Source organism: Apus apus, chromosome 23, assembly GCF_020740795.1.
Source record: "Apus apus isolate bApuApu2 chromosome 23, bApuApu2.pri.cur, whole genome shotgun sequence".
Lineage (NCBI taxonomy): Eukaryota > Metazoa > Chordata > Aves > Apodiformes > Apodidae > Apus > Apus apus.
The window spans coordinates 6,295,967-6,858,783 of record NC_067304.1 but is presented as its reverse complement, the minus strand read 5'-3'; the positions used below and the strand labels follow the sequence as shown (position 1 = coordinate 6,858,783).

The window sequence follows — 562,817 nt, the reverse complement described above, 5'->3', positions numbered from 1 at the left end:
ATTTGCATTTTTTCCCATAGGATAAGTACATAAATATTGAAACAAATATACTGAAAGAATTCAGGCTTGCTTGCTGAGAGAAAGAATTTTACAGAATGGGAAGCTGCTTCATCTTTCTGAAAATAAAGGAAGAAAATGCAACTTTGTTTCAGACACCTATACTGGAGATAACCAATAAAGCACCAATATAATGGGACATTTGTATTTAATTGTATAGGTATGGGAAAGTAACATGCTTAGTTATAATTAAAAGTGATGGGATTAAAAGGTCTCAAAATATTATCCATTCTATAGAATAATCTTTTGAACAGCTACAACTGGCCCTTCAAGAGATAGTCTGCGTAGATCTGTGTGCACATGCCATTTTTCCATGAAATTGGTATATCCTGGCCCAGCATTACATCCTATGGCTAAACTAATGCCACCCAATTTTCCCTTGATGTTTCAGCAGCATGCTTGCGATGAATTACACATCACATACTCCTGTGTTCTGTCACAGTTGCGGGGTGATGACGCAGAAATCTCCAGGCTCCCATATGGAGGAAAAACCAACAGCTCAGGACAACGCTTTATGCCAAGGGCATTTGAGTTCAGTGCTCGCACAATCCCTTCTAGATTTTCATACATAACTCAAAGCAGCTAGCAAGATGGAATCAGTTCCACCTGAAAGTACAGCAGTAGCATAGACTACAAATGGTTCTTTCATTTACACCTCAAATATACTTTGCTCATGAAACTGTAATTGGCATTTTGTCCATATTGCTCAGAGCTCACAACAGGACAGACTCATCTACAGCATTTGAAGAGCAGGTATCATTTGCATATGAGTGCTCAGGACATTGCTGCATTACAGTAAGATGCAAATTTCCGTTTTGCTATATTCTACTGTGTAAGTATACTCTGTCCCTTCCCATGGACTGAGAAAAATTTTATTCACACACAACCAGTACAAAAATACTGTGACCTCTTCAACAATCTTCAAGCCAATACTTTCTGCTGAATTGGAAAAATAAGCTGATGTGGCTACAGAAATGATGTTTGTGTTTTATCAGTGTTGTTCCCGCCAAAGGCTGGATTATCTGTTTCACATCCTTTTAAACACAGGAAGGTTATAACAGGGCAGACAGCAATCTGGACTTTATTGGCTGGGAAAACTGACCTCATAAATCTGATTTGTTACATCTGTCCTTTTGGCTGTCTGCATATATGCCCATGCATCCAGTTGGCTATGTGCCTGCTCAGCGGTAGATCAGCTTCTGTGGCTACCGCACAGAGGATTTTCTACTTCCCCCCTCTGCTACAAAAATAAATATACTGAAATAAGTGCAGAAATGAAGATGTTTATGGTTGTTCATAGGAGCTTAAGAGAGACAACGTACTGTTATGATGAACAGTCAGGAAGCCATTCAAACTACCTAGAGCAATGTTGATTATGTCTATTGATCTATTTCTGTAAGCAGACACTGGCATTTTTCTCTTTGGCATACCTTCTGAATACACAGGAGAATCTATGAATGGAGTACATCACTACATGATGTTGCAGACCATTTCATATCCCAAAAACCTTACAGCTCCCATTTCAACATCTAAAGACTGGTATCTACCACTTGAACCCAGTTAAAAATACCAAACTTTCCAGGAGACCAAGTTTCAAGTTGGGAGAGATCAGAACTAGCACTGTGTAACTACAAAATCAGCATTATGATGTAACAATTATTCCAGGTACATTAATTTGCTGAATTGCATTTGCTAGAGTGAAATGTTTTGGTTTATTTATCACCAAAGACACATGAAGTCTGATGCTCTGTGGCACAGTGCAGATATATATTAGCCAGTTTTCTGAAGGAAGTCACCAGCAATTCATTTTCCTCCAGTCAATGATTAGGAGCATCCATACAGGTTTACAACATTTGTTTTACATCAGTAAACCAATTTAATATAAGTAGCTGATACAAAAGAAAGGGGGGGGGGGGGAAGGGGGGGAAACGTATTCCACTCACTCCCATTTCAAAATGAAGACTATCAGTCTGTTTAAATAGAAGTCCCTATACCAACAGTTGGTTTATAAAACAGCTCATACTAGCTCAGTAACATATTCTCTTATTTCTGTTAACTTCCACTCATCTACAGGAGCCTTTATGTGAAGCTTCAGAAGTGCTGCTATTACACTCTACCTGGAAAAGTGACACTATATGATAGAATTAAGGACAAGTTAAAAATTAGATATTGTCATTCTAAAACATTTCCTTCCTGCCTTAGATTTCTTTTTCACTAGATACATGGGCAGTTTTATGATTGATAAGCATGTCTGTTCCAAATTTCTGACTTAGTTGCTAGATGCATACAACAGCAGCAAAATTTATACCTAAGACGCCTGGCATCTGTACTGATTTATGCTTGTTTCAGGCAGTTGCTTAACTTCATAGTGGGAGAGTAGAGGATTAAAATCAGATTAGCCTCTATAGTATGGATGGATTAGGCAGTCCAGCTGCTTAGAAGGAAAGCAAATAAGAATAGGCTCACAGTATTGATCCAATTGTCTGCTTTGTGCTGAGAGGATGCAGCAGTTTGATCTGATTTTACAATGACACCACTTCCCAGCAGCAGTTCTAGTAGTGCAGTTAAAGTATAAGACAAGATCACGGGAACAGCAGCTGATAGAATAATCCACCCATTGATTTCTTCTCCCTGCTTACTTGCCCTGTTTTAATTGAATGTTGTGGTTCAGCATTGGTTTCAGCCTGTGCTTTCCGAGTCAAGTAAAGTACAAAGTAAAGCAATGGGAAAAATCAAATTCTTGAATTTTGTCCAAATGAAATTGGACAAAAATAGACTCCAGGGTTCTCATTGCAAATTTGACTCAGGAATGAAGGTTGTGTTGTGTGTTGTTGTTTTTGTTCTGGTTTGGGTTTTTCTCATTTTCTCTTAGCTCTTCTTTGCAGTAAGGGAAATGTGAAAAGGAGAATGCTGGGAAAGACAAATCTTCTTGTTCCCAGCAAGCAGGTTAAAAAGTTAAGGGAGCTGGAGGTTTTGAAGAACTCACCTTTGACACAGAAGTCACAGAAGAAACTTAGCAGAGTGGGACAAGTTGCCATCAGTCACCTCTTACATAAATACTCTCTTTGCCAGTCATGCTAGAACTTGGTCTGCAGTCTCTCATCAACGCATTATGTAAATGTTAATAATTTAAATTCTGGACATCTAAAGGCATTACAGCATTAAATATAATTCTAAAAGAAAGGGAGACACTGAAAAACAGATGAACAGTACACTTCCACTCCAGCACTGGGCAGATCTTTAAAAACTTAAGCATGGAGAAGGCAGGGCTAAGCTTCAGTTAAGTAACAGTGTTTTCCACTACCTTGAGAACATGATCCAGCATCACTCTTTCTGCTTTACCTGGAGAATGTCTTTAAGATCTAGGAGATTTACAAACATTTATGATTATTTGTTTGACAATTTACTAACAAGTGAGAAAATGGATTATAAGCTCCAACTCAGTAACTCCATCTTCTCCAGCATCCCATGAAAAAAATTTCAAGGAACTGGTAGGCCATATGTAAACAGAAAATACATTATGAAATTAAAAAAAAAAAAAAAGCATGCACACAACTTTTCACTCTGACCACAAGGTTGTACAATTACTTAAGGCCCACTAAAGAGCTCCATGCAAAAATCAAGATTAGAGCTGAAGAATAAGGGAGGCAACTCTCTGAACATCCTGCAAGTAACTCTGGAACTCCAGAACACCTGAGTAGCTGTTCTTTGTAAGAACACTTTAGGCATGTGTATTACATGAGATTTGTATGTTGAGTTGTGCTCTTAATACAGTAAAACATTTAATTCCTAGGTTAATTTCCAAGCAGAATTACTTTACTCATCTGACAGCCTGCATTTGGAATGATACAATTTTTTAAAGGCTTATGGAATGACAAATGCAAAGTAAAATTGTATTTGCATGTACTGAGAATAGTAAAAAGAGGAAAATCCAAAATATCAACTCTCCCTTCTTGCATAAAGAGGAGTAGTTTTAAGACACAATGGGGTTCAGCATTTCAAAAGAATCACAGCATAGCAAGGGGGATGGTGCCAAGACACATAGTAAAATGGCAGGAGCTCATGTAGTGCCAAGCCTTTAACAGTACAGATCTTGGATATTCATAAAGAAGCCAGGCACGTGGCTACCCATAAGGCAGCTACAGGTCCATGTTTAGTCACCAACCACAGTGCATGCTCTTTCAGGTTACAAGAATGAAGACAAAATAAGTCCAGAGCCTTCAGCAATACTGATTATCTGCGCATTTTTCTAAGCAACAATAATAGGATGGACAATTAAAACTCCTTTTCATGGCAATGGCTGCTCTAGAGGAAGGAGGATATGACAAGTGCACTACATTAAGGAAAGGAGGAATAAGATCGATAACCAGGTTAGAACAAAATCTTTTTTGAGGATCATCTGGTCTAACTGAGATTCTTCCTGCAGTCCACAGAGAGCCCCCACAAGTTTCATAACCCAGGCTCAAGGTGAGCTAGGCAAAACACTGCCTTCTCCCACTGCTCCCAAAGCAACATTCTCACTGAAACACTGTATTTCACCAGACCCAAGGCAGTGCTGGAAAGGTAATTAACCCATTGATTCCAGATATAAAATGCTGTGCAAATCTTGTAGTGGTAATATATCCACTTCATCCGTAGTCTCCATTTCTTCAATAGCACATAGAGTAAGTTTTTGTTTGCTGAGCACTACATGACCACATTATATAAAGCTTCTGCTAGCAATATCAAAACATATTAAAAGTTTAACTAAGACAATGTGTTTCAGAAGAATTTGCTTTCTTTGGAGCTGGAATGTCCCCATAAAAAGGCATGATCTGTACTAGACTGAGCTGTCCAATGATCTGCAAATACTGCACATTGTGTCCTGGAGTAAACCCTGCTTTCTTCAAACCCAAATTGGTTTGGATTCCTCCTGTGCATGCAGAGAGCATTTTCAACTAATGCTACAGCTGCATGTCTTAAACCCACAATTTTATTTGTATGGCTGACTTTCACAGATGTACTTTCACTTTATGGTATTGCAAGACTGCTGACAATGCCACAAAGCCTCTTCATTGTACCCCTGGGAGGGGGTCTGTGTAAAAGTGTCCCTGAAGAGCATGGCTGTTCCTATTTTCAAGGTTTGATCTGCTACCCTAATTTGACCCAAAAAAGTGGGGGATCTTCCCCAAGCTTCTCCCTCTTCCTGCTAATATGCTGAAAATACTATTATTTATGTAGATCTGTGCAGCACACAAAAATTTAATTCAGCATATGCACATTTTTAATTTCTCCCTGTGCCAACACAGATTCACAGCTACCAGCAGTCACTTGCTTTTCCTGAACACCTTTCTGTCTCACCTGGCCTGTCACTATGTCACCTCTTTCTCAGCAGCATCCCACATCTCTACTACAGCTGTTTCACTATGTCTCATCAAAGCTCTGTATTCCCTCAACTCCCCCACCTCCCTCTTACTACTTGTGGTCTCACATTAGCACACATGACAAGAAAGTCCAGAACACATAAAAGTGAATAATTTGAGAGCGAGCTTCACTTGACTGCTGATACAGTGTGAGGGATTTTAATGTGGCAGACTGAGCAGATTTACCCAGCAAAACAGAGGTGATAATCATAGTGAAGATGAAACAATGTCTGTATTACTGAAAGAAAAACCCGGTGCCGAAGTGTTGCAGTCCTACTAGGTGTTGAATCCATGCCTGGTTTTCCTCATATCAAAATTGAAAAGCTGTGCCTTCATTCAGTTCTCAACTTAGAATGCCTCTCCCACACATAACGATGCCTTTTACTGCAGAGTTACTTAACATAAGCACTCCCACACTGGCTCAATCCAAAGGTACTCTGGCCCAGAGTTCTGTCTCCAACAGCGTCCAGAAGATGTGTAGAAAACAAGCACAAGAAACAGGGCAAGTGCAGAGCAATTCACTCTGATATACCATTCCCAGTTTACTGCCTTTTTTAGTAGTTAAGGCAAGTTGTAACATTGGCAGGGAGTCCCAGCTTTTCTACATTTTCACCAGCTCCACTGTTGTTACGCAATACAGATGTCAGGCCCTGGAAGACAAGTATGACACAAAATACTTTTAGAGTATTGCTTTAAATGCTATCTAATCTGCACTTCTTTTCAGCCTTTCACCAAAGCCTCTTCAAGATTTATCACTACTGACAAGAGGATACTGGACAGGGAGACGGTGTATAGCAAGACTATCATTTGAGTATTCTGGTGTCAGGGCACGATTCCTCCAACAAAGCACATTCTTTCCCACCCACAATAGCCAAATGCATCTCACTCCAAGTTTGATGTTAAGCCTATGCATCATGAAATGTTTTGGGGCACACTGAAAAAAGAAGACATTTCTGTGGGAGAATCTTTGACACAGTGCTCATTGTACCTGTGATATTCCAAAGCTGCTTGCTATTCAGGGCCACTGAAGCCTGCCTTAAAAATAAGTACAACGTGCTGCCTTGTGAGGATCACCTGTAGGTCAGGCTCTGGTACATACCATATTCAATGTACCTACGCCTCTAGTGAAACCTGCTGCTGTATATGAAGATTCGGTACTACAAGCCTGAAAGAAGGGAAACCTCTGATATGATCATATGTCATTGTCCACTAATATGACAAAAAGGATCAGCTTATAACACTCATCCTCTGTGGGTATAAAATCTCTTAAGCGGCTGCCAACTCCCAAAGGTCATGAGCAAAGTATGGCTGTACTGGCAAACTATTCTCATTATCTCAGCACGCATTATGCACATGTGATGAAGCCAGACTTTGACAAGGAGACATAGTTTCTATTAGAGCATGGCAGAAGAGTATTAGAGAGCAAGAAGAGAAAACATGAGGCTCATTTCATATCTCTGAGCAGAAAGGAGTCATTCTACGCCAGAGTCAGTATTCCGCTCTGGTCCCAAATCCTCTGCAACAAGCAGAGGAGCCATGCTGGAAGCCATGGTTTCTCCAGGAACCTGCAAATGATAACCTTGCTATCCAGCAACAAATGGCATGTCCAGACCTCCTGAAGAATGGTCTCATTTCATGCTAACATTGGGTGAGTCTTTAAACAGCTATGAGCTTCACTGACAGTGCTAATACCCCCCAACAAAGATAATGCTGTCAGACTCTCCGAATCTTAGAAAGATCAATGATATCACAGTGTTAGTAGCAAATAACCAGTGGAAAAAAAAAAAAAACAAAACAAAAACCTCAAAACAGGGGAAGCATGTATTTTGCTGCCTCTTGAAATGCTCTTGTCATGGCAATTAATATGAAGGGTACACCAGACTCCTTACAAAACTTCATCAAAGAAGTTTTTATCCACAGAGAGAGAACTCCTGCAAAAGTCTGCCATTAGTGAACTCTTTATGGCTTTCAAAAATTCAGACTTCAAGCCTGGTCTGGTTCAGCCAAGTACAAAAAGGTATATTGTGGGAAAACCCTTTGCAGCAACTAAGCAGAGTATCTTAAAGCTTTTTATCCCCTCAGAGAAGTGCACAGAATAAACATTTGAGTGTCGATTTTCAAAATTCATGGTTCTCTTAATATTTTAAATACCAGATACGCTCTCATCTAACCCTCACTGCCGACCAATAGCTGAGCATTAATAAAAAAGGAATTTCAAAAGAACTGCAGGTCTTGTGTATTCCATGAATATTTATAGTTACTATATCTTTCCAAACAACTATCAGGCAAAATCTCTGCTGAATATGAAGAGTAATGTAAAGTTTTTCTCATCACTCTACTCTCTGTCTGTATCATTGCCATTAGAATTATATTCTGTCTGTAACACTATTTGAACAATAAACAGACATTTTGCTTTTAATAAGCTTAGGCTTTTGAGATGTTTTTATTTATAGTAAAATGGTTCCTTTCTACTGTGCACTACAGAACTCACCAAAAGAGAAAAAAAAATAGTAGTGCAAATCACTTCCATAAGCCATCATAAATGAACATTTTACATCACTGCTTGGTTTGAATTGAAGTGTATTGGAAATGCATCATGCACAGATCAATTTTCTAACGCACTCAAGCTACATTCTGTATATGTTATCGACTCAACTGTGGAGTCATGTGGCAGAAACAGTTAAGAAAATATTTACAGGAGACTGAGTCCTACAGTAAATCAGTAATGAACTTGTTTGTCTGACCTATTTATTCATGACCCATAAGTGAGCCTCTACTTTTTTCTAGTAGCTTCTACCATGTACATAGTACTATAAAGCAAACTAACAAAGACAAAATAGATCACTTAATGCCTGCAACAACTTTTTCATTTTTTGTAACTTACAAAAGAGAACTTGCATTGTGATGATTCTGCCCAACCTCTTGATTAACTTCTACTTAGCAGAACATGGGTAAGCTTTCTCCAGCTGAGTATTAGGGGAAAGGTTTCGTATCTCTAGGTTCAATTTACCTTTAGCAACAGAGCTCTCCGGCAAGTTTACATAAGATACCTATGTTCTATTTTCTGGAAACTTTTAAAGCTCAAATTTATAAATATTCTTCTAGGTAAAACAGATGCTGTCTTACACTATGAATGCCTTATTTGAGATGCTTAAGACATTTCTTGCATTCACATCAAAGCAACTCCTGGAGAAGCTAGGGGAAGTGGGTATTTTTGATACATCTTTTTCCATGTAGAGACTTAGTATTGCAAGGAACTATTGAATGTAACTGTTCACACATACACACCTAAATAAGTGTCTCTCAAGTAAGCAAAACTTGTTAACCTCAATCCATCCCCCTTGTACTTTCACAGGATCTCTGGAAACTGTTTTATGCTCTGTGGGTCCCTTCCTCAGTGACCCAGCACCTCCCTAAAGTGCTAAGATTTTAGGCACACCAGCTGTACTCACCTCTGTTACTTCCAAACCCACAAAGATTTCAGAAATAAATGACTTTCATCATTTTGGGCAGCTTTTTTTCCTCAAAGAGTATTGTTTCTGAAGAGAAAAGCCCAGCCACTTCTCCAACACCTTCCCTAAGACTTTCAAGCAGCACAAAAAACACTGACTCCAAGAGTAATCCACCTGCAGTCCTCAAAAGCACTTTTTTCACACATTGTGCCTCCTCCAGCCCTCCAGCTTTCAGGTGCTGATGTGGAAGGAAGAGGTAGTGATGATTCACAATTGCTGTTGTGGGGCTTAGAGCTACACAGAACTCAGCCTAACAGTCAGAAGAGGCAGCTCTACAGTCAGAATGCAAAACATTCTACCTGCAGTCATCACTCTCAACAGTGCTGCTCTTCATTCTGGTCTGATCACTCCTGTTTTCCTGAGGTGAGATGTCTTAGTGTACTACATGTCAACACTCAGGCACACAATCGACTGATTTACTTTCAGGGGGAACTGGAGATACTGTTAAACGAAGCTCACACAAGAGATCATGGAAGACTTGAAATTATTGTACAAGACACAGATAAATAACTGGATGCAAATCCAGATTTAGGGAATCAGGATTCATTAGTTCTGTGCTCACGGATACAGCTGCTTCGCTGATTCCAGAGCAAATATTTTCTTACCGAGGCTAACGTTACCAGTCCCTTACCTTGTATGCAGTGACCTGCCAAAGCAAGAAAACCTTCAGCTCATGAAGGATAAAAGTTAAGTAACCATGCACATAGTAAGACTTTTGTCTTTAAATCTGTGGTTCCAGATCACTGCTAAATGAGAAAAATACATGACCCAGGCTGTGCAGTGCTTTCAGTTAGTCAGGTCGGACTAAGTCTACCTGGCATTAGGCATTCTTCTGTGCATTGATAGTGTGCCTGTAGGGCCACAGCTACCCCAAAAGCTAGAAATGGTGTTTGGGTGGCTTACCTGGGAACATAAGAAAAGAGAATACAAGCCAGTGCTTTTTCCCAGGGATTGTTGCAGCTGTCTTGCTTGCTTCTTTCAGCCTGCTGATGTAAACTGAAGTGGCAAAAGAATAAGAACAAGAGAAGTATTTCTTCAAGACTGAAAAAAATGCTGTAATACAGACTAAGTACAAACACAGTATATTACTGATGAATGTGTTCAAGCAAGCTTTTGTGACCACAGTTTTAAGAAAAAACAGACGCCTCTTGCCAATAAATCAATTGTAGAGATGCTAAATGCAAGTGTGCACTAACTTTTAAGTAGAGAAAAAAAAGTATATTTTTATATCTGTTTCGATGATATTTGCTATAGTCATAATGGGCTATAAAGCTCTTCCAAATTTTACAGCACCAAATCCTAATCTGAGAATATTCTAATGAAGCAAGACAAAGCTCAACACACAAATAGCCTGGCATTTCTGCAATGAAATATGAAGCTAAGGCCAAATCCCAAGGTCAATTTCTAATTGCAAAACCTTTAGAAACTCTGATGGCTGGCTATGCAAATGAAGACATCACACTTTGGCCTGTGACTGCTATCATGTGTGGAAAGAATTTTTCTCTTAGAAAAACAAAGCAATCTGCATAATCCTGGCAAATTGGGAAGGTAATTTTAGCACTTACAGCAAGAATTTTGTGCTGCAATTTCCTTAAGGATATTTCAGGCAATTTTAATCGCACACCACATCCAAGAAACAAGTCAAGCTCTCAAGCCAGTTTTCTTTGGCACTGCAGGGAAGAAATTTAAGGTTTGTCTACTAGTTTTATTAAAAATTAAGACATCCTTGCTTCAGGTTCCGAAAGCAGCATATTGAAGTGGCAAATAAGAAACATTATTATCTCAAAGCTACTTTTCCTTCTCGCCCTATCTTTTACGTAGTACCATACACATATCTTTTCCTTCCCCAGAGGATTTTAAGCACAAGCTTCCAGATGACTGCCCTCTTCTGGATGGAATCAAATAATGTTTGATTATTTCCACACATAAATGCAGTGGTCTGCTTTTCAACGGAGGACTATTTAGATTTTTTCCTTGTGTCTGTGTAATCACAAATGTTACACTATGCCAGAATGAGACCTATGAAATTCTAGAGGCTGCTTCATAATTCCTACATAGTTAGGCAACATTTTTAAGAGTAGAGTTTTTTGCCAATTTGCCTTTTTTTTTTCTTATGGATTTTTTCACTTTTGCATTTCTTTCCTGAATTTTTCATGTTTAAAACACACTGTTGTTTCCTTGTAAAGTACTTACTCTTCCTCCACAAACATAATGGAAAATATTTCCATATCTCTTTGTGACTTAAGGCAAGCATGTTAAACACAGAATATTATGGCTGGAAGGGTTCTTACATAATCTCTTCCCCTGCCCCAAGATAGAGTCTGTCAAATATTTCCTTGCTACTTTAGATCAGCGTTTGGCTGACCCCTGTTAAAGACAGCTGATAACGGGGACTGCACAATTTTGCAGGGAACTCAGTCCGCTGCTTCACCAATTAACTATTAGTGTTCCTATAGGTTTGTTTATAGACTCATGACATCAGTAAAGGGCTCTAGAGATTACTTTCAAAAGGATCCATTCATCAGGGAGCTCCGAGTTTCTTTCTGTGAGCTCTCATCTGTAAATTGAGTGCAAGGATTAAGATGCAAAGTAGAAAGGCTAAAGACAAAATATTCCTTAAAGAGTGTTTTAGTTCTTGACAGCGGAATCAGGAAGCTGGAAGTTTTTCTCGGCATTATGTATGCATAGTCATACAACCAGTGCACACTTTGAAACTTTCACTGCACATCTGTGCATCACTGCATGGACTAGGCACCAAGCCAAAGGCTGAATTCCTACGAGTCCGTGCAGCTCCCACACGTTTACAGCACTAGGACCCAGAGGGAGCTTAATTTCTGTGAGTCAGTGCAGCTAGCTGAGCGCTGAGAGCAGTGAATGAGGCTGGAAAGGCAGGGGGAATGTGAATGGCTCTTCTGGCTTGGGAAAGTGTCCACGGACTGGGGTGCTACAGACTACAAAACGGCTTGGGCAACCCTCCGGATTCCCCATACCCCTGGCATCCAGTGACATTGCTCTGAGGTGAGTGACCACAACAGTCAGTTTTCACAAAGCAAGTAATGCGGCTGTTGCACCAGTTGTGGAAGTTTGGTATCTTCAAAATTAGCCAGTGTATTCTTGCTGTGCAGTGATTTTTGCTCTCTTGAGAAGGAACAGATCAGATATTTTTGAACCATGGAGTGCTCATTGCTTAAAAATAGCATTTGCAAGAAAAGTGTGGTACAGTGAAACGGAACACTGCATCTACTAATGCAGGTTAAACTGCATGCACATCTGGAAGGTGTTGTTAAAGCATTTGTTTAAGCTTAAAGCTTGAAAAATATCTTCATTAAGAACAGCTTAATCTTAGAGAAATGTAAGTATTCTCATTCTGTTCATCCAGGTATATAAAAACTTTTTTTATTTACATCATACAGGAGTTACACCTATATGAAAAGTCTTTACTGTCTTTGTTCTGAATATTAATGCTTACTTAACACTTTCTTTTCTTCCTGCGATAATTCTACTATACTGCGATAATTCTACACCTTTCTTTCTTTACTTATATAAATAAATAGGATATAAACAAACCAAAGCATGACTGGTCCAAGACAGAAACCTCTTAACTATAGGCAGAGCAGTAGTTCACTAGACCCTGTGTATCCTCTAGGATGTCCACTTGGAAAAGCTTACAAACTCCCTGCTGCCTGCCTGTTAGTGACAGGATGAAAGTGACAATGTTTATTGATTTATACTGGGTGGTAACACTGTTTTTTACCTGATCCCCTAGACAGAGACAAAAATGGGGACCCCAGTCAGAGAGAGAGAAGGAAGTTGTGTGTGGAGAACAAAAAGTGCTTGTGCTTCAGTTGCTTTCTTCACTTTATATTCTCCTTATATGCTCAAGAAGTTTCAGAAAAACAGCAAAAGCGAGCATGCCTGTCAGGCTGGTTTTTCCAAGTTGTCACAACTTCCAAGTTGCATTGTAACTGCTAGACAGATAATTTATGGCTGTTTTCATGCATTAGAGTATCACAATAAAGCCTTTCTGGCAGTTTTTTGGTTAGGCAAAATAAAATGTGAAAATTGCCTGCAAAAAGACAGAGAGAAAGATAACTTGCCCCGTACGCTCATAATTTGCACTTCTGAGCCATTTCAAATATTATAGAAAACAGGCTTTTTAAAACAACCCTGAAAACTACCATTTCTGGCATTTGTCTGAAACTCAGGTTACAGTATTTTCTACACTTTCACAAAGAGGTTACAGTTATGGAATGCAGAACCAAGTAAACCGGAGTGTTCACTTAAGTATGAAATATTTGGGCCTAAATATATTTGTAACTATGCATTTGAATCATTTGCTACCAAATCACAGCTAGGTCTCGAGAGAAGCCCTCCTGATGAATATGTACAGTAGAGTAAAAGTGTTTTCACATCTTAATCTCACCTTAAAGGGATCAGTCAGTCTCACTGTACGGTAGAAAAGAAAGTAACTGTGGCTTTCTTTTTCTCACCATCTTAGCTAAGCTGTGTCCATTTTCTCAATCACAAGTTTAAATTACCTTTTCAGATGTCTTCATTTAAGCTCAGTGGAGAACTACAGTGAGCACAAAGAATCATTCTAATCCATACAGAATAACTAGGCAGTCTGTGCAATCACCGTAAATTGTTAAATTAAAAACTCAGATTAGAAAAATACCTGAATTTCAGATTAGTGTTTTCAAGGGTAAAATGTCATTCTTTAAAAGGATACCTAAAACAAGGGTCAGATAAAACACATTTGAAAACTAGATTATCTCAATCAATAAGTCACATAAGTTCCCCTACTGCTCTATGGCTTTGGCCATATAAAAATGTTCTTTAAAACACAAATTCTATTAATTGGTTTCCTGTTTCTTTATTAAATGCTTTTACGACTAACAGAATATTGAATACAAATCAATTAGAATTAATTAACTCAAAGGAAAAGGAAAAAATCTTGGCAATTTAAAAAAGTTTAAATAATTCTGCCTTTTTTTGTTTATATTTTAAGAACAAACTCTGGTGATCAAATATAAAGGGTTAATAATACTTTAATTAAAAAAGATTCAATATTCTAACACTAGAAGTCAGTGCTGGATTGCTGAGTATAGAAATATTTGCCTATACTTCCAATCTCAGTTCAATAAAAACTGGTGAAACTCAACTCCTCTCAAACCGGCTACAGCAAAGGTGACCTCTGCTGGCAACTGCTCACTCATTAAAAGAAATTTTAAGGGCTTATTCAGAATGTGACAGTGAACTAAAACATTTTATTAAATCAGCTGATACACTTAAGAGAAACGTAAGAGAACACCTCTTCCCACAAAACTTGCTTCATGGTACTGAAAGCAAAAGGCACATGCAACAACACTACAACTGCATTTCTTACACACTAAAAAAGAAATACTCCCTGTGCTGAATTTGACTGGAGCCCAGTCACAGAGGCCAACGTGCCAAAAGAGCATTTCTACAACAGAAGCTTATCCCGCTGAGGGACAGATGTCCTACTGGATGTGTGTGGCTCGTCCTCCTGACACAATGCCCTTTGTGCAGCTATGCTGAATTCATTAAATATTTGTGTGTGTGTGTTCACAGAAAAAAGTATATAGCCAAACAAAGCAATACCATTTTTGCTGGCAAGATTGTAGTATCTATTAATGTAAATTATGTGCACTCTTATCTGCCCAGTCCCACTAATACTAAAGCTACGTGACTTGGTGGAAAGTTTCAGACCCTTGATATAAAACTATGCTGTCCCCACACCCTGAATATTGCTTGTAGTTCTGGTCATCATCTCAGAAAAAAAGAATAAAGTAAAACAAGAAAAGGTGCAGGATGACAAAAGGCCTGTAACATTTTCCGTATTTAGAGAACTACATAGATTATAACTTCTAAGTCTGGAAAAGAGATAACTGAGGATGGCTAATGAAGATATTTATAATCATAATTGATGTTTATAAAGAAATGGCTGTTGTCTTGTGTCCCAGTAGAAAAGGCAAACAAAAGAAGGTAGCTTCTCTCTCCGTGCATACTCGAATTATGGAATTTCTTTCCACAGGACATCATAGTTCACGGGTGTTCAGAAATCAATCAGGCATACTAAAAGCAAAGACACTACCTGTGGTTCAGGAAATCTAATTCCAAAATGACTGCTGAGTGGGAGAGTATACCAAGGAGATCATCACCATATCGTTGCCCATTCTGTATACCAGTACCTACACATTACTAGCTACTGCAGGGGACAGAACACTGATCTGGATGAACTTCTGGATGAACTTCTGCTCTACAACAGACAACTCAAGGTTCTCTTCTGTGTTTTAGCCTGTCAAATACTTGACCTATCCTAGCCAGAAGGAAAGTGATTATGTAGTATTTATTATGGGTTTCTAGTTCACAGATTTGTTCAAGAATCAGATGTAGGAATGTGTTTATGTATGCTTCCACTAAAGAAAGACATTAATTCTGAGACTTAGAGTAATTCAGGCAAATCAATGTCTGAATAATTATGACAGATACTGACAAAAGGCCTAGAAAGCACGTAACTGGTTAATCTTATGAAATTCACTGAAATATAGTGCAAACTGGAGAAAATACTTCTACGTCATACCTTGTAGCCTATTTATCTGTAGAGCTGAGATCTTGTATGAACCTCATTATTTAACTCAATTCTTTCACTAAAAATATTATACATACATCTACATAAAAAGTAGCATGGAAATACTACATAATTAATTACACTGACAATATACCTTTCACTCTGAGAACTGCATTACCTTGTAAAATGCAACAGTCCAGAGAATGGCAATGCAAACAGGGAAACCTGAATGTCAAGAACCACCAGCATATTCCAAGGTTGGATGGTGGAGACATGTCAACTGGATTTAGCGACTTGCTGTTGATGTATGAGATGTGTGTTTTCAGCCCATAAGCATGCATGAAGAAACATTACAACAATACAGAACTTCCTGTTCATAGAAGTGGAATTTGTGCCCACAAATTTTGCTTCTCTGAGATTATTGAATACTTGCAAAAGAGTTAAGATGTACTTGAACATTATGACCTGGTACTTGTAAACAATTATGGAGACACAGGAGGAGGGAAGAAATTAAATTTAATGATACACAAATGATGATGTAAGATGCTGATTGCACTGGCAAAAAGTTGAGAAGTCACTAAGGATATAGAGTTGGCTACAGCAGTCCACTAGTCAGCACATCTGATTATTAGCCCCAAATAAAGCATACGCAAGTACTCCACATTGCATGGTTGCTTTCATGGGTTTAGAAGAATGAGAGGCAGGAAGATACAGTACTTTCCTACCTTCAGGCTTAATGTCTGTGTGACTATATTCATGTGAAAAATATTTAGATTATACCATTACTATAGAACAGGAGAAAATATTGAAAGTGCTACTCAATATTTTCAGCATGCATACAGCTATTAAGATGAAAACTGCTGTATGCATGTAGAAATCAGGCCCCAATACATACATACATGAATGAAACTTCTCTGGCATATAATCTAAATCCAAAATTAAAATGACTGCATGTGGTAGTTTGAAATAACATGCTTGACTGCTCTCCTGCCAGGCTTCTGTAGCATCATTTGAATTTCCTGTGACATTGTTCAATGAATGAAACACCTTTGACTTTTCCCTAGCCTCTTGCATTTGCAATCATGCTTTGAAATTTTAGAGCACAGTAGATGACACCATCAGACAACCCAAATCAAGATCTATCTGACCCACATACTCTGTTGCTGGGATCAGTTTCATCACATTAATATTCCACATTTCATAGTGTTATTCTCTGAATGGAACAGAGATCATGGTAACACATAGCAGAAGTCCTGAGGACTGGACTCTACAATCCAAATTCTAACACATGTCTCCTCAGTCTGACAGTCACTGCAAGTATTTTCTGTGCATAACTCTGATCACTCACTGCCAGAAACCATACCTGCAGTAACCAAATCACTTCATGTAGTTCAAGACTTCTTTTTTTCAGGGATTTTCTAAAACTGACACACAGACAATAGAACAGATTCTAAAAAATGTTTACCTCCTTTATGTTCTTGTCTCCAAAACAAAATTTCCTGTTCCCAGAGGGTCCGTAACAATGTGCTAATAAAAGATCAGATTCTGCTCCTATTGACTTGTTATCTTTCAAAACTTCCATTGATTTAAGAGGAAGAAGATTCAAGCACAAAGACAGAAAAAAATAAAACTGAATGTAAAGAAAATTTATTTGACTTTATTTGGAGCCTTGGTTTATATATTATTGACAAAAATCTTAATGACCATTTATGTTATGCAAATATAAAGCTCCTTCCAGGAATAAAATTAATTCATAATCCATAAAATCAATCTGCTTCTTACACACAGGGTGGGTCGATTATTTTGAATTGCCCTATCTGTGAGATAGGTTAAAGAGTATGCAACAAAAATTTATTTAGTTCAGTTAGTTAAATACTCAAAATCTACTAAAAGATTAGACTGTTTCTGACAGTTCTGACCTCTGATGAGTAAATTAGCACAGTACAAATACCACTAGGAAGCAGATTATTTCTTTGACAACTTTGTATTTTTTAAGTATGGCTTTGTTAGTCTAAAAAATACCTTTTTTTTTTAAAAAAAAAAAAAAGCCTTTACATGCTGGGTGACTCAGATATGAAAAAAAAGACCTGTGCTTGTTCACAAAGATTTGCCCTGTGGTGAATGACACAGCCTACATTTTCCAAAATGCATCATTTCCTGCCCATTATTTCATGATCCTTTTGGGACGCTCTGTGCACCAGCCCCAGACGAGCAAGGTGTTTAAAGTGCATGCATCACCACAGCCACACAAATCATCCATTTGAACTATTCATTGCTTAACACATTTCAAGAACAATTCAAAGTTCTGATGAATGTAACTCTAAATTAGGAACTGTACTTTCACTAATCATTAAAACAATTACACTGTGGCCTTTAGGGAGGCTCAGCAGGAAGTGTCAGCTGTAGTGGGTCAGTCAGCAGGCAAGAACTAACAATTAAGCTGTGCAAGCATAGATGCCTTTTGTCACTGCATATGTCAATATCCTTAATTTTCTGGAGCTTTCATATTTCAGACTGAAAATGAATACTATACAACAGCCTTTCAACAGTGGTATTTTCACTTATTAATAATGGGCATTGGGAATACAACAGCCATCTCAAAAGAAGTCTAAATTTTTCATCTTATTTAGATGCACCAAGGAAACTTTCTAACCACAGCTGATGGACTGCTACACTGCACAGTCTGCAGGCAGCTGTTCCTTAGATATTTGTGACTCCTAGGACAGTTTGCTTCAGAGCACGATGATCTACCAAAAAAGGGGGCATGTTTGTTTTTTTTTCAAAAGCAGTTACTAATTTGCAGTTGCCCTGTATTTGTGTGTCACATTTAGGACCCACTTAGCAAGTTCTGAAACATTTGAAAACCAAATATGGAACTTTGGAAATTTGATCTCAGGAATGAAAATTGGACATTTAAAACCTGAGATACCTGCAAATAATGTGTTCTGTAGGGCACTTTCTAAGAGAAGTATGCTAATTTACACAGCATTCCATATCAGCTGCTTGCATTTCTGGAAGTCCCTAGGAAACCAACTGTACATGCTGCTGCTGTGTTTAAATTTGTGTCCATTTGTTCCTAAGGTTTTAGAAAGTTAGAAACAAACATAAGAAATGCTTTCTAATCATTCACATGAAGTAGATTTTCATGCTCCATTTAAATTCTACTACTATTTATCTCTACAGATCGCAAGGAAAATTGCTTCTTTATCCCGTTTTAACTCTTCTTACTGTAGGTGCAACATGGAGCCACTTATTTTTCAATCAGTTATCTAACATTCATTCAAGGTTGTTTCATACTCATTTCTTCCCATCATAAAGACTCCAGTCCTGTAAATATGGCTGGTTTTCTTTGTTCATCCATGGATGACATTCCTCTATATTCCTACCACATGCTGGCTGTTCCATAACACGTGTTGTTTGCTTATGCTCAGTTTACCAAGCAATCCATAACGCTCTATGAAAAGTTCTTTCCTCTTCTTTTTTTTTGTCATACTTTTCTTACTTACATTAATTGCAAATATTATTTGTTCTGCAGGTCACAGACACATGTTAAATAGCTCAGGGTCTAACCTTCTCTGTTCCTCTGGTTTCATGTTTTTACTTCAGTCCCTTCACTGTATTAAAACAAGTAGTACAATAAGCAGCAGAAATAATCACAGAATCACATGAAATCTTATTCTCTGTGGTGGTCAGAGTTCCTGGTGTCTACTAAATTTACATGCATCTGGGAGGTTTGAATCACTTGTAAGACATACAGGTACACATGCCTGCACTAACATAAGTTGTCTAACCAAATGAACCTCTAATACCATAGCTTTTATTTTGGTCAGGACCTCTAGGTATCACACATTTTCACCAAACTTACAGAAACATAGTACCTTTAACATCCTATCTTTATGTAGAAACCTATTAGCTATAAAAACCTCTAACCTTTTGTCAGATGTGACTGACACTCAACATTTTCATGGGTCAAGGGTTCACAAGACAGTATAGCTTCATGTGTTTATTTCTGTATTAAAACAGACTGAAATCAGGTGACACTCTTTACTGAACTCAGTTTGAAGTCTACAGAGCAACCAAGAACTGTCCTCAGTTATGCACTGCACTTCTGTAGTAGCTAATGTCAAGCCATTGGAATTAGACACACTTTTATTTTCCATGTCAATAATATTTTCCATTCCTCTTCCCCAGTTTCTTATTGATATTATAAATATTCACCATCTATGTTTTTGTTCTGCCTAGATCCAAATCCTCCCTGCCCCGGTCATTCTCACCAAACCTTCCTCTCATCCTTTTCCCAGGCACATGCTGTAAACAGAAGAGTGCAAAGGTTCACTGCTCAGCCTCACATTCCAGGACACTTTATGTATGCCAGAAGTGTGAGTTTCTGGCTTTGCCAAAGCATGCAGAGTCACATGCATTAGAGGGACTTTGATCCATGAGTTCTCCCCGTAGATGCACATTCCTGCACTGGAAACTGCCTTTGGGAAACAGACCTACTGTGGTGCAGGATTGTGCTAAAGACCACTTTTCTCTTTGTGTGTTTTGAGAGACAAAAGCACGTGACTTCTTTCCTTCCCATTTCTCCCATTCGTTCTTTTGTATTCGAAAGCAAAAGTACTAGAAAACTATTCAATGAACTGCAGAATTTCTTAAACTTTGGTTCAACATGACTTGAATTTTTTTTTAATTTTGAAATTTGAATTCAGTCTTCAGCACTTGACTCATGACCGTGCCATCGCTTGAAAATGAAAGGAAGCACTTTGTAAGAAAACAATACTTGCAAATAATTCTTGCAAAAAATTGGACCTACCTTGTCTTCCGCTCCTATTTGAAACAATTTTTGCTAGATGCAAAAAACAAAATCCATAGAAATATCCTTCTGGGATTAATTTTCTAAAAATAACTGAAAAACCTACCAACTTAACTTTAAAACACACCATTTCCCTTCCAGGTGTGACTTTTTGCTGCTAGCTGTAATATCTGCAAGAGGCTGGGTGGGTTGGTATTATTTATCTTTCTAAAAACTTGTTTTAATTCCTTGAGGCTCTGTTAATTATCTGTCCCAGAAAAAAAGCAGCATTGCAGCGTCATCCAGAAAGAACATGAGAGAGGGCAGGTGTCATGCTTCACTTTATTATTCTGTTATATTAGAGATTAAACTAATGTAAACCTATAAAACAGAAATTAAGTTCTTCTACTTGGAAGGAGCCTTAGTGAAAATTTTCAAATTATTACACAGAACAAAACAAGTTTTCAGGAAGCAATTAACTACTTGACTATATCTCTTTTTTATTTTATTTAAAACTTATGGGTGATACTTTGAAACATTTCATTGAACTCACTCAGTGTTGATCATGGTTTGGCATTTCCCTCTGTGTAGACCAATCCACAGGCAATGTGCTATTCATCTGAACACTGAAGTAGAGCAGGATGACTCAGCTGATTAATCAGCTTTCTTTTTTTTTATGACAATGCAAGTATTTGGCTTCTCCAACTGCTAAAGTGATCATTGTCAAGTTGATGTTGTAATTCAGTTTTGGGCACCCCTGACTCACATTCTAAGAGAAGAAAAGTAACCTGTAACTTATGATGTGTTTTACACAACTATGACTGACAAAACACAAATAGCAATACCCTGTTTTTTCTGTTAACCATAAAGTCCTTGTGATTTTGGAGGAAAAATGTTTCTGTTCCTGTTGGCTTTATGATCAAAATTTGCCCCTAATTTGAAATCAACCGTAAGTCCAGGGTTTATGGGTTCTGACAGCAATACCAACTGTTATCTAGACAAGTAGCTGCTGAAATCACAGCACCTGTATTTTGCTAAATAAATCTAGCCACTTAGCTAGAACATGCACAGAATCAGCAGATGAGCAGTCTCTAACTTCCAATCCAAAAATCTGCTGAATTTATTAAACAAATTAACCGGGGGGGGGGGGGAAAGGCTACTTATAAAAATCTTAGGTTAACAGAGCTCTTTTTTTCTTTCATTAATAGATAAATCTCAACAGAGATGCAGTGTACAAACAAAGTATGTGATCTCATAATGAAATACCTACAATGTAAATGCACTTAATGACAAAGTTAAACACATCTCAACTAAATACACCATGATTCTAGACAGACAAAACCCATCGACTCTCCCAGCTTCCCACTAAGTATGTCTCCAAGCATGGAAAGGTTGCCAGCTATGGGGAACAGTTTAGAAAGTTAAAGACAGTAAAAACGGGATTCACTGGAGAATGTAATCCTAACTCCAAGTAAGCATTGCCAGAGGGCTGACATGAAGAAACAAGTACTATTTCAAGCACTCTGCAAAGCCAAAGGAAAGATTAACATCTATCAGAATCAGCTACAGATGAGATTCTTGGTGATACCTGAATGTCACAAGAATTTAGAAGAACTGGAAAAAAAAAAAAAAAATTCATATCTGAAGATTTGGTTTGAAAATTTAAAATACCTTTCCCTACATTTCAGCTATGTATTTTCAAATAGCTGCATGTGATGTAGCTCCCTGTTACAAGGCAAAAGAGGTATTTCTTACAACTTATTCACTGTCAAGCTTGGTCTTGTATGAAAATTAGAGACAGGGAGCAGTTCTGTTGCAGTCGCTAGCATTGCTGTAACTAGCCTACGAGCCATTTATTTTCATGTTATGTTGCTGTAGATTTTGTTTCTGCCTTATCTGTGTCTATCCCTATTAACCAGATTAAGACTTTGTTCACATTCTTCTAATTAAAAAGCTGTAACTCTGGTGGGGACTCCAAGTCTTCTTTTAGCAGGGTAACCACTATATCTGCCAGTTCAGATTACCACTTTTAACATCAAATATTGCACAAAGATAGCACTTTCCCATGCTGGCTATAACTCCTTATCCATACTGGTTTGACTAACACACTTTATTTTGTAGCATTGGTATCAACAGCATTTGCATACCACAGCTAGCTGCAGTGCTGCCCCAAGCTGATGAATTTACAGGGTTTGGAATTGCCATCCTCCTCAGTAGTTTAAGTGTGAGAAATGCCAAAATAGCCGACAGAAAAGGCTCAGACAAGATTTCTCAGTGAAACCCATTTTACTTACGTTCTTGTGATGGCAGGTGACCTGCAAAGTAAGCACACTGGGTGGGAACTTAACCCACCTTTTTATTCCCTAATCCTGACCGAATTATCCCTCCCTCGTTTCCCCATAGGCAAGGTACTCCAAAGTTTATAGCCTATCCGATACGTCTAAGATTACCACCTGATGTCCCGCACCTGTTTACCTGGTATCATACCCCACCTAAAAGGCTGCCTCAACCTTGTTTGTTTCTCTCCTTTTATGGTGAGATTGTACAACCTTCTTTCCTTGAATTGGGTACTTGACCAACTTTCTAACCACTGTTCTGGTATGAACCGGTTTTCTTTTGCCAAAGCGCTTGAACATTGGCTACACAAGCCTTTGATTATATCTCATTTCTAAGAAATAATTTCCTCTACAGTTATACCAAACAGAGGACAGCTGTAGCCTCTGCAAAAAGAGTATTAACTCTTCTCACAGTAACCAAAGCTCTACTGACCTTGTCGTGCTAGGAACATGTGTGCATTTGTCTACATTTTCCCCTTACTAAACCAAGAGAAGCATGATCTGAACTTCAAGCTGCATTCCAGTTACCAGCTTTAGCCTTCAAATTTTATTTGCAAGTTATTATTTCTGTAACTTCTCATTCCCATAGTAAGTTAACATTCCACAACTAAAGATGTGCAACCATTCCAATGCGTTACATGGTTCCAATTCCACATGATAAACATGTGCAGCAACATCAGCAATTAGCATTGCTGTGCAACTTAGGCCTTTCAGAGTTAGAACAAGGCCAAAGAGCACTCTAGAACAAGTGGTAGAAATATGCAAGTGCGCAATTAAAAGGAGTTGCATCTTCCCCATTATACTTCCTGACTGTAGCAAAAAAATGCATTCAGCAACATCATGCTAGAAAGAAGAAAACAAACATGTAAGAACCCTAAAAATGTTGCCAATGCAAGTGTGTTGCCAAATGCACACTTGTAAGAATTGTTAAGACTGACAGGTTAGTCCAACTCCCTGTTTCCTATTCTTAAGCAGAGGTTGCTGAAGCCTGAACTTCATTTCAACTTTCTGCACTTTGTTCTCTGCTTAAAGAGTTCCCATGTATAAGGGAGTGAACGGCACAAGAAAGGATCAGATCTTTACTTAGGGATATGGTTTGGATAAGGACTTGTCAGTGTTAGGTTGACAGTTGGACTCTCTGATCTTTTAAGTTCTCTTCCAACCAAGGTAATTCTGTGATTTTGTGTGACAGCTGCTGACTCCCAGCAAGAAAGGACACCTTGCACTCTATAACATCATTCACTTCTCTGCATGACACTGTAATTCAAGCTTTGTGTGAGGCAAGGATATCACACAGTGGTCAGGCTTCAGAGGCTGATGGTTAAAGATTCAGACAAACCCCTGCCCACATTTAAATTGCAGCTTAAATTTCATTTCACCTTAAATGTCTGGGTGGGGAAGAAAAACCTTCTATCTTAAAACACTCACAGCAGCTGCCTCCCCTCAAACACTGACATAATAAAAGACAGAAAACTCCTACTCGTCCACTGCTCACTGGGTCCACACCCAGAAGCCCACACCATGCAGCTACAAGATGGACCCAGCTCAAAATATCACTGCTCTCTGGGAGCATTAGTCAGATTTTTTTGTGCAGCAGCTGCCTGATACGCTGAGGATGCTGGGAGCTTTGCACAATGCCTCATAGGTTTAGTGTCAGGGTATCAACTAAAGCAGAGCTGAAATTCTAAGAGCATAGGAATGAAGTAGCTTCCTAAATCAAATCACTTGTACTTATTTATTACAAGGAAATCCAGTTTCAATTTGCTTTTCTGAATATATATTTGATTGCTAATGTACAGAATCCACCACATTGTTACTACCTCTCTTTATAGTTGCCAGCAGTTGTCTAGCATTGTAACTGTGCAAGTCACTGCACAATGGGTTAATACAGTAATGAGTAAATACCTTTCACAGAAGATGAAAGCCAAGACGCTTAAGAAAATGAGAGGTCCAGAGTGCACTACAGTGAATGTTGGGTAGGGCAGCAACTCTGTGGCAGCTGGGCTCAATGTGTGAATGGAGAACGCAGGCAATTACAGACAACCTTGAAAACCGAAGACAGTTCAGAACAGAAAAAAATCGGGGGGAAATGCAGGTACAGTGTATTTTGCATAATGTAAACATATTTACATATAAACCATACTTTAATACCAAGTAAGTACAAAGTACAAATGTAAGAAGTATTAGAGTACATGGGTAAAAATTCCAGCAGCACCATGGTTTACTAAAGAGCTCTGTGTCTTTATAGAAAATCAGGTAGCATTGCTGCTTCTGAAGTGCTACAACTCAAAGATTAAATCCTATCTGATTGTTTCCTTTTTCTGATCATGTCCAGATGAGCCAAAATATTAACTTAAAGGTCTAAACAATAGTAAGAACCTTGTGTTTTTCTTGGTAAACTACCCTAGGCGTCAGGAGTCTTTATTTCTCCTGGAAGAACTACCTGTGCTTCCAGACAACATTAAAAGAGTTACACAGACGATACTGTAATCTGGTAACTCTTCCAGTGTTTCTGTTTTATTTTTTTATTTGGCAGGGTTTTCAGATTTTTTTTGTGGACAACTCTAATACAGACCCTGCTTCTTAGGAGATTTCACCTTCTCATGTCAAAACTGCACCAGATTTATAAACATCTTACTGCACAGAAAAAAACCCACCTTTTTTTCACCTATTCAGTAACTTTCAATTTTTAAGCAACCAGAAACTACTAAAAAGTCTTCAAAGCTGAAAGTTTTTCTCGCACCCAACTATTTGCTTAGTTTAGATGGTAAAAAGCATGGTATTTCATAGCTCTGTAGTAACATACTTACAAGTTCTGAGGAAATTGTTTTGAATGCAAATTAAATGGGAAAGGAATACAACAATTTGAGCATCATTACATCTTCAGAACAAGTTCAGATTTTGCAGTGAGAAGATACACCAGTAACTGCCCAAACCTTTGCATGTCAACTCATGAATAGCGGGACACAGCTCTCTCCTCTCCATTGCTTATGTCCAGTAGTCATCTAGAAATTATATACTTCTCAAATGTACAGGATATGTCAAAGAATACAGAAGTCAAAGTGATAATAAGAATCAGCCATATTACTTAAGGTTTTTATGCATTCAATTTAACTTGGGGCATTCTGATTGGAAAAAAGAAATTAACATTTTAAGTTAATCAGAAGTATTATTCTTGTAACTTCACAAAATTAATTAAATGTATTTATCATAAGCTAGGCACAGAATGAATGTGACTGCCAGGGGGCCAATATCTACTTTCAACTGCAATGAAAATAAGCTAATTTCTAAAGCTCTCATTTGAGTTTTCTTGTGATGATTTCCATATTGTCATGTAAAGTGATTAGTTAGAGAGTAAACTCAATCACTTAAAAGGTAATTGAATGCCATGGGTCTCATGAAGGTAAAATAGATTTAGAAACAGGAAAGAATATTCTAGAAGTTAAAATTTTAAACAGTGTGGGGAGGAGGCAGATAAAAAAATATAACTATTGCCTAGCAAGAATCCTATGTTATTCTTAGGTTCCTTTCTTGCCACAGAAGTAACTTCCACTGACAGACCAAAAGCCAGGGGTGAGACCTATTTGATTAAGAGCTTATATTTTGACTTGCCAAGTACAAGAGACTTCTACATCCCTTTCGTATTTTCAGAATTCCTGTCCCATTAAAATATCATTGAGTCTTTTAAAGTAGTTATAAAAGCACTGGAAGATTTGTAGAAGATAACATTCCTTTTTGATGTAAAGAATGAATAGAACAGGAAAGCCTAAAACACATAAGCACCAAGTATTAAGAGTCATGAGAATCTTGGTTGTAACTTCCAGGCACCCTTTGTACTCACATCTTGTTCTTTTCCAAATTCAAGATCTAGAAAAATACTATAGGAATCTATCTTTGGGAATCTAATCATGGCATACCATTTCATTTTTTATTTTCTGCATCATTTTTGGAGTCACCACATTTTATGCATTAGACTACAAGACATCAAATCGCTAAAATTCTCATTTGTTTCAAATTTCTTTTTACAGTGGTATAAAAGTGAAAAAGGATAACAAAAAAATCATAAGCTTGAATAAAAATTAAATGCTAGCATTGCTGTTAGGATTCAGCTGGTTCCTATTAATCAGGGTTTGGACAAGAACCGGATTTATATTCCCTTCTGAATAGCTGGAATAAGATCACTAGTTGGAAAAGTTTACTGGCCCTTAAAGACACTATTTTTCTGCCTTAACTACTTTTGGCTGTAAGATGGGATAGTAACATTGTAGTCTGACTGCCCTCGTACTTTCTTTTCCCATGTGAATTCTGGTTTTATTTTGATAGTTTCATAAAGACTGAAACTGCAGTTCTTTAATTTCTGGTCATTTTCTATCGGAAGCCTCAGGAACAAATATAGCAAGCTAGACACCTGTTAGAACCAGTTCAAGATTCACCTCGGGGAGGTATAGAGGGAGAGAAGGACAGGCTACGCATACACTCTCATGCTATTCTTTTGGACTTGCTGTTTAAGCGAGGGAACTGGGGAACAACTCCTCTTGTGTTTGGACAGTAACTGTAGGTGAGCAGCAACTTTTCACACTCGCTGGTAGTTGGGTAGGATAGAGGCATCTGTTTCCATGGACCTCAAAGGCATCCAACTTTGTAATGGTGATATAGATTTATCCCATTTATGCTGCAGTGGTTTTCCCTGTCAGTTAGTGCCTGAGATCTTCGGTCACTCTTTCGTGCCAACAAATGAGCATTTATGAAAACCTGGAGTACTCTAAAATATATATATAGTTTAAAGCCTATATTGAAAGTTCCAAAGTAATAATTATGTCAATCACTAATTTAAGGATTTTCTTTATAGATGGTATTACAGGGATGATATACAACTGTAGTATGCTCAGATAACCTATTTCTAGCCAGCATTTTTATTTCTAGCTCACTTAATGTTACCAGCTGAATACCATTGAGGCCACCAACTTCAGGAGAATCAGATTCACATTCTCCTTCTAAGGCTGTTTTCAGTCATTTATTTTCAGAAAGCTTTCTCACTAGCTTTAGTAAGTGACCATTACTTCATTTTTTCTTAACTGTTTTAAAATATATTTTTATCCTGACACAGACAATTCCTGTATATTTTTATTTAATGTCTGTCAGTTTGCCTTTGTTATCTTAAATAGGATACAATTTTTTTTTGTGTCAGGGTGTCTATGTGCTGTACTAACAGCCAATCTGTCACAGTAAGAGCTACATTCCAGTGCAAGTTTTTACTGGTATGGCTAGTATGACGTGAAGATCAGGTACTGTTCTTCAAAGTATTTATGTATTGCTTCAGGAGGATAGAAGTGATAGAATTAGGCTCCTGCAAAATAAGCCATTCCTTTTACTTAAGCCCCTGTAAACATAAAATAAATCCTAAGTAGAAGTGTTTTCCAAAGCCTCACTGGTTTCCGATTTGGTGGATCCTCACCCTGCAGATAAAGACTCACAGTACTGTTTTCCCATAAGTACCAAAAATGGACAGATGCATCCTGGACTATCAAGCGTTCTTGTTATTACCCTAGACTATATATATGCCTAGACTAAACTTTAGTCAGAAATCTAGAGGTAAGTATTTGTTGCACGTCCTGTGATGACGATGGTAATGGTGATGTGATGCACGCTCCTTGCTGCAAGGCAGCATTTTTCTCAGTCTACTGCTCTCCCTAGAAACACTCAAAGAAACGTTTCAGTACTAAAGAAAGGCATTTGCAGCAAAAGGAAGTGCATGAGACACAGGTAGCTTCCAACTGACTCTTCCACATACATAAAGCTCTTATTTATAGGATGAGTCACTGTAGATATAATAAAGGCATAACATCATCTTGAGTCCATTAGAAATTCCCATTTCTTGCTCATCTGCTAAGATCAAGGAAAAGCTGAAATGCAGCGCCTCTGACACTATTCTTAGTCATAATGGCTTAAGGATGCCCCTAAAGGCATCTCAGGTGTCAGAAATTTTCCCCCAGAACTGCTACTGCTATATTTTAATTAGTTTATGTCTTCAAATTATTCTAGTGAGGAGTATGTGCCAGTTGACACCTTCTCTTTAACAGCAACTTCAGCAGCAACTGCCTCCCTTATTTATCTCTTACTACTGGAATTAGCAAAATAAAACTAATACACTGCTTGTTGCTTACTTTGGTGACATCCATTATCCCATTTGCTGCATAGAGAGCCAAGCACATCATCCCTCATTGCAAATAATACCAGAAAATAAGCACAAGTTCACTGGCTGCAAACCATCCACTCCCAGTTTGCAACTTTTCCACTTACAGATGCCCGCAACCTTTTTTAAGACACAGAACCAATTGCTTTTTGATGTGATCCATTTCTCCTCTCTTATATTAAAATTACTTCAGTAGGGTATTTTATTAATCCCTGGCAATTGTAGGTAGAAAGGAACAGTATATAGGTGCTGTCTCCAGTATCATTTGAGTAACACTGCATCATTTACTGGATTCTGCCACAAGTAAGAATCCGGGAAGAAGACAGTAAAATAACTTTTAAACAAAATAAAAAAAAACAAGCAGCCCTGCTGAAAATAAGCTCTTTTGTGGTTAAAAACCAGCCAGATGGAACTGAAGTAGTGTTTTCTTAGGGTGGCAGAACAGTTGGAAAAGTTGTTGGATTATTTTTGGCAGTGGCCAACATATTAGAGCTGTATCATTACTGTTACTTAACTGTCAAGAGTCCAATAAAAGGGTTATTACTTTACTAGTACATTCTTGCAAAACTATAGTATACTCAGTCTGGTAGCATGAAGCTTTGGATTTTAGAACTTTGTTCAACCTTTCTGACACATTCATACCACTGTAACTAGCTTAAATCCTAAATACTTCAACCACACGGGTACAGTAGAACATGAGCCATCATCTACAGACAGCAGCAAATCCAAAGAGTGGCCAAATCATTGCAGAAGCATTGCACAACATGGTACAACGAGCACAGATTGCCTCCTGTGCTCTGCACTGCTTAAAAATGTACATGGAAGATTTCAGCTGGATTTTTTCAAATTAAGTAGCTTGTATTTGGATCTTCGTAAGAGGCAAACCCAATGGCTACAGGTACTGCTAGCCAGCTCTCCTGTGGACAGAAACTGTGCAGGTATAAAATTAATCCAGTTCATGCTTTGGCATTAGTAAAACATTCTCCTTAGCAAATGCACTTGAATCTCTACACTGATTCCAGAGGGATCTTTTGCAGTACAGGTGTACCCTATTCTACTTTTATTTTCCTTATTAAATGGAAGAGATAACCTATACAAATATTTATTATTAATAACATACTGTTTCTATCGCTTCCAATGGCTCTCATGAATTTTCAAACTGAACTGTACTCTGCTAAGAAGGTGTCAGCATGCTGGATTTAGCTAGTGAAGAAAATAATAGTTTTCCTTTGATTTGGGGCCTATATGACCAGAGTGTGGCAATTAACACTGGAGTTATTTCTGCCTTTACAGTCACCAAAGCACAAGATTCAAGTACGTGCCTTCAGGTGTCTGCATGTTTTGTATCTCCAGTTCTTCTCAAATATCAGACACGATTAAATAATTCTCTGCCAACAGCAATCTGTGATTATCCTTCTGATTATCTACTGAACTGACCAAAAGATTTCCCTGCTGTCATAGTTGTTGCTTTCACCCCATTGCTTTCCTCTTCCTCACTAGGTTTCAGCAGCCAGCCTTCTGGCCAATTTCTCCCAAACACAGTTTATTTTGCCTCAAAGAAAAAAGCATCCCAGCCAAATAGCTTGTTTGCAGCCACTTTACATCACGTACCAAAAACCCTTAAAGTTTAAGGCCTGTGCACTATGAAAGGTGTCCAGGTTGTCTCCTAAGGCAGGAAGACTCAAGTATGTCGCTGCCCTCACCCAATTCATGACTGAATAGTAGTGAAAAAAGGAAGCCTGCTTAGAACACAAAGAGCTACTTGTCTTTTAACCTCATCAGTGCTAGTTTGCCAAAGGTCTTGATTAAGAGATTCCATCAGGTAAGGACCTGATGACCCCCCTAAAAGTACAGTATACTGATTTTCTTTTTTCCCCTTTTTTTCTCTTTCCATGTGTGAATGAAAGATGTCAGGCATCTTTCCTTCACTGAAACGGACTCAACAGCCTCTCATGAAATTGCTCAAGTGGAACTCATGTTCCAAACAATCAACAGAGTCAAGTCACTATCACTGGAGAATCTGTGAGATGCTTTATCACTCCAGTATGCTGAGCTGCTCACTCTTTTTTTCCTCCACTCACTTTCACTAAATGTGATACTACTTCAAAACAGCCCAGCCAACTTGGCAACTGCACTTCTTCACACTTAGCTCAAATACTGATGGGGAGGCTATAAGTATCCAGCAGGTAGCTGGTATTTCATGTGAAATACTACAATCTGACAATATTTACATATGTGCTGCCAAAAACAAGGAGAAACAAAAGTTACTTTCCATTGGCTGTTCAGAACATACAGTACCATGCATCTTGGCAACCCACCTTCAAGGTCTCTAAAGGACTTTCAGTATTTGGGGCACCATAAGAACAGAAAGCATGGGGCATGAACTGTGTGTCTAAGATGTGTGCATAGCAGATTTGTGGATAAGGCATAGATAGGTTCATGTCCTGCACGTACTACAAATGTCTCTGGTTTTGAGTGTTTGAGTACTGACAATAGGCATACACTGTTCTAAAGTACTGTGAAAGAAAAAGGGACATGGGACTGGTGAGAGTACTGCTTAGATCAATCTGGACAACCAAGCAGAGTAGCTGCTCAGTTTTACAATGACTGCATTTGCTGGCAGACAATTTGCAGTGCCTTTACTTGTAACCAGATTTGTGTCCCAGACAAAGATGACAAGGGGTCTGAGCCCTTATTTGTCTGTTGATGCCATGCACACTGAGCTCAGATGGAGACATCAGCAGGTATTGCTCCACTATGCTGCATCACTCCTGTTTTTGGCAAGCCTGGAAGATGCTCAAGATTGTTAACCATGGTCTGGTAAAAGTGATGACTAAAGGTAGCTGTCCTACCAATGTGATGTTCTTGAAAGTTTGAGTATTGCACTTGAGACAACCTGTACAGTGTAACAGTGAAAAAGACACAGCTCAGCGAGCCAAACAAGTGGACCTGCCCATATACTCTTGCTATCAAGTGGGGAATGGTACTGATTGCATACTTATTTCCCAAGTAATTTTTGAAACAAATACTTCTACTTCTAGTGGAATCCAGAGGAAGCAACTCCCAGACTCAGCTACGCAGTCAAACTGGCCTGATGGCATGCTGCAGCCAACCTCAGCTCAGTGTCTGGATGAAATAAAGACCTTGCAAGGGGAGCAGGTTTTTTGTGCAGTATACTCAGAGGTAAGCACAGCACACCATCTCTTCTCAGAGCAGACTGAAATAGTCTATTACAAGTGTCACACAGTTGCCTGAATAGCTATACCAGAAAAAGTGTTTAAATGACACTTGACAAACATACAGGTAGGGAAGAGAGTTGTTATCCTGAACTTAAAAAATCATTAGTCTGTCTTACAAAGAATGCAGAGTAGTTTGCATTTAAAGCTCTTATTTTTTTAAAAGCTTAGTTCTTTGCCTTATTAAACAAGTTGCTTCACTGATACCCACTAGCTAGCTCCTATCTGGCTAAAATGGAAGTTGCCATTTAGTCTGTCTTCTTTTATTCTGTCTCCAGACACTGCATCTTTTGTGGGGTGTGTTAAACTGAGAGATGGTCCACTTAGAAGTCACAGTTCTAATTAAACGTTCTCTGTTTTAGTATAGTTTTTGTACTTTGGGCATTGAAATGCTTGTGATAAGCTTCGTGGCCAATATTACAAACAGATATCCATGCGCTACCAGCACTAGAATTGGCAGCTGGGCATCTCCCTGGAAATGCAGGTGGCTGCATGTGGCATGCACTGACACACTTCTAGAAAGCACCATGAAAGGGTCTAGTAACTAAGAATGTGATGAGGTTTAGAAATAACCACTGAAAATAGCCTGTAAAATATCTGTACTTGTCAGTAAGAAAGTCCACAATCTTCACAGTCTAAGGCAAACCTCATCTTAACAGATACTACATAAGAAACTCTAAAAGGGAGATAAATGTAGCTGCATTTTAGAGCAGTGAATCTTGTATACCACAAAACCAGAAACAGCTCTTTGCTGACATTGCAATGTCTCTTTCCTATAGAAGGGAATAATAAAAACAGGGTATATGTATAAACACAATAGATTGAGGCTGCTATTGGCATGTCTAAATTGTGCCTGGATTTTGTTCTGCAAACCTTTTCCATTAACATTTCTGTCAGGAAAGCCAATTCATTAGAGATGTAATGAACCATCTGATTTTAATTTGGTTATAGAACAAGGGGTTACTCTGAATAGTGCATAGCTGAGTGACTCAGCCACGGAGCTCTATTTCCTTATACAGATGATGACGACTGCTCGAGCATTAGCAGCATGTGGCAAAGCAGCAAACCTCAGCCTTGTTTTAAGCAAATTAAAGTAGCTTTCAATCAGTAAGGATTTCCTCTGAAAGATTTTACTCTCATCGTCATTTTATCTGCAATTCTGCTAGCCCACCTGTTGAACAGACAACTGTTAACGTGCCTTTTGGCCTTTCTCTTCTTTTCTGCCCTTGATGCCAGGATTATAGCACCTTCAGCCTCCCCAGTCCCCACCTTCACTTGGGATGTCCTGCTGACTTCCTAAATGCTTGCCCAGCCCTGCACAAACACTGCTGTTTATCTCCTTTCAGCTCTTGTCTGAGCTAAGACTATCCACACAAGATCCTATGGGACATCTTAAGGTTCTGTATTTGCTACAAGATTGTGCTCAAGCAAAGCTAAAGCCTTGAGTGAAGGCTTTAGTGCTGCTCCAGATTCTGAGAAAGCTGAACAGACAGAAAGAGGGGGAACGAACTTCAAAGGTTATTGACCCACACCCAGAAAAAACATTAAAACATGCCGGGAAATCACAATGGAACTATGCAGAGCCCGATTCCTCTTTTCCAAAACCCTGTTTGTCCAGTGGATGCATGGCTGCCTGACTACTGGCTGGACACAGTGTAATTCAGGGCCAGCTGAGACATGTCAGGCAAAACAAGGCAAAGAGACAGGGTGGAGCCTCACTTGGTAGTTGCTTTTTTCTGTTTCTACCCTGTCTCTGCTTATTAAGTCTTCACAGAGGAAATACACTGTCTGCCCTTAACTGCACTTTCAGATTGTATTTGAATGTCTCTTATTCCCAGGATGCCTCCTGGTTTTTTGTTAACCCAACACTTGGCTGAATTAATCAATACATGGTAGTTACCTAACAAGGCATTACTGCTGCTGGTCTTCCAACATCAAACTGTTCTTAGTGACGTTGTGGACATTTTTCTTACACTTTTCCATACCCAAACAGATGCGCGTATTCTCCAGACTAAATGAAGACTAGCACTGGCACTGAACTGCTATGCAGTGACACTTGTGGAGCTTCTTGCTCACAGTACTCTGAAAAAAGGAAGGTGGTTCCATGTACATAATTCCCAGGATGACGGCCATAACAGTTCTAGCGAGCTTACACCCAAGATGCCAAACCAGAAGTAGCCTGGCCTAATAGGTAATTTTAACATGGAAAAATGCCATCTACCCTCGTGACATATGATGCCTGACCTCTTCTGAGAAGGAGCCTGGGCTTTATCTGCCCAAAATCAGCAATGTGGTACATCCCAAAAACACAGATGGCATAGGTGGAGGCTGCTGAGCCACCCAGAGTGGTGGGGCCTGTCCACATGGCAGGTAAGCATGGCTGTTGAGTGTGTAATAACGGCACGATTCACTGGAGCTCCTCTACTTCCACAAGTACTGGCTTGGTAGTCCCCACCCTAGCCCCAAGGATATCTCAGCAGAAAAATTAACTGAACGGACAGTTATTTTAGCCAAAGGACTGCCTCTGCTCTCACTGTTCTGCAAGGCATCTGCAGCCAAGAGATCAGCTGTGGCCAAAAAGGTTGCTGCAAAAATCACTAGAGATTTTACTCCTGGGAACATGTTGTTGCCATATGGTCTCCACATTAATAACACCAAACAAGTGCTTCATAAACAGTGTTCTAATAACAAATACCAGAGGAATTAATAATAATCTAGCTAGTATTTTCTAATGTTCTTGCTTTATTAAGAACATTTATGCTGTCTGAATGAGCTCTTCTGGAAGAACAACATCTGGCACCCACATGAATACCTGATGAAATCTGTACGATCCTGGGTATCCTATACGTTTATTGTCAGCAACTGCATCAATTTGTGCCAGCATGGCTTACAGTAACATTACATTTTTCTTTCGTTCTAGGTGCGTTGCGTAATGTCCATGCTGTACTACACTCTGATTATAGCTTTTTTGATCGGCACACAGGCAGCTCCAAAGTCAGAGGACAATGCTCCACTGGAGTATCCCACAGAACACTCCCTGCTCAATGCCCACCGGAGTAACAAGGCAGCTTCAAAGATATCCCACAGCCACTCTACTTGGACAACAGGTGGAAGAGAAGCTATAAATATCACCATGGACCCAAAAATTTTTAAGAAGAGGCGTTTCCGGTCTCCTCGGGTGCTGTTCAGCACACAGCCCCCCCCAGTGTCAGGGCAAGGACAAAACATAGAATTTCTCAGCAGTGCAGATTCTCTCAACAGGACTGCCAGAACCAAGAGGGGTGCACATCCCGTATTACACCGGGGAGAGTTCTCTGTGTGTGACAGTGTCAGCATGTGGGTTGGGGACAAAATCACAGCCACTGACATTAAAGGCAAAGAGGTGACAGTGTTGGGAGAGGTCAACATTAACAACAACATTTTTAAGCAGTACTTTTTTGAGACCAAGTGCAGGGACCCTAAGCCAGTCTCCAGTGGATGCCGAGGGATCGATGCAAAGCACTGGAACTCTTACTGCACCACAACACACACGTTTGTCAAGGCGCTGACGATGGAGGGCAAGCAAGCAGCCTGGCGATTTATTCGAATTGACACAGCCTGCGTGTGTGTGCTCAGCCGTAAGTCAGGGAGACCCTGAGATGGATCTAAACCCCATGACAACATCCTCCTACCCCCCTACCTCAGTCTGTAAATTATTTTAAGTTATAAAGGACTGCATGGTATATTTATAGTTTATACAGTACAGAAAGAACCTCATTATTTATTAAACTCTTTTGGAAACCTTTTGTGTTTTGCAGTTTATTTACTGGCAGAACCCTTCAGAAGATGTTCACTTCAGTCTCATGAAGCCCTACATCTCCAAAATGTTCACAGGGCCACTGAACAATCTTTGCTTGCCATTTGACAAAAATAAAACATTTTTCATGCTCTTTTCACGTATATTCCTACCTTTCACAACAAAAGAACTTTTCTCACAAAACCTAGCAGTTTACTGTGAAAATCTTGTAAGATTATTTTGAGTTGAAAATTTTTGTCCAACTACCAAGAGACTGCAAAAAAAAAAAAAAATCTTTCCAGACTTGCTTCCACTTTTACTAACTAGCCATGAAGATATTATTCTTATATAATTAATCATCTTAGCAAACTTCTGATAGAAACTCATCTAGCAATATGGAGAACTGGTATTTCTAAGTTAAGACCTTTTGTGCATTTTTTTAAATTTGCCAATTTATTTTAACTGCAAAAAAAATCTATTCTGAATTATTCTGGAACATTTGTCTGCACAACTGTAGAATCTATATGTATGTATTTTTACATTAAAATGGTATTTTGCAGCTCATTACTTATGAGCTATATTAGACTGATAGGGTTGCAAATGTCAAAGATACATATATAAGTGAGAAAACTCACGTGGCTTATAAATAAACTCTGAAAACTCTCCCAAGTTAGTATTTTGACACAGGAGCAAGTCTTTTTATATGTAATAGAAGAAAAATTTAAAAAAAAAAAATTCACTGAGGCTGTGTTTTAGCAAGGAGCCTCAAAATAACTCTGTGCTCATAATTTCTGTGCTTTTGGGAACACTGGTGTCAAAAAGTACACAGTGGAACTTGAGGCCTATGATGGGTGCTTCAGTCATGGCATACTGAATAAAGCTGCAGTTTCTTTCATTGTTTCCTTTGGAAGAGCAGCTGTTAGCCATTGCAGAAACTGCTTTAAAAAATTACCATTAATGTTTTTCAGCTTGGTTTCTTCCAGAACCTAGAGGGCACATTTTCACCCTTGCCTTCCCACATGATCTCTTTAATGAAAAAAGCAGACCTGACATTTGGTGCCTCCACATAAACAGCAAAGAAGGGCAGTAGAGCTCTAGAGAAAATGTGGTAAAACAGTGGAAAAAAACAAACCCGGGCAAGATGTGCTTTCTGGTACGATAGAGCCAGTCTGTGTGACATGGAACGCACTGAGACAGAGACCATTTCTGATAATTACTGGTATGCCACTTTTCAGCCCTCTCTAGTAGTTGTTTATGGTGTGGGACAGCAATATTGCAGTGAGAATGTTTTGCACTCTCCAGAAAAACATTTTTGCAATATTTGCATGAATAGTTAGTTATATGAAAGGTCAAGGAGAGGGCAGGCTCCTGACTGCCCTCTGTCCTCCAAATAATGGCAACTTGTTCTGGAGCAGGGGTGGGCAGTGAATACTAAGGAGTAGTTATTGAGCAATCACATAGGCATCAGACCCTCTGACAGCAGCAGCAGTAGCCATCTGCCAGTCACCAGAGGAGAGATGGATGGAGATCAATGAAACACAGTATTCTGAAGCAAAGAAAAATGCTGAATTGGAGCAGAGTCCCGCCTGGGCCTTGTAGTGGCCTTAAAGTGAAGGACAAAAATAGCAAATCTGCTTTAGAAGTGCTCTTTACCATACATGACACAAAGCAACTAGGGAAAAACGAAGCTGCTACTCATCCAAAACTGTTATTATTACAAAATGGAGACTGCAATTATTTTACCACTGACATAACAAAACTGCAATTGCAAGTGTCTCATGAATGCATTTGGTAATTCCAAACATGTAAAACTATGGCATTTCTTCTAAGAGCCCTGAAACCGGCAGCTTTCTTAAAGGAATTCTAGATGTTGAAATTCCTTTCACATCCAGCCCCCTTAGGAGTTCCTCTGATTACACCTTAAAGCACATTCTTGCCAAGAACAAGCTACTGCTACCTGTAGTAGCTAACCTGAGGAACAAAGAGCTGTCATTAAAAGCTCTATGAACTACTGTTATAAATATGGACTTTAATATTTCTATTAATAAACATTTAGCCATTTATTATGGGGGAGGCTTTTTTTAGTCTTGCAGAGATCGCTGCGATCTATTCCACATTTATCCCTTCAGCTGATTTTTATTTTGTGCTCCTAAGACTGAAACTAGACTACTGGTTCATCTTTCACAACAGTGACCTATTGTATTACTGACATTTCTTGATATTTCTTGCCTGTTCATAAAAAAGGTCTCAAAAGAGAGGGTGAAAGAGTGAAAAGAACAGATGGATGCATTCACACTTGATCTTCATCCCACTGTTAAGTGCAGAATCTGGATTTCCAGACCTAGAGCTACAAATCCAAGACTGTAACTTAAATTTTAAGGGCATACATAATTTCTCTCCCTGCACGTTATTGTAAGGCCTTCGTGACACACTGACGCGACCGATGATCTACTGAGAAGTGGTGAAGTATTTCAATAAATTAATGAGAATGAGTGGGGTTTTATTATACTAAAGTAAGAAAAACCTGGAGTTAGAAAGAGAATTCTTGCCACATTTTAATTTTTATATTAACTGTGTGTTCAGATAGCAAGATAAGGCTTCATCTCTGATCATACCTACACAAAGCCAACCTGTGAGATTCCCCCTGCAGCACTCAAATTTAATTTCACTTACAGATATTTGCATCATGTTTAAAGACTAGGATTTATAACAGCTAGAGTCCTACTTGTTCTTGCAGTAACTGGCACTGCAATTCCCTGTTACCTTCCAGCAGCAGAGAAACACTCTTGATAAAGCCCAAGCACAGAGTTTCAAGCAACCTAAAGCATCATACAATAAGGATACCATGAAGTCAGAAATGTAGCACAGGACGGAATACCTGGAGGTACATGCAATTGTCATCTCTAGGCATTGCAAAGAACATACAAAACAAATACCTACCAGAAATGCCTCGAGCGAGATGCAAGGACTACATGACATTTGCCACAACTTGTGTGCTTACAGGCAAGAGTTAAATTATAACTTTTTTTGTTCAAGTTATGTGCATAGTAGTCACTCATCTACCAAAAGGCTGAGAATGAACTTGAAAATATTTTCAGTTATGTATATGGACCCTGATAAACATGGCCCCATACTTTTGGAATTTCAATATGAATGAAGGAGTAGGAAGATCATTGCTGTGTAGAAACTCACAAATGCTACTGGTCTACAGTACAGCAGGCTGGATTAATCATATCAGAAAAAGAACATAGCCTGGTAGAGCATTTTTTAATACTATTGTCGATATTCCAAAGGCTTAGCCTTCCAAAGCATAGTGAAGCTGATGACAAGACATCTTTCATAAAGACCTTCTGATTATCTCAGAAAAAGGTACCTCTTAACATCCCAAATCAGAGGCAGGTGAACTGTCATGGAAAAGTTACTGACTAGACAGCAGTATGTTACAAATTCATTTGCCAGAGAAATCAAGACAGATGGCTACTACAGCAAATTACAGTAAGAGTTTATATAATAGAGCATGTTTTCTAACATGATTTTAAGGAAAGAGGAAAACAATTGCAGGATTACTGCTCAGCAGGAACTTCCTGGATACTGAATGAGACCTCAGGTGAACTTATAGCACAACTGCTAGAGGAGGGATGAGGGGACTGAAAGAGGCAGGTGTCATCACAGCTCAAGTTACACTGCTGAAACACTGTTAAAGGCTTCCAAAATGGCTTATGTTGCTGTTGTTTTCATTGTATCCAAGAGACTGTAAGAGCATCCATATTTAGATAAATTACTTTCATTTGTAATAGGTGCAGTTTGAACATATGATATATGCTGATTCAAGACTAGAGTTCAGCATGGAGAGTTCAGCAATTGAATGGACTCAACAACTCTGTTCACTTATTTGTATAAAGTGACAGTAATTGAAAAACCTTTAAGGAAGGATCTCTACAAATCAACTTTATTCAATGTAACTACTACCTTGCAGCACACTTTATTTCTCAAGAGCACCTTTTGTACCTGCAGCATCTCCACTTCTTTTGAAACACGTGCTACACACTATTTGTTGGGTTCTCTTATGACTAAGAAGTTTTCCACATTTTAATTTTTTATACAAGCTTGACAACCAACTGCTTCCATAAAGATGAAGTAACTTTTTTTCTTCTTAAAGCCTTACTTATAAGGACTGAAAACAACTATGGTTAAGAAAATATCATAAGATATTTTAATATATGGTTAAGAAAATATCTCCATCTCTGGAGATAATCAAAACCTGCCTGGATGCAGTCCTGTGTAAAGTGCTCTAGGTTATCCTACTTCAGTGGGAGAGTTGGACTAGATGATCTCTAGAGGTCCCTTCCAACTCTTAGCAATTCTGTGAAAAAGGAAAGCTAATTCATATAAAATAAGAACAACTAGAGGGACTGCTATGAAACAAGTTTATTGGAAGAACTGCATCGCCACTGTTACAAGAATCCGAAATTCATCTACTTAGATTCTGAGGAAATAATACAAGATCCTTATATTTAAAAGAGAAAAACAGACAAGACTTGGTTTCACCTTTAGTCTCTCCTCACTGCTGCTACTGCAGTTGTGGCTTGGTGATGTTTTTTTGTCAGGACAGGGGGACAGACATGGAGCAGGGAGGTGACAATACATGTCTGGAATCCCACTATTTACACAATCATTCCTACTGCTCAGTTTGTGTCAAAAGCCTGGAATGCCCAAAAGCCCCTCCCAATGCCTGAAAGCCCACTCTAACGCTGAGACCTGCAACCAGGTTATAGGGCTCTGCCTTGATTATTTTCACTCCCACTGCAATACAAAAACAGAATCTGACATTGACAGAGAAAGAGCCAGTCACAGTCATACTTTCTCTATAAGCTTCCTCTCATTCCTTACATGACACTGCTGCTTCATTATCTAATCCCTTATTTAAACATGCTATTGAATAGAAACACTGTAGAAGCCACACCCTTGCCAAGTTTTCTTTAGTAAGCAACATCTTTCATTAGAACAACTATAACTATTGTCAAGGGATTTACCTGCAGGGTTTAAAATCACTGTGTAATTTTTTTTTCCACTTTTTTTCTAGAGGAATTACTTGCTCTAGAAAAGTCAGCTTCTATAGGCCTACAAACAACCTATTATGATATGGTATCTATAGCATTATATAAGTCATTGAACTTGATATGCATGCTTTATAAAGTGAAAAGAAACTAGCAAAAACTAAGGAGCACTGAATATCACAGCCTAAAATGGAACAAAATACAGAACAACCACTATCCAGCAGTTTAATAGTTAAAGAAAAGAATCCAGCAGAACACGTGAGCACCAGGGTGAAATTAAGAAAATACAAGACAGAACTATCCAACTTCCAACTGGGCCAGGAAACAGAATTAATTGGTTTAAGATAGCATAAAGGAATCACAACAGGACCAACATACTACTAGAAAAAAATGTGTGCCTTTGGTTTTGTTGGTGTTAAAGAGCAAAACAGTTCCATAATGTTTTCAAGAAACGGTGACATTGGCTGCACAACCTTAGTTCAAATATGTGCTTTCTTCAGCCCAATCAGCTGATAGCTTTCTGGTATTTCCTCAATTTAAATAAGAAAAAGTAAGGTTAACATGCAGAACAGAAGACAACACCCCAAACATGACAACAACAGACAAAAAAGGGCTTTGAAAGTAGAGACCTTTGCTTGAGAATTCTTAATTTCTCTGATCAGAGGATCAACTCTTTCCTGTGTGCACAATTCTAGAGCAGATCATGCTTCACACTTGCTTCACTTAAACCTCAATTTCAGTTACTGTGTGATGGCTCCTTCTGCCTAGAAAAGGCAAGCCTGTATGGAATGCACTGACTCATAGATTGCCTCTTTTGTATCGCTTTTATCTACATAATCCAGCATACATAGTGGCCCCTCCTCAGGCATTTAGCAAGATCTTGCCCTTAAGTTTGTCATCCAAATTGCGATCATTGGAGAAATTAATCATACAGTTGTAAAGCTATGCAGTAACATTCAACCTAGGTAATACCTTTAGCCTCCAATGAACACAGCACAGATGCTCTCAGCATCTCTACGAAAGCACATCTGCTGTTGCTACTGATCACGTGCATCCATTGGGGATTTTGTTCTGTTTTCATTTTTCTTCTTGAATCATTTGATTTGGTTTGATTCCAATTCTACTGCACAGAATCTAACTCTGAGAACAAGTTAAACTGAGGCAGGAAGGAAGGAACATGCACAATACAAATTCCTTTGTGATACATCTATTAACCAATAAATAACAAGACTTTTATTACAGGTTCTAATTAAAACAGAACTTGTTTGACTTGGGAGTTAAACTGTGTACCGATTCCAAAATCCAGTGATATGCTGCAGTAACATTTCAGATTTATTCTTTTTCATTTTGTGTTGACTTGAAGAACACAAAAAAAAGGAAGAGGAAAAAAGTGTTCATGTCACCAACTGCAAATTATTGCTTGGTTCTAGGTTCTTCAGACTGGAATTCACATTTTTAAAAACATACGCACTGTGAGCCTTTAGACACCATGGAATGACATTTTAACTGAGGTGGAGTGTGCTGAACATCAGAAAGAGCTGTTAAACAGGTAAATAACAAAAGTGTGTATAATTGCCTAGACAATGTCCACTATGTCAAGCCTGTAAGAGCCAAGTGTTTGTGTGGGTTTTTTTCCCCACACAAAGTTAAGGATATTCTTCAGAAAGTCATGAAAACTCATTTCCTTTTAAGGTAGCAAAAAACTGAGCAGGCAGATTTTGTATAAATTTTTCAACAGCCTTTACATCAACTGACATTGATTTTAAGAAATTTTTACCATAAATATTGTTTAGCAAACAGTAAAACTAGAGCCTTAAAAATACTCTGAATCAGAACAGCTATGTCTAACTAGCTAAGATGAAGAACTGAAGGTGACCAAAAAGCAAAAGGTGTATTCAGAGTCCCTTGTTCTCCATTAGCTTCCTTAGACTGTAAAATCAGTATAGACAAGGAAAAAATATTTTAGTATTGTAGAAATAAAAGTAGGTGATTAGTAACATCAGGAAGTCAGCATCTAATGGGAAAGTGCTGTTCTAAACTGGGACTGCTTACTAACAATGGAAGCCCAGTTCTCTCATTCTAGGAAGACAAGAGTTTTTCAAGTTCTTTCAAAGTACACTCCCAAAGCGGATCACTGAAGCCAAACACAACAAAGTTTGCAAGGGCTATTGTTAGCCTGAAGCAAACAACTTTTCAGATGTCTGACTGAAGTTACTAGACAAGCTGAATTCAGAACAGTTAGGCACTAACACCATTTTCAACAGACATCTAATATGTATGTGTTGCAGAGTTATTTGCCAAGTAGAGTATTAGAATTACTAATTTAAAAAAAAAGGCTAAAACGAGACAACGTGCAGCAACTTTTTGCCACAAGACTACTAGCTACTAGCTGATGTAGAAAAGCCATTTATGAAAACAGCACTTCCTTCACCTCTTGCCACTTAAGTGACCTATACCTAATGCAGCTTACTATGTATTGAAGATTCTGTTAGAATTAATGACTAAATGCTGACATATGAACAAAAAAAGTTTGGTTTACTTGCACTTCACAAAACTCTGTTGAAGTTTTCATGCTTGCTCCTTGTTGCCACTGTATGAGACTCCCCAGAGCCAGGAGGACTGCAGCGACAAAGTTCCTGAAAAAACCTAAAGGCTTTCTGCTGTGCCCTGATTACAACTTCCCCAGCCAGCACAAAAAGGAGAGTGGCACTACGAAAATTACGACCATACATGCCAGGAGTAGCAGACTTCTGCATAAGCTAAGCACTACAGTCAAATGCACCACTCTTTCTGAAATTGGAAGAAGATGGTGTCCACAGCAATTTAAGTTATAATCAATCTTAAAATTTCCTTCAAATTTGCTCCTGAAATACTGTATTGCCCTCTATTTCACCAATGTTTTAAAGACATTACAGAACCTAATCTTCTGATTTGTTTGAAAATAACCAGACCCATTTCTTTCGAGAATTTAACATACAGACTTGTCTTATCTACCATGGATTTGGGACAAAATGAAACAAACAATAAACTCATCTTCAGTTTTATCATACTGCTTAGACATTCTCCAATGCAGATGAACAGATGACTCATTCAGTGATTAATAGCTTCCAATACAGCTGTCATCTGCAGCAAGGCTTAAACAGACTTCCGAACAACAAAGCTATGCAAGGGCAAACAGGCATAATCAAATTAATAAATGAGATTTTGCAAACTGCTCCTAGCTTTTTCAGCACTAGGCTGAAAAATTATGTTTATTCTAAGAGTTTACTCCTTATAACAACCATTCTCCAGATAAAGTATATATTCACAGCAGTCTTGCCATTGATCTTACACTGCAAGACGCATCAACAAATTCTGGTTTTCTGTTAAGTAGTTCTAACAGGATTTTACATTTCAGCATAAAACGTGGTTTGACAAACATTTAATATTGTCACTCTCTCAGCATCACCCTGTGTTTACTTACAAACTGCTGCTTTTTTAAATATTCAGGCCCTGGCTGTACTACTACACACCCAGCTGAAGCTAACAACTTAAAATCAAACACACTGCCTTGCAGTTTGCATGTTTCCATTTTGTTTTAGCACATTTTCTCCACCCCAATTTTACTTCCCTTCTATTTTCATGCAGTGTTTTTGAGCTCAAGATCTAGTTTATTAATATTACTTTTTAAATGTTCCTCAACAGCATCAGCTTTCATTCTACTTCTGCCCATTTTGACAATACTTACATACTTTGCACCTAATCCTATATCTTCGTTTTCGGTTTTGCTGTCTGTTCGTTTCTCAAACTGTCACCCAGATTAATCAAGGCACAGAAGATGCCATAATTTGCTCACCACGCAGATGACCATGCACAGCAGGGCCCGGTCAGTCAATCTAGGCCTTTAAAGCAGGTGTCATTCCTTACATGAAGAATCTTCCCTGTCAATACTCTAAATGGAAACGGCAGTTGGAAGCAGGAGCAACCAGGCCACAGTTTTAGCTCCTGATGATGAAGTAGCAGATGAAGGAATGAACATACATTTTATACTCCAAAGCTCATGCAGAATGGGCTTCAACAATGACAGTGCTCCTGCTAACATGCTTCAATCTACCTGACAGAGCCTCTGTCATCCAAGAACCTTAAATGTATCCCCCAGGTAAGTATTAAATGCTGTATTTTATGGCTTGAGTATCAGTCACAGTTGGAGACAAAACCATTGAGAGTGTTCAGAGCATCCCATGGAAATAGTAGACTTGCTAGGTCATTTGCTCTGTTTCTGTGACTGCTCTGCAATTCATTCCACTGGAAAGCTGCTCAACACACCTCTTTGGAAAGCTTATCATTTGCAGATAACTTATAGATGTAAGAAAGCTACTACATAGGAAATTAACAATGATTTATGCTAATCTGAGGCTGGACTGCAAATGAGCAACAATGTGTATAGTAACGATATCCATTTTATGGTTGATGGGTTTCCTACTCGCAGTCTGCATGTAGGTACCACATCTCAAGCACTCATTGTCAAGCCCTAAAATACTCTTTAAAAGAAAATGTACATTTTTGAAAATGCTTTTTGGTGGGGTTTTTTGAGGGTTTTTTGTTGCTACAAGGATAAAGAAATGTTTCTGGGCCAACTCCAGTTGATTTCCTGGCTTTTTTCCAATGTTGTTCAAATCAAGGGTTTTTCAAAGTAGCAAACAGTAGTTCTGCGGTTTACTCCTACAAAAAATTTTGAGCTCTGGTATTTTTTTAGCACGTATTACTAAGAGGGTTCAAGACTACCCCCTCCTCTGTCATGTGGTTCTGGCTGTGCATAAACATTGCTTTGACCAATAGGGGCAAATTTAGATACTTCCCAGAATTTCTTGCATTCTCACGACAGTTGCGATCCCAGACTGGATTAGATCCAGTGGGAAAATGTTTAGAGAAAGTACTGCACTAAACAACGCTCCTGCGAGATGTGCCTGTGGTTTGCCTATAACAGAAAGCAAGGTTATAGAAAAACATTTTTAAATGCCATGCTATGTTTGTCTATTTCAGAGTGAATGACCTATTCACAAGAAATAACACTTCAAATAGATTTCAGGCAAAAAAATGAGCATCCAGCAAATGTGCAGTCATGCTCATGACCTGTAACACCAACCATTTGGTTCAAGTTTGAATAACTCAAATATTCTAACAGCCGAGAAATGGAAAATAGAACAAGAAAGAAGGTACATGGGGAGACTAGAAAAGGTAGCTATTGTAATGATTACTTTTAATCATGACCCATTACCCATCAATACCACATATCCACTGAGATTAATCCGGTAGATGAGCCACCTTTATTTAACTCAGAAAGGAATACTTAAAATATTCTATGTTAGATAAATAGCCCTCTCTCCCAAACGCTCTCCCACATGATCTACTAGATTTACATTTCAAGAATCCTTAGGAAATATTTAGCTAAAAAGACTGTGCTCCACATTCAGTGATCAAACCTTGAGTGCATGTTGGAAAGCACAAATGCAGCCTGAAAGCGGAAGAAGGAAATGGCCTCAGTGCCTCTCTGGTACTGCATTAGACAGAGCATAATCAGCAGGTTGAGAAAAGCAACTATTGCCCTATATGCAATAGCTTTCACAGCAAAGAAAAGAAGATGAAGACCAAGACCATTGTGATCAAAACCAACACAGGAAAGTACTAAGACTACATGGTCACTATTACTAGGTAAAAATAGAACTCGGTGAGTGGCTGGCTTTGGGTGCCAGGCATAGCCAAACTGCCATCTACAGAGTTATGCCTCCTTAAACATTTCTACATGCACTCACATTTTACATTTTTGCAACAGATTGGTTTCTCATTCACTGGAGAGGTATGCTGCAACAGCTTAAGTCCAACCATGGCTCCTCTTGTGCAGTCAGGAGCAAAATGGCACATAATGGATGGCGGCAGAGAGTTCATGTCCATCACAACTTATAATTCTGTAGGGATACTAACGGTTCCTTTAGTGGAACAAGTATTTTAGACTAAGCTGTGTCACCATCTTAGGCTGCAAGTTATTCTACTGTGAACAGGCAGAAACCAAAATGATAAAATGCTTATACCAAAATACTTCTGGCAACAGGAATCAATGAGACAGCAAATGCAGAAGCTCCACTTCCTTAACAGCCTTTGCCTTCTCAATTTCCAACACGTAAACCTACCCTATGCCTCTACCAATTTCTTCTCACCAACTAGTTTGGAACAATACTTCCAAACAGTTTTTCTCCTTCCTTTTTGTTTCCCCTTTCTTCTTGTATTAGACTTGTTTGGACTTGTTCTACTTGCATAGATTTCACTCAAGGCAATGAAGTTATTTCTGTAACACTTCTCATTCAGAATATTTCTACTCTCAAAGCAATTTTTGTCTTTGCCTTCAATTTGCCTGAAGACTACTATGCAACCTGCATAGCTTTGTATTTTTAGTCCCTTGAACAGAGTTGTATCAACTTTTGCTCCTCTTACTGCTACAGCAGATTTCTCTGAATAGCACTACACTATATGCACACATTCATACAACACAGAAATTATTATCTCTAAGCTTGACACAGACATTGTTAAGAAGTTCAAACTAGAATTTCTATAGTCATCTTGTGATAGTATGCTTTTAATAGATTTTCTGACTCAGGTGACACCATTATTCAGATTGCCTTATACTACTTGTTTGCTGGAATGTTACTTACATCTGTTTAGAACCTAGAAGACATGAGAAATTAAAATTATCTGGAGCCAGTTTCTTGTCTGCCACTTATCACAGCTGACATGGCAAAAACTAATTCACTATTATTGTTGAATTACTGGTAGATGTAGTGCTAGTTACTTTCATTCACATCTTTGCTGTGAATGCACAAAAGATCCTTTGTAAACCAGAGACTAATCAACAGCAAAAGGCAAACAGACAGAATATGTAGGAATTGCTTACTCATTCTTAAGCTGTACATCCTTCATTTTATGTTTATTCTCAGTGTTTAAATTCACTTCATTTCTAAGCCAGAGGTCAAAGTGAAATTTCTTGTATTTATTTTCTCAGTGTGATGGAATAAGCAGAATGTCATGGTGTTACTTTATGACAAATCATGTTACCTTACACTACAAACAAAGGCTTAGATTTTATCTGAAGTGTACTTTGAAGCAGCAAACAGCATAAAGCTGAGACCACTTTTCTGAACCTGAGAAGCTGGTAATTGTGGTGCCTTTGTGGACAGTCTAGTCCAGAAAGGAGGGGCTAAACTTCAAGGTCCATGGGCAGAATGATTTATTTCATCAGGTTAGGAAAAGGAATTAGAAAAATAAGAGACCAGAAATAGAGGACCTCTGAGCCAACAGCAGTGAAAACAAAAACCTTCTTCAGCTTGTCAAAAAACGATTCTACACCTTTAAGGACGTAAACAGAATTTTGGTATTACTGCAGAAGTATCTAAGCCTCTATATTTAGCCTCTTCCTTTTGCATAAGTGTGAGACACTGAGGGAGCTGGGAATGAACAAGGAATCAAATAAACATTTCAGCCTCCCATGTTGGACCACACTATCCGAACTGCCAGCCCTACAATGAGCTATACCGGGAAGGCGGCCGGAATCCAAGCATCTTAAGATACCATGCCAGCTCTAAAAACACAGCATTTTTATGAAGTGGACAATATTCTTACATGCAAAGACATAAGAAGTGAAAGCAAGAGGACTCTTGCAAAGAGGTCTTGATTTGTTTGACCCAGTAACATGTCTACGGGCCATTTTTATATCTCTAGATAAAAACTAACATAAAAATAGTTAAAACTCAATGGTTACTTAAAAGAACTTAGTGAGGCAGTTGGTTTCACTATGGCTCATCCAATGCGTCTCATTTCTTCTACATCAGATTAAAGGAACATGAATAGAGGTCTATTTCCAGAGCAACAAATAATTTCTTTTTCAGATAAAGGTATATTTTAAGTATGCGTTACTCTAAAAGACTGTTTCTTACCGCTTTGGAAGCTAACATCTACTCAAGATATTACCAAGAGTTGTTTTTAATTCACCCACACAAACATATTCCAGGGATGCACAACTGCAGCCTCATTTTATGTAAACAGATCATCACAAGACACAAATGCAGCACCTCTTCAACTAAATTACAAGATCTTTGAGATAATTAAAATTGCTTGAAGCTAAATAATATACATAGCAGAAAGAATACAAACAGAAGAAAATCTGATTTAATTGAAAGAAGAGTCCTGCCTGGAAATTCCATGCTGCCTGTATCTCCAATGCACATTTAAAAAATACGTTTAGACCATTAAAAAAAAATCTCATGTATTCAAGTCAAACCATCAGCACCCTATTACCAACAATGACCAAAACTGGATGCTTACAGGAGAAGAAAGGCCAGTATGAATAATCACTTAATAGCTGGCAAAGATCTGGACACAATTTAGGCCACAAACAAAATATGCTAAAGCCCCTGTGGTTCTGCCACCTGTGACATGCGAAGAACCTAATTAATAGCATGTATTTTGCCACTTCATAAAGAAATACTCATTTTTCAGAAAAGAGGAAAAACAGCAGAAAATTTTATCATCAAATGTCAGAATATACTAATCTAGCTAGCAGGTACATTAATTAATAAATGATCCTTGTTAAGAGAGCTTCACCCAGAGACAACTGCAATTTTGTATTCATTAAGTTAGAGGCTAAAATTTAGAGTAACGGATGTTATTAGCCTCCTGACCTCATACATCACGAATGTCTAGGCAAATCTTTGTCTTGAACAGGCTTAGAGTGAAAGAAATCTATATACAGAATTATTCATTGCACTATGACCAAAAATGCTATGGCTTCATAACTGAACTGAGGCTTAGTACACTAATGTACTACCACGAGTCTGGGAAACGTGTATCTGAGAAAGAAAAATACACTCCAACAGTAGAAAGACAGTTCAGATCCTTCTGATTTACACTGAAGGACACAGAAATGTACATTCAGTTGCATGACACAAACCTACAGTGGCAGGAGGCAAAATCCTACAGAAAGTGATTGACTAAGAGACAAGTACACACCACTCCTCACCATCTTTCTTGCCATGGTTGGTATATATAGATTATATCATTATAATCATCCATTATCATGGACTGCATATATCGTATACCATTATCAGCATATATCATGGGCCTTACATTCTGCTATACCTTTGCTACTCTGATACTGGCCACCTTGAGCTGTATCACTTGATAGGTTACCACTGTCAACATGTTATCAACACATTATGGCATTTGTTCAAGTGACAGGCAACCTTTTCCTATTTCAATCAACAGCAAGCCCCATTCACATGGCTGGCAGCATAAGCGACAATGCTGTGTGCTGTTATGATACAAATAGTGGCAGAACACCAGACTATACTAAACTCAGAATGCTGAGTATGGAGGCAGCAAAGAAACTTGCTACTGCCCACTACTGTGGCATGCAGTTCAAAGGAAGATCAAATATTACCATTATATTACTCTTACATTTGAAATTTGGTTCCACTTTTGCTGTCTGTAATTTTCATCCCTCCTTCCCTTAACATTTCACCATCTTCTAATTTATAAATAACATTGTAGTTTGCATTTCAAAAGCCTACATGCTCTTGGCCTCTGAAAAATCACCTTTATGTTCCCCTATGTAGACCCAAAGCATCTAAAGTGTATTTGCTTGTTATATTAATAGAGTTCATAAAATTGCTCTGCAAAATTCCTAAAAGACATTCTGCCAAAGTTAAGCTTGGCATCTGCACAAGTCTCACTTATTTTTTTGAATACTTCGACAACCCTCTGATGTTATTGTCTCCCAGTTGATTTTTCTGTTCATGTATTCCCCAAAGAAGGGAAGAATAGTATTCCTGATCTCTGAATAAGGACACATCTTGCTTGAGTGATTTGATTATTTATTTTCCCTTCTCTTTCTTGAATTGTTGGATCATGAGGCTTCAAATCCTTCTAACACTTGCTTTTCTACATGAAGGCACCAAAGTCATCCTGCTGCCTCCAAGTAAATGAGAACAAAATTTTAACAGTAGGAGATACCTGCTTTCATTTTTTGTCTTCTCAAGTGGATACTGCAAAGAGAACCTTCAAGGATCACAGAGAGCCTATCAGTTTTCTAAATGCAATTTAGCAACACAGAACATCTGAACTATTCAATGCTGGCACAAGTAGTGTTGCAATGAACACCCTCAGCTCCACAAGGCTTTACTTTGTTTCACCTGTGTGCACCTGGAAACAAAGGTGAAGTATGAACAGGGTTGCTCTCCTATAAAGCTGCTTCTGAAGGAACACTGCAGTCAATAGAGAATATTTTAATTTTCCTTCTTCTATTTGATCTTCTATGCAACATATTTTTCGTATTACTCCTCACATTTTATTTCCATCTGGTTTCAGCTTTTGATTAGAAACTTGAAAGTTCAACAGCTCAGTGTAGAGACCCAGGCTGCTTCCAGCCATTTTCCTCCTTGGAGTATCTTAATTCAGCCGTGTGGTTCTTTTTACTGTACCTCTGCCCACACTGGAAGCTTATATCCTTAGTAAATAGTTTGCAACTCTTGCAAAGAGCAAAAAGCCCTAACCTTTGCAAACACAGGAAGGTTTTGTTATCCTGAAAGAATCAAAATCTACAAAATATATGATAACTGCTTTAGAAACACTTGCTATACAAAGTGTCATATAGGGAAGCTGCAAATTGTCAGGTTTATCAGACAGGATACAGTATATCTTTAAATGTCAGTCAACAGTTTCACCAATAATATAGGACCAAGAGTATCTCAGATACCTAAACTCCATCCAGAATGCACTCCAGAGTCACCAAAAACCAATTACTGCTCAGAAAAAAAATATATATATAAAAAATGTTCAGTAATAAGCATTGTCTTCACAGGATATTCAAGTCCCTCCCCAGGAAGGAACACAAAAAACAAGCAGTCATGAGTTGTGTAGTCAAGTCAGAAAAGGCTGGTGGATGGCCTCATGTTCTCCATTAATTAAAAAAATCATATTTGCCTTAAAAGCATGAAAAAAGCATATTGAGTTAGAACAAAGACCCACCTATAGCTATCTACTCAACTGTTTAAAACAGAGCATGCCTGCAATGTATACAATAGGCAAGCACATCAACACCCAGCATAAATGTGGTGTAAAGACTAGTTGGTAATTTGGGAACAGTGACTCTCCTGTAACATCTCAATTCCAGCAGAATAGCCAGAAGTGCTTAATTCCCAAGGACCTGTGAAAATCACAGAAGAAAACCGGATATTATACAACATCAGAAGCAAGAGAAATCTTGTCATGTCAAATATCTTTTGAACAACAACATAGACTGTAATTTTCAATTCTGAATCACCACCATCCACAAGCATCCAGGAAGCTACCTACCTAGCCTAGAAATGAGAAACAGACCTGTAAAAATGGCATTCAATTGCTAACTCTAAGAATCAAGGAAATAATTCAATTTCCTCCATTTCTGAGACAGCAAGCAGTATTTTGACTGCAATACTATGAAGATGCAATCTTCCGTATTCATTCTGCTTTTGTCACCTGTATATAATTTGTCTGCGTTCTGCGCCTGATACTACCTTATCTGGGCTGTGCTTTAATATCATTCTTTGCAGTATTTGTTTGCAGAGTTCACTGTGTAAAGATTTGAGATTTATGTAGGGCATATGCAGCAGATATCGTGGAATTATCTCACTTTTATAACTCAAAGAAGTATAAGAGAGCTAAAAGTGGGTCTGGATTTTTCCCTAGAGGTCCCCAACTTCCTTGGGGAGCAGAACTCAAAACAGGCTTTGCGAGTGCTGATTGTCACGTTCATCTCACTAACTGTGATCTGTCCATAATACGCAGTATGTTTATCTGTCAATCCTTTATAATTCTAGCCCTGGCCACCTCCATGCTGGCAGCTTTTTGTGGCTTGTTGTCATTCATTAATTGCTTGTGGAGCTTCCATTATCCAGGTTATGTTAAACAAAATACTGGCCAACACAAGAGTCATTGCTAGTTACCCCAATACCTTCACACTAGATACATCTTTGTATGCACTATGAAGTATATATAGCCAATTTCCTCCATGCTCAACCTCAGCAACTGGAGGGACTCCTACGCATTTATGCTCAGAAAAGTGCTGTTTGTGTCTCTTACCTTCCAAATAAGTTTTTGCTCTAGTTCCTTCCTTTAGGTCTAAATCACCTCCCAGTTCTAAAATTCAGAAATAAATTGGGTGTGATACAACTCTGCTGCGAGTTGATCACAGCCTTCTAGAACAAGAAGTACAGGGATTCTTATGCCAGAGACCGAACTACAGCAGTGTGGGTCTACACATGGCCTTACCACAGTAACTCCTAGCACCCAAAATGTTAAGCACGTAGACAGACAGGCTCTCCTGTACACAGCACCATAACCACTCATGAGGTTACCACAGTTTGGCACCTTTTATTACCCATGTGCTCTAAAATCTGCTTACAACTAAACTGTAAAAAAACTCCGCAAGATACTTCAAAGAGGAGCTCTACAAAAGCTACTAAAAATTGAAGGATTCAGGTGCTCAGGGTTTCTACTGGCGTGCTTTTATAAGCAACAGAGCAGATCAACACACCTGCAGTAAAAAGCACATGTCCCCATCCACTCTATTCCTCTCAGGTTTTTCCACTAATCTTATTAAGTTTCCAACCATAATCCAATATACTCTAAAGAGCAACACCAGCATCTGCCACAAGACACTCTCGCTCTGTCCTCATCCATGACAAAACAGATGAAGGTACTCCAGTTTCACTCTGTGCAGAGCTTACTACTGGAGTCAGATCAAAAGAGCACACCTTGCATTTGAATGGAATGCAGAGATCTGAGCTGGTTCATAGATCCTGTGAGGGCTTGTTCAACAGCCTTCAGCCAGCTATTAGCAAAGCTGGCTCCTCTGCACAGTTTTTCCTTGCTACAAGAACCGCCATGCATACATGCCTGTCAGACTGTCAAATAACATGTCCTACCTCAAGCTACTATAAACAGGAAAAACAACTACTATGACTTGATATTCATGAGGAAACAAGCAGAGAAAGCCAAAAGTGATATATCAGCAATACAACTTTTTTTAAAAGAAGTTTTTCCCAACTTCAAATTATTTAACTTAGTAAGGGCAAAATGGGAGCCAGCTAACTAAAGGCAGCCAGACAACACAATTCATCTGACTGCCAGTACGGCTCTCGCACCCCTCCCTGCTCAGAATGCTGCATTTTCTTATGTTTGTATGATGATGGGCTTAACTGAAAGCCCACGTGGCTAGAAACTGAAAAAATGAAATTACATTTTGGTTAGCTCCAAGTTCCTCTCCCTAAGGAAGACACCCTTCAGCCAACAGAACTAAGCTGAGCACGTGTTGAGTGGATACAGAAAACTTTAGGGAAACAGATGCAAGAAAGCAAGCAGAGCAAACGCAACTGGAGATAGAAATAAGGGACCACGAGCAAAAGTTTAAATGAGAGGGGGGAGGAAAAGATTTAACTAAAGGCAAAAACAATCAGGATTAAAATATGCCACACAAGAAAGACCTGTGGTGCACAATGTGAAGGAGCAGACCATAACAATTAGAACCTGGAATGTTCTAGAACCACAGGCCTAGCAACACGAGACAGCACCAGCAAGGTTACACCGAGCCGGTGGCGAGCCCAGAACGCTCTGGGATAGGCTAGCGGTCCCTGCTGCCCCCTCTCTGTAGGGCCCTCCCGGGACAGCCCCCCGCTCAAAGACCGCCTCTATCGCCCAGCCCCACGGCCGCTTACCTGCCGCTTACCTGCTCGCCTCGGCGGCCGCAGCTCCCGCCCGCCGCCCCGGCCTCCCGACCGGCTGCCGCACGCGCTGCGCAGCGCGGCCCCGCCCCCCGCTATCGACCGAGCCCGACCACGTGAGCGCCGCGCGCAGCCCCAGCGGCCCCGCGAAGCGGCGGGGCTGGAAGGGAGGGGCCTGACGGAGGCGGGAACCCGAGGGGCGGGGTCTGGCGGGGGGGCGGGGTCTGGCGGGGGGCGGGTGCCCCGCAGCGAACGGACAAGGAGCTGGAGGGCACCCCCGCCGAAAGACCCAAACCCCCTGAGCTGTCCGAGGGCCAGGCTCGACTTGTGACGATGCTGTCGATCTGCTACAGGGCTTCTCTTCTGAGGAACCCCCCCGTACGGGTTGGAGCGCTTGCAAAATCTGCAAGGAGCTGAGCTGTGTGAGATGCTTGTGACAGCTGGAGACTTACTTGCCTGAGGAGGACAAAGTAATTCCAGCTCTAAAGAACAAATGAAATTACCTAGTGAGAAGGTACACAAAGACTGATACAGAGAATGCCAAAGTTGTGGTGGTAAAGGAAGAACAAGCTGGATATTAGGATGGGAAAGAGGACAGGATGATGGGGCATAAAAGGATGAAGACAGGAAATTGCTTAAGAGGCAGCAAAGATGGAAAGATCACTGGATTGGTCAGTAGTTCCCCTATGACTGGGTGAGCACATTAGCAAAAAGTAGATGTTCCACAGCAGATACAAGGAGTCCACATCCTTTGTAGGAAATCTGACTCACCAGAAGGCCTGTAAATTGCCCAGAAATGTAACTGCAACTTGTAGCTTCATTTCACTGACAGCTGTGACTAAAGATGCTGTGAATAGGACTCGTGTCTGCTATCAGAGCATAGAAAGAATTGTTTGAAACTCAACCAGTCAAATACAGCCTGCTTTGGAGACAGCTGCCAATTCTCCAGCAAAGTTTGTTTTACATATACATTGTGATCATCTGCTGGAAATTAATATTAAGTTGTGCTGTGCAGCAACATCTGGAGTCAGCTGCCTGGTAACAATGGATTCTACAAAAAAACAGAGAAAATGCCCAGGGAGTCACCCTGCTCTGGGCTTAAGCTCCAGGACTACAGCCTCAAAATGGCAGGGCCCAAATGCTAATGCTAGGGAGGCCTTGATTTCAGAGAGATGTGAATTCACTCTCTATAGTTGCTAAGTAAATAAAACTGCAGTGAACAGGTTAATTTGGTGTGCTCTGGTCAAGTTAGAATACATTGCCCACAGAACCACTCAATGGTACAGTGAACCCACACATAGGGGATCCCATGGTATGCTTTTTATTGAAGCCCAGTTAGTGTAATGTTATGATAGAATCTTTCTTGTTTTGGTGAACAAGGGGAACATCAGGTTACAGAGAAAACCTAGAAAATTTGATCTTCATAAACACTAAATATTCAAAAATATTTTTAACAGGGCCATGTGTATTATCTGACTCATTAGTTCAGAACACTTAGGCCTGGCTTTGTTGTCTTTCTATTAGATGGACAGTAATTAAGCTCAAAGAGTCTTTGTTGCATTTTTCTGAAGAACAATGTCTGCTCGGGTCATAATACAAAGAAAAGCTCAAATCCTTAGTCAACCAAACCTCTGAAATTTTGAAGTGTGTTACTAAGTATTGGGGTTTACTGACATGCATGTATTACCTTTCTAGTCTTCAGGTTTTATTACAAATACTTTATAGAAGGGCTGTCAAATGCTGCTTGTTCTGTTTCCATAAAAACAATCTTTTTTAGGGCATCACACTACACCTGGGGGGGAAACAGAACTCAAGGAAGAGCAATATAGTGGGAGCAGGCTCCAAAGAGCAGCTCAGCTCTTTGGACTCTCCTGGAGACTAAATTTCCTTTTAAACTCCCAATATATCCCACATTTCTGTGGTTGATCCACATACAAAGACAAACACTATTGCAATCAAACAACAATCTTCAGGAATTTCTCCTAATTGCTTACATTACCCATAAGCAAGTTTATACCTGGAAATTTACACCTGTTTCCCCACAGTAGGCTGTTGGGGAAATCACTAATCGTTCTACCAGCCTGATTCCAGTAAATCCTACTAATTCCCATGTTCAAGTCTGTCCACTGCTGCTCCTCAGTAAGCATCCTATTCTGACCTTTACCTTCTCTGGAAGAAACAGCTCAAGTGCCCTCTAGTGTGGCTTCAGAATATCTAGTCCAGGCTTTTCCCACTTTTGTGGGACTTAACGAGAGGGTTAGTATTTGGTTTGAAACATTTTTATGGGTCCATAGAATTTTATCACACAAGCCACTGTGAAAAATACTTTGAATGAAAAATTGATGGTGATTTTTTAATTCTTTTTTATTTTGTAAAATTGCTGAATGATAGTTATGGCTAGCTTCACTGGCAAATTACCTGCTTTATCCCCAAAATGCAAAAAAGCAAAATTTACTAAACATGTCTGAATTTTTCATGACCATTTTATCTGCTTATGAAGGCATGCTGCTGCTGGGTTCTTTTTCTTGACATAGAGGCAATAAGAGTTTCACAATTAAGGAAAAAAAATCACGGTCCTTCTATTCAGGTTTTCAGTTTCTTGTATTTCTATCTTTTTGTAGCTTTTTGCCCACAATACAGTTTTTCTGAAATGCTCAAGTGATTCTTACTTTTCTATTTTAATTACTTTCCTAGCTGATTAAACCCAAAAAAATTTGGCCCTTTTAAAGCTATTCACAAGATAATAAACATGCTTAGATCATCTCAGAGCATATGTTTCTGGAAGTTTCCCTGGCTGTGGTGCACAGTCTTTCAAATAAGCTTCCTGTTAAAGCTAATACACTTATTTCACTTCAGAAGTGTGCACACCATGAAAGCTAATTGACTCAGGCACCAAACATTTTTTTTCCTAAACCAAAGGTAAAAATTGGAAGAGGATACAGGCTGTGGACTAACATTATTTCAGAGATCTTGCAGAGATGCTAAATTGTCGGAACCGACTTGAAAGAAGTGCCAGATACACAAACACATGTTCCAATCATACCAATGGTCCATCTACTTTTATCTGTAGCTGCCAGTAAATGCTTACGGAAACAGCTTGAGAATGTAAGAATAGAGGGAGTGCTTTTCTAGTATGAGCCTTCTGGAATTCAGTAATGTTTGTTTTAAGAAGATGAACAGGAAAAGAAAATTTAGAGTAAGAACAGTGGAAATAAAGGACAGCCTGAACTATCCAGCTGTGGAATGATTTCAAAGGAAGATTCCTGTCATTTGGCTCATCTTTACACAAATTTAAACAATAGAACTGGGTTCTCTCGAACTCTCCTCCACAGTTCACTAACGGTAACGAACCTCCAATACCTATTCCCCCATCTTTCCTAGCCACTTCATCCTATTCCATTCTTAATGACCTGTTCTGTTACTTCTAAGACCTGGGAAAATGTAGGAGCCTATTTAAAACACTAGCAACTCTCCAATCAGCAGTGGCAGCTATGGCTAGAATCAGAAGCTCTCAGCAACTGAAGTTTCCTCCTGTTGCACATATGCAGTATCACAGTATGATTGCATCAATATATTTCCTCAAAATTCTCTGTTCCATGTCTTTTTATCTTTAGCCTTATATACCATTTTTCCCCTGAGCTCCTGCATACATTCAGTTTTCATGTTGTCTATGTGTCTCTGTGCCAGTATGGCCTTTGCAGTAATACTTTGCCCTCCTATCATGTGCATCTCTTTATGCACGTATTTTTGCCTGCCCTCTAGTCTCTTTGAGTTCAGAAACATAGGAATCCCCACACCATGGCAATTTTAACCATCTTTAAAAGTTAGCTAGTAACTAATTCTGAAGAAAACAATTTAGACATTAATCTTCTTTGTGAAGTGTGTATTCTGATAACTGTGAGTCTTTTGAGGAACAGCCCAGCTATCCCATAGTCTTAAGTGGGATACTGACATTACTGCTGAATAATTTTAAAACTTTCATTACAACAAGCTGGATTATTTTTTTTACCCTTGCTTGTTTGGGTCTTCATTTGCTTCAACAAAATGCCCTTTTTTACAAATTCTGAACAAGTCAGGTGTGAGACTGAAGTTCCCCTTTTGTTTTCTAACTTCATGCCTGTGTGTATGAGTTCCCATAACATGTGTCATTCTTGTAATTTTTGTAACATTTCTTGTCTTCAGTGGCAAGTCCTTGCATTGATTCGTTTATGCACAGTAGCCTTCTCCTGCATTCTTCTGACATGCCTGAAATTGCTCTGAATTGTGAAATTTTCAAGCCAGAAGTAGAAAAGTAGTGCTCAGAGGCATGTGAATGGAAAAGCAAATTGGATTCTATCACAATTGGAATAAGGAACCACATTAAATAGGACCAACTTAGTAAACTATGTCCTAGTACTGCTCTGATTTTCCTTTTCCATGCTGCAAATGCCTTAACAGGCCCTGATGAGTTCTTCCTACATGGGTTAGTAGGAACTGGGGAAGGGGAGGAGGGTTAAAAAACTCAGTGAATTTTGTATACTGAAGCATACAATAAACAGTGATACTAGACATGGGCAAATTCGACTTAGCCTGAAAAAGGAAATGTTGATCTTAGTGGCAGGTGCTTGAGAAAAAAAATCAGTCACTATTAGCACCTGACTTCAGTCTTAAAATCCAAGTACTTTTCTACCCCCATACATGAACAGTTGAACACCTTTACAAGCTGCCAAATATATCTGAGTGTGTTTGAGTATGTTTGCTCTGGAAGGACATTTTGTACCTCACTAACATGCTAGCAGTTGTTACAGATGCAACAACTTTGTATAAATAGGACAAGAATAGCTTTGGAGACAATTTTTTAGAGCTCTTCCTTGTCTCAGCTTGAGAAGCAAGTATTTGTATAATAAAATTAAGCTCATATTGGACCTTTCCCTTCTATTTTGTCCTTGCAAAAGAGTAACTCAGAGTAAAATTGAGAAAACCTATTTAGACTCCTCAGTCAGTGACTGAGATTCTGTTTCTCAGCCACAGGTCATCCTGCAGGGTTACTTAACATTTTATTGGTGCTTAGACTCTGGACCACAAAGTTCCCACAACATTCATAGTGCATGTAAAGCTGCCCAGTCAGAGGACTGGCATCTTATCTCTGCCTATACCCACAGAAGACTGACCAAGTAGGCATGCTCTGAAGACATCTTATATGTGCAAGAACTACCAAAGTCAACACGCAGCCCAGTAGAGAAATTTACTTTGGAGTGAGGAGGAAGAAAAACACACTCCTGTTAAAAGTCTTACACATGACTAACTTGAGTCATGCTATTGGAAATTGAGCCATTATCATTATGTAGCCTGCAGAAAAAATTAAACAGCAGATAAATATTTCAAAAAATTAATAAAATCATTTACTGTAAACTTCTTGGATTGAGGACTCCTTGCAACAGAAACCAAAACTTCTCTTAGTTCAGAAAACTGAACTCCATGTCCAAATATTCTTTTAATACCACACAAGCAGAGTCTTCCAGTACCAAGAGAAAAGTCACATTTGTAGTAAGGGTGTAAGCAGGCAGCTTGGTGGTCCCCCAGATAACACTAAAAAAGTTACTAATTGTGTAGCTTTTTAAATCCAAAATATGGTCTGTTTGTTTTAAGTTATCTTTCTTGATTGAAAGCCATCAAGCACTCACAGAGAAATAGGGGAAAAAATGGGCTTACTAGACTTTTTTCAGTTCCATTGTTTTCTTGTATTTATCCAACAAAAAGAACAAATTTACATTATCTAAGACAATAAACAATATCCATCTTGGGTTTTAGTGAGCATTTCTCTGTGACACTGAGCACTTGCTGAAGTTCATACTTTATCTTCTGCTGCTGTCATTAGATAGTGAACTCAAATTAATGGCTAAACCTCCATCAATTCCAAGCTCAATGTAGTTCTGTGGAAGAAGACACTTCTCTTTAAGGACTTCTGATGTCTGCTGTGCTACTCCATCCACCATTATAGTGAGATGCAAGCCCTGCACGTGCTATTCCATGCTGCTTATGGTCTTCATCTTCCTTTGCTGGAATGATTATGACAGATAGAGGCAGATCTGAAACGAAGCCAGAATCTGTAGGTGGGAGCATGCCAGGCAATACATTACTCATTCATTCCTCAGGAGCTGACCCAACTTACAGAACTCACAGGTGAAACTGCTATTTCTCATCATGTTACAAATCACCACTGTCCTTTATGTCAGTAAAGTGAAACGCAGAAAATATGAGGCATGTTTCAACACTCAATTCTCTTATTTCACATTCCAGTCTTGACAAATTTTGAAGGACCACAAAAATGTGTAGTTTAAAACCTGTCTAGTAAACTTCCTTGATCCTGAAGCATACACTTTGAATTTAAGTAACTTTTTTTTTTTTTCTGTTGTCCTTTGGAAGAGTTTCCTTTTCCTACTTGGCTCAAACAATTTTCAAATCAAGACAGCAGCACAACACGTTCCATCCCGTGATGCAGATTCTGAATCTCATCCTCTGATGCAGATTCTGAGTCTCATCCTGTGATGCAGATTCTGAGTCAGCCTTCAGGACCTCCATGCTGATTGGATGAAATTACATGTGTCCCCAGGCAATTGTCCCAGGAGTAGTCATGGAATGCTGGTAATGTTTGCAGTACAGTAAGGTACACTGAATTTCTGGTGTTGAGACACAGTACAGGAACTCTGACACTTTCCAGGCAAAGAGCAGAACTGCACACCCTCCCCTAGATCATGACACACAGCACAGAGATTAGCAGAGCTTTTAAAAAGCTTTATCTAATAAACAGTCCCAGACCACTAAGAAGTAGGTCACTCTTAGGCCCTTTTTTATGTATTAGATTTTAATTCCCTTAAGAGAAGAACAGATTTACATGAGAATAAACTGCAAGGATGAGCTAAGACAAGTATTCAAGAACTTACAGTTCACTCCAATAGACCATTCTCTGCAGAAAATACCCACTTTCATACTGGGCCTCACAATTATTGTGATACATGCCTCACAGGCCTGTGAAAGCATCCTTAGCCCAGGATAAATGAACACACAAAAGCCAGAAAAGCCCTGGGAAAACAGCCTTATCTGGTGTCACTGGGCATTAGGACCAGGGATCATGGGCAGGACCTCAAGGCATTCAGTCTGTGAGAATGAGGATGATAACATCAGTCCTTCACACTGAGAAGTCTGTAAATACAGGACCAAAGTACACCTGCAAGTATGCATCCATTTCTTGGTATACACAGTCCCAGAAGAATCTGCCAAGTCTGTAAAGGACAGTGCTGAATCCCATGCTGTCCTTCCCTACTATACTGTTTTATTTGTACTTACTGCCACATTCTCCACCATGGCTCATTTAACATATTTTATGAATAAAATTAAGTTTTAAGGCTTGATGCCTGGGCCATATTCTTTGCACTGCCTGAATATTGCCTGACTTTAACACTATCAGAATGCATTTTAGGATATATAGTTCTGTAGTATTAAGATCTTAAATTATAATGAGATGTACAGGTAAGAATCTATCTTTACGCATTTTCCAGCAGTGCATGCACCAGGGTTACTAGTTTCTACCTTGTCATATTTTTATTTTCAAAGTAAAAAGCATCACACTGTTTGATTTTGGAAGGATAGGGTTCAGGTTGAACAGGGCATAAGCAAACACACCACTAAACAAAGTAAAATATGCATTTGGATCTCTCCTTTTAAGTCAAGGAAACATTTACTACTTCAGACCAGAATGTTCTCCATTGCAAAGCAACATGAAAATAGCTTCTCTTGAAATCATTATCATGAAGAAATCTCCCTCAGCTCCAAAACAGTTCCAGTCGTGATGTGAAAGAGCACACAGTAACTCTCAAAAGAGAACACATATGAAAGGAGTAAGAGAAGGTAGGCAGTGCCAGAATATCTTGTACTCCAGGACAGCATCTCACCTCTTCAAATCAAGGCCCATTAAAGACTCATTCTACAGATGTCCTTTACAAAGCATTTTTTAGTTTGTGTTTAAAGCTTGCAGTGTAATATAAAGTATATCCTGGAAAGAGGCAGTTTATAAGGAGAGAAAGGTCATATGGAGAAACAGTATCTCACACACTATTACTGATGGCATGTTTTTTTAAGCTATAAGGGTTTTGTGTTTTGAAACATGGTAGAAAAGAAGTGTACATGCAGTAACATGAAATCGGGCTGTGCACAGGCAAATGCCATTCACTTACATGGTCTAAACATTAATATTCAGTAGCTGTTCACACTAATCCACAGCAGAAACTCTTAGGACTAGGCCAAATAAGTTTATCCTTGTGCAGCTACTTCTGACACCCTGTGACTCATCATAGAACTAGTTCTGGACTTCATCTTCCATGCTGACCCAACCAGCTAGATTAGTTCAAAATTATTTTAGCCAACATACACAGCAGAAGAATTCTTTCTAATTAAACCTTGAGCAACAGTTTTGATAACCTGTTTTTCCTTAGTATTTTTCAGTTTGACAGGTCACATTATTACCCTCTAGCCCAGGTTTCCTGGGAAACAAAGCATCTCCTTATTCTTTTAATCCTTCCAGGGAATTTAAGCCAAATTAAAACATTTCATGGACATTCATTACATTTTAACATGGATAGTTCATGGACCTGTCAACATCAACTGCTTCAAATCAGCAGAAACAACCTAACTTGTTTTCTGTAACAGTGACTTCTTGACCAGAGACAACTTTAATATTAACATAGCTTCCTTTCTAGGCAGTCAAGGAAACACCCCACCTCTGAGAACTGGATGTCGCCAAGGCAAAAATGTGTGAAAGGGGCCCTTCACAAACATGCAAGCCAACTCTAGCTTCTGTTATGTATTTTTGTCTCTGATTTTCTTGAGGGGATCACATTCTTTTAAGTTAAAGATGACAGACAGCACATAGTTCAGCTATGATATGGAACAAATGCAATCACACCTAGGAGGCTGTGCATGTGTGAAGGGGGTGTCATAGTATCACAGAATCATAGAACTATTCATGTTGGAAAAGACCCTTGGGATCACCGAGTCCAACCATCTTCCCTACTCTACAAAGTTCTCTCCTAAACCATATCCACCAACACCACACCCAAACGACTCTTAAACACAACCCAGGATGGTAACTCAACCACCTCCCTGGGCAGCCTATTCCAGTGTCTGACCACTCTTGCTGTGAAAATTTTTTTCCTAGTGTCCAGTCTAAACCTGACCTGCTGCAGCTTGAAGCCATTTCCCTCTTGTTCTGTCGCTAATTAGCTATGAAAAGAAACCAGCACCAACCTCTCTACAATGACCTTTCAGGTGGTTGTAGAGACTGATGAGGTCTCCCCTCAGCCTCCTTTTCCTCAGAATAAACATTCCCAGCTCCTTCAAGCGTTCTTCATCAGATTTATTCTCTAGGCCCTTCACCAGCTTTGTTGCCCTCCTCTGTACTCGCTCCAGCACCTCGAGATCTCTCTTGAATTGAGGTGCCCAAAACTGGACACAATACTCCAGGTGTGGCCTCACCAGTGCTGAGTACAGGGGGACAATCACCTCTCTACTTCTGCTGGTCACACTCATTCTAGGACAAGTCAGGATGCCATTTGCCTTCTTGGCCACCTGGGCACACTGCTGGCTCATATTTAGCCACTTGCCAATTAGAACCCCCAGGTCCTTTTCTGCCAGACACTTTCCAGCCACACTTCCCCAAGCCTGTAGCGTTCCCTGGGGTTGTTGTGGCCCAAGTGGAGGACCTGGTACTTGACCTTGTTGAAGCCCAGACCATTAACATTAGCCCAACGATCTAATCTATCCAAGTCTCTCTGTAGAGCCTTCCTATCCTCATGCAGATCAACACTCCCGCCTAGCTTGGTGTCATCTGCAAACTCACTGATGTCCGTAAGGATGTTAAACAGAAACGGTCCCAACACTGAGCCCTGAGGAGCAGCACTTGCGACCGGCCCCAGCTGGATTGGACTCCAGTGACCACCACTCTCTGGGCCCAACCATCCAGCCAATGCTTGGTCCAACAGATCGTTTGCTCATCCAGGCCACGATCAGCCCATTTTTTTATGAGAGTTATATGGGGAACCGAGTCCAATGCTTTTTGGAGGTCCAAATAGACAATAACCACAGCCTTTCCGTCATCCAATAGTCGGGTCGTCACATTATAAAAGGAGATCAGGCTCATCAGGCAGGACCTGCCTTTCATAAACCTATGCTGACTGGGCCTGATCCCCTGGTTATCCTCTTTATGTCTTCTAATAACACTCAAGATGATCTGCTTCATGACCTTCCCTGGTACCAAGGTCCGACTGACAGATCTATAGTTTCCTGGATCCTCCTTTCTGCCTTTCTCATAGATGGGTGCTACATTTGCTACTGTCCAGTCCATTGGAACCTCCCCAGTTAGCCAGGACTTCAGGTAAATATGGTATTGAATCACCATTTCAACCTCGTTTGCATTCCAAAAGGACTGCCTGCCTATGGAAGGCCTAACCACAATTTTTCTCAGGTTCTGCAGATTGAACATATATGTATTGTGTCCTTTGTGATCAAATTAATAAGCCTTTATGATCATGCAGCCAGAGACGATAACTGAAGTATCAGAATTCCTTATATAGTTTTAATTAAACCTGTTATTCAAATACAGACCTTGAGTGTCTTCACCTTAATCCCATCACGGGGTATTGGATGGTCAACCATTTCCTCAGAGGGTTACACTGACTGTAACATTTTAGATCCCACTCCCTGGGAGGGCCAGGTCTGAGACTTAGGTTGGATCCAGAAGCACCAAGGCTCCTCTCCTAGGAGTTTAGAAAGCAAGGAGGTCTCCCTGGGTTGATCTACCCAGGTGACAGCATGCTGTCACTGTTTACATAAGCCTATGTCATCATCAGTCTTTCTGCAGAGATGGCCTGTTCCCTGAGCTCGCACACAGTACCGTCTTCTCTGTAAATACTAAGGACCACTCATTTGCACCTTGCAGAGGAATGTACCTTAGTAGGAACTGCTGCTGAATTAAAGTGGAAGTGTGCAACACACATAATTTGAAATCTACCCATGACAGAAATTGGGCCCAAAGAGCAGAAGGAATCTGCAAAGAGAGAGTATACTAACTGATAATTTGATTAATGCCTCCCATTTGTTTAGCAGAGAGCTGGGAGGCAACTCAAAAAGCCAAACTAGGATGAAGAGCTGCTTATTAGCGGAGAATAGAAAAGAAAACAAGGTATTCCTCTATCTTCATTCCCATTTTGGCCATTAAGGGGAGATGCTAGAAATAATATCTGGATCACGTGCCTGCTGTATAAATTAAGTAGCTTACAGGATTCTGTGATTTTACAGATGTGCAATGCTTTTTCTGAAAAGCAGAGATAGGCCAGGATTTGAAGCACAGCAAATTCTGGACACTTCTAAAAAGAGAAAACCAGGCCACTGCAGTTGCCAGGGGATCCAATCACAGTCCTCAGCAGCCTTGTATAAGCCTTGCAGACTGATCTGTCGTGCAAGTTCTGATGCAAAGCAAGTAATCATATTTTGTTTTAATTACAAAATGTGAAAGGAAACAAAAGAACAGACTATTTGCTCAGGCAGCTGGAGAAGCACAGTTGTTTCTGACCTCCTTTGTAGTTCAGGGAGCAATTCCTGAGCTACATTCTGAGATTGAGGCAGTGTTGCCAGGCCTAGCATTGTGGCAAATACTCAGTGGAAATGGAAACAGCAATACAGATGACAAGGGTATGATGCAAATTTCATTGTCCCTGCTAAGATTGGAGTCCATTATAGTTTCTGGGCTTTCTGCTTGGAATTTAAAGTCAGTTGTAGTACCATAAAAACTACATTTCTAAGCCAGGAAATAAGATTAATTTTTAAGGGAGCTCCTCCTCATTCCCTGGCCTACCCTTCTCTGAAGGGCTTTTTTGGACCCCAAACAGGGAACTGGATCTTAGCATGCATAGAAAGAGCTGAGAAACAGGAAACCTGAACAATTCTCTGCAGAGCTAAGAAAGATACATTTTTTATATTTTTTTTTTTGCTGTTCATAAAGCATAAAACTGGAATAACTGTAGATGCATGCTTGTAAAACACTTCCAAAATGACTGAACACCAGCAAGAAATAACAATATTGTGCCCTTATAATCTCTCAAAGGTCAGTGGGTTAGCAGAGCACAATTTGGAAGAGAACTTAAAACAGAGGAATAGTAGGTCAGACTGGAAGGAGAACAGTAAAATTCAGGACCGCAGGGATACATTTTAAATGCTTTAATTGTGAAGTCAGTTTTGAGACAATCTTTATGGGATCACCTCAGGCTTTCTTCTATTAGATGAAATTAAACAACACTTGTTCAATAAAGGATAGTTTCTTATCCATTTGTCATTACAAATAAAAGTAATACCATATGTTTAGCAGTATCTAAATATCTAGTGCCACAGTTGGGAAAACACTTCTTTCAAAACTTTCCCAGCATGCTCTGCAGTGAGAAAATAACCAAAACCACATGGTCATTGCCCCAGGATCTGTATAATTGCAAATCTAACTGCAAAGAAATTTCCAGATTAGAATGCTGTTACAAATGTGTTTGCTTCATCTATGATTTCCTATGCAAGAACTTATGGTAGAAAGGGCACTGTGCTAATAGAAGACTATTTAATATATAAAGCAATACAATCTGTGGATTTTAAAGCTGGACATGTTTGAGACGGAAATAAAATGTCAGTCTTCACAACAAATATGACTAACTAGTGCAGGTCATGAAGTAATATTGTGAATCACCTATCAACTGAATATTTACTTCACAATTTTACAGTCCTATTGACAAAAAGATTACAAGTCCCTTCTTTCCTAAACTATATTGATTCCTTCCATAATAGCCTATAAAATTAAAATATTAGTCACCTTTGTAGTTTTTTCTCAAAAATCTCTTAGTGGATAGAAAACCTGGAAATCACAGACATTATTTCAATACATGTCTGGGTTGCATAGCCACTGATGACCAGAGAGAAGAAGAGAGCATAAAGTGGAATAGGAGAGGCCGGTACTTCTGGAGCAATAAGAACACGGGCTCCGAGGTGGCGAGGCGCTGCCCCCGCCCCTTGCTACACGAACTCGGGGGTGGCGTGTTGGGGGCTGGACCCCCCGGGGATGGAGCCCCCGGGCCCTGACACGGCCGGGCCGGCAGGGGGCGCTGCCGCCCGCCCAACGCCAGCAGCGGCGCGCGGCTGGGGGAGCGGGGCACACGGTGCTGCAGAACTCGGCAGCGATCGGTGCTCAAAGCAGCAGTCCTGCAGGGAGAGCTACAGAGGCTCTGGGTTTCCGTCCTAGATTTTGTCCTGGCCACCTAGCGACTGGGGACCCGTCACTGCCGGGTCCGACGCGCAGGTCCTGGGGGGACTGAGGGCTCTGCGACTGAGCTGGCAGCAACACAGAGAGCAGAAGAAATCTAGTCCCATAACCTGAAAATTAATAGCTCTTTCAGAAATCTTTTGAGGCCCTATAACATCACTGGCTGTCAGCACATCTCTTAGTTATTGCCTATTCATGGGAGCACTGCAGGAGGAAGCTGTGAAGGTGCTCCCTAGAGAAGCCAAGAACTGTGTCGTGAAAAGCAGTACGACAGAGTTCAGGTGGATACTGACTTTGTATCCAGTCCATAGGTTTAACAAGGAAGGCTGGGGAAAAGGGCCAAGATTTAGACCCCACACCCACCCTGCCACTACCTCTCTGAATAATTTGTCTTGTCTTCATTTGTACCTTCTCTAGAGTGACTGTGCAATCACTTGATTAAATCTATTCTCTTGCCTAAATCGGTTTTCTGTGGTGATTCAGGTTACTCCCATTGAATCTAGTCAAGAAACAGCTCTCCCCTCCAAAGTAAAGGGGTCCTGTCCCTGCAGTTCCTTCCCACATATTCACTGAAATGTGACTTTGACTTGGCCCTCCCAAATCCATTTTACTATCATCAGTTCACAGAGCTACAGCTTAAAAAAAAAAAAAAAAAAAAAGTAATTTTTCTGAAAGAACACAATTTTAATCCTGTTTAGCTCTACCCAAAAGGCTGCAAGAACCAAGATACTCCTGCCATGAAGAGCACATACACTGAGTAAATGAGACAAACCAGGGCTCACAGGTTAAGTCAGCTGCCCTGGATGATGAAGGGAGATACATGTCAGAGTTCAGGAGAGACAGTGTGACCCTCCCACAACCCAGTTCTTTGTCCACCCAGCAAAGCTGCAGATAATAATTCAGGCAGAGATGCCTTTTGCCTTCTGCTGTTGCTTACTCATCTGTCTCCTAGATTTAAAGTTTTTATTGACAGCTAATTAAAACCCAAATGTAAATTTAATTTGTTGTCCTTGGAACCTGGGCTGCAATTTTCAATTACAGAAATTCCCAAATAGTGTTTATTCAAATCCAGATTTTTGTCTTTAAATTTAAAAAACAGTGGGAGTGGACTTCTCTTTATGGCTTCCTGCTACTGAAAACTGCCTGTAAATCCTACGAACAGACTTTGATAGACCCAAATACTGAGGGTTCTAAAAATCCTACCCAGAACTCTCTAAGCTCTAGAGGACAGTTCTTGAAAGATGATCTTTATATTTGCTTTGAGAAAGAAGAGACATTCTGAGCTATGGAACCGCTAAAAGAGCTTGGGCTTAAAAGGCTTGGTGAGGGGAGGGGGACTAAGGCTGAAGTTCATAGGCTAACATTTTGTGCATAGACTGTTTGCAAGCCCCCTTACCATATTCCTAGGAACACATTTTAGAGAAGGAACAATGCAGCAGCAGGTAAATTGCCACTTATTAAATGCTTTTGAGAAAAAATAATCATGAAATATTTGAATCAAGTCCACATCAAGTGATCTCACACTTCCTTAGTAAAGTCAAAAGAGCCAGACAACAAAAGAATATGCTCTTGTCACATGTATGACTTTCTTCCAGAAGCAATGGAATATTACCATAAATGTTTCTACAACAATAAATGACCAGAAAAGCCCAGCCACATAGAGCAGAATATCAAACTGATGTCACTATTCACTACAGCAGTTGAAACTGCTAGCTGGAAAGAACAAAACTTTTCTGATAAACTGAGCATCAGTTCAACCAGATTTCATTCACTGCAAGAATTACGTAGCAAGAAGACCTACTGCTTATGAAGGCTGAATGCACCATTCCTAACTTTTAGAGAAAATGAGCGTGAAAATTTCTTGAGAAGTAGACAAACCTGAGAAAAGACTTTTCAAAAAGCAATCTAATTTGCTGTCCGTAAGCCAATGCAAAACTGCTCCCTCTTTTAGACGTTTTATTGCTTCAAATGTATCACGGGATAATGAAGTATCTTCCTACTGTTTGATACATCTCATTGTCATAAAGTTATTTTGTCTATTCAAATGGATTAATGTTTTCACTATCTTAGAAGGACTACATTGGACTTGGTAGGTCAGTACCATTTAGCTAAGCATCACTCTGAAGCATAAAAGGGAAATTGCAGGGTTTTGCTTTGTATCATAATGTAGGCTGAGTGTTTCTTAAAAAAAAAAACAACAACAAACAAACAACAAAAAAAAACCACTAATAAAGTGTATTACATTGCAAATGGAACAAGACATTCTTCATCAAACTCTGTCACTACTATTCAAATAAGCTATTTGGGACGATTTTGCCAAAATGCTGCCAGGCTTTAAAGCAGCTGAAAATAAAGACCAAAGTGAGTGAAAATAGAAACCACCCCCAACATCCTTCAGTATTACTGGATTATTAGATGAGTGCAATTGCATTTGAAACAACAAGATCCTATGCCTTTTCCCCCGGTTTCCATACACACCTTGGGAAAAATATTATTCTAAATATGATAACAATTTAGATAGGTAAAACCGAACAGTTAGTGTAACACAGGACAAAACAGGAAATTACTGCTTTATTTGTTAAACATTCAGAGGAAGTGCTTAACTCAGAAAACCCACTTCGAAAGAGACTAGACCTTACCTTGTGCTCCTTTCTCAAAGCCCTGCAGGCAGCCTCTGACTCAGACTTTCTGAAGAATATGAAAGAAAAGCGTAGCTGAAAAAAACTGTAAGAAGAAAAAGATATCAGATATCGACAAGACAGTCAGCATTTTTTGTCAAATCTTAACAACAAAAATGGAAGTATTAGTGATTGTAAAGTCAACTTTAGGGGCTCTTAGTTTATGACTGTGAGCAAAAACAGTTCTTAAGGCAACTGGTCTTTTTCTTCCTGTCCTCGGATTTCACACTTCAAATTCTCGATCTTGCTAATAATTCTGTGGGCATGCAGTCCATTATCTGCAAAATTTAAGTGTCTGATTTAAAGCCTTGGCCTAAGACACATCCCATGGCCAGAAAGCCGAGAGGGATTTCCCTAGTCCGCGCAGAAAAAAACGGGGAACAGGGCGTGCTGCGTGCCCCGGCGGTGCCCCGCGCCTCCCGCCGCCGCCCGTGCCCCGCCCGCCTAGAGCGGCCGCACCCCGCCGGAGGGCAGCTGCCGCCCAGCCGCCGGGACACCCCGCAGTGCGGGCAGCGGGCCCGAGCAACGGGCGCGGCCCCTCAGAGCAGGGCCGTCCTCGCGTCCCGGGCACCGCTCCGGGCACAAAGCCCGTCCCGAGCCACTGCCTTCCCCGGCGCCGTGCCCACCGCCTCCTGGGGCGGGCCCAAGTCGGCGGGGCTTCCCGGGCAGAGCCGACCCGGCCCCGGCCCGCCCCTCGCCGCGCCCAGCCCTGCACCTGCCTCCTGGCACCGCTCCGCCCTGCGCGGAGCCGCCGGCGACTCAGACCGAGCCGCCTCGGGAGCTGCTGCCGGAGCTGGTGCCCGCCATGGGCACGGTGCACGGAAGGATGCGCTGCATCAAGATCCTGCTGTTCATCTTCAACCTGACCTTCTGGGTGAGCTGGGCCGGGCGGATCGGGGCCGGGCTGGCGGGGCCGGGCAGAGCCGCGCTGCTGCCGCACCTGCCGCGGGAGCTCCCGGGCCCGGCCGCGGCCGGTCCCGCGCGGAGGCGGCCGGCGGGGCTCTGGGCTGAGCGTGGGCAGCGGGGCGAGCTTCGGACGGAGCACGGCTCCCGCGGAGAAGCACTGCAGGACGGCCTGCCTTGCAAGAGTGAGTGCCCTGCCAGCGCTCCTGACTTTCGCTCGCTTCTATAAAGATACAGCTCTTCCCGGGAAAACACGCACTTGGTACACAGTGAGACTGTTGAGAAAATACATCGTCTTAACTGATTATTTAAAGTAGTGACCATTTCCTCAACAAGCTTAAAATTTCAAAGAACAGGAAAGGTTCTCCCAGCATCCCATGCAGTATATTGCAGCAGAACACTTCTTCACAGCATTACAATGCTTTTTAATAACGTAATTTCAAATAGTGAGACAACAGCTGCTACTCTTACAAGTGAATCCTAAGAGAAAGTCCTGGCATCACATTGCACTTACTTTCCTGAAAGCTACCCTAACGTGGCAATGAACAGTGTCTACTGAAGAACCCTTAAGAGAGTTAGAGAATGCTATAACCATTCTCCCCTGGTTGTGCCTTTTTAATAGTCTCACAGTTCCACAGCACAACTGAATTAAAGCTTTCTTTTTTCTTTCACTTTACTTCATGCTGTTTTCTCCCTCCCAGTAGCTTTCCAGTTTTTCACACTGAAAAACAATGAGCGATGTTACCTCCTTAAACATCCATTCTTTCTGATTTGCTATTTATTAAAAAGAAGTCACAAAATAGTCCTGTTCAGCCTCTCTAGAGCAAGCAGTTTTGGGCTTTTGTCTCCTTTATGCTTGAAACACAGTTAAACCAAATGCTTTTCACTCTTGGTGACAGTACTGCAAGCTCCGGGGTACACAGTGCTGCTGTGCTCAAGCTGTAGGAGCAGTGATGTTGCCCAGCTGCAGCTGCAAATCAGTAGGACAAAGCTTTGTGTTATGTTGTTCCACAAAAGTGACAATTACTGTGTTTTGTTATCTGCCTTTTCACTGAGATGGAAGAAACCATCTCCTCAGCTGGACTGGGACATTCGTTTCAAACACATCCAAACTACTAGAGACACACAGAAGCTTGGACTGACAGGATGGAGCTCCTAGTGTGCTCTGGCAGACAAAGGCTAAACCCATGTCTACAAGCAGAGAGGTTCAAATGCCATGACCTGAGTGGCAGAGGACCCTCATTCCCCATTGCAATGCAGGCCAAGTTTTGATGAGCTTACTTACAAGGTTTACTAGTTCAGAAACACCACTGCACTGAAGAGCTGAAAGGAATACATTGCACTAAATAGGAATTAATTGCTACCAAACACTGGCTAGTGCTTCCTGCCTTTTCTGACAGTGCAATCCTGAGCTGTGGGATTTCAAGAAAACATAAGGTGCAGGTGACACCTCTTTGATGCTCTGATGCTCTCCAGCGAATTGTTACTAAACTACTGAGTAATCTGTTTTTCTTCCAGCTGGCAGGATTGGCTGTCATTGCCTTTGGTCTATGGCTGCGATTTGGTGGGGTTATGGCAAACTTTGCTTCAGACAAAAAGTCTCCAGAGTATTTCTTCATGGGTAAGTTAAAGTCCCTGTGATGACAGTAGCCTTGAGCCTTCATTTCATCCTGGGGCATATGACACACCTTATGCACTGAATTATACAAAGGCCAACAATTCCTGGGCTGAACTACACAAAAATGGACATTCTGGTGCTGTGTGACTGAACTCTTCTCCCAGATTTTATCAATTCTCACATATCCTAAAGAAATTGTACTCATACTGTCAGAATAGAAACTGAGATGGATCAGAGACTCCTGGAAAATGGGACTCACCAATATATCCTCCCAGAGTTTTCTGTGCAGCTGCAAGCCAACAAAACAACAGTGTTGCTTCTGAATGTTTCTAATACCAGTGGAGCAGTAAAATTCTTGGTTACCATTTCTCTCTGTGTCTGCACACAGAGACCCTCACTGTGACTCTTAAGTATCAGAGCAAATCCTTCCACAGCTGAAAACTAAAAATACACAGCGTTGAGTCATCTCAATAATTGTTTATCCAATTTAGGCAGGAATCAACTAGTTCCTCAAGCCTGCAGAATTCATATTGGTCATATGTAATTTTAGGCATTTAAGATATTTTTTTTCCTCCCTAGAATTTCCAGTTGGATTTTATGGAAATGCCACCTGTGTTACATATCTATACACATCCCTAAATAGCAACTGTCCAGGACTGCCAGCAACTGCAGTTCTCTATCCATTGGCCATTGTAACACACCGTGTTACGCTACAAGGATCACTTTTTTTCTGTTTTAATATATCACCCATGGAGATGGACTCAATAAAATCCAATTGGTGCAAACATTTTTGCCATGTACAAATGCCAACCATGAATGAATACCCAGGCCTGACAGGATGGCCAGGAACGGAAGTTGACCCAAGATGTGCTGTAGCAAGTCAGTTACCCATCGCAGGAATATTGCCTGGGCTATGCAGTTACTTTAAATACCGCAGTTCTCTTAGTTGAGACCTTGATTCTGATACACCACAGTCTTAAACCCAAGCTTCTTTAATATATGCAACCAGGGTAGAGGCACAGAGAAGACTGTATTATACTATGGGAATAGACAAGTACCATGTCGTGTCCATCAAAGTTTCTGTGGGCTGAATAAAACCATTCAGATGAAAATTTGATTGGAACCTGAGGGTTGCTGTAAAATACCCTGTAGCACCTCTACTGACACAGAGAGCCAGAAGTATGATTTACTATTTCTCTTACATCTGACTATGTCAGCAGCATATTAGATCACCAACTTCATTTCCAGATCCAGTTTATACCAGCTGAATTTCCTATGCTGTATCTTGGAACTCTTCCCTGCTTCATCCACTTATGTTTGACCCATGAGATTCAACAACACAGAAGAATATTCTGGCCTTCAAAATCAAGCCCTGTTGGTTTGTTAGAAGCCAGAAAGTAATACTTCCTGTGACAGGAATAAGCACCACAGTAATTTCACAGATTTGCAGTGCAGACTGTAACACTGTGTAAACAAGATACTATTTTGTGCATGTGTATAAAAAATTTCTGAAAGATTTAATCTGCTTCAATAGTGAATAGGAATTACAAAAGCTGTTCAGAGTTGTTAATTTTGGGAAGTCCTGGAGAATGTTCTTGTAAAAGTTTCATCATATACCATGACATTCAATTGTTGGGTTGTCACGTGTATTTATAGAGCTGTATGCTGTAATGCATCACTGCTCGCAGAGGAAGTGCTAAGGAATAGGACATAAATATGTTGAGAACAAGAATTCTTTTAAACTTGCATTTTGGACTGAATTCTAAAGCAACGATCTGGCCCTTTTTTGTAATAGGCATTGTGGTCTGAGCTGAGCTTCCCTGTTAAAGAAAAAAAGAAATTCTGCTGCCTTCTCTCATTGTAAATCATGTTAAATGCTGTCCTGAGCATCTGATGGGGCAGTCACTCAGAGGTCTGAGGCTGTTAACAATCTGTGAATAAGGCAGTGGTAAAAGACCAGTGATAAGTTCAGTAATGATGTTTTTTTGCAGCAGACTGGGCCACACTTGATGGTGGTGTTTGAGAGCTTTACCTCACTAGGATACTTCATCTCTGAGACCCCTTGACAGTTGTTCATTGGGCCCTTCTCTCAGAGACTCCGGGGGTGTTATTTGGCTTTGTGTGTTTGCTCTGTAACATGCATTCTGGGTGGCAGCCAGAATTTTGCATAGGAATTCTTAATATGAAGCACTGTGCAGAATACAAGGAGCAGCTTCCCAGAGGGCTGAAGGATAAAGCAGATCATCAGTATGACTTGAAGACACAAACATATGGCCTTATATTTAAAAATAATGTATTTAGCTCTGTTCCACTGACCACTTTTGTGGCTGTCTTGTAATCACTCAAGCCCTGTGATCAGATCAGCTTTGTGTCAGTGCTTGGAACAGTGCAGCTGCATTCAGAGTTTGTTTTGTAGGTTGAAGCACTATCCAGATCTTATGGAAAACATCTCATGTTCTTGCTTCTAAAGAGCAGCACTTTCTGCTTTTTTTGTACCTCTATTAAGCTGCCAGCTGAATCTAACCAGCTTCTCTCTTTAGATTTCTTGTGATTTTTTTTTTCCTGGATCTGAAATGTTGTTGTATTTTAAAATAATTAATAATTGTATCTTTGCATTTTCCATTAGGCCAGAATGAGTGTCTTTAAATAGGCTTGTTCTTTACCAGCAATGCAGCTGTCTTTTCTGCCCCCTGGAATAGTTCAGGCCATGACTTGGCAACCAGGCCTTTTCATCTTTTCCAGCCACTGAAATGTTTTTGTTGGTTTAAGAACAAAATACAGGCAGCAATGCTGAGGTCAAGAACATACATGTTCTTAGTTTTCTGTTGCTTGTGGTTTTATGTTCAGTGATCCATATTCCCCACTGCAGCTTGAAGTTTTTTAACCTAAAGCATTAAAGATTGGAGTTGGAACTCTTTGACCCACGCAGTCTCTGTCCACTTTACCAGATGCATCTTACAGTGGAGGTCCTCCTAAAATTGGACATTGTGTCTCTGCAGCTCCCCAGCTTTTGGAATTCCCACTGCAGTGGCAGGCATGACAGTATTTTTATGTTACTCCCTCTCATAGTACATTTTTGTGCCTGTGCTTAAAGTGGTGAGACAGAACTGTAACTTTTCTGTTCTATTGCAGTGCAGCTCTGGTAGATTTCATATATTCCTCTTATCCATACTCGAGAGAAAAAAAAGAAATAAAAATAATAATTTCAGCAAAAGTCAATAGCTGGATAGTTGCCTCTTTTATGTGAGTTGTCTGTGATACAGTACTGACTAAATGGAGAAAAAAATACATAGAATAAAAGGAATTCCCATGGGACTTCTGTACCAAGACACTGGCAATTTTTTTACTGGGCAGGAAAGTCTACAACATCAGAAGGAAAAGACAGATGCCTGTGTGAACCCAAGGTGTCAGCATTGCTATCTTTCAATTAATTGGTTTTTAATTAATTCTTTGTAGTAGTTCTGTTCCATAATTTAAAAATACCTAAAGCACAGAAGTAAAGACAAAGTGTCTGCTGAGTGCAAGTTGAACATTTGTAAAGTAAAAACTAACACGGGAACTTTTTAAGGGTCAGTTCAAAACACGTGTTCTCCCCTCTGCTTTTGGTCTATGAAGAGGGAAGGCTGATTCATGGGCAACATGAGGGACAAACTCTCTTTCTCCCTAATAAATGAAGTGCAGAGGGTCGCATCACTGTCAGTAGCAATAACAATGAAGTGTATGTACTCAAAAAGCCCCATCAGGAATGGTAACAACACCTGATGAATGTGAATGAATCAGTCTGAATGACGCTTTCTCATTACTGGCAGCACTGAAGCATTGCTTCCCCTGCACAGCTAGAGCTCACAAACTTTCTGCTAGGTTACATTCCCTTTGCTCCAGTTCCATGATCCAATCTGTGGCCCAGGCATTCATCTAGGCCAAACCAGTTGTGGATAAATGTTTCAGGGTGGCTGTGGCTTTTTCTTGGGGTCTCTGAGAGCATAAGTGACCATTCTGGCTTAAAAAGGTACAGTTAGATGGTGCATGCCTTAGGATATTAAGTCATGTCTGGAGTTGAAGGATATTAGTAGTTTTTCTCCATAGTAGTGAGTGCCCATACAAACAGGAGTTAGCCAGCAGTTAAATCCATGTAAACTGCAATTCTCTGCTCCTGTGCCTCATTGTCACATTTCTATTCATGTATTTTGGAGTCAAACACCCTTACTCAACAGTATTTTCTCTCCATAGCCTCTCAAACTCTATCAGCCTTTAAAATGAGAGCTGTTGGCAAAATAGCCTCTGTGTAGAGATGCAGTACCACACCAGGAGCATCAAATGGTCCTGTCATCATGTGTATTGGAAAGGCTTTTAGTCTATGATTAAGCAATGAACTTGTCTTTCTAGCATCTTGTGTGCAGGTCTCTTCTGCAGTTGAGGAAGAGTGGTTTAGAAAAGGCTGATAGTGGCCCTGAGTGGAAAATGAAAGCTGTAGTGAAAAACTGCTTTAAAAATATGACACCACCACTCCCCCCTCAAAAATAAAAAAACCTTGCTTTAAATGAAGTTGTTTGAAAGTTCTCAGTCTCTGTGCTGGATCATAAAACCTTACAATGTGTTCCCGCTCTACTCTCGTGCATAGCTATCTAAAAGCTTACCAGTTCCACAGCAGCAACAGCTGAACCACAGTTACGCCATTTCCTTCTCTGATGCACCCTCTTCACCTTCCTCTAGGCAGCTGCAAGTCACCCTGGTGCTTCATCTGCACTTGAGTGGGTAAAGACAATTATCTGCAGAGTCCTAATCTTTGCTCTGGTGGGGGCTGCAGATTTCTGTGAATATATTACGGCCATACTCTGTTTTCTGGTTTGGGTGGCTTGGAGCCTGTGCATTTAAGCATTAGAAGTGTGTGACTGCTGATATCTGCTTGGAAATGTATGCATGCACAGAGGATTATTCAGGGTGTCCTAAGTGTCAATAAAGCAAAGTGATGCAGTGGTAACAAAATCTAAGTAGTATAAGACTTTAAATTAGCTATAACTACACAGGAACATGATCTTACACTCTGTCAGTTGCTCTGGGCAAAAGTGCACTGCTCACCTGCAGTCAAGAAGGCATATAAATGTTAGGAAATATTAAGAAAGGAAATTATAATCCAACTGAAAAATGTTAATATCATTATGTAAATTTCCAGTGCACTCAAGTGTCTTGAATGCTGTATGTGGTTCTGGTCAAAAAGGATGCAAGAAAACTAGAAAAAGTACTAAGAAGTTTGCCAAGATTATTATCATACTACGGACTATGAAAAATTTCCACATTAGCAAGTTTTTCGCACTATTCATGTCATTAAATTGTAGAGTCCATTACCACAGGATTCTATGAAGTTCAACCTCAACAGTACAGATCCACCTAATACAGGTATGTTGATTACATCTGACTTCAGGGAAGTCTTGGGAGACTACTGAGAAGGAAGTTTTGTAAATGTATCTCATAAATAAATATACTAAAAATCTATTAACACAAAAATGGTAATCTCTAGTAACAAGCCTGTTTTGGAAACAGACTTAGCTACCACATGCAACATACACAATGTCCGTGTGTGGCCTGTTATTTCCAACTCCTACGTGTTTCTCATCTATTCCAACGGTGAATTTGCACTTCCGGTTTCTTGCTGCACTACTGAGGGCTTCAGAGCCTCAGTCCTTATGTGGAGGAGCTCATCTGCCTCCCACACTGTAACGCGCATACAACCTCAGGAAAATCCCTTCCAGTTAGTCTGGGTTCCAGGGCTCCTGTCATCACTGCCTCTGGATCCTGCAAGAGCTGCTTGTTTTTTCAGTGGACTATGAACAGTTGGTGGTTTGTTCAGCATTAGTTACTCGGCCCAAAAAAGAAGTAGAATTATTTAAAATGGAAAGTGACCATAGCAGCCAGGTAAACAAGAAATCCATGTGAAATAAAGCCAGACAGAGAGACAGTGTATGTTTGCCTGCTCCTGCTCTTTGCAGTAGGCTCTAGACAGGAATTTGTATCCCAAAGCCGTTTGTAAGATTTTTTGGGGGAAAAAAAAAAAAAAGGTCTCTCTCCATCAAGAGTTTGAAGTGATCGTGCCTACACTGCTGCATGTAGTTCACTAGGAAAACACTAGTTCCTTGTCTTACATGCTTACACCATCTAGGATGTTTCTGAATCTACTGCTTTCCTTCCTGGAAATCATATTCCCATTGAGTATACCTGGATCTGGGTGCTAGGAAACCTCACAGTGTAATCTGAGAAGGACCCTGGTCCCTCTGATTTTTTTTTCAAGCTACTCTTCATTCAACTGTCTCATTCCTGCGTGAAAGATTGCATGTATGTATATATAGTAGAGAAGTAAAAACATTTGTAGTTCTGTGGAATTTTTTTTGAAGTGTTGTCGTTATTTTCCGTCTAGAAATAGCTCTCTGAGTATCAGCAAGTACTAGTCCCAGGCGGAGAAAGGACAGTCTGGAATGAACTCTCCTTAAGCTCCTGGCTGGCTCAGCTGTGGGGCCAGACACAGCGAGCTCAGCTTTGTTTAGTGAGTGGTGTGAGCTCTTCCTGTAACACGCCTTAAAAGGGAAGTTCTGATTGAGGTAGTGGTTTAGCAGTGACTCATGCAAGTGAAATGTTAAGCCTGTTTCTCAGACAAAAGCAAATCCAAATTCCTGAAAGGGGTCTCACCCCTGAGCCTCGCAGAGCTTTGTCTTTGCTAGCTGGAAGCAACAAAAAGAAATGGGAAGACTTCTTTCCAGACTTAGCAAGGAGTCTCTCTGCTAAGTTGCCTGCTAAGTACTGGAGTATGGAGGGACATGCAGAAAAGGGTCCAGGAAACATCTTTGTAATTACACTGTTTGTTACCATGGAGATCTCAGAAAATGGCAGTTCTGGTGTTTGGCAGTTGAACAGCAGGTTCTGCACCTGAGAGGAATTTTCTTCCAAGTGGGGCTGACCATTTTCTCCTCTGCCATGTGTATCTTTGTAAATCCCTCCTCAGTAAAAACCAGTGTTGTAAATACAAGTATTAGCTTAAAAAATGTTCAGTCCTGGTAAGTCACAATATGCTTATTATTAGAAATCTAGAAAGTCAGCAGCAAAAGCCACATATCTGGCAACATAGACCTGACAAAGCCATATTCTAATTGTTTCATTGCTATTTAGCAGAGTATGTTCCTCAGCAGCAATCCCTGGCACAAGAAAGGTACCAGGGCAAGAAGGATGGTGGGGAGGAGAAGGATCACAATAGCTGGGATTGATATCTGGCCGATACACAGCAACTGAACAATGCTGAGCCAATCTATGGGCAGCAGGGAGTTTGCCTTCTCCAAGCAGGCTGCATCTGTGTGGCAGAGTATCTAAATGCTCTGCACTCGTGTATTGATTGTTTGCTTTTTTCATTTTCCTAGCAATTATTGCCAACTGTAATTTGTAGAGCTTTCTACGTTACACAGAGCCTGCTAACAGTGAATGCCAACAGCTCTTTTAACTCTAAAGATTTGGGACAGATTTTAAAATCATGTTTAAACTGGTAATTGAGAATACTAAATGTTATTGAAAGTCTGCACAGTCAAAGCTGGGAGAAAGGCTCACTGTGCCCTCTAGTGTGCACAGTCTGTAGCTCCACTGTCCTCTCGTAACAGCATGAGGGAAATGAAGCTGTTTTTTCCAGCAGTGGACTGGCATGACAGATTTCTGCGTGTCCTCCACATTGCCCACACAAGACAAAGATTAGAATTAGTGCACAGAGCCAGGTAGCTTTTCAAGTTCTATCCCTGCATAGCAGTGTGAGAAACGTTTGTCGGGCCAATGAACAGGCCCAAACAGATCCATCAGCAAAGCACAGTTTATTTAAACTCTTGCAAGAATGGATGACCTAAACAAGTAGGCACACCCATAGTAAGGTGAATAACGGTTTATATTCCCTATTCCCGATGCAAAGTTCCCTCCCTTGTTTCCCCACTGGCTGGGTAGTCCAGGGTTTACAGCCTATCCAACGCTTCTAATTATAAGTTTCCCCGCCCTGTTTACACATTCCATTCTAGCAGTTTACTTTTTACCTTTTAAGGTATAATTCTGACCTTTCTTGCCCCCTTGGCTGTCTTCCCAATTACCAAAATGATCTATACCTATTGGTGTCATCCTGTCCCAAGGAGCAAGATAGAAGTGGCTTTGTTTGGTCTTATCTTGGCCATAAATCCTGCTCCATGTTTGGATCCCCCAGATGGAGCCCAATTAAGTCCCTCAGTTTTTCAGACCGTAAACAACCCCAGGTGTCATTGGAATGCGCAGATCTCACTTTTCTCTTAAACAAACTATTATATTCCTAACACTAGGGTATATATAAAAAAAAACAACAAACAAACAAAAACAAAACCAACAATATGCTTCTAACACTAGGATGCAAAAACAACACTACATTTCATTTTTAACAGCAGTACAGCACATTTCCAGCCCTAAGTTTCACAGAAATAAGCCCTCTTGCAATTTTAGAATTTTTTTCACCTTATGTTCCTCACTGAAGAGTTTTAAGGTGGTTCTAGATGGTACAGTGAATGTTCTTCCTGCACTGAGCTGCCCTTGGTACAGGCAACTTCAGTGATTTCTGAAGAAATCATTTGGTCTCCTTTTGTGGTGAGAGCAACTTTCCTGTGTAACAGGTGTTTTTGTGAGAGCCAGAGACTATTGTTGCTTATAAATGTGTGGTTTTGACAAAATGGGTAGCAGACTTTGGGAAGAGAAACCTTCTTAAATTCTTGCCTGATTCTGATTTTTTATAGGTCTCTACGTATTGGTGGGAGCAGGGGCTCTCATGACCACAGTTGGATTTTTTGGGTGCTGTGGAGCAGCGCGGGAGTCTCAGTGCTTACTTGGAGCAGTAAGTAAAAGGTTTCAAGGGCCTGGGCTGTGCAAGAAAATTATTCAAAAGCACATTCTTTGTGTCATTAGTGGAAAGATCTTAGTGTCCGGGACCTGAAATGCCTTATGTCCTTTTACTGACTGATCTAGTATTTCTAGCCATCATGCTATTGCAGAGCTTCCACATAAAAAGAAGTTACATTGCTTGTCTTACATGATGTATTTCCTGGAATTACTTTCTGTCTTTTCTGAAGCTACAATCTGAAGCCATCATCTGAAGCCTATCTTTGCCATTTCCACCTTTGCTTCCATATTACAAGAATTTTGACTTGACACCTTGTTACAGACCCTGCTTACCAGCTTTCCTCCAGTTACTGTGGGGGCTGTTGAGGCCTGGGCAAGGATGAGGAACTGACTGGCAGTCTGTATAAAGCAAAACTGTGCAAGATATATTAATATAAGATTATTTCCTTCCTCTGCAGTTCTTTGCTTGCTTGTTGGTGATATTTGCGGCTGAGATCACTGCTGGAGTATTTGCCTTTATAGGCAAGAAAGTGGTAAGCAGCAAGCAACTTCTAATGTAATAATGGGGCAGTTATGGATTCCAGTGCTACCTGACCTACAGTCTGCTCTTGCATAGGAAAACCTTCCAGGAGACTTTTCCCAGGAAGACTTTGACATTCTGCTCTGGAGTCAATGAAAGCTTGTTTTATCACAAGTCCAGGATGGGATGCAGTTTTTGCTCCCCCTCCTCTGTTAAAGAAAATCTGTAGGTGTGATGCCAACTTATATCCACAAGGAACGAGAATTAGAGTTATGATTGTGGTAAGTGGGTATTGCTTGGAAAAAAGGCAAACAAATTCAAGCACTGAACTTCTCCCACTAACAGTGTTTAACCAAAACACAGCATATGTACATTCTGACCCATGGAGAGTCCCTCTGAATGCCATCAGGTCACAAAATCTCCTGTCTCTTCAATCATGGTATCCCAGTTTACCAGGTATAATTTTCTGCTCTGGAGGTTGATGACAAGCTGGAATCTGCATTGGTTTCGGGCAAGGCTTATTTGCCACTCACTTGGAAGGTCTGATTTCTGCAGGCAATACAGGAAGCCCAGAAAATCTATGAAGATGTTTATGATGACTATATGAAAAACCCTGGGGGAAAGGTCAACAGGACTATCTATCACTACCACTTGGCTGTGAGTAGTCCTCTTCTAACATCTTGCACTACTACTACATTATCAACTACAACTCAGAACACCTCCCACTGAGGTATGAAAGAACAGAACAGAGCATTACTTAAATAGAGCCAGAGGCTCACAACCTGGTTTCCTGATGGCTCTGCCAGAATTCCAGTTTTCAAACCCCAGGTGATCCCTACCTTTAAAAGTGGCCAGGCTTTTAAATTTCAGCAGATGGTTCTAGTCTTTGTTGTGCAGAAGATATTACTATTATGGCCCTTTTTAATATTCAAATCAAAGAATAAATACTCACAGATGCAGAGAAGCAGAAAACTCTGAATCTCTTTGCATTTGTCAGAGAAAAAACCATGACCCATGTCCCAGGACATAAAATATGACAGATCCTGTCACTGGTAGGTGACACAAGTAGGCAGAGAACCAAAAGCACATGTATGACTCAATTCAGGCCACCCAAAAAGTTAAGTGTCTGAATCAGAATTGGAACCTGTGACCTCCTGAATCCTGTTTGTGTCCATCCTGTATCTACACTGCCGCCCACAAAGATCAAGCTCAAGCATTCCTTCTCCCATAGCTGATATTTCTGACCCAAAGAGGAATTCCAAGCATTTTGTGGGAGACAGGCAAACAGGAAAAACAAACCCTCTGAAACACTGATTTATTACTGTCTCCAAACCCAGCACTATGTTTTGTCAGAAATAAAGATTCTAGCATTCTCTATTGTAGCCATTGTGCATTGCCCCTAATTCTGTATGTGCTATTTCTATTTTCTACTTTCTTACTTTAATAACTCTGTTTCCTTGTAAGCCAAGGTTCTGCTTCTCCAAAATCCACTTGTTTGCTTTATTATGAGATACTGTGATAAAAATCCCTTCTGGAACTGGTCTGTTTGCTATGGCTTCACACAACTGAAACTGATTTTTTAGAATTTTGGCCCATGCATTTGAACTCTATCAGAGGTAGCAGCTGATATAGGGAAATAATTTATGACTTTATCTGTAGGGTTTCTTGTTTTTTACATATCATGTCACTTTCAGCATTAAACAAGTCTATGGTTTTCCCTTCTTTGACTCTTCATCTCTCTCTTTCTCTCTCTCTCTCATTTAGCTCCAGTGCTGTGGTAAAGATAACGTGGAACAAATGGGATTACCCTGTCCAGAGAATATTCAGATGCCAAAAGCAAGTATCTTCTGTTCTGGTTGCTCTAGTCATTTTTTCATGTAAATTGTTTCATAAAATCAGATAAATTCTGTAAGTAAAAGAAAGGAAAAACTTCCTTTTTATCTTGCAAATTCCAGCATGAAATTTCATATGAAATGGAGCAGAGTGGAGACAGAAATAAACTGGAGGTCATATTGAACATGCCCAGCCCTCATTTCTGAAGCCTGCATGTAACATCCCATGGTAGCTGAGACAATGTTACATCATCTAAATGAAAATTGGGAAGGTCGTTGCAGAACAGGAGTCCTAAATGAAAATCCCATGAAGGCTGAATTTTGGCAAGTGCCTGCCTTGCATCATGTATGGAGACTCCTGACTAGAAACTTTGTTGGTATTAAGTGGGATAATTATTTCTGTCTTTCATGGAGTCCCCTTGTAAGTACAATGTCAATGTAAAGGGCCAAACTTCCTGCCTTGGCATGGCCTGTCATATAAAGGTTTTTAAACTTGGGGAAAATAACTGTAAGAAAATTACTTGTATGTGTCAGCCTGTACAGGCAAGACATACAGATGTCTCACTAGAAAAGGGAATATGCTGTGAAAATTGTTTAACAAAACACAAGGCATAGATGCAAGAATTAAGACAGTGACTGCAATATTATTTCTCATGCCTATCTGTTGTTTCATGAGAAAAGCTGACAGAGTTGATTGGAGTATATTTTTCTAGCAGTAAAAATCTTTCAATTTTGTTTTTAATAGAACTGCCTGGTTGAAATCCAGAATGTAATTGATGCTAATCTGCATTTAGTTGGAATTGTTGGAATTGCAATTGCTGGCATCACAGTGAGTAAATCCATGTTTTCACTCTCAAATCTATATTTGAGGATCTCCTGTCCCTTACTTAAAGTTTGTGGAAGATGTTTTGGAGCAACTGATGAGGTTCCTCAAAGGTGCAGCAATTCTTACTGCTGTCAGCATGTCCCCTCTCTGGGAATTGCCCACATTGGTGCAAGAAGACTTGCATACGTGGACTTGCATATGTCCAAAGTATCTAATGGTAATCTTACTTTGTTTGAAAAGCAAAAGGCAGTAGCAGCATTTAATCTTTAAAAAAAAAAAAAAAAAGAGGCAAAAAAACAAAACACCCAAACAAACAAAATCCCCAAACAAACAAAAAAACAAACAAACAAAACTTAAAATACATAGGCTGATGCTTTAGCCCCCATTCTTTAAGATTTCATAAGGAATAGAGAGAACATACCATTTGTATAGAAATGGCTTTCCAGGAAAATGCTGGCTATAGGATTGGCTCAGTATAGAGGACAGTTTATAAACAGATTTTCTAGGTCATAGATCCAGTGATCAGCATGTATTTTGTTAAAGAAACAGGATTTGAATTACATAGTTTTCAGAACAGCATTTCTTTCCTCAACACGTAGCACCTAGTTACAGATAGCTGTTTCATCTTTGTGTCATTTCAGCGTTTATAGCTTTTCTCACAGTCCGCCTTCTCCCACAAGCATGTATTGCTGTATTCCCAAGGTCTGCTCCTTCATGACAGAGCTGTGACCAACAGATGTCACCCTGCTGCAAGGATGTGGCAGCAGTGGGCTGTCTGTAGCCAACAAAGGCCTGCCTTACCAGAAAGCAATTCTAGCATGCATGTGCCATGACTTCCTTCAGACTCAGAAAGCAGCAGCACTCTGAAGCAGCATGAGGAGCCAGAATATTAGTCAAGAAATACACCTTCAACTGCTCTGAAAAGCAGGAGGTTCATGGATGTATGTGGACATTTAAAAGTAGATGAAGGGTTTATGTATGTAACAAAAACCATAGCATGGGTAAAGGGGATTAAACAATCTTGTGATTTGTAAAAAAAGTGAAGATGTACTCAAAAATACAGCAAAGCAACATGGGCAGGATAGAGTTCCAACAGCCCTGTTGCTCAGCAAGGATACACTAGAAATATGAACATCTCTTCTGTGGTTTCCCACTTCAGATACAGCAGAATTTATGAAATTATAACCTCTTTAGCAGCATAAACATGTCTGTACATTTTTCTGTGCTTGTTTCCAACACTTCCTGGGGTATGACTGGTCAGCTGTCTCCTTCCTTAGGAAGGGGATATGAACTCAGTGGCATAGCTACCTGATAGTATTGGTCACCTCACATCATTGGTAATGAAGCATCAGGAGGTAGCTGCTAACTGCTTTGGAGAATCATCATGTAGCAAAAATATAAATTTCTGGAGACTCTGGCAACATCCACTGTTCTCTGATTTTAACATTCTCTCTTGTTGACTACTTCCACAGCCTGAACAGAGTTTTATACTTAATGTATAGTCTTGGTCTTCAGTAGTAACTGTTAAGAGCTTAGCTTTCTCAGTAAAACCACAGTGCTCAGCACCAGTTCTAGAGTCCTGGCTCCTCTGGAATAATTCTCTGCTCATATTCAAATGTGCATACAATATCCCATGTACAAGCATTCTGAAACTCAGAACATTTTGGTACAATAGTAGGCATAATACCAATAGTCACAGTTATGTCAGTGTAATTAATGTTAATAACATGAATGCTTAGGGCTGTTAGACTGGCCTTAACATTTAGAACAAAGAACAGTGAAACTTGTGTGAGCAGATAACATCTTGGCTTTGATTATCAATGAAATCTCGCTTACGGTAATTGTCTGATGTCTTGGGGTTTGTAAGTGGAGGCAGTCACTTCCAACTCTGCCTTGAGAACCTTCAGATTGTTCTGATATGCAGACTATTTCATAACTGGTTTGTGTTTCCCTAAATTGCATCCCTTCTCTTCTAGATCTTTGGCATGATATTCAGCATGGTTCTGTGCTGTGTGATCCGTAACACAAGAGACATGATCTAAAACTTTCACTGCACAACTATGTCCCAGGAGTTCCAGACTAAGCTTTACAAGAAGTGCTCTTCTATCCAATTTAATAATTGTAATGCATTTTAATTAGTGTTTTAACATACTGAGAGGAAAATATCCCATTAGCTGAGCAGGTGAATTGTATTAGTTGAGTAAAACTGAACAAAAAAGGGTTTTAAAATGTCCTTTTTAATGAAAAAAGCAAATGTGCATCTAAGACTAATTTGATTTTTAATGTTTGTATATGTGCAATTAAGAGTTTACACATCTAAAAACATTGTGTAAACACATGCATATCACTCATTACAAATATATATGCACATGAGCAGGTACCTGTATATTCAGTACTGTGCAGTATCTTGTTAGGTAAGTATGTACAAATGGAGTATGTTTTTGTGTGCATGTTCACATGCATATTCTTCCAGAGTTTCACTATGCAAGAGTGTACACATACCCAGAGGTATACAGGGCTTGAAACCCTTTCATACTGAGCCCCTGTTTGCCAAGAATTAGCAGAGGAACCAATACCAGTTTAAAAAGTAAGACCTATGATCCATTTTGTAACTGTTCTTTCCAGCACCCAAACAGAGTAGAATTAATAAAATTGGATTTATTTTTTTTTTTAATGTAATGCCTAAGGGCCTGCTCCAGTGAACTTAATGCATGTGAGTAGACCCACTGACTTCACTGTCATGCAGAGACTGGGTTTGTTGGGGGTTTTTTTAGGACTGGACCCTTCATACAAATGCAGAAAGCTCTGGGGGAGGCAACATGTCCAAGGAGATCCAGGGTAAAGGAAAAGGGGGAGAGGTGGGAAGCTCGCAAGATAATGCAGACATTTGGCAGCAATTGCAGTGTAAAGTGTGCTTAAGCTTCCCAAGCTAGCCTGAGACACACAAATATCTATGAGTTAAAGGGGCCACTAAAAATCTTTGTTCAGAAGTTCCTTTATCCTGCAAGACTCTATTTGGTATATATGCTGGTGCAGGAGTGGAGCCTATATACAGAAAAGGTGCGGCTTTATCAGATACTCTGTAGAATCTAACTGGCCTGTGGAAGCCAACTGTTGAGTGAAAATGGTCAGGAAAAGACACACAGCACTTTAATATCCTTTGTTTCTGCTTCTGTGACTATCACAGCTTCCACATGGCTCTTACCTCAACCTCTCACCCATTCTTGTGGGTGTAAGGGCAGGAAGGAAAGATGGGACATTTTTACAGAGCCATAAAGTAAATATTTTTACCAGCACCTTTAGATTGCATGTCAGGCATAAAAATTACACTGTGTGCTTGAAATACCTCAGAGCTTGCGTTTACATGGTTTGTTTCTATATTTTTATTTTTCTATTTGTCATATTTATTCATAAGAGAATGTTCCTTTTAAAGCAGCCTAGAAGGGAGAAAGATTGCCCCCAGAAGGGGAACGAAATTACATCACAGGGTCAGATCTTAATTTTTGGCTTACTTGAGATAATTCTCCATTTCAGGGAACAGCTTTTGCCTAACAATATCCACATAGCAGCTGTGTCTCTCTGATGATCACTGGTTCAGATTTCTTATGCTATTGTTCCCGGCACAATGGGGGAAAGTTCAGCTAAACTACCTGTCTCGTTGAACTGATCCATGATGTCTAACAGAACTTAGAATTTACAAGTTATGGGGTCTCTGTTTCACTGAAATACAGTGGAAAAAAATAGGATTTCAGAAAGTATGTGCATTCTAGCATGCGTGTTTGTGTGGCATATACATCCTTCATTATATTTATCTCTCGTTCCCCAAAGAAATTCAAACTCCCATTACTTTTCTGTTCCCACAGGTTTGGAAATAGTGTTGCTGTTCCATGTACCAAATCTAATTGATGCACCTTGCTGTCTTTTACATAGATCTCCCTTTTCTTATTGTTCAGCCACAAACTGTGGCACTGAGACAGCTGGGAAGGCAGCAGGTGCTGCCAGCTGAGCAGTGTACAGGCCCAGCCTCAGCAGCTCTGCTGACAGGGAGGTGGTGTGTCCTGTGCCAAAGAAGAGTTAGGCTTGCATCACTCTGCTCACAGCTGATTAGCTATGGATGCCATGAAAAAGTAGGGCCTGGGACCTTATTCTGCAAGCATCAGACCAGGAAATATGGCCCCAGTCTACTGTCTGCTCCTAAGAAAGGCTCAAGTGGGAGAATGACACTGGCAGTAAATTCTTGAGGGTCTGAAGCTGAAACTAAGTAAGTTTCTTGCAGCAGACAACTGACTTAGCCAAAGCAATTTCCTGGATCCTAGGTATACTTGACACTGTCCCTACAACTGGTTCTGTTCTAAATAGACAAGGGGACAGTATAAAACCAGGGTGTCTTCTTCCAAGGTAATACTGGCAGAAAGAAGAAACCTGTGTGAAATGTCATTTTTATCATTTAGAGCAAGACAGCTTTCCAGGAAAATCATTACAAATAGCATGATAGGGAAGCTAATGTTTCAGGTCCCAAGGTTATTGCCCTAGAGGGAGAGAAATTTATTGCAAATAAAGCTGTCTCCTGTTACACTCCCCCTCATAATAACAGTATTTTATTTATCTTAAACACATCTACATATAATTGGTTTTAATTCCTCAAATTTGCAGCACCAGAATGTAATGATAGGACCAGAGTTTACTTCTTTGTTTACTGTTTCTTGAGTAAGTTGGAAGATGCCCACTTCTGCTCTTGAGAAGCACTACATAAAAAGGCAGCTTGCAGAAACTTCTGTTGCTCCCACTGCCCTCCACTCCCCCAGAAGTAAAAAAACATCTAAATGCCTTATGAAAACAGGGAAGAGTGGTGCAAAGAAACCTTCTGTAGATTCAGACTTGAATAATTTAACTTTCCACTTTAGTGTTTTGGGTTTGTGGAAGGTTTTTTGTCTTCCTCTGGCCAGTGCATTTGTTTTTTCAGAGCCTAATTCCTGCTTATTCTTTAGGGTTTACTGCTATTTAGGTGTACAGGATACTCACATTGCATATCAGGAACCGAATAATACCAGTTACTGGTACTGCCTTTAACAGAATTCGGAGATACAGACTTTTGTTGTTTCCTGCTGTTGTGAAGTGCATAATATATTTGCAGTTTTTGCATCTTAGTAACTGAAAGTCTTTTAACTTCTTAAGGGACAGAAAGTATAGCTGTTCTTTCTCTTACAGTCAAAGCTGTAAGAATTCTTTCCTAATTGCTTTCAGATCATAGCTAGTTAACAACTCCAATTTCTATTTACTAGCTTTTTAAATGTTGAGATGTCACAGGTTATGGTTATCAAAACTGGATATATAGTGCCCGCAGTTCATTGTGCTGCTGCTCTTTCAATTTCAGCTCTTGCAAGTGCAAAATCTTTGGTCTTTGTCAGCGGTACAAAATAATTTCCAAGCAACTACACCATATGTCTTCAATAAGAAAGCTTTTTAAAGATAACTAAATCCAAACCAGCATCTAAGCCTCCTCAAATACAGTTCTTGCTCCAGAATTGCATGCCAGGATTTAATTAACAATCTCCAATACTCGTAATGCACCAGATACACAGTAACTGCTGCATATGTTAGCAGAGCTACTCATTTAGTGCTGTCCCTTGTACCTCTTTCAGAGGAAACTGACAAAAGATAAAATCCCTCCAGGTAATTATTCTGAAAGCATATCACACAGATTTTCTCCTCCTGTCAAGCAGTTTGTTTTAAAGCATAAAGATGTAAACTGTTGATAACATTATATTTTTAAACATTATTATTCACATTTCCCTTGTCTAATTTTTCTAGAGTAACTGACTTCAGGGGGTGCTTAATTTGTTACAGGAAAACCTCAGCCAGTCTTGATACCTTGCAGAGATTGCACAAGAGCTGATGAAGCACAGCTCTGTCACATCCCTACAATGAAGATTCACATTTCACTCTTCTTCATACTGAAAGTGATAGTGGTAGCAAAATATATTTCATATGTGTTGAAAAAGAAATTCAGTTCTCATAAGCCTTCAAATACTGTATTTTACAGCCTTCGGAAGCTACAGATTAACAGCAACAGATGCCGTTTGTACATAAATAAAGCTTTTCAATCTTCTTCCTCTCTTTTGGTGCTCCAGCCACTAGGTTCTCCAAAACACAAACCAGCTCCAATATAACGCACTTGTTTCTCTGGCACAAATTCTGATTTCGGACAGAGCTAGCATATCAGTTTATGCTGCAAAACCTCTAGCAGAATTACCTCTACGGCAGCTTTCTTTGAGAGAAAATAAAAACTTATTCTGTTGCTGAAATCAGCTTTCAATTCCCTTTACTCTAATGTGCTCTGAAGTGGCATTTTATCAGCTCTTCTGTCTTGAATTTGAAACTTTCTAATAAAAGCAACCTGAAATAAACGACTACCAGAGAACTCGTCTCGGCCCTCCAGCGTGCGCCGCCAGGACCCGCCCCCACGAGCTTCCCGATCTCACGCCGGGCAGGTTCCCGAGCCCCCCGCGAGCGCGACACGCGCGGCCGAGCCCCTCCCCCTCCCCCCCGCGCTTGGGCGGCCTCCGCCTCACCTCTGCATCCTCGCGCTCGGGACACGCCGGCGCGGCGGGCGGCGGCGCTGACGGTCTGGGGAGAGGGGGCTCCGGGTCTGCCCGGAGCTTGGCCGTCACCCTCGACGCCCCGGCGCGGGGGCGGGCGGAGGGGCGAGCTGCGGCAAGGGGCACCAGCCCCGGCCGGCGCTGCGAGGGCGGCCCAGAGCCGAGACCGAGGGCAGAAGCCCCGCAGGGCTCGCCTGAGGGACCCGCGCGCCGAGCGGACCCGCCCACCGAGGCGGGGCAATGGGCGGTGCTCGCTCCGCATTGGCTGCCGCGCTGCGGCCGGTGCGCGCTGCGCGAGGGCGGCGCCGTGTCCTCGCGGCGAGTGAGGGAAGGCGGGAGAGTGGGGGCCGGGGGACGCTGGTGGAGGTCACGCGCCGCTCGGCCGCGGGTCGGTAAGAGGATGTTCCGCGCGCGGGGGAAGGTCGGTAAGAGGCGGTTCCGCGCGCGAAGGGTTGCGGGAGTCCGCCCCGCCCATTCAGGCCACTTCTGGCCCTCGCTGGGCCCTGCGCGCGGACTGCGCGGCAGCGCCCCCTGGCGCTTGGGCGGCCCCGGTCGGTGCCGGCGCCGCTGCTGCGGGGCGGTGGTTCCGCTGTGGACGGGCCGAGGGGAGGCTGCAGGCTGTGCGGTCGCAGTCGCATTCCTCGGTTTCATGCATGTTAATTCGTTTGGGGTTGTTCTTCTCAAAACGGACCCTGGACCACCGCCGAGCACCTGCCCTGGGGCCACGGGCGCTGGACCTGAGCTGACCGCGACACGGGTCGGCGGGGAGCGGCTGCCCAGGCGCTCAGCTGTGAACTGGTTAGCAGCAGAGAAGCTGCAGTGAGACGACGACCCAGATTTCAAGCCTCTCCCAGGTAAGAGAGGCCTAACTAATGTGACAGTAGCATCAGTACTGCAGAGCAGGCTGGTGACAGAGGACAAATTTGCCCCAGTGTGGCACACCAGTTTGCAAACGTGTTGTGAAATACACTTTTATTTTTGTTTAGTTGTGAGCAGAGAGGTACATTTCAACCACATCTTTTTGGAAGCTTACATATTACAGAGCTTCTGTGGTTTAGTGCAATAGTTTGTCCTAAGCTTCCCGTGAACACAGTCACTATAATCAGTGTTACATTTACCACACTTGCAGCTCACAGCCACAGGGTAGGAATAATAAGGGATGGTGTGATGAGGACAGCCTGGAATCAGTGCTGTTTGGTACAGCATCTCTTTATACGTGCACACATTCTGGGACAGAGCACTTTTGAGTAGTAGCTTTTTGCCGTTGCTGTCCTACAAAGAGAAGAGAAATGCATTGTTTCACTGAAGCATACATGAGTAAGAAGACTTCCTTTGACATTTTCTCAGACGTTCAGAAAGCAAACTTCTTTCCTCTTAGCCTGGCTGTGATATTCACAGTGTACTTCTGTTGAGATCTGTAATTTTGAATCAGCATGTGACTGGGGCTCTCTACCCCCATAAAAATGTTCATCTTGCTGTTATGGTTTTAATTAATCTGCTTGGCTCAGAGTGCTAACAGTGCTTTATAATCTCTACTGGCTACCTACTGCCCTAAGGTGTAACATAAAATGCCATGTTGAACAGTGAAGCTCAAGCATTGTGTTTGGCATGCCTACATGCAAGATATTCTCCACAACTAGCTATCATAACAGTGGGGGGAGGGGGTAGAAGCCATTGACATTAAGAAAGACTGACTAAAAATAATCTGCTTCTCGCCTGTTCCATCCTGACCCCACACTGACTCCAGAGACTCTGCAGTGACAGCAACAGTCAGTTCTCTGCTATGCCACTGGTGTTATAAACTGAGTAGTTCCAGTGGCATTTCTCAACCATACATTCTCAAAAAGCTAACTTGAAAATGTTATAAGTGATTTTTCTGTGAAAAACAGTTTTAGAATTGGGTCATTTAAACACAGTTTTCCAGTGAGATCAGGGACTGGGTTTGCAGGGATGGATATTATAGAAACAACTGCCTATAACAGAGTAACGCCTTGTACCCGAGTCATGCAAAATCCAGCACAGATGGTGGTGTTGATGGCCAGGCAGTAGGCACATTCCCTTTTCTCCACATGGATTGTATACTCAGAAGGAGCACAACGTGATGCCGTTTGACCAAAAGTCAGGCCAAGGAGGAGAGTCATGGCAAAGAAGGGACTCATGCTAGATGAGAGGAAAAACAAACAAACAAACAAAGCAAACCCTAAGTGAAATTAGAGGTACCTTCCAGCCCTTTTCTCAGAATTTGACAAGAATAGTCAACAGACTAGAAGTAGTACTACCTTTTTTTAGCTACAACCTGACAAATTCTTTCAACTCTCAGACCTCCAACTGAAATAGTACTAACCAGTAAATGGAAAATAAGTGTAAAGAGGCCATTAACAACATATAAAACATTCAGTTTTTCCCCACTAGAGCATATTACATGTAACTTTTCTCTAATTATAAAATGCTGACACAGAGAAATAACAGGAGCAAAAGGATTTGAAAATATGACATATGTGAGAGAACATGAGCTCTAGAAGTAACCAGAGATGCTAAAGTAATCTCAGCGGTTTAAAAATAATTTTCTAAAGCAAGCATTTTATAAAGTGTTCAAGAGAGAAGAAGAAGCAGTTGTGCATATCAGGCATACCACTGTATTTTTTACTTTGCAGTTGGCTTAGATGCATGATGAGACGGGAACACTGCCAAGAATTAAATAATAGATTCAACCAAATTGCATTAAAGAACATAAGCAAAGAGTTCAAATCAATGAATCCCCGCTTTATCAGTCTGTTGTCCTGACCTTATTTCTCAGACCTGCTGGGGGATCCTGAGAACAAAGCTTTGATTAGCTCTGAGCCAATGCCATAGTCTACTCTATAGCCTCTAAACAACAAACTTTAAATTATAGTGTCTGCAAACATATAGACATCACCCTCTAGTCTCTTCCAGCTGCCCATTTTCCATAGCAAAAGCCATTCATTACACAGTCTGGTTTACCCTGAAGCTGTGACAATGCAAGTCTGGAGAGACCAACCTCTTGTCAGCTGAATTCTTCCCTATTACAGGAACCTGATTCTGTCTTGAGCTGGGAGAGGCGGTGACCCAGCACAAGCTCTGTGCCTGTGTTTTATACTCTCCAGGTTAATTCCAGGCTGATCTTCTGTTTATATAATTGCATCTGAATTGCTGCTTTCTTATCGCAAAGTCATCTATTAAAAATTCATACTGAACCACAAAGCAAATGTGATATGAACAAATGTGTCCATAATATCCTAACCTGGAAACTGGAGCTGGAAATCTAATTATTTTAACGGTCATTCTCTTCTCAGGCTTTTGAACTAACCACTGCTTTAGTAAGTTATTATTGATTAATTTAATCACTACATAGGACAGCAACATCATGACAGGAAGGCTAGCATGGAAATGGAGTCATCCTGAATCAGTTATGACTAGTATAAACTAATGTTTTGCAGGAGTTTAATGGAGTCTGGTTCACTCCATTTGCTTGTTACCAGGCAGGCGCAACTGAGAGACGGAGTGTTAAATACACCAAGCGACAAATCTCAAATGAAAGCAATTGCTCTACAGTGTGGTTAGGTACAGCCTGACTTACCCATGCAAACAAACACACTGAGGAATGTGGCTTTGAACCAACTGAGTGAGTATTGAAAGTAACAAGCAAATCACTCTGAAATACTAATTGATAGGGGAAAAACTTTTAAGCCACTCCTCCTATCACAATGAAAAGCAAAATACTGTATCAACACCAGTGAAACTGAGGGGTCTACATAAGAGGGAAAAACACGTTCACAACTTTGTGGAACATCTGGGATGAGCAGAAGTAAGATAGGGTCGAGTCAGCATGCATGTCTTGCACTGATTCAGCACAAAGCCACTGTCCTCTACTGCTTCATTAGCATCTGGCCAGCCTTCTCACTATGCTTATTCACTGCAGGTCTTTTAACACCCACCCTTTCAGTTCATCACCTGCAGTTTGGACTTTGACCTGATGCATGTCTTATGCAGGTCAACCACATTCTTGTTTTACGTAGCCATAAGAAATATGATAAAGGTGAGTTTGAGCTGGTAAATATGGTCACTTTGGGCTGTTGGAGGAGTGAACCACTCAGTCTTGACTGGTGTTTAGCTAATTTCTGACTAACATTGTCTCCTTTTCCTGGGGTTTTAGACTACTGCACACAGCTTGTTATGCTAGATTAATTCACCACAGGTTTGGTTTTTTTAGAACATGACAGAGTTCTTGTTCTATTAAGACTAGCCAAATGCTTTCTGTTTTCATGGAGTCCTTAATTATGCATTAACTTCTACTGTAAAACTTCTCAGGGTTTAAATACAACTCTTTCTGGCTTAAGGACATGAGAAGAGCATGAATTGTACTCTCAATAACATCTGTCCATCTACACTTAGCAACAGAAGTATAACACTTTGCTACTGCTTCAATACATTAACTTTGTATTATTCTGATATATTTTAAATGCAGTTAAACATACAGGCTATATGAATATACACATACATACACAACTACATACATAGTGTGTGTGTATGTATACACATACACACATATATACACATGTACACTACATATATACATAAGAGTTTGGGTGTTTAAAAGTTTAATCACAGAAAATAATGTTTATTCTTGAAAATTGTTAAAGAGACAACAATCCTGAAAGGGGACAAAAACCCTAAATCCTGGAGAGGAAAAGAAGTGCCCAAAATTATTTAAAAAATAGCATTCCTAAAGCATGGATATCACATGACCCTCACATGCAAGCTCAGGTAGGTGCAGCTGTTTCTTTTCTGTGAAGATGTCACAGTGCTCTACAAGCACAGCTTTAGGCAGTTGGAATTATATTTGTATACACTGGTTCTGACAGGATGCCTCCCTCATCCAGGTTTAAAGTATCCTCAACATAGACTATATAGGCAGAAGACAGATCACTGATCTGAGTATGAAGGCATATATCCTTTGCTGCTTCAAAGTGTTAATTTCTCTAATTTGAGAAAAATGGGTGTAACTGTGTGTCCACATGGAATTCAGATTAGGCTAAAAAAAGATTAAGAACTTGTGTTAAGACTATTTAAGGAAATACCTGCAAACATCAATAGTAAAGAAAAAATATAAAAATGCTTAAAAGTATCATAGTGAAATTTAAAAAGAATGCAACAATAAAAACTAGCAGTGGAAAAAAAGGAAAACAACGATCACTGTTAGAAGTGAGAAAATGTAGAAAACTCACAATGGGAAGCTGGAGACTAGGAACTAAATTTCTGTCAGGACAGAGGCCAACAGTAATACCAAGGGACATTACTAGATGATGACAAGCTGTTGATACAGAGTAAGTATAAAGTCCTCAATAAGTACATGTGCATCTGAAAATGTAGTGTATGAACAATGTACATATTTGCAACAAAAAATATTAAATAAGTTGTATAAGAAATAAATATTTTAAAATCAACATCATTAGCTAGCTAATGCTACTTTCAACAAGTCTTGGAATACTGAGGAAATTTTGAAACATTAAGAAAAGCCTTAATATTATGCCAGTATTTAAGTACTGGAGAATGTTGACCCAACTAACTCTCAACCAACTAGCCTGACATGTGTCTCTGATAAATCAGGTAAAATAACAGAAAGTTGATACAGGATTTCAGCAATGAAGAATTAACGGATGAGAACATAATTAATGCCCGTCAATATGGTATTACATAAAATAGGTCATGCCGCACAAACCCGATTTCACTCTTTGAGGTGATTACAAATTTGGTTGTTAAGGTAACTACATAGATGCAATGTCCTTGGTTCCATCTCTCCAGAGCCCCACTGCCGTGAAGATTTTGAGCTGTTAGGCAGAGTCCAATGTGGTGTGTGTCGAATGTCTGGGATTATTAATCACTGGAGCAGGTAATATAATTTCAGCAGTGCATTTGTTCACTGCAGCCTTCTTACCCAGTCTCTGAATGCACTGCAGTGCATTACAGAAATATCTAACCAAGTATTAAGGATGAAAATTCATTTATTTGGAAGCACAATAAATTAGTCTGAATGGAACTTGAGACTAATGTGGCTACTGCTGCTCATACTCAGGTTAGCTCCACCCTAACGTGGACACAGAACCTCTCTGCTGGGATCACATCAGCCTGCCTGTCTGCCAGAGGTGCAAGAAGCATGACCAGAGTGAGACACACGTTCATAGCTCGTCAGTAATTTACACAAACTATTAAGCTGGTAGTAAAACTTTTCCATAATTGTCCTTCTGGACACAACCATTGCGTTCATTCACTACAGACCTCTCTGCACACTGGATGGGAGCAAGATCCCTCTCCTACTGGGAGAAGCAAGACAACTGTGTCAGGACACCAAAGTCCACTGTGGCAATGTGAGTGCCTGAAGCATCTTTCGTAATTTCCTAAAATCCGTATTTAAGAGTCTTATGCTTATGGATATACTTCTTCAGTTGCCCCCCTGCTGACCTGTTGACTATTTAGTGATAGAAATTTTTAATGTGCTTTTACAGCCATCAGCTTTGTAACCCTGTTCTGGAACAGCCAGTTATGCTGTTAATTATTTATCTTTAACCTTTCTATAACTAAACCAATCCATACACTGACATCAGTTATTTTACACTTTCATTAAGTGAAAGACAGTATGCTAATGTTCTACAAGAAGTGTTTTAAGTCACCTCAGTAAACAGAATTTAGTAATCATAAAATTCTTGGGTTCATTAACCAGGCGTCTCCGTAATGGGCTAGAGAAAGTCAGTGCGTACCAGAAGTTTACAAGTAGAAGGTATTAATACAATTCTCTGTCACTGACAGATGCCTAAGATAAAAGTAGGAACAATGAGGAGGAGTTAGCACACAATTCCTACTCACTTTAGTGAGTTTACTTTTAGTGGTAAACACAATGAAAACTTTGTGATCTTATAAGCAGGGTAGCTTACAGAGCAAACTTTTGTTTCCATTGCATATGTGCTAGAAACATGCCCATGCTTGCAAACAATTGAAGCTATGCTGATGAAAAATAGACAAAGCCAATCAGATTTCTGAAATATTGTTATTCTGGTAGAGGAGTTATTTCCAACTCCATCCTGTTGCAGACCTCCACCGATAAAAAAAATAAGATCCTACTATGCTGCCATAGAAACCAGTTTTTGCATTTAAACAAACTGGCAGCTGATTTTTCAAAGCTTATCTGGCTATATCAAGTGTCTCTGTAACAGCTTGAAACATAGGTCTCATATCTTATAGGTTTACAGACAACTGCTCTTTCTTTCCTAGGATTAGCTGCAGCATTTCCTGTCATCCTTGGATTAAAACCAGTTCTCTTTGCTGTATATCATACACTGACAATCCCCATCTATGCTCTGAAAATACTTTATAATCCTATTTGCTGTTTAGCTCATATGATCAATGACTTTTTATTTGGTTTCATTTCTTTGGAAAGTGCTAGATATTTCTGTTATTCTCAGATACACAATCACTGCACTGAGGACAAACTTTTAACAAACCCAAACATCAAAAGTAACCAAAAAGATAAGTGAGGAGCCTTTTACAGTGTTACCAAGGGTGAATGACCACACCCACAGAGATAAAAGTCGCACTTTGCAGTTTCTAAGGGTTGTGTTGTTCTGCTGACTTGACTGGCAGCCTGATAAGCAGTCAGTAGGTAATCAGACAAGGTCTTTGCTGATGAAGATCTGGTATGGAGACTTTACACTATGCATGTATAACTCACTTTGGGATCAGAACTTAATCGTAGTTATATAAGCTCAGTACAAACACCGGGGTGTGTTTGTTTCTTGTTTTGGGCTTTGGATATGCAGTCCTAGTAGATGTTGTTCTTACCCAACATGCATTCCTCTTAGGCAATCTCGCAGGCCCACCTGAAAAAGAAGTGCCTGCCACAGCTCTGACAGGCTGTGAAGCCCACCAAAGTTAATTTCTCCCAGAAAGGAAGCCACTCTTAACATTTCAACTAAAATTTTAAGTGTCTGTAAGGATGGGAACGGGGCAACTGTTTTTCCTCATGAACAATTCCCCCTAAGACACTCCTGCTGAAGCAAGGCAAACTAAATACATGAATGCCTAGGGACAGAAAAGGTTGTGAGAGTAACACTATTATTTGTACTGTTTCTTTTCCTATTAGAGACATTGAACTCCTGTCATATTTTTTCTAAATTCTTTTAGTTAAAAAAAAATTAAAGGACTATTATTTTTACTGTTTTAGAAATAGTTGTCCTTTACAATAACTATCACACAGACCTGAGGATTTTTCTTACTACATCTTTTTAATCAGTATTTTATTATCTTCCTTACAAATGCTTGGAAAAAAACAGTTTAAAGCAATTCTCCCAGTAGAGTCTCCCATTTTGAAAACAACACTTTTTGAAGCCACTGTGAAGATCAGCAACTGTTGACATGTAAACCTGCTCCTTCCTCTCATGCTTCCTGTCAATCAGGTGATGTCAGCACTCATGTGGGTATACCCCAATGCAGCTTCACTGATTTCCATGGAGATTTCCCTGTGTCACCCAGCCCTTCAGGGCAGGTATTGGAGAGTCTGAATGAACCTGCTAGCAAGACTTTGGGTCTGTTACTTAACACTGTCTGCAAGTCCACATACTCCTGCATTTGTCAGCTTGGGTGAGTCCCAAAAGTGTGATTTTCTTAAGGTCTGTTCTGATTTTCTACCTTCTATTTTGCACTTTCTGCTCCTGCAGCCTTTAAACAATATATTAATACTTTTAGGAAATTACTGTCAGTAGCATCAAGTGACAATTACAATGTACCTGGAGAATTGGTTGCAGATGCTAACCTGGTAGTGTAGTTTTAAATTCTGGCAGTGGTTACATTCTGTTTTTAAAAAGATGGGAAAATGTGGGTTTAATGCAGAAATATATTCTAAGCTATTCTTACACTTACATGGCAGAAGCCATTAGTACTTCAGAAGGCTGCCTGCTGATCTACATCTGTGTTGTAATACATAAAGCAACAACAGTTCCACACTTCATGTTTCAGATAAACTATTTAATGACATACTAACATTTGCTTTAACAATATGTAAATGTGTGCACATTTTATTCCTTATAAAGGTGAAATATTTTTTAAACCAAAGTAATTTTCTTGAAAATTCAATTTAAAATGCAGTTTTAACTGTTTTAACATACTGAAAGAGTAGCTACTGAAAATACTCTCAAAAGACAATTCTGACAACATTTTAAATTAGCAAAAAACCAAGATGACTTCAGGTAAAAGTGCATTCATTTTAACAGCCTCAGTATTTCTTTCACTAAATATCCTTTTGTGAATTATGTATTAAGAAAAATAAAGGAAATTTAAAGGAACAAAACTGAATTTATATAAAACCAGTATTTCTATCGCCAGACTTTCTTCTTTTTGAAACAGATTTCTATGCAGTTATACTTATTTCTAATTTTAAAAATTAGGCTAATTTGTCTCCTGTCTTTTTATAGCATAGGGAATGAAACAGAAAATACTCTGTAGGTTGATGTAGTTATGCATCTATAAAGTTTGTATATAAAGGAAATTAACATAGTATTGAAACTGAGTATGACAGAAAAATGCAACAACATACTAACTGGGAAAGAACACCACCACTGTGGTTGCATTAACCAAATCACACTAAGGCATTAGTAGTTTTTTAAATTTTAAGTAAAGAGCTTTTCAGCTTCTTTAATTTTTCTTTTCCTGTCCATTTTAGAAACTTCAGTCCATCCAGCCTCTCGCATTTTTCTCATGGTTCTAAGTTTCAGTGCAGAGCCTGGACTTTTTGCATTTGATGTAGTTGGTTTCTAAAAAGAAAAATAAAGCTATCCATTAGTTCTATAACCAATTTGATTTAACTGTTCATTTTGATCTGGAGAAAAGCTAAAGTACCTTTTTTGGTGTCACAGCATATAGTTGTGAAACTTGAGGATAATCTTTGTACAATGCTTTAAACATTTCTTCCTCTGAGACTATGCTCTTAAATAAAAAATAAAAGAGTTAATTACACTACATTAAAAATACATTTTCTTTCCCCCAGGAGCATTTGAGTATGAAATAAAAATTTGAGACGTGACTAAGAAGCCTCAGCTGGTCAATAAAAACAATGTAAAAATCATTACGACAGTATGTACTTTTGTATAGTCGTACTCTGTCATGTAATTACTCATTATGTACATATAAATACAACTCCAGGGAAAAAATTAAATTAAAAATATACACATTGTCTTGGAATCAGAACCCCACATTCTTTATATACATTCTTAGATATAGCAGTCCTTTTTGCATGCTGCTAAGTTCACTATTTGTTCTCTGATTTTTACCAGGAGGTCACTGTGTTCAGAGCTATCTGAATGAGCATCCAGCTGTAGAAGAACTTTTGGCTTTTTCCTCATGCCCTGTTCTGAAGGCAGATTTGTGCCTTCACTCTGCAGTTTATGTATTGGAGGGGTCTTGATAATATATGTCTGGGAGAAAAAAAGATGGCGTTTAGAATTACATGTTCAGTGGCAATTAAAGAATCTAAAACCAAATTCATAACCCTGTTTACAGACTGAGTCTCCAGGAAGACAGCAGAGAGATGCTGTGGAAGCACTGAGTTCCATGCCACACTGTATCTACCTTCTTCATGCTTACCTGCAGAAATTCAGGTTATTCTGAACTGTAGTCACTACATGCAAACTATAACCAACATTTAAGAAAACAAAACTGCAGAAAAAAGCTTTCTGAAAAGACACTGATAGTTGTATTAAGAGCAATATTGTTTCTACTTAAATAGTTATTTCACCAGAAGTTAAACTTCTCAGAAACATTGCAATCCTGTTTTAGAAAGGATAACAAAAGTGGTAGACGTTTCTGTTACTAACACAGAAATGTCACATGAGCTTCTGACAGAGTAGAAGCATAGGTTTTAGTTATGATGAAGCAGACAGGAATACTTTGATAATTTTCACAGCCACACAAGCAATTTCTCTACAAACAGGTAACATTTTTCTTTTAAAACTAAGTAAAAGAACTGGAGCCATTATTAAATTCACATTCCCTCTAGGACAGGAATTGTTGCTGATCAATGATACCAGACAAATTAAGTAACCAAGCAAGAAAAATGACACACGGAGGGAGCCCTTACACAAACTGCTTTCTAATATTGCTATGGAATACTTTCCTTTTTTGCAGCTATCTGCCTTTTAAATCCATGCTTATCACAACACTAAACAGATGAGCTTATCAACAGAGAAGTAAGAAATAGTCATAAAAATAAAACAAGACCAATTCACTGTTATGAGTTACAAACCTTTAATGATGGACTACACAACGGGCTTTTTGCAGATACTGAAGGTGGCATTTTTTTCTTTTCCATCATGTTAACTTTTACAGGAATATCATTGGGAGACTTTTTATTTTTTACATTAATAGATGTACAGTCCAAATCTAAATCAGGCTTAGTAGTCTCCAAAAAATTTGTCTGTATTTTCTAAAATTAAAAAAGGTTTACATTAAAAGCATTTCCATGTCTTTTGTCAAGTGTACGTAATTTATAATGGAAATTCAGTTAGATTACTTATGTATAAACATTAATTTTATAAATTGGTAATAATAAGATTAAAGCTACCTTGTGCTTCTTTTCATATTCAGGAACTATATTTGGGGGGTGTTCTTCTGCAGGATTCTCCTAAGAAGATTTATATAATAGAAAGTAAATATTTTATGTTTATTCAGTTGTTGAAAATCATCTTGGTGCAATTACACAACACCATCCACAGTCATACTCCATTACAAAGTTCACACAAATACATGACACAGATTTAGTAAAACTGCAGCATTCAGAAAACAACTTCACAACTTCTCCTGTCTCTGCTAAGAAACCTACATACCATCCCTTTTTAATGAGAAAAGATTCCCTGACCTGATCCTCCTCCACCAAAGCTAAGTTCCTTTCTCCAGACTTTCCAGATCCCATTAAGTACCACAGCCTTTTCTTTGTCCTGTCATCAGAACTCCTGCACATTGAGCAGCAGGTCCCATAGAAGCCTTATTGCCCTTCCTTGTCAGTTTTACCTTCAGATTGGCTTTCCTGACATCATCCTTGCAAGCTTGCATAGTTCTTCACAGGGTTTCAGTTTGTCCCTGCTTCTCATACTTGGCAATTAAGTAGTAATGCAAATGTTCACTACCACCAGAAATGAAATAACGACCTCAGAGAGCATCAAGCTCTTGAAGTCTGAGAGTAAGTGAGAGCAAGAGAACAAGACCTAGAACCAAAAGCTTCACAGCTGTCACCATTATAGTGCATAAGACCAGGCAAAGCACATCACACACACTGCAACATTTAATTAAAAAAATACCTTCTCTTCAATTTCTGCTTTAAGTTGTTCCTTCAAGGATGTCAGTTCGCTTTTCAAACATGACAGTTCACTTTCCTAAAAACAATTAAAGGATAGGGTTAAGTATGCTTAACCTGGAAAAAAGAAAATACTTCAAATGAGACAGTAATAAGGATACTCGTTATGAAAGAAAATTCCATTTGTTCAATAGAGCTAGCTTATCCATAAAGTTAGCAGGCCAAGAGGTATCTAAAATTAATTTTCAAAAAGCTTCTATCACTAGAATAACAAAGAATCAAAGAAGCAGTTACCAAATAATTTTTTTTAAGAATAACAAAAACATGTAGATTTGCCTCACACATCATTCTACCAAAAAATCTAACTGAAAAAAAGGTCTGCATTGTAAGTAGATGCCTTAGAATATTACACTTTCATAAAAGTTCTGAGGGGATGTTGGCTCTCAGAACATTTCTTAAAGCTAAGTTGCCCCAGAAAGAAAAAAAAGCGCAACTCTAGACCTGAAGTTTTGTTTTAGTTTGTTTTAAAAATTGAAGTACTAAGAAACACATACTTGACTAGAACTGTTGAAAGTAAGAACTTAAAACACATGTAAGAACAGGGGGTAGAATCCAACCATTTAATACAAAACTCTCCTATTCAGACAGCAGGGTTAGAATGTGATGCACTATCAAGAAAAGTCAGAAAACACAGCTACTCAAGTTTTATTTTTAGAAGCATCTGGCATTTTTAAAATACACATAATAAAGTAACATTAAACAGAAATTAGTGGGTTGATCTTTACTGTTCAGTCCCACAAAAACAGACACTTAACCCCCCAACAAGGGTTAAATAGGAAGAAATCTAATATACAACAAAATTACACGTGAAGGACAATAGCCCCTCCATTTTTTGTTTTTTTTGTGCTGAAGAGTACACCTTACCATTGATCTTTTTGATGATAACTGCTCCTGTTCTTTTATTTTGTAAAGTTTTAACTCTGTGTCTTTTTCTTCAACCATTTTATCATATTCATGCTGTGTTAAAAAAACAAACTCAAAACGTGACAATGTTAGAATTGTAGATCTACCTAGTCTTAAAATAGCACTCATTCTCTTCAAATAAAATCTTCAGAAGATTCACAAAGCACAATGAACAAACATTGATGCTTCAGCAGAAACTGTAAAACAGGGAAGGCAGAGTATTATTTTGTGGGCTGACAGAGAATGCTTCATCTCTAGGCAGCAGTACATGTTCCAGCACAGAAAAGCTAGCTATATAATTTTTATTAATAGTACCTACTAAATATATTGCAAAACAGAGTAATAAGGAATGTATATTAAAATGTTAAGTTAAACTGCTGAAGGTCACTACAGAATCTCATCCCAAAAAGAGGCCCAAACTGATACCGAAGAACACTGCATTACAATGGTATCAAAGGAAGCCAGAATATTAAAAAAAAAAAACACCAACAAAACCAAACTTAGTAATTCAGATAGATGGAATCAATCTGCCAGCAGGCATGTTTTAAAAATCTGAAGATTATTTTACATGATGAAAAGTCATGTGTCCACCTCCATTTTCCTAGACGTAGGTCTTATATGAAGTTTTGCTTTGTAATTTGTAATATTCTGCTTTTGAAAGGATTTTACTTAACATAGTATCACACATTACAAACCCCAGAAATCAGTAAAACCTCTTACCTTGTGTTTTTCCATAAGTGCCACCATTTCAGTTATCTTGTGCTGACACCGGATATCAGTTTCTCTCTGTGTTATCGCTGCTTCATCAGCAAGCAACCTCATCTTTCCTACCTGTTAGTACCAAGTTTAATTCGTGAACAATACCTGACCAGGAGAACAGTATAGACAAGGCACTCTACAGACAGACAGGAGAAGCTTCACATTCACAAACCATGGTACTCATAGGGGACTTCAGCCACCCTGATACCTGTTGGAGGGACAAGTCCGCAAAAAACAAGCAATCCAGAAAGTTCCTAAAATGTGTTGATGACAACTTCCTTTTCCAAGTAATTGAGGAACCAACAAGGAGAGATGCTATGCTGCACCTTGTTCTCACCAACAAGGAAGGGCTGGAGAAGGATGCTAAGCTCAAGGGCAGCCTTGGTTGTAATGACCATGAAATGTGGAGCTCAAGATCCTTAGGGCAGCAAGGAGGTCCCACAGTAAGCTTACTACCCTTATACTTCAGGAGGGCAGATTTCAGCCTCTTCAGGGATCTACTTGAGTGAGTGTCATAGGATAACATCCTGGAGGGAAGAGGGGCCCAGGAAAAGCTGGCTGATATTTAAGGATCTCCTTCTCCAGGCCTAAGAGCAATGCATTCCAGCTAAAAGAAAGTCAGGTAGACTCCACGAGGCTGGCGTGGATCAGCAAGCAACTTCTAGAAAATCTCAGACTTAAGAAGGAAGCATACAGAGGGTGGAAGCAAGGGTCGGTACCCTAGGAGGATGACAGACATTGTCCAAGCAGCTAGGGATCAGATCAGGAGAACCAAATTCCAGATGGAAGTAAAAGTATGTCCATTCCTCCATGGCAAACGAGTGTCATTTTGAACCACAGGGCCATTTCAAGTACTCTGCCCTAACATTTTTTGATACTACCATTAAAAAAGTATGAGTAAGAAAATACTACTATGGGAAAAGGGATAATCTAATTTGCTTCTGCTGTACTTACTACTTACACCAAGAATAGCATGTATGTGAACAGCATCTTCACAAAAATAATGTTAACTGGGTTCTTATTTTTAAAGACATGCTTTAATACTTCAACTTAAGGTTCTACTGTACTAAAGCTTTACTCACATACATATACAAGATGTTCCATTATGTTGATAAGACCACTGTTAAAGAGTAAGGACTCTGACGATAGTTTCAGAAAATCATCATACATTAAAAAATAATTAAAATTTAAAATAAAAATTAACAGCTCTCACCTCTTCAATAAGTTTATTTTCATTTACATTTTTTGTTTCAATCTCTTTTTTATAGATGTCAACTGCTTCCTTATGTTGCTTGTTCATATTTTCCATCTCTAACTGTAATTTATTCACCTTTTGAGAATGCAGAATTATTGGTGTTATTTGTTTAGAAATAAATATGCCAATTTTTTTTTTTTTAACCTTTTATTTTCAATCAGAACCACTCTTATTTTCAGGTATATGACTGAACTGTTTCTTATTTAATGTTCAGCTTTTTTCATAAAGAGTTTAACTTTGGCCTAAAGTGAGTTAGGAAATACTCAGCAACAGTGGCAACACCACAACAGGAAAGACTGCCCATGGCAGTTTTGAGGACCCCAGTCAATAACAGTCCTAAAGCTAGAGGCTGGTCAATCACAATTATTCCAATATAAGGGAATCATCCATTAGCAATCTGACACTATTCTGCCTTCCGTACAAAAGAAATATTTTTAGTATTGCTGGCATGGAATGCAAGGTAAAAAAATGAACCATAACCTATAGGTCTCCTAAGACTTAGCAGTACAACTTCATTTACTATTAAAACTTTTTTTTTTTCAATTAGGAGTTAAGGAAACAGTTTGTCTAGAAAGTTTCTTTTCAAATTTTTATTTAGTTATCAAAATATTATTTCCTTTTAGCTGACAACATTAAAGAGAATTTGGTATGAAACAAATAGGAAGATTCTATTCCTAAGCAGTCACCCCAAATGCTGTGAATTATTAGAAAAAAGATACACATAAGAGATTTTATTCCCTCTCTAGCCAAGCAATTTAAGATTTTAATTGGTTTATGGTATGTTTTCCTCCAAGTGTGCATGGTGGTTTTAACTTTTCCTTTCAAGTTTCTCATAATACCATCAAAACAGTCTACATCTTTCTTGAAGCGTGATACCCACAGTTGGACACAATATTCTAATTAGGGATTTTCCACTGCACAGTAAGAGTGAATGGTATATTTATTTCTTTTAATTACTCTGCTATTTCAATAGGGTGGCATTACTGAATAATGTTCAGTACACTAGCAATCATCAAAAAAGGGACTGATTTAGGAACGTAATTCTTTGAGGTGTGATGGCCTCCTCTTACAAATGTCTGATAGCCCAGTCAGTGTCCAGTGATTAAAAATGAAAGCATCTTCCAAAAAATGATGGGATCATTCCTGTAAAATCTGTATTGCAGATCCATAAAACAATTAAGAACGTGCTTAACATTCTCTTCAGTTACACTGGGATTTAAAACATTGAGTCTGCTTTCCCCTCATATCTTGTACATCTAGTTATTTAAACATACCTTCCCTTCATAAATACTGGTTTTCTTGCTTTCTGCAGTAATTTTCTTTTTCAGTACCCTATTCTGTTAAAAGAAAGTAAAAGAAACACTATACTTTAATAAGTTAATAGAATTATGTAATGAAATAACATCAGAACCTTCAGAATTCCAGCTTTCAGCAAGCCAGTAACTATTTTTGTTGTGCAGTTCAGCTTCCAGATCAATTATCCAAACAAAAAGAGTGCTCAACTTACTTTAATAATACTGTTACTTCATGACCTTATGAAAGATTTCTCATGGGCAACAACAGAGAATAATGAGGGTGCAGAATGGGAAGAAAAACTCAGATGCTGCTGACAAAAAATGTGCATATGTCATGACAAAAAATACAAGTTATGTATCTTTGCAGTACAGTTATTAACTATTTGTCCTAAGGCACAAATCTTTTCTACTCTTGGTACCTGAGATAGGTCATTACTTCATGTATATCAATACCATATACTAAATGTAAATAGCAAAAATTTCTTAAATATATTTAATTGCATTTTCAAAAGTAAGGATAATTTCACAAATCAAGTAGTTCTAAAGTTGACTCCTTAATCTTCTCAGACTTAGGATAAGAAAGGAGTATTATAAATGACACAGGTATATCTAAAGGTATCAGCAAGCAAAACTGTTGAAATGGTACTTTGTGGTAACAGTTACTTCTTTTATCAATACGTGATGTTTAAGAACTGTACATACCTCCTGTTGCAACTCTTCAATGCATTTGGTTTTATTTTCCACCTGTTTCTTTAAATTATTGAACTAAGAAGAGATGTTTCAAGCATTAGTCAATTAACTCCTAAAAAATGACTGTGTTAAGAGATTACTGTCAACATTCTTAAGCATGCATTTGCACAAGTCTGGTTAATTCAATAGGACTGAAACATATGCTAACATGTTAGAATAAGTGGTGTTTTAACCATAAAGAACTACAAAAACTTTGCTGGCCAAATTATCATCAACAATAGCAGTGAAGAAGTTCCTCAGTGGTTCCAGAGTTTAGGAAGAATAAAAAGTACCTTCACAATTTAAAAAATAATCTTGAATGAAGTTTCTACAATACATGAAAAAAATTGTATACCTTATTTTCTAGAATCTTCAACTGTTTATCCTTTCTTGACATTTCATTTTCAATACTCTTAGCCTGGAATTATAATTTTATATTTGACTTCTATCATAAAATTTTGAAATCTACTATGATGTTAAAAAAGGCATACTTTGAAAATACACTAAGTAAAATACTTGAACAGATTAAGCCTCATATCACATATTGAAAGCTAATCCATACCCCATCCATCACTAAGTGGATATATGGCAATATAAAACAGGTTCTCTTTGCCTCAAATTTAACAAATGTTAAGCCTCCATGTAAAGAGTAAACGATACACTGAAGGTCCTTGTCTTTTAAAATTAAAAGGCACACCATGTATACATATGTTGATTCAATTGGTAGTAGCACTGAGACAAGAAAGCCTCTTTAACAGACTACATCTCTAAGTAGATTTCAGCAAAAAACCCAAAAGTTTTACATTTAGATTTTGTCCTATGTTATATAATTTCATGATAAAGCACATGATATGGCATACATTTTCTTCTCTTTCATCCAGTTTACTTTTAATCTCTTCACCTTTCTTTGCCATCTTCTGCTTCAAAGACTCGAGTTCATTTCTAAATATGAAATTAACATGCATTTGTAAATATTTCCTTAGTAACTGACTTCCTTTCACTACTGCTAAATAAACCCATCCTTCATTTTCTAAAAAATCTGTTAATGTAGATGAGAATTTCATAAGCTGTTCAATGAATACATTCCTAAAATAATGCAAAGTGACTAGTAAGTTAATGTCTGACCTGTACATACTTTTTGTAAGTATGGAAAGATGGTCCCCTTACCTGAGTAAAATATATTCTAATCTATAGTACCATAATGCATCCATGAAACATTGAAGGTTGCCTGTCTGTTTGATTTGTGGTACAGAGATTACTTCAGAGTAACATGTAACCAGTTTCACCTTTTCATATTTAATCCATAACCTTTAACTTCTACTTTCATTTTCTTTGCACCTAAGTTGTTAATGCGGAACAGCATAGCTATATGTAATACAAAGCTATGGCAAAAATTCTTACTGTAGCAATAGGTAACACTAATTTATAGAAACTAATTAGTATTGTATATTAATATTTGTTTTCACTTGCCTTAGCTGGCCATTTGTTTCTTCCAGGTTTTTAACTAACTGCTTTATATTTTCTTCCTGTTTTCTACTATCCTAAATAAAGAGCCGTAAAACTAAAATAAATATAAAAGTGATATCTTAAAAAATGTATACATCTTAAGCACTCAAAGGTAACTGTACTTCCTTTATATTTTAAGCACAAAAAATACTTCAGATACTTTACTGAACCTTGTTATGTTGCAGTCTACCAAATATGATTTGTATTTGAAATTTCATGTTTTCCCTTAAAAACAGCTTGAAGTTTACAACTTGCCTCATTACTTTCTTGCAGTTTCTTGAGTTCTGTAGCCATACCACTTTTCTCTTGCAGCATTTGCTCTTTTTCTAACAAAAGCTTATCAATATGCACTGTTAGTTGTCCATTCTTTAGCCTAATTTAAAACAATTAATTCAGAAACTTTCTCCTCATGGTAATCCAACTAAGTCAGAGACATGCAAGAATTACATACAAATATTGAAAATGCAATTTACGAATACCTAACAGATGTCATACTGTGTGCAGAGGTTCAAAATTTTCATTAGAAAAATTAATTTCATTGTATATTAAAAGTAACTTCTGTGTAACAAAAAGTTAAATACTATATTTTCAAAAATTATCATACATTTCTCGTTCAAGATCTGTATTCAGTGTCATAAGCTGTTTTAAATAATTTTGTTCCTTTTCATCTGTACTAGTCAGCTGTACTTTCAAATCATGGATTTCTTTCTGCAGAAGAAAAATAAAGTGGTTTGAGTATACATATGTAAACTGCAAGTCCTGAAAGCTATCAGAAATGAACTGACAACAAAGTTTTAAGATGAAACAAAAATACATACATGCTATAAATTAGCCAGACTGTATCTTTACATGTCTGGTGTGATGTGACAGTAGTTGAGATATTGAACTCTAATACAAACACTAAATGTGTCCCCTATTTTAAGCCTAGCTAGTCTGCAAAATTAGTGACAAAATTAGCTGTCCTTGGAGACTATTTTCAATACATTTGCTTCAGATATGATAAGCTTCTGCATTCACCTAAATTAAATATATTTTTCAGAAAAATCACAATTCTAATACTATGTGATAGAATAAGCACATATTTTCGATGCTTTCCAAAACAAAAGCAAAACTCCTTCAAATTTGCTGCCATTACAAGATAAGGCAAGCCTTGTGATGTAATGTAGTTTATAATATATATATACACACACACTTTCAATTACATTTTCTCCGAAGTAATTGGTGATACACTTATACCACTGGCACTGGCAGGCAGTTGATGGGAAAAAAGGAAGGCAGGAGAGAGAGTCATCATAATAGATTTCACAATTTTATTATAAAAATCAGATTTTAAATTCTAATTCAGTTTTTAAGCACAGGACATAATGAACTTTTGGAATTTCTTATCACAAAAGGCTTTGGAGGCAGATAATGTAAGGAGGTTCAAAAAATTACACGAGTGAGCATGAACAAATGACAAGGATGTGTCCTCAAATATCCTTAATACAGCTACTGCAGGAAAGGGCAACGGGCCATAGATAAGTCTTCTGCTGTCATTGTCATGAGCAGAGCAGTGCACTGGGTGGAGCACTAGTCTAACTATGTGATACTTCTCATGGTCTTATATGCAAGTGATAACATGTAACTTATCTATTTATAAAATATATTACTGTCATGCTTTATTCAGACCTCTCTAACTTGAAGAACATTCTTCATTTCTTTTTCTCTCTCCTGAAAATTTTCTATAGTAGCCTCAAGATCTTTCTTCTCCACTAAAAGTCCTTCAATCTTTCCCTGCTTAAGAACATCAGTGAAACTCAGTTTAGAAAATTCAGTGTACGTAAGGAACAAAATACATATATGGCAAAGTACAAACCTAGTTTCAGTTTTACTTTAGCTGATGCAGTTTCTTGTTAGACTTGTAAATACAAGAGCAAAACTAAAATAAGCCTATATTTAAAGTCTACTTCATATAGCTTAAGACTTCTGTAACAGAAAATAGGCCTGTGTCACAGCCAGTAGGGTTCACTGAGACCAGAGGTCTACCTCAGGAAACTTCCCTGTAAGAAAAGAACCACCCGTACAACAGGAGTACATGGAATGGGGTGTCACAACCCTGTTGTAACAGGGTTACAGGCTCTTAAATGTTTTCTCTGAAAAGGGCCATGCATGAACACAGCACACAATACCTTATAAATGCTGCAGTATGGAGGACACCTCACCATAACTAAAACCCTACAAACAGCAAAATATTAACAGATTTGTGAAGCAGTAAACCCATGGAATTCCTTATTATTTTCCTCATTTTCTCACACAACCTTTTCACAAGCTCCACTGACTATTCTGGGTGGTGTCACAGTTTTGGTTATCATTTAAACAACAAAATTAGGTAAGCCTTTATAATGCTTCATTTTTAGAAGATTATTACGAAGAAAGGGAGCCACTTGAGGAATTACCTTTACTGTATAAAATTAGACTATCCCTTAGCCTTAAATATGATATATGTAGTGCTCACAAGATTTGAGCTAATGTTTATCACAAGAATTATTTTTTAGAAAGTACTTTTCAGAATGAGGATAGAGTACTAGGCATAACTAAAAATGGGAAATCTTTACATGCTTAGGGAGTTGCATTTGAATAGCTGTGAATGAAGAAGGAAATAACCAGAAATATTGACAAGGAAAACCAAAACAAAGCAGAAGACGACAGTGGAAAGAATCAAGTCCTTCACAAAAAGAAAAAAAACACAAAAAAAACAACAACACTGAAGTTGTCTAAACAATAGGAAAGAAAATTTCTTACAATATTGAGGCAGATTAGACAGTGCTTCTACATAGCATTTAAGATACTTAAAGAGCAAGAAGTACTTCATATGAAAAGTAAATGCCGTAAGACTAATAAACATTTACCAGTGTTTCTGACAGCTCTTCAAGTTGCATTTCTTTGTCACGTTTTAGTTTAGTCATCTCTTCTACAGCACATGTAAAATTAATTAAACAGAAATAATTTAATGTATTTAACAGGCAGTATAACACATCCCTTTGCAGTATCAGATTTTCATAATTGCTGGATTAAGTTCAGAAAGTGTGAAGCTATAAACTCCAAATTATGACAATATAAATGTAGAGTTGAAAAAGTGATTCAGAAAGACACAGCAAGTATATTTCTGAAGATAAACTAATAATTTGTATTAAATAAAATTCATAGCCTATAATGCTTTTTCACAATCAGGGATTCAAATGAACCATGGACCGCAAGAATGTTTACAAAGGAACAGTCTCCAAGTACTGACTCACCTGCATTTTTCCAGAAAAAAATTCCATTCTATTTCTATATATCTTACCCAGTTCAGCAGACTTTTTTTTGAGCTCCAAGGTAAGTAGCTTTGATTCATCTTCATATTCCTCCAATCTAAGAAAATTGTAATTAAAAAAATAAACTGTACAGTCCAAAGCATTGCACTTGAAGCTTAAAGGACAATAAGACAAAGTCTTACTACCACAAGCATTTTAAGAACATTTGCCTTTCAACAGGCAGGTAATATATCTGCCTGTAACATGTATCAAGTTTCACTTTGATAACTTAATCACAGCAGACATATATACATATGTAAACCTGTACTTTTTGCTAGAACTATAAATGTCAGGGGAGTGAGGGAGAAAAAAAAATGCTTTATTATAGACAAATATCACACCGCACAAATGAAAAAATTAAATTATCTGCATTTAGACTAGTGTCCAAAAAAATTTCAGTTTCATATCCCTTTGCTCTTGGATTTGTCATTAACTGCAGCTACTTAGAAAACACCTTAATGCCTTAACTAAATACCTTAATTAAAAACTCAGCTGTGATATGTATATAAAATATACCTCTAGTGCTCTGTTATTTTTAGAAAGCTTGATTTTAGTTGCTATCAGTTTCTTTGGCAATTTCTTACTTTATGAAACTACAGAAAACCTGAAATACAGTAATAATAGGCATTGGCAATAAACAGTACTATCATCACATACGGAAGAATTATCTTCCTCCCTAGATGTTGCATTAATAATGAACTATCAAGTACTAGATGAGATTGCTGCGCTCTTAGGTAAGAGCTGCATCCACACAAAAAGCATAACTATCTTCAAGTGCTAATAATTCACATGGCCAGAGAGGTGAAGGCCTTTTTAAAAGTTATTAGCGATTACAAAAAAAGATAACACAAAGTTTAAGATTTATACCCAGCAGCTCAGTAATCTAGTATTTTACTTGTAAGACCATTCTTTGAATTTAGTGTTTAATTTACCTATTTTGCTCTTTTTGTAGCAAGCTTTTTAAATTGGAAATAGAAGTCTCAAACTCCTCTCTCAGGGATGCATGCAATGCCTTAATTTTTTTACATTCTTCCACCTGTGCTTCTTTTTCTCCAGTGACCTGAATTAATGCTTTCACTGTAGTCTGCAATTCTGTTTCTAAGCTCTTTTGAGTAACCTACAAAAATTATATAATTTCTAAACTTTTTTTGCAACAAATAGATACAATTGCTTCATATCTAAAACATCAGTAACAATTTATGCAATTACTTGTCTAATCTACTTATACTAGAATATTGTAAGCAAGCTGTACCTCTGTTTTTTGCAATGAAACTTTGGCATCTTCCAGTTCTGCCCTCAAATGTTCTTGATTGATCTGAGATGCCTTTAATATTTCTCCTTCATTTCCTAAGCAAAAAGATATTTGCTTACATTTTTTAAAAATAGGATATTTACTAGAAAATGCTTGCATTTCTATTTTGCAGATATACACATTCCTACAACTTAATCGAGTTACATGATGTATTCATGTCATTGTTAAGGAAAAAGCCTCCAAGATGATTATCCACTTAGTAACAGCATAACAAAATGTAGTACTAGATATATTTATAAAATTTAACACAATGTAGTCGCATGTATCTGGCACAAAAACAATACTAAAACCTACCTCACCACTCCTCACGGGAGGCTGAAAATTGCCTCAGTCATAAAGAACAAAAGTACTTATATACGATAGTTATTTTGTAATATAAATGGCTTATAAATACTGAAAATCAAGGTCTGAAATGTTTCTTCAGTGGCACCTTACTGTAAATTTGCAAAATTCAAGCAATGTATTTTCCCCTTGCAATCTTCAAAAGCTCTCACTGATTGAGCCTTAAAAAAGAGCTCTTTCAAAACAGTTATATTTCCAATCCCAGTCAATCCTTTGGCTATTTGCAAATGATATTTAAAAGCTTAACATCTGGGGAGAGTTATTTGGCAAAGATGTGAAAATATGTCAGAACAAGACTACTATTTATAGAGTATTGAATAAATACTATACTTTGAAGACCCTTCACTAGCTTGGTTTGAAACCAATCAATCCAATAACTAGGAAAAACAATTATTATCATGCCATGTTTCCCATACAAGTCCAACTGAAATGGGAAAAATATCCAGAACAGGGGCAGGGTTATCCAGTGTCCTGGTAAAATTAAGTTCTGTTACAAAAAGGAACAACAGGGTATATGGTACCTTTACATGTTCACAAGAGAGTTTATTGAAGAGTAAAAGAAAAATCCCTCACAATGAAGCTGTCACATCAACACAAAAAGAGGGTAAAGCTTAAGCCTGAAGAAAATCTTTGTTTTGAAGTAAGGGCCTAACTTTAATACATATGCAGATTACACTACCAGCCCTGATGCCACATCAGCATCTTCTGTTCAAATGAAAATATGGCCTGCAAGGCCCTGAAATTCTGCTGCCCGCTAGTAACAGGCTAAAATGATCATGATCCTGTTTCCTACACTTCCATAACCAATAATATATTTTAACATAGCAAAGAGACCTCTTACTTTTTGCTTCTTCTAAGTCAGCAATCTTATTTTTTGATTCATGCAGCTGAGTCTTGATGTCTCTTATTATATCATCTTTTTCATCATTCTGTATGGTAAGAACTGAAATCTAACAAAACTATCATAATTAAGTCTAGAAAAAAAGGACATTTTCATTTGTGCATTGTGTATCATTAACATACATATGGCTGTCATTCAAGTTAAAAAAGGTATTAGCCAAATATTGATCAACTTATATTTCTCTATGAAAAAGCTGTTCAGTTCAAAATCAAAACATCAATTCCAACAGACTGGAACATCACTAAAGTTAGCAGAATCTGACTTAAACATGGCTTCAGCTATTATTTTTGTCCTTTCTACTGATGCCCAGATACACTCCTTGCAACATCACATCCATCCTCAGAAAAAGCAACTCCTGACCTCCCCCAATACAGAGAGATGCTCTGCTTCTCAAGACTCCTGCTTACAAACTTCAGCTTAGTTGGTCTTCCATCATGGCTACCTCATCCCCACTACAAAAAACATGCAAATCTCAGATTCCCAAACTCTCTTACCAGCCTAGAGTCTAATATGTATTATAATCCTTTTTCCCACCTTATTTCTTACCAGATATGAACTATAGCATTCCTAGCTATGAGAAGTGATGGCTGCTTTTGCTAATTTTATGCTTCTGCACAAACCACTCTTCCAAAGGCAGCATATGTGTAGAGAACAGGAAGAGTATTCAGCATTTACATGATGCTTTTAAATCCTGTCACTAAGATGTCCCTTTTTACAATACAGCAGCCTATTTCACATTTTAGTAAATACACATAAGGAACATACCATCAAAAGGTTATTTACAATATTATCTTCCATCCCTCCAAAATACAAATATTTTACAACCAATTACTTTTAAAGTAATTATTTTCATTTGATATAAAGCAAAATGGAGTTCAAATATTTGCAAGGCGTGTTTCAAGAACAGAGCTGTACATATTAAGATTGTAAAACTAAGCTAACCTGCTTTTCCTTCATACTGACTTCCAGTTTGCATTCTTTTTCAAACTTGTCCATTTTTTCTGCTTCTTCTTTTACTTTTGAGATACAGCAATATCCACAGTTAATATACTAGCTAAACTATACTTCAGGTTAAACACAATTTTCAGTTTAAGATCATTATAACTGTACACCTGTACCATTTGTCTCCTAAAGAGCAATTGTTGAGGTCATGTTTAAAATTATTTTCTAACCAGACTAGTTTTTGTACCAGCTTTCCAGAGAATTAGTCCATTATTCTAATTATTGTTTGTTACAAGGAAGTAACAGAAATGCACATGTAAAGAATAAACACACACAGTAGCATAAATAAAGCAAATATGTAATTAAAATTTCCGTAGCTATGCACCAGTTAATTATTTTCATAAACCAACTACATAAAATTAGTAGTGATCACTAGACTGTACTTCAGATTTCAAGTAACTATTTCCAAAATAATCATCCAAATATGATCCTGTGGAAAAAAAAAGTCCAGGCATTTAATAACAGGCAGCATGAATAAAAGAGGGTCCAGCCTGTCAGTGTTAACAGTTCCCCATTCTAACACTTCATATCTTTTGGCCTGAAACTACATGCAATGAAGGTATAAACTTGTAAAGCCCACAGCATAAACACAATTAACAGAATTCTCACACTTGAAGGACATTTCCAATCTGGCATTCTCTGCTTGCACACGAAGCTCTTCAAATGCCATTATCATTCTCTAAAAATAACATTAAATATAGAAGTTCATGCAAAACTAAGTATTTTGAGTAATAAAGACTTACATTTACAGTCTGCTAACAAACAGCATTGCAAGCTCATTCATATCTCAACTGATATCACGTGAGCCTTTTAACAAGTTGTCACTTACTTCAACATTGTTATTAAGTTCCAGGTATAGTTGTCTTGTTTCGTCTCTTTCATGCTCATCTGTCAAAGTAAGAATGTACCATCAAGTTTTCCTTTTGAAAAAATGTGCTGTCAAAGCCATTATGCTTAAACATCGAAGTAAATTTAAAAAGGAATTAAGTTATTTACTTATTCTAAAAAAATTATGAGACAACTAAATATTTCCCAAGTTTTTAACCTTTCAGCAAACAATCATACTGACTTCAGAAAATGTCTGGATTTAGCATTACAGAGCATTAGATCTACAGCTTTACTTCTAATTTCATTCTGATTCAGAGTCATACACAATTTATAATAGCCAGAGAATGTATCTGGAATAACATGATAGCTTTATTCCTTAGAGAATTTAAAGAAAGCTAGAAGTATGTTTACTTTCATAAATCAAAATTTAAGTAGCATTTACATTTGGTGGACTTCTCTGTAAAGTGAGTACAGGTCTCCTTCAGTAGATTACACAGATGCCTTGAAACGTTGTTTCTAAAAGAGGGAAAAAACATCCAATATATTTTAACAGAGGTGCATAGTATTTTACCTACCAAATTAGTAACAATGTAAATGTCCTGATGACCTTTAGAATTTAACAGCTATATATAACTTCCTATACTAATACAGTTCTCAGCACAAAACCTAATTATTTTCACAAAAATATTTGTCTGTTACTTACTCTTTTAAGAGATCTTTATTTTCACATATCTCATCTTCCAGTTTTAAACTTAGTTTTTCATTTTCAAACTAATCCCATAGGAAACAAACAAAAACACATTGTTATTGAAAAGTATATTAAAAAATACTTTCACTTTTCAAATCTTGCATGCAAGTGACTTTCTGCATCAGAAGACAGAAATCTTTTTTATCTGATATTACACGCTGAGACATTTTTTTACTGTTTGTATGAAAGACATAATAATAAAACAGTAACTTACCAACAACTGAAATATTTTCAGGTACATTATTCATACATACATTCACACTGCACATGTGCACTCCTTCTCAGAACTATTTTCTCAACACAGAAGTCAATCAAAGATGACTTAGGTTAGTAAAGCCAATGAAAACTAACAATCATCATCAAGAAAAGAGGACTAATAAATTATCTAAAATATGTATTTCAGTCAAAGCTGTCCACTACCAGCAAGATAAAAAACTGGGATAAAGCAGACTGCACTACTTCCTGTATGTTTTGAGAACAGAAATATGCATGAGCATACTTTACACATACCAGGAGGATGAAAGGTTATTCACTCTTGAATAGATTTCTGAGTAACCACAGTATGTAAACCATACAAAAATGGAATGCACACTGTTAAAGAGGTAAACTATTACTAAAAAATGGCTTTTCCTTTAGTAACAGTAGAGCCATAGGTGACTAGTATGTAGCCAAAGGTCTTATCTGCAGTCATGACGTTAACAGTTTAAAATTTCTTCAACCTCTGCTGCATTCTTTAATACTTAATTGTACAAATAATATTTATGCTAAATCAGGAAGGACTTCCTTTTTACTTTACATATTCAATGTATATTGTACAATACTGGCCTGCAATTCTTGAATGGCTTTACGCTGGGCTTCAATAATCCTTCTATTTTCTTGCAGTTTCCTTTCTTTCTGCTTTAATTCTGATTCTACAGTTAATTTCCACTGTTTGATCTTCTCAGCCTCTTTGTACAGTTTTGAATACAATTCATTCATTGTTTCTATAGTCTATTAAAACAGGTGATACAATTTAATCTCAAATGTATTTATGTTTCAAATACATATTTATCTCACAAATACCGTAAAAATATTTTTTTCCACAGATAGTAACAAGCTAATATACAATCAGAAACCAAACTATAAATCTTTGTGCATCCACTGTGTGTATTGACAGACAATATGTAACAATTAAGAGACTGAAACACAAGCAAAAAATACCTCACTGCCTTGAGATACATTGACATCACTAAATAGCCTTAAAGACATGGATAACTGCACTCCACCAAAAGACAATAAAAGCTTTTCTGCAATTATCAGTAGAGCCAAGATTCCTTCTATTTCTTCACACATTCCCTCCCCTCTCAATCTGACAGATTCTGCTGAATTAAGTAAAAACAGCTTCAGATATCTGGTGCAAGACTACCTGCAACATGTTTTTGCAGTCAACTCATTCATAAAACAGGAAGAAAAACCAACCAAACTTGTGCTCTTAGAACATCTCTAAAACACTGTACAGGCAGTACCTGAACAGTAGTTCAGATAGGGAAGAGTAGTAGAGCAGACAGAGTATTTCTGCAGTTTGTTTTAGGTATGGCATCACCTAACACTATCCTTGTTTTGGCTGCATCATGCTATGACTCCAGTCCTGACTGCTTTTAATCGCTGCTAGGGCTAAAAGAAGTTTCTTCTTCAGTTATATGAAAATCATTAGAAGGACTGCAAGAAACATGTTCCATTTTGTTGCAGCAAACAGCATTTCGTATCTGGGAAGCACAGGAAGCTACCACAAAAACAATTAACTTCACTGAGCTACAGAAAAACATTAGTAAAGACAAAAAAATTAAATGCTTAAGGAAACCACTCCACTAAATTGTTTTCTAAATAAAATAAAAGCCAGACAAGGCAATTGGGATAATCTGCTTTGATTTTCCAAAAAACTGTCTGACTTCAATCCTTCTGCTTTCAACAGAATCAGTTTCTGAAAGATATTTAAGTGCTTAACCCTTATTCTGATTTAAACTCCCCAGGCACTTAAAAGAAAAACAACCCACAACTTTGAAATCACCTTCATCTCCAGTCATATTCACGAAATGACAAATACCTCCACTAAGAGACTCAGCTTTAAACAGGAGACAAAACTATTATTCCCCTTCGACTACTTCCTTTAGCCCTGAACCAATTGAATAGTGCTCTAGGCACTGTTTTAGGAACAAATTAAGAGGGTCTGAGAAATTAGATAAGCCGAGTTTATACTTAGCTGACCTCTTCATCTACCTCAGAGCAAAGTTTTACTTGCTGTGAAATCGTATCTGAAATAGGAAGAGATTTTCGTCAACATTTTTTCTAAAAAAAAGTGGAATTGCATTTAGCAATGTTACAGCTATGAAGATTATTTAACTACTCTTAAAAAAAATGACAATATTAAAAAAAAAATCAAAAGAATGTGCAATGTGAGAGCTTATTTTAATCTTACCTGAATCAGTGATTTCAACATGGTTCGGTGTACTCATTACAAATGGCAAACTAAAATCATCATCTGGGAATTTGTTAAAGCCCTGCACAAATTTAAAAATTAGTTTCTAATGGGTAGATTTGTAAAGGATCATAAAACCCAGAAAAAATACAGCTAATGTAAAAATAGATTTTTTCATAAATAAATCAACAACCTACAATTTTCAAGGCTCAAGGTATTGATAATTACTCTGGAATTCTCCTGCATAGTTCTTACTTCACAGTAGCTTTTCAAATTGTTGGTCTTTTGTAGTTTGCTTCATAGACTAGACTGTAGTCAAAATGGAAGCTTTTGATGACAAGAACTTAGTAACTACTGCAAGCCTGTACACAGTTGCACAGTAAAGAATTAACCAACGTAATTTTTTTCAAGTCTAGTATCCGATACTTATTTTTTTGGCTTTATTCCCAAGAGTACGTCTAAAGCACATATGATTATGACTTAGCATGAAAATTGCATTTTACAGGGCCATTTAAGTCACATAAATTTGTCCTGTTAAGAGTGTAACTCATCTCCTGTCAGAATATCACATTTGAATCTAAACATTACATAAGGAGCCTCAACATGAAAAAATCTTGAATTCACATAACTCAGAGCATAGCAACAGAACATTTTCACTACACACTTGATCTGGTGGGACCAATAAATCAAAGCCAGTAAGGGTATCTGAGTGGTGTACATTCCACTTACTGTTCTCAGTTACCCACAAACGTGTCTTTCATCAGTGCTATACAGTTAAAATACATTGCAAATGCTTGAGAAGATTAATCTCTTCCGTTTTGACAGAAAAAAAAAATAATTATACAATTATTTGAAATTAAAACTTAATATTTCCTCCCCAGGCACCGATCTTAACAGTTTGAAGAAAAATGAGTTCAGCGCAGCCGCTGTAACGCATAGGTATTCTTTCCAGGACGGAGGTTCAGGACTTCGCTGGGCCGCGGCCCCCCCCGTCCCCGCGGAAGGGCCCGCCTGCCGCCGCCTCCAGAGCACGGCAGCCGACAGCACCGTTTACCTGACACAGCCCCGCTGACCGAGTGCTCGTCTGGGGTTTGACTGCAGACACCTGACCGCCGCTCAGACGCGGCGGCACGAACAATTTAAACGGTTTTTCTTTTTCCATTGCCTCGGAGAAATGGGTGGGCCTCAGAGCCAACACCTCATGACGGGCACACTAACGCTCCCCGCGCCGGCTGCTGAGGGAGGACAAAAGGGCGGGAAACGACGGCGCGCGAGCGAGGCGGGAGGGGCGGCGGCGCGCGGCGCAGCAGCGGTGCTGAGGGAGCGCGGCATCGCCTACAGCAGATCCCAGATCCCGTACAGCACGGAGGTCAGCCGGGGGTCCTTTGTTCTCCATGTCACCAGCACCTCCGCGTGGGTATGGTTGAGGGTGCGCAGTTCCGTGAGGCGGCCGATAAGGCGGGCGAAATGCTGGGGGTCCTCGGGGTGATGGATCTTCGAGTACTTGTAGAGGATGCCCAGGAGCGGCTCCTGCAGCTCTTCTACGTGGCGCTTGTTCTTCAGGAGCGGGCGGTCTGGAGGAGCGCGGCGAGAGCGCGCGGTTAGCGGGCGATCCGCACCTGCGGGCGCTGCGGGAGCCCCGAGGGGCAGCGGGTGGGGGCGCGGAGGGGGCGGGGAGCGCCTGCCGCAAGCCGGGGCTCGCGGCGACGCGCTGAGAGCTACTCGGCTCCCGGTTTACCTGAAAAAAATACGGTTGTTGCTACAAGCAGGGCATACTCGGTCTCTGTCACTTTCAGTTCCCCCATGCTTCTGTAGAAGTAAAACAGTGCGGTAATGAACTCCTCAGTTATACCTTAAAATTAAATAAAATAATCAGAATGTTATTTCAGTGTAGAAACAGGCACTGCCATTATGAATCATCTTTGCTCTAATCTTCTGTTCCATTGCATTAAACAGTTACTAAACTTCTGATATAGTTATATATAGGATATAAGCAAACACGAAAACCAGCTTTCCTTCCCTGAGCGTGTGCTGCCTGCACAGGCAACAAAGCAGCTCGAAGGAGGGAAGAGGATGAGCAGTGGTCACAGTGTTGCTCAGTGTGAATAAAAGCAGGGCCAGCAAAGCATGATTCCTAAGTATTTTGGTTCTGAGACTGCCATTACCTGTAGTAGTAGTCGAAGTTGGACTCTCTTCATTGTGAGGTATTTCCATGGAATAAATATTGGTTTTATCAAGGTTTTGAACATGACAGCATGTCCCATGATCAGAAAGTCTTACATGACCTGGAACAAGAGAGACAGCAGTTCCCAGCCAAGCTTAATGGGACTTAAAATATTTGCCTACCTCTGCTTTGCAGATAAATACCTGAAAGTGTGTGAACTTTTGCCAGATGCAAGCAGGTGGAAAGAAAAATTGGTTTTTGACATCCAGCACCACGTTAATTTGTTGCATTGTTAGTCTAAGTTTCTTGTGTTACACTTGACACAATATAAAATGTCATTAATATAGCTAACCTTACCCATCCACCCCACAATTTGCACGAACACTCAAAAAATGTTGTTCTTTGTAACCAATGGAAGGAAAACAAAGATCCAGCTTATTATTTTTAATTTTTTATGCTCTTTGAAAAAAGCCTATAGAAGGTACGTGGGCACTATGCTAAGTACCACTCTGCTTGAATGGGAAATTATTTGAGATTTAAGTGAATGGAATTTGTTTCAAAAGGGCAGAACCTCCTACTGGTGCTGAGAGAAAGCTTGTTAGTCAAACTTACTTTCACTTGTTGATGGTTGGCATTCATTAATTCTTTGGTTATATATTTGGGCTGAATGCAAAAACATTGCTTCCACTGTTGACCCTTTTAGCAGTGCAATCTGATCTTCACTAGCTAAACTTTCAAATCCTGCAGAGAAAGATACATGTTAAGAATCAAGGAATGCAGTGGCTGCCTTTAAGCTCCTAACATGAATCCATAAAATTATTTTTTAATAAGTGCCTTTACTGGAAAGGAGGAGCCATCGTTTAAAAGATGCATGTACCAAAAACTATTGTGATCTTCCTTGCTAGTTTGCAAATCAGACAAAAGTGTACTTGGCAGTGTTCAGCATTAGAAGATTCACAGGATACCAGTAAAAATTTTGGGACCAAGCAAGACTATCAAAAATTTCTTCTTAATATCCGATTTATATCACATGGCCTAATACCTTATAAATTGGCTACATTTCTTTGTGACTGTGCATATTCTCCTCATTCATTGATATCTGATCTTTTTATAAACTGTGTTTGTCTTATGACCAACTCATTATCTGCATTTATAATTCAAGAGCAAAGGAACTTTATTTTTTTCTTAATCCTGAGCAAAGCAGCATATGCAACAACAAAAAAAAAAACCAACACTCATCCATTATTTTAGATCTGTTTCACAATAGTGCTAAATTAGGTCAAATACCTGCTTTAGATATGTTGATTGACCTTTGTCAACAAATTTTACTGCCTCAAGAGTAATGAAAACATCGCCCCTGACAAATATTTATTTGTCAGCTTTACATTGAATTGTAGTGAAGCTAATTGCGTGTTCCCTTGTTCTTTATTAAAAGAAATATTAATAGGAAGACAAGTCTAGTCTCTTCTGTGTTACCTTTTCCTTTAAAGGAACTTCTGTTTTTTTCTTTGATGACCATAAAAGATTGCAAGCTGAGCTGGATTTCAGAGAAAGTATTAACATAGTAATTAACTCAATATGGTATTAAATACTTTCAGAATTAAATGCATACTTTCATAAAATGTCTCCATTCCATGTCAGAAATGGAAAAAAAAATCTAATTGTAATAAGCTTTTGAAATGAATGCTTCTAACATATCCTCATGACAAGTAAATGTTAACCCTGATCATTAGAACTGAAAGATGAAATAGTGAGTTGAAGGAGAAGTTTCTTAAAGCAGCTATTTTTTCTATTTTTCTCAGATTCATGCCATCAGTATACTTTCTGCCTCTGAAAAAAAAAAAAATCACCTGGAAGTCTTTTTGTGAAATCCACTAACACTTGTACATGGATGACTGCTGTCTCAGACAGACGGAGAAAACTTTCTTCAGGACTTGCAGTTTCTTGTAGCTGCACGAAAGAGCATTTAGACATCTGATATAACCAAGGTACAGCACTTACAATAAAAACTTTGCAATGCAGGATGACTGTTCTGTATACATACAAACTTCTTTGCTTCCTCAAGGGGAATTGTGTATTTTTGGTGTGCTGCTACAATGTGATCAAGAAGCTGATGTTCCCCTGGAGTAAGTTCCAGCTTCTCTGGGATCTGTTAAAAAAGTAAATCAATCAAGTGACAACAACTTGGGGCAAAAAAAAATTATAATTACTTAAATAGAAAAAAAATCCCACTTTTCCAGATCTTGTCGTAGATGATACTTGCTTACTATTCAGTCCTTCATCTTCCAGTTTTATGTTGCAAAGAAAACTGCTCTTCTGTTTGAAATTCTTCCTGAGTCGCTTTGACTTGCACTGTACCTCAGTCAACAAACCTGCAAGGCATAGAAGCATGTATCAATATGTATATTTTAAAATAATTATAATTTATAATAATTACTTTTGTTATAGATAACAAAAGTCTTGCATCACAGGAACCATCACCTATCTGGAGCTCCCTAGAGAATATAGCAATGTGTTACTATCTGCATTCAGCCCATATATGGGACTAAACTACAGCAGTTATTCTATCACCTAGTGGAAAGGGAATTGGAAAAAGGAGAAGAAACCCAAGGGTTGAAAACAAAACAGATTTAACAAAACAGCAAAAGTAATGTTAATGCTAATATAAAGTATACAAAGTTTTACTCAGCCCAGTAAACATACAGCAATCATAATAAACAGGAAAGCTGTCTGTAGGAGCCGGACAACAAGCAGCCCCTCCAGAAATGACAACCCTTAGGAAGAGCAGGAGGGAGGAACCCCCTCCTTACTCAACTTCCCCTTATAATGAGCGTGAGTTTATGGTATGGGATACACCTGTTAGGCAACTTGAGCCAGCTGCCCTGGCTTTTCCTCCTCCTAGCTCAAGCTGCCAGCTGACTCTAAACTGCTCATGGCCTACATAACATGACTGACCTATGATTCTATCCCAGCAAAACCAGGAAAGTTTCTCTTTAGCTGAATTATTGTTCAGTATCTACCAAAGACCTGAGTGTTTGCAGTCTTCTTACGTTATCTTGTTTGTGGCTCTTGTTATACACAAGTGTGAGAATTTTTCATGAGAAGCTATTGTACAATTTTATTTATTATTTTTTTTTCTGAACACAAAAGCACGTCTGATATGCTTACATTTGTCCTGTCAAGGTTCAGGACAGTTAGCTGTTTGTTATTAGTACTTAATTATTTCTTTTTCTTGTATTGTCTTTGAACTGCAGTCCTCTTAACTTCAGGAGATACATCCCAAGCATTGGTAAGTTTCTGCAGATGAAGATGCTTCAGGTGCTACAGACTCAAAAGTTAAATTTTCCTATACCTAAGTGTCTAGACCAATACCATTTGGTTCTAATGAGGAGAAGGGATTGACTTTGGTTTTATCTGTGTTGATTAGTAAAGTAGCCAGCATGGAAGGAGCACTTACATTCTGCTAGCATTCCCACAGCTTTACACTTCTTCAAGCGACATTCCTGACACTTCCTTCGCATGTACATGTCCATTTCACAATGACCACCATTCTTGCATCGATACACTGCATTTTTGGTTATGCTACGTCGAAAGAAGCCTACAGACAAGGATCAGGTTATGACTGAAGGAATCTAAGGAGCTTTCTTTCACAATGATATAAAGAATTAAAGTGGCCTTGGAGTTTTTTGATTGTTGTTTGGGTTTTTTACATTGTTTTAGATTTGCTTTCTAACAACATAGTTATATCTTGTTCTTTCTAAGATTAATAATTTTTTTCCTTACTTGGTTAAGACAACTCCCATCTAACAAGGTAAAAAATAAGTAGTGAGTAATTATTACTTGTTTTTATTTAATTAATAACATTAATAACACTGAAGTAAATCTATAATAAATGATCATGAGAAAATAAACACCTGCTTAAACAGACACTATTTTAGCAAAAATCAGTTGCCTGAAATGCTTAAATTAAACACACCCTTGTGAAAGCATTTCTTCAAAAAGTGTTACAAAAATGTGAATCTGGAGTTGGTCTGTTAGATTAAGGGCTCCTTAGCTAAATTACAGTCCTCTGTAGAAACAGCAACTTAAAAATAATGAAATCTGTTTGTTTAAACCACAGACACGGAACATTATGCTGAGCACTGTGGGGCCACAGTGCTGGGTCAGGTACAGGTCAGTCCGTTCTACTCTCACCTTTACAGCCCTCGCAGGTCAGCGCGTTGTAGTGATAGCCAGAGGCCTTGTCCCCACACACCACGCACAGCTCCTCCTGCCCCTTCAGCCTCAAGGAAGAGTGGCTTAATCTTGGCCGTTTTAGACCTGGGTATTCCCCGTCATCAGCGTGGGGAGCCACGAAAGGGGGTTTGCTCAGGTCACAGCTGCTGACAATACAGGGCCCATCGCTGTATGGGGGGTCCAGGCTGAATGTGCTGTACTGGGGCTGAGGGGGCTGGGGCTGCAGAACTGGAGGAGGAACTGGAACTGTGGAGTACTGGCAGTACGGTGCAGTCTGAAAATCTGTGTCCTGCAGCTGGTAGTTGATGTGCTCTGGCAAAACATCTGGATACAGAAGAAATAAAAAATTAAATAAAAACCTGGAGAATATCTTGACATCAGCTACCTGCAAGTTTTACATATACGAAATACCTAATAATAAATATTAGAGGAACACATTTTCAGAAGGGCAGTCGGACACATTCTTTTTAAATGTGCTGTCAGTGATGTTTAAAATCTTAGATGTAGTGAAGGTGGCTTGGTAACAGTTTGGGCAATGTTATGTGGGTCGCACTGGATTCTTGTTAGTATGTAACTTGAATATCACTTGCCAACTGATAACAGAGCTAGCTTTTGATTTTACTCATCCAGAATCAAATTATTCTTTGCAATTATAGTTCTATAAGATACAGGTTAAATATCTAATTCAATGTATCTGGAATACTGTAATAAAACCTGTATCTTCAGGCAAGTCAAAGGGAGACAGCACCATCACAATACAAGAATTTTGCTTTACTCACCATAATACTGTATGGGCTCAGGAAGACAGTACCCATCAGGCACAGTGACAAATGTGTTTGCCATATTCTGCTCCCAGCTACACTGTTTCATTCACTCTCCTATGTGTCAGACTTTTAAGGAGGCAACCTGGAGAAAGGGAAAAGTAAGTGAAATATCATATGAGAACAAATTGCTGGATGGGTGTAGCTACAGGGCTAAAAACAGAAAACTCCAGAATATGAAACAGTTTGAAGATCATAAGAAAATCAGAGGTATGTGCAAAGTCACATAATACTTCCAATGAGGTCGCAAAACATTTGATTGTCCTAATAGTATGGATTCAGGATAGAGTCCATTCCTAAATTTCCAAATTATAAACTGTTTTGCTCCTGATTTTACACAAAACCATGTGAGGGAATCAGACTAATAATTGGTAAATTATCTAGTTCAGGAAGGGACTAAAAGGAGTTTCACTGAGTAAAAGAAACTTGCTTTCAGAAAGAGCTGGGGCATTTGCACTAAGGTGGGTGTGGTGGATGTTCTCTTCCTGCACAAAGATGGGCTTTTAGTGTATTTGCTTCATTCACTTTTCACGCAAATTTGAAGCAAGTAAATACAGAAAAATAGCCTGGAAAGGCCAGCATAGAAAACCTCTTCTTCCTCATAAGTACTCTTCTTGTGCAGTAGAAGTCAGCTTTGCCCCACCTAATTTACATTGGGTTCCAAGTCTAAGAGCCAGAATCCCTTTAAGGGTACAAAGCACCTTGCGAAAACCAAAATAATCAACCTCATACAGGATGCATTGCCCTCTAGAGAGCTTTCCTCTGTCCCTTGATTATTGAAGGATTCTGGGCTCCTGGATGCTTTGACATTCACTGTAACTAAGTATACTTCAAGCTTACAGTGACACAGTTGGTGTAGAATAGCTATTGTGCTTTGAGCTCAAAACTTCGCTTATTTTCCAGTAATTTCCCTTTGTAGAGAAGTTCTGAACAAGTGTGTTCTAAAAATTCTTAGAGGAGTTTTAGGAAAAAAAAAAAATAATAATTTGTATATGGACACTAGCATCCCCAGGGGCATTGCATTTATGTACATGTATAACCAACTTCTGGTATTTCTTAGCAGCTGAGTGGTAATGGAGCAGCCATTAGAGGGGTAAGTAGGAGATATTTTCTTTGCCCCTTGTCCCTTTGCACATGTGGAATATATGAGGGCATCACTGGTTAAAAGTATGTTGCATCTGATGCCCGTTGAGCTTGGACTTAAGACAATTTGCTGTCAGCTACTCATAGGCTTTCCCTGAGGAGACGGGAAAGACCAAAAAGTTGAAAAAGGCAAGTAAGTATTTGGAAAGTACAGGAAATCAAACTCCTTTGTGTGCATCAGGATTCTCTGTATGTGCCTCTCGAAGAATTTACAGCAAATTGAGTTTAAAGATCTTCCTTGAAAGACTCACATGTTGGGTTTTGTTCAATACCCACACCTCGCTACAGCTGAGAAAATTAATATATCATTTCAGGGAATCTGAATTGAAATCATGTCTTGAAAGACATGCATTTCTTCCCTCAAAACTGGATATATCTTTGGAACTGAACACTTTTTCTTTGTGTTGTCAGCTGAAGGTGAAAAGATGCAGTGAGACCAGAATGCTGATTTTTTTTGTTATCTCTGGTAGTAAATATTTGTTTGAAAGAGAAATGACTCACTGAATCATGAGATCCTTATCAGTTAGATCAGTTTGGCCTGGTCAAAGTCTACATTTTTTCCTCAAAAATGTGTATTTGCTGAAAAATGTGTTTCTGTATTACATTTGTTCCATTACATAAAAATAAGAGTATAGAAGCTAAAATAAAATTACACTGATCCACTCTGATAAAAAAATTATGTCAGGAGTATTACTAAATGCAAGGTGGTCAGTTGACTGTAAATCTTGGAAGCAGACTTTCATTAGGCAAAATTTCCTCAGTTTAGGTATTGTATGAGAATGGATTTCAGGATTTAGCCCTTCTTACTGATCTTTATGGCTAATAGAAGTAATCAGTTGCAGTCACAGAATTTCCAGCTTAGAATGAGACTTTGTAAATTGAAACTGTTAAATTAAGACAATGTTACAACAGCATTAATAGTAAATGCAGTGGTTATTTGAGGAATGCTGTACTGTCTTCAAATGAGACTTAATGGTCATGCCTGTGCATTAATGTTAACCATTTCATTTTCTGACACTTGAGAATTTGGCTTTAACAAGGTTGTTCTTCTGATATAAAATAGCACTGAGCTTTTTAAAACAAAAAAATATAAAGAACAGAAGAAGGTAAGAAGGAACATAATTTTATATGACAGGAAAGTTATGATTATTTGTAAGATTGACTGTCATAGTCTTGTGTTACAATCTTTGCCTAACATTTTATAGATGAGTTGGGCAGCAGTAGAGAAGCCTCCTCCAAACTCCAGAATTTACTGAACTTTTGTGATGGATTATATATGCTGGTCTCACAGAAGTTCAGTAGCTGTCCCTAATCTCCCACACCTCACTGGGAGTGAACCATAACCTAAAGGATGCTTCTTAACCTAAACATACATTCATGAACCCATTGCCGTGCAGGCAAGTAAATTCTGCATGCACAGAAATTTTAGCTGTGTACTGTGAAGCAGTGGAATCCTTGGCAGAATGCAGCATACATGCAAAACTGTAATTTTCAAAACCTAATAACTTGGGCAAAGTTGAAATAAGATTGGAATAAGAGCTTTGGGTGTTTGGGGCCATTATATCATTCCCAAAACAAAGGGTTTTGTGCCAGTTTTTCTTGTGTACTCAAAATACAGCCATGTTTTGTGTATGTAAGTTTTAAAAAGGAAGTAAAAAAAAAAAAAAAAAAAAGTTCCCAAAGATTATACATAAAGTTTTGCCTAAAAAGTTGAAATAACTGAAAACAAAATAAGACTTTTCTGATAACTTGCTTCACAGAATCACAAGCAGTAACACAGTTAGGATTAAAATCTTAGGCCTTAGTCAGACATCCTGATCTGAAAGAAAATGTTTCCATAAAGGCACTTGCTGTTCCCTGCTTTTCCTTCTCAGTTACTTCTGAGGTGCTATTTCTGCTGGCTGTTTAAATGTGTGAAGTTCTGATCATTTGAGGGGAGGGGGTTGATTGTTGGGTTTTTGTTTGTTTTTAAATTTGAACGCCTCTACAAGTGGGATAATTTAATTTAATTGAATTTTTCAAAATATATAACCTAGACTCTAGGTTGCTCTAGGTTTGAAAATGTTGCACTTCTACAGGCTTTGTTTGGACAGTAATGACAATCAAAGGTCCCTTTCAACCTTAACCATCCTATGATTCTATGATTCTAAGTATGTTGATTCAAGGTGTTGGTTATCCATCTAATACAGAAGAGCAACATTCAGTTATTAGTCCTAACTGAAAGACTTCAATTTATCAAAAAAAAAAAAAAGGAAAAAAGCAATTAATTTATAAAAATAGAATTACAAACCATTCACTTAACAGAATATACACATTCAGACTAGAATACGTACTGTATATCTATTGTTAATTATGGTGAAAGATGATATTTTTATCATTTTTATTGCTGTAAATTACCATATCACACAGTAACATATCATCAGCTTACATTACTAAATTTATTAAGTTGCAAAACATACTTCTTTTAGAAGAGGCTCCAGGGAGCTCTTTAAGAGGTGTGTATTGACAGTACTTTAACTGCTATCATAAATATTTTGACAATTGAGTCACAGGGAAATTTCTTGTTTACAGGGAATTTTAGGAACTCAAGCTGAAGGTCTTCAACATTTATTTAACACACCTTGTGACACATTAATGATCAAGTAGTGGAACTAGATAACACATTTTAATCACAGTGTTTATCACTACACATTTTTGCTTCTGGAAAGCTTAGCTTGTATTTTCAATTTGTGAATTTTAAACCAAAAACTGAAAAAAAAAAAAAAACAAACAACAAAAACTGAGCACTATCAGTGTCAACTATGTGCGATGCCAGGTAATGTGTATTCAGTTTCACCCAAGCAATTCAGTAATCACTGGTTACTGTAATTTAAGAATTATTTTGTAGGATCACTTGTTTGACCTATATGCAGCTTCTATTAGGCATTATTAAGGCTTTATCTGTTTCTTCCAGTTTTAATGTGCCAAGAAGCTCCCAAAGCTGCTGTTTGAAGAAATCCCACTTTTCATTCAATGTGTTCTTTCTTATCTTATAATAAACATTATAGGAATTAGCTTATGTCACTAATGGACTGTGTTGCAATTATCTTGAAGTCTTCCTTTGGAATTGTTACCCCATTAATAATTATTTCCAAGGTATCATTTTTATACATCGCAAAATAAGAGGTTAGAGGTTGCTTGAAACTTAGTTTTCCAGGTACTTCAGGGAAGGGAAACAAATAATTGAATCTGAAAGTAGTTTTACTTCAGATAATGTAAAACTAAGAACTGTTGAAACAAATTCTTGGCAGTTGGATACCAAATTTCAAAGTGCATATTTTCTATTTTCATATGGTTAGACATTAGAAAAAAATAATAAAATTAAAATACATATATTAAAGCCCAATGCATGAAATATTTTCACATGGCAGACTGATTTATGGTTAGAGCAACAATTTATAATCCTAGAGTTTTCAGAGAAGTAAATTAAATACTTACAGTAGCTCCGGAGAGTTTCTTCCTTCCAGAGTTGAATCCACCAGGCTGATCCGAGCTGAGTCCAGCTGGAGCAAACTGGGCCTTTTCCCTATTTATCAGTTTCTGTGCATACACTAGGCTCCAGACACTCTGCAGAGCAATGCTACGGCTCTGAGACACAAACTTCCCACACAGCCTTTTCTGGGGTCGAAGCAAGGGCAACTGCAAGTCCACATAAATCAAATAATAACTGGGTCATCAGGGACAGAGGCCATGGGGACCCTCACGTCACTGTTTCCCAGAGTTCTCCCTGACCAATTACCAAATATTCTGCTTTGTTGCTAGAATTTTAAATTTGATTGCTTAACATTGACATGTCAGAGTGTTAATGGATAATATTCATTTCCTGGGCAGAGAAAATACTGCAATAGTATTACCTGGAGATAACTACTTTATATGCTATTGGGATTTGGAAACATTTGATTGGGCCAGTATCTCCAAACAAAACACTTACCTTGTGCCAATTCTAATTCTGACATACGTGTGCTGATGCAGCACAGACAGGGCTCATGTGTGCCCAATGTCAGAAAACGCTTGTGAGCAACTCTTGTGGCCACTTATTTTACAAAACTTACTTCTTAAAACCCCAAGTATTTCCATTATTAATACCTTCTAATAAATTGTTCATTACAATTCCTAGATACAATATGGGATGTTCTGGATAGACCATTTTCTTGTTAGGTATCATGTCATTACACTTGCTCATGATGCACGGGCAGGTTGCAAGCATATTAACTCCAGAGGAAGGGTTTGGTTTTTTTCTGTATAAAAGCAGTTCTCAGTTTACTTCAGGAAAAAAAATTGTTCTGTTGTATATTTCATGGAATTAGATGACAAATGGAAAAACTGATTTCCTGTTGGTTTTCTTACTGCAAAGTCACTTAAAATAGTCTTTAGGGTTAAGTACTGTTCCAGTACTTCAAGGGTGGCTACCAAAAAGATGGCAACTCCCTGTTTACAAGGAGTCACACAGAAAAGACAAGGGGTGATGGGCACAAGTTGCTCCTGGGGAGATTCCAATAGGATGCAAGAGGTAAATTTTTCACCACGAGGATGGTCAAACATTGGAATAGTTTCCCAAGGGAAGTGGTAGATTCCCCCCACATTGGACAGTTTTAAGTCCTAGCTTGACAGGGTGCTGAGCCTCCTCATATAAACTATAGTAGTATCTAGAAAGGCTGGACCAGATGATCCTTGAGGTCCTTTCCAACCTGCCATTCTGTGATTCTATGAAAACTATTTTGCTTCGTGATGCAATGATACAGATCAGGTGACCAGTCCATGTTAAATACATGAGTTTACATTATTTTAACAGATGACTGCTGCTATTCAAAGCTTACCATGACAATAAAAACGGGGGACCTGAGAACCCACCTGAGTTACATAAAGAACTGCTGCAAAGAAGAGGAAAATAAATTGTTTTTCATGCTTGGAAAGAATCAAGAAATAAAAAGCTTATTAAGGAGTAACAAAGATTTAAATTAGATACCAGAGAAAGCAAATACAGTGGTAAAAACTGAACAGGAATAAGTTGCCTAGACAATCTTCATCACTGAATGTTTTGAAGATCAGTTTGAGCTACCTGATAAAACTTACAAATTGTTCTGAGTTATTTTGATCTGCAAAGGAGACGAAAGGATGCTTTATTTCTCTTCCAGTTCTATTTTTGGTTGTTTCCCCTGACATATGTCAGTTTTGTAAAATACTGATAAAGTCTTTGATCAGTACATGCCTAGTGCCATTTTAATGGACAAAGGAAATGATCATACACTTTCGACCACACTTTACTAGGGGAGCATAAACAAAATGTTACTCATACATATGGCCTGAAAAGATTAGCTGAACAAATTTGTGTCATGAGCCAAAATCTAGAAGCGCCACTGAAGTGGAGAATAAGGGACATGCCTGTTTTCTATAGAAAATAAACAGATCTGATGGCATCAGTCTAACCTAAACACCTTGTGTTGCGCCGCCTTGGCCGGCCCATTCCCACCTTGAGTGTAAACTGTGAGCTTCTGTGCAGTCTAATCTACACAGAATGTCTGCACTTATGCATTTAAGTATAAGAATTGTATGAGTCTTGAAACTGCAGATCAAGAAAGAGCTTCTCTAGATCGAGACCTGTTGAGAGAACTAATTTTCAAGCTAAGCAGAATTCTTTGTTCATCTGAACCAGATTCTAGATCTCTGTAACTTGTTTGGTATCTGAATAGTTAAAGGAAATAGTATCTGCTCCAGCTGGATCTTCTCTACATAACTGACCCCTTCGGCTTGATCTGGTATTGGATTGTTTACGTAACTTCAGTAATTAACCACTATCATCCTCATTAATGAAACATAAACCACCTCTTCTGCTCGTTTATAAAGCATTTGTCAAACAAAACTTAAACAAAGGGCAGAATCTCAGCAAAGTAACAGTCCTTCAAAAGGTACTGAGACTGACTACAAGTCATTAAGGCCACTTTGTTGTTGTTTTTCAGTAGAAATGAAACAGAAGTGATTGCATTGTCTATTGCTTTTGGCTAACTTTTCACAAAAACATCTGAGGTCTGTCATAGGAGGGCAATGATGCCTGGACAACTATTTTGGCCATTTCAGTATAAAATACCATTTGTCCAACTCATTACTGTAAGTCATTAAATGATGAAAGCAAAAGTCACATATTAAACAATTGGGAGCCTTTGGAAAACTAATTGCTAATTACAGTAATCATTGAGTTAAAGGTTACATTGAAATACAGATAATTTCATTATAGGATTCAATCTCTCCTGTTAGTCAACTGTTCCAAACAATATTAAAGGAAGTTGAGGGTTAACAATACAATTTATGTATTTAAATGATCTAACTTAATCTTTGCCTATTTTTGTTTTAGAGAAATAAAATGTTTTAGAGGCATTAAATACACTGGGGGGCAAATACATGCCAAAAAATTTGTTTTCTGAAATCTACTTGCATTTACAATTTGATAAGAAACTCCTTAATAATCTGCAAGCTTTCTGCTCACCCTCTTCTGGAGTATTTGTAAATCTTCAAAAGGTGCAGTGGTTCTGCCATGGTTTGGATGACCCTCAGCCCTGGATGAGAAATGGCACAAAGCCCCATCACAAACTTTTTTGCAGGTTGGTGCAAACCTCTCTCTCAGCAGAGAGAAAGATTTAATTTGAGGAGGATATGTATCTGTTGTAGGAGGTGTTTTTGATTATTGTTTGTTGGTTACTTTGACTATGCATTTGCTTATAGGTTTTTCACAAATCTTGAAGAGCTAAACACTTAACTAATGTTAGATTTTAATGAAAGAACCAAACTGCTTTAAACTGACCTAAAAATCTCAAGGCAGCCTACAAAATATTCCTGTTCCTTCTGTGCATTCTCTTAAGTTTGGTATGTGGGGCAGTCCCTCACAAGAGCCTCAAGACACAAGAGGTACTAATAAGCTCATCCATTCAACACTAACAAAATGTATGGATATCCTTACATTTCCTCTTCTCAATACCCTGTGCCAAACGTATGTTTCACCTTGGCAGGAAGACCAAGATTTTACAATTAAATGCTCCAGTGCATTGGTGTTCAGCAAGACACAATGTGGAAGAAAATAAAGGTATCAGCTAAGGTTTTATTACAGTCTCCTGCAATGATCTCAGAATTGATAGTTCATGGGCAGTACTTGTAACTTTAATCACTGGGGTTCCTAAATGACTGTACTTCTTTGTAGGTACAGCAAAGAGAGGCCAAGTCCTGGACCCAGTCTCCATAAAGCAGAATATCTTGACACTCTGTGTTAAGCATTACAAAACAATTATTGTGGAATCCCTTGGTCAGCATTTTATCATCAGCAGAGTCTTGCTGCTGAGAACTGGAACAGCTGGATATATCCATTTATCAATGATAATGTTTTTCCTATTTTCTAGCCTGGATTCCATCTTAAGGACATTTTTTTCAATAGTAAAAAGAATATTAGACTCATAAATGTAAATGCTGTGTTGCAATGGGTGACTCTTCATGATTTATCAAAGCAGGATAATTAAGATGAACAATAAAACTGAGATTCTTGGTAATAACTTTTGACACAGAACAACTCTGTTTTATGCAACAGTAATCCACCTTGACATATAGGCTAGGAAGTGCAAAAAGAGGATACACTTGGCCTCCTGGTCTGTGAGTCTCTGTGCTACAGATTTTGTTGAAGGCAATACTACTGAAACTGTGACAGTAGCTAATTATTGTGTTAACACCATTACTTAATTTTAAAAGCAAGCAGTCAGAAAGTGGTGTGGTGTGAGAGATAAGTCTGTTTTCCTTTTAACACAAGCTGTAGCTGCTGAAATATTTGGCTGTTAGGCACTCAGGGAAGGACTTGTAATGGAAATGAGAAATACTGCATTCAGCTTTTGAGAAGTTAATATCTGCTGCATTACTATGTGAGAATTGTGCTTTCAGATGCTCAGCCAAAATTTTTTAAACAGTGCTGACCACACTTGCGGTTAACATGATTTAATTGAAGTCCAAGAAATTTTCATCCTAGGAATTTACCCTTTATTCTTTTATCTACTTCCAGCATTTGGATGCCACAATCTGTCACAGATGTTGCCATTTTCTGCTGGTTGGTTCCTCTGTGCCTGATTATCCATAATTTACTTCACTCCAATTTCTGGGTAAGTTACAGGCATTACCTGGTGTACATTGTTAATACCCTTGGCACTGATGCCTGAACTTGTCCCAGGTTTATAGATACTATGTTGTGGTCAGGATTCTGTGCTCTGTTACCAGTCTCTTTAATTACTTTTTCTGGGCTTTTGGTCTGTCTAGATTTCTCTCCTTTTTTATTTTCCTACTGTGAGCAAGAGTCTCCTCAGCTGTACTCAGAAATGCTGTGTATTTATTCCATCACAGAAATACTCTTTATGATTTTTCAAAGACGGCCTAGAAATGGTTTGGTTTTGTAGCAGCTTTGCTGTTTTGGAGAGTCTCAGTTTGCTTCTATCTAGCATATAATTTTCCTGCTTGAAGAAATCCATGTTGTGTTTGACAAAATACAGCCATGTGGTTAAGAGTTATTAAAAGCATGAAAGCATTAACCTTTTGTAACCTCATTTTTCACTTTGTACACATACATAAGTGTTTAATCGAATTGAAGTTAAACACTAAAAAGTTTGAAAGGCCAAATTTATACATTCTCTTCAGTTTATACAGAATTCATGTGATAAGCCAAAGGAATTATTGGACACCACTACTCAGAAAATGCTCATCCGTTGATTTGTTTAAGCTCTGTTGCTACATACTAGAAGTTTTGGTGACAAGCATTCCCAGCAATTTAAATCAAGGAGCTTTGTCCTACTGGGATCCAATCTTTGTCCTGGCGCCACTCTAGCTTGCTCTACTGTCCTTTGGAAGTTGAACAAATTATTCTGTGTCAAAAGATCTGTTGAAGAGGAGGTGAGCCACATCCTTGAGTGAGAACACAAGACTAAGCACTGTGTGGTGGCAGTGTCATGGACTCCCATCTTCTCATTCTGCAATTTTAGTTCAAGCAGCCAGAACAGCATGGAGGGGCAGCACCAATCCTGACATGATACAGCAGTGCTGGCCCTTATCTCCCTTCCTTGTCTCTGCTTGGCAAGAGAAAGGAAGAAAGGAAGGAAGGAAGGAAGGAAGGAAGGAAGGAAGGAAGGAAGGAAGGAAGGAAGGAAGGAAGGAAGGAAGGAAGGAAGGAAGGAAGGAAGGAAGGAAGGAAGGAAGGAAGGAAGGAAGGAAGGAAGGAAGGAAGGAAGGAAGGAAGGAAGGAAGGAAGGAAGGAAGGAAGGAAGGAAGGAAGGAAGGAAGGAAGGAAGGAAGGAAGGAAGGAAGGAAAAAAGAAAGGAAGAAAGGAAAAAAGAAAGGAAGAAAGGAAGGAAGGAAGAAAGAAAGAAAGAAAGAAAGAAAGAAAGAAAGAAAGAAAGAAAGAAAGAAAGAAAGAAAGAAAGAAAGAAAGAAAGAAAGAAAGAAAGAAAGAAAGAAAGAAAGAAAGAAAGAAAGAAAGAAAGAAAGAAAGAAAGAAAGAAAGAAAGAAAGAAAGAAAGAAAGAAAGAAAGAAAGAAAGAAAGAAAGAAAGAAAGTCTGTAAAGCTGAATTAAATGGAATCCTAGAGATTGCATGTTTGATTTCATGGAACTTCCTTGTGTTAGATAAGGTGCAGACTGGGAAGACACTGAACTGGTACACGTGTATCATTCTATGCAGGTGTATCAGGCCTACTCCTGTGTGGCTGCTTAAAGGGCTCTGCAAAAACTGATGTACTGGCAGAGGCTTCAAAGGCAGCCGTGGAGCTGGAGGTATGGGCAGAGTGCAGCAATGGAAGGTGCTGAGCTGCACAGGGAGGATCATTGGGGATTTAGTAGCAGGGAATAGGGAAAACAAACATTGGCTACAGCTTAGGGATGTCATGTCTGTCTTACCACAGGGCAATCTTTTGCCAACATAACCAGAATGGCAAGCACAGTAATATATGTCAATGTTCCAAATGTTCATTAGTCACCCATTATGAAGAAGGAATTCTGTTAAGTTGTCTTAACTTTTTACTTTAAGAAAAATGAGGCAGAACCAGAAGGTAAAACATGCTGTAAAGCATGGTCTAGACCTTTAGCTCCACATGAATTACTATAAAGCAGCATTACATTTCCCAAATTTGCAAAATGTATCTCGACTAATTAATCAGACTCTGTTGAAATACTCCAAATGCAGCTGCTTACTCTATTATCTTCTGGACTGTATGAGTCTTTTGAAATTGTTGCTTATATAAAATCATCTTATTTAGTACTTACACACTGGGCTTAATTATCCCTGGGATCATAAATAAACTTTTATCTGATAAAGCATCCTACATTTTTTCTCTTCTGTGTTTGTCTGAATGAGAATTTAAAGTTGAATATGACTCAAGTCAAAGGGAGTCCTGTTAAAACATTGCTGTTGAAAACATTATTAATGAAGTTGGAAAAATTAAATAAAAAAGCCTTGTGGCACAAAGTTAAGCAAAGCATCAAGGACATCACAGATCTCTAACGGTAGCTTTAGTTAGCAAGTAAATATGAAAGAAGCAAGTCAGCATTACAAAGCTTGTTATTTTAACTGGAGTAGAGGATGTTTACTGTTAAAAGGGACAAACAAGAGTATTAGATAAGATGACAGCTCAACAGATCTCAGACCAGAATTTATCACACACTGTTTAAGGGAGCATTAGAAAAGATAACGAGACCCCCCGGGTCAGGGACGTGTGCCCTTCTGCAAACAGGCAGCCCTGCAGAGCAGCGCTTCTCTGGGCCAGGGGCTTCCTCAGCGCCTGGGTAAGAACTGCGGCACGAGGCTGCGGGAACACGAGCACGTCCGACGGGAGCAGACGTGAACCTGGGCAGATTGATTTGTAAAGCTGTTTCCCAGGGAGGCCGGTGTCTCTTTCCCGAAAGCCACCAACACCAGGGAAGGCTCACAGGGCCTGGACTGTCTTCCCACAGCGCCTCGGGCCGCGGAACCCCGCACACCCGGGACCGCAACCCCCGCACCCGAGCCCCGCGGCCGCCACCACGGAGAGGGGCGTGGCCAGAGAGAAGGGGGAGCGGCCGTGCCGGGGCGCCCGGGGCGGGGGCGTGGCCGGGGCGGTGCGCTCGGGGCGCTGGGGGCGTGGCCGGAGCGGGGGCGTGGCCGGGGCGGTGCGCCCGGGGCGCTGACGAGGCCGTCGCTGGGGCGCGGGAGCGGCGGGGCTCCCCCTGGCGGCCGCAGCTTACCGAGGGCCCAGGACTTTCGCTTACCGAGTGAGCGGGGAGCGCGCTTCCGCCCGCGCATGCGCATCTGCTGCTCGAGCGCGGCGGCCGGAAGTGGCGGCGGCGTCCTGCGCTCGCGGCGTCCCTGTCGCGCGGGGCTCCGGCCGCGCCCGGTGTCGCGGCGCGCGCGGCGGGGATGGAGCTGCCGCGGAGCTGAGGCGGCTGCTTCGCCTCGACGCCCGCCATGTCCTGCACCATCGAGAAGATCCTCACGGACGCGAAGACACTGCTGGAGCGGCTGAAGGAGCACGATACCGCGGCCGAGTCGCTCATCGACCAGTCCGCTGTCCTGCACCAGCGCGTGGCCGCCATGCGGGAGGCGGGCGCGGCCTGGGCCGAGAAGGTGGGAGCGGGCGCGGGTCGCGGGCGAGAATGCGGGCGGGCCGTGGGGCGCGGACCGACCCCTGTGTTTCCGCAGGGCCAGGCCGCCGCGGCGGAGCGGGCCGACCCGTCCCGGTTGCGGCCGCACGTTCTCCTGTCCCAGGAGAACACGCAGATCCGCAACCTGCAGCAGGAAAACCGGGGTGAGCCTGCCCGGGGGGGGCGGAGGGACGGGGTGGAGCGGAGGGGTGGTGCTGGGGGATCTGGGAGAATGGGGTTTGGCGGCGGGTGTTGAGGGGACCTCGGGACCTTGCTGGGTGGTGCTCTGGGCGAAGCTCGGGGCAGGAATCGGTGAGGGGTGCTGCGGAGTGACGTGCAGAGGAGTCCCCGGGTTGCTGGGACAATGGGCCGGGGCGGAGCTGCAGTGGCCTGGGTGGGAGGGCTCTCGTCGCGGCTGTCAGCGTCGCTGGGTGCCTTGGTGTGGAAGGGACTGTCTGGGGCCAGGGTGGCTGCTTGGCCAGCTGGGGGGTCCGGACAGCCAGCTGCCCTGTCCTGTGTCTGCTCTTGAGGGGAATGGTTGGGCAGCATGAACCAAGCTGGTACCGAGTACCTCTGGGCATCTGCTGTCAGCTGTGAAAAGTTGCCTGTCGTTTGTGGCAATGACATGCTGTGTTTTGCAGAGCTGTGGATCTCTCTGGAGGAGCACCAAGATGCATTAGAGCTTATCATGAGCAAATACAGAAAGCAGATGTTACAGCTTCTGCAAGAGAGAAAAGGTGAAGATGCAGAACCAGTCTTGAAAGTTCATCAGGCTAATTCCTTGGTAAGGAGGGATGGGGACAGAAGAGGGCTCAAGACCCCTCTTCCCTGTCTCTTGTTTGCTTTCATACAACCTTTGCTTCCAGTCATGGAATGTTTCTGCTCCAAAATACTGTTTTCTGAAACTTTTGTCTCTCCTGGCTGGTATTTTTGTCTCTGTTCCTTTTACAGCACACAGGTTGTAGCTGTTATCACAGAGGATACTGAAAGGCTTATCCCTCTCATGACCCAGGTGAAGGCTTGTTCTCTGTGCACTTGGTGGTAAATTCCCTGGGTTAAGCTTAATGCACATGATTCTGTACAGTAAAGTCAAGGTCATCAGAGTTAAGTAATTACAACAAAGGGAGAAGTATCTTCTAAATCTCTGTAAGCTGCAGTATGTTTAATTTTTAAGAAATTGTCACTCCCAAAGGATTTTAAATATGGATACTCTGTGTAATGGCCTAAAAGTGTCCTTTCCTCCGTGTTGGGTGCAGTGACTTCAGAACTCTGAGGTGGAACTACAGATAACTGCTGCCTCTTTCATGTTCATATGTCTAATAACAATACAGTAACATTACCTCTCTACTGTAGGCTTATGAAGTAAATTAGGCATTCATTAAAAAGCATTTTTATGTGATCAGAGAACAGCAAGCTGGTTTGATCTAGTGACATCTCATATCTTGTGTTTGGTTTTTTTTTCAATTGGAATTGGATCCAGGCTAACTCCCTGCACTTACATCTTTGCATGGTTATGTGCAAATAATTAATTTTCCCTTTTGTGTTGCTTGGATCCTCTGGAGTTAAGAAGTATAGCATTTCTTTGCTTCAAGTGCTTGCTTAAGTATGTGACTTGCACTGTTTATCAAGACTTAACATTTGAACAAAACTTTTGACATTCTCTTTTGCTCCATTTTAATGGCATGGAAATGCAAAGCTGAAGAGATTGTGGAGGAACCTTTGATGGGATATGCCTAGACTATCTCAATATATTGGAAAAGTCTTCTGTACTCCAAATTAAGTCAATTAATTTTTTTCTACCCACTACTTAGAGAGTAGTAACAACCTTTAAATATCTTCTAAAGACCTATACTCTTATTATATCCATCCTTCTGTTTAGAAAAAAACATTCTTTCTTCCCAGGTTAAGTTCTCTAAGTCTTGTTCCTCCAGCTCCCTTCTAGATGCTCTCATCTATTTACATATTTTCTGAATAATGGAATTCAAAACGGAATTCCCTGCTCTCGTGATACATTTATCTTCCAGAGGCAGTGGAATAACTACTGACAGAGCAGAGACCAGTAACATCTGATCTTCCCCAAAGTGCTTATATTTTTGTTACGTTAAAATGCTTCAAAAGCTTCCAAATTCTTGTCTTGCTACTTCTGCCAATTACTGATGGTTTTGTTTGCACATTTGAGTTCCCCCCTAAACGCCATCTTTTGAAATGGGATGCTCTTCAAACAACTGTTGCTACATTACACATTGGAATTTTTCAGTGTTCATTATACCTGGATTTCTGAGATTCAACAAAATGCATCTCCCAAAGGATTAGAGCTGTATCTAAACAGATTTCAGTAAAAATTCCTTCAGGAGGCTCTGGTCATACTTACTGTAGTTTCCTTGCTTGGCTTCTTTCTGAGATGAGGCTGTTCATGTCACACCATTACTCAGTCTTTAAATCTCATGTGCTTTTATATTTGACTTTCTTAGAAATTCAGAGTCAGGCTTGTGTAATAAAGCAATATAAAATTTGCTGCAATCTAATCACATTCACATGAACCTGAATGTGTTGTCTCAGTCCTTGTCACACTTGAAATCGTTTCCATTTTAGTAAAAGTGCCTTCTCTTGCTGACAGATGTCATTCTATTAATTGTTTTCATTGATGACTCATAATAATGGACAATAAGGTACCTGTTTTCATCTTTAAATATTAAACAAGTTAGAAAAGATTGCAAGTGCTTGGGAGGAAAGGGTTAAAATTCAAACTAGGAAAATAAACTAAAATAAAGAGAATTCAAGTAATTTACTTAGAAGGAATAAATTATTGCTGCTTCTTTTGCCTGAACATACTATTACTTTTATGTCTTTCAGGAAATTGAGAGTCAAATAGACAGAATATGTGACATGGGAGAGGTGATGAGAAAAGCTATTCAAGTCGATGACAATCAATTCTTTGAAGTTCAGGAGAAACTAGCTCAGCTGGAGGTAAGAACAGATGCAATTGCTAAGACTAGATCAAGCTTTGGGGGTCTCTAGACTTACTCTGGACTTTCTGGTTATTTCTCAAGGATTTATAACAATAAAAAATGTGGGGGTGGGGTCAAGAAATGCAGAACATGATCTGTTTATTTTCAGGTTCCTGATGTTTGTATTACATATATGAATCCAGAAGCAAAATATAAGCTTTAAAAGATGTGGTTCCTCTCTTGCTAGTACTGTATTAATGCTTACATTGCAAAAGAAGTGTTTTATTTAGCTGTGAAGGAGTGGGGCTATTTAAAGATTGTTGTCCTTTAATTGTGAATTAATTTCTTTTATAGCCCTTTAATTGTGAATGAGTTCCTTTTTATTATAGTCCTTTAACTGTGAGTTAGCTCGTTTCTATTTCAGCAAAAATGTTGATTTTGCAGCTTGAAAACAAAGAGCTGCGTGAACTATTGTCAATCAGCAAAGAATCTTTTGATGTGGGGAGAGAAGATCTGCCTGACTGTGAAGCTTGGGTCACAAAATAACTGTATCTCCAAATTTTTACTTCAGAGATAATTGTGAAACTACCCAACAAGGATGGGGTTTGATTTGTTCTTTCAGGTGTTTCCTTGTATGTTTGTCTTTCAAAATGTGTGGGCTGTTTTCTCTGCATTTTTCTGAAATTACACACTTTTGATGGCAAAGGCTTAACCTTGCTGCTCTGTCTTAGTAATTGCAGCACACAGATGCTTAACAGTGAAGTATTTATGATGTGTACTCTCTTGTGATAGTTTATTTCCTCTCCCAATTGTTATTTTTATGATCTCTAGTTATTCCAACTGTGCATCTGGCACTTAAATCCACCTTGTCAGTAGCTTGAGAACAAAATACAGCCTGTGATTATTTTATTTGATAGAAGGAATAAGAGATTATTCAAAAACTACATTGTAAGTGGTAGGTGCACATTTTGCTCTGCCTGCACAAAGCAGGCACACAGAGCTTTTGTTTTGCTCTGAGGAGCTGACACTCCGTATTTGGCTGGGTTAAAGCTGCTGTTCTGACACCTGCTTAGAAGGAAAGCACGAGAACAGCAGAAAGCAAATAGAACACTTGATGTAGTAACTTGATGTTGAAGGATGTTGTGTATCTGACCAATTTTTTTTATGGGTAGACCCATTCTGTCTTTATCAGTGCTCCAAAGTATGTGGAGCTCCAAAGTACGAGATCAGAGCTCTGTGGCCTCCCACCACTCTGGAGTTCAGGAAGAGTGAGCTGAGACCTGCCTCAAAACTAAACAAAAAACAATCATGCAGACATGTTTTTAATGTTGCATCACAGGTAAGTCTAGTGAAAGATGTCAGTAGTTACTGCAGAAGCCTATATTGAGGAAAATTAGAATTGCAGTGTTGTAGAACTTTATCAATACTGTTATAATTTTAATGGCATTTTAAAATAAATATTGGTCTTTCTTACCTGTGATCAAAGAATAATTCCCTATGAACAGTAAACATCTTAGTTCCATTATTAGTTTAGAATTTTATGCCACTTTTTTCCCAAGAGAGAATTTTGATAAATGTAGAAGGTGATTTATGTTCCTGTGCTTATTCAAGAGACATTTTCTTGCAGCCACTTGGAATATCCAGCTAGATTGTTTGGGAGATATAAGGGATTTCTGTACAGAAGTGTTCTTGTATACAATTATTTTCTATTTGAAATTGTTTAAGCGGGAATAAAAAAAAACCAGCAGTATTTTCTCAAGTGTATTCTCTTTTGTGAATCGTGGGGATGATTCCATTTGTTCTGAGTGTACCTAAGCATTTCACACTCCCTCTCATTTCTACCTTGCCTGAATGAGATACTACAATGACAAAAAATGTTGCATTTTCTCTCTTAAACTAACATTGTCTGAAAGGCCTACAATGATGCATTTTTACCTTCATTATCCTAGTGTAGGATAGAATTCCTCCAACTGGCTAGTTGCTGTACAGCCTGAAGAAAATGGAAATCAAACAGCAGTTGCTTTGACTAATGAGATTATTAACTTAGTGGGCCATAATAAGCAGGGAAAATTTAAACGTGTTCCATTTGCTACTGTCCTATTCTGGATCTGTGAGTACGGAAACTTAACTGTAAATGTGCGATTGCACACGGTTCTTACGGGTTACTCTGCCCTGTTGGAAAAACTTGCTCATCTTACGTTGAAAAGTGGGCTCAAGCTCCAGGACTGGAATTTCTGCTCTGCCTGTCCTCGAGATCCAAACACGAAGCGATTGCCTTCAGCTCGGCGCGGCCTTAATCCAAAGCCGTGCTTGTCTCCAATCCCGGAGGCTCTGCCCGCCGTGTGCCGGGGCACCGGCTGCCGACAGCAGGGTTCCCGAGCGCAAGGGACCTGGCAGCGGGGCGGTCGGGCCAGCGCGGCGCCGGTGGCGACTCTGCGGGCGCCGGGCCGGGCCGGGCCGGCGGGGCCGCCTCAGGGCGGCGGAGGCGCCGCCGAACGACGAGCCCGGGCGCGCGGCTCGGGCCGGGCGCGCACGCGCCGTGCGCAGGAGCCGCCCCGCAGTGCGCAGGCGCGGCCCCGCCCGACTCTCGCGAGAGGCCGGATTTGTTCCTACGTGAGGGGCCGTGCTGCTCATGGCGGCGCTGGAGCGGGGGCGCTGAGCTGTTGGGGTGAGTGCGGCGGGCTCGGGCAGCGCCCGCCCCAGCGGGGGGGGCACAGGGGGCTCCGGGAGCGGGTGACTGAGGCGGGGGGCGACTCTGAGTGCACCTCCTGTTTGTCTCTTGCCGTAGAGGCCTCGGTGGGCGAAGGGGCCTGGAACCGCCCCTGAGCTGCGCGGAGGGCGGCGGCGGGGCGCTGGGGAGAGGGGGCGGCTGCGGCCGCCTGCCTTGCAGGCCACCGCTCCTGGGGATGGGGTCTCGGTGGCCGCGGGTCGCTGGGCCGTGGCGGCGTGCGCACTCCGTTTCCCGGCGTCCTGCGGGCAGAGGCCCTGCCGCCGGGGCTCCTGGGCGCTGGAGTTCCCCCCCCCGACGGCGGAGGTGGGGCCGTCCCGGCATTGGGACTCGCTTTCCCGGTGCGCTACGCGGCCCGGCGAGACGCGGAGCTTGTCGGGGTCTGTAGGCCAGCAGACGCCGGGCCGGCCGGGGCTAGTGGTGGGGGGACTACGGGCCCCGGCAGGCCCCGGGCGGGGCCGCGGCCCTCGAGCTCCCGGGAACGAGCCCGCGCGGCCGCCGGGGAAAGGCGGAGGGTCCCGCGGCTCCCGGCGTGCTGCGCGCGTGGCCCCACCCGGCGCGGAGACAGAGCCCCGGTCCTTTTGTGTGCGGGGGAGCGGCCGCCATCGCCCCCCTTTGTCCTCGGGGAGGGCGCGGGGCGGCCCCTCCCCCGCCCTGCCCCCGGACCGGGAGCGACGGCTCCCGGCGCGGCCCCTTTCCGGCTTCTGCTCTGTCACGACCTAGGCCGCGGCCGCCTCTCTCGGCACGGCGGCCCCGCGCGGTCGGCTGGGCCTCGGCACCGCCCCTGGCGCGGGCCGCACTCGCTCCGCGGCCTCCATCTTGCTGCAGCGCAGGGAGGAGGGCCGGGCCGGGCCGGGCCGGGCGCTCGGGGCTCGCCGCGCCTCAGGGCCCTGCTGGAGGCCTCTGGAGTTTGTCGGTCTGGGTCCTATTTCTGTTGTCTGGGTTAATACCAATTGCAGGGCTCTTCCCCAAACTGCAGACACATTCAAAAAGACCGGATTTGTTTGTGATTTTTTAATTTATTTTTTTTTAATAAGGCTCTGGTATGTATTTACGTATGGCCTTGGAAGTTCTTTTAACTCTTTTTTTTTTTTTTCCCCATGCATTTATTTTTTTGGCGTAAAAGTGACTTCACTAGTGTAGTGAATGTCAGTAGCTGATCTTGTAGCTGTTGTATGTTGGTTAGGGAGGTTCAGTACTGCTTTCTGATAGCCATCCAAAAGATACCGAAAAGTTTCATCTCCAGGTATCACCTTGTAGCTCTGTTGTGCATGCATAATGAAAATATAAAGTTTTCTCTTTATTTAATGTGATCTTGGGCATGTAAAAGGTGGCTATTTCTGAAAGCATGTGTTCTCATTCAGTAAAAGACATGTTCTTGCAGTTATCTCTTTTTGTGAAGAAAATTATAAACCAAATGGTAATCCAGCAGGTTCTACTGTTAGGCTTTGTGGATGGTTTCTAGGTGTGAACAGCTTTGTGACTTACTGTCATTTAGCAAAATCTGAACCTGAGAGACTTCAAGAACTGTACTTGTACAGCTCTTCCCTGTCTTTGCATTAATGCTTTCAGTTGTAAGTACGCAAATGTAGAAGCCACTGTGACTAGGGAGATGAGCAGCTGCTTAGGGTGTTTACCATTTAAAGTATTTATAGTAACTGAATAAAGTAAAGAATTTGAGGCAGACACACACAGCAAGATTATTTTTTTTTAACTTGCTTGCCTGACAATCTTATTTCTTTTTGTTTTTTAATAATTTAAGTGTAGTGAACCAATCTTGATATCCAGTCAGACTGGCTTTTAAGGTAAAAGCTTATGCCTTATTCCAGTACTTGACTAAATTAGTTCTAGTCATCTTTGGGCAAAAGATGTTTTTTGATTATTCAATGAAAATCTAATATATTTTATGCCCAGAAAAGTTAGACATACATTATGATACAAGTTACAGCTCTAACAGAGCTCTAATAATATCAGTCTAATTGGATGAGAGAGAAATACGTGAATAAGACTGTAAGTGTTTCTGTGCAGTTCCTGTGTTAGTGTATGCCTGCTTCATTTCTCCTGAACTTGGTTGTGGGGGATTCTCACTTGAGATCTGAAATGCTGCCCAAAAAAATACTACTATCCTCAAAGAAACTGTGGTAACAGTTGCCTGAATCAAATACTGAGGTGTGTGCAAAGTCTAGTGATCCTATTTTGCTACAGCTTTATAAAAAAATTCAACTTGGAAGACATAAGCAAATCTTTCATACCAGATACTACTGGTTTGCGCTGCCCTCATCCAGTTTTTTCTTTAGTCTCATTCGTGTATATGTAGCGGTCTGACAAGAAAACTTGATTCAGCTGGAAGTTTTTCAGAGTGGTGACTGAAGGCAGAAACTTAATTGAAGGACGAAGTTCTGTGAAAACTGCATGATGAGTTTGCATACAGCCATTGTGTGCTTTTGGGGTTTAAAGTTCTTATTTGTAATAGCTGACTGCAGTCAGCATTTTCAGTGTGATTAGAGTTAAATGTCTGCATTCTTTTCAAAAAAAGCTTCTGTTTCCATAAGGTCTCATTTTTCTGTGGTAGGTGGCAGTATGACCAATCCACTTTCTCATGAAAACACAAAGTGGTACTGGGAAACCTTAGGAGAGAATTATTATCTAGCTACTATTATCTAGTTGCGGGGAGGCTTCTCTCATGTTATCTACACAAATATTACATACATGTTACCAACATTTTGCAAACATTGGTTTAAGCATTCCAGAGAATAGCCCTGCAGTTAATTTACATGTGGTGCCAGGGTGCATGTGGCCTGTGCAGAACGGGCATGCAGCATCTGTACCTATAATTGTGGGATTTGTTTATTTCTGTGTAAAGTTAAAGGTGCTTCAGATATTGCTAGTCTTTGGCTTACCTTTTGGAACAAAAATTCAGAAATTTCTGATTACCCCACACACATACCCTACTGTTACTCTGAACATGTGTGCAAACACTTACTAATTAAATAATGAGGCAGCTCCTATATAAAATTATTATTAGGAGGACTAAGACTTGCATTAAATGAAAATGGCAATGCCAAATACATCTGCAAAACAATCCTTTCTACTGTGAATCAAACCTACTGATTAAGGTAGAGAAAATGCTCCAGTTTGTAGGAGCACTTAGGGCCAATGTGTAATTTCTTTTAAGTTGATACTTAGTGTATTTTTCCTCTTTGCAGTATGAAGTGGAACAGAACAGAATTTACCACCTGAAACTGCTGCTTCAAGTTCAGATCAGGAAAATAATATACCACATTGTAACAACAACTCAAGACCAAAGAAGAGGAAACTTACACTGAAGATACAAGGCTTGATCTGAAACAAGAAGTTTGTGCCTACTCAACAGCTTCAAAAGAGCACGTCCCGACGCTGCTATAGTAGTCTTTGTTTTCTCCAGTGCTGTATTGAAACTGCCCAGGGCAGCAGCACTTGTGTTCTCTATTAGCTTGATAGATCACGCTCTCTTGCTGTCTTTTTTCTTTCTCTTATCTCTCTTGCTCTCTCTTGCTCTTCTTTTTTTTTTATTTTTTTTATTAATAATAGCAGTCTTCATCCTTAGAAACTTGTGCTGAAACAGAAGAATCGGCTAATACTACTGAAAGTGCAATATTCAAATATCACTGCGAGGTTGGTGCATGTATTATATAAATAGTTGTATTTCTAAACTGAATAGGAAACAAATTATCAACAGAAGGGTGTGGGTTTTATTAGAGGATTTTTTTAGCAGTTCTTTGCTGTTATATTTGTTTAGTAGTAGTATGACAAATTAATAGTATCTGCAATATGCTTCTATGTAACAATACTTACAACCCTTGAGAGCTGTTTATTAATGTTTCTTCTGGTAGTGGTTGTGTTGTGGTTCCAATTCCTGTTTTTCAAATAACCTCTACTTAGTCATCTTTAATACCAGTGAGTTAGTAAATGGACCTTCCAAGATGGAGTCTTTGCCTTGAAAAGAAAATACATCCTCCATGCAAAAAAAGAAGAGGTTTTCATGGTTATCAATCTAACATTCATTACAGCTATAACTTTTTTTAGTTCATTGCTGTTTACAGGTTTCCTCAGTCTCTATAGCACTTATCTCCTGTGCTACAGAAATGTTAGTTTAATTGAGTATTTTGCAATTGTGCAAAAATGTTTAAAAACCTAAAAACATTTTTTTAAGTATGAAAGACTGAGAAGACCAACTAGGAACAAACCACAGGGGTGTGCATCTAATTGTTTGTTCATAACTAATTAGCTGTTCAATTTAGAAGAGCCGATACTTGAGAGAGTTTTCAAGCTGTCCTGTGAAATAGTGAATGTAGGAGTATTTTGAGGTGTAATGCTTAGTCAGAAGTTTGTTTTGATCTAAACAAGCTTTATTTTGCTGTTGAATTTCTGGCCTGTTTTGTAAATTTGTTGCCTGTCTAAATTTAAAGAATTATTGTTGTTGCAAGCCAGTACAAAAACCTGACTATTTTGATGTCCTTACTCTTATTTAAAAAATGGTTAGAATTAGCTGGTTACAATAACTTCCACAAGCTGTTTCTATTTGTTACTGTGTTCTGTGGGCATGAAGAAAGGAAACAAAATAAGTAGAGTGTGTTTTGTGGGTTTTTACCCCCTGTGCTTTCTTTTAAACAGATGAGCTTTGATCCAAACCTGCTCCACAACAATGGGCACAACGGGTACCCCAATGGTACTTCGGCAGCGCTGCGTGAGACTGGGGTTATAGAGAAACTGCTGACCTCCTATGGATTCATTCAGTGCTCGGAACGGCAAGCCAGGCTGTTCTTCCACTGTTCACAGTATAATGGCAACTTACAGGAGCTTAAAGTAGGAGGTAATGAGGCAACTTTCAGAGCTTCTTGAGTGAGTGAAGACCAGTCGTTCACATGTCAAAGAAAATCCTTTTATCTTGTGGCATGAACATATGCATGCTGTTGCCTCTGGTGGGCTAAAGAGACAAATTAATGATCTGCCACTCCCAGTGAGAGACCTTGACAGCACTTAAGCTTTGTGCAGCTTGTGTTAATGCAGTTGTGGCTGTTCTGAAAAAGGTGCAGTGTTAGGTCAAATTTGTATAACAGAGATGGAAGCAAGTGTTTAGACTGTGACAGAATACTCAGGTTTGGTTTTTTTTAATTAGTTTGAAGATGGGTCATTATTTTTTGGAATGGGGAGACTGCTACCTCATGCTACTAATTAATGTGGCAGTGAAGTTTCTGAACTTTAATGGCATGTTATGTTGTCTGGACTTCAGTGTGAAGTCATCTGTATATATAGTGAGTGGGACAGGGGGAGGGAATTATTGAGGGGCAAGCCATTTCAATAGAGTAGTTCATTAGCAAAAGAAGGCAGTAAGCAAAATAGTAGGAGAAATATTTTAAATAGTTTCCACCCTTGGTAATAAAAGCACCTGAGTTTTACTTTGTGTTTGGCTATGGGCAGCGAATTACTGCATATAACCATCTAGTGATTTTTATTTTAAAAAAAAAAGCCACACCAAAACTGTGGCACCATTACAATTTTTGATTGTCTTGCAGATGATGTTGAGTTTGAAGTGTCTTCTGATCGCCGAACTGGAAAACCCATTGCTATTAAATTGGTGAAAATAAAACCAGAAATATTACCTGAAGAAAGAATAAATGGACAGGTTAGTGCTGGTTTTCTGTATGTGTGTAATGTCCATCCTTCAGTACAGAAGAGTAGCTTGATTTAGCATGCATGTTAACTACATAGAGTATTAAATTACACTGAAACATATTTTTGTTTTTTCTGGCAAAAATTCAGGCGTTCAGTTTGAGCTTGCTCTTAGCTTCAGATAGTTCTTAGGGTCTCCAGGTGTTCTATAAGACTGAAACTTGGCAGCCTGGCATTCCCTGTTGAGTTACACTAGAAGTGCATCCCAAAGTGTATAGTAAAGGATACTGAGATTCATCTTGTATTCAGCAATGCTGCTCCTGAAATAACTAGCAATGGATTTTTTTATTATTATTTTTTTTTTTGACTGATAGGTTGTGTGCGCTGTTCCTCACAATTTAGAGAGTAAATCTCCAGCTGCCCCGGGTCAGAGTCCAACAGGGAGTGTATGCTACGAACGTAATGGGGTAAAGCTTATGTGTTTTACTTGAACCTTCACTGATCCATCACTGTGGTCTATGAGCAAAAGTAATGACAGAATTTAACGTAGGCAATCAACTGCTAAGAGCTCTAGTTCTTGGCCAAACAAAAAAGCTTGCTTTGGTAATTACTGCAAACAGAAATGTTAAATTGCCAGCTTGCTTGCTTCTATCTGTGAAGAACGTGATATAGAGCCAAATAGTTGCTCTTCTCTTTTAAAACTTAATGAAGCTGGGTTATGTAATGTTCATGTATCCTCATCTTGAACTTATGAAGTTTAAAAATTGACATTTAGAGGTAGTCATGTACGACTTTTTTACTTAAATTGCTTGTTACGGATTCATCAGAACAGCAGGATGGAAAAAACGTTTTGTAAGCCATGTTTGACCATTTTCAGTTTTCTTGCTAAACTAATTTCTTTAATAGCAGATACTGTAATTAAAAAAAAAAACACACACAAAACAAACCTGTAATATTGTTGCTTTGAAACAGCTATTCTGCAAATATACTAATATTAGTCAATGTTAATCTATAGGAAGTATTTTACCTGACTTACACCCCAGAGGATGTTGAAGGAAATGTACAGCTGGAAACAGGAGATAAAATAAACTTTATAATTGATACAAATAAACAGTAAGTTGCTATTTCTTTTCTGGCTTCATACTTTGTTTTTGTAGTCAGGCAGCAACTAGTGCCTGTTCCAAGAACTGAAATGACATTATGAAATGTAATCTTAGGAGTGAGTTGTTTCAGGTTCGCTGTTTTTTTTTATTTCTAGTACTGGTGCTGTAAGTGCTCGTAACATAATGCTATTAAAAAAGAAACAAGCCCGCTGTCAAGGAGTAGTCTGTGCCATGAAAGTAAGTGATGCTTTATCTTTAAAGTTTTATTTGAAAATAAAATGCTGTTCTGAAAAGCGGTGTTTTAAGTAATATATTTACAGCAATAAGATCTTTTAACAGTTTGGAGCTGTGGGTATACACTGGGTGAAAAGACTTACAGAGCTTATCTTTGATGCTAATACTGTTCTTAACAAAGGAAGTCCCATTTATTTCCACTGATCTATTTCTTGTTGTAGTCTGTTAGCTGTGTGTGCTCGTAAGTCTGCTCTACTTGTCTGTGATAGTGTTTCATTGTGTTTGATAAAACCTGTAAAATTTTGTCTTGATATTTTAAGAGAATGGGCAATGTATTAAAAGAACTTTGTTCTGTTCTTAGGAAGCCTTTGGATTTATTGAGAGGGGTGATGTCGTGAAGGAGATATTCTTTCACTATAGTGAATTTAAAGGTGACCTAGAAGCCTTACAGCCTGGTGATGATGTGGAGTTTACAATCAAAGACAGAAATGTAAGACGAAATCCAGTAAAACTGAAGACAAGATCCTAGGGCGTAACTGGACAGCTGTCTGTTTTCTCAAATTCACTTTTAAAAAGAAGGGGAGGGGGAGAGTCACTGGAAAATGTCTGTTACCTTGCTTCCTCTCTATTTGACTGATTTTGTGCTTTTAGGGTAAAGAAGTTGCAACAGATGTTAGACTGCTGCCTCAAGGAACTGTCATTTTTGAAGATATCAGCATTGAACATTTTGAAGGAACTGTAACCAAAGTAATTCCGAAAGTACCCAGCAAAAACCAGGTGAATTTCAGTATTTTCTTAAATTTATGTGAAATGCTGCACTGATTGAGTTGAATTCCAGTCAAGCAGTAGAAGTGTTCCCTTTGCCTGTAGCCATGCTGCATAGCATTCCATCAGAGTAAAGGAGCAGGCCTGAGCTGTAGCCACCACTGATAGCCTTTTTCTGAAGGCTGTAAAGAGCAAGAATTAGGGCAGTAGTACATTGGGGAGTATATGTTTTCTTTGATGTTTCAAATACTCCCCATTGAATTTTGTGGTTTTAGGATGTATTTCTAAGACAAAAGTATAGAGAAAAGGGGAATAAATATTTGCTGGAATAAGCCTGATCTATGGATTCCTGTCAGCGTTAACAGTTAATGATGATTTTGGCAGACAAATTGACCTTTAATGTGTGGCTTTGAGGAAGGGGAGTATACGAGTGCTTCCCTTAAGGTTTTAGCTGAGTCTGCATTGCTTTGGGAAGGTTTGACGTGGGGTTTTTTGCGTGTGGTAACACTTAATAAGAAAGACACTGTCTTTTATAAGTTTTGTAAATACAGTTATTAATTTAATTCTTGAAATAGAGTCTTAATTTCTTTGGCAATATCTGCTTCCTGCTTAAACAAAAAAATGCAAACTTAAAACCAACTAAAAAAGTTCACAAACAAAAACTACCTTGCATTTGGCTATAGATGGTAAATTACAAAATAGTGGTAGAAACGAAGCGCAGTGGCCTGAGTCGAGGAGGCAAATGGAATCCACACTTCTGTTAGCATTAGTCTTTCTGCCAACTATTCTGTCTGCAGTTATGTTGAGCCTTGTAAGTGAACTAACTTTTTATGTTGGGTTTTCTGTCTGCTAGAGTGATCCATTACCTGGCCGCATCAAAGTTGACTTTGTGATTCCTAAGGAACTTCCATTTGGAGACAAAGATACAAAATCCAAGGTGACTTTGTTGGAAAGTGACCACGTTCGATTCAATATTTCAACAGACAGACGTGACAAACTGGAACGAGCCACCAATATTGAGGTCCTTCCCAATACTTTCCAGTTTACTAATGAAACTAGGGAAATGGCAAGTATCTATCTTTAAAAGTTTTAACTCTTGAGGGGAAATGAAAGTACAAATGGGGATTTTGTCTTAAAAAGTAACTTAATATAGAATTCACTGTCTTCCGTTGCCTTTTCTGAAATCCACTCCTCAGCTGTACACATCAAACAAAGTGCTTAAATGGTACAAAATTCAGAATTAATGCTGTGCATGTTTCCTTCAAAACAATAAAAGTCAACTAGTGAGTAAATGAAATCATATTAGGAAATTAGCCATTAATTAGCCCTCTGAGATTGAATTGCTAGGTGACAGAAGTAATGCAGTCTTGAACTACTAGTTTAAAAATTCACGTGCTTGTGTCTAAATAGGTAACTTCTCATGTTCCTTAGGAAAACTGGAAGAAACTTGGGCTACGACTTGGAGTGTAAAGCTTTAAAATTTGGAGGAGGTGCTGTGTGCAGTTTTTGGGTTTTGTGTTTTTTAACCAATCTCTCTGTGTCTGAGGGTCCAGCAGAAAGATAGTAAACAGTTGCATTCTATGACATACAAAAAGCTCTTTGTGGATTACAGGGACTAAGATGGAAGTGCTAATCAGTATTAAAGAATATCTTTCATTCCTGTAATTTGGAATGTTGGTTCTGTTCCAACTAGACTGTTAAGTTTGAAAACTCCTTTTCAATTGGAGTCCAGTTACAGTGCTACCACATCCGTATGCTGTGAGTTAGGGTACCTTTGCTTTAAGAAAGCCACTAAACTTCTACTTCAGCCTCCAGGTTTTGGAATTCTGTTGTATAAACTTACTGGTTTTCTACTCTGGTTGGATATATTTGCTTGCCTGAATTGAGCTGTTACAGAGGTCACAAGTGTTGGCCACTTCTAGAAAGCTTAGCTGATTTGCCTGAGCTTCTGCAAGCTATATAAGAATGTTTCTAAAGGTGGAAAGTGTCTTCGTATTGTCATTCAAATCGTGTGAGCCTTCCCTGAGACTTGCTAGAGGCTCTGTAGTAACTGGGTTGAACTGAATATTTTTGTGAATTCTGTCATGCTCAGTACCTCTGGCAGGATCTAGTCCTAGTTCTTCCTAGCTTGAGTAATGAACTCCAAGCAACTTCCTGGAGCTCTTTTTTTTGGCTCTGTTTTTTTTTTGTTGGTTTGGTGTTGTTTTTTTTTACGAATGGCTACAGTGAGAAACTGATTTTTTTGGCAGTTGATATAGAGCACAGCATATTTTGTTTATCATTCAGCATTCCCATAACATACACCCATGGATGTGATGATGTGTCTTAAGCTTATTTTTAAGAAAGCTTTTAAATTTCTTTATTTTTATCTGGAAATCTGAGTTTCCTCTTAAACTTCTCTGACCACCAGTTTTATTTCCTGATTATGTATGTTCTTGTGTACACAAGTGTTAAATGCTTGTCTAGGTGATGCATATGTTTGTTAGTTACCCCATTCAAGACTGTATTTTCTATGTAATAGTTACATTCTTTAACTGTAGTTCTTCTTGTTAATGGCTTAAATGATCTTTTCCACTTCATAAGAAATTAAGTTGAGAAACTAGTTAAGTATAACTTGTTTGAATTTGAAGTTGACTGTAGCTGTTAGCTGTATTGCATAAACCAAGAAGGGTTCAGGACTTGTATTCGGGTTATGCCACACTCCACAGACAGATGTTGCATACTAGTAATAAAGCTGTACTTGTCCTTTTGGCTGTTCTCAGGGTGTGATTGCAGCAATGAGAGATGGCTTTGGCTTCATTAAATGTGTGGACCGGGATGCTCGTATGTTCTTCCACTTCAGTGAAATTATGGATGGAAATCAACTCCATATTTCTGATGAAGTAGAGTTTACTGTCGTTCCTGTAAGTGAGGTTAATACTTGTAAGAAATCTTCATTTTTAAAGGGATTATTATGTGCAGTCTGTCTAAAATCTGGTCGATCTTGTTTTTCAGGATATGTTGTCTGCCCAAAGAAATCATGCTATAAGAATTAAAAAACTTCCAAAGGGCACGGTTTCTTTCCACACCCAGTCAGATCACCGTTTTGTGGGCACTATAGAGAAAGAAGCCACTCCAGCCAAAGCCACCAGCCCCAATAAAGGCAAAGAGAAGGTGATGCTACTCTTGTGAAGTACCTGTTTTGTGTTTTTGGCGTTGGAGACTGAGGCTGCTTCATTAAAGTCTGTAATTCAGCTTTTTTAGGCACTTTTTATCCTGTATATATGCGAACTACATTGAATAGCTGATGACAGCAGTCAGCAAAAACTAACTTGTGTGAAAGAAGATAATAAAAGCATCACTAATGATCTTGCTGTTGATAATTTCCAAGAACTTGATGGGAATTTTCTGTTTTCTAGTGAATTCCAATAAATTCTTAGCTGGAAATGGTGATAATACCTTTAAAAATATTGTTTAATATAATTTAAAGCTTCTTACTCAGCGTTTACTGCTTTATTGTGGTTTTCAGCAGTTACTGTAAAAGAACTGTGGCTCAGATCAGCAGTGCTTGAATTGTATGTAAATGTGTTTGCTTATCAATGAGACACCAGTTGCTGAACTCTGTCTTGTTTTTAGGAAGCTGAGGATGGAGTAATTGTTTATGATGACTGTGGAGTAAAACTGACCATTGCTTACCAGGCCAAGGATGTGGAAGGATCTGCTAATCCTCAGATAGGAGATAAGGTAATAAACCCAAGTGTACCATTGAGAAATACTTTTCTGTGCATTGTGAGATGCAAACTTCCCTGTGCCATGTTATTGGGTTTGATCTCCCTCTTGGAACAAATGAAGGATGAGGCATCTGCGTAATATGACCCTTTTTTTTTTTTTTTCATTTTATTTCTTGCTTCTGTCCTAGGTCTGAGTGGCTTAGTCTTTGTAAAACTAAGAAAAATATTCTAAAACCTGGTGACACATACATGAAAAAAGTGTCTTAGCATGTAAATTATGCTTTTTTTAAACAAGGAATTCGTATTGAGTCAGTGGCCTCTGCTTGTGAATGATCAAGAGGAAATTATAAAGACTTTGACATGATTGCTGAAGAGGAAGAAACTTCCCCTTACAAGCAAATTAGCCTGAGAGACAATGGAAAGGGAGGTGTCAAGTGTTCAGGAGCCATGCTAGGAAGGCACTGGTTACTTGTAAAAATCTGAAGCAAGTGGGTGAGGCTATGCACATGCTCACTGTAGGCCACTGCTAATACATGTAGTGAAAGGAGACAAATCACATTAAGATTCTCATCTTTAATGGGTAAAAGAAGCTGAGTGCTTGAGGCTAGCTTGCCTTGCAGATGTCACTGGTGTGACTGCTACTCTTTGGAATGTAGTAAATGTTAATATCTTACATGTTTCTGGTAGAGTAGTGGATAGAAGATTACTTTCCTGGAGAGGCCAGATATTGATTAGAGCTACATGCCTTTGAAGTGAGGAGTTCCAGGGTTCTTTCCTTGGGTTTTTTGTTGTTTTTTTTTCGTTGGTGATTATGGTGTTGGTGGTTGTGGTTTTGTTTTGGTTTTTTTTCAGTCTAATATTGGTACACTCCTCTTTAACAGGTTGAGTTCAGTGTTTGTGAAGTGAAGAGAACTGGTCTGCAAACAGCTGTTTCTGTCAGAATGCTGGGACGCAATTACAGCTCTAAGAGACTTCTGGGCTACGTGGCAGCCCTGAAAGATAACTTTGGATTTATTGAAACAGCAAATCATGATAAGGAGATCTTTTTCCACTACAGGTGAATGGCAGTTCTATTATTGTTTTTTGAGGGGCAGGGGAGTTTGGTAGGGTTAACTGTTAAACCCATTTGAACTTCACACACATATATGCTTGGGTGTCTCTATTTCCATTTATTATCACTGCTGGGCTGGTTCAGGCTTTTCTCTTGGTCAGGTCAGCAGTCTTTGTGTTCTATGCCTCTGAATTGCAGGCCAAGATATATAGATGTATATTTGAAACGCTTCACTGTATTGAATGAGGGTTTCATGAAAATGTGCAGTGCTGAGCTAGTTAAATGGTTTATGATCAACTTACATAAATGTTGGATGAGCATCACTGTTGTCATGTAACTGAAGGAAAATTATACTTGATTCTGTTACTGTAGTGAATACTGTGGTGATATTGATAGCCTGGAACTTGGAGACACTGTTGAATACAGCTTGTCGAAAGGCAAAGGAAACAAAGTCAGTGCAGAAAAGGTGAACAAAACGCATGCAGGTAAGACTGTACCTGATATTTTCTGCTTACCAAGGCTCTTGGATAAGCTGTCATTACTTACTGCTACGTTAAAGCTGTTGAGTTTTACTGGGTGATAGAGGGCATTCATTGCCTTAGGTGTCTTGCAGTTCAAACTACTGGCTCCTGGTCAACCTTAATCACTTAATAATTGTTTTTAAAATAAAATATGACTAGAACATCCTGTTCTTGCACTGTCTTTTCAGTGAATGGTATCACTGAAGAAGCTGATCCAACTGTTTACTCCGGTAAAGTAATTCGTCCTTTAAGGAGTGTAGATCCCACACAAACTGAATACCAGGGCATGATTGAAGTCATGGAGGATGGTAAGAGTTGTTGTTTTTAAACTACAAGTGTTCCTTTCACAGATGCACAAGAGGCTTAGAAGTTTAATAAGCTGTAAATAGAGGTGTGGAGCATTATATTCATACTACAAACAATATTTCTGCTACTAAACTGGCAGTACAAGTATGATTTCTAATATTGGAAATAAGTTCTAAATGCCCTGAGGTAGGAAAGGATGCCACTTAATTCTGTTTGGTACTTTTTCCTCCTCTAGGCGAGATGAAAGGAGAGTACTATCCATTTGGAATCGTTGGAATGGCAAACAAAGGTGACTGTCTGCAAAAGGGAGAGACAGTAAAGTTTCAGCTCTGTGTTCTTGGTCAAAATGGGCAGACGATGGCTGTGAACATCACGCCCTTCCGCAGAGCCACGGTGGAATGTGTGAAGGACCAGGTGAGTGAGGGCTGCTGCTGCTGTGAAGACAAGGTGCATGTTAGTAGGTAACAGCTGCTTGACTTGGCATGGAGCAGATGAAAACCCAGTCCAGCACTTGGATCCATGAAGCTTCTGCACAAATGGATTGCTTTGTACTCTGCTCCCAAGGAAGTAGGTTTGTGTAACCCAAGTAGTGGTTTATAAAAGTCTGTGTGGTGTGATTTGAATGAAGGTGAACTCAGTCCTGGGTTTGGTGCCAGTACATCTGCAGTCCCTGCTGGGGTTGATTCTGAGAACCTGTTTTTGAGAAGTCCTATAAATTGATCTATATAGTTTCTGCTGAGCAGGGCTTTGAAAAAAGTCTTTCAAAACAAAACAAAACAAAACTGAACATAATCGGCTTCTAGAAGAAGCTTCTTCACAGTATTAAGCAGCCAGTTATTATAGTCCATCTGAAATGTGAAGGCTGATGGTTCCCTAGTTAGTATCTAATCAGCATGATTAGAAAACTTAAGTGCTATGAATGCTTTCTATTTTTATAGTTATTCTGCAGCACTAAGCCCTAGTCATTTATGGAGATGCTAGATGAGTTCTGCTGACATACACATGAGTGGAATGGTAAATGGAAGTAACTGACTTGTTATGCCAGTGACAGGCCAAAAAATGGAGTGGTTTCTACTGTGAAACCTTTTAAGTGGAGTCAGGAAAAACGGTGTAGCATGGCTCTTCTCTGTTTAACACAACTACCAGGACTTTGGCAGATTTCAGAACTTGTTCTGCAGACTTTGGGGTTTTAATATGACTTTACAAACCAAAGAAGAGTGCCTAGACTTCCTGAAGTTATTGTTTCCAGACAGGTTTTTTTCTAGAAGTAGTTAAACTACTCAAATGGCAGAAATTAGTAAGTCATTGCATCTGTTTGGATCGAGAGGGAAGAAATAACCTTACAATGTGTTGGTTTTCAGTTTGGCTTCATTAACTATGAAGTGGGTGACAGCAAAAAGCTCTTCTTCCATGTCAAAGAAGTTCAGGACGGTGTGGAGCTACAGGCCGGGGATGAAGTGGAGTTCTCAGTAATCCTGAACCAGCGCACAGGAAAATGCAGTGCCTGTAACGTGTGGCGTGTCTGGTGAGGGTTTAAAGTTATTTCATCTGACACACATTACATCACAGCCATGGGATGCATGCTGCTTCTGAACTGGAGCTTGCTGTTGTAGAGCAAGAGCTCTGAACTTCAGCTGCCTTTAGTGAGAGTCTCTTGCCCGTGTTTTGTGTTACGGTTTTGAGGCAGACACACGCAGGGTCATCCAGAAGGCCCCTTTCACATGAGACAGATGATGATAATGCCTTAATGGGGGAAGGGGCTCAGTGTGGTACCTCACCCCATCTCTGGGAAGTCATGAGTGCTCTGTGGTGGGCTCTGTTACAGCGAAGGCGCCAAGGCTGTTGCTGCTCCTCGCCCCGATAGACTCGTTAATCGTTTGAAGAGCATTAATCTGGATGATGCCAGCGCCCCTCGTCTAACAGTTCTTCGTCAGCCTCGGGGACCGGATAACTCAAAGGTACAACTTGCTCCAAGACTAGCTTGCACAGTAACTGCAATTCGTATTTCAACTTGGGCAACATGATCTTGTGTCCTGTGTTGGGAGCCTGAGCTGTTTGCATCGTAGTGTCTGTGTTCATTCTGCAGTGAACATCTCACCTGCTGTGAGAGCAGGTTGTGTTTGTGTGAAGTCAGGGGTGCTGGACCCTGTGTCAGGATTGTGTGCTGTGGTCAGAGTAGCAGCTTATTGTGCTCTAGCCCATAATGGTCATCTTGGTATGTTTTTTCTTTTATAAACCTGCTCCCCTCAGAGACAGCAAGTGAAATAATTTCATCTAAACCTGGCTTTCACATAAGGGTCTGTGAGCATTTGGTAAGCAGAGGGAGCAAGAAGTGTCTGGGACCTGTGATGTGTCCAGGAGTATAAAGAGCAACTTGCAGAACCTGTTTTGTTTCTGTTTCTGAAGACTACAAGTGTACTCACTCTACTTGGTTGGGACAGAACAGGTTTACAGTTTGATGCTGGAGCTAAAAGTTTTTGTTTTCTTGCAGGGATTTGGTGCAGAGAGAAAGATCCGTCAAGCTGGTGTTATAGACTGACCCCCCACCCCTCACCTGTGTGCCGCGCAGTGGGGCGGGTGAAGGGCACTGAATTCTCCCTGTTCATCCCTTCCTCCAAATTCTAAGAAGCTATTACACCGGTTTTAACACCTTCTCATGTTATGTTTAAAATAAATTTATGAAACCATTTTAAAATTATGCACAGTTGCATTCTGGAGAACTTAAGGTGGCGCCTTATAGTATCACATTTTAGAAGCTTGTTTTGAATGGTGCATTTAACGCAACTGGTAACTGCAACTCTACATTGCCTCTGTGAGTAACGTTAGAGCTCTGCTCGGGTCGACCTTATGGAGTTCTGCACTACAGTGATCTCTGCTTTGTCCTTCTTGTTTTGGCCAAGGTGTTACTATGCCTTAGTGCTCAATTGCATTAAGCCTTTCCTTCCCGGGGGAAGTGGGGGCTCACTTCAGCTCACTCTGCTCAAATTCTGAGGACCATGTGAGGGTGGAATAAATGCAACTTTATACAAAATCTGTATGAACATTCTTAAGTTGATGGCCAAATGTTACAATGTTTTTGTATTTCATTTAACTTGAGTCCTTTAGCCAGCAAAGCTCAAGGGAAATTTCTGGGGTAGACTTGTTTTTGTAGCGTTCTGAAACACATGCAGTGCAGAATTTCATAAGGCTGAGGTGTGCCATCAGTGTGGTAATTTAAATATATTTAAAACAATGCACAAATCTGCTGCTGCTTAGAACACTGCAGCTTCTCAACCCAGTTTCTTTTACTGATTTAAATTTAAAAAGAAAGAAGTTGTGCCTGAAGTGAATACATTTTTTTCTTCTTTGCAGCTGGCACCCAGTGTACTGTAAGAGAATAAATTTAGGCTTTCCATAGCTGTTCTGAGACTCATCAAGGTGAAATAGTTGATGTCTGTGTGCTTTTCCCCCCCCCTCTCCCTCCCTCCCTCCATTCCCCCTGTCACACTTTATGAAGCAAGAAAACGGAATGATTGGTCTGAGTATTCCTTTAACCAAAACGATCGCGAGTTTTGTTCTTGGAATAGAGGCAGGACTGTGGTTTTTTGTTTTGTTTTTTTTTTTCATGTTACCTCTATTCTCAATTTAGGGTTTTCTTCTCTGGGAGATGCATTATCTTTGTAAAACAAACATTGCTTTCTCCAATTTTTTCTGTTAATGGCAAAGAATGGAAATAGAATAAAGTTTTACTGATTTTGAAAAAAGTCTCAGGCCTGGCCTGTCTTTCTTCCCTCCGTTGGCGTCACGTGCCCGGAAGCGGCGTAGCCCAGAGGCTCTTCCGGCGACGGGTGATGACGCCAGCCGGGGCCGGAAGCCGGAACGCGCTGGGCAGGGTGTTCCGCGTTCGCGGGAGCGGCGGGCGCGGGCTGAGGCGGCCGCGCCCCGCCCGAGCCCCGGGGCCATGACCGAGTACAAGCTGGTGGTGGTGGGCGCCGGCGGCGTCGGCAAGAGCGCGCTGACCATCCAGCTCATCCAGAACCACTTCGTGGACGAGTACGACCCCACCATCGAGGTGAGGGCCCGGCGGAGAGGGGGTGCGGGGACGTCCCCGCGCGGGAGCTCCGTGAATGCCGGTGGGAGGCTGCTGCCGGGCTTTTTTTGCTTAAAAGGCCAGATGTGAGATCAGAGCACACAAGAAATCTGAGAAAATGCTTTCTCACACTCCCTTGCCTCTTGCTTCCTCAAGCAGTGCGGGCACCCAGCAGCGGCCGCAGAACAACTCATGACCAGTCTGCCTAGAACAGTCATGATATTGTGATGGTATTTTTAATACTTTTTTTTCTGTCTGGCAATTGAGAAATTTCTTATTAATATTTGTTTTTTATCTAAGAAAGGTTGAAAGAACTTAAAGTAACATTTTAAATGCTGCTGGTTCTAGATATGGGGTTTTTTTCTTTGAAGGGGCTAGAAAAACTCCTGAGTGATTTGTGGTTTTTTTAATTAATGTGTTTATTTTTCCCTAGTGTCTGGGGCAGGAAGAAGTAATACAATGTTTTTCTCTAAAATTCATTTGTGTATTTACAGGATTCATATAGAAAACAGGTTGTTATTGATGGAGAGACGTGCTTGTTGGACATCCTGGACACTGCAGGGCAGGAGGAGTACAGTGCCATGCGTGACCAGTACATGAGGACGGGGGAAGGATTCCTCTGTGTCTTTGCTATTAACAACAGTAAATCATTTGCTGATATTAATCTTTACAGGTATGATCTGGGCCTTTGCTGCAGGGAGGCAAGACTGGAAGAGGCATTAGATCTGTTTGTTATTAGAGCCAGTGTAAATAATAGACAAACATTAAATCTCCCACTTCTTTCAGAAAGTTTATCAAGCTTATTTGCATTTTATGTCTATTTGTTACTTAGCAGTTGAGAATGGGACAGTTGCCTAGGTTCTTGTGTTAATCAAATAACTTTTTCTTGAGAAAATGGGTAAGAAGGCAAACACACACCAGTGTGGGGTTATACACAGGCTAGAAGCTGGAGTGTACAAAGTTATTGGACATGCTGCTGTCAGTAAGAATCCCTGAGGGGCTGTCCAGTGTTAATGGGTATTTTTGTAGAACCAGAACTAAAACAGCTTTTATATTTAAAACATAGTTCCTAACTTTTTTTTTTAATTTGACTTTTTAAAGAGAACAGATAAAGAGAGTGAAAGATTCAGATGATGTGCCAATGGTGCTAGTTGGGAATAAGTGTGATTTGCCAACCAGAACAGTAGACACGAAACAGGCTCAAGAATTAGCAAAGAGCTATGGAATCCCCTTCATAGAGACATCTGCTAAAACACGACAGGTAAGGTGCTTCCCTTGGTCAGATTTCTTCCTGTGTGCCAAGTGTAGAACGGTCTGAACACTTTCCCATGTATTTTTTTTCTTATCTACAGGAGTACAAATTTTTAAATCTGTTAGCCATTTTTAGGTTTTGATTTCACTCTTAGCTTGAAATAGTTCTGTTTTTATCAGTGGGCTAGGCCAGTGCAGAGATCACTTCAAGGCTTGTCATGTTCATAAGAAGAGAGCTGCATCTGCTCCTGTTGAGAAGTGGTCAGGCTGTGGTTAGTCATCCCAGACCTGCTGGATTTTCTGGGCTCCTTGATGAAGGCCAGCTGTAGGATACTATTTACAGAGACAATTCCCCAGAATGGACTAAGAGACTTCTTCTGAGTTGCGTTGAATATGTGGCTCTGTCCAGCCAGCCTGTCTTCTTCCTACAACACTATGGAATGAAGCAGAAAAGGGGCAGTTATTAAGCAGGGGGCTGCTCCAAGTGCTGGTTTCTTCCTCCTACAAACTATGGGATAAGTTGGCTACTGCTTTTCTTGTAGAAGTACATCTTTCAAACGTGTTAAGGGGTCCTGTGATGGAAAGAACAGCGATCTCAAAAGCTTCAGGAAATAAAATACTTTACCTGGATTTTTTACATTCAGGGTGTGGAAGATGCTTTTTACACACTGGTGCGAGAGATCCGGCAGTACAGGATGAAGAAGCTCAACAGCAACGAAGATGGGAACCAAGGCTGCATGGGATTGTCTTGTGTTGTGATGTGATAAGGTGAGCTTGTAGTCTTTCATTGGCTTCTTGGCTGTATGTCTTTCAGTTGTTGATAAGCGTGACTTGGAAATACTAGCTGCTGTAGGTGGGGTTTTTTCCTCCGTTACACAACCTATTGATACCCAGAGATTTAGGTCCTACATTTAATTACTTCTCCAAAATGTTTTTTTTCCCTCTAAGTAAAGAGCAAAGATTAAGAAAAGGAAATTCTATTCACCAGAATGTTTTGGCTGTAGCCTGTGGATTTCCACTGAACTGAAAACTGTGTGATTTTCTGTATCATTCTTGTCAATGTGTCCTTCCTATGAAAATATTTTTGACTCTTTGGAAAATGTGTAAATTCTGTCTTGTACACAAGAAAAACCTGAACTAGAAAGAAGAGTGTGCACAACTCTACAGTCACCAGTTGCTGATGATGGATTGACTTTTGTGCAGCTTATCTTGAGCTGTGTTCCTCTAGGATATGCACTGTTTGAAAAGTAACCAAATAAAATAATGCAAGTTATGAAACTTAAGAGTTCCCCAACAGAATGAAATTATTTTCAACAGTTACCTAAAAGATGTTGCTCATCACTGTAACAACAGGCAGAGAGTTCAGGACTGGTACTGCACATGTTGCAGTGCATATCCATCACTACACTGGACAGAGCTGATCAGAGCTGCCTTTTTCTGTTCCAGATGCCAAGGACATGTGGGTCAGATGCAGCTGCTGGACGAGTCTCGATGCTACTGTCCTGCATCTCATGCTGATGCCCTGCAGTATTTTGGTGCCAGTGACCAGAACCTTGGTACCAGTTAATTAGCACAAGGTCCTTTCTGTGCTCCATCTGAAAAGAACATCTCTGGCATCTACCTCCTTGCTCAGCCAATGGAGCAGTCACATCTCTTGATGTACTGGGATTCTTTTCTCACTGTGTTATGTGGGTTTGTTCAAGAAGAAAACCAGTCACAGGAAAAGTGAACGATAGAGACTAAATGCTGTGAAAAAGATGACACTTTACCTCTAGAGTAAAAGCTAGAAGTGATATTTGTCCCCTTTTTGTTGGATTCTGATTTGCAGTGCTGTCAGAGGAGTGGCACTAATCATTGCTTGGCAGGTAATGTCAGAAATGGTTTTGTCACCACAAATGCTCTGTCCCAGGTTGGTATCTGCTCTCTCTGCACCTGTACAGCCTATTTGCAACATCTCTTTTGTGCCAGGAGTACCACTTAACGGATCCTTCACTTTCTGTAATAAAAAGGACATATCTTTCCTAACTTAAGTGCCTGTTTGCTAAGAAGATTTGAAGTTGTCCACTGTTCCCTTGGGTTGAGGAAAACCCCAAGGACTGGAATTTCCTGGGAGCTCATTTTCTTAAGCAGGCAAGTCTTGTGTGGGTGATCTCTTGGCCTGACAGGATACTAAAAGAGGAATTTGTAGGCTGGAAGATCTGGCAGGCACTTGTAAGACTCTTTAACTAGGGAGGGGGACAAGACTGCATCTGTGTTCTACTTTCTTTATAGGTGGAACTGTTTATATTCTGTATTGTCTTTCTGCAGCATTCAGATCTCTTCCCTTTCCAAGATGGACCAAATCAGTCAGCTGTTAATTTTTAACATTAGCTGCCAACATTTATGGGCAGCTTCTCAACGGTTAATCTAGTAACTGGAGGTTAGTTAGTTAGGACAGCTGTTACTCAGCTCTGTCTGTAGCTTGCAAATTATTTTATTCTAAATTATTTTCTTACCACTAGACTGTTACCATTGTCTCTTCAAAATGTCTCTCTGTAACATGTAGTTGGAGAGTCTTCTTGTCAGGGGAGCAGCATGGGGATTCAGGCTGACTCTGGTGCAGGAGTTGTCACAGAGTTGGTACGTCCCCACTGAGGGGAAAAGGCAAGGAGCTGCAACAGAAAACTGAGCAGCTTCTGATTACAGCATCCTTGCAGAATGAGGAAGGAAGTGAGCTCAGTGATGATTCTGCAGAGGGTGTACAATAAACTGATGGGAATTCTGGGCTTGTTCAAACAGCCTCCGAGTGTGAGAGAATTGCTGTGCAAGCTGGATGTGTTCTTCCTAGAACAAAGCATTGTCCCCTCGTGTAACTGGGACAACCAAGTGTGGTCACTGTTGCAAAACCTACCGGTGTTCTTGGAATACTGTGTTCTTCTCTAGTTCTTGAGCTGCTGATAGTGGATTCTGCTCTGTGTGGTCAGTGTATCCCACAGCGAAGCTGAATTTCCAGTTCCTGATGGAAGAGTAATAAGCATTCAGCCAACAGAGGGAGCGTTCAGTCAGTCTGCCAAACCAGTGTGAGCAGAGAGATTTCAAGAGGCTTAATTTCAGTTTGTTGGTGTTGGATTCATACAACTTAATTTGGAGTTCTCAGTTTCAAATGGAAATCAGAAATTGGTAAATACTGAGAGAAGAAATTGTTCCTTTTAATACTCCTTCTTTTGCTACTTACATTCTTAATTCTCTTCTTGGAATTAAGAGGATCAATCTGCATCAAATTTTCTTTACCTGTGATAATCCTTTTAAGTACTTCTTGCAATTTATTTTACCCTTGACTGATGTGACACTGGTAAGAATTAAAAATACAATATTTTTACATAAAACATTATTTTCCAGCAACATACACAGTGGTAGGCAGCATTATGGATAGCACTGGCTGTGACTCAAATTTGTTTGAGGATGATCTCATGCCTGCAAGTTAAAAGTGACAGAATTGCCACCACTGCACATAGACTCAGCATTTGGAAAGACAGCAAAGCAGAGGTCACGGTGTGTTGGAATGGTGACGTCCTGTCACCTGGTTTCATGTGTGGCTTTTGTTTATTTGGGAAACGTAGGAGTTTCTTTCCTGGCAAGCAGGATTGCAGAGTTCAGAGCATGGCCACGTGCTGCCCATGGCCATGGGAAGCCTTTGCAGCTGGCATTTGATGTTTGAGGGTTGCATGGTCAAGTATGGAAAATTACTTCTTTTGGATGGAGGTTCCTCGTAGTAATTCTCTACATTGTGTGTCATGTTCTAGTCATTAAAATGTACTGGCTGTAACTCCAAAAGTTGTAGATTCTCAGAATTGTATGAGAACTGGCCAATGTATCCACTTGCTTTTTGGTGTTCTCTTTCTCTTGGGCTATATAAAATCTTAAAAGGGAAGAAGAGCTGGTAAGATGAGTCCGTATGTATTTCATGTTTGGAACCTCAGAGGGGGGTGCATGAGCTTTTAGGATGCTGCAGAGCTGACCTACACAGGCAGTGCTCCCATCTGCATTATTTTGGGTTCAAATCTAGTGAATGATAGAAAATCAGGGTGCTGTACTAGTTGTATGAAGTAAAAAGTTGTACTTTGTTTCCAGCTATCTATGTAAGAGAACCTTGACTTTGGTGGCAACTGAGAGAGAACTGTGGAAGGACAAACCTCCCAGAACTTTTGGGAAAATTATTTAGAAGATAAGCACAGAAGTGTTTGCACAAGAACAGGTCCCTGGAAAAGGTAGTTTTGTAGATTTAGTCCAAATGTTGTTATTTAGAACTAGCAGCTTAACACCTTGTTGATGCGAAGCTTACTTTACTATCTTAACTGGGAAGAACAGACATAAACAGCTGTGAGGTAAAATACTAAAGAAGAGTAAAGCTCTTGTTCAAAAATTACAAGTGTCAACAACTGAAATAAATGTTTCTGTTATCGTGGATTGAGAACAGCTGTTTGATGAGATCATGTAACTCTGTGGCTTGTTACTGTTGGTGTTCCCACTCCATGGTCTTGTTCAAACAACACTGCTCAAGTTTTGTTCTTACTCGTATCAGTAGGACTTTGGATAGTAACCATGATGCTTAAGTCATGATAATTGTTAACACAGTTTGATGAAAGCAATTTCGGGCCTATGGGGGGAAGGAGAGCAGTGGAAGTTTGAATTACATTCTGATCTATATGTGGTCCTCCTTTACTCCTCAAGCCTTAAGTGACTGTATAACCTCCAGGATGGTAGGGAATTGTTGGGATCTGGACTTATTATTCAAGGGCTAATTTGTTGTTACTTTGTATAATTATTTGCTTTCAATAATGCATCTCTTTTGGTTTGAATTGAAGTAAATTATTTTGCTTCTTAAATAACTTTTTTAAAGAATAAACTTGGAATTCTTTGGTTGTTTCTTTTGTGGTAGTGATCTGGGCACGGGATCCACAATTGGCTTACAGAAAGCTTGTAACGCTGCTCTCTGCTTTCTCTGTGGGCTCTTGTTTTATTCAAATATTCCTTCTGTAATGGTGCATGAGCAGCTGTATTGTGTATGTATTGGTATAGCACAAATAAGCAGTGTGAGTGGCTTTGAGGAGTACCACAGGCTTGTTCCAGAGCCCAATTTTAATGATTTCACCAATCTGCCATGTTATACACCTTGTATTAGTGCTGAGTCTCTACTTGCAGCAGGGTCCCTCATTATACTTTTGCTGACATTGCCCTTGGAAAGTATATTGCTAAGTCTAAAATCAGGGGAGGGAAAATTTCTTTACTTGATATTCCAAGAGTGAAGTCAGCTATAAAGTTACTGCTGTGTCCAAACCATGCTCTCTGTTAGGCCTTTAAGTTACTTAAATCAGTCTTCTAAAATGACTTCCCTGTTGGCTTTCCACCTGCAATGAGGGAAATTGTGTTGGACCACACAGTAAGTGTGATTTAAGTGTGTTTCTCCTAAGATATTATGTCAGAGTCCAATCTGTTTTTTGTGCAAAGAACTTTAAAATAGACTCCTAGTAACAGGGTTATAAAACTCTTTGCACTGGGTAGGTTCAGTAGGGGCTACCTGTTCTGAAAGGAGGGATTCAGAATGTGAGTACAGATGGCTGCATAAATGGAAGGGTTTCCTTGGCTTTTTAGGAAAGCTTTCCTCCAACATGATTGTTATCGTAATAACCTGTTCCTAGAAATTAGTGCACACCTTAAGGATTTACTGACTTCCATTGTATACTGGAACAGGATGATTTAAACATCCCTGGAGGAATCTGTGTAGGGAATGACTAAGAGCAAAGTGGGGAGAGAAGAACTTGCTGAGGCTTATGCTAGTACAAGGTGGTGTTGGTCAAAGACGTGGCACATCAAGGAGTGCCCTTGTGAATTTCCACATTGCCATCTCTCTGTTAATACTTTTCTTCAGGAATTGGAACAATTTTCTAGCAAAACTTCTACTTGGACAGGTGCCCCTGTGACATGGCTGCCCTGCTAGGCAAACTAGAGGAAGATCCTGCTAAATGCCCTAAGTTGCCAAATTCTGGGCATGTTTGACCATTTTCCTTTTATTAGACCTAGCTGAAATGAAAACAGCTCAGAGAGAAAAGCATGGGGTCTTAGAGGCACTCTGAAGCCTTTGGGTGTGAATCACTCTCTTTACAGCCAAAAAACAGTGGGAAGATGGCTTGCTTGTATCGAGCACTTCAGTTTAAAGAGGCTGTAGATCTAACTTTAGCACAGCATACCCAAGCCTTACTCATATTTCTACCCTGAACCTGTGACCTAAGGTCTAAGTTGACTCTGTAATTTAAACAGCTTGGGGATGAAGAGTTCTTTTGAGGAAGATGACCTCTGCACCCTTAAGGTGATTCTTGGTTTCAGGTCTATCTTGGTACATCCAGAAAGGTTAGGGGCAGATATAGTTCCTGTGGGAGAGCAAACAAGCAGAAGCCAGTTTTTATTGATCTTAAATTAAATAGTTAAACACTAATGTGGTGTGGAAACTCACAAACTGGAGAATGAGTAAGAAAAAGAATAATTCAGAAACTGAAGAGTGCTCTCAGCATGAGAGAGGTGATGAGGTATTAGAGATCAAGAGGGTAACAGCATCCCAGGCGCAGCCCTGTTGACCGCAGCCTTGCATATTTTTGGGGAAATCAGTTTATGTTCTTGGGGAATATCTGGAAGTGAGGCTGAAACTCCCTGAGTTCTGGAGAATTTGTTAATTGTAACCCAGCATGTTTTGAAGTTGTACACATCAAATGGGGATCTTCCAGAGAGAGTTTCTGGATGCTCTGGAAATTATATCAGCTGAAGGTGCTTCAACAGGTCTCAGCTCCTCTGACTTCACTGACTAGTTGTGCCACAAGCTTCCAGTGCACCTGTGGACAAAATCTATGACTTGTTTTTAGCTCTGTCTCTTACACAAGTAACTCACTTATTCCAGTCATCTTCTGGGACGAGGCCTTTTCCTAGCTGTTCTTACAAAATAATAGTTTGGGAAGCTCTTACATGTGTGTGTAATTCCAAACAATGTTGTCTTTTCCACAGGTGCTATTTTTTCTGTTCCCTTCAATGTTTATGACCAAAGTAATCTCTCAAATCAGCGGCAAGGCTATAGCCTGAATGCTTTGCTTGACTTGCCCTGATTTCAGTGCAGCGTTTTGAGTCCATCAAGAAGTGGAATATAAACAAACAGGAAAAGACACTGTTTAAAATAAAAGCTATTGTATCCTTCTGACCTGTTTAGGTTTAACACTTCCCACCAGGAAGTTGAGTCAGAAGCTCAGAATTACCCTGGCCACATGCAGGGCACTACACATTCTGCCCACTTTCTTCAGACAGACGCTGTTTTCCAGCTTCCTGTGAGAGATCTGAAGTGGGTTTGAAGGGACTCTAAAGGACTGGGTACAGCCCTCAATGCCCGTAAGGTAGAAAGAATCTACGTAAAACAAGCCGAGAGGTACTTTCAAACTGATCCCCTGCTCTGCCAGATCTAAGGCACTGTGTGTACCTTAACGGGGACATTTCTTGCCACACCTTGGATTGTACTAAGCTCTGGTCCCTGTAAATATGCTTTGGTTATGGCTCACCACATACAGAAGTGAGTATCACCTTACTATTATGATACAAAATTTTATAAAGGCAGGAACAAAATACAGCTTCCTGCACTTTTGTGTTTTTTTTTTTCTTTGATCGGTTCAGTTGGGAAGATGTGAGGGCAACTGTGCAACTGCTGTTGTGAAAATCCAGACTTCCCAGTAGATCTCTCTCTCAGTAAAAACAGCTGAATAGTACACTAGCTGGAGAGAGCACATCATCTGTATCTACCCACAGCTCCTGTTTGGATTAAAACATCAGCCCTGTGCTTTAGTGATTTCCTTTAAACTGTTCAGCTCGGAAGACATTGTTTGTATTCTCAAAAGACTGAGCTTCACAGTTGTCCTGTTTTGAGCCAGGATAGAACCCATTTTCTTTGTAGTGATTTTACTTTTTGGTTAAGTCTGTTCGAAGTAGCTGCACTTGCTGAAATTAATGGCAAATCATGAAACTGTGACACCAGTCCAATTTAGAAAGGTGCAACTGTCCAGGGAAGCAGCAATCTGGCCAAAAAAGTGAAACTACTAAATGTAAAATGAAAGCCTAACTAAAATATATATATATATATATTAAATGAGCCCTGGTTTCACCTATTTCAGTGCAAGTACTTGTGGTTGCACTTTATAGTCTTAATTGTACTTTAAATAGTCTTAATTTCCATTCTCCTTTTAGAGAAGGAGAGTCTAATTACAGGGGAGGGGAGCCAGTAAAATTAGTGTTGGGCTGTTGTGCAGTCACTCAGCCACTTGTGCTCTGTGACAGTAGAGTGTTACCTGAGGCTCCACAGACTTGCAGCCAAGATGTCACGGATGATAATTCCAGGTAGGTCTGAAAGCAAGTAATGAGACAAGGAGCCACAGGGTAGGCTTGTTAGCCTGCAGCCTCTGAGATTTTGATGGTGTCATGTCTTTGCAGTCCAGGGGACCTTGCTGGAGCTTTAAGCAGTTTTCTTCCTGCTTGGAGACATTTTTTGGGTAGTGTAGCAAAGAAATAGCGTTATTGTTTAAATCTTGCTCTGCTTGTACTGAAGAAAAGCACTCTCCCTCCTGAAGTGTCATGGATCCTGTAACTATATTCTGTAATGATACCATTAAATCTCTGTGGAAGGGGCCAGAGGGATTTCAGGAGTCTCTGGTCAACCTGAAAGCTTAGAAAAGCTTAGAAAATGTGGGGTGCTGCAGTCCTGAGGGGTGGGAAACACAACCTGGGCAACAGGCTTTGCAGAGGTGTACAGAGGGAGACGTGACTGCCACAACAGAGCCCTGAAGAATATCAGCACCAAACAGCTCTGATAAGAGCACATTTCGAATTGCAGCACTGTGTGGTGTGACAGACACTGTCCCAGCACATGGAGCCAGTATGAAAGCCTGGCCCTGCAACATCAGTGGGAGTTAGTTGACTTTCATGGGTGTAGCTTTCATCCACTAAAGAGATGAAAGGTCAAACTGGGCATTTCTTGGATGCTTAGTTTGCAAAAGAATATGTGCAGCTCAAATGCCAGGAGAGTATGTTCTGCAGGCTGGACTTTGGGAAGTCAGCAGCTGGTGACTTGTGATGCCAGAGCTCCCATCTGAATTTCTTGGGTCAGCTGGAGAGGGCATGAGTTGTACCCCAACATGTTGATGACACACTCTGTGACCAGGAGCGAAGGTCTTTGGAACTGCAGTATCTCAGCTGTCTGATCTCGTTAGTGAACAAGTGGAGATGTGACCATAGGCAGCAGGAGGATTAAACTTGGCATGTTTGAAGTAACCATCCATCCTGATCTTCACGAAAGATGACCAGTCATGGGCAAAAACCAGTAAAGCAGCTGCGGTGCTCCAAGGCACTAAAATATTTGCTTTCTTGTTCAGGCAGGAGAATGTTTTTCTGCCTGCTTAAGTTGTTCCTACGCTCTTCTGCATCCCTGCAGCTGGACACAGCTTCCAAGACAGCTCAGTCTTACTAGATGAGTCGGTATCTGTTGGCTGCTTGTAGTGTTGACTGAGGAGGTCTAGGTTCCAGGAAATGCTCTTCCCCTTGGATGGCTGCAGGGAAACTCAGAGTCTGCTGTAAGGCAGAAGCTCTGCCAAAGAGCCTCCAGTTGGTTGGCATCAGCAAAGTGATTAATTTATGTGCACACCACAGACTCTATCGTGGAACAGTCAACACTGTACTTACATCTTCATATTGCACAAAATGACAAGTACTGTTCTTTTGTAAGTGAAAGGCTTTGACTAAACTTGTACTTTACTAATACCTTTTAAATCACTGATGATTAGGCAAAAAAAGCTTAGATTTTAAGGGTTGATTACATTTGTTTTCATTTTGTTTCCATTTTACCTCAAACAGCAGAATACAAAGGTGAGTACTGCTAAGCTTTTTACAGAGTCTACTGACTAGACATGATTGTGGGAAACAAAGACCAGTTACACAATCATGGCGATCTTTCAGCAGATCAAGAAGATGCTTTTCCTCAGCAGTCCCAGCTGTGCCTCTCACTGTTTTGTAGAATAGTTCAAGCTTTTTGATCCCCTGATATATGAAGCACACTTCTCCCATGCATGTCAGTCCTTTCTGCTTTGCTCCTCATCTGCTGACCATTTCCCTTCTGACATGTCAGTGGTGTGGTCCATCTTTCAGCATTGATCCTCACTGCGCTTCATTCTGAGCTGCCAATTGCTGGTAGAACCTGCTTGATTAACGTCCATATGCTGCTATGCAAATGTGTGCTTCTGGGAGATGTTGCCAGAGGACGCTTTGGGTCCTTGTTTTGTGGTATTTTGTTGGAAAGGCCTTTAACCTTCTTTTGCCTACTTCATAAAGCTCCAGCCAACCTTGTGTCAATGGCTACTTTGGTGGGGCCATATTAGCTGGCACCTTCGCAGCATGTGGCATGTGATGGGCTGGGAGGGGTCTGCTCCAGACAGTGCTTCCCCAGCTAGGAGCTCTTCAGCTGCACTGGAATGGCAGGAACTAAGTGCTTGAGCTGCCAGCTCTGTCCATCTCTGTCTATACCTCGGTCTTCATCCTGACTGGATGCCTTGAAGAGCAAGCGGGGCTTAGGCTTCCTAGAGCCGTAAGGACTCTGCCAATCTTCCTTCCCATCCCTGGTGCATGCTGACATGACAACTGAGTGTTAGACTGACTGCAAGGGGCACCTGCTGGTTGAGGTGGTGGGAACCAGGTGCCTGTGTGACCGTGCACTCTGCTCCTTCTCCTTGCAGAGGTGGATGAGGCTCTGCGCTCCTTTGCAGAGAAAGTCTTTGCTTCTGAGGTAAAAGATGAGGAGACCAGGCAAGAGATCTCTCCTTTTGATGTGGAAGAGATCTGCCCCATTTCACGTGAGGAAATGAGAGCACACATGATGCTTCGGGAGAGCTCTGCCACAACAGAAAAGCGGTGAGCAACTCCCAGGGCAGCTGGGGAAAGGGGAGAAGCACCGTCTGCACATCCCCAGCCTGAGCTGGAGGAAAGTAGGGGGAACACAAACCTAGGCCTGTGAAAAGATCTCACTTCACCCATGGGATAAGTCTTTGGTAATCCCTCAGCATCTGTCAGGTACTTGAGAGTTTCCTCTCCAACTGTTCCCACTGTTGGACAGAAATACAACACTGGGCTCTTCCCTGGGTGTCAGGAAGGCAGTGGCCTCAGAACTGTTGGAGAGGGAGGCTTGGAGACCTTTCTCTGGAGAGGTGCAACTTCCAAAGCCTGTGCTTGAAAGTCTGTGGCTACTTCAAGTGCTGTGGCCTCTACTCTTGGCAGCGTCTAAGGTGTTCAGAAAGCACCAGTGAGATGAATCATGTTGTGTTCATTTGGAATGTGGCTGTGGTGGGTGCCCCTGACCCTGCAGCTGCACGTGGCCATGGAGCTGTGCCTGAAGCTTTCCCCCCTGGCAGGAGGAAGCGCCTACTCCGCCTGAAGACAATTGCATTGGCAGTCCCTGTGGCTCAGAAATCTTCAACCAGACTATCCACTATTGAAGAGGCCATCTCCGCCTCCCCGCTGTACCAGACTGTGCCTGACTTCCAGCGGGTGCAGATCACAGGGGATTATGCCTCTGGGGTAGGTACTTGCACACCTTCCCTGTGCTGACTGCCACCTCACCTGGTCCCTGCCTGTCCCTAAGTTGTGCCCAGTGTCTCAGGAGTCTGTACCAGGTGCAGTGGGGATAGTCTGTGTCTTCCAGCTCAGTCTGTGTCTCATGAACATCTCGTGGTGCCCTTCTGCATCCCTAGAGGATCTGGAGCTGAATTCCTTAGCAGGAGCTTGTGGGGTGCTGCATGCTTCCCATGGGATTCACCATACAGGGCAGAGGGGAGGGCAGAGCAGGGTAGGTTATGCTTATCCTGTCACAGCCTGCTCCTGTGTGGACACAGCTATTTCTGTCTGAGAATCCCAGAATGGTTGAGGTTGGCAGGAACATCTGGAGGTCATCTGGTCCAACCCACCTGTTCAAGCAGGGTCACCTAGGGCCAGTTGACCAGGACTGCTAATGCATCCTGTGCTAATTCCTCCTCCACAGTCTCCCATTACATTTGTGCTGCTTCTGAGATACTGCTGGCAGATTGTTCCCTCCTGGGCCGGAGCAGGTTGCTTAGCCTGGAAGATGAATCATAGAATCCTAGAATGCCAGATTGGAAAGGACCTCAAGGATCATCCGGTCCAGCCTTTCTAGATACTGCTATAGTTTATATGAGAAAGCTCAGCACCCTGTCAAGCTAGGACTTAAAACTGTCCAATGGGGGGGAGGGCAATCTACCACTTCCCTTGGGAAACTATTCCAATGTTTGACCATTCTCGTGGTGAGAAATTTACCTCTTGCATCTGATTGGAATCTCCCCAGGAGCAACTTGTGCCCATCAGCCCTTGTCTTTTCTATGTAACTCCTTGTAAAAAGGGAGTCTCCATCTTCTTGGTAGCCACCCTTTAAGTACTGGAACATGGGAATAAGGTCTCCCCTGAGCCTTTTCTCAAGGCTGAACAAACCCAGTTTTCTCAGCCTCTCCTCATATGGCAGGTCCTCCAGTCCTCTGGTAAATGTCTCTCCATGCCCTGAAATATTCCTTCAGCTGTGACTGTAGCTAGCTGCAAGTGCTGCATGGTATTATCTCATGCTGATCCAGTCTTACCTCTCTTGACTGCCAAAAAAACACTTGTGTGCCAGTAAATAAAAAATTCTTGACACACTGGGTCAGTGTTAGTTCTGCTTCAGTTTTAGCCTGGGCTCCAAAAATAGCTTCAGTGTTTTGCTCAGACTTGGCTTCTATTTCAGTGTCAACTATAGTTGCAGTGAGGAATCTAAGAGGGGCTGACAGCTGGAATTCATTGGTTCTGAAGTGAGGAACTTCCTTTTGCCATGGCTAGGACATCGCCAGGCAGAGCACTGGGAGGGAGTGGGTGATAAGGTGAACAAAACTGTCCTCTTTACATCTTGGTGCACCAGGGTATCCCCTCAGGCAGCAAGGTTCCAGTTATGTTCAGCAACAGCCTTCTTGCAGGTGACAATTGAAGATTTTGAAGTTGTCTGCAAAGGCCTCTACCGTGCCCTGTGCATCCGAGAGAAGCACATGCAGGAGTCTGTGCAGCGCTTCCCCAGGACCCCGGCTCAGTACCTGCGCGCTATTGAGGGCGAGGTCTGGAGGCCGAGTGACACTGGCCCAGGTACATTTGGGCACCTGAAGGGTTCTTCTCTCTGGCTTCGCTGTGGGGTGGGCAGGGGGCAGAAAAAGGTTGTGGAAGTGCTCCAGAGGGGAGGTGCCTGCCCAGGCCTCCTCTGCAGTGTTGCAGCAGCCTGACTGTCCTTGCTCCTTTGCCTGGAGTGGAGAAGCCTTGTAGGGGTTTGGCTGCCTGTGCCTCACAGTGTTCTCCTTTTGGTTCAGTGTTCACCCCACCAGTGAAGGATGGGCAGGACCCTTTTGAAACTGGGAATCTCGCCGAGGACCTGGGATACCACATCCAGATGAAGGATGGGATAGTTTATGTCTATGGAGACAAGGCAGCGGTTGACAGAAATGAGCCAAAGGACCTGCCCTATCCCAACCTCAAGCACTTCGTTGATGACATGAACTTTCTTTTGGCCCTTATTGCACAGGGGCCTGTGTAAGTGCACAGCCCAGCACTGCTGGTGCCACTGGATGGGTCCTACCTGAGCAGGCAGTGGAGGGTCAGGGCAAAGCTGGGCTTGCCTCATCCTCTTCCTGGGAGAAGGGAGGAACCCACTGATGACATACCTGCAGCCTTCTGGCTACCAAAGTGTCCTTGACCCTAGTCAGCTATTTTGAATGGGGTCTTCAGGGATTGGGAACACAGCCTGCAGATATGCTCATACCTGGCCAGGCCTTCTTTCAAAGCTTTATCATAAAGCAAGTAGAAGCACTTTAGGGAAGCAGGCCACAACAGCATGAGCTCTTCCACCTCAGATGAAAGCTGCATCCCCATGTTTGATGAGACATGGCCCTGTGTTGAGGGGTAGAGAGCCCAGTTACTTTTCTGTCCTTTGTTTTAACTAGTAAGACCTATGCTCATCGGCGCCTGAAGTTCCTCTCATCGAAGTTCCAAGTGCATGAAATGTTAAATGAGATGGAGGAGATGAAAGAGCTGAAGAATAACCCCCACCGGGACTTCTACAACTGCCGGAAGGTAAATGGTAAGGCTTACAGGCCTGGTGACTCTGAAGATGAGCTGTCTTGGTGTCTTGCCCTCCTTGAGAACTGGATATTAGAGTCAAGGTCTGTGGCCCATACATTTTCCCTACTAGTGGGACAGTGCTGACTTAGTTGCTCTTGGCCTAAGCCTATTGTGTTCAGCTGGGCTGAGCTGTGCTCCCCACACAGCTTGGGCTCATCTAAGAGCTTTGTTAGCCTCCCTGTGATGGTACTTGAGCATTCCAACTTGAAGCTAGATAGCTGTGCCTCTCGTTTCTCAGGTGGACACACACATCCATGCTGCAGCCTGCATGAACCAGAAGCATCTTCTGCGTTTTATCAAGAAATCATACCATGTGGATGCTGACCGTGTGGTTTATGATGCCAAGGGCAAACAGCTCACCCTGAAACAACTTTTCCAGCAACTCAATATGCACCCCTATGACCTAACAGTGGATTCCCTGGATGTCCATGCTGTAAGTAGTAGGGCATTTCCTATAGGACCACACTTGGGTGACTCTCATCCACCCCTGTAGGCATGGCTTTTCCCCTTCCTGTGTATCCATGTCATGTTGTGCATCCATCCTTTCACTGAAAGGGTTGTCAGACATTGGAACAGGCTGCCCAGAGAGGTGCTTGAGTCACCATCACTGGGTGTGTTTAAAAGTCATCTAGATGTGGTGCTTGGGAATATGGCTTGCTGCTGGACTTGGCCATGTTTGGACTAGAAAATTTTAGATAATTTAGATAATTTTAAAGGTATTTTCCAACCTAAGTGATTCTATGATCTTTAGTGTTTGTCGCAGGATGTTGCAGCCCCTGGCTTTTCCATTTGGGATTGTTTGGATCAGCCCCCACTCAGCTGATGTTCTTGTACCCATTGTGTGCAGTATTACCCTTGACCCTCCCTCCTCCAGGGCCGGCAGACGTTCCAGCGCTTTGACAAGTTCAATGACAAGTACAACCCTGTGGGTGCCAGCGAGCTGCGGGACCTCTATCTGAAGACAGAGAACGCTATTAATGGCGAGTACTTTGCTACTATCATCAAGGTGAGAATACTGGGGAGGAGAGAGCTGATAAGCTGTGGTGCTGTTGTGCCCAGAGGCTGGAGGTCCACATGATGCAACAGTCCATGCTGGTTTGCAGGAGGTTGGCTCTGACCTGGAGGACGCCAAGTACCAATATGCGGAACCTCGTCTCTCAATCTACGGGCGATCAGCTGAGGAGTGGCCCAAGCTGGCCAGCTGGTTCAACAAACATCGGGTCTATTCCCCCAACATGAAGTGGATGATCCAAGTACCCAGGATATAGTATGTGCTCTGGGGCTGCAAACACTGTGCTTTATAGTGCACTATACCTCATTTTTTATTCTGAAGGGGTGATGGAGACAGTGGACCATGTTGTTTCTCTGCTAACAGCTAATCCCTATCTCTGTCCACAGTGATGTGTTCAGGTCTAAGAATTTCCTCCCACACTTCGGGAAGATGCTGGAAAATATATTTGTTCCTTTGTTTGAGGCAACTGTCAATCCTCAAGCCCACAAAGAGCTGAGTGTCTTTCTACGCCACGTAAGTATCACCTGGTGATGTTGTCAGGGTATGGTGAGTGGTCATGTTCCGGTTTGTACACAAGAAATGCAGTACTGGCCCTGACATGGAAAATGTCATCAGTGGGCTAGTGGCCCTACTGCCACATTCTGGGAAAGAGTGCCTGTGTCCAGAAATGCTGGGAGAGGTCAAGACTCCCTGAGCTGGCTGCTGTGGGGCTGTGAGAAATGTTGCCCTCTCACCTCCTGCAGAAGTGTTTTGGTGTGTACCCTTTCTAGCCCTTGATGGAGCTTGGGGGTTTGTGAGGAGCAAGGTCTGCAGCCTCACCCCAGACTCTGCTCTCAAGTGGGGAAGGGGTACAGGCTACAGCTGGGCTATGGCAAGCTGCAGTGGGCATGATGAGATGGGGAGCTTTGAGATGCAGCTTTGTTGTTACCTTGCCAAGCAGATCACTGGCTTTGACAGCGTGGATGATGAATCCAAGCACAGTGGACACATGTTCTGCACTAAAAGCCCAAAGCCAGAGCAATGGACTTCTGAGAAGAATCCATCCTACACCTACTACTTATACTATATGTATGCCAACATCCTGGTGCTTAACAACCTACGCAGGTGAGGCCCAGGATCTACTAAGGGACCTGCAATGGGATGGCAGAAGAGGGGCTGCCTCATGAGTTGTCTCAGGTCCTTGACTGTTGGTGTGGAAGAAGTGGGGCCTTCCTTTCTCTGCCACCACTGTAGTTTGGAGCTTCATGTCCCAGAGCAATCCAAACACTCCTCAGTAGGAAGTGTGATGGACTGGGTGAAAACTTTGGGATTGCAGAGGTTCATCTATTGTGTGCACAGAGAAAAGAGAACAATTAGTGTGCTCCTAGGTCAAGCTGGATTATTGGGGACTACTGGCAGGGGTAGAGCTGGACCTGGAGTCAGGGATTCTTGCATTGCATGCCACCTAACCTTGCTGCTTGCCTGCTCTGAGGCCTTCTTCCCGTGCTTAGGCAGCGTGGAATGAACACGTTCCTCTTTCGTCCACACTGCGGGGAAGCCGGGGCCATCACACACCTGCTTACAGCCTTTATGACAGCAGATAACATCTCCCATGGCCTCAACCTCAAGAAGGTAAGTGGAGCAGTCTGCCACAGAGCAGCCCAGGCATGGCAGAGAACATGTTCACAGCTGGCCTCCACTGTGCCTCTGCTGTAGACTAACACAGCCTGGCTTCAGGCAGATGTTAGATGAGTCTCTGGGTTTATCCAGGAATGTCTGGGAATGTAGCCGAGAAAAGAGTTCAGCCTCACAGATCTATCCTAGATAGCTGGCTCCAGTGATAACAGACCTGAGTTCTGAAATCAGACAGGTTTGAACTCATGTGTCCTCTTGTTCTCCATGTAGGCCCAGGAGGATTGCTAGCTTGCCTATTTTCTTGCACACATGAGCTCTGCACACCAGATTTCCTAGCTGAGACACTGGGTTGGCTCTGAGGAGTAATCCCAGGGAAGTGGAGATTGCAGCAACTTTATCCTTAACCTGGCAACTTTGCTTGTCTTTGCAGAGCCCGGTGTTGCAGTATCTGTACTTCCTTGCCCGAATTCCCATTGCCATGTCCCCACTCAGCAACAACAGCCTCTTCCTGGAGTATGCAAAGAATCCATTGCTTGACTTCCACCAGAAGGGCCTCATGGTGTCCCTTTCTACAGATGACCCCATGCAGTTTCACTACACCAAGGTACAGTGTGAACGGTGATCCTGCTGTCTGATCACTGGGGTGGGACTGTGTGTGCCTCGTTTTCCAGGGAAGCCAGCAGCAGCTGCAGAGGGCCCAGCACGCTGGGACAGCCTTGGGACAGCCCTTGCAGCACGGGCTGTGCTGCAGAAGCTGCTGCCCTCTAACACAGCCTGTGGCTCTAGGAGGCCCTGATGGAGGAGTATGCCATTGCTGCCCAGGTCTTCAAGCTCAGCACCTGTGACATGTGTGAAATTGCCAGAAACAGTGTCCTGCAGTGTGGCATGTCCCACGAGGTGGGTGCCCCTCTGGGGAGGGTGTGCTCGGCAGGGCTGGGCTTCGAGGGAGCCTGGTGCAGCCAGCGCTGCCCTGGGCTGCTGCCAGGGGCACCTCAGTGGCCTTCACCGTTGTCCCTGTCTCTGGCAGGAGAAAGCCAAGTTCCTGGGTGAAAACTACTACGAAGAGGGGCCTCAAGGCAACGACATCAGAAAGACAAACGTGCCGCAGATCCGCATGGCCTACCGCTACGAGACCTGGTGCTACGAGCTCAACCTCATCGCCGAGGGCCTCAAAACCGACTAGGAGTGCGGGCGGGCAGCGGGGCCGGGGCCGCTCGGAGCGGGGGCTGGGGGAGCTCGGGGCCGCGGCGGCCGCGCAGTAAAATCGTCTGTGAGCAGCAACGTGCGCGCTGTGTCACCCGCCGCTGGCCTGGCGGGCGCGGCAGCCCACGGGCCCAGCGTCCGGAGAGCGCGGCCGGGCCGGGTGGGGCGGGGCGGGGGGAGGGAGCGGGGCGGGCTGGGGGCGGCACCGGTTGGAGCGGGGCGGGCCGGGCGGGGGGCGCCTGGGGCCTCCCGCGGGGTCACGGGCGGGCGTGGGGCCGCTGGGCGGACGCGCTGGCGGCGGAGCCGGGCCCGGGTGCTGCTGGAGAGCCCAGGATCGAGCTGCTCCCGGGATCCGGTAAGGAGGCGCTGCGGAGGCGTTTCCCGGCCCTGGGCGCGGGGGTGAGCGGTGCCGTGTCCCGCGGAGCTCTCTGGGGCCTGTGGGGGGGCCGGCAGCCCTGCCCGCAGGGCGCCCGCCACCTGCTTCCCGGCAGGCGGGAGAGCGGCCGCGGGGCCGTTTGCCCCGTGGGGCGGAGGGAATGAGCGAACAGGAGCTGAGCCCACGGGGAACAGGCGTCTGGTCAAGCCACCGGCTGCTGGGGCTGGGTCACCGCCCGGTGTCCGGCCCCTGGACCAGGCAGGGGGCTGATCGCAGGGGGACCCAGCCAGGCTCTTCCCAGTGGTGCCCAGTGACGGGACCAGAGGCCATGGGCACATGGGAGGTTCCCTCCGAACATCAGGAAACACTTTCTCACTCTGAGGGTGACAGAGCATCGCCACAGGTTGCCCAGGGAGGTTGTGGAGTCTCCCTCCTTGGAGATCCTCAGACGCTGTCTGGATATGGCCCTGAGTGGCCTGCTGTAGCTGGCCCTGCTTGAGCAGGAGATTAGGAAAGGGGACCTCCAGAGGTCCTCTCCTACCTCAGCCACCCTGTGATTCTGTATAGGGTTTATTTAGGGCCAGTTATTTGTCCAGGGGCTGTGGTGGTTTAGGTAGTGCCGGTTACTCATGCTTTGTTGCGCTGAGATGTGCAGGCCTGGGTAGTTTCAGAGGTCCTTTCTGGCACTGCTGTCCTGGGGTATGGGCTGTAGGCCTGATGTGAGCCCATATGCTGGACCAGTCTCCCCTTGCCTTTCCCAGTTCACAGTATAGACCCTTCTGTTCCAGTTGCCATGTTTGAAGGCAGCCTGTCTGAGCGGGCAGCTGACTACCATGACTGTAATTGAGCTTTAGCAGTGTTGGGAGCTCTTTTGACATCTGGGACCTGCTTCAGATCTCATGACAGAAGAAAAGTAGAAGAGACGTTGTGGGGAAAAAAAGCCCCTAGAAATGTGTATTTGGGCCATGATGCTTGTAGTTTCTGCTGTCTCCATCTGTCAGTTACAGTTTTCCAATATGGGTGTATTTTGTTCCCTGTAGCTCTGGAAACATGTTATCTGGATGTGTGTCTGATAAGTTTTCTGGGGTGACCTTCTTCTGCACCCTCTGAACCTCTTGGGGAAGCTGCTGAGGCCAGTTGGTGTGGCCGCACACTGCCTGTCTGCAGTGGCCCTTGTAATATAAAGGTGGTCGTGGCTTTATGGTGATGTCAGCCCTGGGGAGAGCCTGGAACCTCACCTCTGACAGTTTCAGTAAGAAACAGCTCCCAGATAACTCTTGAGTTTGGCTTTTCATCTGTACCCACTGGCTGTGAAGCTGCAGCATTCCTGGGGCATGCAGACAGCCTGTGGTGTGTCCCAAGTCAACTGCTGTTTTCAGTACAGCTAGCCTGAGCATTCAGATTCTGTGAGTCAGGTTAAAAAACCACAGCTTTAAAAATACTGCATTGTGGGTTCTGTTTGTGTGTCCTCTGGTGTAAAAGCCTTGTTTAAAGTGGTTTGGGGTTTTTTTAGCATGAGTAAAAACTTACTTTCAAGAAGCTGAATTTCGTCACTTCAGAAAAAGATTGAAAGTTGAAAGATCCAGATATATCTTCCTTGTAAGTTCAGACCCGTGGCAGAGGTCAGACTTAAAACTCCTTTTGCCATGTAACTAAGATTTACTGTTTCCAGGGCCTGTGCTCTATATGGCCAGGTATCTGATGAGGTGGAACTCCATTCCTCAGCATGATGTGCCGAAGCTTTGAACGAGTTAGTAACTGGAGGTGCTTTGCATTGAGATGGGAATGACTAAGCATACTGCATTCCTGAAGTGTTACTTGTTTTGTTATAAAAACTGGTTTTTGGTACTGCCTCCTCCTTCGGGCATCAGCATGGCAGAGTTTTGTTCAAAAAAGCTTCAGGTGTGTTCTGGAGCAGAACAGAATGGGAGCAGCTGAGAAGTCTGGAAGGGGTCCTTGCTGCTGTGCTGGCTCTTCCCATATATCTCTTCAGGGCTGAGCTGACAGCTTCCCTAGACTTCAGAAAACCAGAAACTGGCTTTTATTTGGCTACCAACACAGGAAGCTTGGTAGCAAGGCAGTCTCTTGGGTGGTTTAGAACTGCACAGCTCTTGTAAAAGGAGTGAAAGATTGCTTCAGAACTGCAGGGATTGCCAAGTCAGTGATTTGTGTGTTCCCATGCGTGTTGCGCAGCAGGACAAGGTGAGGTGGTGTCTTAGTGCCTCTGTTTAGCTCATCAGCTGCTAGTGTGAGTGTGGTAATGGGAGTTGTGGAATATCAGCAGCACCTGCAGTGCTTGACCTCAGTATCAAAGAGTATTTTATTCTTGAGCAGCACTGCAGCATTCTCTCCTTGAGCATGTGGTTTCAGGAAACAGAATTGTCTTGAGACTTTGCATGGAAAATATTTAGTGTGCTCTCTGGCTTTCAGAACTGGAAAAAGAGTCAGGGCTACCTATCACATGGTATGAAAGTGCCTCATTCTGCTTTGAATAAAGATACAAAAGCTGTCTTCAAACAGCATGGATCAGAGGGGCAGTCTTTTGGGAGAAAAGTGTGATACTTTGCCTAGGAATGACTTAATTTCTCTTTGCTTTCAATGAAATTATTCCATACTCTTGACTATGCTGAATTGCTTTAAGTAGTAATGCAGTAGGGATGATAAATTTGGCATCTGCAGCAATACTGGAGCCACAGAAGGAGTTTGGAAGGGGAGATCAGGAGGGAAGCAGTCATGTTAACTGTAGTTAGTTTGTGAAAGCGGTGGTTCTGTGGTCCCTGAGGTTCAAGTGCAGGCTGCCTGACTCTGGTGATCTCTACCAGTTCTATGACCCTAAGCTGTGTTTTGGCCTATCACAGTCTGCATCTGAAGGTTACTTAGATCAGACGACCCCAGCCTGCTCTTTCTTCACCAAAAATCAGTCTTTACCCTTTAGCTGGCTCACGTGATGAACTTTGATTAAATACTTAGTCCTTAATAGCAGCCATCTGCCTTGCAAGCCTGAACAGGAGAAGAACTGCATTCTTTTCCTTCACTGGTCATTTTGGAAGATGCTGTGGCTAGCGAAGCGGCACTGAGCAGGAGAGGACATCAGGTGCTTTTGTCTCGTGCTCTCCTGTCTGTTGAAGATGAGCCAGAAGCCATGTGTTTCTATTTGTATCTGGGGGTTCAAACATCAATGTCATGCCTTGGAAAGACCTTTGCTGTTGCACTCAAAACAACCCAGTTCCTTAAGTGAGTGGAGCTTATTGTTTCCCCTAACACTGCTTATTGCTTCTCCGACCAGTGGTGGAGTTTCACTGGCTGAAGCAGTAATATTACTTGGTAGGTTTATGCTAATGGAGAGGAAATAATCTCAGTGTGAATCGTGTTTCTGCGTGTGGGTCTAATGTAGCTCTGGATGCTAGAGTCAGGTAATTGCTTGAGCACAGGATGAACTCCTTGAACCCTGGGCTGTCATCAGTGAGCAGAACCAGAGGCAGCACTGCAAGCGTACCTGAGCTGCTCTGCTGTGTTTCTCAGCTGCTGATTGTGCCTCATGGAAGCACTGATGTGGACACTAGGAGGGGTCAGGAGCGTTAGGCTGACTTTGGCCGCAGCTCTGTATCAGGAAGCAGAGGCTGGCTGGCTGAGGAAGCTGCAGCCAATGCACTTTTTGTTGCACCCTTATCAGTGTGAGTTGTAGGATGTGGGGCTGTGGCAGCTAGCAGACCTGACCTGCCTGAGCACAGTCAACCTGCACACTCTGAAGATGGACTCAACTAGAAAGCTGAGCAGAGCTACTCAGTCTGCTCTGTGCAGTGGTTTGCTCCACGAATACACAAGCTGGCCTTGAAGTGCTTAGTCCTGTGAATAAGCCCATTGCTTCACACTGCAAGGTCCTTTGGGGGCCTGTCTGTGTGCAAGTTCTGCATCCAGTGATCCCAAGTTTGAAGACCTGGCAGGGAGTAAAGGTGCCTGGCCTGAAGCTGTAGAGTCTGATGGGAGGGTGTTTCTCCCCTTTCCTGGCCTGGCTTCCCCACCAGAGCCTTTGCTGCTTTGCTAACTTGTGCATCAGGAGTGGCCCGGAGTGTGGCTGCTGCGAAGTCGTTGCAATGGCATGGGAAAGGGGAAAGTTGCTTTCCTGTCTGCTAATCAGGGCTGTGCAGACAGGGGTTGAGGAAGGATGGCTTTGCTCTGGCTCAGGATGTTTTGGAAACAACACCTATTAACAGGAGCAGGCAGAGGCCCTTGCTGCCCAGAGCCCTCTGAGTGTGCAGAGGCCTGGCCCACGAAGCTGTGGGTCACTGCTTTGTCTGTTCTGCATCATCCTCAGCCTCGTCCTGCTCATTCTCTGCCCCTCTGCGTGGGGCTCAGCTGCCCTCTTCTGCATGCTCTGCCTTACCTGCCCTTTGCTCTGGCCTGAGGGGGGCTGCTGTTTCCCCCACAGCCTCAAGGGCACCCTGGCAGCTTCCCCCACTGCCCTGCCTGGGCACAAGCAGCAGAGGGGCTGGCTGAGAGCTCTGCTGCAGACAGACTGGGATGCTGTGTTCCTGTACCATTAGATAATTTCCTTGAGTTTGGACCCTTGGGATCCCTGGCTTTGTTTTGTTCCTGTTGTGCTGTTTTCTTTGTTCTTTAAGCCAGTGAGACCTCTGCTTCCTTTGTTAGCCTGCCCAGATGTGTGCTACAGAAATGGGCTTTGTGGCAAGCACGCCCTGGACACCAGTCTTGAACAGGTCATGCGGGGAGGAATGTTCTCCTGCAATCGCCAGAGAGTAGCTGGGAGTTTCCAGAGGTGTGTGGCTGGAGTGCAGCTGATGGGTCTTGTCTTCTTTTTATCTGCAGGTCGTGCTGGCAGGCAGTCCTTGCAGAGCTGACACCCGAGGGCTTTTGGACACCACTGGGTACTGTGGAATCTCATGCCAGCTTGCTGTGTGTGGGACACGGGTGGACGTGGACACAGCTGGAGATGGGGTGTTTGTAAGCACGTTGGCACTTGCCATGCACCCAGCAGGGTCAGCAGACAGCAGCTTCTCCCGCTCTGCTGTGCAGACCCTCTCCCGGAGCCACTGCCGCAACATCAAACAGAAGATCTCTCAGTGGGAAGGGAGGACACAAGGGTGCTCCAGCAAAGAGAAACAGCAGCTGAAGGACTTTGGAGTAAAGTATGATCCCAGCTGTGATGCTCTACCCAAAGTGAAGCCAGAGCATACAGAAAAGGGCAGAAAGACTGGCTGCAAAGATCCAAAGAGTTTGGGTTTGGACTTCAGGGAAGATGCACAGAGCTGTTTGCACACTGATGACCATGGTGACCCCAAGCTCTGTGCATGCAGCCCAGCTTCCCAAGCCAAGGAGAAAGGAGAGTGGCTGGCAGGCTCCCAGGACCCAGGGGTAGCACTGCCCCCAGGGAACTTCTATACCTCACAAGCTCCACGGAGAAGAGTAGATCCCCTTCTGCCTGGCAAAGCCCCAGCAATTCCCTTGAACCTTCAGAGGAAGCAAGGGAACTCTAGTTCCACAGAAAGAGAACTTAAAATCAAAGGAGTGCACTCTCTCTGCAGGACAGAGAGGAACTTGGAAAACATTTACTCTGAGGCTGAGGGGCAAGAGGAAGATCCAGCTGCTGTCCCACCACCCAAGCCCCGTAGGACCTTCCGCTATCTTGCAGAAAAGGGTGCTAGTAGCTGTAGTGATGCCAGTGCTACCAGGGAAGCTCCCCTGCAAAAACAGCATGGAGGAGACACGGTGTCATCCTCCAACAATCCTGAGAAGAGAATGGCCGGCAGGAGGATCCGAGGGAGAACTCAGAGGTACATCGATTCATCTCTCATGTCTGAAACCTGTTTCCTTAAATCAGTTTCTAGGTGGGTTTAAACAGCCTGCTTGCCATGACATCCTTGTGGAGCTGCTAATACTGGTGGTGCCTCTGTTGATGGGAAGAGGATATTTCTGGATGAAAGTATCCCCTTTCTAGCATTGCATATGTGCTGCTTTTGCTGCTGATAATCTTGCACAGAAAGCTAAAAGCTGCAAAAAATGTCAGTCCCACATGTTAAAACAGAGTTGAGTGACAATAAGCTAGCTCCAGGTAGAGTGCTGCCTGCATCTTGCCCTGAGCTTGTCCTCAGATGCAATTTGTGTATGACAGAATAGCTTTCTCTTGGAGCTGAATGGCTGCTAAGTGTTCCAGCTTTCCTATGACTGAAAGATTGTCTTGTAGTTGGCAGCTGTCAGCTAGGGATGCCTCTGTTGCAGTAGGTTTGGCTGTTCTTCCCCCTTTCCTATACATAGCTCCCTGTTACAGAGTAAGAAACCTCTGAGTAAGCTTAGTGCTAGTTCTTCTTGCAGTTGAGTTGCTTTGGGCAGCTGTGCTAGAGGACGTGTGGATTTTATAGGTGGAGATGTGGCTAGGACTCCTGAAAACTCCTTTCACTGTGGCAGCGTGCAGCAACAAGTGTTATGATGATGGACAAAATCACTGCCAGCTCCTTTATGACCTCTGTGCTGTAATTTTAAGATGGAGGCCAACTGCATGAAAAATGCAAACTCACAAATGTGGTAACACCTTTAGCATGGGCAGTAGGAGAGGTCCAGTAGAAATGAGTGCCCTAATTCTGAGCACTGTTGCAAGAGCTTAGTCTGTAAAATGTGTTTTGGGTTCTTGCCTCTGTGACAGGATGGGACTCACCATACCTGCTTGGAGTGTGCTTGGCCACGGAGCCTCCAACTTAATTTTTAATTTAAAAATCTCCCAGAGTGAGCAGGACTTGCTTGGTGTGCTGGTTTTTAGCTAGGACGGAGTTAATTTTCTTCATAGTGGCTTGTATGGTGCTGTTTTGTGTTTGTGATGAAAATGGTATTGATAATACAGTAATGTTTTTGTTGCTGCTGAGCAGGGCTGACACAGTGTCAAGGCCTTTTCTGCTTCTCACACTACCCACCAGCAAGCAGGCTGAGGGGCAGAAGGAGCTGGGAGGGGCCACAGCTGAACCCAGCTGAATAAAGGGATATCCCAGGCTATATGATGTTGTGTTTGGCAATAACAATTGGGGAAAGAAGGAGGAAGGGGGGACATTTGGAGTGTTTGTCTTCCCAAGTCACTGTTAGCCATGACAGAGCCCAGCATTCCTGGAGATGGCCGAGCACCTGCCTGCTGATGGGCAGTAGTGAAGAAATCCCTGATTTGGTTTTGCTTGTGTGTGCAGCTTTTGCTTTGCCTGTTTAACTGTCTTTACCTCAACCCCTGCATTTTCTCACTTTTACCCTGCTGATTCTCTTCCCCATCCCACTGGGGGAGTGAGTAGCTGTGTGGGGCTGAGCTGCTGGCTGGGATTCAACCTCAGCACTTGGAAATCAGGGAGTACAGAGTGGAGCATCCATGCACTTCATGAACCCAGGGAAGACCATGCTCTGTGTGGACTGGAGACAGCAACTCACTGGTACTTGCAGCTGCCTTTAGAAGAAGTTACACTGGTTTTCCTCTAGGAAATCTTTTGAGTTTGAGGACATCCAGGGCTTCCGCAACCAGATGGCAACCAGCAACTCCCACAGGCTGCGAGAAGAGACAAATGGCACTACAGGATCCAGGCTCGTCTACACACAGTCAGAAGACAACATCTACGAGGACATTATCTGTATGTGCCTGTGTTTCTGGGGGGTATACTCAGTTTATATTAGGGTAGTAAATTTGCTGGGGAGGGAGGAATGAAGATGAGAATGCTTTGAGGCCCTTTCCAGCTCTCTGACTTTTAAGGTCTCTGCCATCTGAGGTTTTCTGTTGATGTTAGTAACTGTCTGCATGTGAACAGCCTGGTTTCAGATGTCATGGAAGGTCCCTAGAGTTGGCCTGTGCTAAACTGATTTCTTTATTAGCTTTTCAGATGCTTTGTTCAAGTGTTGCACAGAGATCAGTGTGAACACTGACAAAATTACCTGCTTTGCAATAGAGCTCCTTTCTGTGTAGTGGTAGAAGTGCTTTGTTTTGCTGAGTCTGTGTACAGTTTGCCAAGTTGACGATACTGGGTTAGAAGGATATTTGAGTGGTGGGAACCTAATCCATCTTAAAGCAGGTCTCTCTCAGACCCTGTTAAAGCTTGGCAGACAATTGCACACAATCCCTGCTTACATCCATTGCAAGATTGCAGGACTTGGTCCTTTCATAAATCCCCCATCCAATGCTTTTTTTAGGTCCTGCAAAAGAGAACCCCTATGAAGATATTAGAGCATTGCCCTTGCCCCTGTGGAAGGTCCCATCTGTCTGGAAGCTACCACCCTCCCGGAACACCAGTAGGGCTCCCAAGGTAGGGTGAGGGGATTGAAGTGTCACAGGTTTACAGAGAGTCACAAGGGCCCTGTCTTGTGCTCCACCCGGACCCCACATTCCCCACTGTCACATCATTGGTCTTCCTTATTTTTTATTGATTGTTATTAATGTAAATGATAATGAACAGCAATGGCAGTGGCACTTGATTAGGCTGCTAATGAGCAGAAGAGTAGGAACAAGGGAGTGTTGATGAGATACGTCAGCATGTTAAGTGGGGGTGGGATGGAGAGCTTGGTAGAACAGGAGGCTGCAGGAATTTTGTTATTTGTAATGCAACTCCACTGACTCTGAGCTTGGACCAAAGCTTAATCCCATGCTTAACCATTTCTTCTGGTTCTGTTTTCTAGCCTCCCCCAAAACCTCCCTTCCTTAGTCGCAAGACTCTTGAGCTAAAGCCTTCCCAGACAAGTTTCCAAGGGAAAGTGGTGAAGGACACTACCTTGCCTGTCACACTGACAGAGTGGAAGCTGTTCCGAGCAGTAGAGGCTGCTAGCAGGAGAAAGAACTTGCCCTGGGTGAGGTTTAAGCATTAAACGTTACTTCTTGCATGGCATTTCAAATGCTTGCTGCTTTGTCCAGCACCTTCTAAGTGCTTTGTAAGTGGTCAAGGAGTGCTGTGTCTGGCAGGTGAATGCTAGTTAGCACTGCTGTGCCTGTGGACAAGTGACCTTTTTAAACAAACTGTAGGCCTGGAAAATTGGGAAGGAGACGGCAAGATTATAAAAATGCTGTGATGGAGAGTGTCTTTCATTTGGAGAGGAAAACCAAAACATGCTCCAAAAGCAAATGTATTCCAAAAATCTGGTAACAATTTACATGCAGGAAGCAGACTTTACTCTTTTTGCTCACAAGGATTTGAGCCAAGAGTGCCGGAGAGATTGAGAAAAGAATTGGAATCTAAAAAGAAAAAACTCATTATTGCTTAAGAATCACATATCTGTCTTAAACACACCCAGTATCTTTCATTGATGACTCAACTGCACAAAAATCAGGTCAGAAATGGAAGTCCTCAAGGTAGGGCTGGATGGTAGAGGGGAAAGAGGACAGATTTTGCAGAAGCAGCCCTGTTTTCTGCTGCAGGCTCTTTTCTCCCTTGCAGCCTCATCTTGCTCGGAGGACTGGCTAACCCAGAAAATGGGGAGAAATAGACCTGAGAAGGAAAAGAGCCTAAGTCTACTTTGCTGAGCTGGGGATAAAGGCTTGAGCTGAAAAACAGGTTCTCTTGCTCAATGTCTTCCTTTTTATGTAGTATTTATGGTGACAAAGGGCTGGGCCCCACCCTCCTACATTCAGTGGGAGCATTTAATGAATTCTTAAGTGGAGACAAGAATGAACTTGACCTGCTTACTGCATTGAGCATAAATCCCTCTTCAGGATGAAGTGATAACTGTCTTTGACATATGGAATCAAGGGGCCACCTGCAGAATTGTACCTGGCAGCTGGGAGGGGGCGACAGGCATAACAGAGAGCATTAGGACTTGAGTTTTGACGCCTTTCCTAAGTGTTGATGCTGGATGAGGCTGCAGCCCTGCTGGCACCTGGACCCTTTTCTGGACCCCCACACTAACACCTGCTTCTGCTTTGGGTTCCAGCTGGTATTAAAAATACAGGAGATCTTTGATTCTAAGCGAGGAAAAAAGAGGGTGAAGTTGCTCAGCCCTGCTGTGAGAGAAGCATCTCCACGGAAAGGTATGGAGGTCTCCAGCACCCTTCTTGCTGCACCCCTGAGTGGCACAGCCCTGTGCATCCTGGGGCACTGGGAGCAGGATAGGCACCTCCACCTCCTGCAGCTCCTTCTGGGCTGACTCGACAGTGCTCAAGCCCCTGTCAGGGAGCTGGAACTGTTGAGCTTTCAGTACTCCTAGGACTGGGAACTTACCTAACTCAAGTTTAGCACTGTCAAAAATGGGAGATTCTGCTGTGATCTGACCCTGAAGAGCTGCGCTACTGGTTAAAGGTGCTTTTTCAAAAATCAGAACAAACCCCGACATTCTGTACTGAACTGCTTGGCATAACTACCTCTGACTACTCCACTCATGACTTTTGTGCCTCTGAAGTTACATTCTTGTGATATTCTGATTTTATAGCCATGGTATTGTCTTTATTTATAGTACTTTCTGTTCAGCAACTCAGTTAACTTTTGTTGCAGCATCAAATAACCACCAGATTTCTGTTCTTTGTCTGTGTTCAGCTGACCTACAGGTGGTGTATTAGAAACAGGGACTTGATATCAACTGCACTTTTTGAAATTTACTCTTGTAGCATGTTTGCTGGTGCTGGCTGTTCTTTACTGATGCTTTGAGCAGGATGACTGTGCAGCCCTCACTGATGCTGGTCTGATGAGTCTAAAGTTTTCTCTCCCAACTTTGGGTGTTGTCCATCTTCTGCATGGCTAATTAGTGAAAACTATGTGTGTTTCAGGTGAAACCTGTGGGAATGAAAGTGATACGGAAAATAAGCCAAAAAGTGAGTGAATCACAGAGCCGGTCCCATCCCCGCCGCACCGCGCTTGGCCGAGGCTCTGATGGGATGAGCACACTGACTAGTTACGGCTTCTGCGAGGCAGAGAAAGGGACATCTAAGAGGCACCATGACCAAGGCTGGAAGCTCTTGCTGTGACAAATCCACTTCTATTTCTGCCACTTCTGAGCCCTTGAGGTCTAATGCCATGAGTCTGCCAGTTGCTAGAAGTAGATTAATTTTTATGTTGGTAGAGTCACATTTAACCAAAATATGTCTTGCAGGAAATTGTCCCTGGATCATCTTTGCTGCTAACACTTGGGGTTATTTCCCCACTACTTCCTTCCCTTAGTTCTATTTTATATGAATAATGTTGTGAAACACCCTTTCCTCTGGGGAGAAATCACTTGGTTTCTTGTCTGGTTTCACAGTCCTGAGTCTGATCTTAGGTTCAAACTACAATCTTGAAATCCCAACTTGGTTTTATCTGGTGTGGGAAGGACCAAAAGGGGTCTTGGTTTCCATGCTGGTATAGTTTGAATGTGAAATCCTAATGGTTGGTCAGCAGCCCTTGTCAGTGACTCTGTCCTGTCTCAAATCAAACATCTAGCAAAAAGGACCAACAGAATTTTTTTGGATGTTTCAGTTATTTGGAGGGAAACACCCAGAAGGCCTTAACTTTAAAAAATAGTGAAGTTCCACTTTTCTGTGTTAAGGAGTGTAATGGAGAGTGAAGAGTCTCTGCAGAGATACAGTGATTGAGTCACTGCCTGATTGAAGAGTTGTTTCCAAAGTGTCCAGAGTGTGTCACGGTTCCTGGCCCACAGGAATTTCTTACATCAGAGTGCTGTGCCTGTGCTTGTGAGTCTGTACTGCCTGCCAGGACAGCCCAGCCTGGAGGTTTCTTGGCCAGGAAACTGGCTCTGCCTCTCCCAAGCACCCACGCTGCTTTACAGAGCAGCTGCCTGAGCCCTGGCAGCTTCTGAACTAGTGGAGCTGGGCTTCCCTCCTCTGTGCCATGGTGTGCCACTCCCAGATGTGTGAAAGAAATCTCTGGAAAGCAGGAGATGCTAGGATTTGAGGCATTTGTGGAACTGCAGCAAGGCTGGTGCTCCCCTACCTGGAGCAGCTCCGTGCTTGAGGGGCTAGCCCAGGGGTCCAGGCCCCGCCAGGTGCAGCAGTGTAGATAGACAAAGGCACCCATCACTTTTCCCCCTTCTCAGGGTGGTGATGAGTCCTCTTCTGTGACCTCTAGGTGTGTGGCAGCAATAGCCACAGGCTGGGTTTGGGTTTGTTCCTTTCTTCAGGTCGACATAAGTGCCTGCTGCAGATGCAGTCAGCCTCCAAGAGGAACCCTCACTACCAGACTTTGGAGAGGGATTTGATCGAGCTCCAGGAGCAGCGGCTGTTTGAGCTGTTTGTGGTGGTGTCGCTGCACAGGAACGTGCCGGAGGTGACGTTCACACCACGGATCATACAGCAGTTCCCCAGCAAGGTAGGAGCTGCATGGAAACCTGCCCTCAAAACCTGCTCAGCAGCTGTTTGTTTCCTCTTGCAGCGTGTATCCCTTCCTAAACTCTGTCTTAGTGCAGCTGGCTAGGATAGCTAGTGGTTAAGAGACAGGCTTGGAATATGAAGCATCTTGCTCTGTTACAGCCATAATGTAGAGCATTAGTCAGTTGCTGAATATCTTTCTTCATAATGATGAATTTCCTGTCTGTTTTTGGAACTAGGTAGGCTCCTGCTCTAATTCTGATTGCCTTGAAATGTCATCCAGCCATATTGTATTGTGATATACTGCTTAGGCAGCCTGCAGGAGAGGAGAGGGAGTGCAGTGCTCTGTGCCCAACATCATCCTGCAGCCCATGATTTAGAAGTGAAGCAATTTTACTGGTGGTGCACTAGAACCCCAGAGCTTTTACAATTATTTATGCTGTGCTGGGGAAAAAATATAATTAAAAAATAAAATGGCAAAGCCACATGTACTAACCCCCAAAAAGCAGAGAAAACTGTGGAAGTGAAAGTATCTTAAAGTACTTTATACGGGACAATATGTCATGGTGGCATTTTACAGCAAACATTGTTCAGTAATCATGGAGGTGTTCTGATTACAGATTTGTCTCCCTTCTAAAAATACCCTTGCTTCCAAGTAATCTGCTTGTCACCCTCTTTTTTTGGTTGCATGCTTAAGGATATCGAGGCAAGAGGGAACTGGGAATCTGTTAGTCAGAATGTGTTCTCTTGTACATGAGCATTAGCTATCTGATGGTTCAGCATTTGGAAGTCTCAGGAAGATGCTGTCTCCCTTTGTTCTAAATGCTGCAGCTGTGCACACACTTTTAGTGATTTTGAATGCATGTGTTACCTCTCTAGCCTGAACATCCCTTCAGACAGTCAAAGGATACTGAGGAGAGGCTAAAGGTCATTCCTAAATTCTGCTTTCCAGATCCCAAAGACTGGTTTCCCACATCAGACCTTAAAAGGTAAAACTTGTATTTGAATACTCATGCCTGAAACAAGCAGTGCTGAAACCTTAGATATGTGCCTGTTTCCTGGACCAGAGAAACTGCAGCCTGGGCAAGGAAAAATGGGAAAGGCTCAATTACTTAGCCCTTGTGATATGGGAATGTGGGAAACAGTTCTGCTTCTTCCCCACTTAAATCTAAACTTGGAGGTGGACTCAGAACTGCTGCTTGTGCTTGAGCACAGTCTTTTCTATAAGAAGGAAGTTGGTAAGGTTTGTTCAAGGCCAACTCTTGGGGCTGGCAAGTGCTTCTGTTGCTCCTTGGCAGAAGGGAGTAGCAGCTGAGAAGGGAGAGAGCTGTAGTAGCTCAGTGAGAGTCCATGCGATGCAGGTTTTATAGCTGAATAGAGCCCAAAATAGCTTGCTAACCACAGCAGGGGGTCTTCAGCATGACTAGAAAGAGAATAGCTTGTAGTTTGTCAGTCTCTTCTCTGAACTGCATGGTGAATTTAACTCTACTGTTCTTTGGTTTCCCAGTGAAACATTTTCTTTTGTGTTGACTGGTGAGGATGGCAGCCGCTGGTTTGGGTACTGTAAGAAGCTCCTGGTAAGTATCTGTGTACTGGGGGGGGGGTGTGTGTACAGAATGTGTAGATAAGTGCTCAGTTGAGTCAGGAGGTGCATCAACAGTCATGTTCCGTGTGGATTATTGCCTGTGCTGCTGCTGAGGTTACCCCCTCTGAATGCAAGAGGGAAGGAGGAGCATGATGATGGCAGCAATACAGTGAAGTCGGTTGTGGGCATGGAGGACAGCTCCTGGAACTGGTCATTCCCAGGAGTCTGTGAAGTCAGAAGTGTAGAGGGAGCTACAGCAGAAGTAATTCTGCTAATCAGCTACAGTGCAGGTGCTAGGTTCTTCATAGGATCCCTGTTCCCAGCGTAACTGTTCCTGTTGCCTTTCAGCCAGAAGGGAAAGGGAAGCGTCTTCCTGAGGTATATTGCATCGTCAGCCGCCTGGGCTGCTTCAACCTCTTCTCCAAGGTGAAGTGGGGAGAGCCTGCTCCTTCCTGTTGGGCTTGGGTCTCTGACAGCCTGCAAGCTCCAGAAAGTAACTGGATGCTTCTGTCCAGGTTTCTGGGGGAGGAGGATGGGGTCTTGCTGCTCTTACTCCTCTTAACTGATTGAGAGAATTTCTTTACCACATACAAAACATTTCCTGCAGTAACAGGAGACTGGATTGGAGAATGGGAAGTTGTCCTCACAGGTATATATTCCTATGTGACTGTCCAGACAGTTGAGAGGAGCTTTTGCAGGGATTGCAAGTAAGGAGGGAGAGGGCTCAGAGCGCCTTGGAGCCTTCCTGTGTAGCTGTGGCATGGGATGCTCTAACAGAGGCTCATATCTCCTCTGGCTCACCAGCAGGCATTGAGACAATGTCTGATCCATTTTCTTGCAGATCTTAGATGAAGTGGAGAAGCGGCGAGAGATGTCCCCAGCCCTGGTGCACCCGTTCATGCGCAGTGTGATGGAGGCTCCTTTCCCTGCTCCTGGGTGCACCATCACTGTCAGGAGCTTCCTGCCAGGCACGGGACACGAGGTAACGGACACCAGGACTGGCTTTCAGGGAAGGGCTGCGGGGCTCCAGGTGTGCCTGGCCAGGCTGCCCCTGGCCCGGCCACGCTGAGACTCCTCCAGCCTCTCCTCTTGCCTCTCAGGTGATGGAGCTTCGCCGCCCCTTGGATTCTCGACTTGAACACGTTGACTTTGAATGCCTGTTTAAGTGTCTAAGTGTCTCTCACATGATTCGGGTCTTTGCTTCTCTCCTGCTGGAAAGGAGGGTGATCTTTGTTGCTGACAACTTAAGGTAAAAAATGATCTTTCTGATCTTTCAGGTCCCTTCCAACCCAAACCATTCTATGATTCATTCTCTGAATCTGAGTGACTAGTTCTTTAAGGGATACTATTTTTCCTTCTGCAACTGGACCTGTTTCATGTGCAAGCTTGTCTAACCTCATATAAATAGTTACATTTAAAAGCTTTTTTTGCAGATTTTCCACAACATGTGCATGCTTAGAATTTGTGGTATGCTTTTTACCCAAGAGGAGGTAGGGGAACGTTTCCTTTACCACTTCAGTCTGGGTTGATGCTACTCCTAGCTCCCTGTAACTGACTTCAGAAATGGATGCATGGGGCTTCTGCTGATGCAGAAACAATGCCTGTGAATTACACATTCCCTGAGCATCTCTAACTTGTGTCTGTAGCTCAGTACTGAATGAGACAGTGATGGTCCACTCTGCTTCTCTTACCTTTCTAGCACTTTGTCTAAATGTGGCCACGCCGCAGTTGCAACACTTTATCCCTTCACTTGGCAACACACCTACATACCAGTCCTGCCAACTTCTATGATCGATATTGTGTGCTCCCCAACCCCGTTCTTAATTGGCATTCTCTCCTGCTCGTTACCACAGCTCCAGGACCTGCCCATAGAAGAGGTGAGAGTTGGGTGAAGCTCACTGGAGGGATGATGTCAGTGGTAGAAGGCTGTCCTCTCTGGAATAATCTCTGTGGATTCTGTCTTAATGTAAACTCTTGAACTTTTCTGAGATGGTTGGTGAACTTGCCAGATACATGTCAGGGTGTTCCATTGTTATCAAAAATAAATAATATTCATTGTTCTCGTAGACAGGCTGCAGTTAAGCAAAACTTGCGTTTTGTGTGTGACATCCCCTGATACTGGGGACTTGTTTAAAAAAAAAAGTGTTTTTTTTCTGTACAGCAATGTCCCTGATTGTAAGAGTCAGTGTGTTTTGTACATCTTTTCTCCAGGTTCTGATTGTTGATCTTTGTGCTGACAAGTTCTTGCAAGAGGTGAGTGAAATAACAGTATCAGTCGCTCATGGTTTTGTGCCAGGAAAAAGCATTGATGAGAGCATGAAATCAGCGATAGCTAATAATCATACCTAGACTCCAGTGGCTGAGGAAATATCTGCATTGGTATTTGATCAATAGAAAACAAGATCTTTGCTGCAAGATGGAGGTTGCTTGAGAGCTCTGCAAAGGCAAAGGTGCTGTTTATCTGCACTGGATTCAAAACCAGATATTTAGTCAGTTCATTATGTGAAGTGAACCACTGGGACTCTGCTGCTTTCTGTCTGTCTTTCTGTGTGTATGTTCTCACGGGGCTTTCTCCTCTTTCATCTAGCTGGAGTGTTTGTTGGTTTTGTTGGTTCTTTTTTTTCCCGGAGTGGTAGTCTAGGAGACAAATTCTCACAGTTCACTTGTGGTTCTCTGCTGAACTTTACCTAATGTGCTTCTACATCACCAGACAAGTAGCTGTAAACATGCTGGAGTATTGCTAGTTCAGGGGGATATTTGCATCATCTCCCTTTCCTTTCCTTACTGTTTGTTCTATTTTGCCTTGTAGCCTGCAACTGGAAAGAGGCAATAAAGGATCAGGTTTTTTTAATCATAATGTTGAGACTTGTCATATTTTCTCAGTAGACTTTCGTTCTTGTGTTTTTTCACTGGTATAATAAGCCTGAGTCTCTGTGCTGGGTATAGCACCCATTGTTCTGTGTCGGCCACTTGTGTGTGACTAATAGTCTGTAGTTGGAGGGTACTGAGCAAATGTTTTTCATGTCTGTGGCTACAAGACTGATATGTTGTATCCACCAAGATATTCCACATCAGAGTAACTTCCCTCTAACTGTTTTAGGCATGGTACAAGTATTTCTCATATGTTCAACAGTGAGAAGGTTGTATTAATGATAGATAGATACAACACAAAAATGCTTTTGTGGCCATTTTTCTCTTTAGGTATCAGATGAGGATGAGATCCTGCCTCATAAACTCCAGGCTGCGCTTGTACAAATATTGGAAGAACGAAGTGAAATCTTGTCACATGAGCAGAGTGACACACAAGGTACTTCTATGGAAGTGTTTTCACAGTAGCAAATCTCTACAGCTTCCATGTGGTTGATGTAAAATTGAGCAAATGGAAATAGACATTAGAAAGTGACATGCTTTAACTACTGGAAAAGCTTTAGAATGGAACCTCTCTCAGCTGCTGCAGAAAGTTGATACAGGAGAGAAATCTTAATATTTAAGCTGTGGCTTCTTTGATATCAAACATCTGAAATGTCATAGTCAGAGACAGGCAGCCTAAAAAGTGATGGCTGCTCCCCTCTTACAAGTGTCCAGAGTGGTGTATGTGGAGGGAAATGTCTCTGTTCTCCTTCACAGGTGACATGCCTCTGAACTCCCTCGTCTCTGAAGCTTTTGTGCAGTTCTTTGTGGAGATCATTGGACACTACTCCCTGCACATGAGTGTCACAGAGAAGGGGGAGAGGGTGTTTCAACGGGAGCTGTTCTGTAAATCCCACGTGTCACGCAGCGTGCGTCACTTCTTGCACTTCTTCATGGAAACGCAGATGTTTGCAGGGTTCATTCAGGATCGGGAGCTAAGTAAGAATGTGGTCAAAGGTGAGGATCAATGTTACTTTATTCTTATACAAACTCTCCTTCAAAGTATAATGTCATGTGATTTTCACTTGTAAGAAGCCTTTTGTCATGGTGGGTTTTGGCAGATGTCATAGCTCCACACCCTTTTATTTACTCAACAAAATTAATCCTACAAAGCAAAGAATTTTTGCATCTCTCTCCTTTCTGGGCTTGATCCTGCAGCTTACATTACTTGCATTATTTCATTTTCATGACCTTGTTGATGATGCAAGATTGCACGTGTAAAAGGTGGAATAGCTCATCTAGCTAAGTGGGTTTTTTTGTTGTTGTTTTTGTTTTGTTTTTTGTTAATTAGGCCTTTTTGAGGTCCGTGCCTTGGAGTATTTGAAGAGTATTCCAGAGATAGAACCAACTGGAATGAACAAAATCCTTCGCAATCTTGGTAAAGGGACACCCTTTCTTTCTGTTGAGGTTTTTTAAAATAGATTTAGCTATTGAACAGATAATTGCTTTTGTTTGCACTTGCTCCTTCAGGGGCCACCAAACACTTTGTAAGATTTTTCTTTTATTTTTAAGCTTTTGCATCTTTAGATAAGGTTTGTGCAAGTTGCCCAATCCTGGAGCTGCGTAAACTTGTTTCTCAGCTTTGATCTCGGCTGCAGGGCTGGGGGATGTCCGCCAGCGGTGGTCGGTGCCTGACAGGGTCTGTCCTTGTTTCTTCTCCCTAGGAAGCAAAATGAAGTTTCTTCAGAAGCGCTGAACGCCGCTGCGGGCCGGGGGCGCCGGACTGTTCCACCTGCGGGGGGCCCGGGGCTGCGCAGGGCCTGTGCGCGGCAACCGCTTATAGCCACCCACCGAACCGCTGCTAATAGCCACCCCACCCACCGAACCGCCGCTAATAACCACCGAACCGCCGCTAATAACCACCGAACCGCCGCTAATAACCACCGAACCGCCGCTAATAACCACCGAACCGCCGCTGCCCACACCCTGCGCCTCCGTGTCGTTTCCTCCGCGGGGCGGGGCCGGGCCGGGGGCGGGGCGGGGCGGGGCGGGGCGGGCGGAGCGCGCGGGGGCGGAGCCAGAGGGGCCGGGAGGGCGGGCCGGGGGCGGAGCCTGTGGCGGGAGGGGTGGGGCTGCGTCTCCCGCGGGCCGTGGCGCAGGCGCAGTGCGCGGGCCGCGGCAGCATGGCGGGCCCGGGCCTGGTGGCCGGCGACGTGGTGGTGGACGCGCTGCCCTACTTCGACCAGGGCTACGAGGCGCCGGGCGTCCGGGAGGCGGTGAGTGCGGGCTGGGCTGGGCTGGGCTGGGCTGGGGCGGGGAGGCGACGGGTGGCCTTCCTCCCTGACGCCCTGTGTGTGCTAGGCCGCGGCGCTGGTGGAGGAGGAGACGCGGCGCTACCGGCCGACCAAGAACTATCTCAGCTACCTGCCGGCGCACGACTACAGCGCCTTCGAGGTGAGGTGGCCTGGCTCCCGCCGGACCCCCCGGGTGCCCCGGCCGGCTCCGCCGCTGCCTCACCGCTGCTGTCCCCGCAGACCGAGATCATGCGGAACGAGTTCGAGCGCCTGGCGGCCCGGCAGCCCCTCGAGCTGCTCAGCATGAAGAGGTGAGCCGAGGCGGCCCGGGCTGCCCCCGGCCCCGCCGCTGGCCGCGGTGTCCGCCGCGCCGGGGGCGGCCCCGGGCCGCTCCTGAGGCGGTGGGCGGCGTGTTGCAGGTACGAGCTGCCGGCCCCGTCCTCCGGGCAGAAGAACGACATCACGGCGTGGCAGGAGTGTGTGAACAACTCCATGGCGCAGCTGGAGCACCAGGCCGTCCGCATCGAGAACCTGGAGCTAATGTCGCAGCACGGCTGTAACGCCTGGAAGGTGTACAACGAGTAAGGCCTTGGTCTGCTCTGCTGAACCGAGCTGGGGGCCGAGTTCAGCTTCTCTGTGTTTCTCGTGTTGCTTAGTTTAGGAGAAGGGAAGCACCTACAGGCTCTGTTAGCTTGCACGTGTGTCAGGAAGAGAAAACTGTTCGGACAATGTCAAATGAGGGAAATGATAATAAAAATAGTTATTATATATATTTATTATATAAATAGTTATAGGTGATATTAGAATTAAAATTAGAAGATGGATGATAGGGTAGGGATGTGTTGAACAGCATTCTAGTCAGAATAGCACAAGGGCAGGGTAACAAGCTTAAAGATACAACTTGATCAGCTAGTGGATATGATTGATGATGCTGATGTGATTGATGTCTGAGGGGCAAGGGCTGACTGCAATGATTATTGGATGCTTATGTCTTAAAACTGGCTGTGTTGCAGTGGGAGTGTTCTGCTATTGGGTCATTCCCATCAATAGTGAGGAACATGGGCTGCCCTGAGACCAAGTTGTCACATAGTTTGTGTTTAAGGGGCTTGTTGTGTCCTCAGCTCTGGAGAGTTAAATGGGTCTGAACTGGCAATTCTGTGGTTTCCTAACATTGTACTTGCGTCTGCTATTAGACATCTGGTTCATATGATTGAGCAAGCCCAGAAGGAGCTTCAGAAGTTGAGGTGAGTTGTTCTTTTTCATATTTTCCTACTCAAGTTGGAAGGGCAGTGACACCTTTTGCCCCATACAAAGCTTGTATAAATGCTGCTGCCATGGGGAAAAAGACCCAGTAATAATAATAAAGAGATGTGACCCTCCTCATGTGGTTTTAGTAAAAATGCCTTTTCCACTCAAACTCCTTGTTTGCTTTGTTTAGAGATCAGAGTATTTTAAGTGTTCTATACTTCCCAGGTTCTTCACCCAATTGCCAAGTATTGTGAATGATTAGCTGTTCATCTGACTTTTTTTCAGAGACAACAAAATACTTTCTTTGTTCTGCACTTGTACATCAGCAGTGGGCTTGAATGTTTGAAGATTTGCTTGTAGTATAGTGGAAGGTTTTTTGTGGTTGGTTTTTTTTCTTTTAAAAATACATTCTAAAATTTATCTCAGGGTTCTGTGTGCCACCCTCTACTGGGACTTGTCCATTCATATTTTGTAGTTGTCATCCCGGCTATACAAGCATTTTTGGTAGTACTTCTAGGGGTTGGCTATGTTTTGAAATTAGCAGCAGATACTACAAGTTTTAAATACGGGAGACAAAAATAGGGATGTTTTTGTCCCCAGGAAAAGCATTCAAGATCTGAACTGGCAGCGGAAGAACATGCAGCTCACAGCTGGGGCTAAGCTACGAGAAATGGAATCAACGTGAGTAGCTGCAGTTTTCCTGTTAAATCTGCTACAGTCACATCTTTACCTGGAAGAGGTTCAAGTGAGGGTGACCCTGCAGTGCTGTTGTGGGATGTTGTGGTGCGAGTGCCGTCACTGAGCACAAAGTGCTTTGAAAGGGTTTGTTACTTGGTTCTGACTGATAGTTACTGTTGTTAAGTGAATCAGTGAGCAACAAGTGTGAGGAGGAGGGCAATTTAGCTGCTTGGAATTGCCTGTCCCAAATTGTTTCTTAAAATCTTTAAATATTGGAAGTTAGTGGATTTGAGTCTAGTAAATTAAATGTTGTATATTAAGGTTTAACAGGGTTAAAAAGTATTTTGTATCACTTTGGTTGTTCACGTTACCATTATTATCAACTGAGGTTTATCATGTATTGAGAATAATACTGCTTTGTTTGGTGTCTTTGGGCTTTGGAGCAATAGTTGTCTTTGATTTTAAAACTGTGGAGTGTTAAATAACACTTAAAGGCTTTTTTCTCTTTCTTCCCTTCTAGATGGGTCTCTCTTGTCAGTAAAAATTACGAGATTGAACGAACAATTGTGCAGCTAGAAAATGAAATTTCACAAATCAAACAGCAGCACGGGGAAGCAAACAAGGAGAACATCCAGCAGGATTTCCAGTGACCCGACCCGCTGCCTCCCTGCGGCAGCGCGGGAGAGCAAAGCACAGCGCTGGAGCGTGCGCAGCCGCCTGTAGCTGCCGCTGTGCGAGGTGATAAAAGGATGTTTTCATTGTTTCTCCTCCTGTTCTTAGGGTGGGAGGGCTCGGTGCGCTTGGATGTGCGGGGATGGTCGCAGCTCCCGGCAGCAGGACCCCCCCCCCCCAATAAACGCTGTTCTGGGCTCTGCGGTTTCTGCGCCTCCTTCGCGGCTCCGCCCCCTTCGCGCGCCGCTCTAGTGCCGCGGGCTCCGCCCCGTGGAGCCGCTGCGCCTGGTGATTGGTTGGGACGCCACCGACGCCGGCCAATGGGAAGTCACTGAGCGGCGCGGGTACCTGCCCTCGCCCCGCCCTGCGTGGCACGTGACGGCCCGTCTCTCCGGGCCCCGCCCCCGCCGATGACCGAGCACGCGCTCCTGCGCACGGCCCGCTCGAGCTTCGGCCCCGCCTCCCGTTGGGGCGCGTGCGCGGCGCGTGGTGACGCGGCGCGTGCGCGGAGCTGGGTTCAAAGGAGGAAACATGGCGGAAAACAAAGGAGGCGGCGGCGGCGGGGAGGGGGCTGCCGAGGCCGGGCCGGGCGGCGGCGGCGCCCCGGAGCCCGCGGCCGCCTCCCCCTCCGGCACCGCGCCGCCCGCGGCCCCCGCAGCGCTGCCCGAGGAGCGGGAGAGCCCGGGCGCGGCGGCAGTGGTCGCAGCCGAGCGCGTTCTGGGGGAGGCCGAGGCCGAGGCGGCAGCGGGGCCCGGCTCCGGGCAGGGGCCAGGGCCCAGCCCCGTGCCCCCGCTGACGCCGGCGGCTCCGGGGCCCTTCTCGCTGCTGGACACCTGCGCCGTGTGTGCGCAGAGCCTGCAGAGCCGGCGGGAGGCCGAGCCCAAGCTGCTGCCCTGCCTGCACTCCTTCTGCCGGCGCTGCCTGCCGGAGCCCGAACGGCAGCTCAGCGTCCCCATACCCGGCGGCGCGAACGGCGACGTCCAGCAAGGTGAGCGGGAGGCGGCGGGAGCTGCTGGCGTCCCGGCGGGTTTCGCCGTGTCGCGTTCTCGTTTCCGACATCGGGCGAGCGATCGCTTCGATTTCGCTGGGTTTGGACCCGCGGCTTTTCCCGGCCCTGTTGAATCGCTGCGTACGTGACCGGCGGTGTCTCTGCTGCCCCGATCTTTGAGATCTGTCTCAGCGCCCCTCGGCAGCTTGATTCGTGTTTTCAAGTGACGGCTGAAACTTAGGAGTTCTTGGAATTACAGTGTAAATTGTGTTGCGCGTTTTGCTTTGGCTTTCAGGGGTGCTCTAGTAGAGGCGTGTCTGTGAGGAGATGTTCGGCTGTTCACTTCCATAGCTCTTGGAAAAATAATTACGAAATCTAATTCACTGTTGCCACAGTATTACCTGCTCCATTGGAAATGGTGTGTGTAGTGCACCTGCTGTCAGGTGCACGTTTCCTTGGGACTGAGTGAAAGGAGTGCAGTGCTGATTGTCCCCTGCATCGCTGTGCCTGTGCACTCGGCATGTACCTAACTTCAGTGCCACGGAACAAGAGCAGGCTGCTCCTTCCAGGTGAAATCACAGTTTGAATTTTATTTTTTTTATTTTATATGTTCAGGGATGGAATTGAAATGCTTCTGGAGCTTTTAATGGAGTGACTCACGTGCTGTGGTCTGCAGACCAAGCTAGGGCCCCTGGTAAGTGGTTTTGCAGGTCTTAACTGGGCCCTGTGGTCAATGAGACCTTGTAATTGTCAAAGAGACCTTGCTTGGTGACATCTTTCTGATTTTACCAAGGACTCAAGCCTTTCCTGCGTTGCATAGTGAAGGAATTAACCTGGCTAGGTAGTAGCTTTTTCATCCAAACTGTTCAGAAGTGGTTCATCTAGGATGTGGTCTTAGAAAGACCATTGGTTTTGAGAAGATGAAATACTAAATACAGTTCATAAAAGCAATAATTAAAGCACTGAGTAGGTGTTGTGGTTCTTCTTGTTAAAATGATGTAGCTTTGTGGACAGCTCTCTTTGCACTCTATAATGGGAATGGTACATGAAATGCCTGTCGGTAAATCAGGTACAAAGTGGACATTCTCAGCATACAGAGAAGTATCACGTTGCTTAGTCATGAAGGTTCCTTCCCTGTGGCTGGGTTATGATAGTTGTGAAGTGTTACTTCCACTTCTGCTGCTTCTCTAGCCTCCTTAACCACGAGCAGGTGTTTTTTCTTGAAGGAGGAATCGGTGGAAGTGGTATCCATAGCTGTACCTGCAGCAGGTTACACTTCAGGTTGTCACTGCTGAATTACATGCTGTACTATTTTTGATGCACTTAAATTTTTCTGTTCTTTTTCAGTGTTTCTGCATCTGGATAAGAGAATTACACGTGCTGGGGAAAAGAACTGGGTTTTTCCTTTGATATTTTCGTGGGTGCTTTCTTAAGTAATTTCAGATCTTGCTCTGCAAGAGCTGTCAGTACTTAAAATAGTAAATAGGTGGTTTTTTTGGGTAATAACTGTGGAAGCTACCTACCAGGAGTTGAGTGTGAGCTTGGTGCCTGCAGAGCAGGTCTCTTAGTGACAGAGTCCCCTGGAGAAGCATGCTGCTGTTCACAGATGGGACAGTAAGGATGCTTACATGCAGTAGTTCGTGGTCTGTATCAGCATCCCTTCTACCCTGTTGCCACTCCCTTGGGAGACTCTGCTGATGAAGGCAGAAGAATGGTCTCAGTTCCTAAAAGTTTGAGAAACATGGGCTAAAGTTTAAAACAATTATCCAAAGTTGTGGTTTGCTGTATTATAATGAAGTAAGTGAAGCACTGGTGAAAGATTTTTTTGCTGTTGTTGGCATTTATGTTGGGAAAAAAATTAGAAGTTTTTCGGTTTGTGTATTTAAAATGTATGTAGTGTTATGTCATTTATTGAATTAGCATTAAAAGTAGCATCTTGTATTCATTTTAATGATTTATCAGGAATCACTGGAATTTGCTTTTTATTTAGTGCATAGAGAATTTCTCAATGCCCAGTGTTTCAGCTGTCTAGCTAGACTTTTCCTATCAGGTTGAATAGGTTGCAAGAAAATGCTTCTTCTATTTTTATCACAGTATTCTGAAAAATGTTAATTTTTAATTTAGAGATTTCAAATGGTTACAGATACTGCAAAACAACTTTTTATGCATCTACTGCTCCTGGCAAGATAGGTTGTTTAAAGATTTCACTGCCTCACTGAGATACTTAAAATCTCTCTTAAGAAGATAATCTCAGTAGAGAGAACGTGTGGCGCTCTCAGTTTCTTGTGTATGTGGCAATCTTCATTAGGCTGAAAAACTAAAAAAGAGCTGCAAGGCACTTTTGGAGAGCCTAAGGGATACGTGTGTGATTGGTTTGACTCTTAGCTACATTATATAGTGAATTAATTTGGGATGCTGAATTCAGCTCCTATACCCAGTGTTTGTGTATTTAGAAACCGTGTATTAATCATACCTTAAATTACACAGTAACTATTTTTAATTTGCTTTGGTGCCGGTGAGAATGTGACATATCACTTAAATAGTTTGGTAGTAGTTACTGTGTTGTCAGTCTAGAAACCTGAAAATTCCTGCATTGAATAGACTGCTCAAGCTGTGTAATTGCAGGCCATCTCCATTTCAGTGCTAAGAATCTTGGTTAGGAGTGGACCTTGAAAGCTGTTAACTTAAAAAAAAAAAATATTTCTATTCTGATAGATTTTGGTCTGTGTCACTCGCTTGGCCTGTGAGGGTTTGTTTTGAGGTCTAATTACTGAAGCTAGAACAGGGATTGTTTATGTTTGGCTATGCAGAAATATGTATTTGGACCCGTACATTTCTGATAGAAGTAAATATTATGCACATGCAATAACTGTTTGTGTTCTTGGCCAATAAGTAAAACCTGGCAGAGACTTAATTCCTTAGAGGACTGCATGTGTGCCAAGTTTGAACTTAAAATGGAAGTTTAAATTATTAGATTGCACAAGTGCTGACAGGTATTTCCTGAATCGTGAAGCTTTATCATCATTATAACAATGTAAACATCTGAAAGGATTTTGAATTTTCTTATATTCACGTACTACTTTCATGTTGGGAATCATCCTGACACGTTTCAACTCAAAACAAACACTTGTTTAAACCCAGATGTCTAAAATGATGGTGTTCACTCAGCAGTAACTGGAATTGAAGAAAGCTGATGACTGGATTGTCAGTGGATGATATGGTGGAGTTCTAGGCCAGTGCTGTTTCCATTGTTGCTTTTTGTTCTCTGTAAGGTTTGATAAGTGTTTAGTTAGGCTGTGACTTGTTCATTTCAGGTTGACTGAAGTCCTGAATTCCTTCATATCAAGCCAGAGTAGGTGCAGTAGCTGAAGGTTTCATGTAGGCTTTCTCTGGATACAACTTCTCTGCTTTGATCCTACAAGACTGGCAGTATGTAGATTCAAGCCTTTTCACCTCCATCTCTGTAGCTCTCAAGCATTTTTTAAAATTTGGAAAAGTATTTTGGTGGTGTTAGGATTAAGATGTCAGACTGGAGAGATTAATTCCAAACAGGTTTTGAATTAAATTCCTGATTAAAATAGTTTAAGACTTTAATAGTTCTAGTAACCTGTTGAAAAAATTGCCTGTTTTGAGATACATGCAAATAGCTATCAGAGAAATGTCATTACCCCTGGGAGATTTGTAAATGTAAACATATGCAAGGTATACTCAGAGTTACAATTAAGAAAAATACTTTTGTTGCAGTTTTAGGTGTTAGTAGGCAACGGTATATTACAAGCATCTTCTATTTGAAATCTTAAGTTCTTTGGAATGTTCCATTGTGATTTGCTGCTGAATTATGTTGCAGATTTATTAGCAGTCTTTCTGTTTTTATGAAAAGAAAATTACTTTTCCTCCTCAATTTACATCAGTCTTGTGCTTTCTGACAGCCTTCGATGTCTGTGGTCTAGTTTAGTATGCTCTACCTAAGTCATAAGCAGTTAACAGGATTACATAGATGCTGCTCTCATTAGTGTTCTTAATACAGTCCTTGACAAATAGAACATCTAATGTGCAATGTGAGGAAGATGTGACTTCTTGCAGCTGTATAACTCATGGTCCAACATGTGTTGCAGAGTAAGATTTATGTTGCTGGCCTCTTTTTGCTCTGAGAAAGCTCTTCACCCAGGTAGCTTTGTTTTGGGCTTCAGAGAGAAATGTAGGTGTTGGAGCCGCCAGCAGAGCTGGGGCTGTGCCAGTGGTGGGGATGCCCTGGCTGGGGCAGCTTGTGGGGCTGGTTTTGTGTAGTTCTTACAGGACTGTCCGTGACCAGCCATCTTGGGGACATGTTTCTGTCAGTTATCCTTTGTGAGTTCTTCAGCTCAGAGTAGTGTCTTGGGCAAATTCCTTCTGGCTGTGTCAGGAGACTCCTTAGGAGCGTGCCACCAGGAATCTGGGAGTTTCTTCTATCCCTCTGTTGCAGGCTTTGGAAACTCTGGTAGGGAGGAATGGCTCATGATGTGAGAAGATGGCAAGTGAAACCCATCTCCCTTTGAGTGGGGTTGACAGTGCAAGGCAGGCTTTTCCTACCTGCTGGATTGGTGACTCTCAAACCAAATTTCCAGGTAAGAAATTGTTCCTGATTCTCACTTAAATCAGCCTAGGCAGGGTAAAAAGACAGAAAGGAAATTCAGTTTAGGCAACGTGTTGTATGGAGCAGCAGATGCAGCAGATGAAATGGGTGTGATTTTTGCTATTCTCAGTAGTGTCTGGAGAAGTATGTGACAAAAAGTAGAAGCTGATCTGAACTGCGCAATTGATTTGCGATACAGTGTATGACATTTCACCAGAGTACTCCTAGAAATGTCAGGGAAGGGAAAGTTTGGTACGTATCGCTGTGTATATTAAGTGCTGTGGAAGAGAGATCATAAGTGTTTATGCTCATGGTTGTTAGACATCCTATACGTCATTGTGAGGTTCGGGATATAAAAAAAATGAAAAAACAATGATGTCAATCCTTTTAAATGCAGTGCAAGAAGCTTGGAAGTGCACTCCTGTCATTTGCAGCCCTTGTAAAATAGTTCATGATTTTCTGTGGCTGTTCAGATCCAAAAGCAGATTGTTCTTGGGTTTCTTCATGGAAATAGTGATATTCACAGGAGCATCTGTGGATGGCAGGTGAGGTTTGTTTTTTTTTTTTAGGCACCTGAACTGTAACTGTGTTCCTGTGGTGAAGCTGGTGACAGTGTTGTGATGGTAGTGTGCTGAAAGTTGGGAAGGAATTGCTGTTCAAAAGATTTTAGTCCCTCAGTGCAGAGTTTCACATGATGTGCTTACTACTTACTGTTTCTTCTAATATTTTTGCCAGGGAAGAAGCATTTCGGTTTTAAGGTTAGGTGAAACTGAGCTATATGGGATTAGAAATGTGAAGTCTGAAAGAACCTTCCTGATTCTCAGCTGTTGGCTTTAGTGCTGCTGTTAACCTCTGCAATATTGATTTATGGCTTCAAAATAATCTGAAGCCATCTTCGAGAACATAGGAAGTCTTTGTGGTAATAATTAGGATTGGGGGGAGATCATAAACCAGTCTGACCTTTCTATAAATGTGTCTAATTCTACTTCAACTGTAATTTAGAAAAAAAATATTATCTTTAAACAGTAGTTTTGTCAGTGTGATATCTGATAGGTTTCCTTGGAAGTAGTTGCATGCCTTTTTTGAAAGCAGAGTAACAGTGGAAATGTGTGTACTAGGTCTAATAGGTTTGCTTTTGGGTCTGTTTTGAGGTTGTTTTGTTGTTTTTTTTGTGTTTTGTTTTTTTTTTTTTTAATTAAGCTTCTAGTTTAAATTAATGCAGAAAAACAATGTACTAAGTTCTGCTGGAGTATAACTATGATGGTATTTTTACTTCATTTTAATTTTCTTATGTAAGGTTTTTTTGGGTACAGAAACTGGCAGTGAAACCTTGTTTTTCCAGTAGGTTATACACACATTTGAGTCTTAGTTTGTCCTAAAATATATTCTCATTAATTTTTTACCATAAACTTCATTAGTTTGCAAACTATTTCAAGTCTGGACAGGTAAGGATTTCTTTCTACTTTTCTTCTATAGAAATGCTATTTCTGCCTCAGAAAGTCAGCCACATCTGTATCTTTTGAGTAATGCAATTTAGTTTCTAATACAAATTATGCTGCGTTAATTTGTTTCTATAAGGTTAAAAAAACAGGACCTTAGTGAGTATGATATATAGTGGCTCTCATAACACTGGAAAGCTCCTGTTGGAAGTAACGGGCATTGAGATGCGAAAATGAAGGGTTAACATGCTGAGTGAGAACTGCAAGTCTTAGGATTGTGATCTGGTGAGACGTGCAGAGCACTGATGGCACCTTGTGTGCAAAGTGTGTTTGAAGGTGGAGGTGCACAAGTGGAGGTTGGACCGTGGGAGCAGTGTTTGTGGGTCCCCTGAGTCCTCTCAGGCAGAAGCAGTGGGCACGGTGGAATTACCTACTGTCTGAGTACAGCCCACGTTGTATTGCTGGTCGTGTGGCTCTTTTAACATCAAGAGGCTTGATTTTATTCAAGGTTTTTGTGATGTGGCTAGTTTAAAAGCAAACCAAAAGAAAACATGCCTTACAGGAAGCTCTTTGCATCTGTGGAGTTTCAATTTGCATTGGGTAAAGGATATAGATCTTGGGCTTTTTTTTTTTTTTTCCCTTCTGTAATATTTTTTATTATTAACTCAAGACAGCACTAAAATCAGGTTTAACTGTGGTCTGTTTTTGATGGAATAGTTGTTATAGTAAATGTCTTACATTTTTCCTCTGTAATTATTTACTCACCAGCTGATAGATGACTTTCATATAGTATCCCTGAAGAATTTTGATTTTCAGTAGTAAGAAAATCTCAAGGTTCTGTGCATGTGTGAGGCTTTATTGTGTATGCAAAAGCTCTTGTACATATCGGGACTGAAATACTGATTGTTTTTCACATGCTGCTCTTGAAGCATATTTGGTTCAATGAGACAGGGAATTTTTAGTTGGATTGTCGCTCTGCAGTGATTCTTCTGTGTTCTGAAGCCATTGTTAATTTTAGCACTTGAAAAAATTAATGCTGCTTTACTACTAATGTAATTAATCTTCCTGAAATAACTCGTACTGTTTAAACTGAGTATTCACAAAGGAGTTCAGCATAGTTTAATTACGCTTACTTTTCAAAGTTGTTTCTAGTGTTCTAGTGTATAAAAATACCCAATTGCTTTGAAAGATTCTCTTTGAAAATTATATTCACAATGCATTTGTGTAGGAACCTTGTTTAAGACTAGATGACTCTTGTGGAAGGGAAGTGTTAAGCACTGCCTTAGTGAAAAATAATATTTCAAACCTTGACCTTAGATTGTTCATAGAACATCTCTAAATGTCAATTTGGTTCATGGAGTAACTTCTTTGCAGCTGCCCATAGAACTTAAAACTCTAACTTAGCCATTGCAGAGGATAACGAAGCAGGATTCTGGGAAGGAACCTGTCTAGTTTGTATCCAGTGTTACAGCTGTGTGTGCATTCACATGTGTATGTGCAGACTGGTGTATGTGCTGTAGAAAGACAAGGGGAGTTGGCCTGAGAGGATTTGTTGCTGTGAACTCTAGTGTTTTTGCAGAACACAATTTGAAAAAAACACAGGAACATTCAGATGGTTCATGTTACTCATCTGCCTCCTGGACTCTGGAAGTAGGTTATGTTAGAAAACATCCTCTGTTGTATCTGGGAGAATACTGTGACACTCTGCTACTTGGACATTTTCATGAGTGTTACTGGGGTCACACTGTCCAGGCACACCTCTCCCAGCGCTTGTCTTGAGATAGCCTGGACAGCAGATGGTTATAAAAAGTGATTGACAGGTGTCTTGAGTTTAACAAACTAAATGAGGGGGGAAAAAGATTATTTCTGCTTGAGGAGAAATTATTTGGCTAAAAATATTAATTATCCAGAAAGAAATCAGTAGGGAAATTATGAAGAAATCATCACAAGTTCATTCTAGCCAAAGGATACTTTTCTGAAGAGGTGAACGTGGTTTGTGGAGGGTTTTTCTTTGCATTTTGTCGTCATTGGAATGGGTTTTTTGGGGGAAATCTGTTACATGTGGGCAGCGGCTGGTTTTTAAGGGTCGTGTGAATTGTGGATCTGCTCATTTACGCAAGTGAAATGAGCAGTCTGAGGATTCTGTGTTCATTATTGTCATCTTTTGATTCTGGACATGTAGATCTTCACATTCTTTTTGTTAAAACTGAGGAACTTTCTCTGTTTTGCAGTTGGTGTCATCAGGTGTCCGATATGCCGTCAGGAATGCAGGCAGATCGATCTGGTTGACAACTACTTTGTAAAGGACACGTCAGAAGCACCAAGCAGCTCTGATGAGAAGTCAGAACAGGTACAGCACAGAATTCACATGCTGCTTTTGTGTCTGTGCCTGTTAATGCTTTCCAGAAAAATGATGGTAGGTGTTTCCCTCCCAGGTGTGTACAAGCTGTGAAGATAATGCTAGTGCTGTTGGATTTTGTGTTGAGTGTGGAGAATGGTTGTGCAAGACCTGCATAGAAGCTCATCAGCGAGTAAAATTTACTAAAGATCATATGATCAGAAAAAAAGAGGATGTATCTTCAGGTGAGTGTTTGAATATTTCTTAGTTCTGCTTGTAGGAAAAATGTTTTCTCTTTGGCAAATATAAAAAGAGAGTGGGAGGACGATTTATGTACATAAAACCAACTGTATGGCTTTCCCCAAATATCTGGGAAAAGTTGAGGAAAATGCTACCAGTATGAAACTGGTAGCTCTAAAAACAGAGGAAAAACTAACTTTTAAACTAAAAGGGGTTATTTGTTAATGCTTTGTATAGTTTGATGTCCAGTGTAAAAAAACATCTTAAGTACAGAAGAAACAGAATGAGATTGTGGTCTTTGGAAAGGATTTAGATCCATTCTTAATAATCCTTTTATTTAGTAGAATTACTAACTAAATAGAGGAGTTGAAACCTGGAGAGAACTGACATGCTGGTAATCTTATACCTTGGCCAAGGAATTAAATTACACGTTTTGCGGTACTTGGTTGTAAGGAGCAATTATAGGTCTCCCACTAGAGAAGTGTATACAGAAAAGTCATGTTCAGTATAATGTTACTGTTGTATTGATATTGCTGAGTAAATGTGGAATTCAAATTTATTTTTAGGTTTAATGTCTTTCAGTTAGCAAAATCTAGTGTGTGAGGTGTTCATAGTTTGTTTAGACATGCAGTTTATTAGAAGTTAATTCTTAAACTGTTGTTTGTAACCAGCTGAAGTAATGTGGGAAACATTCTCAAAACAGGTAAAAGGTAACAGGATTTTAGCTTAGAATACTTTCTTTGTAAATGGGATAGAAGTTCTGATTTAAAGACTTGTAGGTTCTGCACAGTCTGGATGAGTATGAAAACTAGTCATATTGAGGAAGAGATCTAGACATTTTGCTCCCCTTCTACGTTTAAAATAAACTAAGATCTTAATTACTGTTTACTTGTGCCATTTCAAAGGAGTAATACTACTTTGCTTTCTGCCAAGTCTGGTCAAAATCATATTAATGGTTAAAAAGTTTGCTATTTTACTTAGTTCTTTTAGGCATTGATCTTATTTCACTTGCTCTATCAAATAAACTTTTTTTTTTTTTGAGTCTATATGTCTTAATGGGTATTGTTACGTAGGAAATACTACCTAGTTAAGCTTAAACATATTAATCCTAGTAGACAAGAAGTCATTGGTGAAATCAAATTGCAGGGTCCTACGAAGAACTACTAACATTTTCCTTTAGGAGTGCCGTATTATAACTGCCAGGGTGAGCCTGTAGCTCCTCTTCGCCTTCAAAAACCTGACTGGGAAGGTGCAGAAAAATGGCTGTTCCAATAAAGTAAACTTTGTATCAAAAATTTAGGTTGCTGTTTATGAAGTTGGACGCCCACATGTAGTAGGTATGTCAGCATATGGCAAGAGCATAGCCTTCCTGTGACTGACATACAGGAGGCCTTAGAAATCTCTGGAGAAATCTCTGGCCTTAGAAATCACTGTCCATTATTTCCTCAGAGGAGCTTGTTCCCTTCTTTCTCGTTAGACTCTTAAGATATGCCCTGGAGACTTTAAATTTCCATTAACGAGTGGCAGTGTAGATTCTTGAGCTCGCTTTCCTTACAATAACTTGCATGATATAACAAGCTTCAAAGATGTTGGGAGACTGAGGAGGACATTCATGTTTTAAACCTTACCTGCAGTATCTTCCAAAGGCTGCTTTCCTCTGTGCTAAGCTCCAAGTATCTTCAGAAGACAGTGCAGCACTTTGTAGTAAACTCGGAACTATTTTTTTTACATTACTTTTTATTTGCTTAGGCGGAAGAGTTAAGCAGGTTAGCAGTGGTTTAAATAACTGGCAATTTTTGCTTTGCGTTTACTGCTTCAGTTGCATATGACTTCAAGAGGTTTATAAAGGTTTTGAAGTGATAATTTAGAAGACCCCAGTGGGTGTTCGGCAGTATAAAAGTTTACAAGGTTTGATCCATCCATCAGTGTGCCAGAGGTAAAATTGTGTGCAATTTAATCTTTAATCACATGTACACAATTCTAGTGTTTATGTGCAGTTTTTAAATTTGTACAGGTGCCAGTATCTTTTGAGTGTGATAGAAGAGGAATTCCTCCTTCTCTTTGAAGACAATAAAGCAGAAACAGCTATAAACGACAGTAATTGTAAATAATTAAATGAGAATGTATTCACAGTAACTTTAGAGTGAGAACAGGTCTGTTGTTGTCTTTGTCCAAATTATTGGTTCAGAAGTTAGTTGTTTTGCTCTTCAGATTGTCTAAATTTTGTTTTAAAATGCAAAAATGGTTTATTTTTAAAAACAGAGGCCGTGGGAGCATCTGGTCAACGTCCTGTTTTCTGTCCTGTCCACAAACAAGAGCAGTTAAAACTTTTCTGTGAAACATGTGACAGGCTGACATGCAGAGACTGTCAGTTACTGGAGCACAAAGAACACAGGTACAAATATTACCATGTCTTAATTCCTGTGGTGCACATTCTCAGAGGAGGAAATGGCATTGATTTAAAATAGTTATGTCAATAAATACTGTTGTTGGACTGAAATGATCCCTTGCAGAGGAGAACCTCTGGAGTGCTGAAAACTTTTAACTGGTCAGTGGGTTGAGCTTTGTCAAGTACTTGGAGAGCAGATTCAAAACAATGTAGTCCGAGGCGATTTAGTGCATTTGAGGTGTTAACTTGCCTGGCCTTGAGCAGGGTTGTAACTGGTCAGGGCTGTATTGAAATGCTACAGCCCTGAGCCCCTGGTGCTGTCAAGAAGCAAAAGTGATATAGGCAGTCATGGGTGAGGTAACATTTTGAAAGGGGACATTTTGTGATGCAATAGTATTTCAATTTAGGGTAATTTTCTAACAGTCTTGCCTCATAGATTAATATATTTTTCTAGTACAGAGGGAAAAACTGTGGTTTTAGTTGGTTGCCTCATTCCAAGCAAAAAGAAACAACGGGTTCTGTCTCTGGAGCTTGCTTTTCTCTTAGCTGCTCAAAAAAAGTTAGAATGTCTTAAGATACATTGAAACTTCCTTCTCTTTAGCAGTTTGGTCATGTAGTAATTTGAATGTTTGAATAAATATTTTGCAGTGTTGTAATTGAGAACCTGGGGATAAATATGTATTTATCAACCGCTGCAGCACTGCTTTTCCTGATCAGTCTACAACTAACGCTTCTCTGAAGATGCTTGATAGTACATTGCATGATTTAATTTAGTGGAGTTTTTTCCAGAGGAGTTTTTCTCATTGGGCTGTTACAGTAGCCTAATGGAGAACTTTTACTTTTGAAATCAGTACTATTGAAATATTGCCAACCTTGAATATTCCTGCTCTGTTCTTTCATAGGTTTGATCATAAATACCCTAAAAGAAAGACTTGTCCAGAAAGCGTGGTCTCCTAGCGGTTTTCTAGTTGGTTTCTTTGCATCCCTTTTGTGCTTGATGCTAACTGATTAACACATGTATCTTGTTCTGCTTATCTGTTCTCTTCCAGCAAGGGAATACTTGCTATTAAGGTGCTTTGTTGCAGAGTATTATTTAAAAAATGTTTTATCTGCAGATGTGAATTACAGATAATTAGGGTGACTGCTTCGTCTGCCATGAAGTACAACTGAGATTTGAATGAAGTTCACTAGATCGTTGAAGGAAAATCATGCCAAGTGGAAACAAGAATTGATTTTAATCTCCTGTTTACTACTTAATTTAAATCCTAATAGTTTACACCAAAGGAGGATTAATCACAATTTCAGGAGCAACATGGTCCAGTGTTCAGTTCAGAATTTCAAGTGAAAGAATTGCTGGTGATTCTGTAGAAAGATGACATTCTTTTAGTAGCCTAATGCTGTGCGATTCCTCTAGTTTAGGTAGTTTTCAGTCCATAGCCTTTGGAACCTAGATGTACAATGCAATATATATCTTTTTTTAAAAAGTCTTTTGGCTGTAGCAGGAGCTACAGCAAAATTTTAGCAGCACTAGGTAAGCATAGGTTGTTTTTTTTTTTCCTTAAAGTAGAAATCCAGTTTTCAATTTCATTAAAATAGTTTTAGAAAATCTTCAGATCTCCGGACATATAAAATTTTGTAGCCTTTGGGCTTTAGTAGTGCTAATTTTTGCATCATAATACCTGAAATCTTGTGATGCTGTCTATCTGGAAGAACTTTGGGCAGTTCTTAAAAGAAGCAACATTCTAACATTGAGACTGAAGAATCTAAACTCTTGTAGCTGAAACTTGTGTGTTCGTGTTACAAACTGGATGAACATGAGTCGGGTTGTTTCTCCCATCCATAGTGTTCTGTTTGCCTAAGTCTCTGTTATTGTAATTGTGAGTAAATTGAATTAAGAAACTGTTACTATGAATTTGATCATAGGTCCAAACAGTCTTCCTGTTAGATGAAATAGTAATGTTCTCCTTGATTTTCACGAAAGATGGCATTACTTTCTTTATAGTTGTGGTTGGGACATAGTGTAGGTTACTTCTAATGCAGCTTATAAGATGCTTCATTTTAATTGTGGGAATTCTCAGCCAATTTGGCTGTTAGGATTTAGTGTAGTGAAGAAGGGAAGACATTCTGGGAACCTGAGTTTAAAAGAATTGTATCTCAGAAGCATGAAATTTACTTGCTGCAAAGACAATAATTGGTAAGTGACTGATAAGAGTCCTGGATTTAGGGGACAGTTTTTTGGTAGTTGAGCAGGTGATCAGAAAATATGCAGATTCTTGAAGCTACCCAATTCCCCTTGCCATTTGCAACATAAAGATTTTTGCTTCTGTTGCATTGCTAATTCCTCTTGTGATGTTAGAAAAAAGCAAGATTGCATTATTTTCCTTCAATGGTCACTACTTGCCCCTGTGTCATTTGAAGCAATGGAAAGTGCCTCTGATACAGTATCTGTTTGGTTGAAGGAAACTGTGTACTTCACTTGGAAGTACCTAAAAAAAATTAATTTTTTTTTTTGTTTTGGTGTTTGTTTTGTTTTTTAAATAGGAATATTTCCTTTCAGGTTAAACTAATTCAGTCAAATACAAGTAGGATCATCTCAGTTGAAAACCGTTTTCTACGATAGGGTTTTTTAATATAGTTTAATGTGTGTTTAAGCTGTTAGTGCATTTTCCTCATCTAACATTAAGAAAATGATTTGTCAATCTCTGAATTTCTGGTGCTTCCGTTAGCTGGTGTTCCTTTAGCAGTGCGTTGTCTCCCTGTGTAGTGGGAATTACTAAGTGACCCGTAGAGATTCAGTCTCTGGACACTGAAGTGTTTTGTCAGTACTGTAACATTTTGCACACTGATCCACATACGTGTAGTCTGATTTTTCTGTGTATTGTAGAAGGGTTTTTTTGTAGCTTTACATCTAAATTGGGAACCTTTAGTTTCAGCACGTTGCTTCTTGGTAATTGATACCTTCTTTTGCATGTTGAAAAGGTATCAGTTTCTGGAAGAAGCTTTTCAGAACCAGAAGGGTGCAATTGAGAACCTATTGGCCAAACTTCTTGAGAAGAAGAATTATGTAAATTTTGCAGCTGCCCAAGTTCAGAATAGGTAAGTACCCCAAAATTATTAACTGTTACTATTACATTGGCTTTTTAATGAATCACAGTAAGGCGAATGATGGGACTAGAATTATTGTTACATTTTAGTTGATTCTATATCTTTAGTTGTATTAGACTTAATTAATTTTTGGAATGTTTTCTTCCCTACAGTGCTGTGCATCTGTAGGAAACTGTTACAAGAAACAAATGTCAAAGATGATGTCTTGTGGCAGCTCTGAGTGGAACCAAATATGTGACACAGTTATTACACTTAGGGGAGGGAGGAGAAAAGAGGAAAAAAAAAAAAGGAATAAAAAAGGCAAGGCAAACCCATCTTACCATTTCTGCTAAGTTCAGCTCTAGGTGACAGAAGTTTGGCTGTAGAGATGAACAATTTTTTTTTTTTTAATACATTTTTGTTTTGTATTAATGCCTCTGATGACTGTATAGTAAAAACTTGTTATGAAGGTGAATTCTTTTTAATTGGTCAAACAATACTTAGTACAATTACCTGAAAAGAAGACAAGATTTCCCTTAGGTAGATTAACTTAAAGATTCCAGGTTTAGTTGAAATTCAACATCATACACAATATGGAATATATATGAAGAGAGAACACATGATTGCTGCTGGCTTTTCACTCACTTGTGCTGGTGTGGTGTGTTGGAGGTCAGGGAATTCCACTGTGTTTCTCGGTGGTTTTGTGAGCCTTCTGCAACTTCTGAGTCATCTGCAAAATGACAGGTCATCTGGAGATGGGAAGTACAAGAGTAGAAGGAAATGTACCAAAGACAAAAGGAGAAGTTTGGTGCAAATTTTTAACTCCTAGTGGTGCCCTGTAAAAAAAAAAAAACAAAACCCAAAACCAACTAAGCTATAAATTTTGCACTTACTCAAGCATTTTCAATACAAAAATTGCTCCTTCACTCCTCAAGGGTGGGAAGATGCTTGTGGTGTTGTAATGCTTGTTGGCGTGGTATAAAGTGACTGCCTGATGCCTGATGATACATTTCTCTTTTTTTAGGATAAAAGAAGTAAATGAAACTAACAAACGAGTAGAACAGGAAATCAAAGTGGCTATATTCACCCTCATCAATGAAATCAATAAAAAGGGAAAATCTCTCTTGCAGCACCTTGAGGTACAGTTAAGAGAAATAACAAGTTTTTCTTCAGAGTGAAGAAATCGTAAAGGAGGCAATGACTTTAAATGTACTTTCTGGCTACTACGTTCTGAGTAGTAATTTAATTTTTATTCAAACCTGTGAAAATTTAACTTATTATTAACTTTTTCAATCTGAAGAGAGGAAATCCATGGTAAGAAGTTCATTCATACCTTATTGCCAGTCTGCCATGATGTGGCTGAAAAACTTAAGATCAAGTTAGTTACCATAGATTTCTTCTGGTTAAGGAACAGTTATTTGACAATGAAATAGAGTATTCCTGAAATAAAAGTAATTGATTAGGAGTGAAATAATTTAAAATTACACAAGGAACAGTTTTGGGTTTTCTTGTTTACCTTGCATTTGTTACAAGCTAGAAGAATTCCATTGGCAACTCCTTTTTTTGTAAGGTTGTGACAGTTGCCCTGTCACGTGTTGCTAAAGTTGAATCCTGAAGATTTGATACTGCAGTACAGCTTTTCAGCACAGGGTTTACTTACAGCTGGCAGGTTATCAAGGGCTGAAGATTTCTGCTGAGTTTACCTGTGTACTCAGGAGGTTTTTAGAGGTTGGCAAAGGAGCTGGTATTCAGGGTGCCTGAGCCACTGCTGGTGCTGTCTCTCCCAGTTGCTGCTCCGGTGGTGGCAGCTGCAGGAACGCCAGGCACCGCGCGGTGCAGAGCTGGCGGTGGTGTTGGTCTCCAATCTGGGTCACTCCCCCAGTTTTTTGTCATGCTACTATGCCTCTGGCAAAATGAGGAAGAGAACTAGTCTTGTTTTAGTAGTTGATATTTTCCTGGGATAAAGCAGAAGCTCTTCTCTGAGCTCACTATTTCCCCTGCATTTTGATACCTCTGAGAAGAATGGTAGAATGGACTGATAAAGAGTTATTGCTGGATGGTTGTAGCCACTCTGAATGTGAGCTTTAAAATAAGGTGCTTTGCTTGTGACATTTTTCTTTTGCTGCAAGAACTGTGATAACAAATTACATTTTCTCTGAAATCTGAAGGCCCCTTTGTAATAAAGTTTTTGTTTCTTTGTAGAATGTAACAAAGGAGAGACAGATGAAGTTAATACAACAACAAAATGACATCACAGGTCTTTCGCGACAAGTGAAGCATGTGATGAACTTTACTAATTGGGCTATTGCAAGTGGCAGCAGTACTGCTTTGCTGTACAGTAAACGGCTGGTAAGGAAGCATCCTCTGACTTGTCTGTACAGTACAGGGAATGTTTAGACAAAATGATTTTCCAAGTATTGTGTAGCTTCAGCAGATTACATCCAAGGAGGGGACAATGATTGTTCATGCTTAATTGAAAAAAAAAAAAAACCCAACCAAAAAACCCCCACCTTCTGTAATAATGGCATAATTTTCCTGACTTTTAAGACACTTTTCATTCATACATTAAGGACTTCACAGTTTTACTGTAGCAGGAATGGGGTCAAGCTCTGTGAAGGCACCTCAGTGTTTCAGTTAAGTTGTTGCAGAAGCAGTGGCATTGTGTAATAACTTCTCTGTAAGTGCTCTCTATGGGACTGATCAAACTTGATGTTGACCATCTGCTGGTGGTCCAGCCTGAAACTGCTGGGAAAAAGCATATTTCGTAACGTTCTCATTCTGTATTTCATTGTCATCAACAGTCTTGTTTTTGCTTTCCATTAGATAACATTCCAGTTACGTCACATTTTAAAGGCACGTTGTGATCCTGTCCCAGCTGCCAACGGAGCAATACGCTTCCATTGTGACCCTACATTCTGGGCAAAGAACGTCGTCAATTTAGGTGAGAAAATTGTGTTTCATTATTCTGTGTTACTTGGAAAACTAGATTGAGTTGGGGGTGTTAATCAACATGAATGAGTTGGAGTGGGAGACATCTCTTAATGCAGAGACCAAACCTCCCATTGATATGACCCATGATCCAGTCCTGGCCTGGACTGGAGATCACTAGAGGGGCGATGTTGTCCACCCTGTTCTATCCAGGCAGGACTTGCCTGTAAACGTGTTTTGTGTCATGCCTGTATAACGTGTTCTTAGTGACTCAGTGGTGAGACACTCTTCACTGTTGCCCGAGTATCTTTTCCCAGGCTTTTCTTCCTTGGGTGTAGAATCTTTATGCTCAACATGTTTTTTTTTCCTTTTTTATTTCTCGTCTTGTCTGTTGTTGTGAACACAGAGAGCAGTCATCTCTGTCTTATCTCTGAGGCTGTGCATTTCCAGTTCTTTTGCTCTTTCCTCACAGATCATGTTTTTAGTTTTGCAGTTTCTTCTTGTAGTCCAAGTTTTCTTTTTTGCTTCTGTCATGTGTAGTTATGGAGACTTAAAAAGAAAATTTCAAGCTTAAATTGCTTTGTTACTGCTCCTGAGTAAAACTGAGTTAGAAACATCTGAAATATTGTGCATTTATCAACCTTTGGATGATGATGGAGATTCAGCTGTTTGCTACTTCCTTTTTTGTTTTGTTTAGGTAACCTTGTTATTGAAAATAAACCAACTCCTAGCTACACTCCTAATGTGGTGGTTGGACAGACTCCTCCAGGAACAAACCACATCAGCAAAGCTCCAGGACAAATCAATCTAGCACAGCTTCGACTTCAGCATATGCAGCAGCAAGTGTATGCACAAAAGCATCAGCAACTGCAGCAGATGAGGATGGGACAGCCAACTGGGTCAGTTCCCAGGCAGACAAACCCACAAGTCTTACAGCAGCAGGTAGGAATCTTCTGTGTTCTTATTTCACCTTTTAACATAACACTGAGACTTAAAATTGCCCTATTGAGTAGAAACCTACAAAGCAGTTAATAAACGTGAAAATCTTTTGGAATTTGACATAAATATGACAACTATTGGCTTTGTGTGATGTTATGTAACTAGTAAACCTACTATTGTGGAAGGAGATTGGCTTCTTTTTTCCGTGTTAAAGGCAAAAATTTTAAAAAACAAAAACCCTTGCAGCCTCCCAGGTTGATCAGCATGCAGACCATGCAGAGGGGTAACATGAACTGTGGGGCTTTCCAAGCACATCAGATGAGAATGGCTCAGAATGCTGCTCGTATACCAGGAATACCACGCCACAATGGACAGCAATACTCCATGATGCAACCTCACCTTCAAAGACAAGTATATCCTGTGTACACGCTTCATTTGTGCCATTGTGCCCAAGTTCCATTACAATAGATGATACTTCCAGCTGTAAATGTGTTTATCTGTAACACTTCGAACTCACAGCTACACACATTTATGTGCTTTTTCATGTTGCATACTGTACTGTGATGTTTTTGATGAACATAAGAAAATGCAAACCTTAAGAATGAAAATTAATTCTAATGCTTGTATTGCATTTTAGATCTGGGAAACAAATTCCATTTTTCATTTTTCAGTGACATTCAGCTTTTGGATTTCTCAAAGAGTAGTCAGGAGCTGTGCAGTTCAAAGTGACATAGTTGGGGGTTTTTAATGAAACCAAATTCTAAACTAAATTCAAATCAGAAGCATGATGCAGAGCTCTGCATACCATTAAGAATAAAAATTATGTAAATTAATGTTAATATAGGTAGAAAAAAAATTACTTTATAATACTTGAAAAAGTTACTTCTAAAAAAAAGTTTGTAGACAGCCATATGGACTCTTAACGTTGTCTTTGGAGGAAGTAATTGCTTTAAGAAAATATCTAGCCACCTAGTGGCTTTTTTTTTTCTCCCAAGTAAACAAAAATAGCAGTTGCTTTGCATTCAGTGCTATCAGGTTATGTTGACAGGAATGTGAGTTTATACATTCTCCTTCCCTCCCCTTCCCTAGCATTTGGTTGAGGACAATCCTGTAGTGTGTGTTGCAGTCGTATGTGCAGTGGTTGTCTGATTTGTCCGTAATGCAGTCGTGGTCTCTTCCCTTGTCCCACAGCATTCTAACCCTGGGCATGCGGGGCCTTTTCCAGTTGTTTCTGTGCACAACACCACTATCAATCCAACTAGTCCTACTACAGCCACAATGGCCAGTGCAAACCGTGGTCCAACGAGTCCATCCGTTGCAGCGATTGAACTCATTCCTTCTGTCACTAACCCAGAGAATTTACCTTCACTGCCAGACATCCCACCTATACAGGTCAGTGAAAATCAGGCACTTATGCTGTGGGTGAAGTAATGATCTGCTTTCCTTTCTTTCTTTTTTTACTTTTGGATGCCAGTACTTGTCTATTGAATGGTATAGTTATTTGTGATAAAAAGTCAAAGAAGTAAAATCTTCAGTCCTTAACTTGGGCATGCAGCTATTTTAGTTACATAGGAATGACCTGCTTGACTGTGTTAATGTTTAGATTAATCAGGATTTAATGGCAGTCCTATAGTAAAGTTGATACTTAGTTCATCCCAAGCACTGCGTTTACTTGCGTTCTTCCACAAAACTATCATATGGGAAGATGTGACTAGAATAGTTAAATAGTTGTGTATGTTGAAAGCCCCAAATGGTGATTTATTGAGAGTTAAAGTTGTCTGGCACTTCTCTGTGATGTTCCTGAACACACTGCAGTTAAGCTGTCTTGCAATTGATAGCTTTAAGCAGTTACGGTAATAGGGTACTTGTTTCTTTGGTTTTAATAGATACTAAAGTCTGTGTGAAAAGTGAATGGGAGAGAGGTTTCACATAGTGCTAAGGAAAAATAAGTTTGTGGTTTCCCTTAATATCTTCTTTGTGGAATAAGTTTTGCAATGTTAGTAATCTGGTGGCTTGTATGATTAACACCATTTGTGTGACTAACTCACTGAACACATGGGGACCAAAAAGTTTGGAATGACCTAGAGTAAGTTCATGACCATACTGGAAGAACTCAGATATTTAGGAGCTTTTTAAGAGTCTTACTTTGATGTGACTGTGGGTTTCTGTTTTGAAAGACTAATCTCTGTGTGAAACTGATAAAAATGTTTGCTGGTGTCCTGAATCATTGAAGGGACAGTGAACAATTCTTATAAAGATACTGATCACAATTTAAAGATGTGGAACTATTAAGAGCTTTAATTAGGCCTCTCTGATTCAGACTTTTGTTTTTGCTTCTCAGCTTGAAGATGCTGGTTCAAGTAGTTTGGATCACCTTCTAAGTAGATACATTACAGGCAGCCACCTACCCCCACAACCTACAAGTAGCATGAATCCCTCCCCAGGACCTTCAGCTCTGTCTCCAGGGTCATCAGGTAAATATGAGGGGAATTTCTAGTCATTCTAGAAAGTTACGGGTATTTCTGATATTTAGGTTGAAAATCATTACCTACCATTTCCTGAGAAAAGGGAAGTGGTATTTTGTTATTTTAAAATTTATTTTCTTCAGAACTAGCTCTTTTTTTGAAATTTAAATTTTACCCTCCTTCAGAATATAGGAACAAACTGCCAGCAGATTAATGTAGTGTTCCAGATAGATGTTGTCGCAAGCCAGTACCGGGGGCTCCCGGCTGTCAGGATATTTTTGCGACTCCCCTTCCCAATGTGGAGGGGTTTGTGAATGAGCCCGAGGGTCACACGCGGCGCTGCCTCTCACGGAGGAACGGCCGCCGCGGGGCCGTATTTCAGGGTGATAGTTAGAAAGCACCCCCACCCCACCATGCTCAGAAATTGCCTCTGAAGCCAAGGTTTACTCCACAAACTAATTGGTTTATTAAGGGTTAACACAAACCGAGGGATGATGTTCAGGGACAATGCAAATGTGAATGGCTACCAGGGATATAAATATGTATGTGGTGAGAAAGTGTCCTTTAGGGAGGCAATGCAAAGGTGCTTTTAAGGGAGAGGATTAAGGACCAAAGGGAGGAGGGAAGGAAACCGATGCCAGTCCTCCTTAAGAGGTCTCGCTGTGTGTGTGAGTATGAGGAGAGGAATGTGTCTGTGTGTGTCTGTCTATGTGTCTGTCTGTGTGTCTCTGTGTGTCTGTGTGTGTCTGTGTCTGTGTGTGTCTGTGTGTGGTGATGTTACCCTCCGGCGGCTTGCCTGGCAGTGGTCGGTGTCCGGAAGGCAGGATGCCAGGTCAGTGGTGTTGAAGCGGGGAGGGGGCTCCGGCCCCGACCCCAGGGCTCGGGACCCCGGCACGCTCGGCGCTGAGGCTCAGGCTGGACCCGGGGCAGGCAGGCAGGCAGGGTCCCAGCACCAGTGTCCGCAGCAGGGGGGTGTCCCAGGCAGAAAGCGTCCGAACGGGCCTCAGGGAGGAGGGAAGGGCCCACCTGCTGCCCTCGCCCCTTTGATACCCCCTGACCCACCTGTCCAGTCAGTGTCACTGCCCAGAGCCAACGAGCGTCCATCAGCCCCACGTTAGGGCAGTGACTGCCAGGGGCACAGGATGGCTTGTCACCCATCCTTCCTGTCCCAGGCCACAGCTGTTGTTTTGGGTTCCGTTGTCCTTGAGAAGCAAATCTGTTTTAGTTTGTTAGCTGGGGATAATCAGGAGAGGCCTTCGCTGGCTTAAAAGGCATTTTGTTTAGACTGATGTGGGGAAGAAAAGAACAATATATGCCATATTTTTATCTTACGTTACAGCAATCCTTTTTTTGTGCATCAGAGGATGTAGTTCATTTATTGCCCTCAAATGATCACTGTCTAGACATTCTGAGGTTTTGGAAGTTAATAGAATAGCTTAGTCACAGAAATACTTAAACCCAGCAGTTGTTTGAGCAAAGTGATTCTAAAATATAGCCGATTGATGACAGGACTTTTGTAATGCATGTGAACAAACTGTCACCAGTGACTAATGCTGAGTTACTTAAACTTTGAAAATGTCCATTTCTATAAGTAAGAAGCCAATTTGAGTAATTTAAGATGTGCGTCTCTTAGTCTTATCTCTGGAAGATTATGGTAAGATTCTGTGAATGAATGATTACAGCAGTGGCACTTCATATGTTTCTCAAGACCTGCATGCAAAGCTTAGAGTCTTCTCTCCTTGACTTTATTGGTGGATGTCTGTGAGTGAAATTTGAGAACTTAATGGACTGAGGGCTGTAGCACTGTTTAGATTAGGTGAAACAATTATTGGGACTTTAACAACTCTGTGTTATCTGCATTTTTTATTTAATGTAGTGTGCTAGACCTTTGTTCTGATCAAATGACTGAGAGGGCAGCTGACTTATGCGAATTAATAAATTAGGATATTCCAGCAGCACTTCTGCCATTACTCAACACTAGTCATTTATTTTATTGCAGAATGTAAATTTATACCAAGTCAACTTCTGCGCTTCTTTGCAGGTTTATCCAACTCCCACACTCCTGTGAGGCCTCCTAGTACCTCCAGCACAGGCAGCAGAGGAAGGTGAGTATGTTACATTAATACTGCCAAGCTGAAAATTCAGACATCATTAACTGAAAGAATGAATTGGTAGCAGGTCAATAGGACTTTTACCTGTGACCCAGCAATGGAAGAATGCTAACAGGAAGATTTTTCTTCTTCACTATGATTCTCTGCTGTCTTGTAAACTTGAGGTATCTTGTAAATGTTCTGACATACTTTGTGTTTGAAATTGCTCAGGAAACTGAAATGTCTTTGCTCTGATGAGTTTTCCTCTTCTTTATGTGCTGGTTTCTTTCTAGCTGTGGCTCCTCAGGCAGAACTGCTGAGAAAACCGGTCTTAACTTCAGGTCTGACCAAGTGAAAGTCAAGCAAGAGCCAGGGACAGAGGAAGAGATATGCAGTTTCTCAGGAACAGTAAAACAAGAAAAAACAGAGGATGGCAGAAGGAGTGCTTGCATGGTAAAGTTAGTTTGTGCAACAGTGTGTTACGGGTTTTTTTCGTACCAGCATGTTTAACAATTAGGAAATAATAAAGCAGTTTTACTTTTAAGCCTTATATTCTGTTAACAGCCCTGAAGATTGAGAGGTGTTTTGCTCCCTAGCAGTATGTCTGAACTTGAAGTGTGGGCCAGCTCAAGTGGTGAGCTGTTTGTTTTTGTAGTGCTGCTGAGGCTGCAAATTACTGGGGGTTTGTGACATAGGTGCCAATAAACTGGCAATGGGACTCAGTAGGTTGCTGGCTTATGCTGAACAAATAAACATTAAATGATGGCAGGCATTTCCCTGCCAGTTTTGGACAGGACTTGACCTAGTGATGTGGGTGCAAAACACACCCAGTCCTTGCTGCTTTTATGTATTATGATAGGTAGTTGCATGTTGAAAGTAGTTCAGTAGAAAACAAAACTTAATCTCAGTTTGGTCCATGCTGAGGACTTTATGCTCTGCCAGACAGAGGATAGTCTGTCATGTAAATTTAATCTTTAGCTGTTAAAATTAAATACAACCAGCAGTGTAGTGTGTTTACTGCTTTTACTCCCAAACGAGTACAAGCTGTAAGTGACCCATTAGTAGTAGTTCCTGAACATCCATAGGTGTGCAGTGACATTGAGAAATCTTCCAATCAGTCAAAAGTTCTTATGCCAGAGCATAAATACAGTGTTTATGCAAGTGAATATTTTCCAGTGTTGATTTCAGCTATGCTTGATTTAGTAGTATTGTATACTGCAACCAGGGTGGTGGATTTGAGGATTTTTCCTAATGACGAAAGGTATATTTAAACAATTTATCAGTGTGTTTGGCTTGAAAGTTATTATGTTGCACATCATTAGAAATGAATCTGTTCAGAAAGGATGGTCTTGTAAAAAAGTATTTTTCAGTACTGTATGCAACTCAAGTCTTCATAATGATTTGGCACTTGTTTTGGGAGGTGGGTGTAGTACCCTTAGGTAGTGGAGGGCTTATGTCTGCCGGTGTGTGAGGATAGATGCCCTTGTAAAACTGATGCTTGGATTTTTGTGTGCTACTCTCATTTCAGCTTAGCAGTCCTGAGAGCAGCTTGACACCACCACTGTCCACTAACTTGCATCTGGAAAGTGAATTAGATGCATTAGGAAGTCTTGAAAATCATGTAAAAACTGAACCAGCAGATTTAAGTGAAAGTTGCAAACAGTCTGGCCATAGCCTTTTAAATGGAAAATCGCCAATGCGGAGTCTAATGCACCGATCAGCTCGGATTGGAGAAGGCAACAACAAAGATGATGATCCAAATGAGGACTGGTGTGCAGTGTGCCAAAATGGAGGGGATCTGTTGTGTTGTGAGAAGTGCCCAAAGGTGTTTCACCTGACTTGTCATGTACCAACACTCCTCAGCTTCCCAAGGTACCAGAAACGGTGTAATGGTTCCTGTGGTCATATTCATGTGGTAGATGCCAGCGCAGTACCAAAAGCACTGTTTGATCCTCAGAAAACAAACCTGACATTTCAAAGGCCTGCCTGAGTTTTGTTTGGTGCAACTGTCAGTGTGTGTCTGATAAACATATGGTCTCTCCAAATGTGATTCTGTTATGTAAAGTTCAGTTCAAAGGCATGGTGAGAAAGGTATTGTAAAGTATCAGAACACACTTGGGAAAGGAATCTGAAGGCAGGAAAAATGGCCTTGACTGGCAGAATTGTGAGCATTAAGAGTTACTCCTTATCTTTGGATGTCCAAGTGTTTACTACAGTCCAATTTGTAACAGCTAATGAAAAAGTCTTTGTAGTCGTCACTGGTGAGACTTTGTCTCTTAATGTCTGGAATAATGGTGTTTGTTTCTGTTTAGTGGAGAGTGGATATGTACGTTCTGCAGAGATCTGAGCAAACCAGAAGTAGAATATGATTGTGACAATTCACAGCACAGCAAGAAAGGGAAAACAGCGCAAGGCCTGAGTCCTGTGGACCAGAGGGTATGTCTCAAATCTGTAGAAATATGTTTCTTATGAAAAGTGTTTTCTCACATTAGCTTTTCCCCCACTTGTTTCTTGAAGATTTTTGTTTTTCTGCAGCAAAGTAAATACAGTTCTGGCTTTTGCAAATAAACCATAAGTCCAAGCCTATAATGAGTAATGAGATTTTTCTTGCTGAGTCCGCATGTCCAGGTGTTGGTGACCATATGAGTGTGCTTCAGCACACTGGGACTCTTAATCATCTAGTAGCTAAACCTTGCATGTAAACACATACTCTGTATTTAAATGCATCTTTTAATAGGGATTAATATCTTCAGTGTTCTTAATTAGATGTTCTTTACATTTAACATTGATAAAACCTTCATATAAACAGTTATTTAAGTTTGGTGTGTTAAGTTCATGTTGTGAGAGGTGCTAGAAATATTTAGGTGCATTCTTGTGGAAGGTCTAATGACCTTGACAATTATTTTTAGCTTTATCAGTCAGCATTTGCATAAAACGTTAGAATATAATCAATTAAAAATCCTCCAAAGGAATTACAAGCAAAGGAAATAAAAGGATTTCAACAAGAAATTAATAAAAACACTCTGGCTTTGGATTCAAATTGTTTAATTTTGTCTCGTGGGGAAAAGAGTAAAATTCTGCAACTCAGTTTCTTTCCTTTCCTGTTATATGCACTTACAGTTAGACAAAAGCAGTTGTTTGTCTTTTTTAAATTTTATTTTGACTGTATATTATTGTGCCTCTTCCTGTTTAACTTTAGCCCTATGCTATTGTTTAGGAAGAAGAAAGCAAAAAGGGGATATATTTCTGCTGTGTGAACAGTAAGGTGGTGTTCTACCATCTATTTACATTTTATAATAAAGCTTGTGGGGACTGCATTTACATGTTCTAGTACTAAACTGCTTAAGTACAAACCAGTTTAAAAGAGGGAAACTCGAACCTCTTGACTGAGAATAAATTAAGGATATTAATATGAAGCTGTTTATTTCTTTGCAAGAAATGTGAACGTCTCCTGCTTTACCTGTACTGTCATGAACTGAGCATTGAATTTCAGGAGCCAGTCCCAGTCTCGGTGAGTCTTCTGAAAAAATAGTTTGTGATTTATTTTTGGCATAACATCTCTAAAAGTCTAGAGTTGAGTTTGGGAAGGAACTGACTGCTTTTACTTGAAGCATGTCCCCTTGAAAGTTCTGGCAGTAATCCAGCATTTCCTGATTCTGAGAGAAGAGACAGAAGCTTATTCTGTAGCTTCTCCATGCAGAGGCTCTACTTCCGGTCTCAAACCCAGATATTTAAAAAAAACAGGGGTTTTGGATAATCTTTTAAGTTATAGGAGGAAAGAAACTGCTTTTAACTCTTCTGTTTTCAGCTGTAAAAAAAGTGACTATGATGAAAAGCACTTCTGTGCTCTGTGTGATAGACACTGAAGTTTAGAAAGAACAGTTTTAGAAAAGGAAATAGTTCTCATTTGCTGAACGTGCGTACAGGATTAGCTGATTTGTGCTTTGAGAAGTGAAGAAACTGAAGTGCTTCTGTGAACTGTACAGTAACAAACCACTGTTTTTTACAGATACCGAACTACTATAAAATTATAAAGAAACCAATGGATTTATCTACGGTGAAAAAGAAACTGCAAAAGAAGCATTCCCAGCACTACCAGACTCCTGAGGACTTTGTGGCAGATGTCCGGTTGATCTTCAAGAACTGTGAAAGGTTTAATGAAGTATGTTAACTTCCAATCTGTATATGTTGGGTTTTTTTACATTAAGATTTATTTCAAAATGGTTGTGCAGCCTCTCCAGTTGAATGAAGGCTCTGCTTCCAGTCGTAACTTCTGTTTATGGAGCAGATGCTGAATCAGACACTTAAAAAACAAAGAGAACAAAACAAATGCAATTACAGAACTACCTAGTTTTAGCTAAATGGGGGAGACCAGGCTTTAACAGAGAGAGCTTCAGCAAAGTGCATTCACTGGCATGGATAAATGACTGAGGAGTAGGTTGACCTTGTTACTGTATATTGCATATGTTGTAGAAATGCTTGGGAAGTTTGGCAATAAAGATAATCAAGCAGTCCTTAAAACTGTCTCAAGCTATACGGATAATTGTCCTTGTGAAACATGGTAGACCTCTATTGAGGAAACTTCCTCTACTGAGGAATAATGCCTTTCTGAAGAATATTCTACTGGTTTAGGACCTCATGCAAGTTGAATCCAGAAGAGCATTGTGTTCATTCTGGCTAGTATTAAGGCTGGTGCTTCAGCTCATGGGTAGTTTGGCTCTCACAGAAATCAAGTTTCAGTAAATAATTTGTGTGTATGGTGTAATTTTTTTTGATGAATGTGGAAAGTTGACTTATTTTGCAATGAACTCATCTGCAAATTCACACCTTAGATGTGAAACATGACTTGGGGAGATAAATTACCCAGGTGTTACTAGGTGGAACAATGTAAAAAAATTTCTGAATATAAAAAAAAATTGTACTGCAACAGAGTAGGAGCTAAGAGAGTACCCTCATTTTTGAGGTGCCTTAAATTAAGAATGACAGAAATCCCTGGGAGAAGGCATTGCAGGGAATAAATGACTTTCTTCTGACCTTAGAAATGTATAAAACAGCCAGTATTTTTCTGTAAAATGTAATCTGAATTTTGCAGTGTTTAGGCTGCATTTCTGGCTCTGAAGAGATAAAATGCAGGAAGTACACAAACCTACAATTAAAATTTCAGCTGTTCTACAAGTACACTAGTAAAAATCAAGGTTAATGGTGTAACGCTATAAATGCTCACAAGCATCTGGGACTTGGACACCCCTGACTCCCTTATGTCTCTGTGTTAGGTGGAGGTTAATGAGCGCTATGGAAGAAGTTGTAATTATGTCAACTTCTCAATCAGGGGAATTAATGAAACATCTACTGTGGAGGAACACATGCTGCAGTTCTTAGGGACAAGTGTAAAACAAGGGAGTAAGGATTGATGAATGTGGTACTCGTGGAGACCTTTTTTAAAAAAGGTGTTTCAGTGTTGTCTTGCTGTTTGAAATGCTGGCTCTTGGAAAAGATTAGTCACCCTGACCTCTCATAATAGCATCATGTCTAGTGCCTCTGAGCCTTATGTTTTTAAAAAATAGAAATCACAGTGGGGCAAGACCCTGAGGAAAGTAGTCTTGTGGAGCACTTCTCTCTAAAGTGAGACTTTTCCACAATAATGTCTAGGCAACTAAAATTTTAACAAAGAAAGCAGTCGTGAGTAGAGTGCAATTATGCAAATGACTGAGAGATACTTATATGAACAAAAGTTGTATGTTTTGTTGAAGGTTTATTTACCTCATGTCACCCTCCTTAGACTGTTGTAACCTGCTTCTGCTAAGTTTGAGAGCTAAAGAGGTATAGTCCATAACAAACTGTTCTGTTGTTATGGCTGACTTTAGTCATCCAATCCTGTGCAATCTCATAACTTTAGAAAGGATTATAATTTCATTTTTTTTGACTCTGGTATCCTTTTTAGATGATGAAAGTTGTTCAAGTTTATGCAGAAACACAAGAGATTAATTTGAAGGTAAGCTTTTCAGACCATGCACACTTGGTGAAGGGATGTGCATTTCCAACAGGTGAATATTCCTGTCTTCTTTCATTTGCAGGCTGATTCAGAAGTAGCACAGGCAGGGAAGGCAGTTGCATTATACTTTGAAGATAAACTTACAGAGATCTACTCAGACAGGACCTTCCAGCCTTTGCCTGATTTTGAGCAGGAAGAGGATGATGGTGAAATAACTGAGGACTCCGATGAAGATTTTATACAACCACGTAGAAAACGCCTAAAATCAGATGAGAGACCAGTGCATATAAAGTAATCTAATTATATGGACCTAAAATTTATTGTAAAAACTGTTATTTAAGTGTTCCTGGAATATTATCATGCCTACAGTGGCCATCTTGAAGAAGCTGATAGCTTTTTAAACAGTATTAGATTACAAAAAACACTTGTGCAGAAAAGCATTCTCATCAAAAGGGGAAAAAAACCTGTATTGTAATTTTTTTTCATTGGGGTTTTTGGTGTTTGTGTTGTTTGTTTTTGTCTTTTCCTTGATTACTTGCTATATTCATTCTTTTCCTGATGGAGGGGACACACTCATCCTGGTCTCACAGAGGAGGATGAGTGTTGAAGAGAAGCAGATTTGATAGGAGATGTTCCATGTACAGATAAGACTGCTTAATAAAACGTTCTGCAGGACTGGGCCAGTATAGTTACAGTATCTTGCTGGGCTGCAGTGTTAACTGTAAGCAACATTCCTGAAATCCCCTCTTGGTGTGAACTTCAGTGCGTGTTGGTCGTTGCCTTTTATCATCATCTCATCCAGGCTGTGTTGTGAACACTTGATCTTCTGTGTTGACCCAGTTATCTAGATTTGACTTTATACATTTTATGTATAGCAAAAAGAAAAAAAAAAAATCATTAAAGTGTTCTGAATTGGCAAGTGCAGGAGTGTGAGTTCTTGACAGATGACAGACTAAACTGGTTGTACCAATCTCTTTTCAGTAGGGCTGATATATTTACTAGGGATCCTGTACACAGAACATTTTAATGGCAATCATGAGAAAAGTCTTAGCATCGTGTCATCTGTCCCTGATCCCCCTAATGAGGCAGAATGTTATCTCCAGTATTCCTTGCCTAATTTTCTGTACTTAAAATATAGACCGAAGAGGTAATAACTGGTTGGGGTGTTTTTCCAGTCTTCCTAAATATCAGTTTCTAATAGACCACTCGGCAAACAATAACCTATTAACTACCAAATGTGTAAAATTTCCTGTATTCACTTTGTCTTATTTGTAAATAGTGAATTGAGATTTCTTGCAGATCAGCAACATTTGCTGAACTGTTTTTAAGCTAATATGTATTCTTATTAATTGTTCCTATCAAGAAAAAATTTGTAATATACGCTATTTCTAACATTGCATTCATTTTGAGGTTCTGTCTTATTTTTATTAGAGTACTACTCAGAACTTTTTTCAGAAGCAGCTTATGAGCAAAATGTCTAGAAAGATTGGAATAAATCTGTTGAGATTGGGTTACTTTCCATCCACTGAACAAAACACTTGGATGGGCCAGTATTTGGCTTGGAGTGGTTTCTGGTCCAATATTGAAAACGGAACAAGTTCCCTGTTTCCCTGTGGCAGGCATCTCTGCAGTGCCTTCCCGTTGCATACTGCCTTCATCCTAGCATTTCTGGTTAGAAATGACCTCATCACAAAGTAATTCTAGTTTGAACAGTTGTTTCCTTCTTTTCTGACAGAAATACTAGAAAGAATAAATGTAATTTCTGGCCTTCATGTGGGCCATATCTTCATGTTAAAGTAAGATGAAGGAATAATGTAATTGGATGAGGTCAAGTTGACAGACTATAAATTTGCCATAAGATATAGTGTGAATACAGCAGTTCTGTGGTAAATCACTGAGGTTTTGGTAAACTCAGCATGAGCAATTCCTGTCACATTGTATATACTTTACCATAATGGTAAAGATAAATATTTTAGCACAATGTATTAAATTGAGATATGCGCTCAGCAGTTTTTATGGAAGTCGCTTAAGATTTGATTTCTTTTTGTAAGAACAAAGTATATGTACATTGTGACTGTACCTCTTAAATAAGGGGACTGAGGGTGTTTGTAAGGTCAAGCTCACCTCTTTAGGTTACACAGATGTTACACTTAAACTGGCTGGTTTTTTTCACTCCTCAGATATTAACATAGTGCCAGTCTAAATTTATTTTTACCAGTTTGTAAGTGAAAGGAAAAGTGATTCTACTTGAACATACTAAATTGACAAGTAGCAAAAACTTTGCCCATAGAAAGGATCGTGAGTGTGAATAAGACACTGATAGTAATGAGGGATCATTTAACAGCTCTTTGTGTTGCCTATTTATGCATTTCTAGTTTCTCAGCTTCATTTTGCAAAGGAATATTATTAAAATTATCATGAAAATAAGATTTTGTCAATTCTCTTCAATTGGGGTTACTGTTTTAACGGCACTTAAGCACTCTGTGTTCCTTACCTTCAGGCCTCAACTTTTTAGCTGCTCACTTTGTAAGGCACCAGACAGGGGTTCAAGCACTGCAGATCTCTGCTGCCCGAGCTGGAGTGTGGGACAACCTGGTATCACCTTAGACTGGTCACGGAGTGGGGCAAGGACCAGGCTGCAGAGCTGCAGTCCTGGGATGGCACAGGCTCCCTGCCTGCCATGGGAGCAGCACCATCATTTTTCCACCCAGACCCCAGAGCAGATCTCTGTGTTTTGGGATAACTGCTCCCCAGGACAAGGTAGAAAAATTTTTGAACAACGTAGGCTCATGACAGACTGTTCACTTGTTCACCTGCAGACCACCAGTGGTGCTCACCTTAGGCCATGGGGAGTTCAAGCTCTACTGGTGAACTTAACCCATTGAATTCCTAGAGTTGTTCCTTCCATTCAGCTCACCAGTGTTCTTTAGTATTATGTAAAATTTTGATTGTGTGCAAGAAATCTTTAAAAATTCTTTTTCTTTTAGATAGAAGAAATTGAACAATACCCCACCCCCTTAGTTTTGGAAGTCCCAATACAACAATTCAATGATTGTTTTGAAACCAGCAAAGTTCTATTAAAAATATATTTGGAAGGATAGATAAGCACTGCTAATACATTTCCTAAATATGTAAATATTCATCACAGAACAAGTAAAAGTTTGCTCAGTCAAAATGACTTTTTATGCCACACCGTATGTAACTTGTTCAAGTGCAAATTACTGGGGTTTGTATTAACAGCCCACTGTGTTACTCTGAACGTCTCTGTGCCAGGTGACATGTGTGCAATATGTGCAAGTGACAGGGTGTTTTACCCCAGGAATCCGAGCGTGGCTTGAATCAGAAAAGTTTCAGCATCAGAGGCTGTGGTGGGTGTGCTCTGTGTGCTGCTCCTGTGTCCTTGCAGGGTTCCAGTGTGAGGGCAGGGATACAGCCTGGCACTGGGTGTAACATGCTGCCAGTTCAGACACGTGTAAAAAAGACTATTAATGTCTCAAGTTTTGTTGAAAATGTCCCTGAAGTTTTAAGTTAATCCAAAGAAGTAAAAGGCAACTTGCTTTTGAAAGAAGAGTGAAAAGTGTACAGTATCCTACTTGTGGACTTCTCAATTACCTCAGCAGGTATCCTGCCATATAATTACTAGTGATTAGTGATAACCAGCTGAATAGGTTCAGGTCTATTATTTAACTGTGCCCTGGAATTAAGTGGCCTATAGTATAATAAGGCAGAGTTACTATCCAAAAAAGGATGTTCCCCAAACTATTGAAAATATAAATGCTCTACGATATGTAGAGAGTTTCTTTGGTTTTGTGTGGAATGTCACCATTGCTATTACTTAGGATATTTGACCATGTCAGCACACTTAACACTGGATCACTGAAATGTTTTATAAACATTTCTGCAAGCCACTGAAACAGAAGTCTTTAAAATTAGCCCAAATTTATAATTCTGTTGTTTAACCTAGTTTATTGGCTGACCTCTAAAAGTTTAGGTAATGGCAACAGCATTTTAAAGCTGTGTGTATGATATACTGGAAGTTGGCTTTTTCTTTCCTTACTCTCTTCCTTGGAAAAAGCAATAAAACTGCTTTTGTCTGTTGCCTCTTCGCATGACAGGAATCCTTTTCTTTGCATAGTGATTTTATAGGGAAGTTTGTATGCATATCACCAAGTGTAGCTTTTAAAAACAAAGTGTGCAGGAGTTATTGACGAAATAGTGTGGCATTTTATTTTAAAAATTGGGGAAAGTTACATATTTTTTTAAAAAGTAGGTGTTTTGAGTAAATAATGGAGGTACTTTTTTAACAAAAAATTATATGCCACAGTTTACATAGACATATTTCAGAATGAACATATGCATTGTATCTTCAGATATGGCAATTTCTGTTATTTTCTCAAAGTGCGTGTACAGTAACTCTTCCATCTAGTTTCTGTGTTTGCTTACGGGGATCCTACTTTATATGCTTTCTAATGGATCTGAATTGGTTTTCAAAAATTGTGGTTAATTTGGGTATCTTTATTAAAAGGGAACCGTTAAATGTATGAAATGCAGTTTTGGCCTTTTCTATTGAGTGATCTTACTGCTCAAGGCTGCTTTCTTTGGAATTTATTGAATTTCTACAAGGAGAGGTACTAAAATATTTTATAAGTTCAACTTTTTGCAGCATTCACTCTAGAGTGTGAGCTACATTTAAGAAAAAAAGTGCATGTCTGCTAATGGCCTGCAAATGGGGCTATTTCTTAGGTTCAGAGCACCATGAAACATGTATATAAGCCTATAAAGATTTGTGCAGTTGGAAGCCTGTTTTACATGTAAACGTACTCATGGAAGGGTTAAATTAATGGCATTCTTTGATTATTTCTTGCTTCCAGTAATTGAACTGGTTCTTTTTTGCACATAGTAAACTTTGCTCATCTTTTAATATGATTCTTCAAAAAGTGCTGTTTCTGTGGTATTGTATTACCTGAATAATCATATTTAACTTTTTTTTTTAAAAAACAAGGTTACTGTTCCTAATTGTTCTGTTCCTGTGTTTTTTGCTGGTGTGTAATAAAAATGTTTTCTTCACATGGTTATTTAATACATTAGCTACCTGTAAATATTTCTTGTTAAGTGCTCTGGAATGTGCTGTAGAAGTTGTATTAGGTCAGTTTAAAGCATTGTTTGAAAACCATTTTGTTTTGGTTATTTCTATTAAATTGGAAAAGTTACTCTTTCCATTTGAGTCTTTCTTTGCACATCAGCATTAGGTCCTTAGTTACTAGTTCATGTCTGGCAAAAGACATTTCTGGTACTTGCAGTGTGGAAGTATTTTGGTGAAGTTTCACTGCAGCAGTTGAAGTGTGACCACCTGGGACTGCTCTGCAGCCAACAGCAGCTCCCAGACGAGAAGCACTGGCATCTAAACTTGATTCAAAGGTTTGGTTGGAGATGCTGCAATTTCACCACTCTGCACTTTTCCATAAAATGGTTTGTCACGTTTAGCTACACCTAGTATGTGAAATACAAGTATTTTAAGGTTTTTCTTAAGTTTTTTTGTGCTGCTGGTACCCTGCAGGTTGGTGCTGCCTTGGAGGAGATGGTTCTAGATGTGCAGCTCTGTGTCTGCACTTCTGGAGCTGGGATGCTTTCCAAAGACAGACCTGGCATCACTCTGGGGTGTGGCTCTGAGGCTTCATTCCCCACCCTCCAGTAAGCACAGTGAGGGTTACTTCTGTGTTGTCAGTACTTTTTGTGTGCAGCGAAAAAGCTGTGCACGTACAATGCTGTTGTGTTCACTCACCTTTTAACTGCAATTTAGGATACATGCCTTGAGCTGCTTCCTCCTGATAAATCCCGTTTTTGTGCTGATGCTGAAGCAGTCTCACGACTTACTATATCAGAACTAAAGGCAGAATTGAGCTTACATATCTCGGGATATGGCCCAGTTCAACCACAGCTATGCAGTTTTAAGCAGGAACTCCAGGCAATCCCAAAGGTAAGTGATTTGCCTGCTCCATTGGCCTGGCATGTTTTCAAAGGAGATGCTGTAGGGACCATGCTCAGGGATGAATTCTGTGTTACTATTTGCCACTCTGAGGTTTTATCGGCTCAATATGAAGCATGGAGTGGTTTGTGAATAATGGGATTCTGTATTCAAACACACACCCTGCATGTCAGCAGAGGTCACGAACTCTTATGCATCACTCTGCTAAAAATGTGTAAATTAACCTTTCATTCTTTAAAATCTTTTATTTGGCATGTGTCACCAGATGGTGCTCTGACACAGCTGTCCACCTGCTGGTCCTAAGGAGTGAGCAAATATTTTTTTTCCTGGGAAGAAGTTCTCCAGCAAGGCTGGCTTCCATTTCTGCAGACATGAGAGGTACCTGCTGGGGACCTGGCACTTGCTGGAAGCATTGAGGCATGGGTGATTTGCTGAGGGTTGCCTTGTAACCCAGGATCACTGCCCGTGTTGAAGGGAATGTGGTGACCTGGGGACTGCAGTCTCATCCATTTCTCTCTCCATCCTAGAGTGCCCTGCTTGCTGCCCAGATGTGCAAGCAGAGCTGCAGGCCACGCTGCCAGGTTGTGTGGGGACAGCTGGGAACGGCTGCGCTGGGCACAGCTGCAGAAATGTCCCTGCCTCTGCCGCAGGAGATGTGGCCCACGCTGCTGAGGAGGAGGCACAAGAACACAGACTCAGCTGGTGACCTGCCTCATCTGCCCCTTCATCGCTGCCACTGCAGGGCAGGATGGCCTGGACTGGAGCTGCTGCTGCAGTAAATGGGCTTTTTCCTGTCTCTGGCAGTTGCTTCAAGTGCTGCTGGTGCCAGCCACGAAGAGCAGTGGGATTTTTCCTTGAAGCAGGCATGTAGCACAGGCTCTGGGTGCTCTGCACTGCTGAAACCTGGCCAGGAGGGAGATGCTCCTCAGCCGCTTTTTGTTGCCAAATGTTGTGTCTCAGGGCACATTTTCAGGAGCAGAGTGAGGAACGAAGTTGGTAACCGTGGTGACCACCACAGGCTCAGTGCTGCTCCCGAGAGCAGCAGGGGCTGAGCAGCACCAGTGGACAGGAAGCCTGCGCCCTGGCCCCTGCGTCTGTTGGTGTCTCTTGGGCTTCTGTGTTCTTGGTGCTGAGCAAACAATCGAGACTGAGAGATGAGATTTGAGCCTGCCACTGATCCTGACCCTGGGTTTTGTGCTAGTCTGGCCTTGCAGAGGCTGCTGGGGACGTTCAAGCCTGCTTTGAGCCCGGGCACAGCTCTACAGGTACAGAATGCTAATAATGACCATGGAATGGACAGGATTTTCACCATTGTCATCTCTTTTCCTGAATGAGTTAAAGAACAGTATTTAATGCTGGAAAGACAGTCAGTGCCAAAGTTGGTACTACAGAGGCATTTCAGTTATTCCTTGAATTGGCATTTGGAGGAGCTGAGTGGGCTGTGGAAGAGCTGCATGTGGTCTGTGTTTCCTGCTGGAGCTGCAGTATGTTCCTGGTTTTACCACTCTTGTGCAATGCTTTCCTTCCCTCTGGAAAGCATGATTAATCCAAATGCCATCAGCATTCAGTGCACTGCTTTGTATTTGGAAGTTTTCTTTTCCCAGATTGGTGTCCAGAGCTGTACTGTGATCTTCATTAACTCTACAATTTTACAGCTCCTTTCACAGCACGTGAGCTGCTGCTGGCTCAGGGGATGACTGTGGACATGTCAAAACAATTTCGTCTTCTGCTTCTGCTTCAATCTAATTCTCCTGCAGATACACACACACCCAGTACCCTTTAAGTGTCTGAGCAGAACACAAATGTGTCAGGCCACCTTATTTGCTGCTGGCTGTTAGAAACTAAATTCTGTAGAAAGTAATTCAATAATGCTATTTTTGGGCCTGGAGACTCTGTCCTGCTCTGTACTTCCAGGAATGCTTGCTCTTTCTTGCCTTTACTGTATGATGGGCACAGTGGCTGGCTTCACAGAGAAGGTTTTCTGGATACATGTGTCTGTCATGATTCATGGGGCTATGTTTGTAACTCATGAAAGTTGCCAGAGCTTTACCAGCATCAGCAGAAGACCTCTTCCCTCATTTATTTATTGGTTTTAAACTAAGAATGTTCATTCTCATTTGTTTCTCAGTTCTGGCAATAATGTGCAGTGTGACCTGAGCCAGCAGTGCTCTGGCAGTTGGCAGGGTCTGGACACTGCCTGGGGCTGGGACGCCCAGTCCTGGGTGCTCTGGGACAAAGTGCTGCTGGCTTTGGGCCACCACTCTCCTGCATCTGGGCTGAACCTGGTGGGTTATTGGTTTGGTCAGCTATTGGCTGTGGTGGTGGAGGGCATTTCACTGGCTGAGAGCAGTGGCGAGGTGGATGTTTGACTATTATCTAAGCAGACCTACTATGTAAACAACTTTTTTTGCCAGTGACAATAGCTCTGTGTCCTTGCCTCTTGACATTTTAGAGCCTTGGGAGTTGATGTTACCAGTATGTAAACAGGTTTTTAAAAAACAAAACAGAAACAACAACTCAGGAAAGTCTTCTGGTCCTGAAATTTGGTGCCGAGAATGTGTTCCTCTTTCACCAGGTGAGCCCTTGGGCTGGGGGTGGGCTATGAACTCTCCTGCCTGATGGGAGAAGCCTGTTGCTTTTCTTCTGTTGCAGGGCTCCTCTGCTCTTTCTGTGGACAACTGGCAAGAATACCCTTATTCCAGGCTGCAGAACCTGGTGCTCCTCTTTCTGGGGAGTAGGAAGCTGTGGGAAAGTAGATGTAATAGCAACCAACAGCTTGGGATGGTCCCAAAAGTCATGTGACTAATAGATGAAGTTGGTTGTTTCTCTGTGAGGATCTTTGGGAACTGAGATGGTTGCCAGCACATCTGTCATCTAGGATTAACTATTCTGTCCCTTGTCACCCGTGAAAGGAGATTATTAAGTAGGTGAAGTGGTTGGCAAGTGTTTTCTTTTTTCCTTGTTTACTACTAGGGGTATTTCAAATGCTGCTTTGAGCTCCCAGGGGAGCTCCTTGCAGAGGATGCTCTGAGGGCAGACTGTGATATTACAGAATCTTCCATTTGTATTTGCATGTCTCCAGCCAGAAAAACCCCTTGGATTGCTGGTCCTGTGGAAAGGGTTTGGCATCACTGTCCAGGATGTGCTGGGGCAGGACCCCTGCCTGCACCCAATCCCTCAGGGCAGGGAGGCACGGGGGAGTAGGAGGGACAGGGATAAAGAGGCTCTGTTGATCAGTTCAGATGTGCTGGACACCATGGGGTACGGTGGGTGAGGACCTGTCAGTCCCTGTCAGGCAGTGATGTGGGATGATGTGGGTGGTGATGTGTGGCAGAGATGCCTGCAGTTCTGTGGTGGTCTCTGGAAGCTAATTGAGCAGGTTAATCAAAGAGGTCTCGGGTTCCTTTTCACTGCTTAATTTTCTCCTGAAATAAAAAACACTACAGCATTTTATCTCAGAGGCATAATTGTGCACTATTGGTTTTGTTTTCTCTGTTATAGAAATACTGCTATTTTTATTACCTGTGTTTCCACTGAGAGGGATAAAAATAACTAGAATATGGCAAATAATTTGTAAGCACACTTAGGGGAAAAAAAAACAACAAACATCTTATAACTCCTTATTTTCCATTACAGATATCCTCTTAGCTTGTCTCTTCCTGAAGGCTGAGTTTAAATATATTCTGCTTTGCTATTCTTTTTCCATGAAAACAATTGTGGTTTGAAGCCTGTGCTGCTTCCAAGGAGGGTTGGGCTTTCAGCTTCCCTCACTCTCTGCCAGGTGTAATTGCCTACAGTGCAGGAGAAAGGTGGTTGTGCACAGAAGTGCTCAGGCTCTCACTGTGCTATGCAGATACATAGGATTTTTCCATATTCTTTAATCCAGCTGTCTGTGTCTAGTTATCTTCTTTCCTGATAGAAACTGTGCTGAGATGAAGCCACATATGGTGTGATGCAGGGTCAATTCAAATCCGAGGACTATCCACCTCATGGCTGCCCCAACTGTGAGCAGACCTGGGGTTGCAAGAGCTGGATGAACTCTCAGTGGAAATCACTGCCCAGCCCCTCATCCTGCTCTGGAAACACTTAATGCTGTTAGGGAAGACCTAAGGCTGCTGCAATGGAGCTTATCAGGGCATCCTTCTGCTTTCCTGAGCTATGGCATCTGAGGGGGTTGTGAGAGCAAAGGCTTCTTGGGAAGAAGCTTCAGCACTTTATTACCAAAGACAAATTTTAAACTTTCCTCTGTGTTCTGACACCAGTGTCTTACTGGTCTGTAAGGAAAGTGCAGTCTTTTTCAAATAAATGATGCCACGACACTGGTAATAGTGTCCACGGCACAGAGGGTTGAAACAAGACTCTCAAAAGCAGCAGTTTTTCATCTCTTCTCAGAAAAAGGCCAGCTTAATCTCTCAAACAGCAGCGTACCAGAGAGCCACATTTTAGATTTTTGCAGCATCACAGAAACATGCTTTTGATGTGAGGGGAGATAATGACTGACTATAGATCAGGCTGAGGAACTGAAGCAGGTCTAGTCACAGTCTGACGGTCATTCCTGTGAGGGGATACCATGTTTGAGTAACAGGATTTGCTGCCATAATGAGGTCTTAAATGACCCCAGCTTGTCAAACTGCCACAGGACTGACAGTCCTTGTGGCAGCCTGTGCCACCAGGACTGTGTGCACAAAGCTTCTGCCTTGCACAGCTTGGCTTGGGTGCTACCTAGATTTCTCATCCTCTGACAGGTGCTCCGGTGTGTGCCCTTGGCTTTCATTTTGTTAATCTTGTTGAGATTGTGCCTTGTGTTAAATGCAGATGCTTGGAGACTGGAAGGTCAGTGTTCCCCAAGCTATTTAGCTAATGGCTTTAGGGCATAGCTGATAGCAGCAATACTCACAGACACATCTCTCTGATACAATCTCATCTGATGTCTCTTGGTCATATGATGCTGCTGGAGCTGAAATGGCATTTTAGAGCTTCCAGCTCTGCCAAATCATGCTGTGACTGTGCACCTTGAGGATATTCCAGGTCAGCAAAATGTATTTCAGAAGTTGCATCACCGGAAAACAATTTTTTATTATAGTCTTGCCCCTAGAAAGCTTATAGCCTGGATGCACTCAGGCATTTTTGTGTGCAATAAGCAACATTGCCTCTTGGAATCAGTGCTTTTCAGGACACTGAGACACATTTTCTTGCCATTAAACCAATGAAGCTGGCACTGCACAGCACTGCCCTGCTGAGGCATTAGGACAGCAGCTTGAAGCAGGTCCTGCTCACCCCCTGCTGCTGTGGATTGTTTGCTGTGCAGGTCCACCACTTGCTGTGCTGAGGATGAGAATGAGTTGTTCATCTTTAAACTTCACATCTCAGAGTTTGCTTGCCAGGGACAGCCCAGGGACTGTCACTTCAGGCTACAAATTTGGGATGATTTTTCCTTCCTTCTCATTTTTTCCCAGGATATTCAAGGAGAGGTGTGAGTAGAATTAACTGCTCTCAAGAAAGCTTATTCTGGGAATGAGCAGCCACCATGCAGCCAGAAGAGATTTGATACCCAAGTGAGGAACCAGCATTTCTTTTACGTTTGTAGCATTGCTTTGTGCAATAAGCTGAGCCTTGGCAGTTTTCATTGCTCAGCAATATGAGAGAGCAGGGTCCTGGAGACCTTTCTGTTGGTGAATGTTTCTGTTAGAGCTGAACAGAGAAGCAGTCTGTGCTTTTTGTGCAAAAAAGAGTGAATCATTACTCTTTGGGGAAAACACAGCTCAGTCGAACTGCCCTTTCCACCATGGGGGTGCTTCTCTCTTTGCTGCAGTTACCAGCAGAAATGCCAAGCTCTGGCTGCCCCGGGCAGAGGCTGGAGGCTGCTGCTGTCTGGAGCTCTGTGCCATGCAGAGTCTGGCACAGATTTAACAGGCAGCACAGAGCTCATCTAAATATTTTTATATTAAGTTAGTTTGAACTCAGTTGTTGCTACTAGTACTGAACGTAAACAATCCTTAAAACTCTGTCTCCATGCTGTCAAGGACTCGTTCTCCCTTCCCCCTGTGCAGGCAGGAGCCCGGGAGGTGCTGGCTCTGCTGGCTGCTCCGTCTGCCACCACAGAGGATCCAGGTACCAAAGTGGTGCGTGACGGGGCACAGCAGCACGTGTTACATGTAGACACAGATGGCACATGGACATTGCCAAAGGATCCAGATCAGTGTCCTTTCTCCTGGCAAGAAGCTCTAAATAATTTTTGAGCTGTTTCCAATTATCATATTAACCTGGGAGAGTAAACAGTATCATACAATTAGTTAGACCTGGCATAAAGAGATGCTGCTGCTCCCCCTCCAAACTTCATAACTGTTTTTAAAAAAATATCAGCTTCAAATAGACCTTAAGCCAAATTAAATGAATAGCATGTTATATCTCAGCTGGATGAATATGTTTGTGATTCTACCTTAGTAACACATTCCTCTAGGTGTGACCAGATATGTTGAATAAAAAAAATTAAAATGGTACAGTTACCCACGTTCAGACTCCACACATAAATAGCCTGCAATTAGATACAAGTTGAACATACATCCCCTCATTAACCCAAGTGCAGTGTGCTACAAAACTTCCCGGCTGCTCAGATGTTAGTGATGACATTATTTTTGGTGATTATCTTCTGCTTTAGTGAAGGAACAATCACCCTCCTTTCTTGACCACTCGCTCTCAGGTTATTAGCAGTTTTAAAGTCCTGGTTTGCAGCCTCTGGCTGGGGTGAGCTACAGCCGGGGCTGGCATTCATTTTGTGGTTTTGTCAGAAACGAGCGTTTCCAAGAGCTGTGTTGGTGCCTGTAGCACCCCTCAGTGCGCTCCAAGGCTGTTGAGCCATGAGAACGCAGGTGCAGGGAAAAGCTGCCCAGACTCGGGCACTCAGAAACGCCCGGGTGGATGAGGGCGAGGTGGAGCTGCTGAGCCTCCCGGGGGGCACCAGCTGTGCTGGGCGCTGGCTTTGCTGTCCCTGCTCGGGCGGGAACACGCGCGGGGCTCGGGTCCGCGTGGCAAGGTGGGAGCTTCCCTGCGGGAGGAAAAACCTGGCAGCCCAGAAGCCGTGTGCGCGTGTGGCAGGAGAGCAGTGGGATTGAGTCCCTGCTTGGGAAGAGCAGCGCTTGGATTGGCAGCTGATGTCTGGCTGTTTGCCAGCCTTCTGTGTTGGACAGTAAGCAGTGCATCTGACATAAATTCAAAGTTGCAAGGTGCAAACCCGTCTGGTTTTGTGTTCTGAACACATACTTGTTGAGAGTATGGGCACTGATACCAGGTTCTCCTGTCATGGAATGCTCTGATACGAAAATGACAGTGAATTATTGACCCAAGGTGAGCTTAGATTTAAAAGTAAAGAGTTCTTGGTATTGCCTTTGAAATAAAGTTAGCTTCTTTTTCCAAATAATTTCATTCTGTTATCGATTTCCGTGTTATAAGGTCTCAATTGGACATTAACCTTTTTCTAAGGGTTTGGTTGTTCAGGGTTTTTTTTGTCTGTTGAAATCTCTTTAAGGTAAATTCACATTTCAAATGCAACACTTGATTGATGTATTCTAGGAATTCCTCTCTCGGTGCCAGTTTTGGTGTCTCCTGTTGTTCCATGTTGTATGGACCTAAACCAGGGAGGGAAAGGCCCTTCTGTAAAGGCTATACAGCCTAAGGGAATGCTGTGCCATGAATGAGGAAAGAGGGAGGCTGGGAGTGTCAGTGATGGGAACAAGTGCTTCTAAAGACATAATTGGGCATAATTTGTGTTTCAGGTTTCTTAAAAAGATAAATAGATGGGTGGTTTTAGTGAGTTTGTCATATAAATACAATGCAAACTATACCTGAACTTGAGGTCCTGGCAAATCACTGGTTTAGCTTCCAGCCTTGAAAAGTCTGGAATCTCTGCTCAGTAAACATATACCTTTGCAAGCTGTGGTGCTGCCAGCAAGCAGCTGGTGATGCTGGTGTCTGCTTGTGTGTGGTAAACACATTCAGAAATACTTCCTAATCTGCAGGTAAACCTCAAACTGTTAGCAGCACCAGGTTGTACAGCACTGACCTGGAGGTGGTAGTGTCTAACTGAAAGTGTCTGTTTGTGACCAATGGTAGGATACTGGTGTCTTAATGAAAGATTTCACTCAAGTTGTCATGGCAACACAAGTTTTTGAAAGGAGAATTGCTTAGTAGTTGAGTTGCTTCTGCCAGCCAGAGGTTTCCGTGCTGGATGAAGCTCTGTGTCAGCAGCCTGAGCCATGGCACATTGTTCTGTGCAGGGAGACTGGTGTGACCTGGAGAGTTGGGTTTGGAGCTGCCCAGGGATGTTGGAGCCCTGCTGTCCCTGTGGCTGGCATGTCCCCTCAGCAGCTACACTGGTCCTTTCTGTGAGTTGCTAACCCAGCAGCTGGAGAATTCCATGGTGTGTTTTATCCAGTTGGAGAGGGAGTAGGAGTGCAGGGCTGTGGGATGAGCAGGGACTGACAGTGAAGTGGAAGGGCCCCTTGGTGGAGCTGACCCCCGGGAGAGGCAGGGGCAGTGCTGGGACAATGCCAGCTCCCAGCCCCTGCCACCCCCAGGCTGCTTGGACTGGGTAGGAATGGACAGGGAACAGGAGGAGGAGGCAGCAGAAGATGCACCTGGGATAGACCCTGGAGTTCCCAGCCTGGGAACTCAGATACAGCTTCTGGAGGCTGGGCTGGAGGATGGTGAGAGCACCTGTGCTCCAAGAGAGCCCAGTGCTGCCTTCGGTGCGTGCTGGGACTTACCTGGTGTGGTGGTATCAGCAAGTAATTAGCAGATAAAATAAACACAGTACCATGAAGCTAAACATGATCTGTTGCGATGTGGGGCTAAGGGACCAGTGTAGCTTGAGCCCTGGCTCTCCAGTATGCTCATTATACTTGTACCAGCTTCTCTGCTCCAGAGACTGCAAGAAATCATTCTGCTGTACATAATTTTAATTGCCTGTTATAAAATTGCTTCTTTTGCCATACCTGTCAAATATATTCTCTTTTCAGAAGTGTAGCTGTGCCATGTGGAAGAACCTGTCTGCTAAATTACAATAGGAATAAACAAAATACTGCAGAAAATAATAAAACCAAAATCTAATTATGAAAGACAATGGCATTCTCAATCGCTCTTGCCATCTGCAGCCTGTTGTGTTAGGACCAGTACAAACAAATCAATAAACCTGCTGCTTTTCCTGTTTTGGCCTTGGCAGTTTAAAGTAGCTCATGCAGTGTTATGAGAGCATGCTTGTTTCTCTGGTCTAATGATGTGCTGTCCTCAGCCAAAGGTTTCAGCATTCCCTCTTTTTGGAGCGTCACTCTGGGGCTGGGATTTGAAACTCTGTACGTGGAGAATAGAGAAGGGGCAGCAATGAAAGGGTTAAAAAGCATTATCTGGGCTGCAGCTTTAACAACGAATTATGGAAGGCACGAAACTGAGTTTGGTAGGAGGTTCCTTGCCTGGAACACGCCTTGGCAGTAAACAGAGCTTTGATCTCAGAGGCAGTAAGGTACCCGAGCCGTGGCAGTGCCCGGAGTGGCGGCTCCTGGAGACCCCTTGGCTGGACCCTGAGGGGGTTTGTGGAGTGCGAGTACCAGGTGTGCCTCGGGGTGCTGCCATGCCAGCACGAGGAACCGAGTGATTCTGTCTGTGAGATTACAAATAAAAATACCCTCTTCTCTGAGTCTGACTTTCCTAGAGAGCGGAGTGGCAGCGGAGGATGCAGAGGAGGAGATGAGTGTTGCCAGGGACCACAGCCGTTGTCAGAGGGCAGTTCGCATTGTCACCGAGCTCTGCCGGAAGAAAACCCTGCCTAACTTGGACCTGGACACTTGCAGGGAATTCCTCCTGCTGCCTTCCGACCAGAGCCTGATCATCTCCGAGCCAGGTACAGTTCCCTGGTCCTGCTGGAGCAGCGCGGTGCCTGCAGACACTGCAAGGGGAGGGAAATGTTTGCAAGTGTTAGACTCGGGGGAGGGTGGGGTTTGGGGGGTGGTCTCTGCAGGCGTTGTTGTGTGGTTATTTTCCTTCACACGTTCCACTGTGAAGTTTTGGGTTAAAGTGCTACTTCATCTGTTGCTGAGAAGCGGTGCAGCCTGATGGGGACAACTGCGGAGAGGAGACAGACGGGACGTGCTGGTGAGGAGGTTGCTAATGAGATTAAGTTTAAAAACAGAGACTCCTGGTCTGTAAAAGCAAAAAAGCAGTGAAATGCCAATTTCAGTAACTGATATGACAGGAACTGATTGCTGGTATCCCAGCTTGAGAAAAGGAAGGACTTGCATGGATTTTGTGTTCATCAATAAGAGATCTTAATGCACTTCCATGTATTTGTTTTACTTGTTGGTTTGTAGAGCTTGAGAGACAAACTGGTGTGCCAGCAATGAGTCAAAAGTGAGCACACTGCTCTAAAAGCAAAGGGGAGTTTCTTTATTGCAAAGGGATTATTCTTCTGTACACTTCTGCTTATAGCTTCTTTTTTCAGAGGGGTTGTCTTCTGCTGTTGCTTCAGAAGACATTGGTAGACTGAGTTCACAGCCCAGGCTCATATGCTGCGGAGTAGAGTGCTTCTTTCAAGGGTTCTGTAGATAATGATCTACCAACCCAGCCTGATTTCACAGCCTATGTTTCCAGAACCTGTCTTCTCTCCTCTGAGGACAGCTGTGCAGAGCCCGGGTGCAGCCAGGAGCCCATCAGTCCCTGTCCAAGCCTTTCTGTGTCACTCCAGCCCTTCCTGCCCCTCTCTGCCAGGTGTGCAAGGGTATCACTTCTGCCCTCTGCTCGTCTGCAGCTGTGCTTCTGCCCCAGGTTGTCCAGCCTAACACCTTCAGCTCATATCCTGCTCTGCTCATTATCATCTGCTTAATTATAATCTGAAAATGCTTTTGCTTTGTGCCTGCTTCTTCTGAAGGCCTCTCACGACTGCTGGCACTGCCTTCTGCATTGCACCCGGTGCAGCTGGTTCTGTGCCCAGACAACTCTGAGGGCCCAGCAGGCACTGATATTCCTCAAGTGCCTGGATATAAAACTTCTCCAGCAAGAAAAACACATCTAGTTGCATTGTGTTAACTAATGTGATAGGATATTTTTGCCATTACTGTCTGGATGTTTATCTAATTATCTGTATTTGTGCTTTGTCCATTTTACACTGAAGAGTCATGTTGAGTGAACTTGTTACCTGGATTACTATGTTCAGGTCTGTGAGTCCTTCCTCATGAAGACACAGAAATAGGAAGGGAGGTTGTGAAGATGAGCAGTGACAGCTTAGGGGCAGGGTGCTGCGTGGGTTGCAACAGGGAAGGCAGAGGAGCCATGCATGGTGTGTTCGGGGTCCTGCCCAGTGATGGACAGCCTCAGCAACCTGGATGCAAAGTTTGCTGGAGTAAAGCTGGCCCTATTTGTCAACACCATGTGAAGTCAATTGCTACTCTGTCCATTTTTTACCTCCTGGATAAGTCTATTAGCTAATAGCTAACTCATCTTGGTTTATCAAGTATCTCAATGAAGTTTGCATTGCATGTGAGAGGGCAGGTGAAGGCACTCTAATGCTGCCAGCACTGGGAGCCAGGGCTGTTTCTGCCCAGCTGGGTGCCTTTGCACCCTGAGATGTGGTGCGGTATTTTCTGGTGTTTCATATGTTGATGGAGAGCAGTAACTTCTGGGCATGTCATGGAACTGCCAAGAAATTAGCCAGGTATCACTAGTCTTCTTGTACTGCAGCTGACTGGAAAAAAGATGTGAATATAAAAGTGATACTGAATATTTTATGTAAGAATGTGTCAGTATTTGTTTTTATGCAGTGATTATCTTTTTAGGCCATTTTGAACTGATGGTGGAAAGTGCTCTGGTGTATGGAGTAGATGTTGCTCTGCTCTCTGTAGTTGGGGTTATGTAATTGCAGATTCTCCTGTTTAAAGCCAATGACAGAAATAGAGCTGCACTGTTTCTCCAGAATGCCATACATGACTGCACACTCAACAAAAGTGCATTGCAAGATGCTGCTAGCTAGTAATCCAGCAGCTAAGTGTGTCAGAAAAATAAGGTATTTGGATGAGGAAGGTTTGGTAGTGATGCGTCAGTGGGTACCCGAGGGTGGGCTCCTGCCTGTAGCTTGGCCTGTGGCAGTGCCAGGAATAGAACTGATCTCTTGGCTGTGGGCCCTGAGATCGAGCAAAATGCAGCATCCTTTTGTTGTGCCTATCTGAAATCCTCCCCCGTAGCTCCCTCCATCTGATAGCTCTCTTCCCTGCCAGTGCTCAGCTGTTGTGCAGCGATGCTGTGAGCTTGACTAGTACACAGGCACAGGCTGGAGGCTCTGGAAGGACTTGTGACACGGGGACATCCCACTGTGGGATGTGCCTGAAACAAGTCTCTTCTCTGCCTGAGAGGTGCAGTGAATGCTCCAGGACAGAGCTCTTGACAATGTGTGGACAAGCCTTGCTGAGGTGCTTGGCTGGCCAGTGGCTCCCGTGAGTGCACAGCCAGGCCTTCCTCACCCCAATCTCTGCCAGGAAGAGCTGCTCCAGGAGCAGCTCCAGGAGCTCCAGGGAGCTGAGTCCCACTCCCCAGGGCCCTGTGGTGGAGCCAGCTCTCCCCACCTGCCCCTGACCAGAGCTGCTCCCAACGCCCATGGTCCCTGGGGGCTCCAGCCCATCCCTGCAGCATTCTTGGGGCTTGCTTTAAGTAATCTTTCAGTAACATAACTTCTTTGTTTTTTTAAACTCTATTTATTTGCAAAAATCTTCACAGCCCTGTAGAATAACTACAGACACAATGGATGATGTGCAGAGGTGTTGTAGCTTTTGCAGCTATGACAGGATGGTGAGCAGCAGTCCCTGGTGATCTTGGCACACTGCGTGGTCCCTCAAACCCTTCCCTGGGCACTGATGCACCTCAACAAAATGCCCTCATGCTTTCTTAGTGCAGGGTAGGAAAGCTGAAGTGAGAGGAAGAAAAAGGACAGCTGGGGAAAATCCACAGCCAGAAGAGACCTTACAGTAATTTCTGTTTCCTAGCACACTTTGTCAGCTATCCTTCTGTGCTCTAATTCTGCAATAATTCAGAGCACATTTAATGTTTTGCCCTTTGTGTGAACTGTTCTTTTTAAACTTCATGGTGCAGGCAGTACATCTTGTACAGCACTGAACACCCTCCCAGCACCTCACAAATACTATTAAAATGTTAAACACACAAGTACATACATGATTTTCCAGTAGGCAGAAAAAAGGGATGAATTTTTTGTGCAATATGATTTGGGTTTTTTTTTAATTGCAGGAATGTTGATGCAGAAATATCACTTTTATATGGGGAAATTGCTTCTGGAGTATTTTTCTTGGAAAATATTTATCCCTTGATAGGATAGTTTAACTGATGAGGAAATTAATGACATGTCCATTCACTGGCAGGGTATGCCTATAGCCACTAGCTAAGAAATACAGGCAAGTCTTGAATTTACTTACCAGCTGTAATAGCACACTTTTTCTGAATCATTGTTCAAGTGTATCTTAAGCAAATGTAACAGTAAGCATGTTTAAAGTAAGCCAGGCAAAGCTAATATCAATCACTGAAGCCTGCGTTTCCAGAGGCCAGGCATGTGAGGAGTAGCTCCTTGGGGCAAAGATCTTGCTTTTCATGGAGTAATGCACTTGCATTATGGATCATTCCTTGCTCTATGACTGTCTTGTCCACTGGCAGGAAAAGAGCCAGCTGGAGCTACAAGCAGCAGATTTGCTCTTTAGCTCAAGTAAAACAGGTTTGTGCTCTGATCCTGAAGGTGTGAGGTTCAAACCTTGCTACCAGTTGAGGGTCTGCAAAAGGATATTAAGTGTAAGGTTAAAACCAGCAACATAAATCTGTGAAAAATACATTATATAGGCTGTCTATGAACATGTGTCTCTGCTTATCTATTGTCGGTGGATCTGTGACTCTAGAGCTGCCTCTGGCTATTCTTTGTGATGGTCCTGGTAAATAACATGCACCCAAGGAGCTGTGTGAGTGTGTGTTTGGGAGCTTTGTAAGTCCCTCTCTGCAGCGAAGCAGGTTTGCATCTGCCTAATTGCAGTTGGTTGATTCATTCCTGAAGCAGTACAGGGAGGCTGGTCATGTTTGTAGGTTTTTTTGCGGACCTCAGAGCCTGTTCCAGTGCAGCTGCAGTAGCCTCATGCATAGGCAGAGATCAGCATCCAAACTCCATAGAAACAGGCAGCGAGATTGCTGCTGGTGTTAATTGGTGTGTGAGCAGGCTGAGGACTGTGACCAGGGACTGAGCTGAGGAGCAGATACTGCGTTGGTAAGTCCACATTTCTGAAGTTACTTTGTTAATTTTTTTTGCCTTTTTTCATAATGTGGAGCCTCTCTTCCTTAACATTTTGCTTCAGCAGTTTCTGTTTCTGGCACTGAAACGTTTTCTTCTCCTTTCAGTATTCTCCCTGCGTTTCACTGAACCAAGCATTTGCTTCCAGCCAGTTCAGATCAGGGCACAGCCCGACCCTGCTCTTCTCCATTGTTTTGCAGGGTTACTGAGAGCTGATATTTCTGTGTTTGCAGGTATTTGTTGCTTGACATCTTTGCTGTGCTGAAGTCAAACCAGCGCAATGTGCACTGCCTGCTGCATGTTCCCTGTGCTCACTAACAGCCTCATCTGTGCATTCATTGTTCAGAGATAAAGACAGAACCGTAACTGGATCTCATGTCTGATACAATTTTTCATTTAACTATAGTTTCAAACATCCTTGTTTTTCTTACCTGTTTCTTCTTCTTACCATTCATGTTTCTAGGTACAACTGCATATTCTTCCTTAGGACCCCAGCCGTCCATCTCATGTTGCTTAGAGAGCTTTTTATACCTTTAATATTTGTTATTTCTTTTTCAAATATGATACTATGTATTTTTCCTTCCTATCTGTAAAATCTGGAAGCTTGTCTGGAACAGCTCTTGCTGTTTCAATCCAGTGGACTCACTAACATAACAGTCACTTAGGCTGGCAGTGGTTTGGGAGAGATGTAATGTGTCTCTCTGCCATGCATTGTCTTTAATTATACTTGTATGTTGCAAAATGGCATCCTAGAGGGACAGGGAAGGGATAGTTCGGGTGACTACATTAACCATACATTTTCTATGTCTATGGGAAGAAGAAAGTTATCCTGCAAGGTGTCTTGTGGACCTGCAGATGCTAATTAAGGCCGCCTTTGTATTTGGTTCAGTTTGTTATGCTGTAGCAGGTTAGTGTTTGACAACATCATGGGAAACTGTGCAGTGAAGACTAAAGGCAGGATGCCAGAAACTCAGTTCATACAAGCTCTTTCAAAAACATCATCAAGACATACAGCCCTAGAGTATTTGGTTTTATGGAATAATAATTACCCAGGAATTCTAGCACACCAGCAGTGTCTCTGGTAATGTGTTACTCAGATTTTCTGTGCATGTTTCTAAGTGCTGCAAAGAAATGCATGTGCTCTTGTAACACCAGAGCTGAGTGTGCACAGCGAGCATCTCCTTAAAAACATTCTCTCCATACGCAGTCCTTCATCACTGGGCTGGCTGAGAGGTTTGTCAGAGTTATTTGAGCTCAGTTCTCAATCTGGCCTCTGGTTGAAATGTTCATGCTAAAAGGATTCTGAGCTGCACGGCACAGAGTGATAGAGTTGTTGGAAAAGGGAAAAAGGAAACTCAGAATCCGTTTAATAAATCTGCAGGTTCAGGCAGCCCAGCCTGGGCAGCTGCTGCGCGGCACGTTTTAGGGGTTAAAGATCCCAGCCTTTGTTACAAGCTAATGGAAGCAGCAGCAGCAGATAATGACAGGAGCAGGGCTGCAGGGAGGAAGTTCCCTGATCATTCAGAGGAGCCTGAACAAAGAAATGCTCTTTTACTAACTGCTGCATTCCCGGGTGGCCAGTGCGGGCTCTTGTCCCAGGTCGGTGCTGGGGACCCTTCCCCGCTGCTTCCGGCACGGAACCGGCTTCAAAGGGCCGGTGCTGCTCGCCCTGCGGAACAGACCGTGAGTCCTGTGCCAGGTACTGTCAGCACAAGGGGAGGGAGGGAGAGAGAGGTCACGACCTGGGCTCGCGTGGGTCTAGATGGCTTTAACTGGCAACCTGAGCTTCTGAGGACACAGGGCTGTGTGTCACTCAGTCTGTCCAGCATCAGGAGCCAGGGGAGTTGTGGGTGAATCCTGCACCTCCTTTTTTGGGTTTGCTGTGGGACAGGTCCAGGCAATACAGCTCTTCCAGTGTGCTCTCTTCTAGACAAGGAGCTGTCTTGTGCTGGAGAGGCTCCATGTCCCTGGGGAGACACTTAGCACAAAGAAAACCTTCTGAAAGATTTCGGGCCACCTTGTACCAAGCATGACGCCTTCTGCCCTCCCCTGCTGACCTCTACTTTTTCAGGTTCTCAGGGTGTCCTCCCACCTGACCCTGGATCACAGGGCTGGAGGCTGCCTGAGCACCCACGGCGGGATGGGGATCAGTGCTTGTCACAGGGCTGGGGTGGGAAGAGATCCTGTTCTGCTCCCAGTCAAGCTTTATCCTTAGACCTTCTCAGGTCAGCCTGTTTTTCATCCATTTTGAAGCAAAATAGAATCAAAGAGGGAGCCACAGGGAATCATTTGCCCCAAACTCTCACTCTGGCAGATGAAGGGCAGAGCTGGCAGCCCTTGCGTGGTGAGCCTGGACACAGGTGCCGCAGAGCCTGGCTGCTCTGGTGTCTCACACAGTCACAGCTTTGATCAAGTTTTTGAAGGGAAATTTTAAGGTCCAGGGTCTTTGGTCACATAAGGGATACAGAGTGATGGTGAAAAGCTTTTGCTTGTTTTGTTCGCATTGCCTTGTGAAATGCTATTGTATTTCTGTTGTATTTCTACCTCAGAAGGTGTCCGTATTATGGTGTTTTGCTCCCTGCCCATCATGGGAGGCAGATGATGCTCAGTGGCATCTTGCTCAGCCCAGGGACACTGTGTGTGTTCAGCACTGCCAAGTTGTTTACAGATGTTGCTACAGGATATTGTGATAAAACATCATGGGATTAGCACACAGCTATGTACTATAATTATATACAGTGTGGCTTATAACAGTTCATTAGATTGTCATCAGTTAAGAATAAAGCAGTGACAACTCTTACTATCTCATTTATAATACTCTGGAGAACAGCTGATTAAGATGCGAAGCGACCTAAATCACTGAGGATTGTTTCCTTCGGTTTGGAACAATCATTTTTTCTTTTTTTCTTTTTTTTCTTTTTTTTTTTTTTTTAATCACCTTTGATAATAGAAATGCTGCATTGCTGGTGACTTGAATTTCCCCTTCTGTTTGCACAGGCCAAAAAAGTTGTCTAAGCTCAAAAGTCTGATTCTTTCCTCTGTAGAAGATGGCCCTGGGTCCAATGAGCAAAGCAACAGGAGACCAATGTCTCCTTTTAGGTTGCATTCCCTTATTTGGTCTATACATGTGTTTGTTTTTTCTTTTTATTATATAAATATACATGTGTGTAAAGTACCTCATTGTTGACTCAGCTCTTGAAAATAGCCTTTGGTTTTTCCCTCTGAATTACTCGTTCAGATTTTCTGCTGCTTTTTTAAACTCAGCCCTGGGGACTGGAGTGGCTCCTGCTCCTGAGTGCATTTACCATTGCTTCCCTTGGGTGATAAAAGTACCAAACCACAAACTAGAAAAAACTAGGCAGTAAAGGGTAGGAGAGCTCCCATTTTTCCCCACCTTGCAGGCAGTGCACAATGCTGGTGTCTGCTCAGGGGGTGTCCCAGGGCCCGTCTCCTCCCAGGGCTGCCTCGGTCTCCATCACAGCATGGGGAATCCAAGTCAGGGCTTCTGGCTGCACCCACACCCAGGCTGTTCCTTGTGGAAGAAGGGAATAGTGCTTTATTCTGCCTGGAAATGTATTGTTTAAATGTTTTCTCCTTAATTATTGTTTGAACTGGAGTTTATAAAACTTGGGACTTTGCAAGTACTGATAACTGATTTCCAGGACAATAAATCACACAGCTGTTGAAGGAACAGAACTTTGCATTAAGTTGTCCATGTCTCATGTTCTAGTTATTCTCCCAGTTATAGAACCACATCCCCTAAGGAATTACAGTAAATGGTGAAGAAAGCCCTAGCATTGCTTAATGAAGGAAGTTTTGTCTGGATGGGAGTTTTGAGGTTGCTGATTGCACTTGAACGACAGGTCCAAGTTGCTTGAAACACTGATCCCTGCAAGGGCTTCTTATGGAGCAGGTTGTTGTCACAACGTGCAATAATGAGGTGGTTTGAATTTTATAATCTTATATAATTATTCTCAAAATAACATCTGATTCATCCTTCCCTTTGAAGATTATACTTTGTATTCCAATAGGTTCTTGCATGGCAGGAGCCCTGTGGTAGCAACAAATAATTTTTTAAGAAGTTTTTCTCTATCTAACTGAAACTTTGTTACAGGCATTTGGCATTCCTGTGAGCCCCTGTGTGTCTGTGTGTACACAGGAGAGGAGTGGGCTCTGCCTGGGGTCCTGCAGAGCCCGTCCCGGCAGGAGAAAGCTGGTGGAAGCTGATAGTGTGAGGCTTGGTGGCCAAGGGCTGAAGGAGCACCTGAACGGGAAAAATCTCCTTTTATCCCCGTGCAGGAGGAAGGTCAAGTTTGCAGATCTTCCAGGGGGACATTTCAGAGACTCTGAATGCCTCTTCAGAACGTCTGAGTGTTCATCTCACAAGGATTTCCACCCCTGTGCTGGTCTGAGAGGGGATTTTGCTGCTCTGTTGCTGGGGTCACTCACTGGATAGCAACAGTTTGGACCAGCAGGTGATCGACATTCCCAGTGCTCTCTGGCTTTTGCTGCTGGACTTGCTTCTGTGTGAGGGCTGCTCTGCCACCCTTATCACCAGCCCAGCGTGAGATAACGTCTGAGGGACGACAGGAGCTCTGCTGAATCTGTAATTGTTTTTCTGACCTGGTCCTTTAGCATCTGCTGAGAACTTGATGAAATATTTCCCCCTCACTAACGACCCACAACGCTGTGATGTGTGAACAGCAGCCCCTGCTGTAGTGCTTCATAACACTTCCAGCTCCTGGGCTGCTCGTGAGAAGCAAATTGACTGCAGTTAAACTTAGAAGTGACAGCTGATAATGACTTGTCTCGCTCAATAATATTTCAGGACATATTTCTGGAGCTCATAGCTGCCTAGAGAACACAACCAGTAAATCAAGAAATGTTGCTGAAGTTTCAAATGACAACCAAATGTCAGCAAGTAGACCTGACAGTGTGACAGTGAAGACATAGAGGACCAGCACACTGGACATAATTCCAGCAAGCAGAGGCAGCTGGTGAGCCCACTTGCAACCCTTCCCTCTTGCCACCACATTCTCTGCAGACCCCGGCACCCTTAGCTTTGGGGTCTGGCAAAGACAGCTGCTTGCTGACACTAGCTTTGTAGGGTGCCAGGGACACTCTGATCTTTAATATTTGCTCTGTTACCATTCCCACAGCCATGCCATGCCTGGGCAGGAGATAAGGAGCTGCCTGGGAGCTACATGCTGCTGCACCGCAGCTCACCTCCATCCAATGCAGCATTTTTGCAATTTATAAGACAGTCAGTTTCCTTTTCAAAATTCTTGCTGCAAAGTGCTCTGCGTGCTGCTGCACTCCACGGTGCCTTGCAGGTTTTGTTTTGAACTGTATTCCCAAGGGGGCAGTTCCCTTGCTCTGCTGAGGATTGTGCTTTGGGTTTGACCGTGGTGCTGCTGGATGCTGTGCTGCTGCATTGGTTTAACATTTGGTTTCTGCTCCATCCAGTCCCTGCTCCTTCCTCTGGAAAGCTTCAAAGCTGAACAGCACTGCTAAAGAAACATGTCTGTAGCTAGGATTTACTGGAAGCTTCTTCCTTTTCCCCTGCTATTGTCCTGTGCTCCCCTCTGCCCCTGCCTCAGGCAGCCGAGATTCAGCACAGTTTCTCATGCTTAATTTTCAGCCCTCAGCTAATCAGACTCACATTGCTGATGCTTCTCAATTGAGAGAAAATTAAATCAGCAGTTGGTGGGTGCCTCACGTGGTCTTTTGTAGCCCCAGAGCTGCCTGTCTTCTCCTCTAGCAATAACTCTTGTAGTAATCCATCATTTGAATGCATGATCTCTACAAAGCCCTACAGAAATAGAACAATATATTCTCACCACACTGCTGCAATAGAAAAATACAGCAAAAATGGACAGAGAAGCCTGGAAATGTCTTCTGACATGGTATGAGCAATGGTCGATAAATTACACTGGAAAACCAGTTGTGCAGCCAGTACAGGAAAGGTTAAGGTGCCTCACCAGCAGTCCCTACCTCCAGGCTCTGCCATCCCCTGTGGCTGCTCTTCCAGGAGTATTTGCTGTGGGAAGAAGTTACACAGTCCAGGTCACAGCTCAAAATATCTGGAAGCTGCTTTTCCAGCTGCAGGAAACCCAGCAGGCAGCAAATCAGCCAGAACTCTGTTAAGATTTTCCATTGGCCACTGGAAAACTTACCAGTAAGAACCTCTCACAGGGAAGATGTCCATCTGCTCTCGGCAGGATTGGGTCAGAGGCTTTGTCTGTGTCCATGCTGAGGACAGGGCTGTGGGGCTGAGCGGTGGTGGCCATACTGCCCGTGCCAACCCCAGCAGAAGATGAGGTCCCAGAGCCCTTGCTGCTGACAGGGGCTGTGCAGAGGGTTCTCCAGGGCCTGCAGAACCCATTGGTCCTCTGGGAAGTGGACTACTGGGCCAATGTCACCAGCCCTGGTGGCCACCACAGCTGAGCTCCTCCAGCAAGGGCCTGGCCCCAGGCTGGGCCTCGGCCCTGTAGCATTTGCTTTTTTCAGCCCCTTGAACTTCTGATCATGATATTAAAACTTTGTTTAAATCCAGCAAGTAGCTGGGATGACTAATAGATGCTGGAGTCCTGGGGGAGCCATCAAACTTATTTTGTTTTCTCTGTGGGGGGTGGGTGGAAGGAAAGGAAAGTTACACCTTCAAGATATTAAATATAACTCTTCACGTTTAACTCAGAGTCATCCATAAATCTCTTTAATGACAGTGCAAGCTACTTCACAGTAATAAAAGTAAATGTTGCCATAATTAGACCAGTATTGCCTTGCAGTTAATAGACTCTTGTAATCATGGCTTTGTCTTATTAGTAATCATTTCCTGTTTGGACTTCGGTTATTATCCCCTTCGCTAACTCAGTTTGGGTTGTATGAGGTCACTGGGGACAGAAAGTTGAAAGGTGCTTCCACCACACTCTCTTAATAAGTTCCCATCCAAGATGCAACAAGCTGGATGGTTGTATTGAGGAGCTGCTTTCGCAGTGTGTGGGTACCAGGGCAAGGGAGTGCTGAACTCAGGCTCTGTTCTCTGAGGAGTTTGGGTGCACTCAGAAATGTAGGGGCTCACAAATTCAGAATTTTCTTTTGCTTTACATACCATGTGAACCTCTACCTCAAAAAAGACCTTTATACACAAGGCAGAGCATCCCTGAAGGAGCTGCTACTGTTCTACCAGGTAAAGAGTTCCATACCTTGTCCTAAATGTGTCATCTCACTCAGGTAAATGTTCATATCTGTGTCCATGTCTCTGCTGTTTGTTCTCCTCCTTGGTAGCCATGCGAGAGCTTCATCATTGCTGCTCTGTAGCCAAAAGCATTTTCCAGCTGAGGGTTCCTCTGGGAAGTGGCTCTTGCTCCCAGGGACAGAGAGACTGGAAAATAGCCATGTTAATTTGTATTTGCCACCTCCTCCTTTTAAGCTTAATCTTTTCAATTACAATTTGCAGCAAAGTCCATTTTCCAGGCAATTCCTCCCATGGCTCTCAGGGGAGCTGGGCTAGACTGAGATACCAGCCCCGCATTAGGGAAGAACCTGGTGAGGAAGGGCTGAAGATGTTCTGCACTTGTCCAACCCTTGTGACCTAACAGCCAAGCAACAAATAACTCACTGTTGTTTTTTTTAGAGGAGAATACAAGTACAGTTCTTGTTGCATTTTTCCATTTTTCATGCCAAGGCTGGGGTTGCTGGGGGCTCCCCTGAGCTGGGAGACCTTTGGAGAACAGAGGCTGAACTGCTCTGACGGACACAGGCACGTCCCTCATCACCCTCCACTCAGGAAGCCTTGCTTAGGGAGGGATAATTCAAACAAAGGAACAAATCTTACCCCTGTCTGAGGTGTCCTCTTGGTCTGTTCTGTCTTTGGGGAAAGAGGTCTTACCTTCCACACTAGGAATACCCAAGCAACCTCTGGCCCTGGGGCATTTCCTGTCAGAAAAGGAATTATCTTGTTTTTACAGCTTCTTGAAAGTTAAAGGACATTTAAAGCATAACATTTTGAATACTAGGGTGTTTTTTTTTTAAAGTAACTGATATTTTTGAATTCATAAGAGAAGGCTCATTAAATCAATTAAGGTCAACTCTGCCCAACTGATACTTAAGCTTAATAAATCACAAAAAAGTCTTGGGGAATTCATTGTCATCTTCAGACAAGCCAATATTCTTCTCAGGCAGATGCTTAAAAAATGTCTGTAAAATCCCAGTCCTTCTACTTGTGTTTTATGTGAGCTGCCAGAGGAAAGAGTAGGAGGTCATGCATAAAAGTATCTGTGACTCCTGTCAGATGCATTATGAATGCCAGCTCTGCAAGGAGGGACATGAACTAAGATCTTTCTTAAGCTGGCAACAGGTTTTCAGAAGCGATAACTGATTATTTCTGATGTTTGCCATTAATGAGTCTGGTGTGCTAGCAGAGCCATATAACTTCTTGGCATGGGCAGGAGTATCTTACCAGAAATATTTCTGTCACGTAACAACTCCAGCAGCCATAGATTCTGCACTGAACTTGTTTCCTTTGTAACAACAAAGACATATTTGCAAAAAGTCCAGGTTCTTAAGTTTTCTTATGGAACTGTTTGACAGGGAGTTTCCTGGTCACAATTCCAAGACAAGTCCAAGTATAAGAAAGTGGTTCCTCTGTGCTTTCTGCTTTGGTGAGAATACATTTAGCCAAATCTCTAAGGAAGCTCCACTGCTGACTTATACAACCCTATTTATTATTGAATAAGATGGGACCTATTTATTCACCCCAGGAGTGATCTGTATTTCCACCTTGGAGCTACTGCAGAAAAGAAATGGCACAGTCTGACCTGTAAAGGAGATTGGTGAGGGAGAGGAAAAGCTGCAAAAAATTCTGTATGGCATTTCTTCTTTCCATCTGCACCTGCTGGCAGCTTCCAGCCCTTCTTCTGAGTCACAGAACCTGTGGGCAGGCAGGAAGCTTTGCCTCAAGCTCTTAGTGAATTTGCTAAGCAAGGTAGTTTTGTGGAAACAGTGCATTTCCTCTGGGATATCAGAGCAACAGATGGTTTCCCAGGTGTTCAATGGAGCTGCCTTGTTCTGGTGTAGATGTTACATTTGGTGTAGGATCCTGCCTTGAGATTTCACTTGTAAGAGCTGAGAAGAGAAGCAGTGTTCTGCAGATCCCCTTCCATGGATGTTGCTCCTGGTTTCCAGCAGACACCTGGTACTGGTCCTGCCTCCCCCCACTGAACGTTCCAGGACTCACCAAGAGCCATTTGAGCAGCAGCTCCTTGCACAGCTCAGGAACACAACTCCAGCAGAGTTAAGGAGCTGCTGTCTGTTTCACATGTCAACACAAAACATTTATGGTCCAAGCGTACACATAAACAGAGATAATGGTTATTCTGCATAAACTTCTGGAGTGTCTATATTTTTTTTGCCTGATTATTTTATTTGAATATTTTTTCTGTCCTGACTTGCACTTAGGTAGTTTCAGGCATAGAGCTTTACTGGTCACTACAAATAAGGCAGTGGGCAACCACAGAATTGTACTTGAGCTCAGAGCACTCAAGTGCAAAAACCTGCTTTCCTCTCCAGGGACTGGTGCTCTTTGTGATTCTGAAATGTTGGAATTTCGGTTTGGGTGGGAATCTGAGAATTGATACACTGTAGGGAAGGAACTAAAAATAGCAAAAGTTTTATCTTTTTGAAGTGCTGTGAATCATTTCACAGCCTAGATCATATATATATATATACACATATATATATGTGTGTGTGTGTATACACATATATATAGATATAATCTCATGTATATCCATGCCTAGCTTCCTTTTTTCCTGATTCTTCAGTCATAGGTATGGAAGCTCTTTTGCTAAAGAAAAAGATTGAAATGCTGAAATACATTGTGTATGAGGTAAAAGAGATTCAGGATGTCAGAGAACATCCACAGCTTCTGTGCTATCCAGAATAATGAAGAACTGGTAGTTCTTTCTGTACAGGCTCCTTCTATGTTTGGTTTCACTGGATCAGCAGCTTCTGAGTATATATATATATTTTTTTTTTTTTTTTTAATTTTTTTTTGGGTACAGGTATTTACTTTTTATTCCCTATAGGCACATCTGGACAAGATGTGAGTGTTGATCATACAACCACAATCTGCTTCCAGGATCATGGTAAACAGAGTTTCTGCCAGTACAGCACTGGATCCTGTTTCTGCCATTCAGTTCAGCAGTTCTTGGCTTCAGGCTCAGCAGATTGCTAATGCCACAAAACAAACCAAAGATGGTATTTTATAGCCAATGTAAGCCATGGTATAAGACTCCATAGCTCTGGCCATCTGGAGATGCCTATTTGTCCCTGGATGTCTCTGAGGCAGGAAGAGGTCCCAAATCTGCCAGGGGATGCTTGCAGAATCTGCCAAGAGCTCTCCACTAGTTGTGATACAAGTTTGGACCACTTCTTTTTTTACATATGGCTTTCTCAACATCTTTCTTTTCTTCTTTCCTGTTCCCCTTCCCTGTCAATGTTGCCTTCTCTCCTGCTGCAGAGCTCTCCGTCAGCCTCCTTGCAGTGATAGTTATTGTGTGTGGACTGGCACTGGTGGCAGTTTTTCTGTTTCTCTTTTGGAAGCTGTGCTGGGTTCCCTGGAGGAACAAAGCCCTTTCTGCTAACCTGGCCGTCCTGCAGCACAAGGCAGGCTGCAGCAAGGGGAGCATGGCAGACAAGCTCAAGGATGCAGGTGCCATAAGCTTCCTGGAGGCAGCAGTGAAGATCAGTCACACGTCCCCAGACATCCCTGCAGAGGTCCAGATGTCCATGAAAGACCACATCATGCGGCGCACACGGATCCAGAGGCAAACCACAGAGCCTGCCTCTTCCACCAGGTGAGAGGGACGCAGCGGGGGGAAGCGTTTGGATGCCTCCAGGAAGGCTAAAGGAAGCCCTCCCACCTACATGCTGGATTACTTTCCAAAGACTGGTCATTAACCAATTAATGTGTTAAGACTGGCTCAGCATGAGCCCCTTGGAAAAAATCAGGGATTCAAGCGCTGTTACTGTGACTTGCCCTCATTGTGTCAAGCTGTCATTGTGCTTAGGCCACATTAATTTTGTTCCGATATGAGAGGCAGGCTGAAGTACCAATGATGGTGTGCTGTCAGACAGGATTAGACCTTTTTGCTCTCCCTCGTTGTGGTGGCTCCTAGCAGAAACAATCAGATAAGCAGAATTGACGTAGCTCTCCCTGCACAGGCTTGGGACCAGCTGCGCTCAGCTCCACGCTCTGTGTGCATCCAGCTGAGCTGGGGACAGGGCAGGGATGTCACCACCACACCCAGGGCATCACGGGAGCCTGCAGGAACCTCGGGACACCTTCCTGGCAACAACACTGGGAACTACAGCACCTCTTCCTTGACACAGATAGCTGTGAAACTGGGACAGGGTGACCGGGGGCCCTGGCTGTGCCCAGCACTTCTTGCTCTGCTGCCATGCCACCCTGTCTGCAGACCATTCCTCCTTGTCAGGAATTATCTGTTGGTTTCTGATGAGACTCTGTTGAAGTTTGGAAGCAGTAACACCCAGAATAAAAACCAGCCTTCTGAACGGGTTGTGGTTCTCTCACTTTAAAAGTTTGTTGATTTTCTTCCTGAGGGGAAAGTAGTGCCAGTATCTTGGAAGTGTAAGGACTGAGGATGGGAAAGAATCTCCACTCTGGGTTGTCTATGGCTTGGTTAAGGAGTTGCTGGGCCCCTGATATTTACCTGTGGGCTGTTACTTGTGTAACAAGTGCAGCTTGCTGCAAATACTCTGAAAGTTAGGAAACTTGCTGGATCAGTTCCTTTGACCACTGAAGGTAGTTCAGCATTCACTTCCATAACATACATGGTTTCTGTGCAGAGGGCAGCAGCACCTCGTGCACTCATTCTTGTGCTCTCCCTGCTTTCTTAGCATTCCTAGTCCAGGGGAGAAAAAGGTAACAAAGCTGTCATGTCTTCCTTCTGCAGACACATCTCCTTCAAAAGGCACCTTCCTCGGCAAATGCACGTGTCCAGCCTGGACTATGGCATGGACCCACCAGCTGTGGCTGAGCAGCCGACCAGCATCGGTCGCATTAAGCCCGAACTCTATAAGCAAAAATCTGTTGACTCTGAAGACCCCAAAAAAGAGGCAGCAAAAACCTGCGGGAAAATTAACTTCACTCTCAAGTACGACTATGAGAATGAGACGCTGACTGTCCGGATCCTCACGGCTTTCGACTTGCCAGCCAAAGACTTCTGTGGCAGCTCAGATCCCTATGTGAAGATCTACCTCTTGCCTGACAGAAAGCGCAAGTTCCAGACCCGAGTCCACAGGAAGACTCTGAATCCCACCTTTGATGAGTCTTTCCACTTCCCTGTGCCCCATGAGGAGCTGGCAAGCAGGAAGCTCCACCTGAGCGTCTTTGACTTTGACAGGTTCTCCAGACATGACATGATAGGAGAAGTTATCTTGGAGAACCTCTTTGAGGCCTCAGACCTTTCCCGGGAGACTTCCATCTGGAAGGACATCCAGTATGCAACCACGGTGAGTACCTGCCATGGCAGGTGCCCCTGCCATGGTGAGGACCCTAGTTCTTGTGTCTGGGAGTGTGAGAGGGGTAGCCCCAGGGCAGAATGGGATTCTCTTGCTTGGGTGTCCCATGCTGTGGTGCTGCAGCTGGGACTGGGTGAAGGAGCTCGGAGCTGGGCACGGGGGGATGTGTTGGCTGTGGCTCTGGGACCAGCGGCTGCCCTGGTGGGTGAGCGGAGCAGCCTCATGCCTCGGAGCTCTTGCTGCACCTGCCCAAGGACACCCTGACCATGGCCAGAGACACTGCTGGGGGCTGCAGATGTGTTGCCTTTCAAGCATCCTGCCTGCAAGAGAGGTGGGAGGGAGGAGCCACCACCAGGCAATGGTATTGGTTAGCAGGGTGTTCACAGCTCTTGTTTTCAATTCAGAAATAGCCATGTCTGTTATGATTTGTGGATGGTAATGAAAGGAAGAATGCTGGCAAGGAGGCAAGTGGGCATCAGGCAGGAGTGCCTGGTGAAGGGTTGCTAGGAGAGGAACAAGGTGTATCACACTGTGGATGCCTCTTGGGGGCATCTATCCATTTGCATCTGCCCTGCCCCTGAAGACTCACCTTGCTGTCAGCTCTGCCAGGCGAGCTGTGATCTGCTGTGGTGGGCAACTCTGGGGTGAAGGCACTTGGGTGGTGGCAGGGCGGCTCCCTGTCCAAGGTATGTGAGCACCACATACAGTGTGGTGAGCCTGAAGAGTTCAGAGGGCACAGACCTGTGGGCAGGGGTGAAACTGGCAAGGGGTAACGCTTGGTCTCACCTGAGGAAAACCACTTAAACACGTAGCCTGCAGGAGAAGGTTATGGAGCTTTTAACCTGTGTATGTTCTGTGTTTTGCTGTGGAGTTTCTGCAAGAAATAGTGGATGTTTCCCTGGTTGACTAAGTAAACTAATTTAGTGGGAAATATCCCCACAACAATAGGTGGGGGACACCAACAGGTGTTGTTGAGGGAGCAGCTCCAATGAAGGTGTGGGAGGAGCAGAGGCAGCATCATGCCCTAGACACTGTGAAGCTGCCTTGCAGAGCTCCCACAGAAACACTGACTGTCACATTTGGATCCGTCCCCTCATTCCCTTCTTTGGGAATGGGCCAATATTGGTGCATCTCAGCCAGTTGTAACACACCTAAGGACATTTCTGTGTAATCAAAGAGGAGACGGGTAAATATGGTTTTCATAATACCCAAGGAAAGCTCTGGGTGACTAATAATACACTAGATCAATCCTGTGGGTAAGAAGATAGGTATGCACTTAAGCAATGATAGAAACTATTCAAATAGCTAGCACTCAGCTATTTAATTGATGGTAGTACAGCCTGTGAATTCGTGAAACATTTTCAGTTTCAAGCCTACAAAGGTTATTGATTCAGAGCTTCCATTATTTCCTAAGAGGTACTGATACGAATTTTGGAAATGTCCCAATGTCTATAATCTGCAGGAAATTAATGTACCCACAGGACATGTGTTACTCTCCTGTATTTATGGTTGCAAAGAAAAATCTCTTGACCTGATACAATGAGGTCAAAGAACAATTTATATTAGCTTTATACTCTGAACAGGTCCTCTCAGTGCAAGGATGAGATGATGCTCAGCTCTCAGGGTGCTCAGTGGTCACTGCTGCTCTGCCTCCCAGCAGCCCAACTTGGGGCACATGTTAAGTTCCAGGTGCTACAGCTGAAATGCAGTCAGGAGTTAGAAGCTGCAGGGGCTCTAAAAGCTGTTTTGTGTGTGATGAAAATTATGCTGGTACCTTAAGTACCTCTAGAAATATTTTGTGAGGCAAGAAATTTAGCTCACAGTAGCCACATCGAGAGGTACTAGAGTAGTAACTCCATCAATGTTTTAAGCTCTTCCATTGTTGGTCACTGACAGTGAGGATGTGATTCCAAATTGTTCTGTCACATTGAGAGAAAAGCTGCTCAGGGTGGGTTCATCAGGGTGAGCAAGAGATCAAGGTGGGAACTCGAGTGGGTGAGAGCCTTGAGCTCTTATTTACCAGCAGATAGCACCTTCTGAGGCAACTTTTATTTAGATACAAGTTTATTTAAACATTGCTCTGTCCAGAAAACATGTGGCTGCCACTGTTTCCTTTGTACACTCTATGATTAAGAAGATTTTCAATTTAGTTGCCAGTCAAGTTAGATCTTGTCAAGAATCAAGACTTTTATGTAACATTCATTAGTATTCTGCACATCTAAGTGGAATAAATATCTAATCTTTGCCTTACCATAGAAAAAGAAGGAAATCATTTGGCAAAAATCTCATTCATCAACAAGATCTATTCTCCTAACACTTAGCAAACCTTTAAGTGCCTAATGCATTTACTTGTCCTTTTAGTTCCATCATTCTACTACTAACAGCTACAGTTTCTTTTCAGCAGATCATTATATCACATTGAAATGAATCTAACACTCTTTTTCTAAAAATAAGCTGGTTGTTTCCTCTACAGATGTGAGATCTGTATGTACAAAATATGCTTGGGATTTTTTAAAATCCATTTTTGGAAGGTATTTGGAAAATTTTCTGCTGACTTCAGTTGATAATGCTTTCTAGTTTAAATAATACTTTTGGCTTGCATATTTTTTCCTCTGAATTCCCATGAGCAAGGCAATGATGAAATGGGCTTTTAGGAGGTGTAGTAGATAAAGGCTGCATGTGCAAGAGGTGCTAAGAGCCACATGTAAGAGTGGTTTTATGGTACACTAAAATTGTTAGATGTATTTGCCTCTATGTAATCTGGAAAGTCCCAACTGTTTCTGAGTGCCATCTGCTGGTTAATTCACTATTTATACACATCCACACCACATACTGTGTGTGTTAGCTCTTTGAAGGTATCTCAGAGGAGTTGGTGGTCCACGTGATAGTAAGCATGTCACAACCTGAAAGCTCAGTTGCTGCTCAGTGGAGTCCTTCATGGCTCTCTTCTGTACCAAAGCCATGCCCCCTAGTCTGTAGCTCTGTAGCTACTGAGTAATCTGTGCTCAACCTCAGGGAAAACCACAACGTTAGTCAGAGACCTCTGCATTCCTTGCTGGAATGTTAATCACCAACAAGGTCTCTAAACCTCTACCCAGTTGACTGACCTGGCAGTGGGGTTGCTAGGGAGTCACTTGTTGCATTTCTGTCAGGGAACAACCTGAGTTTTGGCCGGGCTGCTGCACGTTAAGGACTCACCTTTCTGTGATCCCGCTCTGTGTTTGGTATTGCTCCATTTGAGGAAACAGATGGTAGTGTCACACACTTGGCAGTAGAAGATATATACTGTGCATTCAAACAAAACTTGATACTCATGTAATTTCCTTAATGGCCTTCATTTGGTGTTAGATATCACTTCACTTTGTGTAAGCAATGGAGCAGAGAAGAGCAATGCATTAGCTGTTTGTTGCAGTAGGAAGCACATACTGAGGCAATGGAAGATTACCCTTAACTATGATTTGAAGCTGTAACATTTGGACTACTTTTTCTTCCCCCATTCCCTGTATTCATTTTTAGCTAAATAATGTTGAGATACACTGGAAAATAAATTCCACGGCACAGCCTTGTAGTAAAGTGTCATTGCCTGGGAAATGCCAGAATAGAGAAAAGACTGTTTGAGTGCGAGTGCTGCATGAATCCTGCCCAAAGTGTTGTGGGGAGGCAGCCTGGCTGGTTCTTGCATCTTTCCAATATAATGTCTTCTCTGTTTTATTAAAGGAAAGCGTGGACCTGGGAGAGATCATGTTTTCCCTTTGTTATTTGCCAACTGCAGGTCGCCTCACCCTAACAGTCATTAAATGCCGGAATCTCAAAGCTATGGATATCACTGGTTACTCCGGTAGGTGCTCAATACATCCACGCTGCTTCCTCCTCCCTCGGGGCAGCCTCCGTGGCTTGTGGGCATAAGTCTCTTGATGCCAAGACTGTATCATTGCTGAAACACCTGACAAAGCTTTGCCCATGTTTTAAGTAAGCACAAAATTTTAAAGCAGATCTTTTAAACCCATTCCCCACAACGTGAATCCAGGGAGGGCAACTATATATCAGGATATACTGACCAGGGAGAGGCCAGTGGTCTTCCAGGGTTTGCAGAGTCAAAGCTCTGATAGCATCTCTTGGGTTGGAGGCTGTGGATCAATTGCAGACACTGACTGTGAGTGGGGAGTTTTCCATCAGCCAGAATCGGTCATTTTACCCCAAGATTTGAAAAGGATCAAGGGCCACCTGGTAACTCCCAGGTGAGTGCGCTCCGAACAATGACTCAAACACTGGGATCAAAGTCACCTGAACGGTGTGCAGTCACAGTTCCAAAGAGCTGGTTTGCAAATTCAGCATGCATAAATCCTGGATTTTTATATAAAAAGCAGGTTTTTTCCAGATCTCAACATCATAGTATTCGAATGTCAATGATAACTTGTATAAAAGGCAGTAACGATACAGTAAAATATCTTTGCAGAAAACATTTCTGCTCAGTAAGAGCTTGATGCCATATGAAATGTCTGAGAATTGAGACTTCAGATGAAGCCAGCTCAGCATTTCTCTAATAATACATTGCATGTTTATTTACTGTTGCTTGAAATGCATTGATATCGCCACAGCAGCTGTTACACAAACAAAGCTGCTGGTAACTTGCCCTGATCAGCCAGTGGAAAGCATGTGAAGCAGTACTGTCCTGATACCTTTCCTTTCTGCTGCTCTCTGACATTGGGAAAATCCATTTTAAAATCCCCCTGTTCACTGTAATTCTGTTACATTTAGCAGTTGGATGGTTTTGGCAGCAGTGCAGGAAAGGATCCCTGTACAATAACCCTTCCTGCCTGTTTGGAGTGTCAAAATGCTGCATTACATTTTGCCCTCTTGGGTTTGGTTTTGTTTCAGAGAAAGCCCTGGGTTTGCTCCTATAGTTCTGCAACTGGGGCAAGCTAGAATGCCTGCATGCCCAGCGCCTGTTATCAGCTTCTGCTGAACATGAGCTCTTGGTCTGAGATGGGGTGTTCAGACACTTGCAAACCCTTATCATAGGAAAACTGATGGTAACGGCTGTTTTTTCCTTCCAAGAAGTGGCTGCTGCAGTGCTGGTTCCCCAGTGCCTGAACCTCATCTCAGCACTCACACCAGTACCAGAAATGGTGGGTTCCAGGGGTAGACAGATCCCTTTTCCTCACAGCACACCCGAGGAATGCCTTTGGCTTGTAGTGATTTGCAGTCTGTCCTTTGATGATGCTGCTTCTATGTTGTGAGGGTAACAAAACAAACCCCCATGAACAGAAGGCCTTTTCCTATCTCTTCCTCTCCAGATCCATATGTCAAAGTGTCTTTGCTCTGTGATGGGCGAAGGCTGAAAAAGAAGAAAACCACCATAAAGAAAAACACACTTAATCCCACTTACAATGAAGCAATAATCTTTGACATTCCCCCAGAGAACATGGATCAAGTCAGTCTACTTATCTCCGTCATGGATTACGATCGGTAGGTGGAAGGCCCTGGGGAGCTGGAGGGGAAAACATCCCTTTGGGTGCTGGTTTTCCCGTTCAATACACATTTTCCTCAGTATCACAGCCTTGATTTCAGAGCTCTGTGGCATCAATCTGTCTCTAGTGATTTATTGTTAAAATGTCATTGTTAGTTATGATTATGGACAATTACCTCCTAGAATTATAAATATGGTAAAGCTGGTCCTGTGCTTTATGGCATTTGCTGTGTTGCCTTTGCTCTCTGCTCCTCCTGCAAACTGTCATCCTTCTGTAGAAAGCAAAGGTTCTCACTCTGAGCAGCAGTTGGTGCATGAATTATCCGTAACTGAACTTGTACTTCTTTTGGCAGTACACCACTGCATCATGTATTCTCCCAGATTCTGCATCTGGCCTGATCTATAGTTCAAACCTTTTTAACATGGTTATACTTGTCCCTGTGGGTGGCAGAGCCCCACAGTACTGGGAGCAGACACGGGCTGCCCATCATGCCCATCGACAGCCCAGGTCCCCAGCCCCTCGGGGCACTTGGGCAGCATGGGCAGACATCTGGGGCAGCAGAGCACAGGCTGTCTGTGCCAGAGGGATCCATGTGGCTTGCCTTTTATTTTCCAGAGTGGGTCACAATGAGATCATTGGGGTTTGCCGTGTGGGAGTCAATGCTGAAGGACTGGGCAGAGACCACTGGAATGAGATGCTGGCATATCCACGCAAGCCCATTGCGCACTGGCATCCATTAGTGGAGGTGAAGAAGTCTTTCAAAGAGGTGTGTGGAGTTATTCTTTCCTTTTAATGCATGTGCTGTGCATGACTGAGCTGGTTCAAGGCTTTCAGAGAGCTTCTGCTCTCACTTGGGAATTTCTGACTAGAGCTGAGGGAATTTTCTCACCAGAAGTGAACTCTAGAAATCAAGCATTTCTGTATTGTCTCAAAATAGCTCCTTGAGCTTGTAAACAAGAAAGGGACTGTATTTAGAGATGTAACTGTTACTGTATTGTTTTTTTAGAGATTGAGCAGGAAGAACAAGAATACTGTTTTGATTGCAGAACAAATTGTCCAGGGATATTGCCTATTTTAAGTTTAGACTTTTTCATTCTAAAAGTTTTTTCTGTTGACTCATCTCCAAGTCTTTGAGGGAGAATAAATAGAACAAATGTAATTGCTCTAAGCATCTCCAGAGAATGAGATTCACTTGATGCAGCCCCACATGATAAAATAGGGCTGAAATGCCTGGGTATGATACAGACCACCTTTAGCATTTTCTTTCTCCTTGCACTCCATTTATCATGCTCCCATAGAGCTCTTTGGATTTTACCTCATATAGGTCATAAATTCTGGAAGAGAGAAATGTGGAAAACAGCACACAAGCCATTGACACTTCAGGTATGAAAAAAAACCCAGCATTTGTGGCCAGTGATAGCATAATAAAGGCAATAAAATCTTCCACTGTATCAAGAGCCAAGGAAGCATTTTCCCCTCAAAGCCACAGACTTAGTACATAACAGAAATAATCTTATTTTCCCTTTGAAGTTCAGATACTGAGCTCTGTGAGAAGGCAGATGCTAGGCTTGGTGATCCTCTACAGGAGTTTGAATTAGTATGCATCAAACCCTGTGTTTCTTTGAAATCCACTCTTCCCTCTGACGAGAAGGCATCTGAGCTCAGCGCTCTCTTCTCCAGCCCATATTCATCCAGCTGGTTTCTGAGATTCAGACATGTCCATCTCAGAGGCAGGTCTGCTTCACCTGCAGGTTTCTTTCCTTCTTTCTCCAAGCACTTGTAGGGTGCAGCTGTGCTTGGTGAGGCCAGCAGAGCTCTGCAGCAGTTTAAATTTCTGCATTATCCCTTGGTGGGCATCTTGGAATGTGGTTACAGGGTCCTGTCCAGAACCAGGACTCTGGGGGAGCACCCAAGTTACATCCAGTGGGAAAACCTGGCAATTGATATTTTAGTTCAAGACACAGTGGAGATACATAGATAATGGAAGTGTGAGAGTCCACTCTCATTTATATCAGACACATTGCATAGATGCATGAGCATGCATCTATGGAAATGCACCACTGGAAATCAGGAGCAACCACCTGGGGTTGGCTCTGCAGAGCTGGTGTGAATTGAAACAATTAAACCCATGTGTGACTTGTGTGAAACAGCAAAATTTGGGTGGTGAGCAGTACCAGGCTCTCTTTAGCCTTTCCATGCTGGAGCGCTGGCATCCTACACACGAGCCAGGACTGTTTGGGCAGGCAGCATATGGGGGACCAGCCAGTGCTGAGCTCCAGCAGAAAAGCTTTGTGATCCTTCCCTTGGTGGTTACCCCAGTCTCTGCATCAGCAGCAGCCCCTCACAGCCTAAGACCAGCTGCCACCTCTGACCCAGGGGCAGGAGTCCTTCTCCCATTTGTAATTTATATTACTTTTATACACCATTTTTCAGATGCAGGTGGGAGTTTGAAAGAAAGACTCCTGTAATGTTTTTTTTATAATCAATAGGAAAAAAAAGGACACAATTATTGTGACGACACTTAGAGATGACTCACCTTCTAAAATATACTGCGAAAACCACTGCCAAACCCCCAAGACTTTGTTAAAAAAGCCCCGAGTGAATCATTTCACCCCCCCAGTGCACAGGTCAGGAGATCTGCTTAAAAGGAAAGAAAAAAAAGTCTCTGATAATCTGTTCTGGTATTTCTGCCACAAGCTGGTACACAGGGCCAGTAAGCAAATGGTCCCTGTCTTTATTCGCCCTTTTAAGTTTTAGCATGGCTGTCTGCAAATCCCTGCTTTTGGGCATGTTTGACTTTCATTGAACTGATCCTTGTTTCTGACTGTTAATTACACAATGTTCACCTTTTCTCATTAAATGAAGGAAAAGTATCTCTAGGTTCCTCATTGCACAATGGGCACTTGACCCTTCTTTTGGAAGAGTTTTCATCACATTTTTGGAGGAGCAAAGGGGTGTTTGCCTTGCTCAGCCTTCCTGCAAGCACTGCACAGCCATCCTGCTCTTGTTTTCAGTTGTGTTCCATTTGAAATGCCTTTGCCAAAGCAAGGGTGAAGTTCAATTTCCAAATGAGTTTTCACCCACAGAAGTGAAATTCACACATGGTAGAGCATTAGTATTAGCCAGCAAAGAGTTTCTGCTCATGTAGGAGAGGAGGGAATTGATCTGGGATGGGAACCGAAGCAGTGGAAGCACCATGTGTCCTGTAGCCTCTGGGAGATGTTTATCATTTGTCATTGGAATTTAATAAAAGGAGATGGTGAGATAGGCAAGTACTCAAAATGAGGAGTAATGGTTTTGAGTGATAATAATAATATCCCCCAAGGCAGACAAATCATTTACGATCCCATAAGTATGGCAAAAAAATATTTTCTGCATCCACTGACTCTCTGATCTGATTTTCACTTTGAGAAAAGTCTCTGGCACTGTGGACAGAGCTGCTTTGTAGTCAAATTTCCAGATGGAAAAGACTCTAGTTGTTGTGCAGTGAGCAATACTTCTAAAACAAAAAGGCAACAGCACTAAACCAGGAAACAACAGAAAGCTGAACTAAGAGCAAATGTTGTCTTCATAGCACATATAGATACTCTTTGTTTTTCCTTTTCCCACAATTGTGAATCAATTTACAAAGCAATAAAGCAAATTGTTCAGTAATTCTTCCTGAGTGGTTAAAGGCAGACATTCAGTAAGCTGAAACATGCTGTAGAGCAGATGAGAGCATTGCAGAACAGGGACAGTCAGCAAGGTAAAGGGATGTGAAGAATTCCAAATAATCTCCTGTTTGCTTAGACTTGCTTTCTCTTTTCTCCTCCCACCAGTGGCACAGCCGGGCAGCGAGCTTTGACAGCCAGGGCTCCTGCCCCTCACCTAAACCACCACCCACACCGTGATGCAGCAATAAATGGGACTCAACCAAGTTATTTTTTCAGTTGGCCTTCAGTCTCAGTCAGTTGTTGCTGAGTGGCAGAGGCAGCAGTGAGACTTTCCAGTCTAGTTGTTCCTGCGTAAGTAAAGGCAGAAACCCGTTTTGTGGTCAAATATGTCTTTGTCTAATGTCTCCCAAGGTGATGTTTTTTTTGTGGCTTTTACTATGAAGATCTGTTTCCAGAGGAAGAAGGTGGACTGAGATATGAGCTGGAAGTTTGGTCTGTAAAATAATATGTAAAATAGTTTTGTGTGTGTGAAGGCTGGGAAAGTGCAAAGACACTGAGTGTCTACAGAGAGGATGGGTGGGCAGGAGAGGGGACCCCAGCCCAGCCCGTGCCAGCCTGGAAGAGCCAGGAGAAAGGTGTGAGAGACTCTGCCCTGCAGCAGCTCCTCACTCCTCAGGTCAGCCTAACCCAGCAGCGTGTCCACAGGTGTCCTGTTCATGTAGAGGTGTTCCTGAGCTGTTAGAAGTTTGTGCAGTGTGTACCCAAAATTCCTTTTGTCATATAAAAAAATACCATTGATTCCTGAGGGGAGAAAACTTGTTTTTCTCCCTATATTTGAAGACTCTGTAGAGCTACTTGCATGAACAGTTTCTTAAGGCTCCTTCGTAGCTGCTGCTCGTCCCCCCCATTCATCACCACGCTACCTGGAGCAGTGTAGAGAGAATTGTGCTGCCACAAGGGGGGAAAGATGTTACAGAAACACGGGACATCCTTGCATGTACACTAGATCTTTATATCTTATACCATCCTAGTAACAAAGGATGAACAAAAGAGTAAAGGGAAACAAAACTAATACTAAAAAAATATTCCAAGCCTTTTTCTTGAACTATCAGCACTTTCTTAATTATAAACATTTCTAAGACCCAAACCCTGGAGGGAAGTCAAGTTCTAAAAAAATGAAACTTTGCTGGTTCCTTGGCTGCAGAGGCCAAAAATGAAGTTATAACATCTCATGTATTAGCTTTGCAAACACAGCTGAATCAGCTGATCTTTATCACACAGCTGTGGATTTTGGACATTTTCTCATAGTGGATTTTTCTCGGAGTTAATGAGTACACTAGTTCTGTTTGTTCCACCATAATTAAATTAAATAAATGCAAATACTTTGGTTTTGGGTTAAAAAATTTTTTCTTGCAAGGCAGCCATTTCTCCTCACATCAGGTCAGCAGAGCTGCATACATCAGCCACAATCTTCAGGTCAGCTTCAGTTATCACTTTCCTAAATGTCATCTCATCAGCCTTCACTGAGCATCATGACTTGCAGAGAAGGGAATTGTTTGCATTGTTTTTCTGGGTAAAATTAATCCTTTGTTCAGTGAAGGAGAAATATATGATTTCTCATTACACCTTGTGTCTTAATTCTCTTTATGTGCCATGTGCTATAGAAGCAGAAACTTAATAAACCTTTTCTTTGTAACTCTTGTTTGGTGCAATACTTCCACTTGTGAAAGCAGCAATCGTGTGTTACATGATTTTGAGCAGTTACAGTAATCACAGAGGGTGCTATGAAATGTATAATAACATTCACAATGAGGGACTGCTGGAACAGACAGCAGGAGTTCTTGCTAATCCTGGGACAGGCCACACACATCCCCTGGGGGACTGCTGAGCACCGGTCACAGAAAGAAAAAAAAAAAAAGGAAAAGTATGCAGGTGCTTACAGTCCACTGAAACAAAAAGGTGGTAAAACTGCATCAGCTTCCCAGCACAAAAAGGGCTGTGGAGTTCTACAGAGGGATATGGCTGAGGATGCCTCTTCCTGTGACAATCCATCCTTCCTGGAATGGTAGGAAGGAGCTCCTACTGCTGAACATTATGGACTGACAGTGGCCCGTGGCTCCAAATCTGACCATGAGCCCCTGCACCCTGGCCTGAGCTCTTGCAAGTGTGCAGATCAAAGCTCCCGCCATTCCCAGAGCTGCAGCAGCCCCAGCTGGGTGTGAGGATGGCACTTGACAATCATTAATTCCACTAACCCACTCAAATCCTTTTCTTCTCCAATCCTGGATTCTTGGGTTCTGGTGTTCTCTGGATAATGTGTCTTTTATCCATTCTTCTTGTTATCTAGGATTCAGTCAAAACATACGTGGGGTTTGACACAAAGCCTCTATTTTTAATCCTTGCTTCACACAGATAATCGATTTCCACTCAATACTGGCTGTCACTCTCACTACTGGAAAACTGGATCTCATGCTGGTGAATAACACCCACATCTGGATGGCTCAAACCCCTTCTCTTACATTTTAACTGCTGAGGTTTTGCCACATCCCTCGGTGAGGGGATAATCAAACCATTGTTTGTCATCGCCTCAGAGCAGCCACTTGAGAAGATTGGTCACACTAATGGAAAGGAGATATCCCCTACAAGTGCAAATATTTCTCTTTCATCTAGGGAGGGATTATAATTCTGAAAAGCAGCTGAGTCTGGCATAAGTGCCATCCCAGGATTAGTTCAGTCACTTTCTTGCTCCTCACTTCTCACTCCACTCTTAATTCTGTAACAGTAGTTCTCAGAGAAGTTTAAATTATTACCAAGCACTACAAGGGGACCACCACGGGGCCACATCCCACTCGGGACTTTGCCATTGTTGAACCTCAGCACAAAGGTGACCGTCCCCTGCTGGGAAGGAGCTGCTCACAAACCACCTGCTGGCTGCTGGTCACTGTGGTCACAAATGAAGATCTATTTTGAGGAGTGCAAGCAAATTTCTTAATTTTAGCCTCACAGTCTCCAGTTTGATGCAGCAATGACTGACTGCAGGAAGAGTGAGGGTTGCTGAAGTGAGGGCTGCCACTTAATGACAGCTGGTTTAATGACGAGGATGCTGGGAGAGGTGAAATCCTAGGAGTCCACGGCTCTGCTCATTACAAGAGGTCAGAGGAACCATCCCAGCCAAGTCCTTCTCCTTGCAGATTCACAGACTTGGAAAATCTGCATCTTTTTCCAAACTTCAGAGGCCTCCTGGTAGCTCTGCTCAGCTTACAAACTCCTGCAGTCAGTCCTCAGGGGCAATGCTACTTGAATGTTCAATAAATGCCTTTTATTTTTTCCCTAAACTTTTCTCAAAGATGATTTGTAATGATATTTTACAGCTTTATATATATATATAAAGACAGTGTGTTAGCCAAGGAAACATCATTATGCATCTTACTTTGCCATGTCATTTGTAATTAAAAACAATGAAAATGTTAATGTTTAAATGGAATTTAAAGCACATGTATTTCAAAAATCCAGCGTAGGTATCTATTAAAAATGCAGTTTGCTGAAGCTAATAAAGTACCTTAGATGGGTCAAGGCAAATCCAGCGCATGTTCTGTTGCCGTGGGAACCGCCGGCACCAAGGGAAGTGCAGCCGCGTTAACCTGCGGCATCAGAAAGAACCCGACAAATGTGATCAGGAGAGAAAGCCGCCCCAAGCACCTCCCAGTCTCCTCCCTGTCCCCATTGCCAGCAGCACCGAGGACCCCGCTGTCCCTCCTGGAGCTGGAGGAGCCGCTGGAGCCCCACGGAGGATCCAGGGAAGAGGTCCATGTCCCACCAGCTGTTTGTGGAGGCTCTGCCAGGCCCTGGGCAGAGAAACCTCCCAAAGCAAACTGGTGACCAGAAACACGACCCAGTCATCAAACTCACATATGTGTTTTCTGGACTGTTAATTACTTCCAAAATGGAAGATTTCCTCCCAGTCTGCTATTAGCAGCTGCACATCCCTCTCATTTCAAATTGCTTTGGAAGACGAGAGTTTCTTTGTTGCCATGAGGGACAGAGTAGAAGAGCAGTAAATTTAATTAAGTCAGTTTGCTGGCTTTACTCTTGATAGCTTACTGAAATGAAAGAGGAGTTTGCTCATTGTGCTGCTGATTTCCTCCAAAGCCCATGATCACCCTGCTGACCCCATCATATCCCCGTCTCTGGCAGCACTGCTCTCCATGCCATCCATCCCTCTCTCCATGCCTTCGTGGCAGAAGCTCTGGTCCAGCAGGAGGGCTCTGGTGCCACAGGACCCCACCAGGCTCAGGGCTGCTCCATGCAGGCAAATCCCCCGGAGCACATCTGCTCCTGAGGCTGCTGCTCCAGGCACAGCAACAGAGCCCTTGCTGCTGGGCACAGCCCCTGCCAGCTGGAGATGAATTAATGCAGTTTTTCTAGGACATAATAGTTACAGAAACCAGGAGGACCTTTCTGCCTGTTGCATAACCTCACCTCTATCTAATGAACCTCTAATTGATGCACACTGTGCTCCTTCCTTGCAGCAGTGGGTTCAGCACAAGGCTAGTGGAGGCCAAGGGCTGTGCCTGTGGTGCTGAGCTGCCAGGATGGAGCCCCCACTGCTCCCTGGACCTGCCAAGGGCTGTGCTGGGAGCAGGGACCAGGAACCAGCTGCATCCAGCTCCTGTGGGCACATGGCTGCTGCCCAGCCCCAGCACACCTCACAGACCCACAGGACCAGGTCCAATCCCAAGGTCCCTGGAAGATATGATTTAGTTGGAACAAAAGGAGAGTTCCCAGAGGCAGGAACGAAGTGGATGATGCAGTGAAAATACCTCTTTTCTAGAGCTGCAAGTCTCTCTAAGACTCTCTGCAAGTGGCTCTTGCAATGAAGGGGAAAATGGGAGAGCCAGCAGCACAACTCAGCTCAGATCAGTGCCTGGTTTGCCCACACATCACCAGGGGAAGCTGCAGCCAACACAGGGTGTGAGGACACTGCACCCCTGCCAGTGCAAAATCTCATGGGATTTATTGGCACTGATGTCTCTTGATTAAATTATATTTCTTTCTTCATTTATTCTATAACAAGCTGAAAATTTCAATTTCTGAGACAAGCTTGGATGAGGAATAGAAGTAAGCAGGAGATGGTAGATGACACTGACATCCAAAGTGACTTAGTTGGGGGAAACTTTTTCATTTAAACCCTGCTTTCCTGAAAAATTGCAGTCAAGGAAGAATTGGCAATTTAGAAAAAGGCTGTAAGAAGCAATCTTCTGCAGGAGCCAGTTACAAAGCACAGCTCTGGTTTGTGGCCTGTGTGCTTGACTGCTAAGATCCCTCCAGGTTGCAAGACTTGAAGCTATTTTAGGTTAAAAGAAAATGAAAACTGAAAGACGAGAAGGATTCTAAAATGGGCTGGACTCCAACACTTGGCAAGGAGCAGCTACCTGGAGGTCAGGGACTGGATTTCCATTGCAAATTAATTGATGGATTAACATACATATCTTTGTTCTCATTTTCCACTTACTGGCATGTCTAATGATGTGTTAAAAATCTTGCCTCCCCACTCAGAGCTCACCTGTCAGATACACCATGAATTCCCCATCCCCCGAGACCCCAGCTTAGTCCATCTCTGGCTCCTGGTCTGTGGCCATCCCTGCCTAGGGGCCCCTCCTGGTGCCCCCCAAGCCCCCGAGAGCACGGGACACACCAGGGACACCTGTGTCCATGGGCCCTGAAGGCTCCAGCAGGGATGTGGCACCGGCTGCGCAGCACAGTCCCCACAGCACCCTGAGACACAGAGCCTCTGCAGCTGCCCTGGCACCCCTACACCAGGGGACAGGCCTCCTCCAGTGGCTTTACCTCAGGAATTTGATCAGAACTTTGATTCTCCCTTGCCTGAGCAATTCCACAGAAGCATTAATCTTCGCATAATTTCAGTTCACAAGGGTTAGTAGGTAATTTTGGAGAAATCTGTTTAACTGGACAATTAGTGAGTTGACAATATACTTGTCTTTTCCTAGAAGGAGAAAAATTGCTAATTTTTGTTTGTTTTGACCTTGCCTCTGTAGTAATGGCAGCAATGTTCTGTAACAATCTCAGTTACCATGGTTATCTCCCTCCACATGAGGCAGCTGCAGCAGGACACAGTGAGCACAGCCAGGGGTGCTGCAGGGGCTGGGGACATCTGCTCCAACCCCCAGCCCCACACCCCTGGGCCAGCCCAGGGTGCTGGGAGCCCTGGACAAAACAAGGCACCTGCCCCTCTGCTCAGCAAGGCAGGGACCCCACACTTGGTGTTTCACTGAGCTAGGGGCTCAAGTGGGGCTGAGGGGTTTGGAGGCAAATGGACAAAGGCCCATGAACCTCAAGCTGCTATCAGTGCAATGAAAAGCACTGGGGAGGGAAACTTGAGCCCGCTTCACAGAGGGAGAACCACTACATCCCTCAGCATTTTTGCTTCAGGAGGAAGTATTAAGTAGAAAGTTCAGCTATGTTCCAGAAAGGCCCTGGGGACCCAGTTTCCAGAGAGGAAAGAAATTAAAGAACTGCTTAGCTGATCTAGTATTTTTCTGTCCTCAGGAAATATCTTTATAATAATAGCATTAGTAATAATAACACCCCAAAGAAAATCCCAGTGAAATCATGTAGACTCTAGGATGTGTGAAATCCCCGGGATGGTGTGAGCTGCCTGCGTGGGTCATCCTCATGTCAGCAATATCCTTGTTGGTTGGGGACAGATATTACCCAAATGGGAGCAGTGCACACAGAGTAATCCAGCTTAAAGTACTGAAATAACTGCAAATTCTCTTAGAAAAATCAAACTGTCGAGAAAATACTGAAGCTTTGTCTGCGTCACAAACCACAGCCCTCCTAAGAGGGTTGTGAGCTCCAAATGCCAAGAAGAAAGGAAGGAGCTGACACCCCAGCACTGGGAAGGATGAGAAGACTGGGGCACCTCCAGCAGCCAGGCTGGCTGGCTCAGGTGAGAAGCCAGCTCTGCAGGGACCCCATAAATCTGCAGAATCCACCTTTTCAGAAGACATTCCAGTTTCTGTCCCTTTGAGCTGCAGCACACCTCCACCAACACAGCACATGGGATGATGCGAGTGCAGAGGGTGTGTGAGTCCCCTGGTGGGTTTGGGGGCTGGAGTGGAAGATGCCCCAACTCACTGATGATGGGAGCATCAGAAATAGCACAAAGCTGTGCTTAAGCACACATTTTTTAAATTCTTGTTATTAGTCAGAAGATCCCACAGTCAGAGGAAAGAGACTCTCTCTGTTTCAGAAGGGCCAGCTGGCTCCAGTCTCAGCACCTCTGATCAGGTGCCTGCAGCATCCCAAGAGGTGGATTTAGCTCCAGCCCAGCCCACATTGACACAAAGCCACAGGCCTGAGCTCTCCCTCTCTGCAACAAAGCTCCCAGCAAACACTTCTAGCGAATACGGTTCTGTTTATTTTTCTATTTTCATCAGAAAGTGCAAAGGACCATAAACAAGCTGCTGCTATTGCTTGTCCCTCTTAGAGTTTACAAGATAATCTCAAGCTCCTCTGTCCTCCCACTTCTGCTGCAAAGTTCTGGATGGAGAGCTTTGTTGCCTCCCAACTCATATGTGATGAGTTAGACTCAACCAGATGTTACGTGGGCAGACGTACCTATTTGAAGTTAAAAGCCTGTGATTACACTTGCCAGCCAGCCATTAAGAAAGTATTAAATGCAGAAATTATCCCCCCTTTCTTGTTTCAATACAATAGCATCTTTATAATACACTTAAATTGCCTACTTTTAATTTTAGCTCCCTTGTTTCTAATACAACATGCAGAACCATTTCACTTTATCAGTAGCTCCTGTGAGCTGGAAAAATCAAGGAGAGGAAAAAAAGCCAATATCCTTGAGAATTAGACAAAGGAGGAGAAATTAGCTGGAAGATCTTACTTTCCCTTTTCTACTGTTAGCATAACTTCTCAATTTACTTTATCAGACTGCCTTCCAAAGAGAAGCATTCTTCAAGAGGAGCAGAGATGAAAGGGATTATTACTATTATTAGACTCTTCTTTAAAGAGACAAAATACTTGGCAATTAAAGCACAAGGAGCTGCAGACTCACAAGGAAAGCAGCGACATTAGCATATTTTCCACTAACCTCCTGCAAGGGAAAGCAACGACTCTGCTGCCACGAACAGACCCGACTCCACCACCTGCCCCAGGCACGGCGCCTCCGGCCTTCTGTGCTGCAGCCCACGGCCCGGTGGAGGCAATTAACACCAATTAGGGCACTCAAGGTGCTGCCAATCCCCACCAGCTGTGGCACAATCTTTGCTTTCTCCTAATGGGGTTGATAAATATTTAAAGAAGAAAAAAATAAACCAACAGACCCCTGCAGGAGAGGAGCTCTGACGTTTGCCAGCAGCAGAGGCCGGGGGTGCCGGGGGCGCCGGTTCCTGCTCCACCGCTTTTCCCTTCCGCGCTGCGGGGAATCAGGCAGGAGACCCGTCCCGGGGGTCCTCCCTGCACACTTGTCTGTCAAGCTGGATGACGGCAGAGACTCATTCCCAACGGGACGAGAAGGTGCTGAGCAGGACTGACCCCACCGTGGGGCGGCAGCGCGGGGACGAGCACCCGCGCTCCCGTGTCCGCTGTTCTGCCCGGGTCCAGCTGCCCCTGCGGCCCCGGGGGGCTTGGGGAGCACGGCGAGGAGCTCTGTGCCCTCGTCACCTGCAGCCGGCTTGGAGTTGAACCCCTCCTAATGATCAAACACGATTTTTGTCTAAGTGTTTGTCAGCAGATGAAGAAAACGTCCTGCTTTATGGGGGTTATTTAGGGGATTAATTAGTTGATGTTTCTTCAAGTACTTTGAAGATGTGAAGTGCTAGATAAGTGCTGCGCTTTATGAGCTGATCAGGCACTGTGGTTGTTTTTCCATTTTCCTTCTCATTTCCAAAGCGCTTGTACAAAACCAATTCCACACAACACGTGGTTACTGCTGGCGATGGGTGGGCAGCAGATCCCCCCGTCCACCATGTGATTTCATGTCTTACCAGACGTGTCCCAAAGGGCGATGTTCCCAGGGGTCCCTTCGTGCCCCGGTTCAGCAGCCCAGCCCACGGGACCTGTTCCCATCAGCAGGGGCAGCCACAGTCACCCTGGGCAGGCGGCAGCATTCAGGGGTGCAGCAAGAAACCCCCACCACGGCTTGCAGGGTTGTGATCCAGGGCTGACCCTGAGGTGGGGGCTGCACCTCCTGGGCAGCCCATGTAGAGAAAGCCGGTTTCCTCCTATTTCTGGCTGTTTTTCTGTCAGAGAATCCAGCACAGGGTCTCGACTCTTCCAGAGAGAACGTGCAAGTTGTTTTGGGCAACTCAGCATTCACTTATGCTCCCCAGGGGGACCCCGAGCCATGCAGTGATGAGGGCTTCGTGCCCTTCCTGCCATGGCAAGGAAAAGCCTAATGAATATTTTCCTAAGAGATTAAAATACTTGACAAACACAGGATGCTTCTCACCAGCGGGACTCTGGGAGCTGCTGCCCAAGGCTGAGCCCCATCCTACTCAGGTCGAGTGCCTGTGTCTCAGGGCAGTGAGTGTCAGGTTTTGAGGACTTGTTTCAGGTTAGGAGATGGATTCTGGTGAAGAATCGTTACTGCAACATCAATTTTAATTCAAGCTAGAGAAATCATTGATGTAGTTATTTACAAGTGTGCAGTTTCTGAAAATTATATTTCTGTTACCGTAGTTATTGATCTTGAAAAGGGCTTTAAATTAACTTGACAGTTCACATAGTTCTTCACACTTGGATAATTTCTCTGCTTGACTTGCACTGCATGTTGAACTTTCAGCACCATCCAATTACAGTCATTCAAAGTGTGTATTTAAACATTTTTCTTATGCAATCATAAGATATTTTAATTATAATGCAGATGAACTAGGAACAAGTTGTGGTTGGACTTGATGATCTTAAAGGTCTTTTCCAACCAAAATGATTCTATGATTCTATGATAATATTAAACCCCCTCCATGTTGCAGAATAGCCTGTTTCCAGGTGGGTGCAGGGGACACCAAAAGCCTGGCTTTGTGTCACTGTGGGGGGCAAGGGCAGGCAGCCCTGGAGCCCCCCCAGTGCTTGGCAGGGACCTCCCCTCAGGGCTGACACCTCCCTGGGGACAGGATGCAACCCTCATCTGGCCAGACCTACTCATGGTGTCACTTGTGCAGTGTTTGTCCCCAGAATTGATCTGATGGGAAAAAAAGGATGTTTAACAACATGTTGACACCTCATAATTCATCCTCTGTGCTCTCAGGACACTGTGACAGGAATGGACCACAGCAAATCCAGGTTTCTGGGGAGTCCATGGCATGTCTGGCCAGAAATGGGGCAAAACTTGCACCCTCCAAGGGTGTGGTGCAAGCGGCAGTGTGGGACGGTCACCAGTGGGTGACACGGTGGGGACTGGAAGGACATGGTGTGGTGCCACAGCTGCCTGCTGTGGCCCCAGCCCTGGCAGCACCACAGCTGCCACACCAAGGGGTCCCAGAGCCCACCCTGTCTTGCCCCTTCTCTGGGTGTTGTGGCTGCAGGGCCATGCAGGGACCTAGCACCAGTGAAACAGGGACAGGAAAAGGGACCCTGGGCCTTGTGGGAAGGGTTTGTGGCCATTCTGTGGCTGCAGGGGGGAAGACAACTCTGCTTCATTAGAATTGAACTCAGAAAATCACAACATCTGGTGCTTGCTGGCTCAGACGCCTCCACAGCCTGCGAGGAAAATCTCCAGTTGTCTTCTCAGATTAAGAGATTTTGCACTTTACTCACAGTTTTGTACATGCAAAACAGGTTGGCCCTGACTGGGCTCAGAGGTCTCCTTGCTACAGCAGAAACCTGTCCCAAGCCCCAACTTAAATCCCTGCCTAAAATCTCAGCCAAAACCCCCGTCTGAAGCCTCACATAAATTCCTGCCTGAAGCCCCAGCCCAATCCCCCAACCCAGTCCCCCTGCCCAGACCCCCAGCCCAAGGAGCCATCTGCTGCTCTGCCCAGCCCTGCATGGACCCCCCACCCTTGGGAAGTCTGTTAGGGGTCACTCCGGGACACTGTGGAGCTCCTGGCTCTGGCAGCCTGGCCCCAGCCCCCCATGCTCCCCCCAAGCAGGTGGCTGCAGCTCACTGCATAGTATTTATTCATTGTATCACAGAGAATAAAATTTTGTTAAGTTAGTCCAGGTTTCTGCAGGGTGGTCCTGGGCAGGGATGCCTGGTGCTAGTGGGTAAAGGGCGGCTGGGGTCCAGCATTTAATCATTTCACAGTGATGGGGCAGAGATGCTGTCCCGTGCCAGGGCTGGCTGTGCCCGTGGAGTGGGATGGGCAGAGCTGTGCTTGCCTGGGCAGGGGGGCAGCATGTGGGGATGTCCTGCCATGGCCCCTCACACCTCCAGCTTCTTCTTCATCTCCATGCGGTAGATGATCTGGTATCCATCATCCCAGGCATAGATCTGCCTCTCCCGGGGGCTGTACTTCATGCTGGAGTGGGACCCATAGCGCTTGGGGAAGTAGAGGAGGGAGGCGTCCTCGGGGGCCAACGTGCCGCTGACGTCAAAGACGCACTGCACCCGGGAGCGGCTGGGCAGGCGTGTGTTGTAGACCACATGCAGGGCCCCACACACCACAAAGGCACCCTCAGCATTCTCCCGTGGGCACGGCGTGTCCCACATCTGCTCAATGTCCAGTGAGGTGGGGTCTAGCTTTGCCAGGCAAATGTTCTTCTCATCCTCCTTGGTGGCGTAGATGGCCCAGAGCCCCTCCTCATCTGCTGCCACCTCAATATAGGTGAAGGGGGAGAGTCCGAAGACAGGGATCTGCTCCTCAGCTGGGAACACCGAGCTGTCCACTACTGTCTTGTTGGCAAGGCTGAACTTGATCACCTGGAAGGAGCCCTGCTGGCGGATGTAGTATAGATGCCCGTCATAGACAAGGTGCCCAGTGCCCACCCAGGGGTAGGGCAGCTTGATGCGGGCGGCCTTGCGGGTGGCAGAGAAGAGGGTGAACTCCCGCAGGCGGGGGAAGACGTACACTGTGTCGTTGGAAGTGCCGTCAAAGACATAGATCTTCTCGGAGTTCCCTGCAGCATCCTTGGTCCAGAGCCCGGAGGTGCTGCCAAAACGCTTCTGGATCTTCATGGCTCTGATGCTGGCGATGGTGTCGCTGCAGTCTGCAAGAGTGGGACAGCTGTGAAAGCCTGAAATCACCGGGCCCTGCAGCAGGGGTGGCTCCAGCCCCACAGCATGTGGGAAGGCCCAGGGTGACCCTGCATGCAGGACCATACCCCAGGGCAGCCCTCACCTGTCAGCTTGGTGTACTTCTCATTCTTCCTCTGCTTGGCTGTGGCCACCTGCTTCTCCATCAGCGTCTCGTCCACCTCCACGCAGGGTGGCGCGGGGTTCTGTGTCTCCAGGTAGTCCACCTCACGCTCCAGGCGGTCCAGGCGCACCGCTGCGCTCTCTGCCTCTGCCCGAATCGCCTCCCGCTCCTTCTCCGCCGTCTCAAGCATCCCCAGCACCTGGTTCTTGAAGTCCCGCAGCTCCGTCGAGTAGCGGCTGCTCTGGTCATGCCACTGTGAGATCCTCTCCTGGGGCAGACAAGGGGACACAGGGGTCTCCACCCTTCACAGCCCATCCATGGCAGTTGCCCCTCTGCCCGTGCGTGGCTGTGGGAGTTCCTGGGACCACACGGCAGAGCAGCCCTGATGGCGTGTCCCTGGGTCCCATCCTGCCACGCTTCTGCCCCCACACTGCCCCCAGACCCACGCTGCCCCCGATCCGCGCTGCCCCCGATCCGCGCTGCCCCTGCTCCCACCATCCCCCCGTCCCACGGCTCCTCTCTTGGCCAGGCGGGGGCCTTGGGCCCCCCGCACCAGCTCCTCGCCGCCCCAGGCCGGCTCCGAACCCCGCCAGCGAGGAAGGGCCTGGGAGCCCCTCGGGGCCGAGCTGGTCCCTACCTCCAGGAGGGCGAGGCGCCGCTCCATGTATTCCATGAACTGCTGCTGCTGGGCGCGGAGCAGCGCGGCGAGGAGCGGCAGGAGGAGAAGGCAGCGCCGGGGCCCCATGGCCGTCAGAGAGAGCAGCCTCCACCTCAGTGCTCAGGAATGCTCCGGCCTCTGGAAGCCTTATTGAATCCAGATGTGGAAGGGGGGAGAGGCTGCTCCTTCCTTCCCCGCAGACCAGCCCCAGGCGCCTTAACCCCTTCGCTGCCCGGCGGGGGCCCACACGGCCCCGCTCGGTGCCTGCGCAGCCAGATGCGGGGCGGGCAGGGCCTGGGGTGCGGAGCGGGGCGCGGTGCAACCGCCCCGTGCAGTGAGGGGGTGACGAGGGGGGGACACGTCCTCTGGTGCGGGGACAGCCCGTGGGGCAGCATGGGGACAGCCCGTGGGACCCGGAGCCTCCGACACTGCGGGCAGGGGCCAACCTGCCCCGGCCCCCGCCGCGTGTCCGAGCCGGGGCAGCCCCGCGCCCACCAGCCCCGCGCCGGGGGCACCGCGCAGCTCCTGCCGCCCTGCCCGCGCCGAGGCTGCCCCCTAGTGCTCCCGCGGCCCGCACACCCCGCACACACACACCCCGCACATACCGCCCCGCGCACACACACACCCCGCACCCCCCCCCCCCATCCCGCACAGCTGCCCCCCGTCAGCAGCGAGCGGTGAAACACCGGTGTCGGTATTTCACCCCAGACGTGCCCCAACAAACTCCTTTCCACCCCCTTTAACAGATCAAGTGACCCAATGATAGAGTACAGAAAATTAACCCTTTTTATTGATGCATTTCAATTGTTCTACATTTTTACCATATTATGTAGAAAATACTTAAAATACAAGCTACTTTGTAAAACCAAAGACAAACATTGAATCCAAAGATAAACTATGTTTTCACAATGGACCCTTTTCCCATATAGTTAGTATTAAATTTTTAAATATCTATTTCTTTCGTTAAAATGATTTTTACATACCCCCTAAGTACATCAGCAATACAAACATAGATCAGTAATTGTCAGAAACTACCTGTATCTAGCGGCTTGTAAAAAGGAAGAGCACAACCATAAAAGAAAGTTAAATTTTACACAGTAACTAGCATATCAAATACATTTAATAAAGTAGGAATTCCATTGCAATATCAAGGATTCAAGCAGAAATACTAACATTACATATAATGTACTGCTACATGTAGTGAGATAGATATATTTCAAGCTGAATCTGAAATCACACATTATATAAAGTTTAGCAACAAACAACCATGTGGACATGCGGCACCATTCAGAAGTTTAAATAAAAAAGAAAGCAGGGCTGTGCCAATCCTGTCATTTAGAAGCAATTTAGGTTCATGTACTAAAAGAAATTGCAAGTCAGAGGTAAATTACTGCATCACATCAGCTAGGTGCGAAGCAGGAAAGCCTCAGGAGTTGCCTCTGCAGTGGCTGTCACAGCTGCTAATGCAGGCCAGGTCACAGAACAACTGATGGAACAGCTCAAGAACCACACAGACAAGTCTAGATGGGACCACAGTTACCAAGTATTCAGAAGGTGAATCCCAAACTAGTTTTAAAAAAATTAAAGAGGACTCAAATTTCTGTTCAGAGACAGCACATTTCTTTACAAAATATGTGTGGTGGCTCTGACGACGAGGATAATAAATTCTTTAATGTAATTTGAAGGCTGGATGTGCAAGGGAAGAAGGGAGGTATCTCCTTAGAGCAGACTACGATACACTTGGATTGGGCTGCAAGGTCCCGGGGCCAGACTGGGACCTGCCACATCGGGGAGGCCAGAGCCAAGATGAGAACCTGGCCCTACTGGGTGGGCATTTTGTTTGCTTGGTTTATGCTGTGTATCACAGAGGAATTTCAGGGTAATCAACATGTTTTAAATGGAGTACATTTCATTCTACCTATGCCATTTCTATCTTGTCCTTTTTGATCCGATATTTTTGGAAAGTTGGGACAACGGAAAAGATGACGCCATGCTTTGTGAACATTTTGATTGGGTTTAATTACATAATAAGGACTCTAAAGATGAATGGTCATTTTAATCAACTTTTTTTGGGGGGAAGTGGGCAAGCTCTTCTTAAACTTAGCAGATTTTGCTAGAAGTCTTTTTTTCCTATTAGGACTTCATGGAAAACACTCTACTATTTGTGAAACAGGACATAACGTTTTCCTGAAACATGGGAATTGGAGCTTGTCTTGCCTTTTGATGGAAAGGCACCACTGTGTACCCACAAGGCATCTCGAGGCAAGCACTGAACACAGCAATGTAGTATGGAAAAAGAAAGTGCCTACAGCAACAAGGAGCATTGTGACACCGTGATGTGGAACACGAGGGGGTGGTACCTGCACACTTACAGAAGTGCTCTGACCAAAACACACCAAACAACATCGCTAATGCTACCGTCCAGTTCCAAAGTCCTTGATCCCTCTATCAAAATAGATGCCAAACCTTTAACAGTTCACCAACTTCAGGTGAGTCCAGACGTTCTTCCATCAATAAAGCGGAATTTCAGAAATGACTTTTGCACTTCTTGTCACATACTGGTCAGACAACTGGCCACTTTTCCACTGGGACGGAACATAAACTGGGATTCAAGGTTACCAAAACCTCTTATTGCTGCAGTGTTACAACCACTCAAGCCAGTCTGTAATCCATTTGGACAAGAAACTTAATCTATGTAATGAAGATGAGAATTCTTATCACAAGGGACTCTAGAAAACAAAGTGTAGTTTAAAAACTGCACTGATGATGAGAATTTCCTCTGAACACTAACTAGGGCTACAGCTGACAAACCTTCCCAACAACTCCACTTTAGCAGTAGCATTATAGAACTTTTTAATGGTATTATGTGCTTTACAGCAGGCTCTCTTTGGTATAAATAATCTATCACCAAGCTAGCAATATTTTACAAGAAATGTCTGCTATCAACGTGGGGAAAGGTAACGCCATACTAATCTAATAAAAAGTGATTGCACATATTTAATCACTTCTGCAATATTAGACTAAACATTCCAATGCATTCCCAGCACTACCTTATCTGAAATGCACTGACAGACATCTAACAGTACATGTGCCACTTCAAGGAAAAGCTTTAAGGAAACATCGCTTCACTCCAAACAAAAACGTAGCTTTTTATGATAGCATTAAACTGAGAACAATGCACCTATGCAACAAACTGCTGTTCTTGCTGTGATAAGCTTAGTGAATTGCTTCAATTCGACGGGGGCTTGCTGGTCCCTCATAAGGCAAGCTCACTGTAAACTCTAGTCACACTACATCATCATTTAAGGCACTACAATAAGGGGACACACCAAACAACTCTTCATCACACATACCTGTGCAAAACAAATCAGAAGGTATCCTTTCCTCTCATGAAGCTCTACTCCTCTCAGTGCTACAGTGATGAGCTCTAACCATTGCATTATATCACATACATTCCAACATGAATCAATTCATTTTGGTTTAAATACAAAGGATACAGCAACGCCATCCCCAGGAACGTTTAAGAATTAGACAAACACTAAGTACAGAGTTCAAGTATAATCACTACACATTTTGATTACAAAGACAGAACATTTGGGGTTAGCAGGAAGTTTTGCTTGTTATATTTTTCTAATCAATATGTACATATTTCATTTTATGTAAAATATTAAAACACCACCAATACAAAACTTCTAAAATAGTTTTAAATTCAGTAATAAACTTTAAAATCTGGATTTTTTTTTTCCTTTTTTTCCTTTTTCTCCCCCCCCCCCCCAATTCCTACATGCATGAACAAGTCTTATTAAGAGCGCTTTAAAGTAGCTGTTGACATATCCGGGAGGATACGCTCACAGGAGTATAAAAAGCTGTACACATCAATACAGTGATGTTTCATTGTATTTTAAATTCAACTCCCTCCTAAATTAATCATGTGAGGAAAAATATTAAGAAAAAAAGCAGAACAAAGAAAAGCCCTGTGCTTCTGTGAAGGAATCCAGCTCCATTATAGGGCCAGCATCTAATAAGCTGCGGAAACCAGATTTTAGAGCAATGCTGCACTGTTCATCCTCAACTGAAGACTACAGCATCCTGGCAAAGCTGCTGAGCTCTGTTACACAGTGAGATCTTGAATACAGTTTGAAAAACTTAAAAGAAATCTGCAATGAATGCAATAAAAATTCAGCTGTGCTATGGAGACACAGAATTTAAAAGAAAAGATTTCAGGGTTCACAGGGACTACTGAATATACAATGTTGCTAGTGCGACGCAGCTGCCTCTAACAGTCCTTAAACAAAGCAGAGAAGTAAACAAAAAACTTTGACAGTAACATCTATGGAGACGTAAGGGCTTTTGCAGAACCAGCAATTTGTTAGAGACAAAGTAAATTAGAGAACAAATATTAAAATATTAAACTTGATTTTAAAACTGCCCCAGCAACATAATGAAATAAATGTGCATTACATTTTTAGTGGCAACATGGATTTGTGCAAGCTGCTAAAATATAATCTGCTAGTCTTTTTGTTTAAGTTATACAAGTTAAAAAAGTCATCAGGATCTGTCTTCCAAGACACTGATTTTCTTTCTTTTCTTTTGATTAGAACAACAGAACAATTTTAAATAAATGTGACCATGAACTTTTTAAAAGCATCTATAAAAGGTAAGTAAAAGTTTAAAAACTTAATTAGTGACCCTCATACCAGTAACAAAGCACGCTGCTCAGTTAGTGACTGAACTCATTAGAGATGTTTTTGAACATACAACCAGACAGGGAGAAACAAAAACCAGGCAGTCGCTACCAGGTAAAGGTTCACCTGAAGCCCTTCTCCAATCCCTCAGGCCTATTGCAGGACAGTGCTTTCCTAGGAACTACAAGTATGAGTACTGGTTGATCTTTGTAGGGCTCAGTGGATATCCAGTGTAAATAGCAGATCCTCTGGAAGCACCAATGTAGGACTGGGGAGCAAACTGGTGTTGGTACTGGGCAGGCGGGACATTTGCAGAAGTCAGCAGACTTGGACCAACACTCACGGGGACCTGGTGGACAAGTGTGCTGGGGTGGGCAGCGTAGGTGGTGTGCCGCGAGGAGCCCTGAGGGGAGAAGAGGTGGGCAATGGAGGTGGTGGAGCCCAGCGTGGCAGCAGTGGTGGGGGCATAGGTGTACATGTGGGGCTGACTGGAGAGGTGGGCGCTGGCCGTGGCTGCTGCCAGGTGGGGATGCACTGGGCTGCTGTGCTGGAACGTGTAGGGAGCCTGAGAAATAGTTGACGTGAGAGGTGCCACATAAGCTTGCTGCCTACGTGGGACAGCATTTCCACTTCTCTCCTGTGAGGCCAGCACTGTTGTTTGCTGGTTCTGCGGGGAGAAGAAGTAAATAAGGTTAGTGGCTATCTGAGGGAAAAGTGCAGCAAATAGGAGGCGAGTGAGGAAGGGTCCATCAGAGAGACTCTGGATCAACAGATCCACCCAGCTGCACTTCTGCAGATCCTCCCTCCCCAGCACTCTGGAGCCCTCATAAATTTGAGAAGTGTTACTGCAGTTCCACTGACATAAAGGTTATACTTTTCCTCTACAATGGGATCAAACTACCACACCTGGGGCACAGGACACAGCCGTTTGAGTGCAGGCAGGTGCTAAGAGTGACTCAGCCCTTGAACTCCTCACATCTATTCCTCTGCACCTCAGTGAGGGCAGCAGCAGGGCTGCTCCATTTTAGCACAAGAAAACCTAACTTGTCCCTGTGCCAGACATGAACAGGATGTGGAACACTTCCTCTCTTCTATTGCAGCTTGACTCAAAGATAAGAAGACTGACATGAATTGAAGTGAAACTGATCTCTGAAAGTTTCAAGGGAAGTCAGGTGCTAATTGCTTGTTTGAGAGACAAGGTCCAGTCTTAAGCTCCTGGTCAGGCCTTTGTGAGATCTAGAGAATGAAGGTAAAGAACAAAAGAACCTCCTCACACAGTTGAGTGCCTTCAGTGCTACTCTAACTCAACAGCTGGATTCTGGTGTTGCTCTCTTACCTGAGAGGCAAGAAAGACTGAGCAGAAGACAGGTATGATGGAGTACAAAGCAAGAGTGTGGCTATAACTGTGCTTCTCCCACCCTCTAGTACAGAAACAAATTATTTACCTCAAGAAACCTCACCCACACTCCCTAAGAGTTTATCCTACTCTGCATAGCCACAGGACAGAATTAGCTTCTAAGAATTAACGAGGGAGCAGATGTTGATACTCTTGCAAACAAGCCATCCTCCCTGCCATACAGAGCAGTGTTTCTAAAGTGGATTCTAAAGCATCTTGTTCAAAGGTGAGCACAAGTCCCACGGTGCTTACCTGGCTGAGGTTGAGGGGCTGCACACCATTTGCTGCCGCGCGGTGTGAGCGATACCCGGTGGGTGTGATACAGCATCCCGATGACTGCCCACTCACTGAGGCCACTGGCTTGGTCTTACTGGTGCTGCTCAGGATGCCTGGAAGATTTCAGAAGCTTAGTCCACTGCTCCCTCTCACACACCTTGCACTGTGATAACCAGCCCAGGTAACCCAAGAGTGCACAGGGGCTATCTCCATAGCAGAGCCTTTTATTCAATCACAATTTAAAATCTGATTGTACAAGAAACCATGGGGGATTTTTACAGATCTTTCTAAATGCAGCCAAACATGTATGAAAGGTAAAACTATCAATGAAACTGAAAAGAGACCAAGTCTTGCTCTCTCAGAACAGCAACTATGAAACCTAAAGCTGCTGAAGAACCAACACAGATAGTCCAGAACTGTGAGAACAAAGCTGCCAGGGATAAGACAGCATCTGAGCACTGGCAAAAACAACTGAGCACAGTAATTTACAAGCACACGTACCTGAAGCTTGGGTAGCTACAATGCAGTCATTGAGCTGTGTTTTCAGTGGTGGCACAATGATGGTCCGAGAGCTGGAGCTGTCAGCTGCTCCTCTACTGGGCAGCTCCAGGGTCCCACCAGTGCTCCTGAGAGAGGAAAGGGGGTCTGCGGCATAGGGGCTGTTCAGGGAGGAGTTGGAGTCAGGGGAGTCATTGACAGTAACATAGCTGATGACATTGGACCTCTGCTTCATACCCAAACTGCAGGGGGGAAAAAAGACAAAAAACAAATGGGAAGCATTCTAGCTTTTCCCAGAAGATAAGAGGAGATCTCCCTCTGGGATCTCACACCCTCCCTCCTTGTCAGACCAATTCTGATTAACTAGGGGTACAAACAGCACAGCAGCCAGGATGCAGTATTTTCTGTCTCATGCAGTGCTCCTTAGCCTAGCTGGGGCTTTGCATGTAGTGTTCTCCACCCTCCTTGATGTCTGGACTGAGCTCAGGACAATTCACTACTGCCCAAATGAACTTCCTACCTGGCAGGTTTGTATTTGCTGTCCTCTTCCTCATCAGTGTCGCTGCGAATGGTAATGACACTGACAGGTGGGCTGGGAGTGTCTGGGATCACAATGGGCTGGTGCTGCTCCTGTGCCGGGATAAGCACGTTGGAAGAGGAGGAGGTGGAGCGCAGAGGACTGCTCCCAATGAGCGAGTAAACCTGGGAGGGCACAGTCTCCAGAGTTGAGCTAGGCCTGAAGGAAAACCAAAGAAGTATTCAGCTATGTGTCAGCAGGCTGGGACAAACCAGCCCCAGCATTAAGACTTTCTGTCTTCTGTGATCAGAAGATCAGTTTCTCACACCATAAAGGCAACCCCCGCAAACACCCGCAGTCTTCCTAGGACTGGGGAAGAAGCCTTACTTGGCTGTGCTTGGTGCTGGCTGCTTGTTCTTCTTTGCTGGAACATTACTGCTTTGCTGCTGCCTCACCACATGAGCAACCCCAACGTTCAGCGGCTGCGCAGCAGCCAGCGTCACGTGGTTGGTCAGCAGTGATGGCTGTTGCATCAGGGTGCTGTACTGATTGCTGTGGGAATGGGCATTCCTGGAGCAGAAAGAAAAAGATGCAAACCCCATGACTACACTGCAGGAACCACAAGCTGCACTGAGCCCCTGCGTGGCTCTGAGAGAGGGAGAAACCCCGCGTAGGGCGGCCGGGCATCCCCTACCTCCAGTCAGCCAACTGCTGGCTGCCACCCAGCGCCTCTGGAATCACGGCTGCGGGCTGAACCGAGTTGTGCAGAGCAACCCCTGGGAGCTGCTGCCAGGTGGAAGGAAGCAGTATCTGCTGGGTCCCCCCCCGGCCAGGCCTGCTGCAAAACAACAAGCAGATACACAGGCTCACTGGAGCTCAGCTCCTGCAGGTGCATAGAGATTCGCTCCAAGCAATAACTGCACTCATGTAGATTGTTAGCTTGCAGAGATAACGGCACATCATTGCACTCTCAAAAGGTCTCAGTACAGTAAGGGAACAAGAAATCCAGGGAAAGAAGCTTCCCCTGACACTTTGTTACCCTTTTGTATCACAGATGTCACCTGGGAAAAAAAGTGTTAATATTGTACTGCAGAATGCAGCCAGATCTTGTACTGCCAGATGCAGCCTGAGTGTTCAGCACTGTTGCTGCATGTAAGTTTATGCACACTGCTCTGCTGAAGGATTCCAAAATATGAAGCCAATTTGGTTTTCTGCTTTACAGGGCTCGCATTGAGTTGAGACAGTGTTGTTCCTGTGGAAATTCACCTCAACTACAGCATTTAAGAAAAGCCACACTGAAAAAAACACCCAACAAACGAAAACAAAAAAAAATTTGGCAGTACAATATTTCTATGATTTTGAAAATGTGGCTCTCTTTCTTGCAGTTTAAACTGCAAAACAATAAACACCTGCTGTTTTAAATAAAGTATTTCTGCAAGTAACAGATCCACTTATTACAAATACCGGTTCCAAACAAGAAGCCTTCAAAGCAGAGAGCTGCTAAAACCTCTGCCAACATAAGCAGAATAATACTATTAAAAAAAAAAAAAAAAAAGAGAAATATGTTAAAAGTCACACCATGCGTCTTTCCAAAAGCCAACACCTGCACAAGACAAAGCAGAGAGTTTAATACAGCAAGATATAAATTCCCAATGAGAGGCAGAAATCGGGCCTTCCAAGCGACGAACTGTTTTGACAGAGGAAGGACAAAAATATGCAAAGCTTAGCAAATGGCTAATGCAAACTCAGGGGAAGCAGCAAGGGAGAAGTGTCGGAAGCACCAAAGGTGAGAAAATTCACACCAAAGGCTCCCAGAATCCAAACAGAAACAGTAAGTCCTCCAGAGAAACTCAGAATCCAGGCTGATCGTCTGGAGACAGTTGGCTCTGATCTCCACTGCTGTACAGGGGAGTCAAGCGTCAAGTCCACTGCACACACAGAGGAGAACAGAATTTGCCTGTTGAATCAAAAGGCCAAATACACTTTTGAAAACATCACTAACAACTCACTTGTGTCCCCAGCTCTGCTACAGTCACCCCTTGCTGTTTTCAGAGCCCACACTGCAGCCTTTCAGCAATCAAAATTAAAGAGGAGGAAAGGAGATACATCTCCAGGTCTGTTCAGCTCAGAGCAGTGACCCAGGAGAACCCCCCTCTCCCATTCTCAGAAATAGGGAGCAGTTAAATGGCCTCAGAACTCCAATGAGTGGATTTTAATTTCAAGGCAGGTATGACTCGAGTGAACTCCACTTCAACAGAGATCTCCCTCTTGGAAGAAAATGACACTCAAACTACCACTTTAAAGCCACAAGAAACAACATGGTTCACATAATGGAATGCGCTTTGAAAGACACGTGAGGATACCAGCACTTAACTGCACTGCCACGTTTTCATAAGCTTCACTGATCTGATTCTGGAGTTTTACAATGACTTCTTTGTGGCACTTACAAGGTTGTTTTGATGCAGGTGCCAAATGAGTACAGAAGAGGACAATTTTGAAAACATACTCTTCTTAAAGGTGTCCTTATTCCCTTTCCCCGTCCTTCAAAAAAATTGTTCCAAATAGTCTAAAAGTTAGCTATTGCCATTTTGGATACTAGACCTCACCTTTAATTTCAACCAAGAAATACATATGAACTGAAAGTATCTGTGAAGAACAGTATCTTTATCTGGATGAAGCAAGCTATGTATGATTGGCTATAAATAACATAAGGCCAGAAAATTATTGTCAATGTTCAACAGAGGTTAAGAGAAATCAACTACTGAGGCAATACATTATAGAATTTGCTATTGTTAGAGATTTTAGCCTGTGCTTAATGACCTGAAACACTTCTACATGCAAAGCAGCTTCACACATGTTGAAAACAAAGTATGTAGCTAACTTGCCAAGTAGTTAAAATTCTGGCCATCCAGGTACCTGTAGCAGAGTCAAGCTAGAGACTGATTCCTTTGTATTCAACAATCAAAAGGCAAAGATAGGATAGCAGGCGAAGAGGAAGAGCAATTACAACTCTTCTACGGAATAGCTTAGAAGAGCTTTGTAATACTAGGCTAGTAACAAGTAATAGTCAATGGATCTGGATTCTTTACAGAGCCACACTAAACGTCAGAGTCAGACAGTGCTTCAGCAATGTTGGGGAGGAAAACAACGAGACATTAAGATGTAGCAAGAACACAGCCACAAGATGGCACATGCTTCCATGCCCTCTGCAAGTCTAAGTTAAAACAAAAACTCAGTTAGTGAACACAATCAAGGGAGGCAATTACCAGTACTGCAGCCGTCTGTTCTACTAGCGCCGGGCGGCCGGCTGCGCAGTTCAGGGTAAAGGGGACCGCATACTGCGGCGTGATGGTGGCTACTTGAGGATGAAGAGTTGCTACCATTAGTGGTGTACAGCTTCCCTGAAATGTAGATCAGGCAGTGAGTGAAACACATGTACTGAGGCAGGATAAGTGGGTTCAGCAATAGGGCCAGAAAAGGTTTCACCTCACTGGCATTCTGCGGTGCTTGAGCAGACTCCAGAATTGCAATGGATGCAGTGAAACCAACACCCAGACCCTCGGGCATGTTCCTCTAATCAACTACATATCCCTGAGGGGAACACAAGGAACAGGGAATTTGGGAACAGAATCTCTCTGATGACATAGTTAAAAAGTAAAAGTGAGTTAAGTCTTCAGCTATTGATCCTTCCTTGGGTCTAGAGATCGAGTTACACACATACACAGGTCGTACGGCCACCTGCACCCAGCAGGACACAGCAGCTATTGTACCTCCAATGCCCACACAGCACTTGTGGAAAAAAGGTGAACTCAGGGACTTAGCAGAAGGCACGGTAGGTCTCTTGTATCACAAAAGAGCAAAGTTAACTGTGATGAAACTCCCAAGACACATATTAGTCCATTAAATTAAACTAAAACTAGATTCTTAGTGTACAATTTGCACTCTCAGGAAAAGCAGGGTCTGGATTCAGGTGGGCTCCTTCAAGTATATTCTGCTTTTTGGATACCATTACTTGCATAACTATGCTAATCAAACCAGAGATCACAGAAAGCCAGCAAAATTATTTGGACTGAACAATCTAAAAATTACTTCTCTACCACCAGGTCAGTAAGCACTATATACTGTCTGGAGAGTAAAACTAATAAAGTATGTGTTAGTGTCAGCAGAAACGAAAACTATGCAAATAAACAAAAGTGCACTTAATTATAAAGGCAATTTAAAAATTTCAGTGAATAAAACCTGTGAATATTGCTATAAATTAAAGCATTACTTTTTGGAAATAAAAACTGTTATAATTTACAAAAATATTACTGATGTTTAAAATATTTTTTATAATTATTTGTGAGTTTTGCTACCACAAACTGCAAACAACAGGAATAGGTTCTACACCTCACTTTACACTAACAGTGTAACTGAGAAGGTTTCAGAAATCATTTTCCTGATTTAAACATTAAATTTTAACATGAGTAATCTGTGTTGCCCTTTCTGTTTACAGAAATCTCACTTCTCATGGAAATTATTTCTTCTAAAATTTGCTGCCACATGTTTAAGGTGCAGGCAAAAACATACACCACTACCTGTAAGGCAGTGCACACCCGTGAAAAAATACAGCCTGTTTTTAGCAGCTGAAAACTACATATTTATGACCATTATTAAATCAGACTCCTAAAACCAGGTAGGCACATGACATAAAATAGTTTAGACTTTAAATACTCCAGAAAAAAACAAAGCAAAACCAAGAAAATACTGTCTTAAAAGTGATCTGCATTGAACCTTTTGGAGTGTTCTGAGAACTCCCTGCATCCACCCCACGACCCGAGGGGCAGTCAGGTTCTCCTGGATGGTGGTAGGAACTGCAGTTAACTCTGGGGAGGTTTTTTGGGATTTTTTTACCTGTGTGAGAACTCCAGACTGGATCTGCAGTGGCTGTGCTGCAGGTGCTTGTGGTACAATTGGGACAGCATTCTCCATCCTTACTGGGAAACCAGAATGCTTTGTAGTCGCCTGAAGTCCAGCTGTGGGGGACAAGAACACATCACTGCTAAGCTGTTTTACTATTCTTTTTGTTTTTCAGTTTCTTTCCAAAATCAACTTCCTACCAGGTACGGGCAGAAGACAGGGTTAGGGGAAGAGAAAATAAAACTGTTCCATTTGACAAAATAATACTAACAAAACACCAGCTGAAGTAAATACTTCTGAAGTCCCAGCATGTCAAAGGGCAATGATGGACAACCAAAAGCTTGGCTCTGCTGAAGTCCAGAGTCTTGTTTTCAGAAACACAGATAACAGATGCCTAATCCCATGTTGCTTGAGACTAAGTTCGAAGTCCAAACCTTACACTATCAGTTCCCACTTCCTATATAACTTTGCATACTAACATGACCCAGATATGAGCACAAATACAGAACTTTCAGGAACAGCAGAGCCATGCTTGTGCCAAGCTCATTGATTTGCAATCTGTGACAATTTGTTGCTAGCAAACTGCACAGCTGCATCAGTGCCTGGGAACTGAGACTCAGAGACCAGATATTCATTCCTGAGATACAAAACACAGCACGACACTTTCTTATTTTCAGCTAGGCCTGGCTCCTCTCTTCACTGCCTCCTGTGGAATGCTGTTGTGTTCAGTTTTGGGGGAAAAACTGGTTGGGCAACCAGATGAAGATTGCAGCCTCAGCAGGCAAGATACTGTCACCTGCTCAAGCATGACCTGGAAGAGAACCAAATCATCTCTCCACTGACCTGATTCTGCACTCACACCTGATGTAAGAGCACCGAGACATGCAGAGAGTGGTCGCTGCACTTCCTCAATTTAGTGCAAATTACAGCTTCTCATTCCTACCTATCTAAAACCACAGTCTCATGTGAAGGGTTTTTCTGCTTACTTTGAAAAGCTGGGGGACAAACAATGAAGGTTTGCTGGAATGGGTCAGTCTGCGTGCAGATCTGGGTGGTTCCAGGCTGCAAGGAAACACTCTGCTGTGCCACTCCTGCAACAGGTGCTGCAGATGATGGGTACAGAGCAGACTGGTAGTTTAGCAGTGAGACGTCCGAGTTTGCCAGGGAAAGAGTAGCAGCAGCAGTAGAATTGGAAGCCAATACACTAGCCTGGGAAAAAACCACAGCAATGAATTAGATTTATCACTCATACTTGTTATAAAGAACCAACAGGAAACATCAGTATTATACTAGGAAACAAGAACCAGAAAAATGTTTTGGTTTGGCATAAGACAACATAGGAGAAAAAATAAGAATTGCAGCAACTTTACTTACGTTGCTGAACTGACAGGAAAATATGATTAGGTGAAGTAAAGAGAGACTGACTTGGCTTGAGTTTTTGAAAATTGAATTTCCAGACAAGACTACAAATTCTGGAGAGCAATTCAAGTATAGTATTTTGCAGAACAGGACTTGGCCTGAAGACAGAACATTAGACTACTCCATTTGTTTGATCAGCGTAAAAGATGCTGTACCTGATTGTGTACTGTATTGAGCTGGTTGTTAAAGCTCATTGTCAGGTTTGTGCTTGTATTAGGAGCAACATGAGTGGTGAATGGGCTCTTAATCTGATTCACTGTATCGTACATATTAACTCTTCTCTTGCAGATCTCCATGTTTTGAAAGCATGATTTCACACTGAAACAGAAGGAAAAGGTCAGAAATGTAAAAACAGTACAATGGAGACATGAGAGATTCCCAACTTAATAAACAGGCTCTTAGGTTTAGGTTCTCTTTTTTTTTTTTTTTAACCAACATAGAACATCCTAAAACATGAAAAGTAAGCTTATTCCTTATATATGTCATTGCTATTTTCGTATCAGGCAGAAAATGCAGAAAACAGCATTGAAATAAAGCAGAAAAAGGCTACTCTGTGTTTCCAATAAGTCCTCCAGAAACAAACCAAGAAATCTAAGGAAGCCTACTGATTGCTGTGTGGGAAATCCAGTAGATGTGTCATTGTAACAAATGGATGGTTCAAAGTCTTCAGTGGAGTAACTCTCTTATCTGCATCAATTGTCAACATTTTCTTCAACAAGTCAATATATTCCCTTCGGTCAGCCTTCTCTGCCAACATGTCAGTCCCTTCTAAGTCTGTAGACATATTCACCTTGAAAATAAAATGAGAGTAGTTCACACAAACATCACATTTAATTGCTGTCTAACAATTCAGTAATCTCATGACATGCGGAAATATTTATTAAGCATTTATGTCTCTTACTTTATTTTAGGTTCAACAGCACTAACACACAGTCTTTCCCTTGCTCATTCTATAGAAGGAAGTCAAACTTTTACACAGGACTCTCATCTCAACATGAAGTTAGTCTGTTCAACAGGTATCAACCAGGCTTCGTTCTCCACCAATATGCCCCCATTTTTTGTGGGGCTATAAGGGGCCAGCGAATCAGAATGGCAAAAGTTCTACATTCTCTGCACAGATGTGAAGTGATTATAACAGCTCCAAAAGCAACAGAAAGTTGAGACAAACATATTTAAGACTCAAGGCCTTGTGGTATTAAAAATACTCAGATATTCCTTCACTTTATCTCTGAAAACAGAATGAAAAAATAAAATTATCTGTAGTTCCTGTCAACTTTATTCTAAAGTCCATTAAGAGGCCTAATCCTATGAACACATCTGCACGGGCTTAGCCTTCCTGCTGCCTGACTGCTTCTAGTGGTAACAGGCTAAGAACGCTTGTGGCATCTAACAGATCAAGGCCTAAGAAGAGACAAAAAATTTCTAACAGTTTCATAATTAAAATTTGAATAGCCTTTTATACAATGATTTCTGATGCAAACTGGCACCATAGCAAACCTGTATCAGTGCTCTAAACAGCAGGTGGAAGAGGACTGCTCCAGCCCAGAAGCCTCAGTTTTAGAGACCCCAATAATGTATGCAAGTAATATGACAGCTATTTGTGTGTTACAAGATCTCCACACACCTGCGCCATATCATCCAAACAGTTGAATATATATTTCCGAGCTTCTTTTGATTTTATTCCTGTCTCCAACTCATGTTCTTCTGGGGTCTATAAAAGAAAGCATTTATTGACATAAACTGAGATATCACACATCAACACAGAAAAACCAGCAAAAGAAGAGACCAGCCAAGTGATCTTCTGCCTGCTCCAAGAGAAACAACAGGCCAGTGGGCCAAACCAAGAGAGCCCTGGGTTCTATCGCCTCAGCTGGAAGGATCATTCATTGCAAAGCTGAACCAACAACAGGATGACTTCATTTCAAGACTTCATTAGGGAGAACAGTAGCCAGAAGAACTCAGGATTTCTGATTTAGGAAGAGGCTATACATATTTTCAACCTTTCTTATATAAAGAAGAAGAAAGGCAAAATCCCCTTCCTTCTGCTGTTCAGCATTAAAGGCAAATAGAGTGCACATCTGATTCTTTCCTGTCCTCTGCCAATACATAAAGAGATTTCTGTTAAACTAACAAAGACCATCATGAAATACTCCCTGTTTTATTCTCTGCATTGTCAGGAGATGACAACCAGATGACATACTCCCTGTAGACTGAGCAGGCCATAATAAGTAACCATTATCTCAATTACTTTAACACCCACTCTTTGCTGGTACTATCATACACAGCTGCTACTGTCAAATGAGTACCAGGAGGCCTGCACAGCTTCTGAAATGAAATACACAAACCAGCCCTATTTGAATGGCATTTAAAATTAAACCTTCCCTCTGAATGTTTTCACAGCACACTATAACTAGGTGTGAATTTACAGCAAGCCCACAATGAACAAACCAGAGCTGGCAATAAGAGAGACAGACAAACCTTTAGCCTCCACAATGGGTATCCCAAATTCGGATCTCTGTTAAAAAACCTGCTTGTTTTCGTTCCTGCGCTGAGAAGATACTCGGCTGGAAGGCCTTGAGTTTGTGAAATATAACGAATCTAGGAAAGAAAATTTAAAAAATGAGGAGTCCCAACATAAAAAACTCATAGCAAATGGAGTAATTATCAGCCAAGTTTGTTCACAGCAAATAGGAAATAACCTGTAAATAAAGAATGGCCAAACTACTGAAACTGAAAAAATTAAATGAGCTATCTCAAGTATTTATAAGGACACAACTTTTTCAATCATATTATCTGCAGAACTTTTAGGTTTTAAATACAATTTTCTTATTTTAGGGAAGTATTTTTTGCCCAAGTATATATGAGCAGAGTGTAAGCTTTTGAGACATGGATAAAGTAACAACAGTCTTTAATATCAGCAATGTAAGACATATACAATTTGAGAGAAAATTACCACAGAAGTTATGGTGTATGTATATATAACTGAAGGCAGAAGTACCAAACAACACTGCTGTTCTTGGCTACATAAACTCTAGGGACACAATTTGAGACCAATGTCATGGCAAAGCTCTCACTGACCAAGAAAGCACAACCAAGAATATGGAATAAAACAATAGTAAGCTTTTTTAGAATACTCCAAATAATGCCCAATTGCTAATGCCAATTCCTCTCCAGGTGTATGGTGAGAAATGTGACATCCCCTTTGGCATGACTCCCCTCCAAGGACTGCATTAGAAGTTTCAGAAAAAGCCCTGCTAAGTCTTATTTCAAAGAATCACAGAATGGTTTAATACAGATCCTGTAGTCCCACCCCCTGCATGGGCAGGGACACCTCCCACCAGACCAGGTTGATCCAAGCCCCATCCAACCTGCCCTTGAACACTTCCAGGGATGGGGCAGCCACAGCTTCCCTGGGCAGCCTGGGCCAGTGTCTCACCACTCTCACAGCAAAGAATTTCCTCCTCATGTCCAACCTAAACCTCCTCTCCTCCAGTTTTAATCCATTCCCCCTTAGTCCTCTCACTACAAGCCCTTGTCAAAAGTCCCTCCCCAGCTTTCCTGGAGCCCCTTCAGGCACTGGAAGGTGCTCCAAGGTCTCCCTGGAGCCTTCTCTTCCCCAGGCTGAACACCCCATTGCAGGGCTCTTCACTCACTGCTATAGCTTGTGATCCATGTGAATTTATCGACTCACTTTCCACATGTGCCAGGGTGGATCTGAAGTGTCTGCAGGTGAGAAATTTTTTTTATCTACACAATAGTTCAGCTAAGAGTTCTGCTATTTTTATGAGACACCACTGTTGCTTTAGAGACAAAGGGTGTTTAAAAAATAATTGTAAATCCCACTTCAACCCATGAGCAAGAGTTCATGGAGAAGTCTTCTCACAACTTCTGCCTGAGCTTTTACTTGCTGCTGCAGAATCTCAGAACATATGAAGGCAAGTTGGCCCTAGACCTCAAGTGCAATTCAGATATCAACACCAACCACACGAAGTCTCACCTCACACTGCCTCACAAAGGACTGCAAAATCCTGTTTATTAAGCAATGGAAAAAGCAGCTCCTCCCCACCCACCTACATGACTAGATAAGGTTCTCAGAATTACACAAAACAGTGTGCAACGAAACCACCATGCTCTACCTCAGTTATTTTCTAACTCATTCTGCTCATTAAGGGAACACTGTACTTCCTTCGGAAATTTATAGTGCTGGGAAGATATAACAGAAGTTTTCAAACTTAGTAAATTTTAATATCTTTTATCATTTAAGGAAAACTATACTGAGCACTGTAAGAAGATTCCACCATACAAACCACAGTGGAAAAGTCACCCTCAAAAAACCTCTCATAAAGTTGTTTTGTCCTTTTACAGGCAGCTGACTAGCCCAGGTAATAATGCTAAGTATTCACAGAAAGAGCTAATTAGTTCAAGATGCCTTTTCAGACTCTTGCCCTTGTATTCAGAGACAGCTTGGGGCTCACACTTTGCATAAGAAATGAGAGAGGGCTGCTGTAGGTATTAACAGGACAGGAATGATAGGCTGCTTCTGTCTCCACATGGGAAAACTGCCGTCATGGTGAAATTACAGAGGGCGTTTCACATCAGGACACAAACCTTGCTTCTGTGTTGACAGGAAGGTATTTCAACAGCTTTTGGCTTTTGAAACCAGGGGGTTAACTGTAAATTCACTCTCTATATTAGATAACTACATCCAACTCCAGTTTTAACACACAGAACTCTGTGCTCTCCTGAACAACAACAGAGACAGACAGGAGATGGGAACATCAGAGAGAGAAAATGAACTTCAGCTGATGGAGAGCAGGGATTTGTGCTAGATGAAATGGGACGTAGGACACACTGGGTTCAGACAGTCTGGACAGAGATCACTGAGGTTCCATTGGAATATCCCCACATATGCCATGCATGCTCACCTGGTCATACTCAGATGCTCCTGGGTACAGAGGCCATCCCAGAAACAGCTCGGCTATCACACAGCCCAGTGACCACATGTCAATAGCTTCGCAGAACGGCAAACCCAGTATGATTTCAGGAGCTCTGTTGGAAAAAAAAGTAAAAATGTTACATCTTTGACTGGGAAAACATGCAGTTCATTCCCATAAATCACTCTGGATAATGCTCCTTTTTCTCTCCTCTAAGCACAAGTAAATCTAGGTGAAACGAAGTCACTTTAAAGAAGAAGATGCTTCACATGGCACAGCAGATCCCAAACTTTCTATCACTTAGTGGCTCAGCTGGATTTGTTTTATTGTCGTGGTGTCCTCCAACTCCAAGGAGGCCTTTATGCAACTGTGATACGAAGTTACTCTTTCAGTAACAAATTAAATTACATCTGACAGCACGTATGGTGTGAGGCACACCTGAGACAGCACACAACTACCCTGCCAGAACCGGTGAGAAAAGCCCAGTCAGTCAGTGCTCAGGATTTTCTGGGTGGGTGTCAGGTGCCCAGCTGCAGAAAGCTGCCTGTGGTCGTGTGGAGAAGAAAGGCATCTGCAGATCCAGAAAAAGGGGCTCCTCAGAGGCACTCAGTTTCTATCAGTGGGTTTTCATACAGAGTTTGCAGAGTTTCGAGTTTAAAACGGATGGAGATCACAGCTGGAGGCTGTGACTGCTCTGCAAGGCGGTGTTACAGGTTTCTGTGCACTGAACCACACCTAATGCAAAATCCACCTGCCTGGCCTTTACGAGAAGGTGATGAAAAAAACTCCATCACCAAGCAGGGTTTGCTTCTGTAACAGGTTGGAATTTCAGGGAGATTTCTGTCTGGAACTGACTCATAACACAAAAGGATGTTTTAGTACAACTCTTCACCTACCCATAGCTCTGAAACAAACCGGTGCAGTCAGACTACATTCTGGTCATCCATTTGCATACAACTTAAAAACCACGTGAGTTAGTGTGGGAATTCACTCTGGAAAGTACAGAAACACAAAACCCTTGACCTTCTTCATGCATAACTAACACAAGCGCAAAGGAAGACAGAAAAGTCCTAAACTCCAGGCTACCTATTTTCTGGTCATGACTTGGGTAGCATGACCCATGGCTGGTGTGCCATTTCTTGTGTTACAGTGTGTATATTTCTCTAGTTTAAAAAGGCTCTGATCTCATCTCATCATCATTAGAAAGTTCTCATCTTTCTACAGAATTCTAAAAAACAGGACTTGCATAATGTAGAGCTGTTAATAGATCTGACATGCACCCTCAACTGTTCAGCCTGAATGTACCTCCCAACTGTTTGTACATGGCAAGAAGTGACTCTCCAGTTAATCACCCTTTGTGTTGTGGTGACACAGATACAGCTTTTGTTTTAGGTGACTACACAGTTACCATCAGCCTGCCTCCAAAACAAACACACTCATCCCAGTTGCCCAGGCACAGTGCCCCTGAGAAAGCACAAGATCCATCAAAAAAGAGAGACAGCTGAACCAGCTGTCTCCTGCAGAGGTCAGACCTGTTCTCTATCATTCTGCTTTAAAGCAAGGAGGTTCTTCTGCTATGTCTGAGCTCCTCCAAAACAGAGCCATAAAGTGCCTTTAGTAGTCAGAATAACAGATTATTTAAGATAAGACATTCAGACACTGGCTCTATTTGACGCTGATCCGTTTCTACCTTCTTGTTTGTCTGTCCCCAGCAGTAGTTGACTTTGGAATGGGTTTGCATAGGTGAAAATATGAAATGATTATGCAAATATGGTAAGTATCTGATATTTGAATGCTGAATGTCCTGCTAAATGTTTATATTTTAAAGAACTATGCTAGAGCAGATCCAACTTTCTACAGGCTAACCAGTGCAAACAAGAGGAATCAATTTCTCCAGTACTTTGTTCATCACAAGCTGAGTGAGATTCAGGGATCCTCAGAACCCTGGTGCCATTAGCCTGCTGGTCAACATCAGCAAAGAGTATTGATCCTCTTGATGATCCCACCTAGGCAGTAATTTCCAATTCAGACAGGATCCAAACCTGCCATATAAGGTATGCTGCACACCAGAGTTTCCTTGGCAAACACACGATAAGTGGCTTATGGAAGAAGCAGAGCACACTGGTCCTTCACTAGTGCATTAAAAAACCCGCCAGTTCCAACAGAGAGAGATCAGTGGCAACGAAGGATGGATGTGATGGTTTGTCAGGCTTTACAGGCTGGAACAGACTCAGGTATTCCAAAACCTCAGGACCCAAACGATAGCAAGTTGAGCTCAATACATTTTATTCCCTGGAACTAAACAAATGAACTTCTCACAAGCCACCTGATTACATTTTGATTGCAGGACAGAGCTGGGAAATAAAAAATCTCTTTCCTCCCCTCTTATACCACTGGAATTAGCAGCCTCATGAGAAGTGAGTTGAAACAGGACAACAGACAGAGGTCACTTTCATAGTGGGACCATCGGAGATTAAAGAGATTTTATGATTTTAAGCTCTTTGAAACAGAAATCAAAAACATTCTTTCTTTGCATACACGCCTGCCAAACTCTGACTTCCAAAGCTGGCAAACATGCTCCAGCGCTCTTGGGAGAGGATTCGCAGCAGTAGCGGAAAAACCCGAGACTTACTTTTAGCATTTCAAACCACACCATGTTTACACACAGGTCTCCAGCCCTCTCCCTTGTGAAGAACGATGGAACACGCAGCCAGCGATGCAGGGAACAATGTGATCACCACTGGGAGCTGGATGAGCAAGCAGAGTTAGATTTGGCAGCAGGCACTGCTGCTTCCAGGGCCACCAAGACTGGGACAGAAGTAGGTCATGCAGCCCAAAGCAGAGGTAAGAAGCAGACACTACTGCACTCTGCAAGCTCCTTCCACACTCAGTGTCCCAAATTGTTCAGTCCTTCAGCTTGCTAGGTGCCTCTACACCGGAACCATCAGGAGTTGGGGACCTGAGCAAGGCTCATGATGGCTGCACTGGCACATAACACAGGACAAGCCTCTGAACTGCAGGCAGATCAGGCTTCCCAGGGATCTTTAATTTCTGCAACCATCCACTGTTTATGCTCCCCAGGAGAACAAAAGCACCCATACCCTTCCACACCTTATGCAACAAGCATCTGGTTTTCAGGTCAGGAATTACTGCTAAGAGATCTCAGGACTGCTGCAGAAACTAGTCACTGCATCAAAGCATGGCTGCCAGGCTTCCCCTAGTGGGTTCAGAGCCAAATAATTCTTCATGGGCATCTCTGCTCACACTTGGAGCCATCCATGCCATGACAGTAAAAGTGCCCTTGGTGGGGTTACACTGCAGGCAACAGGAACTCCTGGGGAGAGAGGGAACCTGCCCCACCATCCCAACAGCTCAAGCAGCCTCAGAGACCAATGCAAGCTGTCCAGCTGCCAGAAGGACAACCAGAGCCTGGAGTGATCAGGACTGTTGGACAAGTTGCTCCAGCAGCACTGAGCATAATTCACAAAGAAAGGTTTTTTTCTCCAGGGTCTATGTACCAGAAAATTGACCTTGCAGAGCCCAAGGCTGGCTGGTCCGGGAGTCTCTACAGGAGACAGAGGGCATGTAAGTACCAGGAACTGGTATTAAAAACAAAAAAGTGAACACAGAATGAGAAGTTTATTTTGAATAGCTGACTGAGAACCAGATAAAGAATTGGTCTATACTGTTTTATTAGACACTGCATTGAAAATATTTCCAAATTAGAACTCATCTGAACACTAATTTAATATGAATATGGTTAAAGGAATCCAGTTCTGCCACAATAAGCTGGTTTCTACTCCATCTCCATAAGTTCCTAGATTATGGATTTTAGTAATCACCACCATTAAACTAATTACATATCACTGAATATTAGATTTCCACATCACAGCATTCTTAACTTCAGTCAAGCAGACAGCCTTAAACACCACCTCATCCCACTGCCCTCCTGGCAATGTCAGTCACCCCACACCCAGGGCTCAGTGCCACACATGGGATGAAGCAGCTTCCCCCCCAGCAGCCCCTGCAAGATCCTTGTCACCCCTTGCTGCTTTTGCCTCGGCCAGATGTTTCTCCAATATCAGAAACCGGAAAGCACCATGTGCCTCCCCAAACTGTGCTGCTTACATGTGTTGTGAGTCAGATAGAGCAGGTTCTTGATCAGCAGTTATCTCTTTCAGTGCAACAAAACTAATAATGCATTTGAGACAGAGAGCATTTCAACAGAGCTATGGTGTGCAGAAGACTACATCAGAAAAAATAACAATCAATACTTTTAGAATTGAAAAGATTCACAAGCTGAGTGAAGATCATGAGGAATAGGTTAAGAAGTCTGTATCATATGAAAGAAACAGCACAGAAAGCTGGTACTTGGTGTTGTAGGGAGCAAAAAAAAAACAAAACAAAGGGGGCGAGGATACAGGGAGTATGACGAACAAACAGAACAAGCCCATGACAAGCCAGTGCTTCAAACTGAAGCTGGGAGGATGGGAAAGACATCAAACCGGGCAGAGACACAGGGTGGGGTGGAGTGTCTCAGTCCTCTGTCTGTCCCAGCTGGAAGGACTAGATACTAGTTAGGTTTTTCATCAAGGGAGCTCACATTCAACCGAAGGCAGCCCTGACACAGCACAGACTTGATGTCATTTGATGCCAGATGTTCTTTCTGCATCCATTTTTTGATGTCTACTGCTACTGATATTGAAAAACACACTATTTGCAGAACTGAGATAGAGGAATGATTGAAGGAAAAAGCACAGCTTGCTTTAGCTACACAGCTTCTGAGTTTTAACACTTTAGCCCATCTTTTATTTTTAATTCTTAAGACAGGAGTGCAGTGGAACCTGAGCTCTAGTTCATCACTTTTTTGAAAGAGCTACAGGTCTTATGGAAAGGTGATTTACCAAGAGCTGACACAGGCAGTGGTGCTCACAAAGGGAGCTCAGACAAAGACAGAACCAGAAGAAACAGGATAAAAAGAATGGGCATCTCTTCGACTTCTCACCCTTCTAAATGACAGTGGTTAATGGACTGATTTCACATCATGGCAAACAACCCCAAACACATGATGTATCAGCAGCATTCTGCTTCCCCAGTTTGCTACGTCACACATCGTTACCAACAAGTGACAGGGTAAAATCAACTTCACTAATCTGGGGTAAAAAGAAGGTAAAGGACTGCATGTTGTGTCACACTTGCAAAGCAGAAATTCTACTTATTTATATACAAATTGCAGAAGAAATCTCCAGGAAACAAGCAGAACAGTGGACAGGCTGATCATTTCCTCCTCACCCCTCAACTGGGACCAGACTTTATGGCAGCAGAGCTCAGTACTTGCAGAAGCAGACCCCAACAGGATTAGCTTTTCTCTGCTGGGCAGCCCATGGTCGTGAGCAACCCTGGCTCTGTTCTTACCTGTAGTAGCGTGACTGCAGGTAGGTGGAGCAGACTGCTTTGGAGACGTGGCTGGCTGAGCCAAAGTCTATCACCTTCACTCTGTAGGGCTGGCGTGCAGGATCCACCAACATGATGTTTTCTGGCTTCAAATCAGCATGTATCAGACCCAGGCTCTTTAACTTCATCAAGGCAGTAGCCACTTGCTGCAGAATTGGCCGGATGTATTTCAGGGGCAAGGGGCTGAACTTGTTTTGCTTTAAGAAATCATATAAGTTCTGTTCCAGCATCTCAAATACAAGGCATGTATGATTCTTGTGTTGAAAGCACTCGTAGGAGCGAACAAAGTTATACTCATCAGCATTCTCACTGCTCAAACGAGAGAGGATGCTCACCTCTATCTGGCCCTGCCTGGCATAGGAAGGATGGTTCTTCAGGATTTTGATGGCTACAATCTCCTTCGTGCTACGCTTCCAGCATTTCGCCACCTGCCCAAACGTCCCTCGGCCCAGGAACTCCAGGACCTCGTAGCTGTTTGTCATAGAGCACAGGATTTCATGCTGGACCAGCTGATAATCACCTTCACCACTGGAACTGCTGCTTTTGGTGGTGACCGTGGTGGTTGTGGCCGCAGCACCCACCGCAGGTCTGTTTTGCAGCATGAGAGGTGGATGTTCCTCAATTATCTGCACACTACCGTTGCTGTCAACCTCTTCACTTTTCCTTTTTAATCCACATTTTTGGTAGGGTTCCAGTAAAGAAACGTTGCTCCTATGTGTGAGGGTCTGGCTGCTCTGGAAGGATGTGGTGGCACTGCTGCCCGTGCTGTCGGCTGCGGTCACCACGATGTGCTCAACCGAGGGAGCAGGGAGAAGGAGGTTCTGGTCGTAGGTAGGGATGCTGAAGTTGGCTGCCTGATGAGAAGAGCTCGCTTGCCCTTGAGCTGCTGGGAGGTTTTTGTTGTGGGTATAATACTTGTCACTACTGCTCTGTCCTGAAACATCCCAGACAGAGGGCTCCACTTTCAGTTTCTTGGCACTGCAGAAGGCACTCGAGGATACTGACGGAGGGGAGAACACCTGCAGCTGTGAGGCCATACCTGGAAAGGGAAAGGAAAACTCATGACGACTGTTCATAGTTGCGATAGAACGAGACCTTCCACCTGCACTAGACACAGAACGACGAGTACTTTCCTAAGCACCACATGGTGCCCACCACCTCAGAGGGCACTCTGTGGTCCTACAGGCACCCGCAGAGCAAGGCTCCCCGGTGGAATTACTACATCGTACCTCACTGCCCAGAGCACGGGAGCAGATAGCTCTTTACCCAGCTTCCTAAAGGTCAGAAAATCCCCGCAAGAGATGGGAAAGCAGAGAGAGGGGAGGGCAGCAGGGAAGCGGGAAGACGCTGAGAAAATTCACACTGCTGTGCCTCCCCCCCCGCGGTCTGCTCCGCCGCAGCTGCGAGCACAGTCCACGCAAACCTAACCCGGACCGGGCGAACCTCGAGCCGAGGCCGCGCCTGGCGCTCGGTCTGCAACGCCACGACGGAGGCCGCCGGTCAGGGAGGCGCCGCCGGCCCGCGGGCGGACACGGGCCCTCGCCCGGAGGCGGCCGCAGCGCCGCGTCCCGCCGGAGCGGGGCCTGGGCCTCCGCCGCGCCGAGGATCCCCGACCCGCCGGGCCGCCCGCGCCCCGCCGCGAGCCCGCTTGTCGCACTCACCGCCGGTGGGGGGGTCTCAGCCGCGGGCCGGAGCTGCCTGGGGGACACACGGGGGTGCGGAGCCCCGCAGCGGGAGCATCATAGCCCCGCCGCGGCCGCCGGCCCGGCCCGCTCGGCCCGCGCACGCCGGGGGCAGCCCCGAGGCCGCTCCGCTGCCGCCAGGCTCCGCCGCGCCCTCAGGGCCCGGCCGGGCCCCCCAACCCCCCGCACCGGCACCGCCGCCGCCGCCCGGGCCCGCGCGCCCCCGCCGCGCTCCCGCCGCGCCGCTCCGGGCCGCTGGGCCGCCCGCGCCAGACTGAGCCAGCCGAGCCCCGAGCGGCCCGAGCGCCGAGCCCGCCCACCCGAGCGCGCGCGCCGCCGCGAGGCGCCGGAAGGGGCGGGGCGGGCCCCGCCCGCAGCCCCCGCGCCCTGCGGGCTCGTCCCGCGCTCCTGCGCGGCCTCCGTCGGGCCCTGGGCCAGGGGCTCGTCCCACGGGGTGTCGGGTCCCAGCTGTGGAGCAGAGATAAGCGCAGAGCCCGCTCTGCGCGGCCAGATTTGGGAGGGCTTTGGTCTGAGCACTTAGTTATTTTTCCCCCCTGCACGGATAACTGAGTTTCCAAGTGTGTGGCCCTTACGATACCCACAGCCAAGCTAGAGGCAAGATCAGAGTAAAGAATTATCATCTACAACTCCACTTTGCCCAGAGGCTCACCAGGAGGTTCTCTGCTTCATTTACTTGAATAAATGCTTTGATAGTAACTGTTGATACAAATAAAAGAGGAAATGCTGGATGCCACAAAACACGAGCAGTGAAATGGATCGGATCTCCAGGGCCATTTGCAATGTACCTAACTGGAGCAGTGACTCAGAAGACAAGCATTCCTCCCGAGCTGGAGAGGCTGCAGCAGAGCAGGACCAGGAATCTGGGAGCTCAGGCAGTGCTTCGCTCACCTGCCTGTCCAATGAGTCACTTGAATTTCAACAATAATAAAGTAACAGCCTGCATCTCCACAGCAAACAGCAGTGACAAACAGGAGTGCAGGACATCCTGGCAGTTGGTGTGTGATAAGAACAGGCAGGGGATGGGGAGACAGACCCTGGCTGTCACTAGGAGCACTCTGCAGCCAAGCAGAATCCAGACTGGAGTGCAGAGGATCTAATAACTCATTATAGAAAGCCCAGAACATTCCTGTTTTTCCCAGCCAGTAACCTGAAAAGCATTGAGAGTTATCACTAAAATGGTACTTTCAGGAGAGCAGAACTGCAGCCAGCTGCAGCTGGCTGGATACAAAACCAGTGCTGTATGGAGATATTGGTAGATTAACAGATAGAAAACAGATTAACAGACTTAAGAAACTCTTTATTCTGCAGATTTCTTTGAGGACCACTTTATAACTGTACCTTAATACACAGTATTTTAGAATTAACCACTCAATAATACATTACAGACACACAGCAGGAAGAATCTTTGGGGCTCTCAGATACTCCCTTCTTGTTTCTTTCATCACATTCCAAACTCATTAATTACTTCAGCTGCAGGCAGCTGACCTTTCTGCAGATTGAATTGGCCCAGCAGTATCTGTTCTCACAAGAGGCAGGTGGGTCACTGCAAAAAAGGGATACAAGACACACACACAGAGGGCCTGCACTGCCTGGGTGTAGTGTGGAGACCCAAGAGATACAGACAAAGATATAAAAATAAATAAAGAAATCTAATGCCTACAAGTGGTCCTAGTTTCCTCTCTGTCCTCTAAGCAGAGGTAAAGTAGAGCTGCATAGCTGAGCTCCTCTCTCCTGATGGGAAACTTGAGCACAGAGAGTGGGACGTGGCAGCAAGACCTCTAGCATCACTGCTATCAACTGAACCAGCAAGTGTCACACAATTTTTCAAGATGCTTCTTCCCTCCTAAAGAAATCTTCTACCAGCTTGTCAAAAGCCTGTGAGGAATATTGCTTTAGCACATTTAAGGGAGTGAGTAAATACTCCTCTGCAAATCCAGTTGGAAAGTGCTCATCAGGAAGGGGGGCCTGGCTGACAGCACTGACTCCTCCTGGCTGTTCTCCACTCAGCTGTTCCTTCCCTTTCTCCTTGCCTGTGTGACAACAACTGGAACCTCCTTTCAAGCAGAAATCTGACTTGCAGGAGTTCTGCTGAGCAGCCTGAACATTTGTGAATTCTTCAGATTCCTCAGTATATTTCTCTGGGGACTCATAAACCACCCCTCGTGGTGCTGAACGCTGGGCAGCTTTTCTCAAGAGACAAGTGGGTTCCCGGCCCTTCCTTTTCCTTTGCTGCTGCTCAGACTCTTGCACAGGCTTTGGGATTTTGAAGTCAGGAAGTGCCTGGGGGGCAGAACACAAGTATTTCTGAAAGTAAGTTTGGCACATGCCACCCCTCACAATTGGAATGACGGAGCAAGGCTTCAGCCACTTCACAAACTCGCACAGTTCTGAAAAAGAGGAGTGATCTGAGTATGGAATGGGGTGAATGTTGGGGTGGGTGATCTTCACGGGCCTGCCGGTGGGGAGGATGGCAATGGTGGGGTGCAGCGAGTTCCAGCTGGTGAGGGTATCGCAGCGGATCTCGCCGACATCCACAGCTCGGATCCAGCCGGCCCCCTCCTCCGCTGTGAAGACATCGGGCAGCTCCAGCAGCCGCATCTGCTCCAGGCGCCAGGGACTCACCACCACCCAGGTCCTGAACTCCAGGGCCAGGTCCACCAGCAGGGTCTCCTTGCCCAGGCTGTACACCCCTGTGGGGAGAGCGGTCAGCGCTGCGCGGGGCCGGGCGGCCGGGCGGGCGGTGCTGGGCACTCACCGATGAGGACGCGGTGCCGCGGGTGGGCGTGGATGAGGCGGGCGGCCTGGCGCGTGGCGTGCTGCCGCGAGGGCAGGGCCCGCGCCGGGTGGCAGTGCGTGTTGTCCAGGTAGAGGCGGTCGATGCGGCGGCCCCGCAGCGCCGGCTCGCCCTTCATGGCGCTGGTGTAGCGGAAATCCCCTGCAAGGAGAGGGCGGTCAGGGCGGGCCGGGGGGCGGCGCGGCCGCGGGGGCCTGCCCTGTACCTGTGTACAGGATGGTGCCGAAGGCGCCCTCGAACAGGAACATGACGGAGCCGGGGCAGTGGTTGGAGTCCAGCAGCGTCACCGTCACCTGCTCGCCCAGCACGTGGCTCTGCCCCACCTCCAGCGGCCGGATCCAGCGCGGCGGCACCTGCGGGGACCGGGCCGTGAGGGCCGCGCCGGGCAGCGAGGCGAGGCCGGGGCGGGCGGACATACCTGGAGGCGGCGGTGCAGCAGGCGGGCGGTGAGCGGCGAGCAGTACAGCGGGCGGCTCCAGGTGCTGGTCAGCCCCACCGTGTGGTCCGAGTGCAGGTGAGACAGGAAGAAGAGGCGGGCGCCGCCCGCCCGCCGCACGCTCCAGCAGTCCACGGCGATGGGCGTGCCGGGGATCACGGTCCCGTTCATGGCGGCGGGGGCGGCCAGAGCCGGGCGGCCCGAGCCCCGCGCCCGCCGCGCCGCTCCCGCCCGCTCCTCCCGTTTCCCGCCGAACCCGGCGGGCGGCGCCGCGCACGCGCAGCAGGGCGGGGCGGAGGCGCGCGCAGCGCTGGGCGGGGCTGGAGCGCGTCCGGGGGCGGGGCCGAACCGGAGCCGGACCGGGCCGGGAGCAGGGCCATGCCGTACCTGGGCGGCGAGGAGGCGGTGCGGGAGCTTCGCCGGGCCCTGGCCAACCCGCACGTGCAGGCAGACCGGCTGCGGTACCGCGCCGCCGTCCTGCGCGTCATCCGGTAGGGCTGGGGGAGCCGAGGGGGCACCGGGGGTACCGGGGCTGCGCCGCGCTGAGCCGAGCCGAGCCGTGTCCCCATCGCAGGCACATGGCGCAGGGCGCGGATGTGTCGGGGCTGTTCCCGGAGATGGTGAAGGCCGGCGCGGCGGCCGACGTGGTGCAGAAGAAGCTGGTCTCGCTGTACGTGCGGGCGCAGGCCCCGCGGCAGCCCCAGCTGGCCCTGCTGGCCGTCAACTCGCTGCGCAAGGACTGCGCCCACCCCAGCCCCGCCGTGCGCGGGCTCGCCCTGCGCAGCATGTGCGGCCTCAGGTGGGAAGCGGTGCGGGGCGAGCTGGTGCTGGTGCGGGGTCCCCCGGGATGGGGGAGGCGTCCCGGGCGCCGGGTTGGTCCCGGGGCGGGAGGGCCCGGGGGGCGGCCCGCTGACAGTTCCCGCCCCGCAGGATGCCCGGCATTCAGGAGTACCTGCAGCAGCCCCTGCTCAGCGGCCTGCGGGACAAGGCCTCCTACGTCCGGAGAGCGGCCGTGCTGGGCTGCGCCAAGATGGTGAAGCTGCAGGGGGACTGCGAAGTGGGTGAGCTGGGGCGGCCCCGGGTGCCCTCCCTGCTGACTGCTTCCCCCAGGTCAAGCCGTATCGTTCGTTCAAGCTTATGAACAGTGATTAAATTGCAGCGTGTCAACCGGGTTTGACACGGGGACTTCTGCTTTGCAGATGGTGCGTTGGTGAATGAGCTGTACAGTTTGCTTCGTGACCAGGATCCTATTGTAGTCGTCAATTGTCTGAGGGCCTTAGAGGAGATCCTAAAGAAGGAGGGAGGGGTTGTCATCAACAAACCCATTGCCCATCATCTCCTCAACAGGTTTGTTTTCTCTGATGGTGCTGGGAGCTTCATTCTTGTTCTTGTGTTTTGTGTACTGGTATTCCTGGGCTTTTTGGTGATAGTAGATTTACAGGACAGGTGTGTTCTAGTATGTCTCTCCCAATCCATTGAAAGAAGCAACTTACCGATTGAAGAAATAGACTTTACTGTAGCTAATTCTAGATGATCTGATAATAGAGGGATATTGCTCTGTCCCAAGTGCACGTGTCTAATACTGGGTTAAGCCTACGTGCATAAACTGGTAAATTCTCTTGAAATACAGTTGTGGCATCTACCTCTGAAGTGTGCATTTGGTTTGGAACAGAGACTGTAAGAAGCTCAGAGGCTACAGCCTCTACCCTGCACAGTTGGTCTGCTTCTTGACTTCTGGCACCTGTGTCTGTTGGCAGGATGTCTGACCTGGATGTGTGGGGGCAAAGCGAGGTGCTCACCTTCCTGCTGCGCTACAGGCCCCGCAGCGAGGAGGAGCTCTTCGACATCCTCAACCTCCTGGATGGCTACCTCAAAAGCAGCAGCCCCAGCGTTGTGATGGCAGCCACCAAGCTGTTCTTGGTGCTGGCCAGAGAGTACCCACATGTGCAGGCAGATGTTCTGGTGAGAGTGAAGGGGCCGCTGCTGTCTGCCTGCACTTCGGAGAGCAGGGAGCTCTGCTTCACTGCACTGTGCCACGTGCGTCAGATCCTCGGCAGCCTCCCTGGCCATTTTAGCAGCCACTACAAAAAGTTCTTCTGTTCGTATTCAGAGCCCCACTACATCAAATGCCAGAAGATGGAGGTGTTGTGTGAGCTGGTGAATGATGAGAACGTGCAGCAGGTGCTGGAGGAGCTGAAGGGCTATTGCACTGATGTGTCCCTAGAGCTTGCCCAAGGGGCCATCTTCGCCATAGGTGAGAGCTGTCTTGCCTCAGGAGCAGCTGCAGCCTGAGACCCCCTGCTTGTTCTTTAGTTGTGATGGAGGCAGAGTTAAGGTCATTTGGGGGACTTTAATATTGATTTTGTATGCTTTAAAATAGGTGAGTTTCTGTAATATTCATAAGGAGAAAGTCAGGAATGCTAAAAGGTCATGCTTATGTGTTACGTTTAAGAAAAGTTCTGGCTTCTTCTGAGGCTTGGCTTCAGCAAAAGGAACATACCCCTTGTGTGGGAAACAAGCTCTTTTGACTACCCTTTCAGAAATCAAAATCAAAAAGGCAGAGAGAGGGGCTGTTTCTTTAAAGTGAGTTTGTGATGAATAGCTGGGCTCCTGGTTCCCATTTCAGTCTGATCAGAAGTTGTCTTTTATGTCCTTTGGTGTCTCTGCAGGCAATATTGCTAGAACATACACTGAACAGTGTGTGGGGATTCTAACAGAGCTCCTGGGGCTTCAGCAGGAACACATCACTTCAGGTAATCATCTGCAGCTTTTTACAGGAAGTAGCCTTGCTGGGGCTTGTGATCCCAAACTTGAGGTTTTGAAAGGTACTTGGCTTTTAATTTAATTGGCGTCTTCAGTGGAAGTCTTCCTGGTGGAGTGGGGCTATATAGTGTGACTGGATGTTGTTGTTTTTCCTTCCTTAGGAGCTTTTTGTGGTGAAGGGGGAGATGATCATAGCTGCCTTCGTGGTCTGATGTTGAGACTCATTTCTGGCTGCTGCCTGCTGACTTAGGCAGTGAGGGACTCTCTAGAGACATGCTAGTAGCTGTTTAAGGGCCAAGATGATCAATACATCATTTGAATCTTTGTAATTTCTGTTCCTCATATGATAACAGTCTGATTCAGTTGTAGACAGGCTTCTCTTTTTCTTCTGCTGTCCTCAGGTCTAACTTCATGTCATTGCTGTCTCTGCCCTCTCTTTTAAATTATCTTTCTTTTAGTTTTGAAAACCACACACTTGCACTCAGCTGATGAGTTAGGCCTTAGAAGCTGCTCATGTTTCTCAGACTGGGCAGCAGAGCCTTTTAAGATTTTGACGTAAAGTACATGAGACTCATTTGGAATTGGTTTTAGTTTTAATTTGTTGTTCTGGCCTTGTGTGTCTGACGCATCATGAGTGAGTGTCTTTTTAAGGGCTGGGGAATGTCCAAAAGAGAAATTACTTTCCAGCAGCCAGCGGAACAATCTGAAGTTTCAGTGCTTTATTTTGGACTTGGTGCAACTTTGCTCTTACAACTGCAATGTGTCTCAAATCACAGTCACAAGCAAGGCACTGACCTCTCTAGCTAAGATTTACAGAGTCTTGAGTGGGGTTTTTTAGGTTTTGTTGTTTTTTTGTCTCCCTGGCGGTTTTATACTGCTCAGGGAAGGCTGAGCACTGTGTTTCCTTGCAGCGGTGGTGCAGGCTTTCCGGGACCTGGTCTGGCTGTGTCCCCAGTGCACAGACGCCGTGTGCCGGGCACTGCCTGGCTGTGAGGACACCCTCCAGGACAGTGAGGTGAGGTGGCCTTGTGCTGTGAGCTGGCAGTGACTGAGGGTGAGTGGACAGGGACTATGTGGTTTTCCTTTGGCTCACAACTGGCAAGTATCTTGTTCTTCCATATCTGTTCCATGTCAGCTCTCCCTCTCTCTAAGCAGCACCTATTTGCTTTTTTTCCTGTGGTTCCTTCAGGGCAAGCAAGCACTGATCTGGCTCCTGGGCACGCATGGTGAGAAGGTTCCGAATGCCCCCTACGTTTTAGAGGACTTTGTGGAGAACGTGAAGTCGGAGATGTTTCCAGCAGTGAAGATGGAGCTTCTGACAGCTTTGCTGCGACTTTTCCTGTCGCGTCCCGCTGAGTGTCAGGACATGCTGGGGAGACTGCTCTACTACTGCATCGGTGTGTTCCCTGCGTTCTCCTTCACTGAAGCTGTAGTACAGGCTTTTTGGGACCTGGTTTGGCTGTGTCCGCAGCGTGTGGGTGCCATGTGTCAGCATCCTTGCTGTGAGGAGACAGCTAGGATGGCAAGGTAAGGTGGCTTTATGCCCTAGGCTGCTACTTGGCCCCTGCTGTCTGGTTGGTGAGTGTAACAGGCTTACACTGTATCCCTGGGAATCTGTTCTGTAATTGAGTGATAGTACTTTGGGGAAATCTGGATGATAGAATTCTCCATAAATTATGTCCCTCTCATTCCCAGAGGAGGAGATGGATATGGCAGTACGAGACCGTGGATTGTTCTACTATCGCCTTTTGCAGTCTGGTGTGGAAGAAGTGAAACGGGTCCTGTGCAGCCCCAAGTCTGACCCCTCTCTGGGGCTCCTGGAAGACCAGGCTGAGCGGCCTGTGAATACATGGGCTTCAGAGTTTAATACTCTTGCTCCAGTTTATGGCAAGGAACGCTGGGCACTTGTCACTGCTCACCAGCCAGCAGAACCTTCTTATGCTTTTTCACCTTGTGCTGACTCCAGGAGCAGAGAAACAGGTAACCCGCCCCACCTTCACTAGGGTCTGTTTTCCTCTTGTCAGTAGATGTTCTCACCTGGGTTTCTTTGGAAGAAGATCACCATGCTTTGAGAATACTGTCTTAGTGTTCTGACTGTCCTGCACTGTGATTCCAATCCTTCATCTGACGGCTCTGTAAGGTGTTCTTTGTGGAACTGGGAGCTGCACTTTATATGCTGCATCTCACACATTTGTGGTTTCATTTCAGAGTCACTAATTTCTGAAGGGAATACTGAAGTCCTCAAAGTTCATCCTGATACAAGCAGTCTCACCTTAATTCCTGATGTTTACCTGACTGCAGAACAGTTTGAGAAGACCTGGCTGAGCTTGGACATGAGCTGCCACCTGTCTCTGCCCTGGTGTGGGACTGTTCATCCAGATACCATACAGACGGCTCTTCACGTTGTCCACATTCAGACTATTGCAATGAGCAGAGCTGGTGTCCAGCCATGGAAAGCTTACCTCAGTGCTCAGGATGGCACAGGTTGCCTGTTCCTGACAGAGCTCTTGCTCCAGGCAGCAGGTTCAGAGATGCAGGTTGTGGTGAAGCAGAGCGAGGCGAAGCCAGAGGCACTGCAGGCCTTCACCTCCATGTTAAGGACAATTATGGGGACACTTGCTGGGCTGGGGTCCTGATTGTTCCCTGCTCCCAGTGGGATGCTTGCTCTGGGCACAGCAAAAGTTTGTTTTTCTGGCTTCATTTGCTATATCTGATGCTGGTTTTGTGCTTTTAAGCTGCAGGAGTGTTAGCAGCCCTTTCCTGGGCCTGCCAAGCATGGGTGGTGTGGGGGCAGCTGCAGCTGGTGGATGGGGCAGGGCAGGTGGTCTGTCCTGCTACTGGGTTGGGGAAATGACAAGGTAAACATTTGTGAGTCTGCTGTTTCAGGCATGAGTCACAGAAGTGGTGGCACCTCTGGTGATTGTCACAAGACACCGATGTGACGGATGGAACCAGAAACGAACAAAATTCAGGATGTGTTTTGGAGAGGGTTTTTTATGAGAATGGTAAATAATTAAAAAAACAATTCAGTGACTCCAAGAATCTGTTACTTATATCAGGCTCAGAGGAGCAGTGCAGTGTAGAGAAGTGTTTTGTTCCTTGCTCTCTTGAGGTGTGGTTTGCCTTTGTCTGATGGATGGATTTTGACAGGAGCTTCACTTACGGGTGAACGGAGCTCGGCTGTGTCAGAGGTGGGTGGACAGGGTACATGATGCTCACTGGAAACAGTATGTTTCTTTTTTAACAGAAATAAATGTATTTTCTAGTTGAAATGTGTTACTGTAATGATGAATCACCCTCTCAGAAATTCCCTCCTCAGGGCTACTGTAAGGAGAGGCCGGAGAGTGCAGGTTGTGTGGTGTCTTGAGTTCTGTAGCCTGTATCACCTTGGCCATGTCAGTGAGCTGTCTGTCCTCGGTACTCACACCAGTGGAAGAATTGCTGTTCAGATAATTAACCTCTATGGAATATTACATTTTTGCTGATACTGGTTTTTACCATTTGTTATTTTGTAACTAGATGGGGTGTATAAAGGTTTGTTTTCTGTGTGGTACTTAACTTCTGCAGTCAAGTCATCCCATCCTCACAGTACAGTGCAGGACAGGGTTCAGTGACTAAATTTTTACAGTTTTTAAAGTTAAACTCTGGCCAGCCTCAGGACTTGTTTTTTGAAGAGCATGTTGACAGCACTCCATGTGCTCTATTGAAAGATATGGAGAGTTGGACTTTGTAAGTGTCATGAAAGTGTCCTTGTCACAGCCTTGTTTCACACAGTGGCAAAACCCTGGTTCTGTAAGATTCCTTGTAATTTTTAATTTCTTGTAATGACTGTCTAGTACCTTTAAAATGCAATATGCCTTCTATAGACTTCACTGAAACACTGCTGCCACGTTAAACAACAGGCTTTGGATTGTATTTCTGATTTTCCTAGTAAAAATGTGAATAATTCCTGGCTGTTTTCTGGAGTACTTGTTTGTTCAACTCTGAAGTCTGTGGGATGGAGTCATCCAGTCTCTGCTGTGGATCCAGAGAGAACCTCAGTCCAGCTCCTGCCTCTGAGTCAGAGGGGGCTTTTCTCTCTCAACTTCTGGTAGGCTTTAAGGCCAATTGTGGAACAATTTATTTCAGCCTCATATGCCACGTTACTGTAACAGGTGAGCTACTTAGGGGTGAATTAAAAAATAATTGAGAAGACAGCTCTAGCAGGGCTCCTATTACCAGTTTCCAGTGTCTTTCTGCATGTGTTGTATTCCTTTCCCTACGGAGAGCTGCACTGGAGCATTGGCTTTATGCAGTGTTCAGAAAAAAAATGTTCAATAGCTCGTTGGCAAGCTCATTTACTCTGCTGTGGCTACACCAGACTTGTCTTTGTCTGGAATGGGACTTGGGACTTCTAGCCTTTTATCCAGACACCTTTCTTGATCAATGAAAGGGTCAACAGACTTTGATAGCTTGTAAATGCTGATTTCCATTATTCTTAACAGAAATGGCCTACTGTGAAAATAAACCACACCCATAACCTGAACGAGGGCAGTTGGGAGAACAGTACTGGCATGTTGAGCTGTCCTGGGGAGTGGCCTGCGTCATAGTCTTCCCAGAAGTGCAGTTCTAGGAAACGGAAGCCAAAATCCAGAGTCAAAGCTGCTCTGTGGTGCGGGGACACGCTGCAATGACAACCTTTGAGGAGCAGACCGAGTGTGTTGTGGAAGCCTTGTTCTCTGACCTTTTCAGTGAAGATGAGACTCAGTGCCGCAGCCTGGAAACAGACTGTGGAGGTAGGGCCTGGGGGGAGGAAGAATGGTTGGTTTGCTGCAGGTGGCAGAGGAGCGCTCTGACTGAACACCTGAGGGCAGGAGGCTGTAGCTCAGGGCTGGGTTTCCTGCAACGCAGTCTTGTGATGAGTTCCAAGCTCTGTCTGTTGGGGGGAAAAGTCTGGGTGAGGTAAAGCTGTTTGAAGGCTGGGCAGCCCACAGCTCAGCCTGCCTGGGCAGAGTGGACTGTGGGGGCTGAGAGAGGGATGGCCACCCCTTCCTGCTCCCTGTGCTGTGGCACAGGCAGTGCTGGAGGGATGGTGCTGCTGCCTGTGCTGCAGGTCCCAGCAAGGAAGCTCGTATTGCTTATTGGATAAAACTGGTTGCTTTAATGTACAAGGCAGATTCAAAAAGCTCCCAACATAATTTGGACTACTTTAGTTTGCTGGGCAATGCTGCAAGAAACCCAGCATTTCACCTACATTCATTTAATTTTCCCCATCTTGGACACACACCAGTTAAAATGTCCCAAGAGATGCTGGGATCTTGCTGACAACAGGTAGCAAAAAAATTATTTTTCTCAAAAGCTTCATGGAAGTTTGTTGTTTTCCCTAATGAAAAGTCTCTGTTAGAGTATTGCTTGTTTCCTTCTGGATTAGACGCTTGTGCTTCTGCTGTTCTGAGCTCTGTGAAACTGTCCCAGGCCCCGGGAGATGCAGGTTCTGCGAGTGCTGGCACCTGAGCGGGAGGAGCTGAGCTGGAATCAGCAGCTGAATGAGGAAGGGGACTTGGATCAGGAAGTGATGCCTCTGGATAAAGTTCCCCACGAGTTCATGTCGAAAGATCCTGCTTTCAGTTCCTTAGGACTTAGTCAAACATGGAAATGGTTTTGCTGAAAATGTCAGTATCCTGTGGATACTTCTGGTTGAACCTTGGTTTGGTTCAGAAAGAAAAAAAATAATATTCTGTTGGTTTTTTCCCCTCAGATGCTTTAAGGGGAAATGCTGTAACTGAGGTGCTCCCCCTTCATTAGCTGAGAAGTTCTAACAGTTTTATACACTTGAAATCTGTAAAGTATGCCTTTTGTCCCTCTGTGAGAGCTTTCCCTGATTTGGGTTGCTATGAGACTGAAGTGTTGTAATTTGCACTTGCTCACAAGAGAGGCTTTGAGTATAATACCCGAATTCTCCCAAGACTGCACGGCAGGACCGCAAGCCTCGGGTTGTTGGGGAATGCAGGCAGGACTCTGCTGTCCGAGCTGTGCTGCTGTGTCCCTGCAGGCGGGAGAGAGAAACGAAATGTTTTCGAACTCTGAGCGTCCCTCCTTGCTTATGGCAGCCTAGCAGGAATGAGCTGGCAGAAACTTAGAGCGGTAAAGAAGTGGTGGTAGGGATGCCCTTGGAGAAAGAGGCGTGGGGATGAACTGAGACTTGAGCATGAAGCAGCCGAGGTGGGAGGAAAGAAACCTGGACAAACCTTGGCCCCTGTCCATCAATGCACCCTTTCTTAGGGGCTTTGGTTTTACATTTCCTAATGCATCTGGTCAGAAGTCTACCCTGCATTCACCTCCGGAGCACTTGAGGCAGGAACTGCAGCATTTGGGGAGCAGCTGCAGCTTCAGGGGCAGAGGCAGCTGCAGCTTCAGGGGCAGAGGCAGCTACAGCTTTAGGGGCAGAGGCAGCTGCAGCTTCAGGGGCAGAGGCAGCAGGGCTGGGGCTCGCAGCCTCTGCTCCCCTCCTCCGCCCCCCGCTGGGCTGAGCCCCCCGCCCCTCCTGCCCTAGGACCCGCCCAGGCTGCCTCGGAACCTCCGCCCGCGTTCGACCCCGTCCTGGTCGCCAGTCGCCTGCGGCGGATGGGGGACCAGTGCAACCTGGATTTTGAAAGGGTTTCCTCCGAGGATCTTGCGGAAGTGCTGAAGGGAAAGGTAAAGCGCAAATGCAGGTATTTAACTGAGTGTTGGATTTTGAGCCAAGACTTCTTTACCACACTGTCATTTACAAAGAAGCTCAAACTGCATTCTCACTTCTTGCAGATGGAGAAGTTTGAGGCTGCTGTGAGCTCTCTCAGCAGGACCTGGAGTGCCCAGAACCCCGAGATGGCCTATGAGATAGCTTTTCTCTCTGTTTCTGTGAAATTGGTAATCCATGTTGCTAAGAAAATCCCAACTGTGGTGCATCCCCACCAACTCACACAAGTGATTAATGGAAATCCTCAAGTGAGGAGCTACATCGAGGCCCGTGGTGGATGGGTAAGGATGTGAAGGGGCTGGTGCTCTTCAGCTGGACCTTGATGGCTCTTCCCATGAGTCTCTTGACCCTCCTGTCCACCTCACTTGGTCCTCACTGGTGCACAGCATGTCCCCCTGCCTTTGACTGCGGGGGCACAGCTTGAATAAACACCTCAGGGAGGTCGGACTGGGATCAGCATCAAACTTCCCATCTGCTGCTCTGTCTCAGGGTGCAATTCCTTATCTCAGTATCCTGGGAGCTCAACATGCTCCCTCAGAGACCATCAAAGTGATGAAAGATGTGCTGTACAAAAGGTGCTGTCCTGCTCATACAGCTTTACAGACCCAGCCTGGGGCCATTTAGCAGGGGAAGGGATGAAAACTCTGAAAGGAGGACGGTTGCTTGTCTCTCCATCCTGCATCCTCTTCCTGACACTTCCCTCAGACCTGCCTTGAATTCTTTCTCTAACAAGCATACACATGGGGCTTTTTTTTTTTTTTTTTTTTTTTTTTTTGCTTTCAGGAGAACTTGGAAAACTGAGAGAAAGTGCATTACTACTTTCCAGAAGACAATTTAACCAGGAAAGGCTGTTGTATTTCTTCAGGAGGCTGTGAGCAGAACTCTGCACATAAGCAATGTATAAAAGAGATTCATTCTCACTAGGAACAAAAATTAATAAATGTTTGTTGTTATTAATTTGTTTTCTCTTCCTGTGTTTCTCTTTAGCCATAAAAGTGGGCTTCACTCTTACTCAAGGTTTCTAGGTTAGTGCTTAGTGCCGCAGACTCATCAGGTGAATATTTGTTTGAAAACATGTTTCCATTAGTTATTCTAAAGACCTCTTCTGTTCCTCTCAGGTGATTTAAAGGCTTATTTTTATTGAAAATTGACATTATTTTTAAAAGTGACGGCTCTTCCAGGGTGCTCAGCAGCCCTTTGTCTTTTAGCAGCCAGATACAGAAATCTTGTAGCTATTCTGTACCTGATCTGCAAGAAAGACAGAAAGGGAATATCACGTATCAAAGCACCTGAAGTATTCTTTCAAAATGTTTTTCAGGTAATGTGGAAAACAGGCAAAATGTGAATTGCATGCTGTTTTAGGGACTCTTCTAGTTTAGTTATTTGACCACAATATGTTACGTACTAATTTCCTTTGAGGCTGGTGGTGAAGTCAGTAACCGCAGCCGCGCTGGCGCTCCCCGGGCTGGTGCTTTCCACTCCGCACTTGACATGGTCCGTTCCCAGGTTTGGAGGGACAGTTGCTATCGGGCTCCAGCAACATGGACCAAAGGGAGATTCTGCTGCAAAACCTGGAAAGGGCCCAAAGGAAGAAGCTCAACCGAGAAGAGTTTGCAGACGAGTTTTTGGTAAGTTCACTTCAGGCATGGCTCTGCGTTTCAGCTGATTTTAAAGGGAACCACTCAGTCACTTCTCCAACATGGAAATGATTTCTGTGTGACAATAAGATTTTCTATTAATTTTACAGCAGAAAGAGACATAGGAGTTGATTGGGGTAAAAGGAATGTAAAGACAGAAGAGTAATTTAATAACTTGCATTTAAAGTAAAAGTCTGTGCTTTTTACATGATTACCCAAGTGCTTCCTGTTTTCTGCTTGGTGAATGTGCTTGTCAAGACGCAGTTTCACTTCGCCTGGTGATATAACTGGGGGTATTGTGAGGAACATGGGGCCACTGCCCCTTCCCCCCATTGCAGCCTGTTCTATCTGTGCCCCACATGTTCCTGTCAGGGACCTGGGTAGCTTTTCCTCTCTTCATTTCAACAAAACCCCCCACCCTGCCATGGTACCACCTGCAGAGCAGGGTGGGGGGGTTCAGAGAAGCACTCTGTGGACTCGAGACTGCTCCGCCTCTCGTGGGCACCTTGGTGGAGGCGTGGGAAGATGCCATCTGAGCTGCTGGACTCTCCAGCTGCCAGTGCTGTTGTCTGGAAGGGCTTGTGCATCCATTTGCTCTGTCTCCAGTGGTGCTTCTGCCCCCCGGAAATTAATTTATTGTTCCTTAAAGGCAAAACTGGCAGAAAATGATGATGGCTCTCACCTTCCTTGGTGCTCTGCAGTGTCTCACTGGTTGAGATCTGTGCCGTTCCCCAGTCTGTGAGCTCTCTGGCATGTTTTTATTTGTTTGGGTGGCAGGGGTGAGCCTTAGACGGCAATCCAGGGTCCCGCAGTTGAAGCTGAGGCAGCGACTGCTCTGGCAGGCTGTCTGGGCTGCTCAGCAGCAAAGGCATTGCCCAGATTCAGCAGACATAGGGAAGGGTAAAACTGGTACATAGGTGAGATCTGAGATGTCTCAAACACCAGAATAACCACTGGCTCTGAGCTAACCCTCCTGGAGAAGGGCTGCATCAGGCAGTGAGCTCTGGGGAAGGTCACAAAGGTCCCTGCCTTGTTGTACTGGTGAAGACTGGCACTTCAAACACTTGGAAAAAGCTTAGTGCTTGGTTTCCAGGTGCCTGGGCTGGAGGGAAGTGATTAATCAGTCTGCAGTGACAGTCTGTTGTTCCATGGAACAAAGCGCTGTCACCGGCTGCTGAGTTTCCGCCTCCCGCTGCGGCGCCCGGTGAGGCAGCAGCCTGGGCAGCCCTGGCACATGGGCTGGCTCTGGCAGCCACATGTGCTGTTAATTTTCTGACCAAAATAGCAGGTAGAAGTGGTCAAAACTGTGTTTCCTCATGTTCCGTGAAGAGATCTTCCCAGGACAGCCTGAGTGGCTGGCCACTTTTTCAAGTTAACAGGCCACTGTGAGGGCTGCATTGCCAGACTTGGTAGAAATGTTTGATGCTATTTATCCATCCTAATGCCTCCACTCTCTGTGTGAACAAGCACTTGTACATGCGAATTGTGCTGGTGTTACTGTAAATGACAGGTTTTTTTCCCTTCACTTTTCTCTTTTATCAGTGCATGCAGCTACTTTGCTCTGATTGCTTGTGCTCCTTTAGTGGCTTGAGCATTGCTGTCTGCAGCCACAGGTGGGGGGAGCATCTTTACTAACGTGAGAAAAATGAATTGATTTATCTGACTTTTCTGATATAATTTGTTAAAGGTGGTTTAACATGGTTACTCCTCTTACCTGGGTGCCATTTACACTGAGAATGATTCCCCCATGTGATGTTTTATGTGCTGTATAAATGCATCACGTCACTTCAAAAGCCTACATGCCCCAGCCTCGTGTGGGCATTGCCTCAGCACACACTTTCCATTCCTCACAAGCCTGTGCTGGGGCTCTCAGGTGGCTTCTGTCTCTGTTCTTGTTCTGAGTACCTTGAGAGAAACCACTCAGGAAAGAATTAATGGTGCAGATCGTGCTTCGTGGTAGTGAACCTGACCCCTAGAGACCTTCACACATACTCTCTAGTAGTGTATTGTGTGTAGCACATCTGCTGTCATTTGTTCCATTCTTTTATCATAGAAGCTGAAAAGGCAGTCAACAAAGTACAGAGCGGATAAAATCTACCCTGCAGCAGCATCTGAGCAACTAGAGAACATCAAGAAGAACAGATACAAGGACATCCTTCCCTGTAGGTTGGAAATGGCAAATATTCCTATTCAGCCTTTTTTCCCCTAGCTTGAGTCTGTTCTCATCCTTCATAGAATCATAGAGTAATTTTTGTTAGAAATTACCTGTAAGAACATCAAGTCCAACCATTAACCCAGCACTGCCAAGCCTACCACTAAACCGTGTCCCCAAGTACCACATCTACTTGTCTTTTAAATACCTCCAGGGATGGTGACTCTACCACATCCCTGGGCAGCCTGTGCCAGTGACTGAAAACCCTTTCAGTAAAGAAATTGTTCCTATTACCCAATCTAAACCTCCCCTCAGGCAACCTGAGACTGTTTCCTCTTGTTCACTGGGAGAAGAGACTGACCCCAACCACACTCCAGCCTCCTTTCAGGCAGCTGTATCTGCCTGCACTGTTGCCTGCACGAGTGTATCACTGGCTGTCAGTTGGCCTTGAATTCTGTTTGGATTTAAGCCTTTATCTTTGACAGTGGCAAAGCATGCTCTGAAAGACTTTGGCAGGTATTTTCTACAGGTAGAACTTTGTTTGGAAAGAAATACTTCCCCTAGTGACTATCCTGGCAGCTTCCTGGGTAGCCCTTTGTTTTTGAAGGCCTTGTAGAGAATGGCTTTGGACAAAGATGTCTCCATGTTGGACAAAGCAGACTACAGGCAAAATTGTTGTGGCTTGTCTTGGCTTGATGCAATAGTCTCCAAAGGAGAGTCTGTCCCAGGATCAGAGCAGATTGTCCCTTTTATCTATTATTCTAGCTTGAAAAACACAATAATCTAAACCCACAGACCTCAATAGAGTCTGTAAGATAGAGTGCAGGGTGATTTTGGGCTTGGCTTGGCTCCATGGTCAGAGGAGACTGGAATGGCACTGGGGTGGGGGCAGCATCTGCAGCTCTTGCCTAAGCCCTCCCCTCTGCTCTGGAGGAGAGCCTGCCTGTCTGGGGCTTTCCTCTGGGCACTGGCAGTTCAGTGTGGAGCCATCAGGGAAGGAGCAGGTGTTGCTGCTTGCACAGCCACTCATCTGCTCTGGGCTGAGCTCTCTGGTGTATGTGCTCTTCCAAAGCACCTCCTGCTGCAGTCTGAGGAGCTCACCCACTGTGAAAGGCAAACAGTAACTGCTGCTGTTTCTGCTTTTGTGCCTGCAGTTGACCACAGCAGAGTGGAGTTGTCCCTGATCACATCAGATGCAGATTCTCATTACATCAATGCCAACTTCATCAAGGTATTTCTTCTTCCACGGTGTTTTGCAGTGCAAAGGTGTTCGTAGCAGCTGCTAGTGCTGCCTGGTTGAGTTATGCCAGGAGGAGCAGGTCCTGCAGCTCTGGTGAGTGGAAGGGCTGTGGGCTGTGCTCCAGGACAGCTGGTGTGAAGGACGTGTCTGGCCAGTGAGCCCTCCAAAACCAGCCCTTGCAGCAGAGGCACCAGGGAGGTGCTGCAGGGCAAGGCACGTGCTGGGGCAGGTGGTGGAACAGTTTGCGGCTCCCAGCCCCGACTTCCTTGACAGTGTGACTGGTGCAAAGTGGCCTGTGGCCAGAATCACCTTGGCTGAGAGCAGTGGAGAGGCAGGAAGCCCTGCACTGCAGCATGGCTGAGAACCACAGCAAGCCACAAGGCAGGCTGGTCCTCCACCAGGAGCTCCATGTGTGCTGGGACCCTCCTGTGCTCACAGCCCTCCCTGATGGGTGGATAGAAGGTTTCCTTTGTTCTCCACCACAGTGACCAAGGGCTCTGTGCAACCCATCTGCAGAACAGACCTTCATGAGGGGATCACAGGTCACGCTTTGGCCACCAGCCACAGCTGTGCCAAGCTGTGGAGCTTGAGCTTGTGTAGATATTGCAACATGACCTCTGAGCTCCCAAGAGCACTGCAGGAACTGGTGGTCTCTGGGAGCAGATGCCACCTCAAGCCCAGCTCCCTGGCTTGGGTCTGCCTTTGGGAGGCTGGCACACCAGTGGTTTTTGGTTGCTTAATTGAGTGTAGGTGCCTAAAATTCGACTATGTAAAAGCCCTCCTAAATCCTTAACAGGGTCATTGAAAAGAAGTAAGATTCCGAAAGAATTATTGCTTGTGAGATGTGCAAAGATGTCTTACTGTCTGGTTTGAATGTTCTAGGGTGTCTATGGGCCAAGAGCATACATTGCAACCCAAGGTCCTCTCTCCACTACTGTCATTGACTTTTGGAGGATGATTTGGGAGTATGAAGTCCTGGTAAGGTCTGGATTTGTATACCTTTCTGGTTTTTTTAAAAAAGTTGTCTGTACAGCCAGATAGAAGTCCTTTTTGACTAGGAAGACAGTGGGAGTGTCAGAGTTTTATTCCAGATCTTGTATGTGCTCTGCATCCTTCCCATGAGCCTCCTCCACACTTGTGCTGGGACAGGAGTCTGCTCCTGGCTGTCTCTGCACTCAGGCTCTGAGTGGGAAAGGTCCTCACTCCCAGGCTGTGGATGGTGTCCCCATGTCTGGCTTAGCAGTCCAGGGCTCTGGGGAAGGCAGCCCAGAGGCCTTCCTCATTGCTGATCAGGACCTGCAAGTGATCAATATCATTTTGCTGCCTGGATGACAAACTTGTGTTCAGACTTCTCAAAAATGAACCTTCTTTCTGCAGATTGTGGTCATGGCTTGTATGGAGTTTGAAATGGGAAAGGTGAGTGATGTGTCAGAGCTGGCCTCTGCTGTGACAGTGCCAGGGCAGGGTGGACAGATGCAGGTTTTTATTAAACCTTGTTAGTGACAGCGAGTTTCTGTTTGATACAACCTGTTTCCTGAGTCTCCAGCTGCAGATTCTTAAACTGTTTTGGAAGGGAAAAACCAGCAATGATGGCTGCAGGGACAGGAGGCTGGAGCTGGCTGGCAGCATGGACTGAGCCTCCTGCCAGCTACAGGTTTGTCCTGCAAATTGTGACGGGTGGTGGGTAACCCATCATGTCCTGCTTCTCACAACAGAAGAAGTGTGAGCGGTACTGGGCAGAGGTGGGCAGCTCTCCCCTGCATTGTGGCCCTTTCTCCATCGCCTGTGTGAGTACAGCTGCTGCCTGCAGCTCGGCACACCGCGCGGGCTGGGAACTTGAGTCATCTGCAGAAAATGTGACTCTAACTTCTTCTTCTGCAGGAAGCCGAGGAGAAGAAAAAGGAGTATGTGATTAGGACTTTAAAGGTGACCCTGAATGAGGTAGGTAGGAAAGGTCGAGGCAGGATATGTATCTTGGCTATCTTTATTATAGAAAGAATATATTAAAATATGACACACTTTGTGCAGAAAATTTCAGCCTGCTATCTGAGATTTGTCAGTAGCTGAAGGAAGAAAGAAAGTAAAAAGTGTATTAAGTCAAACTTCAGTTTCTGAAGCTGTTTGTCAGTCATGACAAAGCAGCCCCTGGGTAGGTGAGGCTAATGAGTAACATCAAGAATATAATAAAATGGCAAAGCTTCTTTTGCAGCAAGAACAGCTGCAAATTGCATCTCCACCCTCTGCCTGCTGCTGCAGCAGGGAGCAGGAGGTGTCACAGCATGAGCTGCCCCTTTGCCCGGGTCCCAGCACCTGCTGCAGCTGCAGCAGTGTGCCCAGACATTCCAGTGCCCTTCTCCTCTTGCAGGAAATCCGCACCATCCACCAGTTCCACTACAAAAACTGGCCAGACCATGATGTCCCCTCATCCATTGACCCCATCCTGGAGCTCATCAGTGAGATTCGCTGCTACCAGCCAGATGACAATGTCCCAGTCTGCATCCACTGCAGGTGGGTGAGCTGGGGATGACAGGGAAGGGTCCTGGTGCCCATGCTCTTGCCCCCGAGCAGCCCTGGAGATGGCAGCTGGGCTCCTCTCCTAGGAAGTCTTAGGGTGAAGGTGTCCTCTGAGGACAGCTAGTACAGCTGGGGGAGGGAATGGGGACAGGCAGCAGCAGGCCAGAGATGGCAGGTGCAGTGGAGACCACCAGCACTGGGCATGTCTGCATGGGGGCTGGTGACTGCAGGAGGACCGAGGCTGTTGGCAGGAGCGGGTGAGGTGTGGGCTGGATGGGGAGACACTGCTGCAGGGATGTCCCGGGGGTCTGCACCCTCTGTGGTTGGGGCGGGAGGGCCATACCAGGCTGCAGACGCTTCTCAAGTGTCCCTGTCAGAAAAAAACAGCATGCCCACCCTCTGCAACCCGCTGTGGCTGTCCTTGCAGTGCTGGCTGTGGGAGAACAGGAGTGCTCTGTGCCATCGACTACACCCAGAAGCTGCTGAGGGATGGGGTGAGTGTCAGCCCAGCCCGGGCCCACAGCCCTGCACGTCCCCTTTTCCCCCTCTCACTGCACGCAGGGTATTTCAGGCGGCAGCCACAAACAGCAGCTCCCCGCAGCCTGGCTGGAGAGTGGTGGTGGCCAAACCCCTGGCACCTCATTCCCAGTTTGTCTGCAATACAGCTTTACTGTCTATGCCTGTCTCTTCATGCTCAAGAATCAGAAATTCAGTGTCTCCAAACTAGCACTTTGCTTCACTCTGACTCTTCGATAAAACGTCTGTGCAGTATCCCCTGGCCTTGCAGCAAGTTGCTGGGACTCAAGGAGAAGCTGCTCCTGTTCTGCACAGCCCTGAATTAGACTGCTCAGAATTAGACCTGTCATTTTTCTGTCCTGTATTTTCTCTTTCTTGCAAGATTGTTCCAGTGAACTTCAGTATTTTCAGCCTGATCCAGGACATGCGCACACAAAGACCTTCCCTCGTGCAGACCAAGGTATGTCTGGGACATTTCACCAACTGGTGTGCTCCTCATACTGGGACCTAAGTGTGCACCCAGGAGGGTTGCTGCTGGGAACTGGGGTGTGCAGGTGTTCTGTAAGGTTCCTTTTCTGAACAAAAGAATGCTTTTCAGAAATGAATTTGGTAACTGACCATTTCCTTGAAATAGCTTAGTTCTTGCAGTCTGATTTGTCAGACACTTACACTGTGACACAGGAACTGTCCAGGAAATAAAGTGGGAACTGTTCTCAGCTGAGATAGACTGAAGAGGAAGCTCAATGCAGAACAGCATTGTTTATGTGCCCCAAAAAATCCCAAATGCTTTGGTCTGAACGCTTTGAAGATTGTGGCTTCAACCTCTTCTGAAATTCACCAGTGGACTGGAAAGTGGCAGCCTCCCTTGGGGCTGGTGCTTGATTTGGGCAAGAGGTGACCATTTACTGGTACTGCTGAGCTGGCTCTCATGTGTGTGTTATGTGTCTGTAACACAGGAGCAGTATGAGCTGGTTTATGATGCAGTGATTGAGCTCTTCAAAAGGCAGATTAAAGCCCTTGATGCCCAGGAAGATTCTGCTGCTTCACAGGTAAACCTTACCTTTCCTGTGTAGCTGTTCACAATCTGTCTGAAGTAAATGCATTGCCATTCTTAGGCAAAGGTTGAAGGGTTGCAGTTAGCTCATTTAGTCAGCAGTTTTTGTCTAAAATATTGGGAACAGGATCCTGCAGTGGGACTCATGTCTCAGGTTTGCCACAGGATTTGCAGGGTGTTCCAGAGCCGAGTGAGAAAAGAGCTGGAAAGAGCCTCTTTCTATGTGTTGTGCACAGTCTGTAAGCAAAGGAGATGTAAGATGAGTTTGAGAGAAATGCATAAAACAGTTCAAGTCCGGATGTGGTTTTGTAGCTCCTGGCCAAACCTCTTGCCCGCCCAAACCTCCCTGCCCTCCTAGAGCCTGTTGCAGAGCATGGGGGCTGGTCACACAACATGTCAGAGATGAAACCAGCACCTGACTTGCCCAGGATGAATGCCCAAGAAGGTCCTGAAGGCAGAATTGTCTGTGTGGGCTGTTTGGCAGGTGTCTGGAACAGCTGGATGGTTGTACAGCTCACTGTACTCTCCTTTCAAAAAGGTGCTGGCAGGAATTGCCATTCAGGAGGTTCTGTCCTCTGCTCCAAGTTGCTGTTTGTAATTTCCAAAATGCATTAATAATCACAAGGAGTTGGCATGAATTCCAAGTCCTGGAATAGCATGTTTGTGTTCTTTGCATTCTTCCTCCCAACTCTTGTTTACTAACTTTGTCTTTCACTAGGCACAAACAAGGCACCCTGTAGCCAAGCCACTTCTGACTCCAGTGGAAGATATTTATTCTCTCAGATTACTAACCTGGTAAGGCCACAGCACAAGTGCCCCCTGGGTTAGTATTTTCAGTCACCCATTTCAGGAAGATGCATCTCTTCATGTGTGCTTTGTGACACAGTTCTGTTTAATGGTTGCATTTCACTCGTGAGCAGGATCCACAGCTTCCCCGAGTCCCACTTTGTCTCTCACATTTATTCCTAACATAACTCCTGATCTTCTCACTGATGTGTCCCTGAGCCTGAGTTTCAGCCTCTTCCCTGCCTGCCGTTACCTCTCTCACTCTTCTTCCCTTGAGGCTGCTCCTGGTCTGCACTCAGTGTCTCACATGTGAACTGCCAACACATCACAGCGCAGTACAGAAGAAGGCTCATGCACGTGGAGACAGCCCCGTGCTGGCTCACCCCAGCCCTGCCTGGGAACGGTCCCATCCATCACCTGCACGTGCCACCCCAGTGCCTCTTGCTGCAGGAGCAGCAAGCTTGAGGAGTCCAGCTTCCCAACACGGGCAACTTCAGAGGGTGGCAGGGCCTTTCTGTGGGCATGTTTTGGTTTGCAGGGTCTGCTTCCCATAACAAATTTCGCTTTTTGGTACAGTCTGCACTGAGGGTGTATTTTACCACATAAAGGGGCCTCCTCTGTTCCCCATTTAATGGTGTTCAAATGGGGGCACAGTTCTTCCCTGTGCTCCAGGCTCTGCATCCCTAGGTCTGCTGTCAGGAGCAATGTTGTGGGGTCTTGTTAGCAGAGATTTCTGAGTCCTCGGCTTCAACTTCACATCAGGGTGTTTTATTGCAGCTCAGAGGAAGAGGAACAGGGTCAAGGTCTTCCTCCAGTGGTACAAAGCAAAGCACCCCCGACAATGACATCTGCCCCAGGAGCAGAGGACAGCTCTGGTTGTGGAGTCCCTCCCATCAGACAGGCCGTCTCCTTCGCCACTCTGGACTTCCTCAGCTGCAGGAGGGTGGCTGCCCCAGGGGAGCAGGGTCCTGGGGAGGCTCTGCAGAAACGCCGCAGCCTGGAGCTCAGCAGCATCTGTCCTCCTGAGCAGCTGCTTCTGCCCCTGAGGCCGAGGGCAGGAGGCAGGAGAGGGCCCGGCAGAGCACCCCTGACACGGGCTGCATCCACCCCCTTTGTGCTGGCACAGCAGGGAGAAGGCTGGGAATGGGATGTGGGGGCTGCAAAGCCTGTTCTGAGTTCACAGTTGCCAGATGCCTGCTGCTCAAGCTTCCAGGTGAAGGAGGATGGTTTTTCCCCTGTTAATCTACATCACTTGAGTCAAGGCCTGGGTGGTGCCCCGAGCCACAGGAACCACGGGAGATGTCTGTACCTGAACTGCTGCTCAGCAGAAGACCCCTACTTCTCTTCACTCTCTCCAGATGACCCTGTGTCCCCAGTGTTTGCCGAGGGCTTGGCAGAGGGGCAGGACCTGCCCCTCCCTGCCCCTGCTGTCAGCGCTGGGGCCGGCTCCCCGCTGCCCAGGCCCGTGTCCCACCGGACTCCTTTGCTGAAGGATGAGAGGATGCCCTCCCCGGGTAAGTGGTGCTGACATCTCACTGCGTCTGAGAGAACCAGGCTTCAACATCACTACTTGTTTGAGCTGCAGCCTTAAAAACACCACCCACCATATGAAGAAGGTGGAATTATCCCTTGGTCTGGTCAGTCCTGGCCCAGTTGGACATTTCCCATTGTCCACGGCTCTGGCATTTGCTCAGCTTGGTCCTGCTCAGGCCCTTCAGTGCTCAGTGTCATGGAGTGTGTTTGTTATTGAGATGCCAGAGGCTCTTGGGGAGCTCTGGGGGTTTCCACACAAGCTGAGCAGCAATGAGCTTGGCCATGTGCCAGAGGTAAAAAATGCAATTTTCCCTGTGCAACTGGAATTCTGCTGCTGACACTGCTGGAACTCTGCCCTCGGGCCACACAGCTAGTGGCAGGTGAGCTGGTGCTGAGGACTATAAGGGTTTTTTAACAACAGTTTAGAGGTGCTTACCCATCACCTCGGATGCGTGGTTGGGAAAAATCTGTAAGCTCTGAGCCTCTGGTCTCTGGTTCTGCTGTGTCTGCTGTGCAGGTTAATCTGTCCCTGTCTCCCCAATTAGTCACCCCACCACTGCCAGATGATGACAATCCTCCACCCCTGCCCGAGCGAACCCCTGAGTCCTTTATTGTGGCCAGTGAATCTGGTAAGTGCATTTAATGAAGCAGGGGCTGACAAGTGCTTTGAGGGCTCTTCCCACATTTGTGCAGCATCCTAGAATCCTGCAGTGCCTTTGCTCCTGCTGCCTGGGAAGAGAAATTACTTCTCTTGTGTTCAATTCTTTGTAGGACCATTTCCTCTGGCAACTTCTGATTTTCAGCTTCCAGCCAGAAATACAAATATTGGAACCTCTTTTGAGTGGAGTGGTGAGTCTCACTCAGAGGTGTTTAATGACTCAGTGAGACTGAGACCATGTAGGGTAAGTAAGTGGCTTTTTATCTCTTCGCCAGCACTATCACTATGCCAATTTCGTAATTATGTTTTCTCCTGTGAGAAAGACCCTAATTTTAGCACTGTGTACTTTCCATAAATTATTTCAGGTGTTCTCAGTCAGGGTTCTCCTGACTGACATCTGCTTTACTCCAAATATTATTTTTTGGGGTCCTATATCCCATGCAAGGTGGTAAAAACATCTTTCTTCTTTTAGAGAAGGATAAAGACAATGGGAGGTTAGTGGCCCACTGAGATTCACACCACCCTGTGGAACAGGCAGGAGATAAATGAAATTTAAGCATCTCTTGATCTGCCCACAGTTGAATTATAGCTTAGTAAGGTGAAGCAGTTAAGTCTGTCTTCCATTACATAAGCAGGGAGCTGTGTGGCGTAGGGTGTTTGCACATAACATCATTTCCTTGTCTTCTCTGGCTTGCTTGTGTGCAGGAGAATGACATTTGGTTGTGGTAATTTCAAATAGTTTCCTTGTTTTTTGTTTCCAGAGTGTGAAGCTTTGGAGCCCACAAACAGGTATAAGTTTAATGCTGGGATAAACTATCTTTGGAAATAATGTCTGCTTTTTCCTGAAGCTGCTTTAGTAAATCTTTATGATCTGTGCTCAGTCCAACAGATATTTTGTGTTCCTATATATTCTACAACTGAATAGTTTAAACAGAATCAACAGTTCTGCAGCCAAATTAACTGGTAGTTTTATATTTCCTAATCAGCTTCTGCCTTACCCTGTACTTGATTATGCCCCTTGCAGCCTCCTCAGGCCAAGGATTGCCTCTTCTTGTGCTGCAAGTTGTGTCTCCCGTGAGATGATTGACATGCGCTGGCTAGAGTGCTGTGGACTTCTCAGTGAACGGAGATATATATATATATATAAATATATATAAGTCTAGGTAACCAACTCTTGTATCTTTGCTTTCTTAGAGAAAAGGGATCACTCTAACTCTCCTCCCCCACTGCCTGAGAGAACCCCAGAATCATTTGTTCTTGCGGACACAGCAAGTAAGTGATGAGTTATTTTCTCAGCCTGTAACTGAGATTTTACACTCACACCCAAACCTGCAGGTAGCTGAGGAGATTGTGGCCCCCTTGATAAAAGCATCACCAATGGTAGTGCTTCAGAACTTAACTGCAGGACAGTTCAGCAGATACAAAAAAAGTAAATGCAATCAGGAGACCTGCTGGAAACTAGAACTGCTGCATTAGAGGAAATGAAACGCAGCAACAAGGCACTTAGAAAACATCAGGAGGATTCTTGAATGACCACTGAACATACTCTGATGTCTGATCCCAGGTCTGCAGCCTGCTGTAAGAAATTCTGCAACAAGTTTTCCTGTCTTGGAGAGCAATGCTTCTGAAATGTCACAAAAAGAGCCTATGAAAAGCTTCAGGAGAAGCAAGGTAAAAGAAACAAAACAAACAAAAGCTATTGAGATCAGAGGTGGTGAGAAGAGCTACAAGCATTGCTGCTTCCTCACTGCTAACCTGGTGAAAATGGCCTGCTTTGAGACTGCTGGTATTTAGGGCAGGGAAACAAGACTCATAACAATACTTTGTGGTAGAACTGCAAACAAAACCACTGCACTAGGAAGAGAGGACCAGAGCCATACCCCGTGAATGGTTGTGCCTCGGCACTGCCATCCACAGGAGGTGCCAGTTCCTCTGGGAAAAAGCTGCTTGAGGGAGTCGGAATTCCTGTGCAGGACAGACTACATCTCATCTGGTGCTCATCACCAGCCTCCTCTTATTGTGGCCCTAGTTAATTATCCTCATGAACAATTGTACTTTGGGATGTTATGATTGACTTGAAAAGCATTTGAGGAAAACAGAGTGATTAATACAAACTGGAGGCACTTGGGTCACCTAGAAAAAAGGGAGAGACAAAGTGAATGGCAGAAGTCTGTGTCTCAGCCTCAGCTGCCAGGCACGATCCTTGAGAGATGTGATACACGTTAACAGTGAGTTCCCGTTCTCACAGCAGCTGATCTACTGCTTGACACACTTTTTTCCAACCAGTCTCTTTTTTTTTAATTTTATTTTTTTCCCTACAGAGCTTGAAAATACTGAAAAATGTGAGAAAGAGTAAGTCTTTCAGGCTAATGTACATCTTCCTGGTGGCTTTAAGCAAATAAATAAAGAAATATGTGGGACTGCATTTCCAAGCACCTGAACGTGTCAAATGTGGATGCCCAGCACATCTGCCTGCTCTGGAGCCCGACCAAGAGCTGCGTGGGGCAGTCAGGGCCCCCGTGCCTGGGTGCCTAGACACCCTAAAAGGGAAGAGGGGCGGCGGGGAATGTAAGCCCCATCTTGGGAGTTCCTCCTTCAGTTCCCTTTGATCTAAAATTAAAATGCTTATCTTGAAAACAGGGCTGCTAGAAGCTGCTAAAGGCACTTCTGAGCAGAGGTTTTCCCAGTGCATTGTGCTGCAGTCACACTCGCTCCCTGCTGCGAGCAGTGTCAGAGCTGCGTGTCACCAGCTCTGCCGGCGCGGTCACCGGGGCCCACGCGGCGCCCGCAGGTGCCGCGCTGGGAAGGGACGTGTTTTCCCACAGGTGTGTCCGAGTCCAGGGAATTACCATCGTGACTAACTGCTTCGGTCTCATTTTCTATTTCCAGGCATCTGTGGTCCATCTTCACTGACAAAACAACCAGAATCTGCCCCACCAAACCACTCGAGGTCTTTCCTTAGCTTTGGTATGTTCTTCTCTTTGTGTTCTGGTGGGGGAAGTCTCTGGCTTCTGAAGGTCTAAACGGCAAACAGTACAAATCATGCTTATTATTTTGTACATATTTACAACTTTGTTCACAAGTTCCTTTGTTTAAGGAACAGGTAAGGGTGGAAAACACAAGCCCTGATGGGACAAGTGTTTCTCAGTGTGTGAAGAGTCCAAGGTGTGTGATTTTCCTGTACCTGAAAACAGCCTGTAAGTGGCAGCGGCGGGAGGCAAAGGCAGCGCTGCAGGCTGGCCCCGGGCTGCTGCCTCACCTCGTGGCAGAGGAGAAGCACCACACGTTCCATTTTACATTTTTCTAGTAGAGAGCAGTCATTTATTGACTGGGCATAAATCTAGTTATCTCAATATTCATGCTATGATGATGGTATTTGTGATAGACACATTGATAGAAGTTTTTTGCACCAGCTTTGATTTATAGCTACAGGATGTTGCTTTAAGTCTGACATATCTTTAAAGTCTGGGAAGGAACTGAAGTGAAAGTGTTTTCAAATACTGTTTTATCTTAAGGAATTACATAAGCAACATCTATAACATACATATTTTGCTGCATTAAAAGAAAAATAATTTATTTCTAGGCTTTGCAAATCGATTTTCAAAACCTAAAGGACCAAGAAATCCACCCCCAGCATGGAATATTTAGATACATTCTATAGATTGGGCATGACAGATTTGTGAAGTTCTTCTGATATGCCTGGAGTGCTAATCCCAGAAACGTTTCCAACAAAATAAATGCATCAGAAGCTGTGGCAGGATACATGCAGCTCAGGCACTACTCGCACATTCTTCATCAACTGAAGTTTTAAAGTAAAGAAGAATATAGAAGTACCAGCAGCCTAGCACTTTCAGTTAATCTACAGCAGGATAGAAACTGAGAACACGAATAGGTGTTTTATCCTAAGGAGGGACATGGGTTTTGTTGTGTTTTGGATGGATCTGAGGCAGTCTAATCTGGTGATGGGATCCAGCCACTGAAAGCCCTGGAAGGCCAATGGAACAGCCAAGGCAAAAGATGACTCTGGATCACAGACACATTTGTGGGACTTCACTGGCATCTGGGTCCACACCACCAAGGACCTGCACTTCCGGAAGTGTTTGCGTCGCTGGGACTACAGGAGAATTGCATCTCAGATTTTAGAAAGCATTTTTGAGTTTTTTTTCATCGGTAAGACCAAGATGCTGGTCATACAGAAACTAAACCAGTGTAAGAGACTGCAGAATTATCTGACCCGACTGTCCTCACTATCTGAAAACCAAACACCCTTGGTTTTTAAAGCAATGCTGGTTTTGAGGATGTGACTCTTCAGCACCTCTTTTCAGACGGGTGTCTCAGGAGATGGGATCTCTGGACGGATTTCCCCAGCAGGTTCCTCCCGCCCACACCTCAGCGGGAGGAAACGGCTTCATGGGATTGTTTTCCTGCAGAGAGAGAAAAACTAAAAGGGAGTTGGTGGAGAGAGGATCCACCGGCCACCGCTGGAACGGAGCGCGCGTCAGGACGCGTCCAACCCCGCAGGGCCCGGCCCGCCGGGACACGTGACCAGCCCCGGGCCGCCCCGCGCATGCGCCCGCGGGCGGACTACACTTCCCGACGCGCAGCAGCAAACTACAGCTCCCAGGGGGCGCCGCGCGGCGCCTGCGCAGTGCCGGCGGGCGCTCGGGCCATTTAAATGTGGGTGAGGGAGCCCGTGAAATGGCTGCGCAGGTCGCTGCGGTGCGCGCCGTGTCCCGGGCCCCGGAGGAGCCGCCCCCGCTCCCCTCGGGGGACCGGCCCGGCCGGCCTCGCGGCGGCGGGCGGCGGCGGCGGGGCCCCCCCAGCGAGGCGGCTGGCGGCAAGCGGGCCCGGCTGAGCCAGCAGCTGCTGGCGGGGCCCGGCCCGGCGGAGCCGCTGCCCCCGGCCGCCCTGCCCGGCCTGCCCGCCGCCGGGCTCTTCACCTTCTCCCCGCTCAGCCTGCCGCCGCCCGCCGCGCTCGAGGAGCGCCGCCACCACCACCACCGGCATCGCCCCGGCCCCGAGCCCGGCCGGCCGGCCGCCGGGCAGCCGCAGAAGGCGAGGCGGGGCAGCCCCGCGGACGGGGCGGCCGGGCGGCCCAGCAAGCGAGGTGAGGAAGGGGCGGCGGGGGAACCGGTGCTGCCCGCGCACCCGGACCGGCCCTCGCCGCGGATCGGCCCCGGCGGAGCCCGCCCGCCGCCTCGCTCGGCCGCGGCCTCGTACGCGCCGGGCTCGGCATGAGGGGAGTTGCGGGCTCGGCCTCGGCCGCCCGCGCAGGCGGGAGCGGAGAGAAGTGCCCGCAGCCGGCGGGGCCGGAGCCTGCCGGGCTGTGCGTGCGCGGCGGCCGCGGCTGCACCGCGGGGCTGAGCGCGGCCGCCTCCCGGGCTGTGCTGGCGGAGCTGCCCTCGGCGCAGGTCCCAGGCACCCGCGCTCTGCTCTGACAGCGCAGTTGCCGCCGCCGGTGCTCGCACTAGCGACTGCTCGGGCTGAGAAACTGCAGCTCGGGTGGTTTGGTGGTAGGGGGTTGCTGCGGGGTTTCTGGGTGCCCTGAGGTTTCTCGTACGAGAAGGCCAAAGTTTCTCTAACAAGGCCAAAACGTCTGGATTTTGTGAGAAAAGGGAAAGTGGGTCACTTTTTTAACATTACAGTCTGACTGTTGATTCTACTCACAAATTCGTGGTAGTAAAAAGCCTCTTGGTGAGAGCAAGATAGATAGAAAGCAACTGCAAGAGCTGCTGTAATAAAGATTTTATGTTGTGAATTATATTCCAGTATATGTGGAGGTATGGTGCTAAAGAAACCAAAGATGCATATGCCCACAAGTGTTAGCTCTATACTGTAAATTTTGGATAGTGCTGCCCTAAGAACAAGCAAAACTGTTGTGGGAGAGATTTTTCACTACTGCCCAATACTTATAAACCACTGTTTGAATAATTATTACAAAGGCTACTGGATTGTAAATGTCTAGCTTGATAACTGTTGATAAAGCTACAGAAGTAGTGTATCTTTGTAGACTGGGATGTCACTGTTTGTCAGTTCTAACCCAGTAGTCAAATGAGGCCTTTTTTTATTAAACATTGTTAAAATTACCATCTGAATTCCAGATTTGCACAGCAAAGTTGTTTGCAAACTCAGATATGCTGGGGCTGGATTTCTTTTCTTGTCTTTCACTATCAGTTTTTATTTCTGTATGTGATATAATTAAACTGTCAGTTTCTTTTGACTGTACTGTTCTTATTTTTTGGCCTGAGATGACAATGAACATCTGTGGTGTTTTTGCTGTGCTCAGTTATGTGGTGTCCTATAGTTTTAGACTAGCTGAGTTATTCACACTGCTGTTATTCTAACTCACTGTGAGAGCCCATAGTTTGATGACCTGGTTGTAGCTTTTTGGTTTTGAGGTACTGGAGTCTTTCAATGTATTTAAAGGAATAATTAAAATTATATTTCCTTTAAGTTGTCGGGTATTGCCATAACATCACTGTCTAGCTTCTCATTATACAGAGGTTACTGTCTCTAGCAGCTGTGTTCAGCAGATACAGCAGCAGTCAGGTTAGCTTTTATCCTGAAAACTAGATCAGTGCTCAATGGAGGTTCCAAAATGCAAAGAGGGCTAGGTGTATGTCAGCTTTAGGGAACACCTTCAAACAGGAGGATACTCTGAATTAGTTTGCCCCCTCCCTGGAGGTGTTTAAGGCCAGTTTGGATGAGGCTTGTGCAGCCTGGTCTAGTGGGAGGTGTCGCTGCTCATAGCAGGGAGGTTGGAACCTGAGGACCTTTAAGGTCGCTTCCAACCTGAACCATTCTGTGATAAAAAACTAGTGTATGTCTGAGGTTTTTAAACTATATCTAAAATAAGAATGCTTAAAATAAGACACTCTAACAACCAAAAATTAACTGAGAAACATATACAGAGAAGTATTCCCAACAGCTCAGTGGTGGCATGAAACTTGTGTTTAGTTTCAGCTTCGACTCTCTGGTCCCACCAGAAGGAAGATCTGTGTGATCAGTAAGTCACTGTAGTTAGTAAAGCAGAATCTGTACTTGAGAGCTCAGTGACTGCATGAGCTTGTGCACGCTTAACTTATGAGACATCTAAAAAAGCTTATTCCAAGAACTGTTTCAGTCGACTTTACCCAGTCAAGTGCTACCACCTTGCTTTTCCTGGTTTCCTGAGGTGTAATGTAAAAATAAGGGTATTTGCTGTTAGTAAAGGCTAACAGCAGCACTGTGAAAACTTGTATTTCAGGTCCTAAGACAATTGTATGAAGTTAGTATTAAGCAATCGACTCTTTCTTTACTTCATGAGTAATTCTGTTCGTTACACCAGGCTGTTATGAAGGTCAACCATCTACTAGTAATGATGTAGTTAATACTGTGGTTGGACTAAATAACTTGAGGCTGCGTGGATTTATCGTTACACCTTTTCTTCAGAAAACGTGTTTATTTTCCTCAAGCACTGCAAGAGAAGAAAGGGAATACAACTTTGATAGCTTTGCAGACAGAGAAAGGAAATGTTAGCACAAAGCCCCGTGCTGCTGGGAACTGAAGAGCTTCATCTATTGCATCTTCCAGTCAGAGGTTGTTCAGCAGCAGGTGGTTCTGATCCCTACAGCGATCCTGGTAACGCGGCTCTGGGAGGTTTATGCACGTTGTTGGCATAAAGCAGTTCTTTGATTCAGGCAGATTAAAATCTTGTCTTGGCAAGTGAGTTTTCTAACAGCTGGATGATCAAGATTTCTAACTGCCATCGTCACTTGCTAAATATTATGTGAATTAGTTTTTCTTTCTAAAAGATGAGCAATTAAACTGTTATACTTTGCCTAACAAAACTATTCCTTTGCATTTTATCTCTCAGCCTTTAGTCTTTTACAGATTGACTAACCTTTAAAAAAGCGACACAACAACCTCTTAATTTCCAGCTCTGAATTAACTGAATAGTTAACTATAAGACTAGCAAAAACTAGCTGAAGATGTGGATGTGATTATTCAGATCCTTTAATACAAAAGATCAGCAGTCTTAAGATTTTGTTGTTGTTGTTGTTGGCCAGAAAGCTAACTCTTAAGTATTTTTACATCTAAAATGTCAATACTTCTTGTACCTCTTCAGTTGTGCTCTTTTGCTTCTATATTGTGTATCTAAAATCAGGGAAGTGTTTTGTAACTAAACAATGTTTAATTGTTACACATACTTGTTTATCCTCTTTCCCTGCACAGCACTGCCTTAAATATCAGAAGTTATTAATGTACTTAATTATAGATGTTCTGAAATATGGACTCCTTCTAAAGGTAGTCTAATAAGTCTATTAAAAATGGAAATATTTCTGAAATATTAGGGAAATTTTTCTTAATTCAAGGCTTTCTTTCCATAATAGGTGTACTGCATTTTTTGTTGTATAATTCAGCCTTGTAAATTAAAAATCAGGGTGTTGCAACTGTTCAATCTTCCTGAGAAGGTACAGCTTTAGCAAACGAGAGGTCAATTATTTTGGGGTGAATATACTGCAATGGCAGAGCTTTAATCTTCTGTTTATTGTTGCTGATAGAAACTCCAGATGAAAATGGCAAAACGCAGCGAGCTGACAGTCATATTATGAAGAAGATAAAGAAAAAAAAGAAAAAGAAACATCGGGAAGACATGAGGGGGAAACGCCTGAAGATGTACAACAAAGAAGTGCAGACTGTGTGTGCTGGACTCACTCGCATTGACAAGGAGACTCTGTCTCAAGGACAGTGTGATAACTTGGAAATGAACAAGGAATCCTTCCGGTATCTGAAGGATGAGCAGCTCTGCAGGCTGAATTTGGGTATGCAGGAATATCGAATACCCCAGGGAGTACAAACACCATTTGTGACACACCAGGAGCATTCTGTCCGTAGCAGCTTCTTGAAAACTGGCACTAAATTTAGTAACTTCATTCATGAGGAACATCAGTCCAATGGTGGTGCTCTGGTCCTTCATGCTTACATGGATGAACTCTCATTTTTGTCTCCAGTGGAGATGGAGAGATTTGCAGAGGAGTTCCTCGCGTTGTCATTCAGTGAAAACGATAAAAATGCAGCTTACTATGCCTTGGCCATAGTACATGGAGCAGCTGCTTATTTACCAGACTTCCTGGATTACTTTGCTTTTAACTTTCCTAACACTCCAGTGAAAATGGAAATTTTGGGCAAGAAAGATATTGAAACAACAACAATTTCAAATTTTCACTCTCAGGTAAGAACTTTTTAGAGGCATAAAAATTGCACAACACCAAGATGTGATTAATTTCATTAATTGAGAGCAGGAATGGCTTAAATTAGGTGAGGCACGGATTTTTTTTCTAAGCAGATGAAAAAAGATGTTGTTGGGGCTACTGCTACTGTGTTGCTTATTGCTATTTCTGCTCAAAGCTCTTCTGTGCCTACTGAATCACATTTTAGACACTGCCAGCTGTGCCATCTTGGAGACTTTCAGTTGATCTTCTAGCCTTGGGAGAGCAGTGACATTGTTCAAAACAATAGGCAAGTCTCCATTAAGAGTTGTATAGATTGCAAAAACTAACACTGCTTTTTCTAGTCAATAAATCTGTTTGGTTTTTTGCAGTGACATTGGGTTTTGGTTTATCATTGTGATTTCTCTCTGTAGCTGATGCTGGGTGTTTAAACTTTCCCACTTCAGAGAGGTGGCTAGAATGGCTTTTTAGTTCCCTTTTAAAAAGGCTTTAATATGGTACACAACCTAAATTTCCACAGTAGGCTTAAGCTATTTTAAATTCTCAAACTGTATCTCCTATGTAACTTAAATGGATGCAACAGTAATCACTAAGCTAATTTGAAGATCCCACCAGAATGACCTTGCATTTGAGCTTCTGATCAGGCTCAGAAGTATCAGTGTATATGCAGCAATATCAAGGTTTAGATACTTTTGTTTCTGATTGAGTGAAACCTCTTCCTGCTGGGTTGAGTCTGAGAACAGATTCAAGTCGCTGCTTCCTTTCGAAGTCTTTATTCAAGACCTTTGTTGCTTTTACTGGTTGCCCTGTTGGAAACCTGAACCGCTGTAGCAGGTGGCACTTCAGTCCTCTTGGAACATACCTTCTTTAGCAATGGATTTTGAAGTGATAGTGCTTGTGGATGGGTGATCTGGAGAGAACCAGAGTTTGCCAAGTGCATAAGCAAGGTTTGTGTGGGAAAAACAGTTACTACTTCACAGAAAGTTACTGCAGGGTTACTTGCTGTGTCTTTGAAACTTTGCAGCGTTTATCATAGATACCATTTAATTAGTAACTCTGACACTTATGAATGTTTGACAATGAATAGCTGCTGCAGCACTTATTTTAAATCAGCTTCTATTTCTTAGTTTAAGTGATGCTTTGTGCTGACAGAGCTGCATCAGAGTTCATAGTACTCCATAAACAGTCTGAGCACACGAGCTGCTGCTACCAGCAACACTTTTGCACAATACACTTGTGCTCTGCAGATGTGAAACTTGTCTGTAGGTTAGGTTTTAAAGTCTTCTGTATTAATGATTTATCTGTGTGCTGTGACATCATTATGAGGTGACCCCCTGAAATGGCTGAACAGGGTCAACTGGGTATTTAGCAATTACACTTTATCTTGGTGAATGTCTCAGTCTTGTGAACGTGAACAGCTTATACTATAAACACGTATGTGAGGCATGTATGGTAATAAATAATAGGATTCCCTGGGTTATAGTCTGTGCTGGTATTTCAATTAATTCTATTTTAAGTACTGTCTAAACTCGATTTAAGAGTGAGTCATGACTTAAGGTTCAGTTGGTCTAGAACATCTCTCTAAACTTGGCTTCAGCATGACCGGGTTAATCCTCTCTGGCTGCAGTGTGAGTGTGGCTCACCCTCTGAGCAAACACACAAGTCTAGTTTCACAACTCCACAGGCAGCCGAAATGAGACTCTTCAGAGAATGCAGGTGGTGCTGAAGTTTCTAGTTTAAAATTGATGTGTTTTGATGGATGGTGGATTAAACTACGGTAGCTGCATGCTGCCAAGTCTCAAGTTTTGCAGGCTAGCTTATCTTTAGAGAAAGCTGAAATGCCCTTCAAGAGTGTGAGGAGGATCTGTCTGGCTGTTTTACTGCTATTCCATGGTAGTCCTGTTGGGAAATCAGCTAAGCTTCGCTTCTGGACCTTCCTGTATGAGAAACTGTACAGTGCAAAAGCCCTTCATAGTTAATGCCTTTACGGATTAACCATGTTACAGTTTTGTGTGCTGTAATACTGATATTTTTAATTGAAGTTAAAAGTCACCTACATTTTAGGTTGAACTTTCTGTATGCATGAACTTGTTTGCTGTACTGAACTGTACTATGGCAAAGGGATTTCAGGCATTAGGTCTTGAGTCCTGGAGTCTTGGTGTCAAGAAATTGAACTTTGATCTGTAAACTGCAATTTAACTGAAAGTCAGCGTGACCTTTGGCTTGTACAGCATTCAGCTGGTTTGTGTACTTCTTCAGGCAAACTGAATTTTAGTAGGAAGTGTCTCCAATTCAAAATAAGGGCTTTAATCTGGAAGACTTCAAAAAAATCTAGTGATGATTAACTTCCTTGTAAGGTGAATTTCTTTGTTCTCAGGGCAGTGAGAAAAATGTAAACTGAATGTTTATAACAAAGCACTCCAGCATGTATTTGTAGTATAAGTGTTTGATTTCAGTATATTAAAATAATGAAGCTTCGATGTTCTCTGGATTTTGTTTTGCTTGCATTGGCTCAGGCTCATTTTTCCTAATGCTTTAGTGCTAAAGCTAAGCTTCAGTTTCGAGCTGCTCACTTGGACCAAGAGCTTTCAAGACTCAAATCACAGAACAGTGATTTGTAAGCTTTCATCACACTTAATTCTCAAGTGTATATATTTCTTTAAGTTCTATTAAAATTACCAAAACATTGAAATCCAAGATTTCCTAAAAGTATTTCTAGTCTCTGTTGTGGCTCTTGAATTAATTTCTATTTTTTCATTGCATTCCAATGCATTAAAAACCTCACAATGTTAAAGCATCTAGTTTTTAGTTCTCTTTGAAAACCTTACAGTTCATTTTAATGTGTGAGAAACACCTGTGAAATACTAGAGAATCTCACCAGATGGTTTATGGAAGTAGTCTGTCTCCAGTTACTAAAGTAGTACCAGGCAGTTAAAGGTAACTGGCTTAAGGACCAGAGTATTTCAGTCCTTAGCTCTCCCATAGGTGCACAGAACTTCACTAATGCCACAGTTTTCCAGAACTGCTGCTCTGAAGTGTGTTCCAGCTGCTGGTGGAACTGTTCCACTTGACTGCTGTTAGGTATGGACCTTTACCAGTAATGTTATAATGGGATTTGGAGATGTAACTTTCTCCTAGGGCGACAGCCAAAAAGAGTAAACAGCCTCTGAAGGTAGTGTCTGGTTCATAAAACCTGTATGGTTAAGAACAAAGTGAATGTGCTCACCCAGAGGCTGCTGGTGGCTGTGGGGGGCTGGGAGGCAGAGTCCTTGAGCTGCACAGGGGGCTTCTGTGAGGCTTCTGCAGGCTGTATTGCAAGTGGTGACCCTAAAAATGTTGTTGTACATGAGCACTGGATTTCTAGCTAGACCTCTCCTTTCCTCAGCTTTTTGTCCAAGTCTGTGTATATGTTATCAGAACCACTGTGTGAAGGACATCTAGGTTTTCACTTCAGTCATAGGGAAAAAGGCTGACAGGACGTGACTGGCATGAAGACTGCATATATTTCAGGAGTACCCAGGTTGGAATGTAGAAGCAGCAGTTAACCACACCAATTGGCAGAGTTTAATGTTTCTGGTGAAGGACTGAGTCACAGTGAAACTTTTGTCAGTTTTCTCCAGTCAGCCTGGAAGCATTGAACTGTTACTGAATTAGTAAAATACTAGTTAGCTATTATTCAAACTGAGAAGTATTTCCTATCAGTAGTACAGACAGGAGTTCTTTCCTACTGGGATTCCCTGCAGGCATCTCTTCTAAGCAGTCTTTGTGCATATTCCTGATGGCATCTCTGGTGAAATAGGTGTAGATGAGTCCAGGATTCATCTCGGCTGTGGCCTAGTGTGTGATATCAATTAATGTTCATCTCTTGTAGCAGATCTAAACCTGTACTGGTGTTTTTCCTTCCTGGCCACTCAGGTCAATCGGACGTACTGCTGTGGAACCTACAGAGCAGGACCCATGCGGCAGATCAGCCTTGTTGGAGCAGTGGATGAAGAAGTTGGGGACTACTTCCCAGAGTTTCTAGATATGTTAGAAGAATCTCCATTTCTCAGAGTAAGCAGTAAATTGTGGTGTTATGTTCAGAGTGCTATAGATATTTAAACAATAACTACATTTCTTATTTCCAAGTAATTAGAAACCATAAAGTCTTTTGTCTGTTTATGAGCTTGTTGTTTGGGCTTCTGAGGGGCACTGTCCAAGTGCAAGGTACTGAATTAGATAGCTACAGTTGTGTGAATGATTAAAAAATTGAATATAGCTTATCATAGGCAGTACATAATCTACTTGCCTAAAGACTAAGTTTAATAAAGTTAGCTTGGACTATATTTTTACTTACTTTAGTTTTTATGCAATTCTTCTGAGGGCAAATCTGAACCAGTTTTACCGAAGGCGACGTTTAATTTTTCTATTTCACCCAGTGTTTTGTGTTATGTGTTTTGTGGGTTGTTTTGTTTTTGTTGTCTTTTAGATGACCTTGCCCTGGGGCACTCTTTCCAGTCTCAGACTTCAGTGTAGGTCACAAAGTGATGATGGTCCCATCATGTGGGTGAGACCAGGAGAGCAGATGATCCCCACGGCTGATATGCCAAAATCGCCCTTCAAACGGCGCCGGTAATGTTTTGTTTTCCTTTCCCTGTTAAAGGTAAAACATTGCAGCTGTGTCTGTGTTAGATCTGAGAACAAAACCTGGAGACTTGATGTGCAACTAGTTCTTTAGAAGGCTAATTCACAGATTTAAGTTTCATTTTTGTTTCAAATTTGCTCAGTGCATAAGACAAGTTTTCACAGTGGTATGTCCTAGATCAATGCTTTCTTTTCTTATCCTTCGAGAGACTTGTTTTTATTAATCTTATTTTTGTGGAAAGAACTCATTTGGTGATGGAGGCAGGCGAAATGATCTAAACCAGGAGACATTCTAACACTGTTCATGTTACGTGTTAATGTTAGTGCTAAAGCACTTGTAACACTGCCTGCCTTCTCAGGAGACATTGTGGTGTACATCTGTACTTGCTATCCTTCTCATAAAGACTGTGCTGCAGAATGAATTTTGGGAGATAAAGAATTGGAAGCATATTTTAAGTGTAATTTCAAACAGAATTTTTGGACATACTCCCAAATGACTCAACTTCAGTATCTATTAAAACAGCTCTGTTTCACATACCATTAAGTTCTGGAAGAATTCTTTCAGCACAAGTGAATTGGATTTGTTTTATAAAGATTGATCTCATAAACTTAATTGTGCTTTGCTGCATTTGCTTCAATCTTTCATCAAATAAACACCTAGAAGAAATCAGAGGAAGGTGCTTTGGTCTTTGCTTGTGAAGCCTACAGCACCTGAAGGTCCCTTTTAATACAAATACTTACGTTTTTAGCAGTCTAAAATATTTTGTATCATGTTGTAGGTCAATGAATGAAATAAAGAATCTCCAGTACCTACCTCGAACCAGCGAGCCCCGTGAGGTCCTGTTTGAGGACAGGACCAGAGCTCACGCTGACCACGTGGGCCAGGGCTTCGACTGGCAGAGCACGGCGGCTGTGGGTGTACTGAAGGCTGTTCAGTTTGGGGAATGGTGAGTGCCACTCAACACAGGCATCCTGCTAGGAGGGGCAATCTGAGCATTTTCTCTCTTGAAAAAAGAAAATTCCCTGGCAAACGAGCCTCATAGAATAAATAGTCCCCCCTGTAATGGGACAAATGCTGGCAAGAGCTTGAAAGCCACAAGCTCTGTGCCTGCTGTTTTATCCTCTTCTTGAGGCAGTAGAAAAGGTGTAAGAGCAGTTTGAACTACATTTTAGTGACATACAAAATTAGCCTTAAGATACCATGCCTGTGATTGTTCTCTTCCTGAGTAGCTGTATTAATCCTGACTTCTATAACAGTCATGTAAGAACTCAATGTAATTTATTTCACAGCTGCATTTCGTTTTTATTTCATGTGCCCAGGATGTTGCTGTTGACCTTGCACAGAAAGTAGAATCGCCTCATTGTAATTCCTAGCAGTTCCAGTAGAAATTGGATAGCATCATTAGCAATATCCTTATATTTTCATATGAACAAAAGGTGCTGGAACTTCCTTTACTGTGTTTCACAACCATTGAATAAAACCCAGCTCCTCATTGCTTCAGATTCAGAGCTATTTTGTTACTTTATGTTTTTACTTGTAATACAGATTTACTCTGTCTAATTGTAGAATGGAAGAATTGAGGCAGATTGTGGTTCCTAGAACATAGAGACAACTTTGGTAGAATAATCTGAATCTAGTTCTTGGACACTTCTATATAGTATTTGTCCATGAGAACACTTCTGTTGTGCATACATCAAGAAACAAGTAAAACAAAACAAAATTATACCTCCTTTTCAAAATAATACATGTATTGAAAAGTGAGAAGACTTCATGCCCAGTGTAAAACTGAAGTAGGTCATTGGTTCAATGAAAGTTTATGTGGGAAAGAGCTATAATTTTCTAGAAGTCAAATACTTTAAAAATTCCTGGAATTCTCATATTTTTGTAGGAGTGACCAGCCTCGTATAACCAAAGATGTGGTTTGTTTTCATGCTGAGGATTTCACTGATGTTGTACAGAGACTTCAGCTGGACCTGCATGAACCTCCAGTGTCACAGGTATCGAATCTCCCCTAGTAACAGCTCCTTCCTCAGCATTTTGAAAGTACCTTCTGGTAGATTCCAGGCTCATGGCATGGCCAGCCCTTGTGTATCTTGGTGGCCCTCAGTTCAGAGCTCACTTGGGCTATTTCAGAATAGAATAGTTCAGCTGGAAGGGACCTACAACAGTCATCTAGTCCATCTGCTTTTCCTTACCACCAACCTGGAATTTATGCTGTGAGTCATGATATGTGCTATAGAAACAATTAGAAGTGGATTAAGAAGTCACATGTGCCTGATTCTGCTTTTTCTAATACACTGATGTTGTCTCAGGTTGCAAAGACAGCTGAACTCAGTCCTGTCAGCTAAAGCCATGCAGCCTTGTGCTGAGCCTGCTGTTTCAGCTGTAACTGTAGAATGCTCTTAGCTGTTGATTTTAAAAAAACCCATTCTCATTTAAATTTTAAGTTTTACCTGTTAAATGGAACTGTTCTGACTGAGACACTAAGTACATTGAAAGCAGGTGGATGCTGAATTGTTTAACCCGAGTACACCACTAACTTTACCATCTTTCCTTCTCCCAGTGTGTTCAATGGGTGGATGAAGCCAAACTAAACCAAATGAGACGGGAAGGCATTCGCTATGCTAGAATTCAGTTGTGTGACAATGACATCTACTTCATCCCTAGAAATGTCATTCATCAGTTCAAAACAGTGTCAGCAGTCTGCAGCTTAGCCTGGCACATAAGACTTAAACAGTATCACCCTGTGGGGGAGACTTCTCAAAGTGCAGAAAGCAATTCAAGCTTGAACAGTAGTGTTCCTGGAAAGACAGAGCCTGAAGGGGAACCCCAGTGTGTGAGTGTAAAGATAGAGTCGGAAGAGCCAGGTGCAGGAATGCAGCTCACCGCAGGGGTGCTCTCCTCTGTTTCTTCAGTAACAGGACTTGTGCAACCAGAGCAGGTGGCCCAGCCCCTTCCAGGTTTTAAAATAGAGTCTGATCAGCAACACAATCCACAGGATCATGCAGACTCTTCTGTGTGATGTGTATATAATCAAACATTTTTTTAACAGCTTTTTAAAATTTTGATGTGAAGTTATAGTTTTATAACTGGCTTATGTTTTATTGGAGAAATCTTGCCTATAATTCTATAAAGAAAGGTGACATTCCAAAATGTCAAGCATATCTTTTTTACACAGATTATGCAAAATTCAAGTTGTATTTTAACCCCTTAGTACAACCTGTAACAGTGGTCTACCACTTCTTTCTGTTTAAGTAAAGAGATATTGAATATCTCCTCAAAGTCAGAATTAAATTCCTCCAGGAACATAAAATGATTAAACTATATTGGTCAGTGTTATTTCCCTACTTTTACTTTATCTCTGATCTTCACCAGAAAGTGATGCTTTTCTAGACTTGCAAAGTGACTTTCCCATCTCATTTTAATTGCTTAAAAAAAAAAAAAGAGGAAGCACAGCACTTTTGATGATTTGTGAAATTTTTGGTATGTCTGTTTTTGACATGTTGGTTTATATACGAGCTGGGTTTATATACAAGCTATAGAAATTGATCTGTTTCTTACAGTTACTACAAAAGTGATCTGTAAAATTAACTGAAGAAAGTGTCTGATCCTGTTGAAATGCAATGACTTACTGACCTAACACTTCTCATAGCACTGCTTATGTTGTTTGGTGTGAGGGTTTTGCTTCTGAAATACATCTTCTCTGAACATGATTAATACTAGTGTCAAAATTAGAGAACCTATTGGTAGTCTTGTGGAGGAAACTGCTATCTTTGAGCACTTTAAGGCTTTAAAATACTAACCAACTTGGCAGCTTGTTCTGATCAGGTCGTAACGTGTCCGATGGAACCACACTTCCCTTGTACTGATGCACTTAATATATAGCAGAGTTGGTATCTGACTGACACAGAGAGGCTGTCCTTACTCTAGGAAGTTCTGTATTATTATTTCACAATAAAAAGTATTATGGCATTGGACTGCTGTTTCCATGTGTAGCTTCTGGGTGCCCAGGTACTGTGGAAGAATCAGTGGCACATGCTAAGTGTGTAGAGTGTCAGCTATCAACAGTTTTTTAAATAATCTTTCAATATTTCTGGATGTTGACGTGTAATCTGTATTTGACTTTCACTCATCCTGTTTATTATTGCCCTTTCCAGTCATCGGAAGGAAAAGTCCCTTTCTCCCTTCCCCCTTCCCACATTTAGAGTACAATTTGGGTTTTGGTGCAACTTAAGGTGTCTCCAGATAAAGTTATTTGTTCTAATCCTCACTGGGGTAGGAAAGATTTGAAACACTATGTTAGACTAGACAAAAGCAAAGATGCTGTGTTAGTTCTGGATGCATCTTTTTAATATCAATTATTACTATTCTCTTTATAAGGGTCTCTAAAATATGTTACTCTATTATAAATCTTACTTTGTGCAATATTGTTTGTGTAGGCTTTTATATACATATTAGCACCTCAGTGTAGAGGTCACTATTTTAAACAGATAGAAAAATAATCATCAGAAGATACTGCAGTGATTAGTTAGAACCTGTATTACTCCTTATGTGTATGTATGTGTTGTCTTCGGTACAAATTGAGGACTAGGAAATATTTCAATTTAAAACTAATTTACAGATTGAAGTGGTAGTGACTTGTTTAGTAATCTGTGTAAATAAGGTGTTAGAATGGAAAGCTTTTATGATGAAAAGTAATGTGATTCATGCAGGGGTGTAATTTAATCTTAGCAGAAATTCTAGATGACCCAGGCTGGTTCATAGCTGAGCCGTCTGTTCTCTGGTGGGTTATTTCCACTTTTTAAGTTGAGAGGAATTTCATAGCTTTAAGGGTTGTGCAAAGTAAAATTCCTCACAGGCAATAGTGGTTTCAGTTAATCCCTCATGTTCAAATATCGTGTTGCCCAAGGGTGTTCTTTCGTTTTTCTGGAGTCCACTAGTCTTCCAGTGCCCATCCCACCCCTCACACCTGCTGTCTCTGGTCCTGTCCCTAGAGGTACCTCGATGAGGGGCCGGTCCTTGGCAGCCAGCACTGCAATCACTCAGGAACTGACAAACCTGCAGATACTACAGTGAGTCTGCACATGGAACTGTGGAGGCAGAATGAGCAGATTGGGAGCCCCCACACACCACCTTGTCTGTTTTTTGTGAAAGGTAAAACAGAGGATGAGGGAATAAATTTGGAAGTCCTCTCTAAATTCTAATGGTGTGTTTTCAGGTGGATAAAGGAAAAAGACCAGACAGGCTCCTGTTGCTTTCCAAACTGTAGCTTTAGTGGAATCTCTGACTGCAGCCTGAGATAGCAGGAAGATGCTGTGACTTAGCCCTTGAGATGGAGGGACATGACCAGGAATGTCCTGCTCTCTTTGTCCCGTGTGTTTACTGAGTACCCACTGTCACATTTAAATACAGAAACGTATCTTCACATGACTTGAATGTTGCTGACACTGCTCTAGCACGCTTGGAAGATGGAGGAAGAGGGGAGCAAACTATAAAAATCTGTTACCTAAATACATGATCAGCTTTTGGTATATTTTAACCAAAAAGATGTACTGCTTTCAGACTCCACCTCAATTCTGATGTAAAGAATGAGGGATTGTTATGAAGCTGATGCCTGAACTTGTCTGGCCATTGTTTCAAGCTCAATTCCATTGCACAGAACTGGAACAATGCCTTGATGTGAAAGTTGCAAATGTTTTTCAGAACAATACATGTATAATAACAGTTTTTATAAGCTATAGCTGTTCAGAAATGGAGTAACAAGTTCAAGCCAGTCAGTGTTTGCTGAGAAAAACAAATCTCTGGGTAGGTGCAAGTAAATATTTTTGAGTATCTCTCATGTTAAATACCTGGCTGTTGGCATTTCTCTAAGATTTCATGAAACAGCCCATGTAATGAGATAATCAGAGTGGCACATTTCATGGGTTGCTCCAATACTTCTCAGTAGCCAGACAGATAAAGAACAGGACTGAATCCTCAGCTCTCTGTTCTGAGGATCTGCCCTGTGACATGTCTGCCAGCTGGTAACCAGGAGCTCTTGCTTTGTGCTGGAGAGAACTGCTCTTGGCCAAGTGCTCAGCTACCAGCTTTGAGAGACAGAACAGGCTTCTGTTCTAAATGAAGTGCTGTTGATTAAAAATGTAAATTGGGTAAAGGCAAGTGGCTCAGCTGTGCTAGAGGTGGACTAGCACAATGCAATCTCAAGATGAAATGCCAGTTAGCTTTGGTCCCCTCTCTCCTTTGGACCAGTCTCTGTGTGCAGATACTTGACACGTTCTCTTCCAGGAAGGTGGGACACTCAGTGGAGTGTTCTCAGGGGATTTAGAATCCACATTTTTTCACAGCTGTAGATCTTGCCATACGGGAAAAGGGCTCTGTCAGTGTTCTGCATGTCATGGTTCAGCTCCCCCCGACACGGGGGTTCCCCAGGGCTGAGAGCCCCTGCCCCCAGGGGCAGCTGGTTCCGGGGTGGTCCCGGTGCTGGGGCTGGTTCCGCCCTGGGGTGCCGGCTGAGGGCTGGTTGTGGCTCCCGGAGCACATCCCGGGCCCGGGCCGCGGGGGCAGGGCCGTACGCGGGCTCCCGGTTTCCCTGTACAACATGTAAAGAGATTTCTGTGTTGCTGTTCTTGTGATTTGATTTGACTTGGATTGGCAGCTACGACTTTTTCTGTGGTTTTAATTTATCTAAGGTCTCTGCCTGCAGAGGACGTGTACAATTGCCTGGAAGACTGTTTGCTTTGTGCGGCCTTAGTGTATTTATCGCCGCTGGCCGCTGCTCGAGGCGGTTTTACCGGGGGCGGCGGAGCCCGGGCCGGGGGGCTCGGGGACGCGGCTGCCAGGAGCTGACTGTACACCAGTGTCAAACTGTTAAGCTATTTCTTTGTAAAATAGTCCAACGGAATGCATAGAATTTTTTCCTGTAAAGTATTTTTTTAATAAACAAAGTCTGATTTTGTCCTTTACCGGCCTGGCTGCTCCTTCCCGCGCGGGCGGGGCGCGCTCGGCGCTCGGCGGGGCGGGCGGGCCAGGCGGGGCAGCCGAGCGCCGAGCGCGCCGGTCTCCAGGGCAACAGCGCCCGGGGCCGGTGCGGGGGCCTGGGCCGGGAGCGGGGCCTGTGCCGGTACCGGGGCCGCCCGGCGCCCATGGCCGCTCGCGACAGAGATGCCATTTCCTGGTACCAGAAGAAGGTGAGTGCGGCGCGGCGCGGGCGGGCGCGGGCCCGGCCCTGCCCTCAGCCTCCTTCTCCTTCCAGATCGGGGCCTACGACCAGCAAATATGGGAGAAGTCCATCGAGCAGACCGAGATGAAGGTACCGCTGGCGGCCGGGCGCTCCGGCCCGGGCCCGGCTCCCCTCGCCGCTAACAGGCCTTTGTTTTCGGCTCCGTAGGGCCTCAAAAACAAGCCTAAGAGGAAGGGTCACATCCAGCCCGACCTGATCGACGTGGATTTGATCCGAGGTGAGCGGCCCATGGGAGGCATCCTGGTGTCCCGGCGCAGCCGTCGCTGGGGAGAGGGGCCTGTGCTCTGAGGGGGTTTTGCCTTGAACTGTGAAGCGGCCCCGAGTGGTTCAGCTCCCGGGCCGAGCACGGCTGGAGGCCCCGGGGGGGACGCCTGTGCTGGCTTCAGTGCACAAGGAGCACGGACAACCTGAGAGCAGAGGCAGGAGTTTTGGGGTGGTTCAACAACAGCGGTGCTAGGGGGTTGGTGAGAACAGGCAGGGGAATAAAAGGCAGGATGTGCCTGTGGTTGAGCTGCTGTGACCCGTCTGGACTGTGGTGTCCTGGCCAAGGAGGAAGTCATAAGTAAGGAAATCCTTGTAATTCACAATTAATAACTTGTTTGTTTTTCCTTTAATTCCAAGGCTCTACGTTTGCCAAAGCCAAGCCCGAAATCCCCTGGACATCACTAACTCGGAAGGGAATTGTGAGAGTTGTGTTTTTTCCATTGTTCAGCCAGTGGTGGATCCAGGTCACTTCCCAGAGGATTTTTATGTGGCTCCTGGTGCTCTATGTTATGCAAGGTGAGGGGTGGCAGTGGTCAGTGCCACAGCCCCTGTTCTGCCAGGAATGGGACATGGTTTTGCAGTCCATGCTTTAAAGCAGAAGTATCCTGAGACCTACTTAGCGTGGGTTTCAAGATGTGTGGCACTAGGATTTGCAGAAATCATTAAACAGAATAAAAATGAATAGTCAAGGAAGAAAAACTGGGCCACGCTCTTAATGTTTGCATTTTTTGTACAGTTTGGGGTTTGTTTTTTTTTTCCTTTTCAGTCGTAGCTGTGGTGCTGTATTTCCTGGTGCCCGTGGTGAACCCCAGCGAGGTGCTGGGCCCCCTGTGCCTGATGCTGCTGATGGGCACCGTGCACTGCCAGATCGTGTCCACCCAGGCCCCCCGGCCCGCGGGCAACGGGCTGGGCCGGCGCAGGAGGTGGGGCTGGGCTGGGCTGGGCTGGGCTGGGCTGGGCTGGGCTGGGGAGGGGGGTTCATGGGGAAATGCGTTGTCTCCTATTTTGGTGTAAATGTGTTGTGTAACCGTAACGTGAAAACGAGAGTTTTCTGCTTTCCTTGTGATCTTACAACCAAGACAAAAGCTGCGGATTGACCGGGCTGTGATAGGGCTGGTTCCGTTTCATTTTCTGATGTAGCTTTTAAGGACAGTTTCTCCCCGTGGCCGGAGGAGGGCATGCAGTGCAGAACAGGGCATGCAGTGCAGAACAGCTCCTCAGGGCTGCGTGGGTCTGGTGTCCTGCAGTCACAGCTGCAGGGAGCTGCTGGTGTTCATTGAGAGCAGGGAAATGGTGGCAGAGATGACTGTGTGGAGTCGTTGCTGGGCATTTATGCATGTGGGAGATGGCCCATCTAGTAGATATTTAGCTGTTGGGTGTCTGACTCGGGTCAAACACTGATGCAATATATTGGAGCACAGGATGATGGATGTGGGTAGTTTTGCCTCCGTTTGATTTCTAGAACAAAGAATAGACCAGATTTTACGTGTTGCATCCTTTGCCAGTGGTATACTGGTGTCCTGTGGGTATGTGCATAACTTTTGTTGATCTAAACAACATCTATTTTATTTGGAAATAAGCATTCTGTCTGCATGACTTAAGAAAAACAGCATCTAGAAACTGCTCAAAACTGATTCAGATCTTTTAAGGAAGACCTAAAAGTAGCCTGCTATGCAAATTTAATTATTTTTTAAAAAATCAGGAAGTTACGCAAATCTGTGGGTGTTGATGGGAGCAGTTGGTCTTCTGACAAAACCAGCCAAGAGGAGCAGTTTGAACCTGCATCCATCCTGAACACCGTGTTCAGCGCGCTGTTCCGGAGGAGGTAGGTGATCCTGGCTGTGCCTGGCTCTGTGCAGGGACCCTGGGGAACGGGCACAGTGTGTTTGAGCTGTCACTGGCCTCCCGAGGGCTGCCAGTCACCTTCTCCTGGGCTGAAGGCAGGATTGGTGCTGCTGGAGGCTGATTCCTCAGGAATGCTGGTGTGTCCTCATTAGGAGCTCGTACCGTGTCTCACGGTGCAGGTAAACCTGAGCCTCACATGAGTGGCAGGAAGTGGTGGGGCTTGTTTTTATTTATCAGATAAGTGATTCTTGAATGTCTGTGCTGAAGTTATGTTACTGTTTTACCTGATTTCCAGAAGCAATTGTGCCTTTTAGTTTAAGTTGCCTGGGTAGTCATGCTACTTTTCACCACTGCACTTTTTCTAAAAATAACTAGAGGAAAAGGAAGTTGGATTGTTTGGGATAATGTTTTGTTGTCTTCTGCAGTTTTCTCAGATGAGTTTCTTGATGGTTTTTCAACTGAGAGGTCCTTTGTCTTGATGAGGACTTCTTGTCTTCTGAGCTACTCTTTTTTCTTTCTAATTTAGTTTTCAAAATAATAATAATATTTCCTTCTTGCTTTAGAAGTTTTAAAATACTATTAAGAGTTACAAAAGAACCGTCCAGTTAGAGACAGGCAGGGGTAAATCTCTCCAGCAGGATCTGGACACAAAGACCCTGTCAGCAGAAGGCAGTTATGTGTTCCCTTAGCAATGCTGTTTGATGTTGTACCTCTGTGGCAAGTGAAAGAGGCCATGATGTTTTCCTCAGAGTTTTTTTCTGACATAAAAGCATTTAATTGTATTTTCTCTCACAGAGTTAGAAGAGTGAAGTTGGTGGCTGAGAAAGGAACTGAGACAGAGGCTGGTGTGAGTGCTGTGGGTGCTGCCTTTGCACACAGACACACCAGATCTGAACACAGGCTGTTGCACTTCAAAGAGAAAAGTAAACTTTCCGATGGGGAAAAGAGCCATCAGGTACTGGCAGGGAAGATTCACTTAAAGTCACCAGTTTCTCTGTATTCTGTATGTGCCCCAAAGTCTGTTGATTCTTAACTGTGTGGTTTGATCCAATAGAAGACACTCCCTGCTTCTACTAGTCCTTGCTTGCATGTAGAGCAGCTAACCCCCTTCCTGCTTCTTGGCTGAACAGCTGGCAGGGAAGTGTCAGCACTTTCCATCTGTTACAGCAGCCAAGTGTTGTTCAGGCTGGTCCTTTGCTGTGCCTGAGCCTCACGCAGGGTGTTGTGTGGCTAGGGGGGCTGCTCCACCAGGGGGGCTGTTTCTGAGGAGCTCTCCAGTGAGGAGGACACTGAAGCGATGCGCCAGCGGGTCTTGTTGCGCCAGAACGTTGAAGGGGCTTCCAGTGACAACAGCTATGAGGAGAAGAGGAGGAGGCCTCTTGTTTCTCTGAACCAGGCTGTCTCACAGGTACTCGTGTAGAATATATGCCATTTTCCACACTGTTTTTTGCTATGGATAGTGAGCTGGTTTTCCTCTGGTTTTGGCAGGTCAAGCAAACCCTGAAAGGTGCCAGAGACTCTGACAGTGTTGTGGAGTCTGAGCTGGAATCCACACTGTATAGTCAGGTAAGGTGACAAACTCAAGGGACAGGGCTTGATTGGGCCTGCCTGTGCTGGGGCCATGGTTGGATGATGGTGCCTCAGTGTCCCAGGGACAAGGTGTGGCCTCCCTCGGGCTTGTTAGCAGCTTTGCAAACTGTGTTTGCAATTAGGAGTATATTACTTTGTTTAACAAAAACAGAACAAACAACAAACAAATCACTCTCCTGGCAGCCACTCTGCTGGTCTGGGCTGCCTCCAATTCCTGGTGTTGAATTGCTACAGTTGCTCCTGTGACTCAGGAGGCAGCACAGTGTTGTAGCTTTTATGCTAGTAAGTTTTTGATTTTAAAATGAATACATTATTCTGTGATACTCATTCACTTCGTTACTTTGTTTATCTTGCCCTCTGCCACCCCTCCACCTGAAAATAAAATAGAAATAAAATATCTGAATATCAAATTATAAAATTATATAAATAAGTACAAAGTATAAATGAAATCTTACTGTAGATTATGCAGAAGCCAGAAAACTTTAGCATTAGAATGAGTAAGTCGATTCTTATTGTGAAGTTTGGAACAGAGGTGGGGCAGTCGTGCTGTGTGAGTCCCCTCTGCAGCTCTGGTTGCACAAACTGTCCCTGAGGGGTCTTGTCTTTCCCAATGGCCTCATGGGGGTGGGACCAGGGGCTCCAACCTGCCCTGGGCTGGGGGGGAAGGGGGTCTGCAAACCAGGTGTGGGGCTGCACTGTCAACACTCTGCTCTTCTGCAAAGGACTCGAGGTCCTGCATCAGTGGGGGATCCCGGAGCTGCAGCGTGACCCGGAGGGACTCGGAGAGCACCCGGCAGGACTCGGAGACCGAGGACATGCTGTGGGACGACCTGCTGCACGGCCCCGAGTGCCGCTCCTCGGGCACCAGCGACAGCGAGGAGCTGAGCGCCAGGGCCGCCCGGCGCGACCCGGCCGAGGACGTGTTCCAGCAGGTCTGTCCTGTGCGGCTGGGAGCTGAGAAGGCTCTGAACGGACACACACAGACACAGACCCCTCCCTTCTCCTTCCCCCCGCCTTCCCAAGGAATTTGAACACCACCTCCCAGTGCTGTCGGTACAGTGTAACCACAGCTGACCACACCAAGTGAGCTAAATGGCATCAATGATCAGCTCCCTCCTCCCTGCTGGCATTACCTGGACCACTGCTAATCCCAAAACAAAGTATTTCACCCAAAGACAAATTTGGAATCCTCCTCTCAATCTAAATACTTGAATTATTTAATAGAGGACAGAAATAGATGATGTACCTTTTGCATTCTTTTGTTTTATAGAACCATTTGTTTTGGCTGCAGAACACAAGTCCAGCATCTGCAAAAGTGAGTGCACTGATCTGGGAAGGGAATGACTGTAAGAAGGTGGACATGTCTGTGCTGGAGATCAGTGGGATTATCATGAGCAGGGTAAGAGGGCTGTAAGGCAGTGCAACTTCCCTCCCTCCCTCCTGCTTTAAAAAACCACCACCAGAAAACTTGAAAATAGCTGTACATGCAAATATGAAGTGCAGTATAAAACTGGTCCTTCCTCAACTGCAAATACAGCTGTCCCAAAAGTTCTTACTTAAAATCACATAAACCAAAATGTAGAAGGTCCTGTTGAAGACTAATGAGTGCTGATGCTTGTTGGCTGCCTCTGCAGTGTGCTGAAGGTGGGGGGTTATTTCTTGACTGTGTGTTGTTGGTTCTGGATGGAAACAGGTGGGATTATTTTAGGCTATGTCCTTTGAAGGGAACTGCATGCCTGACTGAATTAATACTGCCAGAACAGCATGCCTGCTCCTTGATGCAAAAAAAAAAACAAACAGGAAATTGTCCTGTGTTTGTTCCTGCTTGCCAGGTTAATGCGCACCAGCAAGGAGTGGGGTATCAGATGCTGGGGAACCTCCTCACCATCGGGCTGGCGTTCCTGCCGTTCCTCTACAGACTCGTCCGCGCCGATCACCCGGAGCAGCTGTGCTCCATTTCCCTGAAGGAGCTTTTGCACATCTTCTGTGGGGCACCTGCCAGCACCCCTGTCATCGTTCTTTCTGCCATCAACTTCCTTGAAAGACTTTGCTTAACCTGGATGTTTTTCTTCATGATGTGTGTTGCTGAGAAAACCTACAAGCAGGTAGGGGGATGTTCTGTTGCCTTCCCTGAGCCATGGGGCAGGTGCTCGACCACAGCCAAGCCGCCTGTGATGGGACACACTGGCAAGGCAAGCATGGCTCAGCCAGCTGACGTGTCAAAGCTGGAGAGATGTCCAAGAACTTTAGGTTGGAGAGTCTGGTAAGACTCCTGTTCATCTGTCATAAACTTAGGCCTGTAAGTCCCCTCCTGACCCCTGTTCTCCCCCTCTTACCCTGCCCCCATGGGACAAATAATAATAAGGGTTATTTTGGGTGCATCACACACAGCTCCCTCAGGACTGTGAGCAGCAGCTCTGTCGAAGTGGCTGTGGTGTTGCATGGTAGGCAGCTGGGATTACTGCTCTAACCTCCCACTGCCACACACACACACGTGGCCACTGCCAAGACTCTTTGGCCTCCTCCATGTGCCACAGGGCTGACCTTCTCTGCCAGTTAACACTAAGCCATCCCAAGCAGTCTTTTTTGTTTAAGACTAATTTATGTTTGTGTGTGCATTTTTTGTTTTTAATTTGCAGAGGTTTTTGTTTGCCAAGCTTTTTAGTCACATCACATCAGCTCGGAAAGCCAGGAAATACGAAATTCCTCACTTCAGACTCAAGAAGGTAGAAAATATTAAGATCTGGTTATCCCTGCGTTCATACCTAAAGGTGAGTTCTCATCCAGGATCTGATTATTTCAGGGGGGTGTAACTAACTCTGCAGGTACAGGAGCTGCACCCCAGTGCTGTCTGCCCCCCTGGACATCCCTGCTCTTCCCCTCACAAGTCCCAGCCCCACATCCCAGCTCTGCCTCAGCCCTGACTCCCTCTTTGTTTCCGCAGCGACGAGGCCCGCAGCGATCCGTGGACGTGGTCGTGTCCTCCATCTTCCTACTGGCTCTTTCAATTGCTTTTATATGCTGCGCCCAGGTGAGACTGTAAGTTTTTAAAAAATAAATTTTAAAAAAAGTAGAGGGAACCCCCAAGCACACACAACAGGCATTTTATTGCCCATTAAATGGAAAGAGGGAGGAAAGAGAAAGAACAAGCATCCTCTTCTCAGCAGAAAGAAAAAAAACACAACCAAATTCCAAGCTAAAGCCAGATTAGAAACAAGACCTTTTACTTCAACCTTTTAACACAAAGGAGTTACACTTCAAGGGAAAAACTGTCAGTAGTTCTAGAGCATGGGTGTCATCAGAGGAGTAAGGGCAATTTCTCCTGACAACAGGCATGTTCCTTGTTATTGACATGGGTGCTTTTTTCCCCAATACAGGTTCTTAAGGGTCACAAAACATTTCTGAATGCAGCCTACAACTGGGAGTTCCTCATCTGGGAGGCAGCACTTCTTCTGTTCTTACTACGTCTGGCATCTTTGGGCTCTGAAACCAACAAGAAATACAGTAATATTTCAGTCTTGCTCACTGAGCAGGTATCTCCATTTGGATTATTCTCTCTTTGGCTTTGTGGCTTGTTTGGATATACTTGTTGCCTTTGAAACCAGTTTAAAAAATACTGGAACCCAATTTTAAAATTTAGAAGATAATACTTGTGCTGCACACACGGAAATAAAACACTGCAGCTGGGGAAAGACAAGCTGTTAAACATTTGGACAGACTCATATTCTAAAATTCTTAATTATTTTTATCTCTGGATCAACATGTTAGCTATGTCAATTGGAAAAGAAGAATCACTGCTAAATTCCTGTCTGCGGATGCATTGCTTCTTCAGGGGTGACAGCAGAGTGCAAAAATTCGCTCTAGTTTCCTTCAGTTAGAAAGGTAGTTGGGAATTAGTGCTGGAATATTAACATCTGGTGTGTAATGTCTCTGTCACAGATCAACTTATACCTCAAGATGGAGAAGAAGCCAAACAAGAAGGAGCAGCTGTCTCTAGTGAACAATGTTCTAAAGTTATCTACAAAGCTGCTGAAGGTGGGTGCCCCCGAGCACAGAGCTGTGCTGTTTTCTGGAAGCAGTGGCTCATGACAGGAGTGTGGGGTTGTGCTTTTCACATTTCTCGTCTCTTCATCAGTTAGTTCTCAAACAAAAGGAGTTATTCTGTGCTTCCATAGTCATGGCATAAGATCAAGCAATACAAGACTGCTGTGCTTAATTAGTGCTGCAAACATTTGATTAGTAGCAGTTTACTGCAATTTAGGGAGGCGAGAGGAGAGGCCAGTCTGAGCTGTCTCTCTCTCTGCTGCTTGAATTGCATTTCCTCTCAGCAGCTTCAGTGCTGAAGGTTGTTGACAGCAGCAGAGTAGATATGTGGGAAAATAAGAGCCTAGTCTAAAAGTAATTTAAATTAGTTTGGAAAAATTCAAAAGCCTCTTGTGCCAAGCTCCTGTTATGGAGCCAGTGTGGCCACAAAGAAGACTTTTCAGATTGAATATGGCTAACAGAAAACATCTTTGAGCTGGGAGGGCCATAAGAGAATGGGAATTTCTGCATGTACATTTAAGGATACAGAGGCAAAGTCTGCCAGAGAGCCAGGATCAAGCTAGACATCAAAGGATCAATTGCTTCTGGTATGGACAAATGCTAATGGACTTTTTTTTCCCTTTCACTGCAGGAATTAGATACTCCATTTAGGCTGTATGGGCTGACCATGAATCCATTAATCTACAATATAACACGTGTTGTGATACTCTCTGCTGTCTCAGGTGTTATCAGTGATCTTCTAGGCTTCAATATCAGAGTAAGTACAACGGGAAACAGCTGGTTGGGGTCTCTCTGGCACCACTGCCAAAGTCCTCCCACCACACAGCAAGGTCCTGGGTTTGAATCAGGCTCAGTCAGCCCAGTAGTTCAGAGAAGAGACCGTGCTGGATGAGTCACCATTTCCCTGAGCCAGTGCTAGGGGGAAGGACAAGCCTGACTTGAATTCCTGTTCAGGTCTGTGTGCAAAGTTGAAGCTGTTAGTCAGAATCTTGGGTTCTTTCCCTGCCTCCTGTGGCTCACACTGAAACTGCAGCTCGCTGAGCTGAGCATTCACAGCAGGATGGGTGAAGGTGACAGTCTTACCTATAGATGAAAAGCAATCAGACCCACACTCTTCTCTCTTTGCAGTTATGGAAAATTAAACCATGACCTGACCAAACACTTGACCCTGCCACGACAGACCAGAGAAAGCCAAGAGCTTGGACAAAGAGCAGAGGTGCCCTCCAGGTATGGAAATCTGTCATTACCATTTGGGAAACAGATGCTTGGTGTGTGCATCAAAAGTTCTCCCTCTGCTTTACTGTTCTACAACATCCAGCATAAACTGGTCTGATCAGTGAAGTCACCCATGGTAGCTCATGGGGACAAACTCCAGCTGGCACCAAGCCCTGAGAGTTGCAGGTGGACACCAGGAGCCCTGAGAGCTGTGACTGGAGGGAGACCCACGATTGTACAGGTGCCTTTGGCTGTAGCACCTGAGCCCTGTACAGGTGACAAGTTTCAGTTAGCATCCTCTGCAGAGAGCTCTGGATGTCCTGGAGTGTTTCTTTCCTTAAAACCTTGGTGTGTTTGAGGTGCTGCCTCTTCATCCCCACCTGCTGCAGGTGCAGTGGAACCTGGTCTGCACAAGAGGAATTCTGCCTCCACTTTGGCAGTGAAGCAATAACAGAGCCACGCCGATTGGCTTCTGTTGGGTCTTCTGCAAATAAATGATCATTTTGTGAAAAGATTAGTGACAGGAGAACAACCTTGCACCACCAACTCCAAGTGAAGCACTGATCAACCATAGGACATGTTGCTGTTTGTTTCCTGGGACACCTGATCTATCTGGGACCTTCCTGGTGTCTCTGATGAGCTTTGCTCCCAGCTCTGGGAGCTGCTGCAGTTGTGCTCACAGGGGCTCCTGAGGGAGAGAGGGGGCAAAGGCTTCCTCACCTGAGAGAGAGGAGTGTTTAGAAAGGGCACAGGAAAGAAACAAGATGTTTTAGACACTTCTAAAACTTATACTTTCCTTAACTGACTACTATTGCCTGTTTATTAACTAATGAAAAAAGTAACCTGAAGAACTTCCCATAGCTTCCTGCTGTCACATACAGGGTAAGGTGGAGTAAGAATTGTTGGTAGTAAATTGTTTACAGGTATTTTCTGTATGAGGAAAAGTTGTAAGATGTACAAGGAGATGACAATTTTATATATCAAATGTACAAATAAACCTAGAGTACAAGTATTTCAACATTAACAACTGATTCTACATGACTTGATTTTTTCAGGGGAGTCAAGGGAACTTCCAATAATAAATTGCATGTGTTGTTTTCCAGAAGAGTATTATGTCTATGAGTAAAACCTGGGCCACGTATTTAAAGTAAAGTATCACACCACTGAAAGTCAACAAAGAATCTATTTTATACAGTGCAGAACCAACAGGCCATGAACTGGAGTTTCTTTTTAATATCTATATAAAAAATAATGAGCGATTTACAGTCTCTCTCTAGTCAGAACCCCAGAAGTATGTATAAAGGTGCTGTACAATATATAAACATTTACACCCAGTACATCCATACATTGCTTAGCATTCCAAGGCCACATTGCTAAGTCATCTGATACAGCAAGTACAGATACAAGTCCTATGGAAGGAGAAATCACACACAGGTAAGACACTAAATCAGGTCACATTATCATATAGAAAAATAGAGGGGTAGTTGATGACAGGGAAATGTCAGTGGTACTAATTCATCTTTGTATTTAATGTCTGAATTGGTTACTGTAGGCAGTGGATAGGGCAAGTGCATACAACTCAACATAAAACATCATCTTGTTAAGAATACACGGGTAATATCTACATTGGCTACTTCAAAGTATTAAACATCTTCACAGTCCTGCTCCACACAGGGAGCATCTGGACATATTATGCTACACAGCAAATCTCAATGGATCATCCAATGTCAAGCAGCAGAGCACAGTTTGAAACAGCTTTAAAGCCTATTTAATTTTCAAAGTCTTTGTTTAAAAAGCTCTTTGAGTAGTCATCTGTACTGCTAAAGAATTCAGCTCAGGACTGATTCATGTCCTTCGTTAAGCTTTAAAAACATTACATGTTTCAAAGCCGAAATGAGATATTCAGTCATTCGCTTTCAAATAGCAAAGTATTAGTTTGAATTTTATCATGATTAAAAGTAAAGCTTTATCTTTTGCACTTCCTTCCCCTGCAAACTGGACCAATGGGATCATTTTACCATGTTTTTGCCATCTTTAAAAACCTGACAGGGCAGGAAATCATCACTAGAATAAAATAAAAGCCCTCAATTTATGCAGTCTGTTGCTCTTACAGCTGTAGGACTGGTGTGGGAACAGATTCAGGTCATAACATTCCTCTTGTTAAAACACATATTCTAGCCCAAACCACAGATATTAAGTCTCATGTACCCTGTACAATATCCTCCTTAGAACTCTGAGAATACACACATTCCAAGTAGCACGTGGGAGATTCAGTACACACAGGCATGAACTTCCCTGCAGAAGCTGCAGTAGCAACTGGTTCAGTCCTAAAGGTCCAGTTGTTTCCTCCACAGAGGAGAAAAACCTGATTCCCAACTAGCATTAAATAACTGAAGATGGGATTTCAGCATACAGCATCACGAGCCTGAAAATAAACATGCTCTCGTTGCTGTTGTGTGCAAAGAACCACTAAGGGTGAGACAAAGACCAGGGGAATTGCCTCATTTAACAGAGCCCAGAATTCTCTCTTTTCAGATGGATGTTGCCAACAGCTGTTACATCCTTATGAATCAATAAAGGAATTTTGCTGTGTTCATAAAAAGCAAAATTACAAAATATTATGTCAAATGTATTTTTTATCTACATGATTTTGCATTAGGTATAAAAATTTAAGGAAAACCATCAATTGAACAGCATCAATGGCTCATTTGCTGCCCTAAAACTGATGGAACCAACTCACTCGTTTTCTTACTGCACCAGTGAGAAGGTGCTTTTACTTTTGCAAACACACACCACGCTCCTGAGAAAACACCCTTTTCAAACCAAACCTTGTCTTTTCTGTGACTGGAATACATATGAGGAGGGTTAGATTGACTGGATACAGTAGATGACTTGGCACAAGAACAGGAGGTGAGTCATGATCACATTGGCAATAGAGGCATTAAATAATTTGTTCAGAAACTCACAACACTGTCTGAGAAGCCACAGCAGCACAATGTTGAGCAGCAGAACCACCTGCCCAGGGACGAGGGGACAGCAGCTCATGGCAGAGTCTCAATTAAGCAAAATCCAAAAGGTCCTTCATGCAGCTTAGATAATTTAAGAATTAATCAAGTACTTTCCGCCCTCTTAACTAGTTCCTGGAAAAAAATGACAACTTCATGAAAAGAATGCTTTTAAATGACCATTATTAGAAACTTGATTAAAACATGTTCTAAAAAAAAGTGTCAGTCAAACCCGTTTTTCAGCCACTCCTGCTGTTTGGGTGACATTACACGTGCTTGGAACCCTCCATGGTCCAGGAGTTATTGGTGTTTTCTTGACTGGAGAACTACTCTGGGATCTGGGAATTCTGTCATCTTTGGTTTCATTAGGCAGCTCCATGTGTCTCTCCCTGTGTTGTCTGTTCAGCGTAGCAGGGTCCTGTGTCTCGAGCCTCCTCTGCTTCTCCATGGAAAGCAGTGGAATATTGGAAAGACTGGAAGCTTTGAATCTGCTGGAACTTGGCTCTCCAGGGTCTGATTTCTTTGTTTTTTTGTCCTCAGAGGTGTTTCTCCTAGAGTCACTGAATGGAAGATTATTCTCATCAAATGCTGCAGATTGTTGCTCTGGAGACCACACTTCCATCTTTCCAGAGGTTTTCTGCTTTGTGTGTTTCCTGGTGACTCCTGTTTTACCATTTCCACCTCTCAATCTCTCAACAGTCATTTTATCACCACCAGTTGTTCCATCTTTATATTCCTGTACCCTGCCTACCATTTCAGCAGTTCCTTGCTTGCTGAGTTGCTGCTGGGGACTGGCAGACCTTCCTTGATTTCCACTGGAATACTCTTTTTTGTTCTTATTGTTCATTCCTGTTTCTGTGGTTTTACTCTCACTCTTTCTTGAACTCTCAGATTTATGTGAGAGATGGCTGTAGGTTTTCTCAGGATCCCCTTTTCTGGGGCTTTGGAATCCCATGGGAGTGGGTCCCTCAGCAGCCCCTAACTTTTCTGGACTTGCAGATCTGTCTCCTCTGGTCCCTACTTCCCAACTACCTTTTGTGATTTCAAACCCAGGACTGGAGGGACATTCCCATCTGTTCTTTGTTCTCTGGGGAGAGGAGTGAGGCTTCATCTCCAACTGGTGTTCAGGTAAAGTGCTTATCTGTTCAGGCACAGTGTTCTTTGCTTGTTCCAGTTTCTCAGGCAGCTGAACTCTCATTAAAGCTTCTCCTGGTAGATGACACACCTCAGATGGGGAAGCAGAATGTGAAGATGAAGATAATGGTGACTGTTCTTCATATATTACATTTGATGAAGATGGATTGTAACTCTCCCAATCACCTGGAAGTGAACAGTAAGATATTTCACTAAATTACTATAAAATAAATCAATCCGTATTTTAGAAACATGCATACTACTGAGGTTCCAGGATGCTATATGAAATCTCCAATTTAAAGAAGATGATGGAGTGGCATACTCTCCAAGTCTTACTTAGTTTTCTCCATTGCATCATTCTACAACCTACAACAACCATGAAGATTTGATTTAGGAAAATAACTGAGAACGCTGGCATAGTCACTGTGGGACTGACACCTTCTTGTACCACCACAACTTCAGAGCCCACACAACAAAACTGCAAAATAGAAAGTCCCTGATTTACATTGTTTGATATAAGAACACAAAATTAATGGAAACTGTTACACTACAAGAAAACTGAAAACAGTGAGAAGTTGCGGTTATTTGTAGCTTTGCACTTTAATAACAGGAAGAAATGAAACACAAGACATGCAGATTTACCAAGTCTTTAAGGAAAAACCAAGAAAAGCACTGAAAGCCCTTAATGTTGCTCAGGTTTCACGTAGGGACACAGACTGGAAGGAGCCAAACCTGAGGGAGGAAGAGAGAAAGCCCAGAACTACATACCAAAATCACAGGGTACAGCAAGCAAGATTTCAATCAGAAATGTATGATTAACAGCAAGACAAGAGGCAACAAAACCCTTCCTCTCTCTACCATCACTGATCTAAGTTGCTTCATCACATCTCAGGCCCCACTCAGGAGATTTCCAAGATTCCAGGTAACTATTGTGGAGCCCTCATGGTGCAAGATAAACACCATTTATCGCGGCTGAAAAAATCCCAAGCTTAAATGGCTGTTCCTAAGGAGAGAGGTGGAGCTCCCTCCCACTGCCTCCTTCTCTCCTACCTTGTAAATGCTGATTTTAAAGGGGACTTCAACAGAAGCTCATCAGAACACCAGGAAGGCTACATTTAATTTTCACCCCTAGTGACAGGTAATTCAGAGTAGAGACAAACCCAGCAGCCAGGAACCCAGCAAGGTGGCCCAGAGCAGCCCTGGCAGAACTGTGCTGTGCAGGCTGCAGCTGTAAGATGTTAAGGGGTCTCTTCTAGTCTCTGGAGGAGGGAAATGGGAGAAAGCTCTGAACAGATGTTATCCCTGGAGTAGATCCTAACGCTGCCTATAAATGACTGACCACAATGAACTATCTGGTAGTTCAAACTCTGAGGGACAAGCTCACGGTTGGTCACTCATGTTGAAAAGCTCTTAATCAGAAAGTGACCCTACAATTTAAATTTATCATCAGAATCTCAGTGTCACCATCAAGTGTTCAAAGACTAAAAAGTGTACTCAGAGACAAAGTGTATTTTTGCTTTAAAAATATTGCCACAGACACAAGTCTCTGATTTGTAGTTTTGGAGCATGTCCTAAGTCAGCGTCAAACTCACCAGTTCTGTGCTTGGTCCCTGAACTCAGAGCTCCTACAAGCATTTGTGTTTCTGTCCCTCCCTTTGCCTACAAAGTTGTGCTCTCCTGTTGGAGATGCAGGACTCACACCTTCAAACAAACAGAATCTTTTCTGAGAGCAGAGCTGTCTCTCTCCCTGCTTTCTGAAGTTAATTCCATCATTTAGAAGGCTAAAAACAGTGAAGTAAATCTGTATAGAAATAATATTCTTAACAATATAGGCATTTTGAACCGAGTACTGCATTGCAGAGAATTTCAATTTAAACAGCAGTGTTAGTTATCACATTTGTATAGCAAAATTTTGTTAGTTTGGACAAAGCTGAGAAATTTATTACAAGTATGCAATAATTTTACACTGTGCAATATTCCTAAGTACTTGTCCTGTGTTAATTTTACCAAAAATATTTATTATATTTTAAAATAAATATGAACACCTGTACAGCTGTCAAAAAGGGAACTGCCAACTATTCAGTGACCAAGCACCCAAGTTTCCCTTGTCAGTGTGAACCCCATTGCCCTGACCCTCCAAATGAACAGCACTCAAGGTGACATACTGTGATCTGGGATCAAGCCAGTCCCTGGTCTCAGCAGCAGCAAAACTTTATTCCCTCCAGCCTGAATCAGCTCGATGGCTCGTGTGTGAGTGATTCCTTGGGTGGGTTCTCCATTAATTTCAACAATTTGGTCGCCAACCTGACAAGAAAGGAACAATAACAAACTGGTTTTTAATTTAGGAAATAAAAAAACAGAGGCTCTGGCTCTAATCAAGACAATACAACATGAGGCTCTGGTGGTTCAGAGCTCTGCATGGTCTGCTCAGCCAGCTCCAGAAAGGATCCCTGATTAAACACATTGTCTGTTCACTTACAAGTGAAGAGACAGGCACAGCCACATGCTTGAGCGTGTTTTCATTCTGGATCATCACATGGAGGGAGCTTATGGCTGAACCACACCAGTCTGTCTGCAGCCACACTAACCAGGGGAGTGACACAGCAGCTGAACTGCAGAGCAGGGTGTGTGGAGGGAAAGGGTCTCTTACTGCAGGTAGGAGAGATCACCACTGTGCAGTTACCAGTTCTAAGGTCTCTCTGGCCAACTAGCAACTCACAGAGGTCTTGGGCAGGTAATTACAGTTTACAGGAGCTTTGCAGGATGCTGGAAATGGTTGGAAAAACCTCCCACAAAAAGGGTCATGAAACCTCTTTGGCAATACATGGATCAACCAATGGATGTCACTGGTGCATAAAGTTAGCAGTTTGAAGAGACTGTCTGGGCTTTGCTAAATAAATTGTCTCTGCCAAAGGAGATCCCTGGCTGGTCACCCATCTGACAGGACTTACCTCCTGTCATGCCTAGTTGCCATTAACTGGGTGAGAAATTCCCCTTCACTGTTTCTAAATGACACCCTTTTCCAGCTTTTAAGCTGGAATTAAGTGAATTCTTACATAAATGTAAGAATTAATAAAACAATCTTCAAAAAAACTTAGGCTGGGATCTTCCAACACTGCACTGAACAGCAACAGCACAATGTACACACAGACAGTAACACCTGATCAGCACGTGGATTAGAGAAGAAAAACTCACATGTACTCTCCCATCTTTGACAGCTGGTCCATCTTCAGCAAGTCGAAGGATGAACAAACCCATGTTGTACTCCTTTCCTCCTCGAAGGCTAAATCCAAATCCTCGAGGGCCCCTTTCCAATTCTACTGGGAAACAGCCAGGATTCTGTGTGGGAAGTCAGATAAAAAAAGGTGAAGACCTGCAGACAGATTTAAACACTTATTTTTCTGGGAAAATTTGAGAAATGCAATGCGTTATTTAAATGGAACTCAACACAACTCATGTACAACCAGGTGTGATGGTTTCTTTCTAAGTGTCAAAATCAAGAAAGTTTTTTCTTCTAAGTTTCAGACATGCATGAAATTTCTTTAAGTTTTGCTGAAGGGTTTTGCAGTAGCCCCTTTGTAAGCACCTGTTTCTTTTGTCATTATGAAGAGTATTCAGCTGTACTAAGAAGATAATAGAATTTAGAACATTAGCAAAAGTGTGCATCTTTATACATATTTTTTCTACTCGTATCTGACTTGGAAATGTCTCATTGGCTTATCCTGGTTCAGACCAGGACATCTGCTCTTGAAGTCCTGTGGCCATGCCCCTGTGGTGTCCCTGTGCCCACTGTGCCCACCTCCACCCCCGGGGTTCCCTGTACCTGGCAGGGACGGCCCCCAGGGACGGCAGCCATGCCAGCCTCGGGCTGCGCCACGTGCTTGTGCTCGGGCCAGGAAAGCCGGTAAGGATTTGAAATGTCTTTTCCAGCTTCCCCTTCCATGGCTCCCCTGCAGAGAGGCAGAAGGACACAGATGTTACCTTTAACAATCTCTCTGGTCAAGCTTTTCCATCTGCTCTAGCTCCTCTGGCCGAGCCCCCAGGCCCCCCGTACCTGTCTGTGCCCGCGGGGTTGGGCTGTGCCGATCCCAGCGGTCGGTGCTGCGGAGCCGGGCTTTGCCTGGCCGAGTTTGTTCCTGACGGAGGACCACGGTGTTCTGATAAATTCAAACAAAACTGACAGTCAGAGAGAACTTTCCAAATACAATCCCAGCACCAGGAGGCCTGCAGTGACCATCAGTGCAGTCTCTGCTGTCCCTCAGGTTGCTGCTGCCACGTCACAGGTCAAGCAGAGTTCCCACAGTCACCTGGGGAAGCGGATTTTCCAAGGCCTAATGCCATAAGCCAGGAAGCCAAGTGCTGTTCATTGCTTCCATGGAATAAATTCCTAGGAATTTTACTCTTATCTATGCTGCTTTTCCTCAGAAAACAACAGAGTTTTAATCACACCAGAAGGGTTTTAGACTGTCTGCAAGCTGATAAAGACCAGAAGGGATCCAGGCTAGTAGGATCCATGAAGTTTGTTCAGATATTAAATATAATTAAATGTTGTAAAAAATTACCAATAAAGTTCATTTGAGAACATATGTCTTGTTAAAAGGTAAGAGGAGAATGAGGATCTGCAGTAGCAATGAAGCTTCAGAGGTGAAGACCCTACTGATGGTGGGAAACTACCAATGCATTTAAGCACAACAGAGGGTTTGCTACCAAACATCTACAGGGAAGGTTATGAACCGGTCCCACAATCACACCGGAGACACTAGTTAATTCACAAGTTATCAATAAGAATGTAAAAGTATTTTAAAATAGCTTAAGATTATTCTCCTTCAGCACGTAACACAGCAGTTGTGCACTTTACAACAAATCCAGTGCCCCTGGGCAAGCAGTAGCCCAAGATGAACTTATGTGCTGACCTATAAACTAATAAACTCCTTTTCCTTATACAGGGTTAAAGAAAAAGCACCAAAAGTAGAGAAGTCCCAGTCCTCTGCTAGGTGCATCGTGTTACTGAAATGTGCTTAAGAACAAACATTTAAGAACAAACAAATAAAATACACAAAGTGCTCTAGCATCTTAAGGGAAGGAAAACATAATGCATCTTGTTAGACTGAATTTCTCAGGTACAGGAGACCTCCAAGCCCTGCACAGGGATGCTTGGTGCTATTACTGTGACATGCCTCAAAGAGGTTTTCCTCTAGAGACAAAATGTCAACTTTTCCTCCTGGTTTATACTCAGAGTTTTAATTTAGAAGCACAGGCAAGAAAGACGCCATCTGTTTGTACAGATTCTCCAGTCCTCTTTTCAGCCTGCTCCCTTGTGTTTCCAGCTAATACATGACAAAAGCTGACAGGCTCCTGCTTTTGTGAAAAATGTTAAAGAACATCTTCTGGCATGAAGTGGGATTCATTTATTCAGATGAAAAGGAGGATCACAGGTCAGTGACAGCTGGGGGCAGTGGGAAGGGGTTTGAGGGTGTTTTTGTTGCCAGTCTTAGAGAACAGCACTGGGAACAGCCAGCCCTGCCAGGGTCTATCCTTTGTGATGCTGAACAGCTTCTGGCAAAACAGGCAGTTTTCTCCTTTGGAGCTGCCCCCTGCACCCTCCTGGGTGTTAACCACTGCCTCGTGAACCCTCCCTGGAGCCCTGACCCTGGCTTCCTGCTGCACAGAGGGTTATGCTGGGAGCTAAACTGCACTTCTCCAGCTAAATTAAGGAGAATTTTACAGTGGTGATGTATTTCCACTTCAGTGGAACAGGTTCTGCTTCCTTCTCTTTCATTGTCACAAAATTATTTACATCTGAAACAGGCCAACTCCAGCTCCACGAAGCCACACTTTTTTGCTCACTTGTCTCCTCAGTCTAGTTTTATCACCTGCTATTGACTTTTTTTTTCCCCCCCACTCTTTGTTGATTCTCCTCAGGTTCTTGTTTTGTTTCTACATTTTGCCTCCAAATATGTAATCAAGGAAGTGGGAAAAGCTCTCACACAGAGTCCAGGTAAGGTCATGCATAAATAAGGGACAAAAATGCTATTTTCCAAAAGCTTATTGTGAAAATAAAGCTGATTAAGAGCCCCCGAGAGACAGATCTAATGCAACCAACTCAAGACTTCAGTTGCATTACAAACATTGCCCTGGGCAACTGCTTTGAGGTGTGCCCCTTCAAACTGGAATGAATTAATTGTATAAAAAAGAAAATCTTAATAGAAAAATAACCATGTGTAGAAGTCTCTCTGCTTCAAACATTAACAAAAAGGAAAATTAAGTCTTTGTAACTCCGTATTGCAGGCTGAGATAGCATGTCAAATATCTGCAATGAATGTGAAATTAGAGAATCATCTTGGCTTTATTCACATGCTGGGTTTAGGTATTTATTATTTAAAAGGTGATAAAGCCAACTTTCTGGTAAAATGATGATAACAAGTTTAATTAAATGCACAAGCAGCAATCAAGAAAAACGCAGTGGTGAGCGGGGCTGGAAAATGGCTTTTCAAATTATCGGAGTTTACATATTTATAGTGAACTGTGTAACAATTCCATATTGAATGCAGTGCTGCATGGGAGCCTCCATTAAAAACAGTCTCTACAGATGGGACTTTGCAGTCACAAATACTCACTTTGCTGTTTAGATGACAGAGCAGTTGTGTGTGAAGAATTTGCAGGCAGCCTGGGAGGCTCTGCAGGAAAACCCTGAGCAAGGTTTTCCTGGTGGGCTGTGACCATTTTTCAATGGGTGGTTTTGGCAGACAGAACTACGGGGAGTTTCTGTTGTATCCAGGGAAGCAGCATTAGGCAATTTGAGCATTTCAGTGCAGCAGGAAGGAAAAACATCAGACTTTGGGTGTGTGGCAGGACCCGCACACCTGCAGGGCCACGCTCCCTACTTACCCTCCTCAGCCACGACAGTCAGAGTCACCAGGTTGCCTGCGTCCTTGATGAGCTGCACGATGCTGTCGTGGGAGAGCTCCACGATGGACTGCCCGTTCACCGCCGAGATGCGGTCACCCACCTTCAGCCTCCCGCACTGGTCAGCTGGGCTCCCGTCTATAACCCGCCCAATCTTGTGAGGGATCACTGGGAAATCAAGAGCAGGAACAGCACGATTAATCCTGATATCTGACAGGCATCACGCAGACCCAGAAGAGCCATGGTCACCCCAGAGCCTGCTCCTGCTCTAAGGGGCAGAGTGACTAGGACAAGAAAAACCCGAGAGTAATGCAGAATGCTCCACCTGGCAAAGCCAACAGGAACGCCAGCCCCTGGCAGCACAGCCCTGTCACATGCAGGTGTTGTGCCTAAAGTAAAACATGGGGAGAAAATGGGTCACCCCTGCAAAGGGGTGAGCGAGACCATGTGTCCCAGGAGTGCTCTGCAGCTGTCTTGAGGGAGCTGTGACATAGTGAGTGAAAGCTGCCCCAGAAGAGCTGTGCAGGTACCAGCAGCACAGCAGGGCAGGATCTCGCCGCCCCACTCAGCAGCAGCAGGTCTGGTGCGAGGGCCGGGCAGGGACAAGGCACGTACCCCCAGGAGGAGGTTTGTTCTTTGAGGTGAGGATGACAAAGCCAAATCCTTCATTCTCCTTCCGCTGCAGACGGACATCATAGACCTCTGGGGACTGGTGTGCAAACTCCACCCGATTCAGGCGGGGAGAGCCATTCTGTGCCAAGACAGGCTGCGACTCCTCCTCCTCCGCTTGCTTTTCCCCTTGCAGGAAACAGACAAACAACAAATAAGGAAAGAAGAATACTGCTGTTTTACCAAGCAACTACAGCAAAACTGTACATCTCAGTATCAGTGCCAGCATGAGGAAACACTGTCTGCCTGGGAAAGTAAGGGCCAGTTCATCAACAACATGACTGGGTCCAACCAGAGATCAGATGCAGGCTAAAGCATTTCCAGGCCCAGTCCTACACGGGAGTGCAGCCGTGCAGGGAGAGCTGCTGCACACCCCAGCAGCCTGGGCAATGTGCACACAGGCTCTGTCACAGTGATCTGATGCCTTTTTATTGTTGAAAAAAACAAGATGGCTTTTCTGCATGCTACAAGTACAAGATCTATGGCAAAGATCCAGCTACAAACTACAGCTATTGCTGTATTAAGTGAGGAACAACTGTTTGCTTGGAACAATGGGAATGTTTCTAAAAGGCAGCTTGAAGACTGAAGCCAGGCTTTCTCAGAAAACCTAAAAAAATTAGGTTCTGAACCAGTCTGTCTACCAGAATGCATCTTAAAAGAAATTGAGAATTGATCTTGAAAATATTTTTTCCTTTTACTTGAATAATGCAACAGAAAAGCAATACTGGTAGCAACAGGGGACCCTTATCAGTACTCCTGACCCTCACCCAGCCCTGTCATTCAGATGATCAGCATCACTGAGTCAAAGACAAACATCTAAACACTGCCCAGCTGGACCCTTATCTTAAACTGCAGAATCACAAGACACCGTCCTGAATCATCTCTGGTTTGAACACACTTATTCTTGCTACACATGGATGCCAAAAGACTCGAGAATACAGCATGTAGTACAGAAAAGAGGCTGCGTTATTACTGTTTGCAGTGGCTGCTCTAACTACCACCTGCAAAAAGGTTTGAAGAAAACACCCCTGCTCTCTTCATTTCCAGAGCCTCACCTGAGTGAGCAGTGCAAACTAGCACGTACCAAATCACCAGCCTATTACATTCTGCTTTTCTTCAGTTTCTCAGAGTTACAGCTGTGCAATAATTGCTAAGTTTCAAAGCAGCTCTGGTTGATTTCATTACAAAAACATAAAATCTTCCTTTAGCCAGATCTGTGCCCTGCAGTTCCCCCTCTGGACAGGCAGACACGTACCACCAAAGAAGATCTTCCTCCGGACCGTGAGCAGCACCTGCCCATTCCGTGCAGCGCTGGTCATCAAGTCCAGCACTTGCTTGTGTGACTTCCCCTTGACAGGGACCCCGTCGATGCACATCAGCTCATCCGCAGCCCGGAGCCGGCCGTCTCTTTCCGCTGCTCCCAGCGGGATGATGGCTCCGATGTAGATCTGCCAGCAGAGCAGAGCCAGGGTTTGGAATGGCAGAACATAGACCCACCAGAACATGTGATGGTTGCAATCCAGGTGAACCCAGGCAGGTGGGGGCTTTTAGGAAGATACTTTTTAAGACAATCTGACTGTCCAATTGTAGCAGAAACAAGCCAGCAAGTGTACTTTGCACAAGCTGACCCAGTGGATACAATTTGGGGGCTCAACACGTTCAGTAAATACACAAAGTTTTGGGGGATTTTTAATTCTTATTTCCATGACTCCTGGAAGCATCACTATCTCCTGAGCATATTTGTCAGTTTGTTTAAAAGCCCAATTTGACCTAAGTATACACTGTGTACTTATCACATCTATTGTATATGTATGATTTCCTAGACATCGTTGAAATGAAAGCCTGTAACTTATTCCACTTCTAATGCAGATTAAAGTCAGCCATAAAGAGGAAAAAAGGCAATCTGAATCAACTCTGAATCTTTAAAAGGCAGTTACTGAAGTAACCAATTTTGCCAGCACTAAACTGTCTAGCATGAGAGGGAAATGAGGGTGGCAGAGCAGGAGTCATTCTAACAGCAATACTGTAAGATAACATGTAGGAAACTGTAAATTGTTTCACTTACAGGCTGATCTGGTCCATCCCCTCCAAGCACCCGGAAACCAAAGCCTGACTCTTGTTTTCGTAGGAAAACATCCAAATCTCTTGTGTTTGGAGCTAAGACAAAGCAGTATTTCAAAACATGTAAGGAGTTATCTTTGATTACTGAAAGATTATGCTTTGTGGTACTTTCTGACTCTTAGCAACAGAACACATTAACCAGAAATACAGTAAATAAATCAGTCAAATCTTTACTGACATTCCCTTTCCTAAATGGGAAAAAAAAATTCTAAGAAACAGCCAAAAAATGAAAGGATGGATTGACTAATGCCAAAGGAGACATCACAGCTCCATTTGTATGGTGGACCAGGACAAAATCTGGTCTGTGAAACACCTCAGAGCTACTACCTCCTATAAACTCTGAAATGGTCAAGTCTACCCCAGTGTCCCTCAGAACCAGACCATCCTTGAGACCATTTCTGTCATTAACAGTTTTATTGTAAATATGGCCGAAGCATATTGTATACTTTTTTAGAGGATTTGCACAGTTTTCTGATTATTGTACGAATTACACATCTTGGAAAGTTTTATCTACAGGAGATTAACAAACTCAGTATGAAATTCACAGTAATTTTAGCACTCTACAACACAGAAACAAATCCTTCATTATGGACCATTTGCAAGTTGAAGTTGATATACTCACGTTTGTCCTCATACATAGTCTTAGACTTCAGGTAGACTTCTGAAGGATCTAGTTTAGGAGAGCCTGGTCGTACAGCAGCGGGTGGGAATGGCATTGGCTGTGGGATGGGATCTCCAACAGCTTCCAAACTACCTGAGCTGTCCTGCTTGTCCTTCTGAAACAGACCCCACCCCATGAAACCCACATTAGATCAAGAGCACAGCTGAACTTGTGTACATGTGCACGCAAAGACAACAAACATCATGCATCCACTCTGCACTAAAGTAACTCAAAACATTTATTCTGGGCTAAATTCCAACCTGGAAAACTGGAACATGGAGGTCTGCCTGCATCTGTCCATGTTAGAGAGAAGCACAAGCAGAATAGACTTAGATGTGCCCTTTTACCAAGAGTGGGAGAAAAACCCCCAAGCGATTTAGCAGGATGACAACTCTTGCATGTTTACAAACACAAGAATTTGCCCTTTTTAAACTGAATTATTTTGCCATGGTGCTTAATGCCACTGAGCATCCAGTGTTCCATGGAAGCTGCTGCTGCACACGTGCTGAACACTCATCCCTGAGTCCACAGCATTTTATCACGGATGCAGAGCGCACGGACACAGGGCTGTGCTGGCAGGGTTTGCCTCCTCAGCCTGCACAGATCTGTGTGCTGATTATTTGTGTGAGCAGCTGCGAAACTGCAAGAAACTGAGTCTGCAAATCCTGCTGAGCACAGTCTGCTTCAAGTGCACTGAACCTGTGTGCCCACACTATCCCACTGCTGGGATGTGACTTCAACACTCACACTACAAGACAAAGACAGAAAGAGAAGCTACAACTACATCCTGGTAATGGGGTTTTCATAAAACAAGCTATTTGTTCTGTAGAAGAAACATTTTTGAAGAAACAGCTCTGTTCACCAACTATGTTAACTCATAACAGAAGAGCTCATGACAAAAATATGTGTTACTATCAGCATTAGCAAATCAGAGAGTATTTTACTAAGTCCAAGGGTACTTTACTGAGCTAATATATATTAAAGATACACCAATGGATTGAACTTCCAAGAATAATGACTATCAAACTAGAAATGTACCACTATATAGAGACTTCCTGAAAATATGGGTTCAAAGATAAGCAAGCATTTTAAGAAGAGAGTACTCTCTTAAGAAGAGAGCCCATTAATTCCCTGAGTATTGAGAAATACAGATGTATCATAAACTTCCCTTAGAAATCCCATTTGACTTTAATGCAGGTAATCAGAAATGAAAAAAAACAAAACAAAAATGTATTTTGTTTCCCTTTTAATCAGCATTGTGACAGAAGTTACTTATGACAATGAATCCATGCCAGCTAAGTAGACAAGGTTTTACTAAATCATCTTGCATATTATCACAGGGACTAAAACCCAGAGATGAGATGACAAAGGCAGGCCAAATGTGCACAGAGAGAGCAATTGGAGGTATAGTGTTAAAAAAGGAAATACTGATAGAACTGAAATGGCAATGACATTTAAAATAATGACAAATCAACAATATTACACCCATCACCTTTCAAGATCTTTGCTTCATTCTTGATTCTTAAGGAGTAAGAACAGAGACATCCATCACCTCCATTAAACAACTCAAAAACTCAAAGGTCATCTTTTGTATTAAGTAGACCATACTGATGAGTCTGTTTTGCAACCAACCCCCCCTGCATATTCTCTATCAGAAACAAATTTAAATACATCACTAATACTCACCCCTTTGGCAGTTTTAGTAGGTGAGGGTGGACCTTAAAAAAATACAATGAAGAAAGCAATTTCAATACTAGGTCACCAAAAGTTTAAACAGCATTAATGCAATATTATCAGCTCCTCCTGGGTTGAAAATAGTAACTGCTCATTCACTCATCCTTTAAATGGTAATGTGAATGTTCAGTTGACCAAAAAAATCACTTCAGAGAAGTCTCAAATTAGAATTGCCAGTTGTACAACAATGAAAAGCACCTATTTCTCTTTTTGCTAAACACTGCTCAACCAAATCACACATCAGCGCCTTGGACACAGAGACTGAATTTGTCTGGAGGAATTTTACTTGCCACCAAAGAAACCTCATCATTTCCTTGGCTGATTAACGGAACTGTAGCATTTATACAGAAAAAGACCTGAAGATTTTTGAAAACGTCGATGGCTCTTTGAAGTGACACTCTCAAGGTTACAAGAAAAACTTCAAGGGACACTAGGCAGCCATGTGTCACTTCAGAGTTTGTCCATCTCCTTCTGGAGATCACACACTATCTACCAGTCAGCTTCTGGGGAGAAGCCACATTCTGGGCTGTGACTGACAGTCAGTGAAGAGATGTAAATATGCAGACATGAAAATGAGAATTTTTTCTGGCATCTCCAGTGATCAGGTCTCCCTCCCTGCTGATGGTTCTTCTTGTCTCCTGTAATCCCCTGTCCATTACAGTGAAAGTTACTAGAACACACTTGAAACCCTGACAACACTCTGTCCATCATACTCTTTTGTTATGCCAGAAACTGCAATTTTGCTTTAGCACTTCCTTGATACTTGAAAGAGACAGTGCATAAACATACCATTAGAAAATTTTTGAAAAAAAACCCCCCAAACCCTAGCAACATGTTCCCACCCCAAATACTCAGGGGTATAAATTAAACTGAGAACATAATGGCTCAGAGACATAAGCTGCTACTAGACTGTCAGGAGCAGACATGATTTAGATCTCACACTAAACAGGGTCTTTTAAAAAAGCATATAACCATTTATGACAACTGCAAATCTACATATGTACCTCCTCTTAAGATAAGCAGTGGCACCTCTGCTCCTACTGGAAACTGCTTCAGTACCTCCACCACCTGCAGATGTGTCAAGCTCTGCACGTTCTGATGGCAAATCTCCTTGATCACATCCCCTTTCTGAAGGCCTTGGCACCACTGGCTGTCCAAAATCATTTTCACCTTCTGTCCTGTAGGACTGTCTGCAATGGCAAACCCAAAGCCTTTAGGACCTTTGACTAGAGGAATGGTGACCAGCTCTGGCTGAGAGCCTCCTGAAGATGCAAGAGAGATCCTCTGCTCAGCAGTATCCACGGAAGGGCCGTTCAAACGGCCATTGACCAACATTGGGGCCATTTTTCCACTCTGGTCCAGCACGACTGTTCCTGCAATTAAATCCTGGCTGCTCACACAAACATCTCCCTTGGTCATGGGCGGTCCGTTGATAACAGGTGTAGCTGTCACTATATCTACCACAGGGTCTTCATTGTCATCAGGAAGAGGATAACCACGACACAAAGTCATGTTCACATACTGATTGACAGGAACTAGCTGAAACATCTGGACAACATCTGCATGGGTATGGCCAAGGACACAGCTTCCATTTATGTCTACAATGACATCACCTGTTACAAAAGAAAGTTCAACAGCGTCAAAACCAAACTAAACCACCCACACCTGACCTGTGGTCTGAGCCTCAGAACAAAATCCCACCTGGAGGAAATCACTGAGAAGTCTTCAAAACTAACAATGAGTGCTGGCTGGGTTATTACCTCTTGGCTATCTGTTGCCAAAAGGCATAAAGGATTTCCTCTTTGCATTGATTCTGTTTCATCGCAGAAGAGTGTGCTAAATATATAAAGTTTAATCTGCAGCAGATTTAAAAAATGATACTGTACAGCCACAGGAGATGAAGCAGTGCACGCACACTGCTGCAGGCAGATGTCTTCTACTTTAATTCATACTGTATAGCATCCTAAACTCAATCCAGAATAAATCGGATTGGGGGTGGTCCTATGTTTATTTTAGGACTGGCTGAACTTAAGCTAGGATTGCACACACACACTCCAAACCCTCTCACTTTTGCCACACGTGGCTAAGCATGTACTTTTAAAAGGAAGCAGAAGCAGGCTTCAGGTCCTGAACACTTCTTGAATAATTCACATCATTTTGATCATGAAACTTTATACAAGATCTTTCACAAATACAAGAACTGTTTCATTTAGTGAGGTGTCCAGTCCTCCAACCTCCTGTGTCTCAGCAGCTGCATTGTCTAAAAGCAGCACAGGAAATGGCAGCTTAGAGAAACAACACTTTACCTGGTGCAATTCTCCCATCCTGGGCTGCAGGTCCCTCTTTTAACACATTCTTCACCTGCAGAAACTCATCGGGTCTGTCCCCTCCAATGATTGTGAAGCCAAATCCCATCGAACTTTTTTTCAGTGATGTCCGTATCAGTGCTCCTGTCAGCTGGGATGGATCTCTAGTGAAGACAGACTTCTCTGGTCCTTTTAAATTATGGAACAAAGACATGAAGATCAGAAACCAGGGCTAGTTTGGTAAGTTTTTTGTTTGGTTTTTAAGGTGTCATAAAAGGTTAATGATTTGTCTGGCTGACAGGGGTTAACCTCTGCCCACTGACATGAAGTAAAGCAAACAAGATGCTGCTAAACTCATTTCACGGGGGAGTTCAGTGAATAGGAAAGTGAAGTTTTCTCAATATGGTGGTACAGATTAGTACAGATTACAAGAGAACTGAAACTAAAGCTCCCACCTGTAGTTTCCAATATATTAAAAAGCTCCATATATTAAAAAGCTGCTTATGAAAATCAGCTTCAGAATGATCAACATGATTTTAAAGCAGTTACTTTTAACATTAAAAACATAATTCAAAAAGCTGTACAGATCTAGGAGGGCAACACCACAATGGCCAGCAACACGAAAAGGTTAATGCCTCGGTGAATTCCAAAATTGGTTGACATGATGCACACTTGCAGGTAAAGATATCAGTGACAAACAACACAATATGCAGTGATACCTGCTTTTGTAGGGCCAACATCAGTCTGTGCTAGCTGTTTTTTTCTTTTGGCTTCCAATACCGGGTTTTCAAACTGAGTTTTCTGGTTAATATGACTGTAGACATACAAAAGGTAGATCAGGATTTCAGAAGAAAGCATTCTGCCTATTTTACAGAGAAGACAACCACAAAAGATACATCTACAAATACTATATTTTAGTATTTCAGATTATTGCTCTGGAGGAATGAACAATGGACTATCATAATCAACACTGAAAGCATTTTCTGAAAGCTTCAGCAGTGTGCACCACACGTGCACTGCCCCTAGAACTGCTTCTGCTGGGTATGTTTAACACTTGCATTGCATTACAGCCTAGACGTACTGCTTATCAAAAGTTTCTTCATTATTTTCTGTTCAATGTATAACTATGTCAAATTAATAATTAGCACTTACTCAACATAATATGTTCCATATTGAGGATCTTCTATTTTTTCCCACCCATAAGGAAGTTCTGCAATCAAAAAGAACAAAATTCTCCATTACAGTGGAAAACAATCAGCAAATCTCAGAGCTCTTATGAAGGAATGAGAGGACAGATTACAGACTCATGAAAAAAACGAGGAAAATACAGGTCCTTTTTTCTTCCCTTCATTTGTTTGAGGCTGGTCCTTCTGATGAAAGGATATCAGCCTGTTCCCAGGAATCTGAAGCCCTGTAACCCTCACTCTGTTTCACTAGATGAGAAGACTTGTATTCAACAAAATCACACCACTTCAAACATAGAATAAACTTAAAGACAAGATACAAACTAACCTATTTAGAGAAGAAGAACCTATAAAGGGGAAGAAAAATACATTATTTAAAATTAATCTAATTATAAGTTATAAATTATGAATGTGATTTGATAGTTGTTGACTTTTTAAATTATCCAACATGAACACGGTCACACTGCTTCTGCCCCCAAGACAACTGCATTCTGACATTTCAGTTTTCAGTCAACCCAAGAAGTCTTCAGCCAGAACAGTAACAGCCACACGTGAGGAATAAGAGAGAATCCCCACCATGGTAGGCTGTTTCACCCTGCTGTTGACAATACAGTGAGACACCCCAGGCCCAGCTGGCCCCTGTTCTGGCATCCAGCATAGACTGTCAGGACAACGAACGCGGCTCCAAGCTGCCACAGCTGCAGCAGGCTGGACATTGCTTGGGCTTGCACATCCCAACAGCAGGGTCTAAAACAAAACATTACCTGTTTGAAAAGGGTACTGATAGCTACATGTGAAAAGCTCCTTTTTATGGCAAATTCACAACCTGGTAAAATGGTGCCCAGCAGCAGATCATTGCTGACTGAAGCTGATAAGCTGTTAACACAGAGGTCCAATTATTCTAGCTTTACTGTTCTAGTTCTCTTGACCATGGAAATATAAATATTTGAATAATGGATACAGTCAGGTAGCTAGACATTTGAAGGATAAAATTGCTGTGTAATCCTGTTTGAGGCTGCCCTAAGTTTGATGGTAACAGGCATTTTCTCAGCATATGACAGCATGTTACCGATTATTAATACCAGCATTACTCCACAGGGTTTGACAAAAGACCAAGTGGGTCTATTCATTTAAATGTTGTTCATTTGGATATCCTGCATCTCTGTTAAAAGTGCCATTTTTATCCTGTGGTGAGCTGCACATATGTTTAATAAGCAGCAGTATGTGTCCACTGCCCAGCTGGCTTCATGATGAATTCAAGATTGTTAGGCTGTGCAATTCAGGAAGGCAACAGGCTATTCTGAGCCTGCCTCAGCTTTTTAACGTGTCAGGCGTCTGCCAAAGACAGAGCTATTTGGTACTCTTCTCTAGCTGACTAAATTGGACTACGTAGGAAATGGTTGCAGGAATTACCTGCAGGCCAATCATGAACCTCACCTCTAAGTACTGAAGTAACAGCATGAAAAGTTTGAGTCAGATTGTTCCCTCTCCTTATGCTTTCAAACATTATATCATGTCACAGACAATAAGTACCATTGGCAATGGGTTTTATGCTGCACCTTCTTCATCACTCCCATATTCTAACACTCATGGACCTTTTCCTCCTGCCACATTCTGCCCACACAACCATTTCCAGTGAGACTGTCACCAGTGCATGCAGTTTCTCCTTGGCAAAGTTACTGGAACAAAATACCTCATTATTGTCTCAGGAATGCAGATAAACCCACAATTCAGTCAGATTCTACTACTCCAGTGAAAACACACTATGGACTCTCCCAGACTTCTGTAAACTCCTATTGCCACCAAACTGGGGACACTCAATACTACCCTGGCTGCTCCAGCCATGTGTGCCAGGAAGCAGCTTCTCCCACAGCAGTCATGGATCACATCCAGCTGTGATGAACTCAGACATTTATTGGTCAGAGGTGACAAATGAATTCAGAACATCTCACCTCCATCTTCACAATCTTCAGGAGCTTTGGCTTTCTTACAGAGCCGTGGATCAAGCCACGTGGTCGTCTTGGTGTTGTGACTGTAGAGCAGAACACACCCCATTAGAAGAGAACTCCCTCAGGTAGAAGAAACTTAGCTTTACTTTAACTTTTAAATATTTGCTACCATGAGGAAACTGCAGCCTTTAGATAATGTAACCTTTATTTGTGCCCCAGTCACAGCACAAAATGCTAAAAAAGGCAACAAGGACGCTCAGAGGAACGAGCACACTGAAGACTCCCCAGGACAGATGTGAAATATCAGAGGTAAAAACACCCTCCCCTGCCCCCAAGACCTCGTGTAGGGGTATCAGCTGGTTCTGTCGGAAAGGAAAAAGGTATTTTTAGCTTCTTCTTATGCTTAACTCTCAGTAGGGTTTTTGTTTCCTTTAGAAATTAACAAATGAGGCTGTTTCACAGGTGCACATATAGGCTGCTTCCCTATCTCAGGCTTTAGTCTGTGCTACCTGTATTTTTAAGCAGACATTCCCAACCAAGGAAAACAAACATCAAATAAAGAATAAATAAGCTCTCTAATTTCAGGGAAATCTGACATAGTGAAGATTTCTATTATATTATACCTCACCTAGCAATGCCCATCCAGCTTTTTATTTTGTGAGACACAAAACTCATATTACAAACTGTCTTTGCACATGGAGCCATAAGGCTTTTCTGCACGATGGTACCAGGTGTGCAGTACAGATAACTATCAGTAACAAACAAAATAGCAGGAACACATTACATTTCATACAGAAATAGAAGCAGCAAAAGAAGAGAGGTGCCAGAGCAGCAGGCAGTTTCCTAGACTGCAGCTCATCAGCACTTCTCTCCTCAGAAGGGCACAGAACCCTCGGTGGTGTTTGTCTACTCACTCAATGAAGTAGATCATGCCCGTGTCGGTGTAGGCCATCTCCCAGTTCTTGGGCAGCGGTTCCAGGGTTTCATCCCTTGACAAGTAATTTCTGAAATCCATGGAGCTGTTTGTCTGGTTGTAGCTGGGAACAGGTTTCATCCAGTCAGGAGAATCTGAATGTTTTTCTTTGTTTTCTGCAGTTGTTCAGGGAAAGTGTTACTATTTGTCAGATGTTTATGTAGTTTCTCACAAAGAACCACCCTCTCAATCTGGCTACGAGTGGATGTCAAGCATGTCCCTGTATGTGATGTGCATTTTTCCACTTTTTTTTTTTCAGCTGTGAACTTTGAAAAGCTGACATGAAAACACTGAACTCTGCTCTTCCCCTGCCAAACAGAATTAACCTTGTATTATGTGTCTGAGCCTACGCTGAAAAATCAACATGGCAGAACTCCAAGTTGACTACGCTTTGTTGCCGTTCCTACATAGAGAACAGTGTTTGTAATGCCATCAACCCACCCTCCCCAATCCTACTAATATTCCTCAAAGCACCAGAATGAAAAGTAGAGAAGACTCAAACTGCCAGTAAAACATAAACCACCCTCCTGCAAGCTACAAGAAATAGCTCCCAAAAATCCCTGCAGAAAACTTCAAATACAGGCCTCCCCCCTTCAGTCCTCAGGTTCATGTCACAACAAAGTCTGTGACCTTCACCCAACCACCAGCCCGGCCACCAGCCGCTCTGTGCTATCGTGTTGCCAGCCCCAAAGCTTGCAGGACTAGGTCAGGTCTGGTCAATATGAGCCTATCTTAAACATTCACACAGGGATCATCTGCAAATGCAATGTGATGGCTTCTCTCCACCCTCGGTTCTTCCCCCTTGAGATCAGTAACCATGGCAGCAAAAGGAAAAGGGATTCCTGCCAATCTTTGAAACATCTGAATGGATGGACACTTGTCCAGGCTCAATATCCTCTGCTTTATTCCTACCCAAAAACTCCCCTTTAGGCAGTTTCAGGTTGTGCAATAGTTCCCTTAACCAAAAATAATCTGAAAATTTTACAGTATGAGCTAGTGTTGCCCCTTAAAGCAACTGTTTAGCTAAAAGAGTAATCTCCTCAAAATTAAACAATAACATTTACAGCGTATGGATTATACTCTGCAAAGGATTCTGTTATTTTAAGAGTGGATACATTTTTCCTTCCTCCTCATGTAACTGGCCAATGCCCAGCACTACATGTTCTCTACTGAGCAGTGCATTTTATGATGCAATTGCACATCTGGCTGGGAGAACAGCTGTTTCTTTTTAAAAGATAATTTCAAAATCGAGAAAAAAACACCAGTTTGAATAGAAAACTGCCTTCAAACTTCACCAAAACTAAGGAAGCAGCTCAAGCAAACATGAATGTTATTTGTACTTCTTATCCATTCATACAATACTTAAGGGAATTTCACCCCTTGTCAACCAACCTATCCCTCCACTGCCATTAACTGCTTCCTTTTCCTCCTCTTCCTCCTCTTCAGGGAGAGAACTGTCCATCCTTTGCATTTTGCTGACAGATGTGGTTCTTTTCCTCTGTGACTCAGTATCAAAATCATTGTCAAAAAGAACTTGATCCACCGGGTCAGGCTGAAAGGGGCTGGGCTCTGCTGGAGGCTTCGGAGTGCCATAAAAATTACCTGTCAATGAAACAAAAATAAAGATTACTAGAACACTGATACCTGCTGAAAGTACTAGCTGTGTTGTTTTATTGCCCACATTATGTGTTTTTGGGGAAAGACTGGACTGTAACTTAACTTCTTAAAGAAGACTTGCACTGTCAAAAAACCATCCACAGTCAAAGCCCATTTATTCCTACATGGTCTTTTTGCCAATTATACTATTGACCATCAGAAAACAAGAGGTTTAATTCAAATTTTCTATCCTGCCACATGTTTTCAAAGTAAAAGGCAGATTTGTTACTTTGCCTGGAATTTACTAATGCTCCATAAAGAGACTTGGGAAACAGTTTGGAAGAAGCAAAACAGTGAAAATCAGTTGTTCTTACTCTAGACTGTTTAACTGATTAACAGAGTAATATGCACCAACAGAAACACACTAAGGTCAAAAAGCAAATTAATTTTGTGCAGAAAGTACCTATTTACATAAAAAGTTACAAATAATAGATTTAAAAAAAACAGCCCTACAGTTTTCTACAGACAGTACACTTGGCTTAACACAAGCTATTTATACAGCTTCATTTACAAATTATTTGCACTTCAGAAAAATGAACAGATTTTTACTTCAATATTTTAATTTACAACACAAAGACTAGGAATCATCTGTTGTTTTCTGCAAAAGAATTTCAGCAACTGACCTCTCTCCTGACTGCTCATATGATTTTTATTAGGGAATTGAGCACACAGCTTCCCAGAATTCCTGCTGGGGTAGCATTTGGTGGCTGGATATGGTTTTGACCATGTAAAAAAAAAATAAATAAGAAACCCTTCTGAAAATATCAGTGAGGGCGAGGCTCAAGTGGTGACAGCCAGATACAGGGCAGCTAAGGGGAAAGAAAAAGTGCTAGTTCAGCCTAATTTTGCTTAGGAGGTTTCCAGGAGAGGATGATGTTAACAGCCAGCATGAGACATGTAAAACAAGGAGGTACAGAGCCTTTCACTGAGTTTTCTACTTTGGATATTTTCTTCTCCTACTTTTTGGGTTTGTTTTCTTTTTGAGTAGGAGGAAATCAATCAAATTAATTCAAGTGCCAGTAAAACCACCACCTACTAAAGTCCTCTAGGTGTACACTTTCAGGTGCTTGAAACAAATATATGCTAAACATATGTAAAAATCAGGCAGGTTAATAATCTGGTAAAGTCTGTTGAACATCAATGAAAGCTGCACATGCTCAGCATTTCTGAGAAACTGACTGAAATTTAGTTGACTTCAAGTACAACTATTTATTTGAAAAAAATAACACAGTGGGAGCTCCATAACTCTTCTGGATAACCAGCTCCTGAGGGTTCACTACCCTTGTTACAGTGTTTTTCCTCATCACACTTAACAAAAACAACATTCCACAGACTTGGACAATCTCATCTAGCACCATTCAACTTTTCACTGCAAAATACTGTTTTTCCCCCAGTGTTACCAGAATTTCCCTTACCTTCTCTCTCCTTCTGATGTGCACCTCAGAGAACATGGCTCTGTTCTCAAAGGTTTAAACAAAACTTGACTATGAATTATATTAAATCAAAATTCTACCATGCAAAGACAAACATTCTCAGAATGCCTCCTCAACAAGGCAATAGGGAAAACAATCAGATTGCATCAAGGCTGGAGGGACAACTTGTGATTTACCAGAGAGCTTCAAAACAAGAGGACTACTCCTCTTCACAGGTACCCCAAAAGCAGATCTAACATTGCTGCTCTACTAGTGTAATGACCATCAATGGGCAGGAACAGTGGCACTTCCTGGGTGCAAGAAGCTGCACTTGGACCGAGACCCTGGACAGAAGTGCTGGGTCCTTGTTCCCCTTCCATTACACATCACCAAACGTACCATCATATGTCCCACTTTCCAGCAAGGCTCCACTTTCTTCCAGTGCTTTAAACTGCTCAACGGGAATGAAGTTATAGTCTACCCCAGGGACCTCTCCATCTCTGGGAGCCCTTGTAGTGCCTGAAAAGACAGAGAAACGCTCTTATGAGAGACTTCAGTGCTGTTTACCAAATGCTGCCTGCTGCACAATTCAGTAAAAACAATTAGTTTTTTAATCTTTATACAATGATGTCACTTCAGTAAGATAACAGTTAGAACAGTGGCAAGCAAGTGAACGGTAAAGTATAAAAACTAGGCCAACAAATTACACGGGAATGGCAGTTCTGGTATTGAGGAAGGAGGACAAAAAAAGCTGGGTGAAGTGGTAATTAGAGAGAATTCTGTCTTGTGTTCAGTGAACTGAAAACTTACTCTGTGGCAGCTGATGGCTGGGCCAGGCAACAGTAGTCTGGGATTCTGGGAAGCAGTTTAAGGGCCGTGGTATTTAACACAGCTGTAAGGGGGCTGCTTCTGCCCACTGTTCTCATCAGTGCCAACTCACTGGTTTGTAATGAGGTCAGTGTGACTGAGCACATTTGATTTTTGGGCCACCAAATCCATAACTGGGCACAAAAACTATTTTTTAACCTTACAACTCAGTGCAATTCATCTATACTCCAAACCCTAGCTATAGATAAGCTTTTTTAAAGTAATCAGTAAATTGCCATGTCAGTGCAGAAGTCCTCAAAGTGTTAGGTCTGCAAATACAGCCTCCCACAGTTATAACAACTTAATTAAAGCTCTCCTAGAAAGGACCCCACTGATTCATTAGCACCTATAACCTAAGAGCATTTTAAAGGCATACATAATTTTTTTCAGGCAGCAGCATGAACAAGAGCTGCTAGCAAACAAACTGCCATTCACTGCTATTCTTCTAAGAAAGTCACAAACTCTGGGGCACACTCACTGGGATAACGATGCTAATTGAAAATGGAATTCCCGGAGTTACAAAAATGTTAGCTGACAAACTTTCAAGCTTTTAGTGCAACGTATACATAAATATAATCAGTGATGAGCCTGTTTAATCGGTGAACCTTTGAGACAAGGTAAAGGATGATCTTGTGATAATTAAGAAATGAAATGGTGCAGAAGGGTGAGAAGCAACAAAGGCTATTTGGCAGCTGTCAGAGTCTCCTGGACCCTGAACTGTGCTTCTATAAACGTCCACTGGCAGGAGCAGCAACCTTTAGGCACCTCGCTGAAGGCAAGGCAACACCTGTGCTGGTTGGACTGGGAGATGCCAGCAGATGCTTAGAGCAGAAGGGCTGGCATAACTGAAGAGACAGGTCCATCTAGATCCTCCAACTAATTAATTCTTGCTGTGACACTAAAGCTTGTCCATAGGCTGTTTCTTCCTCTGCATCCTGGGCCACAGATTCGCCCTCCCTCTTGCTGCCACCTCCTTGTACTGTCTTCTCAGGATGAGCCAACAGCAGTCGCCCTGTGTTCTCTGTCATTGCAGCCCTTTCTGCACCTAATGTCCTGCAGCCCTCCTTCCATCTGCACTACTCTGCCTAATGCATGCGAGCCCGAGGTCTCAGTGTCATCTTTGTGCAAATAAAACACATTGATAAAAATCAGGCCATGTTTACACTGTTTGTCTGTGCTGAGGAAGGTTTATTGCCCATGGTGGCTGTGGTTATTCTAACAGCAGCAACTGACAAACTTCTGATTAACAGAACACAGATATTCCTGAAATGCTCTGAGCTTTGTATGCTAAAGGTTTAGCTGGTTTGTCAGCCCATATTGGCTGTGCCTTTTCATTGCAATTTAAGAGATGAAACTCCTCCAGCGAAGCCATTCACAGAACTTCCTGCTGCAAGGTTAAACTGTAAACCAGGTTAGGTGAGAAGGCATTTAAAGCTCTCAAATTATATGAAGGTTATAGCAGGAACAAACCAAATGAGGATGATCTTTACATACTTACAAGGGATGGTTCTCAAGTAGAGATTGTCTCTGATCACTTGCTGCAGTTTATGGTCTATCGAGCCCTTCTGGAACTGAAGGCTCAAGTAGTGGCGCAAGTCTTTGTTGATGACTTTTCCTTAAAAAACAACAAACAAGAATTACTTGTAAAAATTAAGCAGGATCTTGCAACGAGAATGGCATTTCACTGCCATAAACATTTCAAAAATAGAAAGCAGCAGAAAAAGTTGAGTTTTTTCAAATGCAACAGCCTGAAGGAAAAGCCATTCCACGCTACCAAAGCCTAGCACGGTGATTTTAAACATAGCTGAACAAAGCCCATCCAACTTCAGTATGTCCCAAGCAACACAGTGACAATGTTCTGGAGTTGTCTGGAAATCAATAAAAAGTATCAAAATTCAGAATGTATTACCAAAATTAAAGTCTCTACACATGGGAAACTGCTTCAAAACACAGTCACGATACTTTCAATTCAGTTTACGCCTACTGATTAGGCACCTGAACTCAGCATTTTGTCACATGGGAATCCACACTCCTGAGATTATAAAGCATTTTCTTTTTAAAAACACTGTGTTATAGAAGTGTGGTTTTTTTCCAATTATTCTTTTGCAATACTTCTGTCAGGTATCATTAGCACATCTGTCATGTCACTGGATAACCACGGTCCCTTCAGCACACAAATAACTGAGCTCTTGTATTACTGCTTCATCCTTCTGACAGAAGGGTACAAACAACCTTTTGTACCGTCATCGTCCCAGAAAGCACATTAAACAGGGTCCAGTGATACATTTAAGTACTCCAGCAGAACACTTGGGGCTTTAGGGAAAGACTCTCAGTCTTTGTCTTCAGAACCCAGCCCAGGGGATGGCCAGTCGCAGGCGGGTGCTGGTGCACTAGCATGGCAGGAACAGAGGCTGCAAGGACAACTGCTCCTTTCCAGGGACACCAGCAACAGGTTATGGAATATATACACCTGCTGTAGGAGCCACTCTGACAGAAACCTCTGAAGCCTGCTGAGACCAGCTGCTGAAGAGACCACCTCAAAAGGCATAAGAACCAAACAGGGTGCAGACCCACATCAGTCTTAATACAAAGCTCACCTACACCTTAAACCAAGATTACTGCACCTACATGTCAAATTTGGAAAAAAAACAATAAACCAAAACCAACAAATCCCCCAAAACCTTTCCACCACCACTAGCCAAGTTTTCCCAACCACGTGTCACTGCTGCAAAGTTGGTTGCCCGCTTTGGTTTTGGCAAGTTTATACTTTCCCTGACCTTTCTGCTGAGTTAAGGGCAGATACAAACCTTATTATTGTCTCTCAGACATCACCTCAGCCCACCGCTCATTAATGGCAACCTGTATTTCTGTTCACACCCATCTCCCTCCAAGCAAAACAATGGCAGGCTAGAAGGTATTTAAAGACGAAACCCAGATTACCCATCAGCCCTCACAGAGGTCTGTGTTGTCCATAAATTAACCAACACCCAAATAAACCTACCCTCAGCCCCCAATAAAAAGCTGACCACCCCCCCCAGAACACAGGCAGCACACCCAGTGCCTAACACAAGCCCTGAGCTCCAAACCAAGTTCATTTCTCACCCTCCTTTAACACTGTCTTTTTTTTTTTACAAATTATGCCCAGAAACACAAACAGCATCTGACAGTGCTGAGGACACCACAGCTCAGTCCTCGTGGCTCCCCAGGAGTCATTCAGACATTGCAGTGATTCCCACTGTCGTGGCTGGGGTGAGCAGCTTCCCCGGCTCCTTCCGGCAGACACGGGCAGCCTGCAGTGCTCTGGTGCTCTGACAGTGAGCCCCCAGCTCAGCTCTTGCTTTGCCATCATGAGCTGTTCTTTGTAAAACTTTGGATCTGTTTCCTGCAGCATAATGAGCAAAACATGCCATGGGAAATGAAAACAAATGGTGTAATCTCCTGGAAGAAAAATACTTTCCATTTGTTACTACAAATCACTTTATTGTTTGTAGACAAGATGGTTTCTCAACATTAAAAAATGTTTTACCAGTGAAATGGTCCATCCATCTCCCTGTCATGGCCACATTCATAGTACTGCACTTGAACAATACAAGCATATTTCACTGAGGCAGATCAATACACATGTATTTTACCCAGGCAGATGAATCTGCTTGTTAGCTGTGTTCAGAGGGCTGCACATCGGAAAAACTTGGAACGAGGTGAAAATATGTGCTGGATGTAGAATTACAGAGACTTTATTCACTTATCTTACTCTCTTCATGTTTTAAAATTTAAAGGCTTATAAACCCTTTCAATAAGTATCAACTCGGCAAAAAAAAAAAGGGTCAAAGCAAAGCTGCTACTAAGGATATGCTAACATCAAGGGGTTAATCTTAACATAAAAACCTTAAAGACTGGACTATGCTCTGAGACCAAGATGACTAAATTGAAGATTGAAAGGACTGCCTGGGGAAAACAGAAGAAAGTCAAACAAAATAGCAGGCAGAGAGAAAATGACAGAAAGTCACATTGAGAATGGCGTGCATTAGAAAGCAGAAAAATAAAGTAATAGTATGGATGCTTCAGGCAACCTACAGAGCTTGTTCTTACGCAAAAGCCAGATATTTCCCCCTCCAGGAGCTGAACATGCTCCTTTACATTGTTTCACACAGGCTTTCAGGACAACCTCATGTATCAGGCTCTCCGAGATGACCTAACAAATGTCGGGTTGGTGCTTGCTGTGCTGCTGAGCTGTCTCTGAAGGATGACACACACTACACTGGGACCAGTCAAGAGGAATAATGTACTTTATACCATTCAGGTTCTGCCAGATGAACAGGCAGATGCCTCTCGTTTTCAGTTTTAATTTAAATTAACCACAAATGAACTGTTTAAATGAGGATATGCACACTGCAGTTTGGTGAAGAAAATTAAGAGGCTGCAGAAGAAAAAAGGCTGGAGCACCACTGCAGCAAACCACAGCACTGTGAAGGACAGAAGGAATTATGAGTGGCAGAGACATTTTGAAAAACAGGGGAAGTGTCTTTCATTTCTCATCACACCACAAACTGCAACAGAGAAGTTTTCTTTGCTGCTCAGCAGGACAAAGATGGCAATTTATACATCCAACCTGCCATGGAAACGGTACAGTACGTATACATCCTGCAACTGCAAAAAGGTGAGTATCACCACTGAGATACTAGAACTCAGCACAAAGTAGTCCATTCTAAATTAGCAAAGCTTCAAGTTTAAATACGCAAATAAATTATAATAACTCAATTTGTGAAGGTTTTATGCTGCTGCCCAATAAGAAGGCACAGCAAAACGAGGTCGCAAGTAGATCTGGCTGATGCTGCTCATGTGTGGAATATCTGAGACATCCCCCATAGATGACTCTGATGAAATCCTGCTCCGTTCTGATGCTCTGATGCTCACTGTCTGTGGGCAGCCACAGGTGACAACTTCCTAGAGCCAGGGCATGTCACACTGCGGAGCTGTGGGCTGAAGTTTCCATGCCAACACCTCCTAGACAGTGGCATCTATATGCTAATGAGGAGCTGCAGCGCTGAGGGGTGAAGGAATGAGAACATGGTGTATGTCTTTCAAACTTCTGGAAAAACGCTTTACTGTTAATTATAAAAGCAACTGCTCAAAGTCGCAGCTTATTAAAAGCATGCTACTTTCCTGTTAAACTATATCATTCATTACTAGGGCTTACACTCTCACTGTAGCCTTTAGCACAAAAACGCAGTTGAAGGGAACACGTACACACGGAATTGCAATCCCTCTTTCCTGGAGTACGGTCTTAAGGAGCCTGCCCGCCGACCCGGGTGCGTTAGAGGGTGCAAAACCCCCACCGCCCCCCCGGGGCTGCGCAGCCTCGCTCCGCCCCGCCCGGCGCGGCCGGTCCCGCAGCGGTTTGCCGCCACCTCCCGGCGCCGGGCCGGGCTCCGCAGGGCTGGGGACCTGGCACTGCACCCCGAATTCCCCCTAGCACTGCACCCCGAATTCCCCCTAGCACTGCACCCCGAATTCCACCCAGCACTGCACCCCGAATTCCACCCAGCACTGCCCCGCTTCCCAGCCCCTCGGCCGCGCCGACCGCGGTCCAGAGGGCTTTGGGTGCGTTACGGAATGAAAAGGGGCCAATTAGACACTGCTACACGATTTTGTTTTCACAACGGGAACAAAGACGAGGAGAAACAATCAGCATTTCATAATGTAAATGCAGAATTTCATAAATGCAAACACAGTTCCACACCATCCAGCGCTCCCGCTGTGCCGTGTGTTACAAAAGCCCTGGCTGCAAAAGGCCACCTGGAATACAAAAAATCCACGTGAAACACTGGCTCATAAAACAGCTAAATGGCTTTGCTCTAAAGCAGCTAAACCAGGGGTTACCTGGGTTGGTCAAGTGAAAACCAGTTACCGTTTAATTAAAACTAGGCCATCGATACATAAAGTAAGATGAAGGGCTCTTGACGTGACTAAGCAAAAGCCATTTCAAGACATGTTCAGCTACACAAAGCAGATACTAGGAAACCAAAGTTATAATTTGTGTGCAACTCATTAACTTTATGATATTCCTCAGCAACTGCTCATATACAACCCTTTCACACAAGTTACAGACCTGAAGATGCAAGAGAATCACCAAATTCTCAGAATATGGAGCCGATCGTGCCCAGAGCCACAGCCACCCTGGGCTCTGCAGACACACTCCCGCTTAGCACCCCTGGGCTCTCTTCCCACTAATGGATCCAAGAACCTAAAGCTGGGCCCTGCCCACTACAGAGAAGAGCTCCCTAGGAATATTCAGGCCCATAAGGAAGTTGAGATGATGAGCAGGTCTGGGCCAGCAACCTATGTGGGAGCGGGATCCTGGTACCGTTATGGGCTGACCTCCAGTCAGGGTAACCTCTGCTCACTCACTAGGTAACTGCTGCTTTTTCAAAAAGGAGTCAAGCTCTCCGACAGGTGAAGCAATACCTTTCAAGAGACAAGGAGAAAGAAAATGGCAGTGTTCAGTCCACAGTGCTCAATAAGGACCTATTCACCATCGGCATTACCAGCTGCTTTGGAGTTCAGCCGCTGCCAGGATGTTCAAAAGACCCAAGCAGATAATCATCTCAGGAATGTGACATGTAGGCTTCTGCTCGTTTGCTTTTTAATGAGACTCAAACAGCAGTAGGTCCACACTACTCTGCTCCCAAAGTCTAAATTAATCAGGTCTTTTGATTGCCAGATCAGACATCAGGAAAGGCCAACCATTGACTAATTTAGCAGAGATTCTCCAAAGGGTCACAGTGGGCAGGTCTCTGGCTCAGACACTGTAAGGGCATCTTGATCTGCTGTATCACTGCTGGGTAGCAACACTTGTCTGAAAACAGAAATCTGTCACAAGACTCTGATTTTCCCCTGACAATGAACAGAACAGACAAGGTAAAGAATGAAACTTGATTTCCCAGAATAAATGCGGGAGAAGAGTCAAATACATTAGCAGCTTATTTTTAGATGTGAAATGCAAATGATGTAGTTCACAAAGACAAAATTTTAAAAACCTTTAGATTATAGGTGGGGATGAAAAAAAGAGCAAAAATATATTCTATTCTGTTCTGGCCGTATTGACAGACTTCTCACCTCCCTCAAGCCAGGGTCATTTGTAGAGATTTGAGCTGAGAGCAGACCAACGGACATCAAGAACCAAACCTTTCTGAAGTTACCAACACTGTTACCAGCAGCAAGAGAATCGGGAAAGTTGTTTGGTGAGGGAAGGGAAAGTCCTGAGGATGAGAATCTGATGAGTGCAGATAAAACTGAACTGGACCACGGGAACAACAGAGCCAGCCCAGGTTTAGGTGATGAGTGTACACGGATGAGCAAGAGGCTCAGGAACAAGTGGAGTGAACAGTGAGAGGAGAGGGGCAGAGGTGAGGTCTTGCACAGCATCTGTGCACAGAAAATCCAAACCAGTCTTATTATGCAGCTCTGGAAGTTATTCCAGCATCTGGAGAAAACATGCTGTAACAAAGCGGAAAAAAGAGTATTTGATAAATTATCAAAACTTTCAGGCAAAGGACAATTGAGAGAAGTCCTTAGCACCATTCTGCCTTTAAGATGAGCTTCTGTACACAGCGCTGCCAAGCACATCCCAGCTCTGAAAGCTTGGAGGAGATTGCTATCTATTTGCTTCATTTCACCATGCTTTTTAATCACATCACATAAAGGTATTTAGGAAACATGAAAATCATTACCCTCCTGCATGCAGGTGTCCTACAGAGATAGATTCAGGAGAGATTCAGATTAGGGGCTGGTTTTTGCTGGTGAACCCAACCTGCTCTGTGCTCTCAAGCTGCCCTGCTTACCATTTTCCTCTGCAACATGTCATGAACTGGACATCAAATAAATATTGAAGAACTATAAAAACAGCTACATTTATGAGACTGATTTTACAAATCCCTGCCAAATCCTCCAAGGCACAGAATAACAACACAAGACCAGGTACAGGTGGGAAGTCCCAGAGCATGGGCACAGAATGAAGGAAGCAGGACTGCAGGAGACCTCGCTGACAAGCAGCAGGAACTGCCTGAGCAGCAGAGGAAGGAATTTAATTCCTCCAAGTAACAAAACTAATCCATAAACTTTTAACTACAAAAGCAAATCTTGTTTCTTTGTACTGAAGAGAAATCATGGTGCAGAGCGTTTGCTGATTACCATGCCGTAAAATAAAGGCTGTTAAGTGGCTAAATGTTACTAGCGTCAATCTTCTTTAAATAAAATTGAATTAAGGATCTTTCATGTAGCTAAACTATGGCTGTGTCATTAAAGCTATTCTACAAATTCAGGAAAAGTAAAGGGTAAGTATGTCAGATCCATCTAATTACATTAACATGATAGACACAGAACAATTAATAGAAAAATTTATATTGAGTGTATTGTACAGAAAAAATCTCCAGGCTCTCCATAGCCACAATAATCCATTAAACCAGGTTCATTTACTAGCTGAAAGCTAAAAAAATACCAGAAAGGTTTACTTTTAAAGGCTTGTTTAGTTGTAGTTTGCTATATGCTGTCCAATAAATTCTTGGTAATATATTATTCGTTACAGAAATTACAGTAGAGATTAATCTTACAGTATAAATAATTTACTATAGCATTCAAAATACTGGAAGAGTGTTACAGAACTTCTGAAATAAATTAAAAAACTGTTTATCCAGATTTAAGAAATTAAGGTGGCCACAAACCTCATTACGGTATGTACATCCCACTTCACTTTGGGGATCTTCCTATTTTTGTTAATAGTACAAAGTACATTCAGAAAGCACCAGTATCTATGAGTTTTGCTTTTTTGAGCCTACAGGTTTAGGACATGGCTCATTACTAAAAATGATCAAAGGGGCAATCAACACAAGCCTTTACAGGGTAATACCTTCAGATCTTCAGTCAAGGTGGTGACTGATTGAGGGAGACAAGGCTTCTCAGTCCTCACTCCTGAAACATCACAGCATCCTACTCTCTTGAAATCTCACAGAGTCGGAAATGTTCAACTGATAAACCAGCCCATTGTTGGCAAATCCGTGCAAATATAATTTTGTTTTTAGTTTGCTTATGAACTTCATCATTGAAGCATTTCAAGTTTTGAAGATAATTAAAACATGCCTTGGAAGGGATATCCCCAAACAAACTTTAAGAAATACAAAAAGCACTGGCAAATATTCTGGTTTTTATTCTGAAAAATTCACCTCACTTGGAGATGAGAAGGACAAGAGATAAAATGAAAACAGTGGGAGCCCGTATGCAACCTCCCAGGTTTTTATTTTTGGCAGAAACAGCAAAGTCAGCTGTAACAGGAGCCTCTTGATTGTGAATAACCATGGCTGGGTTTCTCATCTACCATGAGAAAAAAAATTCTCTTGTTTAGTGCAGAAGGAAGAATGAAAACACTGGCAGAACATAGATGGCATTTAGATGGAGTCTCTTGAGTGCCATTTGGTCAGGATATGAAAACAGCACTTGTTACCCAACTAACAATTGCCTCCGTTTGCAAATAGATGCATCACAGTTGGCTGAATCTTGAAAGCAAAGAATAAGGACCCAGCATGGTGAAATCAGGAGGTTTTCAAGGAAAGACACATTCTCTACCACCTACCCTGAGCTTATCAACCCCAGCTCCAGAGCACAGAACATCATGGGCAGGGTGGGGGGCCACTTCCCTGCACCCATGGAGGGCAGCTCCCATCTAACCAGAAGGAACAACCAACAGCTTCTCACTACTCTACCTACAAGCAAACACTCAGCTCACACCAGCAAACCCCAGTGCAAAGCCCCAGCCTCAAAAACAAGCAGTGTTAATGTTTCAGCCCCAAGAGTCTCCATTAGAGACTTAGTGGGACTTTGTGAAGGGATATGTCTTTTCATGAAAATAAAGTACATCCATTTAGTGGGGTTAACATAAAACATACATGTAAAAAACCAAAAAGATTAGTACACAGGGATTATGAGAGATGTTGGCAATTACTGATGACCACACAGTTCATTATTTTTCACCGAATGCTACTTTTTTATTTTCTGTATCTCGTTACTTCTACCAATATTCACAGCCTATGGATAATTTCTGTGGAATACAGCAGATATCATTTTAAGTTGGTTTTATGCAATGCATCGGTAGCAAAAAGCTTGCAAAGCCTCATACATTTTCTGCCTACAACCTTAAGGATTTTAAAAATTAAAATACTTTGAGTAAAGAAGTTCAAACTTTCAGATGCCACCTTCAAGCAAACTAGCGTCAGATATGATCACAGTAATACACGGCACACAAAAATATCCATTAACCACAGGAGCACAGTCAGGAGAATTACCAGTGGACAGGGTTGTCTCTGATAATGCCAAGTTTTTTAATGTACCATTATTAAATAGGAGAATAGCAAGGCACAAAGAACTCTACAGCTGTTTCTGATATAGATCAGACACCGAAGGAGATATGAGTAGAACTCAAATAATTTACAATAATGAATGGGTTTCAAATAAAATGCAAACATAAACATATCCTTCAACTTAACTGTGGGGAAGAAAAATGCAAAAGAACTTTCCACAAGAGAACAGTTTGACCTTTTATATTATACATGGAGATTTTCTTCTCCTCTCTTTGATTTGGTGTTTTCTTGAGAAATGAAAAAAGCACTGAACAGATAAACCATCTTTTGCCTATTTATAAATACTTGCTGCATTTTCAAGAGATCATGTAATTCTTTTTCTCAAGATCCTTCCCCACGCTTCACTGGGAGGCAGCACGTATCATGCTTAATTAATGGGAAAGAGCCTTTTACAACTTTCTGAAACAACTAAGACTCACAGCAGAGAATTTGGTTTTAATTACTGTGGGGTGGCACCTAAAACCAGATATATACTCTGTTCTCAGCTCACAGCATTTTGTATTTGATATTATTGTGATGGCTGGGGAAGGAGTCCATGAAGGGTGTCTGAGTAGAAAGGCACCCTGGAGACATCGTTGTGTACACCAGGTGAAGCTGTCCTTGCAGGAGGCAGGGAGAGGCATCCTTCCATCTGCTCCTCCTTACCTCCACCTCTGCTGGCCCCTGTCCTCCTCAGTCTGTAGCAGTCCCCACAACATGCCATTTGCTAATACGGTACATGATTTCCATCTCAAATAAGATGCATCTGCACTGATGATCCAAAGGCTCTGCCACTGCCAGGTATAAGGTGAAAGCAGGGATTTACAGAGATACCTGGAAAGGTCACTGAGCACAGCCTGGAGGTTGGAACACCTCACAGAACAAAATGGACTTGCAAGATGTAACTGTGCCTCTCAAAGTCTGAGAGAAAGGTAAAGTATGAGATGCAAGACGTTTCTGACATCATGGCAGCAGGTGAAGACAAACACAGAACAGAATATGATCTAATCAGACCACCACGCAGGGGATGGAGCCTGCACAGCCACACACAGACAGGCTCAAACATGTTACAAGTGTGTTACAACAATCTAAAGGGTCAAAACAACAATTAGAATTTGCAATATGCAAATGGCACGTTAAAAAAATTTAAATAAAAAAAATGAAAATACAGAATTGTTTTAATAATAGCACTTTATTAAGGCTTCCTAATTATGAATTCAATCCCTTGCTGAGTTTTAATCACTGTGCAACTCACTACACCCACAGAGGCTGTCCAGCAAGAGGAGCAGCTGTTGCTGCAACACTTGGGCTGTAAAGTCAAATACAGACAACTGGAGCCATGAAATCGGAATCCTCTGTAGCTGCCATAGGTTATAATAATACAGAAATAATTTAGTCTGCTCTTAATTGAGCAGACACAGAAGTGGAACACTCCAAAGCAAAGATAAATAATCCCAACAATAGAGTTGACTTTCCTTGGGGTAAGTATAGCTTGTTTTTCCTCATTTATAAATAATAATCCATTCATTCCTTTAAATTTACAATGTGAGGTTTTAGTTTAATTCACACTAGAGAAAAGGATTTACTGAGATAGCAAATAAACCAATTTGGTCTGGAAAGCACAATTAACATACACAACAAAATGTTACTCGGGTCCCAAAACTCTTCTAATATTAATGCTTCCCTTTGATAATCTGTAGCTGAAGTAGAAATTCAAACCTACCGACATTCAGTAAGTATTCTTTCAACATCCCACCCCAACAAGGGTTTCCACACAGGACATGTTCACAGGTTAACCCACTGCACATTTGGCACAAACTGACTGCCCTTGTTTTTGTCCTAACACAGCATCCCATTTCAGACACTGAGGTATGTATAACATACCATATCTTATTGCTTAAGCAGCGTGCAGTTCTATAGAATGACACATTTCAGTCACATCCCCAAAGAAAAATGTCCTTGCAGCTGCTCTGTGTTACACAAGCAATTTAATCTGCTTGGGACTTGGCACTGTTTTCCCAGCATAAGGGACATGTCCACATGCCAAGACCTTTTTTTTTTTTTTCCCCTTTTTTTTTTTTGAGTGTTCTGATTAGAAAAGCACTTATGCAAATCATAAACAGGTTTATTTTTAGCCTGCTTTCCATAGGAAGCAAGACATGCAATTACACTCTGGGTAACTTCTAGGCCCACTAACCTATTTCAGCCTGGAGTTTGGCAGAGTAGGAGCCATACAGCAGAGATGTATGTCTGTTCTGAAACAGAACAAACCTCTTGGGTGACCAACCAACATAGGCAACAGAGGACGTTCACAGCAAGGGCATCTTTCAGCTGTGTCTCCAAGTGGCAGTGCAAGGTCCACGGTAGCTGCACCCATAAACCAAGGTCACACAAGAGCAAACTGGGAGTTCCAACACCAGACCCACCCCAAACGTCCCTGCTGCACAGTCCTCTCAACTACAACAGTTCTTGTAGCTGTGCAGTTTATTCCCACACACTGGCCCATGGGAGAAGGTCACTGACAGATTTTTGGGTGCACAGCTCTGCTGGGCTCCTCACCCACCACATTCTGCAGGCCTCCCCGAGCTCCCGCCAGGGCTGGGACCCCAGTGAGCACAGCACACACCAGTAAAGCAGCAATTCCTGCTCCGAGGAACAGTCATTATGCAGTTTTTGTGAAGAAACGGGCTTTCAAGGAGCCTGGGAAACCCAAACAGTCCCTGAGGTGGGCTGCGGCATTCCCGAGGGACAGGCTGTGTCTGGCCAGGCAGCTGCAGCTCAGCAGCAGCCCAAGCTGCAGAGGGCACAGCTGCACCTCCCCGCCCTCCCATGGGCTCCAGAACCGAAACACCATCATCCAAGTGCCAGCTCAGCACTACTCTCATCAAATTAACAGACGTGCCATAACACAGCAGCACTGGTTAGAGGCATCTCAGTGTTTAATCAGAAAACAACCCCCTAGTGCACTCTGTGCAGAACGGACCATCAGCACCATCCCTGCAAGGCCAGATGTGCCTGGCCAAGACCAGCACCTGGATCACCCCCGTGCACACAGTCATTCCCATCAGGAGATGCCCTGGGGATTGGGACAGGCCAGTGTGCCTGGGTGACACAGGGATGGCCCAGGACAGGCCCAGGGGAGCACACCCCACACCCCGGCAGCTGCGGGTCCCTCACTGTCCTCGCTGTGCGCAGGCACAGCTGGAAGCACACAGCCTCACCTTCCTCTGATTTTTCCACACATTTCTCAGCAAAAACAAGCTTGTTGCAGGAAAGGATCAACACTGACATTTTAAAATGTTGGTATAAACAACACTGCAACTTTTAGCTTCCCTATGTTGCACCATTTTCATAAAAATAAAATATGAAAGAGACGTGCTCTCAAAACACGGCCTACGAAACAGCATTTAGTATCAATTGTGGTTAATTACACTTGTAAGAAATCTTACAAGATTTAACATTCTCCCCAGAACGGCCTGGAGAACGTACTGAAGATCCACGGTGCAGTTTTACAGTAATTGTCCCCAACTCACAGCGCTACTACAGAGCAAGCTAAAGTCATAAAAATAATTCAAGACCTACCAACATTGTTCAAAATGCTTTAGAAATCTTCCAATTCAGAAAATAAGGTATTTCTACCTTTCGCCTGTATGAAGATGTCGCCAAGCACCTTTTACATAATTTATTTGGCACTACATCTACACTTGAAAAGTACCAATAAAAAGGAGTCAGGAGACCCGTCCCAGCTGCCCACAGAACAGGGCTCAGCTCCCAGCAAAGGGCACCAGGACACAAGCACACTTCGACTCCACAGACTGAGCACACCTGTCTGTCACACCCACAAACCTCTCCATTTCACTCCATGAACTACAATTCTGTTATGATTTAATTTTGCCAGGAAGCTTTTGTTTATGATCTGAATGGCATGTTGTTGTTGAAGTAATCACAAAAGGAAAGAACATTTCCCTGTGTGTTAAGTTAATCATTGTGCAATATTAAAAATGAAAGGAATTTATCTTTCCCCTTGCACAGCATATCCTGTTATTTCATCACTATTCATTTATAAGATTTATTTTCAGTTATTTTCAGGCACCCAGGATTTTCAATTAAAAATGAAACAGTGCTTCCTTCCCCTGAGGAGAGCCAGTATGAAGAGCTCTATGCCAGCAAAGCACAAGTTCTCAGCCTGTGGGATTCAGTTGCTTCCCAGCAAAAGACAAGAACTGGAATTGCCCGGGCAGTCCTAGCTCAACCCATCACAAGTCTTCACCATAGGAACCCAGCCCAAAGCATGACGAGGCTCAGGTCCCTCATCCAAAGGGGTTCCCAAGGCAGAGACAGACTCCTCAACCTCCCTGCACAACAATTACACCGTGCCCCAGGCAGGCTGGCCTTAACAAGGTATCATGGAGATAAGAGTTATCAACCTAACCTGAAACACAATTATGAAACCACCCATGTGCAGCAGTGATTCAGCCAAGGTAGTATTTTAGCAGACGAGCCTGCTCTGAAGCATAAGCTTCATTAGGCTTTAACTGATTACATCTCCTGTCCTGACTGTTCATAATTTATTTTTATGGTTATGCAGGCAGAGAATTTGCAACATAAAGCAGAAACCACTATGTTAGTACAAACCAATGCAGCAGCTTTACATTTTCAGGACAATGTAGACACTGAAGGCTTCCAATTTACTAAAAAAATAAAAATCTACTTCATTATTGTTCCAACTCTAAAACGTTCCATAAATAAAAGTGTTTGGACCCTGGAGGACTCAGAAAAAAATGCAGGTGAAAAGTAATTTAGTAAATCCAACAGTTGAACAATTCCTATCCTACAGATTAAGCACATACAAAATCACAAAGTTAGACACAACTCCATTCTAAGAACAAAGGTCAACTGTTAGATTCCTACAAAAATGGCCTATTTATCCCAAAAGTACAATTATTGTAAACTAGTTAGATATTGTTTTCTCTCTAGGGCAAAACCAGTACCAGCAATAAGTTAGAAGATTCAGTTGCACTCAGCACATTTGAGTCCACAACTCAACTCTTGCTTTTTTCCCATTAGAAGTATCTACTGGACTGAGAATTATTTTAATATTTAATAGTTTAATAGCAAGACATAACAAAAGAGGCAAACAGAGGCAAACAGGCAGGTTGTCCAAGAGCCACACTGAGGCTCGGCCGCCTCCCACCTGCTCCCGAGGGGTGATGCTGGTGTGGGGGATCTGCATCCCAATGGAAGGGCTTTTCCTACCCACCAGCTACACGTCCCCGCAGACACAGCACAAACACAAAAGGAAATGCACCCTTGTGAACAGGTAAGGAAACAAAGCAGACTTTGCCATTTGCAGGGATGTATGACCGAGATCCATGAAGGGTGGGAAACGAAGCCCATGGTCTCACCCCACCAGTCCCCACAGAGCTGCCAAACAGGAATGATGTTATCACAGGCACAGCTCCCTCCTACAGCTGTGTCCTTTGCTTCAACAGTTCCTGGGAACTCAGTGACTACGAGCCCATCGGGACATGCACTCAGCTTTTTAGACAACAGCTACTTTGAAGAACCTTAGGTAACTAGTACAATTACCTTTTGTTGTTTTCCATAAGCTGTACACCATGTACATGCTTCTGACATCTGACAAGAAACAGCATTTCACAGGGAATGACTGGGTTTTTCACAATAATTAGTTTACTTCCTTGGGCAGAAACATACCATCTGCATAAATGTCAGTGTTCTGGATTAGCGTTCATCAAGGAATTTACTGCCAGGATTACAGAAAAAAATACTTTTTACTTGAAATGTAATATCAATTCAGTTATTTGGCAACCTAGTGTATTCTTGAAGTTTAAAAAACAATCCAGAAGCACAGTATCCATAAGCAATAGTAAAAATTAACAGGACAGATAAATACCGAAGTTTTAAAGTTTTTCTTATTTACATATGCTCTAACATAATGAAGTTACTTGGAAAAGTTTAAAGCCTACTTAAGTTCTTAATGATAATGTAAATTATCTCAGACCACATACCATGTGGATGTATGTGCAGGATACATCCCAAGTAGCACTATAGAGGAAAGCCATTATACTTGGTACTTTCAGTCCTAATGCTGAATGAAAACCCCACTGTCCCAGAGTGTTCTACAACAGCTGGTGGCCAAAACCTCCAAGTGCATCACACCCTTAAGCTAAAACCTGCACTCGGCCACCCACATGTGGATCCATTTCAGCACTGAACTGGGAGATCCCATCCTCAGGCTGCAGGAAAACATGCCTAAAACCATCTGTAAAGCCAGAGCAGCCACTGTGGAATATAAAGGTTATTTGTGTATTTTGTAAATACATATTTGATTTAATAAATCCCCTGTATCCACATGCTAAAAAGCAGTGCTCACAACTTACATGCGTTCTCCAGATGGCCTCTTCAAACTGCTAGTACCTGTGAGGAGCAACCAGTCAGAAAACCACGGCTGTGCTACTCTGCTGGACAGCAGAGACAGGAAGGGCACTGAAGGGGGTAAAAAGGGAAGAGTGACAGCATTCACAGACTACCATATTCATTTACTTCTCTAGTGAGGAAAAAAAAAAGGCATTGCAGAAGAAAATTATTCCAGAGGGCAGACTGTTGTAACTGCAGCCACAGCTCTAAATTACATAGCCAGAAGGTCATAAGGATCTTTATCATCCTCCTTTACTCAGATACAACAATGGCAGCTCCATCCCAGTAATGGAGCTAACCTCAAATTTGAACAGTTAACTTTAAAAGGCTGTCTGTTTTTTTGGTCAGTTCCTGTGCTTTGCTGCTGTTGGCTAAACATCTTCAGGCAACAGCAGGTAAAAACTCCACAGCACTAATGATTATTTTCCTTCATTGACAGTTTAAGTTCAAATATCCCTGCTGTGGTCCTCATGTTTCAAATTATGATGTACCCCATGCTCAGAAAACAGAAATGTTACATTTCACCAATAAAGGGTTAAGGACTTAGAAGTCAGTTTAACTGACCTTGGTTTGACTTAGCCACAACACAGCTCTTCATCAACACAGATGGTTGAACTGATGTGGCCAATGTTTTAAGCTCAGAAATTGCTTGCTTTTTTTTAATTTCTTTTTTTTAATTATTATTATTATTTCCCCATGCTGTGTTTACTGTTTTACATATGCCTCTGACTGCCAAAGAACTGTTAACTAATCACCATGAGATTCATTTTGTTAGTGCACAGCTGGGTACTTGGTCATGCAACATCTGCTTCTCAGCATTTCTGTCTATCAGTAGTTTGTAAGAAAACATTCTCAACAGAGTATGTCAGTCAGCATGTGGAAAAAGAAGCTGGTAAATGAGTTTATTAACTAACAGTTATTAATACATAAACCTTCAGATTACTAATGAACCCGTGTCTTTTACAGAATGGAAAATCCATCTCAAGCAAACACAGAACAGGCAGGAGACACTCGCATTGCATGGTATTTATTAAAGATCCCTGCCCCTCAGGAGAACAACGGGAATAACCCATTCTGCAAAAGCTGGTCTCCTAGCCAGTTTCACCTTTGCGAGCAGTCTGGTCCACAGCCCAGCTCCAGCCTTTCCAGTGGAAGCAGCATTTTGTGGAGAATTCCAGCACTGCTTCGCAAGCACAAAGCAGCTCCCGATGACCGACAGAGCCAGCACATCTCACGGCCAAGAGACACTTTGCTCCCTTGGCCCCAGAGCCTGACACACTGTGCCCTCAGCAACTTCACAAGGATTTATTTGCTGCCTCTCCTGTGTGCTTTTATCTGCTAAGTATTATCAAGACAAGCTTAAAAAAAATCCCACAAAACACCAAACCATAATTTTCCAAAGAGTTTTGACAAGCTAATCGTCTTTTAAGAAATGCTTCTGCTATGAAGTTTTCAGAACATCTGCATTTGAGAAACTGGCAGATTAAAAAAGGGCCAATAATCTATTCATTAAAACAATAAATCTGATTTTTATAACTTTCTGAATATTAAACAAAACTCAGCTCTTTCATTGCCACCTGTGAACTTCTAAACACAGATCACAGGTTAATTCTACAACAGATTAAGTTCTAGCTGGCATGCATTAGCATTTGCTCACCTGTGGAAAGGTCATTCTGCATGGGGAACAACAGCTGTATTTCCAATTATTTTTACCTACAGAACAAACTTCTTCCACTACTTCAAAACATGCTATAAACTAGAACTAGTTGAAGCAGAGAGGAAAAGGACAGCAACTTCACAGGAAGATAACTGCTGTTTTCAGTTTTACTTTGTGCTTTTCATCATAAAAACAAGTTTATATAAGTAATATATAACCATACTTAAAAACCTAAACAATCTGATTTTAGAAGTTCCATGGGCCATGGCTGCAGTCAGATACAATGGCACGTATTATTTCACTTGCTGTGAGCTTCCAAGCCACCTACGCTCCTTTCTCTATGTACAAAATAGATGCATTGGCAGTGAATGAGAATGCAAGTCTAAAGAATACAGCAGAAAATAGCTGCTCTCCAGTAGATGTCTACAGCTGTGTGGGTGATAATCTATTAGGTCCAGTGACTAGGTCTCACCAGTTGCTTTCAGTTTAATTTTTGCCCCTGAAAGTTCAGCACAAGGTAGATGTAAGCAAAAAAATAGTGTCTGTATGGACCGTGAAGCAGAAAGGGTCATCCAGGCACAGGGATCCGAGTTTCCCGTTCGGAGTGCTTAGCTCTCGGATGGCGGTGCGCTTGGCTCGGGAAGCTTGCCAGTCATCGTCTTTGTGCAGCTGTCTCCAAAGGCTGGACTCATTTATATCTGCTTAAAGAGCTCACTAAATTCAAGACTGACACAGAAATGGAATTCTCATAAGAAAGCACTTCAAATAAAAAGACAGCTTTGAAGGCAAAGCCAAATCTAATTTCTGTTCTCCATTCACAATCAATCAGAAGGCAGCTATGGATGAACACCCCAACAGGAAAACCCAAACTGACAGCATCATAGTTTCTTCCTGTATTTATTGCATCATTCCCTTCTCTGTCATCCTTGCCTGACCATATAGGTTCTGCAGTAATCTCTTTGAAATGCTTTACTATTGCCAGAACACAGCATTTCACGGAGCAGATATGTTACCCACACTAGATACTGATTAAAATGCCTTCTCCTTGCTTCCAAGACACAGACGTAAACCTGAAGGCAAGAGTTTTAAAAGGTTAACTTTTTCACTTTAATTCAGGTATGCAATATATAATTATCATATACACAGCTAGTCTCAAGTGCTTTGTTCAAACAGAACTTCCATATAAACTGATTTTTTAATATATACATACATATATCAACATAGCAATACAATAAACATACAGCTAGATGACTAACAATTGCCCTTCACCTATCATCATAAGATTCATCAAGCAATTCTGACAGCAGGTATCTGTCCTAACAATCATCACCTCAACAAAATGTGAGTGGATCTAATTTCTAATTTCACTCCTCACATTCTGTCTGAAGCAGGCAGCAGTAACATCGTTAGTACTTGGTTGTTACTGAACAAAACCATTTAAATCCCAAAATTTACCATGCAGTCCCCATTGGCAGCTATACAGAAACAGCAAAGAAACCAGACATTTTGCTGTTCAAACAAATAATGTGATGAAACGGAAATTAGCTTATCTTTATCTGCCAGTTTAAATTCTTATTATAGGACTCTAAGTGTTTCCTGAAGGCGGTGTCAGAGCAGCCCAGTGAAGCCGATGCTGCGCCTGAGGAGCCCGCCAGTATCTGCTGGGAAAGCTCAGCTCCCTGGCTGTGTGCAGCAAAGGGGTTACTGTGCCAGGGGCAGCACCGCTGGAAAGGGGCATCTGCATCATCTGCTACTGTAAAAAAACAACACATGTCCAAAATTTTGAAGAGGAACATTTCCAATGTCCCCTACCTCTACATGTGTTCAGCAGTGTCCACAGTCTGCAGGCATCACTAGGATTCCCTGCACTTGAATCCGGTACACAATGTTACTTCCAACAGCAGATTTTATTCTTATCTCCACAAATTTGTTAGATATAAGAAAAGCCTCACACCTTGCATTTAAAACCCATACTCCCAGGTAACAAAGAATACTAAATCTTTCTAGATCACTGCAAGCAGCCTGAAGAAAAAGCCTAGTCTGCATGTCCTGATTTCCAACTGCTTAGATAAGATAGAAAGTCCTTTCAAAGAACTCTTTCTTTAAATAAAAACAAAACACCAAACCCACAACACAAGAGGTACTGTTTTTCTTTGCCATTTCCTTAATACCCAACATCTCTGCAACCACACAAAACAGGAAGAGCGATGGACCTCTTCACATAGTTCAATCAGGAAAAAAAACAACACAGATGTATTTGCCAAGAGGCAATAAATAAGGATTTCAGAACAGTAAAATTTATACCCCCAGAAGGTGATTCAACAAAGCAGAAATTGATTTAAGTTCTTTCTCTCTTTGCTGCATTTCAGCCAGTATAAGAAAAACCAGACCACAGAAAGAACTTCCTCAGGTAAAAACCCTTTTACTGTTCCTACAGCATGACACTTCATATTACGTAGCAGAGTTTGATGGCTGAATGGAAGAATATCCTATTTTTAGTAGACTTTTAACTGAGAGAAAAAGCAGAGAACAGCTGGTAGTTTCTGAATACTTCAAAACTTCCCTGTGGAAATATAACCTCCACTTATGTACAAATACAGGCTGACAAAAAGGCTAACAAGGACCTCAGGATCCCATCCTCAAGGCCACCACTGCCCCAGAAGGACCACCACAGTGCCATTTTAAGCAGAGTTCAGCACTGCTGTGTACCCAGCAGCCCACCCACCAAAGCCATTTCCATGCTCCCCTGAGCACAGTAGCTGCCCCAGCACAGCCCCAGGGAATGATGCTTCCCTCCTGCTCCAGCACAGGCATACCTGCCTGGCCCGTGCTTTGCTATGGCATCTGTGCTAAAATCTCTACTGCGTGGCCAAAGAGTATTACATTTATGCAAATCACAGCACAGTAATAGTGTTCCTCAGTCACTAGAGAGTCCCAAATCTCAGTATTTGGGACAAGGAAGCATTTGAATAGCCTAGAGATGGGTGACACTCCTTACATGTCTGGATGAGCCATGCTCCGGTGGGCACAACGCAGGGCCTGGAGCAGGAGATGCCCCGTCACCACAGCCCCATTGCCTTCTGTAAGGTATTTACCAAGGTAGAAAGATTTAAACGGAAGATTCATACGAATAAGGCTATTCAGCTAGCCAAGCTAAGTGACAGTGAAATATTTTCCATGCAGTCCCTGATGGCTGAGCAAATCCATTCTCCCCTGATGCTACTCAGTTCCACAGGGACGAGGCAGCAGTAGACGGACAGATTTATGCTCTCAACCCAAACCTCATTTTGAATCCGTGCACTTTACAAAGGGGTTAGAAAAGATGTCCCTGGCTAAGGAAGATCCACATATCCTGAAATATTTTGCAGAACTGACCAGAACAAAAAGATACAACACACAATACGGTGTAAACAACATTCAGTCCACTGCAATTATTTGCAATTTTGAGGAACATTAAGAACCCTGCCCTAATGAATTCATTTAAGTACTAGCAGTATCTCCTAATGGGCATTAATTAAACTTTTCCAGCATCTCTACCTTCACCATAGAAAAGTAATTACTCACTGCTGTCCTACAGAGAGGGAAATAAAATCCACAGGATTAGGTTTTTTTTTTTATATTGAGTAAGTAGGGCAGACAGGAAAGCTGGCAATTTAGAGGCAAGTTGCTGTAGTTGGTAATTCCACAACATGAGCAATACTAAAGGCCTTGCACTGAGTAGAACTGCTTTCCTGCTGCCTGCAAGAAAGCAACAAAATAGTGTTTAATAATAGTGTATAGGTCTGTCAACAAGGTACCTATTTGTCTTTTTAAAAATTCCTAAGAGGATGCAGCATAAGCCAGTTAGCTGTCACCTCATCTATTCCATGCAGTTCAGCCACCAGCTGCATACACCCATCAGCATTTCATACCTTATCTATCAGTGAATACATTTAAAAATATATTTATTCATAAATATGGAATATTAATGCTTCTGTAACTAACCATTTTAAAAGTATGTGCTCGAGTGGCATCTGAAGATGTCAGAGATCTAGAATAATGGACAACTATTTTTATTTGTACAAAACTTTTATACAGTAAGGACCAAACCTCAGTGCGAAATAAAACCAGTCTTCAAACTTAGCTGTTAGCATTTTTTGTCCTTTACCAAGCACAATGCATTAAAGCTCACACTACAAACACAATCTTCCAGGGAAACACTGTCAACTTGAAGCAAAGCCAAGGCTACAGGTATGTAAAAATATTGCTCAGCAATGGAACACGGTATTTATTGGAGCTTCCACTGGATGGTACCCATAGCACTAAGCACTGATCACAAACAAGTTCTCCCTGCACCAAAGCTTTTACAATCTAATCTCACTGCAAAGAAGATTAGTGAAATTACTGAGCTGAGTGAAATTACTGTTGCTGAGTATCAGCAACAGAGGTAAAATGGTAAAACACTTCCCTGGCACTTTTGGTCAGCTGATTTCTGAGGAATTCTTTAGACCAACAAAGGACAAAACAAGCCATTAAACATCAGTTCCTAGGATTAACACAGGGCTCTGCCTCTCTCTTACACAACAGGATTCTGAAATTCCCCCCAAGTACATGCATCAGGAGGAAATAATTTCTACAAATCTAAAACTTCAGGGCTTAGATATTTCCTGATAGCTCTGTGGTTTTAGAGGAAATAGACTGGATGTTAATCCTCTTGCATTTAGTAAGTAGTACTAGCAAACTCTACTCTGCCTGTTCCAAGAAGGTCACAGCAAACTTGGCACATAACCAAAGCAAAGTTGCATGTAAAGGCAATGAAACCTTAAAGAGAGGGGAAAGGCTCAAGCACTTTGGGGTTTGAGTGTTCTTGTTGCCATCTCTTTGAGCAAAAACTGTGTCAAAATTATTTTAAAAGCCACCCATGTCCTTAGCTTTTGAAAAACAAATATCTAATCAGCATGTTGACTGAGTTAAAATTATTTGTCGATGGTTTTATGTTTTGTTCTTTAATAACATCAGGGAAAGAAGGAATAACTTACACGCGCGTATCTCCGAACTCAGCTGCAGGATAAAGCTGGTAGGCCACCAGCTGTGCAAACATAAGAACTGTGCCAAAAAGAATAAAACAGCCTTCTTTTCTACTTCAGCTATACTTCTGCTGTGATCTTCCAAAGAGTCTTTCAGGGAAAAGTAAAACTTATATCAAGACAGGCACTTCAATTTGGTTTTGAGTGATTTTTCTACCCAGACTCAGTCTGAGGCTGGACCAGGTCCCCTGCCATGTGCTGCTTGTTTCACAACAATCCAACGTGGACCTCCAAGACATCACGCACGTTACTTTCTCCTAAAGACTGGCTGCAGCTACAGCAACCATTGAAGCGACACAATACTTTTAAAAGAGACTTTCTTTACCAAATCAGACAGCGAACCACCTGGTCAGCTAAGATAATGTATACCTTGTTTTGTTATCTTTAAGTTCACTTTGCTGAAAACATCACACAAAACAAAAGCACAAAGTTGCATATTATTTGCTTTGTCTATTTCTTCATCATTCCTACCAGTCTTAACCACCCCAGGAATTTTACGGTAACTTAGAAAAATAATGTCTTTATGCTTGAAACCAAAACAGATAATTATTCTTAGGATATCAAGAATTAAAACTGGTTTATTTCCTATTATTTACCCAGCCACCTAATTTCATTAGTTTAAAAAAAAAAAAAAAAAAAAAAAAAGACTTACAGATACAGCTCCAAAAATCTTAGGCCATATTTTAAATTTATTTCTGGGAACCTTTTTGGTCAGCCACCAGAAGCCGCCCCACACTGTGGGTCCCAGCTTGTGGCCACCATATATGCCCTGAGTGACTCCTACAGTGTGCATGAAACATCTAAGAAGGATTAAAAATGCGTTTAACTTCAACATGCAAGGTTGGAAACACTGGAAAATTCAGACAAGTTAAAAGTTACTGTTCTACAGCAAAAAGCACTTTCTACCCTAACGTTATTTCTACTAACAACTTAACTTGATAAACTACATCACTGTATCAAACAGTAATTAAGCAGCTACTTCAGATGGAATTTTTTCTCTCATCTGGTCTTTCATCAACATGAAAGGAGAAATGTTGTAGCCCACTGGCACCCAGCAGGGCTGGGGGCATAGACACTGCTCCATGCCCCACCACCACAGCTGTGGGAGAGCACATGGAGAGAACAGCTCCTTCCCTCAGCACTGGGGAAGGGGAATCCAAGAAGATAGCCTGATCCATGGTGAGGGGACACCAGAAGCACCCAGCATGCAAAGCTGGAGCTGGTGACAGGGCTCCCCCTTCCCACTAGCACAGCCCAGTTGCCCACAGCACAGGCAGGAGCCCACCAACCCTCCCAGAGGGCAAACAGATGTGTCTTGGCAAAACCATCCCCAAATCACAGGATACATCCCTGCCTGATTGCTAGAACAGTCCCAATGGAAGAGAGACAATTTGAATCCCAAACATAATAGTGAACATTGGATGGTCTCAAAATATAACTGCAAAACAATCCTAGTCCAAGGGAAATTACTATCTCCCTAAATGTTTTATTGAAAAAAACCTCTGGCAAAGGCAGCTGGGGCATTTCAGCAGAAACTCAGCACTAAATACATTCCTTTATATTCTCTGCATCCAAAGCTTGATATACAGGCTAAACCACAAAGTATCTATGGTTGTTTTTCAGACAAATTTCTGGCAGATGACTGCACAGAGTCCTGATTTGCATTTGAAAAATTAAAAATGGCCTTCAGTGATCCTCTTAGCTCAGAGTAACTGGCCTGACCAATACCTCAAACTGCATTTGATTGCCAGGAGGTAAACACCACAGGAACATACCAACCATTCATTTTTATTTCTAAGACATGAGATCTTTATTCATATTAGCACTACAAAGAAGTGTCTAATGGCCAGGTTAAAAATGTGTGTGGGTTTTTAGTGGGGTGGGTGAGGAAGGGAGCTTGTTTTTTCTTTTAAATGTCTGTGATGTTTAGTCTGTGATGCCTGTTGAGCTGAAAACTTGAGTGTTTTTATGTAAGCCCATAATAATAATAATGATCTGCAGACAACTATGGAATGCCGTAAATCTGCAAGCCAAGTTTTCTCTTGGGAGATGTACTGAGACCAAATCAGAAAAACCCCCAACACCTGAGCCTTCCCACAGTTATTAATTAGCATGTAAGAATCACTGGAACAGTAACTGTTAAAAGGCAAAGTTCAGCTGCTGAACCTTGTTGAACCCAACTGCAGGGACTGCCCCTGGCACCTCACACACCTGAAGACATTTCCTGCTACCAGGGATTATTGACTGAGAGCTACAGCCTTGTACCTGTGCTGTGAGAGGAGCAACAAGCTCGTGATCCTGCTCTTTTTTCCCGTTGCTGCACATTCCTGTTCCTTGTACTTCTTCTACATCGTAATTCCACATTTGTCTCACTGCACTAGAGTTTCCCAGTCAGATGATCTTTTTTTGCATCCCTGCTTCTCTGAGATAAGGTGAGCAGTCATACTCACAGTATTCCCTAATATTATCTACAGAAGTTGTCAACCTCAGTTTGTGACTTGTAGCTCCCACATTCCCTGCTGGATCCCACCTGCCCTGCATGTGTCAGCTCAGGCAACCTTGCCACAAGAGGGACAAGGTGATGCTACAGCCCCTTCTGAACACGCAGTAGTGCCAGAAATGGTCCTGGACAGTCCCAGCCTCACCAAATCAGCTCGGTTTTGTGCAAGTGCAAAGTAACTATTGTTGCAGTCAGATTTTAGGTTAGGTTCTCATGTTAGGGCAACACTAGTCTGGATTTGTAAGAAAGCATGTCCTCTATTTCCAAATGCAGTGGATCTAAGAGGCAGCCTTGGTAACAGGTAATTCACACAATCACACTGACCTTGTTGATTGCCTTTACTACCTTTTTGAAACAATACATCATCATGCAGATGGAAATAATGCACTTCTAGACACCAAAAGCCAGAATATTTGTTTATACAGCTTCCACAATCCATATTCATAAGACATCAGCTGTTAATCTGACTGTATTTACCACCAAAAGTCAGTAATGAAATGGCTCTGAAGAACACAGTAAGAATCAATATTCAAGTGTAACATGATCTGATAGAGCCAGAATTCAATCTCTTACATTTTTATACAGGTAACTGAAGAGATTTGGCAATCCAGAGCTAAAAGAAATTAACTTTTTACTTGTATTACAGGAAAATAATTTACAATGGATCAAGCTATACAAACTTGACTACTATTCAGCAAGTGAAGAGTGACATGGGATGGACAGTGCACACACTAGTGATTTTCAATTTGAAGAAGTTACATTTAACTGAGAGCAACCAACAACTCATGAAAAAATTACAGGCTTGAGAAACATACACATTGAAAAGCAGCTTTAAGCAAACATTTTTCAAGTTAGCTATGAAAACAAGCTTTTAGAGCTCTGTCAGAAAAAGCCCAGAGTTATGTCTAACAACCTTGGTGTGCTCTGGAAGTGAAATTACATTTCCACATAAGATCATTACTTTAACATGTCGCATTTGCATATGAAAAAAAAAAAAGCATAGTGACATAAGCTTGAACAAAAGATGGCTCTGACTGTATTTCATACTGAAAGCTACACCTAAACCAACCACAGAACATGGGTATGTGCAACCACCTGCACCTGCATCTCTACCAGCAGCACTGAGGAACGGCTGGTGCAGAGGTCCGAACTTCCAATGTGGAAACATCCAGTGTGGAAACACCCAGGCCAAATCCAGCCTCCCTTGACTCGCTGCAGCCAGTGACAAACCCCTTCCCTCCAGCACTGCCTTTACAGAGCTTGCTCTTGCTCTTAGAAATTATTTGCTTGGAAGTCAGCCCATCATATTCAGCTACTGCTGGGATGTCCTCTTCCTACTGTGACCCACTGAGGGCCTAAAAAAGATTAATTTAACACAGATTCAAATACCAATTAGCAACTGAGAAGATTAATTACTTGGAATTCTGGTTTTGATGATGGTTAACAGATCGATACAACTCTACAGTCTTCCTACTGCATTTTCTCCTCACCTTCTGTTCAGCAGAACTAAATAAGGAATTTACTCTCAAATACAAAGAGCTCATATTTTTCTTAATCCAAATCTAGTACTCTCAGGAATACTACTGCTTTGAAGAAGAAAATTGTTCCCATTCAGGCAACAAGATGTGATTTAACTAACAGCCCATGAATGCAACAAGATATTTCTTAAAAGGAAGAATCATGAATTAAAAACTAGAACCAGAAGAATGAATTCAAAGACCTCAAAACAGAGCAACAACCTATTACTGAAGTAATTTTTTCAGCTGTCAATTTGAATGCACAATCATTGTTATGTTTTAAGATTTTTTTTAAGAATCATCAGCTGAAAAATATCTTGAAGCAGATGTTTCCATAATAAAGGAGCATGGTGCATAGCAAATTATACCAGGACAGCTTGTTTCCTTCAGGAAATTTTTCTAAAAAGACAAAAGCAAAATGAAAATTCTTTTTAAAAATTAAGGAAATTATATCTTTTCAGAACAATAAATCCCAGCCATTTTGAACAACTGCCTAGCATTTAATTAAGGCAGCCAAGAATTCAAGAGCAAAACCTAGACAAAAATTATTAAGAGAAAAACTGCCATTGAAGCCACTGCTTCTAATAAATGTTCACTTTTATTCCATCCTTGGTTTTGTTCACATGGAAGAGTGAGCCTCCTGCCATTGCAGAGTAGTGGCAAAAATGACAGTTTCAAGGATTTTAACAAGATCCATACTGGCATGTAAACCTAAGCTTTCGGGTTTTTTAACAGAAAAGCAACATAAACCTATAGGCAAGAATTGAAATCAAAACTGTCTACCTGAATGAGAAAATTTCCTTCCAGGAATAACTGGAATACAAGTGCCTGATCATTTAGTCCTCGTCAAAAATCTCTTTCCCCTAAAGCCGGGGAGAGGGACAGAGAGGAGGTGGGTTTGGAGAACACCCAGTGCACCCCCAGCTCTGCCACCAGCTCCAGGCGAGCGCTGGCCTCCTCTGCGCTATACCACCGGGTCTCTCCTGAGAGACACCACAGTATAGGGAAGAGAATGGCTCTCCTGAAGGGAACAAGAAAGTACAAATTAAAACCATGGTGTTAAGCAGCACAGTAGCAAAAGCCACATGAGACCTCGTTATCATTTGCAACTAACACATCTAGAAAGAATATAATAATTAGAGTGCGTTTACAGTGAAATCATTAACACAGCACTCACGGCAGTGAAATTTCAACAAGGAATATGTGAAAGGGAAAGGCAACACATTCTATGCCAAGAATAATATGTTTATATGAAGATTAATATGAAAAACAAGATTATAAACTGCAAGCACACACTAATACTCATCCCTCAGCAAGTGCTTGATAGTTCTCTGCATTCACACATCTGAGACACAAGGTAATAGCTTTCTGTGCAAGGTGGCTCTCAGACTGCTGCAGGACACAGCACTGCTGCTGCCAATGCTTTGAAGAAATGACAGCCTCCAGCAGGAAGTGTTTCTTGTTCTGTTTTTTTTTTGTTTGTTTGTAGTTTTGGTTTGGTTTTGTTTTGTTTCAAAACTGCACATCTGTCTTCTGCCCAGTCTCACGACACTGGGATACTCTACACATTCATTATAGCAACACCCTATATGCTTTGGGCTTTCCCTGGGGTGGTAAAATGAAATCAACCTTTCCTTCTTTTGTATAAAAATGGATCACTTTCCCATGCACTCTCAAGCAGGGAGGACAGGTTTCCACACCGGTGTCCAGCAGCCCCCACCAAATCATCCCCAGGACTGCAGGCCCTGAGCTGGCTGCCTCAGCTCCTCCGACCGGCAGAGTCACACATTAGTTTAATCACCGAGCTGGCCTGCAGCCAGCTTCCAGAGACATAGAATTAGGGTAATGCCTTTGCTCCGAGAGGCAAAATTATCCTGGTGTGTACTCTGATCTCTGTTTTAACATGACACATTTAGAATTCATCTGATTTTGTGAAAACAGCCTCGTAGTGCAGCGTGCCTTCCTCTCTGCCTTAATTGCCAAATATGCAAATATTTACCCCCACACAGAGGCTTTGTATCTACTTCAATCGCAAGAGAAAATGTAAATTAATCTTATATATTCAGCTTTGAGTGTCATGTCTCGAGTGCTGGATCCTGTTCTGAGTCACTGTATTTGTCACCTCTGCTTTCAGACCCCCCTGCACAGGCCGACTTCTCAGCACTTCCATTAACTCCTGTTGGTAACGGAGGCGTTAGGATCGATCATTGTGCCATTTTACAGCCACATGAGAAAATACATCCAGCAATAAGTTGCCTTCTTGTAAGCCTGCACTAGTTTTTGATCAAGAGAACATTTAGGTAAGATAAGGCCTTGCTAGCTTTGAGATCCTCAAGTCCCAAGAGCACTCCATGATTCAGTGAAAGGTATTGACTTATAAAAATGTTTGGTAATGAGAACTTCAGAGAACTCCATCCACCTGTCAGTCAGCTCCTTCTCTGTGCTAACCCACTGTAACTCAAACAAAGCAACAGATTGAGGTGGTTAGAGGTGTCACACTGAACAGCTGCAGACTGGCTGAGCACACACAAAACAGCAACATGCCTCAGCTGTGGACTGGACTGTGTTTCAGGAGCATTGAGACTAATAAAAAAAATTTAGTCTGAAAGGCACTTTTAATAATTTTAAATCTTGCAACATTTTTTAATTAAAGATCAGTTTTGACACAATGGAGCAAACATACATTCCCTCAATAACCAAGGGACAAAATTATGGGCTCTGGAAGCGTTTCTCAAATGGAAGAACAACAAGACTCTGCCATTGCTTCCCAGATGCTAGTAATAGTGGCCATGAAACCATAGTAATTGCCACAGAGTAGCTGTACTCATCAAAAATCCTTAGTTTGGAAGGAAAACACATTCCTTCCTACTGCACAAATGAGGAACTTGCAGATAATCTGTGATTTTTGTTACTTTAAGACTGCAACATAGTTTTGATGTATTTTGGCTACCATGCCACTACAAAGAGTGAAGGCACTCCAAGTTATATTGATGAGTATTTTTGCAAGCAGGCTTGCCTGCACATACAATCATCTTCCTGGCTAAATTTGAACACCACCTGGAACTAGTAGGTATCATTAGAGGATGAACTTAGTACTCAAAGACAATGAATGCTTTCGATTTTCCTTAACAGAAATAAAAGCAGAGCCAGGTAGTTCCAGGCTGATGTTCTAATTCGAGTTACACCGGACAGGAAGGTCCCCGAGCCACCCGGCAGCCACGGCTGGAGTGACCATGCACAGGCAAGGAGCTGGAGACCAGCACTCACCAGGGTTGGCTCAAGCACAAGTGCACTCATGATGAGCAGGCCTACATGAGCATGTGCACATACATGCAAATATGACATTGCACAGAAAGCCCTATTTCTTTGTACTGCTGTTTTGCTCATCTGATCAAGATTATGATGAAGTACATGAAAACAGAGGTATGGTTATAATCTTAAACAGCAACTAGAATGAGTGGATTTCTAACTGTTAATTAGACAACTCAGATCCCAGCACCAGGCCAGGCATGCTGGCAGAGAGCTCCAGACTGGCCTTCTGCAGACCTTGCTGTGTCAGTTCTGGTACCAGGACTGAAGCCTTCCCAGCCAACCCGCACTCCAGCTGTGGCACAACAGCCTTGCTCTCCTCAGCGGGTGAGGACAGAGCAAGAGAGGGAAGAACAAATTTCTTCATCAAAAAAATGGCCCAGCATTTGTGATGTGCCGTTAACAGATGGAGTTCAAATTAACATTCATATCTTTCAAGTGTCTTATCAAACAAGACTAAACAGCATCTTGAAATTTCCATTTTAAATTTTCTATGAGGTTGCTGTAAGTATCACAGACAAATTTTACTGCTGTCAACTAAAGCTATTGCTGTCTTTAATGAAGGACTACATCACTACTTGAAATAAAGCAGTCCAGTCCCTCAACATGCTATTCAAGGCTATTGGGAAACCTGCACAGGCTTCACCTAGAAGATGGAGCCAGCTCTTAAACACCAAAGTTGCCCTAAAATTCAGAGGCAAGGCAACAAATTCCTTGCTGTTGTGGTGAAGATCCCTGAAGCTGGATCCCCTCAGACTTCTGTCCCAACAGTACTCAAATCTGAAGAGCCCGAGGGCACAGGGAGGCGCTGGCAGAGGCACTCCTTGTCTTTCATCATGACAGTTCATTTGAGAGAGAGCAGTTTTGACTGGAGAAAAACCATGAAACATGGGACCTTAAAACCAGTAATGCAATTATGGGTCTCTGAGAACTCAAGACACATCATGAGTGCACCACAGACCCCAGGGATGTTCCCCTTAACTACCACCCCCCTCACCTTCCCAGTGGCCTTCCAAAGGTCAGCAAGTCTGGACTGCTCTGGATCACAAGGAGTAGAAGGGAAGCCAAAATCAAAGTCACAGGTCTTTGTAGAGAATGCCTTGTCAACAGCTTTCCTAATTGCATATACCCTCACTGGAATGCTGCCACCAAGTGCTACTGTGGCACTCGTGCAAGAAAAACAACCAAGAACAACACTATGCTCATATCGTGTTTAAGGACACTGGGTTTAACACAGAAAATTACTGCAAAAATAATCTGATGTGGTAAATAAAGCTTGCAATACGTCCCAGTATGGGAAAAATTGCTGGATCTGAAGCTTCAATTTTATTTGTTCCAGAAGTTATATAAAAATCAGCATAAAAACGCTGGTTCTCTTTTCACAACTCAACCCAGTGCTCAGCTTACAAGCTCTGGATGACTATGCTAAACAGCACAGGTCTTTGCAAGACTCCAGCAGTAGTCTCCTTCTGTTGAGAAACCCATTACTGTATTTTAACCAGTTACTAACCCATGGGAAAGCTCTGCTCTTTCAGCAGCTGCACTGCCTCACAACACTCACAGGGCCAGACCCTTGTTTCAGCCAACTGACTGGAATCAGAAGTCAGTCCTCCTCCTCCTCTCCTGGACCCTCTTCCCAGTGGCACTGAACTTGCCACCTCCTGCCCTTCCACAGCACCAATGATTTAAGGAACAGGCAGCACACTGCTGTTTAATACTGCAGTTTTGCAACTCCTAATGAACATCATCTGGCTCTGGCAATTTTATACTAGTCATAGTATCAATTTTTCGTAAAATCTTCTCTGACAGTTTTAACTTGACAGTTTGATAGCACTCTGTTATGGAAAGTGCCAGTACAGGAATACTCCTCTCTCCCTCCATAGTAAACATAAGAAATTCCTTTGATCTTCTAACTCCAGTTTCATCTTTAATGGGCTTTTGCTTTTTAAGAGATTTATTAATGTCTTCTATCTTAAACAATTTGCTCCTTTTTATTTATCCTCTTATCCTACATTTAACTTGCAGCAGTTAATTATTTTCCATTTTCTTCATTCAGATAGGATTTCCAATGTTGTAAATACAGGTATGTTTCAAAGCCTACCAGGCTTCTGTAGGTGCTTTCAAGGTGTGGATTTGTTGTTTGTTGTTGGGTTTTTTCGCTTGTCTGGCAGGTGATATGCATCAGGACCAGCTGCTCAGCCTCTATAGAGAAGATGGCTTTTCATTAGTGGTCAAATGAGGAAAATCTAATTTCAAATATGTATTACCTAAAGTCAAATAGCAACCCAGCAGTTATGAAAGATCTACAAGGCAGATGTTAAATAAAGATGCTGTGTAAGAAATGCTATAGCCTTCAGTCATGGAAATACTGGTATCAGCTGGGATTCAGAGAAAAACGGTTTTACCAAAGACAGCTGCTTTGCAAGGTACCACACTCACACCTGGACTGTGTGACCAGCAAAGCGGCAAATCTGAAGCTCGTCAGGCTGTGAATCATTAGCTCATGTGAGAGCAGCTCCACTATTCAGCACTAACCTGATGTTTGATAGGCATGTTGATAAAGAAGATATTACCACAATTACATGATACAATTAATTGAAGTGTACTCAAAGTTAACCAAATCTAAGGAAAAAGCCTGTTCTCCGCGTTTGTCTTTGGCAAACCAGAAACCCGCAGGACGGAGCGGGCCATTCGGGCGAGCCGCGCTCCCCGCTCCGGAACGCTGCGCACCTGCCCCTCGCCGGGCCCCGGGCGGTTTGCACAAACACCCCGAAACGCCACGGAATAACTGTGTGTTCACGCCGCGGACCCCGAACCCACCGACAGCCGGTGGCGGCTGCCAGCGATCCGCTGCCACACGCAGACGGGGCGGGCAGGGACCCTCCGGGGCCCCCCGGCCCCCGCAGCGGCCGCCCCGGCTCAGCCCGCACCGACCCGCGAAGCCGAGAAGCCCCATCCCCCCGAGCGAGCGGGCACCGGGCCCGCCAGGACGGGCCCGCCCAGCGGCACCCCCGGACTCCGGGCACGGCGCCGGCGGCGGCACGAACCCGGCGGCCCGCGGAGGCCGGCGCTGCCCGCCGGGCCGGGGAGCGACCACCGCCCGCCAGCGCCGCCCGGGCCGGGGCGGGACGCCGGGGCCGCCCGCCGCTCCCCCAGCTCCGCCGCCTCGCCCGGCGGAGGCGACCGGCGGAGCCCGGGAAACTTTCCCGGCCCGACGCCCGCCCCCCTCGCGGGGCCGCCGTGGCGGCGGGGCCTACCCGCGGCCGGCGGGGCGGGCGCGGCCTGCGGCTCACCTGGGCGCACGGTCTTGAGGCGCACGGGCTCCCTGAAGTGCCGGACGACGGCCAGCGTGTCGCGGTGCGTGAGGCCGCTGACGGGGGTGCCGTTCACCTCCAGCAGCACGTCGCCCGGCGCCGGCGCCTTGCCCGAGAGCAGCACGGGGCCCGGCGCGCCCTCGCCGCCCGGCGACAGCCGGCCCGCCAGGTACGGGAACTCGCCGCGCTCGGCGCCGCCGCGCAGGAGGTCGGGGTCGGGGCCCGCCGAGCCGCCCCAGGACACCACGCACTCCTGCACCTTGCTCAGCCAGTGCCGCTTCTTCCGCAGCGTCTTGGACATGCCGCCCCGCGGGGCGCCGCGCCCGCCCCGGCCGCCGCTCCCGCCGCGCCCGCCGCGCGACTGCCGGCCCCGCCCCGCCCGCCGCGCGCGCCCCGCCCCGCCCGCCGCGCGCGCCCCGCCCCGCCCGCCGCGCGCGCCCCCGCGCTCCTGGGCGGGGCTTGTGCCGTGACGCGCAGCGCGGCCGCGGCCCCGGGAGCGCGCGGCGGGCGGGAACAGCCCCTCGGAGCCCCCTCCGGCCCCATCCCCCGTCGGGCCCCGTGAGGAGGGTCCGGGCCCAGCCAGGGCGGCCCCTTCAGCCGCCGTCTGACCTCGCGCCGTGCCCCTCAGACCGGCCCTCTCGGCCCAGAGCTCCCCTCAGGCAGGAGCCCCCTCATGTAGATCTCCTCTCAATCAGCGTCTCCTCCCAATTAGCATCAGGCGGCGCCGCTGGCACTGGAGCCACAGCAGAGGTCAAAGCGATGGCATGAGCTGGGGATGCCCAAGGCGACGTTTTGTCGCCCGGAAAGCACCGACCCCGGGCTCTCCTCGTCTCTGCCGTTCAGAGGCACGGGGAGGCAGGGCTGGCTCCTGCCAGGTGCGGCTGGCACGCCAGGTACTCGGTGTGAACCCCGCGGCGTTCGGGAGCACAGCACAGCTGCTCAGCTACACTAAAAAGTACCAACCACAGGAAAGTTCACTCAAAATCAATGTCACCACTGCGAAAGCTGAAAATTCATCTTTTGAAAGCCTTATGGTTCAAATCACAAATAAGTCCTCTTAAATTGTTTTTCTCTTACTCACAGGTTGAATTCCCTGCAAATCTGTTTTGACAACTACAGTATTTTGGGAGTGTCTCGAAGGCTCCGGCCGTGCCCGTGGCCGAAGCCGTCGCGGGTCAGCGAGGCTGCACCAGAGCCCGCGTCCCGCGGAGGTGAAGTTGCCTTTGCTTGCAAATGCAGACAGACCTGAGACTCTGCATAACTCAAACACTTCTTCCCTTCCCATCTGAGGAAATGAAGAAGCTGGCATCTGTGGAGCCCGAAGAATGTTTGCTGAGTTGTAAACCAATAGATTTTTGTTTCCACTGACTGTCCCAGTGCTCACCTCAGGTTGCTCACCAGGACACATCACATTTCAACACAGAATATTTTGCAGTGGTAAATAGCAGCAAGTGGTTAATTTATGCATAATACAGAAACCACTGAGAACCCTGCTTATAACAAACACCAATACCTTCTGCTACTAGATATTTTCCAGGTTTTACAGATTCCTCTACTGTTCAGGCCTGTTAGCTTATGACTTATATAGTGGCTATTACCAGAAAAGCAAGAATGCTCCCAAAGAAGTTAGAGGAACACTAGACTTATAATAAAGCCGTGCTTGCTGGGGTAAAACAATGTAATCTGAACTTGTTTGGGGACATTAACCAAATGTTCCAAATCCATCTGAGGTGTAATGCCTCTGGCATTAATGGAGTTTCAACAAGCACAGGTTTAGCTCATAGTGTTGGGTGCTATTTGAGGTACGTCGGGCTGCCTGCCAGCAGTCATGGAGAAAACTGCCAGAGATAAATTCTCTTTCACACTTGCAGAATGGAAGCAAGAGGCTGAAAGCTCTGTAGCATTTGAGATCTGGACATTAAAAGGGACCCTGTCACATTATTTAAAACCAACCTTCAATATTTCACAGGAAGATTGTGACACGAGGCGTGATCCGTAATGTATGAGCTGCTGACAGGGCCTGTGCCAGGCGTCCCAGAGAACACACGCAATCATGTGTAGACAGCATGGACGTCTCAAGGAGATGAGTGTCCTTTGGGCTCCAGGACAGCAGTTTATCCACCTCCTGGCACAGAAGACTTGTCTGCCCTTTATCTCAAGAAAATGCAATTCAGTCTTTTCCCTGGCTGAGACTTTCAAACCTCAGAGTGAGATCCTCATTGTGTTTGCACACCTGAAATGGGGGATAAGCTCAGAAATGCTGAGCTTGAGGGGCTAGCTGCTAACACTAACAGCAAAAGCAAGTCATGAAGCTGCTGTTCGTCCAGCCAGCGCTCCCTGCTACTGACATCAGCACATGTTCAGACAGGTGCCATGAGAAGGGGGTGCTGGGCCTTGCCACACCAGAGCTGAGGTAATGAACTGCATCACGGCAGGGCAACGTCTTGGTAGGCAGGGAAGGAAAGCTTGTTTATCACACTGCTGAAGTTCAAAGGCAATCAAAACAGCAGAAACATGTCAGACTGCTATTTAATCAGAGCATGAAGACCCACTTTCTCAGAAAGGACATTGTGGACAGAAAAGGACAGAAAAGAAATTGTGGCGTTACATTTGGACTCCTCCAAAGTCCTTCTCCTTGTGCCCAACACTTGCAATCCAACTGTCCGTGCTACATGCAGTTCACCAGTCCTGTCCTTAAAGGGAAGAGACCCAGAGGCAAAATACACAACATGTCCACACAGAAAATGAGAACAATTCCATGCCCAGCAAGGATGAAGGCAAGGTGCAGCAGTACAGAGTGATGTGCAGACAGTGCTATGTGCAGAAGTGTGTTACTTTCTGTCCTCCCGGGGACACAGGAGCTCTGACTGTCTCACAACAATCCTACCTGACCACAACACTATTAAGGCTTTTGGGAGAACCAGCAGTGATGGCTGACTGCATTAGCTGCAAACAGAAGTAGTTGCCAGGGAGGAGCAGCAGGCACAGCGTTCCTTCCTAACAGAAGCACTCATCTCAAACAGGGGGTAACAAATTATTCAGGAGGCTACGTGCCTCTCAGGAAGCATAAACAAATCACGGCTGGGGAAGAGTGGTTGAAAGCCAGGCACCTGCTATTCTGTGGACAGACATACCAAGATGAACATTGTGTGACCCTAAGATCCAGTTATCTGAAGGCAAACTTTTAAACACACCATAAATTTACTTGTACAGCAGCAAAAGTTGCCAGGCAAGCAGACCTCACCAGGGAACTTCAGCAAGCTCCAAAGAAGCTTAGAGAGTAACAGAGATCTGTGTCAGCCTGGGCTGGACTCCACGCCAGGGAATGGAAACCCATCACCCCAGCAGGCTGCAGATCAGTATCACTGCAGGCTTCACCCACACAAAGCTCCCCATAAATCTGTGGGTATTTAATACACACCTCGCCACAGCTTGCAAACGAGAGGCAGTACCAGCAAGAACAGCCTTCCCTCAACATTATGTCCTCTCCCCTTCCACAAATAAAATAATGCCCTTGAGCAATGCAGATATTAACTAGTGATCATGCGATACACCTTGAATGTCTCGTAAATAATCATGTAAAGTTTTCAAACAATAGGAGTGTTGGTCTGGGACTTTACTATATTTTGACCAGGGCTTTACAGTAAATTAATTAAAGTTAGATCCTCTGTATGCCTCAACTTCCCAGCTGCACTTTCAACAATATTCCATGCCTGAAACACCACAAATTCCTTTAAATGAATGCTCATAAATTGAAAGAAACCTCCACAGAAGGAGGCAGTGTGTAGGCAGGTCCCTGCAATGAACAGAGGGAAAACAATTACAACAAATGGTTTGCTTTCTTGATGCAAGCATCTGCCAACAGGTTAAAAGCTTGGACACCTGATGAGCCTGCTCCTGACCTGTGTTGTACTTGCTTTGCACAAAGACAGCAGTGTTTAGTTATCCTCCAGCAGGAGAAAAAAAAAAAAAAAAAGTAGAGGTTAGGAACAACAAACAAGTCCTGGCTGAAAGAGGGGAAATAATTTCCATCAGCAGGTGTAGTGCAGATATGTACAGAGCAGACATCACATGCTCTCAGGCACTTCTCATCTCCCTTGCTGTTTCCTGTGCTGCTCACCCGCAGGAGTCAAAACTTCCAGCACAAAAAAAGAAGTAACTACAGAGATGGCTCCACATCTGCCTGCAAGGGCAGCTGTCTGCTGCCTTGGCTTTCGGTGTGAGAGTTAGGTGTTGAACCTTCTCCCCAGTGTCAGCCGACTTCCCCAGCAGTCGAGTTAGCACCTCTAAGCAGTTCAGCTCTGCCAGTGGTTTTACATCTTTAATAGGATCTGAAATCTCTGTAGCAGCCTTGTCAAGTTTTATAGCCCCGTTCACAGGGATTTGGGATAGCTGATGTGGTCCAAAAGCCTGTCGCAGTCTCTGCCTGATAAATGTAATCCCCAGTTCCTCTCTGATTCCTGCTCCTTGTCACCAGCCACTTTCTCTCTCCTAAATGGGCATCAGCAGCTGGGGCAGCAGGAACAGACCGACACCACCAGCCTCTTGCTCTGCTGCTGTGGCACATGTAGCTCTGTCCTCGGAGCATCTTCCAACTGCACTAACATTTCAGAAAGTCTCATCTGAGCAAACAGACCTCACCTAAGAGGAGAGGGGTGGCTGCATTGGTTATTCCTAGCAACATGATAACTCCTATCTGGTTACATTACTCTGTACAAAGCTGTATGATTAATACATTGCTTGTCTTTCCATGATTAGTATTTAAGCAGCAGCAGTGGCATGCAAGGGTTTTTACATACTTATTTAGAAAAGACTGTCCCCATTCCTCCCTTTCTAATGTTAATAATGTAGTTAGAGTCTCAGTAGATCTGTCATTAAAATATTATCAAAGGAACCAAGATAAGTGCAGAATTATTTGCTGTTTGGAAAATCCAAACACATCACAGAAAGCAGTAATAACACAAAATAACTTTGATAAAAGTTTTAAAGAAAGCTTTTTATGCAGTAATTACAGCTCATATTGAAATAAGCTGCTTACAGTGAGTTTGTTAACTTACATTTTAGTACAAGAAATCAAATAACATACTGACAGAACAGACCCCATCAAGGGGGTGGGGGGTTTGCCCAGGTATTGCTACTATAGACGAAGAACTTGGAAAAAAACATACCTGGCATTCAGAGGAGATCTGTACAGAATTTTCTGGCCCCTCTGTGTCGCTTCTCAGCAAGCGGCAGGAGCATAAGGTGGGGGGAAAGGGACTCCAACGATTATCCCAGCAAAGCTGTCCCAGGCTGCCACCCCAGAAAGCCAGTGAGGCTGGAGCACAGCTCAGCCCCTGACACCCTTGTGGGGGGACCCAGCTCCTGAGTGTGCCCAGGGACCCCAGCCCATCCACCTCCCACCCCTCCCGGGGGGGCTGGGAGCTGCTGGTGCTGCCCAGGCCTCCCTGTGCTCCAGAAATGAAGGTCTCCTTATTTTCCATGGCTACCATGGCAATCCTGCTGTGAGGTGCAGTGGCTGAGCATCCACTAACTGAGAAAAAGATTGTCATCTTTCCACTGCTCTGTGTCCAGTTCCTACAGCAGGTTTCTCCATTATCCTGTGGTTTTCAGCACATTTTAAGGCAATCTCAGAATCAGAGGCCATTTACAAGTGTCTCTGTTCTTCAAAGGGCACCTTTCTGTAAATTCCTCTTCTTCTCCCTTCCTCCCTCTGCCCAGTTATATCAGCCAGATAAAAATACCACGACTATGTTATGACATCCATAATTCTGGAAGTCCTTCTCTATTTTAATTCAGTTTTAAAACTATTTCTTTAAACACAGCAAGACAGATTTCCTAGATTCGTTTTTTTCCTGGCAGTGTTTATACAGCAATACATCTCACTATAGACCAAAATCTGATTAGTGCTTCTGGGTTTTGTTATCAAGGGAATAGCAAAGGACTCTCTTGGAGTAAATGGGATGTAATAGAAGCTTCGCAGGTTTGCCATTACACTTTACCATTATCCTTTAGAGCTAGCTTCTTTTGTAGTCATTAATGACTAATGACAATATAATCATCTTCAAAGCTCACCATTCCAGCACCAACCTTTCTTCTGACTTATAATTAAGATGTCAAAATTAATTTCCCTCTCAGAAAGCAGGGACTCTTCCTTCTTTGCTGATGGATCTCTGTAACAGATATCAGTTCTCAGCTTCCGTGGGCTGCACACTGGAGAGGAGGAGCCACCCTGCCAGACGGCTGCATTTCTGCACGTCTGATGCCCGGGGATGGCTCCTCCTCTCCACTCATCCTGGGCCAGCCTGAGTGGCAGAGATGTGGGTACCCAAGAGCATGCCCTCATCCAATTAAACATTCATGTCCTCTTGCTTCCTCTCATGTACTTTTATTACTAGCAGGTTTCTCAGCTGATAACACACCAGGAGATACATTATTCAGCCTGGCTCACTAACTGCCGCTGATAGCTGTCTCCATTACACCCACATCCACCAACATTAAGGAGCAGGGAATCTGGGATTCACTCTGCCATGTCCAAGTGCCCCCTTGGCCAGTGCCAGGGGAGCTGAGCAGGCTCTTTGTACCACTCGTGCTCTGCTGTTGCCCTACATGGCTCCGCCGCTGCGACTAATCCCTTTCTCTCTTTTCCCGCATGGGCCGTGCACACAGCAATTACCTTTGCATCTCACAGGGGGGCCATGAAGCTTAATTAATTTGTAGGTTTCAGTGCTTTGTGCTCTCAAAATGCAGTGTGTTTAATTCCTTCATCCTTCACAGTTAATAACATTATTTATGTGAGCTAGGGCGGCCCCCTCAAAGCCGACATGATGGCAGGTTCCTGATGCCATATGTGGCACAGGGGATCAGGGTGGGCCTGGGGGGGTCACACACCTGCTCCAAACTCACGACAGTGTCTCTGCAGCCACGACAGGAACTGCCCTGGCCAGGCACAGGCGCCTGTGCTCCCCATCACCCACCAGTGGCCCCAGGGGGACTCTCTGTTGGTGGGACTGGTCCCAGTACCTGCACACGCTGCCATCCCTGGGGAGAGGACATCGGAGTGTGACATGTGGGGCAGTGCAGGGTGAAGCTGAACCCCTTCTTGTCCCATGGCAGCCTTCATGCTCAGCTCCTGATAAAGCCCTATCAAGACAACAATTAAACAGGCCATTAAGCAGCACTCCAGTGGATTAGCGTTAGTCTGTCTCCCTTATGATGCAGGATTTAAAAACTCCTTTGAAGTTTGCATATTAGAAAATCACGTTCCAAGCCACATAACTTCAAGCTTTAGATGTTTTCTAACAGTTCTGTGGTTGAGGAACAGCTGACTAATCCTTTAGGATTTAATGAGGTTAACTAACATGCACAGCTTTGTAGGGGAGCTGTAGCTGGTATTTTGGTAGCAAACATGAACAACAATGACAAGAAGTAGTGCTCTGATTGTGGGAGCACGGCATCATTTTGGTAACTTTTGCCAAAACGTTTTTCCTTCAAGGAGCACAGCTCAGGGCTTTGGTCTTGTTCAGTCATCACAATTATAACAAACAGCACTATTTGCTTGCAACGCTCACTGAAATCATTAGGACTATGCATTTCTGGTCTCTGGGTTAATTTCTGATCAGCTAGCTTGTTCTCTGGCTGTCCAGGGAACCCCTTCCACGTGCCAGCAAAGCTCCAGCAGCCTTTGCTGGCAGCAGCAGTGGGGCAGGGGGCAGAGTTCCTGGCATGGAATCCCCCGCTCACCCAGGGCAAGGACGAGCCCACGAGCAGCCCAGGCTGGCAGCCCATGACCCGCAGGGTCTTGTGCTCTTTGCACATCCCACAGGTTTGCAGGGTTGGCTTGGGGAGGCAGCAGGGCTGGGGCTGCAGCAGGGCTGGGTGGCCGTGGCTCTGTGTCCTTCCTGTGCTGCGGTGCCTGGAGACCGAGAGATGAACTTAATTTGGTATTTACGGAACACCCATAACAAGTTGATACATAAATTCATTAGGGTGTGATTACAGCGATCAGAATTTAGGCTACTCAATTATTTTTAGCAAGAACATGTAATTAACTGCTGCCTGGTGCCATGAATCAGGTTCAGAGGATTGGCTTGCACAGGAACTTGCAGCAGTGGGGTTTTCCCAGAGCTCAGCTGGGAGGCAGCAGGGGAACGGGAAACAAGAGCCAGTGGTGGCTTGTTCCGTGGAGACAAACCTGAGTGAGAGGTGAGTTGAGCATCAAGTCAGTCACTGGCAGCCAGCTGACAGGGCCAGGGCTGGTCTGTAGAAGCAGTTTCCTCACCATCTCTTCCACTGGTGAATTATTTCTTGGGAAGATTTGTTCTAATAAGAAGAGCTGAAAATTCAAAAATATAAATTGCACAAGTAAAAACTTTCTGCAGAGCAGCAGCCAAGGCGGTGGCTGTTCAGGGGCTGTACATAAAAACAAGAAAGAAAAAATAGAAAGCAAATCTTTCAGGGTTTACTTGGTGTGCAAAGCAGGAGAGTGGTGTGGGTGTGAGCAGTGTAACAGGACCTGGGAGATGTGGCAAAGAGTTCTGTACATTACTAAAGTTAATTTGGCTAACGGGGCTGTGCTGCAGGGTGCGGGACTCCTCTCCCTGCTCCTATTCCATCTGCTCAGCAGGAAGGCTGCTGCAAAGAGCCCATCTTCCCACATCTTATTTGCAACTGGACTTTTAACAGACTCCTACTGCCTGCCAAATGCTCCATAACCAGCCCTTACACTGCAACACTCAGGTTATTGCAGAGAGCTTTAGACAAAGCCAAAGGAACGAGGTTGGGAAGGCTCTGGTGGTGGCTGCAGCACGTGGGTGAGCACCAGCAGGAACGAGCAGGCAACTCCTCCAACACAAAAACTATTTCCAGGCCTGGAGCCATTGCTGGAGAGCTTTCATGTGCCGTGATGAAATGAAGACATTTGGAGCATTACAGAAAATGCCTTATTACAGCACAATCGTGGGACTCTGGGCTTCACCATTCACCTCTTGCTGGGGAAGACTCTGTGGGCAGCCAGGCTGGATGCCCCGAGAGGGCAGGACCTGCGCTGGCTCCAGCACACGGAGTCGTGGGGCAGCCGGGCCTTTTCTGGGAAGCTCAGGGCCAGTCGTGCCCATCGAGCTCAGGGGCCAGAGCCTGGGAAGCAGCAGGACCAGTCCAGCCCTGAGAGCCAACCTGCCGGCAGCCAGAGGCAGGGGCAGAGCTCCCCAGGGCTCATCCCTGCGCTGGTGCCGCCGAGTGATTTACACACCACTAAGTTATGCGCTTCCCTGCTGCATAATTCATACCTTTTTAGCAGAAGATAAAAACTTCACCACTGCTAATGTGCAAGTGTTTATTAACGTGGAAGCTGCCAGACAGGCCTTGGATTTGGAAGGAGCTCTTGAGAAAGAGCCAAGGTCTGTAAGCAGTTTTTTTTTTTTTGAAAGCTGCTGCCTGGCAGGTAACTGATTCTCTGGTGGCTGCTGAGCTTCTGCTTCATCTCACAGCCCCTGAAGAACTTGGAGCATCGCAGAAGCAGAAATAAATTGATCATTCCTTTAGGCAAGGCTGGGTGCTGGACGTGCCATGTTGTTCGTGTTCTTCTCCTGCACTGAGCAGTAAACCAGGCACAGAGAGGAGACAAGAGCGTTCATTCCCACAAGGAACACAGATAGGATGCAAAACAAGTTTCAAGTCATGTTCTGTGCAAGGTTGTTTATAATGCCTGTAACTATTTTTAAACCTGGGAAACGAAGGGCTGCTAGCTGCAGAGCCCTGGAGGGCAGGTGCATTGTGTGGTACATCACTGCCAGGTGGAGAGGAGCGGACACTTGGTGCCCAGCAGCCAGCACAGGGACATCGGTGATGCCAACCCTCCCCTTCCCCAGCAGGAGCCTGGCTGCAGGCATCTGCTGGTGGGGTGACAACAACCTTCACGGGGACAGTGTCACTGCAAAAACTTTCCCAAAGACAGTGCTGGGAAAAAGGACATTTCTGAGTCTTGGGGAGGAGCGTGGAAAAGCCTGCTGTGCTGTGCAGCCTGTTTCCCACAGCGCCATCCGGGAGAGAGGCAAGAGGAGCACGCTGGGCAGGATGGCCTCGCACACACGAGGCTGGAGCAGGAGGGAACAGCTGCCAGCAGGGCTGGCCGCGGGCACCAGGGATGGAGAACAGGAAACACCATGAGATGCAGATTGAGCAGCCACCCCTTCCTACCTCCTGCCCCACCACCAGCACACATCAGCTCTTGGGTACTGACAGCAGCCCTTTGGAACATGATATAGCGAGAAATCAATCCCCAGAACCAGAATTTCTCCCTCTAGGAGTCTGGAGAGGTCTGAGGCTGCCCAAGCTCTCCCTGCTCCTGCTGGGTCTCGGCCAAGCTGAACCTTTGCTAAGAGCCTCGGTGGCCCCTGCCAGCTGTGGCACAGCTCAGCTGCCCTCAGCTCAGCCCTGGCTGCCTGGGGACCAGCGAGTGCCTCAAATCTGCCCAGCCATTCCCTGGAGGTTTGATGTGTTTTTGTCACACTGAAAGGCATAAAAAAATTAATTAATATCATTAATGCCCCGAATTAGTTGGCATTTTAAACACTTCCCTGACACCACTGTCAATACTGTCAATATATGTAACATTATTTAAATAATAAGTTAACAGCTTTTGCCTGTAAATTGAATTATCTTATTGAAATATATGCTGATTACAAAGCAAATGCCTTTGTTCTAATTATCTTAATTATGGGCTTTTAACAGCAAGAAGTTGTAGAAATAAAAACAGACATAAATGGCAGCTTCTGATGGTGATAGCTGCACCTGCCAGCACTTCTCCTGTGTTGTCAAAGTAATTAACACCCTGAATGTAGCGGAAGGCGCGGGAGAATCTGCCCGGGAACGCTGCGCACTCCCCTGTGGCTGAAGTGACCGCGAGTCAGCGCTCAGGTCCCAGCTTGGGCAGCCTCAGCGCGGCTCCCCCGGCCCCCAGCACCCCCCGGGGTGGGCAGGGGGCTCTGCCGTGGAGAACGGTTGCTCCGGAGGGTCCCGGTGGGTCCGCCGGGCACCGCGGCGCGTTGGCACCGGCACCAGCCGCGGTTCTCCCGGTATTTCTGCAGCCTGCCCGAACCCACTGCGGGACCCCCGCTCAGCCAGGCAAATGTCTCCACTTCCACCAGCCCTGGTCAGTGCTGCAGCACGATTAGTTAATTAATTCATCACCATTTTGTCCTACCTGGCTGGAGCGCTGATGTGAGTGCTGCATTCCTGAGGAGGGTTTGCCAGGGGCTGCTCGGAGGGAGTCCCGTCTGCTGGGACACTCTGCCGGGGGGGCAGCAGGTCTGGCAGGGCAGAGGGTCCCCGTGGAGAGGTGCCCTGATCTACCACAGGTCTCCTGGCCGGGGCACCGGGACGTTGGGCAGGGCCATTCCCGAGCAGAGGATGGTGAAGCAGATGGGCAGCAGTTCCCTCTTCTGAAAGACACGTGGAGAAGAATTAATTTCCATTTGCTCTGGTTCAGTGCAATTGCATTCAGCCTTTTGGGCTCCTGACTCCACTCCCATTGCTTGTGCCTGACAAACTAATGAATTTCCATTGACTACTTGTCTGTGCAGGTCTGCTGCCATCATTTTATTCTCATTTTAGCTCCTTATCTTTCTTCACACTCTTTTAACTTCAGCCTGGGAATGGCTTCATCCTTTCTAAGTGAGGCTGTGTGCCTCTCCCGGGCTCACTCTTATCTCTGAGAGCACAAAAAGTAATCATCTGCTTTGTCCTACTGCTGGGGGCCACGGAGCCCCCTTGGAGAGATGGTTTGAGCTCTGGAGAATAATACCTGGCTGATTAGTGGGTGAAAAAGCCCTGCAATGGAAGGCGAGCTGAGGGCTGGTGACCGCAGGCCTTCCTCACTGCATCACCTTCCTCGGCAGGAGCAGCAGGGGGAGCGAACCCCCCTTGGGGCCGGGGCTGGCAGAGTCCCCCCAGCACCTGCAGCAGGGGGGTGCTGGCTCCCACCATGCTGTGACCATGCCAAGGGAGCTTCTGCAAAGCAGAAACCAAAACAGAGCAGAATCAGGTTTTATTTAGTTTCAGGTCTGTTCTGGCATGACAGATTTCACTCTCCAGCTGTGCACTAACCTGATTGCCTGAGAACATGAAGTCGTGCCCAAACAACTGAGATGGTACAAATTCAGATGGGATTCCTAGTCCCGTGACTGCAGGTCATGAGACTCCTCTTCAGGCATTTGTTGGATAACCTGCTGTCCTGGCCCACCTTAGGTTTTATTCTTCAGTTCATCATTTCTTCTTACACAATTTGCTTGGCTGAAATGCACTTAGCCTAATAAATACTGTAAGCTTGCAAAATATTATCTATTTATTATATTAAAAGCAGGGCTTCTGAGATATAATGGAGAATTTTCAAGTTCTTTTCACAAATAAAGCTAGGAGTCAGTTTTTATTAGTGAGGTCCCAGCACTGCCTCCCTGGACACCTGCTGTATTTTGCCCCATAGTGCTGTTCCTTTGGCTGGCCAGTGTCCTGCCTGCTCCTTAACACAGCCTGGTGCTCATTTGTTCCATTTGCCTCCAGAAATGCCCCCTGAAAAGGGTCTCTGTCCTCTGCACACAACCTGGCACAGTGTGTTGGAAGAAACAGTTTATTGTAAGAGCAAACTGGCAGCCAGATTTCAGGTTGGTTTTCTTTTCTATCTGCACATATGGATACAGGAAATCTTTGGAAACCTTGAAGAGGAAAAGTGCCTCCCTTTGAATTCATAAACCAGTGGTGTGTCTAAGAATAGGCTCCAAGGGGAGATGCAAGATGACTGACATGAGGAATTCAGCACCTTTCCTTACTGTGCAGTATTCTTGAAATTTAAAAAATAAAATACCATGCAGAGGAAAGGAGACAGGGAATAGCCAGTAGCACTGAGGACATTTGGAGGAGCGTGCTATTATGTAAAGTGAGCCAGGGAAAGGTTAGCAAATACCACTCCTTCCCTGGGGAGCCCTTCCCTTGCAGGAGTCATTAGTGAGCTGGCAGGATAACAGATCCTCTCTGCTAATTCTCTAGGTCATAAGCAAATTAAGACAGAAAAGTTGATCTGCTATCAATCCACATTAGGCGTGGCTGACCAGCTCAACTGCCTGGTAGCTGCTGCTTGCAGGAAGGCTGGGGCTGGTCCCGCAGGGTGAGCAGGGCTAAGCCAGCTGGGAGAGCCAGCCCAGAAAGCTCCCAGACCCTCAATGCCACCCCTCCACCTCCTGCCCACGACCAACCCAGATCAGCACCTGGAGGCCACCATGGGGACATGGGGCCCACTAAGGGGAGCCCAGGATACCTGTGTACAGGGGAGGGGTGGCCCTTTGGGGTCCTTGTGGGGAGGGGGTGCTGGAGAAGCCTTGTGCAAGAGCTTGGCTGCACAGCTGCTCCTGTGGGAAGCATGTTCTGTTCCCACTGTGGGCTCCACAAGTCCCCCCATGCTGCTACTGCAGCAGGACGCAGCAGAGCTGACTTCAAACAGAAACGCTGCCTGCGAAGCCTCCAGAGTCACATTTGCAGTGAACAAAAACACCCACCCACATGCAACACCGCGCTTCAAATCCTGCCTTTAATCTCAGGTTCCAGTAACAACCTTCTCCCCATCCAAATACTTGTCTTACAATTGACATCGCAATATTAAATTCCTAAGAACTAAAGCGCTTTGAAAATATAACCTACTTTAAAGCAGACAAGATTTATAGTGGAAGGGTTTAGTTTCTAGTCCTTGACACCATCAAAGTCACTGATGCCTTAAACGAGGCCTCCAAACACGTGGTCAGGTGGGTAGCTGCCAGGCACCATTTGCAGGCATCAGCAGTACCATCCAGCCCCTTCTGCTTCTCCTGTGGCATCAAAGCAGGTCCCAGCTGAACCCCTCTGGCTGTGCAGCAGGTGACAGCTCCGTCATCATGTCCCTTACAGCTGCAGGTTCTGTCTGACACCACATTCAGCTGCCCTGTATCCCCAGCCCAACCGAGAGCTGGGGACAGACCTCACTCCTCTGGCCACCCGGGGCTGCTGCACTGTGGCTCATTGCTACCGAGCTGTAGCATCCAGGGGAAGCTCAAACATAAAATGGGAAACCTTTCCAGTCGTGCAAGCAGTGAGGCTCTGGGCCTGCAGTGGTGCTCCTGCCCCATCTTCTGCCTGGCCTCATCCCTAATCATGCATTGCAGCACTAACCCAAATGGATAGGCATTAACTTTCACTCCTGAAACAAGGTGCAATTAGTTGGGCATAGAAGAACACTGAAGTGATGCTAATTACCCTCTAAAAGATGAAAAGAATTGACTCAAAGAAGCAGAAAATTACCTTTGTTGGAAATGGGTCCTGGGTCCCCAGCACACGTGGTGGTGACAGGACTCACAAACCATACTGGGGTCGGTCCCAGATTTGCTCTCCTGCAGAGGAAATCTGCCCCCAGGGCAGCATGCCAGCTGCTCCCAAGTCCCAGCCACTTTCTGACTTCAAACCCTTCTGCTCTGCATGTGCCCAAAGTAACCTGGGGCATCTGCTGGGGTGCTGGAAGCCAAAGAGGGCAGCTTCAGGGCTTTGTATGACCAACACATGCAGCAGAGACGTGCCACGCACAGCCCTGGTGACAGCCTATGCTCAAGGGCCTGGTGTGACTTTCAAGGCTGAGCAGCCACAGGGAGGTGATGCTCTCATCCCCTGCATCGCGGCACCAGCTCCTGGCTGCCCCAGCACTGCTGGAAGGAGGAACTGACCTTCCTCCCCAGCACGTCCCACATTCATCCAGTGCAAAATCACCTGCATCTGAGACCTCAAGGAGCTTCAAGGCCATCTGTTCCACTCAGGCAGCACGCAGTACCATGTAGCTCTTGGGACTTCTAATAGTAATTAACAATCTGCTCTACCTAAATCTCAGTGAGGGGCTGGGGAAGCTGCCTGCCAGGCTCTGGAGCAGGGCACCTAGAGGGACAGTTCTGACATGGCTGCAAATCCTCCTGAAAGGAGGGAGAGACCTGGCTGTCCTGAGGGATGATACCTCCAGAGACTCCTGCTTTCCCTACTGCTGAGTTCATACATATAAAACCTTTATGTTCTCATCACAGCTACTCCCAGATTTATGCTTATGGGAAAAGTTCATAGAATATACTGTGGGAACAAAAGATTTTAAAAGGCAATTTGAAAAGCAGGACAGGAGGCAATCTGCTTCCAGGTACCACTGCTGCTTGCTCTCCCTGCCGCACAGGACTTGCTGTACCTGCAGCACAGGCTGTTTGTTCCAGCCTGGCTTTGAATGCTCTTTCATTTATAAGATGCATTATTTACCAGCCTGACATGCAGCTAATTTAAAAACAGGATTTATCAGCAAAAAAGTAGTGCTGGCTGTGGTGGCTTCCAAAAAGTGCAGCAGATTGTTTTGCTGGGCTCATGCTGACTCTGCAGATTCCTGCCTGATCCATCACCAAAAGGTGCTGGCAGCAGAGCCCTGGCCCTGCAGCCCCCTGGAAATTGGCCCCTTCCCAGTCCCGGGGTCCCCACTCACGCAGCCACCAGGACACGGCCCACCTGGGACTTGTGGTTTCAACAGATGAGCTCAGCAGGAGGAGGCCCACGCCAAGGGAATCACCCTCATGGCATCACAGGTTCAGTGCCAGCAAAAAGCCTGGACTGCATGGCTGAATCCTTCTGGGCATGATGATCCCCAGGGCCCATCAGCCCATCCTGCCCCACAGCACCAGCCCTGCAGGGCAGCAGCAATGCAGGACTCTCCTGGGGTCCCACGGAGGCACAGCATGGGGGTGCTGGGCACCAGGTCCCAGGCATGGCTGCCTGGGAGAGCGGCTGAGGAACGTACAAGCCTTCGCCACGTGGTTACCTGACCAGGGAGGGTATTAAATGTGCCTGGGAAGATACAGGTGCTTCTCACAAAGCCCACATCCCGGTGGTGCCCCCGTCCACCACAGCCCCTGCCCCATGCCCAGACCCACGGCTCTCCAACCTGCCACTTCCCACACCTGGGAGCTGGGGCTGAGCTGCTCCTCCAGCCCTGCAGCAGCCAAGAAGTGCCTGGTGTTTCGTACAGTGCTTTGCTGGTAGAAACATCTCCTCCAGCTGAGCAAAGCCGGAGGAACCATTCCAGTGCCAAGGAATTTTTAGCAAACCGTGGGAAGTGTCAGTCACTTTGCAAAGGTGTGACTGTTCCCAGAGCGAAGCGTAACCGGAGCTCATCAGCAGATCAGATCCCACCCTGGAAACAGGTATCAGCTCTCCGAGGACCAGGGTCCCCTCCCTTCCTTCACCTCTGGGGACCAGCTGCCCTCCCGGGCTGTTAGCAGCATTAACCAGCGCTACTTTTAGGTGGGGGCAAACCTCAACACGGCCGGGACCCTCTGAGGGCAGAGGCAGAGCCGGGGGCAGGCGGGCCCGGGACAGCCGTGCCGGGATCAGGAATCCCTGCGGAGCCGGCTGGAGCCTCTGCCAGAGCTCACGGACACGTGCACACACGTGTGCTGCTCCTGGCATCGCTGCCCCTCCGCTGCAGCCGGGAGCTGGAACACACTGTAAACATGGATAAATATTTAATGTTCAGAGAGAGGAATTTTGGACTGACCTGGATTTCTTTCCCCCAGACACTCCTTGGGACCCAAGGGGGGTGCGTGAGGCAGGATCATGGCATGGACACTCAGGGACCCCTGGGGCTTGTGGCAGCCCCAGCCCAGACCAGCCAGGACAGCATGTTTGCCTGGCCTGGTTCGCTCTGGGCTCCTGCTCAGAGTGGACACAGCTCTGTGAGTGCCACGGAACCTGTGATGGAGCTGGCAGAGCCCAGCGCCCCTCCGAGGAGCAGCCGGGATGCTCTGGGCAGGATCAGCCCCACCTCCCTGCCTGCTCCAGGCTGACCTCGCCGGGAGCAGCCGCAGCGCCGAGGCTGCTGCTCTCCTGCTCCAGCACGTGGCAGTCAGGTCCTCCGAAGGCAGAGCTGCCTTATCAATAATAAAAGGCAATTTCCCCAAACAGACCCGGGAGATTACGCAGCCCTTCGTGCTCCTCATCTGCCGCTGACAGGATGGGAAGAACTTCAGTAAGATGCAATTTGACAGTAGCACAAAACAACAACAGCATTAAGGGAAGAATAACGGCAAAGGCAGCTGTCAAAACCCTCATGTTCTCTAACCAGAAGAAAGAAATGAAAGCTGTCAGGCCCCAGCAGAGGAGCAAAGGGCAGCTGAAAGGGAGGGCAGCAGGCAGCCAGGTACCACTGCCCGTGGGGGAACCTGGCCACCGTGGGAGCTCAGCTTCGGGACAGGGAGGGCGAGAGAATCCCTCGCGGCACCGACCCCAGTGTCACCACAGCCAGCCCAGCAACGCGCCGGCTCCAGGGCAGGGAGCAGCGCCGGGGGAGCAGCAGCAGCAACACCGGGAGCAGCAGCCCCGGCAGCGGCAGCCCCGGCAGCGGCAGCCCCGGCAGCGGCAGCAGCGCCGGGCCCGGGCGCGGGGCGGGCAGGGGCCGCAGCTCCCGGGCGGAGCGGCCAGACACGGCCCCGAGCACCGGGAGCTGCCCACCCCGGCCGGCTGCGGAGCGGGAGGGACACGAGCCAGAGGCTTTTGCGTCAGTCTGCATGAAAAGGAGCCAGAGGACGTGTGATGGTGTTGAAAGACAAAGAGATGAAAGGTACCCAGAGGAGTCGGGTGCCGTGAGGTTGTGCCAGCTCAGCGACCCGAGGTCTGCAGCCCAGGAGCTCACGGCAAGGACTGAGGCGCAGGGCAGGGGTCCCGCTCTGAGAAACCACTGGCACAGCCCCAGCCCCGACACCTGCTCCTGCAGGTAGTGACAGCACAGGGAGGAAAAACGCCAGGTAGAAAAGCAACGTCCCACTAGAAAGGACACGTCGAGCCTCTCACCGCCAGAAGCAGCGTCCGGGGGCTGCCAGCAGAGCTCACCTCGCCGCCGCAGCCGAGGATCCACCCCGAACGTTTTCAGACCTGGTCACACGGAGCATTGGAGGGCAGGGAGGGCCCGCCGGTGCTGCCCGGACCCTTGCAGCTGCTGCCCGTCCAAAAGCCAGTCAATAAAAACCAGTGAAGGGTTTGATAACGTGTACGCCTGGCAAGACAAACAAACAGGGCTTAATGAAACCTTTATTTTTAAAATACGTTTTTTAATTTAAATGTAAATTGGATGCTGTGTTATCTGTAGGTCACTTGCACTGACACACTGCTTAATTAGCAGGCATGATTCTCAGGAAGCTAGGGCAGCTAATGACTGGCCCTTTCCTGTGCATTTGTTTTAAGTTAATTAAAATTTTTCAGAGAGGGATCTGTCCTGCTCTGCAGAACAGCTCCTCCCTCTGTTCAGCCAGTGCTCCCCCAAGCCAAGCATGCTGCCAGGGACACTCTCAGCAGGCTGTCAGCTATTAATTGAGTAGGGCACATTTATTCCTGCATCCTGCAGTCCCCTTTGGCGAGTCACAAATCACAGCCCGCTGCTCGACTGCTGTGCCTGCCACATCCAGCATCAGGCAAAACAGTATCAGCCACAAATCTGAGCAGGGATGTGGGAGATTTTTCTAAATGCTGGGGTGAATTACATATATAAGTCTTTGGAAGAGACATTAAACCTAATGTGATATTGAACCTTCAAAGTGATGAGCAGAGCAGTTATCCCCTTTGTTACGTGCAAGTTCTATGCAAGAGGATCTCATTTAGAGAAAACCTGCCTCTGCCAGGAGATGAGCTGAAATGAGAGCCATGATCCCTGCCCTCCCAGAGTGCCACTGCTCTGGGGATGGAGCCTTAACCCTTCCCTGACCAGCTCTGCCTGCAGCAGCAGCAGCCTCAGGGCCTGCCCGTAAACACTGTTTAACCCGCGTGTGTCCTGCCCCAAGGCAAATCAATGGCATCTCAACTGGGAGAAAACGAGATAAACTGTAGCCTCACCCACTCCATTTCCCTGCGGTGGGAACCCCGCCCTGGCCGGCCTCCCAGGCGCAGGAAGAAAAGGCCCTTGATTAAGGGCAGGCTCCAAGGTTGCCCCCTTCTGCACTTCATCCCATTCCCATCCTGACCTTCGCCCTCCTCTGCCCACACTGGGTCACCAAAGCCACCACTGGTGTGACCATCAGCTCCTGTGCTGCCTGTGGGGACATGTGGGCACAGGCACTTGTGGCACCGACCAGCACCATCACTCCTGAGCCTGGAAACTCATGGGAAGGGCCAGAAACTCCTCTGGGAGGGAGGAGGAGAGGGGAATCTGCAGGCAGGAGGGGAGGGGGTTTAATTAAGTATTCAGCATTTTAAACCACTGAAGGATTAAAGCAAAGAAGGGGTAGGATCTTCCATGAAAACTCCATCATTAGCGAAGCCCGAGGGCAGATGCAATTGTTTTCTGTTTTTTTTTCTCCTCTCTTTGATGACCCAGTTTTTAATCTCATCAGCACCAGACTTCAGTGTTAATTTTTAAATATGCTTGGGTAACTGAGAACATTAACTATTCATGATCTTATCTTCAATAGCTGTTGGTTCTCTGACACTGTGCCAGGGCTGAGACATACAGAATGAACAAGGGAGAGCTGAACTTACCAAGAAAGACAACAGCTGGTTTTTCCTGAGCATCTTGTTGAAACGATCACAGGACAGGGTGGGGTTTCACAACACTTGAGCTCCTGGATAAATCAAGGTTTGCAGGGCAGGCTCGGATCATTCAGGCTATCCCCCAGCCTTTGGGGTGGCTTGAACATGAGAGAGCGTCCAAAAGCTGGGAGCTAAGGAATGCTGCGAACACTGTATTCAAAGGAATAAAAAACTTAGGCTGGCTTTCAGGAGAGATGGCAGCTGGAGGGAGGGAGGCACACACCTCTGCAGGCACCTGGGGGCACACTCTCACCAACACATTCCTGCTGGGTCTGCTGCCAGAAAGGAAATCCCTGGGGTGCTTCACAGGATCCATGGTCTGCACATCCCCTGGGCTCGAGTCAGCAGCACTGCTGGAGAAGTACCCGGGATTTTGGAAAAGGGTACATTTCCTACTGGAAAACTGAAATAAGAATCACAGAGTCAGAGAATGGGTGAGGCTGGAAGGGACCTCTGGAGGTCACCTTGTCCAGCCCTCTGCTCAAGCAGGGACACCTGGAGCCAGCTGCCCAGGAACATGTCCAGGCAGCAGTTTACTGTATTTATTTTTTCCATATAAAAAGTAAGTATCATAGAAGAAAAACCGAATTATTTAATCCGAAAACTAACAAAGTTACACTGGGCACTCAATGTATATAGCATTTTATTGAAGTTATATTACAATAGACAAACATATATTACACATGCTATACAAAATATACATTCTTATGTGAGAAAAATATAAATAGACACAAGGAAACAGCAACAGGGAACAAGAGCAGCTTTGCTCATGGTGTCTTATGAACCCCCAGTTCCTGTGCTGTGAGTACTTTGGCATTGACTGAAGAAACTGGAAAGCTGTCCAGCAGAAAAGGACCTGGGGGTGCTGAATATAAGCCAGCAGTGTGCCCAGGTGGCCAAGAAGGCCAATGGCATCCTGGCCTGTATTAGAAATAGTATGGCCAGCAGGAGCAGGGAGGTGATCTCTGGACTCAGCATTGGTGAGGCCACAGCTTGAATACTGTGTCTAGTTTTGGGCACCTCAACACAAGAAGGACATCGAGGTGCTGGAGTGTGTTCAGGGAAGGGCAACAAAGGTGGTGAAGGGCCTTGAGAACAAGTCTTAGGAGGAACAGCTGAGGGACCTGGAGCTGTTTAGTCTGAGGAGGGAACCTCATCACCCTCTGCAACTAGCTGAAAGGAGGTGGTAAAGAGGTAGGGGCAAGTAACTGGTGATAGAACAAGAAGAAATGGCCTCAAGCTGCACCAGGGGAGGTTTAGACTAGACATTAGGAAGAACTTTTTCACTGAAAGGATTGTCAGACATTGGAAGGATGAAAGAAAAAGCAACAGCCTTTGCTAAATGGTGGTGGGAGACAGAGCAGCAGTAGGAGTGCTGTGGGAAGTCATGGCCCTGCACATGCCAAGAAGCACTTAGCCACAGCAGCCTGGGTGAGTGTCTGGAGAAGACAGCAAGCAGCCCAGAAGGATGAGACTTTGCTACTGTAGTTTCATGACCTGACCTTTTTCATCTGGATTTAAACTGACAGTACTGAGTTCCTGCAACAGAGATAACTTTGGATTGAAAAGAAGCACCATGTCTTAAAGACTATCTGGAAAGGAAAAGCCTGGAGGAAATAAAACCAGAGAGGAATAAACTTAAGATTCTTCTTTTAGCATGTATGTTAGAAAAACATTTAAGATGCCAGAGCCCCAAAAGAGTTTAACACACCTGTGTTTCTCTCTTACTTTATCCAAAGGTCAAGGACAATTGGCTCCTCTTCCCACTAAAGCTGCTGGCTATCAAAGTAACCACAGTTGCTTTGAGAGCACAGTGAGAACCCTTGATAATATTTACTCTTTTGCATAGATCTGCCTGTGGGAAAATAATAATTATTCCCAGCATTTCCTCTCTCATTTTCTCAAATAATTCAGTCTCAAAAGTTTCAGCTGTGGTTCTGCATGACTGCATCTGATGCTTCAGTCACACACCCATTTTCCCAGAAGAATTTACTTTGCAGGAAGTCTTTATGTTGTTCTTCCTCCTAATTCTGCCAGGCACATTCCACTGTAACTGATACAGTTTGTTTCCTCTGTCTTAAGCAAGTACAAGGTTTTTACACTCAGTTGTTCCCTGCATATTGTTTCATTTCTCACCTGTCAGATACATAAACACTGGCCATGATGAGGTCTAAGGAACTATTAGTGTTCAACAGGGCAACCATTTTGCCTGATATAAGACAGAAAAGGACACAAGTGTTTTAAACTACATATGCCTCTTAGCTGTGAAGAGGAACCAGAAAATCCACAGTATAGTTCACCAAGTATTTTTTTAAAGATAAAAGCTTAGGTAAACTTATGAAAACAAACCACTCAAAACTCTCATCTTACAGCTATTTTACCAGATGACCAGAAGGTAACATTTTATGTACTGTTCTTTTTGTTTGCTATTTACAAGAACTTCTGGGGAGGTGGCCTGGAAACAGGCCAACCCAGCTCAGCACCATGAGCTCTGCAGAAAGGGCAAAGACCTGACCTGGAGATGGAAGGACTCTCAACACTTCAAACAGGCCAAACTAGGAATTCTGCTAACGTAATGAAATGGGTCAACCTGCAGTCAGATCAGCTAGGCTGAATGCACACAGAGCTGTACATAATAACAAAACTCATTAATATCACAGTTTCACCACATACCTATAGTAAATTCACTTCTTTCCAAAACAAAGACAGCTCTATTTATCCTCTCAGAAACAATCTTCCAGTCCCACCAAAACCACCTCACATGGCTTGATATGCAGCTGTCAAGACTAACAGTATGATACATACTTTGGCATAATAAAAAATATATTTACATTACAGCCGACACTTTTATATGCTTAGTGTATACAAAATATTTATAAATGCAAATTTATTTACAAGTAGAGTCCATCATTCATAGGAGAAAGCAAGCCTCAATGTTAGACTGGTAACAGATGCCTGCCAAAAGTCTACAGAACAAAAAGCTGGCCAAGAGTTTTATGCTTACAATTACTGGGAATTCCATGAGGAGGCCCTGAACACTTGTTTTGAAGCAGACAATGCAGTGTGAAATAGCTGTGCATTCTTAAAAGATTTTCAAAGCATGCACCAACACAAAGGCTGCTCCCAACATCAGAAAATCCATATTTGAACACTACCCTTGGGGGTATCACTAATCATTCATGTGTTGTGCTGCACATTCCCATTTTCCAATATGCAGAAATCCAAGAAAAAAGGGCATGTGCCACCTCCTCCTAGGGAGTGCAGCTGAGTTTAGTCAGCCTGTCACTGCAGACACGTGCACACGAGCATCTTTGGCCTTGGGGCTAGTCCTGAGGTAGTAAATACAAGAAGTCAGTCGATACGGAGCTGCTCTCAAGACTTCATTTTAGGGTCTGACATGGTTTCACTGTAGTCATGGGCATTCCGTGCCCGGTGACAGTCACAGCTGTGCTCACGTGCCCCGTGGCAGGGCCGGGGTGACGCGGCGGGTTCCCCCGCGCTGCCCTCGCGCCGCGGCTGGTGCAGGAAGTGAGCGTGGGACAGGCCGAGCTCTTTGCTCACCCCCCATAAAGGAAGATGAAAGGGTTCTGAGGGAGAAAAATGAGAAGATGAACAGGAGTGAGTTCATGATAAACACCCAAATTCAGGCAGATTTCAGCTGTGCAACTCAGTAGTAACAGTCTTTTGGGGGTTATTTTCTCTGTTTCTGAGAGCACACTGCCTGGATGCTCTCCCATTTCAGCATCTGCTACAATAACCAGAAACAACACAGGCAGTCTACCTGGAAGAAAGTCAGCATAAAACCAATCCATTTACCAAAATAAAGAAATAATTATTATTTTGGAGTTCTTTCAAACTCAGGCCAGCTCAAACAGAAGGTCTATTTGAACTTCCCACGTGAAGCTCTAACTCTTGGCTGACAGATGTGCTTGAAGCACACACAAGGGATCAGACTCCACAAACTCTAAGAGACAAGCTGCGGATTAAGAAGTAAAATCTTTTAACATCACCCTCTTCAACTCTTGGGTACTGGATGCTAACTGAGGGCTAGTTCCGAGAACAGGTGGCTAATAAACAGATGAGCTACTCCACAAATTACGGTCACTTGAAGAATTATCTGTGCACCAACAGTGAAGGGCAGCACAAGGAAGGCCAGAGTTACCAGGGAATACAGAGCAACGGAAGGGAAAAGGGGACACTCACCATTCATCTGCTGGGAGGAGACTTTCTTTTCACTAATTTTGTCGTGGTTGGTAAGGAAGACAGACATGTCTCTGTCTGCTAACAGATTATCAAGAGTGCTGGTTTCATGCTGGGTGTGTGCTGCATACATTTCCTTAGGCATCTGCACCATGAGGTTAGGGAGAGTCGGATCCAGGGGATCCTCTTCTGAGATGTAGGCATAGGGACAGTACTCTCGTGTCCTCGAGTAGATGTTTGCGTTGTCGTAACAGTCTGAGCAGATCACCAGGGGTGCTGTGCCACCTGACAAACACCATGGAAAAACAAAACGCTCTCAAAGAGGATAAGGATGCTTAATTTCCTTACACTCTTTCATGTGTAGCTCTTTCATGACCTCTTAGCATGGTCATGTGTTACAGTGGCACAGGTTGAAGGACCTCTATACAGTTAGGGTGGTAACAGAGTACTCAGCTTGACTGCAGAAATCACACGAGAAATGCTCCATGTTCACCACCACCCAGGTTCTCACTAGCACTGCCCTTCTCAAACTGACCAGGGAGAAACCACAGACATGACCAAGAGTAATTTCATGTTCGCTCTCCTGTTTCAAGAGCAAAGAGGTTCCATGAAGGTCCAGCCAGCCTGGGCACCAGGCTGAAACAGCCCCCAAATCAAAGGGGGACACCTGTTGGCTCTTGCACCCTGCAAGCCCCATATCAGATGATAAAGAAGTCATCAAGATGAGTTGCTTCTCAACCCCCTCCTGATACAGACTCTAGTGTAACAGGACTACAGACAGGAGAGGATGGATCAAGGGACAGAGGGGAAAAACTTACACTGAAGGATGATCCCTTTTGTTCCAGCCTATGTAAAGACTGGATGGGTCCTCAGCATTTGGATGGTAAAACCAGCATCTCTATAGCCTCAATGACAAATATCCTGAAAATCATCCAGACAAGGTAGGGAAACAGTGTACACCCTTCAGTTATGACTGCAGCAAGCAGACTGTATGTCTGGCAGAGGCAGTAATTTTATGCCAAGGACAAAAGGAACAGCAAGTCATCTTCCAGGCCAATTTTAGTTCCACCTTTATTACCTGGCCTCTTGAGATACCAAAGGAAAGTAACAGTATAAAAATCTACCTTAACATTTAACCCAGGAATTTTCTAACAGTGTCCCTGCCTTGCTGAGCAGGTCACAAACTCTGAAGCTCAAAGCTTCTGGAGAGAATTGTACTACTCTGGCACCTGAAGGACAGCAATCATGACATCTACTTGCAAAGGCATTCACAGCAGATGTGAGCTCAAATGTTGGTGGACCAAAGATTAAATTATATGCAGGGAATGCAGAAGTCTTGATAGCAGCATATAAACAAAGACCAGAAGAGAAACAGGAGGTGCCTCAAACTCAGAATGAACAATGGAAATTTTTGGATCAACCTGAATTCTTCTCCAGGAAAAGTCACCCCTGACACGAGTGTGCAGGACTGCCCTGTGCTGTGCAGCACCACTGCCAGCTCCCAGGGCTGGGGCCTGCACTGATGCCCTGCTCAGTCACCAGGAACACACAGGAGGGCTTCACTTACCATCCGTGCCTTTATGCACGTAGCTGCTGGCTGGAGGCATCAGCTGCTGGTGGCTTCCTGCCTCTGAGCTGCTGTAGCCTTCCTGAGGCTCTGACAGAGTTCCTTGGGAGGACAGGTAGCTGGGAATGTCTGCAGGCAGGTTCATTTCCTCTGCAAGGTGGAATTAACATTCATGATGTTAAAAGCCAAGTGTGAAGATTTCAATGTAGTACCAACACCACTGCCCACACTAACAAAAACATCACCCAGAATTTCAACTCACGTGTAGTTTTCTTTTTTCTGCCTCTGTGATTAAAAATCCAAAGAGCTAGTTCAAAACTAACAGAGCCAGAAAGGAAACTGACACATGTTATTCCAGGCCTTGAAAAAATTTCTAAGTTGACTCAAATATTTCTTTCCAAACTTTACTGTTCTTCCTCAATGCAGAACACATCTAGTGTATAAGGATTTAAAAGTAACACACTTCTGGTATTAAAAAAAAATAAAATTAAGAAATTCAAGCAAATCCCTGAAGAGATTTTAGAAGGAAATTGTCAGTTCTTCAGTCTTATAATCTGTAGCGAATGCAGAAATTTCAACTCTCTCAACAAGTGTTTTGAATTCAAAACAGGGCTGAAGACTTTTGCACTTTACCTGTGTTGGTGATGCTGTAATCCTCACTCTTCCTCCTCATGTGGTAGATGACAATGACCCACACCAGGGATGTTCCCACCACGCAGCACACCACCACGATGATCACGATGCCGACCGTTGTCCAGCCATCCTCCTCGTGGATGATGCCACTCTGGGAAGAGTCACAGTTTGGGGCGGCCAGGACGTGCAGGTAGATGTGGCCACGCTCAGTGCCCAGTGTGTTGGACATAATGCACGTGTACTTCCCAGCATCCTCTAGCCCAGCATCCACAATGATCAGGAGCTGGTTTGCTGCAGCAAAGAAGTGCCGCTCGGTGACTGCCAAGGGGCCGTCGTCCTTGGTCCAGTTGAGGCGGGGGGCAGGGCTGCCCCCCGCTATGCACTGCAGGACAGCGGTTTCACCGCGGGTCACTGTCCTGTCCTCCAGGGGCCTCACGAAGGAAGGGGTTTCTGTCACAGTGGAGGAAAAAAAAATAAGTCTTGTAAGATGACTTCACTGTGCAACACCAGCGTGTACTCCATGCTATTTAGAAATCTGATCTTCCAATCTGAGCCTGAACTTGAGCACTGGCACAAAGGACAGGGGAAATCCTGCGAGTTCAGCTCTTTGGTGGGTCACTGCAGCAAACACAGGTACAGCAAACATCCCCAAAATCATGCCAGCTACAGTTTGCCTTATGCATTCCAACTCTATATTTGCATGTGACCACAGCGTTAGAAGTCTGAGTCTTCAAAAAATACTGCCCTCTAGAAGGAACTGCCCTTCCATTTTTACTCAGCACAGTTCAGGTACCTGTGGCTACATTTGTTTCAAAGCAACACAAATCACCTGTCTAGTTCAAACTGCTGGATTAAGCTATGTCCCTTGGCTCCTTCCTGCAAGGACCAGACTAACTCCACTGGCCAGTACTGTAGCTTGGCTTCTACAGCCTCACTGTGCACAGATCCTGTAATGTGCTGCTCTTTTTATTTTAACTTCATTCTTCAGGAGATGAGCTTGCTGCTCAGAGACCAGTGACACCACCACTGCAGGAGTGAGGGGATCCAAGTACAGACCAGCACTTACCCAACACAGTCAGCGTGGCGTTGGCTGACAAACCCCCTGCAATGTTTTGTGCCATGCAGCTGTAGATTCCCATGTCTTCTATTTTCACGTTTGCAATAAAGAACACATCATCCTCAGGCATGACATGCATCCTCCTCTCTCTCGCAGCAGGGAAGTCTGTGCCACCATCTTTCTGCCAGGAGATCTGAGGGGTAGGGTGGCCCTCTGCAGCACACTCCAGCCGGGCCATCGCCCCAGTGCGGATAGTGAGATCCATGGGGGTTTTCAGGAAAGAAGGTAGCTCTGGATCCAAGGAGACATAGGTTCAGTATTTTCATACCAGGGAAAGAGAAGCAAAAGCTCAATAGTACACAGAATATCTGAAAACAAACCTGAAAGGTACCTGTAGTCTCCCTAAGAGAGGGGCAGATTCTTCTAAAGAACTGCACAGATTTGATGTGGTAATTTCTAAGAGCCTGCCCTCCAAATTTAAACACAGTATCTAAAATGTTCATTCAGATAATCCAAAGGACAGCATTTCCCATGGGGGAAACACAGGGAAAGAGTTCAGCCTTCTTCATAAGCTTTCTGTCACACTTTTTGTTCCCTGATAATAGGGAAAGTGAACTTCCATCTCATCAGTCCAAGGCTGCAGTATCTGTTCAGGACAAGAAGCAGCAGCATAAGCACCTCTGCTCTCCAATATCATGGGGATCAGAGGTCCCCAGAGACATGAGCACTGTCTTCTTACCTCCCTTCCTCCAGGCAAAGATAAACAGAAACATTATGGCTAAAAACAAAGGATTCATCATTGATTTTTCAGTTTGTTTCCAGCCCAAGTTATTTTTAGCTGAATCTTCTCTGGCTTCACAAACACATGGGAAAGGTGCTTAGTTCTGAAGAGACAGCAGAGGGAGCTTTTAGTTTCAGAGACTTCTATCTCCATTTAACTAGATGAACAACCGATAGTATTAGGATGAAAGCCTGGGAGGTGTCTGCCCCTTTGGAAAAGCAAACTGAAAGCTTTTCAACCACAAAAACCCCCACAGTTCTCCCGATTTTTAGAAAGATGTTTGATGATTCTAAATACCAGTGAGACAGTCTTGCAAGACTATTTTGGGCCTGCTCTAGTGAAGAATAGACATAGCTATTTAAATAGAGTTTCAGGTTTGAAGTGTTTCTCCTTTGTCACCATGACTGCTTACCATTGACAGTCAGCTTGGCTTTGTTGGAATAATTGGAGCCAAAGTGATTGGTGATGATGCACTGGTACTTCCCTTCATCAGTGAAATTCACATTGAAAAGGTGCAGGACAGTGGTATACTCGACCACCTCTCCACTTTGCTGCTGGTATCTGGCAAAGTTCTCCACCTCTGCATCATAGAGCACTTCACTGTCCTTGCGCCAGGCGGGAGACATGGGCGAGTCGCTGCTGCTGACAGCAGTGCAGGTCAGAGTCACATTCATGCCTCGCAGAGCGACCGTGGTCTCAGGGTGCACCCTTATCTGTGGTTTTGGGAAATTATCTGAAAACAAAAGCACTCAGATTAGTTACTTTCCTCTTCAACCGGTAATTAATATTGCAAGAAAACTCACTCAAAATATAATGCAAGCAGAAAAAATGCTTTGGGAACAGATGTCCTGCTTGAGGTGCACATACTCAGCTCCTTTCATTTGGAAATCAAGCCGTGAAAGAGGATTAGAACCACACACAGGCACACAGTAAGCACTGAGAACAACCAGCAGAGAAGCACGGTCCTGAGCAGGGCCCTGCACTTTGTACAGCTGTGTGGAACTTGCTGGTTTTAGATCACACATGAAAGCTGTGCTCTGCTGAAGAGTTAGGCTGCTTTACGAAGGACGGAGATTTCTTTTCAGACAGCTTAAGCATCTTGAAGAGCCTTTAAGTTTTACAAACACAAAGCACAGAAAGCTGGCAGTTCACTATCTCATCCCACTTGACAAGAGTTACTACAGTACCTATCATTTCAGCACAGACTTTCTCATGGGCTTGAGCAGTGTTCAGTGTCAGGCACCATGGGGGAGATGCTAGAGAGGAGAAGTGGGTGCTTGCGCCTACACAACCATTATTGTAGCCTTTACCACCAGAAGAATGGAAGAATTGTGTACACACTAGTAACACTTATCAGATTGCTCACCCAGAAAATGAAACACCAGACCATTCCCAGGCCTGCCAGACTCCACACGGGACTCTGGGCAAAGAGTCTCTCAGTTTTTCATCTCACAGTTCAGTTACAAAAATAAACAGGCTTATGTCTGAAACTGTGGATGCAGAGACCAGAAAAACATTACAGATATGGGGCATCAGAAAACATGCCAGAGTATGAGCTACTCTAGCCTTGCTGGTCCAGAGAAGGACCAATAGGGAAGTGTCCAACAGCCCTTCCAAAGCTAAAGGTGTTCATGAGCAGGGACAATGGAAGCTTAATCAGTTTTTAACAGTAATGTCAATTAAAATCCATACAGTCTCACAGAATTACTCCCTCAGGTTTGCTTCAGTGCTCAAATACAATGAAATGGAGCCAAGAGAAACAGGATTAGATCCCAAACTCCAAAGCAGACCCAGTGATGCACACAGGCCCACACTTGCTCCATGGCCCAGACGAAGTACTTGCAGCAGCACTACAGCCTCACTGAGAAAGGTGTTTGCACTTGTGTTACCATGTTTTTGTATCAGAAGTCAATAAAAATACAAACCACAGACGAAGTCATCAGGGTCCACACTGAGAAGGCTCTGTCCTGCCAGCCACTCAGGGTGAGCACAGCTCAGGTCCACAGCCCCCTGCAGCTGGCTGTCAGCGAGCCACCGCGGCAGCCACTGCAGCTGGCAGTCACAGAGCAAGCTGCTGGTGTTCAAAATTCTGCAGAAAGAAGGCAAAACACAAGTGTTGTTAAAGTTTATGTAGCTCACATTCCTACACGTGATTTCATGTTATTATATTAGACATATATGCTATAAACAATCCAGAAATGTTCTATGTCAGCATTAAAACCTTGCATTTCTTTTTAATTCTGAAAAAAATAACCTTGGAGTTTCAACTTCTTTACAACCTTCCCATCTCCTTTAAAGCAGCTAGAAGGAACATAACACTGCAGGGCCAGTCCTACAGTGGCTGAAAGATACTTTACAAGGTAGGACTTGGAAAGAACCTTAAATAACTGTCATGAACTTACAGCTCCTTCAGGTGAGCCTGAGCAAATGCATTTTCTTGGATGGACATTACTGCATTGTTGCTTAGATCTCTGTAAGTTAAGCAAAGAGAACAACAGTGGGTAAGTATGATTTCATAGGCTGCTTCAGTTAAAATTCTTGGCAATTTGACAGAGAATACAAGACTGAAGTTGACAAATCATTAGAAGTTCTACAAAGTAATGTACTTACAGATGTTCAAGTCCTTCAAGACCAGAGAATGCTTTTTTGGTAATTGACTTAATCTGGTTTCCTTGCAAGATCCTGAAAGACAAAGCCCCCCCAAGCCCAGAAACCAGTCTGAATGTCAATGAGCTCACAAAAAAAGACCCAGAAGAAGCTTCCTATGATGTTTAACAAAGTTTTTCTAATTCTAGCTGAGCTAAGAGATCAAATACTACTCTTTGAGCTTAAAAACTCAACTAATTTCCCCTAGAACAGGTTTATTTTCCATTCTTAGAGATTTGGATTAGGGATGTGTCAGAAGACAATTTAAGTCAGCAGAATGAAACAGTGCTAAGTAGAACTTGGGACTGGAGCAATAACTTCCTAATACGAATCTGCCACAATCACATTAGCTCCTGAGACTGCACCCTCACACCAAGCTATTTGTTGTAACCAATGTCTGCAGCTCCACGGGATGAAGCTTCCTACTAAACACATGGCACTGGGTGAAAAATGCACAGTGTAAGCACTGAAAAGCTTAGTGTTTCATATTTGCTCAAAAGTATTTTCCTTGTGGGTTGCTGCTGTGTTTTTTTTTAATAAGCAATAACTTCTACCTAAACTAAAGAAGCACAATAAGTGACAATCATCACACAGCAGAAATGGGCTATCCAGTATTAAACGCAGCCAAATACTTTGGCTTACTTTCTTCAAAATAGCATTGCAAGGTCTCCTGAACATGGAAACCAAGCCAATATCAAGAGGTTGAAGCACATCAACTGGAACACACTGAATACAGCTGCCAACTAGAGAGGCCTTCTGCCTCGTGTCACTCATCTACAGCTACTCAATAGTTTGCGCTCTCCTTCTACTCTGTGTGCCTGGGAAGTATTGTAATGTCAATGGTTTTCCACACATACAGTTTAGCCAGCCTGCCGAGCCCCACAAATGCTTCATTTGCATCTTCTATGGCCCAGGAGATCTCGTTGTTCCGCAAATCCCTGCAGGAGAAGAGCTTTGTTATAGAGCAGCCTTGTAACACCACCCTGACCACGGCTGGGAGCGCACTGCTGCCCAGGCCTGCTGCAGGGCTCTGGCACAGGGACACCTGCCAGGGCTCCAATCTTTCATAAAACTAAGTTTGTCAGAAGATGAATACTCCATTTCAGAGATGCAGGGGAAAACAGACTAGTTCAAGTGAGTGCCACAGACAGAACCTCAAACAAATTCTGAAGTACAACTTCTTGATGTGGTATTTAAGGAAAGACCCAGCTTGACTCGCACTCCTCATGTGATGGACTATTTACCAGAAGCTGGGAGAGGCTCCTGAAGCAAGTTGGTTCATGTAAGTGAATTAACCAATACACTTGCAGCATTAATCTTCCTGAGTAACAGGCTTATAAAAGCATTAGCATATTAAGAGATTACACACAGGTTACTGGGTAAGGCTGCCAGGTACCAAGGAGCAGATTTTCAGAATGAAGTTGATATTCTGCTCACACATCTTGTTACCAGCTAATGGGATTTTTCTTTGACCTTTGCACAGCACTTTGGCCTCTCACATAGAGGAGCAGCCTAAACAGCAAAAGCAATATAAGAAAATGGTTCAGAGAGGTCTAAATGCTTTTTAAAAAGAAGGCAAAATATATTCAGTTACATTTTTAGACTGAATGGCACAGACTGAGCCAAGAGCTTCAGTCAATGCCACAATTTTCATCTGTTTTGATACAACTTTGCACAGAAGTCCCTGTGTTAATATACTTAATATGCAGTCTTACAGTTTATTTGTTGAAGCTACATTATAGAGTAACTGCAAGAGTTGAACATACAGAGAAGTATTTACATCAGCCTTAGAACTGAAACAACCAGTACACAAGCAACAATGGAACAAATCCCACAGCAACGGCATCTCCTGTTGTTCAAAGTATTTTTACACTCCACTGCTCAGACCACTCAGCAAAATGAGTGAGCAAGGCAAAAGAAAAGCCCCTCATTGTATGAGCTGAGGAGCTGGCTCCTCATGCTTGGCTGGGCAGAAATGCCTGGAGCCTTGTTAATCAGCACTGCCCTCCTCCTGCACATTCCAGCCCCAAAGCAAATGGCCAGCCCCTCAGCTGCTGACGCCCCCAAGGAGCCCAGAAAAACCTACTAATTAATCTGCTCTTGTTCTTTTTCATGCTACTCTAAATCTAAGAAATTAGTTTTAATTATTTCATTAAAAGGTTGCATTAAGGTTAACAGATTATGACTGCTTACATAAATCTTTCTGGTGAGTTTGCTTATTTAAGCATTTATTTAATGAACTGACAGAGGGGTTACAAACTTTCACTCCTTTCTCAACTACCATTGTTTGGGATGGTTACAAGTGTTCAGATCTACTTGGGCCACTTTTTTTTTTTTTTTTCATTAAGAGCCCAGATTGAGTCTTTTCTTGTCAGAAATGTCAAACAACTGCAAGGGAAGGTCCTGGCCAGAGCCGAGCTGTGCCACAGCAAGCAGCAATCCTGCCTGCACTCCTCCCACCAGCACACCAGCAGGGTGGGCTCAGCCCCACCTGCTGCAACCAAAAGGATTTAACACTGGGTTTCCGGGGCTCCAACCCTAACAAAACCCCCTGGAACAGAGAGGGCCAGGCTGACCATTCTGTACACAGCTGGCATTTATACAAGGTAACTATCCACACTTTCTCACATGGGCACTCAGGGTCACCAAGCCTCTGTTTCTTATCACCACTAAAATGAAGTGGTTAGTTTGTTTTAGCTGGGCCAGAATTGTTATCTTGGCAGACAAAAGGATCAGCAGCCCTGCAGGCAGGACAGCACTCAGCAATGCCCAGCTCTGATCACAGCCTGCACAGAGCACTATTCATTGCCTTTATTGCAAACAGCTTTGCCACCTTAAACTGAGATTGTAACTAGAAGTTTTCTGTACTTACAAGGTTCGAAGATTCGTCAGACCTCTAAAAACTCCATCAGCAATGTGACTAATGTGATTGTCACCCAGGTTTAGCTTCTCCAGAAAACCAAGTCCCACAAAGGCAGACTCCCTGAGGCGAGTTAGCTGGTTGTATGACAAGTCTCTAGAAACATTGAACATGCACTTTAAAGGCAAGTAGAGAGGCATTACTGATGAAGAGGCTATTAACTATTGAGTCTTGATTAATTCCTCTAACGGAACACTTAAAAAGTAAGTAAAATACAGAGCATTACCACAGGCCTAACAAGGAAATAGAGAACTTCCTTTGGCTCTTCACTCTTGCTCCATACATGCTATCAAATCTGTTGTTGCAACATCACAAAATCCCCTGTGAAAAGCAGCCCAGGACTTACAGCTCAGAAAGTCTCTGGCAGAACTCCCATGCATCTGGACTGATCCTGTTAATGGCATTTTGGCTAACGTAGAGTTGTTGCAGTGTCCGCAGACCATACAGCCAGCCCTTGTTTACTTCTGTTAAGTTATTATGTTCCAGTTCTCTGAGGAATCAGAAGGAAAAACATTTGCCAAATAGATAATCACTGAAACACATATTTACAAAATTTCACCTTGTGGATCTCAAAATTATTTACTAACATTAAGATTCAGACAATCTGAAACGTACAATTGTATTAATTCCACTGAAACCAAAAGAGTGAATAGAAGCATATGAAGAACTGAGCAACTCAATAACAGCTGCAGTGATCCAGTGGCTGAAGCAAAACTGTCAAGTCTGTTCTCAAACATTATTTATTTTTTTAAAATCTTTTGTTAACACTGCATGGCACACCCCTGCACTCTCTCTGTCAGTCACACAACAAAAACCATCCCACGTTATGGGGAGTGCAAACAAAGACCAGCTAAAAGCAACCTACAGAGTCAAAGTATTCTTGGTCTCCAAGAGGGAAGACGCTGGGGAGAGAGCTGCAATCTTTCCACCTCTGAAGTAACCAGACACAATACCAAAATCGTGTAAACTCTTGCCAAGATGCTCACTGATAGCTCAGCATGGCCTTGGTATAAAGAAAGCCCTAAAAGACACAACCCTCCACAGCTGAAGTCCCTAAAAGGAATTCCACAATTAGGCATACTCACAATTCTTCTATATTACCCAGGCCAAAGAATGCTCCATCCATTAGTCTGCTAATCCCATTGCGCTGCATTTTCAAGGATTTTAAGGATTCCAGTCCTTGGAATGTAAGACTTTCCACTATTTTAATCCGGTTCCTTTTCAGTTCCCTTATGTGAAGACAACATTCAAATATTAAGACATCTTTTGATGAGCACCACTTTGTGAAAGTCAAGAGCACAAGCTGAGATAAACATCACAGCAGTAAACACTTTGTTTTTAAGCTTTCAAGACCACTACTTACAGGAACTGCACATGAGGCAACTTGAAGATCTTTGGTGGAATCACACTAATCCTATTTCTGTTCAGCTTTACCACCATCAGCGAGCTGGATAAGTTATCAAGACAGCCTGCTTCTAGGGTAGTTATTCTGTTGTTACTCAGATTCCTAGGGAAGGGAGAAGCAGCATTTCAGAACATGAAGAACTGTACGAACTCAACTGCACAAGCACTTCAGAGTGACCACTTTTTATTAAAACTCAAGTTCTTTGTGAAGTGGTGTCAGAATCTGAATGTTGGTGTACCAAACTAAATCACTGTTCCCAAAGGAATCAGCACTAGAAGCTGCCCATGCTGCAGTCAGACATGGTCAATTCCATGTCAACAGTGATTTACTCAAAATGGGCAGAAATAATTAAATGTCCCTGCTGGCTGAAGTTCCTGCACTTTGAGAATGGCAGTTATTGTTCTCTACACTATCTGACAAAGCACAATACAAATTGGTATTAGAAGTATTTTATTTCAAGCGATTTGTAGCTACATTGCCAGCTCAAAGCCACCAAAGGCTGCCTACTTTACGGCAGTAACTTGGAGTAGATGAGGTCTCCAACATGACTGTTGCAGAGTCAGTCATCCCAGACATAACTGATCACTCATACTTACAGGTATTTCAGTTGCATCCGTGGAAAAGAAGCAGCTTTAATTTCCGAGATAAGATTAGAACTAAGATCTAGATTTTCCAGTGAAAGGTAAACTTGGAGCTGCTCAGCATTTATTTCTGGGATGGTATTGTGTACCCTGAAAAATACCAACAAAAATGTGATTAACAAAACATGCCAATCTTCAAGTTGTACAGCTGAGGCAGCTATAGGGCTCTGTAGATCAACAGTATTAGCAGATCCCTTAAATAGGAGACATAGCACGCTCTTCAGTGTTAATTCCTAATGCAACACTGAAAATCCAATGCCACCCTGAGATATGAATAGATTCAAATTCTGGGGCCTGTAGTCAGGCTGTTCCTTGTGGGAACTGTCATTCCTAGACTGAATCCCCTCCTCTTCAAAGCTGCCTGCCTTAGTTGACTGCATTTTATTGGTAATTTAGGGTGACTTGATTGTCTGATTTGTATTTCTTTAAAGAGTGCTTCCATATTCCCTAAAGCACTTCAGATGAGCAGTATTTCAAGACAAAAGAAACTCTCTTGTCCTACAGCTCGATAGCAGAACTCTAATACAATTATCTTATTTGTTAAATGAGAAAAAGGCAGATAAGATATCACTTACAGCGAGAGAAGAGTTATGTTAGAAGTTGTTTCTCCAAAATATGGAATTTCACTTAGCTCATTGTAATTCATTTTCCTTAAAAAAAACAAAACAAAATATTAGTGGCACTTGAAAGAGGAGAAAACCCCTTCTGTACAGAGCAGAAATAACTTCTATCACAGAACAATTTAGTCATACTAATAATGCTTAGCACTTGACAGAAAAAATTCCCCAAAAGCTTAAATACTGATAGTTTGAACTATTTAATATGAAATATGCTAAGTTTTACTGTTCTCATGGATGTTATTACTTCTCTTTAACTTAGACTCAGCCATAGTAAAAACAAATACCTAATTTCTTTAAAAATATTGGTCTTATAACATTTTGTGAAAAAGTTTTCTGCTCACAAAGCATCAGTTTTATACATAAAATGTGCTGCCAACATAGGGCATCCATTTTTAATTAACTGACACTGAATATTTTTACAACTCAGACCAGATATCTAAACATGCAATAAAATGTCCTAATTAATTAGAACTAGATACAAAATCTTTAGAGTTCATCCTCATAAAAAACAACTTACACTTCTTGTAGTGTATGAACAGACAAATCAATGCTCCAGTTGGATGACAATAAATGATTGTGACTTAAATCCCTGGAGAACAGAGAGAAAAGTTATTCTAGCTCCTGGAGTTAAAAACTGCACATGTACTCTTCGTGCAACCTAAAGTTCTAAACCACAGTTTTGATACATACAATTCCTCCTTCCCCAAAGGAAGAGGTTTTGGCTTGTTCTAGTGGTCACTCACAACAGAAATCTATACAGTTCTGTTTCTGTTTGAATTGAGTAACTTTTTGTTAAAAAGGTTTCTTGAAAGAAAGATCGTCTCTGATCAGAGCACATTTCCTTTCAATCAAAGCTTCACCTACAGTGCTTCCCTGCTGCAAAAAAGAATAACCTTCCAGAGACAGGACAATAATTCCTCACAAAATGCTTGTTACTGAGCTGATCCCCATTCTCTCAGCCTGCCCAGCTTTTCAAAGAAGCTGACTAGTCAAGACAGGCTTATTTTAAGGGAACAACAAACACACAATTACCAAACAAGCTAGAGGGAAGAGAAACATGAAGATGAGAAGCTTATAGAAGGCTTCAGTGCCAGCTGGTTTTGCTTACAGGAAACAAATGCAGGAGTTGGATCTTTTCAATGGGCAGGAGAGTTGTTAAATCTGTTTTTAATGCCCATGCTGGATGTTGATGCTATTCCCATTGCTTTAACTGTAAAGTAGGATTTTACTTTTGCCTTATACCTGGTTTTGTTCACCCCAGTGCTCAGGGCACTACCAGTACACTTTCGGCCTGCAACACCAGAACCTACCAAGAGAGAGCAAGGCCTTGACAGCCTGTCCTTAACTCAGGCTCAGCAATAATGATACAGTTCTAGCAAGGAGCTGTTGAGGTCTTGGTGTCCTAGCAATTCAGACAGTTGTTAATGTGTGCTTTAAATGCCATCAAGATGTAAACTATGTAGACAGAGTGAGCATCAAAGGATGCTGAGACCTACAGCCAGATCTCACTGGCAGAGCCCCCCTGGGGCCCCACTGTCAGGACCCCTCCTGCCTGTGGGAGCCATTGGACAATGCTGAGTGGAGGGGGCAGCGCTGATCCCACATCCCAGGGGAAGAGTCCTTCCTGGACCTTTCAAACACCAGGTGCCCAGCCACAGCTAAGGAGACTCATCTGGGCAGCAGTGGGTTTAACCAGAGCAGGGAGCACCCAGCCACGCTGCTTCCAATGGACCTGAGCACAAGCCAAGGAGGAGACACTTAACACCACACTCCTCATGGTGCTCAGATACCAAAATGATGGGCAGAGCCATGCCACGGGTGCAGAGCCAGACCAACCTGTGTGTCAGGGCTCTGACAAAGATTTCAGGAGTCAGATTTAATATGCAAAGAAAACAGAAACTTGATTTTATTCTAAGGCTTTCAGGAAGAGTATAACAGAATAGAGTACTCCAGTCAGAAGGGACCTACAATGATCATCTAGTCCAACTCCCTGACCATGTCAGGGCTGACCAAAAGCAAATTATTAAGGGCATTGTCCAAATGCCTCTTAAACACTGACAGGCTTGGGGCCTGGGTGAGGAGGAACTGCCAACATTTGGGTGTCCCAGCAAAAGCCTGCTGTCTCATGACTGAGAAATTTAATTTTGAAGGCCTGGAAAAGTATTTTTCTATTATTATTCAGATGTAGAATATAACAAAGCTTGCATTAACAATGAGTCCCCCTTCAAGAACTCGGGTATAGCTAATAACTTAAAACAGTTCTGACATAATTTATATCTAGATACTGTTGTTGACGCTTTTGTTTTTGAAACAGACTGACTGACCACTAAATAAAAAGTGAAATACATTGTCTGATTTTCTGTGTTTATAGAACATTCAATCACACAGCTAAGATTTCTGCTCTCATGCAGAATCAGATACAATTCCCTTGATCTGAAAAAGCCAAAACTAAATAACCTGTCATTTTATAAGCACTTGCATTTTGACTGGGAGGCCCATGTTATGCAAGATACTGAGCAAACATGCAAAATTTCTATTTTGGAGATTCATCTGGAATTGTATATAAAAACATCTAAACATTCATTTTGAGCTGAAGTAGTATTCATCTCTTGAGTAAATAAAACAGAACACACACCAAATTGATTAGTGTACACTTGGTCTTAGAGAAGGATCTTAATTCAGCCCAAGGGAGCATCCCTGCTCCCTCCCCACAGGCTGGTGCTGGTACAGGTGGGGAGGCAGCAGTGCAGCCAGCCATGTGAGCTCCCCAAAAACCCCGTTGTGAATGGACCTAGCTGGACCAATTAACTGATACCTACTTTTATTCTTCATATCCCTAGTCACCAGGATCTATGAGCACAATTTCAGGCACCAGTACAGGACTGAAAGGCAGTAGACACCAGCATCCTGCTTCCCCTTCCCCCTACAGATGACTGCCCCACCAGCAGGGCTGGCATTCCTTCTTCTAAATCATGTAATGTTGAGATGAAGATATATATAAAAAAAATGTGCTAACTCCGACTTCCCTATCCTTTTCATCACCTGCCAGGTTATCTGCAAAACATATGTAGTTTAGCAGGAAACATCAAGTTACAGTTGCCTGAACACTTCTGTAATGAAAAAGTTCTGAAGGTGCTCTCCTGGCCTTATTAAAAACAAAACACCAAAACAAACCCAAAAACTCCCCAGAGTGGAAGCATCACCTGCAAGGAGTTTGAAAGAATTAGAATAAACAAGAAGTGTTAGTCCTCAAAGTTAGGCGAAATGATCCCACAGAACTGAGAGGGCAAAGCACATCAGGGACTTTTTCGTGTGAGAAAAAAAAATAAGCTTTGATTAATTTTAAACAGCTTGTGTGCGTTATAGCTCATTTAGACTGAGAACTGCTAGAGTTCCCCTAGCAAAGAAAAAATGTCACCCCCCACAGACACACTGTGTGCCAAAATCCTGAAAGCCACAACAGAGAACACACAATTCTTGTTTGCAGCATGTGTCAGGTTGCATAGTGCAGCGCCAGGACCGCTGCTTCCCACTGCCCTTCGTGCCAGGCAGTTCTAAACACACCCTCTGCCAGCATGGAGAGGGATACAACTGTTTGTTGATGCTTGAAAACTTGCTCCCCCAGTACCATGGATATCATCTTACCAGCCACCTGATGAACTCCCAACACACCGACACAAGTGCCTTTCTAAGTGGGAAAGGTTTGACAGAGAAGTTGGTTGTATTTCTGCTGAAATACACATTTTCCCTTAAACATTCCCAACTGCTTACCAGGCAGGGAAGAGAACTACAGAACCAAGAAGGGGAAAGAAGGTGACAGACGAGCATCCTTAGACATGCCCAGTTTTTAATACAGATCAGACTCCCAAGTCCTGCTAGAGGAATTTCTGGAGTTAACTGAACAGTGGTTTGTATGTTTACACTATTTCCTAAACAGACTTTTTTCTTGGTCTGGAATACTGTTATTTCTACCAACCGGGAAACACAATCACTCCAGGAGAGCCTGAGAAGCCCTTTGCACACTAAAGTGTTTTTTTGATACCCCTCATACTTCAGCACCTCTTCCAGTCCTACACCCTGCAGCCAAAGGTGACAAAGACAGTGGTGATGGCTGAGAAAGGATACAGGTGTTCAGCACTCGACCCCTGTGAACACTATTTAGCATGTTGTCTAATTACACTCCTGGGAGCAGAGACCAAGGGTAGCTCTTAGTTGTTTTCTGGGTTTTTGAAAAACAATGGCAGCAAGTGTCAAGGGGAGCCCACAAAGGTTTTCCTGAGGGAGAAGAAGGGAGTCATTGAGCTGCAAAGGCACAAAGGGACGAAGACGAACTCAGCATCAGCCGGAACTGCCCCAGCACACAGATGGTTGGGGGCTGGAAGGAATATCTCCAAGCTCGATCGTAAGGGGCTGTGCCCTACAGCCTAACACGAACGAACGTTAGGTTCATTCCTTCTCTCACACTCCTCTCAAGCGTTACCGTCTCACACCACAGGAAGAGCCCGGAACCAGTCCCAGGGCAGCCCCGGAGCGCGGCCCCTTCCCCGGCGGCTGCTGCTGCGGCGGGGCCGGACCCGCCCCCGCTCCGCGCCCCCGCGGCTTTGCCTCGGCCCTTCCCACCGGCCATGCCCCGGAGCCCGCGGCCGTTCCCGCCGCAGCTTCCCGGGAGAACAGACACACCGGAGCGGCCCCGCGCACAGGCCCCGCCGCCGGGCCTCGCTCCCCGCGCCAGGCCCCGGCCCCGCACAAGCCCCGCCACCGCCCCTTAGGCCGCGGCCTGCGCACAGCCCGCCGCCCGTTAGGCCCCGCGGCCTTGCCGCGCCCCGACACCGCGCTCACTCACAGGCTCGTGGTGCCGGCGGGCAACGGCGGGATCCTCCGCGGCCCCGGCCCGCCGGGCAGTCGGTGCCGGCTGCAGTCCAGCAGGCCGCGGCGGCAGGAGCAGGGCGCGGCGCAGGGCTCGGCGGCGGCCGCCGGCGCCCACAGGGCCGCCGCTGCCAGCAGCAGCACCAGCAGAGACCGGCTCCGCGCCCCGCGGGCGGCCCGCACGCCCGGCCCCGCTCCCCGCATCCCGCGGCCCGGCCCGGCCCGGCCCCGCAGCGCGCAGGCGGCGAGGGGCGGGGCCTCTGGGGGCGGGGCCTCTGGGGCGGGGCCTCGAGGGGCGGGGCCTCTGGGGCGGGGCCTCGAGGGGCGGGGCTCCCGGGAGGGCGGGGTCTCCTGGGGCGGGGCGGAGCTCCCACGCGCCGCGCCCCGCGCCCCGCCTCAGTCACTCGGGGCCCGGGAGCGGGTTCGGCTGCGGCTGCGAACCCATCCCGGCCGCTGCGAACCCATCCCTGCCGCTGCGAGCCCATCCCGCCCGGCCGCTGTGGGGCTGCCGGAGGCTCCGTCCCAAGCAGGCTCAGGAGAAAATATCCCCCGTCCGCTCGGGTCGGGCCCTGCGCTCCGCGGTGCCTGCCAGCCGGGCAGGCTGGTGCGGGCACCGGCAGCGCCGGGGGCCCTGGGCCGGCCCCAACAACCCAGGCGGCCTCCAGCGCGGCTGGGCCGCAGCCAGCCCCCGCTGCCGGGCGGGCTGCTCGGGACAGGCCAGCACAGCCCGGCGTCCCCGAGCAGCTCGGGGCACGGGGATCCAGCCGCCGGCGGCGGGTGGAAGGAGATTCCCACGAAGGAGCGGGCCAGGCCGCCCTGCCCGTGGCTGTACCTGTGCGAGCAGGCCGAGCTCCGGGCAGGGCACAGCAGAGGTGCTGCCAGCCTGGGAAACTGCTGCCCGTGTGGCGCGGCTGCTGGCAGCGCTGTCCCCACGGCCCCGGGCCGCGGGCTCCAGGGCAGCGTAATTAGGAGCATCTGCTCAAAGTCCAGGCACAGGTCTCCAACAATGGTTCCCACTGCAATTTGCATTTAGAAGAGTATTGCCATGGCAGCAGAAATTTGCATATTAATAGGAGACAGTCCTAATTGTTGAGCTGCTCCTAATGTCTGGGAGCAAAAAGGAGCCTGCTGGGTTTTTCCACGTTGCAGTCGCCGCTGCTGGGGGCCCGAGCTTCCCAAACAAGTCCCTTAAATCTCTCCCTGATGCTCCCTGTGCCAGCTTCACTCTAGCGCAGCTCCAAGAGGTCTGTACAGTCACCCGCAGTATCAATTTGGGGATGAAGGCCCGGGCTCCATCCTCCCTTCCCGGAGCTATGGGCACAGGCAGGGCTGCTGCTGCACCCCGGCGTGCCCGGGGTTTTGCCGGTACCAGCCGCACAGACCCACTGGAGGAGCCCCCGGCCCGGCCGATAGTGCCGGCGTGGGGGAGGCACTCGGCCTCTGTCCTGTCCTCGGCCGGGACCAGTGACGGGGGCTCAGATCGCCCCCTTGCCGCCGCGACCTCTTAGGAGGGTCCTGCTCAGGGGATGGCTCCAGCCCGGGATGGTTCCAGCCCAGCACGGCTCCCTCCTTCCCGGCGCGCCGGGGCCGAGCCTTGGCCACTGGATGGCACACGAGCCCCGGCGGAGGAGCCGGGTGGTCCTGGGAGGCTGCGCAACCCCCGGCTGCTCTGGCCGCGGGGTACCAGGGAGTGCCGGGGGCTGCTGGGGGTACCGGGAGGTACCGAGTAGTGCCCGGTAGTGCAGGGGTGCTGGCTTCCAGCCCCGTAGCTCCGTTCCTTCCTGGCAGCCCTTGGGAACAGGACTCCGACCTTGGCTGGACTCTCCCTGCCGCACCTTCGGCCACTCCTGGGGAGCACACAAGGCTCTTCACCGGCAGGATTCCCTCCAGATAAGAGCGTGCTCATCTCCCTGTTCTTGGGAAATCGGGGAGGTCTTTAAACCTGCAGGTCTTGACAAGCACGGGCCGAAGCGAGCTGTTAATACCGCCCTTCTTGCCAGTGACTCTGGCGGAAGGCAGAGGGTGTCACCCTGGGCGATAATTCTCAAGAAAAGCATCTCTCTCCCCCAGCTCCCTGAACTGCCCCTTCTCCCACATCTGCTCTGCCCCCCTCTCAGCCCCATTCTCCTGGCTCCTGGGGCTCCTTGCCAGCACAGAGGTGCCTCTGCGTACCCCCCAGTCACTGGGAGGGCTCCAGCAGGACCCGGGCAGTGCAGGGTGGCCGGGTGCTCTGGAGCTCTGTGCCCCCACTGCACAGAACCGGCCTGCCCTCACTGCAGCTCCCCTGTGCAGCCAGGCAGCCCCCACCTCATCGGCCGTGCCGTGGGTCCCTGGGGCCTGGGTGCTCCGGCCATGCCCGGGAAGGTGAGTGGGCGGCCAGAGGAAGGGGCAGGGTGTCTCTCTGCCGCCTTGGCCCCATTGTTCTCCTGTGGCCGCTGTGTCAACAGGAGCTGGGAGAGGAAACGGGGGCTAAGCAGATGCCAAGACCCCTGCTGCTAAAGGGAAGATAAGGTGGGGAGGGGGCATTCACTGGCTTTCCAGGGCTGGAGGATGCAGCAGGGTCCCCTGCGGCACAGGAGAGCGAGAGCGTGGTGTCCCCAGCCCGCCGTGCTGCCACACAGACGATGGGCAGCGACGGGGGATCCACAGGATGCTCAGGAGGTGGTTTATTGAGGCCAGACTTTGCAAAAAATGGAAGTGATTTGCCTGAGAAGCCGTGGAGGAGCCTGGGACTGGGAGCAGGGGTTGCCCTCACCCGCAGACTCTCTCTCCTGACGGCTCCAGAAAGGAGGATCCAGTCGAGCTCTGGAGCGGAGCTTGGTGGAGTGGCCCCTTCTCCTCTGCCCCGTTCCCAGGCCCTGCCCCGGGTCCGTTTGGTTTGGTGGCTGCAGGAACAGCCTCGCAGCTGCCGAGTGCGGTGGCCGAGGTGCTGCCGTGCCCGAGTCAGCGCTGCTCTGCCTGCGCCTCGCCAAGAGCAGCTCCTCCGCGGGCCCTGGAGCTCCCGTTCTTCGGCCGGGAGCCGGACCGAGTCCCAGCACCCCCGGCCACCAGCACCGCCGGCGTGCGTGCTGGAGCCGGGCACAGGCACCTCGTCCCGAGATGCCCAACCCAGCCAGGAGACGTGGAGCTGCCGCTTTGTACTCCTTGTCTGCTCGTGGCGTCATTTACAGTTACCATCAAGTAACTGCAAAAGCACGAAACGCCACCGCGGCTTTCGGAATGCCATGCCCGAATCCACATCATCCCAAGTGTTTCCCAGGAACAGTAAGGAGATGTCCAGGCCCGTTTTTCCTGGGAAATCACTGCAACACAATAGCATCTTCAGCTGGAACCACTTGGCTCTGCAGACATGTGGCAAACACCTACAGCCCTTCCTCTCCCTCCCCCCGCCAGTGTGTTTGTCTCCTTCAACATTAAAGGGGCAGCTGGAGTCAAGTGGGCGAATGAGAGGGAGCATCGCCCCGGGTGCTTCCCGGGCTATTAGGGTGGAACACTGCACTGGATGGGGAAGGGGACAGGAATGGGGACAGGGAGCGTTGGTCTGGGAAGGCTCTTGCAGCACATGGCCAAGTCGGGTGAGCCTGTATTTCAGAAGCAGTGTGGGATCAGCTCGGGCTGTGAAATCGACAGTTACCTGTCTCCCTAGAATGGGTCTGTAAGAAATAGACTAGGAACACTGTAATATTTATCCCAGCACGGAGACCAAATACTGTGATAAATTGAACCCAAAAAAATAGAGTTGATATTCTATAACCTTAAAGTTATATTTAAACTAAATGGAAATTAATATTTAAAAAACTCTCACTTTATTCAGATTTACGTTTTCACCATCAGACCAGATCAAAGGATTTCCTGGGAAAGTTTATTTTAGGAACATTTTTGGGATGTACACCTGTGATGTTGCTCTATTTGGGGCAGTCAGACTATAACAGACCTGTCACAGCTCTTCCTTGTTGCCACCCAGCAATGCTTCCAGCAACAGGATAGAGACTGCCCTGTAGATCTGCTCTCTGGTGCGGAAAAATGCCAGATCCAGGCAAGAAGACCATGACTTCCCCAGCATCTCTGGCAGACCACCCTGGTCCGGATGCTCGGATCAGGGGGTGGTGGCAGGCTGAAGGCCACCTCCTGGTTCCTTGCTGCTGGCAGGTCCTGCTCAGAGGACGCAGGGAGTGACCGTCGTGCAGCCACGTGAGCACCGAGGCCTTTGCTGGCCGCCCACAGCAGCAGCCCTGTCCTGACCAGCCCCTCCAGAACACGGGCTCGTGCTGGAGCTGCCAGAACCAGTGCGGGATCCACAGGGAATGCCAGCGTCAGAGCCAGGGCAAAGTCTGTCAGGATGCAGAGAGGTGTGAAAGGCAAAGCACTGTCACATGTGCCCAACACACGTGATGGGCGGTGGAGACAGGCGCCCGTGCTGCTGGCCCAGTGATCTGCGCTGGCCCGGCCGTGTTCTGGGACACACACAGACAGGAGGAGAGCAAGGCCAGGGCAGGGATGTCTCCTGGAGACAGGAGCAGGGAGAAGCGTCCCTTTCTGCAGCTATTGGGTATGGGGGACATACTGCACTGCAGCTGTGCTGCCAGGGCTGCAGTGTCCCGAGACCACCCTGGTCCCTGGTGCTGCCCTGGGGTGACCGTGCCCGCCGGGCGGGCTGTGGCCTCTGCTGCAGGGATGAGCGGGTGCGTGTGAGGGTCCCTGCCCACCCTGCCAGGGCATTGCCTTTCAGAAGGTTTTGTCCACACCATCACTAATAAAATCAAGGTGTTCTGCCAAGTTCTTCCAGCAAACCTATGACTTCATTCAAAGTGACAGGGGACCTGATTTATTATACTAATGAGCAGTGATAAATAAACATGACCTGAGAGAATCCCAATCCCACAATTCCATTCTTGTTTAGCTCCTTGGGGAAGATGAAAGGTTTCCTGCGATTTCTCAGTGCTACCCAGAATCTCCCCTACTTGATCTGCCAAAGCTTTCTCCTGCTGTCGAGCCTGGCATTTGATTGACTTGACAGAAGCAGCTTATTAATTGTACTAATGAGGGGCTCAGCAATATGGAGCAGTGGAGAGAGTCCAGTGTGGCTAATAAAATGCTCAAAGCTGAGCAGAGCATAAGGTCACCATGTTGCCAGGCTACTGGCTAAGCTGCCTGGAAAACGAATATGTGAACCAGTAGGTGACTCTGGGAAAAATATTACTCCATAACTCACATAATTAATAGGACAGTGATGCTTTATTTTCTTAGGAAGAATATAGAGCAGGGAGGGTGTGAATGCCCAGGCGCTGCAGCCATCCCTGCTGTCCAGCACTGACACCAGCTGGGGCTGCAGCTCCTCCTTCCCTGGCCCGTACCTGGCAGCACAGAGGGGGCAGCAGCAACAGCACATTTGCTCACTGGGTCCAGATGAGCAGGACCCCAAAGCCAGGCTCCAGGAGAAGGCCCGGGGAAGGTGTCCACCTGTGAAGGGGTTTGCTGTGGCCTGAAAGGAGATTTCAGATACTTGGTAACAATGAGGGAACTGTCCCGTGTTTGACCTGTGCTGGTTTCCCAAATACCACCGCAGGGAGGGAGAAATAAACAAGGCTGATTAGAGGTAGCAGTAAGTGTAAATTTGGCAAGGGGATGTTCTCGGGATCTCTGATCTCTTGAGACAGTAATTCCCACTGGAAGTTTACCACACAGCCTCCAGGGGTTTATAGCAATAAACAGGAATATTTTTGCTCTAGTAGAAAGGAAAAAGGAAAAAAAAAAAAGAAAAAAAGAAAGGATAAATACTGATCTTAATCTCTTTCTTTGTAACTAGTTTTGGAGTCCCCATTCAAGTTCTCCAAATTGCACCTCACCAGGGGAGCTCATTCTCATACCAGACTGTTATCTAAGCCCTGGAGCAGGAGCCCTCTGGTTTGCAGTGATGGCTCTGCCTAAAACAAACACTGCAAAAAGGTCATCAATCTTTCAGGCTCATCTGGGACTCAGCTGTGGCACCAGAGGCTCCCATATACCCCTGTGCCCAGTACTGGTGCTGTGTGCAAGACCACCCAGCCACAACCTGCCAGCTCTGTGCTGGAAGTGCTGCTGTCATCCCTGAACAGGGAATAGCCTCCTGGGATCTGGACCGTCCCCCCAGAGGGAGCTGCAGGCCCCTGTGCTGGGCACAGGGGTACGAGTGTGTTTCCAGCTCCCTCAGCAGGGGCAGCCTGGGATCATATGGGTCTCGTTTGCCTTTTTGAGACACGTGGTCATGGCTGCAGCCCCAGCGAGTGGCAGCTGCTGAGCCACAGGAATAACACTCAGACGGCTCTGTGGAAAGGTCTCCTTACAAAACCCACCACCTTAATGCAAGGGCAATGAAGTAATGTGACAGAAAAGGCTTTGCCTGTGGATGACATCATGGAGGCTTTATCTGTCCAAACATAGAGGCCAGTGGGGCACCAGGGCCTACTGCCTCTGACTGCTGTGAGCATCCCCATCCATGTGACTGGATCCTGGCCCCACTCCTGGCCCTGGGCAGACTCCTGGGCCAGTGCTGGTCACTGCTACCCCATCCTGGGATGAGCCAGTTGCTGTTCCCCATGGCTGGGTGTCGGGCAGGCATGAGGGGACGGTGCCCTGGCCCCTGGGGAACTGGTGGCATGTGCCCTGACAGCTGGGCATGGCTGTGGCCTGCAAGGCGATGGAGAGGGAGCGGGCGGAAGGGCAGGCGAGGCAGGAGGAAGGGCAGCCGATCTCAGCACCGTGCCTCACCCCCCGGGGCTGCCAAACAATGGCAGGGAAGGCGGCGGGATGCTGGGAAGGGCGGGGGGCAGTTGATGAGACACGCTCCAGTCGCCTGCGCCCTGCGTCCTCCTGCTGGCACTTGCCTTCCGGCTGCCATCCTGTCCCTGGTTCCGCAGCTCCCAGCCCCACGGGTCCCAGTCCCACGGCTCCTTCCTATCGTCTGTTCTGGTCCCTCTTCTCCCCTGCCCACTGAGGCAGCCGCCTGGCCCTTCCCTCCCAAAGCTGTTGTTTCCCTTCTCTGGAGGGAAACGGATCTGAGACTCAAATTTCCAAGGCAGAAAAGCAACTTCTTCCCCTGCAAATTGCCCCCATTCCGTTTTCCGTTTTGTTTCCTGATCCTGCCTGACTCCACTCGTCCATGGGAGGCCGGGAGGCCAGCTTGCTCCTGCCCAGCCCCCAGAGCCACCCCAGCATCTTACGAGTCCCCGTGAGCTCTGCCTGTGCCTTGGTGGCTGCACAACTGAGTGCAGAGCCGGTGCCATTCCTGGCGATCTGCCTGCACCCCTGGGCTGGGCAGGAGCAAGCTGGCCGAGCACAAAACTGCAGCCACAGAGCAATCCCCGGGCCGGGCGTGTGGAGACCGTGTGTCGAGCCGGGATGTGCTTTCTATGTCACAGAGCTCGGCTTTGCCGTGGCCTCAGCCTGGCTCAGGTGGGACACTGGTATTTTTCAGACTGCCTGGGGTCTTCCTGGCAGGGGGACTATGCCGCAGCATCCTGGCCTCACCTGTGCTCCCCCAGGGCTGAGGATGCCCAGGGCCCCCGCCAAGGTCCCTCTGCCTGGCTCCTCTCACCAGCTTGAAATTCACTTGGGAAAAAAATACCTACACTAACAAATAACAAACCTGGCGGTTGGCCAGCGATTCAAAGGCTCCAAAAACGAAGCCGAAATTTGCAGCTGGCCACGGTCCCTGCCTGGCTTGGCAGCAGCGCCGGGGTCTGAACACCTGCCAGGGCCAGGAGCAGCCGCGGTGCCGGCAGCGGAGCGCGCCGAACCGGCCGCGGGCACCCAGGGAGCCCTGGCGCTGCTGCGGCCCCGACTGCTGCTCTGCCCCGGCCCCGGGCTTTGTTCTCGCAGAAAGGCACACTCTGGCCGCAGGGAGCAGCTGCCGGCTCAAGGAAAATGCCCTGGAAAACTGTTTGCAAACTTCTGCTGCCATGGGAGGCCACCCGGGTGCATGCCGCGCTCCCTGCGCAGGCGGGTGCCAGGGCGGCCTCACGCCCCTCTCCCTGTCCCGCAGACCCTCTCCACCTCCGAGCCAGCCCCGCACCCGCCGGGCCCCGCGCTGCAGGTGGCGTGGGTCGGCGGGGTGGCCGGCGGGGTGGCCAGCGCGGTGCTGGGGAGCACAGCTGGCCCCAAACACGGCCGAACCTGGCACAGGGTCAGGGTCCCGCAGCGTAACACAAACTTTGCTAATCCTAAATGACCCCGAGGCAGAGAGGTGCAAGGGAGCAGAGGAGCAGAGTGGGTGGCTGCCGAAGGGGCAGAGTGCTGGGCTGCAGTCCCCCGGCATCCCCACGCCTGAGAAGGGTGTCATGCAGAAAGGTAATTGGATCCCGGGATTTAATGAATGATACCACGGATTATTTCAGAGCTATCGTGTCACGGGGTAATCTTATTATGGCATTACACAGCCCCGGCGTGCCCAAGGCTGGTGACACATGAGGAGTGCCTGAAGCTGCCTGGCTTCAGCAGAGCCCAGATCCAAAGAGGGACGGGACACGACCCTCCTAGGAGAGCTGGGCCCCAGGTATTCCGGGGAGAGCACGATCAGGGAGGTAGAGGGGGCTGGAGGCTGGGATGATCTGTGGGACCTGGAAGCAGGGTCTGCGGCTGCTGCCAGCCCTGTGACAAACTTCTCTGTGAGCCCAAACCAGGCGCCTCCCTCTCTGCTCCCTCGGCAACACAGTCGGCTGCTTTTCCAAGGCACAACGGAGGCGAATCCCGTCTCCGAGACAGTGAAAACACAGCTCACCCCCCCGAGGTGTGTAAGAATAGCAGATGAGCCAGGGCAGAAAAACAGCCACGACCGCAGCTTCCTGCCCTGGCCCCGCAGCCGCAGGAGATGGAGATGATGGAGACGGCCCTTGGGCTGGGGCGCCCGGAGCTGCACGGGGGGCTCGGGAGCTGCCGGCGGCGAGGGCTGCCCGGCCAGCACAGCCGTGCGAGACCCCGGCCCGCAAGGACCCCCTGAAGCCCCGAGATGCCGGGGGCGGTCGGAAACTCCTGCATCCTCCTCCTCCTCCCTCCGGTTTGGGACAAGAAGTGGAGACAGCGGAGCAGCGCGGCACGGCCTCACCAGAACTGCTGCTGGCTGAGCCATGGCACCGGGCACACAGTCTGTGTTTTACTGGGGATTAATGACCTTTGGTGCTTGTGCCCCAATGAACTTCCACCCAGAAAATAAATATTTGTACCCAGCCGCAACAGGTTTAATCAAAAACAAGCTTGTACAGCTTTTTTTTTGTTGTTGTTGTTTGTTTGCACCCAGCTGAAACATTGAAATCTGCAGAAACATCACAGATGTAGCCAACTCTCCCACAGCAGCTCTCCAGCAGGTTAACTTTGGACTGGGATGATAACGAATTATCTGCTAAACACACATGTGAAGAGCGCTTAATGCCAGCATGTTTGAGTTGTCTTTAGCTGTTTCTACTCTAATTTTCTCTGACTTTTTGTGTCAGTTTAAACATTTTGTCCTTTTAAGCCTGTAATGCTGGGAAAGGGTAGCTGTGCCTTTATCCTAAGACAGAGCATGACCTCCTGCTTAAAGATAATGGCTGGCTTTATTTGTCCCAAAGTTGGACTTGGGGAATAACAGAAATGTTTGTTGTCCCACAAAAGACTACTTTATCAGCTATTATTAGAGTTGGGATGATAATTCAGAATAAGCAGCTTATTAGGCACATTTAACCCCATTCTCTGTTTATGGCAGATCTGGGATTTGTTTAGATGGTAATTACGGTCGTTGCAAGGAATTTCTTCTGGGGCTCTTTGGAGTGTGTGCTTGCCCTGTGCTGATGCCGGCGCTCCGGCGGTGCATAGGTAGGTCAAAAGACATTCCATGGGCACCTGCCTGGGTGAGGAAGCAGTCCTGGCTTGCATGTACGACTCACTAAACTGCTTTATCCAACTTCTGCCTCTACAGCTCGGCCACCAGTGTTTGTGTAAACCAAACACAAGAAGCACATGAAAAGAGAAGAAATGAATTTGCCAGTGACAGCAGGCTCTGACGGATGCTTTGGAGCACATGCCCAAACCTTATCCCTGGTAACGTGGGCTTGGAAGGCTCAAGGTCTGTACGTGTGTTTTCTCCCCCACAACAGTTTTCTTGCTGCTTACTGCTACTGACAGCTCTGCCTCCTGCAGACTGGCTGTGCAGTGTTCTGTCAGGGGGCTGTGGGTGAAGAGGAGACAGAGGAGTGGGATCTGGGAAGTGGGAGAGGTGGTGGGCAGAGCATCCTGGCACGCAGAGGCAGGAGGAGGATGTGGACATGGCAGCAGGCATATCCCTGATGAAGCAGCAGCTGCTTCCCAGGGAAGAGCCATCTCCATCCTACCCTGATCCTTGCTGGCAGCAGGGCATGAAATCCCAGTAGCAAAAGGCAAAGTCCCAAAAGTCTGTACTGGGGCCAGAACTGCCTCAAGCATTCAGTGTACTTTGGTGGTGCTGGACTTAGGCCTGTGTTTGTGCAGGGCAGGGACCTGACCCACTTCAGAAAGAGCTGGCTCCAAACAAGCCTTGGGGACAAGTTCCAGCCAGTGCCGGGCCCCACAGGCTCTGCTCCCCACTGCACCAGCCATGGCCACTGTGCCCTGCTCCCTCCTTCCCAGGGTGGGGACCAACGTGGAGCTGGGCCCTGGGAGGAAGCAGAGCCCACAGGCTCCTCTCCCTCTGCCTGCAACGGGGGGCTGCTCCTTGTGAAGAGCAAGCCTGTGTCGGGACCTGCAGTGGCCTGAGCTCCTCTCTGGGCATCTTTCCTCCAAACAAAACCAGGGGGACGGAGGCTTTCCTGGCGTTGTCACTCCTGGCTCATTGGGAATGGAACAAGTGGGGATTTGGAACAAGCAGCACAAATGTGTTTTTACACGTGCACACAATAGGTCTCGTGCTCACCAGCGCTGAATGGGAGCAAACGCGAACGTCCTGCTGCGGGCACGGGAACCGCTGGGACAGCGGCACCCACGAACAGCGGCGCAGACACTGCCCGCCCGCAGAGCTCCGCCTTCGCCTTCCTTTCACCGCGCTCGCTGCCATTTAGCCTGGGGGCTGTGGAAGAACAGTAGAGGATTTAAAAGCAGCTGCTTTAGAGCAGCCTCACCACTATTCCGAACTGTGCTCCACTGAGCGGAGCAGCGCTTGGGATGCTGCAGGGAAGCAGTGCCTGCAGAGAGCAGGCAGGTGGCTGCTCCAGCCTGCCGTAGTTGCCATCTTTCTGTCCCTTTTCACCTTCCATTGGGCTCTGGGGGGTTGCTTCAGGGGAACTTTGAGGCATTGAGCCAGCCCGGAGGGGGAGAGTAGGTCTGGATGGTCCCACGCTGCTGCCACCCCTGTCTGTGAGCAGCTCTGCAGGGCACTGGTGGAGGGGACTGGGCAGAGCCGGCAGGGGACAGACATATGGACCAACATTCGTGCTGCCTCCTCACAGCCCCAGCTGTGCCAGCCTTAGGAGTGGAACTGCGTTCACTCCATAAACATGAACACAGCTCCAGGGGTGTTCTTGCATGTACCCAGTCTGAACCTTCAGAAGCATCCTTCTCACTGGTGCAGGAGAAAGAGAGCAAGTCTGTGATCTCCTCCCTGCAACTTCTGCCCTTTCTAACAGTTGCCCAGACACGGAGCAGCCCAGGCTGGGCACTGCACTGACGCCAGCCTGGCAGAGGGAGAGGGCCGAGTGCTTCCCAGGATGGGCGGGTGCTGCAGGCACAGAACCCTGGGGCAGCTCTGCAGGTTCCTTCCCAAGTGTCTCCCAGCTCAGTCATCCTGTTTCAGCCTCATGCTGCCAGTCAGGGCTTCCCAGGTGGAGTGGCAGGAGCCGGCTCCTTGCCGTCCACGACCTGTGCACTCCAGCCAGGAAATCCCAGCCCTCTGGTGTCTGCCAGGATCCAGGTTTAAAAATACTTAAGGAAAATAATCATCCAGTCTCATCGAGGCCAAAGCATTTCTGGGCAGGTTTCAGAACAAATACTGGGGGTTGTGTTTTGTCTGTTCTCGGCAGGCTCTTGGCTCAGTGTGTGCTGCCTCCCTGGGGACTGGCACAGCCGTGAGGTCTCGGTGCAGTCCTTGGCCATGTGGTGGCTTGGGAGGGGACCAGGCCGGGCAGGACATCCACCCACTGCACACCGTGGGGTGGGAACGCTCAGCCCTGCTTATCATCCAGGAGTGGCCCTGGCAGCTGAGGCCATCCATGGGGGCTGGGACTGTGGCTTTTCACACTCAGAGCTGTGAAGCCTGCCCTGACCAGTGCTCACCCACTGCCTCAGCCTCCTCCTCTGTGGCCTGGTGGCCCTACCACCCTGTCCCCAGTGCTCCAGGCTCCCCACACTCACACCCCAAAGCACTGAGTGCCCTGGGCTGCCCCAGTGATGTCCCAGCACCATGGGCCACCCTGAGCAGCTGGGTGAGGGGATCGGTGCGCCTGGCACTGAGAGGCATCTCCATGGCATCTGAGCCAGCTGGGCCTGGGGGAAGGCAGTCTGTCTGCAATCCGCCCGGCTCTCAGGCTGTCTGCAGTCTTCTCCCTTCCTTTTCAGACCTCTGAGAGTGCTCCAGAATCCCCCAAGATGACGCAGGACCAAAAATTTCAAGTGCAACATCCCAAGGAAACAGCTGCTACTGAAGCTGCAAGGCAGGACTGGAGCTGGAGAACAGCCAGGAGCTCCCTGTGAGGATGCTACCCAGAGATCCCTGAGGTGCCTCTGCCAGAGGCAGCCCAGTCACTCAACTCACCAGCAGTGGAAACTGAACCTAAAGATGTGTTGTGTGGAGGAAGTGGCACTGCAGCCTGTTTGAAGATGAAGAGACATGGCCATGAATGCCACCAGGCTCTGACAGCTGGGGTCCAAGCAAGGCAGGATATGAAACCAGGCAGAAATGGCTCTCTGGGCAGTGATACAAGGGAAAGCAAAATGCAGGTGAGGCAGTGTTATCGACATATGAAGTTATTTGGTGCAGGATACTGTTAAATTATATGCAGAGCCCCCACCTTTTCCTCCCCACCCCAAGAACAGGAATAGAGTAATTAAAACAGCGTGTTCTGGGACAGCAGCAATCCCATGGGAGAGCTGGACATGGTGAGAAGTACACCCACCACTGTGGCCTGACCCGGTACCCCTCCCTCCTTCCTCAGGGCTCCCCAGGTCTGCCAGAAAGTTTTCTGAGGAAGATGATCCCAGCATCTGGTGCATGTAGCAGAACAGGATCTTGTGCTGGTCAGACTGGTTTGGTGACCCCAGCTCAAAGAGGACAGCAGTGCAGGGGGGCTGCAGTTGCGTGTCCATCCACCAACATCACCCTGAGGACAGGGCCTCTGTGTCACCTACAGCACATGGTGATGCTCCAACCTGGCAGTCTGCACACTTGCAAAGGCCCAGTGCCTCCCTGGGGTGGGATCCCCCTGCCTGGGGAGACACCAGCCCCTTCCCTGCCTGCATGGTGGGGCTGACAGCACCTGCTATGGACCCTATAGGATGAGCTGCTTACTTGAGCACTGCCAAGATGTGCTTGTCAGGCAGCCAGTGCTCAGGAAACGAGGAAGGAGAGTGTGAAAGGAACGAGTCACTGCACCAGGAACATATGGGATGGCAATCTGCAGGGAAGGACACAGCCCCCACGCTCCTTGAAGAGTGAGCAGAGACCCTCCAAGTTCTGGCACAGCAGTGAACTAGCACTGGAAACTGCCTTGAACAGCATCGCTTTCCTCTGGCTCCAGGGACAGCAAGAGAGGAGAGAGAAGGCAAAGGAGCCCAAATGGATGAGAAGTATTGTTCTACATGAGCAGAAAGACAACCACAACTGGAGAGGTCTTCTAAGCCATATTAGTGGCCATTTTAAACTTCTTACCAGCAGACACTTTCTTCCTAAGACAGGTTAGTTTTCAAACAATGACAAAAGCTGTTACACCAACACAGCCCTGAACAATGTTGTGCCTTTGTCATCCAATGGAGGCAGAACCTGCGTATTCCCTGAGGACAGCACTCTGATGCCTTCTCTTCCCCATCCATTGTCACAGAGTTGCTATGATGAGTAAACTCAAAGCCTGGAAGCTCAGTTCAAGTGAAATGTGAATCCAAAAGTTCAGAAAACCTTTTCCCAAAGCCTGGCCAGGAAACTAGGATGGATATCTCAAAAGAACAGACTTTCCCAAGAGATATCCAATAGTTCCTGGATTTGGACTCATGTTGTTACCTCTCTTATCAAGCAGGACATGCATACTCATGACAGATGAGAGGGCTAGCCTTTTACACCTGCTAGAGACATTAATTTCAAGAGTAACAAGTGCTAGTGATTGCATTTTAAGATTACAACAGGTCATTAGTGTTTACAACAGAACACAGAAAACATGAACTTGAATTGCTGTGTCGTGGTCTCTCTCACACTTTGGAAGTAAAATGGTTTGGCTGTACCCGACTTAGAGCTCAATTAGTGTTCACAACGAATGCAGCCAGTAGCAAGACTGCAAGGCTGCTTAGAGCTGCTTTTCAAGGACAGCTTTGTTGCCCAATATCCTGAAACAATATCCTGTTTTCCTCACAAGAAAAAAAAGATTCCTAATGGGATTAATATTAAATCTGTCTTTTGAGGGAGACACAAACACAGTGGAACAGAATAGAAAGGACTTCTTTCCGCTTTCCACAAGATGGAGAAACAGCAGCAGCAGCAGAGTTGTTCTACAGTTTGTCTCCTGCCCTTCAGCCCATTGCTGCTCCAGGAGTTCCCGGCTCACCTGAGCTCTGCCATCCCTGGCCTCTCCTTTTCTGCATGTCTTTAAAACACAGCCATGCTCAGGGCATCACACTGCAGCACCAGGGCGAGGACATGGTCTTTGCTGTCATACAGCTTCATCCCAGCAGCCCTGGGACTCCTCAAAGGGAAATGGAAGCTGCGTCCCGGCTGGGACTCCCCCGCGGCACTTCCCACCCACAGCCCCAGACCCAGGCAGTGCAGAGCCCTTGATCCTAGATATGGTGTTAAAGAATGGCAAAGCTAAGCAGCGCTTTGATCCAAAATTGCCTCTTTAAATTATTATTCATCTTATTGTCAAAGCAAAACAGAGTGTAGGCCTCTCCCTATTAGGTCACACAGAAACAGACCTTATCAAGAAATTTCCCACCCACTTGCTCTTTGGTTTATGGTATTTGGCCTCAGAAGTGGGAGTTTGTGGTAGTCCCTGGTCTTCTCAACTTGCCTTCTCGAGCACACCTGGTCCATTAAGTGCCTTGACATGCACAGAGCACACCCGTAACCAGACTTGCTGCGACGCGGGGAGCAGTGGTTTCCTTTGATATGAAAGGGCTGCACCTCCCCTGCAGCTGCTCTGTCTCCATCTGTGCAGTGTCACTGTTTTCCCTTCTTTCTCTCTCCGGGCTCTGAGTAGAACTACACCACACTTCTTCTGGCTTTAAAACAAATTAGAGCATTAGACATGCAACCCAGAAGACAATTAGCGCCATTAGGCTGTGGCAGAGAGCAGCTCAGGAAAAACACTCACAGGTAACTGTCCTCTTGTGCGGGTTTTGGTACAGGTGGGGAATGGGAGGTGTGGGATGCACGGGTCCACAGGCAGGTTTGCATCTGGAGAGCGGGGAGCTCTGCTGGGGAGGAGGACGTGCTTCCAGCAGGGGCCTCTCCCGCACACCCAAGCGTTGGCCAAGCCCGGGCCTGTGTTCTCCTGCAAAACTGAACGGTGAGAGGAATGCCAACAGCACCCAGCTCGCCCCCAGCCCTTGGCTGCTTGGGTCACAGAGCAGTAGCCACCCGTAGCAGAAGCTGCCTGGGGCTTGCTCCGACTGAAGTACTTGCAGATACACCAGAAACATCCCCCACAGGCAGCACATGTCACTGTCTTCGTGGAAAAGCAGAATGCCAGCTCAGGCTAGCAACCGTCAGAAATTTTGTGGTGAAGATGTAAAGCACCGTAGTTAAGCAACAGGAGAGCTCATGGTTTTTAATAAAGACAGTTGGCAGCATCCTGCACCCGGAGAGAGCGGGACCGGGGACACAGCAGGGCCCGACAGGGTGAGGAGGGACCAGGCCGGGCCGGGCCAGAGGGCGGGCACATGGGTTATCTTGTCCCTCTCCCGCGGCCACCCACGGCACCGGTACCGTCGCTCTTGCGGGACAGGCAAAGAGTCCATGGGCTGATGCTGCGTCCGGACCGGCCCCCGCCCGCTGCCGGAGGAACCGGCCGGGAACCCGTGGAACGGCGCGGGGGCCGGGGGGCCGGGGCGGCGGGGCCGTGCCGCGCTCCCCCCGCCGGGCGGTACGTGCCGGGGCGCACGGCGGGGCCGGTCCCGGGGGGTGCGGGGGGTGCCGGGCGCTGCGCACGTGGCGGGCGGGGGGGCGGGGCCTCCGCCGAGCCTCGCCCCCGCCCGCCCCCGTTCCCCGCGGCGCGGCCTCTCGGTCCTTATAGCGGCGGGGCGGGGACGGCGGCACTCGGCCGGCGGGGAGCGCAGGTAGGGCCTGGCGCCACGGCCGCCCACGTGGCGGGACCGGACCGGACCGGACCGGGCGGGCGGGCGGGGGGGTCGAGCCGGGCTCCTCACTCCGGGAGCCCCGCGCAGCCCTGAGCCGCCGCCCCCGGCCCGACGGAGGTTCCCGGACACGTGGGATGGCGGCGGCGGGTCTGGGGGCCGCGGCCGGGCTCGGCGGGCCGGGGAGCTCCGCGCTGCTGGGGTGGGCGGCGGGTCTGGCCGTGCCGGGGCGGCCCCTCCGGCACCGCCGGCCCGGCGGGGCTGGGGAGGGGGCCCGTGTTTTGTCACAGCTGGGTGAAGGTCCCACGCTCCCCGCCTGTAGCCACCTTTTTGCGTGGGGGATACACCGGGAGCCCAGACCCCCCCACAGCCCCGGGCGGCCGGCAGCTGTGCCCCGGAGCTGGGTCCCGCCGTGGGCAGCGCCAGCCCCGCGTCCCCCTCCCGGTGACCTGGCCCGACGGGCGGCCTCGGAGGCTCCGCCTGGCTCCAGGGCTGGGGGGGCTGTCCCTGGGGGGCGCTGGGGCTGCCCCGCAGGCAGACACCCGCCGGGCTCCTCGTGGCTCTGCCCGGCGCGGCTGGAGTGACCCGCGGGGCCGGGGACCGGCCGCTTTCGGTCGCTCCCTTCGGGGCCCGTGTCTCCTCTTCCTTGGGGCCGCGCGGGAGGATCCGGCCCCGCTGTGTTGGGGATGCCCGATAGCGCTGGGGCGCCGCGGGCAGAGGTGATTAAGCGCAGCCTCTAGCCCCCGATAAGAGAAGGGGAGCTTGCGGAGGCGGCTCCGTTCTAGAGCCGAGGCCTCTGGAGCCGCTCGGTGGGTGTCCTGCTAGCGGAGGTGGGTCGGGAAAGGCGGTGGGTCCGCAGTACCGCGGGCGAGAGGGGGGTCTCCCCGGCAGTGGTCCTGTGGAGCTGGAGCCCTCTGCCACTGCGTGGGGACGGCATCGGGATGCCGCTCGGATGCTCGCACCGGCCCTGCGCCGCTCGAGATCACTTGGGTGGGTTGCTGAAGTCCTTCCACCGACGTGAGCTGCTGCTGGGGTCGGTGTTTGTAGGGAGGAGGATCCTGTAGGACGGTGCTAACAAACATCTCTCATGACCCAGTAGCGACACTTTTTAACGTGTTTTTGCATCGCCCAGGGCGGAGGCTGCACGGCGCGTTGTTCGAGGTGAACAATGCTCGTGCGTTTGGGAGTTGACCTGAGAAAAGAGGATGAGCTGGAGGAGCAGAAGGAAATGGTGGATAACTTGTAGCAGCAGTGGGAGTGGTGGGGTTTGTGTCCTTTCCTGCTGCAGCAAGTTATTGCACCGCCCCTTTTTGCCGGGCTCCCACCGTACCCTGGGAGGTCGGGCACTTCACACAAGGGTCACTTTGGTCTTTTGGCTTTAAGTTTCTTCTGAGGAAAAATTTTTTTAGTTGGATCAATAAGAAACGTGAAAGCTAATGATGCTGGAGTTGTGCTTTTCTGTGAGCCTTAAGCCTCTTTGTGGTGCTCAGGCATCCTATTTTCATGCTAAGTGAGGTAATTTAGTGCTGGCTGATCCTCCTGGGTGTCTTTGCTCTGAGGTTTTTTTGGCTGTGTCTAGAAGGAAAGGAGCAGGGCTGAGAAATGGGCCATTGCAGGGAATGTCTGTTGTGTGCTGGGGATGGGGGCAGGTCTGGGCTCCAGGGCTGGAGAAACCCGCAAACGTCCTGTTCAGTGGCTTTGTGGGAAGGGGCTTCCTCAATCTTAGATTAATGACTGTTTGCTAGTGTACTGCAAGCCTCCCTCCCCCAAAGTGACTGGTCCTGGCCCCATGAGGAAGGTGTGAAGCGTCCTCCCCTCTAGGAGGTGGTTTCTGGAAAAGGTGTGAATGGTTTCATGTGCTTTTAATTGGCTCTGATCTCACACAATTGGCCTGATTTATCTGGCAGCTAAGGTGGAAAATACCCGGTGATTTGCATGCTATTATTTTATATCCTTTATGAGAAGCTGAAAAGCTGCACGTAGGCTAAGGGAGGCAAGTTAGATGCCGTTAAGCACTGTGGTGCTCATCTCATTGTTGCACTTTTATGGCTTTTCCTATTTCCTTCTGTAGAATCGGCCTGTACCAGTGACTGTAAGAAAGTGGGAGCCTCTCACCAGCGGTGTCTGTATGACTCAGATGTGCCTTCAAAGCTGCTAGAGTGTAGTTGTGCAGTAGCCAAAGAAAATTCATGTGGGGTTGGAGTGAGTTCCTGGAGCCGCAGACTCCGGAGAGTGTGTCCCACCTCCCTCCATCCCTGTGCTGCCCCGAGGGCTGTAGCGAAGTGACAATATCGGTGGTGGCCAGAGCACAAGCACAGGCAGCTCCGGTGCCTGCTCTCGGGGAAGAGAGCAGCAGTTGTATTTGAGGGCTGTGACTCTGGGCTTTGCAGCCTCCTCCTGCCCTGAAACCTGGAGTGGCCTGTCCCTGGCTGGCAGTGTGGGTGTCTAATGAAGAAATGCCAGTGCTATTCGGTACCACATTTTTATCATTCTGAGGATTTCCCGGCGGGCATGGAATATCACGGGAGTGCTCCTGAGCACTGCTGGTGTGGGGAGGATTGGCTCTGCTCCCTGGCAAGGCATGGCTTGTGCTCAGGGTGGGACTGTGAGACTCCACACAGGGGCTGAGAGCCCCGTGTTCCCTCCTGAGACTGGAGAGCTGACAACCAGGGCTGCAGGAGGCCCTTTCCCTGGGGATGAGGCATGAATGAAGTCAGGCTCTATCTTCCTTAAGCTTGACTTCACACTTTCTCATCCCAGTAGGATGCTCGGTCCTTGCTCAGACACGCTGAGCATGGTTGGTGCTAGTAACTGGGCACAGCAGCGCGGGATGGGAGTGTTTGGTAGTGGAAACAACTGCCCGTCCTTCTGTTGGGCTGGTTGTTCTCCCCACAGCTCCTGACGAACCATCCCGACATCTTGCAGCCTTTCCCAGCCCATGCACCAGCCGTGCTGGGACCCGTCCCTGGGTGGCCGGGGGTCTGTCTGCCGGAGCGCCCCGTGGTGGGCGGTCGGGGGGCTGTGGGCGCCGGCAGGGCGTGCGGGCTGCCCCGGCAGGGCGTGCGGGCTGCCCCGGCAGGGCGTGCGGGCTGCCCCGGCAGGGCGTGCGGGCTGCCCCGGCAGGCCAGGGCTCGCTGGGGGAGCGCGGCCGCCGAGCCCCGTGGCGTCGGCCTGTCTGCGGGTTTGCTCCCCGGGCCGGCAGAGCGGGGCACGTCTGAGGCTGCGCTGGCCGGCCCTGCTGGGGAGAGGCGCTGAGCGCGCCCCAAAGCTGCTGGCAAAAACCTTGAGCTCGCCTGAGCAGGTTGTGGCCTTGAGCAGTGCCTGCCCGTGCTGCTGACCTCGCCTCACCCCCAGCGAGCGCCGAGCAGGACCTCAATCGACCATTGTCTTGGTGCAGAGCCCCTGCAAGCGCTGGGGAGTCACGTAGGCCGTGAGCTGCCAGGTTAAACCCGGCTGTGAACGCTCGCTGGAATTACAGCTCCGTGCTTAATGCCATAAAGCCACTTAAAACTGGTGGAAGTGGTATCTCATTAGCTTATAACAATCTCTATTACATCTTGCTTCTCGCCAGAAAAAGGCTAAATTTGAAGCTACGAAGAGTTACTGACTGTGAGCAGCGCGCAATTGCCAGCACCTCAGTTTAGTTTCAGAGACCAGCAGGAATGCTCAGAGTCTGCTGGCTCCCATGGATAAATGGACCCCGGGGGTGTTTATGGCCCCATGTTGTCTCACCACGTGTTGAGCACTGAAAGAGCTGGTTGCTGTGAACAGAGATTGTGGGAGAGTTTGGGAAGATCAGGAGGGGTAGATGTGTTTTGGGCTTTTGTTAAGATAATGCTTTGGGATGGGGCTGATGGGAATGGGTGCTCTGCTGTCTGCCCTGTTCCAGCCTCAGCCCTGCCCACTGCTCCCAGTGCTCTGCTCCCTGGGAAAGGTTTTGCAAGCTCCCAGGACAGCCCGTGCCAGGTGAGCATATGCCCAGAGTAGAAAAGCCTCAAGCTGGAGGGATGTGCAAGAGGAGGTAGAGGTGCCAGACATGGCCCCTTCTTGGGTGGGGGACTTCCCTCTTCCTCTGACCCTGAAAAGCAGCAGCGTGAGGACACTTTCATAAAAGGTTTGCCCCAGAAATATTTTGTGGCATTTGCAGTGCCTTATAAATGTGAGCCTCTGTCTTTCCTCCCTGGAGTCCTGCCAATCTGGGTCTTTTAAGCGCAGCAATTTGCTGCATTATGTAACTAAAAGTCTCAAAATCTTCCTGTTCCAGGCCCCTCTGGAGAAGGGATAACAGTGCTTGGGACCTAGGAGAGGGAAAGGGTTTTAGTCTTTTGTGGGATCTGTTTTGAGATTGTACTGTCCTCGTTGTCCAAGAAGCCTCAATCCCTGTTCTTGCCAGTGCTGAGCAGAGGAGGGTTGCTGTAGGCTACCCATTCCTGTGGGTTAGTCAAGACTTTTACGGGGAGCAGATGTGATACTTGCAGTCATTACTTGGTCTCATCAGTCTTAATTACTGCAAATATGGTTATTTTATGTCCTAATAGGGCAAACTGTAGCTGGCTGCCTGGCAGCTGTGAATGTGATTTCCAAACACGTCTTACACGTTGCAGCTCTTCCAAAACAGAGCTGTAAATGTCATAACTATGTTTGGGGTGTGTTGTTTTTTTTTTCCTTTTTGCAAAGGGGAAGGAAGTTTTCCAATTGAACTGGCTGCCTGATGTGCTTTTTTTGTCTCCTCTCATTTGGAACTACTTCTGTGTGGGGGCAAGGAAGAAATCAGCAAGAAGCCCTAATGCTGTTGAAGGAAGAGCTTTCTAAAACTGTTCTTTCTTAATAAGGATTTTCAATGAGTCAGGGAAAAATGTTGTGGCATGCAGAACTCCTCACGTAAACCCTCTGGCGTCAGGCTTAGGGAATCTTGCTTCATGGTCTCAAGCCTTGTTCAGTTCAAGGTTTTTTTCACTGTGCCTCAGCAATGCAAGAGAGGTCATGTCTAACATGCTGGAAGTCTTGTTAGAGAAGCCACCTGAGCACCTGCAGGAGGAGGAATGCTGCTTGCAAGGAAAGAGCAAATAGATGAACCAAGCCACAATAATTACGGTGCGGTGGAGCTCCTCAGGAGTGGTGGAAGAATTAAGCCTCCATGTGTGTCTCCAGAGCAAAGGGGAAAAATTCTCAACACCTCATCAGCACTCCCCAGATTTTGCTTTGGATAGCTTTTATTGCCAGTAGTTTTAATTAGTGCTAACAAGTAGATTATATTCCTTGCTGGTAGTTTTTATTGCCAACACCTGGTGTATCATTTTTAAAAAATGTTTCAGATGAATCAGTGTAATAAGATGATGCTTTAAAGTTCACTGAACACTGTGAAAGCTTGTTGTGACTCGAAGCAAGAGGTGGCTGGAAACTCCAATGTGCAGCGCATGTGGGGAAGTGATGCTAATCAAAACCTGGTGTTCATAGTGGCTGCTCAGAGAATGTGGTGAGTGGGCTGCTCCCCAAGCTGAGGGGTGAGAGGTACATGCTGCAGAACCTGGTGTGTTCCTCCCCACTGCCAGGTGGGTCTTGGGATGTGGTGGCTCTGGCTCTGCTGTGGGGTCTGCTGGCAGCCAGACCTGCTGGTGTGGGCTGGGCAGGTGTTGAAGGGGATGCCCAGCTGCTGCTCCTGGGGGTCTGGGAGAGGAAAAGGGCTCCTCCAGCTCCTGGGCATAGTTCAGCAGCAGACCTGCCCAGGGCAGCATCTTGTAAATGATTCCTTTGTTGGAGCAGCCGGGTGGCTCAGATCTGCTCGTGATGGTCATGTGTTGCCCTGGCTGGGATGCAGGAAAATACCCCACCAGTGAAAACACTGGTGGCTGGGCTAAACCAGCCTTGGTGGCTCACTGAGCCCGGCTGCTTGTGCTTCAGGTCCACTTGCCCTGGTGGGTCTGAGGCACCACCTGGCTCTGTCTGCGTGTCAGGTGGCTCTGGCAAATCGGGTAGCTTTGCTGCCGGTGCCTCTGGTGGCAGGTGGGAGTTGGGGCTCCCTGCAGTTCAGGGCCACCGGCTGTACCTCCATGGGGTTGCCTGGATCCTGGCCTGGGGTTCATACCAGAGTGACATGGAGGGAGGCAAGGCAGGTACTGTGAGGTGTGCTGAGGGCATGAGGGGACATGCCAGGTAGATGCTGGCATGTCAGCAGCTGTGGGTGAGATGGTAATCGCTGTGAGCCTGAATGGATCTGTGCTAAAAATAGGAGGCTGCACCTCCCTGAGCCAACATGCTACTCTGAAGTGGTTGTGCCTGATGTGAGCCAGGGAAGCTCTGGAGCAAGAATTCCTGCTTGAAAGTGGCTTTGAAAATCAGAGCAGCAGGGCAGAGAAGTGCAGAGTGAGGGGTGGGTTCTCCCTGTGAGCCCAGGGAGGGCCACTGGGTGTCAGAGTGTCTTCTGAAATCTGTGGGGGCACATGGAAGCTCTGGGGACTGTAGCGATTCCTGTTGCTTTGCATATTGTAAGCCACGTTTGTGAGCAGCTGCTCTGGCTGCGTTTCCTCCCTGGGACGGCTTGTGCTGCTCTCGGCTACTTGCAGCAGCCTCTTTTTTCGAGTTAACCCAGCTCAGTGTGGGATCCATCCACACAGCAGCTGGGGAGGGGGCGAGCAGCCCTGACCTGCCCGTCTCCACGTTGCTTCCAATCGACTTCTCTAAGGTGGTTCCACTCTTAGCAAGCCTGGCTGACATTTCCCCATTTATTTTGTTTTCTAACCCCTTCTGTTTTTGAGCTTTTAAGGGGAATTGTTTTTACACTTGGGTGCTTTTGTGGATCTGGCTGTCCCCTTTTCTGCAGGGGGGAGGGTTGGCTGCAGTGGGGCCAGACCCACCTCCCCTCCCCAGGCAGCACTGGCAGCTGCAGGAGCCTTCCCCGGTCACTGTTCTGGCTAAGTTTAGCCATAGCCTGTGACCTTTAGGGCAGCCAGGCTGGGGCTGTGCTGTGACACCCATGTGCTCTTTTTTTGCAGAAGTGGAGATTGTCTTGGCTCCTGTGTGGGGGCATATTTCCCTTGGTGTGTCTGCAATTAATAACCCAGGGGTGCTGCTCCTGCTCTGGGTACCCTGAGATATTGTGGTGTGCTGGGGCAGTGCTGGAATTGCCCCCATGGAGAGGCTGCAAGGGCTCTGTCCTAGGCTCTGCCCTCTGCCCTGCTCCACCCTCTGCAGGTCCAGCTGTGCTGCTGGTAGCTCTGCCTTCTTCACTGTTGTGCTCTGGCTGCTGCTGGCATGGATGTTGCTTGCCCTCAGCTGGGAACAGGACATGTCTTAAATTTGTTGCTCATAAATAGCTGCTGGCCAGGTTTCTTTAAGGCCAGCTGCAATCTGTGTGTGTTTTGTTTGAGCTAGTCTTGTGAGCCTGAGCACTCATCCCTCAGATCAGCTCTCCAAGAGGTGGTGTGGGGCAGGGATGCTGTGCCAGCCTTGCCAGTGGGGCTGCAGCCCTGCCATTGCACACCTGGGAGCAGGGGCACAGCTGTCTTCTTTCAGCTGAGACAATACTTTGTTCTTTGCAGATCTTTGAACCCCAACTGAGTCATCGCCAGCTTGGTTCAAGATGCCACCGGCCATCGGAGGCCCTGTGGGATACACCCCTCCTGAAGGAGGGTGGGGATGGGCCGTAGTCATCGGAGCCTTCATCTCCATTGGGTTTTCTTATGCCTTCCCCAAATCCATCACAGTGTTCTTCAAAGAGATTGAGGTCATCTTTAATGCTTCCAGCAGCAAGGTCTCGTGGATCTCCTCCATCATGCTGGCTGTTATGTATGCAGGAGGTAAGTGGACCAGAGGCAGCAGCATGTGTGCTCATGTGTATAGAATGCTGCTCTCCTGTGGGGTCTGAGGATTCACAGCTTGTGGTGGTGACAAGACCCAAAATTTTGTTAGAAGTTGGAATTCTCACGTGTGACCAAAACTTCCCTTAGTAAGTTTGCATGAAGGAGGTTGCTTAAAAAGTTCTATTTAGTGCCCAGAATGCAAAAACTGGGTTAATCTGTCCTCCTCTGCAAAGCTGTAAGTATAAAATCTTTCTGGGGAATTAGAACTTGTGTAATGCTGCCTGTGTCCTTGTTACAGTGCACTGCGGACACTGTGTCTGCTTCCTGTGCCTGCTGAAGGCCAGGGGAGCTGCTCTGCCATGCGTAGGAGCCCTGCTCATGGGCTGTTCTTGTAGATAAGATACAGATTTTGAAATTTTTAAGTCCAGCAAGGAGTGGGTGTATCCAGGAATCTGTCCCCAGTCAGCTGCAATGGCTCAGCTGTGCCCCTGGTGTGTAGCCTGGCACTGCCTGTTTTCCTTGCTGGTGCTGAGCAGCGCCTTAGGCAGCTTGTGCTCTTTGAGGGTGGCAGAGTGCACTTCAAGTGCAGAGACATGAGCAGAATAAAAGCAAAACTACTTAAACTGAAGCAACTCCCCTCCCCCATCCTTCAGAAACTGTTTCTCCAAGTCTTTTAATCCCCAAGCTGTGTTTTATCCTTGTTTGTGAGGGGTGAGGAGCAGGCAGCGTGCTGCCTGCCGGGCGATGCGCTCCCGGCCCTCGCTGCTCTCCAGACCTCAGTGTTCTCTACCCGCCTGCAAGCGCAGCTTTGTGCTGGGTTGCTGGGCTGAAAGAAACTCTTATTAAGAGCCTGCTGCCGTGTCCACTTCAGAGGCAAATGGGAGCTCATAGCACTGCCGTGCCCAGCTGGCCCAGTGCCTGCAGCCTTGTTGCATTTGTGCATGGGAAGGGGCTGACGTCAGCGCCCAGTGGAGCACGAGGCTTTTCCTTGGGGGAACAGTCTCTGCTTTGTCCTCGCTCAGCTAGCGAGGCGACCAGCACATTTCCCTGCTCTGATGTTATAACAAGCTTGTAAACCATGTAACTGCCTTAATGAGGCTCAATCTGGGCCATTCCCCCTCTCCTAATAGCTCAGAGCTGGTTCCTCTGGGTGCCCCATGGGTGGCACTGCCTGGAGCTGCCTCATCCTGGGGTTGTCTCCTTGTCCCCATCCCTCTGTGCTGACACAACCTCTCCCACTCCTCTTGATCTGTTGCTGTTGGATCCTAGCAGCTTACTGGTCTTGAGCTGCTTGCCTGATGCTGGAGCTACCCTGGACATGCCCAGGGGCATCCCTGGCTGCCATAGCACCGGAGCACGCAGCTGCCCTGCTCACTCCATCCGGGCTCCTGCAGCCTGTGCACAGGCTCTTTGCAGGATCTGAATTGTGCTGGAGTGGTCACAGTGTATCCTATGCTCTCTGTCCCCTTGGCACCTTCCTGTGGGAACTGTGTTCTTGCTTGGAGGCAAAAAAAGTAGCTCATGTTCTGGCAAAACATCCTGGGCTGATGGTATCGTGTGGAGCTGGGGCAGCTCCTGTCCCAGGCAGGGCTGGGGTGATGGAGCAGGGTGTCCTGCAGCTGCTCTGTGCAGTCACCGTCAGGGTATGAGGATGGCACAATCTCACATGCCCCCTTTTCAGCTCCACATTATGATTAGGAAGGACTCTGGGTCCCTTACTTAATATTTTTTCACAGCATGAATAATCAAAATAGGTTAGGTAATATTTGATCCAAAATGAGTCATGCCAGTCGGCAGAACTGGAGTGAGTGTGAGGTTTTCTTCTTTTGATTTAAAAAAAAAAAAAAAGGAAATACCTACCAGTGTAGATGGTGTTGCCCAGCTGGACTATTTCCTGCTCAGTGTCCTTGGAGCCTGCTGCTCCAGGCTGGATTTCCCAGATGAAAGGCCACAGCTGCCTTTAGACTCCATCCAGGGGCATCATGGAGTTCAAGGTACAGGTTTTGAAAAGTGCTGAGCGCTCTGTGTGGAAGCACGTGGGGCTTGGGGTGATGTGGCAGCCCCTGGACCTGCTGCTGCCTCTCATGGAACAGGGGACATGTTTAGAGCTGCTGGCACAGGCTTCTTTGGCTGACATGTCAACACTGAGCTGGCTGCAGGGAGCAGGATGCCTGGGGCTGGGGGCAGCCTCTGTGGCAGCAGGGCTTCTGTAACCTTCTCCAGGCTTTATTTAAACTGGGCAGAAAGGTCAAGTAGCGTCTGAGGACCCATGAATAACATGTTGACAACCTTGCTATCTGTTAATAGCAAAACTAGGTCTGTTAATATTCAATAGATGTTCATTCAGTTTATTTAAATGCATTTTAGTGTCTGTAGAACATGTTTCGTGGTATCTAATCACTGTTTGCTTTGGATTAAAGCTCTTGATAATGAAGCACTTAAAAGGTGGGTCTGCAGAGCAATTGGGCTTTTCCTACTGTAGGGGTAGCAGTGAAAGCAGAAGCACCCAGTGCTACCTGGGGCAGCCCAGTGCTGCTCCTCTGTGAGCCCTGGAGGACCCTCGGTTGTGCCCGTTGAAGCTGTTCCTTCACAGCTTTGTTTCCCTCAGAAGCCTCTGGCTGGAGATGAGCTGTTGCTGTACTCTTGCTTTGCAGCTGAGGCCCCAGCTTGTGGTGGGCTGCCAGGTGGCCATGGGCAGGGCAGAGCCACCAGCCCAGAGCACTGTGCAGGGCCAGTGCCTTCCCCCTGTCCCTGGGGACTGGCTGCTGCCCTGACATTTCCTGGCTTAGCCCATGGAAGGCAGCTTGCTCAGGGAAGTCACAGGTTTCTGCAGCCATAAGGAGCCTCTGGTGCTTGGCAGAAGCTGCAGTGCACTGGCTAGGGGCTTGCTTCTGGGTCCTGCCTGCTCTAACCAAATATCACTCCTATCTCCAGCTGTCTGAATCTCCTGTCCTTTCCCCTTACTCCAGTTCCCTGGCTGGGTGAAATGTCACTGTGGCCAAAGCTAGGAGCTTTTGGCAACAAACCTTCAGTGTGCTTGTGTGCATCTGCCTTGTCTCTTGTGCAAAGACAACTCATCTCTGGTCATATCTCCTTGGACTTCCCAGGTCCCATCAGCAGCATCCTGGTGAACAAATACGGCAGCCGGCCCATCATGATCGCCGGCGGGTGCCTGTCGGGCTGCGGGCTGATCGCAGCCTCCTTCTGCAACACTGTGGAGGAGCTCTACTTCTGCGTGGGGGTCGTGGGGGGTAAGTGACAGCTCTGCCCTGATGGGGCTGCCATGGAGGAAGGTCCTCTCCTGAGGCACCAAGAGGAGTAACTTCCAGCCAGTAGTTATCAGGGAATGTCTATGATGAGTTTGCATAAATCCCGATTCCTGTTGTGTATGTTCCAAGATGAGATGGCCCTGGTGACTTAACGATGGGGGGGGACTAGTGACTCTACATGGGACTAGTAGAGCATCTATGCCCAGGGGTGGGGTTATGCCCCCCAGGCTTGTCATGAGCTGGGGTGATTCTCCCATTTGGCTCCCAGATTCCTGTGTGCAGCTCTGCTGCTGCCCTGTTGCCTCCTTTTGGCAGCAGAGGCTGGGGGCTGAAGTTAACATGGCCAAAACAGAGCTGTGATACCCTGTTGGTCCCATCTGCTGGTGCTGCTGGCTGTGGCCGAGCTCTGAGCCTGTTGTCTCTCCTCTCCTCCAGGCCTTGGTCTCGCGTTCAACTTGAACCCAGCCTTGACCATGATTGGCAAGTACTTCTTCAAGAAGCGTCCCCTGGCCAATGGGCTGGCCATGGCGGGCAGCCCTGTCTTCCTCTCCACCCTGGCGCCTGTCAACCAGCTCTTCTTTGGCATATTTGGCTGGCGTGGCAGCTTCCTCATCCTTGGTGGTCTCCTGCTGAACTGCTGTGTGGCTGGATCCCTGATGCGGCCCATAGGCCCCAAGCCTGATCAGCTGAAGAAGGAGGCTGCTAAGGAGGTGCTGCAGGAAGCTGGGAAGGCAGTGAAAAAGGATGATGGTGACACCAGCACAGACCTCATTGGTGGGAAGACCAAGAAAGAGAAGACTACATTTTTCCAGACCATCAACAAGTTCTTGGACCTGTCCCTGTTCACTCACAGGGGCTTCCTGCTTTATCTGTCAGGCAATGTGATCATGTTCTTTGGGCTGTTCACTCCCTTGGTCTTCCTCAGCAATTATGCGAAGAGCAAGAAGATTGCTAATGAATCTGCAGCCTTCCTGCTCTCCATCCTGGCCTTTGTAGACATGGTGGCCAGGCCTTCCATGGGACTGGTGGCAAACACCAAGTGGATCAGACCCAGAGTCCAGTATTTCTTTGCCATCTCTGTGATTTACAATGGGGTGTGCCACCTCTTGGCCCCCATGTCCACCACCTATGCTGGCTTCTGCATTTATGCTGGCTTCTTTGGCTTTGCCTTCGGCTGGCTGAGCTCAGTCCTGTTTGAGACGCTGATGGACCTGGTGGGAGCTCAGCGGTTCTCCAGTGCTGTTGGCCTGGTGACCATCGTGGAGTGTTGCCCTGTGCTTCTGGGACCCCCTCTGCTAGGTAGGGTGTGCCATGCCTTAGGTGTTCTGCCTGTCCTGCCCAGCCTGGCTGAGCAGTGGAGGGTCCCCCAAGCCATGGGCAGCCTTTGGCATTGGGGCAGGGGCAAGGGGGGCAAGCACCAGCCCTGAGGCTGCTTCAGCATCTGAGGGATAGCTGAGGAAGTGGGGGCTAAGCCCCTGGCACAGGGTGGGGGAGCAGGGGCCCGGAGCTGAGGTTGATGGGCTTGGGCTGCTTTTTGGGAACATCTCCATGACTTGGAGCAGTTCTGGGGGTAACTCACTAAGCTGTCCCCTCTTTGTCCCTCAGGGAAGCTCAATGACATGTATGGTGACTACAAGTACACGTACTGGGCCTGTGGGGTCATCCTCATAATCTCTGGGATCTACCTCTTCATCGGGATGGGCATCAACTACCGCCTGGTGGCAAAGGAGCAGAAGGCGGAGGAGAAGGCGAGGAAGGAAGGGAAGGAGGAGGAGACCAACGTTGATGAGGCTGAGAAGCAGAAAGAGGCAAACAACGACGTGGCCCCTTCACCTCAGAAGAGCACGGAGGATGGTGTCAAAGAGGAGGAGAGCCACATGTGAGGGACCGGTCTCAATCCCGGAGTGTCGGGGAAGCGCCGCTGCCCTGGCGCGGTGGCCGGGGCAGCGCTCCGCTGGTGCTGGGCGGCCGTGAGAAGTGTTTAAACCAGGTGTTCATTTTTAACCAGGCTCTGAACTGTCTTTCCATCTGTGTTCAACAAAGGTAACAGGGCTACACACGCAGTATCCTTGTGCATCGGGGGGCAAGGGGGGGCTTTTTATAGTCTGGCTTTTTAACAGTAACATGAATGTACTAATACGTGCCTTACAGTCTTCATATCTAGCTGAGTCTGGATGAGCCTTAACTCTAAACCGTGCTTTAGCTCTGTATTCTGCTCGGGGTGGGGTGTGTGTGCACGTGTGCGTTTGGGGGAGCTTTGTTGTTAAAAAGCCATAAAAAGCAGGATACTGGATTTGTTGAAGCACGATGGGCTTCAGGGCCGGCCCCGGATGAATTCTGCTTCACACGCTTCTTACCGCAGGCCCTCCGCCGAGGGGAGGTCTGGGCACGGGGCAGGGTGGTCCTCGGCTCCCATGCCGGGTGCCTCCTGGCTCTGTAGGTGGTCTTTAGGTATATTTTGAAAACACTTTAGCTACTGTAGTTTTTTAAAATCCCTCTTTTTTTTTTTTTTTTTGTAGTTGTGCTCTCATGGGGTATCTGGGTTGGAGAAGGATGGCTGTGGTTTGGGCTGGGGAGCGTTGCCTGCTCCAGCCCCTGCAGCTGGGGGAGGGCTGGGGTCTCCCCTGTCCCCCTGCTCTGCCCTGGCAGTGCCTCTTCCCAGCCCAGTCCTGGGTGATGTGAAGGGGGTGTGAAGGCAGAGGCTTGGCTGGTAGTGCCAGGTCAGGGTGTTGTGGGGCAGGTGGAGATGGTACATCCCTGGGACAGGCCCTCTGCTTTCGCTCTTTTATCTCTTAGAGAAACCTCTTTTACTTGCTTCTGTTCAACTGAGACCTTAAGGCAGTGGATGCTGAACCACTCACCTCTAGGACATGTAAGGGGGAGGAAAGAATTTGTATGTATTTATTTTTTATTTTTTAGTGCTGGAAAATATCCCAACGTACGTGGAGCAGGTTAATGGCTCTCAAGTTCTAGTAAATGTTGACCAGAAATCATGTAAGAGGCTGAGGTTTTTGGGTTTTTTCAAATAAACTTGTTTTTTTTACAATTTACCCATCCAATGTTGAACTTCTTTCCTAGAATCACACTTCTGTGTGCGCCAGGTGATGTGTATTTTGGGTCAGTTTTGGGGAGAGGTGAGTGGGGCTGTGGCAGAACTGGCTCCCCACCTGCTGCTCCAGCATCCCAAGGCTCCTGCTAAACAAGTCCCACCAACTGTGGAAGCTGCTCCCCATCAAGATGCCCCTTCCCAGACTCTTCCTCAGCTGCCAAAGGAGGCTTTGGTTGGAGCTTGGGTTGGCTGCAGCTGAGTGTCCCCATACACTCTATTTTTAAAGATGTTTCTGTTCCCCTGTCCCTCCTTACAGGATGCCTGTGAAATCCTTGAGATCCCTCTTTATTGTGAGGGGGCTGGACACACTTTAATGTCTGACTCTCCCTGTCTGTCTGTGCATCTCCCTCTGCCAGCTGAGTGAGGCCACTGCTGTCCTCCCTCTGCTGCAGGGCCACTTTGGGCCTCATTTAGGTCCAAATGTCACAGAAAGCAGGTCAGGGTGTTTTCATACTGTAGAGTAACTTTATAAAGCCAACAGAGTATTTTGTACAAAAGGATTTTGTTGTACAGTGCTGAGCTGTGATACTGTAAAGCCAAGTAACATTATTTTCATAAATGGTGTCTGTTGTAGCTGCAGTAACGGGTTCATGTCGCAATAAATCAACCCTGAGGAGCTGCCCCTGATGTTGTCCCTGTTTTTGTAGGTACAGATGAGCTGCCTGCCCTCTGCTCCCCTCTGTGTGTGAGTTGGTGTTTGCTGGGGCCAGGCCTCCCTGTTGGAGGGTGACTGGGCAGGGGGCTGTGGTGGGGGGCACAGAGTGCTGCCGGTGCCTGTGCTTGAGGGGTCCTTGGTCCTCTGCAGGGGGAAGCCCCCAGCCCCTGCTCTGTGCTGTCTGGCCCCCAGGCAGTAGCTCTTGGGTGTGCCCTGGACTGGTACCACAGGTATTGCCACAGCCTGCTTGGGGGGCTGAGGCACCAGCCCTTCTTCTAAGGAAAAAAAATGTTTTAACTTCTTGCTGCTTGAACTTGGCTGGCTGGGAACACTTCAGTAGTAAATCCTGGGTGGTTTTCTCAGTGTGGACACTCTGCCCCATGCCCTCTCTGCTGAGTAGCAGCTCTGTCCTGGCTCCCTGGTCTGTCTGGGACCTTCTGTGGAACACACTAGTGGAAGGGCAGGTGGAGGAGGAACCTGCCCTTGCCCTGTGTGACTCAAGCTGGAGGAGGTGTGATTGCTGTCACTGCAGCAGGCTCTGGACTCTGCCCTGTGTGGCCTGGCCAGGCAGTACTCACTGTGCCTGTCCCTATGCCCAGCGGGGAAAAGGGGCCGTGTTCTGTTTAATCACTGCATTTCTGTGAGCAAGGCATCTGCAGTGCTAGGAAGTACCAAAGTGGTGCTTGACTTCCATAGTGCCTGACTGTTACCTACCCAGAGGCTAAAATAATCCCTGGAGCATGGTGTTACTGGTGGGAGCTTCTGCCGTGGTGATGGATGCTCAAACCAGCTCTTGGTGCCTTCAGGAAGGTGCTCCTCTCCAGGAGCTGGTGTCCCAGGCGTGAACCCAGGGGACTGTGTAACCTCAGCAGTGAGGATCTGCTGGGGCAGTGTCTCTGCAGAAGGCTCCAGAAAGGTGCTGCGGATGTGGTGCTTCCCCTTCCCTGGGCCAAAGGCTGCTGGTGGCAGTGTCCAGGCAGTGCCAGTCCTGCTGATGGCAGCACGGTGAAGCCAGCCCGTGAGTTATTGCACTGATTTCCTCTGTGTGCTCCGCCAGGCTCCCTTCCTTCCTCCCAGGGGGAGCACAATAAAATTCTCTTCATAGCGGGCAGAATTGAGGAAATACTTGAGAGCTAATTCCCGTGCAGTTTGTTTTCCCAAACATCTGAGGTTGTTAGCCAGAAATACTTGGCAGTGGCTGAGGGGGCTTGGGGGCTCCCAGGGGAGCAGGTCGTTGCTCTGGTCAGGAACTGGTGCCAGGTGCTGCTGATGGAGCCCCAGCTGGCAGTGGAGCTGGGGACTGCCAGGCACATAAGGCTGCCCTTCCTCCTCTCCTTCTTGGTTCTGGGCAATCTGGGGGCTCTTGATGGATGTTACTGGGTGACCCCCCCGTGGTAACAGGGCCTGGGGAGCTGCTGCCACCTCTGCCCTGGTGTTGGGGTGTCCTCCACCCACCATCTCACTGGGGGCTGCCCAAGTGTGCCCCAGGGGAGCCCATTTCCCCTTTCCGTGGGACAGGACAGACCTGCCATGGTGTCTGGTATTGTGAGGGCCATGACAGGCTGGGGGGGGGGACAGCCCCACAGCAGCCCTGCATGTTCAGTGGCTCCAGCCTCCTGAAATGCCCTAATCCTCCCCACAATGCGGCACAATCCCCTGGCCGGAGAGGGGGGAGCCGGGCCACAGAGCTCATTCATGTGACAAGCATGAGGAGGAGATCTGGGTCCCTGCCCAGCTCCTGCTTCACCCCTGGAGTTTATTCAGGTTTTTTGGGAGCTTTGGGTTCTGCTGAGTGTGCAGCTCCAGCCGAGCAGCCGGGGCCGCAGCTCTGCAAACAACCGCTGCCGTTCCCAGCCGCCGGCACCGGTCGGGCCACGCCGAGGGAAGCGCCATGGCCCCCGGGGAAGGCTTCCTCCTCCTCTTCCTCCCGGGTGCCTGCGGAACAAGGCTGGCTCCGGGTTCTACCCAGCGCAGAGCTCTCTGTCTGCTCTTGGCAATAAGTATCCCGGTTCAGCCCTAGCCCTGCGGGCAGGACGGGGCTCAGCCTGGGCTGGGCTCTGCGGGGAAAAGCAACAGCCCCATAACGTACCAGCAGAGCAGCATTCTGGGAGACAGATCAATTGGTACAAGATGATAATAAATTATTTTCACTGCACATTATATTCTGTTAACAAGGGCCCTTTGCTGGTGCCAGGGAGCTGTTCCGGGGAGGCGAGCGATGTGGGGCTGCCCTGCTGCAGGGCGGTGGGAGGTGCCTGGGGGCACAGCACGCCCCGGGGAGGCTCCCGTGGGGCGGATGGGCTGTGTTCCCTGCAAACACCGCCAAGGACAATCTCTGCTGCACTTTGCTCGGGCTTTTTCCCTGGGTGGACCCAAGACCTTTGCTCTGCTTCATGCAAATTATCTTGCTCCAGGTGTAGCCTTGGAGAGCAGCCCCGAGGTCTGAGGGCACACGGCGCTGCCCAGGCAGGGGCTGGGACGCTGCAGCCGGGGTGGACAAGGGGTGGTCGGGGTGGCTCCGAGCCAGCAAGGCAGAGGAGGGGTCTGTGCAAGAGGCTGGATGGAGACACAGGGCAAGCAGGCTGGACCTGTGTGCGTTGCACGTTGTGACTGTGCATGGTGGGAAGAGGCTGCTCTGGCCTCATGATGGGTCTGGACACATCCCCAGGTTTTCTGCAGTGCTGGCCGGTGGCTGCTGCGCTGGCAGCAGGGAGGATCCCCGGACAAATGCCTGGAGCTGTGACCACTGCCCGTCCCATCCCCTGGTGTGTGGTGCGGGAAGGAGGAGGTGCTTGTGCCTGCCCTGGATGCTGCTGGGCCTGGCCTGAGGGAGCGACCAGGCCAGCTTCCCTGGGCACACAGGGACGAGCTGATTTACCTCACTGTAAATCAGTAGAGCCTCCTGGGGCTGCAGTGCATTGTCTGCTCATCCCACTGGGGCTGTCAGTGTCTCAGCAGTGGTTGTTACTGCTGTGCTGCCGTATGACATTGCTCTGTGGCTTGATAATGGATTAAATTATTACTATTAATCATGAGAAGGGATAGTGCTGGTGGCTTGCAGAGCCAGCCATTAAGATTTATAGCCATAGCAGTTGGTTACCGGTAGAATTAGGTTTGGTGTTGAGCATCAGTGACCTGCACTGGGGATGGCTCTGGGCTTGGCTGTCACAGGACCAGTCTGCCACAGCAAGGGCAAAGGCTTGCTCCCAGCACAGAGCAGCATGAACCCCTGCTCCTCCAGGAGCTCTGAGCCAGGCCTGCTGCCAGCCCTGCTTCCCATATGATGGATGGTGCCAAGGTGTGCTCATTTCAGGGCCTAACTCTGGAGACCAGGAGAAACACTTCTTGTCTGAGAACTGGGGAGGTGCCAGTGCTGCAGCAGGCAAGAACCATCCCCAGTGGGGATATGGGGCCAGGATGGGTGCATTGGCCTCACAGAGGAGGGATGGGGCTGCAGGGCCTGTGTTGGGGCTCCCCTCTGGGCAGCTGCTGCTCCGGGCAGGAGCCAGGCTGGCTCTGCACCCTGCTGCAACGCTCTGGGGCAGGCAGGGAAGGGCAAACCTGTCCCCAAATGGCTGCAGGGAGGTGGCTCTGGGGGTTGCAGCGGGGGGTGTGTGGGCAGGGGCAGGGGGAAGGAGCAGAGCAGGCAGGGGCAGGTGGCAGGGGCAGGGGCAGGAGCAGGGGCAGGCAGGAGCAGGGGCAGGCAGGGGCAGGAGGCAGGGGCAGGGGCAGGAGCAGGGGCAGGCAGGAGCAGGGGCAGGCAGGAGCAGGGGCAGGGGCAGGCAGGAGCAGGGGCAGGCAGGAGCAGAGGGCAGGCAGGGGCCGGGGCAGGGGCAGGGGCAGGAGCAGGGGCCGGGGCAGGTGCAGGGGCAGGGGCAGGCAGGGGCAGGGGCAGGAGCAGGGGCCGGGGCAGGAGCAGGGGCCGGGGCAGGGGCAGAGGGCAGGCAGGGGCCGGGGCAGGGGCAGGGGCAGGCAGGGGCAGGGGCAGGGGCAGAGGGCAGGCAGGGGCCGGGGCAGGGGCAGGGGCAGGGGCAGGGGCCGGGGCAGGGGCAGGGGCAGGCAGGGGCAGGGGCAGGGGCAGGGGCAGAGGCAGGGGCAGGGGCAGGGGCAGAGGCAGGGGCAGGGGCAGAGGCAGGGGCAGGGGCAGGGGCAGGGGCAGGGGCAGAGGCAGGGGCAGGGGCAGGGGCAGGACGCGGTGCTCACCTCCCACGCTCAGCGCTGCACAGCCCGGCGGCCGATCCCGCGCCACGAGCGCCCTCTCGTGGCCACATCCACGCGCGGCCCCGATCCCCGCAGCGTGTGCACCCGTGTCCTGCGTCCCACCTGCCCCACGGGCCACCAGCGTCCCGGGGGGCCTGGGAACCGGGGGCAGGGGTGCCAGCAGGGCTGTGCCGAGTTGTCCCAGCCTGTCTGCACCTGCAGCTCCGGGCTTGAGGGCTGGGAACAACTGCACTGGGAAAAGATTAACACTGAGTACCTCAAAACAGTATGATCCTGGCCACGATTAACAAAGTATTAATTAATTACATACCCACCGAAAAAAAAAAAAAAGCAAAAAACCTCAAAACAAAGCAAAACAAACCAAAAACCAACCGAAAAAAAAAAGCTAATTTCCTTGTATGAAAAATTAGGGGGGGGGAAAGACAGAAAATGAAAAGTTTAATATTTAATTAGAGGTTGCATGTTGTGCGTGAGAATGAGCCTGGTTTTGTGAATGTAATTTTTTGTAATTACAGATAGTGTCTTGTTTTCAACTCCTCCCCATCCAGCAGTGAGCTGCATCCCTTCTGGAGCGGTGCTGGCCCCTCATCTCCCCTCTGCCCCATCTCCCACTGCTGATGTGGGGTGGCCAAGCAGAGGGATGTCCCAGCAGCTCCTCGGCTGAGACCGGAGCTGCTCCCGTGCTGAGCTGAGCCCCCCGCTGACCGCTCCGGTGCTCCCCTCCCTTTGATGTCTGTCTCAGGAGCTCCTGCAGACAATGAGACGGTAAAGCTAACCAGGCTTTGAACTGCAATAAACCGTGTGAAAAGGGAATCAATTCTGCAGTCGGATGACTCAATAATGAAGAGTCAAGTCCCACACTATGTGTGTGTGTGTGTGTCACATCTTGGATATCTTCATTGCTTTTATCTGCATGGAGGGAGCAGATCTACCCGGCTTTCATCTGAGACTGCAGCAAACAGGCTGGTGATTATCCCCTTCCCAGAGATATCCCCGAGGTTAATCCCTTGATCCAGCCAGCTCACCAGAACTGGAGGAGAAGCTGCTGGCAGAGAACTGAGTCCTGCACGGTCAGCGGGAGCCGCGGGAGCCTGGCCAGCCCTCCCCAGCTGCAGGACCCAGCTCTGCCTGGCATCTACGTGCAGCTCCGCACTGGTGCCCGTGGCAGGGTGGCCGGGTGGTCTGGCTGGGTCATCAGGTGGTCGAGTGGCCAGAAGAACTTCTGTTGCAACATCTGGTCTGCCCCAAGCTTAGGAACTGTCTGAGAAGCCAGTCAGGGCACCACATCTCCACATGAATCTAGCCTGCTAATTATCGAGGGGGTTCCTGGATGGTGCTTGGACTGGTTGTTCCCTGCCAGGCAGGGCAGATGGGCAGAGGAGATCTCCACACCACCGGGGTAAGAGGTGAGGGTAACAAGGACATAAACCCCCCCAGAAATTGCTCCTTTAGGACACCACCACCATAATGGCAAAGTGACCATTCCCTGCATTGCACACGGGGGATGGTGAAGGGCCCGTAGGTTGTGAGTCCGGGTGGGAGCCAGGAGCCATGCAGGGTCCGGTGCAGCTCCCGCCTCCGTCCCTTCATCCCCATAGCCCCTGAACTCCTCTCTCAGCCTCTGCTTTTCCTCGGGGGGTCCGAGCCCGGCTTCTCCGCCCCCCGCGCCGCCCCCTGCCCTTCCGCGCAGCCGCCAGAGAGCGCGGCGGGGCTGGGGTCCCGGGTCGGGGTCGCCGTCCCAGCACCGGCAGCGCCCGGTACCGACCCGCAGCTCCGGGGGTTCCGTGGGACGGCAGGGCGGGCTGGGGCAGCCCCCGAGCGGAGGCCAACGATGCTGAGCAGTCCATGGTCACCTCCTGTCGCAGCCGCAGCCACCGGCGCTTAGAGAAGAGCAGGTGTGTTCTATAATGAAGGTAAAACACGTGCCTGCGGGAACAGTCTGTTCGTGGCTTGCTCTGGCCGATTTGTTGTTAGAGGCAATGGACAGCTCTTCTTTAGCCATGGCATTAGAAACAAAACGAAAAACCCAAAAAACCAAACCACAACCTTAGAGAAGGAAAAATAAGTACCAGCACTCTCAGCATGTCTCCATGGAAGTAGAACAAGTAGGATTAAGGCACAGTATGGTCAGACAAAGAAGAGCTGCTTTCAGTGCTTGAGAGGGACAAGAAAGGAGGAATGGAAGCAAAGTGTGGGAGGTGAATTAACACCAGGATGGAAAGTGGAGAAGCTGAGAGTAAGGACTGCTCTGAGCACCTCACTGAAGCAACCTTCACCTGCGGAGCTGAGGGGAAAAACCATGGGATTCAACATCCCTGTTCCTGCAGGCTTTCCTGGGAGCCTGGGGGCAGTGCCCTGTGCTGCAGGATAGGGACAGCTGTGCTGAGCCCAGCCCTGATGCTGCTGAGGATTTAAACTTCACCAAGGCAGGAGATGCAGCCTCTGCCACGCTAGGACTTGAGCACACAACTCCCATCACTTGGCACATGCAGGGTTACCTCATTTACAGGATTTATGACCTCCAGTGGTTCCCATGTTTTCTCTACCCTCTCCTATTAATCAATAAGCCATTATCATAACCCTAAGGAAATGATTTATAGGTTGTATCTTCAGTTTCCATCTTGGAAACAGTCCCTGTCTGCATCACAGCTTGCTCTGGAGCCTCTGGGCTGTGAGGAAGAATAGAGACAGAGTGCTGGCTGGGAGGGGAGAGCACAGCCACCTGCCTGGCCAGGAAGCCACACCCCACTGTCCTCACACAGCCCCACGCTGTGATCCCTCTGTCCCTGCACAGCCCCCAGCCTACACTGACCCTGTGGGGGTCTGTGGCCCCCAGTGTGGCAGGGAATGGTCTAGGACAGAGAGCAGTGGGCAGGAGCAGGAGGCAAAGCACCAGTAGCCCAATCCCAGCAGCCACGGGGCTACTGGTCAGTACAACCTGGCATTGCAGCCACTGCTGGAAGGAGAGCACAGCCATGAGCCTCCCGTGCCATTGGCTGCAGAGCGTGTTATCTCCAGAATTAATATGCAATTGGCCAGGGGCATGGATTATTATAGCAAAATTATGCAACTAAGTAGGTTGTTAACAAGTTGATTTAAAATTCATAAATGGGGAGGAGGGAGGGGTGGAAGATAACAGGGCAGAGAACAGCAAGTTCAAATTAATTTAAACTGTTTGATGAGGAATCAGTGATGAAGAGAATGAAACAGGGAGGAGGATTAAAGGGAGTTAATCTTTAAAATCAATCTGAAAGGGTGCCAGAAACTACTCCATTCAGCCTCGGTCATTGTGAGACCGCATCACTCCTTTCATTAGTTCCAAACTCTTTGGCTGTAATTAGTGGGTCCCAGGTGGATCCTGACCTCCTTCCTATGTCTGCAGAAGGTGCTCATGCAAAACTCCCTTTCTCACCCACTTGATTAGCTCAGGACCACAGTGGCCTGGACCCCACACGTGGGAAGTGACCAGGCACAGTCGTGTTTAGAGCTCCTGGCTGGTGTGTCCCAGGGCAGGAGACTCAGGGAAGAAAGGAGCCACTGAAGGTGATGCAGAGGCAACTCAGGTAGAGTTTTGTGATGTGGAGTGTGGCTGCTGCTGCAGGCAGAAGAGGAGGAGAGAAAACAGGGCTGCATTGCTGGTGCCTGCAAGTCCTCCACTGTCATCACAGGCACTTCCATGATCGATTTAAGTAAATGAGGCTTAAGAGTAACAGGAGCATATCCAGGGACTGCTGTCCTGGCTCAGGACGCAGGCAGAGTGGAGAAAACTTGCCATGCCTTGTCTTCTGCATAGTCCTTACTGAGAAAGATTCTTTTGCATTTTTAAAAGTAATTTGTTAAATCAATATCACTCATTAGTTTCTGTGGGTGGGAGCACAGATTGGCTGGGGCACCCACCGCCCAGCCCCGCTGCTTGGATGCCAGCCAGGGCAGCTGCAGGGCAGTCATTTTTAAATAATAGGAAAAGTTGTAAGGAAATGGTGTCAGTATTTAAATCTAATTGGCTTATGCAGGGCTCAAATTCCCAAAGTAGCCATTTTTTAGTAACAGCAGCATTTTTATGGGCTTAAATAAGAGACCAAAGGACTGTTACGTATTTTAGGCAATCAACAGAATACTATACTTTTTCCAAATTTAATTTGAGATATAAATCCACATAGTTGTTCATTATGCACTAATCCAACAGTAGTGAGCATAAAGCTCACTGCAGCATCAGTTCATTTAATCTATTATAACTTCTCGATGTTAAGCTTTGCAGAGGCAGTGACTTGTCCTGTTCCTCTGCCAGGCCAGGTGGGATGACAGGGCTGGAGCAGAGGGATGATGTGGGATGCTGCACGTGGCTCTGCCTTATCCCACTGGAGAAGCAGCTTCCCAGGGTGAGCGGGCACCAGGCACCACGTGATGGGATGGCAGCCTGGCACTGACTCCCCATCTCAAATCAAGACCTGCTCCCAAACCAGTTCCAAACAGGAAAGCATAAATAAAACCCAATTAAAAATATCCCAGCTTTGTTTTTACTCCTGGTGACTTGTCAGTTTAGCAAACAATGGAGCTTATAACCATTCATCATCTGAGCTCCATTTGTGCTGCTGACTCATTTACCTCCGGAGCAGACAGGCCTGCAATACTTTCATTGTGTGTTTAACTTTACAAATAATTTATCAAACACAACACTCAACTGAATTGCCCTTCTCTATCCATTAGCCATCATATTGATCTTATTTTTTGCTGCCTTTACCACTAGCTGTGGGACTCAGGTTTGTTTAATATCATAAACATCATTTATGGGATCTCCCTGAAATCCTGCTGATGAGCCCGTGCCCACACTGAGCATCCTCTGGGTTTGCTCTGCACTGCCTGTCCCTGCTTGTCAGGGATATTCCCCTTGCCACCCCTCCCTGGGATGGAATCACAGCTGCTGGTGACAGTTCTGCTGCCAAAAGGGCAAGAGGATGTGCAGAAATGCAAGGCATCTCAGCAGAAACATCCAAGTCTCCTCACCGCAGAGAGCTGGAGGGCCAGGGGTTGGAAGCTCCTATTCCTTGCCCATGCTAGGGACAAGAGTGGGAGGGCAGGAACATGGGATGTGCCCACAGCTGGACTGGGGGGTGGTGGCTGTCCAGTGCCTCTGCAATGACGTGGGATCTCAAAACACTCCCAAACATCTTCAAGCTTCAGAAATGCTGCAGAGCATGTGAAGAGATGGAACGGATGGGTTTATCTCAGTGCAGGGTTAAATGCCCTGGGCTACACAAAGAATTTAGGTCTTGAGATTAGAAGCTGGGTGTCCTCATCCTTCTCTGCCCTAATCCACAGATAAGACACCTTCTTCAGTCTTTCTCTGTAGCCATGAATCTCAGTTAAATTAGCTTTATCTCCATAGACCTGCTTTATCTCTTTTCCTGCACCTCAGAGGCTGATCTCTTGCCATACTCCTGGGCTGTTTGGGCTTTTTGCAAAGACCACCCTCTTCAGCCTCCTAATTCACTGGCAGTCTAAAGCATTTTGTCTCTACTCCCTGCAGAAACCTTCCAAGTAGGAAGAGTTTCCATCAAAGTGGGGAAGTTTGTAATTCTGGGCAGTTTCATGGCTTCTTGGAAATAACACATTGAGGGAAAAATCTCATACTGTGCCAAACTATTTGGGAGTGCTGGGCCAACAGCAAAGATAATTAGATACTAGCAGAGTTATTTCACATTGTCCTCTGAATAGTATTAAAGAAATGCTCTGCATCAAAACCAAGTGGAAAAATGCTGCTTAGTCTTTTTTGCATCCATGAAGTCATAAACTGTGTTTGCTGCCATCCTCACAGTCCCAGCCTGGGATGCTGGATGGCCACTGGCAGGGGGATGTTCTGACCCCCTCTGGTCCTGACCCCGCCACAGCAACACTGTCTGACACTGAGGGGGACCAGAGGGACTGCAGGGCAGGGTAGACTGGGATTTCTCCCGCTCAGTCTGCAGCCAGGAGCAGTATCAGGGCTCACGTGGGAGAGACCATGGCATCTAAATTAATCACTTTATTTATTTACTTAATTAAATTGGAATGGTGCCATCAGCGAGTCAGCAGAAAGTGGAATGAAAGTCATAAATAAAAGAGGAATGTGTGAATTCCAGCAGCGCTCCTGGGGTGGGCAAGGGGTTGGGGGGCTGTGGGCAGCCCAGGGTTCCCAGGGCAGCCCAAGACCCCCTGCCAAAGGGCCAAGGGAGTCCCCATGGGCAAGTGGGAGCCATGGGGAAGGCTCACAACCTCCAGGAGTGACACTTGGGCACTGATCCCCAAACCTAATGTGCCACCCAGAGCCTCTCTGGTGCCAGCATTGCCTCCACCTTGGCTTGGCTGCCCTGGCCCCCACCCTGAGGACAGACCCAGGGCAGTGGGAACTCCTGGGACAGAGCTCTTCCTCAGATTTCTCTTTTCTTATGGCCTGCTGAGAGGAATGAAAAATAACCAATGCACATCCCTATTATTTCCACATTAATATTTCCTAATTTGAAATGCCACAGCACATTAATCTAATGAAAGCATTTAAACCTTCTTCCCTGCCCCAGCCCTCCAGCAGGTTTAGCACATGCTGCGTTATCTCTGCATCTCCCTTGACCCGTGGAGCATCCCTGGCCCCACAGTTTGGCTGGAGGGCACCACGTCCCCCTGGCTCCCGTGGTCACAGAGCAAGGCAGGGGGCTTCCGTGGGTGCCTCTGAGCATTTCTCACCTTTCTCCTTACACCTCATTCCATAGGGACTGCATCTCCTCATCACCATCCCCATTCATAGAGCATCACCCAGATGTCCTGTGGGCCTGGGAGGTTTGGCTCTGATGGGCAGGACCCTGTCCTCCTGGGCAGCCCTCCTGGTGGGTGTTGTGCCTCCCCCGGGAGGCAGCCCCTGGCTCCAGGGAACCCTGAGCTTTGCATTCCCAGCACATCCCTGGCTAACGGATAACTGCGGCAGCACTGTAATTCCATAATCACTTGCAAAGAGACTGGTTCCTGCCTTCTCATTTGAAATGTCACAGCTTGTGTTTGCTCTTTTATGCTTTGTACTTTTAATAAACTTCTTCCCAGGACCCATTAGCTGGTTTAAAACTTTATAACGATCATTAGGGAGTTGTTCATTGCTAATTGTGCAGTCAGGACTGTGCCTGCCAACCTCTACCACCACCTGGTTCCTTCTTCCCTGCTCATTAAGGTGCATCACTCTGCTCTGGCACCCATCCTGCCCAGAGCAGGCGGGCACGGAGTAGGCAGGGATGGTACTGGGCTGTGCAGGGCACAGCAGAACCCACAGGGAAAAATCATAGAATCATATGATGGTTTGGGCTGGAAGCGACCTTAAAGATCATCTAGTTCCAACCCCTGCATGGGCAGGGACACCTCCCACTAGACCAGGTTGCTCAGAGCCCCATCCAACCTGCCCCGAACACTTCCAGGGGGGATTGCAAATCGCTTCCCTCTGTTTCTGGAGGGAAAACCAATGTCCTGGTATCCTGGCAGGATGCCCCAGCACAAAGAGCTGGTGGGGACAGGGACCTCCACCACCCTGGTCTGCCTCTGGAACTGCCACCGACAAGGGCTTTACAAAGAAGGGATGGGCTCCTGTTTGTGGCACTGGGGGTGGGGATGGGGGCTCCTCAGCCTGGCTGGTGCCTGGGAGCAGTGCGTGGGGCCCTGGCTGCAGGAGACACTGTGTGAGAAGTGGCTGGACTGGCAGGATCAGCCCATCCAGACCCAAAAGCTGTGCTGGCAAGAAGGTGTTTTCTGGAGGTTCTGGCTTCCCTCGGGGTGTGCACCCCCTTTCTGAAGGGCTGAAAAAGAGATGTTTGAAAAATGAAAGCTGCTTTTTACACTGAAAAGTACAAGCTGAATCTGTAATGACTGCAGAGGGATAACATGTGTAATCCTCCCAAGCCAGAGGGAAGATCCCTGCTAATCCATGCTTAGCCCCCGGAGGAGCAAGCAGGAAAGGAAGCAGGGGCATTTTGGGAAGCTCCTGCCTCTGGAAGGGGATTAGGGCAGCCCGAGGTGCCAAGGCTGAGCATCCCGTGCCACTGAGGGCTGGGGAGCGCCAGACTCAGGGCTCAAGCCTGGACCACATGTTCCCTGGGGGACTGCAGATGTGTCCCTGTTCATGCTGGTCAGTGACTCATGGTGCCACAGCCTGCGGTGCATTTTCTCTCTATGCTGCCCACCTGAATCCTGCCTCCCCCTGCTCTTGGTTCCCCAAATAATTTGTCCTTGGGAGAGCTCATTGCACCAAAACCAGCTCTGTTTGCAAGCAAAAGAAAACCCCTTCATTAACTGGATACTTTTCCACTGCTGCTGTAACCAAATGCCAAGTTAAATAAGTTATATGAAAGGTATTTGATTTGGTGACAAGCTGGAGGACACCTCCAGTGCCCAGAGGGTTAATGTCTAATCTTGGTCCTGTCCGGGGAGCAGGCAAAGAGCACAACAGTCAATAACACACTCAATTTTGTTGCTCATCCCCAGCTTTCTTCACCAGTAATTAGACTGGAAAATGATGAAGTGTGCAGCTGGTGGCATTTGCATGCTGGTTGGCTAGTGCTAATCAGAAAGCAGAAAATACACTTCTAATTGGATTACACAATTGGATCTGATGAGAGGAAGAAACTTCTTCCTACTGAACAGGGGTTTGTTGTTGGTTGTGCACAGGTTTTGTGTCCTGCAATGCCACTTTGGGCCATACCCTTTTGCCAGACTTACTTTCTCACCTTAAAGCCCATTAATTTCCTCTGTGACCAAACACATCTTCGGTCCTCTCCTGTGTGCTTTCCAGTCAATAGCTCAGGCTTTTCTCTCACCAGAGGACAGCAGAGATTTCAGCAATCACTGACATTCCAATCTCTGCACTGATGTTGCCACATTCATCCATGAAATGAGGTCATGAGACACTTTTGATGTAGATGGAGGGGAATTTCTGACAATGGAGCAATTTTGTCCCCATTTATCCTCACACACTCCACAGTGCAGAAGAGAATTAGCCTATCCTGCCCCTGTGCCCCCTCCTTGCTCTCTGCCCTGCCCACCCCGAGCCCACCCAGGTGGTGGGAGATCTGGTGGGGCAGGGGCTGGGCGTGCATAGCTGTGGGCAGCACTGATGGGGGTTTGGATCACCCTCCAAGCTGGGCTTGGGCAGCAGCTGTTCAGCTGCGAGTTCTTCACAAGTGTCAGCTGGGAGTTCTTGTCTTGCTGTGCAAACCCAATCAGTCTCATTGTCAAGATGACTGAAGGAGTTAAAGTGATGAAGGTCAAGTCATCGCTGACATCTGAGCTGTGCTGCTTGTTCCACTGCCTGTGTCTTTCCTCCAGCCTTCCTTGCCCAGGCCCTCCCTCTTCCTGGTGACACTCATCAATTCCTCACTGCATCCCTAAGGTGTGCACATCAAGGTGGGACTGTGCCACCGGCCAGGGGAGCATTCATGGACACACTGATGCTTGCTCAGGCCAGAGCCTGAAGGACAAGGACAAGTTATTCCCACCTCCTGGGGCAACACCTGAATCCCAGTCCCTGGCCCTGACAGTTACAACACAGGAAAGACCCCACTTATGCACAGCTTGCATTCCTGCAGAGTGAAAACCCATTATCCTTGCTGAAACCTTTGAGTCTCAAACCATTTCCGAAGTAATCCAGCTTCTTGATGCAAAAGAGAAATGCTTTCAAGCCCATGGGGCCAGAGGCAGTGATGCTGTGGGTTCAGAGCTGTGTTTGGGGAGGGGGCAGAGCAAAGGGGAGCAGTGCTACCACCATTCCAAAGGCACCACGGCTCCAGTGGCTTTAAATATTTATAATTGTTTTTCTCAGCCCTTGAATTATTAAATACTGGGTGTGTGGTTTGCTCTACGGAGAACACAAGCAGCTGAACTGTATTTTTTCTGAATGAACTCGGCAACAAGGGCTGTCCCGATGCATCCAGCACAGCTTGTGCAGCCCAGCGGGTCTGATCCAGACCAGCAGCAGCGGGTGCCCTGTGGATGCCAGAGCTTTTTCTTCAGTTCCTGGGGTTTAGTTACTACTGTGATTAGCACACCCTGAGCAGTGCATTCAGACACACAAGGCCAGCAGCACCGGGAGCTCCGTGCTGGGCAGCGGCTCCCCGGGCAGCGGGGCGGGGCTCACCCCGGGCAGCCCCCTCCTCTTCCTCCCGGGCTGCGGTGCGCGGGGGGCACGGCTGCAGCTGCTCGGCATGGACGGACCGCCCAAGGGCAGACATCAGCTGAAGGCGATGCCATCATGAGACGAGATCCAAGGCAAGGAAGGGGCTGGGAAACGCCTTGTGTAGCCCAGCCCGAGGGTCTGTGTGCGCACCAGGACGCACAGCTCTGCTCAGAGGGCGATTTGCAGCCCTGCTGGGATGGAGGAGGAGATGTGGAGGCAAGCAAGGAGACAGGCAGTATGAAGGGTAACTCAGCTGCAAACCGAGAACTCTGGGTTCTAATCTGCATGGTATCAGAGGGCTGCAGTCTGTCGCACACGGCAGCCCCTGCTAAGCCCTGCTTGCTAAGGCGGCCGGAGCATTTTGGGGCGCTCAGGCTGGCAGCAGCGTCAAGGACCATGTATTATGACCCGGGTACTGCAACCCCGGGAGATTCAGATTGGACGTCCTTGCTTTCTAAACTCTTTCTTGGAGAGGAGCCTCGGTGAGGCTGGGTCCAAGCTTAGCTTCGAACCTGGCCCTCCCAGGGAAAATTACTAAAATGTGATGGTCCGAGGAAATGCTTAATGGCCCAATCCCCTTGATTGGATTAAGGTGAAATGACACTCAAGGTCTGTATTTCAATATTAGGTTTAATTAAATCTATATGAAGGAATACTGATACTTCAACTTTTATATCAGGCTACGCAGCCATAAAGACTGATCATTTAGATCACCAAAGTCACAATACAGATATGTTCAAGCTGCACGACGTGAGAAAAAATCATGGTTAGGTTTTTGACACCACTTTCTGCAAGTGTGGTTCCTGAGGGCTGGTCCCTCACATGTTCCTGAGCCGCAAAGGAGGCAGGACAAAGCCAGAGATTTTTTTTTTTTTTTTTTTTTTTTTTGTGGAAGAATGACATGTTAGTGGCACTTTAGCCAGAACAGAAATAAATTAAGCATCTAGATCATAAAAGTACCAGAGGATGTTTTAAAATAGGCTCTTTGCAGCAGTGCATTAGTTGACTGCACAGCTTTACTGTGTAATGAGCAATATATTAATTTATAATTAGTGTAATACAGTGAAGCTCAGCAAATAGCTCTGTGCACTCTGGATAATTCATCAACAGAAGAAGCAGCTCTTAATGGTTTCCAAGGTTTGCCTGTCCCCCGTAATTGGGAAGTTCAGAATTTATCGTTATTTCTTTTAAGGGATAATTTGGTTGCAACCACACATCTTTATTCCGTGTCTGCTCCCGCTCGGGTGCGGGAAAGCCTTTGGAGCTGCGCCCTCTCCGCAGGTGCTTGTGGTTGGTGTTTTGCAGACCAGAGGACCCGGCCTTGGTGCCGATTCCCTGCGGGTGTTTGCCCTCAGCCCTCCCTGCTGCCGAGGAGGGTGGAATAAACTGTCATGAGTTGTGATTTTTTCAGCTTTAATAAAATAACTTATGTGCCTCTGCCCGTCAGCAGGTGCAGGTCAGTTGGTTGCGCTGAGGATCTGAAGTCTAAGCTGTGCCCACCAGTCTCAGCGTGGGTATCCAACACAAGCCCTGAGATTTTCTTCCCCAAAAAGCAGCCGATTTGTCACCAAGAGAGCACAGAGGTTCCAGGGATGTCGACAGCCATTCAGGCAGGGACAAGTTATTTCTTACATGGTAGCAGAAATATTAATAATTGAGATTTTCTAGTACAGTTCCTTTCCTTGCCAAACTATGAACTGGAACAAGAAGTTAGGAGGGAGGAGGAATTACTGTGTTCACTTCCAGCAAAATTTAAATGAAATCAGTTTTACTGAAGTCTTCATTCTTCCCCTGCATTGGAAAGCTGCGACCTGGAAAGCAGCAGGTTTGTTTTTCTGTACCATTACATCAATAAAGAGCTGGATTTTGTAGACTTCCTTATTGAATAATCCAGCCTAATTTAATTGAAATTTGGCTGGTGTGAAAGGTAGTAGTGATTGCATTTGCTTTTGATAATTTTCATTAAAACTTTGTGATCTGAAAAGTAATATGTTTGTATTTACTTATAGCAATAGAGACCAGAATTGGCAGACTCTCTGTCAAATTACCTGATGAATATAAACAGCAGATTTAATTCAGTTTCATATTGGATTTCTGCCACTATTATTAAAACCCTCTGATCTGAAGAATGAGGTGCTTGTATTTCCTTAATAAATTATTGCTGGGATTTGGGTTAATCTTATAGAGCTTTTCCCTTTTCTTTTGAGCAACCAAGTCTAATTAATTGGAATTTAACATATGATCATTTTTTACTCTGTAAAGAGTAGATGAAATAGCAAAGAAACCTGTTCTTATCGTAGGCCTCTTAAAGCCGGGGCACTTTCCCCTGGCTCCCTGTGTGGGTTTTGGGGTGACCCTTCCCTGGGGATCTGGTGGAGCACGCGGTGATTGTGCCAGGAGGGATCGCGCCCCACTCTCTGCTTTCCCCAGCACTAATCGCTCTTTTTGATCTGAACTAGGGCTGTCATCTGTCGAAACAAGATTAAAGACGGACGAGTCCAGGCTTCTGCTGTGGGTGCGCAAGAGGGAGGCAAACCTTCCGTGGTGGGGTGACCTGCCGCTGCCCGCGTCCTTTCCTAGGAAAAACAGAACTGGGAAGAGCTGATGTGAGGTGCTGCGGTTCGCTCTGAGTGGCTGTGGGTCCGCGCTGGGACGCGGCGGGAGCGAGCGCAGGGCTGTGCTCAGACCCCAGGGCGCAGCGGAGAAGACGCGTGATGAACGAGCGTGATCCCGGCGGGGCCGGGGCCGGGGCCGGGGCCGGGGCCGGGGCCGGGGCCGGGGCCGGGGCCGGGGCCGGGGCCGGGGCCGGGGCCGGGGCGGGCGGCAGGGGGCGCTGCGCCCCGTTGGCGCGGGCACCGGCCCCGCCCCGCGCTCCGGTCCCGCCGCCGCCCCCGCCCGGCCCCGGTACCGGCCCCGCCCCTCCCCGCGCTGCCAGCGGGCCCGGCCGCAGCGGCCCGCGGAAGCGGATGGCGGCCTTGGGCAGCGGCGGCCCCGGCCCGCACCGACGGCACCGGCAGGTAAGTGCAGCCCGGAAGGAAAGTTTGCGGGGAGGGGTTGGAGACGGGACCCCCGGGACGGCCTCGGGGCCGAGCGTGGCAGCAGCGCCGTCGGGTCCCCGCGCCCCTGCGCGGTTCATGGTCCCCGGGGCGCTGCGAGGGGATGGGGCGCCCGTCCCGCTGCGGGCGGACCCCGCCGGAGGCTGGACCGGTGCCGGAGGCTCCGCCGGGCTTGACGTGCCCGTGGGCAGCGACGGCTTTTGGAAGGCTGGTCCGGGACTCCGCAGCCGCTTGCCCGCCCGGCCCGGCCCTGCCGCCACCCGTCGCTGCCCGGTGCAGGGGCTCTCGGTCCCGGTGCAGGGGCTCTCGGTCCCGGTGCAGCGGCTCTCGGTCCCGGTGCAGCGGCTCTCGGTCTCGTGTCGCCCCCGGGGCGGTGCTGGGCCCCCCGAGCCCCGGCGCTGCACTGGCCCCTCGTTGGCCCGGTGCGGGGGGGCTCGGGATGAAGTTTCTCCTTGCGGGTCCTGCCCTGGGCTCGGCTCTCTGTGACCCCCGGGCCAGTGCCCCCCGAGGGCTGCTCGCCCCGAGCAGGACCCTGGTCTGACCGCTGGGTCTGTCCTGGCCCTGCTGCGGGGCTGAGCTCTGCCCAGTGGCGCTGCTTACCCTGGGGAAAGGATTCTGCTAGCCCTGCGGAGCCTCTTGAGAGGTGAAGCACCGCGGGAGAGTGCCCGAAAGTGAAGTCGCTTCATCACCTTGGGAGGGGAAATCGAGACGAGCCGTTGGTGCGAGCTGTCCCCTGCCGCCAGAGCTGCAGGCAGGACGGGATGGGACGTGGGCTTCAGCCTTCCTCTGCTCTGCTCCTCACTGCTGCAACTCCTTTGGTTAGCCATCCCCTTCAGTGGGGTGTGAGGCTTGGGGTGCCCCTGCCCTGGGAGAGCCCCTCTGTGCTGGGCCACCTGCACCCCAGCCAGGAGCCTGCACAGGTGGGATGTTGCATCTCCTGGGAACGATTTGAGCTGTCAAGTTCTCTGCCTTCCTCTGCTGGTGAGACTGATGGAGCTGCTGTTGACCTGAGGTTTCAACACACCTGATGAGATGCCATGCTCTGCCAGGGAGGGGTCCCTGACACTGGATGAGTCTGAAGTTTGAGCTGTCAACACAGCTGACCTGCAAAATGCCAGCATGGCAGTGGGATTCACCGGGTGAGGGAGCAGGAACAGACACATGCTTGAGTGGAATTAGAGTCAAAACTCTCCTGCTCACCTTGGCTGGGTAGGAAATGCTGCAGACACTGGAAGAATGAGCAAGGAGCTGGAAATAAATCAGCTGAGAGTACAAGCAAGCACACTTGAGGGAAGGAGTCCTCTTCATTACTGTGTGCTTCCCTGCCATGTCTTTGCCAAGTTGGGGGGCCTGTGCCTCATGCTGCCCTCACTAACACATCTCTGGGGCTGGACTGCTGCCAGGGCATCCTGAATAAGAGCTAAAATGAAGTGTGCAACAGGACTCAACTCAACCTGGAGCTCTGGGGCTCAGGCCAAGCTCCTCTGTGATGGGATTTCCCTTTGGATTGATGAACCTGAAGCTGTGGGTGTGGAGGCTGCTGCTGCTGTTGGCCTGTTCTCAGAGGATGGCAGCATCTTGCTGACCAGCCCCCCCAGGAACCTTGCAGTTTGTTCCCAGGATGGGCAGCAGTGGAGTATCTCGGAGGTCCTGGCAGCAAACCTCACCTCCTGTGCATGTCTGAGCTTTTCCTTGCTTGTCCAGAGGGCAGGATCTAGCACATGGATGATTTTCTAGCCTTGGGGTAGCAGGAAGATGCCCTCTGGCATGCCTGCCCTGCTGCTTTTGCCCTCCCTTTGGCTGTGGGAGGCAGAGCTGTACCAGTCCGTGCTGTGCCTTCCTGGGGGACTGTGGAGGTGGCTCCTTGCTCATCAGGATCTTTCAAGGAGGCGTCAGCTCATCGGGAGACTCAGCAGCCTCTGTGCTGCTGCCATTGCCTGTTGTGCAGCCCACGGAGCCATGCTGCAGGGTGAGGGAACGACCTTCCCTGCAGACACGGAGCTGGCAGGGTGTTTCCAGGGCCCAGCCCTTCCTCAGCTACTGCTGTCACAAGGTTTGCCAGGCAGCTGTGTGGCACGGCAGAGATGGGCAGGATGGCCATGGGACGGGGTGCTCAGCCTGTCCCTGCTCCTGCATAGTGGGTGCATTTGCTAAGATGATCTGACTTTCTGCTTCTCTTGTATCTGCATGAGACTCTGCACCTATTCCCACACCAAACAAAGGGCCCCAAGTTCCAAGAAGTGCAGGAGTACGAAAACAGCTTATTGAAAACTGGCAGAACTGTAGAGCCATGTTTGCGCAATGGTTCAGTGCTGGAGCTGTGGCAGGGGGGCTTGTGTCACTTGGCACGGAAAACCCACCGACGTGCCAGCATCCCCCTACCTCGCTCCATTTCTTTCTGCTGCCTGTAATGATCCAACTCAGATGGACCTTTACAAACAGTGCTCAAACTGGCAGGAGTTGGAACATAATTTGGCAAGGCAGAGAGTCCCTCATTACCACCGAGGGGTGCTGGGCTGTGTTCCAGCCAAGCTGTGATGGAGCAAGCCTGGACAGAGGGTTCAGTTCTACCTGTGGCTTTAATGAAGAGGGAGGAAAAAGTCTCTTGATCTGCTGACCTGAGTGGCCGGGGTCTGGGAGGGCAGTGTGGAGCTGCTCTCATGCAACTCTGCTGGGGAGACTCTGGTGTGGGTGATGGCTCTGCACATGGGCAGGGACATGGGCCCCTGCAGAGGAGCATCGTCTCTCACCTTACCAGCTATGACTGAGATTTATCTTCAGAAATTTGGGCACTTTGCAGTTACTTCAGCTCCCAGCTCAGACCCAGATGGCAGAAAGCAGCTAGCAAAAAATCTTAATGAAAAATTCCACAAAATTCCAAACGGAGCAGAGAATACTACTTTCAATAATCAAGTGCTTTGACATGCCAGAACATCACTCCTCATTTCAGAATGACGCTCCAGGCTGAAAAAATTCAAGTCAGACCAAACATTTGTAGCTGGAGTCTCAAGATGATGGAGGTTGATAGCTGTCAAAATAGCAATTTCTGGGAGGCTGTGTTTCCTAGTGGGAGTTTGTGCAGGAGTGGGGGCCCGGCGTGCCCGTGCTCGGGGAGGAGCATCGCTCTGCCGGCCGCTCCGGGGATGCTGCCTCTTGTCCCGGGGCTCTTCCTGCCCGCCGGCTCGGCTCCGTCGCTCCGTGACTTCCCTTTGAGTGCGGCATGGACAGTGCGGGCTGCATTATTGATAACTCCATTATTTATTTATGTTTCCTTGGCTATAGCAAATAGCTCAGCCTTTCTGAGCTAAATATAGTTTGCGCTGGGAGCGCGTCCCTGTCCCGTGCAGGATGGAGGTGGCCAGTGGTGCGCCTGCTCTTTGGTCCAGCTGCCAGATCCAGCGGTGTGTCCTGCAGAGTCCCATGGGCAGGAGCTGGGGCTGGGCACACCTGGCTCCTGCGGAGCGGCTCCGGTGCTCCTGCCTGGGTCAGCAGCTGGGAGACCAGGACACTGGGCGCAGGCTGACCTGCCTCGGGGGCCTGGCTGCTCTGCTGGAAGCTGCTGGGATGTGCAAGTGTTTGGGCTCATTGCCACACGGAGACTGGTGACAGTCTCTCTCCATCTCCTCCCAGGCACGCTGATGTCTGCCCCCCGCGGAGCCCCGGCCGCCCCCCCCGGCGCTGGCGGATGCGCAGGAGCTGCTGTGAAGCCCCAGTAAGAGGTAAGCACTGCTCGCCTGTGCTGCTGCTGCTCTGGGGATTCCTCTGCCATGGTCTGTGCTGCTGGAGGAGTCCAAGCTCAGCCAAGGGCGGTGGGTGAGCCCTGGGTGTGTGTCCTGTCTCCCACGGTCATGTCCCCACAGCCAGGCCACCCCAGTCCCCGTGGCTGCCTGTGTTCGGGGGCCACATACAGCAGGGTCAGAGCTGGGGGCTGCACCTCTTGGTCCTCCTCAACCCCCCTCCCTTCAGCATCTCTTCTTGTTTTTGGTAGAATGAGTGAGAGAGACATACAAAGCCTGAGCAGATGGGTTTTTGTGCTCACTCTCTGCCTTACCACGCTGTGGGGAAGACTGACACTGGCCTCCACCCACCACAGAAGCCATTCAGGTAGGGGAAGCGACGTCCTCCCTACGTCTGTCCAGCTCCTGTGCAATTACCCCAGGACCCCATGACACTGGTGGTGCCTCAGGGTCTCCATGGGCTGCCTGGGGTGGAAGTTATGAGGGGCTGAGGGTTCAGTGAGGGTCTGTCCCTCAGCTCTAGGTGGGAGGATGAGCACAGTGGGTCTCGGGTTGTAGTGTGTACCTGCTGGGGACCAGGGAGTCCCCCTCCTCCCCAACAGGAGTGGCTTGGACAGGAGCTGCTGCTTCAGGGAAGAGTCAGACCTGGCGTTAATAAAGCAGCGACTCATCAAGGTTTAAACTGCAAATGCCCAAGTGTGCTTGTGGGCTGTGAATTATGTATAAATCTCACTCCAGATGTGAGAAGACAGGCTCGTGCATTCGCGTGCTCACAGGCAGAGTGCTGGGGACTTTTCACTCACAGACACTTATCCACAATGGGTCAAATCTTGTACTTTTTATTCAAGCAAATTCTAACCCACAGCAAAGAGAGCACACCAGGAGCAAATACTGAAAAGTGTAATCCTGCTCTGTGTCTCTATTAACATGGCTTCTCTCTGCACATCCTGGTTTATGGTGCTGTCAGACTTTTGGGTGGCTGTGCTGACTGCTGCCTCCTCTCCTGGGCTGAATTTCCAGGCCTTCAGCATCCAGAGCATAGTGTTTATTCCCAGTTAAACCATGTATGGCACCTGAAAATGAGCAATGGCAAAGGAAGTTAATTGTGACAATGTTACTACAGGCTCACAAAATTTTTGAGCAGAGAGCCCACATGCAGAGACCCATAACCCAGGGAACTGCTGCACTGTGAACATCTGGCTGCAGAAAGAGGATGGAATCCCTGGTGCTCCCCCAGAACATGGGGGTGCTGATGTGTCCAGGCAGAGTGGTGCTTCCCGAGGTATGTGGCTGGATATAAATAACTACACGAATTGAGAGAGGAGATGTCATTTGGCAGTGGAATAGGAGACTCCTTGGTGAAGAACGACTCACCAGCGATTCGATCTCCCATGTACTGTGGTGAGCTCTCTGTGATGAACAAGACTTGCTGGTCTGGCTGCAGCTCCTGCAAAGGTGGCCCCAGCATCTTCAGATAAGCCTCCCTAATGCTGATAATCAAAGGACCATCTTTGCCTTCATTCACATTCATCACTCAACCCAGAGCAGAAGTAAAGACATTTAGTCAGCTGGGATTTGCTCTCAGGAAATAAGGTTCTTTGAGTGAATGGAGAGCACAGATTTCTGATTATCTTGTAAGAGATTTACTGGTCAACACGTGGCTGCTTGGGGCCAAGACAGCAGCTCTATGGCTTTTACTTGTGAGATGCTTCTGCAAGATTCCTTCTGATTTGGGGAAGTGATGGTTTCTCCATCATGTGCAGCCTTTACATCAAGATGGAATATTTTCAGAAGCCACCTTCTCTTAAGGAGGCAGCAGCTCCCTGGTGTGTGGGAAGACTTGCTCAGCACCAGTCCTGTGTTGGGGCTGTGTCCTCCAGCTGTGGCCTGCCCCTGCAGGTTCCTCAGTCACACCGTGGCAGAACACTTTAGCTGTTCTTGACACAGCCCAGGCATCTCCCATTTTCTGAAGTGATGGGATTTGCACGAGCAGTTCCCGGATGTGCACAAGCTTGCATGTGCAATGAAGACAGAGCATGATGGGGAGCCTTGAGGTGGCAAGGTAGCAGAAACGTCCCAACTGACGTGCAGTGATAATGAGCAATAAAAACAAGCCTGCTTCTCTCCAAAACCCTCTTAAATAATACAAATGTCTAAGGCAGAAGTGATTTTAAGACTTTAATTATTTAGGAAATATTAGTAGTGGAGCTGTTGGAGGGCACGGAATGCAGATCCCTCCCTCCAGCTTCCTGGGGCTGAGCTGCCCCTGGAGCCAGTGGCTCCACTCCTGCTGGAGCCTGGACCACTGCCTCCCACCTGGGCTTTGCCTGGACTCAATTCACAGTTTCAGTGCCCTGGAGGAAGGGGTTTTGCTGTGGGGGTGGGCATTTCCTGGCAGTCACATGCGTCCAACTTCTCTCCATTGTGCAGCTCCCCAGCAGGAAGCAGAGGGATGTTTTACCCTGGTGATGTGGAGCAGTGCCCACACCTCCCTGAGACACACAAGATATGTCATTTCAGGTTGTGCCATAAAAAACTATGTTCTGCTCCTCACTTAAAGGTCAGCCAGAGTAGGACAGCATTTTTATTTCATTTTTGCATGCAGGATTCAAACCGCTTGTGCTTTTACAATGCTTTTATGGTTCCGTGAGATAAGATTATTTTTTCTTTAAAGGGTTCTAGTGAGGAAATACCAGTTAAATGGGAGGTAGAAGCATGCCAGAAGCTCTGGAACTAATTCCAGGCTCTCTGGGGCTTTTCTGTTCTTGATGTTAAACAGACCATACATCTGATTTGTATTTTCAGTCCTATCCGGTTTGAAGTTTCTTGCTGCTCAGCAAAAGGAGAGGCACCTGCAGGGAGCTCTGGAGGAGCCCATGGCTCTCCCTGGGCCTGGGCTCCCGTTCTCTCCTGGCTTTTCCCTGGTGTGAGACACAAAAACCCAGCATGGCAGCCCTGCGCTGGGTACAGCAGGGTTGGAGCACAAAGCAGCATCTTCTCAGCAAAAGCAAACCTTTTTGAGCAAATTAAAAGGGCTTTGGCATGTTAGTGAACTCATTGCGTGGCTGTAATGAGTGATTTCTCAGTCCTGTCTGGTTCTCCCTCAGCTGAATCTTTTAAAATTGGCTGAAAATGAGAAGCCAGAGCACGGAAGCAGGAGCAGAAGGGTCACCTGGCCCATCCTCCTGGGAAGAGTTCTGCTAACGAACCTTTATGGGGAGGCTTTTATAAACACAGGTTAAAACTGCAAATACATGTGAGCACTGAAGTTGGAAGGTAGAAAATCCCCTGTTGGGCAGTGGGGGTTTTGCTGGTGTGCATGGGGTGGGCGGGTGACTCCTCCTGGTCCTGGAATGTGGAGTTACGGTGAACCAAAGCCAAGCACCTCTTCAAATCCCTTTAACCATAAAAACGGGGCAAAACAGTCACATTCAGTTTGTAATGCATTGCTTTCCTTCTTGCTTTCACCAAAGTCCACCATTTCTGCATACAAAAATAATAGAAATTACCATTAAAGCTGAATTACAATGGCATTTAAAAGGGAGGATATAATTTATGACCAGAGATGCTATTACAGAATACAGCCAGGATAGGTAATTGTGTAATTATTATGGGCAGAAATGAAAGTGATGGTTCATTAAAAGAAAATGACCATGAAATAACAATAAATAAAACCAGATTAAAGCCGTGGTAATTGCATGGCCCCTCCTGCCCATGTGGCTGCTGGGAACAGGCTGCTTGGCTCCCGGCCGTGGCTCCCTGATGAAGCAGACCACGAGGGACAAGCAGTGTTGTCACTGCCCATGGTCACGTTTGGATGTGGCCTTAATGCACAGCCCGAGTGTCCCTGCCCTGTCCCCAGGCTGGTGGCATCACTGGAGAACCCGTCCTGCAGCAGCCCCGGGGCTCCTGCCCCTTTGTCCCGGAGCCACCGCACATTCCTTTTCTTTCTTCCTTAACATTTCAATGGCACTGGGGGGGAGTGGCAGAGCAGCCCGGATTTCCAACGCACTCTGTGACAGTTCTGTGTCACCACGGGTTGGAGAAGCTGTCCTGGTCCTCCCTCCTCCAGCCAGGTGTGTGTCGGTAGCCGGGAGGGGGTGGCGGGCCGGGGGCGGTCGGTGGCAGCACCATTCACCATCCCCTCTCGTGCCAAAGCGAGCCAGTCAATGAAGCGCTTGGCTTGGCCGTGGCAAGAAGCTGTTCGTTTTGCTGGTCCCTTGGTCATGGCAACCCCAGGGTGGTGGCCGGGGGCTCCGGGGCACAGCCCGGTGTCACGGTGGCCGTTTCTCCTCCCTCAGTGCATGTCGAGCCTGGCACGTGCGAAGTCGTCGCAGCTCATCGGTGCTGCAACAGGAACAAGATCGAGGAGCGCTCCCAGACCGTGAAATGCTCCTGCTTCCCAGGGCAGGTGGCAGGGACCACGCGGGCAGCTCCCTCCTGCGTGGATGGTGAGTACCCACAGCCACGAGCTGGGCCCCCCAACCCCTCAGCTGCCAGCTGGGCTCTCCCTGGGCTTTCCGCTGGGGGCAGGCAGGGAGCAGGCTGCTCCGGGCAGGGGGAGCAGCTGGGCCAAGTGAGGGTCACTGCAGACGTGGGGTATGATGAAGAGAGGGGACATGGCTGGCACCTCCTGCTGCCAGCCCAGGGCAGCCCCCGGCCGCTGATACCCTCCTCCCCCAGCCTCCATCGTGCTTCAGAAGTGGTGGTGCCAGATGGAGCCCTGCCTCGACGGCGAGGAGTGCAAGGTGCTGCCTGACCTCTCGGGCTGGACCTGCAGTAGCGGCAACAAAGTGAAGACGACCAAGGTATGTCCTGTGGGGGGTGCTGCGAGGGAGCCGGGCTGTGCTTGCCCCGGCCTGAGGCTCACAAAACCCTGGAAAGTCTCAGAAAGGGAGAGTTCCAGCTTCTTCAAGGCATGTGCCGTTTGTTATGGATACAGGGCAGAGTAGCTGGGCTGTTGGCACCATTGCTAGGAGGGGCTGGTGAGGGTAGCACAAAGCCCGAGTGGGTCCCACGGCTTTGCCCCTGCTGAGTATCTCTAGTTGGCAGGCTCAGGGAGGAGGCTCAGCCCACCGTGCTGGGGATGCTTCCCAGGGCTGCTCTGCCCTCCTGCTGCTCCCCAGCATCTCCAGGCTGCTCCGGGGCAGACAGTTCATCCCAGCCCTGCATTCCTCCCTGCTCCCCCATCTGAGGCAGTCATCTGTGACAGAGCTACATGATTATTATTTTCATGGCTTGCTGAATGCCCCAAAGAACAAGGTATAATTAAAATTTTATCAAACTCATTAGTAATTACGTATATGCCATGGTTAATCAGTTGCATAATTTTGTAATCATTGTTCATACTGTTGAGTGTAATTATTCCTTATGCTTTCATTTTTCTCACCCTACATCCCCTGCCATAAAATTATCGTATTAAGCGATGTTGGAATTTTGTGCATTATTGTTATTATTTTTGTGCACAGAAAGCACTTTCATGCTCAACTATTTTTTATGGATGTCCAAGAATGTTCCTCTGGCCCTGGGCATCCATCACTGACCAGAAACTGCAACACTCCATTTACCTCATTGTCTTTTTCTCATCTTAATATTGTTGGTTTCTTTTTCTCCCTAACTTAGCCCAAAGCCTCTGCTTTAGCTTTGCAGACTTGGGCTCTTGTTGAAGACTGTTCCCATCTGCAGGACCCTGGGGCTTCTGCTCTCCTCTTGTGCAGCAGCCCTGGCTGCTGTGGCCACTTTCCCAGCACCCTTTTGGGTCCCTCGCCCTAGGGTGGCTGTGCTTTGGAAACGCACACCTCTGGCTGCAGAATAATGTGGGGTGCCTCCTTAGGAACCGAACTGGGGGGGCTGGGTTTGTTTGCAGGTCCCCTCAGCAGAGAGACTCCTGTGGAAGCTGTAGCCAGAGTACAGGGTTCACAAACAATCTGCAAGCTGAAATTTTGAACCACCACCCCAGTAAATGATGCAAACCACATTCCCGTTTCCCGAGGCTGTTCACTGACAACCCGTGGACAGGGCCGCCAGATGGGGGTGTTGGGGTATTGGGCGACTCGCCCGCTGCAAAGAGATGGACCCTCTTCCTTGTCAGCGTCCAGCCCACCCGTCTCCTCTGCCCGCAGGTCACACGGTAGCCACCGTGCAGCTCTGCAGCCACCGACCCCCTCGGCTGGGCCCTGCTGCTGGGCTGAGCTGGAGGCCGTGAGACGTGGTCCGGACCGTCCCTGCGGAGGCGGGACCCTCCGGGGCTGCCGCGCTGGTGGGACTGCGCCGGGTACCGGGTCAGAGCACCTGCCGAGCCCCAGCTTCCCTGGGGACTGCGAGTATGGGACCCCAGCACAGATACAACACTCCTGCCCCACAGACACGCTGACCAAGAACTGGACTTATTTTCCTATCCTCTTAAGTAAAATACTCCAGTTGTGTAAGAGCTGCTGACAATGCAGAGACAGAGTCGTCCCCCAAAATGGGCTTTATTCTGAAATAGCTGAAATCATCGCTGTGAGTCGCCTTTCCCATCACCCAAGATGCAGAATCTGGGTTGCCATTAGGAATCAGGACATCAGTGTTGTGTGAACCCTCCAGTGTTTGGCTCCCAGGTGGTGGGTTCCCTGGTGCTGACCTCATGTCACCCAGATCTGCTCCCACCCCTGGAGCATCGTGCTGACCCTGCCCTGTGACCTGGCTGCTGAGACCACCTGTGGTGGGTGCAGTGGTGTGGCCATGGTGAAGAGTCCCCATGGAGCACGCTGCTGGTTTCTGCTTCCTCTGTAACTGCATCAATCAGGCTGTGAGTTTATTATCTGTTCTCTGTCCTGCAAGTCCCAGGCACCACGTTACTGCTTGTGTTTGCAATCAAATTTCAGAATAATGTGCGGGGGAAGCCCTCAGGTCTGGTGAGCCTGGTGCACTGCAGGTGCCCAGCCCGAGGCGAGACCAAGCCAGGCTTCATTGCATTAATTACAAGTAAAGAAAAATGTGCCATATCCTGGCCCGAAGCTTGTGACCTTCCCCAGGACACACCATTTCCCATGGAGTGGCAGCTTGATGGGGAGAGGACAGGAACCCTGTGCTCCCAGTGCTGGCAGGGATGGGGACCCCGGGGGTGCTGCGCTGGGGGCCGGAGGGGCTGGTGGCACATGGCCTGAGCAAAAGCATCGCTGCAGGGAGCAGGGCCAACACTGCCCTGGCGCCCCAGCCGTGCTCCGGCACCCGCAAGGGATGTGCCGGCTCCGGACCGGCGGGGGCTGGACCGAGGGCTGGGTCGGGGGCTGGGTCGGGGGCTGGACCGAGGGCTGGTCAGGGGCTGGTCCGGGGCTGGGTCGGGGGCTGGGTCGGGGCTGGGTCGGGGGCCGGCAGCTCGGCGCGGGGCCGGGTCAGCGGGTTGGGCTCAGCCGCCCGGCCCCGCGGGACTCCCTGCTGGGGCGGTTTTGTACCGGGGTACGTGATACCTGCTCCAGATGTGATGTAAATACCAGGCTGCGAAAGAATAAACTCATTTTAATCTCTGCAGAGGATCTTTTAATTAAGCAGTGAAGGGCGGCGTTGGGAGCACTTGTCTTGCCGACCAGATCTGAGGCTGGGGGGCTGGGGGGCTGCCCTGGCCTTGCCAATCCCATTGACTCGTGCAACTGCTTAATTCTCCGGCTCAATACAAGCTTTTGACTGTGACTTACAAGAGCAGGAGCTGGGGATGGGAAGGGGTTAAACTCTGCAGGGCAAATGCAGCTGGGGGCAATAGGCAATTAGTCGGGGAGAGCTTAAACACAGGACATGGGGCAGGGAAGGTGGGTGCTGCTGGTCCAGGAGGAGATGCTGCTCCAGGAGGAGGTACTGCTGTTTGCTTTCCTTGCTGGTGCAGGAGCTGGGCTGTCCTTGGTGTCTCTCTGGGGCCAGCCTGTGGCTGCCCTCCCTGCCAGCTCCGTGCCAGGGCAGCTGGGCTGGGGACCTGTAGAAGCTTCAGCTGCTGGTGCTTCTCTTGTGGGGACTGGACTGGAGCAGTGTGGCTCTGAAAAGGTGCTCTTGCTTTGTGCTTTCTTAGCAACCTTCTCATATCTCCCTTTTCCTGGTTCTGGTTTGTACTGGTCTGTCTGGGGGATCTGCAGTGTCTGAGGCAGTAGAGGTGCTCTCTTGCTGCCAGCACGCTTTCTGTTGGCCAAACAGGCAGAAGGTTGCTACCAGGAGCATTAAGTCAAAGAAGAAGGTGATGAAGAATGTGAATGTCCCTGTGTTGTGGCTGCCAGGTGCCTGCTCCTGTGGCAAGGGCTTTGTGTGATGCTCTGGGTCTGTGGTCCCTCGGTGGGACAGTGTCATCCCCTGGCCCCCAGCTGCCTCAGACACCCTTTCCCCTTCTCCCTGCATGGAACTATGCTGGGAGTCCCCGGAGAGCAGAGGAGGTTTAGAGACCCGGAGGTCCTGGCCCAGGGACAGCCCCGGGCACAAATTCCCCGAGGCTGGGCTTGACACATGAGAGCAGCAAGGGATGGGGAACTTGCACAGCCAAGACTTGCAAGTTGCAGAAGGGGCAATTAGTCAGAAGAAACCGTCACACTTAGGGTACTTTCAATGTAATCTCCCTGGGTATTATAATTACACCCTAATTAGTCTTCAGAAAAAACAAAACAAAAAACCCCCAAACTCTTTTGTATTAAGGTTTGGTGGAGAATTATTAGAGACTAAATTAAAAGACTAGGATTCGATTTTACTTTGCAATAATGAAGGCATAAAGTATAAAATACCATAAAATTACAAGCTGACTAAATTTAGAGCTGCACTAGGAGGTGAAATGAAAGGTAAAATGAAAACCCTTTGAATGGCTACGATGTGCAGTACAGGGGGGTATTATCAGAGAAATAAGATGGAAACATAATTAACCACCCAGCATTATGCTGGAAGATGGCAAACTGAAATGGGAGAAAAAATTAGGTGAAATTGCAGAGCAGACTAATTTATTTCTGCTTTATAAATCAGTGCTACCTGTCAGCAGCAGTGCAAAGCCGGAGTAGGAGCTTCTGGAGGATGCTGTTGGTGGGGACCTGCCCTGGCCAGAGCTGGGACACCCTCGTGCTTTCACCCACCTTCCTCCTCTCTGACCATTTGCTTTATTGCTACCTTTAAAATAAATTCAAAGGAAAAAGAAAAACTTTGTTGTTTCCACAAGCAGCAAGAGTTTTGCTAGAATCACCTCAGCTATGGATAAAAATTACTCTGCAGCTCCGAGGGCATATTTAGACATGCAGAAACCCAAAACTGGCCTATCAGAAGAGAAGCAGAGTCCATCTCATCCTATGTATGATTCAAACAGGGGAAGGTGCATCCAGCTGGTACTTGTGGGTGTGTTGGCACAGGAGTATGTGGATCAGAACTTTTCTGATTTGATGATACTTGTCCCTAAGAAGCTCGACGTGGTTTTTGGTCTCTGGCATGCTTGTAGGTGCAGCCCTGCGTGAGCAGGGGCTGCAGGGGTGAAGCGTGCACAGACCATCCCACTGGCACTTGAAGCCAAAGGCAGTCCTGGCTGCCAGGATTTGGGGACGTGGGGTTATGGGCACCTTCCCCATCACCTGGCATGTGGTGGAACTTCATTAGAGTCTCCAAGATAAAAATACAACTGCCCGCAGTTTGATCTGGTTAATGAGCTGTGATGGGGCTGTTTGAAGCCTTAGATGGTTCCTCTGAAAACACGTCCTCATGTTTTATTAAAATGTGAGTTTGTGGAGATGTTCTTAAAGGAATGAATAAAATATTCATTCAGATGTTACTGTGCAATAAAAGCAGAGTTGGAGCAAACTGCACAGCAGGGGGTCACCTGGCTCCTGCCCTGCTTGGGGGAGTCTGTGGAGACCTGCCACCTGCACAAGAGACCCCTGCATGTCCTGTGGTGGGACATGGCCAGGGGTCTGCATGAGCTTTCTCTGGGCATGCTCTGCTGCCTGAGGGCATCAGAGATTAAAGCAAAGTCTGGTTTGTATACAATGACTGCTGACCTGTGGAGGAGGCTGCAGGGGCAGAAATGGTACCACTGGCTTGGAAAAGCAGCCCAGGGGAATTGCAATTTAATTTGTGCATTTCCCAGCTTGTTGTTAATCTCCTGATTTATTGCTGGCATTTGATTCCTGTAGCATTACTTGATAACAAAGGGATTAGCTTGGACCAGAGCTCTTCTCTGCGGGGCTCATTTGCTGGGGATTACTGAGAAATGTTGTAGTTAGTTAATGGGTCAAATATGTAAAAACGAAAATATCCCCAAAAGATGCTCTGGAAAGATGAAACCCACTATGGCTGAGGGAGGACTCAGCCACCTGGGCAGCTCTGGTGGCTGTGGGACAGGCCCAGGGGTGGCAGTGGCAAGGCAGGAGGCAGGTGGCTGTGCTCTGGTCAGGAGATGCCTCTGGTGACACACAATTCCTGGAAGCCTGGTTTGCATTTTTCTGTGTGCATCAGTGTCAACATAGGTTAATATAATATTAACAGGTTGACCTGAATATGAATCAGACATCCCTAATAAATGCCTGCTAACTGCAGACCTGGACAAATTAGCACATGCTTGGTTGCCTCCTAATGATGTGCTCTCCTCTGGCCCCAGCCTCCCCCTGGGCTCTGGAAGCTGGCTGTGCCTCACTTCCCCTTGCTGTCCTCTTCTCCCCCCTCACCACGGTGCTGCCCATCTCAGCCTGGTCCTCTAAGCCACTAGGAGAGAGATCCTGGGAGCTGAGAGATGTACATTGATTTATTGGTAACATGATACACTGCATGGAGCCAGGACCAGGTAACAATCCAATTAAATACTTGTGGATTCATTCCTATAAGTGAGCTGTAAGTCAATCAATTATTTAAATACACTGGGAATCACATCCTGTGATTATTAAAGGGGCTGAAATGATGTTGCATTAATAACAATAATAAATATTATGGATGCTCAGAACTTTAAGAAAACTATTACAAGAGTTGTGAAGTCTTTGCAGGAGCTTCAAGGCTGGGAAGATATGAATATGGATCAGTGGGATTATTACACACACAAGCACCAAGGGACAAAATTAAAGAGTGTTTAAAATTCTCTGCAAAGACAAAATGTAGAATATGAAAACTTTTGCAATCATTTATAATAATGAAATTTTGATTAGAAAACCCGGATTGTGCATAAGTGACTGCATCAGCCCTCGGGGCCAAATAGAACCCGTGAATTCTGTGGAAATGTTTTGGCTTTTCAGCAGCTGCTGCTGCGGGAGCCCGATAGAGTCGGGAAGTGGGATGAGCAATGGGCCGAGCCTGTGCTGCTGGGGGTTGGATCTGCAAAAAGCAGGCACCTGGAGGATGAAGAGGCAGCCCCTGGCCAGGGGTGTCTTCCTGAAGGATCCTCCAGCAGCACCTGTGGCTCAGTCCCTTATGCACCGGGCGGGGAATGGGGACTGTTCTGTGCTTTCTGCTCTTACACAGTGGGGAAAACAGGATATAAATTATTTAAGCAGGCAGAAGATAATTAACTCTAATCAATCTGGATTCTGCCCAGGTTATAGCTCTGCAACAGCATTAGTCTTACTAATTACTTAATGTTGCTAACAGAGTTTTCAAAGAGTTCAACAAAGCATTCAGGGAATCCAGCTCTGAGTAATAGATGTAAAGTGATTGATTCTGAGTTGAAAAGCCCTACAGTACTGCAAATCTGACCATTTTATTAATCAAATTATCACTCATAGGGCATTCAAGAAGTAGCAGCTTGGTCTTGCAGGGAAATTTTTTCATTACACTGATGGGTCATTCTTGGTTTGCAATAGAGAGGACGTTATTTCAGGAACATTAAGAAAGGAGAAATTAGACTAAATTAACAGTATATCTGATAAACAGTTATTTAGATTACAGGGTTAAAACCTGGTGGAATTGAAGCCTGTGTCCAAGCCTGATGCTTGGACAAAATGGGATTTGATCAAAAGGGGCTCCATGCCAGCCCTGCAGACAGGCAGGAAGGAAGGGAGGTGCTGGGATGAATTAACTCCCCAGTACATGCCAGCCCAACAGCTCCATGTGTTGTTTTCCAGTCACTTCACTCTGTGAATCACAAAACCTAGGGAAATGGAAAGGTGAGAATGCATTATTGATTAATTACTTAGTCATCTCCAATCAGTTATTGAGCACAGCTGTGACTTTGACAAATTACTCCTCAATTTTTGTGACTGATCTGGGATGTGATGAATGCAGGTTTAGGTGTTGCTGTCAGAGGGGAACTGTCAGATTCCAGTGCCTTGCAAAAGGCAACGGTGTCATGTTTTCAGTAATTGCTGGCATTTGCAAGTGGTTAGCCAAAAAATAATTAAGCATTGTGATATTTTGTTTGAAAGGAACATTGGGTTAATAACTTGAGGTGGAGGTGGAATATCAGCTTTGTGTAGTTGTGTTGCCCAGAGCTGGTACAGAGCTGGTGCTGTGACCACACAGCCTGCCTGGACCTGACTGATGATGTTGTTGTCCCTGCTTAAGGGATAAACATTTGCTGGGGCTGAGGAAGCTCTTGGGACTTTCTTCCTGTCAGTGTTCACTCTGCAGAGCACTGGCATAGGGAGACCCAGCAGACCCCCTGTCTCTGGCTCTCTCTGACACTGCCCTTGTGTGGCTCTACCCTGTCTGATCAGTACTTGGGGTGGGCTTCCCCACCTTCACTTGGATCAGGAGCTGTGTGCAGGAGGCATAAAGCAGAGCAAACCTCCCATTTGCACAGGCAATGCTGTTAAAATTCTTTGTAAGAAATTGGAAGATAAACCACCTGTGGGTGCAGGATCTGGCAGATCTCACCTACACCTTTGGATATTATATCCATAAATCCTCAGCAGTCCAAGAACAGGCCAATACAGCCCAGAGTGGATGGGCTTCTCTCCAGCAAATAGCATTGAGATAACAGAGAACATTAGAAGCCACGAAAGGCTGGATCAGTCCCCATGGAGCAAGTGATCAGGGACAGGGCACAGAGAACTGGGTGGCAAGGCCAGGAATGGATATTCTAACTGCTTTGATGCAACAGATTCAGCTGTAACAAAATAAACTGAAGCCAGTGCCTCAGTGCAAAATGGGAGCAGGATGGAGCTCAGCTTGGGCTCCAGTGTGAGTGCTTAAAGAAATGCAGCGTTTTGGGCAAAATGAGCTCCAGTCACCAGGTGCTTTTCCCTGCACCACCTCCCAAGGCAGCGTGGCTGCCTCAGAACTGGGACCTGGGAATGTGCCACCAGATGCTGGCAATGAAAGAGAACAAGCAAATCTGACTCTTAAAAAATCAGCCAGTGTTGTTTGGGGTGGGGCCATGGGACTTGGCATCAGGTTCCCTCTTCTATTAATCAGTATTTGTGTTGGTTTTAATTGGATTTGATTGCAGTTTACAAATGTAAATGTGTCTCCCCTGATGTCTCCCTCACCTCCTGGGAACACAGAATGAGTGTTTAGTGTAAGAGTGTCTGGGTTATGCACAGGAAGGAAAACAAACAGAAAAGCTGGTGAACATGCAGGGCACTGGAGTGGTTTCTGGGGAGCTCCGTCTCAGTCTGAGGAAAGTGTCAGCAAACAAAAAGGGGAGAAGATCCTTGAAAGGAGAAGGGAAACCCATTGTGACGTTCCTTCAGAGGAGTGTCTGATGCTCTGAGGAAAGTCCAAGGACCATCCTTCTGCCAGTGTGAAGTTAGCAGGAGTTGCTGGTCCTGTTGTGCTCAGGAGGAGAAACCACGGTCACACTACCCTGAGGGTGCAGGAAGAGAGTGTCTCACCTGCCACTGTCACCAACAGGGCCACCTGGGCTACTGGGCTTAACTCTTGCCGCAAGCTGGGTGATCTCTGTCAGATGAAAGAAATCCTCCTAGCTAGGGGATTAATGAACTTGGTTCACCAGTTGTGGGATGTCATCATTCTTACCAGTATTTGGCATTTCATAGTTTAATTAAGGTCACCCAGTGGGCCTGTAAGTGACATCTTCATTAATAGCCTAAGATTTTTGCCACACCAGCCAGGCTTGTTGTCAGGTCACAGGAACAGAACAGGAACGGGGGTGGGAGACACTGACCTGGACCTGCCTGTGTGCACCAGTGGGACCAGCAGCATCACCCCCTTGGCTCCCTGCCTGCTAATTGGGGTCACTAAATGAGCAATGAGGCCCGTGTGGCCTTGCTGCTGCTCTGAGACTGTGCTCAGGGATGAAGGAGCTGTCCCGACGTCGGGCTAGTTTGGAGCAGCCTCATTCCGCACCATGGGGTGCTCTCTCCTTCCCTGCTGTTTTTTCCCCATTTGCCCTTTCCTGGGCAGATCTGAGGGCTCCTCACCCCCAATGCAGTGTGATCCCAGATTTACATCCCAGCCTTTGGTCCCAAGCCCCGGGATGACGCAGCCAGTGCCTGGCCCGTGGGTCGGGGGGTGTGACCCAGCGAGGCGCTTGTGGCTCCGCGGGGAGCCCGGATCCACCTCCTGATTTATGACTCAACTTCGTGACTTATTTCGGAGTCAGTCACAGTTCAGAGCCAACCTATAACTCAGACACATCATGTATTCATCAGTGACACAGGACTTGGATAACTCGGGGATAACTTCAGAATTAATTGTGTTACTTATGAAGTTGCTGACATGACTTATAAATAGCCACATGGTCGATAAATCAGTCTGACACCTGGGAAATTCATCAGACTTTTTTTTCCAGTCAGAAACTTCATATGCTTTATAAATCAGGCATTAGAACAGCTTATTATGTATCAAACCCACACTTGGAAAACAGCTTTTTGGGGACAATCTATGCAAAATCTGTCCTGAGCTGCTCAACAGGGTTAAAGAAGCAGGTAAGGGCTGGGGGGTCTTGGTGTAGGAGGAGGGGCTCCAGGCAGTGCCAGAGCTTCCAGGGCCACATGCAGAGTCTGCTGCTGCCCTTCCTGTCAGCCCCTGCTTGAAGTGTCCAACAAATCTGCCCTTAATGATAACAATCAATACATTTGATGAGGAATCGGATTTTATTTAATGTGCAATTCACTTAGAGCCTGACACATCTATTTGGATTTATTAAAGCAGTTCTTGTATATTGACTCAGTCCTGATTGATTCCTTGGAATATATTTTGGAGGGGCTTTAAAATCCCAGCAAGATAGGCATTTTCTATGTCCTGCACATAAACCACTACAAATGCAGCATATTCTTATCAGTAGGTGTCCCTTTAGAATACAGAATCACCCCACTTTTGTTCTATATAAAATGCATGAAAGAGATTATTCAGGACATACTTGAAGGATGGGGGGTTTTAATGAATCTGTAGGCAATTTACCATAAATTACACATGGAAATGTAAAATCTAATCAACTAGTTGCATAAGCATAGCCATATGTGCAGGAGTTTACTCTTGCAAAAAAAAAGGCAAATTAAATGAATACATTGGAGATTATTTGAATACATCAAGCAGATTTTTGAAGTATTTCCCTAAGAAGCACAGCCTGTACAAAGCCCTGTTGCTAATAGAATGGGAATAGTTGCCAGTAAGTATTTACATTAGCAGCTTTTGATGGAAAAACAAAACTCCAGGCAAAACATCTAATGTTTCCCATCAGATGTAGCTCTGAGGCTTGGTTGTGGCTGCTCTCCCCAGCACAGGGGGGTCCTGGGGCAGTCCTGCCTGGCTTCTTGCAGAGGGACCCTCTGGCTCCATGTACCCTGGAGTGGGTGACAGGTGCAGAGCAGAGAAGCTGAGTTACCCCAGTCTCTCTGCTGCTCTGGGTGCTCAGCCCCTGGTGTGCTGCTGGGACATGGACACAGCGGCACAGTGACAGACCTGGCCGTGCAGCCCTGCTGCTGTGCAAGGCTCAGCCCTTGTGCAAGTGCCCACAGCCAGAGCTGGGGCTGGAGCTGCTCCATGAATTTCAGCAGCTCTGGCCCGGCCAAGTGCACACCTTGGCTTTAGTCCTTCCATGGAGGCAGGTGAGGGCTCTGCTGCAGGGAGTCCCGGTGCCAGGAAATCTTCCTGTTGAGAAGCACACACCAACCAGAGAGGGAGAAAATGCTTGAGGGCAGCAGATACAGAAGACAAAGCTGCTGCTGGAATAGATACATGGGATGCAAATACTGACAGCAAACCTTGAGCAGCCTCCCCAGGGGCTGCACACAGGAGCACTCCCAGCCCAATCCTGTTTTCTGCTGGCACTCTAGGCAGAGTGGCCACCCCCAATTCCAGATATCGGCACAGCTTTCCTAGAGGTAGAATAAAGGTCTGATGGCAACTTAAAAAGCCCTAGAAGCTGTGACTTGGTGGCAGTGTACTGCCTGGTTTCTATGGGAACAGGCTGAGCTGGTTGATTAGAAAACCATGTGCAGAAGGGGCAGGAAAAGCAATGAGTGGTGCTGCTGATGCGGAGGTTAATTGGTGTGATTCAGGCTGGGCTTTTATATAATTTGCAGCCATCCCGAAAGGTGCCTCAGTGCCTGAGTTGGGACGTAATGAGGGGATGTTCAGAGGAGAACAATCTCATCTCTTGTTGCAGTGATTGTAGCTCCTACTTACAAAAAAAAAAAAAAAGTGGGCTATTTATTTTTGTCTGTTGGTTTTAAAATCACCTGTAACTTCCCTTGCAAAAATCACTACTAAGGCATGGGGAGCATCTGCTGCTGTTGGGAAGGAAGAGGCTGTTCCTCCCTTTGCCTTTGCTCTGTCTCACTAAAATGGCCAACTTGGCATGTGGGTCTTCCAGGTTTGGATGCTTCTCTCAGGATGGTGCATGGATGGGAGATGGCCTGGGAAGGGGCTGGAATATTTGCCAAGTGTGTGGATGTGCTTCACTTCAGTCATCAGGAAACACGAGCACAGCTACAGCCTCTTTTGAAAAGAGCACACATTTGGAAACCGAAATTAGACACAAAGCTGAAAGATAAACTCTGTTGTAAGCACTTGTAAGAAAGAGTTTAGGAAAAGGATTAAAAGGGATTTGTTTGGTCCAAGACAGAGGAGCTCCACCAGTAAATCTGATTATCAGCTCTGTGTAGTGCCCAATGATTTAAAATGCCAAAGTATTGATGCTGGAAATGAGGCAGATTTTGAGAGGCACAGCTTGTCCCAGGGGTGGCCATGGGGGCTGGATGGGATGATGGCCCTGCCCCTCCACAGGAGGCTGGGTTCCCTAGGGAGGGGACATGTGAAGCTGGTGGTTGTTTCTCTGGCACTTTCTGGTGGGTGGGTGAGGTGTTCATCCTTTCCCTAATGAATGATGCTCAATGCAAATTGGGAGTTATCACTTTGTGTCGGTGGCTGTTGAATTATTCATTAGTGAAATGACCAGTCAAAGAAAGTGCAATAAGCAATTAACTGCTTGCCTCTCATTAGTCTATATTTGTGTAATCAATGCTTTTTCCCAGGAATGTGTTTGGCTCAGGGAGGCGGCAGCAGCGTGCAGGAGCCCTGTGGTATCTCCAGCTGGAATTTCCTGGAGAGGGGAAGATGATTTCTGTCTGGCCCTGTATGGCTTCGATTGGTTCTTCGGTTTTTTTTTTTGCTTGTTGTTTGGGTGCTGAAGGGAGCAAAATTCTGTTTGATCTCTTTACAGTTTTACATACTGTATTGGTCCTAATGAGGTGTGAAAGGAACTAATCCAGCACAGTGTAGTAACTGGGAAGAGAGGAGACAGGATATTTCTTGGCCCGTTTACATGGGGGAGAGTCACTATCAGTTCCTTTTCCAATTGATTAAAAACTCCTTTGTTATCTGCTAAGACTAGTAAAACTATATGTCTTCTTCCATTTCTACCTGTTTCCACCCCCTGCTTCACCTTTCTGTGGGAGATTTGCAATCTGAGTGCCTTTTCTGCAGTGAGCAGCATCTATTTGTAACGTGCTCAGTGGTGTTTGCTGCAGCTCAGCCCCAAAGGCTTTTCTCATCCTGTCCTGGGTGGTGTGGCTGGGAGCAGGACCTGTGGGAATGCCATGGAAGGTAACGCCCAGTGAGCTGCTGTGTCCCTGCAGAGTCACAGCCCCCCCAGCCCCTCAGAAGAACCAACCAGCTCTTTGTTCACAGCTCAGGGTGGCTTTGCTATCCCCCAGCACCCACAGCCCAGGCAGCCTTGCACACTTTCCTCACCAAGCCCTATTGAGCAGGAATATCACAGTCAGTAGTAAATGCAGTGGATAACAAATTACATTTATGCTTATAATCTGGTTCATTTATTTGGATATCCAAGTGCACCCATCCTGTGTTTGCCTCAGTGTCAAACCAGGACACCCAGTGACCACCCACCAGCCTGGGGACTCTGGGGGAGCAGGTTGAGCTGCAGTAGGAAGAGGCAGAAGCTCTGCAGCCCGTGGGGCAGGGGGCTGCTTGCACCCCCCCCAGCTGAGCTGGGGCTGGATGCCACAGGCCCAACAACCTAACACCTGAGAGCAGCCTCTGATGCGGCCTCAGTGCAGGGAAATGGTACTTAGAACTTACGTTGCATTCAGAACAACTGCAGCCTGAACAAAATTACTCTTAAAAATGCAAATGATCTGCAGTTTATTTTCATTTTTTCCCTTTAACTGCAGTTATTCTGTTGCTGGTGGATTTATGCCATTTGGCTGCAGGTTTTAATTGCTGTTTGCATACACAGCAGTGCTACATCCAAACACTAAAAGTATATTTCCATTTTACATCCAAATACAAACTGCTGCAGAAAAATTATTGATATGTGTGTTTTGGTACCAGCTACATCCTAATCTGCTCTTGTAGCTGCTGAGGAGAAAGGACAAAGTATATTTGCTTTATTTTAAGCACTTTGTAAAATACCCAGTGAGGTAGAAAGGAAACCAACACCAAGTCAGAGGCCATGCAAGACACAGATTGTTTGACTCCGCAGCTGGAAGAAAATGGAGCAAAAACTGGTATTGGGATGAGCTGAAACATCCCCTGGTCCCTCCAGAGGAGCACTGGGCTGTGCCATCCCACCCAACCCTGGGGACATCAGTGGTGGCTTTGGGACCCCTGCCCAGCACCCCTCCCCTGGGTCACCAACCCTGGCTGGGGTGAGGGATGTGGAGCTTGTGTCTCCTCTCCAGCCCCACGCACCAACCAGCTGCCTTTCTTCCCTTCCTTCTTCTGTTTCTTTTTTTCACTCTTTCTTACTCCCTGGTCGATCAATTATTTAATACATTTCATCCCAGTTCAGAGCTCCCTGAAGTGGGTTGTTTTAAATTAAATACATTTCTCTTTGAATCATCTTGAGTCCCTGGGAAATTTTTAGCTCTTCAAATGAGCTCATTTGAATTTTGGAGGTGTACCTGAAGCTTGCTTGTGTTTTTTCTTTATTGTTTCAAATCTCATTCCACTTTGTTCTGGGTTCAATTCTTTCCCCTGCAGCACTGCCCTGTACACTGACTTATCTGAATAATTTCAAAAAGAGCATATTAAAGGGCCCAACATGAAATATCCTTAGACAATTGCTGTGGGTTGACTGTGTGCAACTTACTGTGCTGGCTTGTTTGGAAGGCTTCTAGCAATCATCCATTATAGTTATAAGGCTGAATGATGACTACAGTTACACTAGGAAAAGAAAAATGGGGGGAAAAAAAAGAGAAGCATTTTTTTTTTTCAAGAACTTCACTGGGGTCTTTAAAACACTCCTGGGTGCATGCTTTTCAGGTGTCCTGTTTTTTGCAGGGGACACAATCCCCTGCCTGAAGCTCTGGTGCTTTCCTCTTTTCCTCACTAAAAAGCAAGACAAGGGTTAAAAAAAGCGAAGCCAGGCAGGTTTATACTGAAATCCCCTCCCTGCAGATCCGCAAACAAAAGCTGCAAAAAGTACCATGAATAAATCTATTCCCTTTTGGCTGCAGTTTTAGTGTTAAATTGACTATTTATGTGCTTTAGTTACCCGACCTCTCCCCCTGCTGGGGTATGTTTGCAGAGTGAAGAAAGTCTGCCTTCTGCTGTGGTGTTACTTTCATCATTGCTGGTTTAAAGATCCCATAATCATGGATAAGCCTGAGTGAACTCTTGGTAGAGCCACGGGGTAAGTAACCAGCCCGGCAGGCAGCTCCAACCAGGATCAGCCCAGGCAGGGACCAGAATGGGCTTGGGAATCACGTCCCCCTGCTCAGCTGCCTCCTGACACTGCAGGAAATGCATCTTTTCATCTCCCAACAGTCAGAACTGAACTGTCCAATTGAAAATTTAGACCAGGCTCATTTCTATCAAACAGAATACTTAGCAGTTAGTTCAGAGTTTCTAAGCCAAGTTGTTTCCCTGCTTCTTCTCTGGATTTGCCATCGAGATAAAAGAGCTGCCTCCTTTGTTCAGCAGCAGTGTGGGTTTTCTGCTCGACTTATTCTTGACAGGAAGAAAGACCAAAGACCAGGAAAATATCCAAAATAGGGTTCTGCCTTCAAAAGGAATCGCACCATCATGCCAGCACTTGTGGGTCTGGGGGCATGTGTGACCTCCTGTGCATCCAAGGGACAGGAGGAGGATAAAGCTATTGGGGTTAAACCAAAATGCCTGGGAGGTCTGGCTTCCACCCTATATGCTGTCAAAAGAAGGAGGTGATGATGAAGAGCGTCTCCCCAGTGACAGTGACCATCTGGGGGGCTTTGAGGCACCAGCAGGGTCTGGGCATTGTGAAGGGCCATCCACTGCCAGTGTGGCCAAAATGGGCACCAGATCCAGTGCTCCCACCCTGGCAGCTGCTCCCACTTTCTTGGGGCTTTTCCCCCGAGACCAAGGGATCATTATTTCTGAGGCAGCTCTGTGCCCATGGTGCAGGATCAGTCCTTTGGGATAGGGATCAAACGGGCTTTGTCATTGCTGTGGCCTGTGCCATGGTTCCTCAGTGCCTGCTGCCACGCGAGCTCCTCCCAAGTGGCAAAAACCTCATTTCCCAAAGAATGGGACTATGGTGCTTCCTCAAAATACCTGGAAAATGGAGTGCAAGTCATGGAAGGAAAAAAAATTGTCTGATGCGTCATTTGATGAACTTACTTTGGGAGAAAGAAAGAGGTTACTTTCAAATAATGAGTTTCATATTTTGATAACATGGACTGTTAATTAGCTCTAGGTGCTGCTGGCAGATGCCAGTGGTAACAGGAGTGTGAAAACTTGCACTTCTGGAAGTCTTTTAGTAGTCCCTTTAACATGACACTTGGGAGGAGGGTTTGTGCAAGGAGTCACAGTGGTCTCTGAGTGAATCTGCTCAAACCAGCAGAGGAAGGGGGGGCAGGGCAGGTGGTGGGGCTGGGCAGGATGGAGCCGGAGTCCTCCCGGGGCAGGGACCTGGGGATGCTTAGTCCTTGTCTCCTGCACCCATAGGTGCTCTCTGGGACCCTGTGTGGAAAATGAACCTGTAGTGAAGGCAAAACCTTGGGTGGTGCTTCCCATTGAGTAGTTACCCCTGCACCCATTTCTGGATGATGGCTGCTCCATCGAGCAGAGGTGGGAAGGCAGGGAGTGACCCCTTTAGCATCCTAGGAGCCAGCCTGCCTTCCCTGTGCCTCTTCTCTTACTGCTGAGTTCAGAAGGAGCCAACTGCCTTATTTATCTGTCAGTCAGTCATGAGCACAGAAGATGCCTTTGAAGCTCTCTTAGTTATCTCTATGGCTGGCAAAGAAATATTGCACATCTTGGTATTTTATTCCCTTTGATCTTGCTGCCATGATTTTCACTCCCCCTGCCAAGCTGCTTGCTCGGGCCTCCATCTTTGATGTAGGTTAACAAAACCTTCCCAGCCCTTTGATGCTCCCTCTGCTATTGCTTTTACCTTTTTCAGCAGCAGAGCACATGGCTCCTGGCACATGAGTGGGGCTGAGCAGCCCCGAACCCCACCCCCCCCAGCTCTCCTCTTGCTGGTGCTTTTGGGCAGACCCCAGTGCAGGGTCCCAGCTGGACCAGTAGCTGCTGCACACACAGGGAGGGGTGAGAATGGAAAAAGACACTTACTGCTCACAGGTGAGGAGGTTTAGCAAACGCAGCCCCGTGGTCCCACCTCCCACCCCACCCTGCCAGGAAGACCCCCCTCCTCCCTCAGCAAAGCCCCCAGCTCTCCCCCCCTCTGCCCTGGGGTTTGGCTGCTGTTGCCTAAAGGCACATGAGAAAGTCCCTCGGGAGTGCCAGGTCCCAGGGAGCAGCCATGGGGTGACAACGTTGACAACGTCATGCACCCCAGGACCCCGATAACGGGACCTTCACCATCCGTGACAAACAGGGGCTCAGCTTTTTGCCCAATGCTCCAGGGGAGCTGGGCTCGGAGCCTTCATTCAACGTTAAATCGCGCCCCCCGTGGCTTGCTCTGTGCTGGGCTGGGGTCACGTGTCCCGCACAAACAGCCACTAAATGTCACCTGAGCAGCCCACACCAACCCGGCCGCGGTTATTCAACGCAGCGCGCTGCTCCTGCTGATGGATTCCGCTGCCCTGCGTCAGTATTTTAGTTAGGCTGGTGCTTTCAGGGCTAGCTAAATTCGAGGGGAGCAGGCACGGCAGGCAGTGACCCGTCCCCTCGGGCGCCTCCCCGACCACCTTCCAAACCCCCCCGCGTGCGGGGCCGGCGGGTCTAATTGCAGAGATAAATGAGGAACAGGAAGTGGGAGAGAGAAGCGGAGGCGAACAAAGGATGCGAGTGAGGGGCTGCTAGTGCTGTCAGCATCCTGCGCTGGCGCCTGAGCCTTTCCAGGACATTACCAGGCTCTTTGCAATCTGAGGCAACGAGTTTCGTAATCTAAGATAGTGTAGAGCGGGGAAAAAGCCCCTGGGGATAGAGGGGCACCTCGGGCCCCGTGTGTCCTCAGGGTTCCTCTGCAGCTGATGCCCTGGGAAAGACCAAAGTGAGGAGTCTGGTGTGTGAACTGTACGTGTTACTTCACAACAATCAGTTCCTTCCAGTGGGGAAACGGCACTGAGAGAGGAGGGAAAGGTGGAGGGGAGCAGAGGGAGGAAGGTTTTAAGTTATCAGAGAAACCTGCTTTGAAGAAAAGTGTAAGTTTCCCCTCCAGAGAACTAAGCAGCACATTATATTATAACCTGATTAACACAGACCTCCTCACAAGTGCTTCTGAAATGGCTTTGAACTTCTGCATGGAACATGATCAGCATACGCTGCGCGATGGGGAGGGACAGGAGAGCGCGGAGCTGGCTGCCCGGGGAGTGCTTGGGCAGGAATTTAATTCTTCCAAAGGGAGATTTAAGGCATTTCTCTGCTACTTGGTTTGTTGTCTGGCCTTTTGCCTGTGCTCTCCAGGGCTGGTGTGTATTGCCAGAGTGTGAGAAGAGTGTGTGAGGCACTGGTACCTGTGCCTACCAGGTACCCCTCCGTTACTGTCAGGAACCTGTATTTTGGCTCAAATCTGCCTTCCAGATGGACATACTACCTGCCAGCTCTGACTGCTTCCCTCCCTCTCCCTACCAGCAGCCCTGCAGTTTGTTTCATCTGTTTTGAGCATTTACCCCATGAAAGGTGGAGTGAGAAACTTGCCTCATGGCCGGACTGCAGGGCTGGACCCTTGGAATAAAGAACCATGAACCCGAGAACAGCAGGTTAACAATTATTAGTGCTGTGGTGAAGCCTGACAAGAACTCGAAGCCTTCTGCCAGTTTTCCCATGCCCATCACTGTCTCGGGAAAGCCATGTGCCAGTGCTGCCCAGGGGAGGACAAGGAACCGTTTGGGAAGGCCAGGGGGTCCCAGGGAGTGAGCCACAGCTCAGGGGGGCAGGGATCCAGCCTGGCTGTGATGCCAGTAGCTCCTCCTACTGCTGCATCCATGGGCTCGGGCAGCCCCAGGGAAGAAAATCCCTGCCAGCAGATGCACATGGGAGCTACAGAGGGGAGCAGACATTTCTTGTGCCTAATGAAACAGCTCAAGCAGAGCAGAGTCAGCACATCAAGGGTACCGCTGACCCTGCAAGCAGGCAGGGAGCATGCTTGGGTTATTATTACCTCTATTATTAACCCTCTGCCTTCCTAGAGCTGCTCCTATTTAAAACTCTGGATCAACATCAGACTGTTCATGCTGTGTCAAGATGCCCTGTGTGGGTCACTGGGCTCCTTGGGGCTGTCTGCTGCTGCCTTCCCCATGGGCAAGCAAACCTGTGGCTGCTGCTTTTCCAGCTCTCCCCTACAAGGGACCTGGGCATCTGGTAATTAGCTGCTGCTTAAAACAAATGTTGTGTTTGATTAGTGAAGTTAGGCAGGAACTTTGCATCAGTGCTGTTCTTGAGCCAAAAAAGTCCTAGCTGCCTTCAGGCTGGAAGAGGTTGTCTGGGACTCAGTCATGCAGGATGGCAAATAAAGAACAGCCTGGGCTGCAATCCCTCATGGATGTGCCTTGGTGAGAAACCGTTAATAACTGTCTGGGCTGGGCTGCTCCCAGAGACCACGCAGCAATACTGTAGCTGACATATGCTGCACTTCTTGCACATCTCCAAAAGTGAGAAGACATTAGGGCTGTAGATCATGTAAAATTAGCAGCATGAGCCACTGTCAGCCTGAATAGATGCAGTTAATCTTGCAGAAGTGACAGATTGTTGCCTTAACAGGTCAGATGGTGACTGTAAATCTCTGCAGGAGAGGGACTTCAGCACGGCTCCATCAGGAGCTTGGGGGCTTGCTCAAAGGCCATGCCAAGAGGTGCCTGGGCTCTGTGTGGGGATCCAGTGATGCCCAAGCCCCAGGGATCAGAGTCAAAGCCTCTGTCTCTGCAGGGCACATCAGGTCATGCACGGAGAGTGGAAAGGCACATTTGTAATTTAACCATTAAAAGTAGGGGGTTTCTTCAAATACAGTCTTACAAGTTATTCATTTTAATTTGCTGTACCCTTGAAGGTGAATTTAATACTATTCATACATTTTCATTTATAAATTTGTCAGTAATAAGAGTGTTGGCACATGGGAGAAAGTAACTGCATAATTGCAACTTACACGCTTGTCTTACTGAAAAACTGCTGGCTCAGGCTCCGTCCGCGCCCGTGCGTCATGCATGAAATTGCAAATAGAATTTAATTTGCCCTTGTATCCTATAGGATCAGCTTAAAATGATTAATGCAGGAGAGAACGTTGTCAAGCTTTTATTCATTACAATCTCAGAGGACTGCAGTGCAAAACCATCATGTATAACATGATAATGTGTAATATGCAGCTTTCTGAACTGTTTTCTTATGGCAAACAGTTGTATTTCTGCTCTTTAAGTCCAGAGGCAAGCAGGGTTCATCCCTCGCCTGTTGCCATGACCTCATGGACAGCTGGAAATGTAATTGGTTTAAATGTAGAAGGCTTAGGGCTGGTGTCTGGAGCAGGTGACACTCCACACCCAGAGGGGTGAGGCTGGTTCAGACCTGCAGCATCTCCCACTCCCAAACAGACCTGGGAACAGACCTGGCCCTGAGCCTGGGGCACGATCCCTGGAAGGGCACTGATATGAGGTACTGGGGGGCAAACAGGTGGGACCTGGTGGGAAAGACAGGACTGGACAAACCCCAACTTGTAACACTCTGCCAGGGCAGCTTCATCAGCACGTTTTCTTCTGCTGCTCAGAGCTGATTTGTCTCACTGGGTTTGTTGTTTGCAAGACTGAAAGTTTTTGCAAAAGGCCTCTGAAGAGGGATGTGTTGTTCTGCTGAATCTTCCCTTTCCATTGCTGATGAGTAGCCAGTAAGAAAAATACCTTTCTGCTCTGTTGCCACTGGGCTAATTGGCTTAACATGGTGAGAGTGATGATTGGATTGTTCTCTTTCAGAAATCATTTTAGTGATGGGTTTGTGAGGAGGTTATGGCTTAGAAACTGTTCTAATCAGAACAGTAATTGAGGAATGAAATATGGGTCATGATTATGTTATTGAAATGGATTGTCTGGTAATTATATTAATACAATAGAATTACTGTAGATCCCATGTAAACTACAGTCGAGAGCATTCCTGTCTCAGAGGAGTATCCCCTCCTGCCTCAAAGTTAATCACTGCATTACTAAAATGAGAAATGGCTCCCCCAGTCCTCCAAGTGAGAGGTTGAATGTCCTTTTTCCTTGGCCAGAAATCCGTTTTTCTTGCCGGCTGGTCCAGCACCGGCCGCTGGAGCACAACCTCCAGCAGAGCGGGAAGCCCCGGAGGGCGATCCCGGGCCGGGCAGGTCCTTCCCGTCCAGGGGGATGCTCAGCTTGCTCCCTGACACCGCAGGTTAGAGGACGCTCCGGCAGCAGGTTTTCCTGTGTACTGGCAGGAGCTGTTCAAGCAAGGAAAAGCTGGTAATGCGGGCAGGACAGGGCCAGGCTCCGGCTCCACCCGCAGCGTCTGCATCAGGGAGCGTGCACGGGGACACGCGGGTGCTGGCAGCGTCCCCTCTGCAAGCTCCCTGAGCACCCTGGCAGCAGAGCTGTGCCAGCACCGACATGCTTAGAATGCACCTCTGTTTGGTAGGTTCCACTTTGGCACTAATTTAGGAAACTGCTGCAAGCAGTTATTCCACCTAAGCCCCTTTGCAAGCCTCACACCAGATTTTGTAATTAATTATGAGCAAAGAGAAACACATCAGGTTTGAAGAAGCTGACTGGACCTCCTGGAAGGAGCACATGGACTAATGCCTTATTGCTTTAGCTGCCAGTTAGAATGAGATAAATCAATGTTAATTTCATTGTATTACAACAATATTGATTCCCTATTAAACAACAGACACAGCAGGTTATGGCTTCAGGAAAGCTATTAGGAGTTAAAGAATTTTTTTTTATTGAGAATAAATGGGAAATTAGTGTTTAATACTGCTGACTCTGGAGAGTCAAAGGAGGAAGGTGTGTAGGAGGTTCAGGAGAGTAAAGGGGCAGAGCCAAGCCCAGCAATGCCATGAACAACTGTCTGAGAAAGGGGCTGCTTGTGCTGCCATTTGTCTCATCTCCTGTTGGTCACTGGGTGGGAGTCCCAGGGCTGTCACAGCAGAAGTCACTGAGGAACTTCATTGCAGAGCAAACCTCCCTGCAGCTGGATGGCTTCCAGGCTCCATAACATGCCTCCTCCAAAGGGTTAAACTGGCTGCTGCAGGGGGCCTAGGGTTAAGATAAATAATTTTGAATTGAATCGAAAGCACCTAAAGTGAAGTTCTTGGCTTATTGACTCCTGGAGTCACTTGGAATAATAGCTCGTGTCATTTCCCACCCCTGTGAGCATGTGGCACAGCCTAGCAAACACTGACACCACGGGAGTTGTTCTGCATCAGAGGACAGTAAATGAGGTGGCACTTTCTTTGTCAGTAAGTTCAGAGTTTGGCTGAGCTCATGAACAGGGCACAGCCCAGCTCCACAGCCCCACGTCTGGTTCCCAGTGACCCCGGGGGGAGATTCCTGCTGGATGAGCAGGGCAGAGCATCCCCTGCAGCATCAGCTCCACTGCTCTCTGCGGGAAAGCGGCTGCAACAGGGATCAGAGCTGAGATTTCTGCATGTTGCACTGAGCCCCAGCACTGCACTGAGCCAGGACAGCCTGCAGGCAGCCCCTTGCATTCAAATAGTCCAGTCTGGGGAAATCAAGAGTATGAACATCACAAAACCAGCTACAGCAAATGCATCAAGTATGAAAGAAAGTGAGCAGTCCTGGCTGGGTGATAAACCCAGCCTAGCAGGAGCTGAAGCAGGGGGCTGAAAACTGAGGTGTCATCTTTTTCAAATAAAAAAATGCAGTTATAAAAGCTGGGCTTCGAGGCAAATAGTCAATGTGCTTGGGAGGTAATTGGACCAGAGCTTCCCTGCATTCTGCCACTACGGCAGGAATTTGGGGTACCCGGAGGATGGTGCTGCTCTCCTCCTTCCCTTGATGCCTGGTCAAATTGCTGTTGGTTTCCATGCACCAGCCATGAACTGCCTGCCTGGGTCTTTGTTTGTCTGAGGGTTGCATCAGGCAGACAAGTTATTCCAAGCTTAGCAAGGGATTTAAAAAAAAAGTCAAAAGAGGGATGAGGAGAGGACACAAAAGCTGGAAAGAGAGAGACTATAATAGAGCAGGGAATTAAATGAGAAGACAAAGGATCTAATTACAAATGACATTATTTGCCTTGTCATCAACCTAATTCAATTTTATTTTCTTGTTGCTTTAATCTCTGAGCTTAATTCAGTGGAACACACTGAGTGAAGGAGACAGTGAGACCTGCCTGGGTTTTCGAGGGAAGGCTGTGGTGGTGGGTAAGGCAGCCCCAGCCTTGTTTCCTGGGGCTGGGTGTCTCTCTTCTCAGTCCTGGAGGTTTCAATTCAAAAAAAGGTGATAAAAATTCAGCATTCCTCCCCCTGCTTATGTGAAATGGGATCTGAAATGACTCCAGCTTTGATTGGAACCCCGGTGTGACCTGACATTTAGTTGAGGAGGCGAAAGCACAGGTATCTTAAAGAACAGGAGGAAAATAATTCTGACATTGTGCTCTTGATGAGGAAATAACATTTTTTACATCACATCATGCATTCCTTTCCATTCCATTCCAAGTACTGAGGGCTACACAAGTGATGCTCAGAGAGAAACACATTTGGACTTCCAGAGGCAGCTGGTGATGCTTTGGGGGTTCACATGAATTTTAAATTAAATTATTAAGGAAAAACTGGCACAAAGCTCAAGGACTATATTGCATATCAAATTTTAAAAATTCTCTGAAATTGGGCTCGCAGTAGGCAGGCCACCACAATGAAGCAGTAATTAGTCTGAAACAAATTAAGTTATCTAAACAGCTAAGGCAACAAAACATGAGTAATGTTGCTGGTGGGAAATAACACACTTGACAAGCAAACCAGCTGGGGGGTCTCACTCGCTGGGCTCCTACCGCCGGCTCCAGCAAAGCGTGACCTTTCATTCCAGCTCCTGTGGAAGCAGAAACATTCACATTTTGAATTACAGATATTTCAGCCCAACAGCCTATTTGTGTGCAGCCTTTATTATCATCTTACACTGTTCTGCAATTGACTAAAAGGAGACGTGGGTTTATTTGGAGGTATCTATAATGCAAGGTACATGCAGCCAACACATCCCCATGCATTGATTTTTGGGCCAGCTCTGGGAAAGGCAATTCAACAGACAATTAAATTAGCAGCTACATTTGTCATTTTTGCCCCAAATGAGATCCAGAGAAGAAATTGCCCTGCTATGGGCTCAGAGTTCATCACTTTGCAGGGAACACTGCACATTAAAGCCTGAGCTGAGCTGCGTCTTCATCAGGCTTGGGAGGCCACCTGTGAACTTTATTCTCTCTGCAGATGACCCAGCAATGCACCTTGGAACAGAGTTATTGACTATAACCAAAATAGGAACTTGGTCCAATGTCTTTCAAGACAAAATTAGGCAACAATTCTAATACGAGATTCAATATTTTCCTCTTCATTTGTGTTACAACTGATTCTGCACCTTTTCTATGCTGGCGTAGGGGAGTTGAAGCAGAAATGGGGTCACATTTACAGCTCTGTGGATGAGAAAAGCAAAGGAATGTCTGCACACCCCTGCTGAGATGTTGTGCTGCATCAGGAAGGGCCCAATGTCACTGTGCCAAGGCTGGTTTCCACAGGTATCTCTGCATCTGCTGTGCCTTTCCTTTTTCTGTCCCCATCCGAAGCTGCAGCACCAAAGCCCACCTTCAGCTGCCCCTCTGGACAGGCTTAGGGAGCAGAGGACATGGAGCAAGGAAAGCTGGGGAGGGGCTTTTCACCAGAGAGGGCAGTGATAGGACACCGAGTAATGGTTTTAAACTGAAAGGGGAGGTATAAATTGGACATTCTTAGAAATACTTCACCATGAGGGTAGGAAGGCACTGGCCCAGGCTGCCCAGGGAAGCTGTGGCTGCCCCATCCCTGGCAGTGTTGAAGGGCAGGTTGGATGGGGCTTGGAGCAGCCTGGGCTGCTGGGAGGTGTCCCTGCTCATAGCAGTGAGGTTGGAACCTGGTGATCTTTAAGGTCCCTTCCAACCCAAACCGTTCTGTTCTGTTATTCTGATATTCTAACAGTCCTTGTGGGCTGCTCTGAGGCAGCTTTTGATCATTCCTGGGGGATCTGCACCCAGAGTCACCTCTGCACCCAGAGGGACAACGACAGGGATACTGCTGAAAGTCCCCTGGGCCCAGGGGGCTCACAGCCAGCAGGAGAAACATGCTCAAGTTTGCTGCAGCAGCTCTTGTGTCTTAAACATTTTATACATCACTTTATTCCCCAGCATTTATGGACTGTGTCAAGCACAACCGTGCTCAACAATAACACTCAGAAAACGGAGATGAAAATAATGTCTCCGGTTACTACTGGGGCACCAGAAAGCAACAGCAAAATGTTTTTAGTGCTCATTAAAGCAAAAAATAACTGACCAAAAACCAAACCCAAGCCCTGAAAATCCTTTGAACACATGAGCAATTGGAAAAGCTCCTTTTCTGTGCCATCCCTTGTACTTCTGCTTTCAGAACCTAAAGTGAACGTAAGGCTCAAAAGCAGAGGGAAGTAATATTAGTATTTCTGCCTGAGCTGAACATTTTTCTCCAAACTCTTTAATTACACAGGTACACAGATAACCCCTTTCTGGCTAATTGTAGGATAATACCTGCCATCTGCTTCTGTGTTCCAGGTTTGTGGGGGCACAGCTGCATGCTCAGTGCTTAGTGAAACAACTGTGAGCTTTTATAGGTACTTATGACTTCCCCAACAATGAATCTGTTCTAATTAGCACTAGAAATAAATGTTTATAATGTAGGCAATGACAAAATGTATTTATCACCAAGCCAATAATTCACTGTGGAGGAAACTTAAGGCCAAGCCATAGGCTGTGAATTGAAATGATCTTTTCTCTGTTTCAGTGCATAGATACATTGATATTTGCAGGCAGAGAGCTAATTAAGCCAAAGCATCCTCACTCATTAGGAGCAGACACTGGCCACCAGCAGAGCTGCCCCTTGTGAGGGTGGGTCAGAGCAGATGCAATTAGGGGCAGATGGGAGTGGGAGCCTCGTTACTGCAGAGTATAAATTCCATGGGGAAAGGGTCCTTCAAACTCCTGGGTGCTTGGTCCAGTGTGGTGGTGTTCCTGCAGATCCTCCTGGTCCTCGTATGCTGCTGGGGTTGAATAGGAAATGTTCATAATCTACAGCACAAATGTGAGTGACTTATTTGTAAATACTTGTACAATCTGTAAAGTTGCCTTTATTTCTTCTTGAGGATTCAAGATCACGGTTTTGTTTCACAAAACTTTAATTAGGTTGTTCCCTCCTCTGTTGTAGTGTGTGTGTGTATGGGGGGGGGGAAGAGGGATTCTCATTGCACCTGCTGTTAATATTAAATGTGTAATTGTCCAGTTAATACGGGCTTGCTCACCAAATTTGGTGTGAGCAACTTTTAGAGATGACAGAGTTGGAGATGCCAAATATCTGTTTCTTTTTAAGGAAAGCCTTAAAAATTATTCATAGCTGTGTTAAAAGCTTGCTCTTTGGGTGTTCTTGTGAATCCTGAATAAGAGAAGATTTCAGAGAAACCCTTTTATTGCTGTTAGTGCTCAATCACTGAAAGAGAAACGCATGAGAGATAAATGAGATCTCTTTGTCGTCTCGTGTTTCTCAATTTATTTCATGGGGTGTATTTCCTCACTCTTCTCTCCAGACAGCACTTTATCTCTGCTTTTCTTCCATTACTTCTCTCCCATTTTTCATTATTTTATTTCATTTTTTTTTTTCTCTCCAGTTCTCTTTAGTTTTACCCAATGGTTTCTCAAGACCACCTGATTAGAAGCATAGTAGGCAACCTCCTTTTTCTGGAATACTTTCTGGTGAGATCTTAGCGTTCAGGAGATGGCTGCTGTGCTGAGGGACCCAACCCTAAATCATTAAACAATTACAAGTGTGAAAGAACATCAGATCTTGGTTTTCCCAGTCCCCCTGTGCTGGGCAGTGCCTCCAGAGTCACTCCCAGCTCCTGCTCGCCCAGGGCATCCCCCTCATCCCTCAGGGCCATACCTCCAGATAGGCTGTCACTGGAAACCCCTGGGGATGTCCCCTGGGGGAGAAGGATGCCTGATGGCTTCCCTGGCAGCTGGCTAGCTTCAGGTAGGGCTGGGTCAGAACTTTTCTGGGAAAAGTGGTGTATGAAATGACTGTATCACACTCACAAATTTTGGAGTGCTCTGGTCCTCCAGCTCTGTCTCAAAGGCCACCTGCCCTGGCAGAGGGCATGGCTGGGGTCCCTTGGATCGTGGGGCCCCAGGGACTGTGTCCTAGCAGCACAGCGATGCCAGCCCACCTCCTCTCCATACTCCTGCACAGATGGTTTCCTAAACCTGATCCCCCACAAGCAGAGTTTCTGACCCTCTTGAGTGCTAGCACCCCACTGTGTTTTAGATGGTGAATTCACTGCTCTTAAAACACCAGCCTGGGCCCCTGACAAAGGACACTGAAGTGCTTTGTTGCTAAAGCAAACAGAACCTCTGTGAAATGATCTCCTGTCTCATCTTATTACAGTGCAGTTGCACAAATAACTTCAGATTAAATAAACACACCTGCATACAAATTGATCCAAATATCCTTTGATGATACTCATGATCTGAAATAGAGGTTCAGTTTGGAGGGAATGGATGGTTTCCACTGAAGTTTATTTTGCTCAGGAGCTGGTGCTTGGCTGGTGCTTCCCTGGGAGCAGCCGGGCTGGTGCAGGAGCTGGGCTGAATCTCAAGCAGCCTCCTGTAAGCAGGAGCTGGAGCAGCAGGGGCATGTAATCGATAATAAATATTCCACACTATCCCACTCCAAAGATATTTTCAATCCAAGCATTTGAAATACCATGGTAGGAACTAGAATGTTTCCAGAGTCTCAGTTCATTGTGGTTGGCTGTGGGCAGAGGAGAGGCTGGCCAAGGTGGATACATCACAGCCTTTGGGAGCTGGTGCTTGGCAGTGTTCCTGGGCTGTTTGGGGTTGTTTGGGTAAACAGAAAGCTGTTTTGTAAATGAAAGTTTCTCTTTGATGGTAAATATTGCCGTTCTTCTAAGAGAGCATAAACCCATAGCTGGAGGGATCAGTATCAGGGGAAGTTCAGCTCCAGCCACACTTATGTTGTTATTAATATAGGAAGAAATTCCTATCAGAGTAGATTATGATTCCCCACTAATCACAGGGAATGTTGGTCTGTGGAGTCTTAAGATAATTGTCTCCATGACTGATGGTAGACCAGATACTGTTATTATTCTCCTTGTCCAGTCAAGTAGAAGGGGATATTATTTCCGTGTAAATAATGACAGGGATCCTTACACAAATTCTACAAAGAAGAGAAACGGGACAAAAACCTGCAAAACCCTCTCCTAGGGAGAGGGACTGGGTCTGCAAGGGACTGGTGCAAAGCTCCCAGGGTAGCAGGGACCCCCGGGGTACTGTGCCCCCAGGTGGGTGCAGGATGTGGATGCTGCTGGCATGGTTGGGGACAGACCCCATCAGCCAGGCTGGATGGGACACTGGCCCCTTGGTGGGATCAGATCCCAGCAGGATCCCTCCTGTTGGACAGAGTGTGGGTCACGGCACAGACAGAGCTGAGTTACTTTTCCCCTCCAGGAAGTACAACATTGCTGACAGCAATCTTGATTTTCTGCACAAAGAACTGAAAATAAAATGTTAATTGCATGAGATGGGTTTCAGAATAATTTGTGTCACTGGCAAAGGGCTCCTGATTGCATTATTATTTATCTAGCTATTGATTATAAAATATTAAAAGCGAAGCTTGGCAGAACCAAAAATTGCTTTGCAACACTAATTATAATGGAAATAGTGTTCAGCATATTACTGCAAAAGTGTTCAAGCCAACATATTAAAATCTTAACGGTTGCAAATAAACCTGAAATTACAAATGTCCTGGGTTTAAATTAGGAAAGATTGAGTCAGTGTAAACAGAGATGGGGTTCCACTACATCAGGAGAAATTAATGCAGTTTGCTTTCATCTGGAAAGAGAAAAAGCTTAAATGAGAAGGAAGGAATTACTTGAGCCATGCCCAGGCCCAATTAGTGTGTGCACAAATCCTCTGCTCTGTGGCAGGCGGCAGAGCCCGACCCCCCCCAGTGCCCTGGCAGCCTGTGGCGGAGGATCTGGGGAGCGTGTCCCTTTGAAATGCAGCAAAACACTTGGCTCAAGTCCTGCAGCGCTGCTGCTTGATTATTTGTTGTCCGTATGTCCAAGGCAGTTCTTACTTTCGAGGGACAAGCTGTTTTTGTCACAAACCCCGAGTTTTGTGCAGGAAGGGGCTCTGCTCAGCTTAGATGTAGGGTTAAACTTCTCCCACAAAGAGCAGCATTGTCCAGCCTCCCGCGGCTCCTCAGAAGGGCTGTGGCTGCTGGGAGCTGCGGAGCTGGTGCTGGCTCAGCTGCGCTGGGATTCCTCTGGCTCCGGGACCCCTTTCCAGCCGCTGCTCCAGCCCTTGGCAAAGCCCATTCCAGGGCAAAGCATTTCTCATGCAGTTTCCAGCTCCTGCTGTAATTTGTTACCAAACCCCTGCACCTCCCCTCAGCTGCAGAGCAGTCGCTCTACACGCGGAGCCGGGTCCTGGGAATGAACGCGGGGACGTTCTGGTGTGGATTAAAGTGAAAAATTGAAGTTGCACTCCTAGCTTCATTTCACTGCAGCACAATTCATTGGTGCCATCTGTCTTAGTCCTTTTTAAGTGGCAGCTCTTCTGGATTGATTGGCAAGTGAATAGATTTCCTGCCACAAAGTTTTGAGGTCAATCAATCACTTACGTGTATTAATTACGAAGATCTTGAAGTTGCAGTGTGCAATTTTTTTTACTTCAATGAGCTACATGTACAGAGTTGCTTAGATTTTTTTTTAAACAGCTTATTTTTTTTACTGCTGGTCAGAATTCTGGGCTGACAGACACAAAGAGGAGTTGGCATCTCCTCTGAGCAAAATGTGGGGCTTCAGCAGACCCCAGTGTGGGGCTGTGTGGGAATAGGAGTGATGGGCAGTGGGACTCCGAGGGCACAGGGATATGGATGCTCTTCTCCAGAGGAGGAAAAGACCCAGGTATTTAGGCAATTAAAGATTTTATTACCCTTTTAGCAAGAGTGGGGGTATATGCTGTGGAAGCAATGACATCATAGTCAATCCCTACCCCAAATGCCCCTATTTAGGGCAGAGCCAGCCCTGCTGCTGAGTGGCTGCTGCCCTGGCTTCCAGGACATGGCAGTTGAGGAATGTAGCCTTATGTTCCCATGGATTTGCAGTGCTGCTTGGCACAGTTAAACAGATAATGTTTTTCACCCAGGGAAACCTGCATTTTTACACTCAGAGCAGTGATTCTTTACACATGCAATATGTTTCTGTATAGAGTTGCTGACACATGAAATCGGAAATACAGGCTGTGGGTTTGTATTCATCCATCCAGTTTAGTTTGTGCATTGGTTTAACTTTGTGGTTTCGTCCATGCATCAAAAGGGGGCAGCTTAAGCAGGAATATCTTTCCAAGTACTTCCATGGATGTCAAATGTTTCATGGGTTTTATAAAACCAAAGTTTGTTGGGGTCACTGAGCACATCCTCAGGGTCTGCTCTTCCTGCTTGTGGTGGCTGGTGCCCTCCTGCCCCTCTGCTGGAGCAGATGCTTTGCTTCCCTGGCACACAGTTCTTATGGCAGCTGATGGGTGGCTCAGTCACCAGGGAGAACTCAAGGTCAGTGTGTCCTTGGAATGTTCTGCCCCACCTTTACAGGCACTGGTGTGCAGGAACTGGAGGGCCTGGGGGCTGCTCCTCTGCCCGTGGGGCTGGCGAGGAGCAGCAGGTGGCAGGTACAGCTCAGCTTTTCCTGGGAAAGTTGGGATTCTAGCTCTGGCTTAGACACCCAGGGGTTGCAGTGGATGCAGAGACAGGGCTGTGAAGGTGGAAGGTGGGTGGAATCCTCCCAGGAGGCTGGAGGGAAGGAAGCTTTTTGTAACAAGAGGGTTAAAAACCTGTTTTTAAATTGTGTTAAACCAATTGAATCTAACTACAACGTGATGGTGAGAAAATGTCTAACCACCTCTGCAGTGTTATAACAGGCAGCAGAAAAGAAAGGAACTGGTTATTTTGGGAATACAGCACTGGCTTAGCTAAATGCAGCTTCTGCAACTGCTGAACTGTGTGAAATTGTAAGTGCATTTTGGAGGACATTTAAAATGCTTTATTTTCTTCGGAATGGGGTATTAATGCGTCCATAAATTCCCCCAGCTCCAGCTGCCTCGGGAGAGACACTGCAGTATCCACCTTGGAAATGAGCACGGTGTAGTTAACACTTGTATTCAGCCTCAGATGCAATGGGGGCTTCCGAGAGGAGCCGTGCCCAGCAGCGAGTGCCTTTGCAGCAGCTAGTGGTGCTTGGCGGGAGCGCAGCCCTCCGTGAGCACCCCCGTGGGAACAGCTGGGCTGCAGGGACCCTGCTCCATGCCCTGAGCAGCCCCAGGCCCTGCCGAGGCTGAGGTGGCTCCTCCATGTGCAGCTCTGGCAGCTCCAGCCCTGCTGGAGGGTGTACAAGTTCTGCTGTGCCAGAGGGGCTTGGAAATGATGCAGTTGAGAACTCGAGTGTCAAACGGCCCTTCCTTCAGCTGTACGTTTAGTCCACCCGGTTGAATTTCCCAATCTCTTCTTAGGGCAGTGGCTGGAAAGAAAACCCAAGGCTGCAGAGCCACCTGGGCTTGTAGGTTTCTATTTATCGCAAAATAATTTCCCACCCCTGTTTTCTAAACTGCTTTGACAGAAACAAAGCGGCAGGTCAGAGCGTAGGTTTCTCTTGGCAGCAGCTGCGTGGAATTGCAGGTTTGACCTCATTTTATCCTCCAAGTATTTAGAGATTGCTTTCATGCCCAGGAACCATATGAGAAGAATATAGATTCCTTCCAGAGCACATGGAGCTTGGAAACAGTAAGTGACCTCTAAAGTTGAATTCTGTAGTCACAAGAATAAAGAATTTCTTTCTTTTGGAATGAAAGAAACAGGTTTTATATCAACACCAGAAGAACAGCTGCTCAACTAAAAATAACCAATAAAGTGGAAATAGAAAAGCTGTTTCCGAATTATATCCTTTGGAAGAAATCATTATGCCATTTCTGCTATTCCCTTACGCTTGCCATATCTACCTCCCTATCTAGCAGCAGAGCCTACAGGCTTGAGGGATTTGGTGTTCTTCCTTTGCAAACACAGAGGGAAGCTGTGTGGATTCAATACCAGAGGAAATGGGCAAATTTCCGCATAGAAAATGTGATGCCCAAAGGGCATTTTCACAGAAGAGGAAGAAATAACCAAGTAGTTTCAGGCTGTTTGTCTGTTGGAACAGCTTTCCATGAGGAATGGGGAACTCTGTCACGGCAATGGAAGTGCAACCAAGTCACTGAATTCCCAAAATTACTACTGTTGTCACCCCCAGTTCCTGCTCCTCAGGGCTGCTCTCTATCTGTTCTCCTCCCAGCCTGTACTTGTGCCTGGGGTTGCATCTTGGCAGGGTGCTGGTCTCAAGACCCTCGCAGCAGGTGTGCAGCCCTGT

The 562,817-nt window shown here is 45.0% G+C and overlaps 26 protein-coding genes and 4 long non-coding RNA genes across 56 annotated transcripts in view; 20 read left to right on the top strand and 10 right to left on the bottom strand.

The window, feature by feature from the left end:
* Positions 1-251, top strand: part of LOC127393655 (uncharacterized) — an 11,888-nt gene extending 11,637 nt beyond the window's left edge. Inside the window, exon 3 of the long non-coding RNA XR_007891529.1 lies at positions 21-251. This is a non-coding gene — a long non-coding RNA (uncharacterized LOC127393655). The remainder of the gene's footprint in view (positions 1-20) is intronic.
* Positions 1-92,129, bottom strand: part of LOC127393654 (uncharacterized) — a 116,381-nt gene extending 24,252 nt beyond the window's left edge. For 6 of the 9 annotated variants that reach the window (XR_007891526.1, XR_007891528.1, XR_007891525.1 and 3 more), the window contains exons 1-2: positions 70,706-71,154; positions 9,875-9,967 (exon numbers count right to left, since the gene is read on the bottom strand). This is a non-coding gene — a long non-coding RNA (uncharacterized LOC127393654). Of the gene's footprint in view, positions 1-9,874; positions 9,968-24,596; positions 24,736-70,705; positions 71,155-91,892 lie in introns of those variants that run through there. The other 3 variants (XR_007891522.1, XR_007891527.1, XR_007891523.1) reach the window with 3 other exon arrangements.
* Positions 11,838-35,897, top strand: NGF (nerve growth factor). The gene is made up of 3 exons (XM_051638951.1): positions 11,838-11,989; positions 31,926-32,067; positions 35,041-35,897. Exons 2-3 carry the CDS (start codon positions 31,984-31,986, stop codon positions 35,755-35,757), a joined length of 801 nt encoding a protein of 266 aa, XP_051494911.1. The 5' UTR covers positions 11,838-11,989; positions 31,926-31,983; the 3' UTR covers positions 35,758-35,897.
* TSPAN2 (tetraspanin 2) lies at positions 71,478-91,733 on the top strand. 2 transcript variants are annotated; one of them, XM_051638952.1, is made up of 8 exons: positions 71,478-71,618; positions 73,166-73,268; positions 82,040-82,137; positions 82,601-82,675; positions 83,218-83,319; positions 84,427-84,498; positions 85,240-85,323; positions 87,297-91,733. In XM_051638952.1, the coding sequence occupies exons 1-8, from the start codon at positions 71,550-71,552 to the stop codon at positions 87,360-87,362; spliced, it is 669 nt and encodes a 222-aa protein (XP_051494912.1). In that variant the 5' UTR covers positions 71,478-71,549; the 3' UTR covers positions 87,363-91,733. The 2 variants fall into 2 exon arrangements, with proteins under 2 accessions (XP_051494912.1, XP_051494913.1); XM_051638953.1 differs by lacking the exon at positions 83,218-83,319.
* Positions 92,130-92,864: 735 nt separating the features above from the next.
* On the bottom strand, positions 92,865-106,047 carry TSHB (thyroid stimulating hormone subunit beta). 5 transcript variants are annotated; one of them, XM_051638945.1, is made up of 7 exons: positions 105,199-106,047; positions 104,279-104,353; positions 103,546-103,605; positions 103,228-103,407; positions 102,257-102,400; positions 101,826-101,912; positions 100,941-101,740 (listed from the first exon to the last, which is right to left on the bottom strand). In XM_051638945.1, exons 1-7 carry the CDS (start codon positions 105,364-105,366, stop codon positions 101,597-101,599), a joined length of 858 nt encoding a protein of 285 aa, XP_051494905.1. In that variant the 5' UTR covers positions 105,367-106,047; the 3' UTR covers positions 100,941-101,596. The 5 variants fall into 5 exon arrangements, with proteins under 5 accessions (XP_051494906.1, XP_051494907.1, XP_051494910.1 ...); XM_051638946.1 differs by lacking the exons at positions 100,941-101,740; positions 101,826-101,912; positions 102,257-102,400; positions 103,228-103,407; positions 105,199-106,047 and adding exons at positions 92,865-93,191; positions 93,917-94,079 and having other exon boundaries at positions 104,279-105,185; XM_051638947.1 differs by lacking the exons at positions 100,941-101,740; positions 101,826-101,912; positions 102,257-102,400; ... (1 more) ...; positions 104,279-104,353; positions 105,199-106,047 and adding exons at positions 92,865-93,191; positions 93,917-94,079 and having other exon boundaries at positions 103,546-104,272.
* On the bottom strand, positions 105,925-121,615 carry LOC127393653 (synaptonemal complex protein 1-like). 2 transcript variants are annotated; one of them, XM_051638955.1, is made up of 7 exons: positions 118,941-121,615; positions 115,366-118,558; positions 114,104-114,171; positions 113,670-113,731; positions 109,249-109,311; positions 108,526-108,588; positions 105,925-106,068 (listed from the first exon to the last, which is right to left on the bottom strand). In XM_051638955.1, exons 2-7 carry the CDS (start codon positions 115,392-115,394, stop codon positions 105,925-105,927), a joined length of 429 nt encoding a protein of 142 aa, XP_051494915.1. In that variant the 5' UTR covers positions 115,395-118,558; positions 118,941-121,615. The 2 variants fall into 2 exon arrangements, with proteins under 2 accessions (XP_051494915.1, XP_051494914.1); XM_051638954.1 differs by lacking the exon at positions 105,925-106,068 and adding exons at positions 110,136-110,217; positions 111,386-111,489 and having other exon boundaries at positions 107,208-109,693.
* Positions 121,616-121,672: 57 nt separating this feature from the next.
* Positions 121,673-134,176, bottom strand: LOC127393649 (bile acid receptor-like). 2 transcript variants are annotated; one of them, XM_051638944.1, is made up of 11 exons: positions 133,543-134,176; positions 128,881-129,007; positions 128,060-128,425; positions 127,323-127,463; positions 126,098-126,237; positions 125,910-126,014; positions 125,716-125,815; positions 124,478-124,606; positions 123,867-123,986; positions 123,440-123,553; positions 121,673-123,275 (listed from the first exon to the last, which is right to left on the bottom strand). In XM_051638944.1, the coding sequence occupies exons 2-11, from the start codon at positions 128,969-128,971 to the stop codon at positions 123,037-123,039; spliced, it is 1,545 nt and encodes a 514-aa protein (XP_051494904.1). In that variant the 5' UTR covers positions 128,972-129,007; positions 133,543-134,176; the 3' UTR covers positions 121,673-123,036. The 2 variants fall into 2 exon arrangements, 1 of the variants encoding a protein (XP_051494904.1); XR_007891519.1 differs by having other exon boundaries at positions 123,185-123,275; positions 123,440-123,510.
* A 7,249-nt stretch (positions 134,177-141,425) lies between these two features.
* On the top strand, positions 141,426-146,429 carry SIKE1 (suppressor of IKBKE 1). Of its 3 annotated transcripts, XM_051638978.1 has the most exons (5): positions 141,426-141,714; positions 141,790-141,895; positions 142,373-142,515; positions 144,585-144,698; positions 145,124-146,429. In XM_051638978.1, exons 1-5 carry the CDS (start codon positions 141,556-141,558, stop codon positions 145,223-145,225), a joined length of 624 nt encoding a protein of 207 aa, XP_051494938.1. In that variant the 5' UTR covers positions 141,426-141,555; the 3' UTR covers positions 145,226-146,429. The 3 variants fall into 3 exon arrangements, with proteins under 3 accessions (XP_051494938.1, XP_051494937.1, XP_051494939.1); XM_051638977.1 differs by having other exon boundaries at positions 141,426-141,895; XM_051638979.1 differs by having other exon boundaries at positions 141,426-141,895; positions 145,104-145,186.
* Positions 146,430-147,275: 846 nt separating this feature from the next.
* CSDE1 (cold shock domain containing E1) lies at positions 147,276-164,492 on the top strand. The gene is made up of 20 exons (XM_051638850.1): positions 147,276-147,347; positions 150,614-151,061; positions 152,061-152,259; positions 152,963-153,072; positions 153,434-153,526; positions 154,075-154,172; positions 154,318-154,399; positions 154,758-154,886; positions 155,048-155,173; positions 156,015-156,227; positions 157,924-158,064; positions 158,156-158,314; positions 158,777-158,884; positions 159,753-159,928; positions 160,295-160,407; positions 160,632-160,751; positions 160,985-161,163; positions 162,111-162,274; positions 162,575-162,707; positions 163,241-164,492. The coding sequence occupies exons 3-20, from the start codon at positions 152,061-152,063 to the stop codon at positions 163,286-163,288; spliced, it is 2,391 nt and encodes a 796-aa protein (XP_051494810.1). The 5' UTR covers positions 147,276-147,347; positions 150,614-151,061; the 3' UTR covers positions 163,289-164,492.
* A 98-nt stretch (positions 164,493-164,590) lies between these two features.
* On the top strand, positions 164,591-170,974 carry NRAS (NRAS proto-oncogene, GTPase). The gene is made up of 5 exons (XM_051638942.1): positions 164,591-164,800; positions 165,313-165,491; positions 165,920-166,079; positions 166,714-166,837; positions 167,516-170,974. Exons 1-4 carry the CDS (start codon positions 164,690-164,692, stop codon positions 166,831-166,833), a joined length of 570 nt encoding a protein of 189 aa, XP_051494902.1. The 5' UTR covers positions 164,591-164,689; the 3' UTR covers positions 166,834-166,837; positions 167,516-170,974.
* Positions 170,975-174,395: 3,421 nt separating this feature from the next.
* Positions 174,396-184,157, top strand: AMPD1 (adenosine monophosphate deaminase 1). 2 transcript variants are annotated; one of them, XM_051638975.1, is made up of 15 exons: positions 174,396-174,472; positions 176,857-177,031; positions 177,529-177,694; positions 179,131-179,293; positions 179,512-179,731; positions 180,142-180,271; positions 180,558-180,752; positions 181,194-181,325; positions 181,423-181,586; positions 181,718-181,844; positions 182,272-182,435; positions 182,822-182,942; positions 183,376-183,549; positions 183,732-183,842; positions 183,973-184,157. In XM_051638975.1, the coding sequence occupies exons 1-15, from the start codon at positions 174,451-174,453 to the stop codon at positions 184,126-184,128; spliced, it is 2,220 nt and encodes a 739-aa protein (XP_051494935.1). In that variant the 5' UTR covers positions 174,396-174,450; the 3' UTR covers positions 184,129-184,157. The 2 variants fall into 2 exon arrangements, with proteins under 2 accessions (XP_051494935.1, XP_051494936.1); XM_051638976.1 differs by lacking the exon at positions 182,272-182,435 and having other exon boundaries at positions 182,826-182,942; positions 183,973-184,148.
* A 247-nt stretch (positions 184,158-184,404) lies between these two features.
* Positions 184,405-203,202, top strand: DENND2C (DENN domain containing 2C). Of its 3 annotated transcripts, none has more exons than XM_051638912.1 (19): positions 184,405-184,503; positions 189,352-190,316; positions 191,992-192,140; positions 192,694-192,806; positions 193,177-193,344; positions 194,422-194,518; positions 195,251-195,295; positions 196,597-196,784; positions 197,663-197,772; positions 198,291-198,360; positions 198,717-198,794; positions 199,210-199,350; positions 199,469-199,617; positions 200,068-200,245; positions 200,580-200,621; positions 201,570-201,675; positions 201,996-202,235; positions 202,570-202,656; positions 202,943-203,202. In XM_051638912.1, the coding sequence occupies exons 2-19, from the start codon at positions 189,508-189,510 to the stop codon at positions 202,972-202,974; spliced, it is 2,802 nt and encodes a 933-aa protein (XP_051494872.1). In that variant the 5' UTR covers positions 184,405-184,503; positions 189,352-189,507; the 3' UTR covers positions 202,975-203,202. The 3 variants fall into 3 exon arrangements, with proteins under 3 accessions (XP_051494872.1, XP_051494871.1, XP_051494873.1); XM_051638911.1 differs by lacking the exon at positions 184,405-184,503 and adding an exon at positions 189,078-189,242; XM_051638913.1 differs by lacking the exons at positions 184,405-184,503; positions 201,570-201,675; positions 201,996-202,235; positions 202,570-202,656; positions 202,943-203,202 and adding an exon at positions 201,178-201,563 and having other exon boundaries at positions 189,261-190,316.
* Positions 203,203-203,355: 153 nt separating this feature from the next.
* BCAS2 (BCAS2 pre-mRNA processing factor) lies at positions 203,356-206,308 on the top strand. 2 transcript variants are annotated; one of them, XM_051639059.1, is made up of 7 exons: positions 203,356-203,494; positions 203,580-203,672; positions 203,753-203,823; positions 203,932-204,093; positions 204,634-204,756; positions 205,361-205,441; positions 205,959-206,308. In XM_051639059.1, the coding sequence occupies exons 1-7, from the start codon at positions 203,402-203,404 to the stop codon at positions 206,086-206,088; spliced, it is 753 nt and encodes a 250-aa protein (XP_051495019.1). In that variant the 5' UTR covers positions 203,356-203,401; the 3' UTR covers positions 206,089-206,308. The 2 variants fall into 2 exon arrangements, with proteins under 2 accessions (XP_051495019.1, XP_051495020.1); XM_051639060.1 differs by having other exon boundaries at positions 203,358-203,494; positions 204,706-204,756.
* Positions 206,309-206,635: 327 nt separating this feature from the next.
* TRIM33 (tripartite motif containing 33) lies at positions 206,636-240,831 on the top strand. Its single transcript, XM_051638903.1, has 20 exons — positions 206,636-207,098; positions 215,381-215,499; positions 215,585-215,732; positions 217,990-218,122; positions 221,096-221,212; positions 222,225-222,339; positions 223,403-223,549; positions 224,024-224,141; positions 224,826-225,070; positions 225,314-225,478; positions 226,259-226,459; positions 227,409-227,541; positions 229,574-229,637; positions 229,916-230,075; positions 231,151-231,494; positions 231,935-232,058; positions 233,059-233,133; positions 233,632-233,784; positions 235,564-235,614; positions 235,697-240,831. Exons 1-20 carry the CDS (start codon positions 206,642-206,644, stop codon positions 235,907-235,909), a joined length of 3,282 nt encoding a protein of 1,093 aa, XP_051494863.1. The 5' UTR covers positions 206,636-206,641; the 3' UTR covers positions 235,910-240,831.
* Positions 240,832-244,122: 3,291 nt separating this feature from the next.
* Positions 244,123-279,262, top strand: SYT6 (synaptotagmin 6). The gene is made up of 8 exons (XM_051638969.1): positions 244,123-244,175; positions 251,304-251,492; positions 266,437-266,773; positions 267,893-268,451; positions 272,178-272,298; positions 273,758-273,929; positions 274,547-274,697; positions 277,750-279,262. Exons 2-8 carry the CDS (start codon positions 251,339-251,341, stop codon positions 277,819-277,821), a joined length of 1,566 nt encoding a protein of 521 aa, XP_051494929.1. The 5' UTR covers positions 244,123-244,175; positions 251,304-251,338; the 3' UTR covers positions 277,822-279,262.
* Positions 279,263-288,721: 9,459 nt separating this feature from the next.
* Positions 288,722-290,730, bottom strand: OLFML3 (olfactomedin like 3). Its single transcript, XM_051638888.1, has 3 exons — positions 290,554-290,730; positions 289,899-290,184; positions 288,722-289,767 (listed from the first exon to the last, which is right to left on the bottom strand). The coding sequence occupies exons 1-3, from the start codon at positions 290,659-290,661 to the stop codon at positions 288,983-288,985; spliced, it is 1,179 nt and encodes a 392-aa protein (XP_051494848.1). The 5' UTR covers positions 290,662-290,730; the 3' UTR covers positions 288,722-288,982.
* Positions 290,731-291,337: 607 nt separating this feature from the next.
* On the bottom strand, positions 291,338-316,568 carry HIPK1 (homeodomain interacting protein kinase 1). Its single transcript, XM_051638886.1, is given in 17 exon segments — positions 291,338-295,926; positions 296,908-297,044; positions 297,433-297,671; positions 297,950-298,165; positions 298,334-298,516; positions 298,641-298,771; positions 298,773-298,784; positions 301,213-301,347; positions 302,840-302,961; positions 303,832-304,054; positions 304,420-304,582; positions 304,870-305,054; positions 305,889-305,975; positions 306,743-306,862; positions 309,190-309,313; positions 314,614-315,691; positions 316,314-316,568. Coding segments are annotated over 16 exon segments (3,639 nt in total). The 5' UTR covers positions 315,690-315,691; positions 316,314-316,568; the 3' UTR covers positions 291,338-295,440.
* Positions 316,569-317,631: 1,063 nt separating this feature from the next.
* Positions 317,632-319,432, bottom strand: LOC127393635 (5' exonuclease Apollo-like). The gene is made up of 2 exons (XM_051638919.1): positions 319,111-319,432; positions 317,632-319,045 (listed from the first exon to the last, which is right to left on the bottom strand). The coding sequence occupies exons 1-2, from the start codon at positions 319,265-319,267 to the stop codon at positions 318,180-318,182; spliced, it is 1,023 nt and encodes a 340-aa protein (XP_051494879.1). The 5' UTR covers positions 319,268-319,432; the 3' UTR covers positions 317,632-318,179.
* On the bottom strand, positions 319,426-319,828 carry LOC127393637 (5' exonuclease Apollo-like). Its single transcript, XM_051638922.1, has one exon. The coding sequence runs from the start codon at positions 319,754-319,756 to the stop codon at positions 319,439-319,441; it is 318 nt and encodes a 105-aa protein (XP_051494882.1). The 5' UTR covers positions 319,757-319,828; the 3' UTR covers positions 319,426-319,438.
* Positions 319,829-319,944: 116 nt separating this feature from the next.
* Positions 319,945-326,919, top strand: AP4B1 (adaptor related protein complex 4 subunit beta 1). Of its 2 annotated transcripts, XR_007891513.1 has the most exons (12): positions 319,945-320,076; positions 320,160-320,384; positions 320,516-320,646; positions 320,785-320,932; positions 321,343-321,839; positions 322,255-322,338; positions 323,260-323,363; positions 323,538-323,745; positions 324,044-324,328; positions 324,557-325,539; positions 326,280-326,502; positions 326,833-326,919. XR_007891513.1 is itself a non-coding variant. In XM_051638918.1 (10 exons), exons 1-10 carry the CDS (start codon positions 319,964-319,966, stop codon positions 324,982-324,984), a joined length of 2,223 nt encoding a protein of 740 aa, XP_051494878.1. In that variant the 5' UTR covers positions 319,945-319,963; the 3' UTR covers positions 324,985-325,620. The 2 variants fall into 2 exon arrangements, 1 of the variants encoding a protein (XP_051494878.1); XM_051638918.1 differs by lacking the exons at positions 326,280-326,502; positions 326,833-326,919 and having other exon boundaries at positions 324,557-325,620.
* A 96-nt stretch (positions 326,920-327,015) lies between these two features.
* BCL2L15 (BCL2 like 15) lies at positions 327,016-330,023 on the top strand. Its single transcript, XM_051638920.1, has 4 exons — positions 327,016-327,123; positions 328,881-329,023; positions 329,132-329,347; positions 329,850-330,023. Exons 1-4 carry the CDS (start codon positions 327,018-327,020, stop codon positions 329,865-329,867), a joined length of 483 nt encoding a protein of 160 aa, XP_051494880.1. The 5' UTR covers positions 327,016-327,017; the 3' UTR covers positions 329,868-330,023.
* A 462-nt stretch (positions 330,024-330,485) lies between these two features.
* Positions 330,486-345,772, top strand: PTPN22 (protein tyrosine phosphatase non-receptor type 22). The gene is made up of 21 exons (XM_051638883.1): positions 330,486-330,694; positions 332,757-332,865; positions 334,010-334,086; positions 334,978-335,073; positions 335,473-335,511; positions 335,811-335,882; positions 335,977-336,036; positions 336,461-336,603; positions 337,037-337,103; positions 337,508-337,585; positions 338,082-338,174; positions 338,898-338,974; positions 339,743-340,479; positions 341,044-341,127; positions 341,270-341,400; positions 341,918-341,945; positions 342,351-342,428; positions 342,721-342,827; positions 343,478-343,508; positions 344,046-344,123; positions 344,740-345,772. Exons 1-21 carry the CDS (start codon positions 330,608-330,610, stop codon positions 344,802-344,804), a joined length of 2,337 nt encoding a protein of 778 aa, XP_051494843.1. The 5' UTR covers positions 330,486-330,607; the 3' UTR covers positions 344,805-345,772.
* A 46-nt stretch (positions 345,773-345,818) lies between these two features.
* RSBN1 (round spermatid basic protein 1) lies at positions 345,819-361,954 on the top strand. Of its 2 annotated transcripts, none has more exons than XM_051638885.1 (7): positions 345,819-346,263; positions 349,700-350,370; positions 354,284-354,421; positions 354,837-354,979; positions 355,771-355,938; positions 356,881-356,989; positions 359,987-361,954. In XM_051638885.1, exons 1-7 carry the CDS (start codon positions 345,855-345,857, stop codon positions 360,194-360,196), a joined length of 1,848 nt encoding a protein of 615 aa, XP_051494845.1. In that variant the 5' UTR covers positions 345,819-345,854; the 3' UTR covers positions 360,197-361,954. The 2 variants fall into 2 exon arrangements, with proteins under 2 accessions (XP_051494845.1, XP_051494844.1); XM_051638884.1 differs by lacking the exon at positions 359,987-361,954 and adding an exon at positions 357,556-358,969.
* A 174-nt stretch (positions 361,955-362,128) lies between these two features.
* On the top strand, positions 362,129-372,217 carry PHTF1 (putative homeodomain transcription factor 1). Of its 2 annotated transcripts, XM_051638791.1 has the most exons (18): positions 362,129-362,179; positions 362,245-362,301; positions 362,380-362,449; positions 362,854-363,012; positions 363,263-363,419; positions 364,199-364,321; positions 365,137-365,296; positions 365,576-365,749; positions 365,830-365,907; positions 366,654-366,863; positions 367,202-367,330; positions 367,764-368,036; positions 368,571-368,702; positions 368,876-368,962; positions 369,309-369,464; positions 369,871-369,966; positions 370,607-370,732; positions 371,104-372,217. In XM_051638791.1, exons 1-18 carry the CDS (start codon positions 362,135-362,137, stop codon positions 371,122-371,124), a joined length of 2,253 nt encoding a protein of 750 aa, XP_051494751.1. In that variant the 5' UTR covers positions 362,129-362,134; the 3' UTR covers positions 371,125-372,217. The 2 variants fall into 2 exon arrangements, with proteins under 2 accessions (XP_051494751.1, XP_051494752.1); XM_051638792.1 differs by lacking the exons at positions 369,871-369,966; positions 370,607-370,732; positions 371,104-372,217 and having other exon boundaries at positions 368,876-368,970; positions 369,309-369,425.
* A 137-nt stretch (positions 372,218-372,354) lies between these two features.
* MAGI3 (membrane associated guanylate kinase, WW and PDZ domain containing 3) lies at positions 372,355-432,286 on the bottom strand. Of its 2 annotated transcripts, XM_051638787.1 has the most exons (22): positions 431,936-432,286; positions 399,266-399,382; positions 397,300-397,419; positions 395,225-395,434; positions 393,774-393,948; positions 392,863-392,942; positions 390,879-390,936; positions 390,446-390,540; positions 389,727-389,915; positions 388,425-389,033; positions 387,373-387,404; positions 385,648-385,801; positions 384,970-385,061; positions 384,160-384,352; positions 382,851-383,033; positions 382,218-382,403; positions 379,384-379,486; positions 379,153-379,279; positions 378,525-378,668; positions 377,495-377,633; positions 375,972-376,061; positions 375,429-375,515 (listed from the first exon to the last, which is right to left on the bottom strand). In XM_051638787.1, the coding sequence occupies exons 1-21, from the start codon at positions 432,255-432,257 to the stop codon at positions 376,012-376,014; spliced, it is 3,378 nt and encodes a 1,125-aa protein (XP_051494747.1). In that variant the 5' UTR covers positions 432,258-432,286; the 3' UTR covers positions 375,429-375,515; positions 375,972-376,011. The 2 variants fall into 2 exon arrangements, with proteins under 2 accessions (XP_051494746.1, XP_051494747.1); XM_051638786.1 differs by lacking the exon at positions 375,972-376,061 and having other exon boundaries at positions 372,355-375,515.
* On the top strand, positions 392,906-395,488 carry LOC127393581 (uncharacterized). The gene is made up of 3 exons (XR_007891493.1): positions 392,906-392,984; positions 393,079-393,168; positions 394,092-395,488. It is a non-coding gene; the product is annotated as an uncharacterized LOC127393581 (long non-coding RNA).
* Positions 432,287-452,193: 19,907 nt separating the features above from the next.
* Positions 452,194-473,118, bottom strand: LRIG2 (leucine rich repeats and immunoglobulin like domains 2). Its single transcript, XM_051638789.1, has 18 exons — positions 472,881-473,118; positions 468,555-468,626; positions 467,993-468,067; positions 467,373-467,507; positions 466,735-466,878; positions 466,457-466,600; positions 465,718-465,861; positions 465,324-465,467; positions 463,309-463,389; positions 462,416-462,487; positions 462,208-462,276; positions 461,731-461,894; positions 460,218-460,538; positions 459,034-459,315; positions 457,968-458,417; positions 457,335-457,484; positions 455,771-456,052; positions 452,194-455,154 (listed from the first exon to the last, which is right to left on the bottom strand). The coding sequence occupies exons 1-18, from the start codon at positions 473,105-473,107 to the stop codon at positions 454,940-454,942; spliced, it is 3,171 nt and encodes a 1,056-aa protein (XP_051494749.1). The 5' UTR covers positions 473,108-473,118; the 3' UTR covers positions 452,194-454,939.
* Positions 473,119-481,143: 8,025 nt separating this feature from the next.
* On the top strand, positions 481,144-487,313 carry LOC127393580 (uncharacterized). Its single transcript, XR_007891492.1, has 4 exons — positions 481,144-481,228; positions 482,619-482,728; positions 482,832-482,978; positions 485,438-487,313. It is a non-coding gene; the product is annotated as an uncharacterized LOC127393580 (long non-coding RNA).
* A 1,974-nt stretch (positions 487,314-489,287) lies between these two features.
* SLC16A1 (solute carrier family 16 member 1) lies at positions 489,288-503,494 on the top strand. The gene is made up of 5 exons (XM_051638804.1): positions 489,288-489,358; positions 496,915-497,172; positions 500,283-500,426; positions 500,880-501,743; positions 502,050-503,494. The coding sequence occupies exons 2-5, from the start codon at positions 496,956-496,958 to the stop codon at positions 502,325-502,327; spliced, it is 1,503 nt and encodes a 500-aa protein (XP_051494764.1). The 5' UTR covers positions 489,288-489,358; positions 496,915-496,955; the 3' UTR covers positions 502,328-503,494.
* An 18,054-nt stretch (positions 503,495-521,548) lies between these two features.
* Positions 521,549-532,566, top strand: TAFA3 (TAFA chemokine like family member 3). 2 transcript variants are annotated; one of them, XM_051638812.1, is made up of 6 exons: positions 521,549-521,626; positions 525,296-525,384; positions 525,654-525,769; positions 529,704-529,853; positions 530,086-530,210; positions 531,525-532,566. In XM_051638812.1, exons 3-6 carry the CDS (start codon positions 525,655-525,657, stop codon positions 531,534-531,536), a joined length of 402 nt encoding a protein of 133 aa, XP_051494772.1. In that variant the 5' UTR covers positions 521,549-521,626; positions 525,296-525,384; position 525,654; the 3' UTR covers positions 531,537-532,566. The 2 variants fall into 2 exon arrangements, with proteins under 2 accessions (XP_051494772.1, XP_051494771.1); XM_051638811.1 differs by lacking the exon at positions 531,525-532,566 and having other exon boundaries at positions 530,086-530,388.
* Positions 532,567-562,817: the final 30,251 nt, after the last annotated feature.

Coding starts and splice junctions, on each gene's coding strand:
- NGF (XM_051638951.1), top strand. CDS start 31,984: ATGCTGCAGCCAACCTCAGCTCAGTGTCTGGATGAAATAAAGACCTTG. Junction 32,068..35,040: donor TTTGTGCAGTATACTCAGAG/GTAAGCACAGCA, acceptor CTTTCGTTCTAG/GTGCGTTGCGTAATGTCCAT.
- TSPAN2 (XM_051638952.1), top strand. CDS start 71,550: ATGGGCACGGTGCACGGAAGGATGCGCTGCATCAAGATCCTGCTGTTC. Junction 73,269..82,039: donor TCCAGAGTATTTCTTCATGG/GTAAGTTAAAGT, acceptor GATTTTTTATAG/GTCTCTACGTATTGGTGGGA. Junction 83,320..84,426: donor TCTATCACTACCACTTGGCT/GTGAGTAGTCCT, acceptor TCTCTCATTTAG/CTCCAGTGCTGTGGTAAAGA.
- TSHB (XM_051638945.1), bottom strand. CDS start 105,366: ATGAGTGCTATTTTAAGACTAGGTAGATCTACAATTCTAACATTGTCA. Junction 103,606..104,278: donor AAGCAGAAATTGAAGAGAAG/GTATTTTTTTAA, acceptor AAATCTTCTTAG/GAGAATCCTGCAGAAGAACA. Junction 101,741..101,825: donor ATGCTGTGACACCAAAAAAG/GTACTTTAGCTT, acceptor TTTTCTTTTTAG/AAACCAACTACATCAAATGC.
- LOC127393653 (XM_051638954.1), bottom strand. CDS start 115,394: ATGCCAAAGTTTCATTGCAAAAAACAGAG. Junction 114,172..115,365: donor TTTCATTGCAAAAAACAGAG/GTACAGCTTGCT, acceptor CAATTTTCTTAG/ATTGGAGGAATATGAAGATG. Junction 113,732..114,103: donor AAAAAAGTCTGCTGAACTGG/GTAAGATATATA, acceptor CATGTGCTGTAG/AAGAGATGACTAAACTAAAA.
- LOC127393649 (XM_051638944.1), bottom strand. CDS start 128,971: ATGAAACAGTGTAGCTGGGAGCAGAATATGGCAAACACATTTGTCACT. Junction 126,015..126,097: donor CTACGACAAGATCTGGAAAA/GTGGGATTTTTT, acceptor CTTTTTTAACAG/ATCCCAGAGAAGCTGGAACT. Junction 123,987..124,477: donor CCAACCATCAACAAGTGAAA/GTAAGTTTGACT, acceptor CTCTTGTTCCAG/GTCATGTAAGACTTTCTGAT.
- SIKE1 (XM_051638977.1), top strand. CDS start 141,556: ATGTCCTGCACCATCGAGAAGATCCTCACGGACGCGAAGACACTGCTG. Junction 141,896..142,372: donor CCTGCAGCAGGAAAACCGGG/GTGAGCCTGCCC, acceptor TGTGTTTTGCAG/AGCTGTGGATCTCTCTGGAG. Junction 144,699..145,123: donor AGAAACTAGCTCAGCTGGAG/GTAAGAACAGAT, acceptor TTGATTTTGCAG/CTTGAAAACAAAGAGCTGCG.
- CSDE1 (XM_051638850.1), top strand. CDS start 152,061: ATGAGCTTTGATCCAAACCTGCTCCACAACAATGGGCACAACGGGTAC. Junction 153,073..153,433: donor AAGAAAGAATAAATGGACAG/GTTAGTGCTGGT, acceptor TTTGACTGATAG/GTTGTGTGCGCTGTTCCTCA. Junction 158,885..159,752: donor ATCCTCAGATAGGAGATAAG/GTAATAAACCCA, acceptor CCTCTTTAACAG/GTTGAGTTCAGTGTTTGTGA.
- NRAS (XM_051638942.1), top strand. CDS start 164,690: ATGACCGAGTACAAGCTGGTGGTGGTGGGCGCCGGCGGCGTCGGCAAG. Junction 164,801..165,312: donor AGTACGACCCCACCATCGAG/GTGAGGGCCCGG, acceptor GTGTATTTACAG/GATTCATATAGAAAACAGGT. Junction 165,492..165,919: donor GCTGATATTAATCTTTACAG/GTATGATCTGGG, acceptor GACTTTTTAAAG/AGAACAGATAAAGAGAGTGA.
- AMPD1 (XM_051638975.1), top strand. CDS start 174,451: ATGTCACGGATGATAATTCCAG. Junction 181,326..181,422: donor ACTTTGCTACTATCATCAAG/GTGAGAATACTG, acceptor GCTGGTTTGCAG/GAGGTTGGCTCTGACCTGGA. Junction 181,845..182,271: donor TGAGTGTCTTTCTACGCCAC/GTAAGTATCACC, acceptor CTTGCCAAGCAG/ATCACTGGCTTTGACAGCGT.
- DENND2C (XM_051638912.1), top strand. CDS start 189,508: ATGCACCCAGCAGGGTCAGCAGACAGCAGCTTCTCCCGCTCTGCTGTG. Junction 193,345..194,421: donor GGAGAAAGAACTTGCCCTGG/GTGAGGTTTAAG, acceptor TTTGGGTTCCAG/CTGGTATTAAAAATACAGGA. Junction 198,361..198,716: donor GGTACTGTAAGAAGCTCCTG/GTAAGTATCTGT, acceptor GTTGCCTTTCAG/CCAGAAGGGAAAGGGAAGCG.
- BCAS2 (XM_051639059.1), top strand. CDS start 203,402: ATGGCGGGCCCGGGCCTGGTGGCCGGCGACGTGGTGGTGGACGCGCTG. Junction 203,673..203,752: donor ACGACTACAGCGCCTTCGAG/GTGAGGTGGCCT, acceptor CTGTCCCCGCAG/ACCGAGATCATGCGGAACGA. Junction 205,442..205,958: donor CTACGAGAAATGGAATCAAC/GTGAGTAGCTGC, acceptor CTTCCCTTCTAG/ATGGGTCTCTCTTGTCAGTA.
- TRIM33 (XM_051638903.1), top strand. CDS start 206,642: ATGGCGGAAAACAAAGGAGGCGGCGGCGGCGGGGAGGGGGCTGCCGAG. Junction 230,076..231,150: donor GCAGAAGGAGTGCTTGCATG/GTAAAGTTAGTT, acceptor CTCTCATTTCAG/CTTAGCAGTCCTGAGAGCAG. Junction 233,785..235,563: donor ACTGTGAAAGGTTTAATGAA/GTATGTTAACTT, acceptor TATCCTTTTTAG/ATGATGAAAGTTGTTCAAGT.
- SYT6 (XM_051638969.1), top strand. CDS start 251,339: ATGAGTGTTGCCAGGGACCACAGCCGTTGTCAGAGGGCAGTTCGCATT. Junction 266,774..267,892: donor GAGCCTGCCTCTTCCACCAG/GTGAGAGGGACG, acceptor TTCCTTCTGCAG/ACACATCTCCTTCAAAAGGC. Junction 273,930..274,546: donor TCCGTCATGGATTACGATCG/GTAGGTGGAAGG, acceptor TTTATTTTCCAG/AGTGGGTCACAATGAGATCA.
- OLFML3 (XM_051638888.1), bottom strand. CDS start 290,661: ATGGGGCCCCGGCGCTGCCTTCTCCTCCTGCCGCTCCTCGCCGCGCTG. Junction 290,185..290,553: donor GGCGCCTCGCCCTCCTGGAG/GTAGGGACCAGC, acceptor TGTCTGCCCCAG/GAGAGGATCTCACAGTGGCA. Junction 289,768..289,898: donor GAAGTACACCAAGCTGACAG/GTGAGGGCTGCC, acceptor CCACTCTTGCAG/ACTGCAGCGACACCATCGCC.
- LOC127393635 (XM_051638919.1), bottom strand. CDS start 319,267: ATGAAGGGCGAGCCGGCGCTGCGGGGCCGCCGCATCGACCGCCTCTAC. Junction 319,046..319,110: donor GCGGCACCGCGTCCTCATCG/GTGAGTGCCCAG, acceptor CTCTCCCCACAG/GGGTGTACAGCCTGGGCAAG.
- LOC127393637 (XM_051638922.1), bottom strand. CDS start 319,756: ATGAACGGGACCGTGATCCCCGGCACGCCCATCGCCGTGGACTGCTGG.
- AP4B1 (XM_051638918.1), top strand. CDS start 319,964: ATGCCGTACCTGGGCGGCGAGGAGGCGGTGCGGGAGCTTCGCCGGGCC. Junction 320,077..320,159: donor GCCGTCCTGCGCGTCATCCG/GTAGGGCTGGGG, acceptor TCCCCATCGCAG/GCACATGGCGCAGGGCGCGG. Junction 324,329..324,556: donor CTCCAGGAGCAGAGAAACAG/GTAACCCGCCCC, acceptor GTTTCATTTCAG/AGTCACTAATTTCTGAAGGG.
- BCL2L15 (XM_051638920.1), top strand. CDS start 327,018: ATGACAACCTTTGAGGAGCAGACCGAGTGTGTTGTGGAAGCCTTGTTC. Junction 327,124..328,880: donor CCTGGAAACAGACTGTGGAG/GTAGGGCCTGGG, acceptor CTCCTGCCCTAG/GACCCGCCCAGGCTGCCTCG. Junction 329,024..329,131: donor CGGAAGTGCTGAAGGGAAAG/GTAAAGCGCAAA, acceptor CACTTCTTGCAG/ATGGAGAAGTTTGAGGCTGC.
- PTPN22 (XM_051638883.1), top strand. CDS start 330,608: ATGGACCAAAGGGAGATTCTGCTGCAAAACCTGGAAAGGGCCCAAAGG. Junction 337,586..338,081: donor CTTCCCTCGTGCAGACCAAG/GTATGTCTGGGA, acceptor TCTGTAACACAG/GAGCAGTATGAGCTGGTTTA. Junction 342,828..343,477: donor AAAGCTTCAGGAGAAGCAAG/GTAAAAGAAACA, acceptor TTTTCCCTACAG/AGCTTGAAAATACTGAAAAA.
- RSBN1 (XM_051638884.1), top strand. CDS start 345,855: ATGGCTGCGCAGGTCGCTGCGGTGCGCGCCGTGTCCCGGGCCCCGGAG. Junction 354,422..354,836: donor AAGAATCTCCATTTCTCAGA/GTAAGCAGTAAA, acceptor GTTGTCTTTTAG/ATGACCTTGCCCTGGGGCAC. Junction 354,980..355,770: donor TCGCCCTTCAAACGGCGCCG/GTAATGTTTTGT, acceptor ATCATGTTGTAG/GTCAATGAATGAAATAAAGA.
- PHTF1 (XM_051638791.1), top strand. CDS start 362,135: ATGGCCGCTCGCGACAGAGATGCCATTTCCTGGTACCAGAAGAAG. Junction 368,037..368,570: donor CTGAGAAAACCTACAAGCAG/GTAGGGGGATGT, acceptor TTTAATTTGCAG/AGGTTTTTGTTTGCCAAGCT. Junction 369,967..370,606: donor TATCTACAAAGCTGCTGAAG/GTGGGTGCCCCC, acceptor CTTTCACTGCAG/GAATTAGATACTCCATTTAG.
- MAGI3 (XM_051638786.1), bottom strand. CDS start 432,257: ATGTCCAAGACGCTGCGGAAGAAGCGGCACTGGCTGAGCAAGGTGCAG. Junction 395,435..397,299: donor GGAAAGTGGGACATATGATG/GTACGTTTGGTG, acceptor TTTCATTGACAG/GTAATTTTTATGGCACTCCG. Junction 382,404..382,850: donor GAACAAACCTCCTCCTGGGG/GTACGTGCCTTG, acceptor TTGATTTCCCAG/TGATCCCTCACAAGATTGGG.
- LRIG2 (XM_051638789.1), bottom strand. CDS start 473,107: ATGCGGGGAGCGGGGCCGGGCGTGCGGGCCGCCCGCGGGGCGCGGAGC. Junction 465,862..466,456: donor CTGGGTAATATAGAAGAATT/GTGAGTATGCCT, acceptor CTGATTCCTCAG/AGAACTGGAACATAATAACT. Junction 457,485..457,967: donor TTACAGCATCACCAACACAG/GTAAAGTGCAAA, acceptor TCCACCTTGCAG/AGGAAATGAACCTGCCTGCA.
- SLC16A1 (XM_051638804.1), top strand. CDS start 496,956: ATGCCACCGGCCATCGGAGGCCCTGTGGGATACACCCCTCCTGAAGGA. Junction 497,173..500,282: donor GGCTGTTATGTATGCAGGAG/GTAAGTGGACCA, acceptor TGGACTTCCCAG/GTCCCATCAGCAGCATCCTG. Junction 500,427..500,879: donor CTGCGTGGGGGTCGTGGGGG/GTAAGTGACAGC, acceptor CCTCTCCTCCAG/GCCTTGGTCTCGCGTTCAAC.
- TAFA3 (XM_051638811.1), top strand. CDS start 525,655: ATGAGTGAGAGAGACATACAAAGCCTGAGCAGATGGGTTTTTGTGCTC. Junction 525,770..529,703: donor CCACCACAGAAGCCATTCAG/GTAGGGGAAGCG, acceptor CTCCTCCCTCAG/TGCATGTCGAGCCTGGCACG. Junction 529,854..530,085: donor AGCTCCCTCCTGCGTGGATG/GTGAGTACCCAC, acceptor CTCCTCCCCCAG/CCTCCATCGTGCTTCAGAAG.